Source organism: Aotus nancymaae, unplaced genomic scaffold (assembly GCF_030222135.1).
Source record: "Aotus nancymaae isolate 86718 unplaced genomic scaffold, 86718_ANA_hifiasm-v0.15.2.pri h1tg000079l, whole genome shotgun sequence".
In the NCBI taxonomy this organism is placed as follows: Eukaryota; Metazoa; Chordata; class Mammalia; order Primates; family Aotidae; genus Aotus; species Aotus nancymaae.
Window position 1 is genome coordinate 27,701,219 of NW_026988494.1, and position 576,716 is coordinate 28,277,934.

General features: G+C 43.0%; 2 protein-coding genes, 2 long non-coding RNA genes, 2 other non-coding genes and 1 pseudogene across 17 annotated transcripts; 4 read left to right on the forward strand and 3 right to left on the reverse strand.

The window, feature by feature from the left end:
- The first annotated feature begins 3,854 nt into the window (after positions 1-3,854).
- Positions 3,855-372,795, forward strand: MSRA (methionine sulfoxide reductase A). Of its 8 annotated transcripts, none has more exons than XM_064368782.1 (7): positions 3,856-4,042; positions 156,556-156,624; positions 194,427-194,546; positions 249,769-249,873; positions 267,679-267,785; positions 328,443-328,516; positions 372,066-372,153. In XM_064368782.1, exons 1-6 carry the CDS (start codon positions 3,907-3,909, stop codon positions 328,473-328,475), a joined length of 570 nt encoding a protein of 189 aa, XP_064224852.1. In that variant the 5' UTR covers positions 3,856-3,906; the 3' UTR covers positions 328,476-328,516; positions 372,066-372,153. The 8 variants fall into 8 exon arrangements, with proteins under 8 accessions (XP_064224850.1, XP_064224852.1, XP_064224853.1 ...); XM_064368783.1 differs by lacking the exon at positions 372,066-372,153 and adding an exon at positions 333,117-334,107; XM_064368785.1 differs by lacking the exons at positions 3,856-4,042; positions 328,443-328,516 and adding exons at positions 43,414-43,862; positions 44,063-44,137 and having other exon boundaries at positions 372,066-372,795.
- A 6,893-nt stretch (positions 372,796-379,688) lies between these two features.
- LOC105705426 (multidrug resistance-associated protein 1-like) lies at positions 379,689-436,834 on the forward strand. 5 transcript variants are annotated; one of them, XR_010339631.1, is made up of 4 exons: positions 379,689-379,826; positions 387,003-387,108; positions 425,489-425,550; positions 425,654-436,834. XR_010339631.1 is itself a non-coding variant. In XM_064368787.1 (4 exons), the coding sequence occupies exons 2-4, from the start codon at positions 387,103-387,105 to the stop codon at positions 432,628-432,630; spliced, it is 264 nt and encodes an 87-aa protein (XP_064224857.1). In that variant the 5' UTR covers positions 379,696-379,826; positions 387,003-387,102; the 3' UTR covers positions 432,631-436,834. The 5 variants fall into 5 exon arrangements, 1 of the variants encoding a protein (XP_064224857.1); XM_064368787.1 differs by having other exon boundaries at positions 379,696-379,826; positions 432,435-436,834; XR_001104673.3 differs by lacking the exons at positions 379,689-379,826; positions 387,003-387,108 and adding an exon at positions 388,894-388,977.
- A 6,625-nt stretch (positions 436,835-443,459) lies between these two features.
- LOC135271472 (uncharacterized) lies at positions 443,460-476,575 on the reverse strand. Its single transcript, XR_010339633.1, has 3 exons — positions 476,495-476,575; positions 473,433-473,626; positions 443,460-443,814 (listed from the first exon to the last, which is right to left on the reverse strand). It is a non-coding gene; the product is annotated as an uncharacterized LOC135271472 (long non-coding RNA).
- On the reverse strand, positions 455,408-455,509 carry LOC135271510 (U6 spliceosomal RNA). Its single transcript, XR_010339670.1, has one exon. It is a non-coding gene; the product is annotated as a U6 spliceosomal RNA (small nuclear RNA).
- An 8,608-nt stretch (positions 476,576-485,183) lies between the features above and the next one.
- On the reverse strand, positions 485,184-486,969 carry LOC105720697 (uncharacterized). Its single transcript, XR_010339628.1, has 4 exons — positions 486,821-486,969; positions 486,588-486,719; positions 486,161-486,240; positions 485,184-485,352 (listed from the first exon to the last, which is right to left on the reverse strand). It is a non-coding gene; the product is annotated as an uncharacterized LOC105720697 (long non-coding RNA).
- Positions 486,970-532,982: 46,013 nt separating this feature from the next.
- LOC135271482 (U1 spliceosomal RNA) lies at positions 532,983-533,146 on the forward strand. The gene has a single exon (XR_010339648.1). It is a non-coding gene; the product is annotated as a U1 spliceosomal RNA (small nuclear RNA).
- Positions 533,147-543,730: 10,584 nt separating this feature from the next.
- On the forward strand, positions 543,731-548,341 carry LOC135271451 (tubulin beta chain-like; annotated as a pseudogene).
- The last annotated feature ends 28,375 nt before the right edge of the window (positions 548,342-576,716 follow it).

A 576,716-nucleotide genomic window follows, 5' to 3' on the forward strand; every position in this document is an offset into this window, starting at 1 on the left:
AATACAATTGATTTTTGCATATAGATTTTGTATCTGCAGTGTTGCTAAACGAACATATTAGCTCTAGATTTTCTGTAGATACCATGAAATTAACCTAAATTATGTAGTTTTAATCTACCTGACAGGCCGCACAGGGATTATAGGGGGAAAGCTGATGACCACTCCCCTCCTTTTTGTTTTTTTCTGCCATAAAACATTTGATAAAATTGTCAACTCAATACCTTAGCAGGTAGACTACTTGCTCTTTGAAACTGTAGTAGCAGGGAAAATGGTTGGGAGTAAATCTCTGGGTCAGTGAGAGAGTATTGACTTCTTCCTGTCCTTTTAGCAAAGTACTTCAATAAAGATGAACTCAGGTAAAACTAGTCGTTTTGTTAACAGAGCTGGAAGGAAATAAAGCTATGCTAAGATTGGAGTTCTCTGCCTGTAGTCTGCAATACAAATGGACTGAGTGGTGATTCAAGTCTTCTAGTTTTGATGAAGCCAAGAGCTATTACACTTCCGATAGCAGAAGATAAAACTGTGACCCAAGGCACTTCTCAAAGGCCATCAGCAAAGTGTTCTCTGCTGGACAATAGAAGCCAGACAAGCAACAGAGATCACATTAAGGCACTGCCTTCCTAGCCATGCCTGCCGTTTTTGTTGGCTGTAAGCGTATAGCCATTAAGTTAGTAGATACAGGAGACATGAGACAGAGTCTAGTAAATAAACGTGAAGAGTAGTTAAGCATGAGAAACATGACTAATTGATATCTGTATCTGTGGTTATTTGTGAAATGCATTTGTGAAATCCTCTGTATGTGGTTATATATGAAATCCATTCAGTATCTTTAAAAATTGAACTGACAAAGAAGCTATAAGCCTAGCTTGCCAATGCCTGTGTCTATCTGACCCTACTAAAGTAATCCACAGTCCCTCAAAAGTGCACCAGTAAGAAACCGGATATAAAAGGATGTGTAGCCTCTCATGGAGCATACTCATCATGGATCACGGGTAAGAACCTCCTAGTGGGTAAAGACAGTATCTTCAGATGCAACAAAGAAGAGAGTTCCTCCTGGAAAACAGAACTGAGGTCTAACCAAGAATTTACTTCACTACCTTTGCAGTCTAACCTCCTCTTCAAATTTGCTTAGACAAAGAACTGCTATTTTGTCCTCTCTTTTTCCAAATTGGTGTTTGTGTCCTGCTTCACCACTGCATACTGGCTGTGTGTGGAAGGGAAAGGGGATGAGGAGTTACATCCAGACTTGTAAGGGACTGTACATCTTTAGATCATGGACATTGAGCTGGATGCAGTAACTGCTTGGAACTTTGGGTTTTTGTCTCTTCAAATAGGGTGTGTCCTATGTGTCAGAAGGGTATCCATGGATATTTGAGGGGCCACAGGAGTAGACTGTGACACTGTTGTCCAAAGTACATTCTTGTCTTATTATTAGAACTGCCAAGTATCCAAGTATTAGTTGGATCCAGTCCCTCTGCAAGAGAACCTCATCTTCCACCTTCCCAAGTTAGATGTGGCTGTCAGATCAGCAGTGGCATTAGATTCTCATTGGAGGATAAACCCTATTATGAACTGTGCATGTGAGGGATCTAGGCTGCACACACCTTGTGAGAAGCTAACTAGGCCAGGCACAGTGGCTCACGCCTGTAATCCCAGCACTTTGGGAGTCCGAGGCGGGTGGATCACAAGGTTAAGAGAAGCTAACTAGTCCCCGATGATCTGAGGTGGAACAGTTTCATCCTGAAACCATCCCCCACTTCCCCTTCCCCATCTGTGGAAAAACTATCTTCCACGAAACTCGTCCCTGGTGCCAAAAAGGTTGGGGACCGCGGGATTAGATGGAATGTCTGAAGAAAAAGAAGTCCTAGTGGTGAAAATGGCATCACTGAAGATAGAAATGTTCAATTCTTTTCTCAAAAATCCAAAGAAACTCAATGTAACTTTTCTTGCAACTATTCTGGCAAATGAGATGAAAAACCTTGTTTTTGAAATAAGATATATCTGTTCTTTTAAAAATGCTTATTCATTTATAATTATAAAAGTAACAGCCATTGTAACACTTGAGAACATTGTAACAATACAGAACACTTAAAGAAGTTTAAAGAATGAAAATCAGTAGAATCACACTACCCTGAACAACAAAAAAATTCCATTTTTTTTTCCAGTTCTGTGGGTGTGCAACTGGGAGTATATCCATTTTCACATATAGTACATATATATTCACACACAGTTACTTCTGTTGTACTTTTTCATCTAACATTGAAATTAAATAAGTACTTTTTTTTTTTTGAGACAGGATCTTGCTCTGTTGCCCAGGCTGGAGCACGGTGGTGTGATCATAGCTCTCTGCAGCCTCTACCTCTCAGGCTCCAGCATTCCTCCTGCCTCAGTCTCCCAAGTAGTTGGGACCACAGGTGTGGGCCACCACACCACCATGCCCAGTTACTTAAAAACGTTTTTTTTTTGTTTGTTTGTTTTTTGTTTTTGGTAAAGATGCTGTCTCAAACTCTTGGCCTCAGGCAATCCTCCTGCCTCAGCCTTCCAAAGTGTTGGGATTACAGGCATGAGCCATCATGCCAAGTAAGTATTTCTTCACACGAAACATTCTTCAGTTCTTAGTTGCAGTGTTTCTAGCATGTGAAACTTCAATCAACCACAAAACACAGAAAAAACAAATCAGTATGTATCAAAACGCAGTAAGTGAAAAACACAAAATATTTTTGACAGAATGACTATTTTTTCAGACCCTTAACAGTGATCAGGCCTTCACGAGCCTAGAAGGGACTCCTGGGGGGTGTTTTCATGAAAGGACAGGGGAACCTACTTGGTATAGCCTCATATCAGTAACAAACAGTTTAGGCATAATTTTGCCCAGGAAAAAGACAAATTACAAAATCAAAGCTAGACTCTTTTAAATGTTGTATGCCTGGCAACACACTGTATTTACACTACAGCACTGCTAATCCTCCTGCCCTCCTTACATTACAGTCCAGACCACATGAAAACAAAGTGGTAACTAAACCCATGCAGGAAGCTCGGTCAAAGCCTTCTTCCTGTGGGTGCTAATCTGAAGTTCCTTTCCTTATCTGAGATGACCAGAACACCTGTGTTAACCCAAAATCTCACACAGATAACTCCCTAGTCAATCACCTGGCTCTAACCACTTTACCTTCAGTTTGATAATTTGTCACAGGAACAAATGTCATCGCCTTTGATTTCAGAAACAAGAATGATCCAACAGCACCATTAAGTTCACCTACACTTCCTTAATCATGCTGTTGGTGCCTTGCTCCCGTATTGTGCATACTGCCAAATGGGCCTGAAGTAAATATATCTGTAAAAATACATAATATTGAATTCATCTCGCCTATTTCGTGCTTTTGAGAACTGTGCTTAGTTTTCACTTTGGACGAATAGGAACCCTTCTGATGACCGTCATGACAATGTCGCCAATAAAAACGGATAGTCTAGCCAGCTGCAAGGCAGGTCCACTTCTGTCGCACTGGGGACTGCTGAACTGCGGAGTCGGGGCGACACGGCAAGAACTTTAAAATCAAACCCCATCCCCAAAGGCTCGGCGCTGTTTTTTGGCCTCTGCCGCTTCACGTACTTGGTGCGGCAGGAGGGCACTTGTTCTCTGCCCCAGAACTTCGTCCCGAGCGGAGAACCAGAGGACCTCGCTGGGCCACACCCCCCCTTGCACGGAAGGAACACGCCCTCGGTGACAGCCGGTACGACTCCGGCCTTGGGCAACCTCGATTCCCGGAGGCTGCTGGCCCCGTCAGCAGCGTCCCGCGCCCGTCCGCGACCCAGCCGCCCCCCGTTTCCAGCCGCGGACCCCCCTTTCGGCCGTTCAGGCGGCGGCACCGCTCTCGGCCGCGGCCGCCCCCCGACCGGTGCTCTGTAATGCTCTCGGCCACCCAGAGGGCTCGCCAACTCCTCCACAGCCTCTTTCCAGTCCCGAGGATGGGCGACTCAGCATCGAAGATCGTCAGCCCCCAGGAGGCCTTGCCGGGCCGGAAGGAGCCGACCCCAGTAGCGGGTAAGCACCGGCCAGGCGGAGGGCGCGGGCGGCGACACTGCGCATGCGTGCCTGTCCCCCCTTCACTCTCCCCACCACTCGCTGCCCGGAAGGAAGCCTCGGGCGGGCCTCGGGCGGGTAGCGGGTCTGCGCAGGCGCGAAGGGGCGCGAAGGGGCGCGGCCAGGGCAGGGGTGAGACTGGGCTCCACTGATGGTCCTTTGTCTTTGGTGTCTCATCTTCTGGAACTAAACCGGGCACTTTGAAGGAGTCCCGTGCGTCGGTCTCACTCACCTAGAGTGCAGATATCCTGGCGGTCCCACGTTTGGGGCAGGAAAGGCGCCCCTGGGGTCCGACCTTGCTCGCTGGCGCCCGCGGCGCTGTTCTGCGCCCTCCTTTTCTGTCTTTTCTGCGCTGGCCGCCGGGACAGGACACCTGCAGCGGGGCTGGTGCGAGTGTTGTCCCGGGAAGCGTCGACATGAGACGAGACGATGAAAACCTTAAATGTGGAACTGCGTCTCAGGCCGGTGTTCTGGCTGCAAGAGTCACCCCCAGACCTCCCTCGTGCCCTAGGTCGGCCCGGCTGTCCCCAGGGGGCAAGGGCTGCTGTGCGCTGGGTCAGCTTAAAGTGGTGCGCCTCAAACTTGGAAAACTTTCTAGTCATTCTCACTCCGATACTTTCGGAAAATACAATAAGGGTGAAATTTTAGGAAAATGTTCACATGATTCGATGCCATGTAATGGTAAACTGTAAAAGTTTTAAAAATCTGTCTGCTGCATATAGCACGGGGTTCGCAGTACGAGGGCCGTAAGTTAGTATTACCTTAGTGCAGCGCTTCTTAAAGTGCCCCCCACCCACAGCAGCAGCATCACTCGGGGTGGCCTCGCCCCATTACTCAATCAGAGACTCTGAGGGTGGAGCCCAACAAGTGCCAAAACAAGTTCTTCAGGTGATTGTAATGTAGGCTGTAGCTTGTAAATCACTGCCTTAGAGCTGTTGGAGGATTAAGTGATGTTTAATCTGCTACACGTGGCTCAATGCCAAAGAAATTCAGCATTTAAAAATTTTCCTAGGAAGTTTCTTTTTCTTTTCCTTCAAGAATTGTTGAGGATAGGAGGAGGTCCTATTGAGAGTTCGTCATCTCGTAGAATAATCAGTATGAGATTAGAGAAGGTAGAGGTTTTTTGGATTAGAGGTAGTTTAGAAATTGTGTGACTTGTTTATTATTAATGGAATTGGCAGTTTCTATTCCCTGGTTTCCCCATCATTTCACCTCCAACTCAGCCGTAAGGGTTTACTTTTTATTCAAATTCAGAGATTGAGTTTTGAAACATATCTAGATTATTAAATATATATACTTATATAGAGATATATAAAATATAACCAGATTATCTAAACCTTATAAATGTATCTTAAAATTTTTTTTCTTTTACAGGCGGGTATATCTAAGTGTGTGTTTAAAGACAATTTTCAAATGCTAAACTTCCTCAGCTTGTGCTATACTTCCCATTCACACACTACTGTGCCTTTGCTATGCCCTCCTAGACACCAAAAAACCAAATAATCCAAAAACTCTTGTTTAGATTTCCAAACTGGTTCAAGGTCAAGATTGACCAAAGTTTACTTTGGCTTTATCTTAACGAAAGGCTTCCCAATCTGTTTCCTAATATGTAAATGAGATTTGGGGTAAAAGATTAGCAAACATTTCAGAAATGAGCCAACAGTTTTTTTCATATCCCCAGTATAACTTTAACTGCAAAACCTCAGGATCTGGTTCCTTTCCAGGCTCTGCTGTCTTCATATAGCTGTGCGTGTTTTCGGTACACCGACACATCTCTGTATCTGGGCCAGTAAACTGCTTTTTTTTTTTTTTTGGTGTAGGGCCAAGCTTACGATGCGTATGTTCTTATTGTTCATCTGTTGTAACTTTTTCCACAAAAAGTTTAAAATTTAGATTGTGGACATTCCAGTCTCCACTCCCGAGCCTTGACAGGTTGCTGAAAACCCTGACTGGCTCCAGAAATCGGCAGTGTTATTTCTTCATTGGCTTTCAGTGGCTATAAACTTGAAACTTAAGGAGTTAGTAGTGTTTTGAATGTTAAATTCACCTCTACTGCAACTTGCATCCTGTTTCTCAACTCCTCCTTTCTCTATATTACCTCCATTATTTGTATCCTGACTCTCAAAAGTTGTGTGACAAAAGCATTACCTTTTGATTTGGGAAGGCCTGTCTCCTTAGTGCCTAGTATCAGGTGTGTACTATTATCAAATCCTTGTGGTTTTAAGTGTTATCATCTTAGCATTCATCCTACCATTTTTATATTCTTAAGGAGAATTCCACCCTTTTACAAACTGTGGCCTACTAATAGATTTCCACGTTGCAAGAAGGAAAGAGTCAAACCTTCAAAGTTTTTCAATGTTTAATTTTTCCCAGGCTACCTAAAATGGATCAAAACATGAACAGGCCTACTTGAGTGAGTGGTGAAAACAGAACCTGCCCTGGACTGCCTCATTTCTAGCCTGCTCTGTTCAGGTTAGGGGGCATCTGGGCAGCACTGGCTGGCTGGTAGGGTACATGGCAATGTGTTTTCCCTATATGTGGAGGTGGTCTCATTCTGCTTCAGTGCCTGACCACCAAGCAATACTCTGAGAACTTGGGACGGAAGAACAAGGGGAATTCATACTTGTTGAACTGTATTGGTATTGTATTGTTGAAAATAGGCTGGAGGTGGAAGGCTTATAATTAAAACCTCAGAGTGCCTTCCATTTTGTTAAGTTGTGGGTTCCTTATGGTCAGAACTAATCTCGTTTCCAATGAATTAGTATAATTATTGTAAAGGCCCAATATAGTTTGGCTCTGTGTCCTCACCTGTCTCATTTCTAATTAGAATTCCCACGTGTTGGAGGAGGGGCCTGGTGGGAGGTGATTAAAACATGGGGGGTGGACTTTGCCCTTGCTGTTCTCATGAGAGTGAATGAGTTCTCACGAGATCTGATTGTTTAAAAGTGTGTAGCTTCCCTCTTTGCTCTCTCTCTCTTGCTCCAACGTATGAAGATGTGCCAGTTTTCCCTTCTGCCGTGATTGTAAGTTTCCTGAGGCTTCCCAGCCTTGCTTCCTGTACAGCTTGTGAAACGATGAGCCAATTAAATCTCTTTTCTTTATGAATTACCCTGTCTCAGGTAGTTCTTTATAGCAGTGTGAGAACAGACTAACACAAAGCCCAACTTTTATTTTATGTGGAACTTGTTTTCGAATATTGGAAACATTGCTAAACTGTGTTTGGGATTGAATCTTACTTTCTTACATAGTATAAGTGGGATCAGGTGTTTGGGATTTGGAGCTGTCATTTAAAATAACTTTGGCAAATTCGATTCAATCTTGGCTTTCTTGTGTTTACGTTCTTAGTGTTCATTATATTTGTTGTTATAGTGCTTTTTTTGGGGCACTAACAGATGTTAAAAATGGATGTAGAACACCATCAGAAGGTATCCTCTTCTAAAAATTTTAAATATAAATAGAAAAAACAATAGGACAATGTATTAATCCAAAAGGTGGCTCTTTGAAAAAAACATTGAACTACACCAATAATATTTATAAGCAATGAGCTAGTCTCAAGAATAAAAGGAAGAAAGTACAAATATAGAAAATAAGACCTGAGAAAAAGAAATCATAAAAACAGAATTTAAAGAATAAAAGACTATTGAACTCTGAAAATAAATTTTAAAACTTTGATGAAAATAATTTTTAGGAAATATAATTGATCCAGACTGACCCTAGAAGAGGTGGAAAATCTAAGCAGCTTGATTTTTATAGAAGAAGTAAAGTTGCCCAAGAGTTAACTCCTCCCAAAGCATTATATCCAGTTTTACCAAGAGTATCTACTGAATATTTAAAGATCAGATAATTCCAGCATAGGAATAAATTGCTATTTCCTTAACTCATCTATTTCAGCCCAAAGGCCCACTTCAGGCTGAATTTAATGAAGAAATATTGAGATTTCTACTGATGTTCAGACAAAGACAGAGCTCAGCCTAGTACCTTGTATCAGGTGTGCACTGTTAATTTTTTTTGGTGTTCTTAGTTTTAATCCGCCTTTAAAAAGAAATCCTACCTTTTTTGTATTCTTAAGGAAACTTCCACCTTTTTATTAAGTGCTATCTAGTTGTTGATGTATACTTTGTAAGAAGGTAAGATTCAAACCTTTAAACTTTTTATGTTTAATTTCTCCCAGGCTACCAAAATTGGATTATAACATGAATTGGCCTACTTTGATGGATGGGTTATTATTTTACATTATTTTACATTGTATTGTAGATACAGCCAATGTGGTAAGACAAGGTAAGGCAATTCGAAATGTACAAAAGAGGAAAAAGGATCAGAAGTTCTTAAATACATATGGGAATGTAGCATTTGATAAAGGTGATATCTCAAATCAGTGGGGAACAGGTGAAATATTTAATAAATGATGTTGGGACAACTGGGTAGCCATATGGAAAAAAGGTTGGATCTCTACATCGTAAACCAGAATAAATTTTAATGTTTGATAGAATAAATTCCAGATATATGATGATAACCGCTTACACTTGTTAAGTGTCTTATGTGCCAGGGACTATAGTAATTTACTTTTAATCCTCAAGTAACCCAAAGAAGTAGTAACTATTATTATCACCGCTTATGGATGTGGAAATTGAGGCCTATAGATGTTACGCAGTTCATCCAACATACATTACTAATAAGCAGTGGAGCTGGGATATGAACCTAGTCAGTTTGGCTAGAGTTTCTGGCCTTAACTCCTATACTCTTTTTCAATTTACATAATTGTAAGATGAAACAAAGTATGAGAATAGAATGTTTTTATAATCTGGGTGTGAGGAAAGCGTTTCTTAACCATGACTTGAAAATCAGAAAACATAAAAGACTAATAAATTAGATCATATCACAATAAAAATCTTCTGCATTACAAAAATCACCATAAGCAAAGCCATAAGACAAATTATGGTAAATAGTTGCAATTCATAGGTGAAGGAGCAATCTTTTTAGTTATGTAAGAAGCTTCTAGATATTAATAAGAAAAACTATCCATTAGAAAGATAGACAAAGGTTATGAACAGACCATTTACAGAAAAGGAAGTACAATTGGCTCTTAAGCATGAATTTCTGGGAATTTATCCTCACGATGTAACTTCCATGCATGCCAGTGATGACTGTACCAGCTTATTCGCTGCAGCTTTGTTTGCAATAGCACAAGACTGGAAACAACCCAGATGCCTATCAATAGGGGCTAGTTAAATAAATTATGGTTCATTGTCACAATGGATATGCAGCTGTAAAAGAATGTAGAACATCTGTATGAATGGGTATGGAGGGATTGCCAAGATGTTGTGTTAAGTGGAAAAAGCAAGGTCTGAACAGTGCAAATGGATAGTATGCTAACGTTTCTGTGAACAGGAGGGAAAATAATATGTATGTATAGAGAAACTTTGAGAGGTTAGCTAAGAAACTAATAGCTGGAGTGAGGGCTATGTAATGAGATGAGGATGGATGGAAGACATAGACGTTTTACTTCATGCTTTTTTGTAACTTTTGCTTCTTGTAATGTGACTGCATTTGTGAATTAAATAACTCCACTTTGAAGATGATCTGTCTTGCTGTTTTTAGTATAATTGACCACCTTTCTGTCATCTTTTGTCATACTTATTTCAAGTTTTTTTTTTTTTTATTTAGCTCTCTTTTTCTTGTCAAGTACATCTTTTTTTCTCCAACTTGCTTTTGTAATCAAAATCTACATTTTGGCATGATTTAAAAATCTAAATTTAGAGAGTGAAATTGGAATAAGTTAATCCAAGTCATTTTACATTTCATAAATATTCATTTTTATTGAAGCATCAATTGTAGTGGCATCATTTATACAAAGAACAGATCTTTGGGGACAAATTCCTTCCACTATTATGTAGAAGGCATTATGTGTATTTTATTGTGAGTGATGTACATCGATTTTTAAAAGAAAATGATCAAAAACAGTTCTCCTTTTACAAAAGTTGTCCCCAATGTGTGATTAATTTATAAATTGTAGGATACAGAACTGTTATTTCTCCTCTTTGCATCCTGCCCATAGCACTTTGATTTTACAGCCTGTTCCAGAATGTTTAGTGTTTCCCTGAAGTCCCAGGGATGAGGGTATTCCGTACCTCCCTCAGTGTGATCCTTACCTACTTTTCCAGTCTCTTCTCCACTGTTTCCCTCTAGAACCCCATGTCCTGCCTAACGTGTTTCACTATTCTGCCTCTGCATTGCTCACACGACCATACCCATAGTGTGGATTACACACTCTGATTGTTTTACTTATTCGTTCATTAAATGTCTATTAAATACCTACTTAGGAAAGACCTGTGTTGTCCGTATATCCTTATCTTCAAAGAAGTATCCTTGAAATTTGCCCTACTCTAATTTCATTTCTCTTGGAAACCTGTCCCTTTTCTCTCCAACCAAAGTGATCCCTTTCTTCTCTACTGGACAAACAGCCATGTACTACTTTATGAATCCTTTCTATGGCATCTTGCATTGCTATTTACGTGTTTCATTTCCCGAAACTTGCACAATCTAGGTCTTACCTCCCCACATGGTGAGCTCACAGCACTTCACCAAGAGTGCTGCCCACACTAGGCAGTCAATAATGGTTTATGGATATTGGGAAGAATATGGTTAATGCCTGAGAACAAAGACCAGAAATGTGGTCTTTTCATGTGACTGTCACGATACTGAGAAGTTAACAGAACTGCCCCATTGCCAAATGGAAATGTATGTGATAGGAGTGGATGATGTTAGCTGTGTCAGATTTCCAGTGAACCACTGGGTTGTCATCAGGTAGCAATTTCCACCATTTCCACTGGTGCCTGTCTCCTTACCGTATTTTAAGCTAAAAGAGGTAAGAGATCAGAAGGGTGAGAGTCTGGCCATGGCTTGACTTTGCTTCTCTCACACTTCCAACCACTCTCATCTGAAATGTACATTTTACCTTGCGAAATTTCCGCCTTTCTGTTTCCAAATACTTAGGAGATGTGTAGGTCTTGCTGTAACCCTGAACTCAGCTCTAAAACCAGACTTACTGTTTTGCTTTCAAAAGATTGACTGCATATTTTAATTTCCCAACTTCTGTCAGCAGCACTGCTCTCCTCTCACATCCCAGAAGCCTCTTTCAGGGTCATCTTTGAGCCTTACCTCTGCGTTCCAGATGTCCTTCCTTCCATGAGTCCTGAGGACTTCTTGCCTTATTGGTCTCTGATCTGTCTTTACTCTCTCCTGCCTGAGCTGTCCAGAGCATCATTATCAACATCTACCTAAAATTAGAATTTCATTCTCTCACTGCTTAGGGAACAGCAGCGACTCTGACCTGTCCAATGACACTTTTCAGTGCTGAACACTTTCTGTAGTTTGCTGCTGGCCTCAGCGTTCCAGATCTCCACTTCTACCCTGAGGCTGGCTCCTGCTCTGAGCTCCTTCCTCCCAGGTTTTTATGGTCTGAATGCATATGTGCCCCTACCAAATTCATGTTGAAATCCTCACCCCCAAGGTGATGGGATTAGGAGGTGGTGGCTTTGTGAGGTAGTCATGAAGGTGGAACCCACATAAATGGGATTAGTGCCCTTATGAAAGAGACCCCAGAGAACTAACTAGTCTCTTTGGCCATGTGAGGATGCTTTGAGAAGGCACCATTCGTGAACCAGAATTTGGGTGCTCTCCAGACACCAAACCTACCAGCACTTTGATCTTGGACTCCAGAGCTGTGAGTCTCCAGAGCTGAGAAAGAAGTTCCTATGGTTGATCAACTGCTGGGTTATGGTAGATTGTTATGTATAGAGCCTGACGGACTGAGACACAAGATGTTTTCTTTTTTTCTCGAAGCCTTGTTGAAAACATCTTGGGTCTTTCAAGGCTAAACTCAGCTTTTTCTATGCTGCCCATTGGGGCTGTTTCAGCTTGGATTGCTCTTAGCATTGGAGCTGGAACTACTTTGGGGCTCTGTTTTGTGCTTTCATTCCAGTGTCTCTCCTTGGGGAGATGAAGGTAGAATCCCTTTCCTATATTTGGTGCTCAGTGGTAGTCATTTTCCTTACTATGTTTTCTGAACTCCTACCCTGGCTATAGAGCCTGCTGGCATGATCACAGCTCTCTGATTCCAGCTGCTTTCTCCTGGATATCCTATCAAAATGCTCTACCTGTTCGGTGAGATACTTGATGACTTTGACTCGTGATGCCAAATGCTTGATTTCTCCTTCACTAAAGACCCACATGTCCTTTGGGTCAGCTGGTACCTTTCCTGTAAGCTTGGCCTCTTATGAAAGGGAACATAGGCTATTGCCCAATGTTTAAAAAAAAAAAAAGCATGGTTTCTTGTATTTCTGTAGGAATTTTGTATCCTTTCATGCAAGTGCATCTATAGTGTTTCTCAGCAGGGTATATTCTGATCCACTAACTTGTTGAACAAGTGTATTAAATTTGCATTATAATACAACAAAGACTGGTAATAATGAAACTGGAAGAAATGTGGGGACAATATATTTAGACGATTATATCATAATTACATTGAAAAAAATGAAGCATAAAATGTAGGAACATCAGATGTCTTCCCAGAGCATATGTATATAAAATGAATTCTTTCGAAGATGTTACTGTAGGAAACTAATAATATTAGTGTTGAATTTCCCTTTGAAAAGTTTTCATATTTTACATTTGATTCAAAAAAATCACAGTTTGCTGTTAGGTATTTTATACTTTGTATAGGTCAAAAGCCATGTGCAAAATTAAAAAGCATTGTTCAGATGAGGCCACAAATTATCTTTTGGCCTGCTAAAAAGATGTGATGTTTTAACAGATTGTACCCAAAAGGGAAGAGTCATGAAAATGAAATACTTTGAAGGAATTCATTGCTTTCCAGCTGGAGAAAATGAGACCCAAAGTAAAAAATCTTGAATGCACTGTCTTTAGCAGATGAAAAAAAAAACTATGTAAGAGTTTGCAGAATCAAATAGCCAGCTGTCACACAGGGCCCCCGAGCAAGCATTGCATTGCTGAAAACTCCATTGCCTTGCCTCTTCCTGGGAGGCAGTTTATAAACAGCCACCTCATCGAGCAGTGAGCCCTCTGTAGGCACTTCTGCTGGTCCCTGGTACCATTCAGCATTCCTCGCACCCTGAGATGTGTGCATCGGTGTGAAGGAGTGCTTCTCAGAGCCCCAGGGTGCGCAGGTGGGCCTGATAACAGAGGGTGCTCAGGCAGTCTGTCTCTAACCAGCCCCAGGCAGGTTGCTACGAAACAGCCTGACACCAAGAAAAACCTCACCCGGTGACCAGTCCTCTGAATGGAAGAGGGGTTTTGAGGAGCCCATTCCAGATAACTTAAAAAAAATTTTTTTTCTTCTTTAGGCTTATGCTTATACTAAAAAGCTCTGGATTTATTTCAGTGTGCAGAATAGAAGGCAAGAATTATTTTCTGCTGCAAGTTAGACCTTGGATGACTAGGATTATGTAGCTGTTTGCTGCAGTAGTTTTGGGGAAACACACACCTGACTTAAGCTCTATGAATTTGGATATGAATTTCCAGGTGTAAGATATGAACCGTAGGATTTCTATTAGTGTAATGATGGAACTCAAGCCTGAACTATTTATGTTTATTAAAAACCTGGCAGTTATTTTTTCAGAAAATGGAGATTTATGAAAGAGCTGAAGTCTGAGCTTTTTTTTTTTTTTTTTTTTTTTTTTGAGATGGAGTCTTGCTCTGTCACCAGGCTGGAGCGCAGTGGCACAATCTTGGCTCACTGCAACTTCCGCCTCTGGCAGAAGGATTCAAGCGCTTCTTCCGCCTCAGCCTCCTGAGTAGTTGGACCACAGGTGCGTGCCACCACGCCCAGCTAATTTTTTTGTATTTTTAATAGAGACGAGGTTTCACCGTGTTGGCCAGGATGGTCTTGATCTCTTGACCTCGTGATCCGCCCGCCTCGGCCTCCGAAAGTGCTGGGATTACAGGCGTGAGCATCCGTGCCCAGCCCTGGGCTTCATTTTATGTATACATTTGCCTCGGGTGTTGGAGACAGTTGATAAACAAAATTGATACAGTTTTAAAAATGAGGACTCTCTATTGTTTTCTTTAGATGTTTTAAAGTAATTAGGAAGGAACCGAGTAGCCCTGCTACCAGTCTCTGGTTTCTCCTCCTCGTGGCTCTAGGAGCTACTGCTTCTCCTGCCTGACAGTGCCTACTCCTACTCAGCCTGTGCTGAGATACCTCCTGCTGGCTTCAGGGCCTTTATGGCCAAAATTTCAATTAAATATGTAATATTAATACATAACTATTAATATAATAATTATAATTATAATAATTCTTTTGAAACAGAGTCTTGCTCTGTTGGTCAGAGTGGAGTGCAATGGCACGATCTCGGCTCACTGCAACCTCTGTCTCCTGGGTTCAAGCAGTTCTTCCACCTCAGCCCCCTGATTAGCTGGAATTACAGGCACCCACCACCACGCCCAGCTAATTTTTTGTATTTTTAGTAGAAACAGGGTTTCACCATGTTGGCCAGGTTGGTCTTGAACGTCTGACCTAAGGTGATCCACCTGCCTCTGCCTCCCAAAGTGCTTGGGATTAGAGGCATGAGCCACCGTGCCCGGCCAGCTGGTATATCTTTAATATGTTGTTTAAATCTCTAAATTACATGACTTTTTTTTGGAGCAGTTTGAGGTTTACAGAAAAATTGAGTGGAAAGTACAGGGTTCTGATACACGCTCCTCCCTCCCCTGTTATTAACATCTTGCTTTAGTTATAATTGATGAGCCAATATGGATACATTACTAACGAAATCTGTAGTTTACATTAGAGTTCACTTTGGCTACTGTGCAGTCTGTGGGTTTTGACAGATGTATGATGACATGTATCTAATATTGCAGTATCAGAACAGAATACCTTCCCTGCCCTAAAAATCCTCTGTGCTTTACCTATTTGTCCATCTCCCCCTTTCCAAGAACCCCTTGCAATCTCTGAACTTCTTTATTGTCGTCATAGTTTTTGCTTTTTCCAGAATGTCATTTACTTGGAATTATACAATATGTAGCCTTTTCAGATTGGCGTCTTTCACTTAGCAATATGCTATAAGGAACTTCCATCTTTTCCTGAGTCAATAGCCAATTTCTTTTTCTTGTGGAACAATATTCCATTGCATGGATGTGCCACAGTTTATCCATTCACCTATTGAATAAATATGTGCATCACTTCCATGGGGATCTATAATTGTTTTGGCAATTATGAATAAAGCCTCTATCAACATTTTTATTCAAGTTTTTGTGTGGTTATAAGTTTTCGACTCATTTGGATAAATACCTCAAAATGTAATTTCTGGATTGTATCATATGTGTAGTTCTATAAGAAACTGCCAAATTGTCTTCCACAGTGGCTGTACCATTTTGCATTGCCACCAGCAATAAATGAGGGTTCCGGTTGCTCCACATCCTACCAGCAATTGTCATCAGTGCTTTGGATTTTAGCTGTTCCACAGACATTTAGTGGGATCTCATTGTCTTAATTTACAATTCCCAAATGACATATGCTGATGAAGATCTTTTCTGTGCTTATTTGCCATATTATATTTTCTTTGATGATATGTCTCTGTTCAAATCTTTTGCCCATTTTCAGTTGTGTTGTTTTCTTGTTTTTTGTTTTTGTTTTTTTTGTTGTTGTTTTGTTTTGTTTTTTTTGAGACACAGTCTTACTCTGTTGCCCAGGCTGGAGTACAGTGGTGCAATATTGGCTCACCAAAACCTCTGCATCCCAGGCTCAAGTGATTCTCGTGCCTCAGCTTCCTGGGTAGCTGGGACTACAGGCATGTGGCACCATGCCCGACTGATTTTTGTATTTTTAGTACAGATGGGTTTTCATCATGTTGGCCAGGCTGATCTCTTAACTCCTGACCTCAGGTAATCCGCTCGTTTCAGCCTCCCAGAGTACTGAGATTACAAGTGTGAGCTACCATGTGTGGCCTATTGTTGAGTTTTAAGAGCTCTTTGTATATTTTTGGATATCAGTCCTTTATCAGATATGTCTTTTGCAATTATTTTTTCCCAGCCTGTATGGCCTGTCTTCTCATCTTCTTGACAGTGTCTTTGGCAGAGGAGAAGTTTTTAATTTAAATGAAGTCCAGCTTATGAATTATTTCTTTCATGGATTGTGCCTTTTGTGTATCTAAAAAGTTATTGCCCCAGCTACTCGGGAGGCTGAGGCAGGAGAATTGCTTGAACCCGGGAGGCGGAGGTTGCAGTGAGCCGAGGTTGCGCCACTGCACTCCAGCCTCACACCTGGTGAGGGAGTGAGACTCTGTCTCAAAAAAAAAAAAAAAAAAGTTATTGCCAAACTCAAGGTCACCTAGATTTTCTTCTGTGTTATCTTCTAGGATTTGTATAGCTTTGCATTTTGCATTTAGCTGTGTAATCCATTACTAGTTGATTTTTGTGAAGGTTGTAAGGTCAGTGTCTAGATTTATTTATTTGTGCCTGTGAGTGTCCAGTTGGTCAACACCATTTGTTGAAATGACTATTGTTTCTTCATTGTATTGCCTTCGTTTGTTTGTCAAAGATCACTTGACCATAGTTATGTGGGTCTATTTCTGGGCTCTTTATTCCGATTCATTGGTCAGAAAAGACAAATATGTCTTGTCTTTTGCTTGTTGTTGAAGTTGGGTTCTCTGATTTTGTTCTTCTCCTTTAATATTGAGTTAACTATTCTGTTTTTTCTGCCTTTTCATATAAATATTAGAATCAGTTTATTAATATTCATAACTTTCTGGGATTTTGATTGGGATGATAGGATTGCATTGAATCTACAGATCAAGTTGGGAAGAACTGACATCTTGAAAATATTGAGTCTACCTATTTTTTCACATGGAATCTCTCTCCATTTATTTAGATTTATTTCTTCAGATTTTTATAGTTTTGTTCATATGGATCTTGCACGTATTTTATTAAATTAATACCAAAGTATTTTATTTTTTTGATGCTGATATAAGTGATCTTGTGTTTGTGATTTCAAATTCCAGTTGTTTGTTGCTGGTATACAGGAAGGCAATAATTGACTCTTGTATATTAATCTTGTAGCCTGCAATCTTGCCATAATTGGTTATTAGTTCCAGGATGTTTTCTGGATTTTCTACATAGAGAGTCATGTCATCTGTGAATGAACACAGTTTTATTTCTTCCTTCCCAATCTGTACACTTTTTATTTCCTTTTCTCGTCTTACCGTGTTAGCTAGGGCTTCTAGTATGATGTTGAATTGGAGTAGTAACAGTGAACATCTTTGCCTTGTTCCAGAACTTAATGGAAAAGCATCTAGTTTCTACTTGTAAGTATGATGTTAGCTCTGGATTTTAAAAAATAGATGTTTGTCCTAGTCCATTCGTGTTGTGATAACAGAATACCACAGACTGGGTAATTTATAAAGAACAGAAATGTATTTTCTCACAGCTCTGGAGGCTGGCAAGTCCATGATCACTGTCAAGATGTAGGCAAGTTCATTTGTCTGATGAAGGCTACTCTCTGCTTTAAAGATGGTTCCTCTGGGTTGGAGAAAAACTATCCTCACATGACAGAAGGGCAGAAAAGCAAGCTAGCTGAATGCTCTGTGAAGCCACCTTTATAAGGGCTTTAATCTCATCCATGAGGGATGAGCCCTCATGACCTAACTACCTCTTGAGAGACCCACCTCTTAGTACCATCACACTGGAATTAAATTTCAACATCTGAATTTTGGAGGGAACACATCTAAACCAAAGCAGTGTTCTTTATCAGGTTGAGGAAGTTCTGTTCTTAGTTTGCTGAGAGCTAAATGTGTTCTTTTTAATGGCTGCATAATATTCTATGGTATATATGCACCATAGTTTGTTAAAATGAAACATGATAAAATCATACCCTCTTTAACAGTTGTAATATTGATGTGTTTGTTAATCATAGCACATAGTATGTGTATGGTGAGTGCTTATGGGTACCTCCTCATTAACTCTTGCTGAGGGATATAAAGTTGGTGTCAGGTTATGTAATGCTTTCAAAGCCATCCTAAGGAGTCTTGAATTAGAATGGAAAATGGGAAGAATGTAGATTCTGTGGTGATGAATACTTTGGGGAAAGTAAGAGATTAGGTAGCTGATGCCTACATTTCTATCCAGGGGGCATAAATGTCCTGTGGGCCTTTGATCTTTGCCAGTGCATTTGGATTAGTGTTTAAATACAGTGTGGCAGCTGGGTTATTGTTTGTTCTGGAAACTTACTCAGTTTGCACCCAGAGTCACCCAGTCACAGTTGATGAAATGGATTACAAAATTTCAGCACCTTTCTGTAAACCAGGGGTTGGTAAATGATAGCCCACAGGCCAAATGTGACCTGCTGCCTATTTTTTCAATTAGTTTTTAATTTTGAGGTAATTTTAGATTTACATACAGTTCTTAGAAGTAATACAAACTGTTGTACTCTGTGGATCTGTTGTACTCTTTACCTGGTTTCCTCAGTGGTAACATCTTGGAAAACTATAGAACATCATTACAACCAGGATATTGACAATGACAGAGTCAATATACAGAGCAGTTCTGCCACTGGAGATTCCTTGTGCTGCCTTTTTATAGCCACATTCACCTTCTTCCTCACCCCCTGCCCGTCTGCAACTCCTGGTGGTCACTTCGGTTCTCCATTGCTGTTATTTCATCATTTCAAGGATGTTACATAAATGATATTATACAGGGTGTAATGTCTTGGGATTGGCTTGTTTCGGTAAGCACAATTCCCTGAGATTCACTCCAATTGGTTCATGTACCAGAACTTTGTTCTTTTTCATTACCGAGTATTATTCCGTGGTGTGGATGTACTACAGTTTGTTTAACCATTCACACACTAAAGGATATCCAGATTGTTTCCAGTTTTTGGCTGTTATGAATGAAGCTGCTATGAACATTCATGTCCAGGTTTTTGCATGAACATAAGTTTTCATTTATCTGGAGTAAGTGCCCTGCAATGTAATTGCTGGGGCACTTACATGTGATAATTGCATGTTTAGTTTTATAAGAAACTGCCAAACTGTTTTCTAGAGTTCTTCACAGTTTTATATTCCCACCAGCAACCTGTGAAGGATCTGATTTCTGTGCATCCTCTCTAACATTTGGTGGTAGTGTCACTTTGTTTTATTTTAGCAATTCCAATAGCTATGTGGTGATATCTCATCATGATTTTTATTTCCTTAGTGGATAATGATGTCGAAGATCTTTTAGTGTGTTTGTCATTCATATATCCCCTTTAGTTAAATGTCTTTGGTAGATGTTAAACATTTCTAATGGGATTTTTTTTTCTATTAGTTGAGTCTTTTATATATTCTAATTACTATTTCTCTGTTAGATATGTGGTTTGTAAATATTTTCTTCTAGGCTGTAGCTTGCCTTTTAATTTTCTTAAAAAGATTTGTACAGAATAAAAGTTTTTAATTTTGATGGGTTCCAGCTTCCTAACTTTTCCTTTCATGGATCATGTTTCCATGTCTAGTCTAAGAACTCTTTGCCTTGCCTTGATCTCAGAGATTTTCTCCTATGCTTTTTATTTTCTTAAAAGTTTTATAGTTTCACATTTTATGTTTAAGTCCGTGATCCATTTTGTGATAATTTTTGTTTCAGGTTGAGGTTGACATTTAGTTTGAGGTTCATTTGTGTCAAACAGAACACCGTGTACCGGTGATCAATCCCAAGGGAAGGCTGGCACCCCGTGGAGGATAGCAAAAACCATCATTACGCCGACCATCAGGAACATGATCCAGACACTTGTGCCTGCTGTATTTTGGTACCAGAGGCTCCGAGGAAAACATAACACAGTCAGGCACTCGAGGGAAGAACAGTTACTCACACAGAGAAGAGACAGAGCAAGATCAGTTTTAGTAGTATGTGTGGGTCCCCTGTGGCCAGGGGTGCTCCCTCCTGGCTACCCATACAGGGTGGTCTGCCTATGAGCACACCTCTTATACTGCAACTAAAGGACCCTGTTTCTGAGTGGGGGACAGATAGAGCAGTGAGGTTGGTCAGGTGCCATATGACACACACCCTTCAGGAGAGCAAAAGCACACACATGAGTTTGCAGCAGGGAGAGAGATTCCCACACAAGGCATAAGCCTGACAAGGTGATGAGGGCTCTTCGTCTGTTGGCGAGATTGTTCCAGGCTCAGGGTCCATTCTGAGGCCACTGAGTAGGGGCTGAAAGGCTGTGCACACGAGAAGGCGTTTCCCATAATTTTTTTTTTTTTTTGCCCATGGATATTTAGTTACTATAGCATAATTTGTTGAAATCTTTCCTCCATTGATTTGCTTCTGTACTTTTGTCAAAAATTAGTTGGCCATATTTGTGCAGATCTGTTTCTGGGTCTTTACTCCCTCCCATTGATCTATGGGTCTCTTTCTATGCCATTGCCATACTGTCTTGGTTATGATAGTTATATAGAAGGCTTAATATTAGGTGGAGTCATTCCTCCCACCTTATTCTTCCTTTTCAAGATTATTTTAGCGTTTCTAAGTCCTGTCCCTTTCCTTATAAACATCAGAGTAAACTTGTCTATGTCAACAGAAAAACCTTGCTAGGATTTTGATAGGAATTGGATTTAGGGAGAATTGATGTCTTTATTATGTTGAGTCTTTCAATCCACAAGCACAGCATGTCTTTCCATTTAAGTTTCCTTCAATTTCTTTCATCAGGATTTTGTAATTTTCAGTGTATAGATCTTGTGCATGTTTGCTATATTCATACCTATGCTTTTCATTTTCTTTGGAGTGATTGTAAATGGTATTGTAACTTTTTGTTTTGTTTTGTTTTTTGAGACAGAGTCTCGCTCTGTTGCCCAGGCTGGAGCGCAGTGGTGCAATCTTGGCTCATTGCAACGTCCACCTCCTGGGTTCAAGTGATTCTCCTGCCTCAGCCTCCCAAGCAGCTGGGACCACAGGCATCTGCCACCATGCCAGGCTAATTTTTATATTTTTAGTAGAGACAGGGTTTCACCATATTAACCAGGCTGGTCTCCAGCTCCTGACCTTGTGATCTGTCCACCTTGGCCTCCCTAAGTGCTGGGATTACAGGTGTGAGCCACCGCGTTGGGCTGGTATTGTATCTTTAATTTTGGTTTCCACCTGTTCATTGATAGTATATTGAAGTGTAATTGATTTTGGGATGTTGATCTTATGTCTTCAAAGCTACTACTTAGCTTTGAAGTAGTCTTTCAACCTTGCTGAACTCACTTATTAGAAAGATCTCTTTAGGATATTTTCTTCTGTCATACTGGGAGCCATTTCCTTCACTCACCAATATTTTTACATAGTTGTAGAAAGACTTCTCTTCCATAAATATTAAACACGAATTGTAATGCAGAAGCTAAAAACTCAGATCTCCTCTAATAACTGCTTGGAAAGTCAGCCATTAGACATAGACACACAGTCATAATCAAAGTTCTAAAAATGAATGGTTTGTGCTAGAAGGTAAGGTTAGAAGTTTTCTCATAGACTTTTAAAGATTTTTCTACATAAATAACCGTGTCATCTGGAAGTAGAGTTTCGATCTGTGTTCCTTTTATTTCTTTTTCTTACCTTATTTCATTAGCTAGAACTTACAGTATTATGTTAAATAAGAGGGGTGCTCTGTAGACATTTTCCTGGTCTTTAAAAAAAGTGTTAAGAGTAGTCATGCTTACTTTTTATCACATATAATGTTAGCTGTAAGCTTTTTTGCAGATGGTGTTTATTGAGTTGTTGTAGTTCCCCTCTATTCCTAACTCTCAGTGTTTTATCAAGAAAGGGTTTTCTACCACCTGTTTTTGTAAATAAAGTTTTATTGGAACACAGGCATGCTTATTGGTTTATGTATTGTCTGTGCTTTCTCAGTGTAACACCAGAATCTAGCAGTTGTGATAGTGACCAGACCCTCAAAACCTAAAATATTTATTAATTATCTGAAATTTTACAGGTTTCCTGAATCTTCCTATAGTTACACCAACTTTTTCTTTTGAATTGTCCTTTTTTTTTTCTTTTTTTGTCCAAGTTCTTCCTCTCTCTTGATATCCTACTGTGGTTGCAAACTCTTAATGTACTCCACACATGCATTTCTAATTGGCTAAGACCTAGAGCTTGAGCCATTGGCTGAAGCCAGCCTCAGAAGAAAGCAGGAAGGATGGATGGATGTAGATCTAGCTGTCTTCCAAAGGTTCTTCCTAGTCTACTGTGTCTGTATTTCTATCAACAGTAGTATTTTGGGTAGTTCCGACATGTCGCTCTGATAACTCCTTTCAATCCTGTAGCTTGACAGTCAGTTACCTTGAACAAATTACTTTGATGGCATTTACTTCTTGGCCTCAACCTTCTTTCCTGCCTTGATTCCCTGACTCTTCCTATAGTTTGTATTGCTATGTTTCCTTATGATGGAAAGATACATGACTTCAGTGATCTCTAAGGGATCCAGGGGAGTGTTGCTGTCTATATATGACAGTTCTTCACTTTTTAGTTATGTATTTCCATTTTGTTTTTTCTAAGACAGTTTAAAAGTGTTTAGCTTTGAAAAGTTTGTTCCTTTGGCTGAAAAGAGTGGGATAGATAAAGTATGACCTGAGTCCTTAAGTTAGTAAATAAATGAATGTTTTTTGATCACTGAAAAGTAAACCATTGTGGTTTTTGATTATTAATTGATAGAGATACTATGTCCTGCACCTCTATATCCACACTTGATTATTCTGGCTTGCTTGATCTCTTCTCTCCAGAGCATGCCTTTATTGATAATATACCTTTTCTTTTTTCTTTTTTTTTTTTTGAGACAGAGTCTTGCTCTGCTGGTGAGGCTGGAGTGCAGTAGTGCAATGTCTCCTCACTACAACCTCCTCCTCCTGGGTTCAAGCAATTCTCCTGCTTCAGCCTCCTGAGTAGCTGGGGTTACAGGCGCCCACCAGCATGCCTGGCTAATTTTTGTATTTTTTTGTAGAATGGGGTTTCACCATGTAGGCCAGGCTGGTCTTGAACTCCAGACCTCGAGTGATCTGCCTGCCTTGGCCTCCCGAAGTGCTGGGATTACAGGCATGAGCCACCACGCCCCCCACCCCCACTTCATTTTTCTCTTTGCCAAGCTTCCTTTTACCCATTACTGCCAACCTATTCAACCCTCCTTGCTTAGGAATTGCTAGCATTTATTTTCTTTACTACCCATTTGGTATGCAGTCATATTATTTGAAGACTTCATATATTGTCTTTTTATTGTTTAAGTTTATAATCATGATTAACTTTAATGTATTTCTCTGTTTTCTCTACAAGGGCCTTGCAAGTTTAATGAGGGCTTATTTACTTATGTGGATCCTTCCCACACCTAGGCATGTCTGTTACATGATAACCATTAGTTAAATGAACTAAAGAATGATTGAGCTTGTACTCTGTAGTATTGTATTTGGAAGTTGCCTGTTCAATAAAACTCTTTTAGTATAGTTCAGGCCAATAGGTATTAATATTAATGAATCTCAATAAATGGAAGCTATGTTTTAACCTTACCTTCTAGCACAAACCATTTATATTTAGAAATTTGATTATGACTGTGTGTCTATGTCCAATGGCTGACTTTCCAAGCAGTTATTAGAGGAGATCTGAGTTTTTAGCTTCTGCATTACAATTCATGTTTAATATTTATGGAAGAGAAGTCTTTCTACAAATATGTAAAAATATTGGTGAAGGAAATGGCTCCCAGTATGACAGAAGAAAATAAAGAGATCACAGTTATCTGCAGTTTCCCCAAGGTTGTGTTTACATTAAAAAGATATTGTTTTATGTTCTAGCATCAAGAGATGATTTTATGATATAACAAGTTCCACGAACTCTTGTAAGGTGGTTTTCAGTCCCTGCATAAGTGCTACAGAGATCACAGAGTAATATTAGTCTCTGGATTTATTGGGTTTGCCGCATTCTGTTAGCATCATTCATATTTTTCTCCCAAGGGTACCACTTTCCTCTCTTTTCCTAATACCAAGATATGGAAACTCATTTATGCCATGGAGTGTGATGCTAGGAAATGAATGCTTGCTTATTACCTCTCTCCACAGGACCTTCCATGACCATACGTCGCTGTCTACCGCCTCAGTATAAATAGGCATATTCAGAAATGTGTTCTCTAGTGAAGGACACGTTGGTTTGGGGGAGAGTACAGGGACTTCACATTTGAACTGTGAATTGGAGCCACGTGTCATGTGCTTGCTGGCTGCGTGACCTTGGGTAAATTTGCCTCAGTTTTCTAATTTGTAAAACAAAGACGGTGGCTATTTCTGGGAATAGATGAGATAATAGGGAAAGAGCCTAGAAAGGTACCTGGCTCCTGCAAGATGCACAGAATGTTTGTTTTGCAGTGTGATGTGTCCAGTAGGGACACTGAGGAGACAGCGTATTGGCACGCTGTGGCCCCGTTTTGTAAGAGTGGCTACATGACATCACCATACTCCCTGCAAGAGCTGCAGTGTGTGGCAGGCAGGCCCGTAAGCTGCAGGCACACACAGCCTTGAACTCCACCTGAGCTTCAGCCTTCCTTTCGGGAGGATTGGCCGCTGGGTCCACCTATGAAGCAGGGATGAGGTTGATTATTACTTAAATCATAGTCCTGTAACCTCTTGGGAAAAGATTATAGCCTTTTGGGAAAAGGCTCTCTCAAAATGACTCTTGCTGGCCAACATGGGTGTTCATTTACACAATTTCCATTCTCACCACTTCCTGCAGGCAGTGTTGTTCCTGATTGCCCATCTAGTTTATTACAAGGGAATTGCTTTGTCGGGCAATGAGCTCCCTGTCAGCAGTAGAAAGAGTTCAAGCAGAGGCTGGAAGGTTCCCTCATAAACACAGAGTGGTGGCTGCAGTGGCTGGCTCTGGAGTGCCTCCCAGCTCTGGGTTCCACTTTCCTAGTCTCCTGCCTTTCCATAAGTGTCTCTACCTAGCTCCGACAGAGTGGGTAGCATCAGGAGAAGGGAGGGTAGGGATGGGTGTTATGGGATCTCAACATTGAAGAGCAGAGGGCAGGGATGGGGAACAGCACACACTGGGGCCAGTTTGGGGGAGGGAGAGCATTAGGAAAAACAGCTATGCCTGCTGGACTTAGGTGATGGGTTGATAGGTGCAGCACACCACCATGGCACATGTTTACCTTTGTGACAAACCTGCGCATCCTGCACATGTACCCTGGAGCAGAAGATAAGTAGCCTCCAAGTTCATATGGAAAAAGTAGTTAGAAAAGCAAAAAGAGTGCTCAAGAAACCAAGAGAAGTGAGAACATCTACGAGAAATTGATGATTGGCCACAGCCATTGCATTTGGCAACAAAAGCTTTTGCCAACAGTGATGGGCGAAGCGGCGGCGGGGAGGTCGGTGGGGGGCGGGAACCAGGCACCATGGCCAGGCGGGAAAGTGTGGGGACTTGCAGATCCCGGCTTCTCTTTCAACAGCTTGACTGGAAATAGGGCAACAGTCAGGTTCAAAAGGGGTAGGGCTTTTTAAAGATGGGAGAGACTAAAAAATGTGTGTTAGATTCTAAAGGGGGAAGATATGGGAAGATGTTGAAGAAAATAAATATAAATTTTGCACTGTTGTTTGTAATTTTATACGTGGATTCTTTTTTTGACTTCCTGTGTCCATTTTGTTTTTTATAGAGACAGGGTCTCACTGTGTTGTCCAGGCTGATCTCCAGCTCCTAAGCTCAAGTGATCCTCCCTCCTCAGTCTCCCTGAGTGTTGGGACTACAGCTGTGAGCCACCAGGACTGGACCCCTTTTGTGTTTTGATTCACGGTGATTTTTCTGGTCTTTTTCCTCCCTCCCTCCCTCACTCCTCTCTCCCTCCCTCCCTCCCTCTCTTGCTCACTTGCTTTCTGAGGCTTCTGACAACTCATCTGTTAACAAGTTTCTTACAGTCCTGTTCTTCTGGAAGCCCTCAGTGCCACATGGAATCTGGACCTGGCAATTTCTTATTGTCCTTTAAGGAAGAGATTCTTGGTGTCCATTGGTCCCGTTTACTCATCCCCAGTCATGTGTTAGCCCTTTCTAATTCTCTGTGTTGTTGCCACAGATTTATATGTATCCAGATGTATCTCATAGCATCTTATTCACCCTAATATTAGTGAAAATATTCACTAATATTTTCACTTTTGTGCTTAATTCCTTGAAGGTTTTGGGATTTAAGCCAACTAATTTCTTTGAAGAGCAGTAGCGTAGGAAATTAAACACACAAAATAAATGTTTGATTTAGAACTGCTATAAAGCCAAATTGGGAAAATTTAGTCACTGTTTTCCAGTAAGTACACAGTCACAGGTGTTTTGGATGGGGAGAGGTGAGTACTGTGAAGATGTCTCTACAGTTTTGAAACTTCATTTTCTCTTCTTTCTCTCCCTCTTCTTCCTCCATCCTTACCCTCCTCCTCCTTCCCTCCTCAGCCAGTTTGCTATTGAGTGTAATACCCATGTTGGAGACCAGGCTAGAAGCTGAAATGTGAGAGGTGTGTGTGGATGGTTGGTGTGGGTGTATGTTCGCATTCATACCTGGTGCCTGGTGTGATGAAGGTGGGGCCTGTAGGCTCACTAGGGATCCTCAGCCCAGCCCCCTTCACATGGCTCCTGTGGCATTGGACTGGCCACTGGGACTCTGCCCCCAGGCACCGGTGACCCCTGGGGTGGGTCATCTGACCCTGTCTGGACAGCACCTCCTTCCTGGAGCGTGTGTGCTTGTTCTCCAGAGATGAGAGCTGTAAACTGTGAAGCTCTAGGGCTGGCAGCCACCGTGGTGCTGCACCCTGGAGAAGGCCTGCTTTTAGCAGGAGAGGCTGAGGACCATGGGAGGAGGTAGAAATGGCAGGTGGTCCCACTGCCTCCAAGTTCCTGAGCTCTAACCGCGCTTCTGCCCTTCCCATGGCTTCACTCTCCAGCGTTTCCTTGGATTCTTTGACCGAAAACAACCACTCCATCTCCCTGTTTCTCTCTTTGCCTGTTTTTCCTTAAGCCAGTCCTAGTTGGAATTTTTTCACTTGCAACTGAACTAATATAGATGCCTTCCTTATCCTTAACTAGGTTTGTCTTGAATGGAAAATAAATAAGGGTCACATTTGTAGCCAGTGGTTCCTTGATAGCTTTTCATGTGAGCCACATTTAGAAGCCATGCTAGGACTGCAGGCGTGCTGGATGTTCCCGTTGTTCCAGTGTTCACTGCCATGTCCTGAGACCCTGCCACTGGCGGGATACCACCTGTGCAGTTCTGGAGACCACTTCCCCATCCTGCAGAGTGCAGCCTTCCCCCCAGGCTCATAGGTTTCAAGAACTGGGTGAGAGCACCTGGCTCAGAGTATGATGTGGTACTTTTTTTTTCTTTTTAGACAGGGTCTCTGGCCCAGGCTGGAGTGCAGTGGCACAGTCTTGGCTCACTGCTCCTCGACCTCCTGGGCTTACTTGATCCTCCCACCTCAGCCTCCCAAGTAGCTGGGACTATCAGGCACATGCCACCATGCCTGGCTAGGTTTTTATTTTTTGTAGAGATAGGGTCTCGCTGTGTTGCCCAGGCTCGTCTCGAACTCTTGGGCTCAAGCAATCCACCTGCTTAAGCCTCCCAAAGTGCTGGGCTTACAGGTGTGAGCCACCATACCCAACCATGTTTGTTCTAGAGAAATAAAGCTCTGTAATTACAGGGACATCACAGATGACTGCCTTCCTCACTAGAAGCCATGATGTGAGCTCCTGGTAGAAATGAACAGCTTCTTTGTTAAACCTGACTGTTCTTAAGTGTCTCATCATGAAGGTGTGGATGTCTTTCCTTCCCTGCAGTGTCCCTCCCTGCACAAGTTGAGGAAAACCTTTTCTAGTCCTTCATGTTTGGTGCCTGAGTGCTAAGCATTACAGGGCTCTTGGCTACCCAGCCATACCCATAACCCACAAAGTGTTTCCCCCTCAGCTGGGTTTGTTCTCTCATCAAAGCCAAGGTGAGAAGCCACTGTGGCCCCACGGAAGGATCACTGAGGGTGGGCTCAGGAATTCTGGGTTTTGGCTTGGTATTAATTTGCTGCGCAGCTTTGAGCAATTTACTTAACTTCTCTGGTCACAAATTCACTTACTTAGGGAAAGTGCTTGAAAGCGAGGTTCGGGGCGGTTCCTTTTTCCTCCTGACCTGCCATGATTTTAAGTGCTTTCTTGTGTTAGGCTTAGCACTTGCTCTCTTGCTGTCAGAATTAATCTCCTTTCCTCAGAAGCTGATGAGTTGAAACTCTAAGCCATGCATATTTCTTGCATGGTCTCACTTGCTTTTTTGCCCCTTTATCTCTGTTCTTTTCCCCCTTGAGGCAAAGACAGAGAAAGAAGATGGAGGCCTAGCAGCCTGGTTGCTAATACAGTTACGACTTTCTCTTTCTCAATCTAGGGGAAGTTACTTTGGCAACTATGAATCCATATCCCTGCCTTGGAACTGACTTTATCCCCCCTTATGATTATTTCATTTCGATGAGATGGCTTCTTGCAGACTTTTTTTTTTTTTTTAATCTTTCTTTTCTTCTGAAGTTTCTTAGAGTCTAACCCTGTTTTCTCTGTCTGAATATTGGAAAGTGTAGTTGAAACTCGGGCAGTTTGGAAGCAGAACCACGCTGTGGTTTTCTCGAGGAGCTGAGGTTCTTTCCACAGGGACTGCACTTGGGCCTTATTCTTTGTGACTGTCAGTTCTGTACCAGCCTGCAGCTGTTGCTTTTTATTTTGTTTTGTTTTTTTTTTAGAGAAGGTCTCACTCTGTGGCCCAGGCTGGAGTGCAGTAGTGCAATTCCAGCTTCATGCAGCCTTGAACTCCGGGGATTAAGCAGTCCTCTCACCTCAGCCTCCCAAGTAGCTGGGACTGCAGGCTTGCATCACCATGCCTGGATAATTTTTTTTTTTTTTTTTTTTTTAAATTTCTAGTAGAGATGAGGTCTTGCTATATTGCCTGGGCTAGTCTTAAGCTCCTGGGCTCAAGCAATCCTTTTTGCCTCAGCCTCCCAAAGTGCTGAGATTATAGGTGTGAGCCACCACACCTGGCCTTGCGGCTGCATCTTAAGTGTGAAATTTGTTTACAGCTTTTCCTTCTAAAGACTAATCTCCCCTAATTACCACCTGCGGGGTCTTCCATACTGCAAAAGGCTGTTGAGCAAGGCGTAGTCCAGATAAACTGTTGGTCTTGACAGGGAATTCGCAAAAGGGAACCAGTGAGGCTGAGGTTGGATGCTGGGGAGATGCCCAGCCAGGCTGTCATAACATGGATTGAAATAGAGGTGGGGCAGGGCGGGGCTGGAGGCTAAGACAGCACAGACAGGTGCAGGCCTGTCTGGGCCGCACACAAGGTCCAGTTGGAGGGCTGTGCATAGCAACAGCAGGAAGGGGTTGATAAGGAGGTGTCATAAAAGAACTAGGCAGACAGGGAGTGGACGATTCCATGTGGAGGGGCCGTGCCCCTTTGGTGGTCTCAACCTGACATCCTATAGCTGACTTCTACAACCCACTTGCCATTTGGGGCCTCCTGCTCCTTGACTTAGCCCCTAGTTCCTTCTCATGGGAGCATGAAGCTATTCTTTACGTTTCTCTAAATTCTGGAGTGTGTGTGTGGCTAGGGGCGTTTGTGTTCTCCCAATTACTTCTGCCTCAACGTTTGGGGATCCCCAGATATACTATCTCTTTTTCACAATGAATTGACTCCTTTTCTTTCTTTTCCTTTTTTTTTTTTTTGGTTTGAGACGGAGTTTTACTCTGTTTCCCAGGCTGGAGTGCAGTGATGTGATCTTGGCTCACTGCAACCTCTACCTCCTGGGTTCAAGCAATTCTCCTGCCTCAGCCTCCCAAGTAGCTGGGATTATAGGCGCCTGCCAACATGCCAGGCTAATTTTTGTATTTTTAGTAGAGATGGGGTTTTGCCTTATTGGCCAGGCTGGTCTTGAACTTCTGCCAATGTATAGGAAACTGAGGGGGTACCTGAATTTGAACCAAGGACCTCTTGATCTGCAATCAAATATTCTACCACTGAGCTATACCCTCTCTGCTGACTCCTTTCTCCTTTTCTATCAAAACCTCACCTGTAGCTTTGGTGGCTCATGCCTGTATCCCAGCACTTTGTGAAGGTCAAGGCAAGACAATTGCTTGAAGCCCAGAGTTCGAGACCACCCTGGATAACAAAGTGAGACCCCCAATTGTCCAAAAAATATAAAAAAATTTCTCGGGTGTGGTGGTGTGCACCTGTAGTCCCAGTTACTTAGGAGGCTAAGGCAGGAAGATTGCTTGAGCTCAGGAGGTCAAGACTGAGTGAGTAGTGATGGTGCCACTGCACCAGCCTGGGTGATAATGTGAAACCTGCTGCTAAAATACAACCCCAAAAACCCAACACAAAACAAAACCCTACAAAACCTGACCCATAACACAGGCGAGAATGTCCTAGACTTTCCTAGAGACTAGGGAAGGAGTGATGGAGGATGCACGCATCATGGAAAAGGGCCCTCTAACCCTTGTTACTCCTGCTGCCAAGACAGCTCATTCACAGCTTCTTCCTTCTTGAGGGCAAAGCTGCCCACCTTCCTTCCCAGCCCTCCTTCCTTTCGCCCTCCTAAGAAAATGGACGTCATCTTTTCTCCTACAAAACAGATGGAACACTTCTATTTGGCTTGGGTTCTCGCTAACAACCGTGCACTAAAGGTCTTGTCTTTTACTGCCAAATCCTATCAAGTTATTTTCTCAAGCAAAGATGGGACTCTATAAACACTGACCTGGGATTAAATTGGTAATCTTGGAGGGAAACTGCATGTTGAACCAAATAGGTGAGAGGAGGTGGTGACAGGGCTGGAGGGTTCCCTCTTCCTGGTCTCCAGTCCAGTGTGCTATGACCTCCTTTGCCCAGCATATGGCTGTGTTTTATTCCACCCGCTCCTCCTGTGAAGGTGAGACTGTGTTCACTCCATCACCTTATTTCTGGAGCACCGACCAAAGTGCCATGAACGGAGTATGAATTCAATCAATATTTACTGAGTGACTAGATGTGCTCAGCACGGTGCTAATGGATGATTAGAATAGTTAATAATCTCAGCTCTTAGGGAATTTATAGTCTAGTCAGGAAGCCAAAAATAACACAGATGAGAATAATTAAGCCTCCAATCTGATGTCACTGGCTGGGGTGCATTTATCAAGAATTTGGAAGCAGGTAACCATACTTATATTTTTCGTTGCATACATAGCATTTAAATAAAATTGTGACTCCCTTCCAACTTATCACTTATTCAGATACCTTTTTTCTAGTTTAAAAATGAAAGTGTAAAGCCATATTTCCAGAGATTTTTAAAGGACCCAAAAGATGATAAATTTGATCTAACATCAGAAAATGACGATGTAGTTTTAACAAATTACTTTGAATTTAGTCAAATCTAAAACTCACTTTATATTTGTTTTCTGGCTAATATTCTAATTGAGAGACGTGGAGGTATTAGGATAAAATACTGTTTTTAGATATGTGACACATTTCCCTGTATTTTAGAAATCTCTTGGGTATCTTAAGAGAAATTTAATCCATCTGATTTTGATCCAGATATAATTTACTCACAATGATGGAGAAATATTTGATATCCAGAGAAATCTATTGATGCACTTAAAGGTTTCCTCTGGGGAAATAAGAAATCACATTTTTTTCAAGGGTGAATCAGAAACCTACTATGTCTATTTTTTTTTTTTTTTTTTTTTTTTTTTTTGCTTATTTAACAAATCCTGAGTTAAGTATCAAATTGGGCAGTTCCAGATCAGTTATTTTTGTTTTTAAGTTTTTGAGTCTTTCTTTTAAACTATGCAAAGGAAATTTTCTTCAGAGAGGTTTTCTTTTTTCTTATTCTGACAGTTTTATCTGCTATCCTGTTTTTTTCCCCAAACAATGATTTTTGAAGATTTAAGGTAATAACACAGTTTTGATGTCTGTGGATTAATGGTGTCTGTATTCACGATGTTTCAGACCTGTCAGAAACTTTGAAATAGCATTTAAATGTATTGCTTAATTTTAATTTTAAAATACTTTCTCTGAAAATTAGATCCCACTCCTATGTGAGTACTTTGAATTTCAAAGAGGGGATTTAGGCCAAGGTACAGCTAAATTTTGTGCTCTTGAAAGACCTGAAATCCATTTACAAATAAAATTGAGGTCTTTGTATCAATATTACATTTTGGAAGTGAAATGTGCGAGGACCTGGGCAGTGTCAGATCGTAAGAGGCTGTTGGGTGCCACTGGGAGTCCAGTCAGGGCTGGTATTTCAGCGACCCTGCTACTCTGGATGCTGGTCACGGATTACCCTCTGACTTCTTCCTGCGGCTTGTCTGGACTTCCATGTTCTGACTTCTGGCCTCCTAAGGATGGTGGTGGTCCTAGCTCTTCTTGGGTTTAGTCTCAACCCTGAAATTTTATTACTCTATGACCTTGGACAAATTGCATGACCTTGGTGAAGCTAGTTTAAGTCTCTGTGCCTTAATTTCCTAGGCTGAAAAATGAGACTGATGATTACCCTGATGAGGTAGGTATTGTTATTATGAAGATTAAATGACATAAAAGGAGAACTGTTCAGAACAGTGTCTGGCTATAGTAAGTGCTAAATAAAATTAGTAATATTTGTTGTCCCTATCCTTCTAGAATTTGCTGTTTTAGAATTTTAGAATGTTTTTAAACTTTCTCCAATACTCATTATCCTCTCTTTTTTAGTAGAAATAGGTCTCAAGCTTAGAGACAGCTATACGCTTTGCAAATTCAGTAACATACTTAAAAAAAATTTTTTTTTTTATTTTTGCAAATGATGCCAGTTTTCCCTTTATGTTTGATATAGACTTTCCTTTAAAAATTAATCTAGGTAAAAAGTGAGTTTAAAACATATCAAGTAAATTATAAATAGATTGTACTATTGTCTTAAATATGGCAAAAATCATGAGCACAGTGCTCAAATGCCTAAAGTTTGAGGAAAGTCTGTGAGGGGTGGGTGCTTCAGGCCTCTGGCAGCTCTGAGCTGGCCTGGGACTCTTTCTGCCCTCCCATGGGCCTGTGTTTTAGCCAGACAGCCCACTGATCACTGCCACACCCTGAGCATGCCTGCCTTTGGGTTTTTTCTTAAGAATGCCCACCTGGTTCCACTTTTCTGATTTCCTTTCATTTTCATGGCCCCATTTGAGATGAGCATCATCTGTAAGGCCTCCCCAGTGCCTGGCTTTATGCCTCTCTTCTTCCTCCAAACTTTCTTGTGTTCAAGAAAGTACCTGTTCTATGTTTTTGGCAATCATTTCTTGTCACATGATATCTAATAATTTCCATAGATCTGTCCTACTTCTGTAACTGTAAGAAGACGAGCCGAAGTTCCTTTAGGTGGGGACAGTGTCTTAATCATCTGAATAGTCCCTTGAAGGCCTGCTACAGTACCTTAGATGCCTTATATATTAATAAATATTTTCTAACTGTTGTGGGTTCATACTGAGGTATCATTCATGTGCCACAAAATTCACCTCTTCTAAAGTAGTGAAGTTTGCTTTTCAACAAGTTTGTACAGTTGTGAAACCATTAATGCTGTCCAGTTGTCATCACCCCCAGAAGTTCTCTCCTGCCTCTTTGCCCTCAGTCTGCTCTCCTGACTCCAGCTAACAGTTGATATGCTTTCTGTCTCTATAGTTCTGTTTTCAAAAAGAAATGTCATAGAAAAGGAATCATCCAACATGTAGTCTCTTCTGTCTGGACTTTTCCACCTAGCCTAATGTTTCTGTGGTTCTTCCATGTTGTTGCACTTATTAGTAATTGTTTCTTCTTATTGCTTGTTGGCAACACATAGACCATGCTGGTGGGTGTTTGGATTGTTTCCAGTGTTTAGGTATTATGAATTATTTTTTTGTGAATGTACAGGTCTTTTTATGGACACATGTTGTCATTTCTCATGGATAGACGTTAGAGTGGAAATGACTGGTTCCTATGATCAATGTAACTTTTTAAGAAACTGCCAAACTGTTTACCATTTTGTATTCCCACCAGAATGTATGAGGATTCGTTTCTGCACATCCTTGTCAACACTTGGTATTGTCTGTCTTTATCCTAATAGCCATTCTAATGGGTGATGAGACATGAATTGAGGATGACTCTTGGCTTTTCAAGTTGATCAGTTACATGTTTGGTGCTACTATTTAATGGAAGCTTGAGAAAGGAAGGAAGTTTTTTGAGAAAAATCAAGAGTTCTGGTTTGGCCAAGATGGGTTTGAGGTGCCAGTTAGCCATTCAAGAAGCACTGTTAAGTAGGAAGTTGGATGTATGAGAGCACCTGTGTTAATTCCAGCTTTGCAAATTCATTAAATAATGGAACCTGGGATGGTTGCTTTAATTTTTTTGTACCCTAGATATGAATCTGAGAATCTGCAGAAGTCACATAATTTCGGATGTCAGTTTCCTCATCCATAAAGTAATACCTGTTTTCCTTCAAAACTTAGGTGAGGAGTGAACGAGTTAAAGAGTATAAAAGTACTTATTATTGTGATGGTGGTTATTATTAATACATGATTTCACCTTTCATTTATTTCATTTTTATGTCCATTGTGACTTCTAACCTCATATTTTGCACATAGCAGGTACTCAGTAAATACTGACTTAATAAATCAGTGAATGCAAGTCATGAGTATGTACTGGTAGAGAAAGAAGGAGGGGAGGGACAGGAGAGGAGAGGTGGGCCAGGGAGAGGAGAGAGAGAGAGAATGGATATAATTTGGATTGGTCTTAAGAAGGAGGGTCCTCAGAATTCCGCACTGGAGCTTTGTGGAAAGGACGTTTATCTTTTATGGCACCAGGGAGGCAACATGGAAGACATGATTTTGGGAGATGTTTCAATAATCAGACTTGTCACGTGTGAAGCATTGTTGTGTTTGCAAAGTGTCTTACCTTCCTACTAGACTTTAAGCGTCTTTAGGGTTGGAGCCTTCCTGATGTGCCTCTGTATTTCACAGAGCCTTGCCTTACTAATTTCAGTATACTATTAACACAACGAATACCTATAAAATGAGTATACTTTTAAAACTTCTTTAAGTGAAATGACATGTATTTGGTTGGTTTGTTGGTGGATGACTCATGAACAGGTTGTTTCCTTCCTGTGTTCCTGGGAAAGCATGTCCGTGCTTCTACCACAGCTCATACGTGGCCTGTATGTGTGTATGTATTTATTTTTGAGATGTTTGAGATGGAGTCTTGCCCTGTTCCCCAGACTGGAGTGCAGAGGCATGATCTCGGCTCACTGCACCCTCCACCTCCAGGTTCAAGGAATTCACCTGCCTCCACCTCCCAAGTATCCGGGCATGCCACCATGCCTGGCTAATTCTTTGTATCTTTAGTAGAGATGAGGTTTCGCCATATTGGCCAGGCTGGTCTCGAACTCCTGACCTCGTGATCCGCCTGCCTCAGCTTCCCAAAGTGCTGAGATTACAGCTGTGAACCACCGCGCCCGGCCACATGGTCTGTATTTATAATTATTTGTTTGCATGTCTCTCCATCTGTCCTGATGGCAGGGGCTCCATATCCCTTGGCTCATGCCTGGCAAGTAGTGATTGCTCAGAGAATGCTTGAGAGAATTGTTCAAGTGAATGGATGTGTCTAACACTTAATGAATAGCTGGGAAAAGAGACCAGATCTGTGCTCTTTGGAGTTTCACATTGTAGCTCTAAGGATCTAAAATTCCAGAGGGAAAGAAAGTAGGGAAGTGGTCCATAACTCAGTTGTGTTCCATTTTCCGTCCTGTGGGCTAGGTAGATCTGTTCCTGATACGGCTGGGGGAGTGGTTGCCTGTCCTGGTCTTCAATCTCAGATGACATTAGCTCACATTGTGAATATTCTGAGATGGCCACACCCTTGAGGTTTCTTGTTAGGTTATTTCATTTGGGAGTATTTTCTGAGATTGACTTAAAGCAAAAGATTTGAAATTTTTTTTTTAAGAGAGAGATTTTTAATTTATTGGTTCTGCAAATGCAGTAGACTTTTTGACAGAAAAAAATTCAGGTAAACCTCATACATATAAATCACAGAAATGGAAGTATTAGGTGGGTACAAAAGTAATTGCGGTTTTTGCCATTACTTTTTTTTTTTTTTGAGATGGAGTCTCACTGTGTCACCCAGGCTGAAGTGCAGTGGCGCAGTCTTGGCTCACTGCAACCTCCGCCTCCTGGGTTCAAGTGATTTTCCTGCTTTAGCCTGCTGAGTAGCTGGGATTACAGGCACACACTACCACCACTACGCCCGGCTAATTTTGGTATTTTTTGTAGAGACAGGGTTTCACCATGGGTTTGTTCAGGCTGGTCTCAAACTCCTGACCTCATGATCCACATGCCTTGGCCTCCCAAAATGCTGGGATTACAGGCATGAGCCCCTGAGCCCAGCCTGCCATTACTTTTAATGGCAAATACTTCAGTTAATACAGGGGTGATCTAGAACCTCATCTGTTTATCATTTCTTTGTCCTTTGTGAAAGCCCTGAAGCATCTGGGGGACTTTGGGGCTCCCTGGAAGGAAGTTTGAGAAACCCCAGGTGTAGAGGAAGTCTGTTCATTTTGACTTCCTGTTTCTTCTGCTACTCTTAAGAGACTTCTGTTAAGTCTGTAGAAAGACTTCCCTGTGTACCGTTTGTAACCACCAACTATGGGAACCCTAGTTCACTGTTGGTGGGAATGTAGTTTGGTATAGCCATTATGGAAAATAGGATGAAAGTTCCTAAAGAAGTTAAAACTAGGACTACCATATGACCCAGCAATTCCTTTTCTGGGAATATACTGAAAGGAGATGAAATCATTCCCTTGTGAAGATGTCTAATAGCCAAGATGTGGAAAGAACTTAAATGTCTATCAAGGGAGCAATTGACCAGGCATGGTGGCTCACACCTGTAATCCCAGCACTCTGGGAGGCTGAAGCGGGCAGATCACTTTAGGTCAGGAGTTCTCAAGACCAGCCTGGTCAACATGGTGAAAACCCATCTCTACTAAACATACAAAAATTAGCTGGGTGTGGTGGCTGCATTCCTGTTTTCCCAGCTACTCTGGAGGCTGTGGCAGGAGAATCGTTTGAACCTGGAAGGCTGAGCCGATTGTACCACTGTGCTCCAGCCTGGACAACAGAGTGAGACTTCAAATTAAAAAAAAAATTCATCAAGGGAGGAATAAGGACCATGTGGTATATGTATACAGTGTAATATTAGCCTTAAGAAAGAGGATGGCCATTTTCCATTTGCCACAGCATGGACAGACCTGAGGAATGTTATGCTAAGTGAAATAAGCCAGACACAGAAAAAGAAATAGAATCTCACTTATATGAAATATTTTTGAGAATATTTCAAATATTAATACACAGAGAATAAAGCAGTGGTTTCCATGAGCTGCGGGTGGGTAGAGAAATTGGGGAGATGTATATCAAAGGATTTAAAACATAGCAGATATGTAGGACAAATGAGAGATCTAATGTACAACATGAGGACTAAAGTTAATAAAAGTGTATTAGGGATTTTTGTTAAATAAGTAAATTTTAGCTGCCTTTGTTGCACACATATACGCACAATAACCCTGTGAGATGATGGATATGTTAATCTGCTTCACTGTAGTAACCATTTTACCATCTATATGTATCCCATAACGTCATGTTGTAAAACTGAAATATAAACAGTAATTTAAAAAAAAAAACTTCCAAGAATCAACTCCTTTTATATTTCCCTTTCTGTGTTCATTTGGACCTCCTCTTTGAGCCTGAATCTAAAGAAGGTCTTGAGGCCACCAATAAATCAGGTAAACAGTACAAACTGTAGGGAAAATGCCCCATATTTGTGAATTTGCCATTGCACATTCCCATGATCAGTGTCTAATATGGGTATAGATAGAGAGCAACCTCCTGTCCAAACACATGGCTAGGAGGGGAAACCACAGTGGGTAGAAGAGAGGTAGGTATTTGTCTTAGTCCATTTTGTGCTGCTATAAAGGAATACTTGAGGCTGGATAATATATACAGGAAAGAAGTCTTTTTTCATTCACAGTTCTGCAGGCTGTATAAGAAATATGGCAGTAGCATCTGCTGGCCTTTGGTGAGGGCCTTTGTGCTGCATGAAAGAGAAGTGAGCACCTGTGAAGAAGGACCAAACCCAAGAGGCATCCTGACTTTATAACAACCCACTCTCCAGGAACTAGTCTATTCCCCTAGTTTAGTTTCGTGAGAGGGAGAACTCACTTGATCCCTTGAGAATGGCACCAAGCCACTCGTGGCATATGCCCCCATGACCCAAACACCTCCCACTAGGCCCCATCTCCCAACACCATCACACTGGGTGTCAAATTTCAACATAAGACTTGGTGGGGACAAGCAAACCATATCCAAACCACAGCAGTATGAAAGGGATGAATCAGATCTTGGGTTAGTACTGAAAAGGGCTCTGTGTGCCTGCTGCGATTTGTAGTGCACCAGGAGAGCAAAGTGAGTCCTAGGAAGCAGACTTAACATGCAGGGGGATCTAGCTGTTAAAATTTTGAATTCCCTAGGGCCTGGCAGAGAGAGTTGGAAGACAAAAATGACTGGGTGCCTCCAGGAGGGCCTAGCAGTCCAGGAGAGCAGAAGCTCTGTGAGCGCCAAACCAAGAGAGCTGGCAGAATGGAGCGGTGTTTGGATGGAACCAGGAATGCTGGAGTTGACTAGGACGGAACCCGGAAGTCAAAACAGAGTCAGGCACTAGAATTAGCTCGGCAGATTCCTGAAGCAGATTCAGGTGGATAACCAGTTTAGCTATTGTATAGTATGGCTTCTATGTAAGAGGCTATAAAGTGTTTTTGTGAGTTTACCTTGGGTTGTAACAACCATAAATACTGGGGAGATGCACTGCAACTTAAAAAAAAACTGATATAATTCACATCCCATGAAACTTGTCATTATGTACAATCTAGTGGTTTTTCGCACATTCACTTTGTCATGCAGACATCACCATTAAACCATGAAAATGTTTGGTTTATTCCAAAAAGAAACCCCATACTCATTGGCAGTCACTTCCTGTTCTTCCCTCTGCCCAGGTCCTGGCAACCAATAAGCTATGTTCTGTGTCTATGGATTAGCTTCTTCTGAATCTTTCATATATATAGAATCATACAATATGCAGACTTTTGTGTCTGGCTTTTTCATTTAGCATAATGTTTTTCAAAGACCCATCCATGCTGTAGTGCGTGTCAGTGATTCATTCCTTTGCATTGCTGAGTAATATTCCAGTGTATGGCCAGACAACATTGTATCTATTCATCAGCTGGTGAACATGGGGGTTGTTTTCATTTTGGGTTATTATGAACGATGCTTCTATTGTCATTTGTGTGGGCATTTTTTATCAATGCCTCTCTGTGTTTGTAGAGATGATGTGGGTTCTGTACATTGTTCTTTTAATATGGTATTTTATGTCAATTGCATTTTATGTGTTGAACTGGTCTTATATTACTGGGATAAATCCCATGTGTTCATGGCTTATCCTTTTTGTATGTTACTGCGTTCAGTTTGCTAGTATTTTGTTCAGAATTTTTGTATCTATATTCATAAGGGATATTGGTCTGTAGTGTTTTAAATTTTTACTTAAGTTCATTATTTTTAAAAACTGAAAAAATATGGTGTGCAATATGATATTTTGAAATATGTATACATTGTAGAATAGCTAAATCAAGCTAATTATATGCATTGTCTCACATATTATTTTTTGTAATGTCAAATATTGCAGAATTTTATTTTTAAAGGCCAAAATAGTATTCCATTTACCGTATGTATTTTTTTTTATTCATTTATCTGTTGATGGACACTTAGGCTGATTTCATGTCTTGGTGATTATGAATAATGCTGCAGTGAACATGGGAGTACAGATATGTCTTCAGTATACTGATTTCATTTTCTTTGGGTATATACTCAGAAGTGAGATTGCTGGATCATATGGTAGTTGCATTTTTTTTTTTCTGAGATGCAGTTTTACTCTTATTACCCAGACTGGAGTGCAATGGCATGATCTTGGCTCACTGCATCCTCGCCTTCTGGGTTCAAGCGATTCTGCTGCCTCAGCCTCCCAGGTAGCTGGGATTAAAGGCACACACCACCATGCCTGGCTAATTTTTTGTATTTTTAGTAGAGACAGGGTTTTGCCATGTTGGTTAGGCTGGTCTCGAACTCCTGACCTCAGACAGTCGCCCACCTTGGCCTCCCAAAGTGCTGGGATTAAAGGCCTGAGTCACTGTGCCTGGCTGGTAGTTGTATTTTCAATTTTTGAGGAACCTCCATACTGTTTTCTGTAATGGCTGTATTAATTCATATTCCTGTCAGTGGTATCGAATGGTTACCTTTTCTCCACATTCTTGCCAACACTTGTTTTTGTTGATCTTTTTCATAATAGCCATTCTAACAGGTGTGAGGTAAAGCGTCTGTAGTATTCTTGCAGTGTCTTTGCTGATTTTCTTTGTTTTCCTTTTCTCTAATTCATTTATTTTACTCTAGTCTATTATTTCTTCATTAGTTATTTAGGTGTGTTATTTAATTTCCATATATTTGTGATGTTTTCCTTTTTTTTTTTCTGTATTGAATTCTACTTGTATTCCATTATGGTTGGAAAACACACTTTGACTTAATCATTTTAAACTTATTGAGGTTTGTTTTATAGCCTAACATACTGTCTGCTGGGGGATGTTGCATGTGTCCTTGAGAAGAATATACATTCTGCTGTTGTTGGATAGACTGTTCAGTAGATGTCTGTTGGAACTAGTTGACCTATAGTGTTGGTGGTCAAGTCTTCTATTTCCTTGCTGAACTTTTGTCTAGTTGTTCTAGCAGTTGTGGAATGAAATATATTAAAGTCTCCAACTATTATTGTTGAATTACCTGTTTCTCCCTTCAATTATTTTAGTTTTTGCTTTGTGTATTTTGGGGCTCCATTCTTATATATGTTTATATTGGTTGTCTCTTCTTGATGAATTAACCCTGTTAGCATTATAAAATGCCCTTCTTTATCTCTAGTAACAAGTGTTGTCTTAAAGTCTGTTTTGCCAGTTAGTATAACCATTCCAGCTCTCCTTTGGTTTCCATTTGCATGGTATATATGTTTTCCATCATTTTACTTTCAACTGGTGTTTTTGGGTTTAAAGTGTGTCTTTTGTAGACAGCACATGGTTGAATTATGTTTTTAAATGTTAATCCATTCTGCCAATTGATGCTTTTTAATTGGAGTGTTTAATTCATTTAAGTTTAATGTAATTACTGATGAGGTAGGATTTATTTATGCTATTTGGCTATATTCTATATATATTTGTTTTATGCTTTTGTCATTTAAATCAGATAGAAAAAAGAGTACATTTGTCCCATTTTAAATATTTTATAAATGTTTAATAATAAAAAATTTAAGCTATATTACATATTTTAAAATACACTTATACTATTTGTAAAATATTCACTTCTGCAGTTACCTTTATACCTATTCCTGTATATTTCTTCACATTGCTTTGATTTAGTGCCTTTTCATTTCAGCTTGGTGGGAAAGTTCCTTTATCATTTCTTGTAGAGCAGGTGTGCTACTGATGAACTCTGTGTTTATCTGGTATGTCTTAGTGTCTCTTTCATTTTCAAAGAATTGTTTTGCTGACATAGAATTCTTGGTTGACAGTTATTTTCTTTTCAGCTCTTTGACTATGTTATCCCACTGCTTTGTGGTCTCCATGGTTTTCAGTGAGAAATCAGCTGTTAATCTTATTGAGGATTCCTTGCACATGATGAGTCACTTCTCCCATGCTGCTTTCAAGATTCTCTTTAGCCTTTGGCTATAAACAGGTTATTGATTTCTATTTACAAATTCACTATTATTCTGCCCAAATTTTAACATTCCTATTTGAAAGGACAGCATGGGACACTTTTGTCAGTGCTTTAATTCAACCCTTATGATATCTCTGTAGCATTTCTTTGATCTATCAACTTTATGTTTAGTAATATGTAGTTATGTTTTTCATTGTCATATTAATAGAACTTCAGAGTGATATTCATATGATCCTTTCCCATAACTTATTCACTTAATAGATTTGTTGAACACCTGTATATGGAAGGCTCTATGCAAGATTTTCAGTTTTCTTAGATAAGTAGTGACATATGATTCTACTGTGAGGATGACACATATGGTTGGCAGAGCACACATACTTAACTAATTACCGTGCAATTAGGTTGAAGGTATATTATGTGCATAAACATAGTAGTTTGGGAGCACAGAGTAGGAAGTCACTGATTTTTGTATTTGCTAGATGAGCAAACTGAGGATTAGATAGATTAGCAATTTGAGACCTCAAGTTATCTAAATTAGAAAGTGACACAACCAAGGACTGGAAGTCACTATTCTGGGTTCTTTCTATGAAACAACGGTGATTCTACAGTCTGGCTATTTTCTATGTTCAAGCATCATAGGTAAAAATGATTTCTTAAACCAGGTAAGTGTGTGAAGCACAGATTGGCTATTTTGCTTTGAAAGGTGTTGATGCTAAAAATAAAAACAAACAGTACTTGTTTAGGCTTATTGTATTAATATGAATTTAGTAAACAATGTTGGAACTTGAGGTGTCAAAATGTGAAGATACTTAATCTTAGTAAATGTACCCTAGATGTTTTATTTTCCTTTTTATTGATATTTCTTTTTTCGAAAGAACTCTTCTCCTCCCTACATCCCTAGTAAAATTTTGAATAGGTACAGTTTGTATTAGAGCCTCCTTAAAAATAAAGTTACAGATCAATCAAAACTATATTCATTCTCTATAGGGATAAAGAATGACATTTTTGGGCATACAGTTTTAATTTTAATCTGCATGCCTCCGTTTCTATTCTCCCATGAGTCTTTGCAGCAGGACAAGGAAAAGCAAGTCTTATAAAAAGAAATACAGTGTGTGGTGCTTATTAAAGTTACATACATCTCTTCTCACAGGAGAAATTTGATTTATTGCAGGTTGTGCATATGTCGCATATGGACATTTCTAGGGAACAGATTCCTTATGCTGAGCAGTGAATGGCTTCTAGTACTCCATTATTGCTCTGGGAACATGTTAGTAATGATTTTGAAAGGTAGGATACCATGAAATCTGTAAGGTGATTTGGCAGAAGTCGATGCTGTTGGTGCCAGGATTTGGGTACCGTACCACGGTTTCCTGTTTTCAAATGTATTAATTGATCCGCAAAGGACATCTTTTGGAGACAAGAATTCAGACAGACTGGCACAGCCTGGACCTCCGCCAAGACTGCTCGGAAGGTTGCCATACTGGGAGCAAAAGAGTGAGAGAGAGAAAGAGGGAGAGAGAGAGGCAGAGGGAGAGCTGAGGAAAGAAAAAAAGGCAAGACTTGGCACAGCTCAGTCAAATCAGCTTCTTTTGTCTGCTTTCTCGGCTTGAGCTTCAGGAAAGAAAACCGTCCTGGGGTACAGAAAAACTCAGAACTTTTTGGTTTTCAAACTTAGAAGGCTTTTTAAGTCTCTTGGGCTATTTGAAAGTGTTGGTACATACAATGACGTTTAGTCACCAGTATTAAGGGAAATAAAAGCCTTTTTCAAAACGAAGCTTCCACAGTGTCCATGCATTTGGGAAATACTATATTTGATTTTTTGCATGTATGATTATACCATGAGAGACAGGATTAATATAGAAGATGGCAAGGCAAATTTCTAATTAGAGAGAATATTAATTTTCTACAAAATAAAGTTTGTTCATCAATACAAACCTGCTTTCAAATCAAATCAGAAAGACATCCTTCGGAATGTGTTCAGAACGTAAGTTTTTAGATTTTATTTTATTTTATTTTTGGACATTTGTAGACATTAACTTTTCAAGGAGACTTTCTAAGATTTTATGCAACCCAGCCAGGAAGTCAGAGTAAAAGTTGTTTTATCCATGTGTTTAAGAAAACGTTTTCTTAAAGCAACAGCTTTTATTTCTGCTGCTTCATGCTGTCCTAAACTACATCCCCCAGCAATTAGTGACAACACTGAAGACCAGAAAGGCAAGCTGAAGACACCAGACTTCGCTTGAAGGGCAAACAAGAAATGTGAGCTTGGTCATTATTTTTTTGTGTGTCTTTGCTCTGAACCATTTTTGGGAGGTGGGTGGGGAGGTGTCTATGTCTAAGAGATGTATGCGATTAGTGCATTCTCATTGTGAGAAGGAAATGATGAAAGGTGATTTTTATGATGTTGTCAGAAATGGCTGGGAATGGTAGAGAATAGAAATTTAAATCTTTTGGGGAAGAAGTGGTGAGCTGTGTTTGCAATACTTGGAGAAAAATTCCTTATTTTCAGTTGATGAGATTTTATAATCAAACGATTACTATAGCCTGGTTCTCTCAAAATGTTTTAAGTGGAAGGAAAATCTAGAAACTTCATCGATTTTCTTTTTAATACTACCTGGTGTTTTAGTTAGATATATACTTTATATCTAATTTCTGAGCAATTAATCCTTCCCATTAGGCCTGGTTATGGTCGGATTGTGATAGTTCTGTTCTTAAAAATCAGCGTTATTGTAGGAGAGGTTAACTGTAAGGCATGTGTTTCTGTGGACCACCCTCGTTGTAAGTATTCTGTTTTTAGAGAGAGTTTGAGTTATAGGGATTAGGTTATGACTTCCTAGAATCATATATTTTCTTTTTATTTTATATGCTGAAAGAATACAGGAAAACTGTATATATTCACATAAGTACTCATCATTTTGGGCAGTATAAAAGACTGCCCCTGGATCTGTGCTTTTGTTTTGAGTATATAATCATTGATTTGTTAATCCTTCGACAATAAAAACCTGTCTAGAGCTTTCTATTACTGCGCGCCTTAAATGATCAATTGTTTCAGATGGTTTTTTATAAAATTATAGTGACAAATTAGCAACCCTGAAAATGGCATTTAATATACAAATATGATTGAAAAATATATGAAATCTAACAGAAGTGTTTGAACAGTTAAGCTTAAGTATGTTCTTCAACTTTTTAATTAATCAACATTTTGATTTTCAGTAAAATGAAATCACTGAACGTTTATGTGTTGCCAAAATGACAACCTTTGTTTAATAAGCTCCTTTATACACTACCTCGCTGATACTCCTAAAATGGACGCCAAGACATGAAAGACATGCTGATAGGCACGGGAAGGGAATGTTTGCCTGACTACAGTCTTCCTTTTTGAATTGATTACAGGATCATTCATGCCTCTACTAAAAACAACAATATATGAAACAAAAAGAAAGTTCAGCAAATAAGTTTAATTTGAGCTTCATTTTAATGCTGACCGTCTTATTGCCGATTTATATTTACTTCCATTTGCTTCTTAAACATTTAACATACCTTCTTGCCATTTAAGTTTGCTAAATATATAACTTATTTAATTTATTTAAGGCCATTTATTTCCTGAAGTTAAAATAGTTTCTGCTAGCTGATTTCTTCTTTGCAGCGAACTCAGAACAAACTTAACATCCAAACTATTTCATGTCCAATTATTTTCTAACAGTGTGATCAAAAGTAGGTGAATTAAAAAACAAATACGTCAGAATATACATTAGAAATATTAAATTTTTCGATACTGGTAATCTTACATTTTATAGTGTGTGTTAAACTTAAAATTTGATAATTATTAGCTGTTATAGTCACTAAAGTTTCTTACCAATAGATTCTCTCTGGCCTACTCATTACATAGCTTAAAATAAAAAAAAATCTCCTATGAAGATGTTCCTTTTAAACCGGGTATAATAGATGTGTCTTTGTGCAAGCTTTTTTTTTTAAAAAAAATGTGATTAAGAAGTTGCATTGATTGCATTTTTTTTAAAAAAAAGAAATTTAGTTGTAACATAATGCATGCCTCTGTCCTTTTAGACCTTTTGTACTACAAACACGTTGACATTTAGGTTATTAACTATTTCCATATTAATATTTCGAATCTTATTTTAAAGTGTATAAATACTAGTAGTTTGATTGTAAATGAACTCTATCTCAGCACATATTTATTGTCATTTGAATTGTATAATATTTTGAAGTAGAATTATTAAGGCAGAAATGCATTAATATTTAACTGCTACTTGATGCCTATTATTAAATTCCATTTTGATGTATGTACCTGAACATACAAGCACATTATTCTACAAATTAATGTGAACTTCTCAGGGAGCGTTAGTCCAGTATTTTATAATTACTCACTCATTTATTCATTTATTCAACAAATGTTTATTGAGCACTCAAATATGCTAATATTTTATTGATAAAGTTATTTTGGGTAATGGGGATAGAAGAAGGAATAGATTTAAAATAAAGTCCAAAAGCCTGCGTAGAAAAAGGCAGTACTACAATGAGATTTATTTCAGCAGATAAAGTATGTTCACTTTTCTTGCACAATACACATATTAAAGAACGTGATTATAAAATATCAGGAGATTAGTTGTAGTACATGTAGCTGTAAGAATCTTGTTTTATGACCGTTTTGGTTGTTCCATTTTATTGGCCCCAAAACTGGAGTTGTTCAGGTCTTCTGACAGACATGTAAAGTAAGCAATTCAAATTCAGGGAGGAAGAAACGAAGATTGAGCCACTGCTCACATGCTAGATCTTAAATATGTCAAAGCAGGTGTAATTGAACCTTCGAAGATGTGGCTGCAACGTAAACAACAGTGGCCCATTTATGCGGGATTTTTTTCCTTTCCTTTGTTTTCCGTTGTGAGACAGAGGAGGAAGAGGAGGCCCATCCCACATCCTGAAGCCAGCATGGCCCTTTGAAAGAAGATTTGCTAGGGGGCGATATATTTTAAATGGACCTATCAGTTCACTTTCTGTATTCTAGTGGGGTGTGTGTGTGTGTGTGTGTGTGTGTGTATGTGTGTGTGTGTGAGAGAGAGAGACAGAGAGAGAGAATGAACCCACATTTAACTCAGTGGCCTAACCTTATTCCATGCGGTTGTTCTCTGATATAAAAATAAGGCATAGGTTCATCTTTCAAAAGGAGATAGAAGACATGTGATTTGAGGAGTTGTGCTTGTAGGCTGCTTTGGTGGCCCATGGAATGGAGATGAGAAGTGTCTCAGCTGCGGGTAAACACTGCTGAGGTCATTCAGCAGATACTCCTAGAGGACTTGCTCTGTGCCAGGCAAAAGATAGAATTGCTGCCCATAGGAATTCCTCGTGTAGTTGGGTAGTTGGGTGGAGGAGAGGAGAGTAATAATTGATGAATGTAGCTATCTTTTCAGGTTACCAAATACCTTCGCCTGTTATTCCGTGTAATCCAGGTAGCTGTGCTGGGCACAGGGAATGGTACACAATGGCATTTAATAAGCATTTATGGAAGAAGTAAACTGAGTGGTGAACCCCAGAGTATTATCTTCTTGAGTCTTATGTGACTAAGAGTTTTTTCCCTCGTGGATGAAAAGCAAAAAGCACTGTGCTTTATCTTGTTTCTCTGTTGCTGGTTATGGGTTTAAAGGGTGAAGCAGAGGGCCACATTATTTGTGACCATGTTAGGCTCTCTTGAGGTGGCCATTGGAGACTTGCCTGGCATGGGGTGGCCCTGGGCATCTGCTCTCTTTGGCCAGCCCTCCGTTGTCTTGCATTGCCTCTGCCCTCATTTTCCCAAAGGATCCCATACTGTACCTTAGGACTTGGTGGTGTGGCCTGAGCATGAAGCAGGCCAGTGGAGTGTCCAGTGGGTTTAGAGTGTTTCTTTTGAGGGCAGGACAAAGGCAGAGGGGATTGAGACAGAGAAGGTGATAAGGGCAGTTGTGCAGAGCTGAGGGTGACACCCAGGAAGCATCTTCAGTCCTGTTGTAGCTGCAGTGCCAGGGGCCCCTGAGGGAGCGAGGGTGGACGTGGGGTCCTGGGTTAGACTGTAGTATCAGCAACCACAGGTGTTGAGAAGGCATAAAGTGTTATTGGGGGGGCTGCATGAGGGGATGTAAATGGGTTGCTGAGGCCAGTTCATGTTGAACAATGTTTTTCTGGGTCTTTCTCCAGGGATGTTTTGAGGCCCAGGAGAGGGAGAGGCAGAGTCAGGATCATTGTGTACAGTTTGTGTCCAAGGCAGTGAGGGGCTGGAATTTAGCCCCCACTTCGCTGCCCAAGCCCTGTGCTTTGATCTGCTGCAGGAAGGTACCAAGTCCCCATTGGGCTTGTGGAGGCCCTGGAGTGCATTCAGACTCGGAATTGGAATAGCAGGTCTTGGAAGAAGTTCAAAGGTCTGTGGCCAGGGAGGGCAGTGTTCCAGTATCTGACCTTGGAGTCTAGGGGGATAGGGGATGTGATCAGAAGTGTTCTCAGAGAACACGGTGAAATAGGGAAGGATGAGTAAGTAGAAATTTAGATCAAGTGGAAGAAAAGGTTCTGAGAGTACTGGAGTTAGGAGTTTATTCTGAAACTCAACAGGTTTTGAATAATGGCAACAACTCTGCAAGGCTGGACTTAAAAGTTTGGCTATGAGCTGTGATCAGGTTATTTTATTTCTCTAAATAAAAGTAAGAAAGTGAAGAAAGTTACCTGTGTGTGTTCTGCATTCCATGTTATTAGACAGAGGAGATGAACATTTTCTCCTTTTACAGTTCAGAATCTCTCAGTCCTATATGATTAGAATACCCCTTATGTGTGGATCTGGAGGTTTTGTGTAAAATATTGAAGAATGGGTACCTCTGGAGCGATGCCATTCTTTTATCCTTGTCTATCAATGTCATTTATATCTCTTTTCCCATTAGCCCTTCTAAGTTATTGTACCTTATCTGAAAATATTAAATTGTTCTCAAAGACCCAGGAGTGTTTCACCTTAGCTGTATTCATGGGAAAGTTGCCTTTGAAACAAACAGTCCTTTACCATCATGGGTTAGAGAAAATGTGCCTCAGCATATCCCCAACTTGAGTTTGAATTTCGACTCAATTTTTTAGTTGTGGGACTTTGGCCAAGTTATGTAAATCTAGTTTTTTCATCTGTAGAACAGGGATCATGGTGTTTCCCTCAAAAGATTTTGGGAGGAGAAATAAGGAAATACATGCAAAGCTCTTAGCATAGTGTCTGATATATAGTAAATAATCAATGGTAGATATTGTTATTTGAAAAGTTTTTTTTTAATTTTTAAAAATTGTGATAAAATATGCATAACATATATTTTACCATCTTAACCATTTTTAAGTGGTATCAGGTACATTCACATTGTTATGCTACTATTACTGTCATCTAGCCACAAAAATCTTTTCATCTTGCAAAACCAAAACTCTGTACCTATTAACAATAACTCCCTATTTCTCCCTTCTCCCAGCCCCCTAAGAGGATCACGGCAGCCACGATTATGTTTTCTGTCTCTGAATTTGACTAGTTCAGGTGCCTCATATAAGTGGAATCATACAGTGTTTGTCCTTTTGTGACTGGCTTCTTTCACTTAGCGTAATGTCCTCAGGATTCATACGTGTTTTAGCATGTGTCAGAATTTCCTTCCTTTGTAAGGCTGAATAATACTCCATTGTGTGGACAGACCACATTTTCTTTCTCTATTCATCTGCCAGTGGACACTTGTGTTGCTTCCACCTTTGGCCTATTGTGAATAATGGTGCTATGAACATGAGTGTACAGATATGTCTTTAAGCTCCTGTTTTCCTGTTTCCAGCTCTTTTTGGGTATATCCCCAGAAGTGGAATTCTGGGTTGACAGTTGCTTTTTTTCAGGGTAACTTCAGTTGTACCTTCTTCTTTTGCCTTTGTGGTTTCTGGTGACAAATCTGCTGTCATTTGAATTGTTTTGTCCTTTAGCTAAGATGTCCTTTTTCTTTCACTACTTTCAGAATCTTTCTCTGTCCTTAGTTTTCAAGGAGCATGATTATGTTGTGCCTTTTTGTGGATGTCTTTGGGTTTATCCTGCTTGGGGATCATTCACCTTCTTGAATATGTAGGTTTATGTCTTTTGCTAAATTGGGAAGTTTTCAGGAATTATTTCTTTGAGCACTTTCCTAGGTATGCCCTCTTTCTCGTTTCCTTCCAAGACTTGGAGGATGTGAATGTTAAACCTTTGTTACAGTTCTTCCAGTGTTTGATACTGATTATTTTTTAAGTCTGTTTCCTCTTTACTGTTCGGATTGGGTAATTTTTATTGTTCTTACCTTCAGATTCAGAGATTCTTTCCTCTGTCATCGTCATTCTGTTGTTTAGCTCACCTGGTGAGTTTTAATTTCAGTTATTCTATTTTATCTGCTATGTCTTGACTGAGACTTTCTGTTTTTAAAATTTGTTTCCTGCCTGTTTATAATTGCTTGTTGAAACATTTTTATAATGGCTACTTTCAGATCCTTGTCAAGACAATTCCAACATCTGTGCCATCTCAGTGTTGGCATCGCTTGACTGTCTTTTCTCATTTAAATTGAGATTTTCTTGGTTCTCGCTATGATAAATGATTTTTTATTATATCCATGCATATTAGGTATTATGAGACTAGATTTTATTTAAGCCTTCTGTGTTAACAAACCTTCTCTGACACTGTGCTAGCAGGGGAAAGGGGGCACTCTCTCATTTCTGTGAGGTGGGGGAGTAGAAGGGTGCCTTATTATTGCTGAGTGGGGGTGAAATTCCAGCTACCCATAGTCAATATTGCGATTTTTATTGTTAGTTTTGTACTTGGTGCAGTAACCTGGGCAGTGTCTGAGCTGTGTATTCCTTAAATTTAGCTTATGTTGTTGGTGCTACTTATGTTTGATAACTTGTTTAATGATAGTCACATTCTGAAATTAGGGACTGAACCTTCTTTAATCACTAGTTACCCAGAGATTAGTATGTGTTTAACCACTAGCACATTGAATAAAAAAGTATGAGAGATGAAATTATAGTTTCTACTTTATTAATTTAGAAAATTTATTTCTAAGAGGAGAGAACACCCTACCTGGGTAAGATTTCCATTTTTTTTTGTTATCAACATGCCAGGTTTTATCAGACTTTTGCAACTTATTTTTAGAATAGGTTGGTATATTAAAAATGATCAGAAGAAACAGATTTGACTGGAGGCTTTAAAAATTTCAGTGATAAAAGTATTCTATTTCATTTGCAAATTCAAACCTGTAGCTTCAGGTGGGTAACACATCTTAAAGATGATGCATACAACTTTGGGAAAATATATTGTCAGAGTTCTTACTGGTCATCTGTGCTGTAGCAATGACAGTGTGAGATCCCAGTTTTGTATCACTTACTAACTGAATGATCTTGGGAAAATCTCCAAAACTCTAAAGGTTGACTTTTCCTATAAGTGAAGTGGCTGTCATAATACCTATATCAAAGGGTTGTTAAGAATATTAAATGAGAATGTGCCTGAAAGCAATTTAGCTGATAGGAATCACAAACATGGGAGATAATTATCTAGTTTAGTTACTCCAGACACATGAGGGTGATGTATAGCGATAATGTACCTAATTCTGTATGCTTTTCAGCTGTGCATGTCACTGATGGTGTTATATATGTATATAGTTAACTGATGGTGTTATATATGTATATATTTAAAATGCCTTAAAATTTTTAAAATATGGTTGACCTTCAAACATACAGCAAAATATTTAATAAAATAATACACATATACCCATTACCCAGAAATGACAAATGCCGTATTTATTTGCCTCAGATATTTTTAAAAAATTAAGGATATAACTAAAACCTTATTTTCCCACTTCTAAAATTGGTGTAGAACATTTTGATGCACATTTTTTTTGGAATTACTGCATATACATGTAGCCATAAACAATATATTTTACATGTTTAAAAACTTAGATAAAATATTTTATACTGTGGCTATCCTTTTGCAAATGAAATTAGATATTTCTGAGAGTGATCTCTATTGCTAATGCAGGTATAAGGCTGTAGAGTGTCTGATTTTAGCTTAGCCATTCTTCTGTGGATGGGCATTTAGAGATCTGCCTTGTGCTACCCATGCTGTTATGACCCTCCTACACATATTGGTGTCTCTAGGGGAGGACTTAGAAATGGAGCCCACTTTCTGAATATTTCACCTTTACTCAGTAATGCCACACCATTCTCCCAAACATATGTACTGTGAACCTAGAAGTATCTGAGACAGGTCTCAATCAATTTAGAAAGTTTATTTTGCCAAGGTTAAGGATGCACCTGTGACACAGCCTCAGGAGGTCCTGACATATACCCAAGGTGGTTGGGATACAGCTTGGCTTTATACCTTTTAAGGAGATACAATATAGAACATAGGTAGATGCCTGTAAGATGTACACTGGTTTGTTCTGGAAGGGCAGGACAACTTGAAGCAGGGGCTTCTAGGTCACAGGTAGATTTAAAAGTTTTGGTTGGCAGTTGGTTGAAAGAATTATCCTCAATAAGAAGGAATGTCTGGATTAGGATAAGGGGCTGTGAAGATCAAGATATTATCATGCAGATGAAGCCTCCTTATAGCAGGCTTCAGAGAGAATAGATTGTAAGTTTCTTATCAGACTTAAGATCTATGTTGATACTATACTGGTCTGCTTTTCCTGAATTGCAAAAGGGAGAAGGAATGATGAGGCATGTCCAACTGTCCTTCACATCATAGCCACATGAACTGGTTTTTCAGGTTAACTTTGGAATGCCCTTGACCAAGAGAAGAGGTCCATTCAGATGGTTGGGGTAAGGGTTAGAATTTTATTTTTGGTTTACAGTACCCATTGATATTCCTGCACTAGGGTATCAAAGTTCTTGTCTCACTATGTCTTCACTAACAGTTGGTAGTACCAGACTTTAAAATTTTTGTCAATCTCATGGGCAAGAAATATTTTGCTGTTATTTTTATTGGTATAGCTGATTACTTAAATTGAACATCTTTTTATACTGGCGATTTAGATTTCCTTTTCTGTGCATTCTCTATTCATACTCCTTTGAGTTGTTTTATTCTTACTAATTTGTAGCATTTTTATTAACTAATCCTTTGTTAGGCTGATTGAAAATACCTTCTCAATCTTTTTTTTTTTTCATTTTCCTTATGGCAAGTTTGGAAATGAATATATTTGAAAAATTGGAATGCTTTCATTTTTCATTTTCAAAAGTGATTTTAGTGATAATCCATGCTTATAATCCATGCTTTCCATCGTGGCAGAGAGGGCTATTGGGACTGATTTCTTAGAATGCATCAGAAATTTATCTCCTTAATTAACATCTTGAGGATAAAGTTTATTTTTCATGTGGACTTTTGATCAACTTGAAATCTCAGGCAGATTCTTAGTTCCCAGGCAGCAATCATTGAATTAAAGACAGTTGTGGAGTTTTACTCTGTTGTTTGCAGGGACTGCTCTACAGCACACCGATAATATGGGCACATTCCCATCACATGTGCAACTTTACCAAATAAGAGTTCTAGAGCCCTTAGAAAGAATGTTCTGTTGATCTGATTATAGTGATTTCTATACAGTGAATAATCTCGGTGCAATAAGCACTTTCTCCTTTCCCTAACCAGTAGTCTTGCTAACAAAATAACTTAATTGAGAAATGCACACTGTTGGGGCAAGTGGATTGAGTTGTGGCTGAGGCTCCTTGTGTATCTTTTGTTGTGCAATCAAGTAGCACTTATTCACCGACTTTGCTCATGCTGTCCCGCCTAAACAAAACCTACCTAATCTCCCAAATCACTTTGCAAAACAAAAGGACACACAGAAGATACAGAAACCAGGAGGACAGGGTGGCTGTGGAGTTTTTCAGGCAGCCCTCCCTCTTTCCCTGCTAGTCGCCATGTATATGAAACTGCTTTAGTAGTTATACATCTGTTTAAAAATTGGAATGGGAGAGGATACTCTCTTCACAATCCTGTAGGAACCCTCCTTTGTTGTTCAAACATTTGGCACCACTGTGTGTCTGCTGATGGTTTGTCGCAGTCATAGGTGAGATTCTAGGCAGAAATTAACAGCTGATGGAAGAGTGGACTTGCAAACCCAACCGTGGAAGTCAAGCCCCGAGGCCTGCATCTCACAGACTTGCCTTTCTTAAGGGCAGTGGCCATGTGCTTTGCTCAGTCAATTCCATTTGGCCTTATTGTACTCACTTGCCATTTACTGTAGGGAGTGAACTTCCCTTCAGGATATAGGAGCCAGTGAAGTGTCCTTTCATTGACTAGCTTTGATATTTCTTTGTTTCTCCTTACTGAAGGAGATTGTTACTGAATTCTTCCCTGGAATCAGCATTTGGCTCCAGTCACCATCTCTGCACCATTCCTCCACTGTGTAACAGTTTTAAGGAAAACTTTAATAAAGAGTGTGTGAAAATAATGACTTGTTTGTTTAATTGCAAACTGTTTTCTCTGTTGTTTAAGTCAGTGCAACTCTGTAAGAGAGACTGGCAGACACACCACATATGTTTCAGGTGAGGAAATAGAGGCCCAGAGAAGTGAAGTGCCTGGCCTTGTTAGTAGCATTACTGGGGCTCAGATCAAGTCCTCCGCTTCCAGATTTGTTGTGCTTCCCATGATTTCACATGGTTCACTCTGTGATGGGGCCACCAGGAGAATAGCAAGTTGCTACTTGCTATTCCATATACCTTGGGATTGTGTCCTTAGGTCAGTCCTTCTGTCCACCAGCCAGCCACCCCCACCCCCACCCCCTGCATTCACCCACCCACTGCTTCCATCCATTCACCTACCTCATCCATCCACCACTCGCCCCATCCATCCACCCATCCACCTACCTACCCCATTCATTAATCCACCCACCCACCCCATCCATCCACCCGCCCATCTGTCCATCCACCCACCATCCATCCATCCATCCATCTACCCACGCCATCCATCCACCTACCCACGCCATCCATCCACCTACCCACACCATCCATCTGCCCATCCATCTACCCACACCATCCATCCGCCCATCTACCCACCCACCCATCCATCCACCCATCTACCCATCCACATCCATACAGCAATCAGTCCCTTATTCATTCCGTCTCTGAGTCCCTCAGGGTTGAGTGCTGAGGTCATATGGTGGATAGAACACAGACAACCCCTGCCATCACCCAGTTGATGGTACAGTGGTAAAAGACACAGACCCGTAAATATGGCAAGTGCAGTGACTAATCTTAGGACAGGAGAAAGGATCCTGCTTTTCCTCAGCCTCCTGTCCCTCTGCAACTCAGAGGGAGAATCAAATTCACACATTCTAGAGAACCTGGACCTTTCAGGTTATGAGACTTTCATGAGTTTTTTTGTTTTCTTTTTTTTTTTTTTTTTAATTTAACACTGAGTATAGAGCTCTGAAAAATAAACACTCTACAGTTTTAGTGTCTTAGAGGTCATTTAGTTTGCCTCCTTGTAACCAAACTGATGAGAATCTCCTTTTTTGACCTCCCGAGAAGCAGATACTACAGTCTCTGGGCAGCAGACCCCATGGTACCCAGTGCCTAGCAAAGAGGTACATGATGAGGCATTCTGTGCATCTCTGACTCGGAACATTCCCACTTCATCTTCCACCTGGATTCCTCCTAATGCTTTGCAATAACAGATCAGTGTAGATGAGTTTTGTTTAGCTATTTCTGGATGTAAGCATTTTAAAAAAAGGAAAAAGAAGCAAAAGAAAACCACAAAAACCCAACATGCTGTTTAAATAAAGAAAAATGAGTTTTACTTCCAAGAGAGCTTTTGCCATTTTCTTAATGCTTATTCTCCTTCTGAGAGCTCATTATGGAACAGAGTATGACAGCAGTTTACCGCGGTGAGTGTGTCTTGTCTGGGCCAGGGGATGAATTAGAGCACTGAAAAAGGCCAGAAGAGCGGGCAGAAGTGCACCTAAATTACCCCCGGATAGTTGCTAAGCGAGTCTACTTTTTTAAAGACCTCCAGAGAGAGTATCCCTAATCTCCTTTAGTTTGCCTTTTCAGTGTTTAATAACCTTTGCTGTCAGGAAATTCTTCCTCATATTTAACCCAGCTGTCCCTTGCCACCAATCACTTCCATTTCTCTTGTTGTCCTTGGTGGTGACAGAATATAGGGGTCATTGTCTTCTCAATAATATCCTTAATGTTCCTAAAGGGTATCAGGAAGGCCTCCCTAAGCCCAGACTTCTGCAAGTGAGAGAAATATAAATTTTTTTGTCCTCTACACTTCCATTCTCAGTGGTCCTATTTGGACATACAATCTTTGACATTTGTTCTTAAGTCTCTGTTGCAAACATTCACATCAGGCCTGTCTTGAGATACCCATTGGTTCCATTTCACTCACAGGGCAAAATCCTTTCATGATTTCCCTGGCTATTGATTCATTCACATTAACTCCTGTTTATTGAGCCCCTGCTAGGCGGTGGGGTGTGCCACCCTAGCAGCTGATGGGATGTGAAGAGGAGTGATTCCCACTGACTTGTACCTAGAAGGAAGAACCTGAATGTCACCTGCCAATTAAAGTCCTTGTGATAGTCTGTAGATTAGAATTGCTGGTTTCTCTTCTTCACAAAGACTTTTTTTCTGATTTACATTTTGGTACATTTAGAGTTTCCATCGACCCCATTCTCAGAAAGTTAAGGCACTATCATGTTATTCATGCCCTCTTTACTCTTGATACATGTCATAAACGTCACAAGGAAGTTTGTACATAGAAATTCTGTCCTGTAAGTGACTGGTGAGGCTGTTTCCCATCAGATTCTGGACGATCCTCATGAGAGGGTGTGATGGATCTTTGCAGGTCTCTAGCACTTATCAGAAATGCCTGGCACGTTTTAAACAAACTAATGACTGGTGGTTGGTTGTCAAATGAGTTGTTGGGAGTTTTTTTTTTTTTTTTAAGTTCTCTGTCTCTCCACTCCTTTCACCTCAACATAAAAGCAGCCCAGAGCTTCTGCTGGCTGCCAGTGTTAGGCAGCCCTCCCACCTCGGCTGCCAAGCTCTTAGCAGATGAAATAAAAATCTATTTATAACTGGTCTCTGATGGATTTCCTCCCTACCTGGGCTAGTGCTCCATCAGCAGGTGTACTGAACAGATGGAGAAGGGTTTTAAGTTTTTCAGTTCAATTAGATCAACTCTCTAGGTTCAGGCCAGCACACTCCCTTTCTCACTTAGTTTCTTCCTCTTGGCGTTAAAATTGTTGAGCATAGCAAAACATAAATTAAGTCCAGGAGATAAAATGCATATAATGCCTGCCTTTAAAATAAGCACTTTGGCACAGGAACCATATTTGACATAGTACGCTAAATCTGTTTTAATCCTTTTCTCCCTAGTGCTTAGTTTTAATGTGATTTAAATCAATATTTGGAGTACTAAGATGCTAAAGAGCACAAATGCTTTCTCTTCTTTTTTCTTTTTTTTTTGAGATGGGGGTCTCACTCTGTCACCCAGGCTGGAGTGCAGAGGTGCGATCTTGGCTCATTGCAACCTCCATCTCCTGGGCTGAAATGATCCTCCTACCTCAGCCTCCCAATTAGCTGGGATAACAGGCAAACACCTATCACACTTAGCTAATTAATTATATTTTTGGTAGAGACAGGATTTTACCATGTTTCCCAGGCTGGTCTTGAACTTCTAAACTCAAGTGATCCACCTGCCTCAGCCTCCCAAAGTGCTGGGATTATAGGTATGCACCATTATGTCCAGTGTTTTTTCTTATGATGTATTTTTAACATTTGAATTTAAGTGCTTTGAAACTATATCATATTGTTTTTGAAGAAACTTCATCTCTAATAGTAGTTGCATTTATATGATGAAACGTTTTAATGAGGAGGTAAGGTCATTTGTTTCATGATGTTTATTTGACAATTTTTATTATGGTCTGTTGAACTGTCCAGGATAGCGATCAAGAGATGCCACTCACAGGTCCAAAACCAGTCTGAATATGGCCTTGCCTAGCTCTGGGTTTTAACGCCGCTAGTCTGTGAAAGATCAGTTGCCACTTTTCTGCATAGGTAAAGATTCGTTATAATTACCAGATTCACCCTTAGTAGGCTGTGTAACCTCTTGTTCCCCAGATCCCAGATTTCAGTCTGTCCCTGGCTCTCAGATGGGAGACCACTCTGATTGCAGCCACACAGTTCATGCCCCTCACAGATATACACTGAGTCCCTGCTTTGCATTACGGCACAGCCTTCCATGAGGCTCACATCGGGATTCTTTGTCCACGCTCACACCTTCGTATTTATTTAGTTAATATCTTTATGAAGCTGGGTTTGAAACAAGAAAGGTTTGGCCTCTTTCAGTGGATGTTTTGTACATGTCATAACCAGAGTGGGTTTTCTGTGATGGTTTTATTTTGCTCCATTCTTTATTCCTGGATGATATTTTCAAGAGTGGATTATCCAGATTTGTGGCTCTTCCTCCAGCCTCCCTCCCATTTTGTTACTAAGATGTGTAAGGAGGATGTCTGGGGCTGAGGAGATTGCACTGAGTCAGCCTCACTGCTGGCTGGAAGTAGGGTGCATGACTTAAATTAGGAGAAACAGTGCAGACAAGACCACCGCTTCCTATTTGTGTCATTGCCTGGTGAGTGCCTTTGAAGATTTTCTCTAGTTGTTTCCTGTACTTTTTCACAGGCTCTCATGTTTGGAGGATAAGTTAAATGTTACCTGGAAAATCACTTCTCTGATCCTCCATCTCCTTGGCAGGATCTGTGTCAAGTGTCTGGATTTTCACAGTAGAGATCTTGCTTTCTCCCAGGCTGGCTGACCCTGTGCTGTCTTTGGTAAGTTATTTTATTGAGTTGTGGTACTGTGATCTTTCTTTCCATTATTTTCATCTGTGGATCCCCCTTTTACCTTTTGGGGTCACACAGCACAAAATCTAATTCTGACACGTGGTAGCCTTTCCCATTTTGAAAAATGACCCTCTATATTCCACCAATCATACAGGACATGGTTCAGTTACAGGGACTTTCTCTGACCCATCTCCAGTCTAGCTACTTCTTTATTGTGGAGTGGCATTCAAAAAGAAGAGTGACATTTTTATCTAGGTTCTGTCTGACAAGTGTGGAACCATCACTGACCTAGTTAGAGGTCAAATCTGAGAACTTCCTGTGTTCTTGATTTGACCAAGTATAGCATCTTAGTCTCCCATTAGGACAACAGGGTTTTTGTGTATCCAGGGACGGGATGGATCTACTTTGATCATTTGGACCTGGCTTCGGTCATTTCTTGGTACCCACTACATGGCCATGTGATTGTGGTACATGAATGTGTGGAGAATGATGTCAAACAGGGCGCTGGATGACAAGTTCAGGCCTCCAGAGAGCTTACGTGGCCTGTGAACATGAATCATTCCATTCAATCAAATCTCCACCCTTGCCCCTTCCCTCATTGCGATGCTACGCCACTGTGTTTCCTCCCTCTTGGGTCCACTTATTCTTGTCTTGTTTGTAAAAGCCAAAACAATAGGATGCTAGGTTTTCGAGGCAGATAAAATAGATTCCGAGGTTAACTCCATTTATGATTTCTCTCTCTTTTCCCCTCACCACTCCTGCAGTAAAGGAATTATCATAGGGAGGGACCATCAGACAGGTATTTTTGAGGATTTTTTTTCTTACATAGTGTTAACACATTTATTTCCAAGAGGGTGTTTTTTTTTTTTCCTCTGAGATAAGAGTGTTGCTCTGTCACCAGGCTAGAGTACAGTGGCGTGATCTCTGCTCACTGCAACCTCCGCCTCCTGGGTTCAAGCAATTCTCCTGCCTCTGGGACTACAGGCACATGCTACCATGCCAAGATAATTTTTGTATATTTATTAGAGACAGGGTTTCAACATGTTGGCCAGGATGGTCTCAATCTTTTGACCTCATGATCCACCCGCCTTGGCCTCCCAAAGGGCTGGGATTACAGGCATGAGCCACACCCGGCCTATTTCCAAGAGGTTTTAAAGGCAAAATATATGAACAGAGAATGCATAGGTATTTTAAGATTTTTCAGAACACAAAAGGAATGGAAATGTCCTTGTTCATGTTATTAGGCTAGTATCACATGACAAGGGCAGCCAAAATAAAAGCCTAAAGGAAATATTAGCAGATTGAACATCACAGTTTTTAGAGAACTTCTTTTGGTTTGCTTGGGTAGTTGGTATTGTGCTGTGTGCTATGAGATGGTCACACAACCGCCCTGTGAAGCTCATGTTCTGTCATTAACGGAAGAGGATGCTGACAGTCAAGAGGGGACCCAGCTGGTGGTCCTTGTGGCATCCGAGGTCATAGCTGCTTATTCCCAATGTTGGGTTTTTTGTGGCTGCTCTTGGTCAGATTTACCAGAAGTTTGTCTTCATTTTTCTTTTTAAGACTCATTTCTTAATTCCATTTGTTAATCCTAATAGATAATGTCTTTGTTCTCTAATTTTGTAGTTGGCTCTAACACCCAAGTCCCAGCTTTTATCCACAGTCCTGAGCTGCCTCCTTATTTTAAAAGAACAACTCACTACAATCAAGTAGGGTTTATTCCAGAAACAAAAGAATCGTTCTTAGGAAAGCTAGTATTGTAATAAAAGCCTCTGAATTCATTAGAGAGTAAACTGTGTGACCATCTTGATGGATACGCAAAAGGCATCTGATTTGATTCAACATCTACTTTTTCTTAAAAATAAAGAAATAAAAGCTGTAAATGAGATAGAAGGCCACTTCTCTTGCATGATAGATAATTTGTAGGAAAAGCTATTAACATTCTTACTAAAGTCGTGGCCAGCCTGCCACATCACTGTTCTTCAACCTTGTTTTGGAAATTGTAGCTAGTGCCATTAAACAATATAACGAAATAAGAAATACAAATACTGGGAAATGGCAAGAACCACTATTTTCAGATGCTGTGACTACCTAGAATACTCATGAGAAGATATTTCTTGAGAACCAACTCCCTGTCTTGTAAAACTTAAAGTATATTAGGGAAAACATTCAATTAAATATGCAACTCCAATGTAGTAATATAAATTCCATGACAGAAAAAACACAGAGAGCTATGGGAACATGATAGCCATGGTTTCTGACCCTTAGTGGGTGGAGTGGGGTTGGAGAAGTTTTTATCTTCTTCAAACTTGCCAAGTTCATGGTGGCCTCAAAGCCCACTGCTCCAGCCATTCCCTGTCTGAAGAGTTCTCATGCGTGAACTTTTTTTTAATATTATGCTTTAAGTTCTGGGATACATGTGCAGAAAATGCAGATTTGTTATATAGTTATACATGTGCCATGGTGGTTTGCTGCATCCATCACCCTGCCATTTACACTAGGTATTTCTCCTAATGCTATCCCTCCCCACCCCCCAACAGGTGTTCCCTTCCCTGTGCCCATGTGTTCTCATTCATCTCCCACTTAGGAGTGAAAACATGCCGTGTTTGGTTTTCTGTTCCTGTGTTAGTTTGCTGAGAATGATGGTTTCCAGCTTCATCCGTGTCCCTGCAAAGGACATGAAGTCATCCTTTTCTATGGCTGCATAGTACTCCATGACCACCCTTGAACTTTTATGGCTGCCGCCTTTGACTCAGAGGGTCTCAGCTTAGTTGTCTCCTCCTTAGGGGAGGTCATTCCTGACCACCCCATCTAACATGGCTCCTTACCCCTGCCAGTTCATAACAGTGTCACCCCTGCAGTGGTCCCCTTTGTTGGCTGCTTGTGTATTCTCTATCTGCACCCCCATCACCTCACAGGTATCCTTTAAGAGCATAGGGCTTGTCAGTCTTGTTCACTGTTCTGTCCTCAGAGTAGAGAACTGTGTCTTCACTCCGTAGGTGCTCACTAAATAGTTGTTGGGTGCTGGAAGAGAGGAGGTGGAGACAGGAGATGGCACTTGTAGGCTGCCCCTTTGAGAGGAAGCAGAGGGTGGAGCCTGGGCTGGGCTGGGGAGGCATGGCTTTCATGAAGACACGTCTTTTTTTTTTTTTTTGAGGTGGGAGAAACTTGTGTGTATTTAAATGCTGAGCAAAAGGTTGATTTTGGAGATGTAGAAGAGGGGAGAAGGGAGGATCTATGACAGACCAGGATAAAGGGCCCAGGGATTAGCCTGAAAGAGGAGGGGAAACATCTCTTCCCTGTAATGGGAGGGTAGGAGGAGGGGATTGTGCAGAAGTGACATCCATAGGCCTGGTGATGGGACGTTGGAGAAGTTTTCTTCTTTGAATGATGCTGTTGTTGACAGTGAGAAGTGGTGATCTTGGAGATTTGAGTAAAGTAGGTAATAAAATGTGTACTGGCCAATAAGAAGAAAGAGAATGAAACAGAGCAAACTGGGAAATATGGGAGGCTTGTTGACTGGATATGTGAGTACCTAGTTAAAGGTGGAAGGCTATGAATTTATAGTGACACCAATCTGAGTTCAGGAGATTCTTCCTTGAAGCCCTAAGCAGCCCAGGTGCATGCATTTTCTTTTTTTAAAAAAAGGATTTATTTATTGTTTATTGAGATATAATTGACATACTGTAGAATTCTCCATTTTATAGTATGCAATTCAGTGGTTTTTAATATATTCACAAAATTGTGTGGCCATCACAACTGTCTAATTACAGAACATTTTTATTATCCCCAAAAGAAACTCCATAGCCTTTAGCACTCACTCCTCATTCTCCTTTTCCCCCAGCCCTTGGCAGTTACCAGTTCACTTTTCTGTCTATGGATTTGTCTATTCTGGACCTTTCATACAAACAGAATCATGTAATAGGTGGTCCTGGTCACTGGCATCTGGCTTCTTTTGTTTAGCATGATGTTTTCAAGGTTCATCTATGTTGTAGCATGTATCAGTATTTCATTCCTTTTTATGGCTGAATAATAATCCATTTTATTGACATACCATATTTTGATATTTCATTTATCCATCATCAGTTGGTGGACATTTGGGTCATTTTTACTATTTGGCTATCTTGACTAATGCTGCTGTGAACATTGGTGGACAAGTTTTTGTGTGAATATATGTTTTCAATTATCTGGGGGCTAGACCTAAGAGTGGAATTTTGGGGCCATAGGGCAACCTACGTTTAACTTTTGCAAGAATGTCCAAACTGTTTTTCATAATAGCTGCATCATTTGACATCAACACCAGTAATGTATGAACATTCTGATTTCTCTACATCCTTGCCAACACTTTTTACTGTTCTTCTTTTTAAATTACATCCATGCTAGTGAGTGTGAAGTGATATCTCATTCCAAGTGTATGGATATTGAAGATGCACTTAGATTGAGCCATGGTTGGGATTTTGCTAGAAGGCTCTATGGAAGAAGAGGGGTCTTACGTAGTTGAGGATGGTGGCAAGTGGATAATTGAAGTGACAGGTCAGGAATTGAATTAAAGAAATGTGCAGGACCAAGGGAAAGAAATCACACAAGTTTACTAAAGGGAGGAAAGGAAGCCTTAAATTAATGAAAGACTCAATATTGTAAGGATGGCAATTCTCTCAAAATCTCATATGTAAATGCAACGTCATTCCGGCAGGAATCCCAATGAAAACTTTTTGAATGGTTTGCTAAAATGTTGATGAAGTTCAATTGGAATGTTTAAATGCATGAAAACACTCAAGATATATTTGGGGGGAAAACAATAACAATAATAGGGACTTATTTACCAGAGATTAAAACATACTATAAAATTAGTTATTAAACAGTGTAGTTTTAGCAATGGAATAAGCCGATGGATTTCTGGAGCAAAACAAGAGCCCCAAGTTAACATGAACATTTATTGTAAGATGAAGATGACTTTGCCTCGTCAGAGGTGAAGGGATAATTTCATAAATGGCGGTGGGTAGGTGAAAGGATAATTTCATAAATGGGGTTGGGTGTGCCGAAAATGTAAAGTTATATCCCTGTCTCGCATCTGACAGCACAATCAATTTGAAGTTAAATATTTGTGAAGAAAAGTATATTCATAGAACACTAGAAGGGAGACTGCCAGTCATAGAGGAGCTAGATATTTTGTGGAATGGAAGAGAGACCAGCCACACAGCAAAGAGACCATTGAAGACTTAGGCAGAGCTGGGAGTGATGTGGTCATAGCCAGGAGTGGCAAGGATTGCAGGGGCCACTAGAAGCTAGAGGAGGCAAGCACAGATCCTCCCCTAGCGCCTTCAGAGGCAGCAGGGCCCTGCCAGCACCTTGATTTTTGGACTTCTGGCCTCCAGAACTATGAGAGAATCAATTTCTGTGTCTAAGCCCCAGATTTGTGGTAATTTGTTGCCGCAGCCCTAGGGAACAATGCAGTGACTGACTCTCAGACAGGATTTGATGGAGAGAGTGGTCAGAACCAGCAGAGCTTTCTACAAGATTGATGCCACGAGCTATGTTTGTCTAGTCTGGGCAGACAAGAGATTTCCATTCATGATTAAGGAGGGCCCACGTATCTGCGTGATGAATTTGAGGAAGGTGTACTGGTCCCGCAGGGCAAGGACATCATCTGAGTCACTGCTGTATCCCCAGCATTTAGAACAGTTAGAACAGAGCACAGTCCAAATGCAATAACTCTTCAGTGAATTAATTATTAAATAGAAAATACACAAAAATGTAAGCAGTATCCATTTTTAAAACAATGAAGACATTAATTTTTGAATAAAATCAACCTGTAGTGGGGACTGTAGGGCCAGGATAGTTGCTGTCCCCTTTACCTCCCACCTCATTCACCCATGGTGGCTCCAGGGAGCAGAGGTGCGAGTTTGTGGCTGGTACCACTGCCTGACATTGAGCTGCTGAAATGGTAGCCTGGCGCTGTGCTCTCGTGCTGCACAGCTTCAAGCTTCATGTTGGAGGGAAGAGCCATCCCTGCAACAAAATGACACTAAAACTCAAGTTAGATTATAGCAAGCTTGACCAACCCATGGGCCACACACAGCCCAGGATGGCTTTGATTGCAGCCCAACACATATTCATAAACTTTCTTAAAACCTGATGAGATTTTTTTTTTAATTTTAAGCTCATCAGCTATTGTTTGTGTATTTTATGTGTGGTCCAAGACAATTCTTCAAACCTGTCCCAGGGAAGCCACAAGATTGGACACCCCGGACTATAGCATTAACACATCACATAGTTCATTCTTTTCACATACTGGGTAAAAAGTAATTCATTTGATAAGCAATCCGTGAACACCTCCTGTGTGTTGAATGGCATGCTACGCTCTGGGGTACAGAGAACAAAGAAGTGATCCCTACCCTTGAGCCTTCTACAGATTGTTGTAGGCTGGCTGGTGGACGGATAAGCAGACAAATCACTTGGATGTCGTGTGATGACATGCCATTGATAGATGCTGAGTATGGCGCAGGAGCATGGACAGGGTCTGCTAACACGACACTGGGCGTCGTAGACTTTGCAAAAGATGGAGTTTTATTTGAGCTGTATTGGGGCAGAGACTCAGACACAGGTGAAATGGTTGGTTTACTGTGTGGAATAGCATGAGGGGAGCTGGAATGCACCCACCCAGAGCGACTCTGCAGGAGGATGCCCCCTGAAATCCCACCTCATGTTTCTTGGCCTTATGCTTTCTAGGAGTCCTGTCCTAAAACACAGATGCCTCTCTCAGACTCCTAGAATCATTCTAAGTAGGCATGCCTACTTTGTTGAATTCCTAGGTTGGTTTTTGAGGGAAGAGACAGTCACAGAGGATGGAACATGGGATGGGGGAAGAGAGGTTGGAGCAGAGCACTGGGCACTTTGGGAGAAGGATCGCAAAGAGAGAGTTCCTAGAAGGGTCAACAAAGACAGCCTCAAAAATCCACAGCTCTTCCCTGGACTGGGTCCAGGGAACCCATCTCTCTGGCCAGCTGCAGTGTGCATAGAAAGAGGAGCATGGCTGGTCTTGTCCCCATGTAAGTGTGAGCTCAGGGCTTTTCTTTTGGGAGCGCAGAAAAATACTGGCTTGGTATACATGTAAGTTTCTATGTGGGGTATTAGAATGAATCTTAGCTGTTGGGATCATGTCTTTCAATAATCAAAGTACCTTTTATATACATATACATATGTGTGTGTGTATATATATGGATAGTCTGTAATTTGATGGTACTGATGGCAGTGAACAGAATACGTGGACTTGCCTATTTGTTGTAAGATCAAGAAAATACATTTCAGGCTCTTTTTGGTGATAGCTGTGAATGTTACTTGCTAGTATTAAAATATTTTAATTTTTAATAACTTGGACTCTGTTTCCTTTAATGAACCAGTTAGGAAATATTCTCAGAGAAACCCTAAATTTACCCTCATTTTCAGTCATGAATGAATCTCTGATTACTGTGATGAAGAAAATTCCTGGGTCCCTACGTCCTTGCCCAAATGAACACAAATGTCACATTCCATCGTGATCAGGATATGCCGAAGGTAGAACATAAATAAAAACACAAGAAGCTGTTGATCATTCCTAGAGAGGTTTAATTTTCATCAGGCAGGAAAGATGCAGACACCACATGAAAGGTGTTTGTTGATACTGGGTGTTCACTCTCCCCTTGGGCTCATGCTGGCTGGCAGAGCTGGAGTGTTCGCCGGGGTTTTTCTGATTCCTCTTTCCTGTGCTGGAGTAATGTTTTTACTTCATTGCCCATATAGCCTTGGCGGCTATAATCAGTCACTGGGGTACATCCTTGATTGTAGGAGAGACTTGATAATAATGACTCTTTTATTCATTTATTCCACAAACATCAGCTGAGAGTTAGCTGCGTGCAGTGAACCATAGAAAGTGCTACGGGGAAGCACAGCTATGTAAATCATGGCTCCAACTATGTGCAAAGGCCTTATGACATAAATAAGCACAGAAGATGTGTCTGTACCTCTGTGTCTGCTCCCGGAGGAAATGCTAGAGGCCTGATCTGTCTCTCCTGTTTAGAGACGGTCAGGGGCTCTCCATTTCCCCCACCACAGAGCCCAAATTTGACCCCCGTACCCAACGTTCTTCAGAACCTGATCCCGAGCCATCTCCCACCACCGCCCCCCCCGCCCCGCCCACACCCTGGCCTCCAGCGTTTTGCTCTTCCCATGTGTGCTGTGTGCTCTCTGCCCCTGGCCTTGGCACCTCCTGTTCTCTTCTCTCAGGTTGTCCGGCTTCATCTTCAACCGCTGATGGACTTCTATGCATCCCTCAAAACAAGCTCCTCTGTTACCTCCAAAGTGGCACTCTTTTCTCAGCTACCCCAGCCCCCACCCAAGGCAGAATTGGTCTCTGGGCCTGTGCTAGAACTTCCAGAATACAGGGCCTCTTTGGAACAGGACATTGGGAAAGCATATGGGTATATAGAATATGGGAAGGCGACAATTCTTGGCTTTCCTGGTCCAGCCTGGGCTTGTCTGACCCCCTCCAGATGATCTCAGCCTTCATGAAGGTAGGTTCTGGAGACTCTGGAGGGGGGACCCCCTCCTTTTAGGACCTGGAATCCCCTGTGAGCAGGGCAGATCTGGGGTATGCCTTTTAGCCTTCTGTATATCTGCATAGACTTTTGTTCTGCCTTCTCGTAGTTCACTTGTGTAGACAGCTTGTGTCTACACAAGAAGTCCCTAAAGCTACGATAGCAAATTAAAGCCATTAACTGTGGAGATCCATTATCCTGGATGGTATTTCAGGTATGATTTAATATTGCTATATAATATGTCCATAAAATGCATATCTTTATGATAAAATATGAATGGGTCTTTGTCAAAGACAGAAGACTTTTGATGAATGAGAGCGTGACAGAATATTGTCGGATCCTGCCGTTTAAGTCTTCTTGGAGTCACATTCCTTAGCATCTAGAGGAGGTAACACAGGCCATGGGGATGCACTTTCTGCTGGTGATTAAGTCCCAGACTTGGGAGTGGCTTGCAGCGGGCTGATGATGAAGTGTGGAGTGACGCTAGCACAGAAAAGCAACCAGGCCAAGGTATTTCTGTGTGCATTTGGTTCGCTCATCAGCACTTGGGTTACCAAGAAGATTAAAGTACAGCCTTGCCCTTGGGAGGGAAAACCATTCAAAGAAATGCTGTGACAAAAGGAAGAAGCATTGAGTGATTGAGTACAGCATGTGCATGATTATTGGAGAGTAGGAGGTTGTCAGTGAAGGCAGCCTCAGGGAAGGGGAGGAGATGAGGTGGAGGGGAAGATGTCTTATAAATGGGGTCTTGAGTGGAGTATTGAGAACAATGCTGGGATTATCTCTCTGAGTGGGGGGCGAAGGGACTACCTTGGTCAGGGTCCTGGCAGGAATATACCTAAGAGGGATAGTTGGAGAAAGCCAAAGGAAGACGCTATTTACAAAGGTGTGGTCAGGGTTAAGAGAAACCAGCAAGAGCTGGCAGAGAGCCCTGGAGCTGACAACAGCTTTACAGGCCTGGGCCCAAAAGGAGCAAGAAGAAAGAGCAATGACAAGTATTGAACCATGATGTAGGAGAGGGTCGCCCTATAGGAATTGTGCCCTTCAGTAGAGGAACTCAGCGACTGCCAAACTGTGGAAAGGGCCAGGGGAAGAAATGTCCGGTCTCCCATCAGTGTCTCCCATTGGTCAAGTTCAACAGAAACCAGAGTTCAAGGGAGCCCATTGATAGGTGGTCCATAGAGGTCGAGGTCATGCAACAGGATGGAGAGCGGGTCCAACAGAGCCCACAGAGAACATCCTGCAGAAAGACTGATTAGGCACAGGCTAGAGTAACTCAGCCACTTTGAGGCCCTGCTGAGCTTGGAAACAATGACTTTGTGACTGTACCAAACTGGATATGGGATTCTCATTGCACAAAAGGGTAAGAGAGATGATTGTGTAAATAAATCATACAGTTAAAGCAAAGCATGGTGGATCTAAAATGTGGTGGAGGAAGCTCTTACCTATCTGCCCCGGCAGACTCACTGTGTTAATAGGGAAGCCTTGTTCTCTGTCCGAACGCTGTGGCTGCTGGACTAGCTAGCCTGCATGCTTTCGGCCAGTGGGCTATGTCTCTGTGCATGTGTACACGTCCATGATTTGCATGTTTACCAAGAGTCTCCTGTGTTTGTTCCCAAATCATTTTATGTCAGCTGTGCTTGTAATTAAGTTTATACAATATATTTTAAGTGAACCAGTGAAATACAGATGCAAAAATCTTTCATTTGCATTAAATTTAAGTCAAACATTTTGGAAAAAATAAAGGCTAGCCACTTAAGAAATGCCATTGAAATAGGTACAGATAAGACAGGCCCTCATCCCTTGAACCTGGCGGTAAGGATGATCTTGACATCAATAAGTTTGTCGATGGAAGGCAAAAAATTAAGACTGTATCTTCTTGATGGTTTCTCAATTTTTCTGTGAGGAAGGAATGAGCAGTGAAATGATGGGGTGGGAGCTTGAGGACTGTGAAGACAGCTAGAAATAGATGACGTGGGGAGGAGGAGGGAGCTGGCTGGGGCCTGGAGAAGGACTTCTGGGTGGCACTGACCGTGCATCTGCCTGAGGCTGGAGATTGTGATTTTGTGGTGGCTCCCACTCACCTAAACAACTGTGCGGCTTCCTGTTGTGGTGCTTGGCAGGCTGACACAGAAGTGCAAAACTGGATGCTTAGTGCAATCCAGGGTGAGGATTTTGTGGGGTAGGTGTGGTGGTAGTTAAAAGGGAAATGACAGTCGAGTTTGGGCAAGAATGATTTAAAAGTGAGTTAAGCCTTTTGGCCAGAATTGCCATTTTTCATTAATTTGCCTACATAATGAACATGAAGGGAGAGAGGAGAGGCACGTGTTATATGTTTTTTCTCTCTCTCTCCAAGACAGGATCTTGCTCTGTTTGCTCAGGCTGGTGTACAGTGGTGTGATCATAGCTTACTGCAGCTTCAAACTCCTAGGCTCAGGCGATCCTCCCATCTCAGCCTCCCAAGTAGCTGTGACTACAGGTGCACACCACCACATTTAGCTAATTTTTAATTTTTTTTGTAGAAACAGGGTCTTGTTGTGTTGCCCAGGCTGGTCTCAAACTCCTGACCTCAAGTGATCTTTCTTCCTTGGGATCCCAAAGTACTGGGATTATAGGCATGAACCACTGTTTAAATGTTCTCTAGGACTTGTAGAAAACATGGGGTTGTGCCTTTGGCCATGCGCATGCTTGTGGAACTACAAGGACAGTGGTTCTGTAGCTCTTCAGGGAAGGGGCACCAGGTATCTGTCACCATGGCAAAGCTGGAAGGGTCTGCAGAACTACCCAGCATGCTGGTGGTGCGGTTGTAAACAAGCAGAGGGCAAGGGTCTCGCCATGAGAATTAACGTACATGTCAAGTATATGAAGCATCCTAAGGGCTGAGGTGGCCTCCTGAAACTCATGAAGGAAAATGCTCAGTGCAAGAAGCCAAAGAGAAAAGCACCAGGCTTAGCGGGAACACCCACTTGCCCTGCCTGGAGAAGCACCCTTTGTGAGGATCAGCGGAAAGGAGCCTGAGTGTGGAACCTGTCTCCAAGCCATGGCATAAAAGTATTAAAAAGAAGTGATTCCTGGATTGTTTAAAACAAACAAACAAGCAAACTAACTGTGATTTAAATGAAGAATTGTGCCCTGTGGTCTGATTAGGAATGTAAGTGAATCCAGAGTACAGTGGGGCTGAGGCAATGGAAGTATTTATTTACTTACTTATTTTTAAACTCTTATTTTAGGTTCAGGGATGCAGGTGCATGTTTGTTTAAAAGGTAAACTCATGTCATGGGGGTTTGTTGTACAGATTATTTCCTCACCCAGGTACTAAGTCTAGTATCCCAATAGTTACTTTTTCTGCTCTTCTCTCTCCTCCCTCCTCTACCCTCCAGGAGGCCCCAGTGTCTTTTGTTGCCCTCTTTGTGTCCATGTGTTCTCATCATTTAGCTCCCACTTATAAGTGAGAACATGTGGTGTTTGGTTTTCTGTTACTGCATTAGTTTGCTAAGGATAATGGCCTTCTGATCCATCCATGTTTCTGCAAAAGACATGATCTTGTTCTTTTTTATGACTACATAGTATTCCATGGTGTGTATGTTCCACATATTCTTTAACCATTCTGTCATTGATGGGCATTAGGTTGATTCTATGTCTCTGCTATTGTGAATAGTGCTGCAGTGAACAGATGTGTGCATGTGTCTTTATAGTAGAATGATTTATATTCCTTTGAGTATATACCCAGTAATGGGATTGCTCTGTCAAAGAGTAGTTCTGCTTTTAGCTCTTCGAGGAATTGCCACATTGCTGTCCGCAATGGTTGAACTAATTCCCACCAACAGTATGTAAGTGTTTCCTTCTCTTCACAATTTGACCAGCATCTGTTAGGTTTTGACTTTTTAATAATAGCCATTCTGACTGGTGTGAGACGGTATCTCATTGTGGTTTTGATTTGCATTTCCCTAGTGATCAGTGACGTTGAGCTTTTTTAAATGATTGTTGGCTGCTTGTATGTTGTCTTTTGAAAAGTATCTGTTCATGTCGTTTGTCCACTTTTTAATGGGGTTGTTTTTTCTTATAAATTTGTTTGAGTTTCTTGTTAGATATTAGACCTTTGTCAGATGCAGTGTTTGCAAAATTTTTCTCCCATTCTGTAGGTTGTCTGTTTACTCTGTTGATAGTTTCCTTTTCTGTGCAGAAGTTCTTTAGTTTAATTAGATCCCATTTGTCAAGTTTTGCTTTTGTTGCAATTGCTTTTGGCATCTTCTTCATGAAATCTTTGCCCATTCCTATGTTCAGAATGGTATAGGTTCTCTTCCAGAGTTTTTAAAGTTTTGAGTTTTACATTGAAGTTTTTAATCCATCTTGAGTTGGCTTTTTTTATGTGGTGTAAGGAATGAGTCCAGTTTCAATCTTCTGCGTATGGCTAGCTAGTTATCTCGGCACCATGTATTGAATAGGGAGTCCTTTCCTCCTTACTTGTTTTTGTCAGTTTTGTTGAAGATCAGATGGTTGTAGGTGTGCAACCTTATCTCTGGGCTCTCTTATTCTGATCCATCTATGTGGTTTTTTCTCTTCTTTATTTGAGACAGTGTCTTGCTCTGTCACCCAGGCTAGAATGCAGTGGTGCAGTCGTAGCTCCCTACAGCCTCAAATGGAAGTTTCAATGAGGTGAGGGAGCAGGTGTGAAGAGAGTAGAAGTTCTGGGAGGCTGAGGTTGGGAAGTGGCCCTTTGGCTGTCGGACTGCAGAGGTAGAGAGGATGTTGGTTTGGGTGGAGCTGCAGCCTTGGGTTGTATAAGTGAAGTGATGATAAAGACCATTGGATCAGAAGACATCTAGAAACGTAGAGGCAAGGGGGTTTCAAGACCTTCTTTGGGGACATTGAGACCACCCCAAACTGCCAGGATTTGGAATGGATAAGTGGACAGGGAGATCATTGGCAAAGCCATTAATAAATATGGTGAGAGCTCCAAGAAGATTGGCAGGTGAGAGAGAGGCTGAGGAGTGAGTGTGGTATAATGTCATAGGCCTCAAAGGGCTTTTTACTAAGGAGAGGGGAATGATGGTTTTCCCCTGTATGATTTCTTTTGGGCAAGCCAGATCCCTTTTTCTGTAAGCACAAAATTTGTGCTTTTGATTGGCAGAGTATCTGCTCCCATTTGAGGAGGCATCTGCCTGCTATACGTGTCACTCCTTTGGAAAATCTAAAAGTGACTTTGGTGCCATAATTGGAGCTAGGACTCACTTCTTGCTCCTATGATTCTACTTTGATATTAAATAAGTTTCATTTATGAGACACCAGTCAGTAAATAGAACAGGATGTGTGGTTAAATAGCTAAAATTATTTTCATCATTGCAATTATAATACGCCTTACCATTTCAAACCAAATATCCACTTATCTTTCCTGAAATTTTGCAAGAAATCTATTAGTCAAGGATTTTTTTTTTGGTTGAGTTAAACATTTTTATGGATTAGATATGAATTCAGTAAAAATAATTGAATTAAATTGGGTTATATGAATAATTCATGACATGTAATTTCACATCAGTTCTAGCATAAAAATAAAGCTATTGGTTTATGTACTGGGAAGATGTATTTTATTATTTAGAAAGGTAGTGAACATTATTTTGGAAGATAACTCACTTTACGATCAAATAGATATATTAAATTGTAAGACTGAAAGAAAGTACAAAATTCGAACTAAAATGCTTTGATGCAATTCACCTGTTCCAACTTTTTGATGAAGCACTAGTTGCTCTGTGTCTGTCATTGGTGATTCCAGAAGGCGTGTGGTAATAGACTTGCAGATCTTGAGGATAAGTCAGGTAATTGTGCTGGAATACTCTAGGGGGTGTGAAGGCTGCCAGCTGCCTCTTTTGGGGAGTAGAGGACAACTTTCTGGCTAAAACATGTACTGTGTGTTTCCTCTGTGTGTAGCCCAGCCTACAGGGACATCTGAATGACAAAGGCTTGGGGAGTTTCTTATGGAGTGGTGTGGTGGCACAGATCAAAATTTTAGTAGCCAAGTGAGCCCAGGTAGTCAAAGGCTTGACCCGAGCCTTGAAGGAGGAATAGTAGTTAGCTACACAGAAGGAGAGGGGAGAGAAGGGGGATACTCAGTAGTGGGAATCACCTGGTACCAGGGCCAGAGGGAGTCAGTTTGGACCTGCTGGCTGCAGATGGAGGGAAGAAGCACATGAACTATGGTGAGAGATGAGGCTGAGAACATTCAGGGCCAGGCTCACGGACCAGGCTAAGGAGCTTGAACCTGATCCTGCAGATCTAGTGGGAACCACCGAGCAGCGTTGATGACGGAGATGTTCTGTGTTGGTACCACAGTCAGCCAAAAGTCTATTATGAGTTTTTCCTCTAAGATGTTTGCGGTGGTGGTTCAAAATATAATTGGTCCACAAAGGCATTGCATAATAGATGATGCAGTATCCTAACCTCTGCTGTCATTTGTTGGTGAACGGAAGTTCCATCACAGAAATTGATACCAATATCTGTTGTTCCTTACAACAACGCATCATCCTTTATTAGGCTCCTATTGCTTTTTGACCATTTTACAGTAAGACAAAACCACCACCTCCTTCAGAAGACCTTGGCCACAGCTTTTATGATTTGAGATTAATTAAAGGCACAGCAAAGGTCAGAGTTTCCTTTTTTTTTTTTTTCTAGCCTCTGGGCTAGAAGTAATAAATATTTTACAGAAAAATGTAGGAGGCAAACAAAACTGGGCAGGACACTGCATCTATAAATATAATTCAAGAGATCTATAACTCACACATAGTACTTCACTCTCAATGGAAATAGCATATTGCATATCTAGGTTACTTGAGAGATCAGCTAATCTTCTCTGTTGCATATGTTTAATTGGCAAAAAGCAATTCATGAAAAATAAAATTACTGCTTTCCATCTACTGGGTAAAATGACTATTGAAATAGTATGAATGTGATCAGAGTTTCCTACAGAACTCAGCCAACTTGTCGAGCAAGGCTCTGTACTTCTCCATCTTTAGAAGGAAAGCAAGGAAAACCATAGAAATCGTGCTACTTTCATTCTCTTCTTGGAGGACTGTCCCCTGGGTAAGAATTCAAGTTTCTTCTAATTAATACATTGTAACTGACACATTAATAAATACTGCCCAGTGGGAGGAGCTATGTCTTAGGTCACAGTTGTTGAAGCCAGACAACAGGAAAGAAGATGATGGCCATAATGGATGGTTTTAGTTGTTTCTGTTTTAAATACCATATTGTTTCTGTTAAATGATACAAGCTTTCTATGAATGAAGTAAAATAGTACCCCAAATACAAAGGAAGTAAAAATCACCCCAAAATTCCATCATCTAGAGCAGCAGTCCCCAACCTTTTTGGCACCAGGGACTGGTTTCATGGAAGACAGTTTTTCCACAGACTGTGAGCAGGGCTGATGGTTTCAGGATGCAGCTGTTCCACTTCAGATCATCAGGTGTTAGATTTTCTTTTTCATTTTTCTTTCCTTTGAGACAGTGTCATTCTATCTCCCAGGCTGGAATGCAGTGGCGTGATATCTGCTTACCGCAACCTCTGCCTCCTGGGTTCAAGTGATTCTCATGCCACAGGTTCCGTAGTAGTTGAGATTACAGGCATCTGCCACCACGCCTGGCTAATTTTTGTATTTTTTAGTACAGATGGAATTTTGCCATGTTGGCCAGGCTGGTCTTGAACTCCTGAGCTCCAGTGATCTGCTTGCCTCAGCCTCCCAAAGTGCTGGGATTACAGGCATGAGCCACAGCGCCCGGCCTAGATTTTTATAAGGAGTGCACATGTGCTTAGATCTCTTGCATGTGCAGTTCACAATAGGTTTGTACTCCTATTGTGAATCTAATGCCGCCACTGCTCTGTCAGGAGGCAGAGCTCAGGCAGTAATGCTTGCTTGCCTGCCGCTCACCTCCTGCTGTGTGGCCCACTTCTCAACAGGCCACAGATTGGTCGACGGGCCAGGGGTTGGGGACCCCTGCTCTAAAGTTAACTACAGATGATGTTCTGGTGAACACACTGCCAGACATTTCTCTAGAATTCATAGCTTTGAATTCTTAGGCCTTCTTCTTGCAAATTCTGAAGTACTTGGTTCTCTCTGTAGGCTATCTGTTGAGATTGCCTAGATTTTTTTCCTCCTTACTCCTCAAGTTTCTTAATTTATGCTGAATATTCCATTATTGGAATGCTAAGCATGTGGGAGTTACTTATATCCTACTGCTCAAGGTCATCACCAAGGTCTGATTGCAAAAATTCAAAAAATTGCAATCTCAGGCATAAATGGGAAGGGACTATTTTAATTTCGTTTCTTCTTCTTATAGTGTGTGGATTGTTTTGTAAACAAATGAATAAAGGAATAAAATCTATATGGAGTACAACGGGATGTAGGAGAAATGGATTCTGAACTGTTTGTAACCATCCTTGTTTGGATAACCTACTTTTTGAATTTGGTTCAGAGTTATCATGCTGGTGGTCATCTTACTGGTTAGCTTTGTCTCACTGGACTAAAGTCACCCAGATGAAACGAATGGAGGGTGATACATTAATGTTTTCCAGAGATCCTTCCTGTAGCTTACTATTTTATTTAACATCCAATCAGTCAATGAATATTTGATATTGGAATTAAGGCAGTAGTTACATTTATGGATAAAAGAGAATTGGGTTACCTTAGCTAACTTGATCAAAATCCAAATGGTTGTGGTTAAGTAGAACAAATAGGTAATTTAAAAATGCCAGAGTTTGAGTAAGTACAAGTAAAGGCATCCAGATATGAAAACCTCATCTTTTTATCTTTACGGTGTTGTGGAACTTAAAGTATTTTTTTTTTCCAGATCTCCAGGAAGAATGGCTTTTTTATTGCCTTCACGTGGGGTGTTTCTCTGTGTACATGGATGTGCCTCCAGGGCGGTCTTTTCTCCTGGGGCAGTTTTGCCCCAAACTGGGGCGAGTTGTGGGCCCGCCTGTGACCATGGTGCGTTTCCGGAGAGGAGAACTGTGGATCCTGTGCATCTCTGTGTCTCATTATGTTTTACAAGAGACCTTTAAAAAGTTTCTGTCTAGGCTGGGTGCAATGGCTCATGCCTGTAATCCCAACAATTTGGGAGGCCCAGGCAGGTGGATCTTTCGAGGTCAGGAGTTCAAGACAAGCCTGGCCAACATGGTGAAACCCTGTCTCTACTAAAAATATGAAAAATTAGCTGGGCATGGTGGCAGGCACCTGTAATCTTAGCTACTCAGGAGGCTGAGGCAGGAGAATTGCTTGAACCCTGGAGGTGGAGGTTGCAGTGAGCCAAGATTGCACCATTGCACTCCAGTTTAAGCGACAAGAACAAAACTCTGTCTCAAAAAAAAAAAAGTTTCTGTCTAAATTCCAATGATGATCAGATTTTTCTAGATTTGCTGTATCTGATTTTGACTTTCTCTAGGATATTTGAACTTCTGTGACTCCTAATAATGTATCATTCTCCTGGGACATCACAACTGAGGCTGGCATGGCTCACTAGTAGCTGAGACTGGAAAACAAGCTACTCAGCACACTCCCCTCAGCTTGGCTTTGTTGTGTGTCCATTACTTGAAGGCGATGCTGCCCATGTGATATTCCAGATGTAGGTGAGTCTCCAGAATGGATAGCAGTTATGGTAGCATATCTTTTTCCTTTAGAGAGTGCAAAAGATTTGCTGAAAATTGCTATTCAACTCTTCATCAGAGGTACTCTTCATGATCCCATCTATTTGTTTGTACAATGAATATTTACTAAATGTCTACGATGCAATGGACATAGTATAATGAATAATCAAAAGCTTGTTATTATATTTTCGATTGATGTTTTTGCAGGACAGTTTAGGAAGACATTTAGTATCCTTGGTAAACTTGCACATGCTTTTACTGTCAACCCTACTTAAGCCTTAACACTGTAATATGCTCTCTCTCTTAATTTTCTCACTAGTTTGCAAGTCCCTTGAGGGGTGAAGAATGTATCTCAACACTTCCCAGTTCTATTTTGCACAGATAGAGGCAGCGGTAGCTAATTGATGATCCCATCATCCAGGATACCCGATCCCTCTAGCTTCTGACTGACAGAGAGTCTATTTTTTAATAGACGATCTGAAATGAATTTGCTGCAGGTTCTTTCCTGTCTTGGACACCCCCAGGCATGATCGGTGTTCTGCATGACTATCAGTGGTAGTGGTGGTAGCGTGGTGTCATAAAGGCAAGGATGTAAAGAGAAACAGGCTCGAGCTTTGGGGTGAAAAGCCTTGGCTCTCCTACTTGGAAATGTACTTGACCTGCAAAATGAGAATTAAAGTCTAGATCTTTCAGTGTTATACAGAAAGTTAAATGAAATAAAATAAATATGATGTGATGAGGTGAAAGAATTTCTTCTGAAATAATGAGTTTCCTTGATTCGCCCTTGAGCAGATAGATACCTGTTCTCTTGCCTGGCAGCCTTGCATGTGGGGAAACTGAGAGCACCAGGCAGGACCTTGAGGAAGAGAAGGGGAAGACCAGTTCGAGAGGTGGCCTGATTCTCATGCCTGGTGAGAACACAATATGCATGGGCTGGACTGGACTGTGCAGATCAGAAGGGGTGGGGATGCTGTTCATTACAGGTTTAGGTTTTCTCTCCTTATTCTTCCATCCTTGAGCAACTGGAGGCTCAAAAAAGCAAAGATATCAGTTATTAGGAAAAACAAAAAGACATTCTGTGTTTGTAAATGGCCAAGTTGAATCTTTGTCCAAACAGCTTATTCTTATGCAAGCTCTATGTGTCTGGCTTGCACAGAGTTGACATTCAGCAAATAGTAGTTCCATTCCCCACATTTCTCTTCTCTCTCTCTTTCTGTAATGATAAATATTAATGCGTACATACATATCTATAAAACCTGTGACATATAATATATAGAAGCAACTTGGATATTAAAGTGTGTGTTTATATGTGCATGTATCCCATCCATCCATATGCCAGCAATACCTACATCCCTTGGGAGTAACTGGATAACTGGAGACATGGGTGGGATGTTGGAGGGGCATTTCTGGTAATCTCAATGACTGGGAGTGTTCCTGGTTTTATCAAGGATGCTAAACATCAGCAGAGTGTTGGGCAGTCCCTTATCCCCACCAATAGAGAATGGTTCTGCCCCAAACGCCAGTAGCACCTCCATTGAGAAACACTGTACATTAACAGTGTGGAACATGTCTCAGCAACTTTGTGAATCAGAGACCATTCATTATTCTATTATAAAGGATAACAACTTTTTAGAGGAAGTTATCTTTAGCTTCCCTATGCCCCGACTAATGGCATTACTTGGTGAGAATGTTGACTGCGTCTTGATCCCCACTGAGGGATTCTAGGTATGTTAAGTTCTAACATATATGTGAATATTATTTCAGATTTTAGGCCACTGTGATCATTGTTCTCTTTCTGTTGGTGTGGATGAAATAAGAGTTGTTGCTGCTTGGATATTTTCCCCTCAGACATTCTTTCATTGGGAAGCTATTAGACAAAAATTGTGTGGGCTCTGTGGACAAGACATTGCGCTGGAAAAAATAATCTTGGCGTCACCATGCACACACACAGAGACCACACATACAAAGTGATTTTGGAGGGCTCTTTTGAAATTACATAGGGAAACCAACAGTGCCAGTAATAGCACGGGGCTCTGTCTCTCACAGTGCTTTTGAAGGCATAGAAAGCAAATGACAATTCTGGCGGTCGCTAAGATGTATTTTGCAGTTACTGGAAAGAAACTGGCACTCTTAGAGGAGTCCAGCAAATTGTCTTTGAGCCTTTGAAGGCACACAGAAAGCTAATGACACCTCTGAGGAATAGCCTTCTCAGGTTTTAGATGCCACAGATGCTAAAGCCAGGATATAAAACCTTTCTTATAGGGCCTTTAAGAATCCTCAGTGTGTTTTTATTAGCAGGCTGAGTGTGTATATAGAGATGTTAATGGTCTGTGGAGCAAGCTCAGCTTGTTTTTGCAAACTACAGAACTATAAAAGTTATCAGAAAGGACACATTCTTGCTGGTTCCTTTGTTCCTTTGTTCCTTATTTATTTCCTTCTCTGTGCAATGTTAGGGCACTGATCATGTGCTGGGTCCGTGGCTGCAAAGGTGAATCTGCTGTGGATTTTTCTCTCTGGAAGCCTGCCCTCCAACCTGGGAGAAGTGTGCACATTCATATCCACAGTGCAAAATATGGAAGGCAACGACGATGCAAATAAAGCCTAAATTAAATGGAAATTTAGCCACGGAAGAAATTACTTCTGGCTGATAGGATCAAAGAAAGCTACATAGACAAAAGAGTGGAAATGGCATTTAACTGTTTTCAAGGATATGTGGGATTTGGGCAGGTAGCAATTAGCTTGCAGGAATACAGAAGACGTAGGGGAGGACAGTCCATGCCGGGGAATGGCGTTCACAAAGATGATGAGCATGAAGTGGGGATGGCTAAGGTTAGCAGGTTCCTAGGTGTGCACACCTGACCGTTTAAAGAATGATCCTGGATTTACGGCTCATTAATGAATGGTCAGGAATCTTAGTCTTCACACATTGGTGGGCTACAGAAACACCTATGGTGCTTGTTAGAAATTTCAATGCCTGGGAGCCTGTCTATGCCCTGTGGTTAGAAGATCTCAGAGATCCTGCTGTCTCTCACTCCCTATCGCCAGTGTCCACCCTGCTGCTAGCCACTGGGGACTCTGTTGCTGCATGTTCCCAAGCTGGGAGGCAATGCTGGGTTGTCAGGAACACACAGGAGGGAAATGGAGATTGCTTTTCTCAGAAGTAAAATCCCCAAATCTCCTCTTAAGCCACTACAATAACATCTCATATTTTATTTAATTTTCTTTTAATGGAAAAACCAGTTATACCAGATGAAAACAAATGACTGAAGAAGAACCGAATGATGTTTATAAGCCTTTTATATGATTTTTTAATTGAGTTTTTTTCTAATTGATTAATAAAGGGAAAGACAGGGAAGACTGACACATATTATCTTCTATCACAGTTCAGATAGAGTGAAATTACTCCCACCTTGCCAATACAATTTTCAAGGTTGATCGCTATTTTTAATTTATCTGAACCGTGCTTTTCAATGAAGTGACATTGGTCCTGATCATTCTGTAAACTGGAAATTTTGCCTGAGGAAGTGAGTTCTCCCCTTTCATAAAACAAATTTGGACTTTCAGATGACTTATCTGACATTAACAATGTTAGATTCATGCTCCGTTGCAGCTCCGCCTGGCCACTCTCTGATCTTTTTGTCACTGAATTCTCTGAAGCATGTTTGGCTCTACTTAGGGGCCTCTTATCCCTAAGCCTGGGGTCTGGCTACCGTGCATTTTAAGCAGTTTGGCTGCTATAGCAGCATACCATAGACTCAGTGAATTCAACAACAAATTTATTTTCTCACTGTTCTAGAGGCTGGGAAGTCCAGGATCAAGGCACTGGCAGATTTGGTGTCTAGTGAGGGTTCTACTTCCTGGTTTACAGATAGTCACCTTCTTGCTGGACAGAGAGAGAGGAAGCAAGCTCTCTTATAAGAGGACTAATCCCGTTCATCAGGGCTCCATCTGGTATATTTAAAAGCCCCGTGGCACCTCTGTGAGACATGTAATAATCGTAATAAGATACTAAATGCTGGTTACCAAATGCCTCTTGTGTGCCAAGTACTATGATAGGATCTGAAAGGTTAAACATTTTACTCAGTCATAAAATAGTTATTTAAAATAGTTGCAGAGTATATGCACAAAGATATGTCTTTTGATTTTCATCTGGATGGACCCCATCACGCAGAAGAACAAGACTTGGGCATTTGCATACTGCCGCTTGGGCTAGCAGGCCAGAAGTTTCTACAGTAGGCCTGGGCCTCGTAGAAATTGTATTTCACCTGTAATAGGGACCATAGGGGGTCCTGCCTTGGAGCTGAGTCCTACAAGAGTGCCTAGAGTGCTTTTTAAAGGCCTGGAACCATCCAACTCTTAGGGAAGTGAAGCTGCATTGGACTTGGTGCTCTGGGAAGTTCTCTCATTCCTGGATCCATTGTTGATGAGGTATATATTTCAATCATGTTTTCCCATGGACTGTGGGGAAGGCGATGAGGGTGGTTGGAGTCAGGGGTGACTGGGGAGAGGGGCTGCTGTCAGTTGAACATTAGTTACACAGAGCTGTGTCCTATAAATTTTGGCTTATTGAATCCTCACGACCACTCTGTGAGACTCATATTATCAATATGTATTAGAAAGAGGACGGTCCATGGGGTGCCCTGGCTCCTGGACAACCCCATCAGAAAGGTTCTTGGTTCAGGGCCAGCCCCTGCTTGGCTCCTGCCTCAGTGTTTCAGTGACGAGGAGCAGGCCATGGGCACAAATGGATCTTAGTTCGCTCCTCTCTGGACATCCAGGAGAGAGATTTTAGAGATAGTCCCTACTGGCTTCCTCCCGCCTGGGTTTAAATCTGGGCTTTGCTGCCTACCAGCTGTGTGGCCCTTCCAGTATGAACCTATCCAAACCTGAGTTTTAATATGCCTACAGGGAGAAAAAAGACCTGTGTCACAGGTTATCGTTAGGCTTAAAGGAGGAGACAGATGCCAAGTACAAAGCATGTGGCCTGGCATAGGGGAAGTGCTCGGGAAATGGTAGTGACAGGACTGTGATACTTCTAGGCCAAACCTTAACAGGATATGCATCCTGATCCATCAGTTTACCTCTTTGGATCCTGTTTTTTGTTTTCGTTTTTGTTTTTGAGGTGGAGTCTTGCTTTGTTGCCCAGGCTGGAGTGCAGTGGCACAATCGTGGCTCACTGTACCTCTGTCTCCGGGGTTCAAGTGATTCTCGTGCCTTAGCCTCTTGAGTAGCTGGGATTACAGGCAACTGACAGTACACCCAGTTAATTTTTGTATTTTTAGTAGAGAAAGGGTTGTAATTATCATGTTGGCCAGTCTGGTCTCCCAACTCCTGACCTCAGGTGATCTGCCCACCTCGGCCTCCCAAAGTGCTGGGGTTACAGATGTGAGCTACCACACCCGGCATGGATCCTATCTTAAAGGAACTTCTGTGGTGATAAATTATAAAATGCCTTTCCTATGCCATCTAGGCCCCTGTGTTCACTCTCTCGCTCTCTCCACCTTTCTGTTGTTCCACTGGAGGTATCACAATATTCCAGGAGCACCTTGGTCGCTATTACCCATAAGACAATGGGAAAAAGGAAGCTTGCCGCTTCTGGGTGTTTACCATTTGGAAACACAGCACAACACTTGACATTCTCAGTGCTGAGCTCATGTGGAGGCAGCAGACAGACTGCAGATACATGCCTCTCCTGCCTTAGTAGCTGTTGTGGAATGGGGGTTTCAATTTATCCCTGTTGGTGTCACCCCTAAACGTGGTGACCATGTGACACATCCATGTCGGTCTCACATGCCAAGGCACTGCCAGGATGCGCTCCTGCTCCAGGAGCCTTTGGCCAAGGGAATCATCCTGCAGCACAGGCTCTTGTCTGAGTTTGCCCATGGCCTGTGGTCATTTTGTGGACAGCAGACCAGGTATGACTGCACACCCCATGTCAGAACTCAGAAGCCTGGAGGTGACAAGAAACAGCCCCACTGCTTTAGAGAGGTGTTAGTAAAATGTCTAGGGGGGCAGTCTTGTCCTATGGCAGAACAGGGTGACCAGACCAAATACTTGGTTGAAATATATCTTTAATCCTTTGTTTAAACATGCCATTGTGTTTTCTGTTTAAACGTTGTTTTACAAGCTGTGTTCTGACTGCAATGTAGGCTTTCTAAGAAATCAATCCCAAAGAACTCTCGCCCCGGAGTATTCTGTAGCCTAGGTGGGCTGTAAAAGTTAGAGCTGTTGCTAAGGGTACCATCAGAGGAATGTGGATGTATAAATCTCACAATTACATTAACATTTTGTGTGTTATCTGACATCAGCTTTACTTTAAGGCTAAGGGGAAGCTGGAGTAGGAATGATACCAACCAAAGATCAAAGAGAGAGGCACTGTCATTTCAGAACTTGGCACTTTGTCATCAGCATTTCTATTTCACTCTTGTAATGCACAGTTCCCTTATTCTTTTTAAAAAGTCCTAGATCAGCAATACCTGCCATGGTCCCCCACTTTTCAGGCCATGCCCTCGGTGACACTGTAGGTTGCCTATTTTAGAACAAGACAGAGTGGTGAGGAGAAAGTCATTCTGTGTTTTTACCATTGAAACCTAAATATCTAAAGGGACTAAAGAAATCCCACGGTTTATTTGGCATGAGGGAGTTTTGCCAGTTTCATTCTACCTAACATGGTCTTTAGCTCTATTATATATAAGAGCGGAAGAAGTAATTTTATTGTGCTGGAAAACAGTGGAAGTGATGTTACCAACAGGTAATATTAATGACTTTAATTCATAACATTGGATAATGACTAATGTGCCAGGTATTACATTAGGTGTTTAATATACATGATGACACTTAAATTTATACTATGGTAAGGCAAAGATATGGTTCATGATCCCAAGCATATAATATATACAACATTTTCTTTATCCAGTCTATCACTGATGGGCATTTGGGTTGGTTCCAAGTCTTTGCTATTGTGAACAGTGCCACAGTAAACAAATGTGTGCATGTGTCTTTATAACAGAATGATTTATAATCCTTTGGGTATATATCCAGTAATGGGATTGCTAGGTCAAATGGTATTTCTATTTCTAGGTCCTTGAGGAATTGCCACACTGTCTTCCACTAATTTACACTCCCACCAACAGTATAAAAGTGTTCCTATTTCTCCACATCCTCTCCAGCATCTGTTGTCTCCTGACTTTTTAACGACCGCCATTTTAACTGGCGTGAGACGGTATCTCAATGTGGTTTTGATTTGCATTTCTCTAATAACCAGTGATGGTGAGCTTTTTTTCATGTTTGTTGGCTGTACAAATGTCTCCTTCTAGGAAGTGTCTGCCCATCATGATAGACTGGATAAAGAAAATGTGGCACATATACACCATGGAATACTATGCAGCCATAAAAATGGATGAGTTCATTTCCTTTGCAGGGACATGGATAAAGCTGGAAACCATCATTGTCAGCAAACTGACACAAGAACAGAAAGCCAAACACCGTGTGTTCTCACTCATAAGTGGGTGTTGAGCAATGAGAACACATGGACACAGGGAGGGGAACATCATACATCAGGGTCTGTCAGGGGTGGGGGGCTAGGGGAGGGATAGCATTAGGAGAAATACCTAATACAGATGATGGGATGATGGATGCAGCAAACCACCCTGGCACGTGTATGCCTGTGTAACAAACCTGCACGTTCTACACATGTACCCCAGAACTTAAAAGTATAATAAAAACATGCACAGCAGCTGAATATAAGATGACAGTAACATTCTATGCATTTGCATGCTCCTATGCTAAATATATTTAGGTTGACCCTTATGAAATTGACATTTTTGTGAGCAAAGAGAGCCAAATATCAGCAGTTTCATGTGTTTCAGCCCAGCACACGTTTGCATATACCCAAACTGGTGGATGCAGTTCCGGAATTTTGTTGAGACATTCCTGAAGCGTTTCAGAGGCTTACAGAACATGCAGTCTTTTCACAAAGGCGCAGTGAACCATGTGGGAAGGTAGAATTTCCAAATGCTTTATCTAATAATCACAGAACCGAAGGGCCAGATTACTAGATAAATAATCTAATAATTGGGGGCTGCGTGGTTGCACTGTGGTTGTTTCATAGAAGTAGGCCCCGTGAGGTGAGGGGGGCCTGCCTGTGTGGTGAGGTAGGGCTGTGTGACATCTAGAATATTGTGTTCTTTCAATTTTAAATTTTAGGCCATCAAAGCAAATATGACATGGGATGTAACTTAGAAGTCAAGTAAGTGATGAGAGCCTGCAGTCACGCTGAGCACAGGGGCTCCAGGCAGTAGAATTCTGTGGCGCAGAGAGGCATGTTGCTGAAGGGAGCCAGATACTCAGCCATAAAGGAGGGCGTCCTTATCCATCTCAATTAGCTTCAGGACTGGACTTTTGGGGAGAAAGGGTTTGGTGTTCAAGGCCTAATGTTGCCTTTCCTCTCAGAAGGACTCTGTTTGCGTTTCGCCTCTTTGTTCACCCTGAGCCCAGCAACCTCCGAGCTCCTCGTAGCCACCATTCCCCTCTCTCACATACAAGAATAAAGTCTCACCTCATAAGCCCACAAGATTAAAATGTGCAGATAATCAGTAGCCATATGGAATTCATACATCTCGACAGGAGCTGTGGGCTGGTGATTTTTAAAGTGCTATCAATTTAAAAATGAGGACAAGTGCAGGCCTGTACATTGTAGCATATCTCTTTTGACAGTGGAAACCAGAGCCTTTACGTCAATGATACTGGATAGATGCAGGCCTACACCCTTCCAGAAGCTTCTGCAGTGGCATCATAAGATGCCAGGAAGCTTCTGCAGCTGCCCCTGAGGTGAGGCAGGAGGCCACTTGGGGGTCAGGGGTTCGATGTTGGGTACCCCGTGGGACACACTGTACTGCCGTTGGGGGTTTCATTTGTGACTGTGTGCCTGCCCCTCTTCTTCCTCATTCTTGGTGTGTCTTTCTAAAATTAGGACTTGTCTCTTCCTCCACATCCCTGTACTCAGTGTCCACCCTGCTGTCTATCCAGCGTGGACGGCAAATTGTCAAACCCCTCTACTCATTGTCCTCATGGGCCCGAAAAGACTGTTTGCCTCTTTACCATATAGATAGATGAAATATAGATTTCTGTCGAATTCTGCAGTAATCTGGGATGTGTGTTGGCCTGAGACAGAATTGCGCTTCCATCCTGAGATCCTTGTGTTCTGAAGAGGGCACACATTTAACAGAACAAAGCTCATCCGCCTCGCTGGGACGATGGGTGACTCGCTCAGCAAATCAGTATTGGAGCCTTCTTTATTGTGACACCACCTTTACAAAACAGCATTTCTGCTTTTATTTCTCAACTTAAAAGTATATTTTAAAACGTGGGTTTTCCCCATTTGTGTAATCACATACAGGAACAGTTTTATGGTTTTGTTTGATTTAGGATCATGTTGGTACCTGCCATTTTTCACGGCAGTCATCCGAAAGGTGCTTTCCACATTCAGAAGTTGTTAACTGCCTTCTTTGAGAGCAAGCAGAATAGGCTGCCTCAAATATACACCTGGAATCAGCATTTATTTCCTTATTCTGTGCCCTGTTTCATTCCAAGATTGTGGCACACTGGGAAGTAAGAGAATCCAATTGAAAGGCCTTCTATAACAAACAAACTAACCCATTAGAAAGAACTGACCATAAGCTTAGTAGGAATCAGTCATGTGATGTTGCAGCTAAAATAGCAAATGCTGTGGTTTTCAACCTTGTCTAAAGTGGGAGAACCCATTTCCTATTGGCGTTCTTACTTGGAACCCTGTACCCAAAATGGGCAGGGGAAGTGGTGACTGAGGAGGTGTAAGGAGCTTAGAGCCTGGATGGGTGCCTGCCCTGCCACTTCCAGGTAACCTCCTGTGCAGAAACTAGCAAACCATTGTGTTAATACATTAATTATATAGTTATAGGAATCCCTTAAGTAAATGGAAAGTTTTATAACTTTAGAGGCAGGTTTTTATACATTGTTTCATTTGACTGTGAAGAAGGGACAGCAAAGGCATTATCTCCAATGTCTATATTTTTTATAAAAGGAACCTGAATCTCAGGGATTAGTAACATGCTCGAGAGCATGCAGGTAATACACAAGGCAGCAGGGATTGCAGTGTGACTTAGTTTAGTGCTCATCTCACTGGGTCACAGGCGTATATAGATAAAATAAGAGCCTTGGCTTCTTGGAACTGGTCAAACCATTCCTGGATTGCTTTGTTCAGTGTTCAGTGATGGGAGAATGTTGAGAGAGGCATGACTGGGTTATATCCCTGTGCAGTATAGGTAGAGGTGAAAGATTTTAAAATGGGTATCTCTTTCAAAGGTAATTCATTGATGTGAGCTGGTTTCAGTAAAGGTGCTATCTAAATTGTAAAAGGTGCTATCTACAGAAGAGCTTGAAGATGGGAGAATGTGGGAGCCTCAGGACAGGGTGTGGATGTCACAGTGAAGGGAGAAAGAAGAAAGGGAGGCCCAAGGCAGGGCAGAAACTTGCTGCAACTTCAGTGTTGTACACAGAGCCTGCCCATTTTCAAAATACAGCCTTTGTTCCTTTGCCAGGATAAGAAATTAGACGGCTGCTTTCATGTTTCTACTTCTCAAATATGTCACTCTTTTCAGTGACATTCTTTCATTCAATGTAGTGGGTAATCTGAATTGCAAGAATATTTCCTATTTTCCCATAGGACTAAATTAAGTTATTTGCATTTTGAATGGAATAAAAGACTAAACACTTTTTTTTTTCCCGAATCCTTGGAAAAAGAGGTTGCTCACTATTGATTTTCGTAATTTTATCTGGGTAAAAGCCACTTGCAAAAACCCCACACCTATCTTAGTACAACTGTGCTAGCACAGAACTAAGGCCAAAGGTTGGAAAATTCAGCGAGAGTGATTTGGATTCACTATAACAATAATAACAGCAGCAGCAGCAGCAGCAAGAGTCACAACTGCAGAGCTAGCTGCCAGGAACAGGTGGCCCAGAGATCCTTGTCCCCAGAAATGTGCAAGTAGAGGCTTGGTGCCGTCAGTCCCAGGCCCTGAGGAGTAGAACTCGGTGTTCGGTGTTACATTGGGACAGTCTGTTCTTTTGAGATCCAAGATTCTATTATTTTAAAGGCTTTCATTACTATCCCATTAAATGGATCAATTTGAATTTCTTGTATTTGAGTAGAAAACGCTGAAGAATACTGAGGTTTGAGTTGCTTATGTTTTGTGAATTTCTCACTGTTGATATTTCATCAGAAAGAATCTGAGAATGTTATGATGTAAATTGGGCCAGATTTGCTAATATATTTTAAGAACATGTAATCTGTGAATAATAAAAGAACTGATTTGAATATTGGATGATAAAACAATATTCTTAATTTAAAATAATTCTTGTTTTAAAAATAGCATTTTAAAACCACTTCTCACCATCTTTATTTTTACTTTTTTTTTTAATACTAAATTGGGGTGGGACACATGCAGTTTTTTTACATGGATCTCTTGTGTAGTGGTGAAGCCTGGGCTTCAGTGTAGCCATCACCCAAACAGTGTATAATGTACCCATTAAGTAATTTCTTTTTTTTTTTTTCCCTGAGATGGAATTTCGCTCTTGTTACCCAGGCTGAAGTGCAATGGTACGATCTCGGCTCACCACAATCTCCGCCTCCTAGGTTCAAGCAATTCTCCTGCCCCAGCCTCCTGAGTAGCTGGGATTACAGGCGCGTGCCACCATGCCCAGCTAATTTTTGTATTTTTAGTAGAGACAGGATTTCACTATGTTGACCAGGATGGTCTCGATCTCTTGACCTCGAGATCCACCTACCTCGGCATCACAAAGTGCTGCGATTATAGGCGTGAGCCACCACACCCGGCCCCCATTAAGTAATTTCTCATCCCTCATACCGCTCCCACCCTGCCAAGTCTCTGACGTCTGTCTACTCTCGATGTCCATGTGTACACATTATTTGGCTGCCACTAATTTGTGAGACCATACAGTATTTTACTTTGTTTCTGAGTTATTTCACTTAAGATAATGGCCTCCAGTTCCATTCAAATTGCTTGATATCATTCTTTTTTATGGCTGGGTAGTATTCCACTGTGTGTGTGTGTGTGTGTGTGTGTGTGTGTGTGTGTGTGTGTGTCCATACATACCACATTTTCCTTATCCAGTCATCTGTTGATGGACATTGAGGTTATTTCTATATCCTTGTTACTGTGAATAGTGATTATTTTTAAAACAGCATTTTGGAGTCTTGGCGTGGCACAGGTATTGTCCTGAGTGTAAAAAGTAGAGAAGGATTGTATTCCTGAACGTGGTGTGTAAAGTACCCATATTTTATTTGTGTAAGGAAGAGAAGATTTCTATCCTTATCAATCACTAGGTTCATGGCAGAGGCATCTGTAACAAAAAACAGATGAACAGGAGAAAAGTATACACATTTATTTAATGTAAGTTTTCTGCGATACGGGAGCCTTCTGAAATGAAGACCTAGAGAAACAGGGAAACCTGTGTATTTTATGCCTAGATTTGATGAAGAGCAGACAGAGGTGGAGAAGTGTGGTATGATTAGACAAAGAGGAAGTGAGCTGATGGTGATAAATCGGGGGGCACTCAGCAAGGCCTTTTGGTTCAGATTCTTCTGTATCCCTGTGTGTTCAGAGACAAGGATGTTCCTTTCCTCCAAGTATAGGGAGGACACTTCTTCAGTGAGAGTCTGATGACCTGCCACAGGGACGAAGGGCAGGAAAAGGGCAGGAAAACAGAAGGAAAGCCTTCCTGCTTCTGCTGTCTTCTTGAATGCCAAGGTGCCATATTTTGTGGTAGCATGTTCTGAGCCCCATCATTTGCATAGCTCTACAAACATTTCCTGTTTTTATTTTTTATTCATTTTCACATTTCAAGCATTTGCCCTTAATGTTTAGCTTTACTTTGATCTATCAGATTTGGAATTTGATGGTCTGTAATAAATGCACATTTTAGCATATCAAGGGCCTCATATTACAAGCAAATGAACAAACATACAACCCCTACATGAACTGTTTTGTAATACACATAATTTCTCAGTTTTTCTATTTTATAATTTGGATTTTTCTGCAGCAGGGATGGAGAGAGCACTTTTTCTATCAGAAGTCATCAGTGCACAGGAAAAATGAGTCCAGATCAACTGAGTAAAAAGAAACTTAATTTCTTTAAGAGAGAAGTATATTCTACTTTGCTCTAAATAAGAACAGGATCATAAATCTGTCTAATAACCAAAAATGGAAACTAAGAGTGGCTGAGGATGAAAAAGAGATGGAAAGAGAACGATCACAGAAATGGACACACACAGAGACTTCACAGTAATAAAGAAAAAAAAATCAGATCGAGAGACAGGCAAAATGAACCACACACCCGAAGGTGAATATAGGCAAGGCTGGCACACGGAAGTCCTTTTTGGGGGCTGTGCAGGTAATGCTGCAACATAAGAAGAGGTGGTGGGCAGATGCAGTGAGTTGCGGAGGGCCTGTCCTGTCCAAAGGCACTTAAATCCAGCAAACCCTACGTTGACCAAAGACAATCCATCTATCATCCACTGGCCACCAGCATGGTTCTGAACACCCACAGAAGTGGGAGTGGATGTTTATTGAGTGCTTACCCTGTGCCAGGCCTGATTCTGTGTGTCTTGCCCTTCATGCCTTACAATCCTCACATCATCTTTGGGAGGCCTGTGCAACTGCCATTTTTCCATTTCATAGGTGAGGAAGCAGACCTGGAGAAGCTTCCATGAATTGTGTGATAGCACACAACTGATCAAGGATGAGCTGAGGTTGAACCCAAGGGGCCTGGCACCGGTAAGGAAAACCCGCTGCAATGCCCAAGACATGCATTGTCCCCCACACAGGCCCAGCCATCTCCCCTCCCACTTTCATCCAGACACATGGAAGCGCAGGGATAGTTATGGCAGAGACAAAGAAACACACTCAGAGAACATATGGAAGCCTTAGAGCTAGGTGTGCATGGATTCACATCCCAACCTCCTGACTTCTGCTGTGCACATTAATTTGTGTCCTCATTTTAAAGTTGTCAATGCTGTTGTAGACCTCTGAGAGATACACCAGTAAATGGGGGCCAGAGTGAAGGAACACCCCATGACAAATGCCTGCTTTTTTTTTCTTTAAATTTAGTTTACTTTCTTGTTTTGACCTGGCATAAAGTGCCCATAAGAATTTTCTAGAGACAAAACTAGGCAGCAGGTTTTTTTGCCAGGTGAAAATGGTGTTCTAGGATTACCGTGGTTGCATTGTGCCTAGCTGGTAGTGGGCAGTCAGTGTTGATAACTGGATCGTGAGATCTCGCAGTTACTTAACAATCAATACCCTCCTAATTTTCAGGATTTGTATTTTTATGTATTGTATTTTTATGTACAATGTTTTCCTAGTTATCTCAGAAACTTCTGTAGGCCAATGAGGTAGGTATTGTGATTCCCATTTCCCAGGTGAGGAAACCAAGACCCAGAAGGTTAGCTGTCTTGGCTGAGGTCTTACAGCTGGCCAATGACGGAGATGGCCCCTGAGGGCTTTTGTTCTAAATCCATGTTCTGTCCTCTAGGCTGCACTGCCCTTCAGTGATTTAAAAGGAACGCCATGGCTCAGTCTCTAGGAAGATGTGCTTTCCAGAGCTGTAGCATTTCTGACAAAGGTGAAGTTCTGATTTTTTCCCCCTCTCCTGGAAGGAAGAATATTAAATATCTGCAGTGTCTAAATTTCTTTAACCTTCCTTCCAATCTTTACTGCCTCTAGGAGGTTACTTAGAACTCTGATTTCTGTTTGTTTTTAATATCCCTTTATATTCCTCTGCAATTGAAAAAAGACATTGAGTATGATGCTTAAAAGCAGTAGATATTTCCTAGACTGTTTGATAAGATCTATTTTATAAAGGTTCACTGCCAAAGTCAGTTGTGATAATAGCCATAACAGTTTGAAAGTGGTGTTTTCCATTGCAGATTTACGTATCGCCTAGGTTTCGAAATTATTTTGAGTAAATATTGGAAAATAACATTATTTTAAACCATGTTTTTATTTCCAAAAATTCTAATTAAAAATTAAACATCCTTTGGAACAAAGGAAACACCTGCCCTTTCCCAATTCCCACCCTGACCCTTTATTTTGCTCCATTTCCACATAAATGTAGAGAACTTTGTTATACGGATTGAGAAGTGGAACATTTCACTGGGGTATGCTTTGACTTCCCAGTTCCCTCAATCAAAGAATTAAGCATGATTTTTATCAAAAGAATGAGATGAAAGGAGGATTCCCCGCACCATCATTTTGGTTTGTCCTCTTCTTTCAGGGAGATAGAGGAGCTGAAATGTGCTTAATTGTTTGCTGCGTTTCTTGTGCACGAGTACTTACCCCTCACTTTACCCGAGACCCAGTGAAGAGGGAGTGTTTAGAAAAAAAGAGAGGGAAGCTAATACCAGTTGAAAGTAAAATGCTGGCATCTTAATTTTAAGAGAACACAGAAAGCCAAATGCTTTCAGAAAAGGGTCCCTTCATGGAGTAATTTGCCTGGTATGGCATCCCAGTTTGTTGTATAATTTCAGCCCCGTTACTATGGTAACCTGCTTTAGTGTCGCAGCGATTGTTAATCAGGATTTGTCGTTATTCCCCTTTCATCACGAGGCTCTATATCCTTATGGATTAAATCACAGTTCTCATCGACAATGGCATAGATCAAACATTATTGCCAGACATAAAACCCTGGGTCGCTCCCTGTCATTCCCCCCGTTACCAGAAGCAGCAAATGCAAGCTGAAGTCCAACTTTTGCAAGGAAATCAGGACGCCTTCTGGCTCCTCTGATATCTACCCTCATGACAGAATTCCAAGCAAGAGGGCCGCTTTCATTTCCAATTACCCTGTGCCCATGGGAAGGGCGAGCACCATTTCATGCCATTGCAAACCTGACTCTGCAGATACAAATCCAGGCAAAAAGTTATTTTAGTGTGACCTCTAAATCTTCCTCAAACCTTATTCTTACTCTTATTCTTGGAGCAGTCTGCTGTTTCTTTCTTTCTCATTGATTTTCTAGATTCTTGTCTGCTGCTTTTCAATAGGGAGACCGTGTCAAGAAGGGGGGCAGACCAAGACACCACCCCCATGGAGGATATTCTATGGTGAATCGCAGAGCCCCGTGAGGCTCCTGGGATGGTGGCTTGTTTTTCCCATTTGTGAAGTCTGGCAATAGCAATACCCAGACAGGGAAGTGAACAACCCTATGGCGTAATGACTGGATTTAGCAGGGCCAGGTCACCACCATCTTTAGGAAAGTCAGGATGAAGGAACATAGGAGTGGTGACATATCCCGGTGCCATGTTCTAGGTTTGGTGCGCATCGTTAGTCACAATGCATTTTCATATTGCTAATTGCTTTGTTTAGGAGCGAGAACTCTTAAACTACACTTGTTAATAGCCTCTGGAGCCAGTCTGCCTGGATTCAGTGTTTGGCTCTGCCACCTTCTAGCTGTGTGACCTTGGCATGTTTTTGAACCTCTCTGAGTTTCAGTACCTAAAACCAGGGTGAGAGTAGAACCTACCTCAGAGTCCATGAGGATGACGTAAGTGAATATTTGTGAAGCGCTTAGACTGGGTGACTGGCACACCGTGAGTGTTGTATAGGTGTTTGTAAATAGATGAAAAGGAAACAACATCGCACGTACATGTATTCAAAATATATTCAAGATCAGATTATCCAAATACCAGTAAGGTGTTGAAAACAGTGCTCCCCCTCCTCCCCCTTCCCTCTCCCCTGCTTTTTCTCCTTGATCTCTGCAATGTGCCCAGCCCCCAAGTATAATTCTGATTGGCTAAATTAATTCTGCAGCATCCTGCTGTGAATAATTATGTTGATCCAGTGTGTATTCTGATGCCTTTTTTTTTTCCTTTGCCTAAATTATAATGTGACAATTGCGGCTCACAGCTGGCTCATCAGAGGTGGGCAGTTGGGGGATTGGCACATCTGACTGTGCTTCTCTGTTAACTCTGTGCCTTGATTGCTTAAGACAAGACATATGTAAACCCCATGATTATTGCCATTTTTATTTTTTTGGACTTTGCAAAGACTCTGCCTTCACACATAAAGCTGCTGGGCTTGTTTTCTGGGAGGGGGACATGGAGGAGTCTGCTTTCCCCTCCCCCTGCCTCTGCCTGCTTTTTCCTTCAGACAATAAATAGCTGTCAGGCTTATGTCAAGGATGAAATTATAGGTGCACATGAGGCCTTGATTACATTGTTTTGGAGAGATTGCTATTAGCATACTGAAATGAAGTCTAATTTTTCACTGGTGGAGCTGAGTCAAACTCCAGGGACAGGCAGGGCGTGCTGTGTGAGGCAAGAACCGTCTGATTGGAGTACCTGTTCTGTGCGGGGATCAGCTTTTCCTTCCTTACGACGAACAATAGGAATAAAACAATTCGTACGAAGAATAGCTTCGCATTGGAAAAGAAAGACCAACTGATAAAGGATGAAATAAGACATTTCGGTTAGAGAAGCTCTTTGTGAAATGCCTATATATGATTTTCAAGTGTGTTTAATCCATTTGAAGGCAGCATCTCGCTTATTGATTAGGCCTGTGTTGTAGCCTGAAGAATGTACCGTCTGGATATTTTAGGCTGCTTGCTGCCTGCATAATTCATTTTACACTGCCCGGTTCTGCAAGCAGGCATCCTCTGAAGAGGCGTGTTTGTGAGCCCTCCATCCGCAGGGTGGGTGGCCTTCTTGTACTTCCGATGTTTATGCATTCTGATGATGTCACCATGTGGCCTGTTCACTTTGAAAATCCTTCAGTATAACAGTTATTCTTGGCAAGTGGTTTCCTTGAAATCTTTAAGAAATGGTGCCTCCCGAATGATGGTAGATTAATAATTGTATGTGGCTTGTTATAACTGTCCTGGCTCACTGTGGTGAAAATTTAAAAATTATACACATACACACACAGATATATGTACACCCATGTCTGTGTGCGTGTGTGAGTGTGTGTGTGTCTGTGTGTAATGATAATGGTATTGTAACTTGAAAGCTTATTCAATATCATTGTTTCATCATTACTATTATTAAGGGGAAAAAATAAGGATTTGGTATGGGTGGAGAGGAAGGGAGGGTGTCCTCCAGGTTGAAATCTGTAACGGTGGAGAAAATTTGTAAATGGACCATATTTTGATGTATTTGGAGTATATATTTTCAGTACCTACTACATTCAAGATGCTGCATTGTAGACACTCCAGATTCAGAGGCGAGTTAGAGATGGTTCCTGCTGTCCAGGAGAGTGTGGTTTGGACCAGAACAAAACAAGCGTGACCACATAACCCTAGAGCAGCAAAGAATGGTGTTGTCATAAAGGAAGAACCCATATTTGCCTTGGGTTTTCTCACCCTAGCTATTTGGGTGATGTTAGGGTAAACTGAGGAAGAGAAGGGAGAGTGGAGGTTTAATGGAAGAGGTTGTATTTGAAGTGTACTTTGTAGTGTGGGGAGAATTTTAAACACAGAAATAAAGACATCCCCAGCAGAGTGAAACTGTAAGCAAAAGCAGGGTGAGGTCTGGTCTGGCCAGGGGTTCTCCCCTGGGATGCTCTCATATCAGTAGAGAACTGTGAGTCAAACAGCTGCCGCCTGAAATCCACAGACACAGGAAGCAGGTGAGTGGCTGCTGAGGGCTGGGGATTTTGAGGAAACGGGGGTAGCCAAATGTAGGTACAGGGGTACTTTGGGGGTGATGAAAATGTTGTAAAATGGAATACGGCGGTGGTTGTACAACTTTGTGAATAGACTAAAAACCAGTGGATTGTATACTTTAAATGGGTCAGTTGTATGGTATGTGAATTATATCTCAATGAAGGTGTTATTAAAAAAATAGTGCTGCAGAATAATGAAATCAAACTTTCTGGGCGTGGTCCTTGCTGGTCTGAGCCTCCTTAGGAGCCCTGGGCTGGAGCAGGGTCTGAATATAGCATTCAGGCTGGAAGGAGAGCAGGGGCTTTATCTTAGCCTGGAAGGGCTTGCTGGAAGGTTTGCAAAACCTACTTGCAAAAGGGAGCCATTGAAAGTTTTAAAGTAGAGTCTTGGCATGTTTACACTCTTCTTTAAAAAGCTACTCACAGACGTGTGCTGGATGGTTTCTGGAAGCTGGGACGCCAGCTGGGACCTTGTTAGGTCACTGGCAGAGGCAAGGTGGCCCTTCCCAGGTGCAGATGAGGGCCAGTTGCAGTGAGAGTGGAAATCAGGTGACAAATGTAAGAGACACAGAGAACAGAATGCCAGCAAGGCCTGGTGCTGCCTGGTTGTGGGGCGAGTGGGAGAGAGGGTCTGAGGGGCCCTCAGGATTGAGGCAGAGTAAATGAGAAGGAACAGGCCAAGAGGAGGTGACGTGCTCAGTATTGCTTGTGTTGGATTGGAGGAACCAGCGATCCATCCCGGAGCAAGATGGGAATATATCTCTGACCCCAGCAACGGGGCTGGCCACCGAGCCTAGGGAGCATGTAGATGGGTGCGGAGGGTCAGCTTCCGCAGCGGCTTAGTCATCAGTCATCAGCTATTGGCAGGAGGACCCAGGCCTTCACCCCGTAGGCCTGGTCACTGCTGCTCTGATGTCCTCACAACGTGGCGTGCGGCTGACTTTCCCCAGGGTGAGTGGCCCAGGAGCGAGTGAAAGTTGCAGTGTCTTTATAACCCTGCCTGGAAAGTGACACACTGTTACTTCTACAGGTCACACAGACCAACCATGTACAGGGTAGGAGGGACCACATGGGACATGAGAACAGGAGGCAGGGGCCACGGGGGCGGTCCTGGGGACAGTCTACTGCCCCTTGACCCCCGCCCCGCTCTCGGCATGGCCATCCGCATAGAAAGGCTTTGAATTTGAAGAGCCCTCAGCCATCAGCTGACAGGCAGGCAAGCTCATGCTGCCTGGGAAATTCCTGCATTCTCCCAACATCTGGGGAACTCTCCCCCCAAACATTCCAGGGCCTGGGGAGACAAGATGAGCAGGACACTGTTATTCTGGACTGTCACTCCAGGGAGTTCGCTGTCCTTCGACTCTGAGTGGGGCAGAGACCCTGGACCACAGCAACCATTTTCCTCAGACTGTGATGCAAAACTCCAGAGAGAGGCAAGCTGACTTGAGAGGGACAGGAAAGGGAAGTCAGTCTCCCCTGGTTTGAGGCACTGCTGCCAGTACCTGTGCACTTGGCCACAGTCCAAAGCGACTCCACTGCGGGCACAGCCGTGGGGCTGACATCAGACCCCAGCCTGGCGAAACGAGCACTTGGAGGCAGCGGGCAGAAAGGGCTCCACTCAGCTCTGCAGCCGGAAAAGAGACCTCTTTTTAGATAAGAGTTACAGATAATATTCTATTTCTGGGAACACAAGGTTGGAAGGGATGAACCTTCTCGCCAATGTAATCCATTCAGAAGTATGTTAAAATGTATCCCTTCATGTAATGAACCTTGTTTTCGTTTTTAGGTCAGGGCAGAAGGCTTTTTTTTAATTTTTTTTATGAGAAATGGAAAACTTTTTTTAAAAAACGAGGAATAGGAATTTAGGTGGGGCACCTTGGCTCACGCCTATAATCCCAGCACTTTGGAGGCTGAGGTGGGTGGATCACTTGAGGTCAGGAGTTTGAGACCAGCCTGGCCAACATGGTGAAAACCCATCTCTACTAAAAATACAAAAATTAGCCAGGTATGGTGGCGCATGTCTGTAATCCCAGCCACTCTGGAGGCTGAGGCAGGAGAATCTCTTGAACCTGGGAGGCAGAGGTTGCAGTGAACCAAGATTGCACCACTGTGTTTCAGCCTGGGCAATAGAGTGACACTTCATCTCAAAAAAAAAAAAAAGAAATTTAGTTATAGTTAAAAAGTAATCAATTGGGAGGCCAAAGCAGGAGGATCGCTTGAACCCAGGAGGTCAAGGCTGCAGTGAGCCAAGATCGCATCACTGCACTCCAGCCTGGGTGACAGAGTAAGATCCTGTCTCAAAAAAAAAAAAAAATCCTAATTTGTTGAGAAGTAATTAAAGACGTGCAGAAGTGAAGAGGGTAGGAAAACTCTGATGAGTCCAGGAGAGGTGTGGAGGATGTGGCAAGTGTATTTGTTGGTGTTAATTTTTTTTTTTTTTTTTTTTTGAGACAGAGTCTTGCTCTGTCACCTAGGCTGAAGTGCAATGGCACGTTCTCGGCTCAAGCGATTCTCCTGCCTCAGCCTCCCAAGTAGTTGGAATTACAGGCACCTGCCACCACACCTGGCCAACTTGTATTTTTAGTAGAGATGGGGTTTCACCATGTTGGCCAGGCTAGTCTCAAACTCCTGACCTCAGGTGGTCCACCCACCTAGGCCTCCCAAAGTACTGGGATTACAGGCGTGAGCCACCAAGCCTGGCCCATATATTAGGCAGGCTAACTTTTTAATAACATTGTTTGGTTTTCACTGTATTTCTTGAGTGTCTGCCTTCTCTGTCTGTGGACAGTCACAGGCTGTCTGTCCATTTATGGTGGTGGTATGGCGTTCTCTTTGGAAAATAGATGCATATACATATAGAGGTTTCCATGAGATACATAAAAGCATAGTTGGCAGAAGCCACAGAGGTGGTATGCAAATGACTAATATCTGAGAAGCACCACTTTGTGGCAGTAGGGACACTAGTTTTGTGCTGTAGGCCACAGCGCTTTGAGCTCCCCGTCAGTAGTGCCATGGCGGGCGCTGTCACATCCTAGGAGTGTGGCTCCTGGCAGATCATTCAGCCTCAGTTTCCACATCTCTACAATGGGATGACAACACCCATTTTCCTTCCTTTGCCAGGACTGTTGTGAGGTCCAAATGAGATTATGTTTGTGCAGCTTGTGTCACTTAAGGCTGGTGACATGCCCTTCTATCAATTGGGTTTCCAAAAAAAAAGGATTTCCATATATGCAAGACAATAAGCTATTTTACATTTCTATAGAAGTTTAGCAAATACTAAAAAAAACACTAAAAAAATACATTTTAGACTAAGATGAAACAAACCATATGTTAGTTTTGTCTTCTTGCTTTTCAGATGATACTATTGATCTCCAGGCCTGACTACCATTTCATATAAATTAAGAAAGAGTTATAGATCATGCCCCCCACCACTTGCTTTTCTACAGCTCCCTCTGCGTCTGCCCAGTTGTGTTGTATCCCCTTGCCCCAGTCTTTAGGTTTATTAAGCTAGGAGTTGACTCAGGTTGGCTCATCTATTTTACTTTGATCTTGTGAGGTGAGTCCCAGTTTGGGGCATCCTGGCAAGCCTGTGTTGTGTACTTTATTCTGGGAGCTGGGTGCTGGGGAGGGGGCAGCCCACCCCTTCCTCTGCTCTGGGGAGCCTGAGAGAGGAAGATGGGATAGCATCAGTGAACAGAGTCATTTCTTTCTTCTGGTGGTACAGCTGGCTTTGAATTCCTACCCTGTGCCCAGATGGGGGAAACGGAGGCAGAGAGAAGGTCAGGAACGGCAGGGCAGGGGCATTTGAGGCACAGGAAGAACCTCGTCAGCACCCGTGAGTCGGGGGCCCCAGGCGGCTGTCTGCTCTTGCCCTGTCCCTCTCTGGGATGTTCTGTGTATTTCTGGGACCAGGTGGGAGATGGTGACAGGGTCCCAGGCTACAAGGGAAGCCTCAGTCTGTAACACAGCAACTTTTCAAATGGAGCTTATAATGTTCATGTCTATTTTTCATGAGGAGGGATTTTTTTTTTTTTTTTTTGGTTGGGGAGCAGATTTTATAAACACTGATTTTTTTTTAATCTGTCAATTTATAAATAGTTGATGATAAGTGCTGTTTTTTTCCTACTGCATTCAGTTAAACCACCAAGGGAGGCTTTCTCACACTGGGATTGCAATTGCTCTGTAGGGTTGGGGGAGGAAGCTCCCTAATGACCCAGGAACTTGAATAAAAAGCTTCCGTTAAAACTGCAGGAATGCCAAGAGCTGACTGAAAATGCAGAGAAATTCTAAGCGGGTAATGTGCAAAGAGGAAAAGGACAGTGCCTTGTGACTTCTAGGATGTCCTTTGTCCTATCTTCTCAGCTCTTTTCACATTAAAGGGAGTGGATGAGAGAGACGTTGCTAATTACATCTATGAATAAAGTGACTCAGTGCACCGGCTCAGAGCAGAGACCAACACAACTCGAGAGAGAAAATCAGTCTGTCATATTTGTACAAATATGTGCACTTTGATGATAATTACCATAGTCATTGTTTACTATTGCTACACTATATTAATTATCTGTTCATTGATATTAAATACATAACTCTAAACATCATCCCCAAACAAATTACCTTTTATCAATTGAAACAAACCAATTAAAAATTTCAAAATGCAACCATGTAATCAACAGCTTAGTACATGATAATTATGACCAAAATGCCAATTAATGTGTTAATATATGACCTCAAATCTACAGAAACAAACAACAAAAAAGCAGCCTCACATAGCAATTATGGCCCAGTTTGATTGACAGATATCTGTGAGTTTGTTTTTCTGTCTGACTCAATAATTTGACTTATATGAAAACAGCCAGCCCGTTCTCTCCTGTGTTCTGAAGCCATTGTGTGAAAAGTGCACAGGATTTAAAAGCACAACCTTTTCTGTTCAGCTCCTGCATGCCTCTTCCCTGCACTGCCCAGTCGCATCCCTTTCCAGCATCGTTGCTGCTGCCCTTGAACCCGTGGAGTGGGAATCACAACAGGGATCTCTCATTTTATACATCAGTAACGTGTGGCGTGGACAGCCCCGTGTTGCTGCCTGGACACCACCGGTGTTGATTTTATGGAGCCCAGGCTGCTGCATGCATGTGTATGTCCGGTGGGTGGTGATGAGAGGGGATGAGGCATGGTGATAATTCACGATATACCCTCTGTCTAGTTAGAATCCATAAATGAGGAGCTTAGGGGAGGGAGGAACCAAGCCTGCTTGTGGAGGCTGTCAAGAAAGGCTTCCTAGGGAGGTGGAGGTAAGCCAAGCTCACCAGGAGCTGCACCTTCCTGGGGAGGTGCAGTGAGCCAAGATGGCGCCACTGCACTCCAGCCTGGGTGACAGAGTGAGAGAGATTCTGTCTCAAAAGAAAAAGAAAAGAAAAAAAAAAAAGAAGGACTTCTGGAGGAGGCTTAGTCAGTGGACAGGATTTAGACTGGAAGGGATTGGGAATAGAGAACATTCTAGCAGAAGGAAAGGCCTTGAGTGCTTGGGTTGGATCAGGGCACAAGTTTGGCTACAATTTAGAATCATTGGAGGAAAGCAGTGGTGAGATTATTTAGACTGAGAAGACGAACCTGTCAACATTATTTCTTATTCTGCATGTGCCACTTGATGAGAAGGCCATGTCTCCACCCTTTAGTAAAAGCCAAGGCCATTTAAAAGATTACCTGGCCTTTTTAAGTGACTTGGAATGTTTAGCATAGTTTTAGAATGTCAATGTCTCACCACCTGACCCTTATTTCCTCTGTTTATGATGGCCAATTTATTGTGAGTCTGTTTTATTCCAGAGAAAAGTGGAGGTGCTTTTAAAATGGTTTCTTATTTCAGTGTGTACACACCTTCACTCTGAAACGCGCTCCCTTAACTGCACAGGCAACTTTATCACACGTAGTTAAGTTGTGAACATATTTTTGTGTGTTTTGCAGTGGAAAATCCCCTTGAAAAATCAGCAAATCGGACTTCAGCTTGAAAAGTATAGGCAGAGGACAAAACTCTCTGTGTGCAAAAATATCTATACGTGTGTGTCTGAAAACATAGACACATATATGTATACATATGTATATATAAATAAAATTGGATGAGTCATAAAAGTATAAATATCTCCAATGTAAAATCTACTAGAGAAGGAGTTTGTTTTTATGACTCAGAGGGGATGTGTAATAAAGAGGTATTTTTAAGACCAAGAGCTAGTGTGTGTCAGTTTCTTTTTGCCCAATTCCTTGTGTCCTTGGCAGGAAGGTGAGTCACTGGATCTGAGTCACAAGGCGATTAAGAGCCCCAGGGAAAGGCTGAATTCAGGATGGATATTTAGAAGCCTCAGTTAAATCAGGTCTTGGTATCTAGGTGGATTGGGGAATCAGTGAAACAAATATTTCTCTTCATTTTTTTTTAAGATTCTATGGATCTCTTGCTCAGTACAGAAGTTTTTTTTTTCCAAAAATCATGTGAAGAAAGAGGAAATGCTGCCCATTCTGAAGGAGGTTGTTAAAAATGAGTAAAGCATACTTCGTGTTCACAGCAGCAGTATTCATAATAGCTCCGTGTGCCCATCAACCGGTGAATGGGCAGACAGAATGTGGTCTCTCTGTGCAACGGAATAGTATTCAGCCTTAAAAAGGAAGGAAATTCTGTCACTTGGTACAACATGGATGAACCTTGAGGACATCATACTATTAGAAACAAGCCAGATACAAAGAAACTAATACTATGTAATTCCACTTAGTTGAGGTTCCTAGAGTAGTCAAATTCATAGACAGAAATTAGAGTGGTGATTTCCAGGGGCCGAGGAAGAGGGGATGAAGAGCTGTTGTTTAAAGGATGCAGAGTTTCAGTTCTGCAAGATGAAAAAGTGCTGGAGGTTGATCATACATCAATGTGAAAGTACTTACCACTACTGAGCTGTAACTTAGAAATGGTTACGATGGCAAATTTAATATTAGGTGTCTTTCATCACAATTACAAAAGTGAAATGAGTGAGGCTTATTATTAAGGATAGACAGCAGATGACTGAGACGTTGGCAGGGCTGGAACATTGTCTGGTGCGAGCATGTGGATGAGGCGTGAGGTGGGGAAAGAAGGCACCTGTCTTTCTTCCAGTAACTTGTTCTCTTCCCTCATGCCTTCCACCTTCATTTCCCTCCTGATGACTCATCCTGTCTCCTTCTCATGTGCTTGCTGCATACTCTCTTCCTTGTCCCTGCTGGTTCACCCGACCTATTTTTACTCCCTCACATGTGGTCGTCTTTATCCTAGGAGGAGAGTGCGTCTTTATTCAGCACAGCTTTCTAGCTTCTTTTTTCCATTTTAAGACTGACAGTGGCATAAGATCAATGGGTGAGGTAGACATCTAGTCATCTTTTTTGGTGAAAGTTAGGGATATTGATGTTGGTCACTTCCCAAAGTGACAGCAGCGATAGGTAGCACAGGTGAAGATGTCTTCCAGTGTCTGAGACGCCCATGAAGTATGTTGGCTGCTCTTCCACGTTCCATGGTCTTCATAATGAAGTGTGTCTTATTATGTTACTAAATATGCTCCAGGAGAAAGCAGTGCAACAGATTTAGAAGAATATTCTAGAAGTAGAACATGCAGTTGGTTTTCAGAGTTCATATTCTCAATTTCAATCCTTTTATTTAGGATCCAGGGTTTAGGATGTCTGTCTCTCTGATATCACTAATTAAAAATTATCCAAACGTTTAACATCATATAGAAATAAACAGAATGGTGTATTTGTCAAAGTTTGACAATTTTCATGTTGGTATTCAATGCCTCGTGGTCAGAGATTAAATGGAAACCAATGCAGTCTTGGCTTTAGGAATCTGTACCATCATAGGTAGCAGTGGAGAAGAGGAAATAATAATCTGGGTTCCTTAACACATAATATAGATTTTATTTGTTGAAAGTAGAATGCAAGGGTGGTTAAGGCCTGATCTTGTTGAGGAATGGGAAATGGTCATACGCAGAACTAAATCTGTATGGTGGACACGCTTGCTTGAGAGCCTTGCAGAAGAGTAGCTGTGAAAAATACTTCCAGTTTTTACCAAGGTTACAGCAGGGGTGACCACCCAACAAGGTAGCACCCAAATCTGCTTCAGTAAGATGGAAGCCTCAAGGACATGTTCGTGTTTTATAGGAACAATAAATTTCCATTTTAAATGAAACAGTTCTACTTTTTTCTCATGAAATAATGTTGAAATATAGATCAAATATATTAATTGAAGATCAGTTAAATGAAATTGTATATATATTGAAAAAGATTTTAATTTTTTTTCTTGGAAATAGTGATTTATTGTTTTTATGCAAAAAGGAACTGTAGTTTTTAAATGTTCTTTAATATTGATTCACAGAAGCTTAACAGTACCTCTGAGTACCACAGGTACAGTAAAATTGAATGTGTGTGTATATACACAAACACACACACAGACACATATCAAACTATAAAGCTGTATTATTATAGTTTGCATATTACACATTAAGCTATATATATAGATATAGTTTATACACACACACACACATATACATATATATATAGGTTTTACCTTGTATTCACATTTTAAGAGAACAAGCTTATTTTATGATGAACAGAATCATTAAAAAAATTTTCTTGGAAGTTTTCAAGAGTCCTAGGTTTAAAAAGTTTTACCCACACCACATATAGTTTAATGACCACATTAAGGATAAAGAAATGCTGAACTTTTTTTAGTAGGCTTGTGTTGGTAGGGATATTGATGATGTTCTGAAACTATTTTGTGTTTATTTAGGAGAGAGTAAATGAGCCACTAAGTGAATTAATATGTTGGAAACCAAAATTTTCACTATGGAAGGAGACATAAAGATGAGGAATGTGAGGTATTGGATTTGAGTTTAAAGTATCAGTATGAACTCATGTTAAAACACACACACACTCTCTCTCCCACTGTTGTAGTTGTATCAACTAAAGAGCCTAGAAGTGGTGCCATCCCAGCCATTATGGGCATCTCTCATGCCCAGATCTTGGTTTCTAAATTTCTCTTTCCACTAGAAGAAACTATGAGAGAAATGGCAAGCCTCAGATCCTTTGTTGCACCGAAAGCAAGGAAGTATGGAAGGACCATTGAGGGCTTGCCAGGACACACTGGCTTGCAGGGTCTCTCACTAGTCAAACTCGGGATGGTTGGAACATCAAAAAAGAATATTAATGATCATGGATTATAAGTACATTTTAAAAAAACCTGTATAAATCCTCAGTGATGAGAGTTGGGCAGGAGGAGGGGAGGGGAGAGCTCTGCTTTATAGGAAAATGCCAGATAACAAATACAGAAGCAGTTAGAGAATTAGAAACTTGTGTTGTAACCTTAATGTAATCAACTGATTCAGGATGGATGTGAAAACTATTGAGTGAGAGGTTGTTGATGTTAGCGCAGTATACTCTGTGCTTTTGCAATGGAGATATTGGTCATGACCTTAATGAAGTGGTCAGGTTTGGCATCACTAATGGTGGAAGTTCTGATGTGATGGGTTGGGGGGATACCTGACGTCCCAGGGAAAACTGGCTTGGATGCCACCAACAAGAATGTCATGAAGTACAGAGGCAAGTGCAGGAACTGTTTCAGATTAGGGAGACCAAGAAGAAATAACAGCCAATTGCAATGAATGAAACTTGGTTGGGCTCCATATCAACACAAGCAAAATGGCTATAAAGGACATTTTTGAGACAACTGGGGAAATGTGAGTATGGACTGTATGTTGGATGGTGGTACTGAATTCGTGTTCCCTTTTTTTAAAGGTGTGGCTGGATAGGAGAAGGTGTTCATTCTTGAGAGATAAGTGTTGGAGTATGTAGGGTGAAATTTCACCAGGTCTTAAGCCCACTTTTGAATAGTTTGGTAAAAGGAAAGCATGTGTGTATATGTGTGTGTGTGTGTGTGAGAGAGAGAGAGAGAGAGAGAGAGAGAGAAGATTTGAGAAGATGTCAATTCTTGGTGAGTCTAGGTGAGGAGTATATCAGTATTCAGTGCTATATTGTTTGAATGTTTCTGTAGGTTTGACATTTTTCAAAATAAAAAAGTAAATAAAACGAAATGGCATAGAAACGAATCTCTTCTTTTCATATGGACACATAGAGACATAGTACTAGGATGGCCTGTGGGAAATAGTTTCTGCAAGATAAGCATATTCTTCCTCCCCTGCCCCACCAGAGAAACGTGAATGCTGATTCACTTCGGTTGACCAGTGGTGATGGAATAGAATTTTCCAGTCATGTAGTTGTACTTCCTTCCTTCTGGTTCTGTACTGATAAGCTGCATTCTTTAGAAATTAGATTCTTTAAATAATTAAGTCTATAATCAAAACAGACTTTACGTGGTAAGTAAAGTAACATGGGAACCCATAACTATATCTATCATTTATTGAAGATCTATTATGTGCTTGGCACTGTGCTGTGCTTTTGTTTAAATGGCCTCTATTCTTCATCATCTCGATGGTACCAGGAGGAGACAGACTCGGAATGTCGAGTGGCTTTCACAAGGCCGCGTGGTGAATACGGTCATAGATTTGAAACTTAAACCCAATTCTGTGTGGCTCTAGCATCATGCTGCCTGTATGCCTGGAAATAGACAATGTTATGTAGTTTCTTTTTTTTTTTTGAGACGGAGTTTCGCTCTTGTTACCCAGGCTGGAGTGCAATGGCGCGATCTCGGCTCACCGCAACCTCCGCCTCCTGGGTTCAGGCAATTCTCCTGCCTCAGCCTCCTGAGTAGCTGGGATTACAGGCACGCGCCACCATGCCCAGCTAATTTTTTGTATTTTCAGTAGAGACGGGGTTTCACCATGTTGACCAGGATGGTCTCGATCTCTTGACCTCGTGATCCACCCGCCTCGGCCTCCCAAAGTGCTGGGATTACAGGCGTGAGACACCGCGCCTGGCCAGTTTCTAATTTTTTAAGGAAATTCATGGTAGTGAAGATCTAGTTATCACTCCCTTGATGTATGGTATTTGAGTTTAAGTGTGAAAAGAAGATGCTAGCAATGGACTTGGACTGAGATTCAGGAACCCTGGGCTCTGCCTCCAGTTCTCTCACTCTCTAATGGTGTGATTTGAGGGCCTTAGTCTTCTCAAATATAATCATTGGTTGGTCTGGTTGATATCTCAGTTAATTTGGGAAACTAAAATAGCATGACATTTTCAAAGAATTTTCAAAAAGATCACTGTGTCAGAAGCAAGTTCTGGAGATGGGGATGCATGAGGAGGGTTTGGGATGGTGGAGATGGCCAGAAGGGCTTGGGATAGTGGGAGATGGCCAGAAGGGCTTCTGGGGATAGTGGAAGATGACTGGAAGGGCTTGGGGGGATAGTGGAAGATGGCTGGAGGGGCTCGGCATAGTGGGAGGTGGCTCGAGTCGGGGCTGGGTTATTAGAGGTCTGTAGGCAATGTTAGGGGTTCCAACTTTGTAAGGGCCAATGAAAGTTCTCATAGGTTTTTTTTTTCACTCTAAAATATGTAATAATAATTCTTTAATATCAAATATGAGAGTCAGAGCCAAATTTCCCCATTTATACTTTGTTCAAATCAGGATCTAAAGAAGGTTCACACCCTGCAACCTTCTGATAGGTCTCTCTCTCTCTCTCTCCCCCTCCTCTCTCTGCCCACCTTCTTCTTTTTCTCTCTCTTCCCATCTCCCTTTCTCTCTCCTCCCTTCTCTCTCTCCATCCCCTTTCTTTTAATAACAGCTGTATTGACATATAACTCACATACTGTACAATTCATCTATTTAATGTGTACAATTCAATGGTGTCTTATTCCATTGGGCTACTATAACAAAATACCATATACCAGGTGGCTTATAAGCAACAGAGATATATTTCTTACAGTTCTGGAGGTGGGAAGTCCAAGATCAAGGAGCCAGCAGATTTTGTGTCTGATGAGGACCCACTTTGTGGTTCATACATGGCACCTTCTCACTGTGTCCTCACATGCTGGAGGGGCCTCTTTTATAAGGGCACTAATCCCGTTCATCAGGGCCCCATCCTCATGACTGAATAATACTTCCCGAAGTCTCCACCTCCTATCACATTGTGGGGAAAGATGTCAACATCTGGATTTTGAGAGAATATAAACATTCAGACTGTAGCAAGTGAATGTTACTGCAGTCACACAGTTGTGCAACCATCACCACAGTCAATTTTAAAATGTTTCCATTACCTCAAGAAAAGGCCCCATACCTGTCACCAGATACTCCTCACTTCTTCCCAACACTCTCCCAGCCATAGGCACCCTAACCTACTTTCTGTGTTTATAGATTTGTCTATTTTGGATACTTTAGGTGGAATCAGATAATGTGTGGTTTTTTGGCTTCTTTCACTAGCATAAGTTTTCAGGGTTCATCTGTGTTATAGCCTGCATCAGTGCCCCACTCCCTTTGATTACTGGTCATCTTCCATTGCATGGGATATAACCATAATTGTATGGAGACACCACATTTTATGTATTCATCAGTTGACGGACATTTGGGTTGTTTCTACTTTTTGTCTATTGTGAATAATGATGCTATGAACATTTGTGTACAGGTTTTTGTGTAGACATGCTTTCCTTTCTCTTAGGTATATATCTAGGAATTGAATTGCTGGGTCATATGGTGACTCTGCGTTTACCATTCTGAGGAACTTCCACATTGTCTTCTAAACTAGGTGCACTATTTTACAGTCCCACCTCCAGTTTCTCCACATCCCCCCCAGCACTTGCTGTATTTTTTATTACAGCCACCCTACTGGGTGTGAAATGGAATCTCACTGTAATTTTGATTTGCATTTCACCAACAGCCATTGGAGGGTTTTTAGGGGTGAAATGGCATGATCTGATTTAGATTTTAGAAAGATCATTCTCACGGTGTCATAGAAGATGGATGAGAGAGTTACAGGCAGATTACCAGATGCCAGATGATGGATGACAGCAGACAGGCCAAGCTAGTGGTAGTGAGAATGGTGAGAAGTGAGTGGGTTTCCGGGGGAATCTAGAAATGCTGTCCATAGGAATTTGTGATTGGTCAGATGTGGGGACTGGGGAATGCTGCAAGTGGATTTCCTGCCTTGGCACCTGCATAAGGCCATCCGTTGACAGAGGGGACAGAACTGGGTCGGGGTGGAGAGTGGTGTGTGCAGATCTGGGGGAGGGGGTTGAGTCTGCCGTAACTATCATGAGAGGACATGAGGAGTGCTCTCAGGGCTGGAGGCAGACATTCGGGAATTGTTAATATATCAGCAGTAGCTCCAGAATTGGGAGTGGCTGAGGTTGGAGAGTGAGAGGAAACCAGGATATTTGATCTTACTTCTTATTTCTGGCACTTGTGATGCTTTTTCCCTTTTAGAAAAATACACAGCAGTACAGTATTTTACTCAATATAGAATACAGTTAAAGAAATACATTTTCTTCAATTTATTGAAATTTGTTGCAGGATAACATCTCTGTCAAAGCACTTCACAAAGATTTCCAGTGAAGTAAATTTTTTGTGTATTGCAGTGGGGAGAGGGGAGGAGGTTGCCCCTTGTAAGGCGGAATTTGATTGGCATTATCTCTTAAAAATCTTCATTTCCAGCAGATATCTTAACATGCTGTTTAGATTTAAATGGTGGGTGGACCATATGTCATGAAGAGGTACAGTGATAGAAAACAACCTCTAAATATCTAACCCATTTAAGTGGTTCCTACAGGATTTATGTTTTCGAGATACATTCCTAATTTTGGAATATTAGTTCTTACTGGAATTTTGACTGTTAAGTTTGGAAGAAAATGCTTATAATGTTTCCTTTGGTTTTCCCCAGGAAGATACTTTTATGATGTGAAATCTTTAAAACCCTTTAGAAAAGTGGTCTATATAATTCTTAGCAGGGTGTTGAGATCAAGTGATTTTCTTCTTTTCATTTTTGCACTTTGTCAATTGAAGATGTGCAAAGAAGTTCCATTTGAAAATGTCCTTGGGCCACTTAATTCAGCTTCATTGCAGCGGAAGTGGGTTAAAAATGATATCATATAGCCCCAACAGGTGATTAGAAATATAGATAGGATGAATCCATAGCACATCCTTAAAATGATTTCATTTTTCCATTTTGTGAATTTAGCAGGAAAGTCCTGTTTAGCTAAAACTGTATATAACCTTTTTCTTCTGCAGTGCTACAGAGGAGATTTCTTTTTTTCTTTCTTTTTTTTTTTTTTTTGACGTGGAGTGTTACTCTGTCACCCAGACTGAAGTGCAGTGGCGTGATCTTGGCTTACTGCAACCCCTGCCACCCGGATTCAAGTGATACTCCTGCCTCAGCCTTCTGAGTAGCTGGGATTACGGGCACCTACCACTGCGACTGGCTAATTTTTGTATTTTTAGTAGAGATGGGGTTTCACCATTGTGGCCATGCTGGTCCTGAGCTCCTGACCTCATGATCCACCCACCTGGGCTTCCCAAAGTGCTGGGCTGACAGGCGTGAACCACTGTGCCCAGTCGAGATTTTATTTTTAAAAAACTTGAATCCAAGAAGTCAATTGAGTTCCAAATAAATAAATTTATAGATTCACTTATGTTCTAGAATAAATGGAAGTAATTATGACTGCATTAGTGCAGCATTAATTAACATTGCTAATTCTTTCTAATTATGCCAAATAATAACACTAATAAAATGTAAATATCAAATGAATAAGGGAAGAGCCTCCCCTTCTCTTTTTAAAGCCACCATATTACAGCATCAGATTATGAACACAAAATATCATCAAGCTTCCAGACATCCACTTTCTAAATATGGTCGTGTGTGAATTCTAATGAAAACATGAACTCTGTGGTATAAATCTCCTTTGCCGCTTGGTTCAGTGAGGGACTGCCCAGCAAGCCAATAATTCCATTCCTCAGAGCATTGCTGAGAATATTTATATAATTAAATATCATCTGTTTCCCCATTTAATTCCTGGTGGCTTTTTCCCCCCCCCTGGCTGTTTTTGCTATTTCCTTGGGCAGGAATGGCCCAATAAAGTTGCTGCGGTCCTGATGGATTATCTTCATTAGGTACTTGGGTGATGAGTCCCCAAGCACTGCTGAATTTGATTTACCACGTGCAAAGGCCCAACCTTTCACAGAGACTCTAAGTAGGGCAGGTTTTATGCCGCTTTAACCAGTTGGTTTGAAGAAGATGAAAAAAAAATAAAGCTGTTATTCTAAACAATTCTGGGAAACACTTTGGTCTCTTAGGAGAGCCTCCTTTTATACAATCTCAACAAATGGTGATACCACAAGTCCTTTTTGTTAAGAAAAGGTGGATGAAGTGAGAACGTGGTTCGCCGGAGAGAATGCGGGAGACCCGGATTCTGCATCTGTAGGCAGAGCTGAAGCCATGCTGACCTTCCTCGAGTCTCAGTGTCTGAATCTGGGCAGCAATGGAACAGGACCGTGGCTCACTGGAACAGGACCAAGGCCTGTCCGGCTCTGGAGTGGATAGACCTTTGTGAATCCCGTCCTGCTCCCGACAGCCATGGGCCCTGGGCAAGTGACCCCATCTCTCCCAGCCTCTGACACTTTGCCTTTAAAATGGAGATGCACCACTGGTTTTGCTCACTTGTTATGGGGCGGTCAGGAGGTCTGAACACAAGAGCGCACTGCATGGTCCTGTTCAGAGCTTGGCTGGCAGCAGGTGCCCACAGGACGCTGGCCCTGCTTCTCCCCTGTCCTAGATTCTGTGAGACACAGCCTGTGGGACTTTGAAGCAGGGCCATAGGACTTCTGATGGGAGGTGATTTGAAAGAATAAACAAAGTGATGGAGTTTGGCCTGAGACCGGGAAGCGGTCTGCAGCAGAACATGCTGGAGTTATTCCTGTCGCTCTGAGCCAAGGCTCTTATTTATTTATTTTTTTGGTTAGGGTACTTGCAGAATCAAGGCTTTGGAGGTCTGGTGAGTGGTCAGACCCTTCATGAATGGGATTGGTGCCCTTATAAAAGGGACTCCAGAGATGTCTTTCTGTCTCTCCTTGCACTATGGGAAGACAAAATGGAATTTTGGCCGTTGGTAGCCCAGAACAGGGTTCTCACCAGAACCTGAGCGCTACCACCAAGGGCATTTAGCCTCCATTGAATGCTGACTGTGCTTCTCCTTTAATTCAAAGCCTCTGATTTCTGGGGGTGCCTGGCTGATGGGCACCCCCTGCTGAGTGGGGAAGGTGATGGAGGACTGGCAGCTGTCAGTGGGGGCTACCACGGGGACCCAGAGGGCCTGTCAAACCATGGCAAAGGGGAAATTTGTAGCTGCATGTCTTACATACACCATCTCATTTAGTGCTCATGATTCCCTAAGAAGGCACTGAAACCATTCTCATTTGTAGATGGGGAAACCCAGGCTTACAGAGGTGAAGTGGCTTACCCAAGGCTACACAGGTCTTAGGTGGGAGAACTCACTGGAGCCCTCACTCCCTCAGCCATGACAGTCGGGTATAAGGGGGTGTTCATGGAATATCATGGGGCCTGTCTGAAAGTTTGCATCCCTCCAAATTCCTAGGTTGAAATCCTAACCCGCAAATTCTTAGGTTAGTATTTGGAAGTGGGGCTCTGGGAGGTGATTTGTCACGAGAATGCAACCCTCATGAATGGGACCAAGAGCCTTGGTGCCCATCTGAAAGGGACCCCAGAGGTCTCTACTTCCAGCCTCAGAACCATAAGAAATACTCTTATGTTGTTCCTAAGCCACTCAGTCTGTGGCATTTCGTTATAGCAGCCCCTAGCAACACAGACCACGCTCTGGGATTGGGAGAAAGTGTGCTAAGAACCTACAGTAGACACCTCGTGGTTGCTGGTCACTTTCCATTGTCTTCTTTTCATAAATGGCACCCACCTCATGGGCTGCTATGAGAAGGAAATGAGGCCATCGTGTGGACTGGCGCATCCACTATTAAGCAGCTGCCAGTGCTTGGCCCATTTCATCTGCCCGGAGGCCGCTCCTCACTGACATCAGCTGGTCATTCTGCTCTTCACCTTGGGAGGGCACCACAGCTTGCGCCTTTGTAGAGAAGAATTCCTGTTTCTGCCCCACACTGGAAAATCAGATAAAGCCAGCACATATCTGGAAGTTGGAAGATGAAGTGTGAAATCAGTATGGCATTGAGTGGAAACAGAATTCGACTGCATGGTAATGATGGCCGAGATCAAAGGACCATCAATTTATCGATAAGAGTGAAGGAAGGATAACGTGGCAGCCAGAGGCATGATCAAAGGGGAGGGTGGCTGGGGTGAGACCCTCTAAGGGGGCCACGGGCCCTACCCAGATGGACATTGGATGCTAGTGTGGCAACAAACAGCCCTTGGGACCAGGACACAGACCAGTGTGGCCCATCCGCCCTTGGCCGCAGTTGGCGTTGTTGGCTGCCGCTAGCCCACAGCTGAACCTGCTGGGTGTCCTCTAGAACCAGCCTTTCTGTCTCCAGATTCTGAGCCCACAAGGGACACTAATAATGCTGGGCCCACCCCTGGAAGTGTAAGAAGAAATTCTCTTAGCCTGTCTTATCTTGTACTTGATTCTTTAGGTCCTTCTCTTCAGTTTTTCTTTTCTGTTCTCCTCTTAAGAAATCCTGCCTTTCTTTTTAAACCACATACTGACACAGCTAACCTTTTATCACAGAACAGTACTTTCAACTGGACGTAAAGAGAAAAGCAAGTCTAAGGTGTAAGGTATCATTCTCACCAGTCCTGAACGATTGCCATTCACAGTTTAATGTAATCCTAGTCTTATCCGTCCTGACCTCATTTCTTGATTAAAATGTTCCTGTTAAATTTCCTGTAAATCCTTCCTAGCTGAGAAATCCCTCCATGGCTGCATGCAGCCCGGGGCTGTCGTGTATTCTGGCACCAGATCCCTGCCCTTAGCTGCTGGCTGGGTTTCTCCCGGCTAGTGCTGTTTGGTGCAAAGGAATGGCGCTCGTTGGCTTCCTGAGCTTTATAGAAGTTTTAGGTTGTTCTGGTTTTGATCCCTTCCTTCCTCTCTAGGACTCCCCAATAGGCCAAAGAAAAAATTAAATATTTAATCAGCAACCCAATGATAGAGAATGGGAAAACTCTTGGAATTACATACTTGCACCCAAATCCAAATAGAGTTTTTATCTTTACAGTTAGTAATATACTATATTTGAAAGTAGAATACAATGCCTAGGACATAGAAGGATTTAAAAAAAAAACCTGTTGGTTTCCTTTCCCTGTAGAATAGTCATCCTCAACCCCAGGCTGCACATAAAAATCAGCCAAGGAACTTATAAAAAACATACTGATGTCTGGGCTCCATCCTAGACCAATTAAATCAGGATCTTGGAGGGTGAAGTCTAGATGTTAATATTTTAAAAAGGCTCCCCAGGTAATTCTAATGTGCAGCCTAGGTTGAGAAGATCAGCTCTTGGAAGAATGCAGCCGGCCTTCTTTTTGCTTTATATGTTTTGAGCTGCTGGCTTCTAATTAGACTTAATATCATTACAATATAATGCCTTTGTTTTGCATTAAACTTAATAAGAACAACCACTCTGCTCTCCAACAGTATAGCTACTTTCTCTAAGTGCTTTTATTCTTTTCTTTTAAAAAAACAAAACAAAACAAAAAACCGGGTTTTCAATTAAAAACCCGGTTTTCAATTAAAAACCCAAGCTCAGACCAGAACAGAACTTTTGAACTGCATTCAAACAGAATTTTAGATTATTGATTTCTAATGGTTTCCTGACAAATGGAGACTAAAGACAAGCAAGGGGGTAAGACCAGGGCAGGTGGGGAGAGGGGACAGCAGCATGTTCTGACCTGGGTCACCTGACAGAAAATGAGTGGCAGCCTATGCACACGTGGCTTCAGTTTCTGAATGAAACTAAAAAGCCATGATGTCTTTGTAGGCTGAGTCTGTGTCCTCACCCCTAAATCAGGACACATAGCCTTGTAAGAGGGAGAGTATACACGTGGACATTGTAGCTGGAATCTGAGCCTTAGTTTCCCCATCTGCAAATTGGAGGCATTGCAGAGTCCCCCTTGGGATTGTAGGGGGAGGGGCAGTGTGAAATACTTGCTGACAAATAAATACTTACGATGTGTCAAACACCATTTTCAGTTTTAAGACATGCTAAATAACTGTGTGAGCAGTTACCTTATCACCTCTCTCTGACTGAGGAGGAAACCGAGGCACAGAGAAGCCAAGCAAACTAGCCTGGGATTCCAAGTAGGTCCATGGAATCACTGGGATTTGAACCTGGCGGTGATTCCAGAGTCTGGGCATAAACCTCTATGTCCAGTGCACAAGGTGCCGAAGACTGTGTGGGCACAGGATGGACCCTCAGGCAATGAATGAACCTGGGGCTGGTAAGGTCAAAGGTGTGTGAGCAGGGGTGATCCCAGCTTCACTCCGGAGAGCCAGGACAGTCTCACAGTTGGTATGAGGTGGGTGGGTGGGTGGTAGTGATGTTGTCGGTGACGGGCTTCTTTAGAAGTTTTGGAGCTTTTGGTTATTCAAGTAGCAGGGGAGAATGAACTCAGAATGTTATTAATGAAATTATCTGTAAAAGGTTGAAATGTACAGGAGTGCATTTTGGCATAATGGTGTGTACATGCATGTGTGTTTTTGTTTGTATGTGTTTGCATAACTGCATGCACTTGTATGCATTTGTATAATAGTGTGAACATGTATGTGTGTTTTCATGTGTGTGTATGTGTATGCATTTGTACGACTACATGTGTGTGTTTACATGACTGCATGGGTGTGTGTGCACATGCATACGTATGTACGCGCATTTATATGTGCACGTGTGCTTGCATGACTATGCACGTGTGCTCCTATGTGTGTGTGCATGAGTATTTGTATAGGGATGTGTGTGTATGCATGTGTGTGTTTGTGTGTTGGAGAATTATATGACAAGTGACTTTGTCTCATTCTTCAGCTATGCATTCTGTGGGCTGGGGATCTGCATTTTTCCCTCCAGCCCCTTATATTACCCAAGCTCACTCATTCACTTGATCATACTTTAATAACCTGATGACATTTTCACCATCTCAGCTGGACCCTTGCTTGATGATGGTTTTGCCCATTTCTAGGCATGTGGCCTCCCTGGCCCACATCTGTCAGCAGAGCCCATGGACTTACCCCAGAATTTCAATCCTGTAAACATGTTAGCATCATCTGGGACTGATGCCCCCACACCCCTAATTAAATCAGGCCCTCTGCTCGGGAGCCACGATGGGTCTAGTGTGTTCCTAGGGTTGAGAAAACGACTGGCTGTATTCACCCAACCTATGAGAAGATGCAGTGACATGGAGAAGTCAGTTTGCAAGAGCTGGAGCAAAGGGTAGAGCCAAATACCTTGGCTCTGGGTTAATTATGCCTATTCCATTCTCCCCTCTCCTTCCCTCCTCTCCATTCTCTTCCAACACTGCCTCCCCATGTCCCCTCTCCCATGCCAGGAATTAAAATGTTTTGTCTGGAAACAAGTGGACTTGACTGACATGGCCAGGCTCCCACTGCAGCTGAGTTCTGCATGTTCTGATGTCAGCGGTGTGAGCTTTAACATGGAGATTGGTGTCCAAAGGCAGCCGATCTCGCTCTGTCCATTTCTGTTGTACCAAAAATCACATGGAAACCAATCACATAATGATCTTGGGAATGAAATATTCAATGCACAATGTTATTAACATGTAAAAGACTTATGGGCAAATCACTTTTAAGTATGACAAGGCTTCAAATGTGTTTGGTTGGAGTATAGGGAAAGAGATTTTGGGGGGTTGTTTATCAGCAGCGCCATGAGGGAGGCTTATTTCTTCCCTTTAAATCTGGATGAATATGCATGTGTGCGCCGCATGATAATAACAATCACGCCAGCCAGGAGATTAGCTGAGCTTTTGCTCTAGTAATTCTAGCATGCAAATTCAAAGGACTGCAGAGGAGGCAGGGGAGGAGCGCGCTTGGCATCTTTTGCTCCCCTACGTCCTAACCTTTGTGCTGTGTCTTAGGTGCATATCAGGGACGGCTGGACGTGGAACCTCCACAATGTCAAAAGCCTGGAGAGTTGGGTCCCTGTGTGGATGCTGATCCATTTTCTCTCATTGTGAGATGCATGAACAGAAGAGTACATAAAACTTAGTAATTATAGAAACCCATGTAGCTACCCCTCCCCCTAAGTGAAAAAATATTGCCAGTGCCCTAGAAGACCCTGTACCCTGATGTTATTTAAGAAAATGGGGCATGTAAGATGGGCCCACGGGTGGCCAGGAATGGAGAAGCTCTATTAGGACTTGGGCATGGCACTTCTTGACTGTGTCTGATCTTTATGAGGCGGTAGGGATTCTGGAACCCAACAGTTTGGGTTGCAGTCTCATCTGTGTTACTTACTAGCTTTGTGTCCTTGGGCAAGTCCCTATGCTCCTTGTGTCTTAGTTTTCCTGTCTGTAAAATGGGGATAATAAAAGTATCTACCTCGTAGGATAATTGTGAGCACTCATATGTGTTAATACATGTAAAATCATTAAAACAGCATCAGGCACATACATGATAACTGCTACTATTACTTCATTATTTAATAATCTTGGTTCTAAAATTTCGTGTTATTTTATGTGTGGAATTCCCAGTCTGATAAACAATCTTTCTCTCTGTAGATTCCTATAGTATTCTGGTCTTCCACATTGCTGGTGTGGTACCATCCCTGGCCAGCTCAGATGTCACTGGACATCTCCAGCACAGCCACTGTTTCTCCTTCCACTCCTTGCAGAATATGGCAGCCTGGCATACAAATAATTTTTTAAAAAATTCTAGTGCATAAATACGATTTTTGGAAAGCAGGGAGGAGGGAAGTAGCATTGATTTGTTATTTAAACAGTAGCATTTAAATCTAGTAGGAAAAACCCTATATGGTAATGACTTGTGGTCTATTTTACAGACCAAGAAAATGAAGCTTAGAGAAGGAAGCAACTGGCCCAATGTCACATAGCTAGTAAGTGACTCAGCTGGGATTCAACCACGCTTCTGTTTTCAGATACCGATCTTATGCCCACAACTTGCGGGGATCTGAGCTCACGCAGCCCAACCTCCCATCCATGCAGGAATCCTTTCTTCTACACTCCCGAGAAGTGACCGTGCAGGGTTCATTAGGGTAAATCATAAATCTGGAATTCTAGGACATCTTGAACATGCAAAATATGTAGCAATACACCTGATTTGCTGTTTCCAGTCACAGCTAATGCCAGTTGATTTTAAAGCATGTATAGATGTTCATGATAAAAAGATCGAGGATAAAAAGATCGAGTTGTTATTGATGACTGTGAAATATGGGCAGGACTTGAGGTGGAACCTAATAAGGGGAATGTTATAAGTCCTTTTGTGTTTATGTGATTTTCCCCATAATCTTCTCTCATGCTGGCAGGAGAAAGCTGTCTTTTCCAAATACTTCTAGGTCTTTGGAAACCTTCTAGGACTTCAGTGTGGTGATGTGCAGAGACAGGGGCAGACTCCAGATCTGTGGGTATGCTTGGTACTCTCTCACCCCATCATCAGTCTAACGGGCCAACTGAAGAACTTACACAATAGGAACACTGACCAAAGCCTTAGCATTGTTATCAACCTGCATTCCTTCATAAAGAAAGCCCAATATTTGCTTTATCTGTGGGAAGCTCACAGGAAGGGATACTCAGCTGTGTGAGTATGTGCTCTGATTCTTGCCCGTTTCTCAGTTTCCTGTGTGTTATTGCCACTTTTACTCATTACTGTTTGCTTATTTTAGAACTACATACCTTGTACCCTATAGGAAATTAACTCAAAGTGGATCATAGACCTAGATTTAAAACATAAAACCATCAAACTTCATGAAGAAAACACTGGAGAAAATCATTGTGACCTTGCATTAGGCACTTACTTCTTAGATAAGATACAAAATCAGAAGCCATAAAAGAAAATGATAGATGTCATTTCATAAAATGAAAATGTTATTCAAAAACATTGTTCAGAAAATGAAAAGACAAATCTTAAGCATATTCGTTCCCAAACATTTCATTTTGCCTGATGCTATTGTAAATGATTCTTTAAAAACTGAAAAATTTCTAACTATTCATTAGTACATATTTGTTTTTAATAATTTTTGTTATTTTTTAGTAATTTGTTTTAGTAAGTTTTGTATGTTGACCTTGTATTCTGAGACCTGTTAAACTCACTTATTTGTTCTAATAATTTTTTGCCCATTCCTTGGTATTTTCTTTTTTCTTTTTCTTTCTTTCTTTTTTTTTTGAGATGGAGTTTCACTCTTGTCACCGAGGCTAGAGTGCAATGGCACAATCTTGGCTCACTGCAACCTCTACCTCCTGGGTTCAAGCAATTCTCCTGCCTCAGCCTCCCGAGTAGCTGGGACTACAGGCCTGTGCCACCATCCCGGCTAATTTTTGTACTTTGAGTAGAGAAGGTTTCACCATGTTGGCCAAGCTAGTCTCGAACCCCTGACCTCAGGTGATATGCCTGTCTTGGTCTCCCAAAGTACTGGGATTTTAGGCATGAGCCACCACACGCAGCCTTTCTTGGTATTTTCTATATAGACAATGCTTGTCTCCCTCTAAATTCATATGTAGAAACCTAACCTCCAATGTGATGATATCAGGAAGTGGTGGGGCCTTGGGAGATGATTAAGTCATGAGGGTGGAGCCCTTATGTATGTAATTAGTGCCCTTAGAAAAAGGAGCCCAGAGAGCTGCCTTGTCCCTTCTGTGATGTGAGAACACAGTGAGAAGACAGCTGTCTATGAATCAGAAAGCAGGTCCTCAACAGACACTGAATCTTCTGGTGCCTTGGTTTTGGACTTCCCAGCCTCCAGAATTGTGAAAAGTAAATGAGTCTTGGCCCTCCATGTCTTTAAGTTCTGCATCAGTACTCAAAGAGAAATAGCATTGATTTGATATTTAAACACTACCATTTAAATCTAGTAGGAAAAATCCTATATGGTAATGACTTGTAGTCTATTTTACAGATCAAGAAAATGAAGCTCAGAGAAGGAAGCAACTGGTCCAATGTCACGTAACTAGTAAGTGACTCAGCTGGGATTTGACCACACTTCTGTTTTCAGACACCGATCTTGTGCCCACCCCTTGTGGGGAATCTGAGCTCCTTTTTCTAAAGGCACTAATTACATACATAAGGGCTCCACCCTCATGACTTAATCATCTCCCAAGGCCCCACCATTTCCTGATATCATCACATTGGAGGTTAGGTTTCTACATATGAATTTGGAGGGAGACAAGCATTGTCTATATAGAAAATACCAAGAAAGGCTGCGTGTGGTGGCTCATGCCTATAATCCCAGTACTTTGGGAGGACAAGACAGGCAGATCACCTGAGGTCAGTGGATTTAACCAAACTTGGATCAAAAATATTAAAAAACCAAAAACACAAAAATGTAGTGTATCAACCATTTGCAAAGCACTTATGTTATATTAGGTATTATAAGTCATCTAGAGATGATTTAAAGTATATGGAAGAATGTGCATAGGTTACGTGCATATACTGTGCCATTTTGTGTCAGAGACTTGGGCATCCTCAGATTTTGCTACCTATGGGGTTCTGGAACCAACCCCTTATGGGAACTGAGGGACAACTATACTGTTGTTTATGAGCCATACATTGTGTACAAGTGAGATACTGTCCAAGCACCTGAGTGGACTGACATAGATGATCGTGTCTTCTGTGAGGAGTCATAGCTTTATTTCTTCCTTTGCAATCAATGAATGAATTTTATTTCCTTTTCTTACCTTATTGTGCTAGCTAGGATCCCTGGCATGATGTTGCATGGGAGTAGTGAAAGTGGATATCCTCCCCTTGTTCTTTATCCTAGGGTGAAAGCATTCAGTTTCTCACCATGAAGATTCATGCCAGCTGTAGGTCCTTTGAGAATGTTTTCATTTTTACTTTTATTTTTGGCATATGGATGGGAAGGCTAAAAACTTGCAACTGACTTTCCCCCTATACCTTTAATATTCGCCAAACAGTGGAGAAAGAGAAGCTGGGCCAGATGTAGTCTGGTTAGAAAACTCACTGGTCGGGAGTGAGTTTGAATATGTTTTAGAAATTCTTGGTCTTTCTTTTCCATGTGCCATTCCTCTTAGTCTGTTCTCGTTCCTCTGCACTCCCTAGCCCTGAAAAAAAATATTACACCTTTGTTAGTAAGACATCAAGTAACTGTTATTACTGAATAAAATGTAAGAAGAAATATACTTTTTAATTTGTCAGCATTGCTCTTCCCTCAGTGACCAAGTTGCTGCACATTTGATATCACAGGAGTCCACAGCAAATGACTGAGATGGACTCACCGAGTTAATTACCTAAAGATTATATTATTGGAAAAAGCTAAATCATCAGCTCAACCATGTGAAAACACTCTGAACGTCATCTTTAAAATGTCTTTGCAATTTGTTTGGCTGGTAGTGGAATCTGTACAAAGAATCAGTCATTGGAATAGCATTCTAATTCTGTTAACAACTACTTGAAATCAGAAAGTATTACATCTATTGTTTAGATTTGCCCATGCATTTCTTGTGTATTGTTATAAGCTGTTTATGTGTCTCTTAATAGATGAGAGAATGCAGTATCTGAAGTCAGAAGTATCTGAAGCAAGCAATGGAACAGAGGAACTTAGGTTGTGAGATGGGTGTGTACAGGTAATATCCCATATATCATAGTAGTGACAATAAAACATAGAAACTAATATACTCCCTCCCAGATTTCCACACAGACTAGGAGGAGCCTCCACTGTGGCTGGGGTCAGAAATGGCAGGTGGCAGAGCTACAGATGCATGATTCTGCCATGCCAGTGTCTGGAAAGAGAGTCACAGGGACAAAAGCAGTGGGATTTGGGCATGGGGGTATGGGGTGGCTTGTGTCACCCCACATAGGAGTTGATGCTGGGCTGCTACAGGAGCTCATGGATTCCAGAACAGCAAAGGAATGCCATTTAGGAGGCCTTGGAGGTGCTGATGGGGTGGGAGGGGCAGCAAAGGCCAGAAGAGTCAGGGCTAGTAGGAACGACATGACTGCTGGGCTTCATTCTGGGGTTGCCCCTGAAGACGGAGTGGAAGAGTCCAGCTGTGGTCAGTGGAGGCAGCGGGGCCGGGGAGGAGAGGCAAAGATGACACAGGTTTGTAGCTTGGAACTCTGGCTGGTTGCAAAATATTAGCAGAGGGGCAGAGGTCAGGGAATGTGCCACTTAGTCCAGTAATGGAGGGAATATTATCTTTGACCTAAAATATAAAAGATGGACTTAGAACTCAGGTTTAAGGGGGCAAAAGAAATGGCTCTACTTGGTATTGGGGTTGGAAGTTGCAGTGAACTTCTAAGAAGCTAGGGCCCAAAGCCTCACATGATGGAGAGGGCGGACTCACCAGAGGCGGGAAAGGAGGCCGGGTCACAGGGCAGCAGGGAGTCAGGTTGCCTGTAGCTCACCCCCTCGCTTACTTGGATCTTGGCTTACTTGTTGGGCCGTACATACCAAGAACCAATTATGTGCCACGCATAGGTTCTGTGTTACAAAGATGAAAGCGAGTCTCGAAGAGGTTATATGTGAGAAGGGGATAGATGGGACCAGTCATTCTCAATATAACACCGAGCAGAAATAGCCATGACACAGATCAGAGCAAAGTGAGGAGGTGAAGCAGGGAGAGGACAGGGAAGGAAGAACATTCTAGGCGGAGAGAAAGAGAAAGCATGTATAAAGACCATTTAAAATAGCACGCTTCTGGAGGGCTACCTTTTTCTCACAGCAATCTGTCTCTCATGAGCCCTTTTTCTGTTCAAAGTCTTCCTTAATACAAACTGTTTTATTTAAAATCTTAGTGCTTTTGGTTCGAATATGTGATCTCTAGCTTTTCAGTGAGAAGGCAGTTAAATGCCAGGGCCCCTCTGAGCCAGAGGCTCTCTGTGTCTGCCTGCAGTCTTTGTTCTCTGCCATGTAAAAGATGAAAAATGGTATCAGCAATATCACACCCAGTTACTGTGAAATCAAGGAATCACTCCGGTGAAGAATCTGGGGGTGTAGACCAGACAAGTCGAAACGACTTGGCGTCATGGCTTAACTTTGTCACGCCAAAGAGAGGGCTCATGCGTCAGTAGTCAGCCTCACCTTGGGTCTACACTGGGCCAAGTCTTCTTTCCCTGAATCCTGAACCCTGAAAGAATCGGCCTCCTCTGGCTGGTTTCAGGCATTGCCCATAAATCGAGGCTACAACTGTTCTCCAGGCATCTCCCTGACACCTCAAACGCATGCTGAACGCTCCTTGGGCCCCATGCCCGGGAATCTTTCCGCTTGTCTCTCTTCTGGGCTTGCAGCCAGGCTCAACTTTTCAAGATGTTGTCTTCCAAATCCTGCCTTGATTAACTCAATCTGCAGCCCCTTCTTTGTCACTGTTTTCTTGTCACTCTTTTGGTTTCTCCTGCAGTCATCTGTGTGCCTAGTCTGTCCTTTCCTAGGCATTTGCAATTGCAAATGACTATATTAACATTTAATTCACACCAGGCAGCTTTTGTCTGCTGCATAAAGACACACCTGGGCTGCATGGAAGACTGAGGACCTGGGCTAGTGGTCCCAGGGTGCTGTGGGTTTGGTTGGCTGAGGTCAGAATCCACACTGAGGTGGATGTGCCTGGGCAGATTTCTAAGACAAGGCAAGACAGGGGGACTTGTGTCTACACGGGGATCTCAGAAAGGTTTCGGGGAAGGAGGTTAGAAGCAGCCTTAGCTGTGTGCACATTCCAAACAGGGATTTGGGTACTTGTTCCTGGATATTTTGGTGAGGGTGTGGAGAGGTAGGAGCGGGGAGCCTGCACCCAACTTTGTAAAGAGAGAGAAGATATGAAGGACACAGATTAGAGGAGTATGATGACAGCTAGAAAAGAGAAGGTGAGCCGAGCACATGGCATGCAGGTGAGCGAAGGCATGGCTAGGAGTGGACCTGGGATGGAGGAGCCTAGGAGGCTTCCCTGGAGCAAGTCAGTGCGTTTGGTGTCACACAACCCCGCCTTCCCGCAACCCTTCTGCCTTGGGTCTGGTGGCACTGTCCTGGTTCTCCTGCTGCACCCACTGGCAGCCTCTTCTCCCATGCCTTCCCAGCTCACTTCCCCTCTGAGCTCAGGCCTCAGCCTGCAGTCCTTTGTTTCTCCCTGCCTCCCGATCTTCCTCCCCTGATCTCACTGTATACCCAGCCTCAGTTTTCACCCCTGCGGAGCAGACTCCCCAGCCTCTGTCTGCAGTCTTCTCCCCACCTGCACTCCTGCTCCGTCTTTCACTGCTGGTTAGACATGTCTATTGCTGTTCTCTGTCACCTCCGGCTCACTGTGCTGCACTCAGGCATCCAGCTGGAGGAGTCCATGAGCTGTCCTCATAGATGCCTTCTAGGCTGAGTTTCTATCAAAAACAAACTCCTCACCTCACCTCTTCAAATGGTATTTTCTTCTGTCTTCTAGTGTTTGTCAACAGAGCTCATTTCCCAGACTGGCTGCCTTGCTCATCTTGCCTCTTTCCCACTTAACCCACACAGCCCTCACTTCCGAACTCAATTCCTACCACCTCTGACCGTCTCTGACTCATCCGTCCTTTGTGATCTACCCAAACTCTGTGTGTCTGGTTCTACTCGACCTGCCTAGCCCTTTTCCCACAACTTTTCTGCACTCACCTTCCTCTACTCTGGCCATGCTGATCACTTCACCATCTTGGAGCACCCAGCACTCATGAGATGCCACGATGGTCACACTGTATCCCTTCCCTGAAACCTTCCCAGCCTGTCACCCAGGCTGGGGTGCAGTGGCGCAATCTCGGCTCACTGTAACCTCCACCTCCCGGGTTCAAATGATTATCCTGCCTCAGCCTCCCAAGTAGCTGGAATTGTTGGCCAGGCTGGTATTAAACTCCTGGCCTTGTGATCCACCCGTCTCAGCCTCCAAAGTGCTGGGACTATAGACGTGAGCCACCTCACCCAGCCTCCATCGTTTTCTTTGACTTCTTCTAGAACCAGTAACCTCTGCTACACAATTTAGCATGTAACCATATATGCTCAGTGTTCCCTTTTTCAAGTATATTAGTCTTATCTCCCCAACTTGAACATACACTGTTATCAAGTCACAATGATCATTATTTTTGCATTCCCCAGAGTGTCAAGGATGTAACAACACAAGATCAACAAACGTTGACTAATTGATAACTCAGAGTCTAAATTAAAGACAAATTTTAGTCTGATGAACTTAAAACTAATTATGTTGGGTGGAAAATACCCTCAGTTTGGGTATGGTTATCTTCAATCTCTCATTAAGAGGATAATGTCTCATTAACATTTATACTGACAGCCCCTAGCATGGAGCCTTACTTACTGGCTAGTGTGTTGAATGAATACCTGACTTACTGAAGCTTTTCACTTTGAAGAGGTTTGGTAGCATTTCCATCCAGTCCTTGTACATAGGTAAGCATTGTCACTGAGGACCAAAGGGTCTTCCAAACCTGTGATGCCAGGGAGACATTTTACTTCTCCTTTTGTCTGGCCACAACTCTATTTGTTACTTTTAATATTTACTTTTGGCTCTATCACTCCATCAAGTTGTTTATTTTTGATTGATTCCTTATAATAGATGTAGCAGAATGGGATAAGGCAGCATCATTTTCTTCCATTCCATTTTATCTTTTATCAGCATTTAGTTCTCCTGTATAGCGTTTCCTGAGTCATCAGTATTGGGCTAATGGACTGGAACGGCCCAAGTTGAATGGTAATTACTTACTCTGTTGCTGATAGCCCAGATGAGAATAGGACTTATTAGATCTGTAATAATGGAAATCTGTGTTTAATGCAGATCTTTTAAGCAGTTTGAAACGATCTCAAATTCATCTCTCTTTGCCATATGTTAAAATGTCACATTATGGTTTTAAAATTCAGGATGAGAACTGAAGTTTCAGGAGAGCCTGCCTGTGGAAAAGTTCTCAAATCTGTCCTTTTTAAAATCAGAAGCATTTGTTCATCTCAAATCAAGCCTCCTCAGAGACGCCAGCTCTGTCTGGGCAGTCCCCGCAGGCAGGGTGGGACCAAGAAGAAGAGGGCTTAGTTTACAAGGATTTAGGACAGAGGAGACTGAGGGGAAGTGAGGATGGTGGCCTTTGGATGGTGCCAGGAGGCTGGGGCCATGGATTGAGTGAATGCACTCAAGTCAGGAGCTCCTTTGCTTCAGTCTTCATGGTGGGCTCCCAGGGCGGAATGCTCGCTCACACTTGTGTATCATTAGCTCATTTCCTGTTTCAGTGGCGGAGGACTTTAGCTTTTCCACAAACACTGCTTTCTTTTTCCCCCATTCACGTGAAGAATAAAGGTACAGGAAATTTGACCCAAGAGATTTCTGTGCAAAGGCCATCCTTTTCAGATTCCAGACCAGACTCGTGAAGTGAAATGGCTTACACAGGTCATATGTCAATCAATGCTGGAATGGGGGCTGGGGGGAGAACCTAGTCCCCACTCAGGGCTCCTGCCACCACTCTCAGAAGTATGTTACAAGTGGAACTTCTGGTGAGCAGGATCGCTGTGTTTTCAAGGTATTTTCAGTATCCTGTATCATTCTTCTTGTCTGGGAAATGGCCCTAAATAATTTAGCTTCCTCTGAGTACAGAGTCTTAGCTGGAGACTTATCAATGGGGGCTGTAACCTCAACCAGTTTCATAAATGAAGCAGGTTCATGATGGAGCTCCTGTTTCTCCATAACCTTAGGGTGAGAAATGGTTCTCAAGATGTGTTTAGTTTATTATGTGTTTCTGCTCTTTGATGAGTCTCTTGTATCTTTTCAAATGGTAGATGTATGGAGTAGTATCATTATGGTGTTGGAAGACTTGGTACTGGTGAAATGTTCCAAGCATATACCTCCTGTGGCTTGGAAGAGTCTTCACAGAATTCAGGACAGACAGGTGATGCTGATTCATTGGTAGAGGATTGGTTTATTTCCCACAGTTCTAAATTATGCACCTCGACAACTCAATAAACCTTATGTAACTGCCAACCCACTGATGGATATGGTGGAGGATAAAAAATATGATTGAGTCAAGATGCTTATGGTATAGCATTCTATAGTCTATTTCTTTTTAAAAGATTCTTGAGCTTTGATAAGTTTCTATTGATACATTTTCTTTGAGTTCAGTGAGCTGGCTTCATGAATGTGTTATTACCCACCTCTTCTTTGAGAGGAAAGGGTCATGTTTTAGTACTTACCCTAATGTCTATAGAAGTCACTGTTTTATGTGCTGTATCAGAATTGACTTAAAAATTGCACGTATTTGCTACATGTTTTGGTGACATGATATATACCAGTAGGGAAATTTGAGATCTTTTTTGATCACAAACTTTTCAGCTTATGTCCGGTATTTGTTGATGTTTTATTTATTGGCGAACCTTTTCTAGCAGCAGGTCTATGGGCAGCCCTGACCTGTCTTAAAATCAGTCTTAGAAAGAAGAAAAGCTATGGATTCCTAGTTGAAAGTTCAAGTTACCTGCAAAACATTTTGTTTCAATTGAATATGTCTATCTATAGTTGAGGTAGAAGGGGATTTTAGGAGCCAGGGAGTGTCTTCTGGGTCCTAAGTTGAGAAAACAAAAATAAAGTGACTTCACTGGAATCAATTAGAACTAGGTCAAGAACCTGGTCACCTCACTGCTGGGCTTACATCCTGCCTACCACTTCACCTGCCTCTTTTTTTCCAGAACAAATATTTTACATTTGATCACTTCCTAATGAATATGTCTATTCCTGAGACTGGCAAACTTTGTGATTCTATCAGAGCAAGAAATCTTATTTGTAAAGAGGCTGCCTAACTATCCACGACATTTTAAATGTCTGCATTGTCCTTGAGTTAAGAGTGTGAAAATCAGGAGACCCAGGGGTGTATTCACTTCCTGATAGATTTTGCTTAGTTTACCATACTCTGACAGTAAAAATCAAATGAATCTGAGCTGTTTAACATTAGCATTCCAGGCTGGGCACAGTGGCTCACCTGTGTAATCTCAGCACTTTGGGAGACCAAGGCGGGTGGATCACTTGAGCCCAGGAGTTTGAGACCAGGCTGGGCAACATAGCGAGACCCTGTCTCTACTTGAAAAAATAACTTAAAAGAAAAACAAAAACAGAATAACATTCCAAGCAGGAAAATAATTGGGAAAAACTGGTGTCATCTATATTGCTAATTTTATGTCACAGAAACTACCACAGAGTTATAAGTGCAATGATGAAGATACAATAGACATTTTTATGTAAGAAAAATGAAAATTCATCTTAGTGACTGAGAGCAAAGATTGACTTTACATAGACCTCAGCGCCAATAATGATCATTTTAGTAACTCAGGTTTTGTTTCTTCAGTTGAAATTCAAAGTAACCCAGGTTGATAAGTAGGCAGTGATGTTGAAAGATTGGAACTAAGTTCAGATACTTTGGAATGTTTTACTAGATAAAGAGGCAGGGGCATAAAATAACTTGTTGCCTGTGATTTGAGAACTACAGGATTGCACCAGGACCTAAACCTATTACTCAGACCTGCAGCCTAATGACGAGATTCCTTCATTAAGGCTTTTGTTCGTTTCTTTCTTGGTAATCTTGTTGGTTTTCTATTTTTACTAGAGGAACATGACTCTTAGGACTCATAGCCAGTTGCAAGTTTCTGATGCTCTGTTGATTCATGAGCACTAGAAAGAGTTAAAACTCCCTGTCTCTCACCGTTTCCCCCTTGGCAGAGTCCAGCTCACTGATGACTATGGTGAGTCGGTCAGTGCCCCATCGTATGTCCTGGCATCCCACAAGACAACATTGTCTTTTAATATTTGAATTATTTTTGCCTCTATAGTAGTGTGATAAGACAGAATCACTATCTGTTTTTTAAAATATAGCAAAATTATCCAGTTTTTTGAAGGAGCTGAAAATACTTGGCTCTGCACACTGAATAGGTACCAAGGACAGAAGGAAGACAGGGTTCATCTTCTCTTTCTAATCATGGGACTCTGGGCTTTAAGGGTTGGTCTCTTCATCTTTCCAGTAAAAGGGTGGGACTGAGCAATCTCCATGGTTACTTTCAGCTCTCGGAGTCGATCATTTATAATTATAATGCGTGTTGCATCTGTGTATTTCAGTCGTTCTGAACAGAAGGGTTTTTGTCTTGGCAAGGTTTTGTCTTGGAATAGTGTATATATTTTTGTGGAATGAATGCTTTCTCCCTGATGTCTGGCAAGGTCTTGTCTTGCTTGCTTCTTTGTTGACATTCCTGGTTTCTGGTCCAGGCCCGATTCTTACCCAGCTGATGGGGTGTATTAATTAGGAGCACGGGCTGTGGAGTTCAACAGACCTCGGTTTATGTTCCAAACCTCAGTTGATCTAGCTTTCTCATGTGTAAAAATGAAAAGATGCTGACTTTGTGGGTTGAGGTGAGATACTCAATGAGAGATTGAAGGTAAAGCCCTTAGTACGGGGCCTGACACCTTCCTGTGCCTTCCTGCTTTCCTACACCCCTCCCTCCCCAGGTAAAGGTTTTTATTTGCAGCAATGTCAACCCTAAAGTTGTTCTAAGTGGAAAAACTGTTTCTTCTACACTCACAAAACATTTCTGACACCAACTGTGTAGATTTTCCACACCAAGCAATTCTCCGCTTCTCTGCAGACACCAACTGGGTGTCTAATAATTCACTTCAATTCTGGCATTAACGACCTGAAGTTAGACCCCGCAGGTTAAGGGGCTCAGTCCTTCAAGACTGCCCCCCACTTCACATGCCAATTGCAAGTCCCCAGGTTGTCCCCTGTACTTCTCTCTGAGTTGGTTAAGCAACTCAGTAGTTTATAAAACACCCTCCTTAGGTTTGGTAATTTGCTGGAATGGCTCACAGAACTCAGGAAAACAATTCATTATGTTTACTAATTTATTGTAAAGGATACAACTCAGGACCAACCCAATGGAAGAGGTGCATAGGTCAGGTATGGGAAAGGGTGTGGAGCTTCCAGGCCCTTTGGGGTGCCGTCCTCCCTCACAGCACCCTGATGTGTTTACCATCCCGGAAGCTCTCTGAATCCATTGTTTAGGGTTTTTATGGAGGCTTCATCATATAGGCATGATTGATTAAATCATTACCCTCTTCCCTCCTCAGAGATGGGGAGTGGGGCTGAAACTTTTAATCCTCTGTTGACCTGGCTGGTTCCTCTGGCAGCCATTCCCCAGCCAGCAGGAATCACCTCATTAGCATAAACTCAGGTAAGGTTGAAAGGGGTTTGTTATGAATAACAGAAGATACTCCCGTACCTCCATCACTCAGAAAGACCAAGGGTTTTAGCAGCACTGTACCAGGAACCAGAGGCAGAGACCAAATACATATTCCTTTTTTTGTCACAATTGTATGTATTTCACATATTTTTGCCTAGTGTCTACAACTGACACTGTTGGAAATTGTGTTTACATCAGTTGAATGCATTGAAGAAATGGACAGGAAATCCAATGTTTTTGGAAGACACTGGATTAAAAGCTGTACTAAAATGCTCCACCTGCTTATCCACTACTTCCAAATATTGTGACATTTTTGAAGTTGGGAAATTCTTTTTTAGCTGACTTTCTGGACTTGACCTCTTGAGTATGACTTCAACATTGATAACTTTCCATGCTGGTCTTCCTCTCTGGGCTTCTGTATCAAATCCAGTTAATCCAGCAAATATTTACTGAACTCTAGGCACTGTCCTGGAAACTGGAGATGGGTGAGAATGAGAGAGATGTGTCTACAGCCCCCAATAAATACTTGCCTGCAGCTGAGAGGAGGGGTTAGAACTTAACCAGTAAACAGATATATATAATTTCAGATGGTGCTAAAGGTTTCAAAGTAAACTTAAATTAGAATGCCTGGCAGGGAGCAGAAGGTCATGCTATTATCTAGAGAGCAAGGGTTTGGGTAGAAACCTGCGTGAAATCAGAAAGTGAAATATCTGCAGGAGAAATGTTCCAGGCAGTAGACCAGCAAGTGCAAACACCCTGTTGGGGTAGGAATCTAGACATGATCAAAAGACAGTGTGCAGTATGGCTCAGGAGGAGAAAACAGTGGGAGAGGAAATGAGGCTGGAGACCCATCAGGGACAGATTCTGGGAGCCCTGCTGGCCAAAGTGAAGACTGAAATGTGTCCTAAATGTCATGGACAGCCACAGGAAACATGGAAGCTGGATATGATATGATTGTATTTACATTTAAGACAATTACTGAGGAGAATAGATGGGTGGAGAGGAGCCCAGAGACAGGGCAAGAGTGGAGTCAGAAGGAAATAGATAAACTAGCTGGGTCGTGTTGGAGGCGGTGAGAAGTGGTCGTGGTCCAGACATCTTATGAAGGTTGACCTGGTGGGACTTCCTGGGGTCACACAGAGGTGGTCTCACCAACAGTGTTAGTGCTCTAGAGACCTCACTTCTACCCTTGGGTCATGTACCTGCATGGGAAAAGCCTTTCTCCACACCCTAAGTGTCTTGGCCCAACTATGTGATTGGTGTGCATTTTGGATGAGTGGAGGAATGGGAGATTATGTAAGAAAGCTTTTTTTCTCCTCAAAATATAGACATGTGAGTGAAATACAAAGTTGGGGTGGGGAGAGGATGTAGTTCTCTTGGCACATGACCCCATCTATAGCTCCCATCTGGAGCTCTTTGCTTAGCTCCGACCTCCTAACTTTTTGAGGCTGGGGAGTAGACAGGTGATTGAAAGACTTTGGGAACTTGCCTGGTTTATCCTCTAAGCTGCAGTGGCTACATCAGGTTTCCTGGTTCCTGACCCCAATTCCAGATATTCATTTATTTGACTTGCAGAAAGGCTAAGCGTATCCAAAGTGAGTGATGAGGATGCAGCCTGTTAAGGCCAAGGATATAAACTAAGCTGTGTGTATTGGTTACGTCCTGCTGACTGACGCATCAGCATAAACCTAGTACCTTAAAACAACACACATCTATTCTCTCACAATTTCTGTGGGTCAGGAATCTGGACACAGCTCAGCTGGGTCCTCTGCTTCAGGATGTCTCACAAGGTTATGCTGAAGGTGTTGGCTAAGGTGGAGAGCTCATCTGAAGGCTCACTGGGGAAGGATCTGCTTATAGGCTCACTTGTATGGTTGTTGGCAGGATTCAGTTTATTTATGGACTGGTTTTTTAATTTTTGTGGGTACATAGTAGGTATTTATGGGTTACATGAGATATTTTGATACAGGCATGCAGTGTGTGATCATCACATCATGGATAATGGGGGAGATTCAGGTTTTGAAGAGCCATTGGGCTCTGGGCCTTGCTTCCTTGCTGACTGTCACCTGGAGGCCATGCTCCTTTTTTCTTGCCACACAGGCCTTTCCAACATGGCAGCCTGCTTTATCAAAGCATGCCAAAGTGAGAGTCTCCTAGCAAGATGGAAGTCACAGTGTCTTGTGACTTAATCATGTAAGTGGCTCTCCTTAGTGTTGCCATATTCTATTAGAAGGAGCCTTCAAGGAGAATGCTCTGCCTAAGCTTATCCAACTGAAATCCTGTGCTTTCTGTTTTCCGCTTTATATCAACATGCCTTTGAGGCAGGTAATATTGTTTAGACTGAGTCTTTAAAATAACATGCTTCATGAGTCAACCAGCCATCTCACCTGACTCTAACATTTCCCTTTATAGCCTCCACTGAGGTTGGCTATAGCCAACCATGTTGGGAACCCTCATGTTATAGCTCAGTTTATCTTAAATCTTGACTTTGTGTTTGCTCTTAGCTCTAGAAGACTGTTTAGCTTTCTAGACTTGGTACTCCCTTGACTTCTTCAGTCTCAGCCAAGAGAGTGTCATTTTAGGCCATTGTCACACTAGGATGTAGGAGGTAATAAAGACAGGTTAGTTATACTCAGAACCAAGGCTGTGTGAGAACCAACAGAAGACAGACCTGCAATGTGTCACCTGGTACTTATGGCCTCTGTCTGCCAGGGGCCAAGTGTGATAATGGGTCAGGAAGTAGAAGGTTTACAAAGTAGCTGAGATGCTATCTGGGACCTACTATTAAAAGCCAGGGAAGAATCCTACAACTAGGAGAAGTCATAGGAGTGCTCAGAAGGCCATCAAAGCTCCCAAGGATCTGGGAGCTTGGAGAAGTGATGGTCAAGGAAAAAATGGTTCAAAATACAGAATTTCAGATTGTGTAGAATGGCAGCATTAGTAAGCAGAGAGTAGTAGACAGGCCGATCTGTGGCTAGGTTATTTGTTCCTGGACTTTCTTTTTTCATTCTTTCTTTTTTTCCCCACTCTACCCTGGAAGCCCAGGCCTAGATATAGAGGCATAGTGTCTTTTCTGCTAGCTGAAGAGGACAATGTGGCATCAGGGAGGCAAGCTGAGCTTGTGCTGTTGGTGTTGGTGGTGATGGTGGTGGTCTTGGTGGTCTTGGGTGGTGGTGCTGGTGACGGTATTTGTAGTGATGGTGTTGACAGTGGTGGTGTTGGTTTTGTTTGGTACAGGTGGTGTTGGTGTTGGTGGCATTGGTCTTGGTGGTGATATTGTTGGTGATGTTGGTGTTGGTAGTGGTATTTTTGTTGGTGTTATTGTTGGTGGTAGTGTTGATGGTCTTGGTGTGGTGCTATTAGTGTTGATAGTGCTGGCATGTCAGTAGAATTGATAGTGGTGGTGTTATTGTTGATGGTGTTAGTAGAGGTGTTGTTGTTGGCATTGGTGGTGTTCATGGTGATAGTGGTTGTGTTGATGGTGTTGGTGTTGATGGTGGTGAGCAGTTCCCTCACTGCTCTTTTACACAGCCAGCGTCTTAAATAATTCCCTCTCTGTAAGTGGGAATTACAGACTCTAAACCTCTTTCAAAAAAGCAGAAAGAATCAGTTTCCTGCCTGGGAACAGTAAACCTTGATAACTACTTTCCCTCTAGATGTAAAAGGTTTGGCTGCTGTATTCTCAGTGAAAATAGCAGAAAATCCCTGACTGGGATGAAATGGCTTGATTTTCATTGGATTCTAGGGTTATCATTATTATTTTTAATACTTACCTGATCAGTTTTTTTTTTTTTAGAAACTAGCAAGACATTTTTAAGGATGAAGACACATTAAAAACAACTCTAAGGATCCCAACTCTAAGGTAGCTTTCAGCGTACCTCCTCCATTTCCCTATTTGTTTTCACCTGATCTACATAACAACTTTGGCAGACAGGTAGAGCAGGCACAACCCAAATTTGGTGGATGAAGAGATCTAGATTCAAAAAAGCTAATTGATGTGTCAAAGGACACACAGTCATGTAAGTGACAACTGTATGCAACCAGGATTCATACCTAGGTCTTCCCACTCCAAATCCAGCACTCACATTGTACAGAAAAATACCCTGATTTTATCACCTAACCTGTGAAAGGAGAGAAATCAAGGGCGAACAAAGGGAGAGAAGGTAAATGATGTTGAATAAAACATGAGAATAAACAGTCTGCATACATAGCCTTTTGATCTTTATTGCAGGGCTGGACCCGGTTCTTAACTGTTCTTTGCTCATGCCTTCTGCTTTTGGTAAACATTCCCAACATTTACCATGAAATCCTCTCTCTCAAGGCTGAAGGGCTGCTGCTCCTTCTGCAAAGCCCTTGCTGATCTCTCATCTCTGGAGATGGCTCTGCCCTTAGTGAATGTGAATGCCCCTGTGGACAATTGGTGACTGAGGGACAGCTGGCTGCAAGGGGCACTTCATCAGTATGCATCACAACTGGGGCTTGGCAGTCATTAGAATTCATTATAAATTACTTGGAGTCCCAGGAATCTCATTTAGTTCTCACTTAGCAGCTGGAAGATGCTACCAGCTGTGGGTCTAGGGTCCCCCCCTCAAAGATTTTACCTAAACATTGTGAGGAGGGGTAAATAGGTAGAATGACCTGATGATGAGAGGGTGGGGTAAGGCGGACAATCCAGTTTCTGCCTTTCTACCTCAGAGTCAATGCCCTGAAGATACCATTGGGGGAATGAGCTCTGGGCACAGCTTAATCCTTAGTACTTCTGGTGGGCCAAGGAATACTCAAGGGTGTCTTTGTGGGTCATTGCAAGAAGGTCGGGAACAGAAGAGGGAAATAAATAACCAAAGAGAGAGCAATGGAGAAGAAAGCTGCACATGGTTCTCTGTGACCTCCAAGAGCCAGGCCCTGGTGGCCTTTTCTGCTTCAGCTACTGTGACACCTTTCATGGAATCCTGGATGAGGGCCTGAACTGACCATTCATTCAGTCCTCTGGTCCTTTGAGCCCTGTGTTCCTGTGGAAACCCACTCATCTTGCAAGGCTCAACTCTAATGTGAGGACCAAGTGCTTTCATATGGCTCACCCCTCACCATTCTCACAATAGCTCCATAAGATAGGTGTGATTTCCATTCATTTTTTTTTTCAGAGAAGGAAAGCACAGCTCAGAGGGGTTATTGACCTGTGCAGAGCAGGAGTTCTGGTGGGGAGTGGAACCCATGGGAGCTGCACACTGAGTTCCTTTGTCCCCTAACCATGGCACTTTCCACACGACACTGCATTTGTGTCGTACCAACATGCGTCTTACTGATTATTACCATGTTGGACAGGACACAGTGGCAAGATGAGCCAGGTTGGCCTTCTGTGCTCCTGGCCTTTCCTCATGTGGCCCTTTTCCTATTGTGTATTTACCTCTTCATGAAAGAGATGCTTCCCTGTAACCTCACGTTGCCATCCTCTTTCAACCCTGTTCTAGGACGGAGGCTGGCAAACATTTTCTATAAAGGGCCAGATGGTAAATATTTTAGGCTTTGCAGGCCATACGGTTCCTGTCATGAAGACTCCACTCTGCCACTGTAGAGTGAAGGCAGCCATGGTCAATATATAAATGAATGAATGTGGCTGTGTTCCCATTAAACTTTATTTAATGACACTCAAATTTGAATCTCATAGAATTTGCATGTGTCATGGAGTACTTTTTTTTAAATTGTTGTTCAACCATTAAAATATGTGAAAACCACTCTTAGCTCATGGGCTGTACAAAAACAGGAGGCAGGCTGGATATGGGTAGCTGGCCATGGTTTTGCCAACCCCTGTTCTATAACTAATTGAATGGTAATCCTTTACCTTTGAGTAAAATCATCACTGTGTTAGTTCTTCTGAAAGCGCATACAATTTAAACCTTTAACTGCAGGTGAAAGGCTTTGTTGCCTCCTAAAGGGATTTTGGGTAGTGGTGGCTGTGATGGGTGGGGTGAGAGAGGTCACACCAGGCTGCTTCTGACTAACATAAGGTTGGTCCTGCTGTGCTGCTATTGTTTCTTCAGTGGAAATGTTAGATGTAAAACCTGTATGTCATTTGTCTTTGAGCTCTGTATGGAGAAAAAGATCTTGCTTTGGTTTTTGTAAAAATACCAGGCTTAGATCTTTTTGTGTGAGCTGTCATCAGCCATTCTGATTGTTGATCTTGTAAATTCATGCTTTTCAGTGTTGGCAGAGGGTTGCCTTTGTTTCTGAACAATTTCATGAAGTGTTTCTTTCAACTGGGACTTACTTTGAGCTTAACTGTAGCTATACTTTTTATCTCAACTAGATTTTAAAGACATGGGAACCTGCCATCATACTACAGAGGATTGTTTTAGAATCTTTCCTCTGTGTAAGAACTTCAGGAAAAGGTATGACCAGCCTCTGGTCAAGACCCTTTTGACAGTTGTTCTCCAGATGATCTACAGTGACTGAGCATGGCTTGAAACTTGGCCGGTGATCCCTGGGGTGTCTTGAAGGGTTTCCTTTTTACTCAGTCTTGGGTATATCCTGGAATAAAAATTTTCATATTCTACTGTGTGTGGAATTTGGAAAGAAGCACAGGAAAGGAAATGGAGACTTAATGAGGAGCTTGATTTTCGCTTGTACCTGAGCTGCCTTCCATCACCAGCTTCTGCCCCATGTTGTATGTTAGGAACCTTACTAGGACTGCAGCAGCTAGAATACTATGCGGTGCCTGAGTTACATGGCCACCCTTCCAAAAATCATTCCATAGCCCAAGGAAACATTGATTTAATACATTCCTCAACAAACTGAGGCCTGGGAATCTGAGAAATAAATAAATAGGTGGACTATCCGTTGCAATGACAGGGCACGACTTCTTGGTTTGTACTTCTTCCCAAAATGTTTTGATCACACTGTTACCAGCAGGTAATAGTTACTTGCTATTATTGTTTTTAAATTAATCCTAGAAGATCCTTTAAGTATATTTGATGAACATCATGTTACCTGCCAGCAAGGACTTACACTCTGGCTATTTCTCTATTCAGAGGTAGTTCTGTAGTACTTCTGCTGTACAACACAATGAACTATCAATTATTTAACCTTGCAGTGATTATACATTAGACTATAAACTCATGGAATTTAATTTAAATAAGCAGGTTACTACTCCAGAACTTTGAATATTATGCTCTGGGAAGGAAAATCTTGCAATTTGCTTTACAAATTTTGAGTATTTGTAAGTTCACATTTTACACATCTAGGGAATATTTGTATGTTTAGGATTTCTCATAAGATTAAAAAAATACTTCTTTTGGAATAACTGAAGACGAAGAGAAGTTACAAAAAATCATACAGAGTTCTAGTGTGCCTGTGAACCAGCTTCCCCCAACATTAATATCTTACATAATCAGCGTGTTGTCAAAGCCAGGAAATGCATATTGGTATAATACTCTTAACTCAAATACAGATATTATTTGGATTTCACCAGTTATTGCATGTACTTTTTTGGTGTAAGTTCTACGAAATTTTATCACATTTGTGGATTGATGTAACCAGCAATCTATAGAACTCTTCATCACTCCAAAGAAAGTTCCTCACGTTATCATTTAACAGTCACATTCCTGTCATAAGGTTGTGTTCAGACTATTTCATTAGGACGTCAAAACAGCAACAAAAACAGAAGTAGATTTAGAGACAGTGTTAATTTTTAATTTTCCACAATTACACGTTTTGCATGAATGAGAGCAAAAGAATGGGGAACTATATTCAGGTTGTGAGCACTTTGACATTTATAGCTACAATCCATTTAAAGTTAATTGTTGTATAAGGTTTGACGTAAGAGTTGGGGTTTATTTTGTCCCATTTAGATATCAAGTTGTTGCAGCACCATTTGCTGAAAAGACTGTCCTTTCCTGGTTGAATTATCTCAGCACCCTTGTCAAAATTAAATCCTGTTCTTTCTATTCTGTTTCACTAATTTGTAGGACTTATGCCAATATCATGCTGTCTTGATTACTGTAAACTTACAGTAATTTTTGATTTTTCATTTAAACTTTAAAGTCAATTCATCAATATCTACAAAAACTTTCTGAGGTTTCTGTCAGCTTTGTGCTGAAGTACAGATTAATTTGGAAGATACATCTTACAGAGTCTTTCAGTCCATGAACATGGTGTATCTTTCCATTTGTTTAGATATCCTTTAACTTCTCTCAACAGTATTTTATAGTTTTCAGGGTATAGACCTTACACACATTTTGTTAAAAATATCCCTAAGTATTTCATGTGTTATGATGCTATTATGTAAAGTACTGCTTTTAAAAAGAAATTACATTTCATTTGTTGCTAATATGTAGAAATACAGTTTATTTTTGCGTATTGACGTACATTTGGTGATCATGATAAACTTACTTAGTACAAATAGCTTTTAAAAAATATTTTTTTATTATACTTTAAGTCCTGGGGTACATGTGCAGAATGTGCAGGTTTGTTACATAGGTAAACATGTGCCTTGGTGGTTTGCTGCATCCATTACCCCATCATCTACATTAGGTATTTCTCCTAATGTTATCCCTCCTTAATTCCCCCAGCTCACTGCTATCTCTCCTCTAGCCCCCCAACCCCAACAGGCCCCAGTGTGTGATGTTCCCCTCCCTGTGTCCATATGTTCTCACTGTTCAACACCCACTTATGAATAGGAACATGCAGTGTTTGGTTTTCTGTTCTTGTGTCAGTTTGCTAAGAATGATGGTTTCCAGCTTCATCCATGTCCCTGCAAAGGACATGAACTCATCCGTTTTTATGGCTGCATAATATTCCATGGTGTATATGTGCCACATTTTCCTTATCTAGTCTATCTTTGGTGGGCATTTGGATTGGTTCCAAGTCTTTGCAAATAGCATTTTTCCTTAGGATTTTTTACTTACACAATCATGTTGTCTGCATATAAAGAAACTTCTACTTCTTTCATTTTTGTCTGATTTTTGTTTCTTTTTCTTGCCTTTTTTGAGCTGACTAGGACTTCACTACAATGTCAAATAGAAGTAAAGTGAGTGTAAACCCTAGCTTCATTCCTAATTTAAGGCTGAGAACATTCAATCTATTACCTTTAAGTATGATGCTAGCTGTAGCTTTTTTGTAGATAATCTTTATTAGCTTATCTCCCTAGTTTACTAAAAATTTTTCTAAACACAAGTAGGTATTGAATTGTATCAAATGCTTTTTTGTAGCATTTGTTGAAGTGATCAGATTTTTCTTTTTTAGCCAGTTAATATGGTAAATGACATTAATTAAGTTCTTTTCAGTGTTAAAACAACTTTGAATTCCTTGGATGAACCCCACTTGGCCATGGTTGTTATACTTTTTATATATTCCTGAATTCAATATTATTAAAGAATTTTAAACTCTGTTGATAAAGGAGATTTGTCTCTAATTTTCTTGTGTCTTTGTCTGGTTTTGGCACCAGAGTGATGTGGGTCTTATAAAATGAGCTGGGAAAGTTTCCCCCTTCCTCTGTTTTTTAAAGGAGTTTACATAGGATTGATACTATCTCTTGCTTTAATGTAACTAGAATTTCTCAGTGAAAATCTATGAGCTTGGAGTTTTCTATTTCAGATTTTTATATTTCTTGTGTTAGTTTTGGTAATTTGTATCTTTTGAGGTGTGTCAGTTAATTTGTTGTCTCTCAGTTCCAAATACATCTTCCTGTGTAAGCTCTGTGATAAGCAAAGGAATGTCCTTGGTATTTGTTGTGTAATGTGAGCAGAACATTAAGCATTCTCAGTAGAGGGCACTTGGGGAGGGACATTGCTGGAAGAAGTCTCTCCTGCCATTTCTGTTGTGGGCATGAGGAACTTTCAGTTCAGCCTGCTCCAGTCTTGGCTCCGGAACTCAGTCTCTGTGACCTAACACCCTAAGCCTGGTGATAATGTCTCTGTAGCACTCCCCACAGGGGACCAGAGCCCTGGGGCTGCCCCTGCCTATGCTGCTGCTGTCCTTGGCAGTGCCCAGCACCCCTGCAGATGCTTCCAAGGCCTCCTGTCCCCATCAGCGCCTGGACACCCCCAGCACATTATGCTGCTAGTTCCTGATGATCTGCCGTCTAGAGGGTGATGTTGCCTGCCCAGTGTCTCCAGATTAGCTGTGGCTTGGCTAAGCCAGCACACTTCTCAGCCATCCAGTGACGTCTGAGTCCTTTTACCTCTGTCTTCCTTGAGCACTGTTTGTCAGTCCATGGTTACCAGAGAGAGTTTAGATCATATAGTTACCATTTTATAATGGTTAATATTCTTTATATTAGACTTGCCATTAACCTACTGTGTGGTTTGTATCTCCTGAACAGTTATACAAAAATTTCTTGTAAGCAGTATCTGAGTTGAGACTTAGTTGTGACCTATGGTTTTTGTCATCATTTTCAAGAAGAGTAGGAGACATTGCTATATGTTCAACTGGCATTTTCTTCTCCTTTCTTGACTTACCCTGTCCTTATGTGTTTTTGCCTGGGACTTAACTAAAATAGGAGAGAGGGAGACCAGAGTGTGGTGAGTGATATTTCTGCAAGAACTTAATTTGAGCAGACAATAAACCGGGACCATGACTGAAGCAATCAGCTTCAACATTAGTCTTCCAGTGTCTCATGGCCTTTAACAGAGATGTTTAGGATTTTATGAGGCCCTATGAGCATAATGTCCCATTCTTCTACTGCTTAGAATATAGGTCCTATAACCTTAAGCTGCTTATGGATGAAGTATCCACACTAATAGATAACCTAGCTTAATATCAGCAACAATTTTAATTTTTAGATTTGATTTTTATTTTCCTAGAGAAAGGGATAAAACTGTATTTTATTATAGATAGCATTATGAATAGAAATAACCCCACCATCTTTTTACCTCCATCTAGTCTGAGAAAAAGAGCCCCCAAACTCAACTGACCAACCGATCAACAAAACAGAACCCCACTGAAATACAGAGTATTCTCCCCATTGCAGTTAGGCCTTTGGCATGAATTTAGATTTAGCCTCCCTGGGAATTTTGGGAAAACATTTTTCTTCATTGTTTTTGTAAGCCCTATGAGGCAGAGATAAAACTTCCCCAAATAAAACAGCAGGAAAAGCAAGTAACAATCCCCTGGATAATGCAAATGAATAAAAATTGCCAGAATTATTGCAAAAGTGCTAAAAGCCCCACTTTGATATCTTATACTCTATTCCTAGACTTTAGTGGTTCAGAAATGCCTGTTTTAGCAATGCCAACACACTAGGGAACAAAGTTTGTGGAGAAATAAATCACGTAGAGGATAGTCTCCAACTTAGAAATGGGTCATGATGTAGGGGTTGATTTGTAAATCAGTTAGACTGGAAATACATTTTTCCTGTGGAAATAGGCTTTATAAAAGGTGGTTTGATTTTTTTTTTTTTTTTTTTTGGCTTAGGTCATCAGTTTTCCTTTGAAAAAATTGCACTATTTTTCTTTTATTAGAATATACTACTGTATTAATTTTCTATCACTGTATAATCAATTATTCTAAAACTTAGTGGGTTAAAAAATAATCATTTACTCTCCCATAGTTTTCTTGGGTCAAGAATGTGGGCTTGGCTTAGCTGGGGCCCTTGGATTAGTGTTCCTCATGAGGCTGCAGTCAAGGTGTCAGCTGCATTGCATTTTCTGAGGCTCCTTCATGGGGCTGTTTGGAAGCCTCTGTTCCCTGCCACATGGGCCTCTTCATAGGGCTACCTTACAATATAGCAGCTGGTTTCCTCCACAGCAAGCCATCTAAGGAGAACAAGACAGCCCCAAAGATGGAAGTCACAGTCTCTCATCCACTCATGGAATCAACCTCTCATCACTCCTCTTGTGTTCTGTTTAGTCACAGTGAATCACTAAGTTCAGCCTACACTCAGGGGGAAGGCATTAAGCTCCACTTCTTGAGAGAAGAGTATCAAAATTTATGGCTATATATTTAGAAGCAGGGGAGGATCTGCTCTCAAGTTTGCTGAGCCCTTCCAAACCAGTGAGCTGCAGAGTGGATCCTCCCCCAACTGAGCCTTCAGATGAGACCACAGCCCAGCTAACACCTTGATTGCAGTTTTATGGGAGACCCTGAGCCAGAATCACCCAGCTTCCTATTCTAATATGAAATTAGACCACTTAACTTAGACTGTACCTTGCAGTTGAGCAGTGGTTGTTGTGCAACAAAGGGTTTCCTCCTCTCCATGGAAGGAAAACTGTTTCCACAGTGATGAGTAGCACAATGTGGAGATTTCTGTCTATAGTTAAGTTAGTAGCTGAACAACTTAACCAAGGAGGGGAAATGTATTCTTTTCTCCTATCCTAGCTCACTACCAGCTTTACCAGTATGAAATGATATGTTCTTGATGTTATAGGGTAGAAATTAGAATGCTTTTCTCATTGAAACAGGATTCCGTAAATGGTGCTCAGGGTCCTTGGAAAGAGTTCTATTTGAGACTCATTACAGGTTGAGGAGGCCCTTGTGGGCAAGCTTACCATAGTTTATAACAGCATGTTCATGGGAAAATGGATTCTAAATCTCAGACACCCATCTCATAAGCATGCTTTCGAAATGTGACTCATTTTTAAGTTGCGATTTGCCTGTATTATATTACGTTCTCCCCAGAAACCTTCTCAACAGTAGTTTACATTTTGAGCTATCAGCCTTTTGGGAAGAGAAAGTGACAGAAAATAGAGATTACTATAGTTTAGTCTTGGCACTAATAGCCTGGCAGACCTATCAAGACATAATTCTCCTCAAAATCAGATTTACTGCAAGACCTGTGCTGAAGTCCTTTTATAGTTGAGGTATGCCAAGTCACACTTGTCTTCTACATTTCTAGAATTCTAGAGTCTTATTCAGGTGCTTCCAAAAGCATCTGATCAGAATTAGCACCTGAGAAATATTTTTGGCCTGCCTTAGACCCCTTCAGCACATGGCTTTATGGAGGCCAGCAGCCTTCCCACTAAGAGACGCTGTGCAGGCTCTGGAGTGAGTCAGTGTGAAGCTGCCTCCTTTGTCTCTCCTGTGTTTGATATTTTCAGATGCAACTCTCATTTTATTTAGCAATGCTCCATTCAGTCATTACAGAATCCATCCAGAAATTGTCCATTGCTATAATGTGCAAGTATTTATTGAGCATGTATTCAGGGAAGATAGCCAGGCAGACTGTGCTGCTGTCCCTAATCTCCATCCCTTAGTGGAGTCAGGCACCCAGCAGCGTGTTTGAAGAGCCATCCCCATCTGTACTGACTTCCCAGAGTTAAGATGTTCTGTTTTGCCTCCATCTTTCAGAGAAAGGCAAGTGTAAAAAAGCACCACCAAGTGCCTGTCTATGTCATGTGTAGAACCAAAGTTGAAGATTTTGTTCATTATGTTTCTTATTATGAATATGCGCTGGGTTATCCAACTTCCCTTAATTAGCCACGGGACCAAATCTGATATCTCAGAATGACAGGTCCTTAGAAGACATTTTTAGAGTAGCTGATTTACATGTGCTGGATCTCTAGTAAGAGCAGGATTTCTCAAAATTCTACCCACTTATTGAAAATCAATTGAGAGCTTCGTAGTAAAAACTTGATAATTTAAGGGGAATATAAAACATTCCAACTGCTTTTAGAATTCCGTATAGTGAACATCTAAAGTAGATTTTAAAATACTCTTTGGTTATGGAAGAAAAATTGCAAGGGAGAGAGGAACAGAAAGGATGAGAAGGAAGAGGGACGGAGCAATAATTCAGACAGCACCAAGTTCCAGAAAGGCAGAATACTTGCTGCTGTGCTAGTCTCAATCTACCCCCTCTCCTCTAAAGTCAAAAAGGGGTGAACCCAGAAATACTTCATTTTTAAATAATCTTTTATTTATATCCAAAATTTTCACAGACGATCCTCTTAAAATCCTTTCCCCTTAAAAAGAAGACAGTTAAGGCCAGGTGTGGTGGCTCACGCCTGTAATACCAGCACTTTGGGAGGCTAAGGTGGGTGGATCACTTGAGGTCAGGAGTTTGAGACCAGGCTGGCCAACATGGCAAAACCCGTCTCAACTAAAAGTATAAAAATTGGCCATGTGTGGTGGTGGCTCCCTGTAATCCCAGCTACTGGGGAGACTGAGGCAGGATAATAGCTTGAACTCGGGAGGCAGAGGTTGCAGTGAGCCGAGGTTGTGCTACTGCACTCCAACCTGGGTGACAGAGTGAAAGAAAAAAAAAAAAAGAAGACAATTAACATATTGTTCTGGGGACTGCAGCCCAATTTTAGAGAGGAAATGGGGTGATATCTCTATTTTGAGGCCTTCTAGGGAGCTTACATTACTTGGAATTTTAAAGCTGGATTGCAGTTTTGCTACCATATGATACAAATGGGATCATCTTTGACATTTGTCCTGGGACTGGATGCAGTTTAAGCATGAGGCTGATTAGAGCTTGGGGGCTGCTTACCTGCAGCTGCCAGCCACTCCTGCATCCCAGCCTGGCCCTCAGCCCTGGGAAGAGGCTCCTGGGCTTGCCGGTGTTCATCAGGGGAGCAAATCAGGGGATGTTTAAAATATTTTTTATTTCTATTTCTGGAAAAGTAATACATCACACAGAAGTTCAGAAAGTAGCAAGAGCTCTCAAAAACAAATTACAGAATGCTGTACTATTCTCCTACACTTTGATTTTTCCCTCAGTTAACTGTGTGTCTGGTAGATAGTTCCATCTCTATAACTATAGTTACCCTGTTCTTTATAAGGATGCAGATTGTTACGCAGCATAGATTATTTTATGCAAAAGGTTAGGGCTAGTATTTTTACAGGTAATCTTGTGATGACTGTCTTTGTATGCGAGCAAAACCTGTGCTATGGAAGCTCAACTGTGATGAACCTTGTTAATGTTCCATGTTAATTTTCTATCTTTTTTTTTTTTTTTTTTTTGGAGTCTTGCTCTGTCACCCAGGCTGGAGTGTAGTGGCGTAATCTCGGCTCATTGCAATCTCTGCCTCCTGAGTTCAAGCAATTCTTCTGCCTCAGCCTCCTGAGTCGCTGGGATTACAGGTGCAGACCACCACACCCAGCTAAGTTTTTTTGTATTTTAGTAGAGACGGGGTTTCCCCATGTTGCCCAGGGTGGTCTTGAACTCTTCAGCTCTGGCAATTTGCCTACCTCAGCTTCCCAAACTGCTAGGATTGCTGGTGTGAGCCACCATGCCCGGCCTAATTTTCTATCTCTTTATCACTATTTTATTTCCTGTAGAATCTTCTGTCTTTGTCTTCTGACCCTCAGCAATAGACAATAATTTAATAAATAGGAAGCCTCATGTTTTTAATGGAGGCCAGCCGGCCTGAGCAAAACCGACAACTATGTTTATATCTACAATGATTTTTCTTTTCTTTTTAAAGTCACACATTCAGCTTTCTCCTTCATCTCTAATGTAAAAAGAGAATCAAGACAAATTTGCTGTAAAGTTTATAACAACACAGTTCATGCTCCATTTTTGATTTTTGATGGGGAGCTTTCATCAAGCAATAAAGTCAGAATTTGTTTTCATGAACAAATAGCAAGAAAGCCAATAGGCCTGACCTTACCCTGCAGCAGGCCTGCTTTGTAAAGCTGATGGCAGTGTTCAAGGGTGAAAGGTTGGTGTTGGTCTGGAACAGATTGCAAGGGGAGGTGTGGACCCATCAGGCTCAGCTGAGCATTAGGCCCGATCATTTATCACTGTCAGAGGGGAGGGGAGGGTATGCCGGGTGGGAGAGCCACTGGACCACTCCAGCTCAGCTGCTCTCCGACAGCTTACAGTGTCTCCTGCAACCGCCAGGCATATGACGTGCCATCAAGGGACAGTGTGGTACATGCTTAAGGCTGCTGACATGTTCACAAGAAAGAAAGAAAGATGTGCTATGAACTGTGGAGCCTCTCTAGAACGGCACACCACCTCGTCTTCGTGCTGTTGTGCAGAACTGCTTGTTGAAACAGATTGAATGGGGTTTCAGAGGCTCACATTGGGCTCCAGAGTGACAGTATGATTTGGGTGATAGGATGAGCAGCTCCTCAGTGGGCCTCATGCTTAATTACATCCACAGTGCCTGGGGACTCTATAACACTGATGACTTTCGTGTGGCAGAACCAGCATGGGCAGATGCTGGGGAGGAAGGAAGGAACTTTGCTGCTTCTATGGGCCAGGAAGTGAGGCCCCAACAAGTCTTTGAAGGACAGTACCTTTTTTAAAAAAAATGTATTTATATTTATTTTTATTTTTTGAGACAGAGTCTCGTTCTGTCACCCAGGCTGGAGTGCAGTGGTGCAATCTCAACTCACCGCAACCTCTGCCTCCTGGGTTTAAGTCATTCTGCCTCATCCTCTAGAGTAGCTGGGATTACAGGGACACACCACCACACCCGGCTAATTTTTTTTTTTTTTTTTTTTTTAGTAGAGATGGATTTTTACCATGTTGGCCAGGATGGTCTTGATTGCCTGACCTCAAATAATCCACCCACCTTGGCCTCCCAAAGTGCTGGGATTACAGGCATGAGCCACTGTGCCTGGCCAGGTCAGTACCTTTTTGAAAGAATAAAAAGTGTGATTTGCATATGATTCTTTATAGGTATGTTTAACATTCATCTTAATTATGTTTTAGAATCAATAGTAAACACGTCTTAGTATAAAAGAAACTCCCCTTGGTCTACAGCCATGCATTTCAGTACACCTACTTCAACATTGTTATTCACAAGGATGTCACAGGCATCAGGCTGAAATACAGATTTTAATCCTTAAAATAACCTTATTTTCATTGTCATTTATATTCTCAAGATTATCTAATTTTGGTAGTCATTAAGAATTACTTGTGTTAATAGTGGTGGTGAGATTTCATAAAAGTCAGGTGGAAAATTTCCATCAATTAATGTAATATTATATGCTTATCACAGATACCTAAGTTAGACATGGTAGTTAAATGTGGCAATTAATAAAAGTATTACAAAGGTGAAAATGGATTTCTTCTAAAAATGGAATTAATGATGATGGAGTGCTTGTGTTGGGAACTCAGGCTAGTCTGGTGCTCACTGAAGTCACAGGAAGCTTTGAGAGCCACGGGCAGTGCCATCCACACAGAGGCATGTGTTGACGTGTCTGATCAGCAGCCCTAAGAAGTGGCTTGGGGCGTTGCAGGCTGACGAAGGCTGGAGAGAGGGCCGGGTTGTCTTATCTCTGTATCACCAGAGGTAAGCACAGTGCACTTACCCGTGTTCAGGAACCTCGTTCTAATTGTAATGGGATTTGGCTGGAATGCAGCTCCCCAGGCCTTGACTTGCTGGGGCAGATATAGGCTCCCAGGTCTCTCTGCCAACCTCCATCAGCCCTTCCCACACATACCTACCTGGAAGTTGATAAGCTCTTTCAGGAGCCCTCCCCAAGACAGGGACAGTGATTTGGCCCTCACCAGAGATGATGTAAAAGACCAGCAATACAGCTGGTTTGGCTTATTCTGGAAGTCCCTGAACAGCTTTAGTGCCCGTCACTTGGGGCAGTTTCTGAGGAAGCAAGCCAGGAAGGTTCAAGGTGCCCAAAACCCGAGGAAGAAAGGGCTCTGCTGCACCCTCCCGTGATGAAGCAGGAAGTCAGCTGGTCATGGATTATTGCCATGGAAGACAGGTTGACTGCTTTCTCTTTTTCTTTCCTACTCAAAGGAAACAGAGGAGGGATACTTAAAAGAAAATATTTAGTGTTTTACAACTCCCAAAATACACCTGGTAGGGGCTAACTTTCCTCTTTTTCAAGTGTTGCTTTCAGGTTTTTTTTTTTCCTTCCTTTGATAATGTACTCATTAGCAAAGAAATATTTGCTTAAGAAAAATTTGGGAATACATTAAAGAAAGAAGAAAAATCACCCCTTCATCAGCATATAGAATCCGCCATGACTACAGTATTACCATGCTTCCTTCTTGTCATTTTTCTAGACTTTGTTCTTTACTTAATTGAGGAGGATAATTTTTTTTTATCTTACTTTTTCTCCACTCAACTCTATATTATTACTATTTCCTCATACCAGGAAAAAATTGTTTATGGTCATACTTTAAAAGTTACCATATAGTCTGGGCAAAGTGGCTCATGCCTGTAATCCCAGCACTTTGGGAGGCTGAGGCAGGCAGATCAGGAGCTCAGGAGATCAAGACCATCATGGCCAAACCCTGTCTCTACTAAAAATACAAAAATTAGCCAGCCATGGTGGTGGGCACCTGTAGTCCCAGCTACTCAGGAGGCTGAGGCAGGAGAATCACTTGAATCCAGGAGGTGGAGGCTGTAGTGAGCCGAGATTGTGCCACTGCACTCCAGCCTGGGTGACAGAGCAAGACTGTCTTAAAAAAAAGAATTTTATATAATACTCTATCTTAGAACTGTGTCACAATTTTATTCTTCATTTGTGGGGCCATTTAGCTTATTTACAATTGTTTAGTATTATAAACAGTTCCGTTGTAAACATCTTTGGAAATCTCTGTCTCAATTCTGATTATCTCCTACGGTAGCTATTTATAATTGAAATGACTAGGTCAAACGGTGGAAATGCTTTTGACACTCTGTTGGTTGTGATAGTTGTGTCAGGGTCCCCTCTGTCACCCAGGCTGGAATGTAGTGGGACAGTCATAGCTCACTGCAGCTTCTAACTGTTGGGCTCAAATGTTTCTCTTGGCTCAGCCTCCATAGTAGCTGAGACCACAGGTGCATACCACATGCCTGGCTAATTTATTTATTTATTCTTTGTAGACTGGGGGGTCTTGCTATGTTGCCCAGGCTGGCTTTTGGCATTCTTTGTACATTTTTTCAGACTACTTTTTAAGTAGACGGTAGCTTTTCATGCTCCACAAGCAGTGTAGGAGAAAGCTTGTCTCACTGAAGCGTCATCAGTGCTCAGCATTGTTTTTGCGACTTTTGCCATTTGAACAAATCAAAACTGGTGTCTCCTGTGTGACTGAATATCTATTGTGTATTTATCTATATAATTAACAATTTATTTGCATATCAGTTCCCATGATTCCTCCCTTTTTCTTTGGTGATACAACCTCTGTCTTTTGTAGATTCATGGATGCCTGCTTGGGGGAGCCTGGAGATGATCCCCATGCTGGCTTCTAGGGCTGGTGGTGTCCCCTCACACTGTAAGGGGGGATCCCTGTGATCGCCTTTCTTCACTCCCAGACAGTCCACAGCCTCAGGGAATAGGGGGCATAGTAGGCTTACCCCAGGCTATTGTTTTAGTGACTAAAAAGGGGCCTGTGGTTGCAGTATCTGCATTCAGCTTTGCCATCCCAGGCTTATGGTTACACTCGTGGGCTTGTGCACTGAGCAGACTTCAGGAAATGCAGCAGTCCTATCATCAGAAGGAAAAATGCCCTCTATTTGCATAATGCTTTATTCTTTTAAAAATATATTCTCATCCTTATTTCCTCACTCTTTGGACTAAAAATCCTCTCAGGATTTCTCTTAATAAGTTGTTGATGAAATGGAGGTCCTCGAGTGCAGGATCTGTGAAATTTATATTTGCCCCACAACACTAACTCCCAGCACATATCAATGCAGAGAACATCCTTGCCAATACTGAAAACATGAGCCAAATGACCCACCTCTGGGTACCACTTTATGCCTTACCAAGATGGGTTACTGTGCAGGCTGGGCTCTTGTCTTGGCCTGGTCTGTTCTGCCCATCCTATTCTGACCTCTTGTAGCTCAGGCTTGCTCTTCTGCAGATAGAGCTGGGAGGTGTGGGGGATGCCTGAGCTGGGCATCGGCTCCGTTACCAGCAGGAAGGAGCATCTCTGATTTGCTTCATCTGGAGCAAAGGGAGTGGAGAGATGATAGTGGAGGACAGGGTTGACTGCAGGGAGGCCAGCGGTCAGAGTAAGAGGGTAAAATCCTGAATGACACGTGATTTGTTTTCAATGCCGCAACCTTCCACTGTTGTCCGATTGTCCTGTTATTCCGTCACATGCCTTTTATTTTGGGGGGCAGCCCCCACTTGCATACGGTCCCTGGTCACCATAGGGGAGAACAGTGAGCTGTCTTCCCCTTCTCCTCCAGCTTTGAGAGTAAAGTTCGCCTTCTGGGTATCCACAGCAGCTGGGGACATTTGCCTGATTCCCACCATGGCCTTCCTGGGGACTCCCTGCCTTGCTGCTCCTCGTCACAGGTCCCAGCTGCCAGTTGTTGCTTGCCTTCCAGGTCAGGGAGGAGCACTGGGACTTCCTAAGACATGGGATGAGTGGGGGCAGTGGTTGGCAGGGAGGGGAGTAGCCCCTCCTGGTGACCCGCCCAACACCACGTTCGTCCCTACTCGGGCCCTCCTGATGTATAGAGCATGCTGCGTTTGGGGGCAAAACCCACTCTTGGGTTAACTTGCACCTTAAAATGCCATATCCCACATTGTAGGAGCAGTGAGGGACAAACACACACAGTGCCCTTGGGCATGTATGACTAGAGGCGTGGCTTCCTTCTCTGTCAGATCCCCTGTGTGGCTCCCTCTTCCATCAGAGCCTCTGTCAAATCCCCTTCAGGTTTATGCCTGAATTTGCACTACTGTAGTTGCTTTATCAAGCAGTAAGAAAGTCATACAGTTTGAAGTGCATGAGACATTCACAAAATGAAATAAAAAGCAATGTCAATATCATCTTCTTAAGATTTTGAACATATTCCCCAGGTTCCCTTTCACATCCAGAAGTTGACTTTGACACAGTCTTGGTCTAATTAACCGCTGCTCCACAAGCACTGGGCTCTTGAGATAAATAAAAATCTTTCTCATGCTCATATCTTGTTGGTGGAGGACACATCACTACCATCAGCACAGGTTGCCCTCCTAGAACATGTGGCTTTGGCACGTGCCCCATCGAGCAGAGAAGGGGCTGGGGCATATGCCCAACCCACCAGACGGGAGGCACCCACTGTGCTATGACTGGGCAACAGATGTCCCTGTTGGAGACTCTTCTGTCTCCATTTCACACTCTGCTGGTAATCAATAGTTAGGGCTCAATCAATGAATGGCTTTTCTGTTTAATAAATTTGTTTCTTTGATAAAACATGCCATCGATTTTGAAACAGAAATTTGTAAATGGTGATTAGGTTCCCAGGTTAGCCCACCCTGCCCCGAAATCTTACTGAACCTATACGAAGGGTTTAAAGGATCTTTGGTTCTTTGGCCCCCAAATACTTGCCTTAGAAGTGTTGCAATGAGAAAATGTCTTTAGAAACTCCATCTTGGTTTCTAGGAATAGAGCTGTCATTGCTTGGTTGTAAAGAACTCGCCATTCTCTCATTATAGAATGGAAAGTAGCTCTCAGATTTCCCCTTATTCTTTTATCCCTTGAGCAATATGCAGTTTGGAGGATTTTCAGAGGGGTTTTATTGCAGCGTATCATGTAGAAATGAGAAGGAAAATGACTTCTTTGCCTGTGCCATCTTTGTTTTATCCATTTAAACCAGAAATGGCAAAATGATTTCATCACACATGCTGCCTCTAAGTGATATAAGACTCTATGGGTGCTGCGTTGAGAAAGGATTCTGTGGTCACATTCAGGGATCAAAAAAGTATGCTGTGTTTGATTAGTGATGTCTGCAATGTGCATGGTCATGGAGAGGAGGCAACTAATGTGTATTTGCCATTCCTGACTCAGACCTGTTGGAAAGTAAAGTTCACACATAGGTGATAATACCAGCCTAACTATTATATAGAGTTTGTTACGTACTTGACACTCTTCTGAGTGTTTTTTGTATTTAATTCTCAAAATACCCCATGAGGTAAGTACAAATGAGGTGACTTACAGTGAAGAAATTCTTACAGATGAGGATACAGAGGCATGAAGAGGTTGAGTGACTAAGCCAAGATTATATGGGTAAGAAGTGGGATAGTTGAGAGTTAGAGTCAGGCCGTCTTGTTCTCGAGCCCCTGTTCTTAGCCACCAGTTCTGTCCTCTCAGTGCGTGCGAGTGTTGTGCCTGCAGTCCACAGGACTGATGTAAGACTCAGCTGTATTTCAGAAGAAGATGCAAAATTATGTTTACAGAACTTGTTATCTTTAGGCCTCAGGCTCTGGAATAAAAGGCAAGACAAGGCCCCAGGGGACCTCATCAGTGAGGAGGGAGTAGCAAGTGGACTTCCTCCACTTTCTCCAGTTCATGGAGTATTTCTGGTCTTTCCACCTTGGCCAGTACTGCCAACCTCTCAGATGAGAGTATGTAAATGTGAAACAGAAGAAGGGTGGAGGTTTAAGGAGTAGAATAGAGGAGTTTCCTTGTTTCCAGGTCACCTGGCTGGGAGAACTATTTCTGAGGGGCCATTTTCAATAATCATTTTATGTAAGGAACCCACACATGTACACATAAAGGTATATGACAGTCATGCACCACATAACAATGTTTTGGCCAACAAGGGATTACGTATGTGATGGTGGTCTCATAAGATTATAATGGAACTGAAAAATTTTTATTGCCTAATGACGTTGTAACCATCATGACATCATAGCGCAACACATTATTCACATATTTCTGGTGCTACTTTTGTAAACAAACCTACTGTGCTGCCAGTTGTATAAAAGTTCAGCCCATTTGATAACATACAGTATCTAATATTTGATAATGACCATAAACGACTATGTTACTGGCTTATGCATTTGCTATCCTGCACTTTTTGTCATTATTTTGGAGTGTGCTCCTGCAGTTGTAAAAGACTGTAATATAGCCTGAGGCAGGTACTTCAGGAGGTGTCGAAGAAGACACTGTTACCATAGGAGATGACAACTCCAAGCGTGTTATTGCCCCTGAAGACCTTCCAGTGGGACACGACATGGAGGGTGGAAGACAATGATATTAACGATTCTGATTTTTGTGCATTTGTCTCGTAGTTTTTAACAGAAAATTTAAAAAGGAAAAAAGAAACAAAAATTTTAAAAATAGGAAAAGTTTACAGAGTAAAGATATAAAAATATTTTCATATAGTTGTACAATGTGCTTGTATTTTAAACAAAGTGTGCTTACAAGAGTCAAAAAGTGAAAAATATATTAAAAGTTTATAAAGTAAAAAGTTACAGGAGCTAAGGTTAATTTAGTACTGAAGAAAGAAAATAAATTTAGTGTAGCCTGAGCATGTGATATTTATAAAGTCTGCAGTAGTGTTTGGTAATGGCCTAGGTCTTCACATCCATTCACCACTCATTGACTTACCCAGAGCAGCTTCTAGGCCTGCAAGCTCCATTTGTCCTAAGTACCCAAGACAGGTGTACCATTTTTTAAAAACTCTTTTATACCATATCTTTACTGAACCTTTTCTGGGCTTATAGATATTTAAATCACAAATGCTTACCATTGTACTACAGTTGCCTGCAGTATTCAGTGTAGTCACATGCTGTACAGATTACAGCCTAGGGGCAGTAGGCCATATCGCAGAGCCATAGCCCAGGTGTGTAGCAGGCTCTACCATCTAGGTTTGTGTAAGTGCACTCTGTGATTGCACAATGACAAAATGACCTAACAACACATATATTTCTCAGACTATATCCCTTTTGTTAAATGATGCGTAACTGTGTATATATATTTTTAATGTATAGAATAAGTTATTTTTCACAATGGCTGAAGAGAGACTTTTTAGTGCCATTTACCTCATCGTGATTTCAACAAATACTCATCAAATGCTTATTCTGTGTCAATATGCTGAGATAGGATTATGAAAATGGGGAGTCAAAGAGCTATAACTCCTGCCCTCCCTGAACTTGCAGTCTACTGATAGATGCAGTCCCTGTCCAAATAATGGCATAAGCCCAAAGTGCTACTCGGGTAAGTGCTGCAGAGGAAAGGACCTTGGTCCCAAGAGATCAGGGTGGCTGTAGTAGATGAATGAGGGATGCTGGTATCCTGACCATGCAGGTTCTTGCAGGCTATGCCATAGAGCTTTGACTCTGGCCTGAGAGTCATGGGATACCATGAAAGTGGGGAGGGTTCATGGAATTTCTGTCACATGATTAGATTTTTTTCCCTTTGGAAATATAATTGTGGTTACATTGGGAAGAATGAATTGGAGAAGGGATATAGATGAGTTAGAAGGCAGATGTAGGAATCCAGAAAAAGGGGTCAGGACAGCTGGGGCTACGGAGGCTTGGGTAATGAAGAGAAGTGGGCGGGGGGATGCTACAGGTGTCTAGGAAGGGACAGTCACTACCTGTGGTGGTAGATTGGATGCGGGGAGTGAAGGGAAGAGATGGGATGAGGACAGCTAGAAAGCAGGAGCATGGCAGGCCTGTTCCCTAAGTTGGGGGATGCTGGCAGATAAACCGGTTTGGGGTGGAAGGACATCCCATGTAGTTTTGCAGTGTTCAGAGGAAATGTCAGATAGGGTGCACTTTGGATTGTGAACATGTGGGTGTCAGTTGGGCCATCAACAGGCCTCGATGGATTGTCCTGGGAAACCAACTACTGTGGAAAAAATATAAAAATCTGTAATTTTTATTTTTTGAATTCAGATGTTTTCACCCTAGACAATAAGAAAAAAATCTAATAATGGCAAAGGAAATTAATAAAAATATATGTCTTGTATAATCTTTCTATTTTCATTTTTGTGTTCTTCTGCCAGTCTTTTCCCATAAATATTCATATTTTAATTAGTTGTCATTATAATCTACGTAGAAGATGTAATAGGATTGTGTTTCCTTACCATTATACCAAATATTTTTCCCACATTTCTATATATCTCTCAAGGCTGCATTTAAAACATGTTGTATAGTATTCTATTCATTTGGAAAATCATAAGTGGTAATTTTCTAAGCAATTTCTCTACTTTTGGATATTTAGTTGATTTTAAGATTTTGTTAATACAAGTAGTACTTTCATAAATATTTTGTATATCACCTTTTTTTTCTCTTGCATTTTTTTTTCTTAAGGTAAATTCTTGCAAGTGGGCTCCATGGGTTAAAGAGTTTGAATAGATTTCTGACTTGTCATATGGGTCAGGACAAACGTTTTCCAAACCACTAACAGGGCTGTGAGGCGAGACCATAGGACAGATCTTTGCCCTCCACACAGAAGCCCAGCATGTTTCTTTGAACTCAGTAAGCAGTGGTTCTAACCAGGTCAGTGAATACTTGAAAGGTCACCTGGGACCTTCCATCACACATCTACTAATTGTGCCAGTTAGTGACTACAGATCTGTCTAAGGCCACTGAGCTCACCACCTTGCCCTCAGAACCCTGGGCTACCTCCTCCCTTTTCCCAGGCCTTCTGCTTATAGGATGCCACAGTGACTTTAGAACCAGTGGAAACCCCAGAAGGGAACTGATGGAATCCCTAAGGGTTACCTGAACAAGTGAGCCCTGTAAGCCTCAGGCTCCAAGAGACTTGCAGAGGCTGCCTGCAGTTCCCATGGGTTTGGATGGGTGCTCAAGACCTTCTGTGACCTGGTCTCCGTTTAAGACATTTACTTGCCATTGCTTCTCAAAATAGCACCTCCACTCCACCCATGTTCTCTGGCCCAGGAAGAGGCCTCTTGGCCCTCACTCAACTTGCTTCCTCACCCTCACCTTTGCAAACCTGGCTTCTCTTTTGGACTCGAGGAGTGGCAGTACCTTCAGGCAGCACATCTGACTTCCCCCTTGGCGCTCCTGCTTCAATCTCCTGCACTGCTGCAGGACCCTCGGTCCACATACCAGGACTTAGCACATAATTATATGCTTTCTTTAATGTTTGTTTTTGCAATTTTTATTTCTCGAAGATAACTGTACTCTCCTTGACAGCAGGAGCCATGCCATCCTTCCCCAGACCCCTCCAAGCCTGGCTTAAGTGCTGAGCCCTTTGCCTGAGCCCAGCCAGTCCTGTGTGACCCGTTACATCAAAGCGTCTGTGTCCACGAAGCAGTGTCAAACATCTTAGCCGTCCTTTCCTTTTGTATTTTCCACATAAGTGCTCAAATTTAAAACTTGCTGAGGATATTACTAAAATACTCATGGATGGAGAATACTCCTATTCTCTTTTGATCACACTTTGGGGGTTGTAAGATGAAGTTAATGATGGAAAACTGTAACCTGGTCACTTGTTACTTCTGAGTCCTCAACGTCCACTAGGAAGGGCAGGGTGACTGGTTAGGAGGACCTGTGGGGGGATAAGCAGCAGTAGGAGGCACCGGAATATCTGTCTGGCCCTTAAGGACGCTGGTGTCTTTGGCCTGGGAGAACAGTGCTTGTATTGTAGTGAAATGACATGTTCTGCTATTGTATTTCTTGAAAAATTGGTCCCAATGGTACCCCGCTCTTTTTACCTCTCACTTTAAATTCTGAGTGCATCAGTGTTCTGATTGTTAGGAGTCTTCAGGGGGACCCACCCCCAGTTCAGCCTGGAAGTTGGAGCTTTCCTTGTTCTCTAGAGATGGCCTGGCACAAGAGGGACTGTGGCTGGATGCCTTCAGGTTGGGCTGGGTCTCTGCCACCCATTGTCCAGCTCTGCGCAAGCTCAGACCTCAGCCTACTCTTTTGTAAAATGACATACCTGAAGTAGATGATCTCTAGGCCCTTCTGCAACTGAGATTAAAACCAAAATAATTGAAGCTGTCTTCAGAGGGTAAGCTTGAGTGCATTTTTAACTCAAAGGAGAAATAGGCTCATTGACACATTTAATGACATGTGTTAGTATGTGTTAGAACTTTACACTTAAACTTGCATTTCTTTCTTTCTTTTTTTTTCTAGCCAAACATCATGTCAATGGCAACAGAACAGTCGAACCTTTCCCAGAGGGAACACAGATGGCTATATTTGGTAAGATATCAACTCTGAAAGAAAACCCAAATTGTGTGCAAAGATGAGTGCCAAATTTCTTAGTTTTAGCAAGTGTCCTCAGGGCTTCAAAATCTGGGCTCTTCTAGATATTTACAAGTTGTTACAGCCAAGAAAACTATTGAGTTCCTAGTAATTTCTGAGATTGGAAAAGCTTATTCTATAGAATTTAGTGTGCTTTATTTTCTCACGTCGACAACCAAATATCAAACTGAGTATTTGCTATTTCTTATGTCCACATTGTGAATTAACCTGCTAATTTAGGGTTTGTGTTTTTCTTTGCTAGCAGGGATTTTTTTTTTCCACATGGATATATCAGTTTGTTAAAGGCTGGAATTTAAGTAGTTTTGACTTGTTATTCCACAAAAATCAATCTAATTGAATGATCTGTTTCTTCTCCATCATGAATTAAGCACGCTCCTTAAGAGAAAACGTTGATTAAAAATGTTTTCAGCAAAGTCCAGTCCCTGAGTGGTATACTTACAACGTACAATTATGTGGTAGGGCAGAGCTTCTCTGTTAAAATTCTAAACCGTTGGGTGAAGAGGTCCTTTTTAATCCGTGTTTCCTTCCCTCCATTTCTTGTGTCACCTAAACTTCCTTTAGAATGTCTCTGCACATGGCCCTTTCTTTGCCTGCCTTCTTTTTTCTGTTCCTTTCCTTCCTTACCTCCCTTTCCTTTGGGCCTCCCTCCTACCTCCCGTCCCCTTCTCTCTAGCAATTCTCTGGGGTTCATCCCTGTGTTACCCACTGAAAATGATGACCTCTGTCCTCTGGAATTTTAACTGGACATTCAGTGCCTCGACTGGTTCCTTCCCCTCCACCTTTAGACGGTTCTGTGATGACTCTCATCCTAAAAACATGAGGGCCCCTGATTTCATGCCTCCTGTATCTTCTCTCCTACTCTGGTCTTGATGGTCATCTCCTTTAAGGGTACAAAACCGCTCTGAAGCCTTGAAGTGCGCTTGAACTGGAAATTAGCCTCAGAACAACCTGGTCTGTGAATGAGCACATTCAAGATAGATTGTACCCTTATTCCCAGAGATGGAACTGGAATTAGGCATCAGTGAGGATTAGCAGTTGGAGAGTTATAAACAGGGTCCCAGTTCCACCTCAGTGTTGGTAAATCATGCTCTGTGCAGACTATCGCCTTTTAAAATAGATTGATCAGTGATTAGAAATCATGCTCAGAAATTTAAATGGAGAAGTGGATTTTGTAGAAGAAGGCCTCACAGACTCTCTAAAACATGTGCTAAAATGTTTGATTTGCTAACCTTCCTGTCCCAGCATGGTGTCTGTTATTATGGGACAAGAAATATCACGTAAATCAATGTTCGTAGGGTTCTTTTGATGATTGATTTATTTATTTTCCAGTCTCTCCGATTTGCCAACCCCAGGCATATGAGAAACTAGGTCTTATTTCACATTGGGAAATTGTAAATGACACTAACTCCTTTTAGTGGGTTTCCCTCTATTGTGATATTGGAGTACAACTTCTATCTTGAAGGGCAGACCCAGTATCAGATGGGCTGATGACATTGATTGACTACAGAATGGGAAATGTCAGGGAATAAGGCTCTATGACAAGCCTTTTTATTTTTTTTTTAAAGCCAGGGGTGGGGGTGGACAGGTTTGATTTATAGTGAGTTACTAAACATCCTTACCCAAGGCCTTCATTGTTTGACTTTAGACAGGTAACTTCCCCTCTCTAAGCCTCCAGTTTTTGATGCCTCCATTTTCTTAGAGCTGATGGGTGAGCTCTAAGACTTCTGCAGTCTAGGCCCTAGGCTTTTACCTCTTACATATTCAGGATCGAAGACTCTTGGAGCAGGAGGCAGCCCCTGGAAGGCCCGCTGTGCATGGCCAGCATGTGTGGTTTTAAAAGAGATGAATCATGTGCATAATTTCTATAAGTTAACAACATGTAAGAGGCAGAATTATACAGATTGTAAAATAGAATACATTTGACATCTAAGAATTCCTACTTTAGAAGTGCAGTTTAGCTCTTCCAGATGCTTAAATTAAGGCCCTATTTTGGTTAAGTATATGCAAGCATTTCATATTAATGTCTTCAAAATGATTCTCACTTTCTCACTTTCTATGACTTGTCCACCTGGCCTAGAGTGGAGTGTGAGTTTTGCGGCCTTTGAGGACGGGCTTCTGCCATTCTGGGTTGTTTATCCCTGCACTGGAAAGGTCAACTAAGCACAGTGCCTGACTCTGGAATACACTGGGCATTTCACCCTGCCAGCGCCTTGCAAAGCTGATGGACTCACATACTTCTCTTCCTAGCGAGGCCATGTGACTTATCCAGAGACACTCGGCCAAGGAGGTGGTTGGTGGAGCTAGAGTTTGAGCCCAAGCCTAATTGACTCCGAATCCATATTCTTGTCATGATGTTCCCCAACTCTCTCTGCACTGGTTCAAGGGGCCCTGGGAAGGCCTGATAGATTCAGAGGCACCTTTCAGCTGGATCCATGCACAAAAGCATGATTTCTAGCCAAGCCCATTTAGCAAATCGATTTGTATGCTTGCATGCCTTCCTAGAAGGAGTCTTGAGAAGCAGCCTTTGCTGGGAGCATACTGGTTGAAGCAACATCTCCTGCTACTATCATGCTTTTCCATTTGACCATAGTAGCATGTATTAATGCACAGGAGAATGTCTTACATTCACTTGACTGTGAGTTTGCCAAAACAGTGATGGCACTTGTACTTGTTCAAACCCATTCTTCAGCCTTGGAAGTCTTCGTATTTTGTGATAAAATAGTATCGCCAATTACAATGTCATTTTTTCTTTTCTTTTTTTTTTTTGTTTGAGATGGTGTCTCACTCTGTTGCCCAGGCTAGAGTACAGTGGCGCAATCTCAGCTCACTGCAGCCTCCACCTCCTGAGTTCAAGCTATTCTCCTGCCTCAGCCTCCCAAGGAGCTGAGATTACAGGTGTGCATCACCACGCCCATCTAATTTTTTTTCTTTTTTTTTTTGTATTTTTAGTTTCTCCGTGTTGGCCAGACTGGTCTCAAACTCCTGACCTCAAGTGATCCACCTGCTTTGGCCTCCCAGGGTGCTGGGATTACAGGCATGAGCCATCGCCTCTGGCCACAGTGTCATTATCTATTGATTAATCAGTTGAATATACCTTACCTGTAGAATGCTACCTAAATAGGAACTTTGAAATTTAATCCGCTCTACAAATGACCGTTGAACTACCATGAAGCTTTTAGATTAGATTGTGAAATGTGAGAAAGGACAGCTAGAGTGTGAGATAAAGGCATTCCAGCGTGAAAAATGCATGAATGGGTCATATCAAGGGATCAGAGAATAGATAGATGATTCCTTAAAAACTGTTGCTGGCCTACAGTCTTCGCAGATTTTCTTTTGTAGTCCAACAGTTTTTCTCCTGGTCTTGCTTTTCTGCTCCCGCCATTCTTAGGCTCCTCTGTGGCTCTCCCTCTCCCCTCCCCTTTTGGACAATGAGAACGAAGGTAATAGGCTCGGTTCTCCTGGGGGGCTTCTCCTGCCTGTGTGTGATGCTCTCTTTCAAGTCAGTGGGAGCCCTTTGCTTGCAAGCTGGAAAAGTGGAGCCATACATTTCACAATTACTTCCTGTCTTTGTTCATGGTGGGGGTGAGTGCCCTCTGGCTCTCACCCCTTTGATCCTTAGAGCACCCGCCCTGTGTAGTGGGCATTACTGTGTTCCTTTATAGGCAGACAAACTGAGGCACCCAGAGATTAAAGAAACATGGCCAAGGCTTCCTCAGGTATGAGAACATCTTTTGCTGTGCCTGTCTTAGAAAGGTTTTCTCTGGCTGTCAATATCTTAATGAAAGTGACAGTCCGTTGGCTGTGGGCCACTCGGTCCATGCAGAGGGCTAGGCTCCAGTGTCTGCAGAGGTGGTTCTGGCACAGGAGCAGCTACTCATTGCCTTCAAAATACTCTAGAGTCAATAAGATGGGTCATTTCACAAGAGAATCAAAGCTTACTAATTGAAAATGCTGGAAAATGGACGGCAGGGGATTCCAAGCTTAATTTGTGAAGATTTTTGGTACAATTAAAAAGTATTTCATATAAAAAATTAGGCAAGCATGATGGCACCCACCTGCAATCCTAGCTACTTGGGAGGTTGAGGCTGGAGAATCACTTGAACCTGGGAGGCAGAGGTTGCAGTGAGCCAAGATCGCACCACTGCACTCCAGCCTAGGTGACAGAGTGAGACTGTCTCAAAAAAAAATTTTAACTTTACTATCTTTGAACATAAATTTGTCACCCAAACTAGGATATGTTTGAGAGTAAAGAGGGTGCTATGAACAATTCTATTGAAATAATGAGGGATAAACCTGGAAGGTTTTAGGCAACCAGGATATAATGTCCCCCTGTAGCAAGGTTGTATATTATTAAATATTGCACCAAGAATAATAAATACACACCGAGTTATGTAAAAATGGAAAAATAACGGACTTGGATAGACAAAATAAAGTGAGCAAATGAAAAAAATTGCAATAGCATAGATTGGATTGTATATAATATCATATCCATACTAGTAGTTATGATAGTTCAATAAGAGTAAAGGAATTGATCTGATTATACACTTACAGTTTTAATATTGTACTAATACTTTCCAGGTATGTAGGGTAATGAATGCTCCGTCACTTGAGGTAATAAGATGGTAGAGTGGTCATCCCTAATGAGTTTGGAAGTGGGGCTGTGTAGCCTTTTAAGACCCTTTCTTCTCAATTACTGAGAGTTGACTTTGTTTCAGAACACTGAAACATTAAAAAATTCTGCTAACTCAAAATTCTTTGACCCCATCATTATTTATTTTTTAATTTAAAATTTTTGTGGGTACATAGTAGGTGTATATATGTATGGGGCATGTGAGATGTTTCGATACAGGCATGCAATGTGTAATAATCACATCATGGAAATGGAGTATCCATCGCCTCAAGCATTTATTCTTTGTGTTACAAACAATCCAATTATTTTTAGTTATTTTTAAAATATGCAATGAAATTATTACTACCTATAGTCACCCTGTTGTATTATCAAATACTAGGTCTCATTCATTCTTTCTATTATGTTTTGTATCCATTAACTGTCCCCACCTTCTTGTGTACCCCTCCTACCCTTCCCAGCCTCTGGTACCCATCATTCTACTCTCATCTTCATGAGTTTAATTGTTTTGATTTTTAGATCCCACAAATAAGAGAGCACATGTGATGTTTGTTTTTTTGTGCCTGGCTTACTTCGCTTAACATAATAGCCTCCTTTTTGTGCCTGGCTTGTTTCATTTAACATAATGTGTTGCAGGTGACAGGATCTCAGTCTATTTCATGGCCAAGGTGTACTCCATGGTGTACATGTACCACATTTTCTTTATCCATTCTTCTGTTGATGGACACATAGGTTGCTTCCAAATCTTGGCTATTGTGAATGACTGCTGCAACAAACATGGGAGTGCAGAGATCTCTTTGATACACTGATTTCCTCTCTTTTGGGTCTATACACAGCAGTGGGATTGCAGAATCTGAAGTTATGAACCTATGCCATTTAGGAACTCACATCCAGGCTATTTGATGAGAGGTAAGATTCTGCAGTGAGAAACCTTAATATTCAGAAATTGATACCAAGCAGCAACAGCACAAGTACTTCTGCAAATTCTTTGGGTTGTTGTGATTTGATAGACTCCCGGTAGCCTGACAGCAATGTCTCTCTGACCTCAAGCCACTGGAAAACATGTTTTCTGCATCAGATTCTCTGAAGATTCTTCAAGCAAGTTGGGGGAGCAAAAACCAAGCCAAGGCTTCAGGAAAATATGCTGTTGGTCACGTGGCACATCTCTGTTGAGAGCCAAGGTGCCAAGCGGAGCATTCATGGGACCTTTTCTTGAACAGCTTTGTGGAAGAACTGATGCCGGAGCTGGGGCTAGCGGCTGGCAGCAGCCCAGAGATGTGCCGCTCTATGGGTTACTCACCTTCAGACCCTCCGAAGAGAGTGAGAGCAATGTAAGATGAACCAATCACAAGAAATTTTTTCCCCCTGACTTGAATGGGAGGTGAGTTTTGAATCAGCCCTAGTAATTTGTCTGCCAGCCAAGAAAACATCATAGGAAGCAGTCGGCAATATGTCAGACTTCAAATGGAAGTGTCCTGGTGTCTCACTGGCGCACATCCAGCGTGATGTTGGTAAATAACCGAGTCCCGGTGTGGCGTATTTCTCCATGAATCTTGACTGAAAACTACTGAAGCCCATTGTGCGAGCTGTGGAGGGGCAGCCACTCATTCCAGGAAAAAGGCCAGAAAGAATGACATTGAAATGTGTTTATAATTAACCGAACAATCTAAATTCACAAGATGGTCAGGACTGCAAGCTGCTAACTGGTGCAAACTACTTAAATGGTAGAGCACTCGGGGAGATAAAAATAGGCTTTCCTCCCTGAGTAATTTGAAGCACCTTGAGGGGGCAATGACTGGTCCTTGGTGGTAGTTTAAGATGCATTTTGTTTTACGTATCTTGTACATGATTTCAATTTTTATTTTCTTCTTGAGTGCAGAGAAGTCAGATAATATAGAGAAGGAGAAAGAGAACTTTGAAACTCTGTGTTGAAAATCTCTTCTGCTTTGGGAAGCATTGGCTGGGATGGTGCAGCCACGTTGACCTGGGCTGGTCCAGAAAAGAACAAGTATGGAGTCACAGAGAAGGGTGGGTTCATATGTTAAGAGCATGGAAGGTGGACTGTACGTTGAAGGATGGGTCAGAATCCATTGTAGAGTGGAGTAAATTAGATAATGTTTCATATAATAACACTTTACTTGTATAGAGATCACTTATCCATCAACTTTACCCGTTTGGGTTGTAAGTAAGAACCGGAAAGTGAAGCCCTCCTTCCACAAAAAGGTTATGGAGAAATCTGTAAAGAATTCAGAATTCCCAGAGGTTACTGAAGTCCTATCATCCTTCTTGGCTCTAGACAAGTTTCTTCTGCCTTCTTAAGCCCCATCTCTCATCTGTAACATGATGGGAAGACTGTTTGCCTCCTAGGACTGTGGTCAGATTGTCAGGAAATGATGCATCAGGCCCTTGGCATGGGGTTGATAGGCCTGGCTAGACAGGTGCTCCCTGGCGGACCACCTGTTCTCCTCACTTGGGGTGAGCAGTGATCAAGGCCCCGGGAGAGTGGCACCAGCATCACGAGGCTCTATGGGATCCATCAGCTCTCCTTCATAACACCAAGCAAGTCCTGTAACTTGGAGATTTTGAAGGATAACATACAGCATTAGTGGAGAACTCACCTAATATTGGCTGGGTACGGAGAAGCCCCTGTTATTAAACTCTCTGTCAGGCTCACTCTCACCATGGGTCCAAGTGAGATGGGTTGCTTGCTTCTGTGTCAATACAGAGCCCTCAGAAAATACTGTATTTCTCTTTTGACCTCCACTATAAAGCTGATGAGATGTGGCTAATTTTTTCACTGTTTGCAGTAGTATACACAACCACCTGCTTGACTGACCTTTTTTCCTTTAAGTTTTGACAATGAGAGAGAGAGAGATTTAGTTTATAATTGTGGTGGACATTTCTTAAATTTCTACAGAGAAATTACATTCAACAGGATGTGCAGAAGAAACAACCAGTTACCTTCTATTGCTTCTCTGTTAATTAACTTTTTTAAGAAGAAAAACATAGGTATGGAGAACAACTAAAACTAAAAAAGTTACTCATTATTCAGTTTAACCCAGCTAGCATTTTTAAGAAAAATACGGAGCAATCAAGGATCAAATGCAGGTAACATAAAACATAATGTTCTGTTTCTTGTTCTCATTCTCCCCAGCCATTTATCTTGGGCCTTGTTATAAAATGGATTAAAGGAATATTAAAATATATGCAAGACACAGCCAACTAACATGCATTAGAATTGGGTAAATATTAGGCTAAAGGAAAAGAAAGTGAAATGAAATAAACAAAGAATGTGTGTCACAGTCTTACATAATTTATAAAACTTGATCATAAATTTGGCTCTATGTTTCCTAGCAACAACATGAAGAAAAATCGGTTGCACGACGGACTTCATTTTAAAAAAATTATGGTAACATATACATCATATAAAATGTATCATTTTTATATGATACTTTTTTTTTAAGCATATGGTTCAGGGGTGTTAAGTACTTTCACATTATTGAGCAGCCATCACCACCATCTATCTCCAGAGTTATTTTATCTTCCCAAAGGGAAACTCCATATCCACTAAACACTGTCTGTTCCTCCTTCCCCCAGGCCCTGGGAACCCCTATTCTACTTTCTGTCTCTCTAAATTTGACTATTCTAGGGACCTCCTACAGATAGAATCGTATAGTATTTACCCTTTTGTAATTGGCTTATTCTACTTAGCATAATGTCTTCAAAGTTCATGTTGTACTGTGTATGAAAATTTCCTTCCTATTCCATTGTATCTATAGGCCACGTTTGGTTTATCCGTTCACCTGTCAGTCAGTACTGGAGTTGCTTCCACCTTTTGGCCATTGTGGGTAAGGCTGCGATGAACCTGAGTGTACAAATCTCTCTTCAAGTCCCTGCTTTCTGTTCTTTTGGGTGTACACCCAGAGATGGAATTGCTGGAGCATATGGTAATTCCATGTTTAATTTTTTGAGGAGCTGCCATATCATTTTCCACAACGGCTATACTTTTACGTTCCCACCAGTGAAGCACAAGGGTTCCAATTTCTCCACGTCCTTGCCAACCCTTGTTATTTATTTATTTTTAAAAATTATAGCTGTCCTAATGGGTGTGAAATGGTGATGGATTTAAGTTTGACTTACTGATTCTAAAAATGTACACACTTGAGGGAATCACAAGAATTTTGGATTCTGGAACCAGAAAGAAATTTCTTTCAAGGGTACTTAGAAGGAGGACACTATGTACTACAAGGCGTTCAGCAGCACTGCTGATGGCACCCTTGGAGTGAGCGGCATGCGAGTGTCATGGCTGTTTGTTACTCTGCTCTTCCCTTTGGGTTCCTGACCCTCTCCCAACAAGGGGCGATTTGGCCCTCACATCCCTGCAGGTGCTAGCGTGCTTGTCTGGTAGCTCTGGTTTAACCCAGAAGTTAGTTGCGTTGTATCTAAAACAAGCAATGGACCAGGTATCTTGTAGGAGATTTTCTGTCAATATCATTTATCTCAGTTGAGTTTTAAAAGGTATTTGTTTTTTACTTTGCAATTGTGAAAGATTTCAAACATATAAAAACAGAGAGCTTAGTATCCTGAAGCCTTGCTCGCTCAGCTTCCACAGGTCTGTTACGGCTAAATGTGCCTTGTCTACATCCCCACTCACTCCTCCTCCTCTATCCTAGTATATTTAAAGTAAATCTCAGCTACCCTATCAACTCATCCATGAATATTTTGGTATATATCTCTAAAAGATAAGATGGATTTTTTAATCATACCTAAAATAATACTTTTTAAATATCATCAAATCTCCAGTGAGTCCATTTCCCTATTGCCTCATAAATGTTTTTTAAAACCATTTCTGTGAATCATGAGCCAGATCACCTATACATTGCAATTGGTTGATATAAGTATTTAGTTTCTTTTCATCTATGAGTTTGCTCCTCTTTCTCTCTCTCTCTCTCTTTCCCTTGCTATTTATTTGTTGAAGAAATTAAATAATTCAGCCTGTACTGTTTCCTTCAGTCTGGACCGAACGACCATGTTCATCTGTGTTCTTGTATTTTCTACAAACTGAGAGTCAGAGGCCTGATCAGCATCCATAAGTGGTGGTGTGTGATTCAGGAGGCATTTAATACCCAGTTCCTTTATTATTATTTTCGTGACAGAGTCTCACTCTGTTGCCCAGGCTGGAGTGTAGTGGCATGATCTTGGCTCACTGCAACCTCTGCTTCCCAGGTTCAAGTGATTCTTCTGCCTCAGCCTCCTGAGTAGCTGGGGTTACAGGCGTGTACCACCACACCCAGCTAATTTTTGTATTTTTAATAGAGAAGGGGTTTCACCATGTTGGCCAGGCTGGTGTCGAACTTTGACCTCAAGTGATCTACCTGCCTTCCAAAGTGCTGGGATTACAAGTGTGAGCCACCGCGCCCGGCCCTGGTTCCTTTTCTTTTGGTGAAGTTAGCAGCCCCTTACTGATCATTGCCTCGATCCGTTATTTTCTCAGAAGCTGCAACCTATTTTAATTCTAGCATTTTTAAAATTCGTGAGCTGCAATATTTCTATAAATAAAGACTTCTCCTTATCAACTATTTGGTTACTGTGAGATCCAGTTTGCTGAGGAAAGCAGGATAAATGGTGATTTTCCATATTTACCATTTTGTCCCATGTCTCTGAGCATGGCTTTAAAATGTATATTCCCAAGTGAAAGCATATGTATGGATAGTTGTTTAAGTCAAAAGCCATTTAACAAGTGATAGAAATCTCCTTAATGTGACTGAGGGACCATTTTCACTTGGGCATTTAACCAGACTATTGAAATTTATAACCAGCTGGATGAATACTTGAAAATAGAGCCACAGTAGACAGATTGCCGCAACAGATTTGAGTAAAGCAAGAAGCAGGCACACTGTCAGGTGGCAGAAGGTAGATTCTCAGGCAGAGCTCTCTCCACAAAACAGCGATCTTCTCTCTCGTTCTTTCCCCAGGTCTTGTGAGTAGGGGACATGCTGCCGTACAGGTTTGAGTCTCGACCCTCAGTAGCTCAGGATTAAAAAAGCAACTCCAGAGAGGGCCTGGGTTGGAGGAGGTCTTGCTTCTAGATGTAGAATGCCTTCAAAGTGTCGAAATGGTAGAAATGGAGACGCAGTCAAGAAATTGCAAAGCCTGCTCAGGGATGCTGCCCACAGGGAAGATTAACAGCTGGTCCATTTCACCTGGAGTGCTTTTTTGCGCCTCTGCTTAATATCGTGAATGAGTTTGAGGGCAGCAGAAGACACTTACCGGAGTGCAGTTTCCGCATTTCCAGTTTTCACAGGCAGTGTAGGTAAAACTACCCCTGGTTATCACTGCCACATTTTTGGGGATTCAAGAAGAGGAGATATTTACTGACCTGCTTCTTTTTCAATCTCATACATATCTCATGTATTTTTTTTAAGTGATCTTAAACTCTTTTTTGGAATAATGTTATATATGAATAAGGTAAATAAAAATAAAATAATTCCCATGAATGAAATTTGTTAGGTCCAGTACAATCTAGAGGGTTTTTTTTTTTTCTGGTGGGCAATCAGAATCAAACAGTGCTAGTTCTATTTTTCCAGAAATAATTGGGAATGTTACCACTGGAAGCCTAGGAAGTGGGATTCAGTTGAAGGACCATGGTTGAACCACGCTGGAGAAACAGACGTTTAGCTTGGCACACCTTAGGCCCAAATAGTGTGAACAATGATGCAAGAATCTGTGAGCTTTCCATAAGTTCTTATATACAGAGTCTTAGAAGCCCATGATCATTGTGTTATTAGGTGTTCATAACCACTAGGTGTTATTAGGAAAAACACTCTTCATCTTCCTGTGTCATCCGTGTCCCAGACTTCGACAAAGAATTAGGGTTGACCAAGACCAAGTTTCCTGGCTGAGCCCACTGATCTCGGGAGTAACAGTGGTGCCTGCAGATGGATGTCTTTCTGATGTAGGTCCCACCCTATATCCTTCCAGATTTCAGCTGGGATTCCAAGATTCATCATAATATGGAAATAATCAGTGATACATCATGGTAGACATTACCATGAACAAACTCAAAACGATCTTTCAAAAATATGCTTAGCATAAGCTGAGTGAACACATCCTCAGATGTGGCCTTCCAGAACTGAGCCTACTCAGGGTGAATCAGCACTGTTCTTTTGTAGGAAAAGAATTTTTTTTTTTTTTTTTTTTTGCCATATGTCTGTTCTCTCCTAAAAACCCCTATACAGTGCTGTGTATCTCAGTCATCTTTTTATGTGATGGCCCTTTTCCAGTTTCCTAATCTCCATAATTCTGCCACTTGTCAGGTCAGGATGGAGCTGTTTCTAGTGAGAGCCTGCATCCATCTAGCTTCCAGCATGCTCATATGGATTCAGTGCTTGGTGACATTCTTATTACCCTTTCTTCCACCAGGGTTCTGTTTCCTCAGCATATGATCTTTGTCAGGGTGGCAGTGATACTCATGTTGGGAAGCATGGAAGAGTTTTGATTTGTCTCACAAGGACATTAAGTGAGGAGGACTGGGGAGGGTCATCTGGAGAATTTCAGGAATGTGATGACACTACGAGCAGGAAGTGACAGCTACCTGAGGACAGATGAGCCCAGGAACCCTTTCCCAGTTCCTAGCTCTTGGTTGAATAACTTGTGTCTGGCAGATGTGTCTTTGACCAGGCCTCAAGTTGACACTTCTGCAGTACACATATGCAGTGGGGTGGCCACACTATGGGGAAAGCGCAGTGGCATGGAGTCTGTGTGTGGCTCTACTTTCCCACACGCAGAAAGTAAGAGCTGCCTTCCCAAGCAAATAACCAGTGTATGCTTTAATCCTGGTGCCAATACATAGGTCTGCAGTGACACGTAACAAATGACCAGACATCTGCACCAACTGAATGACAAATAGCTTTTGAATTGCCGTGAAGGTGTTGGTAACTCTATTGAAGTTTTTGTCCCCACTTTTTTCTCTTATGTAAAATGTTTTTAACCTACCTCGCAATGAAGAGGCTGTTAAACACTGACCAACACCACCACCTAGCTTTTCCATTTCCGTAGTAAGCTCCATATTATAATATGAATATATATGTGTATATATATGAATATATATGTGTATATATATGAATATATATGTGTGTGTGTGTGTGTGTATATATATATATATATTAATTTGTTCTTTACAGTTAACTCTGTGATGAGAAAACTGAGGCTCGGAGACATTGACTTCCCCAGGGTCAGACTACTAGTTAATGGCAGAACTAGTTAATGGTCTGGCACTGAGATTATTTATTCACATATTCATCAGTTGGTTTATTGCAACAGGAGACAAAAAAGTCTCTTCCCTCAAGGAGCTTACACTCCAGTAGTGTGGGACAGAAAATTATATAAATATCTTAAGCAGATTGTGATAAGTGCTGTTGATTAAAGTAAAGCAGGGGAAGAGAATAGGAAGTGCTAGGCTACGGTTGACGGGTTGTAATTTAAATTAATGTAGTCAGGGAAGGCATGCATGAAACAGACCTGAGAGAGGTGAGAAGTTGTCTTGCAGAGATTTATGGAAAAAGTGTCCCAGGCAGAAGGAATGCAAGTGCAAAGGCCCTGAGGCAGGAGTGGCTTGGTTGAGGCCTCTGTGATTGGCGTGTAATCAGCAAGGGAGGCAGAGGGAGAGCAGCTGAGGTCAGAGACTAAGATTATGAAGGGCAATTCATGGGTAATGGTGGGGACTTTGACATTTATTTTGCATGCTATAGGAAATCTAGAGGATTTAAGGCAGAGGTGTGATGTTACTTTTTTTTTTTAAAGTCATTTTGACTGCTCTGTTGAAGATAGCATGTTTAGGTTGGCTAGAGATGCAACAGGAATACCACTTAGGAAGCTGCCACCTCCTAGTTCAGTACTTTTGGCTTGAACATAACTGCTTTTAATAAAAAAATAAATAAGGCCCTTATAGACCCTTCTCAAATGCCATATTTTCATAGTTTTGTAAAGGTTTCTATCCCTCTGTTTTAAGAACTTAAATAGCCCTTTTAAATGACACATTAGCTTGGCTATTATCAAAAAGTCAAAAGATGACAAGTGTTGGTGAGGATTTCCGCTGTTGGTGGGGTTGTAAATTAGTACAGCCATTATGGAAAACAGTATGGAAGTTTGTCAAAAAATTTCAAACAGGACTATTATATAATTCGACAATTCTACTTCTTCATATCTAAAGGCAATGAAATCACTGTCTCAAAGAGATATTCATACTCCCACATTCATTGAGGCACTATTTACAAAGGCCAAGATAGAGTGTCCATCAGTGCATGCACGGATTAAAACCTGCGGTACATATACACAACGTAATACCATTCAGTCTTAAAAAAGGAGATCCTGGCCGGGCGCGGTGGCTCACGCCTATAATCCCAGCACTTTGGGAGGCCGAGGCGGGTGGATCACGAGGTCAAGAAATCGAGACCATCCTGGTCAACAAGGTGAAACCCCGTCTCTACTAAAAAATACAAAAATTAGCTGGGCATGGTGGCGCACGCCTGTAGTCCCAGCTACTCGGGAGGCTGAGGCAGGAGAATTGCTTGAACCCAGGAGGCGGAGGTTGCGGTGAGCCGAGATCGCGCCATTGCACTCCAGCCTGGGTAACAAGAGCGAAACTCTGTCTCAAAAAAAAAAAAAAAAAAAAAAAAGAGATCCTGTCATTTGCAACAATATGGATCAACCTGGAAAACATTCTGCTAAATGAAATAAGCTTGGCATAGAAAAACTAATAGGGTATGATCTCACTCATGTGTGGAATTTAAAAAGTCAAACTTATCAAAGCAGAGAGTAGCTTGATGGTTACCAGGGTCTGGGAGATGTTGGTCAAAGGGTACAAAGTTTCAATTAGACTCGGAGAGTAAGTTCTGGAGATCTTGGTGACTATAGTTAATAATAATATATTGTATACTTGAAAATTGCAGAGAGAGTAGATTTTAAATGTTCTCACCACAAAACAGTGATAAGTGTATGAGGTGATAGGTGTGTTACTTAGCGTAATTTACTCATTCCACAGTGTGTACGTTTATCGAGGCATCACATTGTACAGTATAAATATATAAAATCTTGTCAGTTAAAAAGTAAATTTATAAAAAGTGACACTAGCTAAAAAGAGATACAAATCCTTCCTAGAGAGCGTTTAGGTATTATTACTGCTTTACTTGTAGGTCAGTATTACTTGCATTTTTAAATAGAATGGTTTGAATTAAAGCACTCAGAATCATGTTGAAAGTGTGCATTGGATCTCATGCAAAATGGGTCATTTTATGAGAGTTGAAGCTGAGAAGCACTTCAGATTGCACTTCTGGTATACTTGGAATTGAGCACAGGTCAGAGAAACGTTGTAATGTGATTTAGATTATGAAATCAGTGCTTGAAATAAGACTAAAATGTATCGATGAAGTAAATAAACATTTGTGTCTTTCTTTTAACTCTTTTACCTCCACAGACCACTGGGATAGAATGTCAGATATTGGTTATCAGCCAAATTTGGATTTCAGTTAGTGAATTTGAAGATAGGTTAATAGAAATTATCCAAACTGTAATACATAGAGAATAACTATTTTTACAGAATGAAGACATCCTCAGTGATTCTGAGAGAATGCTAAGTGGTGTAATGTATGTGCACTTGGAGTGTCACCAGAAGCCCAGATAGATAATGGAAAAGAAAATGTATTTGAGGAAATAATGACCATAAATTTGATGAAAAATTATCAGGGTGTTTTTAAGATGAATGCCAAATCTGGAAGGTTAAAGGCAGGGGTCAAATCAAGACCATGGCACAAAATGTTTCGGGTGGGGAGAAAGATGAGTGTAAAACATGAAGGCCCATCTTGCCCAAAGACCACCCCTGTTTCATTTCCCTACTCCCAATTCCTTTTAGAACAAATGGGCTTTCCTTCTCTGGGTCCACGGTAACAGTGTGGCTTGGATTCACACCTGGGTTCAAATCTCAGCTCTGCCCCTCATTAGTTCTAGGTCCAGGGCAAATAGCTATGGTCCTCATCCTAGGATCATCATTTGTTCAGTGGAGATAATATCTCTTTTGCAGGGCGGTTCTAAATAGTATAGGATGTGTACGTTTTATAGGGTGGTGATGGGCACATCATAGCTAGGCCCTCAACAGATAATAGCTTCCTTCTCCCACCAAACCAGTTCTTCCTTAGGTTATCTGGTGTCACCATTCACCTACTTAGCTATAAACCAGATTAAGAAAATTACACTTTTTCCAAAGAGCATTAAGAACTATGGAAATGATAGGATCATCTTTGTGTTTTAGAATGATTGCTTCAGCCTCAGAGTGAAGAGTGGCATGAGGGCATGAGACAAGATTTGAAGAAACCAGGTTGGAGTCTCTTGCTACAGCCCACACACCTATTCATACCCTTCCCAAATAAACAGCTCTATTTTCCTTTTCCACAAAAGATCTTGATTTTCCTATTTAAACCATAGCATCAACTATTACCAGAAAAAAAAAAGACCAAACAAAAATTATCTGTGTCCCCTTTTCTCAAGGGCAGAGAGGGCACACTCTTTAATGAGTTAGAGATGGGGGCAGGACCAGGTGCTAGTCTTGTGCATGGGGTCCAGTGGACAGACCTGAGAGTCCCTCTACTAATCCATCACCACTTTATTTCTAAGAGATTTTATTACCTCCCCATCAGAGAGAGACGCTCCATATAATACAGCTATGATCATATCATTCCTTTGCTGCGGAAATCTTGGTCACTAGAAAGATTCCTGCACTCCTTAGTCTGACATTTAAGGTCCTGTAGAACCTAATTTCAATCTACTCTACTAGCCTGTTTTAAATGAATACTACTACTAGGGTCGGGCATGGTGGCTCATGCCTATAATCCCAGTATTTTGGGAGGCTGAGACGGATGGATCACCTGAGGTCAGGAGTTCGAGACTCCAGTCTGGCCAACATGGCAAAACCCTCTCTCTATTAAAAATATAAAAATTAGCTGGGCATGGTGGCATATGCCTGTAATCCCAGCTACTCAGGAGGCTGAGGCAGGAGAATCACTTGAACCCTGGAGGTGGAGGTTGCAGTGAGCCAAGATTGTACCATTGCTCTCCAGCCTGGGCCACAGAGTAGGACTCCATCTCAAAAATACATACATACATACATACATACATACTACTTCTCACCCAACCTGTGTTGAGGCCTTGTTGTCTCAGCCTTTACTTTAACCACTCCACACCCTCCCATATATTGAATTGAGATCCTCCTCTTCCTTCAAGGAAGTCCTTCCCCCTCATCCCTTCTTTGTGCCTTTGTTCATGGGATAAGGTTTATCACATTGCATTATAATTAGAGATTGAATGGATTACCTGTCTCTGCCTGTGCTCTAAGCTTTTTGATGATAGGGACTAGTCTTGGATTACCAGGGCCTAGTCTCAAATATAAGCCCTGAATATAAATACTTGTTAGATGAATCATATTCTTCACATTGTCGATAGAAGTGGGAAAAATTCTTTGTATTCATGTATTTAATTTGCCCAGAGTTGAGTAAGAACTAATTTTTAAAGTTTAGGTTTGAATAGAGGAGCAAAAAGCCATAGAGAGGGACTTAAAGAGGAAGTCTCAAGGGAACTTCTGGAAACTTCTGTGGACTTTAGCTGTTGATGGGCCAATGCTCTTTATGGTGACAGCTCTTCTTTTGGTGTATGTATCTCACGAACCTAGTTTTCTGGGTACTTGTTGGATGAGCGATACTCAGGGGCCTCAGAGAGCAGGGACGCAGGGTGCAGGTGCTACGTGAAGGGAACTTGTGTTTACCGACCATCTACCGGGTGCCAAGCCATGCTGAAAGGAAGAGATTTCCAAGGGAGGAAAATGGTTGGGAGATAGGAAAGTGACAGAGGAAGTATTCTATCTATGCTAGAAAGAAGTAAGCTGTCCATGACTGTGTGGCATGCCATAGGAAAAACAGAAAGTGTGAAATTCCTCAGGTTCACTCCACAGTAACTCAGGAAGAGCTCATGATGCCACTCAAGTTATTTCATAGCCCGGGATCTCATAGTTCCTGACATGAGATTAGGCTAAGCTAGTGGCAGAGAACCGCTGCTTTTAGTGTTTCCTTCACCACATTTCTATAGCAGGTGTCTGACCAGGTGACGGGGTCACATATGATGAAAATACTGAGGATCTCAAGCCAGTTATCTTGCCTTGGCCTTAGTTTTGAATGTGGGAGACGAAAGGCTTGCCTTTTCACTAATAGCCCTCCCAGCTCTGCCATTCCTTCTGGGATGAAATTGAGCAATCCAGGCTGATCTGCTGATGCTTTACTGCTTCTCAGGAATGCTAAGAAGAGAGTCCCATTGTGGCTGCAGATTGCTTTGGGGACCTTTCATGAAGATGTCTTCATCTGGGACCTCTTTCCCACATCCATTTGTCCTACATTTTCTTTTAGGATTGAACTGGAACTGAGATCATTCTACTGTGTTAATCAACACCTGCAATGTTGTGGTCACTGTTTCATTGAAATTCCATAGATATCCTACCCACTCTAGTAGGGAAAAACAAATTGCAAAAACCTTAGAAAAGACAGTGACCATGAACAGACACATCTAGGAAATAGAAAATTACTAAAGGATGCCTCTTTGGCAAACTGGATGCTATATATATATTTATTTTTTTTTCTTAAGGCTTTCTTTGCCCCAGGCCAGCTGGTGAGCGTATTTGTCAAGTCCCGTTAAAGCCCTACAGCTCATTCTCAGCCTGCCTGATCTCAGCCTTGAACTCGCGTCCTCAGGAGGAGTTTGATTCTCTTGGACTGTGGTGCTACTGGCTATTTAATCCTTTGTCATCACCATGTCCAGCTGGGAGAACTGTGCTGGTCCAGGGAGCTGGTTTTGAGAAGCCTGGGCTTCCACATGCAGAGATCATTCTTTCTAGAGATCCATGACTCACGAGTCTGGAATAGCTGTGGCTCCACTATACTTCAGAGATACAGACACAGTGGGGCACATTTTAAGGAGAGCAGATAGTGAGTGTATCCCAAAATGTGTCCAGTGAGGAGCAGATGAAGGAGCTTGGTTTCTGCTTGGTGAAGATAAGGTCTATGGAGTTATCAGAGTTGTCTTCAAGAGGTCAGAGTATTGGCCGATTATAACAAGGAAGAGGGGCAAAATTTGTCCCCTGTGACCTCAAGGGAGAGGATTAGAGTGATGGAAGGAACATCCAGGTTTGATTCAATGTAGGAGTAGCTTTCAAACATCCCAGATTTGATTCAATGTAGGAGTAGCTTTCTAGCTGTCATTAGATCTGTAGAAGGGAGCAGGCTACTTCAAGAGGCAGAGGATAATTTGAGCTTTGACTGAACGCCTGTTTGCTGTGATATGAAAGGGGTTGTGAATATTTGCAGGGCATTAAGGCTAGATGAGAAGGAAGGTCCCTTCCAACCTTGGAATTCTGATTCTTGACGCCTCTTGGTAAATACAGACCTGGTACTCTTCAGAGAACATTCCTGGGGTCAAGGCTGAAATACAGCAATGTGTATAAAGAACCTGGCGCTGCATTAATCACAGTGCAGAGGTACAGTGGAGTGTATACGTGCATATGAGCATGTTTTAAATTAGGGAAGAGGCTGAAAAGAAAAATTAATCAAATTAAAGCAGCATTAGGAATGATGTGGACAGAAGGTAATTAGTTACCATCAAATACCGAAAATATCAATCAGAGTCCAATTGCTATATGGCTTCTTTTATTAGCAGAAGCTATTTTCACATTTTGTAGTTTTCAATCAAGAGTAGGGATAAGGAAGGTGTTTTGGTGAATTATTTAACGTGATGTAGGTTTTCAGAAAAATAAAGAGCACAGAAGATACATTGAAATGTTTACATTTTTGCCACGTGTTCATCTTCCTTGTTCCTAGCATCACAGAGCTGAAATCTGTCTTTGAATTCCCCTCTCTTCTGCTCTCCTCTTTGCTGGATAGCTGACCAGAAGAGACTTACTCCAGGCCACCAACTTGTTGTCTGGGAATGTGTGTCTGTGGCCAGGGCCTGGCTGTCTCTTGTCCACTGAGGTCTACTGAGCTGCCTTTCTAGGGTTGAGCTCAGGATATTTCTGGTCTCTGCATAGGTTCTACCTTCTGATCAAGGACTCACAACTGCCCAACTGTAGCCGGGATTGAGGGTCCGTTTGTTGCCCTGGTCAGAGCTCTCATCCTGGTGTCACCCTTCTGCCTTTGCAGAGGCCAGGGAGCCATGGAGAGGAGCACCTTGGAAATGTGCTGCACGTGGTGTGCTGTGTCTGTGCCCCTGACTTTACACGTACTTTATGGATATCCAGTAAATGCCCACTACAGAAAATGCAGTTCCAATAGAGTGCTCCATAAAACTATGTTTCCTCCCCAAGATCCCCATGAATTGCATGTCATCTATCAGGTGCCACTTTATCTCTGTAACGAATAATCTGATACCACCGCACCATCCTTCAAACCCTGTCTCTGCACAGGGAGGCTCTTGATTCAGCTTGCTTGCAGGCATCCATAGTGCTCCACAGAGACCAGCTTCTGAAGTTGTGTCCAGGGAAGTGTAGCAGAAAGGACGTCGGCTTTGAATTCCAGGCCTTCCTGCGTTGGAATCCAGAGTCTGTCTTGGTTCTTTGTCTTTGGGCAAGTGACGTAACCTCTCTGAATCTCTGTTTTCTCATCCTTTAGTGGGGGCTAGTAGTGTCTTCCTTGTAGGGTTATCACGGGATTCCACATGTACAGAGACAGCCGTGTGTAGCTCACAGCAGGCATTTGTTTGATACAAACTCCTTTATTCCTTTCCCTTAACTTCCTTTTTATTCATACTCTTTCCTAGAAAAGGATACCCTATTACTGGCTGTTTGTAGGGAAAATTTTATTTACCCACTGATCACAATTGTAATGTCACAGTTAAAGTTGAGGAGAAGGAAAAAGAGGAAAAAAGGTTTTGATTCTCTTATTTCATCCCACAGAGCCATCAGATCATTCTATGACCAACTGGGATGTTAGAAATAATTAAGTTCTACTCATTTTTTAGATGACAAATTAAGGCCAGAGACATGCACTCACCTGCCCTTGGTTGAGACTAGTATTCTTTGCAGGTTTCGGGTGACAAAGACCTGGGTGATGATACTGAGCAGGAGATGGTGAGAAGGCCAGTATGTGAAGAAGCATTAAGCTTTTGCAAAGCTGTGGGTTCAGAAGTAGCTGTTAGAGAAGGGGTCATCTGAGTTGGGTGATAACCAGAGAGCAATGGAGACACTGGCTCCGGAATTCTGTAGGCAGAGTCCAGAGAGGCTGCTTTGAGGCTGCAGTACGGTGTGTTTCATCTGAGGTCTGGGGGCCGGCTCTGAGGCTTTACCACAGCATGCTGTGATTCTCAGAGATCGGGGTGACCGGAGGAGCAGCTCCAACCTCAGGTGGACTGAGAGGGGGTTTAGAGGGTGTACATGCCTATGTGGGGAGGGCAGAGGTGGCGCAGGCAGGGAGCCTGAGAGAAGAGAATGGACACGAACGCTGAGAACCTCATAGATGAAATCCCCTCAATGACTGTGAATAATGTTCTCTTGACTCCTAGTTTATAGATGAGGGAAAAAGGGTTAGAGAGGACAGAGAGCTAGCCCGAGGCCACACAGGTACTAAGTGTTTGAGCACATAAGTCTGATTGAAATGTGCCCCATTCAACACTTCTGAATCTATGTCTATAATCTAGGAATTTGGAAGAGGAAAGGGAGAGGTGAAATGGGAGCTATTTTCCTTTCTGTGTTTAACTCTACATACCCCCACCCCATATCATCATTGAATTTACACTTTTGAAGCCTCAAGGGATGGGTTGAGTTCTCCATAAACTGGCATTCTTATTTTTAGGAATCCCTCCATTGTGAACTACATTACATCAATAAATATGCTCTGTTGAAATTTCAAAGAGTTACAGTTTAATTCAGCAGATGTTTCCCACCTGAGGAGCCTCACATGTGCAAGGTGCATGCTCTGTGAGGTGACAGAATACAGTCTCCAGGGAGGTGGGCCCCATGTTCAGGGTTCACTGCAGAGAAGGGGGTTAAGGGAAGCCAACAGTCATTCCATAGGGTAGCCTATGTACATGCCTCACTTAAGGAGGCTTGGACATACTTTGTGGTTTCAAGTAGAGAGCTTTGTATCTGATTGGTATTCTGGAAAGACTTAAGGAGAAGGTTCCGAAATGGTGCTGGGTGGATGGCCAGGGTTTCCTCAGGTGGAAACGGGTGTAGGAAGTGAGGTATGCACATGATCAGGAGGGAGGCCGTAGGACAAATGTTCAGCTTGGCTGAGGGTGGGGTATGGGCGTTAGTACTTCAACAATTGCCCCCATTTTGTTGATTATAAAAGTAATGCGTGTTCTTTAAGGAAAATTTGGAAAATATATGAAAACATGTTTTTGATATTTTATTGTTTTCTTTCAGATTATCAGTCTACGTAAACATTTTTTTAAAACTCTTGACAGTTGGAATACGTACTTATAGAATTTGGATTATACTCAAGAGCAAAAAGAAGAAAATAAAAATCTCCTGTAATTTTAGTCAATAAGAATAACCACTATTAACATTTTGCTTATTTTCCACGAGTTCATTTTTCAGTGTATATACATTAAATCAAATATAAATAATTATGTACTTTTACGTTCTTCTTTCTTCCTCCTCCTTTTTCTTCCTCCTTTTTCTATTCCTCTTCCTTCTCCTCCACCTTCCCTTTTTCCATCTCATCATGTCTCTGTTCATTTCTCATCTCTCGTCTCTCATCTCTCCTCTCTCACTTCTCATCTCTCTTCTCTCTTCTGACAAGGTCTCACTCTGTTACTCAGGCTGGAGTGTAGTGGCACAATCATGGCCCACTGCAGCCTTCACTGCCTGGGCTCAAGAAAACCTCCCACTTTAGCCTCTTGAGTAGCTGGGACTACAGGCGTGTGCCACCACACCTGGCTAATTTTAATTTTTTGAGAAATGGGGTCTCGTTATGTTGCCCAGGCTGATCTAGAACTCCTGGACTCAAGTGGTCCTCCCACTCAGCCTCCCAAAGTACTGGGATTACAGATGTGATTCATTGCACCTGGACCTGCTTTTTTTCTTCTTAATGTTGTATTTAGAACACTTTTCCTTGCCACTAAATAATGTTAGAACAATGGATGTATAAAACACTGTGGGTAGAGCATAATTTATTAAATGTCTTCTCTAATATGGAATATTTAGGTTTGACATTTTTTATCTTTATAAATAATGCTGTTAGAAACTTCTGAAAATTAGTATTTACCCGTTAAAAATATTTCATAAGAACTGTTTCTTCAAAGTGGAAAACATAGGGTCAAAAGATATTATTACCTTTAAAATTCTTGCATTTTACCTATTTGTGTGTGTGTGGTTTTTTTTTGTTTGTTTGTTTTTTGTTTTTGTTTTTGTTTTTTGCTGTTGTTGTTGTTTAAATTGAGATAGAGTTTTGCTCCTGTTGCCCAGGCTGGAGTACAATGACACGATTTCGGCTCACTGCAACCTCCACCTCCTGGGTTCAAGCAATTCTCCTGCCTCAGCCTCCCAAGTAGCTGGGATTACAGGCATGTGCCACCACACCTGGCTAATTTTTGTATTTTTGTAGAGATGGGGTTTCACCACACTGGTCAGGCTGGTCCCAAACTCCTGACCTCAGGTTATCCACCCACCTCAGCCTCTGAAGGTGCTGGGAATACAGGTGTGAGCCACCATGCCCAACCTTATTTGTGGTTGTAAAGGAGGAAAATGACAGGTTTGAAAGTGCATGAGATGGAGACCGACTGGAAGGGATGAGAAAGACTGCAGTGAGGGAGCTGAGGCGGGCGGACATGGAGGAGGCTCCTATCACTCTCCAGCTGGGAAAGGAAAGGACAGAGAATTTGAGAGGCTGGAAAGTATTTCATTTGAGACGAAGAAGAGGGAAGCACAGAAGGGACTCCCAGCTTTTCTATGAAGGATCTAGGAAAACGGTGATGTAGTGAAAACAGAGACAGGAGATACTGGCTTGGTAGTCACCTCGGTGTAAGCTATATTGAATTACAGGTATCAGGGAGCCTTCCAGATGGAGATCCCCAGCAAGAGTTGGAAATGCCTGCCTTTCTTAAGCTTTCTTGGGTGGTTGGTTAGGCGTTTGACATCTTGATTTAAGAGTCATTTTCAGAAGGATGATATGTGGTTTGAACTACATAGAAAGAGACTGCTTTAAAAATGTAAAAAGGGCTGGGCGCGGTGGCTCACACCTGTAATCCCAGCACATTGGGAGGCCGAGGCATGTGGATTGCTTGATTTCAGGAGTTTGAGACCATCCTGGCTAATATGGTGAAACCTCCTCTCTACTAAAAATACAAAATTAGCCAGGCCTGATGGCAGGCACCTGTAATCCCAGCTACTTGGGAGGCCGAGGCAGGAGAATTGCTTGAATCTGGGAGGCAGAGGTTGCAGTGAGCCGAGATTGTGCCAGTGCACTCCAGGCTGGGTGACAGAGCAAGACTCTGTCTCAAAAAAATAATAATAAAAGTGTAAAAAGGAAAGTGTAAAGTGTGTAATTTACAGCAAGCTAAAACGGGCAAAACTAGTTTGTTACCTTGAACTATCAGCAACTGTGAAGGGTGTGGGGAAGGTGCACAGCCTCAGGGCAGAATGGCTGTGCCACTCCTACTATCCAACCTAACTTTCTAGGATCTGTCCTGGAGATTTTTGTGTACGTGGCTGTGTTCTGAGTGAAGTCTAAAAGCGAGGGAAAGAGCTGGAAGAGAGGGAGCATTTGGATAAGATGCTGAAGGAACATGCGGTGACTGCACATGTTCTAATGGGAGCCCAGCCTCCCTGTTGGTTTCTACTCTGACAAGACAGACTGCTCTTTCTACCCCATCTGTTGTTGGAGGGTTTGTTATTCAGTGGTACCCTTAGTAGGCAGAGGTGGAGAGTGGGGTATTCTAGTTAACAGGGAGTAGGGTGTGAGAATGGGGTGTACTAGTTAGTAGAACTTGCGCTAGCCAATTTGTGTAGTGAACCCATAGGACACGTCAGATCTGGAAGATTGCCTTTCAAGAGTGCCCAAGCTGTAGTGGTCGGCCTGTCAGTTATTTGTAGAAAATCACATTTTAACAGTCACAATCACAGATCTTTACCAGTCAGGTCAAAATTTGCAGTGTCAATGTGTTTTGGGAAAGGGCTTTATGAAAATTTGAACTTTCTTTAAAGTTCTTTCTGAAGATTTCATATGAGATGACAAATCTTAAGGGAAACTAAAATAATTCCCACAGTAAAAAGTCTTGTAGGGCCGGGCGCGGTGGCTCAAGCCTGTAATCCCAGCACTTTGGGAGGCCGAGGCGGGTGGATCACGAGGTCAAGAGATCGAGACCATCCTGGTCAACATGGTGAAACCCCGTCTCTACTAATACAAAAAATTAGCTGGGCATGGTGGCGCGTGCCTGTAATCCCAGCTACTCAGGAGGCTGAGGCAGGAGAATTGCCTGAACCCAGGAGGCGGAGGTTGCGGTGAGCCGAGATCGCGCCATTGCACTCCAGCCTGGGTATCAAGAGCGAAACTCCGTCTCAAAAAAAAAAAAAAAAAAAAAAAAAAAAGAAAAAAAAGTCTTGTAGACACAGATATTCATGAGTAAATGACAGATTAAAATTGTGAGTAAAAATGCAGGAATGTTAAGGTAATTCTAAATAAAAACAATCCAGTAGGACTTTTGGAAAATTCTTATCAAGTAATGATTTTGTAATGATTGTGTCAAAAATATAAATCTGATACAGTGATAACAGCTGTAATTTTGATATGTTCTTTAAGTCTCTTAGGTGCTTGAATCATGATGTAAGTTTGAATATTTTTTTTCCTCAATTTAAAACTTTATTTCTACAGAATATAGATGTCCTTCAGAAGTTCCTAGGGGAGGTGATAGTGGTAGTGACAGATAAATTCATTGCATTTTTGACTTCCAAAGGCTAGTTTTCAGACCACTCTCATCAGTATCACCTTAGGATAAAATATTTCGTAAGGAACAATTCAGATATATTCTATAAAAGATACCTTTTATGCTCCAGGCCAGGTCCTCCAGGGTTTACCTGTTTCTTGCTGTAGCCACTGCTGCAGCAGTGAGCCCTGTGAACTCTAATCACCTAATCACCTTCATGTCGGTACAACTTGAAAGTGCTTCTCGCCTCTTGCCTTCTGCCCAAGGTGACACATTCATATGTGTACAACTGTGAAAATGACCCCATAAACTCAAATTCTAAGAATATGAATCTGCAAAGAAGGGAGACAACAATGTGAAGAAATGAAATATAAATTCACTCATGAAGTTAATTTTTTAAAACTGAAAAACATTTTAAAATGTGTGTTTGGGATATTCAAAGAGGTTGATAAAGAAATAACAAGAAAGTATGACAAAAAATAGGCAAAATAAAACAAAAGAACTAAATATAAAACTTGGAATAAAAAAAAAAGCTATTGAAATAATTCCATACGTGGAACTCTTGGATTGAACCCAGTTGATGAGGGACTTAGTTCACAGTTGTAGTGTATAGTTCTGATGCAACCAGGGCAGGGAAAAGAAGAATGTATCTATCAATTAATCAGCAGTTAAATGACACAAAGGATAAGTTGAGATGTCCCAACTGTAAAAGAAGTTCCAGAGAAATAGAATGGCAAGAATAGTGGAGAAGCAATATTTAAGAATATAATAGCTGAACACTTTTTAGAAATGAATATGTGAATTATATCAAAAATATCTTTTAAGTCCTAAGCAAGATAAATAAAAATTAATGATATCCAGATTTATAATAATTAAACCCCAGAATATTAAGAAGAGTGAAAAAATATTAATAACTACAGAAAGAAAAGACATTGCCTACAGAGAAATTACTATCAGACTGACAGCAGACTATGAGTGCCAATCGTCATGAGAAGACAATGGAGTAACATCTTCAAAGTATTGATGAAATTTATACCCAGCTAAACTTTCATTCAATAGTATAGACCAGAAGGAATATTTCAGATATAAAAAGACTTAAAAGAGTTATAACTCATAGACAGTTACTATAAAATCTTTTAAAAGATATACTTGAGTAAGATGAAGAATTAATATAAAGGAAAGACATGAAGTATAAGAAACAGTAATGAGTTAAAAAATGATTAAAATGTTGATTACTGAAGCAATTGTAAAAAAAATAACCATTTGTGTGTTAGAAGAAAATAAAAAAGATAAATCTTTACACTGTGGTAATGAGATAGAGATTGTTCAGTGTTGAGGGGTCTTGAGTTTGGGAGAAGGTTAGAAAAACTAACTTTAGACTTGATTAGGAAAACATGATAGCAACATGAGTGTGTAACAGTTGTAAGAGTAAACACTAGAAGAACAAATTTTTTTTTTTCTTTTTGCCTCCAAATTGGCCAAGGGTCAAAAGCAATCAGAAAGGACTAACGGAAGATAGAAAACAAGGGGAAAGAAATAAAAGGAGGAGGATGGTAAGTAGAAAACACAAAATGAGGTTATGGAAAGAAGTTTAAATAGATAGCCAGAGTAAATATATTAAAATGACTAATTAAAGTAAGAGATTATCAAATTGGCTATGAACTAAAATCCTGTTGTATGCTGCTTATATATAAAAAAAAAAAGGGCCTAAAATAAAGACACATGGAAAGGTTAAAAATGAAGACTGGAAAAAGATATGCAAGGTAAATATATACAAAAAAGGTAATGTGGGGATCTTAATATTAGAAAAAATTTAAGAACAAAAGGCTTTAATAGCATTAAAAAATACTAAATAAAAGGAATAATATCAAGAAGATAAACAATAATAGACTCATATATGCTAATAGCATAGTCTAAACTGTTTAAAAGAACAGTTCTAAAAGAGACAGAACTAAAAGAGAAATTGGAAAATTCACAATCATAGGAGGAAATTTTAATTAAATCTCTAAGAATCAGATGGCTCAATTTGCCAAAAAATTAAACAGAAATAGATGATTTAAATAACAAATTGATAAGCTTGTATATAAATGTCTGTAAAATCCTGTACCTAAGAAAGAGAGAAAAATTTTATACTTTTCAAGTACACATGAAATACATACAAAAATTCACCAGGTTGTAGGTGACAAAATAAGTCTGAACAAATTTCAAAATAATTAAAACCACATTCTCTAAAACAGTGCAATAAAATTGGAAATAAAATTGAAAAGGTAGTAAAACAGGCCATATGTTTGAAAACAGAAGTGCATACTTTTAAGTAATTTATGGGTTAAGAAAGAAATGAAATGGAAATTACGTTAGAAGAGAATGGCAATGAAAGTACTACATATCTATACCTGAGATGGATCTAGAGCAAACCTTAGAGGTTAATGTGTAGCCTTAAATACATGTATTAGAAAAAAACACTTGAAAATAAATAAGCTAATAATTCATATCAAGAAGGTAGGAAATGAACAGACTAAAAAGTAAACTGCAAAACAGGGTAACAGTAAGAACAGAAATAGAAAATGAAAAGATGATAAAGAGGATCAGTGAAACCCCAGGTTTGTTCTGCAATGAAAACCTCTCAAAACAGAAAGAGAAATGAAAATATGAATAAATGACAATGATTCAAAGCATCCCCTAATTCCTGTCTTCCTTCTCTCCAAAGTCTAGGGACTTCAGGAAATTTTATTGCAACTTCAAGGAACAAATAATTTTTTTTCTAATGCAGTGTTACATACGGGAGAAAATAAAGAAGAAAGGCTAGTATGTCCATTTTCTGAGGCCAGTATAACCTTGCTACCATTTCTGGACAAGGACAGTACAAGAAAATAGAGCTATAAATCTTCTTTATGAACATAAATGACAAAACCTGAAATACAATAGCACAGGTAGTTCAGTGTTAAAATGCATTATGAGTAGGTAAGACTTACTGAAAGATGGTTTAGAAAAATCTAGTGATATAATATACTACCTTAAGAGATTAAAGGAGGGAGACCATATGATCATCTCAGAAGAAAGCATGCATTGTTAATATTCAAAACTCATGCATGATAAAAAGCTTTTCAAACTAAGAATGGAAGAAAACTTTCTCAACCTGATAAAGGATATCTTCCAAAACCTACAGTCAATCTCATACTTATTGGATCCTTCTCAGTAATATTAAGATGAGACAGGGATCCCCAGCATTGTCATTATTCAGCATTGTATGGAAGGTCCTAGGCCAATGCAATACAATGTGATAAAGGCAGGAGAATAAGAATTGGAGAGGGAGATATAAAACTCATTTGTACAAAATACAACTTTCTTATAGGAAATCAATGAGAAGCTGGAGTCAAACCATTGGAACTAATAAGAGAATTCTCTACACTTGCTGGCTGTATGGCAGGCATAATAAAATCAGGGTGTTTTTATATACCAGCACTAAGCAATAAAAAAAGTATAGTAGAAAAAACAGTATTTATAACAGCACCACAAATCATGAGTACATAGAACTATGTGTAATACAAACATTTAAGATTTTTTCTTTTTTCCTGTGGAGTCTCATTCTGTCACTCAGGCTGGAGTGCAGTGGTACAATCTTGGCTCACTGCAACCTCTGCCTCCTGAGTTCAAGGGATTCTTCTGCCTCAGCCTCCTGAATAGCGGAGACTACAGGTGCACACCACCACACCTAGCTAATTTTTGTATTTTTAGTAGAGATGAGGTTTCAATATGTTGGCTAGACTGATCTTGAACCCCTGACCTCAGGTGAGAGATCAGGATGCTAAGATTACAGGCATGAGGCACCACTCCTAGCCAAATGTTTAAGATCTTTGTGGAGAAAATTATAACATGGCATTGAAGGACATCCAAGAAGACTTGAATAAATGGAGAGCTACACTATTGTTTTCATAGTAGTAAAATGCTATGCGCATTTATGCCTTGCATAAGTCCTTATTTTACCACATATTAGCTGAAAATGCAAACACTAACTGGGGGATTTTATTTATAAGGGCTCTAGAATAAAATATGAGTTATTCATATTAGCATCACCTGTTACTTAATATTCTGAACTAGTTAGTGCAGCTTTTCATTGTGTTGTGGTTGGTCCCACAACTAGGTTGAGTTTTTCTCCTCTGCTAAGAGAAAACAATACCGAATTTCTCTTTCTTGTGGCATTTGTATTTTAAAAACCTGGTGTGGGGGTGGAGTGCAAGATTCTCGTCCACTGAACCTCTGCCAGTTAAGATGGTGTTGGATTAGGTTACATCTGCTTACTGTCCTGGGAAAATCACTTTTCTAGAGATGGCCTTCCAAGTGGTTTTAAGATTTATTTTTCTATTGAAGTGTTTAGGTCAATTATGTATGTTGACTAAATTTACAAATAAACTTGTTTGTCCAAAAAAAATTACTAATATAACAAAATATTTTCAAATTCATCTGTAAGTTCAGTGTAATTCTAATTAAAATTTTAAAGGATATTTTATGGAATTTGCCAAGCTGATATTAAAGCTGAATAGTAATAGGCCAAGAATAGCAAAGAAAATTTGGAAGAAGTACAGGGTAAGAAGACTTATTCTACTAGTTATTTTGACTCATCACTATCCTGATTATAACCCCGTGATCTTTTCCTAGAAATCTGCTCCATCTACACTGTTCTCCACTTAAGCCGGTAATCTTTGAGGCAACCATAACTCTTTCTCAAACCCTGCATCAAATCTGTCAGGAAATCCTTTTGGCTCTGTCTTCAAAATACATCTAGAATCTAATTATGACCCAGGACTTCCTCTGCTATCACTTGGTCTAAACCATCATTATCTCTTACCTGGAATTCAGCCATAGTTTCTTAACCATTCATTGCATCTGTGCTTGGCTCACTCTACTCTATTCTCAACCGAGGACAGCCAGAGTGATCTTGTAAAGCATAAGTTTTGTCATGTCCTCTCCTGCTCAAAACTCCACTGTGGCTATGCATTTTATTCAGAGTAAAATCCAAAGTCCCTAATGATCCCACAAGGCCCTACACGACCTGATCTGTGTCCTGCTCCTTCCTCCTTGTTTACTCCACTCAAGCCACATTGGCTTCCTTCCTGCCCCTTACAAATAGCAGGAACATTCTTGTTGCCTCTGTAGGACTGCTCTCTCTGCCCCTTGCCTGGGATATCCAAATGGGTGACTGCCTCACTGCCTTCATGGCTTCGTTTGCAGTTGCTTTCCCTTTGAGGCTCACCCTATTTAAAATTGGGCCCTCCTAGCCCTCCTGATTTCTCTGACCTGCTCTGCTTTTCTATTTTTTATAGCTCTTTTTACCTTCAAACTATGTCATCTACCTATTATTTTTAATCTTTTTCCCACTAGAGTATGCACACGAAACAGGGTAGGATCATGTTTGCTTTGTTCACTCATTTATCCCACGTGCTTAGAGCACTTCCTGGCATATCGTAGATACTGAATAAATATTTGTTGAATAAATGATGAAAAACAGTATAGTATTGGTGCAGGAATAGACGAATGGAACATAACAGAAAAACCAGAAACGGGACTACTTACAATGATGTCATATAAAGATAACATTAGAGATAAGTGGAAGAAATAATGGATTACTTAATAACAATTTATTTTGGATACTTGGTTATCAATATAGAAAAAAATAAATTGATTCCCCACCTCATACCCTACACAAAAATTATTTCCATATGGATTTATAACCTAAAATTAAGAAGAGTAAAACTTTAAAGCTTCTGAAAATACAGGATGTTATCTTTATAATCTTTATATATGGATAGACTTCTTATACAAGATACAAAAAGCACAAATGATAAAGGAAAAGATAGGGATATTTAACCACATTAAAATTTAAAGCATCTGTATGACAGTAGACATCCTAAATGAAGGTAAAAGCAAATCAGATAGGAGATAATATCTATAAACACTAACTGGCCAAAAATATTATTCAAAACCTAAAAATTGCAACAAATCAAGAAAAATATAAGAAACCAACAGAATAACGGACAAAGGCACTTTACAAATGAGAGAACATGAGTGTCCCATATACCATATGAAGAGATGCTCGACCTCACTGGTGATTAGCTATGTATATAACAAATCACAAGGAAATAGCATTTTAATCCCATCCAATTGGCAAATATTTTTTTTTTTTTTTTTTTTTTTTTTTTTTTTTTGAGACGGAGTTTCGCTCTCGTTACCCAGGCTGGAGTGCAATGGCGCGATCTCGGCTCACCGCAACCTCCGCCTCCTGGGTTCAGGCAATTCTCCTGCCTCAGCTTCCTGAGTAGCTGGGATTACAGGCACGCGCCACCATGCCCAGCTAATTTTTTGTATTAGTAGAGACGGGGTTTCACCATGTTGACCAGGATGGTCTCGATCTCTTGACCTCGTGATCCACCCGCCTCGGCCTCCCAAAGTGCTGGGATTACAGGCGTGAGCCACCGCGCCCGGCCGGCAAATATTTATATACCTTCTAACACCAAATGCTTGCAAGGCTGTGGCGCGACAGAAATCCTCCTCCACTGCTTATAGGACGATCACACCTGGCAAACTCTTTTTGCTTCCTTGCCCCTGTAGCAAGGAGCCCAGAGTGCCCAGGCAATAACTGTATCATATAACTCAATGGACTCTTGCTATATTCCCTGATGGAAGTGTACTGTTTTGGAAACCAAGACCTCTAACTCTACAGAGCTAAGAGTTGTGGGGATAGGAACTACAAAGTGTCCTGATAGATCCCTGAGATGCTAAATGAAGGCAATCCTGTTTCTCTCCTTTGCTTTCCAAACACACGTATTCTTCATTTGGGGAACATAGTGTGTCCCTACCTTTGGAGTCTTTGATTTGGTGTCCTGGAGTCCAGCACCCACCTGCACAGAGTTTGTTCTCTGAACAGGTGCTGTGGCTGTGCCTTGGGGCCATTCCAATGCTTTGTCAGGATGGCAGTTCCTGGCGATGTGCAGTATAATAAAACAGGTGGAAGCTGGCTGTGGGCTCGCTGCTGCATCTTCCTTGCTGCAACGTTAGTCGCTTGGTCTGATGGATGTTATTTATGGGACAGAAGCTGGCCAAGACCCTGAAGGCAGGAAAGTCAAACCCATGCTGGGAATGCATGTGCATGAGTGTGAGAACACATCACTGGCCCCTTCATCATGGAAGGAGCCCAGTGTAATCCTTTGCCGCCTTGTGGTAGGTTGGTCCTCTCAAGGAATGGTACTACATAAGGCATTTGGTGACAGTCTCTGTTGCTGGCCATTTGGATAATTGGTGGTGGAAGTAGCTAGGTGGGCCTTGGGGAGCGGGCATTCATGCTGTTGGGCCATGTGTAACCTGTCTGTCATTGTGGCCACTTCGTTTCTGCATCCATGACGCAGGTACTAGGGTGGCCAGTGAAGAGGCTGGCTGGCATCCCCTGGCCGGGCCCCTTTCCATGCTTTGTGGATGAGTGCTTCTTTCATGGTAGGTGCCCTCTAGCTGGTATTAACATGCGGTGCAAAGGTCTCCATGCTGCATACTCACTCCTACATGTCCACGTGTGTCCCTCTACCCCAGATTTCCTAATTCCTGATCTTCTAGTCTTTGTGTTTCTGGCCTCTGGCTAGGTAGCCAAGCCACCTGCTGCTGCCCCTGAGTCCACAGCTGTCCTGAGCTTGGGCTCTTCTTTCCTTTCTGAAGGAAACAGTTGGGAGGATTTTCTCTTACCCGTGTCTTTCGTGGCACTCTTGAGTGAGGCTGCAATGTGGCTGCTATGCATTTCCAGCGTGCACCAATATAATGAGCCAACGATTCAACCCCCACTTCTCTGCCAAATCAGCCTTTCTGTTGGCCCCCAGCTGGTTGTACTGGACCACCACACAGCCGTAGGTGTGAAGTGAGGGAGGGAGTTGGTGCAGCCAGTGGGCGCTAGGGGAGTCTGGCTCCCTATTCATGCAGCTTGAGTGTGCCCTCTGGTCCTGCTTGTGCATGATTTTGGACGTACAACTTCCTTTATTATGATAGACTGTGGCTGCAGCCTCTTGATCTTATAATCTGGTGGGTCTGACGGAACTTATCTTTTGATGTGAAATTCCGGCCTCATAACCCCTGGTGTTCCGTGGCTGTGCACTCTGTAGTGAGCTTCACTAGCACCCATGTCATAGTCTTGAAGTGCCTTTTCCCATTAAACTAGGCTTCTTGGTGAAATGGCTGATTCTGGGACTGGGTTAGGAAATGTACAAGGTGGGCCTGGGACGTCGTGTCAAACCAGAGAGAAAGCAAACTACGAAACAACTGAGGACACGGAGCCAATTTGAAGAGGGTCTCACTGGCCAAAGATATGACCACTGAAGCTTACATGAGAGCAGTAATTGAAACAATCAAATATGTTTAAATGAGTAAGTTTGTAATGATGTTTACAAAACTCTTCGGTTATCCTCTAGGAATGCAGTGGAAAATAAATAAAAATCAAACAAACAAAAAAACCCCTTTGGTTAGCCTGGAACGTGGCAAGTATATCCTCTTGAAGACACTATATAAATCGATTAATCAAGTATTTATCTTCTCTGTCCTTTATAAATTGTACCACTGAGTAACCAAGTAGTAGCTGAGGGGAAGTTTTTCATTATAAGGTATGAAAACGAAGCAATAGAATTAGAAGATCACTATTTTGCAACTCTCCAGGAATTAACACATCTAGGCATTGAGCATCCATGGTTGCTAACTCGACATAAAAGAGACAACTAGGCATTCTGTGCTTTCTAATGAAAGACCATCCATAGCCCCACCTCTAATCTTGCCATAGGATCAAGTCTGAGTCTGGTGAAGCCTCTAGATCCAACTGTTGTCTTGCAGAAAGTTGTCCTCTGAGGATGGAGGCATGAATTGAATTGTGCCTTGAGAACTCAGTCCTCAGAATCCACATTGTGGGATGCTGAACAGGTCAACTAGACCGTGATCTTCAAGGGATAAGGTCAAAGTAAAAGAATAGAGACAATGTGTTGATTAAACAAATTTAAAGATGACTGGGTGCGGTGGTTCACGCCTGTAATCCCAGCATTTGGGAGGCTGAGGTGAGCAGATCACCTGAGGTCAGGAGTCTGAGACGAGCCTTACCAACATGGCAAAACCCCGTTTCTACTAAAAACATAAAAATTAGCTGGGCGTGGTGGCACACACTTGTAATCCTATCTACTAGGGAGGCTGAGGCAGGAGAATTGCTTGAACCCGGGAGGTGGAGGTTACAGTGAGCCGACATTGTGCCACTGCACTCCAGCCTGGGTGACAGAGGGAGACTCTGTCTCAAACAAAACAAAGCAAAACAAAGCAAACAACAACAACAAAAACCCACCAAAACTTAAAGACATATTGAATTTAAAAAAAAATGAACAGACTGTAATGTCAGGGGTGAACCCTTAGATGATAAAAGTGTAAGAAACAGAAAGTGATTGCTGTGAAAGTCAGATAATGGTTCCTTTTTGGGCTATGGGGTGTCTGTTGTGGTTGAAGCGTGGCACACGGAGGTGTATCTAGGGTGGATGGCAAACTTCTAATTCTTGACCCGGGTGGTGGTTATAAGGGTGTTTGTCTAATAAGAGTGCCTTGAAATATATGTTTGTTTTGTGTGTGTTTTTGTATAGGTTTTATTTTATAACAAAAGGCTAAAAAAGTATTTTTAAGAAAATCATGCATACTATATTTTCTTTGCTGATATGCTGATTACCAGATTATTAAAATAGAGTAATTTTGCTATAAATAAGCCTGTTTTCTTTGTTTAAATGCACACACACACATTTTCACACTTGCACCTTCAAAGCCACTTAATAGAATGTTTAGGTTGAACCTGCAGCCACTAGACAAAACGTTGCTTTGTGGAGTTTTATCCTCCTAGCAACCTGTGTCCTAAGTCACGTTCCTCTCCAGAAATGTGAACATTGATTGTGTTTCACTCCCTGAGACATTGTTTCAGCCACACATGGCACCTCAGGCCCCTGCCCAGCTGCATCCTGGTCATTCATCCTCCTTCTCATGGGATCCTTCCTTGATCCCTGTGAAGCATTAAAAGGGGATTAAGTATCTCTCTACTTGCAGCTAATATTTTGCTTTGTTTGGCCAAGAACATTTTAAGTTTCAAAAACCTGGGGCCATTGGAGTGGGATCGTGGGCAAAGGTCAGGGCAGGCTGGCTACCAAAATGCCCTGTCACGGACCTTGTGTGTAGATGGTTGAAGGATTCTGGTGCTCTCTGGTGTCATCGCTGTTAGTCATTGTGCAACACAGAAATATACTCAACAAACTCTGCAGACTCCTGAACTTCAGGAGTGGGCTGCCTTCAGCCTGGCGCTCTGCACAGATCCTGGGTGCCCTTGTGGTCATTTATGTGCAGTAAAGCTGCTCCACTCACCTACAGCTTTTCCTTCTCCAGAGAATACCTCATCTCCAGAGAATACCTCAACGAAGGAAAATTACTGAATCATTTTGCCGGAGACCTGTGGATACTTAATTTTTATAGACACTCAGTAAATAATTATTTATATTCACTTATTGCAGCAAACAATTCACTTATAAATGGGAAAAATGGTATAGCAGTGTGTAACTCAATGCATATGCTTGTGTTATTTCTTTGAATTTTTTGCTCTCCTTTACAAATGTATTTTTCATTTTTAAAGTAATAGGAATCTATTACAGAAAAATTTGAAGAATGCAAAAACTTCCTAAATTGTCACCACTTTAATACAGTCATGGTTATCACTTTAGTATATTTAGTATATTTCCTTCCAGTCTAATTTTGGTGTGAAAATTTTTAATAGTTATAATAAAAATGCATATAATTGTGTTTTTTTCTTTTTAATTTAGCCTTAGATCATTATGATCTAATCACAAACATATTTCCATGTTGCAAATTGTCACAACAGTAATTTTTTACTGCATTAAATTTTATTATTTGGCCTTATGTTTTTATGTTAACCTATTTTCGATTAACACATTTTAGCAAATAGAATATTGTCATGTAATGTATAACTTTATTCAAATTGCTTTTTGTGTTTTGTTGCTTTGAATTTTTAGAGTAGAATATTAAAGAGTGTCGAGAATTTTAGTAAACTTCTAATTTATCTTTCAGCTCTGTCATCAAATCTAGTAAATCGAGTAAGTGTAGGAGTGAGAGGTGTATAGAGTATATTAATTTACCAGCTGTTGTTCCACCCAGGATCTCAGTTATATGTAACTTCATAAAGCCATATAAAATTTGAGTGAGGCAGTAATCTTTTTTACACCTAGAAATGGGCACAGAACACCAGTTGTACTGGACAGTTTAGAAACTTATGGTACAAAATGAAGCTTCTATACTTGGAGCCCAAGGAAGTGCAAGTCAACATTGTCAATGTGTTTGAGTGTGTGTGTTCCTGGGAGATGGTTTGTAATTTTCATCAGATGTTCAAAGAGATCCTGTACTACTGGTATAGACACAATGTTTGCTGGTCAAATGGAATGCTGCTTTTACGAGTTTATTTGTTTGTTGTTGTCATTCTTTTCCTCCTCTCTACACCTTTCTCTTACATTCATTATGTTCAGAAAGAAAACTCAGAAAAACATACTTTTGGGTAAGCAGTGATTCATCACATGCAAGTTTATAGTGATTAAAAAAATTTAAAAAACTAAACATATATGTGACATTGTTAATTGGAAATATGCATAAATGTATGTTGATTTTGGAAGTTTTCCCATTAAAATGAATAACCTCTTGCTATACTTCTTTGTTAAAATATTTTTTTAAAAATACATGACCAGGGAGTGGATCACTCAGTAGATTTTTTATTATTTCAAGTTATGAATTGAATGTGGAAATAGGAAAATAGTTACCCCTCTACCATGTTATTTGGAAATGTGTAGATTTACTAACTCCATTAAATTTGAGGCCTTCTAAGTTTTTGCACAGCTAAAGCAAAGATATTCTATGCAAATAACTGTAAATAAAGTTATTTACTAATGTTAAGAACTCTCCTTTTTTAAAAGATAAAATCTTAGTCATTTTTGGTTATCAAATGACAGGAGCAACTCTTTTTTCCTCGTCTAACAGGTATCGTATGTGCAATGACCACTTTGTTTTGAATAATCAGTATCTTTCCTTTTTTTTTTTTTTTTTTTTTTTTTTTTTTAAGGAATGGGCTGTTTCTGGGGAGCTGAAAGGAAATTCTGGGTCTTGAAAGGAGTATACTCAACTCAAGTTGGTTTTGCAGGAGGCTATACTTCAAATCCTACTTACAAAGAAGTCTACTCAGGTAGGAAGAATTTACTTTGTTATATTACTAGGAGAAACAAGGGAGGGCTTGTTCTACTGTTGGTTGACAGGTGCCTTAAAATGGCAATATGTTTTTTCAAAAGTGTTTCTTCAATCTTTATTATTTTTGTAAATATACTTGTGGGCCTCTCACTTTATATGTTTAGAAGATGCTACTCTTCCTGTGAAACATTTAATTTAGCTTTTGCTGTGGAATAACCACTCTAAAACATGGTGGCTTAAAACAGTCATTTTATTAGCTTGTGATTCTGATGATCAGCAGTTGAGGCTGAGCTCAGCTTCATGGTTCTTCTGCTTGCCACACTTGGATTTGCTCATGTGACTCAGGTCAACCTGTGGGTTGCCTGGGAGCTAGTTGGCCTCAGCTGCTTTACTCATAGATCTGGCAATTGGCGCTGGCGGCTGGTTAGTGCTGTCAGCTGGGGTAATGGGCAAGAAGGACTATGCATATGTCTTCAGCACGCTGGCCTGAGCTAATTCACATGGTGCTGGATGCAAAGAACCTAAGAGCAGCAAGAAAGGACAAGCCCCATTCTCTGTGTTACATTCACTTTTATGCCATTGGCCAAAGCAAGTCATATGATCTAGTCAAGATTCAGTATGAGATGGCTCCCCAAAGGCAATGATATAGGGAGGTATGAAGAATCGGGACCATTATTGTAACAATCTACCACATGAGACAAACATGTCATATACTAGTTGTATTTTCTGAAAGGAAAACACTGAAAGCCCTGCTATAATGCAAGGATCAGCAAACTATGACCCATAGGCCAAATCCCACTTGCCATCTATCTATATAAATAAATTTCTGTTGAAATGCAGCTGTGCTCATTATTATTATTATTATTATTATTATTATTATTGCATATTATCTATGAGTGTTTCCATGCCACAGTGACAGAGTTGAGTGCTTGCAACCAATTATGTGGTCTGCAAAGCCTAAAATATTTACTATTGGGTGCTTTACAGGAAAAAAATTTGCTGACCTCTACTCTAGGCTAACAGTATAGGTAGATGCCCTCATGGAAAATTCTATCTTGAATACCAAATTACCTGTCTGGATTTGTTTCTGACCTTTCAGGATTTCCTTTACTTTCCTGCCAGCTCAGATAGCATGTGAAATGTTTTTCTAAAAAATTATATTCACCATCTGAAGAGGTCTTAATAGGGAGGGAGTATCTGGATATCGTAAGGTCTGTTCTCGCCGAGGACGGAACAAAGAAACTGAGGCCAGCACGAAAATAATCCAATGCAAGGGAATTTATTCAGGCTCCTGGACGACCTTCTGCGGCCCGACAGGAGGGGCCGGAGAAGTCGCGCGGACTCCTCTCAGGCACGGGGTTTTATAGGGAGGGGAGGCGTCCGATTGGCTATGCCCAAGGTGAGTGGGACAAAATGGAGAGGAGTGGGACCTGGATGAAACAAAATGGAGGGGAGTGGGACCCGGATGGAAGGGAGTGGGGCCCAGATAGGACAAAATAGTAGGCAGGGAGTGGAGCCTGGATGGGACAAAATGGTAACAGGTAGGTCCTGATGGGGCTTTTTTCCCGGGCTCCCGGGGGGGCCGGGGGGGGGGAGGAGGCGTGTCCGAGCTCCCGGCAAGGGAGGGGGGCGTTTCCGAGCTCCCGGCAAGGGAGGGGGGCGTTTCCGAGCTCCCCGCAAGGGAGGGGGGCATTTCCGAGCTCCCGGCGAGGGGAGGGGGGGCGTTTCCGAGCTCCCGGCGAGGGGAGGGGGCGTGTCCGAACGCCCCGGGAGGCAGCCAGCCTTACAGATATAGTCCACCATGTTGATGGAAATGGGGTGTAAAAAACATGTAAACAGTTTTATCTTTTAAAAATAAAGGCTTTAATAGGTGTGGTTTGCAGAGGATGCTCTCAGCCCTCTGAGGGCATGGTGAATGATGGAGGGGAAAATTTGGAGTGTGGGAGCTTGGTGAATAATGAGCATGTTGATGTGTTTGCTACAATATGAATTCTATTTTGAAATAAAATTTGAGCTGTACAACAATGAAAATATCATAAAAATGTGCATATTCTTGTTTTTCTTGCCTCTAGAGAAGGATTGAAATATTCTGATTGGTATGGAGAATGGTGTAATGAACAAATATTTTAATGGTAATCTATTTTTTTTACTCCTATTTTGAAATTAAATGCTGTGCAGAGCTATAAATAGACTCAAATGAATCCTGGAGATCACCCAGGTGTATCCTCTCAAGTCTTAGGAATGGAAATGAATAGATTCCTTCCTGTAATTCCAGGCATGACTTAATGGCCTAAGAGAAAAAGGTTGCTAAGAAAATCCCCAAATATCTACTGCTTATACCTATTTTCCTCAACCAGTAAAATGTTAACAATCAATTAGAATATTGTGATTGCTTGTTTGCTTGAACCCTTTTCAGTTCAGCTCTTTGCCTTAATAACAACGTGATAATTGCCATGTGTTAAACTCATGCTGTATGCAAGACACTCTAATAAGTACTTTTTCTGTCTTTGCTTTTCTTGAAGCAGTTCCATAAAGTATGTCAGTTTCTGTCTTTTACAGAGGGAGTGTTGAGGCTCAGAGAGGATAAATAACTTACCCAAGGTCATACCTAGCAGGAATCCCTACCTCCTTAACTCTCAGCTGGAAGTCTATGTCATTGACTATGGTGTAAGGCTCTCAGCCATCATTATATCCCAGCCATTCTCCATTTATCCCTTTGCACTTCCTTCCACCAAGTCACAAATTCTCTTTCATATCTATCCTTCTGCTATATTTTTTATTATATTGATGCGCTTTTAAATTATTAAGGAGAATGCCAAGGAAACCCTTTTGTCTTTCTTGTGTTTAGAATGAAAACAGGCCAAACCAGTTAATGCAAACAGCTGGTATGTTAGAGGCCTGTAGCTGTGGCAAAGTACAGAAACCATGGAGGTTGGTAAAGAACTCGATTTGACATGAACACTACCTGCTAAGTTAACAGTAGCATTGGGAAGCATGGTTGTCATGGAAACTTGTTCCTGATTGGAAAGAGATAGTTATAGGGTCTTACCCAGACACAGAAGGAGAGATGATTTCTTTCCCTAGGCTTTTTTTTTTTTGTTCTGATCATAAAAGGGAAAAACAAAAAGGCAGAGAGGAGCTATGATGGAAAGGTCCCTCTGGCACAGAAGTGGTAGAGACTTCAGATCCCTGGGAATAACGGGGAAGGAGAACAAATAAGGTCCCTAGCTAGAGTAATTATGGTAACCAGCTAATTAAAGATTTTTGACCGAGGAGAGGGGTGGGGGAGACAGAAAGCAGGTTACACTGGCAGGCCTCCCCTCTGAAGCCTCTGGTGCTCAAAGCATTGCTGAACAAGTCAGCCCTGGAGGGGTCTGACTTGAAAGAAGAAGAAGAAAAAAAAAACCCAAGGCCCTGGTAAGATGCATAGTAATTGCTGAGGTTCAGTGTGGGAGAAATACTAGTCTGTACACTAGTATTTGCATTAATTTCAAAATTGCTTTCTCTTGGGCTTGCAATTAAATTTGTAAAACTTTGATCACAATCTGTGAATATTTTGTAAAGGTTTTTACTTTTATTTTGTCAAGAAAGGAAGCATAGGGACTTGGATTGTGTGCAAATTCCTTCTCTCACAAAGCATTACACTTGAGCCTAAGGTACCATGTGGTTTCTTGGGGCAGGTGCCAGAAATATGGGAGGAGGGGTTATCAGCATCCACAGTGCCAGCTTTACCTCGGTGCTCCGTTCAACCTCTCATGTGAGGACACACATCAGAGCTTCCACAAGCATTGTCTCGGCACACAGGTGGGTGAACACAGGCCAAGGAACCATCGGCTCACATTTGCTACCCCTGCTGTGCCATCGGGTCTGCACAGCCTCAACGGGGGAGGAGTGAGCCAGAGAGTGTGGACGTGCTTGTAGAAGCAGTGTGCATCCAGAGAGAGGGTGTAGATTCATGTCTGAATGGTATTTCCCTGTGGAAACTGATAGGGCAGGGACTCTGAACCCCAAACTGGAGTTGTGACTAGGCGTGTAGAAAAGAGCATGGCTTCTCATAGTAGCTGAGAGAGGAGGTGTCCCTGGTGTGGGCTCACTAATGGAGCTGTTCGTGGTGGGCAATCTCCATTGCCTGGTGCCACTTGCACCTCACATGTGTAGAGAATACAAGGAGACGGTCTCTTAAGAATTTGGAATAAAGTTACCCATTGGGAATGGCAGTATAAAATCAGCCTGTACTGAATCAGTCAAGATAGACAGTTACTTGGAAGAGAGATTGATATCTGTGTCTGTAGGATTTCAGAGTAACATAGTGGAAGGCCCTGACGATGTAAAAGGAACATAAGGCCTCAGTGGGAGTTTGGTGAGCCAGGACAGTCCAGGAGAGGGGAGGTCCTGGCCACCTTCTCGGATGTTCTGGGCTGACCCACAGAGCCTGACACCATGGCACTTTTAAGTTTTATCACTAACCTTGTATTCTGATCCATACTCTGTAAAACTTTCTAATCTTCTGTCCTCCTGTGGCGATTATTTACAGAAAGAAAATGCAGTGAAATCAGATTGGTCAGGCAGACAGTTCTAACTCTCACTTCTAATTCAATAAAATGCCACTCCGAGATATATATCTCAGGTTCATTAAGCATTGAACCAGTAGTGCACAGGCTGAGAAACTTTGCTCTCCCAGATGTTTTAGGCCTGAATTCTTACCCCTCTGAAAGCCACCCACCACCAGCTTCTGCACCAGGCACCCAGTCTTGGCTGGGACGCAAGGTAGCGTCTCTCATGGCCAGCAGACCTCTGATGGGCCACTGTTCTGATTCATTTCTGATCTGTCTCTAAGAGTCGTGCTGAGAAGTAATTCATGTCTTAGTGGCCACTGTTCTGTACCTAAAATGATGTCCAAAGATTCACCCATCCATTTGTGTTTCAGACTCAGCGTCTGGCTGGCACTAGAGAACCCAGAACCTGGTCTGGAATAGCTATGAAGAGCCGCACTTAGAGGTGGGCTTTCTTGAACAATTAAATATGCCACTTATTGGAAGGATACCACATGCAAGGCATTGTACCGGGTCCTAGGGGAAGATTGGTTGTGATGTGAAGAATACGAGTTCTGTCTTCCAGAATTTTCTCTGCAGTCAGATGAAAGCTTGATCTTTCACATTTGTTTTAAGGGGTTGGGCTGACATTGGTTTTCTCTTTACACATGCACACACACACACACTCCCTCAAACAGTTGTTATGCAAACCAGCTGATTAACTGGCCTGCTGTTGCTTTACTACATTGATTTTAGAAGTAATTGAGCTATTCAGATTCTTGAATACTCTGATAGAGAATTATTCTTACATTTTATAATAAGGACTGTACAGATGAAAATCTGAAAAGACATTCTGCAATGGATAAGCATTCTGGGTTAATTTCAGTGCATTAGCCTAATATACAAATACCCCATTTCTGGCAAGAAAACCCAGGATGTTCATTCACTCGGTAATATCTTTTCATATTTTGCTTACAGATGTTCAGAACAATTCCATGTTTATTAGTCTATTCAAAAGCTTTTAGAAATCTGCACAGCCAAGTGGCACTGATAGCAGAAGCATGAAAGGAGCTGCACAACTTTTCCTCATCAGTAAGATCTACACAAGCACCATGGAAAATCTGAGGCCCAGAGACTTCTTTATCAACAGAATACTCCGGTGAATTTTCAGAGCGGCTGTTCAGCAGAGGTTCCGAGGAGGAGCCCAGGTGTGGGAAGGGTGGAATGTGGGAGTCCCGATGTGACTCTCCAGGGCTGGGGGTACAACCGACTATATGGTCTGCGAAACCTAAAATATTTACTGTTGGGAGCTTACGTCTCATGCCCTGAGCCCATTTCCTCTCTTGTGAAATGGAGCAGTGCTGCTCTGTGAAGCCAGTCAAGTTGTGGTCGGATTCTTATTTGAAAATAAAATTGTTTCAAATCTGAGTATTCTATAAAATCTAGGATATACACTTTCTGCTTCCCTAACTTTTGGGCACATTAAATATGAACACGATGGATCGTGAAGCATAGCTTGGCAGGGCCTGGGCCAGCCTGCAGCAAGTGTGCCTGGCACAGCACACGGAACCCATTCTCTTCTTCGTCTGTGTTCTTAGGAAGTGAGGTCATGTCACCTGCTTTTCCAAATGCATGTGATTATTTCCTTCATGCTTGAGAGCTCTAACTAAGCATGGAATAGTAATTTCCTCACTAATGTAAAACAAGTCAGTATACTTTTTTTTTTAAGTTCGATTTAATTTCTGAAGTGTTTGGGTGGAAGCTCATGTCTCTGTATCTTACATGAGATGAATGATCCCATTCTTCTTCAAAGTAGGGATGAGTTCTGTTATTAGCAGATTTTATCAAGGAATGTAAAACTCATTCTAAATTCCTTGCAGACTGCATTAAATCTCTTTTTAGTGCATAGTCAGTCTTATTGTACTCATTTCAATGTCAGTCAAGGTAAATTACTAAGTTATTGACATACTCCTGAAAATGCGAGAATTCTGGTGTTCAGTTCTTCCTACAAGCAATTTGATCGCTTTTTATTCCTTTTATTTTAGGCATAAAATTGGACCTTAAACTTGTAGCAGACAGGATAAAAATGCTTAGCTCTCTCAAACTAAGTGGTAGAAAGCAGGCTTTGAGAGCAGAGACCCCTGACTCATAGTTACACCCTTAGGACCAAAGATAACCCCTTACCCAACCCATCTCCCCCACTGCCCCATCCACTTAACTATGCAAGACAGATTAGTTCAGTGAATGCACCCACTGCCTGAATGGAAAAAGTATAGGTAATGAGAAAACAGCTGGTTTTGTTTATTCTAAACCTCACTCACCAGAAACAGCAAGCTTGGCTTCTCGACTAGCAGCACCCCTCTGAAGGGTTAACATCAGAAGTCAGGGGCATAGGTCATGGGGAGGTCAAGGCATTTGAGACCCAGAAGGGCTTTAACCATCTTCCTGTATGGCATCTTTCAAACTAGGTGACCATGGAAGGCTCAGACTTTCAGAAAGTTACTGCAGGAACGCCAGAGGTAGTGACGTTTGAACTGGATAAGATTCAAGCTGCTTGGAGAGCCTATTCACAGCTTTCATCTGTATTATGTATTGATGTCCTGACTAATAACCTTATTTTGAAAAGTTCTTTAAAAATGTTGGGAAACCTCTGAGACTGCTTTCTTTGTTGGTAAGGGAACTGAGGCCAAGAGAGATGACTTGATTTGAGAAATTTTAGTAGAAGGGTTGAAAATGTACTTGTCTTCCCAGGTCACAGTGTGGCTTGAACCCCCAAAGGAAGTATGAATTGTATACCCATTCTGCCCCTCTCGGTGAGGTTGACAGTCAAGCATTCAGAGTGGTGTGGCTTTGCAATTGGAAATGTTAAGATTTGAAGAGATCAGAGTTTTGTCATTTGGTTTCTGTTTATCATTTCTGTTAGGCTGGATTTGTTTCCCCTAATATTGAGTCCTGGGGTTGCCTGATAGATAAGTCTTGTGTCTGCTAGACGTGTTAAGTCCTGTCCGTGACAGCCAGCAGCAGAGCTGAGGGCGTGACAATAAAGAGTGCCTGCAGGAGCCCTGGACTTAGGACTGGGAAAAGAAGTCATTGAATGGGGGGGTGGTCTCCTTGCTTCTCAACTCCCTCCCTTCAAACTTCTGCAAATTGACTTCCCAGCCTGGGCTGGGGACTTCCCGGGCCTGCAGAGTCGGGGCAAGCAGTCTGCAAATTGATTTGTCCACCAAGCGTGGCCTGCAGACCTTACACATAATAACCTGGTGCACGTCTGCTCCGGTTTTCAATATACAGAGGTGATGGCATTGCGATAAGTAAAACATGCACTTAGCCAGGGCTATTGAATTCAGACCAGCTTTTTGCCGTTGCATGGTCCTTTATCCACTGGTTCTAAAATTCAAGTGACTCTATGAGGGCTCTCTGGCAGTATCTGGACAAAATCATGTGGTAGGTCATACGTAGGTATGAAACCTGCATGCTGATGGGTAGTTCAAAGTTGAAACCAAGTAGACATGGGCACATTTTGCTAGAGGTATGCTGAGTTTGCCCAGATATTTAAATCTAGCATTAGACATCAGAGAGGATGAGGATTTTCTTTAGCTTCAAATAACTGAAGGCTGGCAAGCAGCAAAACATAGGGCCCCACAAGACTGCTGTCCTCAGAGGGTAAAGGGAGGCATTTAGGGCCTTTCCTTCCTCCTTGGGCCATTGGCTAAAGACTCGATAATGTCAAAATCTGTTTTTGGTTATTGAAGGGCAAGGGGTGAATGAATTTGGATGATTTATGGATTCTCTGAAGACTGTTGCATGTGCTACATGTGTTCTTCATATGACCTTGATATTTTAATATTCTATAGCTTGTTTAGCTGCTCAACCCACTTCTTTCCTTGAACACCTTTAATCACTGCTGGGGAACAGGTGCAGCGGTCAAAGGTCAACAGACTGACAGACTTTAAGTAGTTAGATGTGTCAATATTTCAGCATATCTGGTGGTAAAATTCAAATGGGCATTTAAGTGGAAAATAAATGGAAAGGAACAATAATAAAAACATCCTTTATACCCATTCAACACTAGAAATAGGTTATTCTTTCACTGTTTTAGGATTATATTCTCAAAGACTTAGAAGGGAGATTAAGAGGAATTTGCTATAGCAAGCAGTTCTTAAAACGTAATTGCAAAAGCAATTGATGAATGTGCCCACACTGATGTTTTCAAATCACATCTAATGGAGCCATAATGTAATATGAGAAAATAACCTTATGAGGGGTCAGGGGGTTGAGCTTCTCTAGGAATTTTATGTAATATGCTGGGTCTTAATTACTTCATAATGACTGACAATTTTTAGAGGCTTAGAATAAAGCTTTCTTTTTTTTTTTTTCTAAGTTACATTAAAAATAAGTATCTGGGTCAATTACTGGCCCATCCATCTGCCAAGTGAAAAATGCAACGAGGGAAAAACATGGTTGCTCGTCATGGGAGTGAAGCACCCAGACGTGAGCAGAGAGGCTTGGGAAGAGGTCTCTGTCGTTTGCTGGGGCTGTGCCTCCGATCTGGCGGGGTCTCTTCAGCCTGGGAGTCATTTACAAACCACCGAGGCCCCTCAGCTGCAGGAGAAGCTTTGCTTAATAAATCCTGGCCTCTGATGCGTGGAATTGTGAAGTCTCTCAGGGAGTGCCAAGGGACAGAACTGATTTCAGTGTCTTCATTCTTTGAAAATGGGAGCTAGCGTCGCGTCTCTGGCTGGAGCATTCTGATGAGGGTGATCACCTACCCACAACATGTTTTGAACCCTTTTATTTACAGTTGTTGCCTTCCTCTTTGTTTCTCGACGTTCCCTCTTCCTCCTGCTCCTCCTCTCCCCTCTATTTCTTCTTCTTTCCTCTAGTTATGGGTAAGTTGGTTTTTCCACTCTGGTTTATTGTTACAAGGCTTAAAAGAAGTCACAGAAACTGGTGACTTAGCACATGGTACACATCATAGGTTTAGAAGAACAGTTGAAAACATAATGCTCTCACTGGGTATTACAATAGCAGTTTCTATTCTTGGCCAGTTTGTAATCCACAGCTCATTCCACCTGCTGATCTCTGTCACAGGCCCATAGATAGAGCAGTATCAATGCTCCCCCCTTACAAAAGTGCTGGGGGTCAGGGACACTTAGAAAGTTGCCCAGTGTGCCACCTGGCTCATTAGAGGTTTTGACAATCTCTGCTGGTGGGACCGAAAATAAAACAGGGTTTACATTTAAGACTGTCTCCTTCTGGCCGGGCGTGGTGGCTCAAGCCTGTAATCCCAGCACTTTGGGAGGCCGAGGCGGGTGGATCACGAGGTCAAGAGATCGAGACCAACCTGGTCAACATGGTGAAACCCCGTCTCTACTAAAAATACAAAAAAATTAGCTGGGCACGGTGGCGCGTGCCTGTAATCCCAGCTACTCAGGAGGCTGAGGCAGGAGAATTGCCTGAACCCAGGAGGCGGAGGTTGCAGTGAGCCGAGATCGCGACATTGCACTCCAGCCTGGGTAACAACAGCGAAACTCCGTCTCAAAAAAAAAAAAAAAAGACTGTCTCCTTCTAAGCCTTTCCTTCATTTATTTCCAATAAATGCATTTTCACATGTCTTTCTTGAGCATTTTAGGATAATTTAAAAACATTAAACTGTGCTAGAGTTGTGAAAATCGCTTATAAAAAATAAGCCAGAAGTCAGGAACTGTTTAGGTGGATGTGATCTACACATGGAATTTTATTTTCTTTAGCTGGATGGACTTTAGAGGTCATCTATTCCAGTGGTTTTTTTGAAACTTATTAGGCATTAGGATCTTTTCTTCAGACAAAAATTTTGCACAGACGTCTATTAAAACAGTGTCCAAGATGCTCTGATTGGGAGGGGGGTTCCCCCACCACTGTCCTCAATATTCTAGCCCTAGGGTGCCTCCTCAAAACCCCCCAGGAGCTTAGTCTGTAAAGCAGTTGAGGATAAGGGCCAAGTTAACTCTGGGCTGAAACACGCAGTAAAATGAGAAGGCCTTCCACACCTCGCTCATCACTAGCCAGTTTCAAGGGTGCACTTTGGATGCTGACAGAAACCCACAGGATTGTTGAGGAGGCTGTGCAGAGAGAAGGGGTCTTTTAATTCTCTGCCTCATTACAGGTACACCCTGGCAGGCTCAGAGCCCTGGACAGAGACTTTTCTGTACAGGTTCCTGGTCTCGCAGCAAGGTCCCATAGCATCCCATTCTCCCAGCGACTGGTGCTCCTTCCATTTTCAATTTCAGCCTGACTCCCTGAGTGTATTTAATATAATGCTGTCCCTTCCCCCTTGGTCCTGGCAGGTAAGGAGCTGCTGGCCACTGTCATGACAGTGCCCCTCTCAGCAGACCTGCTTGACTCTGGAAGGATGGGTTGACAAAAAGCCATAGGTGCCTGAACTTGTATGTCTTTGTGCACAAGAGAAAATAATCTGTCACCTTGTTTAAGGCGTGTTCGGTTGCGTTTGCTAGTTTGAAAATGCTCTGGGGAAAAGTCATCTGTCTGCATTTGAGAGTCAGGTAGTAAAATGGTGAAATCACATACTGGGGGCTGGAGTCGGGGTGGGCATTAGGAGGATGCTGTTTTCTTTTTAAAAAAGAATTTTAATTTTTTAATCTAATAAACTTTTTTTTTAAAGAGCAGTTTTAGGTTCACAGTAAAACTGAGCAGAAAGTAAAGAGAATAACCACCCCCCACCATCCCACCATCAACATCCCCACCAGAGTGATGCATTTGTTACACTCACGCAATTCTCCTGCGTCAGCCTCTGGAGTAGCTGGGATTACAGGCACCTGCCACCACGCCTGGCTGATTTTTTGTATTTTTAGTAGAGATGGGGTTTCACCATGTTGGCCAGGCTGGTCTCGAACTCCTGATCTCAGGTGATTCATTTACTTTCAGTTACGGCACCTCAGTGGCCTCCCATTTGAGTACAGAGATTAAGTAAGTGCACTTGTCTCAGTCTTTGGACTAATTGCCCAAGGCTTTGATGAGGAGCAGAGTCTCATTTAGAAGGGGACTTGCCTTGGTCCAAGAATTCACTCTTACCTAGGATGTAATTTTATTTTTCTGGCAGGACATCCTTGATGCCACTGATCTCTTCAGCCAGATCAGTTCAGCAGAGAGGTGAACACCAGCGTGTCTTGTTAAGAAGCAGGAGATTAGATCATGAGATTGCCACATACACATGCTGCTGGCCTTTACATATGAGCTTGGAGATAGAAAATAATGGCTAATATGTTTTAGTGCTTTCTAAGTGCCCGGCATAATTCTAAGTTCTTTACATGTGACAACTTCTTCAATATTCTTAACAGCTAGATAGGGAGGGGGTAGGCTAGTGTGCCTGCTTTTAAAATGAACAAATCCAGGCATAGGGAGATTATCTGACTTGTCTAAACCCCCATAATTAGTAAGTGGCAGAGCCAGAATGGACGCAGGGACAGTCTATGTCAAGAGTCCTTGCTTTGAACTTCTATGCTGTATCTCTCTCAAAGAGAATGAGAAAGTACATGTCACTACCATGAAAAGAACTCCATTGTCAGTGAGACATACAACACCCTCCCAAAGTGAGAAAGACAAAACACTCTGCTAAGACTCACCGGCTAATTGGGAAGCAGGACCTGTAATTACGTAAAGGCTCCCGTCCTGCTAGGTGAGATTTTCCTTGAGGGTAGGGACTGTGTCTTTTCATCTCCCTACTCTGGTGACACCTGGAGCAGGCCTTGCTCTCACTAGGCTCCTGATCAATGCCAACTGTATAGAGTAGTCAGGTCCCCTCATGCGTTAAATAAGGCTGTGCCTGAGGATCCCACTGGAAAGTCTTGGAAGGCCCGGGGACTCTTGTAAGCCCTGCACGATGCTTCCTGATCATATGAAGAGTCAGAAAATACCACGAGAAAAGTCCAAAGTCTCTTCTAAGTTCTGAACAATAGCTTCCTCCTCTCATGTGGCAACTCTTCCCTGATGGTTTAAAGATCAGAGGTCTGGGTGAAACCAGGTTTTCCCCCATATTGTTCAGCAGAGGGCTTCGTCAGTTATTTAAGACCTTTTTAAGAAGCACGTATATGGCTGGGCACGGTGGCTCTGGGTGCCTGTAATCCCAGCACTTTGGGAGGCCAAGGTGGGCAGATCACTTGAGGTCAGGAGTTCGAGACCAGCCTGGCCACCACATGGCGAAACCCCATCTCTACTAAAATTCAAAAAGTAGCCGGGCGTGGTGGTACACGTCTCTAATCCCAGCTGCTTGGGAGACTGAGGCAGGAGAATCACTTGAACCTGAAGGTGGAGGTTGCAGTGAGCCAAGATCTCGCCACTGCACTCAGCCTGGGTGACAGAGTGAGACCCCATCTCAAAAAAAAAAAAAAAAAAAAAAAAAAATGGAAGAAGAAGCAGATATACATGTTCATTGGTTGCCTTCGACCTTGTCAAATCTTGTGAAGTTCTCAATGACCTGAAAACAAATCGATTTAGATCTATGGCCACTCCCTACAAAGATGAGTGAATTTTTAACTCCAGTATCTTTTGGGCTGTAGCAAGGTGACACAATGTATCAGAGAGAGTTTCTGGAATGCCCCCAGAGGCTAAATAAATGCAATTTTATCATACCTGGGGTTTTCTGTAAACATCAAGCCTATAAAACAGAATCCAATTACAACAAGAAGAGTTAATTCACAGGCTGGTCAAAGGAATGCTACTGATAATCAGAGTCAGGTGCTAAAGGACATTCTTTGTGGTGAAGCCAGATGTGTAGGGACCCACGGCCTTCTCCGATCTGGAGTCATCTTCTTCCCTCTCCCTGCTCCTGTGGGTGGGGGGTGGGATTCCTAAGTCTCTTTTCCTCCCTTTCCTTATTCCCATTTCTTTTGAGTACTTACTAGGTGAAAAGTATTTGTCTGGACATTTGGGAAAGTTCAGAAGGTAATATGTTGATATTCCACTCCAGGAAGGTAGACCATCCTAGGGAACCCAGGACGAAGGGAAAGCGGTCTGGGCATGCGGGGGAGAGATTCAGCTGTGCTTTCCACCCTGCCCTGGACATCAGCTTCCCTGCACCTGGTTTTGCTTTTGTAGGCTGGGACCACTGCTCTTCTCGGCTTCATCCATGGCAGTTGATGCCACCCAGCTTGCCGGTGTTCCTGTCTTGGGTTCTGCCCCCCTCACCCCATCTATAGGCCCTCCCTGATGGGCGTTCTGCCGTTCACAGTTCTGATTTGTCACACGCCCTCTGAGGACCTCAGCGCAGATGCTCCAGAGAGGAGGCCTGGACCTGTGTCCTTGAGAACACATCAGATGGAGCAGTTCTGGGAAAGAAAACACAACCAAGTCATTTCAGTTGGATGGGAAATAAACACTGTAAGACAAAATGGATTCACAATAACAATATGATCTGTCAGAAGAAATGGCAAAGAAAGGGAGGAAATGAGTGGCTGTGTGTGGGTGAGCCATTTATACAGGAGGCTTTCCCTGCCGTTTGGACCAGTTGCAGCAGAATAAAAGCTCCATTCTGGATGAGGGATCTCACATGACAAGTATGGAAGAGCTGTTTAATGCCGCCATGTGTGACCAGTGACAGGGGCATGGCATCCTGTATAGCAACGAAAGTGGAGTGAGAAAGCTGCAGGAACCCGAGATGGACAGAACAGGGAAGGAACAAAGTTTCCATAGAGGACACAGAGAGAGGAGGAGGAAGCGGGGGACAGGACACCCCATGACTCTAGTGGCACACGTACACAAGTGAGGCAGCATGCAGTCAACAGGCACAGATGGACTGGTCACGTAGCCTGGAGTTAGGGCAACAGATGGACAAGTCATTGCATAAATTGGCTACCCAGGGACCACAAATGCCTGCTAGGAAATCCAAGGACGTATCAGGTTGACCCAGTGACAGTGTACCTGGGCAGAGGTAGACACAGGTGCCCCTGATCTGAAGGGGGAGTGAACAGCAGTTTGCACTGGTGGGGAAAGAAAAATCAAATTAGATTCAGTAAAGAAAGGAAGGAAATTGTACGTGTGTGTGTGTGAAATGTCTTTTGTTAGAGGACTTATCTTCAATTAATCTTTGTAAGACTTGACTTTAATTATGTCACTTCTGAATGTTGTAATTGTATGACATTCAGAGCAGTGGAGAGGAAAATAGCATTTGGATATTTTATATATATTGAAAATACATCTGAAATAAATTTTCTAAACACTGAATTTTTAGTCTAAGCACAAAGTGAAAAATAATAACTTTCTTGGAAATAGTTACTTATAAAATATTGTTCAGCTTTCAGAATGAGTGTAAAATACAAGATGGAGTTGTCATTTAATAACCAAATAGTATTAACTAAAACTAAAATAATTCTTGCTTGATATGTTTAGGTTGCTGTAATAGTGTACCACAAGAAAAATTATAGTCTGCTGTGATGGTATTGATTACCTTTTTATTTGATGGTAAAAATGGATGAATTGTTGTGTCTTTAAGTTGCTATTTACTCAACAGTTTAATATACTTTTAGTATAGGTACACGTTTGTGTTTTTTTTTTAAAGTTTTTAAAAATTAATCACCAGTTATTTCAAAGTCACCATGCTAGGGACCAGATACAGTGGTGAACAGGATAATATAGTTTCTGTCTTCATGAAGTGTATATAATCTATTACTTAAAAAAAATAGACTTTAAGGCCAGATGTGGTGGCTCATGCCTATAATTCCAGCATTTTGGGAGGGTAATGTTGGAGGGTCGCTCGAGGCCAGGAGTTTGAGACCAGGTTGGGCAAGAAAGCAAGACATTCATTTGTACAAAAACTTTTTTTAAAAGACTTTAATTTTTAGAGCAATTTTTGGTTTAAGCAGAAAAAGCAAACAGGAAGTACACAGAGTTCCCATATTACCACCTGCCACACACACACACGTTTTCCCAGCTATTAACATCTTATATTAGTGTAGTACATTTGCTATTGATGGCCCAATATTGATACGTTATTATTAACTGAGGTTCATAGATTACATTAGCATTCACTCTTGGTGTTGTACATTCTGTAGGTCTGACAATTGTATAATACGTGTATCCACCATTATAGAATCATGCAGAATAGTTGACTGCCCTAAATGCTCCCTGTTCTGCACCTGTTCATCTCTCCACCCCTGCAAACCCCCTGGCCACCACTAGCTTTTTCCTGTTGATAGTTCTGCCTTTTCCAGAATGTCATGCAGTTGTGTGATTCCAGAATGGGTGGAAGCATATAGTCAGTAGCATCTTTAGATAGGCCTTTTTCACTTAGCAATATGTAATTAAGGGTACTCCATGTCTTTCTGGGGCTTGATGGCTCATGTCTTTTTATCACTGAGTAATAATCTACTGTTTGGAGGAATCATTGGTTATTTCTTCACCTATTGAAATAATTGCAGTTGCTTCCAGTTTTTGGCAATTATGAACAAAGCTGCTCTTAATATTTGTGTACAGGTTTTTATGTGCACATAAGTTTTTAACTCATTTGGACAAATATCTAAGAATGTGATTGTTGGATCATATGGTAAGAGTATGTTTAGCTTTGCAATAAACTGCCAAACTGTCTTCCAAAATGGCTGTACCATTTTGCTACCAGCAGTGAGTGAGAGTTCCTGTTACTTTACATCCTTGCCAGCATTTGGTGGTAGTGGTGTTTTGGATTTTGGCCATTCTAATAGGCGTGTAGTGGTATCTCTTTATTGTTTTAATTCGCGATTCCTTAGTGACGTATGATGTGGAACATCTTTTCATATGCTTATTTGCTATTTTTATATCTTGCTTGGTGAGGTGTCTATTCAGATCTTTTGCCCATTTTTTATTTAGGTTGTTGTTTTCTTATTGTTGAGATTTAAGACTATTTTGTCCTTTATCAGATACGTGACTTGAGAATGTGCCCTCCCAGTCTGTGGCTTGTCTTTCCATTCTCTGAACAGCTTCTTTCACCAGGCGTTGATACTTGTTAATGGTCTTCATCACCTGTAGACAGGCAGTAGCCTTGTTCTCAGACCCTGGTGCCTCACTAACCACCATTCATTCTATTAAAAGACTTGGGTTCTGCCATGATAGGAAAAGAAGCTGCATCATCCCAGGAAGGTGTTTATGCACGTTCAGATATTTATGCACTGGTGGACCAGAGTGGTTCTGGGAAGGTGAATTGCAGACCTTCACAGCAGGCTCTGTTAGTCCTGATATTCTCCTAGAAAGTCAGTGTGGACTGTTGCATGCCCGAATCCTGGCACTCACACCTTTTTTATTCACTTGCTTCTATTGACCTTGATGCTGGGTTGTACTTATGGTTTTGGCATCTCATTTTTTGTTGTGTTGGTCATTTTGTGCTTCCGATGACTTTAGTAGATGGTCCCTTGACTTCATGCGAGTTCTGTTACCTGGCTGTGGTCATCCACTGTCCCACACAGGTGCTCTTGTCTTTGTGTACCGGCTTGGGCTTTGCCAGTGACAGTTTTTTCTGACCCCAGCCTGAGGCTTACTATCTAGGAAAATTATCATGTTTTCAGATTATAAAACCAGCATTAGGTTGGGTGTTTCTCACTTTAATGGCTAAACTCAAAATCTTTATGACTGTCACCCCCAAACTAACTTCGCTTGCTGACTTTCCCATTTCTCCCTAATGGCCTTACCACTCTGACAGTAACTCAGACTCTCTGTCACAGGGCCATCTTTGACTTATCCTTCATCACCTGTAGACAGGCAGTAGTCTTGTTCTCAGATCCGAGTGCTTCTGTGCCCGCCATTCATTCTATTAAAGGACGTGGCTTCTACCATGATAGGAAAAAAAGCTGCATCATCCCAGGAAGTTATTTATGCATGTTCAGGCATTAGGTTAATGCCATATACTTTTTTTTAATGAAATCCCTGCGTCTTCCTATATGGCAGCCTCTAAGAGCCTTTGTAGTGCTGAAATCTGGAATGATTCTTTGGCTTTGTTTTTAAACACTGAAATACTTCTTGAGCCTTCTCTCTTTTTTATTCCCACTGCCACCAGTGTGAAACTAGCCCTGGCTTCATGGCTGACCCCTTGAGGCTTAGTGCTGGACTCAACACGTTCAACACGTTGGGTCTTTCTGAAGGGAAGCCTGCTGGGGACAGGAATAGGGAAAGAGCTCAGTAGGACAATAAGGTGGGGAGAACCAGAAACCTTTTCAACCCATCCTAGAGTGAGATCTTCACTGTGTGATTTCATTATTCTATTTGAAGTGAATTCTAGAATAGCTGATGCTTTTAGAAATCAAATATAGATAGAGAACATGTTACAAAACTAAGATTTGGTCATTTTAAAAGCTTTGTTATTTGCCTTTTCATACTCTCCTTTCCTCCTGTTCACTCAAGTAAATAACGATTTGGCCATAATTTTCTTTACTTTAAAAATATTTTTTTTTCACAGACTTCAGATCTTGGTGTCTACTTGTCATGAAAAGTATATTTTACTTTAACAAGCTAACGGTTTATTTCAACAGAGGAAGGAAAGCCCTCCAAGTTTATGTGGCACTGATTACTCCAAAGCTTTGACTAGAGACCTGTTCTAAAAGCCAGCCTTTTCATGAAACTCAGGTGAATTTTAGATCACCATCTCAAACTCTACCTGTGTGTCCTTAAGTCACTGCTAGCATTGTTTCCCCTAATTTCCAGTAGCTTATGAGAAGTCCAGCTATTAGCGTAGAGCGTTTCACCTTCCATACTATTCGGTTGTTTCCTTGATTGCCCAGAACAACCTTATCATTGGATGAAACGATTGTAAATTATATGCACAGAGTCTAAAATGATTGCAAGATATATTTTTGATTCTAGGTCTTTTCAGAAGTTTAGCATGGAATCTTTTTCAAAATTTTATCTTTTGCAATATTTCCAGCTAGGTTTCAACTTGTTTGTCAGAACGATGGCTGCCTGGGCTAAAGCCAGTGCTTCCAGGCAAAGCTGCTCCCAGTTGGGCCCAGGTGGGTGCAGCAGGGAGCGGCTGCCTGAAGGGGCCGAGCTACTGGGAGAGCAGGAGTGAGCAGGTGGGCATGACAAGGGACATGCTGGGGGGCCCAAGGTGAGGAAGGGAAAGAGCAAATGGCCTTCTGGTGCATGCGGTCATTAAGGTGAGATAACTAATTAGTGAGAAGGCTTGAGTCTTGATGAATGGGCTAGGGAGACAATCCTTTATATCAAGTCCAAACGAACCTGGGAGCCCAATGTGGAGGACACTGGAAAGTGAGTTAAACAGATAGATAGTTCCACCTGTGAGGAGATGGAAGCAAGGACCAAATTAGGGGGATGGGGTTCAGGTTGGCTGAGAGTACTCTCTGGGATGGGAAGCTTGAAACTCATCTCTCAGTGTGTGCAGCTGCTGGAGCTGGGGTGTAGCTAGCATCCTGGTGTGTCCTAAGTTACCATTCAGATTAGATCAGGACAAACTGAGGTTTTTGTCTTTAATTCAGGAAGCAAGAACAAGTTCACTTTTTGCCTGCAGCTGATTTGATGCCCTATCTGACTCTTTAGGTAGTGTTTTACCAAATTTTGTCCTGGGGGAGGCCAGTCCATATTCCAGAAGTTAGACCAGATGCTAAGATGCCCTGGGACTGGCTGGAGGAGGACTGGGTCATATACCACATGGTGGGGAGAGAAGAGGGAGGCAGAGGGCACAGTCTGGGCTGGAGTAGACATAGAGTCAAAGGCTGATCTTGTCTCTTGGATGATCCTAGGTCGTGATTCAGGTAGGACAGGTATGTCACAGGGGCTTCTGGGCAGCAGTAGGCTCTGTGGTGCTCACAAAGTGTGGTGGCTGCTGGGAATAGTGACCCATGCCTCTTATCAGAGGATTTCAGCTGGAAAGTCCTTTGCAATCATTTCGTCTCCCAGGGTGAGAAATGGAAACTCCACAAAGCATTGTCAGGCGGCTAGCCTGTAGCAGGGACTAGAACAGAACCCCAACCTTTTCCTTCTTCAGAATTCTTTTATAAACAGTTCCATCGAGGTGTAATTGATCTATGTTAAAGTACTTATTTTAAAGTGAACAATATAAGTTTTGACACAGGTAGATACTGTAAAGGCCTCACCAGTCAAGATAGTGAGCATATCCGTCACCCCAAAGTTACTTTTCATACCTTCATCATTCCTGCCACCTGCCTTACTCACCCCACATCCCTGGTGCCCAGACAACCTCTGATCTGCTTCCAGTCATGACAGATGTGTTTGCATTTTATATAATTTTTTTTTCGGGAGTCACACAGTAAGTACTCTTGTGCCTGGCTTTTTTTATTCAGCCTGTTTTGAGATTCATCCCTGTTCTCGGATCAGCAGTTTACTCCTTTTTACTGCTGAATGATACTCTAATGTATGGATGAACCACCCTTTCACCTGTTGATGAACATTCATGTTATTTTCAGTTTGGGGCTCTTACAAATAATGCTGCCATAAATATTCATGTACTAGTCTTTGTGTGGATGTATCATTTCATTGCTCTTACATTAATGCCTAGAAATGGGATGACCAGGACATGTGATAGGGTTATGTTTAACTTTTTAAGAAATTTCCAAACTGTTTTCCAGAGTAGTTGTAGCATTTTACATTCCCATCAGCAGGGTACGAGAGTTCCAGTTTCTTCACTTGCTCACCAACACTTGATATGGCCAGTCTTTTTACTTCTAGGGATTCTAACAGGTGTGTAGCAGTATCCCATTGTGTTTTTCACTTGCATTTTCCTCATGACCAAATGAGATTATTTTTCATGCATTTACTAGCCATGTGTACATCTTTCATAAATTGGCTGTTCAGATCTCTTATACGTGCTTTTTATTGGGCTGATTATTTTCTCATTGTAATGTTGGGAGCCCTTTAAATATTCTGGAAACAAGTCCTTTATCAGACATACAGACATACTATTTGCAAATGTTTTATCTGAGTCTGTGGCTTGTCTTAACATTCTCTTAGCAGTGTTTTTTGAAGAGTAGAAGTTCTAAATTTTGATGAGATCCAATCTTATCAGTTTATTTTTTTATGGATCAAACTTTTGTGCCATATCTAAGAAATTTTTGTCTAACACGAAGATTTTCTCTTATTTTATTCAGAAATTTTACAGTTTAAGATGTACATATAAGTCTGTGATACATTTTGGTTAATTTTTATATATAGTGCATGTCATTTGACATATGTAATATAGCAAAAGGCACATTTTGGATCTGTGGATTAAGGTTACTTTATCCACAGATGGTGATAGGAGTCTTCTACCAGTACTGTCATATTTAAATGCAAAGGTCAACCATACATTATATATGTACATCACTCAATAAACCCCTAAAATACATTGCCCAGTTTTCATAATACATTTAATGAAAGAATAATAAGGTCATTAAGGGCAATCAGTGTTTTGTTATATTCCTGATTATATTCTTGATTATAGTTTGTTGTATTTCTCAAACGAACATGGATGGAGTAAGAAGTATGCCTCTTCCCCCTTTAATGGGAACCAACATAGTCTCAGACTCTGGTTTAAAACCTTGTCAACAGCAATGATTGCACATTGTTTACCCCACCCGCTCCCGGTTGTAGTAATTATGGTACTTTAGATTTCCTGGAGAGGACACAGTGCTTAATCATGTAATTATGTCTCTGGACGGCTATCCCAAACAATGTGGAGCGCGGGCTCTGCCATTCATGAGAGCAGCCAAGAGAGAAGTTTGTTTGGGTTCTTATTGTGTAGACACAGTGGGAGGGGAGGCTGCAGTGGCTGGGGAGAGCAACTCACGGAGGGAAGGAGTTGATTTTGGAAAGACAAAATGGGGTTGTGTAGGGATATGTGGCTTTTTCTTTTTTCCTGTTCTTGTCCTTAAAATTATTCCAGGAGGAGGAGTCCTCATCACCACTGTGTTGACAGTGGTATATAGCTCAGGCTCTGTGCCACAGTTATCAAGGACTGGGGCCAGTGCATTTGCCCCAGGGAATTCCTATAAGTTCTGGTATTTAGCCTTCCATTGTGCTTCTAGCCCAGAGGTGTGCTTGCTTTACAAAAGGCAGGAGAGATATACAGGAAGAAGCACCAGAATTGGAGCCTGACAGTCCTCTACACCTGCTAGGGAACCAGAAATGAGTCATTTAGCCTCTTTCAACACCACTTCCCTATCTGCCAGGAGGGGAAGAGTATCTTTCTGGTGTACTCAAGTGGGTACACTGAGAGGACCTGCTCTCCATGTACATAATGGGCCAAAGGTCATGCATTCTTTCATTTTATGTGGAAAAAAATGACTTGCATGTGTTCTTTTGGGAGGCACCATGAGAACTGGCTTTACCTTCTCTAGGGACCTTCCCTAACCCCGTCCCAGGCCCTGTGATGGTGTCGCCACATTCCCCTTACATATGTCCCTCACTGACCTTCCTGTGTCACAGTGATGGTTTTGCTCCCTGCTGTGAGAGCAGGAATTTCTTCAGGGCCAAGACCTCTACTTGATGTTTATAACTCTAGTGCCATTTCATAAGCACTTGATGAATAAACAACTAAATGAATACATATGAAGATGAGCAGGGCATCTTGTTGGTGTTGAAGGAATTTATGACCCAGTAGAGGAGATGGGCATGTGTGTGAATAATTGCAGCACACCATTCTAGCTATAACAAGCAATGTATTCACTTTTAAAGAAAATGGGAACACTTCATTTTCATCTAATAAAATCGCTTCTATTGGCACTCCAGACATTTGGATAAAAAGTATGTTGCTGAAAAATAATTTCTAAAAAGACTAGAGGAGGTAAGGGGAGAGTACATTCTTTTATTCCAGCCATTACTCATCAGCAGGCTTTCACTTTCCACAGCACCTGACCTTCTACTCCCAAGGTTAGGGTGAGGCCCTCATTATACATTTTCACGGCACCATCCTTCTTTTTTCTGACACTAATGATTTGTTTCCCATCTGCTCCTTCTCTCCCCATCATCTAGACTAGTGCCTGGCACATAGTAAGACCTCAGTAAATTGCTGCTAATAGACTATACGATCAAATAAGTTCACCTCATAAAGAGTTTTGAAAAATAACCTTGGCTTCAGAAATTTTCCAAAGAGGGGAAAGAGTTTTTCCCCATCATGGGATTTTAATATGGCCCTGTGGCCCCACGTTTCTTTTGAGCGGGGCTACAGTCTGATTTTCTTAATAGAACACATTAAGCCATTAAATGGATCTCCACACACCTGGAGGAGCTAACCTATTGAAGAGAATGATTTCCTGTTTCCTTCTGGAATTCAGGTACAATTTAACTTCTTGCTATTAAAACACAACTTGATAGTGGTAACCTTTTCCCATCTCTTGGGCCCCTTATTTTTAGTTTTCTGGAGAAGATGCAGAAAGGCATAGCCTTCAAACCCACTTGCAGGTGTGCTGTTTCCTCCTGCAGTCGTTTGTCTCCAGGTTTGAATGCTTTCCCAATGCCTTTATTGGCAGTTGAAAATAGAGTTCTAGCCAATGTCGATGGATTGTTACCACAAAATGCAATTTGCTGCTGCACGTTGTGCTCAGATAATGGGCGAGAGTAGAATTCATCCAAACAATTGTGCTCCAACAATTGCGTTCAAAGAAATGATACCACAGAGTGAGCCATTCTCAGTTTTCTGAATCATTTAAATGGTTTCATTGTAACATATCCCTTTGTCAACTATTCTTCAGTGGGAAAATAAAGGCTTAAAGGAATTTCTTTCCTTAAAGAAACAGAACTTATAGCAGAATCAAGAATATGTCATGATATAGGTCTTATTTATGAAAGAAACAACCCATGTTACTGCTGATTACTCGATCATTTCTGTAGGGCTGGGGCAACACTATTAATTCTCTGAATTTTCTGGCTGCACCAGGCATAGGTTTGTGTGAACAACAGGGAGGTGTCACCTACAGAGAGTCGACAGGGCATAGCGTCAAAAGCATGGGATTCAGAGGCAGAAAACTTGGGCCCCAGCTTTGCTGCTACCGCTTACTCTCTATGCAACTATGGAAAAATGATCTCAGCTACCTTGAGGGTTTGTTATGAGTGTCAAAGAAGATAATGTGCAATGGATAGCATTGTTTGAATAGTGAAGGAAAAAAGTTTTTTAGTGGCTAGAGAATAAATGCATTCCTGTATGAACTGAAAAACTTAGTCAAGTTTCATGTGGGAGCTTTGGTCTTTCCTTAATGGAATATTATCAGAAAAATTTGCTTTATGTATCTGTCTTTGAAAGTTTTACTTATATACCAGATTCGGTTGCAAACAATAAAGTTCTCCCTATCAGTAGCTATTTCGGTTTCAAATGCACAGAGCCACAGTGCCGTACAAAAGAAAGGCAACATGATGTCCTTTGGTTGAAGGCTACATTTCTACTCATTTTCCATAGATATTATAAGTGTGTCTGCTTTTGAAGAAGCATATTGAAAAAAAAAAAAAACCTGTAGTCTGCTAGTTGCCTTATGTGTGTAATAGAAATTCGAAACCATGTTTAGTTATAAAAAGAAAGAGCATTTTACAGATGAAAGACTGAGAGCTTGACACCAGTCACGTCCAGGATGCTCATAAGGACTGCTAGAGGAGGAAGGTCACCAGGAGCCAGCACAGGGCCCCTGAAAGCATGTCAGAGCAGCTGGAGTTCCACACGTTGGTGAAGGATGCAGGAGAGGGGAATTAAATGTCATCCAGGTGGATGTACCTGAGGTTCTGTGCTTTCATGAGCATTGATGTGGAGTATTGACACAATGTTCATCATTAGCTCATTCACATAGGACCCTTGAAGAATTTAGGAAAGGCGTGATTCCAAGATCTTCGAGCTTTTCTTGAAAAGAAGAGAGTTGTGAAGCCAGGCCGAAGGCACTGCAGTGTAAAATTTGCACCACAGGAGAGAGGCACCCAGACACAATGGGAGCCAGGCGCCTACCCCACAGCTTGGCTTTGCCACGGCAGAAACGCTGAGCTGGCAGGAAGCCCTGGAAGAGGGCTTTATTTTATTTCAAACCCTCAGCTGCCTGGTGTACATTTTTGTTCTGGCAATAAATAACTTTAAGCTCATGTTTGAGTTCTTTTTATTTTAAAATTACATAGAAGAAGAATAAAAGTTTTTATATGATGAATTCTCAAGACTCAATAATAAGGAAACAAACAGCTTTTAAAAAGTGGGCAAAAGATATGAAAAGACACGTCACCGTATCTATCAATGATATACGAATGACATATAACATCCAGTTTACAGGAAGCAAGGGGAATAGAGAAATACCTTCTGTGATACCTACCATGCGGAAGCAAGTAGGCAAACCCAGAATTTGGATACACTAAGGACAGCTGATCTGGCTTCTGAAATATATGAGTGTTTTTTTTTTTTAAAGAGGGGAGAGGACATTCTCAATAATGTAACATTTAAAGTATATGACCAAATATGATGTGTAGACCAAGGGATGGAAATTTAATAGGGAAAAAAAAAAGACTTTTTTAGGGTAACAGTAATCAGGGGAACTTGAATATGGACTGGGAATTAGATGGTGCTAATGAGTAACTGTTAATTTTGTTGGATGAGATAACGGTATTGCAGTTGTGTATAAAAATATCATTATTTAGCAATTATGTATGAAAATATTGAGTGGGGAGGCCGGGCGCAGTGGCTCATGCCTGTAATCCCAGCACTTTGGGAGGCTGAGGAGGGCGGATCACGAGGTCAGGAGATTGAGACCAGCCTGGCCAACATGGTAAAACCTGGTCTCTATTAAAATACAAAAATTAGCTGGGCATGGTGGCACGTGCCTGTAGTCCCAGCTATTCGGGAGGCTGAGGCAGGAGAATCACTTGAACCCGGGAGGCAGAGGTTGCCGTGAGCTGAGATTGCGCCACTGCACTCCAGCCTGATGACAGAGAGAGACTCCATCTCAAAAAAAAAATATTGAGGGGTGACATGATGTGAGATTTGCTTTAAAATACTACAAAATAAAGGAAGAAAGAAGAAAGATTGATGAAGTATGTGTGTTGAAATGTTAGTTGTTGCATCTGGATAAGTGGGGTTTATTTTACTATTATTTTTACTTTTGTATATGTTTGAAAACCTTCATAGTAAAAATTCTTTATAACCATCTTTCTAGAAATTACTCAGATTGTAAAGTATAAGTAAATAGTGACATAATTTGAGGCATAGATTACTATGCATTTTATATGCAAGAAACACCTGCCCATAAATTCAATTAAAAATGGTTTTATTTCTATGAAAAATTCTGATTTATCAGACAATTTATTTGCATTACAAAGGGGACTGTTTCTTTTCTAAAATAGTTTACTGTAGAATTCCATTAAATGATTTATGTAATTTACATGGTTATTATTTCTTTCTTTTTTTTTTTTTTTTTGAGACGGTATTTTGCTCTTGTTGCCCAGGCTGGAGTGCAGTAGTGCAATCTCGGCTCACCGCAACCTCCACCTCTTGGGTTCAAGTGATTCTCCTGCCTCAGCCTCCTGAGTAGCTGGGATTACAGGCATGCGCTACCACGCCTGGCTAATTTTGTGTTTTTAGTAGAGATAGGGTTTCTCCATATTGGTCAGGCTGGTCTCGAACTCCTGACCTCAGGTGATCCACCTGCCTTGGCCTCCCAAAGTGCTGGGATTACAAGCGTGAGCCACAGTGCCTGGCCGAGCACTCTTTTCCAAAATCCTCCAATTTAACCCCTTTCTTTCTTCAGTCTCTTCTACTCTCCAACCAGGGATACTGGCTCCCTTCATGCCTCCAAAATTTTATGAAAGCTTATTTCCTCTATCTGGAGTTATTCCTGTCACTTTGTTCTTTGTAAAAGCTTTTATTAGTCAGTGCTCTCCAGGAAAACAGAAGCAATAAGATGATCTATTTGGTCAATTGATAAATTGATCAATCTACAGGTTAATGTAAATAATTGGCCCAGGATTGGTTCATATGATTATTGAGGTTGGCAAGTTTCAAGATCTTAGCTGGAGAACAAGAGCTGATGGCATAGTCCAATCCAAATGGCAGCATCCTTTAGATCCAGGAAGAGCCAGTGTTTCAGTTAGAGTTCAAAGGCTGGAAAAAAAAAATCAGTGTCTCAGCTCAGTCCTTCAGGCAGGAGGAGTCCTTTCTACTCAAGTGTTTTGTTCTATTCAGGCCTTCAACTTACTGGGTAAGGCCCATCCACATCAAGGAGGGCTATCTGCTTTACTGGGTCTGCAGATTCAAATGCCAGTGTAATCCAGGAACACCCTCACAGATAGATCCAGAATAATATACAGCCAAATGTCTTGGCACCTCTTGACACAATCAAGTTGACACATAAAATTAACCATCACTCTTACACATTAAGATTACCCTCAAACAAATTCTACAGCAAAGCCTCCAAATGTCTATACTATATAGATTTATGTGTTTATGTTTTATTCTAGGCTGTACATTTGAGGCAGAGAAATTTTTGTTGCATTCATTTTTCAATCACTAGACACTAGCTTAGGGCCTGGCATAAAACAGGTATCAAGTAAATATCTATTAAGTGAATGAGTGAATAGATGAGTGAGTGCATGTGTAGCAAATCTGGGAGAAACTGCACAAGTTAGAAAGTGTCATGTTTTAATGTTCCAAATGTAAATATGACTAGTAAGAGGGTGGGTTTTAAGAATGTTATAAGCAGTCATGAAGAATGGTGGTCTATGAAAAGTAGACCCTGTAAAAGTAGCAGAATAAAGTTATTAAGTTAATTCTTAAAAGCAATTCACATGCAGATTTGAGATTGCAGATATGATAAAGTTAGCATTCGGTAGGAACTATTTGAATTTTGTGTTAGTCTAAGTTACAGTGAGTTGTTTGATCAATTAGCATTTAAATCGATTACCATTTAAAATAAAAATGGTATTCTTCCTCCTTATTCTACTCTACCTTAAAACCTGCTCCCCAGATTTCTACATTATTTTATCTGCTCCTTCTACTAGTAGCATCCATATCTTGAAATAATACATTTATTCCTCTGTTCCTTACTTTAGTCACTTAGACGTTAGTTACTTCCACCCCCTAATAGTTGTGCAACTCTGGATAAGTTATCTGATTTTGCTGTGCCTTAATTTCATCTTTTGTAAAATGGGGAAAATAATATTTTATCCCACAACATTCTTGTAAGGATTAAATGAGTTACTGTATGTAAAGTGCTTGGTATGTAGTAAGTCATGTTTTATAATCATGATGATAACAATGATAATCATTAATATTATAATCATCAATGATGGAAACTTAGCTTTCTTATGCAACCTCCCACCATCTCACCTTTTCTCATTCTTTCTATGTAATTGTATCAAAAATTTTCAATAAATCAACAATGTGTATGTTATTTATGTTATTATGGCTATGTACATGTGTTCTCAAATGAAGTCAGTAAATATACTGTTAGGGCTACTTTTCAGGTAACACAAACTATTCCAGTTACTTCAAGCAGAACCCGAGAAAGAGAATTGGAGGCTCATATTATGATCCTCAAGCCAACAGTGGGATTTGGCAACTTCCTATCTGTAGATGAGGTAGCAGCTACCCTAAGAGGTCTACCTGAGCCTAGAGAGAGGCAGCTACTTTACAGGAGGTGAGGGTAGGAGAGAGTTATACCTTGAAGAGGCCTGGTGAAGGGCCTTGGGAAGGAAGGAAGGAAGGAGGGAAGGAGGGAGAGAGGGAGGGAGGGAAGACGGGAAGGACGGAGGGAGGAAGGAAGGAAGCCCTTCTTCCTCATGTGTCCCTCCAGTGCCCTCTACTGACAGGGGTTAGCATCAAGCCATCTGGCAAAGGACACAATTTACAAGACCCAGTACAATTATGACAGAGCAGGTAAAGAGATATAGGTTTGAATTGGAATTAATTAATAACTGGCATTCCTGTTAAATTCAACCTTCTAACTCCAGACTCTATGTAAAAAGCCTGGGTATGTGTGGTGGGCCAGGGGCGCATGTTCATTGTTTTCAAATATTTGAAAAACAGCTGCCTGAGGGAGGGAAGACATCATTAGTATGTGTTTCTCAGAGGGAACAAGACCGGGGACTGTTATGGGGAGGCAGATGTTGGTATCCCATGAGGAATGTGGATGTTTATCTCCAGATGCCACCAGTATCCTGACACTTAGAGTGATGAAGCAGAGGCTAGGGTGATCCTCAGTCATGCTGTGGGAATTCAGCTGGGATAGGAGACTGAAGTGGGTAATTCCCAAGGTCCATCCCAATCTGGAGAAGTTATGGACTTTTCAGACATACCTGTGTTACCTTTAGGTTGTACTGTATATATAGGTGAGTTGTGCTGTATACCTAGAGGTCAGTCTACCCATTTATTTATGTATCCATGCATTATCCATATGCCTGTTTATCCATCTGTCTATCCACTCCTCCATATATCTACCCATCCATCCGTGTATCTACTCATCCATCCATTTATCCATTCACCCACTCATCCATCCATCCATCCACCCACCCACCCACCTACTTATCAATCCATCCTATGTCATCCATTCAGCCATCTACCCATCCATTCATCCAACCATCCATCCACCCATCCACCCATCATCCATCATCCATCCATCCACCCACCCACCCACTCACCTACTTATCCATCCATCCTATATCATCTAATCAGCTATCTATCCATCCACTCATCTAACCATCCATCCACCCATCCATTCATCATCCATCATCCATCCATTCATCCATCCATCCATCCATCCATCCATTCAACGATTCTACCAACCAACTATCCATCCACCCACCCACTCAACCAACCAACCAACCAACCAACCATCCATCCAGCCAGCCAGCCAGCCATTTGTCTGTCTTCTTTTGAGTTGCTTTAAAACTCAATGAAGTTATTTAACTCAATTAAACTCATATTATTTGGACCACTGTTTATTGGTTGGCTTCCAAGGACTATATTTGATATTAATATTGGAATTAATCAAGGACATTACATGCAAATTCATTATTTTTATTCAGTTTAGATATGAGAATAATTCTTATTTGCTGCCTTTTATATTGCAGGTGTCCTCTTTCTCTGAAAATTTCTCATAATTTGCCAAAAAAGATAAGAGTAATGTGAGCAAAGTTACTGACTAAAACCACATATGACCACAGCACTTAAATGAGAAAACAGAACATGTTTTCATCCCAGTGACTCCCAGACAATTGCAGACCATCAAGTTTGAAGTTTCAGAAATCTTAGGGGACAGCTCTCTAAGCAGAAGAGCTTACAATTATCTGGGTCTTTTATGACTCCCCACGTTTTATTTCCTTAGTTCAAGCCTTGTGTAAGGGTTAACAGTATGATTTTACTGTTTTGCTAGCTATATTTTCTTATCTGACACATGGGAATTTTAAAGAATTGGAGTTGTCAAACAGAAATGAAAGCACAAAAAGCATTTCCTCCATACAGCCTCTTCATTGTTCATTGGTGAAGTAAGTAGGGGAGAGTCCATTTCTCGTTCTCAGATTCTTCTTGAAGTAATTGGAATAGTCATAGTAAATAGCAAGAGGTGGAACTAGGATTCAAACCTGAGTCTGCACCCTTTACCACTACGCAATGGCATCTCCCAATGGATTAGGAAATGTGTAAGTACAAGGAGATGCCGTGGGAAACTTGCAGTTGGTCAACTCTGTCACTTACAAGCTGTGTGACGCAAAACAGGAAACCTCAGTACAATTCATGAAGAAAGCAGGGCCCAGAGATTGTCATGGATTCCTCAACATCACACAGACCAAGAGCTGCACATCTGGGATTGGAAATGAGGTCTCTTGACCCACAGTCTGGAACTCGTTTGTTTTTAACCTACTTTTCTCATTTTGTTGCATAGAAAATTGTTAAGATAATTGCTCATGAAAAGCGAAATCCCACTGCTGAAAACCTTTCCTCTGGTACTGGGGGTTTAAGTCCCTTCTGTCGCTCTAGCACTGGCTGGTGTTGATACACTGGTGCCTGGGCAGGCCTCTCCCTCTGTGTCTGGGCTTCCTGGTGGCCACTGCAGCTGTCGTTCCTGTGGGGGAAACAGATGACACATGTAGGGTGACCTCCACCATGCTGGCCACTCTGTTTCTTTATAGACAGGTTACGTTTTTCTAATCGGCAGTTCACAGTAGTGGCTCTGTGACTATGCCTCTTGCAGCAGCTGTTTGGGACTCAGTGGCCGAGCACATGGTCGCAGTAAGTGCATGCCACCCAGCAAGGGTTGGTTAATCATATATAATCCACCCAACAGTGGGCTGCCTTGTAATTGTTACAGGGCCCTTTGAATTTCTTGCAATTTCCTTTGTCTCAGCAGTTTTGGTTGCATCCTGCAAACTGTCAGGCTTCCTTGTTTCTGTAAGGACCTGACAATTCCGGCCTCACAATGCAGCTTAAATTGGACCAGCTGCTGCCTCAATGGAGCAGTCTGCCCATCTCCAAGGCATTAAGCCCAAAATTATTTCGAAAATTGAAGCCTTTGACTTGCTCTGGATTAATGTGATTAAGCAGGGCTTGCTTTAATTTGTCGCCATCTCGTTCTTTATTAATAACATCTCATCAATTGGAGCAGCATGCGTGTCTGCAAGACAACAGAAAGTTAAGTTGATTGCAGTTTGTAAGAGAAGTCTTTAATGTTTCAGGAGCAACTGATATGAGGCTTCAGTTGTGGGGGCAGATTTAGATCTGCTTGTTATTCTTAATTTTTTATGGAAAACTAATAAGCAAATGAATCCTTCCTCCCTCCCCCACTTTGTCCCCTCCTCCCTGAGGTCTACATATGATTTACAGCTCCCTTTAAGTAATAAAGGAAGGATCTTTTTTTCATCTGAATTGTATCAGCTGGTGAAATCTGGAAGAAATATCCTTCAGGGTTAAGAAAGCTAGAATTAAATGGATTTGATTTTTTCTCTGTGTAATTGAATGTATATTACTATTAAGATAATTATAAATAATCTGTTAGCTTTTCTAAATAAGAAAGTGTATACCTCATTACTTGAGACCTAGATTTTTATAATAACAGCAGTGGATTATAGTGGAAGGAATTAGGATGGGTTTTAAAAATGTCCTTAATAATTTTTAAGCTCAATGACATTATTCATATAAAATTTATCCTGGCAAACTTAAGACAGTACTAATTCTAAGTCTCATATATTTTTCTCCTTATAATAATTTAGCTAATGAAAGTACATGTCCACATATTTTTCTGAGGTTAAATCTGATCTTCCTTCTATATGATCAGAGCCAAAGAACACAGGTCGAGGAGCCGGTAACCCTGGAGCTATGCTACTTTTTCTCAGCACTGTGTTCTCTTGGGAAGGTCACTCAGCCTCTTTGTGCCTCTTTCCATATTTCTAAAATTAGGAAATTGAGGAAGAAACTTTCTAAAATCTCTTCTAGTTCTATTCTGTATTTCCAACTTCTAATATTTCCTACTCCCATTTGCAAAGTGTGTTTCACTGGGTCTGGTTCCAATACAGCCATCTTGCTTTTTCTCTGTATAAAGTAGATAGTGTCAGTGGCAGATTTTACTGATATTTGGGTCAAATAAGATAATTTCTGGAAGTCAAAGAGCCTCAAATAACCCAATATCATTGTATATACTTAATTGCTTATTATCTTTCTTAAAAATAAATGGCTATCTAATTTATGGTTCTTTGGCTACTTATTGGCATGTAACTTTTTGCATTCAGATCTCTTTATAATAAAAGTATGTGATGTTATGCATATACTTTAGCTTGATTTAGCCATTCCACACTGTATACATATTTTAAAAGTTGATGTTCTACTTTACAAATATATACCATTTTTATTTGTCAATAAAAACAAATTAAGAAAAAGAACTGTTTACATAGGCAATAAATATACTTATCAAGGAGTTGTAGGAGTATTACCTATTATTATAGCATGAGCAAGCTGTAAACCTCTCTCCATTTTTTCTCTTCATTTTGCCCAGTATTTTGATATCTCTTGTAGCATTGATGCTCACTGTCTTGTTAAACACTTTATTATCACTTGAGTCATTTATTGATTTATTCTATCGATATCATTTACAGAAATGATTTGTGCTGGTTCTTCTGGGCTGAGAAGAGCCTGGGTTTGAGAGCTGGGAACAACAGGGGTGGGGTTGTCACTTGGTCTGCATGGAAGGAGTTCTGGAGTTCCTTTGGGGCTCAGTCTGGACCATCTGCTCCATAAATCCCTTTACAGCACAACAGGCAGCATACTTGCTCTTGACCTGGTTCTATCACTGTCTGTGGGATTGGACTACCTGCCATCACAAGTAGACCCAGCAAATGTGCTGTGGCTCACATATATACAGACTGACTTTTTGTTCATTTAACAACCAAAAACATACTTCCCTGGTCTGTGGGTGGCTTTCCTCAAGTGGCAATTAAGGGGGTCAGACAACTTTCATTTTGTTGCTCTGCTATCTCCTATGACCCCATTGAAATCTACGCCCAGCCCATCAGATGGGCAGAGAGCACATGGATTGGGCACACCTATGGCCTGCAGGCCTTGGCTCAGCTGTGGCACACCTCATGTCTGCTCACACTCTTGGGAGACCTCAACCACGTGGCTGCCAGAGAATCTAGGACATGAGGTTTTTAGGGATTAGAGACAGAGCTCTGCCTCCCTGTGATGACATGGTAACTCCTTGGAGAAAGTGCAGAAATGGTTATTATTTTTGAGTTCAGCCCTTTACTGAACTTCAGAAGTTTTAGACAGTCTTTTAAAATTGATATCCAAGGACCTAGGCACCTCTAAATTCCCATCAGACTAATTTGACTTCTGGCATGGTCTTAAGCTTTTTGGAGCTCTAAGTCTTCCTAGCACAATGTAGGTGGTAGTCAGGGCAGTTTTGCTAGTCTTGTTGAGCATGCTTAGTAACTGGAATAGATTTTTGCTTTACAGTAGAATTTAAAAACCTTCCCTGTGACGGTTATTTTTACAAAGGTCATTTAGGTCATTGATTACCTGGGCATCATGCAGTTGTTTTCTTGTTGTTTCCTGCCATAATTTTTACCAGGGTCTCCTACTAAATGGCTGCATGATATTGTGTATCTGCTGGAGCCTCTGTCTCTTCATTGGTTAAAGTAGGGAATGTAATTCTTACCTTGCTGGGTGGGGTGATGATTAAAGCATGCATTGCATGTCTTCCATGTAGCCACTCAACATAACTCTGTGAAGGAAGTTAATGAATATAAAGCAGCTGACTCTCCAGACACGTCTAAGAGGTGAAAATAGGGAGGAGTATGAACATTCATTTTAGAAACATACATTCTCAGAGTTTTAAGAAATCGGCAGTATCAAAGCTAATTCCCTTTGACAACTCAACTTTGTCAAAGAGATGACAGCTCCCTTTGGTATCTCCTCTTTGGGGCAGCCTTTTGTGACCCCACGAGTTTGAGTTCGATATGTCATCCTCCCACCCTTCCCCCTACACCCCTTCTCTGTATGACCGGTTTACATCTCTGACTCTGCCATTATATGGAAAGCTTTTGTTCCCCCGATGCATCCCCACAGCTAGCGATGCTGAAATGCACAAAACTGCAATTTAAGTAGTTAAAAAATGGTTGACTCTTAACAGTTTCATATGGTTGAAACTGATAACTATAAGGCACAAGATATTTTGTGAGCTACTGAGCAATGTTTGACACCTGAATGTAGTGTCCATGCTCCTCTTCTTTTGAGTCCCATGCTATGTTTAGCATCTATTATGCCATCACTGACCTCATACAGGCCATGAATATGTCTGTGTGTGTGTGTGTGTGTGTGTGTGTGTGTGTGTGTGCGTGTATGATGTAATCCTGAGTGTGCTTCTGGAGCTATTTCAAGTGTCTATGACTCAGTTTGCGTAAGATGCGACAAATCTGTTTCTTGAATATTCTGTTGAATTCACCTGTAAAGACAACTAGGCCTGATATTTTCCTTTTGGAAAACATTTTTTCTTACTTATAATTCATTTCTTAAAACAGTTATTAAAGATAATTTAGCGTTGCTTTTTCTTCTTTGTGGACCACCTTTGGGAAACTATATTTTTCTAAGAAATTTTTGGCATGAGGTTGTTGGAAGTGTTTTTCTTCTCATTTTAAGCTTTACTGCCTCTGGAGTTATGGCCTCTCTTACTTGTGATATAATTTGTTTGGACTTTCTCTTTTTTTTCTCCTGATCAACTTTCGGCTTCATTAAGCTTTCTATAGAATGTTTTGTGCTTCATTAATTTTTGCTTCCCTCTTTTAGTTCCATCTGCCAAATATCTTTGCATTATTTTGTTGTTTTCTTTTTAACTTGTTGTTTTGTTGTTGTTGTTTTTTACTTTTTGCTCCTTTATAATAATGTGTTTGAATTAGTTATAAATTTCCATTGCTATATCCCAATAGTTTTATAGCGTTTCCATTATAATTCATTTTAAAGACTGTAACATTGTAATTGTGATTTTTTTCCTGCTTGAGTTATTTAATAGTCAAAGTTACCTTTTTGACAGTGATGTCTAATTGTCTTAAGCTAGACAACTTAAAAAGTATTTGTAACCCTCATACACTGCTGGTATGAAGGGAAAATAGTGTCGTCACTTTGGAAACCAGTGTGGCAGTTCCTTAAAAGGCTAAACATAAGGTTAGTATATGACCCAGCAATTCTACTCAGGTATATACCCAAGAGTCATGACCACCTGTGTCTATACAAAAACTTGTGCACCAATGTTTATAGCAGCGTTATTTGACTATGCATAGCCATAAAGTGGAAATAATCCTAACATCCATCAACGTATGAATGGGTAAATAAAATAAGGTATACACATACAACAGCATGAACTACTAATACACACAACAACATGGTTGATATTGAAGATGTGCTACATGAAAGAATCCATTCACAAAAAACCATATAGTGTATGATTCTATTTATTTGAAATGTCCAGAATAGGGAAATCTATAGAGACAGAAGTTAGACACATTAGTCACTACCTTGAACAGGGGAGATGGTGGGGTTAGGATGATAGCTAAAGTGTATGGAGTTTCTTTTGGAAGTGATAAAAATGTTTTAAAATTTATTGCAGTGATGATTACCCAACTGTGAATATACTAAAAACCTTTGGGTTATATTTAAATAGGTGGATTGTGTAGTATGTGAATTTTATCTCAGTAAAGCTGCTTGTTACCAAAGAAAAAAGCATTTTCTGTCAAAATCACCAATAAATTATGATAGCTCTAAACTACTTACTTTAATTTTGTTTATGCTGATTCTCATTCTTTCTCACCCCTCCCTCTCTGCTACTCTCCTGGACTTCTCCCCACCATTGGAAATGTTGAATAACAAAGTTTGGCTTAATTATCAAAAAGGATTGATTTAATGAAAATGAATGGAGAAGGCTGATATGAACATAATTTTCCAGTTCCCACCCTCATAGGTAATCATCTATAAACCCACTGGGATGGCACAACCTTGACAATGCGGCAGTACTTACTAACAAGCATGCCTGACCTATGCAGTATGATTTTGCAAAAGCAGAATCCCAAAACAATGCAAGTGCAGTGAACATAGGAGCCAGTACACCATATATAACACACCTTAGAAAAATGCTATCGATAAGAAATGGTCTTTCAGAGATGATTTCTGGCATGTGCTACAGGGAAAATGGTATCAAATCTACACAATGACCGGGTTCTATGGAGTGGTGCCTCTGTGGGGAATTTTACTTTATTCTCGGTGCCAGAAACCTTGACCCCACCCTGTCTGTGAAGTAGCAGCCTGCATTGTAAAGGGGCGCTGATCAAGACGAAGGCTATTATCGAGCTGGGATCCAAACATCTGAAGCTTATCACCAAGCACAATAGTGACAGCTTCTTAGCCACGTTTCTAATTATATTTTCTCCCCTGCTTTTTAGATAAAGGGACAAAGAAATACGGGGCTTACTTTGCAGGTTTTTCAGGCTGCTCTGAAGTGTTCTTTCGAAGGTAGAGGGATGTAGTTTTGTCTAATAGCAGTGCTGGGAACAGGGTGGGTTCTCCCAGACTCTTCTTCCATGTACAATAGTGTGTGTATGGCAGAGATGTATTGGGAGCTGAAATAATTCATTTATCCTTTCTAATGAATAGTAACTTATAATTTGTACTAATCAAAAATCTTTCATCCACGAAGTCAACAAGCTTTGTAAACATTCTCCTCTCACCAACCTCTACAGTAAGTGCCTGACAAGTAAAGGATTGTCCATAATTTTCAGAAGGTCCAAGACAGATAACACAGTGCAAAAATCATTACTAATTTATCTGCAGCTTGAAATTTATATTTTGAAAGTCACTTTGAACTTATTTTCATAAGCTATTTTGATCGCCCAGAAATATAATTTATACTGACCTTCATAATGGATATCTGCCAAGATAAAAACTACAAAAGTCATTGATCCAGATGTTTTCTGTTATTTGCAAACCCGGTGAAGCCATATTTCCCAGCATAGTTGACATTGTGGGGGACAGATGTCTGTTCTCTGTCCCCTTGGTGTCCAGCCCTATTGTCTCTGTAGTCCCCCGTGACAAAAGCAGCCATAGTGGCACTGTGCTTGGTGTGAAGATACCATCACCTTCTTGTCTGTTCTCTGATCAGTGAGTGATGGGGATATGAGCTGAGGATAAAGCAGGAAGAATGAGGATGCCCTTGTAATCGTATACCTCCAGACCTTATCACCACCAAATGTTCCACACGGGGCTGCTAAGTAATCTTGGAAATATACCTTCTACTTTTATCAACTTACCTTCTCGATACCAAATCTGTATTGTTTATCCTGGAATTCAGAATTCTCCATCAAAAACATCGAAAAGCAGGTTGCTTTTATACCTCTCATTAGCTCTCCTCTATATACTGTGTTGAAGAAAATTCTGTGTGTAATTAGCCTCCTGCTACCTCACTCCTCAAACCCCCAAATTTAGAGACCAGTCCTAACCCTTAGAAAATGCATAGTGTTGCAGACTGCTTTTGAAGATGAAAGATAAGAAGATTCCATTCTTAGCTTCAAGAGCTTCCTTAAACCTGGCCCAAAAGACTTTCCTGAAAGCCCAGCCTGAACTGGCTTACAGATGATAGGTACAGATATGTCATATATGCATATATTCACATTAGACACACTCTCACCCTTCTTTTTGCTTGGGAAAGGTTTTCTGCAGAAGTTACCATTCCGATAAACCATGCAAGATACATTCAGACATTCGCTTAGATTTCAGTGTCACACAGTGGATCCTGCATTTTGTCATAAAAATTGCTCATCATTTTTAGCTACCTTCAGAACCCTCTTTATATTTATTAGGAGGAGTATTATGCTTCTGTCCAGCAACTAAAGCTGCTCCTTCGTGATGGTGCAGGCATGCCAGAGGGAGCTGTGAGGCTCTGACGCTGTGGGTGTCGGGCACCATGTCTGCAAGCAGGAACAGTGTGGATCAGTTAATCTAAGCCATCCTATCCATTCTAGGGTCTTCCTCCTGTGACATGGTGCTTGTCAGTTTCAACACCTGAAACACCCTTACCCCTAGCTGTGTGTGTCTAAATGGTTCCCATTTTTCAGCAGTGATATGGTTCAGATGTGTCCCCACCCAAGTCTCATCTTGAATTCCTGAGGTAATTGAATCACGGGGGAAGGCCTTTCCTGTGCTGTTCTCATAATAGTGAATAAGTCTCACGAGACCTGATGGTTATAAAAAGGGGAGTTTCCCTGCGCAAGCGCACCTCCCTTTGCCTGCTGCCATCCATGTAAGATGTGACTGCTCCTCCTTGCTATCCACCATGATTGTGAGGCCTCCCTAGCCATGTGGAAATGTAAGTCTGATTAAGCCTTTTTCTTTTGTAAATTGCTCAGTCTCAGGTATGTCTTTATCAGCAGCGTGAAAACAGACCAATACAAATGTCCAGTTAGATATACCTTCTCTGTGAAACCAAAGCACATGTCTGTGCCCCTCCCAAGGCACCTAACACTTTCGATTCTGTGTTTTCAGTGTTTGCATGAGTTCCCCAAGAGAAGGCTCAGTGTAGCACATGTTGTTGGATTTCTCCTATCCTCAGTTTAGAGCCAGGATTGAAGGTTCACGTGTGTTGAATTCCTGCCTTGTCAGACTGGGACAGAGAGAATGGGTAGAGAAACTAAGTATTAGCACACTTTATAGTTAAAGCCTGTGTGTGTGCACATGTGTGTGTGTGTGCACACATGTATAATGTAGTCCTTATAGCATACCTTTTTGGCATTTTTATTGTAACTGCTATGCCGACAAGGAAGCTAAGACTCAGAATCAAATATCCTGGCTGCAGTGCTAATGCCCTTGGCACAGTTTCATTGTTGAAATGTTTGGTGTGTTCTTAAGGGCATGTCTTGGGGCTCCTACATTAATTACTGGCTGTTATCAGAGATCTACTAATCAAGGCCAAAAGATTCCGAATATCAATCAAATTAGAGTTCAATCTGCATCTATAGAAAGCCATTTAGTAGTTACCATTAGCTCCAATGTTTATGGGGAGAAAGCATGAGATTATGGAATTGAACCTACTGGGCCCTTAATGACCTGAATTAAGCAAATAATTTGGCCTCATTAAGGCTTAGTTTTCTCATCTATGAAATATAAAACAGACATCATAATACATGGAGTTCCCATGAAGACTTAATAGGCAATTAATGCATACAAAAGCATTTTATGATCTATAAAAGTATTACACCAATCTAAGATGTTGTCATTATCATCCCACACTTAAAGAATAACCATGAATCTCAAGTCAGGACAAGTCCAGTGCACAGTTTGTAATAATACAGAACAAGCTACCTGAAGTCCAGAATTGGGGCTCTGGTGTTCATTACCGTGAGAGCCCATTGAGACACATGTTGTCCTCATGCGATGGGCTTGCTATTAGTGTCTTGGTCTGGTGAATTTTTGCTTAGGGCCTTGTTTCCCACGGAAGTTAAAATGACGACAGGCAAAGGCATGTAGTCTAGATGAAGGCTCCCCATTTTTGTTTCAGACCTGGATATCCTACAGGTGTGACGTTGCCAAGATTAAGGGAGACCCAGGGGTCAAAGGGGTTATGGCAGAGCTTAGTATGAAAAGCACTGGAGTCACCCTTTCCTCTGCAGAGTCTTCCTTGCGTTCTCACGCTGGGTCAGGTGCTCCTCACTGAACCCTGAGCCTACCCTTCTCCTAGCAGTAATTCCTTCATCCTGAAATTGCCATTTGCTTGTTTCTCTGCCCTCCTGGACTGTGAGCTCTTTGAAGTCAGGACCTGTCTTAACCATGTTTTGGCTGCATCCCTAAGAGTGCTCAGTGCTCATGCTAGGGTTTATAAAATACTTAGTGAATGAATCCCTCCTGTGGTGGCAATGTTATATTATGAGCCCCATACAAAAGTGAAAATGAGGCTGGAGTTACAGTTGGTTTGGTCACCATTTTTATCGTACTGATATTTGATTTAATCAATTAGACAAGTGTTTTTCAGATTTTAAAAAACTATAGTCACCCTAAGCAGCCTCTTTAGGCATTTCTCTCTTAATTGTCTCCCTTGGCCTCCTTCCATTAAATTTTAATACTACAGATATACTATATGCCTGTCTGGTACTGTAGCCCTTCAGAGGCCATAGCCATTCTCATATGTAAGATGTTTTTGTCCCCCAAGAACCAATTTTTCTTCCCTTGAAGTGACACTACCCTTATTGAGAATACCTGAAGTAGACTGTTTGACTCAACTTATACAATCAGCTGGTTTGGTGCTGTGCAGATATTCTATTTGATATTTACATAGTCAGTTACAAAGTCATTAAGCCTCATTTGCTTGTCTTGTTGACATGCTTTTAAGATAAAGCTGTTGGATTGATTGATTGATTGATTTTTAGTATAAAATAACTGATACTTTTGGTACTGTCCAGGTGGGCAAGGCCAAGATCAGCAACAGTGTTTCAGCATGGGTCTAAGTTATGAACAAATCTGAAGGCCTGATTCGTTCCTCTGTTTTTTTCAAAAATATTTATGCTAAAAATGTACCTATATTATTAATAATTTAGTTAGCCCAGGCATGGTGGCTCACACCTGTAATCCCAGCACTTTGGGAGGCCAAGGCGGGTGGATCACAAGAGAGTTTGAGACCAGCCTAGTCAATATGGTAAAACCCCATCTCTACTAAAAATACAAAAATTAGCCGAGCGTGGTGGTCGGTGCCTGTAATCCCAGCTATTCAGGAGGCTGAGGCAGAAGAATTACTTGAACCTAGGAGGCGGAGGTTGCAGTGAGCTCCAGCCTGGGTGACAGAGTGAGATTCTGTCTCAAAATAATAATAATAATAATAATAATACTTTAGTTCGAGGCATGCTTCCTGGGCAATCCTGCCACATCATTCATATGTGAGATATGTGTAAATAATGTACCATCCAAGTTGGGAGAATATGTTACTACTATATACCCTTAAAAAACAACTATAATGTGGCTAATGTGCAAAATGAATAGGCAATTTTTGTTTTCTTTGGATGACGTAAAGTACCTCTCTGACAATAACTGTGTAAGCAGCCACAGTGTTTGAAGTGGTGGGCTTCAATAGGAGTGCCATTTCTTTTTTAATTTTTAATTTTTGTGTGCACATAGTAGGTACATTTATGGAGTATATAAGATGATAGGTGTATTATTTTATGTATCAAGGCAGTAGGTATATATATTTGTGGGGTACATGAGAAGTTTTGGTATAGGCATGTAATGTATAATGATCACATCATGGAGAATAGTGTATCCATCCCCTCAAGCATTTATCCTTTGTATTACAGACAATCCATTTATTTTCTTTTCATTATTTTTTAATGTTCAATTAAATTATTGATTATAGTCACCCTGTTGTGCTATCAAATGATATAGAGTGCCTTTTCTCATCCATCCCATGGAGAGTTTAGAATGATTTTTAAAGAGTATGAAAAACATTGGACTTGATTCCAAAGACCCTTTCTATTATCATGATTGTAGAGCTCCTCTAGTTGTCTTATGACTCTGATGTGGAACACAGACACTTTTAGGAAAACCTACCCTTGACAGCTTACCCAGAGAAACCTATCTTTGCTTGGAGAGCAGTCCGTGTCGTTCTGTTTGTACTAACCTAGATCCTAAATATTTGAAAGCTTCTGGCATCTCATAGTGAAGTACTGGGATGCCATGACCGATAATTATCATTATTAGCATATAGAGATGTAAGAAGAAATAGTAATAATATCATAGATTTAATTACCACTGGTAAGTTCCCAAAGTGCTTTGTGCTTTCCCCTTTATGTCTGTTATTGCTCTTAACCATCTTCTAAGATTGATGGGACAGTTATTAGTATGCCCATTGTGTAGATGAACAGCCTGTGGCTAAGAGAAGTTAAGTGGCTTATCTCGCAGATTATGCTCTCAAATACAGGTCTTCTGACTCCAAAATCAGTGCCATTTACTTTCCTGTAGTGCCCCATGCCTTTGGCCTTCTTAAGAGCCATCGTGGAGGAGTAAGCAGGTCCCAAGAGGTACTGCCTGGACCGGGAGGAGGAGGAAGCAGAAGTTGACTTAATAAAGGGATGGATTTCTAGCAATGAGGACATTCCAATAGTGGCATGAACTACTTTGAGTAGTAGAGTGTGACCTGTCTTGAAATGGTCATCTGGAGGTCTGAGTGGGCTAAACTATAGCATTTGGCTAGTTGACGTTTCAAGTCCCTTACAATTCTGAGACTTTGTTTAAAAAAGATCTTCTGTCCATTTCCTCCTTCATGATTTAGCCACATGCATCAAATGCCCAAGTTCATGGTTCCCTTTCCCACCTTTGTGTCAGGAGCACCCATGGGGCTTTGTGAGAATGCATATGCCCAGGCCTGCCCCAGCTCTCCTGTATCAGAATTCCATTGGTGGGGTGGCGGGGAGCTGTGAGAGTATGTTTCAAAGTTCCACAAGGGATTCTAAGGTGCTGAGTTGGAACCACTCTTCTTGTGTAGCCCACTGACCGCAGGGTACACACAGACCTCTTTTTAAACTTGGTGGTATAATTCAGTAGCATCAAGGAGTCATAGTTTCTCAGTGTGCAATACCCTTGTTAATATTAATAGGCCACTTAATAAACTGTGTTGGTTCTTTGGCTGTGAGGATACCATGGTTCGTGCTTGACAGATTGGTTTTGCCCATGTCTCATAATCCCTGCCTGTTTCACAGCAGAGTGGGAGTTTGGTGCCAGTCTAGAAAATGGGCATGAATCAGCCCAAACACATGGATCCTTTCATACCCTTCCTATTCTGGAGAATCCACCTCAAAGGGTTAGCACTGGGTGTGAAGAACAGCCTCTGTCATCAGCAGGTTGGATACAGAAAGTAAGGAGTGGCTCACTGCTATCCTAGTTACCTACTTCTACCTACTGGTTATCTTTGTACTAGTTAGAAACATGCAGTGCACAAAGAATTAATGGTTGCAGTTGACTGCTTTCTTGAGGACTTTTCTTGATCAAGTACTAAGCTGTGTTTATGGCATTCCTCTGAGAGCATAATCTTTGAAGGATATATCTGTATAAAATATACACCAAAGGATTATAAATTCTCCATGATGTCTCCCCATGGCGGGCCAACAAAAAAAATTCACAATTGCTCCAACAGTATTTTTTTCTACTTTTCAATCAATAGGATGCTTTTTAAAGCTTATGTTTCTCGTCGGACACTTTAAGTGACGGATGAGACAAAAGAAAAAAAAGCCAAGATAAAATGACAGTATAGACACTCCTCAAATCCTATAATGAACTCCACAGGGCATCCAATTTTGATGTATTAGGATTTTTTTTTATAATGAATACATTGTTGGAAATCACATTTTCTATCCGCAGGAGCTGGAGATGAAACTGAGCTGACATCTTACCTCTTTGTAGTTAATTAGCAAGAGAAAAGTAATGTTTTGAATCTCATATGGGGAAAGGGGAGGTATTATTCACCCACCCTCGCCCCTTTCTCCCTTCAAACACCTGGATCTTTTTGTGTGCTCTTTGATTTGGCTTAACGGTTTGGATAAGTCTGGTTGGCAGGGAAAAGATGAGGAGAGTTTAAGAATGGTTATTATTTAATGAAAAAAAATTTCTGTGTCTCCCTCTCCCCCCATCTTTCTTATAGGATAAATAAACTAAGTCAAGTCTTTTTATTTTAAAGAGCAGTTTCTTACCTGGACTCAGACTCTAGGCAATTCCCATGGCACAAGCGTGGTTTGTTGTCACCATCGTGACATGAGTCACCGTGACATGAGCAATCCTCAATGCTCAGCACTATGCATGGGGCTTAGCAGGCGTTTGATTAGTATTTATTAATACAACAGTGTTGGCTCATGCAGTTAAGTATTACAGTTGCATTAGCTGTGTCTAATACCTTTCTCTGCATAGTAGCCATGTCCATATTAGGATATAGTGAGGTTCCTGTAGAATTTGGTGATTAGGGACAGAGGGTTGGAGCAGAGCGTGCGTGTGGGATTCCATCTAGGGACTGGTCATCGGCAGGTGGGTGGTACTGGGGTCCATACAGATGCCCCATCCGGAGGACAGCTAAGTAGGTGGTGGGCAGATCCCCACAAGAACTTCTCCGGCCTGTACGTCATTATTAATGTCACATCACATGCCCCATCCTGGGGACTACAGAGGAGAGCCACAGTCACTAAACACACACTTGTAAGCCCTGAGCACTCACATGTGGTACTGCGTGGGACTGATCCCAAGTGGAGTAAGATGGGGGTGGCGGGTCCAGGTGTGGAGGGAAACACCACTTTTTACGTCTCCTCTCTGTGCCATTGCTGAACTCTGCCTGCTCCTTCCATTGTCGTTCCTTTTCACAGCCACCCTGTGGGGAACCCCAGTGGAGGTGACTCAGTGGAGGAATCCTTCTCTGACAAAGTCAGTCCCACAGAATTGCACTGCCGGGCTCTCTCCCTGCACAGCACCTCTTCCTGGGGACTGCAGCTCAGAGAAGCCTCCTGGAGGAAGCAGGACTCAAAGGGACCCTGAGAGCAGGCAGGGCTTGCACTGTGGGTAGCTGGGGGCCCTCCAGGCTAGGGACAGCAGGAGCTGGGGTGACCCTGAGGGCAGAGAGGGCTTGGACTGTGGGAGGTGGGGTAGCCCTATAGGCTGGGGAGAGCAGGAGCTAGTAGTGGGCGTGAGGGGTTAGCCTGGCATGGGGAGGGTGGGGGAAACCAGATTGCGGCCACACCAGTGATGGAGGGCCCTACTGGTCAGGCCCCAGGGAAGGGGACAGAGATGACAGGTGTGGAGAAGCAGCAGGGAGGAGGGCCTCTGGGCCTCTGGCTTGGGATTTTCTCAGTCCCTCATGAGCTCTGAGCCTTGGCTTTCCTGTCGGTAAAATGGGAATAGGAACATTCACCTGATGGCCAAGGATGGCTGCAGTCCTGATGTGAGTCTGCAGATCCAGAGGCTTTGCAGGGCACAGGGCACTGTCTAAAGGCAGGATCTGAGGTTCCTTTCCCTATGGGATTGTAGCAGGGTTGCGCCATCCCTATGGCACACCAGCTAAGCAGCTCCCACGGTAGCCGGGTGCGCAGGTGAGCTCCTGAGCCATTTTGTGGCTCTGCAGCAGCGAGGATGAGCTCCCTGTTCCTACTGCTTCCATTTGGATTCCTGCTCTTGCTCAGTATGTCCTCCCCGCCCCACGAGTCATCCACCGTGGCTGCCTTCCCCGTGTGGATCCGATGTCCTGGTGTGTGTGTGACTGTTCAGCATGACTGCTCAGCGCCCACCCATGCTCTACTCCAGTCATCTGCATCTCTAGCATCTTAGCCTGGGCCCTAGTCCAGCCTCCCCCACTTGATATTTGGATGATTTTGGACAAGGTTTTCTACTTTTCTGTGTCTTAGTTTCCTCCTCCAAAAATGGGAATAATACCATTACCTCTTCAGGGTTTTTACAAGGGTAAACTTTATCCATACACATCAAGAGCTTGGAACAATGCGTGATGTTTAATGAGTGCTGTAAGATAGTGGATAGCACTATGCTGACTCTTACTAGGGAATCATCCCCTGGATGGCAAAGAAAGGTCTGACGTGTCCCTGTTCCCCCGCCACCTTCTCAGCTGTACTACAGGTCTCTGTAAAGTGTTCCTTTCCTGTTTCCTCTCTCCCCTCCTGTTTCCTCCCTCCCCTCCTGTTTCCTCCCTTTGACTCTCATCCCTCATCCCTTTCCTTACCCTAACTTCCTACCTCTTTTCTTCCTTGCTTTCTGGGCCTCCCATGTGTCTCCTGATGACTGGCACAGCAGGTGCTGGGACACAGGCGGGCACAGGCTGAGAGCTGGCTACTCAACAATCTGCAGGGCTCTAGACCAGTGGTTCACAACCCATCCTTACTGTTAAGAATCACCTTGGGCTGGGCGCGGTGGCTCACACCTGTAATCCCAGCACTTCGAGAGGCCGAGGTGGGAGGATCGTCTGAGGTCAGGAGTTTGAGACCAGCCTGGCCAACATGGTAAAACCCCATCTCTACTAAAAATACAAAAATTAGCCGGGTGTAGTGGTGCGCGCCTGTAATCCCAGCTAATTGGAAGGCTGAGGCAGGGGAATCTCTTGAACCCAGGAGGCGGAGGTTGCAGTGAACCGAGATTGCACCATTGTACTCCAGCCTGAGCAACAGAGTGAAACTCTGTCTCAAATAAATGAATAAAAAACAACCTTAAAAAACAATAATTTTGGGAAACTCGTATACATAGATTCCCTGACCTAGGACATTGGGAAATAAATCATAGTAGCAGTCAAATGATACTAGCAACGCTGTCATGAAGAAAGGTGATACTAACCAAGTTGTTGTGCCTGTGCTGGCCCAGACTGTTCGACTGCCTCCTGTGGAGTTTTGAGCTAATCGTCATGACAGTCCCCTGAGGTGGGTGCTGTCAGTGTCCCCATTTTGCTGGCAAGGAAGTTAAAGCCCATAGAGGAAGGAGCTTTGCCAAGGTCACACAGCTGCTAAGGGACCAGGATGCCAACTCGGGCACTCTGGCTCCCAAGCCGAGTTCTTGAGCACTCCACTCCATGCCTCTTTGGTCTGGGTGGGGCCGGCCATCTGTCTGGACAGGCACCCTGCTGACTGCATTGTGGTGGTCCATGGCTGGTGGGGACGTGTGGAACAGTGTGACTGACCTCCTTGCACAGGGCTCTCATTGCACTGCAGGCTACAGCAGAGCCCTGTTCACATCGGAGGGGCACCCACTGGGCTATGCTGTTTTCTGGGGCACCAGGTGTGTGTCCTACCCTAACCCTCCCCATGGCAGCACAGAGAGTCCTGGAGCCCTGAGCATTGGGACTGGGATGCTGTGGGCCTCATTTCTATGTCTCTGGCATGAGAAAAACCTGCATTGAATAGAAAAACCTTCCCCCAACTTTGGAGGGTGCCAAGAGACCAAAGAATGACTTGGGAAGTCCAACTTGGCAATAGATGAGTTTATTAGGATTTACATGCTGGGCACTCCTAGGGGGCAGGACAACTCTAGAGATCTGTGCTGTTCCCATCTCTAAACTGCCTTTAAGCTAATTTCCTCGCTCTTCGCCTACTGTGTTTGGGCGATGAGACTGCTTGTCTTGCTAGGTTCTCAGATATATGTTCTGGGGCATTGGGTTCTCAGGAACACCTGCTCCTCAGCTGGGCACCATGGCCTCGGCTCCACTTGGCCTTCAGGGCTCAAGCAGTGGACACACACCTTTAAGGAAGCTGCTAGGGGACCCATCACACTGCACTGCCTCTCTCATTTCTTCTTCCTTGTCCCCACCAAGCATCTCCAGAAGGCACAGGCTCTGCTCTCACTCTTACTCCTTTCTTCTCACACAGGGACCTGGGTAACCACACAGACCACATGGGCCTGGGATGCTGGCCTGGTCACCCTTGGAGGCCTCCCTGGTTCATCTAGATGAGCCCTCCCTGGGACCCCACGCAGGCTTGAGCTGCTCTTGGTGCAGATGGCTCTTCTCGGCCTCCCTCCCAAATCTCCTCTACATGAGGCCTGCCTCCCTGCTGGGGAAGCGCCACCATTTCTATGGAGAACTTGGGGTGTCATTCTCAACTCCAGTCTGACTTGCACATATGCTAGTTTCATGATGGCTGGCAGCCTGTCCCGGCCTGGGGTCACTTGGCATACCCCAGAGACGTGGCCTTGTACTCTGGATCTGCAGCCCAGGCAGCAGTGGGAGCCTCTCCTCCAGCTCAGCCCTGGTGCCTCTGCCCTCTCCCAGGTCTCATGGACTCTGGTGGACAAAGATTTTTGTCTGAGGAAATCATTGACAGGGCGCCATGGGAAACAGCCTGTCCAGGGAGGCAAGATTCCAGCCCCAGCTCCTGCTCCTGGAGCCCCACTTCCAGAGGTTTCTTTCTGCCTGGATTAAACACTTGCTCATTAAACCTGGCTTAATAAGAAACTAGAAAAGAAATAAGAATTAGAAAACTTCTGATTCTAAACTGGGTAATTGCATTTAAGAAATGCGATTTTTCCCTTTGCCACTTCATCAAAAGAGTGAGAAGCTGGGCCTTTCTGGAGTATGGATGAAGGCTGAGCTGCAGTCTCCCACAGAGGAAGCGCATTCCCCAGACCAGCAGTGTACACAACTGAGACTTCTACAGTGAATGAAAGAATGAATTGGAGTTAGACACTTACAGAGATAAAATTTAGTTCGATTAGAAGGAGGTCTTCTTATATCAAGTGTTTTCTCCTAGAGTTGAGTCCTGACGGGGAAGGCATTCTTTGCAAGGAAACACAAAGGTTAATAACAATAATAATAGAAACTTATGTTTGTGTATGGAGACCTTCCCCCTTCCCAGATACTTTCCCATAGATGACCTCATTTCATCTTTATTTTGTCACAGAGATAGTTTATTCCCATCTAAAAAAGTAGGACACCCAGGATCACAGTCAAAAAGGTATTAAATTACATGTTGGAACGATGGTTTAAGCTACTTCTTGTGACTTCTATTCCAGTCTTTCCCCCATGTCATCATGGCTGATTAGAGAATAATTATGATAATACAACTGAGAATAATGTAAGATGTAGAGACTTATGTCCCACATGTCAGGCACTAATCCCCCAGTTTTCAGGTGAAGAAACTGTACGTAGAGTGGTTGGGTAGATAAAGGCCCCCCAGCATGGGTATGGGTCCTGAGGAAAGGCATGGCTCATTTGCCAGGGGTCTGTGGTATGGACCAGCTTTGCTTCCTCTCCCAGACCCTGCCAAGGTCATGCAGCTGCCCAGTGGCAGAGCCAGGAGGCAAGCCCCGACTATCTGGCTCGTCGTCACTACCTGCTGGCGTCTCACCACAGCTCACCGTCTCTCTCTCCCGTTCTCATCTACTGGGTGGGCCAGCTTCCTGCTCTCTCTTGTTCTTGTCCCAACAGCCCGGCAGAAGCAAAATCTAATTACCCTACCCTGGAAGAATCAAAGGTGATATTTTCTCCGTGGGTAGGAAGCTTTGCGGGAGGACTGTAAGCATTGGTTGACTTATCTTGGGGTTCTCTTTAAAGGTACCTGGTTCCATGGATGACTTAGCTTCCATGTAGCTAAATGACCAGAATGCCTGCTTTTCCTGGCCCCAGGTCATGCTCTATGTCTCTTCTTAGATTGGATGCTTCATCTTGGAAGGAATGGCTGCCTTTAATCGACCCCTCTGCATTCCTTCATCTTCCTCTGGGGCTGGAGGGTAAGGCAGTAGAGGGAGATGCTTAGAGAGGACATCATCCTTTTTATTTTTTCTTTCAAGATATTTTTGAACAACAATGTTAAAGCTCCTCTAATGCTGCTGTGAATTGTTAACAAGCATGTTTGCACATCACATCTATCATGCTATTTGCACGATGTTATGTGAAGACACAGCTTGAAGTATTTTTAAGATACGGCCTTTTATCTCTGGAAGCACAAGAAAGTATTTGCAGATTGGTCTCCGGAATGAAATTAGCCTAGCACGTTGGCTGGTTCCTGTAAAGTGTGGGCATTTCTGTAAGTGTTTCTGAGTCCCTTAATCCTTTTGATCATTTGCACTGTGTATTTTTACACAGGTTCTTTTACTTTAGAGAAATAAAGTAAAGAAACTTAAAGGTGAGTTTGGCAGGGGCATCACTGTGCTGTTTGTCAAGGCAAATGAATCTTGAATTTGAATGGTAGTAGTTTCTTTTAAACAACCAAGCTTCTTTAAACCTTTCCACAAATAATGTCAGTGGCAGATTATATCTGAAAGTGTTTGCTGGCGAGTGGAAATCTTTCCTGACCCTATATTGCTGTCATGAAAGAAGAGCCTAATCCCATAAAATATTCTTGAGAGCCTCAGTGTCAGTTACAGCGCAGCTGTGATTTCTCATCTGGGCCACAGCCTGTGTGACACTTGTCATCACTTTTTGTCTTCAGGGTTCTCCATTCAGAAGCTCAGGTCATAGTAGGAGGTTGAGCTTCATCTCCAGTTGAAACCTGGTTGGCTTATGACTGAATCCTCCTACTTCCTTACTGTTCAGTGTTGTGTGAGAAAACTTGTAGGGAAACCTCGATCTCCTCATCTGTTTAATGGGGACCATAACTCTCTTGCAAAATCATTGTGAGCAATGTTTCCATGCCTGTGTTCACAGCAGCATTATTTGCAGTGGCAAAAAGGTAGAGGCAACCCAAGTGTTCGTTGATGGATAAATGGATAAACAAACAAAATACACACAATGGAATATTATTCAGCCATAAAGAGGAGGAAAATTCAGACACATGCTACCACATAGGTAAAACTTGAGGACATTATGCCAAGTTAAATAAGACAGTCACAAAAAGACAAATACTGTATATTGCCACCTATAGGAGGTCCCTAGAGAAGTCAACTCCATAGAGACAAGAAAGTAGAAAGGGGTTTCCAGGGTCCAGGGGGATGAGGAATGGTTAGTTTAATGGGTACAGAATATCAGTTTTGCAAGATGAAAAGAGTTCTGGAGATGGATGATAGTGATGATTGCTCAATATTGTGAATGTACTTAATACTATTGAACTGTACACCTAAAATTATTATGATGGTAAATTTTATGTTATGTGTATTTTATCAAAATAGGGAAAAAATTATGGGCACTAAATGGTATCAGGTAGATAAGTGGCTACCATATTGTTGTTGTTCACCAAATAGTAAAGTAACAGCTTTCACTATGTGTAAGATAGTAAAGCCTGTGGTATTTTAATGGTTCTATGAAACTTCATCTTATGAGTATAGCATGTTTATTTCCCTTTGTTTGGCTTATGTATTCCTTACAGTATTCTACTGTTGTAATAATGATAGAGTGAATTTTTTGTGCATGTATGTATCTGTTCTATTATTTGAGGTTATACCTTTGAGACGGATTTCCTGGATCACTTAATCAAAGTGAATGAGCATCTTTGTGGCTCTTGCTACATATGCCCATGGGCTTTCAAAACAGATTTAGTGATTTTACCCTGTCTCTAGCCAAGTAAGGGCACCATTTCATTGTATCCTCAACAGCACTAAGATGCTTCTAAGCAGTTTCATTAAATGTAATAAATAAGAGATAATATGTTAATGTTTTATACACATTTATTTACTTTCATTTTGATCACTAAAAATGTTGGCATTTTGCATGTCTCATTTTACATGTATTTCTTCCTATGTGAATAGCCTGTTTACATCTTTTGCTTATATTTTAGTGTGGGTTCAACATTTTTCATGCCAAATATATCTGTCATGTTGCTAACATATTACTGTTTTTAATATTCAGAGAGTTTTAATGCTTATATAGTTCAATCACTTATTTAAACATTTCAAATTACAAAATAATACTATGTTAAACTAGAGCAAAAGTGGTTTTACCATCATATGATCATTATACTTATTGCATCTTCTTCCCAAATTCTCCACTGTCCTTTTTTAAATATCTTTTAGCATAAAGTTTGTTTAGATGCTAACTTGAATGACTATAGTATTTGAATTAAAATTATATGGACTAGCCAATTAATAAAATATTAATATAATAATTAATAACCAGTATAAAAAGGACATGATGCCAATTAGAGCAAAGAAGAAATTAAAATTGCTAATAACCATGAAATGTATTTTTCCCTCACTAATAATTAAATTCATCCTAAATAAAACAATAGAATACTGTCTTCCAGCTATGAATTGCTAAGGATTAAAAACATTGTAATGGTGACTGAGACTGGCCCTCAAAAATGCTGCCAATGGGAAGATAAAACTGGGTCAACCTCACTGAAAAGCAGTTTGGAACTAGACACCAAGAAATTTAAAAATGTTTAGAAACATTGATTTAGAAATTCCACTTATATAACTAAGGCTTGAGGCAGCCTCAGAAGCATGGAAAAATATTGACATTTATGAATAAAAATGTATTTCAGTCTAACTGCCCGATAACAAGGAATGATTGAATAAGTAGCTGGACAATCATCTGATGGAGAGTTATATATTCATTTTAAATGGTGTTTTCTAAAAGTTTTAGTGACATGGGAAAATGTTCCCAATATATTGGTAAGAGAGGAAAGAAAGCATGCTATAACGAATGCAGTGTATTTTTAGCGGACATGAGGTTTCACTATTTTGGCCAGGCTGGTCTTGAACTCCTGACCACAGGCAATCCACCTGCCTCGGCCTCCCAAAGTGCTGGGAGTACAAGTGTGAGCCACTGTGCCTGGCCTGTATTTTCTTTTTTATACTTCCTCACATTTTCTAAGCTTCAGTATCATCTGTAAATATTGTTTCTACAATCAGAAGGAAATTTAAATACTAACAAAAAGATCAAATTAAAGACAATGAATAGATTTCTTTTCTGGATTCATGTTCCAAATGTTCACCTTGTGCTCTTTCCTCTGATGTGTTGGATAGAGCCCTGGACCAGAAGTCAGAAGGTATGTTTTCTTTTTTCAGGTTAGGGCCCAGAAATTTACTAGCTGTGCAACCTTGGGCATATCCAACTTATTTGTGTCATAGTTTCTCAGTTTGTAAAATGGGGATTTCTACTTGTCCTACCTGCACCATTGGACAGTTGTGAGAATTAGTGAGATAACCAATATATTGGAAGACAATTTTGTAGATTCAAAACCACCCTCATGTTTGATAATTTGCTAGGAGGACTCGCAGCACCCACTGAATGCTGTTATATGCATGGTTACAGTGTCTTGTAGGGAAAGGATGCAGTTCACAATTAGCTAAAGATAGGCATCAGGTGGAGGCTGGAAGGGCTCCAAATGCTTCTGTTCTCTTCTCTCGTGTAGTCAGGATGTGCTGACTTCTTGGTATTTATGTGTAACAATACACAAAATACTGCCAACCAGAGATGCTTACCTGAGCTTCAGTGTCCAGAGTTTTCACTGTGACTCCATTGTGTAGGCATGATTGATTGATTGATTGATTGCCTACATGGTTGAACTCGGTGTTCACGTGTTCTGACACCACATGATCCAAAGCCTCTGTCCTAATTCATATGGTTGGTCTTTGTAGCATGGCCAACTCTCACCCTAAGACAATTGGATATAGCTGGTTCCATCCTGAGACCCAGTGTGCCCAGCACTACGTATGACAAAGATTATATTCCAGAAGCTGAGGACTAAAGGCCAGACCTCTCTTTGGGCAAGGCCAAATTCTTTTATTTTTATTTTTATTTTTATTTTATTTTATTTATTTTATTTTTATTTTTTATTTTTTTTATTGCATTTTAGGTTTTGGGGTACATGTGAAGAACATGCAAGACTGTTGCATAGGTGCATACGTGGCAGTGTGATTTGCTGCCTTCCTCCCCTTCACCTATATGTGGCATTTCTCCCCATGCTATCTCTCCCCAACTCCCCACCCCCCGCTGTCCCTCCCCTATATCCTCCCAACAGACCCCAGTGTATAGTGCTCCCCTCCCTGTGTCCATGTGTTCTCACTGTTGAACACCCGTCTATGAGTGAGAACATGCGGTGTTTGATTTTGTGTTCTTGTGTCAGTTTGCTGAGAATGATGGTTTCCAGGTCCATCCATGTCCCTACAAGGGATGCGAACTCATCGTTTTTGATGGCTGCATAATATTCCATGGTGTATATGTGCCACATTTTCCCTGTCCAGTCTTTCATCGATGGGCATTTGGGTTGGTTCCAGGTCTTTGCTATTGTAAACTGTGCTGCAATGAACATTCGTGTGCATGTGTCCTTATAGTAGAACGATTTGTAATCCTTTGGATATATACCCAGTAATGGGATTGCTGGGTCAAATGGAATTTCTATTTCTAGGTCCTTGAGGAATCGCCACACTGTCTTCCACAATGGTTGAACTAATTTACACTCCCACCAACAGTGTAAAAGTGTTCCTATTTCTCCACATCCTCTCCAGCATCTGTTGTCTCTGGATTTTTTAATGATCGCTGTTCTAACTGGCATGAGATGATATCTCAATGTAGTTTTGATTTGCATTTCTCTAATGACCAGTGATGATGAGCATTTTTTCATATGTTTGTTGGCCTCATGTATGTCTTCTTTTGTAAAGTATCTGTTCATATCCTTCGCCCATTTTTGAATGGGCTTGTTTGTTTTTTTCTTGTAAATCTGTTTTAGTTCTTTGTAAATTCTGGATATCAGCCCTTTGTCAGATTCTTTTTTGTTGTTGTTGAGACGGAGTTTCACTCTTGTTGCCCAGGCTGGAGTGCAATGGTACAATCTCAGCTCACTGCAACTTCCGACTCTTGGGTTCAAGTGATTCTCCTGCCTCAGCCTCCTGAGTAGCTGGGATTATAGGTGTCTGCCACCATGCCTGGCTAATTTTTTGTTTAGTAGAGACAGAGTTTCACCAGGTTGGCCAGGCTGGTCTCGAACTCCTAACCTCAGGTGATACACCCACCTTGGCCTCTCAAAGTGCTGGAATTACAGGCACGAGCCACTGCACCTGGCTGGCCAAGTTCTTTACTACACATACGGTGACTGAAAACAGAAACCAAATTTATATAGCCAAGTGATCTTAGTATGGAGGGATCTCTTATTTGCCATGTTCTAAGACTGTAAAATAAGGAAGGACATGGATTCCGTAGGAGCAAGCAGTACTGCAAATACCCACCCGTGATCCACCAAACCCTCAGGACCACCATTGAGAAAAGGCCTACTTACAGAGGATCCTGCACGGAGACATATGCCACAATCATTGTTTACTACAGAGACGAATTAGGCTGAGAAAACACTTACCACCCTACTGGGTATTTAAATCTGACCCTTGTCCCACTGTTAACAGCACAGCAAGTATGTCCCTTCATTAACTCACTCATCTCATGTGAATGAGTGATCAGCCTATTTTTTCCAGGTTTCTCTCCCTAGCACCATCTCACTGCGGTGCAGCTGAGCTCACTACATATAGCATGGAGTGATGATAAAAATAAACTGGCTCTTTCCCTTTGCAGAGTTTCAAATCTTGGGCGCTATATCAGGGTGGATCCATAAGATTTCCTAAGAGTGAGCATAGAAGCCTGAAAACCTACATTTGCTTTTTCATGAACTTAAAACAATTTATTAGAGCACAGTGTCAAAATCGTCATTGCAGCAAGCTCACTAGAGGAGAACTGTATGCTTTTTGGAAAAAGAACCAATGACAGAGCCTTGAGAGAGACTGGTAGCTAAAGTCTAATCATGCTTCCATTCTTCATTCAGAGGGAAGAGTTTCAGCTTTTGTCTGTTGGTTTTTTTGTGAACAAATAACTTGCAATAAACTGATGTTGTCGGTAAATTTCGGTTGTACATTCTGTTTCTTCCAAGAAAAAACTGGCCATGCAGAAGTCGTCCGAGTTGTGTACCAGCCAGAACACATCAGTTTTGAGGAACTGCTCAAGGTCTTCTGGGAGAATCACGACCCGACCCAAGGTAGAGTGATGAGTGAGCCAGTATTTAATTATCTTACTAATTACAGCTGGGATAATTAGTGTTTGAGCTGCATGGAAGAGATGAACCTTGAAATCACACAGGAGCTTAAGAATATGATTGCAGACATTTATTGATGGAGGAGAGGAGGGGCTGGGGAGAAAAAGGGTGAGAGAATAAAGGCACAGCCACATTCAGCACCCCTGCCCCCCTTACAGCTGTCAGGGATGGGAAAATTCCCACAGAGGAAGACGCTAGACAATAGCGATCCGTTCACCTTTGATTATTGCATTATTCCTCCTTAATGCAGTCTTTTGTCTACAAAATTAAAGTGTCTTTCTAGCAGCTCCAAAGTTTTCCTGATTTATGGTTTCTTTATTTCTCTGAGTTTAGCCTTTCTCGTCTTTTGACGTTATCAGGTTTGATTTTTTTTTTAAATGCCTGTGGGTGATAAAGAAGAACATAAAGGTAAAATGCAGTATTCAGTAGGTCCACAAAGCTTGCTCATTTAAATATTTCATTTGTCCTCTTTGGAATTTGTTATGTGGAGATATTAATATATTTCCACAATGGTGGCTGGAAATTTTATTTGAATGCACACACAAGCAAAATATTCCATGTTGGCAAATATCATTGTAATATTCAATAATAAAGCAATTTCCAGATCATCCTAACAGCCTTACAGGCCCTGCTTTGCCAGTGTGATGATCTGATATTATGCAGCTTATGAACTAAAAAGTCCATGTAATAGTTGTGATTTTTCACAAACCCTGTTCATTTGGCAATCAGTTTATTTCGCAAAAGCATTTTCCCTTTGGTGTTAGATTTTTGTGTGGTGGATATGGGTGTTGGTTATTTCTTGATGAGTAAAGTTTTTCTCCAAATGTATATTGTGCTTCATGGTGGAATCTTAGTATGCCCGCAGCAGCACAGAGGTTGGTGGGTCCTGAGTGCTGGTTTTAAGAACCATCCCATTCGAGGGTGATCTACCAGAGGGCAAAGGTCAGAGGTGAGGCAAGAGCAGCAAAGTGACAAACTCGAGCAGGGTAAGGCAGGTCCGGGATCCAGGCAGATCTATCCGGGAAGTTGGGGACCTAGAGGTCTGGGCCTAGGAAAGAGGCCAGGGACAGGATTTCCGTGACAGCAAAGTCTGGTTTGATATGGGGGAATGGGTACCTGGTGGAAGAGGGATGAGGGATGAGGCAGGGTAGGGAAAGAGCAGTCTAATCAGAAGGTTCACGTGTCACCCTACCTGGGGATATGGGACATCACATCATGTAGGAAGGCAGGTCTGCGGGCCTAGACAGCTTTGGTTCTGCAGGAAGCTCTGCTGGTGAGGATCATAAATCAGGGTGGTGACAGCCACTTGCTCATTCTGGTAAGTCATCAATCCAGATGGGACAGACATTCAGCCATTTGACTGTCAAAACCAAGGGTCAGAGGAAGTTGCTAACAGCTCCAAAATCATCAGTGAAGATACGTATCAGAGGCCCAGGCAAGGCCTGAAGTCATGTAGGTGACAGGCCAGGTCTGTGGCCTTTAACGTGGCCAACTGTAATGCCATGTCCTGCTGGAATCTCCTTAGGCTTAGGCTTGGCAGAATTATAAAGAAGGCCACGCCTGTCTTGAGCTTCTCTCTCCATACCTCTCTTAAATGCTCTCATCTTATCACATCTTCATTGAATAATTCGCTTGCTAATACCGGCCCCTGAACCTCAGGGGGAATACTACTGTGATGAGGGTTTGGGCTGAGAGAAGTCACCTCTTCGTTCATCAGTTGGCCTTCCATGGGCTCTGTCTTTGTAATGGTGGTGTCTCTGGAGTTAAAAAAGAAGATTTTCCAGATCTTCCCATCATAGGTGGCAATATAAAGACCAAAGCAAGGCAAGGGTGTGCCTAAGGTTGTAGTGTGATCCAGTCTCCCCGACTAAATTTGGAGAACCACTCATCAACCATTGCAGGGCAAACTTGACTGCCCCAGGACCCCTCCAATCTCTGGCCCCCACCCTTCTGCCTCTCTTATGGACCATCTCCTTCTGCAGGTCAGTGGCCTCCCCAGAGATGAGGAAGAGGTAAGGAAGGGCAGGTGATGTTGGTTAGTTAAGGGAAGGGGGAGAGATCCTCCATCAGGAACCTCTACTCCCTCGGCTTTGTTTTTCTTAAGCTAGTTTGTTAGTTTCTATTACATGCAGCAGTAATAACAGTCCTTACTAATCCACCCATTCAGTCCAAACAGTCTTATGCTCATTTTATTTGCCAGGTGCCCTTTTATTTTTGATTTTTGTTTTTTATTTTTTTTTCCTTTTTTTTTTTTTTTTTTTTTTTACTCAAGCTGGAGTGCAGTGGTGCAGTCTTGGCTCACTGCAACCTCCACTTCCCAGGTTCAAGCAATGCCTCAGCCTCCCAAATTGCTGGGATGACAGGTGCACATCGCCATGCCTGGATAATTTTTCATATTTTTATTAGAGTCGGGGTTTTACCATGTTGGCCAGGCTGGTCTTGAACTCCTGACCCCAAGTGATCCGCCCGCCTTGGCTTCCCAAAGTGCTGGGATTACAGGCGTGAGCCACTGCACCCGGTCACCAGGTGTGCTGAATCGCTAAGGCATCTGGGATATGCAGGAGTATCCAGCCTCTTGGTTAATGCATGTGAAAAACACATTCCTACTGGAAGACAATAGTTAATTCCAATATGCCGAGATCAAATGAGCATACAGATAAATGCACACAAAACCACAGACTAAAATGTTAACATGAAATCATTAAAATAAGTACATGTTAGCATTGAAACATTAAAAGCAAAAAATAAACAATAACCAATGCATACGTTCAGGATAACTCTGGTGTCAATGGAGTTGATATCCCCAGGAAACCCTGAAGGTCTAAAACAATGACACATGTCAAGTGTCATTTTTCCAAGGTCAGAATTTGAAGCCTGATCCTTGAAGGATGGGCCTGAGGCAGGGGACAGCCAGGCTACAAATGAACTTGGCTGTCACTCACTCACCACATCCGACCACAGCTGCTTAAGTCTCTACTTGAGGTCACATGGCAACTTGTCATGTTTCACATTAAAAGTTGGTCTTCAAGAGAAAGCCACCACTAGAGAAGACGAGGGTGGTGAAGATGTGTAAGACTGACTGTTCTTACTATGAAAATGGACATTTTTAAAGAGAGTGGCAGTTTGGATTTGGTGGTGACTCTAATCTGTGAGGCAGTGACCTGTTCCAGGTTCTTTTCAGAAACAAAAGGAAGTGATTACTAAAACTACTTGAGCAATGCTCTTGTCTGTGCCAGAACTGCTGGTCAACAAAAAGCCAAAACTTGAGTAGAAGTTGAAAAGGCATTGACCTTTGCTGTGAAGATGTGCCCGGGAAACATGATTCTCCACAGCAATATGACTCAAGAGGAATGAATTTTAATTAGCATGTTGAAAGATTTTAGTACCTTTTTTTAAAGTCATTAAGTACTTGAAGGAGCCACTTAAATTTTTTAGGTATAACTTACAGGATTTTGTGGGAGAACCAGTAATATTTGCAAACGTGGAGATTCTTGCTGATATCAATGATCTTACTATAGTAGAAACAGCAAGAATTTAAGCTTCGAGTCCCCTTTCAGTGAAATCAGATCTTCATGGCATAGGCTAAACAGAGAACACTCAGCATGTTCTTTCCTGCTTCAAAGTACTGAAGCTGCTCTCACAGTATCTGCCCTAATGGACTGGATGAAGTCCCCATACATAGTCTGTCATTTTGAAGGGAGCAAAGCTGGTTAGTGAGAGATTGGAAGGTGCAGGCTTTTTAAGGTATAGGTGAGGCCTGAGATCTGTTATTCCACAGCCATTATTCAGTGAGTTTGATGACGATGCCACTCCATGGATGAGCCTAAGGAGGAGTGACAGACATGCTAGCAGCATTACTCATGTGGACAGTAACTTAATTTACCAGTTACCCCAGAACCTCTACTTTTGCTGAAACATTTGAATCCCACTGTTTCAGCCGATAGGTTCTATTCTGGCCTTCTTTCTTGCTCATGGGATGAAGACAGTTCCTTTAGGGTTCTGAGGATGGACTAGCACATGCACATTCCTAGCCATGGGGTGCCCAGACTCCCACCGTTTCCAGGCCATATGGTGGGAGCCTGAGATTTAGGAGATTTGGGTTCTGGTCCCTGATCTGGCCCCTTCCCAACCACATGAACTTGGCCAAGGAGATGTGTTTCCTGGGCACATCTTCACATCAAAGGTCAATACCTTTTCAGTTTCTACCCTGAGAAGTGTCTTACCCAACCTGAGCCTTCATTTTTCTCATCTATGAAGAAAGGGATAGAAATGAATGAATGCCTATACTGCTGACTTGATGGGCTGATATAAGAATTAAATAAAATAGCATGAAAATGGTAAGGTGCCATGCCAGTGCCAGGTATTGTCACGTCTTTCTCAACACAACAATACAATTCCATCAGATTTTAATTTTACATTTATTCTTACATCCGTGTTGCCCTTGATTCTTTCTCTGGGAAAGTATTTACCCTCCACCTACTAAAGTGTGGGTTTTCTACCCACAGAGATTCTTGTGTCTCTTGTGTTGGTTGGAAAGAGTTCAGCATTGTTTATGTTGTCTTCTGGGACCTGCTGGTGCTGACAGTGGTGGTGAGGCTGGTGGATCCTTGCTTAAAAGCCTCCTTACGGTTGCTACTGACACAGTAATCAAAAGAACTGGCTCAGGTCCCAGCACTTCATGCCTGGTCTGTATTCTCCTAACTAGTATGGCCTGTGAGTGAAAAATAAAATTCAGACCTCCTAGTCCTGCAGAGGATACAGGGCACAAACTGAAACTGGGTGCCTCGGGCCGAGCTACAGGTATACAAGGCAGGGAGTCTGCAGTTTTTTGTGACTTCACCCACTAAGTCTGACTTCTCAATTGCAACCTATCTTGCTCTCCTCAGTCCTGGAGCAAGGGAGAGCATTTACTAAGCACCTCTTAGGACCAGTCTTAAAATCCTAATTTCATTTAATCCTGACCACAGACCTATGAAGTAGGGATCACTGTCTTTGCTTAGCAGAAGAGAAGCAATGAGGTTCAAAAGACTCGCAGTCTCGCTTGATGTTGGTGGCAGTATTTGGATGCAGCTCTGTCTAAAGCTCAGGTCTATTTTCTTTTCCCTACTCTAGAGGAATCCAAGCTTCCCAACTATGAGGACCTCTTTTAAGGATGCATATTTTTGTTTGTTTGTTTGTTTGAGACATGGTCTTGCTCTGTCGCCTAGGCTGGAGTGCAGTGGCACATCTCAGCTTACTGTAACCTCTGCCTCCCAAGCTCAAGCCATCCTCCCACCTCAGCCTCCCGAGTAGCGGGGACGACAGGTGCATGCCACCATGCCCAACTTACTTTTGTATTTTTGGTAGAGAAAGAATTTGACATGTTGCCCAGGCTGGTCTTGAATCCTGGGTTCAAGCAATCCGCCTGCCTCAGCCTCCCAAAGTGCTTCGAAGACAGATATGGCCACCGTGCCCAGCTGGGATGCACATTTTTATGGATCCTCCAAAGATAACAACTGTGCCTTTAGTGTATTTTAAAAAGCAAATATATTAAAATGCTACAATGGATTTAATTATACTTTAAATTGCATGCCTATTACATTCACCACTAACACGTCATGTACTTCTGAAAAACAGAAATATTGTACACATGATGCATTCTCCAGGCTCTAGGTCATGCCTGATACACAGTCGGATGTGTGGACCTCTTGTGGCCACTCCAAGCCTTCCCAGACGACTTCACATCAAAGGTCAGTGAGTGCTTTGGAGTGGTCTGGAAACTGCTCTGGTGTACTCCTTGGGGAGCAGTGGCCTTTCTGCAGAGGCGTCTGGCTGAGACTGCTGCTTGACCCCAATATTGGGGATTCCCCATCTGTGTAATTTTAGAATTTTAGCTGGTGTGCAGCCACCCATAAAGGCAAAATCCCTCAGACTCCTTAGAGCTAAGTTGGCCACATGTCAAAATTCTGACTACGGGGTCCTGAGTAGAAGTGACAGCGTGCGGCTTCTGGGTTTGTGGCCTTAGTGGAAGGGGTGTTCTCTTCCACTTCCTCCCTTCCCACAAGTTAGTGTGCGGCTGAAGTGGTGGACCGTCATGAAGACCAGGGATGGAGCCTGACCCTTGTCCTACTAGAGCCGTAAGACTGAGGAGCCAGAGTCACCCTCCCAGGCTGGATCTTTAGGCAAGAATTCTTGTTTAAATACTGCTATTTTGGTTCATTTTAGGCTTCTTTTTCTCCTTCTCTACAGTCGCTGAACATGTATCCTAACTAACACAGCCTCATATATAAGCTGGTGATGAACTCCCAGTCATCCCTCTTAAAGCCTTAATTACAGTGTTTCCTTAAGTAAAACATCTTCAATCAAACCTGTTGTTAAGAGTATGGACCCTGGGGTCAGAGATGTCATGGCTGTGAACCAGGTGGGCCCTGCACTTGCTATGTGGACAGGTCTCATTTCTCTCTCTATCCACTGGACCACCCGGGTCCTCCAGCCGTCTCCTAACTGGTCTGTCTCACCCTTTCTCATTCCCTGCTCCATAATGCCCTGTTAAAAACACAAAACCAGATGTGGCTCCTTCTGGCTTAAAGCACTTTGCTGGTTGCCCATTTTCTTTGGGATGAGATCCAGACTCTTTACAGTGTGGCCTGGGATTACCTGATTATCACTTGCCTTTCCAACCTTGGTTCATGCTGCTGTTCTCCCCCGACGCCGCCGCATCCATGCTCACTGCCTTTCAGTTACCGTGGCCCTCATCTGTTCCATTCCTAGATGACTCGAGCTCTTTCTTGCCTTGCAGCCTGCAGGTAGTGCTCAGTCTGTTCATAGCTCTTGGTCTGCCACCAACATCAAGCAAGATTGCACGTCTTTGGAACCTCATTGCTTCTCTTCTGCTAAGCAAAGACAGTGATCACAGTGATCCCTACTTCATAGGGCTATAGTCAGGATTAAATGAAATTAGGATTATAAAACATCTACCGCTCAGACTGGCCCCTAAGGGCTGCTTAGTAAATATTGCTGTCCCTTGCTCCAGGATGGAGGAGAGCAAGAGCTATGTGACTGGCTCCTCCTTTAGGTCTCAGCTGAAGATGTCATCCTCAGAGAGGTCTTCCCTGCCCACCCTAATTAAACTAGCACTCCCAGCCCTCACACCCACGAACTTCTGTACCATCGTCCTCTCCTTCCTAACTCTCATCATGGGGTAGAATCGTGTGTTGACTTGTTTATTGCTTATTCGCTGACTCCTCTAGAAGGTGGGCTTTGTGTTAAATGTTTTCTCTTTGAACTAGTGAGTATACCTCTGTTTCTGCATCTGTACACCCGGGAGTGGAGCCTGCAGTGCAGAGCGTGGCGCCTGGTGCGGAATAAGCGCCGACTCTGTAATAGCTGCCACGCTCGTACTGCCTGTGGAAGGGCCGCTTCCACCAGCTGCTGTTTGTTTGTCTTGTTCCTTCGTGAATCCCAGTATTTCTCTGCTTGTTCTCTATCATTTTTCCTCAACTCATGTTCTGATTACCCCTGATGGCTTCCTATTCTTGGTGCACACCCTTTATCCTCAATCAGCTCCTCTTCACCCCTTTCCACCTGCAGCACGGCTCCCAGTTGTCCTCAGAAGGCTTGGTCTGGTTTGCTCCCGTGGGCAGCACCATCTCTGCTGTTGGGTTTGCTGGGGCCCCAGGGCCACACATCCTGACCTTACCATGAGCTGGGGATTCTGTGAGGCTCCTCAGCCTGTGCTTGGAACTAGAGAACCTCCAAGGACTCTTCTCTACTTGGTGTCCTTGGGCCACATGGGCTCCCCTGCCAGACGTGTGCACTCACCACGAAGCCGTGCTCCAGGAGGGTTTTTTCCAGGTGGTCCCAGAGAATTGGGTGGGATGGGTCCACTCCATGTTCAGGAGGTTGGCTCCCAAGCCTCTTCCCAGGTGCGCTGTGGAGAAGCAGGCCCCCTGTGCTGTCTACTGGGAAACATTCATTGAAGGCAGACAAATCCTATTTTCCTTCTGTTCCCCATCAACTCAGCAGTAAAATACTGTCGTTCGTATATTTGAACTTGCCAGTAATATCTGAACTTCCTTGTGCTGACCCTTTGAAGTTAGTTTTTTAAAATAAGTCACCAGTTTTGAAGGACTATCCTTTTTTTAGACCGTATATAAGGACTCTATCATCTGCAAATAATTAGACAGTGGGGATGATATTGTATTGCTAATGAGCAGATGTGCATACTCAGAGTGGAGGCACAGCTGCACACATATAAAATGCAAAAACGACCCAAACCCAGCATTATGAATTCTGAAAGGGATTTCATTCTTTTAAGAATTTCAGAAACAGAGAAAAATGAAACAAAGAATTTAACAGATATTTTTATTAATTGTTCCTTCAGTCACACTTTCCTTTGTATAACATTATCATACATGTTCATAGTATCTTCGCCGTTTGCAAAAGTGTTATTTGTACTTTTAAATCCCTCTGTTATATAATACTGTAAAGCTTATATTTAGCATTTTTCCTTTCTAGTGCTACAAGGGTTTGGTGGCTGCATGCTGAGTGACAGACTCTGACTGGGGTCTTTCCTGGGCTACGCACGATGCTGAGTGCTCATGTGTACATGATCCCCTCTGATCCTTAAAACCACCTATGAACCTGAGACCCATTTTATAGATGAACAAATAGGCCCAGAGAGGGGAGTGATTTGGCACAAGCCACTTACTGTATTGTTTGACAGAGATGGAATTTGGACTTAAGGGCTAACCTCCGAGCCTTGTGTCCTTTCTGATGGGTGGCACATGGCCCCACAGTGCTGCACTATGGCATCAGAGAGCAGAAAACATGCCCCACTACAACCAGAAACAGCAGCCCAGTATCTGCTGATCTTGAACTCCTTGTGATGTCCATTACAATCTTATAATCCTGTTAAGGATTTGCAAGACAGAGAAGTTCAAATAATTCAGGCTTTTGAAAACTTTTAGCCAGGAAGGGTGTCACATATCTTAGATAGTAATGGTTAGGTCATTTGGAATTTGAATACATTGCTAAAGTGGTATGAAATCAATAAAAAGAAATAAAGGCAGAAGAATTACTAGACTTTACATAAAAGAGTACTGAATTAGGTCAGAGAACAATCAGAGCTGATAATGCTGGCAGGAACTAGGATTTCTAGGTTCCAGGAATGGGAAGCTTGGTTATTCAGACCAAATCGCCCACTGAAAGCAGCTCCAAATGTTGAATAAAATACAAAAAAAGGAAAAAAAAAAAACCATATTAAATGCATCACATCAAAGAGCTGACAGAACTCTGAGAATTACCATGTTAAAATAGAAGACAACACAGGAACCCAGAACAGGTAAGCAGAGCGTTAGATATATCTTTATTCTGAGCAAACTTGTTAATGCCAGAAAATGTGAGCTTTGAGAGCCTTATTAAGGACGTAGAGGGAGTGATGACACAATTCCAGCACTTGACCCAGCGGACTTGATAAGACACTGTACCCCACACCTGGGGGTGCACCTTCTCAATCACACATGGAACGTATTCCAGGCCATAAAATGCCCAGTATGTGTCAAAGGGATTAAAATTGTATAGCTTTTGTTTCTCTTACCAAAATGAAAGTATGCTAGATATGAGTAGCAAAAAGGAATCGAAAAAATCCTCTTGTGTTAGGGAATTTAAAAACTTCTGGTCAGGTGTTTATGGCTGATGCCGGTAATTGCAGCATTTTGGGAGGCCGAGGTGGGAAGATCACTTAATCCAGTAGTGGCAACTACTGGATCACTTAATCCAGCCTGGGCAACATAGTGAGGTCTCTGTCTCTAAAAAAGATTTTAAAAATTAGCTGGGCATAGTGGCACATGCTTGTGGTCCCAGCTACTCAGGAGGCTGGCATGGGAGGGTTGTTTGCGCCCACGAGGTTGAGGTGGTAATGAGCCATGATTGTGCCACTGCAAACCAGCCTGGGCAACAGAGTAAGACCTTGTCTCAAAAAAAAAAAATTCTAAATATCTTATTTATCAAAGATAAATCATGATGAAAATTGGAAAATACTTTGAATCAAGTGGTAACTAAAATACTATATGTTAAAATTGATAGGGTGTAAGTAAAGCTGTTCTCAGAGGGAAATAGAGAGCCTTCAATTCATATATTAGAAGAGAAGAAAAGCTGAGCTAAGCATCCATTTCAAGAATTTAGAAAATCAGCAACAAATTGAACCCAAACAGTATAAAATAAAGAAATAATGAAGAGCAGAAAGAAATGAAATGGGACACAAACAAACAGAAGATCAAAAAAGCCAAAAGTCAGTATTTCATGATGGCTACAAAATTGATAAAGCTTTGGGAAGTTGTTCAAGGCAAGAGTGAAAAGGCACAAATATACAATATTAGGAATAAAAAATGGGATTTCACTACAGATGTGGGAGATTTTGCAGATACCAGGAGGATATGATAAGGAACTTTATGTCAATAAATTTGAAAAGTTAGATAAATTCTTTAAAAATATAGTTTAATAAAACTGAATAAAGAAACCACTGGCTTCATAATGTTTTCAAGAGATTAGAGAGAGATGCAGTCCATCTTATGATCCTTGCATAATCTTGATACCAAAACTTAACTATGTAAGAAAAGAAAATTAAAGGACAATCTTACTTATGATGCAAATAGGTATCTAGTGGATACCTTACCTTATTTGCAGAAATCCTATGCAAAGTATTAGCAAACTGAATTTAATAATATAAAAGAAAATATACATCATGACCAATTTTAGATTCCTCCAAGGAACACAAGCTTAGTTTAACATTTCACTATTAACCCATGTAATTAACCACCTTACCAGATATTTTAAAAACATACATATGATTATTGAAATAGATGCATAAAAATATTGAATACAATTAAGTGTTCATAAATGATTAAAAACACATTTAAGAGATGACTTTCTTAATCTGATAAAGAGTATATGCAAAAGCCTACAGCAAGCACTGTATTTAATGATGAACCATTGAGAAACTAGAGAGAATGCCATCGCAACTTCTAATCAGCATTGGCCTGGGAGTCCTGCCTCATGTAGTAAGTCAAGGAAAGAAAGAAATGTATACTGATTGAAAAATCCACTAGATACCTATTTACCTTTCCCCAGCTGGGCAACATTCCTGTTCTCCCTTGAAGTGGCCACGTGACTGAGTTCTGGCCAGTGGAATGTGGCAGAAGTGACATATGCTGCTTTCAGACCTGGCTCAAAAAAACCTCCTGCATGATCTGTGAACTTTTCTCTCTATATCAGTCTGCCTGCTGAATGTGAATGCCAAGAGGAAGCCTTTGAAGCAACATATTGAAGGTGGTGAAGCTTCTGTCATCCTATGCCCCTGAAGAGTTCCTGAAGCAGAACTGTTACCATCTCCTTTTTACTGACTATGCTTTGCATGATTATGAAAGAGGCTTCTGCTGTGTCCAGCCACAGGAATTTCAGGGTTTACTTATTTACCAGGAATCGGTACCTTGAAGTGGAATGCTACCAAAAAATCTTGAAAACTATGGCATTGGCTTAGTAGTTAGGCAGCTGGAAGATCTAATACTGGGTCTTGTTTATGGTTGGTAAACACTCCAATTCTCTCCAAATTGTTTTATAAATTCAGTGCAAATCCAAATGAGATAGATACCAACAGTTTTGTTATTGTTGTTTTTGTGAATCTTAAAAGCTAATCTCGACATTTATAGGGAAGTGCAAAAGTCCAAGCAAAGCAAAGACACTTGCATAAAAACAAGAAGATGGGAGGACTTCTTCTTCCAGATATCGGGTCATTATAAAGCTACAGCTATTAAGACATTGTGAATCTGATGTAGGGACAGATGAATAGAGAGTTCAGAAACAGACCCACTCATGTCAAAGTATGACAAATGGCACAGTTGGCATTTCATAGTCCTGGGGAAAGAATGGCTTTTTAATCAATAGTGATAAGATGATTTTCTTACAGGAAAAAAGCTAATTGGATTTCTACCTCACACCCTACACAAAAATCAATTCCAAGTAGATTAAAGACATAAATGTCAAAGGCAAACATACGGAACTTCAAGTAGATAATATCATCACGACCTTGGGTTTTGGAAGCATTTCCTAAACAAGACACAAAAGCACTAATCATAAAGGAAAAATATTTCATAAATTCAACTATATCAAACTCACAACCTTGGTTCATCAAAAAACATCATGAAGAAAATGCCAAGAACAGAGAGATTATATTTGATCAAGGATTAGTATTCAGAATATATAAAAAATAGATTTAAGTATTTATGCAGTATTTTTTTTTTTTTTAGGAAAGACACTGCTGAGAGAAAAATGGGCAAAGGACTTGAATTATGGCAAAGAAACATATAAAATGATAATTAATGTTATTATTAATCAGGAGAATGCACATTAAGATCAAGTGAGATTCCATTACACACCAAGCAGACTGACAAAAAGTGAAAAGTCTGACATTAGCAGACTTGAATGAATTGGCAAGCATTTAGAGCTCCAGGAATTCTTGTGCACTTATGTGGTTTTGTAAATTGGTACAACTACTCTGGGAAAATGGTTCAGCATGTAGTTAAGTTGAAGACATGCAAACCCTATACACCAACAGTTCTATTTCTAGGTATATACTCAAGAGAAACTCATGCATATGTATAAAAGAGTACATGTCAAGAATGTTCTTTATAGCCCCAAGCTGGTAATGTTCATTAAGGATAGAATGTATAAATTCATTGTGGTGCATTCATACAATGGGATATTATGAAGCCATGAAAATGAAGAAAATGGAAGGATCTCATGAACATAATTGTAGGTGAAAGATTCAAACAATAGTATAATTCCATTTCCATTAATTTTAAAAACAGGCTGTATTGTATTAGTCTGTTCTCATGCTGCTAATAAAGGCATACCTGAGACTAGGTCACTTATAAAGAAAAAGAGGTTTAATGGACTTATAGTTCCACATGGCTGGGGAGGCCTCATAATTATGGCAAAAGGTGAGGAAGAAGCAAAGGCACGTCTTACATGGCAGCAGGCAAGAGAGTGCGTGCAGGGGAACTGCTGTTTATAAAACCATCAGATTTCGTGAGACTTACTATCATGAGAACAGCATGGGAAAGACCCACTCCCCCATGATTCAATGACCTCCCACCAGGTCTTTCCCATGACACGTGGGGATTGTGGGAGCTACAATTTAAGATGAGATTTGGGAGGGGACACAGTCAAACAATATTACAGGCCAAACTAAGCTAGGTTTTTTCTGAATATGTCTATGTGCTAAAGAAATTATTACAAAAACCATGTGTGGTTACAACTAGAGAGAGGGAAGGCATTGTCATCAATAGAGACACATGGAGGACTCTCATGGGTGCTGGCCACACTCTCTTTCTTGACATTAGTGGTGGTGATATAAGTGTTCACTTTATAATCAATAATTGTAAATAGAGTAATATTAAAGTAGACACAACTGTGCATGTCTGTTTTATGTACTTTTGTACATTTATGTCTTACGTACTTTTCTGTAATTGAATCTGGAAACTGCAGGGGTATCATATGTCAATTGCTACTTCTGCTAATAATGTGAACACTATCCATGGTGAACTAGCTTTGTCAGTGTGTGTGCACATGTGTGATGGGTACTGATTTCAGTGTAAGTACGTTGTAAATCTCATGTAGCGGGGCACTTTGTTTGACCCATTGCTATAAAACTTTAAGATTTGGACTTGCAATGATGACCTGAAAATTTTAATATTTTGAAAATTTTCTAATATTTTCATTATTTGGCCAAACTTGGAATTTTAGAGCATAAACAGACATGGAGTCCCAGAAGACATTCTAGGATACATAATAGTTTAAAAGATTTTCTTTGGCCAGGCACAAATAGAATTTCCATTTTACACAAACAAAATTCACGTTATGATAACTTTTTACCTTTTATGAAGAAATCACCATATCTTTTCAAAATTATTTATTTATGGCTATAGAAGTAATGTGCACACTTTACTGAAAATCAAGATCTTTTTTCTTTTGGCTATGGAATAAATATTTGGCACCTCTGTTATATAGCAACATTATTTGATCTCCTTTGAGACACACTGCATGAAAAAATGCAAAGAACATTGTACACATGATAGACAGTGACCATATTATGTGCCTGTCTTCCTTTTAGAAAAGAGCCACATAATATCTTTCATAGATCCCTACATTCCACTTTATTTTTTTTAATTTAAATTATATATTATTTATAAATGGGAATAATAGTGGTTAAGATTATGGACTTGGGAGTTAGATGGTTCCAGATGCAGCACTGACCTTCAGCAGGCAACTGACCTCTCTCTGAGTGTCAGTTTCATCTTGGGGCAGGGAAATGGGTTTGCTAATGTGCTCCAAGTATTTGCAGAATTGGATGAATAATGTAATAAAGCACAGTGCCTAGCACATAGTGAGGACTCTAGGATTGTCAGCTACTTTGATGATCTCTCTCCTTCTCTCTCTCTCTCTCCCTCCTCCTCCTCTTGTTCTCTTCCCTTCCTCCATTCCTTTTGATGAAACGAGGGCTGCCCATTCATTTATTCAGTGTTTTAAATTAAAAATGAACTGTCAGTTAAAATGGACAGAATTAACCTCTCCGTCAGATAAAGTGAGATGGTTTCATATTCATAGGGCTTGTCTGAAAGCACCTAAGATAAAGGCTAGGTGTACCAGAAAGGGTCACCTGGATAATAAGTGCCATCTATCACTGTAAGGGATACAGACTCATCCACCTGCGGGGAGGGCTTGAGGACACTATGGTATGTTTTTTCGCAGATCCTGTTTTCCAGCAGAAGGCAGGAGGCCACCCTGAAGCGGCACCCGGGTGAGCTCTCCCACCAATGCCAGCATCCCTGGGGTCTTCCTGTGCCACTGCAGCATGCAGGTGGCCTTTGGTGCAGCAGACGATAAGGCAGGATCCATTTTCTCTTAGCGGCAGTCTATAGAAGAGAAGAATGTGGAGATTATGCTAGTGGAAGTCACTCTATTTTCAGCCAACATGGATAGTCCTGCTAATGAGATTGCTCCTGCGAAGCTCCCTAAGATAGAGGTAGTGATATCAGACCCTGAGGAGTTGGTCCTGACTTGTCCTGATGTTCACTATCAGCTGGTAACTCCTGGGACCTCGTAAAGTGATCACCTAGCAATAACTCACAGCATGAACTTCCCTTTAAAGTTCTCATGTTTAGACACATTTCTCACGTCTCCAGTCAGGATGGATAGAACAGGGCTGGTATCCAAAGATGAGCTGAGGCTTCAGAGGCCATCCAAGCAGAGAAGTCATCATCTTACGCTTCCCTATAGATGAAGCGTTTCTGTTTTCCTCTGGCTCTGCCAAGAGGGAGAAAAACCTCAGAGCAGTCTCAGGGTTGTTTGTCCCTTTAAAAATCTTCTTTGGAGAAGGTGGATGGAGAAATCTCAAGCAGTTGGTAGATGCCAGGAGGTCAGTCCTCATCACGAATGCTCCAAAGCCCAGTCCTCATTAATCAGTTTATAAAGTACTATGGAAGAATTTTAAGCACAAGATGTTGTTTCTGAGCCGGTAATTCTCTTTCCACTAACCACTGAAAGCCCATAGCTTGCTTTCCTGGTACATAAAGACAGCCAAATAGTGTCAATAATTTTTCCTCTTAGTTTTTCAAAAGCACGGTGAACTTTGCAACACTTGCTGTATCTGTGTGAAAGGAGCTCTGGGTCGTTGGTTGATGGTTATGCTCATTCAGGGTTCCAGAGAATTCTGTAGCTCCTGGGAGTCTATCTTTCCATGCATCACTGGTCCCCGGCGTGACCTGTCAAGATACCTATGTGGTCACACGCCCAACCTACCAGCTTCATGACCCCCCAGGCCCCTCGTCAGACCTTGTCCTACCTCTTCCCAGTCGTCACAACGTTCCAAGCTTGTCCTTATTTCTGGGCCCTGGGCTGGGATGCCCGTCCCCAGCAGGTAGCGCACATCCAGAAGCACTTTGTTCCATTGTCCTCGATTATTTTGCTGTAACATCTCATGCATTCATTTTGGAAGGAGAAAGGGCTTTGGTGCTGGGGAGATCAAGATTTCAATTACAGGACAGCCATTTACCTGCTATGTGACCTCAGGTGGGTCACTTAATGTCTCTGATCCACAATTTCCTTTTTGTCAAAGAGGGTTAAGAATATCTTCTCCACAGGGCTCATGTGAGGATGAAACAAGAAGTGATGGCAGAGACCTCGCACGGTGAAGTGCAGTGTCAGGCTCGTGACTACTCTTCCCCTCCCTCCCTCCCTCCCTCCGTCCCTCGTCCTGGTTATTCCTTGAGACCAGGGATTATGACCTAATTCTTCTGTAGCCTCCAGAGTGTAGAGCATACAGTCGGCACACAAGAATTCTTTCTGCTGCAGAGAACATATTTACAGAGAAAGGAAAGACATATAGGGGTTATTCTACCATTCAATAACATTTTTCTGTCCTATCTCAAAATATAATTTTGGTTAATTTTACCCTCTGGAGAACAGCATTATAAAGCCTGTTTAGATTGATTTATGACAGTCAAATATTTCATTTGTTTTGTGATTCAGTGGGTAGACAAGGAGGGCCACTTGTATTCCTAGCCACTCCTTGATGTTGGATGTTCTTCGGGGTTTTCAATCTGCTGAGCTTCCAACCATCTTTCCTGGTGAAGCATCTTTCTTATCTGGGCTTCAGGCTTGAGGGTAACATGCTCATCCTCTTGAGAAGCTGGCATCAGGGCTTTGACACAGATGCTGCCTGGGCTGCAGCTGCTTTCGCAAGCAGTACCCGTTCCTTCTGAGTCCCTGGAGGCACCACACTGCTCCGCAATCCTTACCTCTGTTCTACCTTCACCTTGGTGCCCACCTGCTGCCTTCTCCAGACAAGAGTTGCTTCCTCGATGCAGCCTTTGAGACATAGGCCCCTTCCCCACTGATCACATGAACTTACCCACTCCCTTTGCTGAACCCCTGTATTTTTTTTAACCTGCACAGATTTTCCCGTAACACCTCTAATGCTTGCTTATGCGTGCTGGTCTCTTTCCCCTGACTGTATTAAAAATGTGACTAGCTGGAACATGATACTGAGTCTGATTCCTAAATCTCAGTGCCTGGTTCATTTTCATGATGACATATTGGGGATCTATGGCAACTCTGTGGCTGTCACACTCAGATAGAAACTGACCATCAGCCACCCTTCAGCTGCTAAGACAGGTGGAAAATGGTCTTTGCTGACTTTAAGTTGCAGGCTTTCCTTTCGTTGGGTGGATGACTTTAGTTGTAGGTGTAGGACTCCTGCCTCGTGCCAAACACTGTGCCAGGAACTTGCAGAGACCTTGTATCGTTTCCTCATCTGCCAAGGGAGGGATCATGAGACCCTCCACACAGGTGTCTCCTTAGGACCCAAGGAAATAATGTGTATCGCAGTGCGTTACATGTGACAATTGGAGATCATTATTTAAACATTTCATGTAAAAGTATATATTTATAGAACATGTAGACTGATCTAAGACCTGTGATAAATTTACCTGAGTTCAAAGACATTTGTTATAATTAAAACAGGCAAATCAAAACAGGTGCGTTTCGTGCTTGTTTAAAGAAAATGCTGCAAAGAGAAAATTAAGCACTTAGCAACACATCAGGCACAGAGACCATATGAAAAGTGTCAAAGTGTCTCAGCATTGTGGTCAGTTGGATGCTGGCACTTTTGCCTGGTGATCAGGTAACCCTCTCTGTTTTCTACTTTCCCAGGTATGCGCCAGGGCAACGACCATGGCACTCGGTACCGCTCGGCCATCTACCCGACCTCCGCCAAGCAAATGGAGGCAGCCCTGAGCTCCAAAGAGGACTACCAGAAGGTAGGGGCTCCTGGGCACCTGGCCGCTGGCTCGGGCCACCGTGACTAGGGCCAGGTTCTGATTTTAGAGGGGAGTCTGCTGCTTTGCACGTGGAATTGCATTTCATTTGCGCATCTCCTAGAAATTTCTATCAGCCTCTAGGAGTGGAGTCACTGTGTCCAATACATGTGCTAAATGAGGCTTTAAGAGTAGGCCTGGGCCAGGGCCAGTGGCTCATGCCTATAATCCCAGCAGTTTGGGAAGACTAGGCAGAAGGACGCTTGAGCCCAGGAGTTCAAAACCATCCTGGGCAACGTGAAGAAACCCCATCTCTACAAAAAATACAAAAATTAGCCAGGCATGGTGGCCTGCACCTGTAGTCCCAGCTACTTGAGAGGCTGAGGTGGGAGGATCGTTTGAGCGTGGGAGGCCAAGGCTGCAGTGACCTGTATTGCACCACTGCACTCCAGCCTGGGTGACAGAGCAAGACCCTGTCTCAACGTAAAACAATAAAGAGTAGGCCCTTATGTGTTTGTCTTTAGGATCACTCATCTTGATGAAGATGCAGCCTGTTAAAATAAGTCTTTTTCCTTCTCTCTTTGTGTCTGTCTCTGTCTGAATCTCCCTCTTTTCTTCTTCCCTCTGTATTAATTTTCCAGGGCTGTCGTAACAAAGGATCACAGCTTGGTTGGTTTAAACAGCAGATATTTATTTTCTCACAGTTCTGGAGGCTGGAAGTCCGAGATCAAGGTGTTGGCAGGGCTAGTTCCTTCTGAGTGCTGGAAGGGAAGGATCTGTCCCAGTCCTCTCTCCTTGGCTTCTAGATGGCGGTCTTCTCCCTGTTTATATTCACATCACCCTAGTTTTATTTGTATGTGCTTCTGTGTCCAAACTTCTTGTTTTCACACTGTCTCTAGTCATATCAACTTAGGGCTAACACTAATGACCTCATTTAACTTAATTACCCCTGTAAAGATGCAGTCTTCAAGAAAGGTCACATTCCGAGGTTTTAGGACTCTAACATACCTTTTGCAGGGAGACACAATTCAACCTGTAATGCTTTCTCTCTATCATAACAGTAAACTGAATTATAATAAAAGTAATTCTCAGAAATACATACATGATATCACAAGACAATTATTTTCACTATTGTATACTATTTTTTTAAATCCTCCAATAGAGATTTAGTTGTTTTAAAAACAACTTCAGTTGCTTTGGTTTTTAGAACTTTGTGATAATGCTTAGATTTTATTTATCATTATATTTTCTGATGTGGATTTGCATTTGACAGTAGAGCTAGATGCTACTACAAAGCTAATTCTATTTCAGAATTGTGTAAAAAGTCAGGTATGCAACAGCCCCCAGGAATGAGTGGGTTATCCCCTTATCCTGCATGGTGACAGAGATTGTGGAGAGGAGGCTAGAACAAGAGTGTCCACTGATGAGCAAGTAGCAGGACGTGTGACTCAGTCAGTTCAACTGCAATGAGTGGAGAGGCCTGAGGGAGGTGCTGACAGAGCCCATTCCTTCCTTGGCCCCTCCCACTTCACTCTCAGACTGTGATGTCTGCTTGGCCAGTCATGCTAGGCAGCCTGTGGGATGGGTCCCAGTGCTCTTGAATATGTGTTGGATTTAGCAACTCACTTCTAATGCCCATTCCTTCCTTGGCCCCTCCCACTTCACTCTCAGGCTGTGATGTCTGCTTGGCCAGTCATGCTAGGCAGCCTGTGGGATGGGTCCCAGTGCTCTTGAATATGTGCTGGATTTAGCAACTCACTTCTAATGAATGACGGCAGTGAGGGAATAGCATACTGAGACTAGGTCATTAAAAGATCTTGGCTCCTATTGTGAGAGCTCTCTCTCACTGTCTGAGAGATGGTAGTTCTGAGAAGCCAGCTGCCATGTCCTGAAGCAGCCTGGTGCAAAGGCTTATATGACAAGGACAGGAACCTGCCAAGAACCACATGAGTGAGCTTCTAAGCCCCTCAACCTCAGTCAAGTCTTCAGATGAGATTGCAGCCCTGCCTGACAGTTTGATTACAGCCTTATCAGGTACACAGCCAAGCTGTGCCCCAGAAGCTGTGAGGTAATTAATGAATATTCTTTTAATCTGCTAAGTTTTACAGAAATTGAAAATACTTATATTTCCATTCTAAAAAGCTTTTACCTATATCTTATTCTTTCTCTTATCCCTTTTTTATAATGGCATTTCTAACAGTGGTAGGCTAACCTGGGCATTTATACTGGTGGTTACACATGTAGGCTCTAGCGTCAAATTTTCTCAATCCACATGTTGTCTGTGCAATTTATCATCAAGTGCCTGCCACTTAGAAAGCCATATGTCCTATTTGACTCAAGCAGACCTATGAGGATGAGGGAGACCCCCCATTATCCCCATTTTGCAGATCCTCAAAGACACAGAGCAATTACCTTAAAATAACTAAAATTAAAGAGAAGTAAGACTGGATGTAGGGAGATGAGTTGGGCAGCTGTTATAGGACTCTAGGCCAGAAATGACAGAAGCTTTGTCTCGGATGGTGGAAGTATGGATGAGATGGAGAGATATTTAGGAAGTAGGAAGACTAGAACTTGGAACTTCACTGGAAGTGGAGAGTCAATAAGAGGGACTGGTCCAGGTCGTGCCTGGTGATTCTAACCAGATTTCTGGCTGGTGATTTTCTGTACAAAGGTACAGAGAAGCAGAGGCAGATTTGTGGGGAAGGTAAGTAGAGTTTGGAAAGTACAGACAAGATACTCATGACATGGGCATCCAAGGGGCTATTGGGAGGAGCCATGGGCTGTTTTTGCCTTGCAGGGAGAATTGCTAGGACTGCTAACTGGGCTAATGCTTGTGAAACACAGGGCCTACCACACAGTAAATGCCCCATAAACAGAAACCCTTATTATTATTGGGAGTTATCAACTTATATTTGGTAAATGAAACCCCAGTTGCTGATAAGATCACTTGGAAGAAGTGATGAGATAAAAGCAGAAGAGGCGGAGTGCAGTGGCTCATGCCTGTAATCCCAGAACTTTGGGTGGCCAAGGCGGGCAGATTATGAGGTCAGGAGGTCAGGAGTTCAGGACCAGCCTGAGCAACATGGTGAAATTCTGTCTCTACTAAAAATACCAAAATTAGCCGGGCATGATGGTGCATGCCTGTAATCACAGCTACTCAGGAGGCTGAGGCAGGAGAATTGCTTGAACCCGGGAGGCAGAGGTTGCAGTGAGCCAAGATCGTGCCACTGCACCCCAGCCTGGGCGATAGAGCGAGACTCTGACTCAAAAAGCAGAAGAGGGCTTAGTACCTGAGGAACTAATTCCTCCACTTGAGCAGTGGAAGGGGAAATGTCCAACCAGGCAGGACACTGCACTGGGCACTATAGAGAACCATTCCCAACCAAGAATTTTAAAAAAGTGGTTCAGTTGTGTTGCATCCCACTGTATTTAATTACAAAGGCAGTGCTTACAATTAGTACTAAAAGTCATGTATGATCAATGCCATCTATAAATTACCTAATGTAATGATTCATCGGCCTCTAGGGTACCAACAGGAATACCAAGAGATTCTGGAAACATATTAACTGCCCTCTAGAATACTGGAAATCTGATGATATCCTGGTGTTCGCAATAAAGATTTTCAGTTCAAAGGCCAATGCCTTCCCTGTGATGGTGAAGAGGCTTACTTACCACCAGATTTTCCGGTTTCTATCCCAATATAGTTTCTACCCTCTGTTTTTAAGGAAACTCACACTGATTTTAGATACGTGATCTCCACAGGAGGTAAAATTTAGGTATTACATAACTAATGAGCTGCTGTAATTATTCTTTCATTAATTTTGTAGTTTTTGGAAAGGTTAATCTTGTAGGCAGTTGTGCTGACCAGAAGCTTTCTGGGTGTTCTGTACCTAAGCATAGGAGAATTAAGAGTGTGTGTGTATGTGTGTGTGTGTCTGCATGTCTGTGTGTCTGCTTGGCTTTTAAAAGTAGGGTCTATTTTTTAAAAATAAAGATTGGGGATTCCTGTGCCTTTAGCATCCAGATAGCCATTGCTGGTCACATTACTGCATATAAACTGCTTAATCACCAACTCAGGGGACAAATGTTGTCACATCTCTTTTATGGTTTTGCATAAATAAAACTAGCCCTAGATTCCACTGGGAGATGAGTTGAAAGTTCGGCGTTTTTCATCCTGGCTAATTGACTAAAACCCAGAGTGGTGACCCTAGACCAGTGCTTCCAACACCACTCTCCTTTCTGCCATGACACAGGGGTCTCCTCTGCACTGTCCAGTGGAGGGCCTCTGGCCACATGTGGCTGTTGAGCACTTGAAATAGTGGCTCACTGGCTCAGTTCCTCAATGGCTAGTGTGACTGAGGAACTGAATCTTTAATTTAAATTTGTATTTAAATGGCCGCATGTGTCTGTTGTCTACCATATTAGAGAGCATTAAGGGGTAAGCCTGTGTGAGTGTGCTCATGCCCATGTGCGTGTGCATGGTAGAGGGGTGGGGGCACGTCAGCCTGGATCCCTGGCCCTCTACACTCGCTATGGCTTACCCCAAGAGCACAGGACCACCATGGAACATGGGATGCCATGGAACATGAGACAGCCATGTAACATGGGCCCTCCTGCCCATCAGAGATGCGGCACTGGGAACTGCTCTCAGCTTTTCCTTCCTGGAGACCACAGTATGAGGGTCAGGTTGTTTTCCTTTTCAGGAACCAAAGCATCTCTTTGTGTATCCCATCTTGGTGAGCACTAAGGGCTAACTGGACACTCATGCCCAGGTGACCGCTGTGATTTTTATCTTAGCTTAGCCTGAGTCCCACAGAAAGCAGAGCCCAAGCCAGAGGCTTGTGTGAGGACTCACGGGGGTGTCTGGTTTGAGGGAGCAGGAGTAAGGAGCAGGGGACTGCAGAGGAAAAAAAGGTAGAACCCATACAAGTTAGCCCCTGCCACTGGTAACCAGTTGTTTGAACCTTATGAAATGACCAGGTCTTCAGTGGAAGATAAGGAAGCATGTTTTCATTGAATGCCATCACCCATAGGTTCATTCTGCACTCCTGGGGTGCACATGTGTGAGCTCAGGGTACCGTGTGCCAGAACAGGAGGCAAGAGACAAGAGGCATATGGTGTTGAGTGTAAGATTGGGCAGTGCAGGTGCATAAAATCTGCACAAAGTGAATGGGCTGTCCTTGCAGAACTGGGCACTATAGCTGGCCTAGCAAGAGGCAGATGAGGCCACAGGGATCTAAGGTAGTGCATTAGCGTCCTCTGGTACCACTGTCTCCAAAGGGTCCTTCCCTCCCCAATCCAGGGAAGGCAGCTGACTGCAATGGCTCAGGAATGATTTGCCACGGTGGAGTGACTTTCTGGCACCTCTGATAGAAGCGAGAAAGAAAAACAATTCAATTTTAGCAGGGTGCATCCTGCTACAATCTTATGGTGATATAATATGTACTTTTATATAGATTATGTAACATAATTATGTATAGTGTGTTTATTTAATATATAGCTATATAATGATAGTAATATTAGAACAGCAACAACAGTACCAGCGGAGTACTTAGTACATGCTAATCAACCACTGTGTTAAGCATTTTACACAAGTGAAGTCAGAAGTCATGACAGATGTTAGATGTGTATCTGTATATGTACGTACGTTTAGCTGTAGATGTGTATCTCTCTATGTCTTTATATGAAGTTGAATGCATTCATGTATTTATGTGGCCTTTTTTAGTTTTGAAACTTGAGTGAATTTCTGACTGTTCATTCAGTTGATATAACTGGTAGTACACACACACATTACAAAATCAACAATTGGCAATGCCTGTGAGAGGTGATGTTATTTATCGGCTTTGATACCATAAAGAGATTGATCTATGCTTTAACCTTTACCTTAAAAAGTGATACGGTTTCTAATACATTCACAAATGAGGAAAACTGCCAATCTAACCAATTGCTTTATCCACTGATGGAAGGACAGCAGGGAGCTGAAGAGGTGACCCCTGGGCTGGGCTTTCCTGTGTTTTATATCTAGGGTAGCCTTAAACAAAATCCTCAAACCACAGAGGTGTTTAAGGTAAGGAGAGTCATTTCTTAACACTACTTAATTAGGGTCTGGAACTCTGTACTCTTGTCAAAAACATTTCATTTGATTTCTAAAAGTGGGGAAATTCTGTAGATGACTCATTCTGTTCATTTTATATACACTGCTTTCCTATTTAAAAGGCTTGTATTTCTGGCCCCATCACTACATTCGGGAGATTTGTTTTCTTTGAGCCCTGGTGGGACCTCTACCCACTAACTATAACGTTGACTTAGGTTCCTAATTTAATAGTCTTCACTAGCCTGCCCCGAGTGACCCCCTAGTAACCAGCTTCTTCAGCAACTTCTTTATATGTGAAGTTTGGAGTGACAGTACTGCTTCCCACAGAGCAGCCATTTGAACATAAAATTAGCTGATTTTATCACAGGGACCAATTGTTGAGCTAATTAGATGTGCAGTACTGCTGAGGAGCCAGAAACCAAAAGTGATTTTCCAGTGAAACTGTGGTTTTCTGCAAAGTTGGCTGGGTTGTGGATACCAGCCTCACCAGCAACTGTCGGAAAGGAAGGAAAACTGGCTGAAGAAGTTTGCTAATTTCTAATCAGATTAAAAGAGGCAGGAAAGCCTTAAGGAGGAGGATGGAGTCTTAAGGAGTGAAACTTGAACTTCGCTGACCTTGAAAATGCTGGATTCTGCTCACAGAATTTGACAGCTGCTTCATGTCTTTGGTGAGCTGAAGACTTTGCATAAAATATAGGAGAGTGTTTTTGCCTTTCAAGGAGAAGACCTCATAATCTTTTCTTAGCCTCATTTGAAAAAAAAAAAAAAAAAAAAAAACATTTTTCCTCAAACCTTTGGTGGAATTATTTGCTTATAGCATTAATTGGAAGACATCATCTAATGTATTATTCATTGTTTTCGTATTATCAAATATGGACAGTTTACCTCCCAAGTGAACCCATCATGAGAAACATTTCCCAATATCCTAAAGTGAATGTGGCCTCTGGTAGGATGAAGGTGGTTCACATGTGATTCTTCCATCCTGAGAATGTGACTCCAGCTCATTTAGGAATTCAATCTTTTACCACTGAGAAATTACGTTTCTTGAGATGTGAAAGACTGAATCTAAAGAGCATTCTCCTAGACACATGACCTAGCTCCTTCTCCCAGCTCTTCAAGTTTCGTGATCAGTAAGCACAACGCTTTCTCTAGGTATTTCTTTCACAAAAAAGAGAGAAGAAAAGCAGTGTTTTCCTTTGCATATAATTTACAGTATATTAAATTCTAATAAGAATAAAATGTTTTTGGAGTCAGTGTTAAATTCCCCACTGTGTTTCAAATATAAAACAGGGTTTTAAAGCCTGTCTTTATCAGTCTCTTAGTGTGTTGTCTGTCCGTCTGTCCATCCGTCCGTCCCTGTCGCCAATATATAGCTACACTCTTAAATGTCAGCTATCTAGCAATTTATTATCTATCATCTCTGTGCTTGTTTATACTTAGTACAGGGTCATGTTAAAGAAAAGTATGCACGGTAAAAGGTCAAAAGCAATATGCATATAATGAATGGGTTCCAGCTAGCATTTTTTAGAATAAAGGTTCAGTTTTGATTATTTAATTTTCTTCCCACTTAGATTCCAACCAGATATTTAGTGACTCCCTATGCTCTCCAGTTCAGCCCTGACGAATTTTGGGTTGACTGGTGTGTGTGTTTTGTCGGGGGGAGGCAGGGAGGAAGAAGACAGTGTAATTACCAAATAACCTACCTACTTGTGCTACCGCTACAGTCATTGCTCCTTTTTCTTAGCATAGTTTGAATGCTATCTCTACAGTATTTTTTTTTTTAGTCTCATTGACACTCTGTCAATGACATTCAAATTTAAGGTACAGAACTACCCTCTGGGCTCCAGATCCCAATAGCCACCTGTCTACTTGTTATCTCCACTTACTTGTCAACATGAAAAATGAAGGTTTGATTCTTGCCACCCACCGTAAACAAGCCCCATGGCTTCCTCCTCCCTCCCCACTCATTGGCAACCTTCTCCATCGGGTCATCGTTTAACTTGCCTAACTAAGCAAGATCCTCAGAAGTCATCCCTGACTCATTCCTTCCCCTTGCTTTTTCCCTCCAGTGAATCAGATTAACAGATTCTACCCCCAAAAGACATTTCCACTGTGCCTGCTTCTCTCATTTCTCTCATGTCCACTCTCATAATTTAAGCCACCATTATCTGTTCCTGAACCACTGAACTTGTTACCTCTCCATGATGATGACCACTCACACAGGGCAGCAGGGTGATCTTCATCAGTGTAACTCAGGTCGTTTACTTTCCCTGTGTCAAAGTCTTCCATGGGATCCCTGCTATGTTTGGAATGAAATCTAAACTCCTTAGCATGGTCTATCAGGTCCTTCAAAGTCATTTCGCCATCTTCCCATGAGACATCTGTACCTTATCATTAGAGAGCCTAATTATCACAGTGTATCTAAGATATAACCTATGATTCTTGCCTAAAGTTCAGAACCTTTGAATAAGGCTCAACCTTGAATAGAGAACTGGGGACTCAGGATGGGAACCACAGGGACTCAGGAAATCTTACTGTTGTGCAGGAACATCATAAAGAATGGTTTTATATTTCTTTGTATTTCAAAGTTGATCCCTGCATGGACCCACTATTGCCACAAAGAGACCAAATTCGGAGGCTATGGACTTGCTGCCAGGTTGAGGCTATGCTGTATATTAGGAGGAAGAATTAACCATCGTGTTCTTGACCCTAAGCCTATCTTGCAAACTCTCTTGACCCCAAAATTGCTAACTATTATGATCATACAACAGTATTTGGTAAGATTAAGTCAGTCGGTGGTACATAAAACTGTCTTCCTTTCACTAACTTGCCAAATCTCTGACTTTTTGTCCCTGTATTCATATCCTATAGCTACTATGACAAATTACCACAAACTGGATGGCTTAAAACAACAGGGATTTATTCTCTCATGGTTTCAGAAGGCAGAAGCCCAAAGTCAATTTCCCTAGACCAAAATCAGGGTGCCAGCTGGGCTGTGCTCCCCCAGGGGCTCCAGGGAAGAATCCCTCCCTGCATCTTCCAGCTTCTGGTGGGTACCACCGTCCATGGCCTGTGGCTGCATCACTTGAGTCTCTGCCTCTGTAGACACTGACCTCATCCTCTTCTGTGCATCTGATCTCATCTTGCCTCTCTCTTAAAAGGACACTTATGGTAGCATTTAAGGCCCACCCAAATAATCCAGAATAATCCCCCATCTTGAGATCCTTATTTAACCACATCTGTGACATCCCTGCCATATAAAGTAACATTCACAGGTTTTAGGGATTGGAACATGGACATTTTGGGGGAGACGATTATTCAGATGACGGCACAGGACCCATGACCTGGTGTCCAACCTGCCACTGTCATGTGTCCACCCCAAAATGGGAGACTGAAATTGGGGTTTCTTCCCCGGGCTGCTTAGGAGAGGTGGGCCTTGTTCACTAGGTGGGAGCCCATCTGGCTTGTCCTGAACCCCAGAGCACACTCAAGTTTTCCAGTGAGGATGGGGTTTGATTTTCTCTCTCTGAGGGTCTTAATCTAGTTTCGAAGAGAGGTGAAAATTTGCAAAAGTTTATCCCTTTGCATACATCTCTACCTTCAAAAAAGACCCAACTTTACTGCTATACTACTTCTAAAGTAAAGTGGCATGCCAAAAATAACAATAGAAAAAAATAAATCCTAAGAGCTAGAAGGATATTTGGGAGAGAAAAAAATGTGTGTGTGTGTGTGTGTGTGTGTGTGTGTGTGTGTGTGTGATCAAAAAGCATTTGGATGCAAGAGTGGTCTAGCACTCTCTTAGTTACTTACTGTCTTTGAGACCTGACTTAATTTCTCTGATACCAATTTTTAAATTATCTAAGTGTGGATAACAAAATTTCCCAATAGGTTTGTTATAAGAATTAAATGTGATATATATACACACACACCAGCATGCAGTAGTGACCCAGTATACATTGTTAAAGCTGAGCCCCTTCAGTTTTATGATCCAGAAAATAGTTTTAATTATGCCAACCCAAATGAGAGAAATTAAATATACTGAATGAATATTTAGCTATGCTGTAACCATCATAATATAACTGGACCCGATAATTCCCCAGCAAGAGGTACATACAGATCCTTTGTGTTTTCTTTTCAACATCTCTAGGCTGAAAATGCCCTTTTCTCCTTATTCTCCCTCCACTTTCCTCAGTAAATTAATAAATTACCTTATCAAATATTAATTCTATACAGATTCAATTGCCAGACTTGCATTACAGTTGCTTTAAACAAAGCTATCTGAGGCAAGGCCTTGTGAAGTTGTGGTAATAAACTGTCCCACATACAGTCACAGAAGCTCACATGTGACAAATGCTCTTTTCTGTGAGAATTTCCTGGGAACTCTCCTCCCATTTTCTGCATTAAGTGAGCTTACAGGGGGCTCCTGTTCACCCGTGTGTCCCCAGTGCCTGGTGCTGTGCTTGGCACTTAGCGATTGTCAACAAATATCTGTTGACTTGAACTGAAGTAACGTAGCATATGAAGAAGGCTGTTTCGTTGCCTCTTGTTATGGACTGAATATCTGTGTCCCTCCAATTCATATGTTGAAGCCTTTACCCCCAGCATGATGGTATTTGCACATGGGGCCTTTGGGAGGTGATGAGGGTTAGATGAAGTCCTGAGCTGGAACTCCCATAGTGGGATGACTGTCCTTATACAAAGAGACGCCAGTGATCTGGCTCTCAAGTACTCTCTTGCTGTGCCTCTTGCTGCACACAGAAGTCATGTGAGCAAAAACTGAACTGCCTGCAAGTCCTGAGAATAGGCCTTGGAATAAACCTACCTTGCCATCACCTTGATCTTGAACTTCCCAGCCCCCAGAACTGTAAGAAACAGAAGCCTGTTATTGAAACCACCTAGTCTGTGCTATTTTGTTATGCCAGCCTAAGCTGACAAGAGAACCCTGTTTTGTGTGCTGCACTCCATGGAGGGGTGGGGAGAGGCACTGCCTTGGAGAACACCTGGCTGGAGCCCCGGCTCTGCCTCCACTGACCATGACTTTGGACAGGTCTCTATGGCCCTACTTCTTCTTTTGTAAAATGGGGAAAATAATAACAGTGTAATGTTACATGTCTTTTCAGTGCTTTCTTCTGTGTTTTGCTGGGTAAATTTCACAGTCACACATAGGCTAGGGCAGAATCTGTTTTCTGACTTGCCTATGAGGAAACTGAAGCTCACATGTGTTCATTCACATTCCCAACATGACCCCCATAGTAAATGTAGAGAGCCAGAGTCATTTGACTCTGAATTCCATAAGCTTTTCAACCATGCTGTGTGGAGATACCTGGTAATCTGTCAAGCTTTTTGCGAATACAGTCATCCTTTGGTATGCAACGGGGATTGCTTCCAGGACCCCCTGCAGATACCAAAATCCAATGACGCTTAATCACTTATATAAAATGACATTTACATAGAACCTACGCACAACATTTCATGTACTTTAATCTCTAGATTACTTATACCTAACACAATGCAAATGCCATTAATATATAAAAATAATTATGTGGTGGTGTTCTTAAAATTTGTATTGCTATATTGTTTTTATTGATTTATTTATAATAATTTTGATCTGTAATTGGATGAATCAATGGATGCAGAATGCAAGGGTACACAGGGCCGTCTATCAGGGTTTAATGGGTGACTGCAGAGGTAAGGCTGTCTACAGTGAATTCATCCTGCTTTTCCAGAGGTCCTCAAATTTCCAACCATAGTTACAATATATGATCAGCGAATCTTCCTTTCTGTCATGAATTGAGAAAATGTTATGGTTATCTCTGTTTCTTTGTTCCCAGGGAAATGGGTAAGTTGGATGCTAAAAGCATCCCTTCTAGGTCTGTTGTATTCTCTACACTGCAGTGTTTAAAACCCGTCTGAGTACCGAAAGACTCTTGTTTTCACCAATACTGAAAAATCATTTATTTGCATTGGAAGACCCTGAATAGACATGGGTAAATGTCAGTTGATATTTTATGGTTTGGGGATTAGATAGGTCTTCGTCTTTAAAAAAATTTTTTTATTTGTGCTATTGTTTAAATCATGAAGTTATGATTTTAAATGTCCATGCAAAGACCCTGAATAATTCATTTACTTACCTTAGTCAAAAAGAAAAATCCCTCCCTGTATGCCTAGCAATAGGGATAAAATTCCTCTTGGTCCGTTTCTGTAGCTTTGAGGTTAAAATTACGGGTGTTATTATGAACTCTAAATAAGAACTTGTGAAATAAATATTTTAAAGGTGCCCATTTCTGGGAGGCAGGCACCCATATTTCTGTGTATGCAGCCATGTAGACAGCTAGCTCTTTAGGCGTAATGGTTTAGTTGCATGTGGGTGATTATTTTCATTTCCACTTATTACTGTGTGCTAGACTCCCTGTGTATGAGTACAGATTGCCCTTTCTTGCACTGTATTTAGAAATCTCTGTATTACCCTTGGGCATTTGTTCATTAATAGGGGGTGGGGAAAGGAAAAGCTTGCAATAATGGGCTTTACATATTAAACTATGTGCATCCACATTCGGGCCAAATGGAAAAATCTGGTTTGTATGACTGCCCTCTGCTGGCTGCAGGCCTTTGCTGCAGTGGCAGGATGTGCGTCCCTGGGTGGAGCCGTGCAGATGGTGGCATCATTCTGCGTTCCATCCAAGTGCATCAGAAACAGCCTAAGATTCCACCTACTGCCCAGGTTGACGATGGAAGAACACATTCTTGTGAGGACCAAGGAAACATTTTCATTTTAGTATAAGTATAATAGAAGTATAGACACAAAATAATCCTAGCCAACATAGGGTGATGTTTGAATGAATAAATTCAAATTTCTCCAAGGGCCACACTCTTACTCATCTTTCAACGGCAGCAGGGGGGCGTTTAGTGGCTCCCATATGTGACGTTCAGACCCCTTGTGGAATGCAAGATGATTTTATAGTGTATCCAGGTGAATCTTTTAAATCTCAATTGTTTATAATATGTATTAGGAAAACTGCAGTGAGTGTTTGAAGCCCACGATTTCATGAAGGTGATGGCTGAGGTGAAGAGCAGGAAACGGTACCTACAGGCACAGCTGCATTCCTTGCAGGGATGCCTCTTCCGAAAGTCTGTGGATGGAGAAAAACCCCAGGAAGGTCCCCGATGACTAAGGCAGCAGGGGCTCTGTACTTGCTTAGTTATGACCTTGGGTTGTTGACCTCTAAGCCTGGGTTTTCTTTTTGTTAAACAGGATAATAGTGGCTACTTCTTAGGCAGTTTTAAGGATGTTATAGTGTATATGTAAAGTGTCTGTCACAGAACAGGGGCCTGGTCAAGGCCAGATTCTTCCTTTTCAGCTCCCCACCCTCCAGGACACTTCTCAGAGCCCGCCCCCCTCCATGTTCGCATCATGCTTGTCTTGCACCTCATTTCATCTGACCCTTTATGAGAGTTTCCACATTTCTTCTCACCCTGGATGCTGAGTGGGACACTCCCTTGCTTTGCATCTTTGGCAATATTCCATGAGTACTTCACACCAGGCAGGCACTCTGTGAATGTCAGGTGAATTAAACTCAAGTGCAAAATACTTGTAAGCAGCATTTTCCCATCCTCCAACACATTCAAAGAATTTCACCTATCAGATTAGGACAGGGCCTATACGTTTTTCCTCTCCCCCACCTCCCACCCCATTCCTGTGGTCTGATAACAGCGACAGCATTGAGTTCCCGCCCATTGGCTGCAGGCAGGGAGGAAAAAAGGCCCCAGTGCCTACTGCCTGCCTTCCTGCCTGCGTTAATATCACTTCTTATCTTACCAAGTAATATATAGGGGTGTGCGCGCGCGCGCGCGCGCGCGTGTGTGTGTGTGTGTGTGTGTGTGTGTGTATAAAATTTTCGCGGAAAAGAATGGGATGGCAGCAGAAACATTTTAAACACAGCATTTCAGCTAGGGTAGGGTCTATTTTAAAGACAACAAAAGGGTCTTTGTTGTTCTGGCAGGTAGATGGATAAGCCTGGCCCTGGTTCAGCCTCTATGAAGTGGCTCCGGAATGATAGGATCAGAGAAACTACCAGGAGGGGGAGGGGGCGCAAGGGCCCTTTCATTTCTGGGCACCAAGAGTGAAGCAGGGTTTGCTGTCTCCTGCAGGGGCAGTGCGTTTGCCTTTCAAATTCCCGTTGATTGTGTTGCAGCCCCGCGTGGTACCGAGCTCCCCGGCCTGCTCCTGCACGGCCGTGGGACGCCCGCTTGCATTTCCGCCACCGAGGCGATGTTCATTTAAGGCTTCCAGAGATCAGAGCTTTCATGTTTGCCACGAAAGCCAGAGAGCCGGGAGCACCTTGGGAGCGGAGATGAAAGGCCATTTGTGTTTGTGCATGTGTATTTAGCGCTTAAAGGGCAGGAGAAAGAAAGAAAATAGATGGTCCCGCTTTGCACTTACTTCAAAATGTGCCTTACTCCCTCTGGTGGGACCATTTAACTCCAGCGCGCCGCCCCTCCCCCGCGCTCGCCGCCCCCATCCGCCACCGCTCCCCCCAACACCCGGCCCACGTGACGGCTGTTCAGGCCCCTCGGAGCCTTCTTCCCGTTTCCAAGGCAGCCGGCACGGCGAGCCTGCCCATTGGCTGCTAGAGGGGAGGAAGAAAAGGCTCTCGTGTCCCGGGTCTCGTGCCCCACGCCCCGGCCCTGGACGGGCAGAGACCCGGTCACGGTCACAGTGCGTGCAGGGCGGGCCAGGCACAGGGACCGTCCCCCGCACCGCGCGCCCCACCCAGCCGCCCAGATCGGGCCAGGGTCAATGTCATCAGCTTCTCCCCGGAGTGTGATGAGGGTGAAGGACAAAAGCAGGGCGCATGAGGGAAAGTGGGCCACCTTTTCCTTCACCCTGAACACCTCCTAGCTCTGTTTTCTTTGTAGTGTTTGGATTTGAAATCCGGCCCTGTGACCCTTTCTTCTCACAAACACTGCACTTGAGGCCTGAGCCTGAGTTTAGCTGTCAGATTCTATTTTCCTTGGCCATGCCCCGTGGCTCCAAAGCTGTGAGGACAGTACTCCATTGCGACGTCTACACCCGAGCCTGATTGCTTTGAAAATCACCTTCCTCTTGCTGGGTTCGCCGCTGAACTCAGGAGACAATTGGAATCACCATGTGGCCTCAGAGCTGCAGGTGATTTTTGTCCTGACCTCATGGCCTAGTGAACCCATGACCCCAGCACCTGATCTTGCACTTGGCCAGACAGGTGTGGAGAAGCCTCAGAGTGGAACTGCAGCTACCTGCCTCGGGCTCCCTTTGGCTGGGGACTTGGGGTCCCTGCTGATGAGTGAGAATCAGCCACACCCAGAGCCTCCAATCCCCAGAGCTAGGACACCCACTGGAATTTGGCTGTGGATGGTCACTTGCCCCCACCACTCAACATAGGACCAGTCAGCAGACTTGGGGGTACAGAAACTTTCACACACATTCTCTCCTCTGCTTCTCATAGGGAGCCTGTGAGGCTGTCACTCTAATCCCTGCCTTCCAGGAGAAGAAGCTGGTAGCTAGAGACAGCACGATATGTACATGGGGGAGCCTGGGATGCACTCTCTGGCTCCCTGCTTCCAAGCTCTGTACCTGCTCATATCCAAGCTCTGTGCCTGCTTATTCCATTCTGTCACTGGGCCAAGTAGATTCCCTCTGGACATGTCACACCCTCACTGATTTATAAATAGGGAATGGGGTCTGGGAGGAAGATCGCTCCTCCCTTTCTCCTCATTTCTTATCTTGCCAATATTACATTAAAAGAATGTGTCACTAGTGTTTAATTTGTCAAGATCAGGGGCGAATGGTTGAGGATTTTTTGTGGTTCCTTCTGGTGGCAGAAACACATTTGCAAACACAAAATCTTTTAATAAAATAGCAAGATTTAGTAGGAAAGAAAAATGGTGTGAGAAAAAAAAAAGACCTGGGTTGAGGGTTATTATTCTGCCAGAGACACTTGGTTGACTTAAACACTAATATATTATTTTCACACATATTCACACAAGGGGTGCTGTGTGGTTTCAGGAATCCATAGAGCTTAACACCCGAGCACTTGTGATAGAAAAAAAATTTTTAATCCTTTTTTTTTTTACATTTTCATTTCTGTTTGGCTTCTTTACAGAGTCATCAGTGAAAATTGCTGTATGGTTATTTTTCCCTCTTGTGTAACAGACCAAACTCAACATCTAATGTAGAGTGGAATAAGTGAGGGGAAGAGACAATATTGGGCAAACTGGTGAAATTACGCTCTTGTTTAAACGAGTAGCCATTACTGGGATTCAGCTTTTTGTTGCTCCGTGTAGCCTTTTGATTTAGGTCCCAGAGTTGTAACTTACGTGACTACAAGTCTGTATTTTCATACATTAGAGATAGGTTATTTTTACCATTGTATGTGTGTGTGTATACACATTTGCTTGAAATCAGTGAATTTCTAGGCCAGGTTTAGGCAGTTGAAGGACCTTTATAAGCAGTTGTCTAGACCCAACGTTTGCTGCAGACACAGTCTGAAGCAAAATGGGAATTAACATCTTTATAAAGACAGTCGTAGAAATTCTAATCCAGTGAATCGTTTCCTTTCTCTGGTAGCAGGGCTGAGTCCTACCTGGCTGCAAGGCTGCCATTCACCCATTTAGCCCAGAAAACAATGGTAGAGACCACCAGAGATAGGACCAGCTAATCCATGCCTTGTAGTGGGACAGGTTTCACAATGCACATCACCTGTCTGCAAAGGCAAACTCACAAACCCCTCGTAAGGCATGTGCACAGTCAATTGGGGTCACTACTGTTACTGAGCCTGTGTCACTTTTAAGATGTGTCCAAAAAGACTGTGTGCTACTAGGCCACGGAAAGCAGCATTAAGTCCAATACACATCGATCCATGTTCAAGCAGATTCCTCTCTGCCTCTGGAAGTTGGTGAATTTTTCTGATCATGATGTTGAATATTGTTACATTTTCCTTGATAGTATCCTCCGGTGAATGATTTTTCATCTTGAACCTTATAATCCCCCTCTCTCGGCAGCTGCTGCATCCCTGGTCCTCCTCAGCCATGCCAGGGCTCACTGCAGCCTCCTCTGCTCAACTCGCACGGGTGCAGTCATCTTCAAGAAAACGTTATTAAAGCATTATTAGTATGCAGCAAGGTGCCTTCTTGCTGCTAAATCAGTTTGTAAAGTGGTCCTCACAAATGCGCACGTTCTTTGTTATGACAGCAGGGCTTCCTGTTTCTGATGCAAGACTAATACGATGTGGAAACAGGAAGGTGAACTAGGTGGCCCAGGAAAGCAGGGGTTAGGGGAGTTGACAGAAGATATGAGAAATGAACCTAAGGGATGATCAAAGAGCAGCGGAAGAAAAAAATATCCTTCGGTGGGAGAAAAAGTCAAATAAGGATGAGTGAGGAATTAGGCAGGAGTAGGAAAGAAAACTGTGAACCATTGTGCACACGGTGTGTGGAAGAGGAACCTAGAAAAGTAGCCCCCCAGGAAAGAAATTATAGCAGAAGGTGAAAGGTGGTCAAGAATCATTGTGTTCTTTATGTTGAGTGAAATAAGGCAGGCACAGAAAGACAAATAGCGCATGATCTCACTTATATGTGGAATCTAAAGAAGTTGAAATCCTAAAGCAGGGAATAGAAAGGCCAGAGGCCAGGGTGGAGTGGGGAAGGGAGGGGGAGTTGTTGATCAAAGGGTACAGAGTTTCAGATCCACAGGAGGAGTAGGGTTTGAGATCTATTGCACAGCAGGGTGACTGTAGTCAATAAGGTAGTGTATATTTCAGAATAACTAAGCACATTTAAAATGTCTCACCATAAAAAATGATAAGGTAAGTGAGGGGATGGATGTGTTAACCTGCTTGATGTGATTATTCTACATTGTATACATATATTAAAACATCACATTGGACCCCATAAAGGTATACAGTTATGATTTCTCAATCAAAAATGATAATATAAAATTTAAAGAAGAATTATATAGAAGGAAAAGCTATTTTAGGATTGAGAAAATCCTGTGAAGAAGTCACACAGACAGAAACTCTCCAAGAAGTGCCTCCTGTGTCCTGAAAGTCCCTTTAATGGGCTTTTGTGGTGCTTTGGTGATTCATACAACTTCAAACAAATAATTTTCTAACCTGCAAAATCAAGCTAGCAGCCCTCACCCTGTTCACTCTCACTGGCGGTTTTTATGAGGCTCCAGGGAGCTGATATGCGGTCAAAGTCCAGGAAATGCTCCACAAGTGTAAGTAAGGTTTTGGCAGAATTGGGTTGTGGGGAGCAAGTGCCGGGCGTTTCCAGTCCTTGCCAAACTGCATTTTCTACCTGATGAAAGATCTGGCATTTTATTCTTTTCCACTTTTTAATTCACTGGGGTTATTCCCTTATTCTTATGAACTGTGATAGCTTGATTGCAGAGATAAGTTGAGAGTGCCTGACAGATGCAAATTTTCATTGATCTTTTCTCTGGCCCCTGCCCTTCCCAGCCCCTTGGCTTCCGAATGAAAACTGTAAGTCAGGGACACCAACCCAGCGATGGTGTTGGCCTTGCAGTTTGTAAAACTCATTACCATCCCTTTCTGTGAGTGTGGAGACAGCCCCTTCTATAACTTTTCTGGCTAAATAACTTTTCTTGAGAAGGCAACTCATTTTTGAAATTTGACTTGACTTTGTTTCATGGATTTCTATAACGTCTGATTCAGGTCCATATTGGCTACTTTTGCAATGCATCTCTTTAGATGTCAACATATACAACACGAGTAAAATGAATTCAGTGTCTGTCCTGATCTTTGTGGTCAGGATTTTTGTGTTTGTTTTATTCCTTGTAAAGCAAGGGGTTTCAATACAGGTTGTCTGATGACTCATGAGATGGGACATAGGGACCCTGTGTAGACTTCTACGCTGGTCTCAGGCCCTGACCCACACAGTCCTCTGCTCACCCTCTCCATAAGATCTTCATGGATCCCCAAGGCAGCCACACTGGCTAGCTTAGGTGTGTCTACGATGACAGAGCTATCAGCACTGCCATTTCCTGGTCCATGTGTTGTGAGAATATGAGCGGTCAATAATGCTGTCACAGCTGGGACAGAGACAGCAAAGGGGAACAGGCAGCCACTCGAGACCACGGGGCCATAGCGGCCCATTCCCAGCAGAGCTTGGTGCCGTTCTCAGCTCTCCCAAGCTGACCCCAGGTGTCCGTACTTTTATGGGTTAATACCACCAGGGTGTTGAGCTAGATTTTGACAATCAAAAAAAAATGTATCCTAATTCCACACACTGTGGCAAGCCTATGTGCCATCAGATTAGGAATTATCTATCTATGTATCTAAGACAATGTCTCACTCTGTCACCCAGGCTGGAGTACAGTGGCACCATCTCAGCTCACTGCAACCTCCGCCTCCTGGGTTCGAGGGATTCTCATGCCTCAGCCTCCTGAGTAGCTGGGATTACAAGCATGTTCCACCACACCCAGCTAATTTTTGTATTTTTGGTAGAGACAGAGTTTCATCATGTTGGCCAGGCTTATCTCAAATTCCTGGCCTCAAGTGATACAGCTGCCTCTGCCTCCCAAAGTGCTGGGATTACAGGCATGAGCCACCACACCCCTCCAGATTGGAAGTTATTATACCCTCTTTCTACAGTTGTAAGGATGGCATGTTTCGATTCAGTTCAAAAGGTATTTACCGAGTACCTCCATATTAGAGGGAGGGATGTGGAAACAACCTATATGCAGAATGAAAACCTACAAAGGCATCAGCAAAGAGCGTCTCACATCAGCTTCTCTGCTCACTTGATCCCCACTTGTCTTCACAGAAAGAGCAGTTCTTGTGCGGTAATCAAAATGCTGTTTCTTTGAGAAAAAAGATGGCCCTGATAAGAAAGCCAACAAATACATTGATGTGGAAACAGGCTCCAACGTGAAGCAAGATTTCCAACTGATCAGATCCTTAATTTAGATGCCAAGAGAGAGAGTGACTGTAGGCTCTGTGGATTCCAGAGCCCCACCCAGACCTACTGAATTAGGGTCCTTCGGGGTGGGGCCAGGAAATGTGAAATGTTTAAAACTCCTGTATTAGGCCGTTCTTGCATTACCATAAATACCTGAGACTGAGTAATTAATAAAGAAAAGAGGTTTAATTGGCTCATGGTTCTGCAGGCTTTACAGAAAGCATGGTGCTGGCATCTGCTTGACTTCTAGGAAGGCCTCAGGAAGCTTCTAATTGTGGAGGAAGGCGAAGGGAGAACAAGCAAATCACATGGTGAAAGCAGGAGCAAGGGAGACAGAGTTGGTGGGAGGTGTCACACATTTTTGAATGACCAGATATCGTGTGCACTTAGAGTGAAAGCTGACTTACCACCAAAGAACGGCCCAAACCTTTCATGAAGGACCTGCCTTCATGATCTAAATACCTTCCACTAGGCCCCACCTCCAGCACTGGAGATTACATTTCAAAATGAGAGCTGGGCAGGGACATATATTTAAACCATATCAACTCTCTAAGTGATTTTCATACAGAGCTAGGCTTGGACGTCTCAAGGTAGTAGACTAGTACTTAGTCTTGGGCATCAGATAGACTTAGGTACCTGTTTGAGCCTGGATGAGTAACTTAACCTCTCAGCCTGTTTCCTAATCTGTAAAATGGATCTAATCATATGAACCTCAGAGGCTGATGGTGTGACGTAAGTGAGATGACACGTGCCAAGCTCCTCACTTGCAGTGTTCTATCTATAGCTCTGTCTGCAATGGGCATGAATGGGCAGATAACTTGACCAAGAGATGTGAACGTGAGACAGTCAGCTGCTGATGAGGAAGGCATGGCTCTGGAGAGTGCCAGCTAGGATACATCTAAAACTCTGTTTTCCATCAATGCATTTCCTCCTCTGACATAAGCTATGCCTCTTGTGTGGTAGGCTCTCAGCCCAGGGTTAAATGCTTGAGGGAAGCTTAACCATGAGGTCCTCATCTAGGAGCGTTTTCCCACAGCCATCTAAGCTGTGTGTGTCAGCTGGGTTCGAGGAGTTAAAAATGTCTGCTTAGTAATCAGCTGTGCAAAAGCAACACTTTTCATTCTTAAGTTCTGTTCTCCAGTGTGTTGAGATTTTTCAGCTCTTTTGTTTCCATGGGTCTTGCAGGCATGGCCTTGGGCAGCAGTTCTCAGACTTTTTGGCCTCAGGGCCTCTTTACACAAAAACATTACTGAGGACCCCAACAAACTTTTGTTTGATATTTACCAGATTAAAAATTCAAACTGAGAAATTTTGAAAACCCAAGCATACATTCATTCCGTCAGCCATCAGAGTGACGATGTCATCACACTCCATGTAGCTTCCCAAAAAACTTCACCTGCACTCATGAGAGCATAAGAGTGAACAGGGAAATAGATCTTAGCGTGATGATAAGAAAAATTTTGACCTTGTGGATCCTGGAAAAGATTCTGTAGGTGCCCAGGGCCTCTGATCCACACTGAAATGCTGATCTTGATTGCACAGGTTACCCCACCCTGTTCGTCTGCCCCACAGAGAAGCGCAGAAGTCAAAGCTGAGGCAGTTGTATCACGAGAAGCACAGCTGGGGCAGGGTCTTAGGGAAGGCCCCCAAGCCCTGCCCAGTTCCCTGGTCTATAGACCAGAGAGGTGAAGCAATGCTCCCAAGCTCACACAGCGTGGATGCCAAGCCCAATTGATAACCCAGAGCTTCTGCCCACTGGGTTTTCCCTGCATCTCAGTTGAGTGGCTTAAGGAACAGGCTCAAGTGAAAGACAGCTTGTTTCCAATCTCAGCTCTGCCACTGTGCAACTTTGGGCAAGAGTCTTACCTTCTCTGGCCTGAACTTTCTCATACATAAAATGTGGATAATAAAAAATAGCTGCTTCATAGGCTTGCTGGGAAAATTAAATGAGATAACGTGCGGAAAGGAACTGGCATCTTCCATAAGCATTACACACACACACACACACACACACACACACACACACACATACACACACATGCACACACACACATTTTAGCTTCACAACTAATTCTTGGATACATTTGTAATATTATAGCAATCGCTACTTTTAGAAATCATGACCAGCTTTTCCATCTCTTGGTCTCAATTGTTTCTTTTCCCAACTTGCTCAGCAGCATGGCAGGGTGAAGGGATTCCAGTCTCCATGGTGAGAACGCCATCTCTATCTGCCTTCCCAACAGACCGAAGGCAGAGCTAAGATCGGATGTAATTAGTTTACATGTCAGACCCAACAATCCATGCTGTATGTCATGCGGGAGTGATCAGTGTGTTCGAGGTGGAATTAAACCTCATAATGAAACAGCGAATAGTATTATTACAGTTGAATAACCTGCAGCATGATGTATGATGATTAGAATTTGTTTCTGGCATACGGTTTTCTTTTTCTTCCCCCATCCCTCTCCCACAAAGTGGAGTGTCAGCTTTTGTAGCACTATCCATTTGCAAACTGCGTTCCCAAACAACTCTTTAATTGTCTCCTAATAAGTTCATGGGAGAGCTTAGTGAGGGTAGGTAACCCAGTTCTCCTTATTCAACAAATGTAAACGTAGCACTTTTCATCTGTAAAGGCGGTGGGAGGTGGGGGTCCCTAGTGACCTGCACACACAAATCAATAAGTTCCTGCTGGAAAAATTTTAATATTGCTAAAACATCACACATAAATTTGAAGACTTCACATGCAAACGGCAACAAAACAAAAAAAATAACAAAAGACAGAGATTTTAAAATAATTTCTTGTAAATAACTAGTTTTACCTACCCGGCCAAATAGAATAATATAGCCCACTCTGTGGGCTCTGCTACCTCAGATCCTGTTCAGACATATGTGGGTATCAATAATGAATGAATCAATTGATTCATCCTCAGTCTTGCTGAGTGTCTCTCTGGGAGATACCACTTGTGGCTCTTGTTTATCCAAAGATCACTTTGAAGATAGAACATTCTATAGTCCCAGATAGCAGCATCTTGCCTAGAACTGACATAAGATCCATATCTCTAAGCCACAGGACTGGAGCTTCTCCCTCTTGCTAAGGAAGTTGCATGATCACCCAAAAGATGCTGGCTTTGGGCTGAGAAGACCTGGATTCTCATGTTGTCCCTTGTACTAATAGAAGTGTGATCGAGGCAAGTGCCTTAATCTCTGGTCTTCCCTCACCCCATCTGTACAGTGATCTCTCAGCAGCTGTCTCCCTCTAATGGTGGCCTATAGAGTGATGGCTGATACCCTCCACCCTCAGGCATTCAAAGCCAGCCATTTCCAATTGTCTTGAGGGAAGGAGTATGTTGCATTGAATGAGGATCATTAAGGATCTGAATGAGCTAACTGCCATGAGTCTGAGTGACTCCAGAGCTTGATCTCAGGTTTGCATGTCAGGGATAGCTCAATTCACCGACACATTCTCCATTACCGTATGAGGTGGTGTACAGGACCTCAGATTCACTCTGGGCCTGGGAACCACTGCAGTAGACATATTTATTCTTCCTTAGTGTGTTAGTTATCTATTGCAGCATAACACACTACCCCAATCATGGTGGTTTAAGACAAGCATAATTATTCTCATGATTCTATGGGTTGGCTGCATTGTTCTGATGATTTTGCCTGGACTCATTCATGGGACAGCATTCGGTTGGTGAGTCACCTGGAGGGTGGGCTTAGTTGGGATGATCAGGCTGTCTGGACCTCTGTCTCTCTTTCTGGACTTCTCTCTCTCTGTCTTTCCATGGCTTTTCCCCCTCAGGGTTAGCCTGGCGTGGGTTGGCTCTAGAGATGGTGACACGATGCTGAACCCCAATTCCAAGTTCTTATCAAGCTTCTGCTTCCTCCGCTGATGTTTCTTGGCTAACACAAGTCACATGTTCAAGCCAAAGGTTAATGTGGGGATGGGGACTGCCCCTCTTAGTGTAGATACCAGGAGGTGTGATTTGTTGAGGCTGTCACTGTAATGGTCTTCCCACCTTAGCCTCAGTTTCCATGGCAGGTAGATGGGAATAGGTTACTAAGTGTGCATGAAGGGCCAGCCTGTTGAGATGTTTTCCATGCCACATCCATTTCGATATGAGTATGTGATCATAGGATTCACATTCCTCATGAATAAAGAAGTCTTGGGCCAAGTGATCCAAGGGTCCACCATTATCACCCCCTAACATCAACACACACACACACACACACACACACACACACACACACGCATTTCATCTCCTACACAATGTAAAAATCAAATATGTTTGGAAGAATCTTCAAAATGATAGAGGACTATATGAATGTGATGTATTATTACAAATAATTATGAAGAATTCTAATAAATATATTTTCAAGAAACTTATGAGATGCTAACCATCTCTATTACATATTGCACATTTAAAAATAGTTATGAGAAGCGCCTTATTCAGGATCCATTTCTTTTCTGGTGTTTTAAGCTCACTCTAAAAAGTTTTGGCAAATCAGGATGTGTTAAAGGCACTAGGAAAAGACTAAAAGGTCAAGTCTACCTTTTGGTTGCAGCCTTTGTTCAAAATGGAGGCATTTCAGCTCACTCAAGTTATTTAGTCTAACCACTTGGCAGCCTACTCTAACCACTTGGAAACCTACAACCTACATACAGAATCATAATTCAGCCATCCACTCCTCCCTTCTTAATGTTTTTGTTCATTTGCTTGGTTCATTGTGTTGTGTTTGTATGTATGTGTATGTGAGGGCAGCTTGTGCAGTGACCTCTTATGCATTGTTCGAAATTACAAAGCTCCTTAAGGATACTGGGCCATCCCTGGCCCTCTTTCCTCTTATATGCGGGCAAAGGCTAAGTGACTTGGGGTCTTGGCCTCAATAAATGTAGTCTTATCCTCACCCATTCCTTTGTTTAGTCCCTGAACCTAGTCCTGAAAAGATGGGGCTAAAGACTCAGAATCAGCTCTCACCTCTGTGTGGATGACTTTGCACTCAGAATTCACTTCATAGTCCTGCTCATGGTTTACAAAGTCCTCCCTAATATGGCTGCTGGCTCCCCACTCTCCTGAGTGAAAGCACCCTCCCCCACTCTGGGGACTGTTCATCCCATCATGCATCCACTGCACCCCAGCTTTCATGAATCACATGCTGATATGGAAATAAACGAAGACCACCAAATGGAAACAAGGAAAGGCTCTTGAATCAGAGCTTGCTGCAGCCAGAGAGCTAGCCACTAGCACTTGCATTCAGCAGAGACTCAAGGGCAGGCAGAAGAGAGAGAAAGCTCCGGAGTGGAAAAGAGGGAAAGCTTCAAGTTGTCCTGATTGGAGGCTGTTGGCCTGGGAAGTTGCAGGTGGGCTAACAAGATATGGGGAATCTTGCGTAATAGGTTAGGGGTACATATTTGGCTTTCTTGAGTTATTCCTAGAATTGGAAGCCAGGACAAAAATTAGGGAAACTGTAGGGAAATTAATCAAGTCCTGGCCATTTGGGGGTGATTGCTAAAGAGGTTGTTGTTTGGCTTCCTGGGCTGGTTGCTGCAGGTTGTGGGTCAACGTTCTTTTTTTATATAGTCAGACTAGTGCCCGTTTGTATGTTCAGCCTCTCCCCATTCCCTCAACCAAAGGTGCTGCTGTTTCTCATTCCCTGTCTTCATAGATGCTCTTTCCACACTCCATCATTCTGGCTGATGTGCCCTCTGATGCGTTTTCACAGCACCTGTGCTTTGATCACAACACATATCTCCTTTATTTTAGTCATTACTGGTTCGTTTTCCCTTTTGGTCCAAACACTCCTTGAGGGCAGGGGTTCTGTCTTGTTCATCACTGTATCTTCCCTAGTCCCTTGGACTATGCCTGCTTCCAGTCAGCTTATAGTAGATGTTATGTAAACAAATGGTTGATGAATACCAAATGCAGCCTGAAAAATCTCCCTCTTTCCACCCTCTGGTCTGCATTTCTCCCTGCCTTATGGATATCTGCAACTGTATATCCCACTTGCATCTCAAAATTAGCATGTCTAAAATCAAACTTCCCATCTTTCTCCCAAGCCATTCCTCCTTGTGATGCCCCCATTTTTAAAGTCTCACCATGCCCACAAATACCTACCTTGTCACCTGCAACTATCGGTGGGTCTCTGTCATCTTTATCTCTTCCATTTCTGTCCTTTCCTTTTTATTCCCACCTCAGCCCTTGTTCTGGCTTGGACTCTGACCTCAGCCTGCCACCTGACACTGAGTTCCAGTCTCAGTCACCCTCTCTAATCCATCCTCTACGCCATCCCAAAGTTCCACTTTGCTTATGCTTCTCTCTTGTTGAAAAATCTTTCTGTGGCCTCACATGTCTCAGCCTAGCATTCAGAGTTCTCAACCGTGTGCTGTGAAATAATTTTGTCCACAGTGCTCATTACTCCTTGCCACGCACTTGACTTTTCCATCCAGCTGCCCTAGTTATCATTTCTAGGATGTGCCTTTTCCTCCCTCCTTTCTGCTGCCTTTTACCACCTCCGCAGCCTAAACAATGACTGAAAATTCCCTTGTCTCCAGGGGCTGTTATATATACTATGCTGTACTGTAGTGATTGATGCAGGTATTTTCTTTCTCTTCCTGAACTAAGCTCATTGAAACATGCACCCTAGCTGGTCTTTGCCATTTATAGAGTAGGCACACAGGGCACACAGTAAATATCTGTTGGATGAATGAATGATGCAGCTGGTCAGTGCATCTAGAATAACCCTTATGTTAAGATAGGTTCGTCCTTAGATGGACTTGGGATTGATGAATTCGTACCTGCAGTGAAGAGTTTGCTTGTAAACCATGAGACCGTATAGATGGAGTAGCAGCATACTTCTGTGTCTCAACCACCAGTGTTTACTCAGTCCTTCCTTTCATAGTTCTAGTAAATTGCTTTGTATTTGAATACGTGCTAGGGCCCTTTTCCCAGGAGATTTTTTTCTTGAGGCCTGCACCAGCAGCATGGCCAAATGCCTGTTTCCCAACTTATATTCAGAGATTATTGACTTTTCTTTCTTTCTTTCCTTTTTTTAAATGGAGTCTCGCTCTGTCACCAGGCTGGAGTACAGTGGTGCAATCTCAGCTCACTGCAGCCTCCGCCTCCCAGGTTCAGGTAATTCTCTTGCCTCAGCCTCCCGAGTAGCTAGAACTACAGGCATGTGCCACCATGCCCACCTAATTTTTGTATTTTTAGTAGAGATGGGTTTCACCATGTTAGCCAGAATAGTCTTGATCTCTTGACCTCTTGATCCACCCACCTCGGCTTCCCAAAGTGCTGGGATTATAGGCATGAGCCACCGTGCCTGGCCCTGGCTTTTCTTTAATAGAATTTCAGTTCATACTACCAAGGCATCTAAAATATTTATCTCCTTACTCATTAAAACTTGGCAGTTACACATCACACTGGAAAGAGGGATAGGTTGACAGAATTGGGGACCAACAGGTAGCTGGGATCTGCAAGGTCTTGGCAGGAGAAAGCTTACTAGGGACAAGGCACATGGGAGTGCATAACGATCTCAGAGACCAGCATGGTAGAAAAGAGGGAAGCGGCTGCCCCGCCGCTCACAGCATCTAAAAAAGCCTGCCAGCCTGGTATTTTTGGTCCTTGGATTTACGTATATGAGGAAGATAAAACATGCAGAGAATGCCAGCCCCGTGTAGAACACCAGCCTGAGAGAATGGAATGAAAAGAATGCCGACACAATCTGAATAATCATATCTGATACATCTATTCGTTCTAAAACATGATTAGATAATGCAAATTATACATGATAATCATAAATTAAAACAATTAGAAATAAAACAGAATACATTTGTTGTTTAAATTGCTGAAGTTTATATTTAGAAATTGCTTTGGGTAGCATCAACATTGACTCTGCCGGCAGATTCACCTTGGCTGTCATAGTTGCAAAGCAGCCATTTCAAATGGTTTTAATAACAATCTGTGCGCCGGATGCAGTGAACTGAGTTTCTGCTCCGCCATGCTGTTCCCCATTCTCTGTGGTTTCATCACCCTCGGCCTGCACATATACCGTTCCCTTTGCCTAGAATATATTTTCCTTTTTTATTCGTTCTTTGGGATTTAATTAAAACCCTGACTCTTCTATGAGGCCACCCCACCTCCATTTGGTGTCGTTTTTCTCCTCTGCTGCTGCGTAGCCTCTTGCACGTTTGCTAACGTGCCCTCATGACCTTGTAACATCCCTTGAGCACAGCTCTCTGTTCCCCTCTGTGAGCCTCTCCTGGCTCATGCCAGGAAGACCCTCCCTGAGCAGCTTTTGTGTCCACCTTCTCCTCTATGCCTAGCACAGGGCCTGGCACGCCTTGATCAGAAAGCAAGAAATATTTATTTAATGAAATGTTACTAACACAAGCTGGGGTCTTTCAGTTCTCAGAAAACTGCCATCTCCCCATTGCTGTTTTGGCCCCACTAGCCCTGTGTCCTTGATGCCAGTGACCAGTCACTCCTGAGTTCTCTCTGTGAGGCTCACTGCTGCTAGCATGTTGGAGCCCAGAGGCATCAAGGGGCCTTCTCTTGTCACCTCCTTGTGTTACAGACACACATTCCAGAGAGGTGAACACTTACTCAAGGTCGCAGGTTCCCTTCCAGCTGCCATTGAAGCTTGTAGCTTGGTTAAACAGGCCTCCGTAAGGAAAATTGATGGACTCTCCTGAGTCCAGATACCTCAGATTGTATTTGAAACTTTCCATTCTCCGGCTAGGCCATTTGGGGCACCACTTTTTGTGTGAAATCATTAGCCACACAATCCAGAGACTTACACATGGAATTTGATCTGCAGTCTTCTTTCCTTTCTTTAAAGTTTGAATTCTGATGCTTCTCACAAAGACGCCTGCTTTGCAGTTAGCTCTGGTCCCCACCATCCATCCCCACAGTTACCGCATCTTTGAGAAACTTTGTGTTTTATACTCACAGTGCTTCTCAGCTTGTAGTAGCCGTGTTCCAAATCTCTGGCCACTGAGTGCTGCCAGTGGTTAGAGTGCTGGACTGGACAGCGCCGTCCGGATGCTTCTCCTTTCACTCACTGATGGTTCTTGCTGGCTTCGGAAGGCATTTAGATCTGACACTGTGGATGAAAAGGTCCTGTGAAGCCCTTTCTACTCTGACATCCAGCGAATCTACTACTAAGGTGGATTTTAGAGTCCAGTGAGTCAGGACCACCATCGTTGTCTCACCACATTGGAACTCACTGGTCATTAGCCACGTTTCAACTGGAACCACAAAATAGCTCTCAAATTTGCAGAGTCAGCTTTGCTGGGCTGCAGGCTGAGTGGGCTCATAGCTGGTTGGCCCTCTATCTATAACCTGGGCACAGTGGCTCCTTACCAAGGCTGATAGCCCTTGATGGTGTCAGCATGGAGCAGACGAAGCCCCCAGCTGACTCCCACCTAGGCCTCGTGCCTCCCCCTTCACAGCAATGCGCCTTCCCTCCTCCAGTTCCCAGGGTTGCTTCAGACTGTCTCAGCCCTCTGTGCAGTCAGCTGTCAGGGAGAAGAAGTGGCAAGTTCAGGACAGCCAGAGGGCTTCCCACTGCTCCGCCCTGCCTGTGGCAATTCTTAAGGTGACAAAGACTGTGTTTTTAAACCACCCTCCAAAACTCCTATTCCCCATGAATTCTCTGCAGCTGCTCCAGAATTGACTGGAAAGAGAACGTCGGTTAAGCTGCCTACACAGCAGAAGCCTGTGAGTCAGGTGACATCCTGCCAAGGGCAACCTGAGATGCTTCATGGAAGCTTGTTCCTCAGTAGTGACGTCTTGTCTCCATGCTCATCCGTTCGAGTGAAAACTCGTCTGTTTCCCTCCCTCATGCTCTTCTTTACCAAAAAGCATCATGTAATGAATGATGGTTGTTTTGGTCTGAAAGTGACTTTTATTTGCATAGATTATCTCTGTAAAAAGTGAAAGGTTTGGCCGGGCGTGGTGGCTCATGCCTGTAATCCCACCTCTTTGGGAGGCTGAGGTGGGTGGATCAAGAGGTCAGGAGTTCCAGACCAGCTTGACCAACATAGTGAAACCCCGTCTCTACTAAAAATACAAAAATTAGCCAGGCGTGATGGCGCATGCCTGTGATCCCAGCTACTCAGGAGGCTGAGGCAGGAGAATCGCTTGAACCCAGGAGGCAGAGGTTGCAGTGAGATGAGATTGCGCCACTGCACTCCAGCCTGGTAACACAGCGAGACTCTGTCTCAAAAACAAAAAAAAGAAAGAAAACAGTGAAAGATTTCTGTGAATGTCTGATATTTATCAAATATCTTTGTAGGAAGGATGTGAGATGATTAAACTATTTCCCCATTTAGACAGTGCCACCTGTAAGAAGACTCTTGGTGCGGATTCAAATATTGTTATCCACAGTGAGATGATCAGAAGGCAGTACTTCTCAAACTTTGATGTTCACCGAAGTCACCTGGGGATCTTGGTAAAATGCAGATTTGGATACAGCAGGTCCGGATGAACAAGGGCTGGTTTTCCTAATAAATTCCCAGGAGAGGTGCAGGTTTTAAGGCCATAAGGTGCTTCCCTGGATCCTGGCTGTCCAAAAGTCACATTTAATGAGAAGAGAACCCAGTTGTGTGGTTGTTGACTGTTCTAAGGCTCGCACTGACTTAGAAAGTTCTGACTTTAATGTTCCTTAGTCGAATCACTAAGATTTCTGTATAAAACAACAGGAAACATGGGAGTTTGGAAAAGGGAGAAATGAGCCGGATGAAATAGCTTCCTAGTTCCTGATTCATCATTGGGCACACCTGTTTTGTGTGTGCTGGTGCCGATGAGCTAGAGAACACTCGTGAACCGAGTTCTGCCCTTACTGGATGAGATAGAGATGTTGTAGGGTTCAGTTCATGTAGTGAATTTTTCCTGAATCGGCATGTAGCTAAGAAGACATTACAGTAATATAGAAAAGACTGTGTGTGTGTGTATAGGGGTGTGTGTGTGTGTGTGTGTGTACCCTATATTTTTGCTGGTATGTGAAAAAGAAAACCTAGTGTTTGGAAAGAGTTCTCCATTGTGCTCTGGGACTACAAGTTTGGCTTGGGGCAGGGCAGCAGAGTTGAAGAGGAGGCAGGGAGGACGGATTGAGGCCATCATCCCTGTGCAGCGTATTGGGTGTTGCTTTTACGTTGGTGAAAGAATGATCTGAGGAGCCGGCTTATCAATATGGAGAAGATTGCAGCTGCAATTTGCTGGTTAGTCTCTGTTCTTTTAACGCTTTCCTGAAGTGCCATTTTGTCTCGGTAAAATGCTCCCTAAAAATACTCAAATATTTTTAGTTGTAGAGTACAAATCAGATTGAGCTGCACATTTCCCTGGTGAGCAAAAGTGATGAGTTTGTGTTCATTAACTCGAGGCCATCTGGTGCAGACACGCTGCCGTCTGTGAATCAAACGTGCATCAAACTCCAGGGATCAGAAAGCGTGCCAGAGCCAGTGTTTTGGAGAGTCAACAACAACCGGGGGAGAAGGAGGCCCCGGCTATATTTTTCTTTTAAAAAATCGGCTCTGTCTTACAGCATATCAGAGCATCCTGCGCTGCCCAGCTGACGAGCCGGCTTGCCATCTCTGCATTGCCCATCTGAACTGTCTTTGGAGTGTGCTCTGAACTGTTTTTGAGGTGTGTCTCTGTTGTTGAAGTCATCTTGCCCGATCCCGTCTTCATTTGGGTGGGAGAAGAGGTGGAGAGAGCGTTCCAGTCCCTTTCTCTGCAGTTTTCAGTAACCACAGGCCAGAGCCACAGACAAGCATGTGCGCGCGCTCACGGGCGCTCTCTCTCTCTCTCTCTCTCTCTCTCTCTCTCTCTCTCTCTCTCTCTCTCTCTCTCTCACCGTGAGACAAAGAATTGTGAGGCAAAGCAATGGTCAAGGTAGTAGACATGCTGCAGAACATTCTTGGGAGATCTGCCTTCTGCAAATAGCCAATTTCTTGAGGAGAGAGTGCTTTCTTGCAGTCTTGCCAATAAAAAGCCACTCAGCAGCAGCTAGCTTTCTATTTAGTGCACTCACCAAAATATATATATACATGAAAGAAATTGCTACGCTGATCTGGTACTGATGACCACCAGGGCCCTCTGTGGAGTGTAGGGAGGAGGTACCTGGGAGGGTCTGGGAGCCTCCTTGGAGGTTGCTCCCACTTCAGCATCCATGAGTCCCATATTTGGTACTGGGGGCCCGTGTTATCTATGTTAGCAGTCGGTCCCCTGCAGAGCAGGAGAGCTGATATTTCTGTGATGAGATGCAATTTGCTGGATAGCTCCCTTTACCATCTTTCTAGCTATGCCTTCTCCTTTAGGCACTCGAGCGTGTTTGGTAGAAGAAGAGAACACAGACTGGGCTGCAGATAGAGGGAAGATGAGAATAGGGACTCTCCCTCTCTGTCCCCGTACCTGCCTACCGCCACCTGTCTACATCCTGAGATGCCCAGCAGAGGACAGGGTTCCACTTGGAAAATTCTTTTGAATCTCACACAAAACAATAATAAACATAGAGGGAAAAACAACAAGACATTTTTCCATGTCTTGTGTCATGTAGGAAACTTACATTTCAGAAAATATAAAGAAAAAAAGATGAAGCAAAGGACTTTAAGGATACAAAGGATCTTATTATGGAAGGAAAGCAGTGCTGTCAAGCGAGCTAAAATGGACTCTTTCTTTTTCCAGTGGGTTCACCTTTAAGAGTGCATGTTGTTTGTGCCCTGCATTGCAGCGTATCTTATTACAACCTTGCCAGCCCCAGTTCCTATCCTGTTTCTAATGTTTGCTAATATGGTCATCATGAAATAGCACTTTGTTTTGTGAATCTTTGGTTAGCATTGGAGTTTAAATTTATTGTTTGCTTTTTGTTTTTAAGCCCTGAATGAAGATTTTCTTGCACTTAGGGAAGCGCGTTTTCCAGTATGCAGAGAAGTTAGCTCACTGAAGGCCTTTTTAAGCTTTTAGTTGAATTATAATGCATTTTCTATAGTTTTGATCTCTAAATTGGTGGAATCCACATTGTTGGCAAGATTTAAGGGTAGCACACACCCTGAACTCACAAATGTGAGAACACACAGCAAGAATGAGTAAGTGAGCGAATCAGGTAAGTTTCTAAGGAGCTTTCTGGAGGAACAGAATTTTGTTTTAATTTTCGATTATGCAATTTATGTATGTTTATTGTGGAAAACACAGATAAGCAAAAAGACAATAATAGTACCTTTTCGAATCATATTTTACAACATTTTGGTATATATGCTTCTGTTCCTTCCTCTATGGAAATAAATACCTTAAACAATAGGATCAGTATATTTGTGAAATATTGATCAGTGAAATCAGATCAGAATGATTACAAATACATTGGTGAAAATATTATCAGTGAAAATAATTGTAACATGTATTTTCAGTGATTTATATTTCATGAATATCTTTTCATACCAGTAAATGTTATTTTATTATATTCTTGTCACTACGTAGTCTCATTGAATGGATATACCATAGCTTATTTAACCACTTCAGTATTGTTTGACATTTGGGTTGCTTCCAACATTTCCTGCTCATAAGTGCTGCCATGATGAGCATACTTGCAGCTGAATCTTTTCATGCATCCATGGTTAGTTCCCTAGAATAAGTTCCCAGAAGAGGAAAGGCTGCATAGATGAGTGTACGGACTCTATGATTTTTGGTTTGTGTGTGTCAGCAGCATCGTGTACTTTCTTCATCGATATTTAACATACCGTTAACCTGTGGTAGCCCATAACTCTTTATTGTGTCAGGGCATGGTTCCATGCACCTCTTTTACCAACCTGTAACACCAGGATGCACCCAGCCTTTCTAGTGCCACCTCTCCCTGCCCAAACCAGTTTCTGGCCCAGAGGCCATGGCAGCTTGCATGAAAGTGCTGACTATTGATGCGAGTTTGCAAAGAGATGACAGCTGTGGATGAATGGAGAAAAAGTAGGAGAAAGTCATTGTCAGAGACTCCTGATTTCTGGTGCAAACTTTATCACTGAGAGATATGCCATCTACCCAATAGGCCATCACTTCTTTGATTCTCAATTTCCAAACCAAAGCAAATGAAGTCATTAAAAAGAATGATGTGTCTGAGGGTGTTCCCAAATTCTGGAGATTTCTGAGTCACGTGTAAGGAACAGAAAACCTGGCTTGGGTGGCATGCTGTGTCAAAGGAAAAGAACTGCTGTGAAGTTGGAGGAGTGAGCTCACCCAATGGATGTATTTCTTCAGTACATACGTTACAGGGGAAGGCATGGGCTGCGGAAGGACTGTCCCTCTTTGGGGTCAGGCAGTCAGGGTGGCTCTTGCAAAGTGGTAGCTTCTGAATGACCTGGCTGCTTGGATCTTAGTAGCTTCAGATGCCACATGGGTGCCCTCGGAAGGCAGAGGATTGTTGGTAGTCCTGGATGAGGGTCTGCAGAAGCAGGTGGTGGCCAAGGGTCTAGCCAGGCAGATGCTGTATCAGGGAGGGCCAGCCATCAGGGGACTGAGGTTGAGAGTAGAGCCCTGGAGATTCCTTGGAGGTCTGGAGATAAGGAATGACCTTGTTCCACAGGCACCGGGCTCCTGGAGTCTCAGCCATAGGAAACTGGTATTCAATACTGAGCTGGAATTGAAGAAGGGGCCTGTTCACAAGGAATCTAGTAGCAGCCCCGGTCCTTTATGGTACCATGGTCAGAGTTGAACCAGCCACTCAGACTGCTACACCATTGACTTGAAGCCCCTTCATTTTTCCAGGGAGCTGGGACTAAGTGGTCTATGCTGTGAGGGTTGGACAGCCACAGCACCAGGGGGTCTGGATGTTCACTGCTGGTAAGAGTAGTTGGCAGCCTTCTCTCTTGGCTTTTGTCTAGATCAAGCTCAGAGCGTCTATATCATTTTCCATTTGGTTACTCAGTGGAGCAGATCTTACAGGAAAGGAAGACCTTTAAAAAAGTTTGTTTTCATCTTTTTGTTGTAAAAAAAAAAGAGAGAGAGAGATACAGAAAGCATTATTAAGCAACTGTGAGACTTCGTAATTTTATGTGAGGCAAACACCCTTGTTACCACATAACTTTGCCAGTCCCCCTAAAAGCCCCTCCTCCATCTGCCCCACCGTAGTCACAGCTCCTCACCCGTCCCAACTCTTACAGCAGCCACCTCTATGCATTTCTTTATAGATTTGTTACCCAGGTGTGTGCTGTGGACTGAATGCTATGTCTCCCTCAAATTCCTTTGTTGAAATTTTCACCCCAAAGGTGATGGGATTAGTAGATGATGCCTTTGAAAGGTGATTCCATCATGAGGGTGGAGCCCTCATAAATAGGAGTAGTACCCTTGTAAATAGACCCTTTGCCCCTTCTGCTGTGTGAAGACACAGTAAGAAAGGAAGCGGTCCCTCACCAGACACAGAATCTGTTTGATTCTGGACTTCCCAGCCTCCAGAACTGTGAGAAATAAATTCTTTGTAAGCCAACCAGTCTGTGGTATTTTGTTACAGCAGCCTGAACAGATGAAGACAGTATGCACGTTCCTTGCTGCTGTTTTTGAGCCTTGCCCCCCCAAAAAAAAAGATGATGTGTCTTTGAAGTCTCCTTAAAAACATGCAGCTTCCCCTCTATCCCTTCCTTTCTTCCTGTGGGTTTTTAATCTGCAGATCCCCATAAGCTGGCATGCTTGTGCAGCTCCTCTGTCTTTTGTATTTCCTGCACGTTGGCAGCTGCATCCAGAGGTGTGGACCAGACCCAAGTCTATCTCTTTAACAAAGCAGTGTGCTTTTCATCTGGAAACCTACACTATGTGGTTTTTGCTCCTTTTCACATTAGCAGCCAGTGATGCTCAAGGCACAGATCCATCGCTTTACTGAGAGTTGCAAAATAGTATAATTCCAACTCTATAAAATTCTTTTCATTTATTAGTTGGAACAATTTTCTAAGGAGTTTCCATGTCATGTTCCATTTGAATACTCAGTGGGACAGATCTCATAGGAAAGTCAGAATACATGCTTAATGCTTTCTTTCTATCTACCCACTTTTCAGGACATTGACTTGGTTTCTTGTCATCCTTAAGACTTAGCCAATTAGGTCTTTTTCAATAATATTGTGAACTGATGGGTTTACACATATTTGACGGGTAAATCCATTGCAATTATTATCTTTATTGAAACTCATATTTTCCCATCTCTGGCCAGTTGGCGCTCCTTCACACTGGCTCTAGAGTTCTTCTGCCATGGCCTCAGGAGCTTTCCTGTCTTCTTTACCATCTGGATAGAAAGATACTCCAGGCTCAATGTCATCTATTTCCTGCCCCAGACCTGGATTCCACCATTTTGGTTTCGTTTTATCAGCAAAAAGTATTTCAAGACCACAGTTGGGGCAGGATGGATGCTTATTGCTATTGACTCGGTCGTTATTTCTGTTTTTTCCAATGGACCCAGCATACAATGTGTAGTATGTATGATGGGGAGGAGAGGTGTATCAAATACTGTGTGAGTTCAAACTGGTATTTCAGACTCAAATTCAGAACTGAATAGTTTTCACCCAAGTTGTATATTGCATTTGTATCTCCTTTCTTCCGAACCAAGAATCTTGGTTCTTTTTTTTTTTTATAAACAGAGTTTCGCTCTTGTGGAGTGCAGTGGTGCTATCTGAGCTCACTGCAACCTCCACCTCCTGGATTCAAGCGAATCTTCTGTCCCAGTCTCCTGAGTAGCTGTGATTACAGGCATGTGCCACCATGCCTGGCTAATTTTTGTATTATTATTAGTGGAGATGGGGTTTCACCATGTTGGCCAGGCTGGCCTCAAATTCCTGACCTTAGGTGATCCGCCCACCTCAGCCTCTCAAAGTGCTGGGATTACAGGTGTGAGCCACCACGGCTGGCAAGTCTTGTTTTTAAAGATAAAGAAATAGAATTAGAATATCCCATAATTATTACAATAGTCTCAATAACAATAGTAACAACGCTATACCATTAGTGATGATTACTGAAAACAGTTAAACATTTTAACCCCCCTATTCTCTTCTTTCCCCCTAATTTTTGGGGTTGTTTCATATTTGCATTATCAGATCATATGGCCTAAGGGTCCCCAACCCCCTGTACCAGCCCATGGCCTGTTAGGAACCTGGTGGCACAGAAGGCGGTGAGCTAGCATTACTGCCTGAGCTCCGCCTGCTGTCATATCAGCAGCAGCATTAGATTCTCATAGGAGCAGGAACCCTATTGTGAACTGCATGTGTGAGGGATCTCGGTTGTACACTCTTTATGAGAATATAACTAATGCCTGATGATCTGAAGGGAAACAATTTGATTCCCAAATCATTCCCCATCCCCCAACCCCCATCCCCACCCTGGTCCATGGAAAAATTTATGTCTATAGATTGATAGTCTCAAGTATGTGATACGCTTTTTAATTAATTTAATTTCTGGAAAATTGTCTCGAGTTACATATTTTAACATTTTTCTGTCCCCTTCACTTGGTTGTCTTTATCAGGAGCTGACTCCTCTTCTCCATTGACTGGATCTTCTTTGCTATTCTCAGTATTTGTCCCTTTCTCTGAGTTCCTTTTTATCTTTTTTCTTTTTTTCTTGATTTTCACCCCTCATTTCTTTTCAGCATCTTCTGTTTTATGTATTGGCCTTTGTGTTCCTTCTAGTTTAGTTTTCATTATTAAAAGGCCTTTAGTTCATTTTAAAGTAATATGCTGCAATTTTGATAGGTTTTCGTGTCCATCTTTTGGCATGCATTCAATCCGTAGGGATGCTCTTCTCCTTCTCCCCCTCTTCCTCTTCCTTCTCCTTCTCTTCCTTCTCCTTCTAATCCCTCTTCAGCTTTGTATGAGATTTGACCTGCATATTTACTGCCACAGAGAGGCTTCTCCTTTCACTTCCTCAGCTGCCGCCACCAAGCTCCTGCCCTCCCAAAAGGAGGGTGGCCTCAGATGGAGGATGGTCTTGGACAGAGGCCTTTTTGCAAACGTTGCCTTGTCTTGTGAGTAGTGGTCCTGAGTTTGGGGAAGGAGGATTAGCTCATATGGATTTTCTAACCTTACAGTGCCGGTTCATCTTCTGTTGCGTCCCACAGGTTAGAACCATGCAGCTGCCTCTCCGAGATTTCCTGTTTCTGTTTTCCTCCTCCACTTTTATCTGCTCATCTCCCTCCTTTATCTCTGTTATTTCTGTCTGCTCAATTTTGATTGCACTCCCAGCAGTGAGGTCCTGGACAGGTTCATTTTGAGTTCCTAGGGACAGTGCAGCTCCAGCCTCTTCACACATTGTTCTGTGCACAACGTGGATTTGATAAATGTTTGTGGACTGACACAAACCTGTCTACCTCTGGGTTAGAACTCGAACTCAAAGCAGGCACAACTCTGGGCTTTTGGTATCACAGCCTATTTACAGTTTATTTGGAAGATATGTGTTTGGGCGACAGGGACGTGCTGTTGGGTCAGATCTGGGAGGAGTCCACCCTCTAGTTGGGGAGAGTGGCTCTCAGTTGCCTGGGCATAGAGATAATGAGTTGTAAATGTGGAACTGGCTTTAGAGTTCACGCCTGCCACTCCAAACCAAGACCGGGGTGGAACGGACTTGGGCAAGCCTCCAACTCCCAGTACCTTTATCTCTTCAAGTCATTTATACAGCAGTCACTTCTCTGCTTCTTTGCCTAGGCCCCTAATTAAAGCAGTTTTCAACCCAATAAACAGCCTCACCTTGGCTGATAGAGTTGGACAGCTCCTTGGTGACCCCTTTCCCTGCCCTCCTGGGCTCTGTAGCTCCAGGGTTAAGTTCGGCCTTCAGCAGGGCCACCCACTGAAACATTTAATGAGGAGAGAAGTATTGTTTCTTGGAGACATAATTACCAGAGACACTTAATGGAACCTTTCCTGAGATAACAGGCCTTTTGAAATGCAATGTTTTGGGGAAGATTTAGCCAAGCTCAGTGACTGCCTTAGCAGTTATGAGTCATATTATCATGCCTACATCTGCCTCCAACAAAAGGTTCTAGGGTCTGTCTGCAAAGTTTATTAAACTTTTGTTTGGGAGACTTGTGCTTGGGACTTAGGGTTCTAAGTCTTTTCTTTCATTGTTTTCAGCTGTAACTCACTTTTATGTGGTTGTAGCCCAGGGCAAAATTTTGAAATAGGTAACTTCCCTTTGCATTCTCCCATTACTGTAAGACCCATATGTCCTGGGTGTTAGGGGTGCAAGCCTGTCCTTGTACTTTATAAGGACTCCTGAAGGCTGCAAACTCTGGATGCAAACACAAGCCCTACTGGGAGAGCGTACTTGAGACAGTGGAGGCCTCTTAGGATGTTTGCCTTCTCAGGAACTCCTGTCTCTGAGAAACACAGCACAACAAAACACAAAAAGCACTTCTAATGAAAGACTTTTATTTAAATGGAAGGAGCCACCTACTCAAAGTAACTCTTAAGAAAATCACTTTGTTAAATAAATATGACTTTTATAATGTGAAAAATGTCTCCCTAACTTGTTTTAAAATTTCAAGTTTTGAACATCACACTGTCATCCTTCAAAGCTGTGTGGGTTGATTTGCTTTTGTTGTTTCTTCCTTCACATTGTCTTCCTCCTCATTTCCTGGAAAGGGAAATTGTTTCCTTCTCATGATCCACGTGGCTTCCTTCTCTCCTCTCTCCTGTCATTGTTTCCTTTTGTTTTCATCTTTCATCCGCAAGGAAGCAGAGGAAAAATCCTGGACTTGCCAGTTTCCCATTCCAGCTTTGCCCTCACTTGCTGTGAGACCTTGGCTAGTTAGTTGGCCTCTCTGAGCCTTAGTTTTCCTCTCTGTAAAATGGATATGAAAAGCTCTGCACCACTGAGTTGCAGCAGGATTAATGTCATACTATATACAGCGTGCCTAGTGCCTGCCACCGTGCAGCTGCTCAGAAAATACTGCCCTTACCATGAGCAAGCATCCTCCCTTTCTCCTCCAGCATTGTTGAGGACATGTTTCTTGATACTAATTTAGCTGCAGGCACTAAATCAGAAATTCCCACCCATAGTCATACCATAAGCAAAAAAAAAAAAAAAAGAACTGGGCCTGGATCTTTAACGATGTGGGTGGTAGGACTGGGTGTGGGAGGGGAGGCCACTGAGACATCTCTTGCTCCATCCCCTTTCTGAGTTTCACAGGTGGCCTCCACTGTTTTCTCTCCAAGAAGTCCCCCTAGAGTCCAGGGTCCACAGGGAGGCCCCCTCTTCCTCCTCTCCCACCAATTTCCCCTAAGAGAAGGGTGGTCTCAGATGAGGACCCTTTTGCAAATTGTTGCTCTAGAGGCTGAAAAATCAAGCTCGAGCCACCTGCTGGTCCTGATTTCCTCCCTGGTCTTCAGTCCCTGCCTTTTTCCTCCTTGTCAATTTTCAAATGAGACTCCTTGCACCACCGGGAGCTGCCCCTGACTTCCTCCCTCCCTCCCTCCTGGCCCAAGCTCTCCTGCTCTTGTTCCTGCCCCTGCCTCCCTCCCCAATATACTCAGCTGCTTAAATGTCATTTGTGAAACAACAGAAGGACATGCTGTTTTTGCAGCATCTTGGGGAACAATTTTTTTTGATCCATTTGGTGTGAAGAACACTCATAAAAAATTAATTCAGTGACCCTCGCCAGCCTCAGCCACTGGTGTGGTTCCCATTTGGTGGTTGGTGAGCAAAACATTTTTACCCCAGAAATGTCCACTCTCTTAGTACTTTCATCCTTTCTCCTTAGATTCCTTTGTCTTCCAGGTCCTCGGGTACGCGAAGCCCTGCAGTTCCTAGTTCATTTTCCCACTGGGAGAGCCATCCTGATCCAGCTCCTTCACAGGCCTTTGAACCAGGTTCTTTGGCAACTGGCCAGGGAGGGAATATGGCCATGTCAGGCATGCTTTTCCAGTCCATAAGATAAAAGCACAGCCTGGAAACACTGCTCCCTCCGGAACCCAAAAGGCCAACCTAGCATGTGGGAAGAACCCATCAGACTGGGTGGGGACCTACCCTCCAAATTTACCTTCCGGGACATAGCACCACCTGGAGGAACTAGGAAGTGGGAGTTCCCTTAGCATGTGATCATATCTTCCCTTCAGGCCCTACCGTGCCTGTCTTGTGGTGTGACCATGTATGTTCCCACCTTAGTAGTACCTTTAGCCTGTAAAGCTCTTTAGGGCAGGATCCACATCTGCGTAGCCTTCAGGGGCCCCCAGTGCTGAGAACTATGCCTCACAGGTGCTAAATGTTTGCTGAAAGGAAGAACACACAGAGGTGGGAGGATCACATGAGCCCAGGAGTTTGAGACCAACCTGGGCAACATAGCAAGATGCAATCTCCACACACACATACACATACACACACACACACACGCGCGCGTGCGCCAGTTGTGGTGGTATGTGCCCACCTATAGTCCCAGCTACTCGGGAGGCTGAGGTGGGAGGACGGCTTGAGTCTGGGAGGTTGAGGCTGTGGTGAGCCATGACTGCATCACTGCACTCCAGCCTGGGCGACAAAGTAAGACCCTGTAACAACAATAAAAAAAAAAAACAAAAAAACCAAAAAACAAAGGAAGAGCACTTGTATTTACCTAACTGAGAGTAGGAGTAGGGGACAGAGAGAAGCGTTCCCTTTCTCTAGACCTTACCATGTTCTGCCAGAGAAAATGGCACACACACACTTCTGCGATTTTTAAAAAACCCAGAGACCCTTTGGTCATTACTCAGGGTCCAGATGAGCAATTATGCTATAAATTAGAATTGGAATTAGCTGGTTGTTCTGGCCAGAACACCTGATTGTAATACAGTAACTGAATCTTCCCTGCCCACATGAGTTATTCAGTCAATCGGACTGTGGTGCTTTGGATTTGGTTAAATCACCATTGCTGAACACCCCGGATGGAGTTGTCACTGTTCGGCAGATTCACCAACACAAGCTCCTGGGGCGTCAAAGGTGTCAACAGAGCACCGTGATTACAGGAGATTGGGAGATGCTGTTGTGTCTCAAAATCATCCCTGGCAAATTGCCATCACAGTTGGCCATTTAACTTCCTATTCACTTTCAGTGACCGAGGAAGAGAACTGTGGGACCAATAGCAAAACCTTTCCCACTTACCTTCCAGCCATGGTAAGAATTTGGAGGAAACGAAAAATAGCCCAATTCTCATACACCAAACAGTATCAAGAGTTCCTGTTCTAATGAGTTGTTTTGACATTCCACTTGACAGGAGGCCTGACAATTTGTGGTTTGCAGTGCGAGTGACCCTTTTTAAAAGTGTTCTGTATCTTCATTGACTTTGAACAGACCTTAATTGATGGGTGAATTTGGGCAGAGTTCATTCCCTCCACAGATGGACGTGCCAAATATCACGTGTACTATCTTGGCCTGTAATTGAAATGCACAGTAGATATTACCGCCCTCCAACTTTGTTTTGGGAAATCCCCGGATGCAGAAACATTGGAGTTGTCGATTTCATGTGCATGGGTCTTTTCCTAAACTGTGAGTCCTTCCTCCCCAAAATATCATTCATTAATTGATCTTAAAAATCAGCTGGGAGTTAGGCTCCTTATTTGCACCTCTCGCTTATATAACACATTTGATATTCTCTTTATCTGCTTTGTCCCCGCTTTTGAATATCTCATGGAGGCTGAGCTTTGCCAAACAGACAGATAGGAAGCAAAATTAGAAGCTTTTCCCTGTGCTGACTTCTAAGGGCCCTCTTGGTTTTCTATAAAGCAACCAAAAAAAAAAAAAAAAAAAAAAACACGTCGAGACTGGAAGAAGCAAACTTTCAGCTAATTATCATCTTTTTTCCCCTCTGAGCTCAGAGTACTGTTCTTAATTTCCTGACCAGCTTGTGCCCCTCCCCCGCTCCCTGCGAGCATCTGTGGTGGTTTCCAATGGAGCCGCATTCCTGCTGCTCTGAACTTCCAACATACCATACCATTTGGTTTGCCAAACAGTGAACTGCCAGCCATCTGCCATCCAAAGTCAGAATTTACATTGTTTCATCTTAAAATAACGCCTCCGGAATAGCAAGCCACTCTATGCATCAGGTTTTAAAATTGACAATCAGCCAGAATTAAAAACAAATACCAAATGGGCATAAAAAAAGAATGTTGTTTCGGGGAGGGGACTAGCATTTGATGGGGAGTTTATTTTTCAGCATTTTTACCTGATTCTCCACCAAAATAGCCATGCCATTTAATTTTATCTGCAACAGCAGGAACTACTTCTAGACAGAACGTTAACTTTTTACTTGCCTGGCTGTAGATGGAAGAGCAGTTGTGCTGGTCTCAGGGAGAAGGGACCACCTCCTAATTCCAGCCTGTAGGGAAGGGAGACTTGTCTTCGCCTTCTCTGGTCAGGCCTCCTGGTGCTCAGATGAGAAAGCGTAGAGAAAGGTAGAACACCCTGCCCAAGGACACATGCTGGGTAAGGGAGGAACCATGCTGTGAACCCAGGACTCCTGGCTCCAGGAGTCTCCTTCTGCTCTCCATCCCTCCCTGCCTCAGCGCACCTGCCTTGACTGGTCACTGGGGCTGCGGGATGCCCTTCATCCCCCTTCAGTCCTTAATGCCAAAGCTGTAGCAGCCTTGCCTGCCTCATTCCCCTGCTCCTGCAGGACAGATAGGCAGAAAGTGATGTCCATCTGCAGGACTAGGGATACCTGAGGGGCTCTGATGTTTGCTGGCCTTGTGGCCTGTCGAAGGGGAAGAGCAGCCATTGTATCTGGATGGCTTTCTAGAGCAGATGGGCTCGGAGGAGATTAATTTTTTTGAAAGAGAAAAAGAGAAGAGGCTTCATATTTCTTTTAGGGAAGCTGTTCCAGGCAAAGGCAGCTTGGGGAAAAGTGTGAAGTTATGAGTGGGCAGAGGAAGCAGAGGGCTCTGAATTTATACCAAAGGCACCTGCCTACGGTTTAGAACTCTGTGCCACAGGCAAGCCCATCTCAGCTTGGAAGATGCAAGGGTCCCAGCTTGGGCAGGGCGCTGGGTGGCCCCAAGCCAGGCCTTGTGCAGCCTCTCTGGAATTTTCTTTGAGCCAGCAATGGGGACAATGGCAAGCACTACCCTGATGGACTTAGACATTCCAGAATCCAGGCCTGCTGCCTGCTCAGCTGGGTCTGGATGTCAGGGTCAGCGATGGGAACTGTGGTTGTCTTTTTGTTTGGATTTTGGCCAGACATGGCATCTCCCATTGGAAGCCTTCTCTCACCCCCAGCATTGTCCATGCTCCTGCAGCTCCTGCTTGTACCTGTAACAGTGCCTGCCACACTTGCCGGGCTTCATTGCTGGGGATGTCTGTCCACCCTGCTAGACTCCTCGTGGTCGGTGGCTATCTTAACTGATCTTTTTGGTCCTGATGGTTCTGAGCACCATTAGTATATGCTCCACTAATTTCATAAGAGAATCAGTAAATTGCTGAGATGACATAGGACTTAACTGGTTGTGCTGACCACCAGACCCAGGGCCGCCAGACCACAGTGTTGAGTCTGTGAAAAGCCACTTTGGGTTGACCTGAGGTCTTGTGATTTTGTTGCATTCCGGTTGGGCCTTAGGATTAAGTAGTCTCCCGTTATTCACTGTTTTGCTTTCTGTGGTTTCAGTTACCTGTGGTCAGGTAACTGGAGCCCAAAAATATTGAATGGAAAATTCCAGAAATGAACAATGCATACATTTTAAATTGCATGCCATTCTGAGAAGCTTGATGAAATCACACACTGTCCCACTCCATCTGTCATGGGATCCGAATCATCCTTTTGTCCAGTGGATCCACGCTGTCTACACTGTCTGCCTGCTAGTCACTTAGAGCCATCTTGGTGATGAGTTTGACAGATCACAAGAAGAAGGGTAAGAACAATAAGGTATTTTGAGAAACAAGGAGAGACATGGTCACATAACTTGTATTATAGTGTATTGTGATCATTATTCTGCTTTATTATTGTTGTGGATAATCTCTTACTGCGAGTAATTTATAAATTAAACTTTATAACAGGTTCGTACATATACAAAAAAAATAGTTCATATGGGGTCCCTTACTCTCTCAGGTTCTGAGCATCCACTGGGGGTCCTAGAACATTTCCCCCATGGATATGGTGGGGTTCTGTATTAGCCAGTTATGGAGAACATGCTCGTGTGCCAGTCATTGTACAGGGCATGTACTATTTGTTCTTATCTCATATGATTTAATTTAGTTTATTAGCAATGACGCTGTGAAGTGATGAGCTAACCAAGGCACAGAGGTGTTGACTTTCCCCAGGTCACACTGTGAGTGAGTTAGCAGAGGCAGATAGGAACTTCAAAGAGCTCTGATTGCAGGCATCCCATCGCTCTGTCTCTGGCGCTAGCTAGGCCTCACTGGCATGCTGCACTTAGTGCTGGAGACAGTCTGAAGTACCTTCACCCACAGCACAGCCGGAAGAGGGTGGCTGAGACGAGGCAGGCCACGTGAGGAAGGCTTTCTGCTTTGCCTGAGAAACCCAAGTGAGGGCAGAAAGCTGCTTTTAAGACTCTGCTTGTCTGTGGCAGAGAGAGGGTGTGCTCACTTACTCCAGGTGACAGGAGGTGACTTGTGGGTGAAGATGGCAATGGGGCCAGTGCTGGCCCATCAGGAAGGGTTTCCAAGCAAGTGGAGCTGCCTGGCGGTAGAATTCCCTGCCCCGCAAAGGAGTGAGTGCCCCACTGCAGCTGAGCCAGGCACAGCAGAATGACCATGAGTCACACAGCCATGGAAAGAAAAAGCACCTCGCTGATCCGGATCGTGGGACAAATGTACCTTCACACATCCACTCTGGCTACAAATTTGGTTCATTCCATACTGTGATGATATGTTTTTGAAGCTTAAAATATTTTTAACTCATTTTTACAGAGTGAGTCATTTTAAGGCCTCCCCTGCCCAGCCTTGCAAATCTGATCAGGATAATCCAAATTTATTCTAAAATGAAACAAAACACGAATAAAATGTGCAAATAAGATGGAGTACGACACTATCATTTGATTTCCTAAAAGATGTCTTTCTTTGCAAAATCAGAAGATGAAAGTGTGACTCCTTCCAGGGGCTGTGGGGGTTGATCTGCTGAAGCGCTGGGGCTGAGGTTGCAGGCCACAGGCAGCAGGGGGCTGAGAAGGGACCCTGCTCATGGCCAACACCAGAGTGGTGTGGTCCCAGCCCTGGTTGCCTCTAGTGAGGGAATCTCTAGGTGCGAGTTTAAAACCCTGCCTCGCTCTCTGGCTAAATGCTGTTTTCAAGATGCACTGTTCTGCAATGAAAGATAAAAGCTCTTTTATTAATGTAAAACAGTTGTAAAACAGTTTGCATCTGATCCTGAGTTAAAGGCATTACTAAGGGAACCACATAGGGACAGAGTGAATGTCACTTCTTCCATGTAAGATTCGTAGTGTTTGCTGCCCACACGTTTGGACCTGTCTGTCACTTTTCCCTTCTGCCTGGGAGATGGGTCAGTAAATGCAAAAGGGCCTTTTTGCTAATCTAACAGCCAGAAAATCAAGCAAAGTCTTCTCCCCTAGTGATCTCCAAGAACTTAGCAAGAAAATGAAATTCTTGTGGTTCTAGGACACAGCTGTGATAACCAGGGACCAGCACCCACAATGTATGTTCAAACATTAGGCCTAAAGTCCAAAAGCTAAAAGAACGAGTATTAGAATCCAGGCTCAGGATTCACAATGAGTTTGAGATAAACACTGCATTCAGTTTTTGGAGAAAAACAGTTATGTTAAGTAGTGACTGAGTATTTAAAGGTGAAGTATTAAGTTCCAAAACTGTTCAATATTATATTAACTATTAAAAACTAAAGTGAATGTTAGGTACTATTGAATTATGGCCCCTTTCATAGAGTTCTTAAAAAAAAAAAAAGGAAGAAAAAGTTATGTCTCCCTCTCAGCTAAGAAATTATCTATCTATTCTACACAGCTTATTTGAACATAGCGTGATCATGGCACTACTGCCTCCTAATGGTTGAGTGCTTTAATTACAGACAAAGTACCCAAAGAAATGATCAAACACTGAAATTTCAAAAGGAAATATAATTACAACAAATGAAATGCCCCCTACAGAGACTGATTTTAGTAAGTTACCGTCACACCCAGTGAAGACTTTGTCATCTTTTGACCTTTACTTGCCTTTTGACTTGTGGTGCTTCATGCATTAAGTCCATGAGAGATTACAAAAAGGCAATATAGAAAGACAGAAATTTACAATATGTTAAAATTTGATTTTAGGATGAAAACTATCCTTAAAAATGGGGCATAGGTTAAAATAATTATTAATATGGGATAGGTAAGTTTCATTAATAGTTATTCTGTTTGTGCATTATTGATAATGTAATAATTTATTTAACTTAATTAAAGCCAGTTAATCCACAAAATGTTTTTTTAAAAACAGTCACAGAAACAAAAAAAAATATGAAAATTATTCATCAGTTTTCTAGGTTTAGAAGCACCATTATATAACTTACAGCAGATAAAAGAGGAACAACCATTCGTTCATTCTTCTATGTGGTTATGAGACCATGAGTTCATAACTAACCACAAGGCAAGGTTCTAACATCAGATCCTTGATGGACAATTGGCATGCACGATCTGTTCAATGAAGAAGAAACTTGATGCTGAATCTTCAGTAGTAGTGTTACCTTTATAAACTTTTGTTTTGCCATCATTTTTGCTTTCTGGTTTAATAATAACCAACATTTGTCTCATGTTTTGCAGCTGCAAAATGCTTCCTCATGTGATTTTCATTCTCTCAACCCTGGTTCATTAGTTCCTTTAGGTTATGAATATGGAAGCCATTATGTTCAAAGAAATGAAATGACTTGCTCAAGATCACATAACCAGTAAATGGCAAAGAAAGGATGTGCACTTAGATTTTCTGGCTCTAGATTCCATGCTTCTCCCACTACGGAAGCACTGCTTTCCGTGAGAAGAATGGTCCCTCCAAAGGGCAATCCTCATTACAGGTGGTGGCATAACATACAGGTGGCCAGTGAAGAAATAGCAAGTTAGGCAGAGAATGACCCAGTGTCTGAGGCTTCCAATGAAAGAGATTTCACACAAACTGAAATCTGCTTGTCCTTTAATGTAATGTTGGTTGTCATTTAATCATCTATTCATCCAACAGTAATTACTGGCAGAGCAACAGTCACGTCCCCTGAACTGTGAGAACAGGGAGCAAAGGCCTGGCCGTGGCCCCGAGGAGCCACCTTTGGATGAGTTGTAAAATGCCTCTCCCCCAGCCGACCGCTTTGCTCTCCTGTGCTTGCCACCTCCAGGCCATGTTATGTACCTGGAATATGAGGATGTCACAGTGAAAGACAAGGAGGAAAGCCTGCTTTGTCAGAGATGTCCCATGGTGTTCACCGAGAGGTCCTGTGGGTCAGTTCCTGGCTGGCCATGTGGATTCGTCTTCCTGCCAGATGAGTCAGTCAGCATGGGGACATTCATCTGAGCAGATAAGTGCCAGTGTTGCCGTGGAGCAAAAAGGCGCCAGCGTTTTGTTCTGGGACGTGCTGTCACACGCGCTCGTGGGCTGGTCATGAGAAGATGTGTCTGAAGTGTGATCCAAGTCTGCCTGCCACAATTCTAATCCACCCCGTGCAAATGGCTCTTGCCCTGGGCACATCAGAATCCCCTGGGGACGTTTTCAGACCATGCTAACCCCCTGCACACCCACTGCAACCCCAACGAAGGTGCAGAGCCCTCTGTGTCATGATAGATGATTGAGAAAAATTTAATTCATTGGTTATTTTTAGGATATATTATTTTAGGACAAGATCAGGAAGGACGTAAATACCAAAAGGCATTTGAAAGCCCTCTAAAGATGGTGCAGCTTTAAGACTAGGAACTGTTCCTAGCTGCTTCCTAAGCACTCTCTCATGCGGGACATGGGGACAGTGTCCTCAGTCCCCAAACCTCTGCCGGCTGGCCCCTCATTCCCTGACTTCCCTGACCCCACATAGAACTCATGCAAGGTTGACACAAGCCTTCTCTCCAGGGTTCCCACACTTTGGGGTTGACATAATTGTTTACCTCTCGTTCTCAGATTTTTGCCTGGATAAAAGTAAATAGCAGCAAAGTGAAACATCCTTACAAGTTAGGAAGGAAGAAGAGAGATTGGTCATTGTGTGGAGATGGTGTTTGGATCCCTTAGCAAGGCATGCAAGGCTGTACATAATTTTCTAGACTGCCTTCTCTCCACCTACCCTTTTTAGCTACCAGAAGCTTCTTTGTTTGCCTTAGTACCTCTGTGTCTGCCTCCTCTGGGGTCTGTGGTGTCGCAGTTCCTACCATGCATGCATAACCATGTCTGCCTTCTCCTCTGTGCTTAAGAGGAAGGACATGGCACGTCCATCTTTGTGTCCTTAGACTCCATGTCCTGCAGGACTTCAGACACGGTTGGCTTGGCAAGGCTTGCTGAAGGTTTGCCCAAGTTTGGTTCTCCGACTCTGTGATTCTTTGATTCTGTGAGATTTCTAGAAGTCTTTCCCTGTCATTCTACACATGAGATTAAATGATAGATCAAAGAAGCCCGGGCAGAACAAGCTTGTTGACGCCATATAATCTCAAGCATTTGCAGCAATTGTCATTGCCACCTCGTGACAATTGAGTCTGGGATGACAGAGCAGTGTTGGTAGCACTGTCGCCTCTGGAAGGGCATCGTCCGCTCTTCTCACCAGGCAGGGCCTCCCCACCTTTTGCCCCTACACTGCTCGGGACTTTCATGCTGGGTGTCATTGGCCCTGCTGGGCAGCCATTGCCATAGGAGCCAGAGGGGTCCAATTGGGAATTAAGAAATAAACGATTACAATCACAGGCCTCATTGAGCGGAAAGTGCCCAGAGTCATTTTCCAAGGGAACTCCATGGAGATTACTTTCAGAATGCTCACAAATAAGAGAAACAGATTCCTTATGCATGTGAAGCATATTGCAGTTCCACAAATGAGAAACAGATTCCTTATGCATGTGAACTCTATTGAGCTATAAAATGCTTGTGCATATATGACTTTATTTTATTTCTCTTCAGTAATGTTATGAGTAAATAGGGCAGGTGCTGTCTTCCCTATTTCTAGATAAATAAATTCAATCTCACATAATCTGACTTATACAACCACTGTGTTCCTAGCAAAAGAAACTATCCAGTTGAAATGAATATCCTCTCACCTCTCTCTCTTTCTGAACAAAGTGGATTAGCCCACAATTAAAACTAAGACATGAAAAAAACAAAATAACACCGAGCGACATGAAACAAACTAGAGATGCAAAAGAAGGTTGGAATGGGTCGGGAATAATAATTAAAATAATAGCTACTATTTTTGAAGGTTTAAGAGTTGAGCTAGACAACTAAAACCAGTCTAGGAACTCCAGTAAAGCTAAAAATAGGATTTCCCATATAGGTTTAAGGGTGTGCCAAGCACTTTGCTAAGTGATAATAATAATAATAATTATTATTTGAGATGGCGTCTCACTCTGTTGCCCAGGCTGGAGCGCAATGGCACGATCTCAGCTCACTGCAACCTCTGCCCCTGCGTTCAAGAGATTCTCTTGCATCAGCCTCCTAAGTATCTGGGATTATAGGCACGTGCTACCATGCCAGCTAATTTTTGTATTTTTAGTAGAGACAGGATTTCACCATGTTGGCCAGGCTGGTCTTGAACTCCTGACCTCAGGTGATCCACCCACCTTGGCCTCCCAGAGTGTTGGAATTATAGGCGTGAGCCACCACGCCCGGCTGCTAAGTGATTTCTTACCAGCACAATCTTATCTAGTCCCCATTCAGTTTGTAAAGTAGGTACTGTTATTACTGACCTTTTTCCAAATAGTCAACCAAGGACTGAAAGACTAGGTAAATTGTCCACAGTAGCTTAGAGATGTGGCTTGAACTCAGGCTTGTCTGACCAGTGTTTTTTTCTCTTTATTTAGAGACAGGGTCTTGCTGTGTTGCTGCATTGCACAGGCGTATGTGGTGGCATGATCCCAGCTTATTGCAGCCTAGAACTTGTGGGCTAAAGTGATCCTCCTGCCTCAGCTTCCCAAGTAGCTGGGACCACAGGCACGCACCAGCATACTCAGCTAATTTAAAAAATATTTTTATAGAGATGAGATCTCACTGTGTTGCTCAGACTTGTCTCTGACTCCTAGGCTCAAGTAATCCTTCTGCCTTGGCCCCCCAAAGTGCTGGGATGACAGGCATGACCCCCCTTGCCCAGCTACTGACTGGTACTTTTCACACAGCACTAAGTTGCTGCCTCTGTGGGCCCCCTGGGGGAAGCAGGGCAGGAACTGGCCCTGGAAGGGGGTTAGAGGCAGGGGATTCTGGGAAGGAAACCAGTGTGGCCGAAGGCACAGGAGTAGGACAAAGTGGACACCAGGAGTGAGGGCATATACGGGGGACTGGGGAGATCAAGTGGGACAGGTGAGAACGGGCCAGATTATGACTGCACTCTGGATCCCAGTGGAGGAGCTTGGACCTGGTAGGATAGGCCATGGAGTCCCTGGAGGGCTCTGAGCAGGTGCAGGAGATGAGAACTGAGGTGTCTGTAAAGCCCTTTGAAGTGAAGCATTGGCTGTGGGGTCAGTGTCATGGCCATGGGCTTTCGGAACCCACGAAAAGACTGTGGCTGGACCCAAGGGCAGATGCGTGTCTCACTGCCACGCTCGCCCTCCCCAGCTCACCGCACACCCAGTTCCTGGCTTCCATGCAAACTCAGGAAACACCAGTGGAGACATTGTCCCCTGCCATTCGGCTGATTGATCGAGGAGTCAAGCCGCCTTATGTTCAGTGCCGTGAGCTGATGGGCTTTCGTTCTCCAGGCCAAATTCCTAGGCTCCTTTTGGTCCCAGAACACTTGGCCTGTGGAGTTTATGAGAAGCAAATACAGAAGTAAACTCACAGAATGTAATTTGGAGATTACGAACAGACATATTATCAGAGAAAATTGTGATTCTCCTAAATCCAAGGGCTGGTGGTATTGGATGGGTTGGCTGCTCCAGTGGGAGTGGGAGGACCCCTGCGTGGACCTTGGTGCTGTATGGGAGAGGTGGTAAGAATAGCCACTAACCTAGCATGTCCTGCAGGCCAGACCCTGGGCTGGGAACCGTGTGTATGAGTCCTGCAGGAACTCTGCGAGGAAGGTCTTATGAGTCCAGTATTGCAGAACAATAAATTAAGTCTCAGAAATATTTTTAAAATTTCCCAAGGTCTTACAGCTAGTACATGACAAGTAAAATGATAATGTAGGCCTTTCCTGTGTCCCACTCTATTAGCAGGAGGTAGGTGGTCCAGGTCATTGCTTTGAACCATTCAGAGTCTAACCATTTAGTGTGCATTTCCCCCTCAATTTTGCCTTTGAAATCTCTTGTGCATTTGAACAGACAGAAGACCTTTGGGATTGACCTGTTGGATATGGTTTGGATGTTTTGTCCCCTCCAAATCTCGTGTTGAAATGTGACCTCCAGTGTCAGAGATGAGGCCTGGTAGGAGATATTGGCTCATGGAGGCAGATTCTTCATAAATGGTGCTATCCTCACAGTAGTCAGGGAGTTATTACCCAGTTCATGCAAGAGCCAATTGCTTAAAAGAGGCTGAAACATCTTCTTCTCTCTCTTGCCCCCTCTCTCACTGTGTGATATGCCTGCTTCCCCTTTATCTTCTGCTATGACTGTAAGCTTCCTGAGGCCTCACCAGAAGCCAAACAGATGCTGGTGCTATGCTTGTACAGCCTGCAGAACCATGAGCAAAACAAACGTCTTTTCTTTATAAATTACCCAGCCTCAGGTATTCCTTTATAGTGGCACAGATGGACCAACATGCTTGTACAAACACAAATCTGCTCCCCCTCTTCCTGCTTATTCCTCTCTTTCTTGCATCTTCCATCCTTCCCATCTCCAAAACATTTAGAGAAGCAAGGCTGGCATATGCTGGGTAGCAGATCAGGAGCTGATCAGGAGCCTGATCAGGAGCTGTTGGCATCACACACCATGTAAGGACGACTGGTATGGATCTTTGGCCCTGAAGGTAGATGAAGAACCTTCACATCGGAGACACAACCACAATTTTATTTGCAGAACTGAATTCATATGCTTATGCTTCTATCTTCACGCCCCTAGCGGAATGATGTTTGTGTGGCCAGGGGTTCTGTGGTGCCTTGAGGAGAACAGGGGCAGGGCTGGTTGCAGCTTATCAACAGCTGAGCACCAGCCAGGGAGTCAAGGATTCGTGGGAGATGCTCACTAACCAGCAGCAAGTCCATGGGCATTGGCTTGTCCAGAACGGCAGTTCCTGGGTAGATAATGAGGCTCTATCACCAGTGAAAATGGGAAAACACACAGGTGTGCCTCGCTGGTGCCTGCAACACCTCGAAGACCAACATCTTGCTTCGGGGGTTGAAACCAAGTGGTCAGGACTTTACACAAATGCCTGATCATGGTCATTGCTGTTCTCTGTAACTTTGGTTGTCCTGACTCAGCTGCTCTAAAGGAGAGAATTCCCCACTCCACCCCACCCCACCCCAACTTCTTTGTACTGGAATGGAATTGAGTATTAGGTCAATCAAATCAGCGCTACTTTGGAGGTTTCTGTGTGGACTTTTCGGATGGGGGAGGAAGGACTGATGACTAACTTGAGTTCCTATTCATTGCTGTGTTCCCCTTCCGGTCAGGTTCAGGACTTTCCTCTGAACGACCTGGGGACGATTGCATCCTCCTGCAACTTGATTTGGTTCCGGCTTCTCTTAGTGATTTCTCTTTCTGGGTGGCCAACTCACATTTCTGATAGTCTGGGCAGCTCATTGTTGCTTAGGAGATGGATAATGTATTCTTTTAGCAAAGTCACTTGGGAAATATTAGCACCACTTGTACATGGGCATGATGTGTCCCTTAGGGCACTGATGTTTCCGACAAGTTTCTTGAGGCTTCTCCTACCCCGGCTTCTGCAGTGCGCCAGGAACAGCAAATGCCACTTGGCTCACTTAATCGCAAAGCATCTTTAGGACTGCGCCTGTATTTTTAATCAAGTGCAGATTCAGAAAATGCCTAATCAGAAGCAGGATAGCACCATCTTAAGGTCATGGGCTCTGCTGTAATGTTATCTGGGCTTGAATCTTGGGCGTGACACGTTGCTTCTCTGCCTTGCCTCGGTTTCCCAATCTGTAGAATAAGGATAATGTTAGGAACTGCCTCCTGGGGCTTGGTAAATAAAAAATAAATTATTCCAGGTAAAGCTCTCAGAATAATGCCTGACACACAGTAAGTGCTTAATAAATAGTCGCCTCCATTAAACACTTTAAACTCCAAGGGAATCCAATTTTTAACGTTATTGGAGTTTTTAAACCAGTTTTAATGGTCCAGTTCAACTCATATAACTACAAATGTTCAGTGACCATGTGCAGTGAACTGGGATATGCTAAGCACTGAATATGTAAAGACAACTATATAAAGTTCGGTTTCATAAAGAGATTTTAGTCTATTGAGAACAAGTATTCCTGGGGGTAGCCACAATAAATACACAGCTGCCTTCTTTATTGTATCATCGCACTGAAGTCAGGCAACAAGAGAGCTTGTGTGAATCCGGTTTTACAAACGGTGTAAGGGGGACTGGATGAAGAGGACTGAATGCTAGCCCAGATCCTTTTATTGTGTGACCTTGGGTAAGCCTCTCAAGCTTTCTAGATCTAACTCAGGCTCCTCATCTGAGAAATGGGACTACGAAGTTATGCACTAAGTCCTAGCAGTAACTCATGTTATACAGCTGGGTAGCACATGGTACTCCGCCTCACTGAAGGTAATGATCACGAGTTTTTCTTGGAATGATTTGCCTGCTGTACAGGTGGACCTGACCAGAGGGTGAAAACCAGGCCAGTTTGCCTGCATGGCTTAACATTAATCACATTTGACATTCTTAGCTGGCAAAATCCCAAACCCGAAGGTGGCCTGAATCCTCTTTAAGGAGATTTCTGCCAGCATCTACGTGGGACCTCTGATTTGAGGCACAGTTTGCTTTATAAAGAACCAGATTCTCTCACATTACTAGTAGCAGTCTTTTTCCATGAGCAGATCAGCAAAAGCGTATTACACGGCAGTGACTGACTCTGCTAGGAGGAGGAGCTTCTCTTGTGGCCGTATCCTTTGGGTGGGTAGGAGGGTGGAATGGGAGGGCCGGGGCACCTAGGAGTGGATAGATATTTTTACCCAGAAGTGTACTCTGCAATTTCCACTTTTGGTTTTGTCTCTGCCTAGTGACATGTAATACCAAAATGGCTCGTGGAGACCACTGGAAGCCCGTGGTCCAGAGCTTGGGAGCGAGCGGGCTGTGTCTTTTACAGCCCTGCAGCTGCCCGATTTCAGGCTCGAAAATCAGATTGGAACCGCTGCTGGGTTTGCAGGGCAAATGCCCTCTGGCAAGTGACTCTTTCAAAGGAGGGCTGTGAATAGCCGAGTGCTGGGTGTGGAGGCCAGTGGGTCTCCAGGGCAGCCAGCTGGGATTCACTTTGCATGGATCTCGCCTCACCTGGAGGAAGCTCCCTGGCAGCGCAGGCGCCGGTGCTCCAGGAGGGGCTCTGCTTGAGCTTAGGTGATGACAGCAGGCGTGTGACACCCACACTGGGAGCCCTGGCCGCAGAACAGAAGCTTCTAATCAGTGACACCTGCTCAAGGCAAAAGGCCCCCAGGTGGCCAGGCCAGCAGATGTCTTTATCAGTGGCTGAACATTGGCAGAGGAGCTCTGCGGACTCCTGAGAACACAGGGCGGAAGCAGAGAGAAAGGGCTGTGGATGGAGGATCAGGGACCCTGGATTCTAGTCTTAGCTCTGCCACAGGCCGGCTGTGTGGCTTCTCCCCTCTGGGCCTTGACACAGAAAGCTGACATTTGGTTAGATCATCTCTGGGTCCCTGTGCTGCTAACAGCCTGTGTTCTTTCTAGATTCTAAGGGACCACAGGGAAGAGCAATTGCCCAGTGAGAGACTCATTGTGTGAGCAGCTACCCCAAGGAACATCTTCCAGGAGCTCTGCAGTTCGGCCCACGGCACCCCGGGAACTAGGAAGGCTGGTGGCTAGCCCGCTGGTGATTAATTCTCGGTCTCTGTGAGCCATTGAGGTGTTTCCTATCAGGGCAGCATCTCCAGTGACCTTGCTGAGTTGGTGACTTTGACAGTGAACAGGCTAGGTGAGACTGGGCTAACTGTGGCCATCAGAACCCAAGCTGGCTTCATCTCCTGGCCAGCAGGCAGCCTCACCAAGTGGGCTCCTGATAGCCCCCTCAGCAGCTCCTTGTCCATTCTTCACAGAGACCATTCAGGAGCCAGCAATTCTCAGCATGTGATCCCCATTGGCACCACCTGGGAACTTGTTAAAAATGCAGACTCTTGGGCTCTGCCCCAGCACTTCTGGCTCAGATACCCTGGGGGTGAGGCCCAGCAATCCTTGTTTAAAAATCCCTGCAAGTGATCCAAGGCACACTAAAATGTGCGAACCGCTGCATCGGACTAACCGCGTGTGTCCCTCTCTTATTTAAAACTGTATCTTACTGAAACACCACCTTAGCAATAAAAGAGCCCTAAAAAACTTTCCACAGCCCTTGTGCCCCATCACAGCACCTGTTGTCACCTCTCCTCCAGCCTTTGTCTGTTTGCGTACATATTATTTTTACCCACACGTTTGTGTTGTAGTTTTTTTCACTTAACATTATTAGTGTTTTTTTCCCATTGCCTCATAACCTTCATATTTGTCATTTCCATTGACTGCAGAACACCTCCCTAATGTACCTGCTTTATGGCCTGGCTGCCCTGTCCCTAGGCATTTGGTGGCTTGCCACTTTTCATTATTGGAAAAGTCACCTGTCTGCCCAGGGGAAGTCACCTTTTTGGGGAATTCCACAGTCCAGTACCTGACTTTCCCTGTAAGCCCTCAACATGAAGTGATCCAAAGAAGATTGCTTAACAAAGAAAAAAAATCCAGCCAACCCAGAACAGATACTGAACCTGCAGGGATGGATCACCACAGAACAAAACATTCCCTGCCCTCCCGAGTGTTCTGAACCCGAGTCTCTCCTCATTTCACTCGCAGGTGGCGTCAGCAGAGGGGGAGCCCAGGCTGGGGTTGGGCTGAAGCCTGTGGCCTCGCCCTGTGCCAGGCCTGCCGTCTGGTCATTTCCTGAGCATCCTGGTCTCCCAGCAGGAAGGCTGGTCCTTCCTCTCGTACCCCCTCCGCCTATCCCCTCTCCCACGCTGGCACCCTGGTCTCCTCCCAGACACTCAGCTTGGCCAGCACGCCCTCTAGTGGTAGCCCCTTTGTTTTGACAAAATTAATGATGGTTCTCGGGCCACATAAGTAACAGTGGATCTTCTAAGATTATTTTGTTAGGATAAATTTCTAGATGTGGGATGGCCAGGCCTAGGGTAACCCTCAGGATTTCGTTTAGGCCGTGATCTCTTCTGCCAGTGGCAGCCTGCAGGTGTGCTCTATCAGTGGGTCCATGTTGCTTTGGGGATAAAATTCGAACGTCATGGCACAGCAAACTAGGTTCACCATTATTGGCTCATGGACCACAGACTCGGCTCACATGGCTAGAAGGTACATAAGTACTGATTGGGCCAGATGATAGGAGAGGGTGGGCCTACAGTGAGCCAGAGAGAATACCCAACCTAAAAGCAGCCACATTCAACAACAGAAAGTTCTAGTGAAAGATGAATGGTGGAGAGTGCTGGTGTCCATCTTGTCCTTGGTGTACATCTTTAGCCTCAGCTTCACCTACCATACGTCTCCCCTGAACATCTCAGTCATACCTGAATGGGTCGTGCTCTCTCTTGTCTGTTTTTCAGTTTCGTTTGCCTTTTCATCTGCTGTTTCCTCTGCATAAATATTTATTTCCTCTTTATCCATGTGGATGATTCCTACTCAAAGTTTAAGATTCAGCCAGAAGGGTCACCTCCTCTGGAAGCTTTTCCAGAACAAGCTCTGCTGTGTTAGGAGGAGGCCTGGCGTTCGGGTAGACAACTGGAGAGAGCCCTCTCTGCATTGTGCTTGATGGGATGGGGCCACAGGGCTGGCCCTTACTTTTTGAGAGCATCGTTACAATTCACTTTTCATATTTCTTTCTTTAGGGCTATCCCAAGGGACTGATGAGAAATGCTGATGGTGTGGCTTGTTTTCCTGGGCACTTACTCAAATGGACCCTTCTAGGGACAGTCCAAGACAGGAAAAAGCAGTTACATTTAGTAATTTCATTCCTTTTCTAGACTGAGGGCTATTTTTTCATCTTTATGTCTCTGGAAACCAGTAATATGCTTGACACAAAACAAGTATTTAACACATTAATTTTGGATGGTTGGATAGAAGACTGGAGAGATGGATGGAAGGAGGGAGAGCGTGGACACATGGGTGGGTGGGTGGGTGGATGGATGGATGGATGGATAGAGAGATGGATGGACAGAATGGAAGGCTGGCTGGCTGGGTGGCTAGGTGGGTGGATGGATGGATGGGAGGATGAATGGATGGAAGGCTAGCTGGCTGGTTGGCTGGCTGGCTGGATGGGTGGATGGATGGATGGATGGAGGGATGGATGGATAGAATGGAAGGCTGGCTTGCTGGCTGGGTGGTTGGGTGGATGGATGGGAGGATGGATGGATGGAAGGCTGGCTAGGTGGATGGATGGGTGGATGGATGGATGGGTGGAAGGCTAGATGAAGAGATGCATAGATGGATGGATTGATGTACAGAAAGATGGATGGATAAATAAATGAAAGAATAGATGGATGAATGGAGAGATGGATTGATGAATATCCTATATCTATTCCTATGCCTCTATGGCTCCTGAAGGGATGCCTGGCAGTGCCTTCCCCAGTGGCCTCTCCCAGACCTTTCCTCTCTGTGAGCCTCTACCTAACACAGCCTTTTCTCCTTTTTCTTCTTCCCACCTCCCACCTCCCTTTTCCTCTTTTTAGCTTTACCCTCATCCCATTATTTTTCTCTTTCTTTTCTCTTTGATCCACCCTATTCCTAATATAACCCAGTCCATTCCCTATCCCCTCTTACTTGTTTCACCCTGAGTAAGTAGCCAGGAAGTTTTCTGTTTAGGGCTAATTCCCAGGACCTCAGGAAGGAAGTGGTCTGAAGAGCAGAATGTCCAGAACATTTCAGAGGAATAGCTAGGAGGAAGGGACTCATGAGGCCTAGATTCTGGAGCTGGGTGTGCCCTGCTGGTCCTTCCCAGTGAGTTTCCATCACCCTTCACAATGGAGTCAAGTCTATCTGCTGTCCTGGAGGCCAGGCTGGTGAAGGTTGGAACAAACATACATGCCTGCAAAACTTGAGGGTGGGATTCTAGGTTCTGGCATTCTTTCAGGAGTAGCTAGATTGACTCACAGGATTCTTTCCCCTAGTGCCCCATAATGTCAGGGGTAATAGGTGCTGCCCCATTGACAGTTTAAAGCAGTGTCGGGGCAGACCCTTGGGAAGCTGATGAGACCCTTCCTTCCTTGGAGATCTAGGAGCTGTAGCAATGACACCCGAAGTCACTGCCATCTTTAGGGACTGGGAAGATCACCCTGGGTAATCTGCTCCCTGTCCCACCTCAGGCACCTGCCACTCTTGGGACTCTAGGGGATTAGAGGCATGTCAAGAGCAGACTTCCAGAGGACAAATCACAAGTAGTACGTATTGGAAGAAGTAATGTGTGACTGGAGAAGAGTAAGGCTAAGCCATTTCTTCCTGGGTGGCACAAGGTTCTCCTGCCCAGTACAGGTGAGGAAACCGAGGCCCAGTGGAGTTAAGTGGCTTTCTAGAAGCTCTACTGCCCCAGTGAGTGCTGGACTGGGCAAGGCTGTTGCAGCTGCAGGCCTTTGGCTGTGGTTGAGCTGCAGTTCTTTGTGTTAGCTTCAGCAGATGGGGCTTCTGGCTTCCCTCTTCTGCCTGCTTTTCCAAGGCCTCCAGCAGGCCCAGCAGCCCAGGAGCCTTCAGGCTTGAAGACGGCCCTACCCTCAGATACCTTCCTGCACTGTGGCTCTCTTGGGTCTTTAGGGGGAGAGGCCCTGGCCATGATCATGGTCTTTATTTCCCAACCCACATTGGTGTTAAAGAGACGCCTGTACCCAGAGTCTCCCTTGAACTGCATTTGGTGGAAAGGTCCCTCCGTAGCAGCTGGTGTTGGGTGCTCATCTTGACCTGCAAGGAGGCAGGCTTTGAGTGCCCTGTTTGCAAAATGGCCAGAGGCTGCCATTCTACACCTGCCTCTCATTTGGAGACCTGAACTAGAGTCATAAAGGTGGTGCCAGGAGAGGGCTTTGCCAAGGTATCTCATGAAAATCTGGCCAGTGGGCCTTTAGGATCCACTAGCTACGGTTACTGGGGCAAACACCTCATCTCTGCTTTCAGAGTTTGCAGGTGACAAAGGACTTGAAGGGGCTAAAGGTCATTCAGGGGCAAGAATGGCATTTCTGGACTCTTCTCCTTAGTAACGGAAGGGCAAGGCTGTGCTTAGAGGAGGCCCCACTCTGCCACTAACTAGCTGGTGGTACCGCTTGGAATCACCCAGTCTCTGCCCCTGGTGGTTCCTGGCTCATCTTAGATCGTACTCTCCACCCTCCACTGCCAGCTCCCTTCAGGTCTTCACCTTCCTGAATGTGGTTTCCTTTTCAGAGCTTTCATCTTCTCCTGCGGTGCTGGATGTGAGAGGAGAATCCCTGGACCGTCACTTTTGAAAAGGGCAAGAGGTAGGGGCTTCCCTAAAGCTCAGAAACAGGCATGAGAGAATGCTGTGCTCACCCACCTGACCCTTAAGCAAACATCTGGGGCTCAGGATCATTAATCCATTGGATGGCAGAGTCAGGACTGTCTGGTGAAGGGTGCCAGCCAACTCTGCTGCCATCTGGGAGGGCAAGAAGGCTGCAGGGGCAGAGAGTGATGTGCACCCTCCACAGGAGCCCCTGTGTGAGATGGGGGTTGCGGGTGGTGCCAGGAGAGGACTTTGCCAAAGCATCTGAATGTCAGCATGCAAAGTGGGGTGCATGAGGTCCCGCGATGAGAAGTTGGGTTCACCTCACACAGGGTCAATTTCAAAGTGTGTGTGTGTGTGTGTGTGTGTGTGTGTGTGTGTGTGGTGTGTTTCTGTGTGTGAAGGAGAGAGGGTTTTGTGGCCTATTCTAACTCAAGCAGCTTCTGGGCTCTAGTGAAGTAGTTTGAATTTCGTTCTTGTGGCTTAAAAGGTTGCTGGAACACTTCAGCAAAATTGTAGCTCCTTAATTTAACTGCCTGTCAGTTATTTTTTTTTTCAGGTGGTTTCGGGTTGACAGTGAGTTTGACATTTGTAAAAATGTTTTGGAAACCATATTAGACACTTTGAAATAAAAAGGAATTTAAAGTACTTTATTCCGGGAAGCAGGATTGGAATTATTCTTCTGGCTACCCCAATTCAGATCGCTTTTCTTTCCGCAGTCTACATGGACAAAGCCCAGTGCTGCACTGTGAAATTGTAGGGTGCTTTGAGCACATGGCCTTTGTGAATTTCCTTCCTGCTCACTGTCACCTTCATTATGGGGACTTCTGCTTCACTTGAGCACAGCTAAAGATGGAGTATTTTTATTTTGTTTGTGAGAGCATCAAAGGATGTTAGAGTTGGGAAGAACATCCAGGACCTTCTTCATATGCTCACCCCCTACTGCTTTCCCAGGGGCTCAGAGGGCTAGGGCTGCAACCACATTCACGTTCTGATGCCTGCAGCACTGAGAGTCATCCCTAAACCCATGACTCTAGAGCACCCTTGCTCCATGAAGCCACACGCTAAAATGCTGTGACATTTACCTGCCAGTTTCAGGCCAGCTATGTGCCCAGAGCTTATACCCTAAATTAGAAGGGCCTGATATATAGGGCTTTGCCAGCTGGACAACTATACAGTGATTCCTCCTGCGCCCTTAGAGATGGGGCAAAATAGCAGCCACCTGCCTTGAAATAGGAGCATCTCCTTGTGCCCCAGCCTGCTTGCTCTGTTGCCTTCAGATCCTTTCAGAGACACTGCCAGACACCCTGCCTCTGCTAGGAATGCAGAGAATGAAAAGCCAGCACTCCTGCCCTTGGAGCCGATATTGACAGAACAGTGTGAGAAAAGCCCTGACGGTGGTCTGGGCCACACGAAGCCTCTTGAGGTGGCTCCACAGGATAGTGGGATGGCAGGATGGGTTTCTCTCTCCTGGTGAAGAATAGGGAGGATGTCCAGGTCACAGGCTCTCAACTCTGGCTGCTCATTTGAATAACCAGTGGAAGTTTGAAAACTCTTTCACCCCTACTCTGACATGGAGCTGATCTTGACAAGCATGAGTAGGTTTTTCCAGAAGCTTCCAGGTGATTTCAGGATGCAGCCAGGGCTGAGAACCGTTGCGCTAGGTGGAAGGACTTAGATTCGAGCCCTATTTGGGGAACTGTTAAAGAAAAAATAAAAGGGCCAGGCATGGTGGTTCATGCCTGTAATCCTAGCAATTCGAGAGGCTGAGGTGGGCAGATCCCTTGAGGCCAGCAGTTTGAGAGCAGCTTGGACAACATAGCAAAACTCTGCCGCCACGAAAAAAGAAAAAAAAAAAGTAGCTGGGTGTTGTGGCACATACCTGCAGCCCCAGCTGCTCAGGAGGCTGAGACAGGAGGATCACTTGAGTCGAGGAGGTTGAGGCTGCAGTAAGCCATGAATGGGCCACTGCACTCCAGCCTGGGTGACAGAGTGAGACCTTGTCTCCAAGAAACAGGAAAAATAAAAGGATTCGGGGGAACTACTACATAGGGTCTTGCAGAGTGGAAGATAATTCAGCCTCAACTTCGAATGCGAAGGACAGGTGAGAGTTCATAGGTAGGGAGCAGGAGATGGAGGTCAGTGAGTGACAATGACCCGGGAAACACCAGGAGTAAGGGGGACTGTGGCTAACATGACCCAACAGCCCAGGGTGACCAGGCCACCTGGGGGATGGCAGGAGATGGGGAACTCCATTCGATATTGAAGTTGGGGGGTTCAGGTTAGACCAACTCAACAGGATTCTTGCTAAAATTGGGCAACGCAGGGACCAAGGCAGAAGCCTGGAAGTTAGGGCCTGGTTGAGGAGAGAGTTCAAAGGATCTGAGTAGAGTTTGGTCAAAGTGAGACTCTGTCAGAATGGTGGGTGAATGTTCAAATCAGTGAATCAGTTCAAGGCCGTGAATGTTCAAAATCAGTGTTTGTAAAGGCTATATATGGTCTACTCCAATGATTCTCAAACTTCAGCATGAGTTACGGGCACCCTCCGAGCTTGCCAGGACATAGTCGTTGGGCCCCACCTGGAGTTTCTGATTCAGAAGGACTGAGGCCCCAAAATGTGAATGTCTAACAAGCTCCAAGGTGATGCTGCTGATGCCAGGATCACACTTTGAAAACCTCTGGTCTAATTTAGCCTGTACAGGTGAATGGGTTCTACTTCCAAAAATGAGGGATGAATGCATTTGGCTTTAGATTGCTGAACTGGGTTGGATTCCTCCTCTGGGAAAAATGGGATTTGAACACTTTGAGGAGACTCTTCTTCAGAGTGGATTATTAAAAAAAAAAAAAAAAAAAAAGTCTCCAAGAGTCTTCAGAAAAATATTAGTCCCAAAGACATAGGGACAGCTGAGCTGCAGCTGGTGGAACAGTGCCTGTCAAATATTGATGTGTGTGCAAAATACCTGGGGTCATGTTAAAATACAGATTCCAACTCAGCAGGTCCAGGGCATTTCTAACAAGCTCCAGAGGCGGCTGCTGCTGCCTGCATGGCTCAACCACTACTTCCAGTAGTGAGGCTAGAGGATCCATGATTGCACTAGCACATGTTACAGATCACTGAGATTCAACCTCTCTCCACCTCCTGAATAACATGATCAATGTCTCATAATCTCTATTTGAACAGTTCTATAATGTTCAAGGAAGCAGGTAAAACAGAGCAAATGTGTGAGTAGTCATTTTAGGGGTGAGGGGAATTTTTTCTTCCCCTTTGAAGGTTTGAGTCTGCTGAAATAAACTGAACAGAAATCAACAGGAGAAAAGGCTGTGAGGGTGCAGGACCTCTGTGGAGCAGGCAGCCCTGAGAGGAGGGGTCACTGTGTGGTTGCTTGTGTGTGGCCTTGTTTCCTGTGCAAAATGGGCAGCCTGGCAGTTACCTGGTACTGAGTGCACCCAGAGCAGATACCAAACTGGACTCTTGTGGTCGCCAGTGGAGAACCACTGAAGTAGGCTCAGTGTCTGCCCAGGCTCCCCTGTGAGGGCTGCTGGCACCTGCCTCTGGGTCTCCCTCCCCTTTCCCACCCCTGTCCCCGCCTACCATGGGAAGCCGGGGGCATCCTGTGCACCTGTATGACAGGCTAGGAAGCAAAATGAAGATTTCCAGTGACATTGTCAAACATCTGCCCATTGCCACATGATGATTAGGCGCATTTTTTAGAGGTTTATCAAGGCAGAGGAGAAATCACAGCAGTAAAACGAGACTTTGCATTGGCCTGGTGGATTACAGGGGTCACATTGTTCCTGTGTGTATTACCTCATTTGTGCCTTCTGAGGGGGACAGGCACTGACTCCGTTCCAAAGGTGAAGAAATTAAGGATGTAAAACTACATTTTAAAACAGCACAAGGTGCTGTGCTCTGAGTTTTTAGGGTGAATCCTCTTAGGCCTCCATATACAAGCCTGGAGCCCGAAAGTCTGAAGTCCTGCTTGCCTTTGCTGATGGTCCTCCTCTCCCTGCCTGCATTCACCATTGTCCCTAATCGCCCTGCGGAGCTTCCCGGACAAGCCCCTCACCCCGCTCTGCCATCTTAACTGTTATGGTGATAATACTCTTACCCCACCCACCATTGTAACTAACTTATGGTAATGTATACTCCTTGCCCCACCCCCACCACTGTAACTCATCTTACTCTGTAACTTTCCACTGCCCACCCCAAACCTATAAAACCAGCTCCTATCCCACTGCCCTTTGCTAATGCCCTTTTCGGCCTTAGCCCACCTGCACCCAGGTGAATAAACAGCCACGTTGCTCACACAAAGCTTATTTGACAGGGGTCTCTTCATTCAAAGTGCACATTTTCAACAAATCCTACCTGTTCTCAAAGGCACTTCATGTTCTGGCAATTTCAAAAAGTAAAAAGAGAGGGAAATATTTCCCAGACTTGTCAATATTCTGACTCTATAGGAAGAACACTTTTATAAAAATATTAGCCTCATTTTGCATTGATGTTTGTATTTTTCCCCTTAAATCTTTAAGTCATTTGTCACACACCCCAGTGGAATCCAGTTTAAAAAGAGGTTTATTTCTCATTGTTGCACCTGCAGAAGATATAGCCTCAAGGTCTGCTCTGGCCCCGACACACTCAGTGCTCTTGGCAGCTTCAGTCGGAGTTTCTTCATCTGAAAATGGGCACACGTCTTCAGATTGGCCCTGAATAGAGGAGGCACTATAAAATGTATGAAATGTCTTGTGTATTGTCTGGGACTTAACAGGCTATGGTGGGTGTCATTCTCTGATTGAACCAAAATCATAATTTTAATTAAAACTTTGTGTGAAAATGGCCATACTGCCCAAAGTAATTTATAGATTCAACACTATCCCCATCAAGCTACCTATGACCCTCTTCACAGAACTGGAAAAAAACCACCTTAAACTTCATATGGAACCAAAAGAGAGCCTGCATAGCCAAGACAATTCTAAGCAAAAAGAACAAAGCTGGAGGCATCACTCTACCTGACTTCAAACTATACTACAAGGCTACAGTAATCAAAACAGCATGGTACTGGTACCAAAACAAAGATATAGACCAGTGGAACAGAACAGAGGCCTTGGAGGCAATGCCACACATCTACAACCATCTGATCCTTGACAAAGCTGACCAATCAAGCAATGGGGAAACGAGTCTTTATTTAATAAATGATGTTGGGAAAAATGGCTAGCCATGTGCAAAAAGCAGAAACTGGACCACTTCCTGACACCTTACACTAAAATTAACTCCAGATGGATTAAAGACTTAAACATAAGCCCCAACACCATAAAAACCCTAGAAGAAAACCTAGGCAAAAGCATCCAGGACATAGGCATAGGCAAGGACTTCATGACTAAAACACCGAAAGCATTGGCAACAAAAGCCAAAATAGACAAATGGGATCTAATTAAACTCCAGAGCTTCTGTGCAGAAAAAAAAAACAATCATTAGAGTGAACTGGCAACCAACAGAATGGGAAAAAATTTTTGCAATCTACCCATCGACAAAGGGCTAATATCCAGAATCTACTTACAAGAACTGAAACAGATTTACAAGAAAAAAAGAAACCCATTCAAAAGTGGGCAAAGGATATGAACAGACACTTTTCAAAAGAAGACTTTATGAGGCCAAGAAACATATGAAAAAATGCTCATCATCACTGGTCATTAAGGAAATGCAAATCAAAACCACATTGAGATACCATCTCACACCAGTTAGAATGGTGATCATTAAAAAATCTGGAGACAACAGATGCTGGAGAGGATGTGGAGAAATAGGAACACTTTTACACTGTTGGTGGGAGTGTAAATTAGTTCAACCATTGTGGAAGACAGTGTGGCAATTCCTCAAGGATCTAGAAATAGAAATTCCATTTAACCCAGCAATCCCATTACTGGGTATATATCTAAAGGATAAATCATTCTATCATAAAGACACATGCACAGCTATGTTCATTGTGGCACTGTTTACAATAGCAAAGACCTGGAAGCAACCCAAATGCCCATCAATGATAGACTGCGCAAGGAAAATGTGGCACATATACACCATGGAATACTATGCAGCCATAAAAAATGACGAGTTTGTGTCCTTTGTAGGGACATGGATGAATCTGGAAACCATCATTCTCAGCAAACTGACACAAGAACAAAAAATCAAACACCACATGTTCTCACTCACAGGCAGGTGTTGAACAATAAGAACACATGGACACAGGGAGGGGAGCATCACACACTGGGGTCTGTTGTGGGAGAATAGGGGAGGGCCAGCGTGGGAGTAGGGAGTTGGGGAGGGATAATATGGGGAGAAATACCAGATATAGGTGACGGCGGGATGGAGGCAGCAAACCACATTGCCATGTATGTACCTATGCAACAATCCTGCATGTTCTGCACATGTACCCCAGAACCTAAAGTGCAATAAAAAATACATATATAATTTAAAAAAAAGTAAATAATGTCCAACGATTTTCCAAAAAAAAAAAAAAAAACTATGGCCAGGCGCAGTGGCTCATGCTTGTAATCCTAGCACTTTGGGAGGCTGAGGTGGGTGGATTGCCTGGGCTCAGGAGTTCAAGGCCAGCCTGGACAACACAGTGAAACCCCATCTCACCTAAAATACAAAAAATTAGCCAAGCATGGCAGTGTGTGCCTGTAGTTCCAGCTACTCAGGAGGCTGAGGCAGGAGAATTGCTTTGAATCTGGAGGTGGAGGTTGCAGTGAGCCGAGATGGTGCCACTGCACTCCAGCCTAGGCAACAGAGTGAGACTCCATCTCCAAAAAAAAAAACTGAAAAACAAAAAATTAAAACTATGAAAATATTATTCATCACTTGTGGATACCTGTGGGCATTTTACTACTAATAAATCAAAACTAGTAAACCCAAGAGGACTTGCCAGAGGTCACATAAAGCCAACAGTTAGGTGACAAGATGAGGACATGGGGTGAGTTCCCTGGGCCACACACCAGCCATCTGAGCCAAGACTGAGCCTGTGCTAGGAGTCAGTTCTTCTACTGGAGCATGCCTAGCAGCTCTGCCACCTGCTGTCCCAGCCAGCCCCACCGTTGGGTCCAAGAAGAGCAGTCCATGTCCTTATTTGTCTGTGGCTTCATTTGTCTCATGTGAAGGGCAGAGACAATTGTGAGTGAGCAGATGGTGGTGTCTTTTAAATACTGCATTTCACTTCCTAGGGACGTTTCTTCACGGTGCTGATCATGCAGTGAACGTGTCCTGACCCATCGAAGTGTCAGAAACATTTCTGGATGGAACATTTCTCTGAATTTTCAAAAGGTGGTATTTTAGGCTTAGACTTCAGACTCTCAGCTTTGAAGGAACTCATTGACCACAGAGTACTCAGAAAACGAGGTCAGAAGGTTTGGTGAGTCTCGGCCTCCTCCATTGGCTTCTTAGTGGAAGGCTCACCTCTCACAAGGGAAGGGTCCCTTGAGGCTGAATCTTTCTGTGTGACAGTGAACGTGGACTTCAGACCCGCTAGACTAGGTCAGGGGCATATGAAGGCGTCTGGGCTGGCCAGACTCGAGTGGACAGACAGCTGTCTCCTCTCTTAGATTTTAGGAACTTAAATGCTACGGCTTCCTTAAACATTGAGCAGTGCTTACATGCTATGAGTCAGCCTGGATCATGAAGGCCAGAAGGAATCACAGAGGCTGACTCCCTCTGTGTTCAGCCCAGTAGAGGGAAGGTGGCTTCCCTGAGCCAACATGGCTGGTCAGTGTCAATGCTGGGTGCTGAGCCCAATGCAGCCCTCTCCCTGCCAGTTCCTCCCTCCAACCTGTTCCTGCCCAGACCTGCTCCTTCCGCCCTTCCTCCCTCTCCCGGGATCTGGCGGACGATGCTCTTTGTGTTGTCAGGAAATGTGCTGGTAGCCAAGCCTACCCTGTCATTAAACCAAATCTGGTGGCCAAGGATGTCTTTGTGAATACACCTCATCCTGTCATCAGCAGCGTGGCCTGTGACCATCACTTGGCTCCTTGACCCTCATTTTTTTAATCTATGATATTGGGAGGGTCAAATTATCTGATCGCTAAGGCACATTCCCATACTAAAAAAAAAAATGTTCTGGAGTTCCTGAGCCCTAGGTTATGTGGTGAAAACAGAACCACTGTGACTGCCCACTGCTGCTTCTTGAGCTTGGGGAGATTGCGGGGAGAACAGAAAGGAGCCCCCCATCCCTCCTGTTTCTATTCAGTGTGAGAAGAAAAGACGAGCCCCTTCTGCTTTCAGAGTGGATACAGCACCAAGGGGTTTGTCTCCCTGCCATTAGCTGGGCACATTTTACTGCATTATTCTTCCACAGAATTTTCCATAACGGAGTATTCAGGTTTGAATCTAAAGTTATTACAGCAAATCGTGCTGGAAAACTGAGAGGGATTTTTTTTAAAAAAACTTTTAGTGAAAACAGGCTTGTATTCTAGGCAATAAGGATACCATCTTGAAGGAAATTGGCACAAACATTCTATGCCTGACACAGCGTCAGCATGGGATGGTGATTGCTGGGCACTTAGTGGGCATGCTGTTGTGACAGGTGCCCAGGTATTGCAGCTGGGCAGCTGCCTGGTAGCCATATCAACATGGGATACCTAGTTGTATGGCTAGCCTGGAAGTGTGTGCATGTGATATTAGCATGGGAAATGTGGGCAGTCAGGACCGCCGAGCATGCAGATGTCTTGTATAGTTTGTGACCTGCACATGGGCAGCTTGTGCTCCAAGTGATGGAGTCAGTACGTAGGTGTTACACAGGTACAGTTACGTGGCTCATAGGTGAGCTTGCATTGAACTGAGTTCAGTTTTGTGACTATCCCCTCTGCACCACGTGTGTGTACCTACGTGGTCACTATGCAGGCTTCGTGCATGTACATACATAGGGTTGGTATGAAGATACTGTGTGTGTGACTGTATGGTCTACAGGCACGGATATATGGTGGTCACACAGCCATCCCCCAGCCTTGTGTGGTGTAGGTTTTTGCAGTCTGTGGCCAAGCAGAGGGCAGATGGAAGAGAGTGTAAGACAACATGACCAGTGTTGGCATTGGGTCTCTAGGGAGCTACTGGAACTATTAGCTAGTCGGCATCTGCGTCTTGTATATTTGTAATGACATTTAAATATTTCACCAGTCTCTTCATCTTCCTCGTTATGAAGAGTTTTTCTCATTGATATTTCCAAAACCAAAAGGGGCCCTTCAATGTTTTTATTGTAGTGAAACCAAAGTTAACACTATGCATCTGTACTGTTGGCAGCCAGAACCCTGTGGTCCCCTATGATGATAGTTTGTATTTTCAAATACACTATCGCAGGGTACCAGACCCTACCACACAGGGTGTCAAGCCATAAACAGAGCTCCCCAGACACCCTACCGCATCTTTTCTTTACACAGTCCCATGAAGGGGATGAATGCTATATTAACGATGAAAATCTGCTCATCACAGTGGGATTTACAAAATGGTCGCATAGGTTTTCTCACTCAGCTAGCTCATTTTTAGTTCTGACAGCCCTTTCCTCCATATCATCTCACTTGATTCCCTGAGCAGCTCTGTCAGATGGACAGAATTCTCACATCCGTTTCACAGATGGGGAAACCAAGGCTCAGAACGGCTATGGAACTTACCTGCAGTCACAGCCACTGAGAGAAAGCCTCAAACCCACAGCCAGGCCTCCGCCCGTGCTCCACAAACAGACCCTGCTTCCCCTCTCCACTCTGGCCCGGCAGATCATATCAGCTGCTTTCTAAACACTTTGGTCAGCAAGACACTGGGAGGCACAGATGGGAGCGAGTTGGCTTGTCCCACCTCCACCCAGTATCATCATGGCTCCTTGTCTGCCTCGGATTTAGATTTCTTTCGAGATTGCCCATACTTATGGATTGTAAATCAGTGACCTACAGTTACATTTCAGTTCAGTTCAACCCACACATGAACTGATTGTTTACAACATTGCCTTAGACCCTAGGGTATGTGACAGTGGGGGGACCTATAAAACTGATTTCACCTCAGTCTCTGTCCTCTAGTTGGCTTACAACCAAGTGGCAGAAGCCAACACATACACAGTTACCTGTGTGTATACACAGCCAGAAAGGTGAGCTCAGGATGGTTTAGGAGCTGCAGGAGGGAGTGCTAAAGACTGGCTTTTGGTGGTGGCGGTGGGAAGACTTTTCAGAGCATGGTCCTATTTAAGAGTGTGTCTTGAAAGATGAGTAGGGTTTTTAACAAGCAGTGGAAGTTTGTGTGTGTGTGTGTGCACGCGCGCATATGTGCACACACATTGCAAAGGGCTGCGGTGGGTAAGAGGGAGGGAATGCCTTATAGGGAGAAGGAATGACCTAAACACATTTGATTCTGGGAACCACCACGTTCACTGAGGGGATCACAGGACGTATGTAGAGAGTGGGGAGTGGAGGTGCTGAGGCTGGAAAGTGTGGTTGAAGCCAAAGTATGGAAGAAACATTTAGCTGTATTTTTGAGCAGTGGAGTGACATGACCACAGATGTATTTTAGAAAAATCAGTCTAGCAGAGGCCAGATGGATGGAGTGGAGGAAGCAGACACTGGTGTTCGAGGAGTTTGAAGGCTCTTGCAGAAGTCCAGGCAGCATCATGACTAAGTCATCTCAGCTTGGCATGAGAAGGGTTTTCATCAACACTCCTCTGTTTATAAGGAAACGCTGAGAATGTCTGCATGTCCACTGACCCTGGGCTCATCCTAGCTACAGAAAGTACCTTTCAGCACCAGACAATTGGAGACCCTCCCTGAAGTCCAGTGAAACATGCTCACATCCTTGGAGCTACAGATGTCCCATATTCTGAGGGTTTCAGAGGCACTATCTTTAGTAAAAATATAGTGGTGCTCCTAGGCACAAAGCCCCCTTCTGTACAAAAGCTGAACTCAGAAATGGCAATTCACAAAGATTCCAGTTCCTACCCATCTTTGCACGGCCCTCCAAGTGCAGTCAAGCTCCAGTGGGCAGTTTCTGGTCTGGCACTTGGTATGGCACCATTTCTGTTGGAGTTGCCCATCTCTAAGGCAGCTCACTCCCCTCTCCCGTTCCCACAAGGGCCCTTATAGGCAGCTTTTCACCTCTCAGGCCTGAACCCCCTCCTCCTTTGCCTTTGTGGCATTGTTTCTTCCTGCTTACTGGGGCTACTTTCCCTGCTGCTGCTGTTACCGATGTTCTCTGTCCTTGGTACAAGTCCAGGCCACCAGGAAGAAATGTTTCCTGCCCTCGGCCAGTGCTGCTGTTCTCAGTGCACCCATCTCTCCCTCTCCAACATCCTTTCCCCTCTTACTTCTTTTTTATTTACACATTGAATGGAAAGAGATATAAAGGAATATGTAGCATTTTAATAACACCTCATTTTCCTTCATTTGGGGCTTCAGTATGCAAAAGTCCATATCATCAGAGGAAAATACCACTGGGAAGAAAACTAGACAAATGTTATAGCAAAAAATGAGATAGAAAATAGATTTTTGAAGATTCTGCACTGAGAACTTGGATTGCGATCCCATGAAAGTATGTCCTGACTATTAAACCCCTTGGGAATGATTGCAGATCATTTTAGATTTCCTTAAAATGTAAGAACTCCCAGTGTGAGCCGAAGGCAATTTCTAGATCAGAACTTTCTAGAAGGATGGCATATGCTGCTGAATAATCTTGTCTCTTTACCCAAGGGAGCCGCCCTTAGAAATGTTTCTACTACATTCTCTTCTGTTTCTGCTTTTCCTCCCCTAAGACCATATCTTGATTTGGAACCTCAAGATTATTGAATGAATGAAATTGCCCAAGCCAAATGAAGCCAACCTGGGGTATGGCCCTTACGTGAGACCTCTTGAGTAAAGCCTTCCCTGAGCCTCCCAGCCAGAATTACTCAGTTTGACATCTGTGCTCCGAGACATGACCTCTTGGGTGCCAATGGCATCAGTTGGCTTCCAAACAGTGAACATTCAGTACGTCGCAGAGTACCAGGCTCTGTACTTTTGTACTCCGGAAACCTGGATAAGGATTGTTCTCCATCTCCAGGCACCTCGGAGCAGAGACTGTGTCCTGCTCGTCCTTGTAGTGACATCTGTGCCTTTGTTTTAGCAAATGTAGGATAGGACTCCATGATCCGCAGGTGTGGGGTTCCCCTTTGTCTCCCTGCTTGACCTTCTTCTAGAAGGTATATTTACCTGATCCTTTTTTATTTGTGTGAGCCATCTCTCATGCTTATAGAACAAAATGGAGGTACGAACAAACCAATGAGCAAATATTTAAGTGTCTCCCTTTGAATCCTACTTCTCAAAGGCCTTAGCATTGGCCCTGGTACTTTGTAGGAGCTCAGGAAATGTTGCTTGGATTGAGCTCATTTGAAGTGAAAGCAGCCAGAGAATGAACTTGTTATCCTGCAGGGAGTTCACTGAGCAGAAGTGGGGGCCCTGGTGGAGGAAGAGGTCTGCAGAGCCCAGAGCGAGTAGAGCTCTGGGGTATGAACCTTGCAGAACCAGTGCTCTTTTTTGGGAGTGCCTGCTGTTCTGGGCTTCAGGGTGCTTCTCAGAGGTCGTTGGAGGCAGGGGCCACATCTTTCATGGGTCTTTATCCATGATGGTAGCTAAGGGAGGGCCTGGCACCTGACGGGTGATCTCCACATTGGAATTGGAAGGCTCTCTGCAAGTGAAAATCATTTTGTCTTCTTCCTTATTCATGCTCTCATGCTCTCAATTTCCATCTAAAAATATTCCGGATGGAACATGAGGATGTTCTCGGAGTATTCAATATCTGGATTGGAGCTTTATTTGAAGAACATTCTGTTTTCTCATAGTCTTTAGAACTTTTTATTCCTGTCATTCTAAATTACAAAAAAAAAAAAAAAAAAAGGAGAAGTAAGGAAAGTAAGGAAGTAAGCCCATCATAACAGCTTGTTGCAGGGAAAAGTGGGTGGTGGAGGCCCCTCTTCACTCTCATGTTAATGTGAAAGGCCTTGAATTTGGGCTGTAATGTCCAGTATAAAAGGTGGCATTGACTTAGCACAAGCAAAGAAGATTGGCAGTTACTTTGTGGCTTCAATCAGAGTAAATTGACAGTTTTCTAATTTTGTGTAAAAATGCACTTTGGAGTCAATTGCAATTTGGGACCCCACTATCCAGTTGACTAATTACAATGGTAACATTCATCACCTCCCAAGGACTCCCCAGTAGCCCTTCCAACTCCAAAAAGCTAAGTCCTTTTCACACAGTCCAGGGATTCCTCTTAGAAAGTTCCTGTTTGAACAGTTCTGGGGTAAGCCATCCCATTATCAGAGACCTCTAGTTTGGGGACAGCTTCTCTTCTTAGTGAAAGGGCTGGATTTTGCCTTTGTGCAATTCCACCCACTGGTCCTAGCTCAGCTTTAGAGCAGGGCAAGGCGGCTCCTCTGTCCCTTGTCAAGAAAGACCTTCTCTGAGGCCAGCAGCGAAGTTGTTCTGCAGCCTTCGTTGTGGAAGTCTGAGCACTGTTTTCTCCTTCAGGGGTCCCTCAGAAGGTTTGACTACTGGGTTCATCTTTGCCCTGAGACAGACTTGTCAATGCCAGCAGAAAAGCAGGGTGCCCAGGCCTGGACTGTGGCAGGTGCCCCATGCTCTGTGCTGGGGAGATGCTGCCTGCTGCCAGCAATTCCTGCACCAGCTGCTTAGCCAAAAATAAGTTCTCAGCTGCTAAGGCCTGATCTTTCCGCTCTCCTTCTTCTGGAAGCTGAGAGTCCAGTGGTCTGCCAGCTGGAACTGGGAGGTTGGGGATTTGTTTCCATTCAGATGAAAGGAAAAACAGTACGAGGTTTTTTCATTTCTTTTTTAACCTTATTATGTCAAAAGAGTTGTCTTGTTCTTAAGAGCAAAAAATATCACTGCTTCTGAATTTGCTTTTAAAATAGCATTAGAAGTGGTGGGGCTGCATTGAGCCTCTCCCAGCTTCCTGGCAGAAGCCCCTATCAAGAGAGGCAGATGCGGCTTCCACTTGAGTGGAGGGACGGCTCTGGTAAAAAGCCGAGGACTGGGATCGGCTCAGCAAATCTGCCAGACTTTGGATTGATAAACTGCCTATTTGCACAGAGGACGGGAGCAGCTGCCTCAATCATGGAATTTTCCAAAGGCTGCAAAACTTTAAAGATGGAGCTTGAAGTTATTCATTCCTTTATCTGGCAAATATTTACCAGCATCTGCTGTGTGCCAGGTAGTTTGCTGGGTGCAAAGGTGAACAGAGGACAATCTGTGTCCTCAGATCTGGCACTGTCTAGGGAGAGAAGTGGACAGGAGAACAAATGAGCATGCTCTACTGTAATGAGAGTCCATAGGTGCAAATGAGTATGCTCTAGCGTAATGAGGGTCCATAGGTGCAAATGAGCATGCTCTTCCGTAATGAGGGTCCATAGGTGCGAATGAGCATGCTCTACCGTAATGAGGGTCCATAGGTGCGAATGAGCATGCTCTACCGTAATGAGGGTCCATAGGTGCGAATGAGCATGCTCTTCCGTAATGAGGGTCCATAGGTGCGAATGAGCATGCTCTACCGTAATGAGGGTCCATAGGTGCGAATGAGCATGCTCTTCCGTAATGAGGATCCATAGGTGCGAATGAGCATGCTCTTCCGTAATGAGGGTCCATAGGTGCAAATGAGCATGCTCTACCGTAATGAGGGTCCATAGGTGCAAATGAGCATGCTCTTCCGTAATGAGGGTCCATAGGTGCAAATGAGCATGCTCTTCCGCAATGAGGGTCCATAGGTGCAAATGACCATGCTCTTCCGTAATGAGGGTCCATAGGTGCAAATGAGCATGCTCTTCCGTAATGAGGGTCCATAGGTGCAAATGAGCATGCTCTACCGTAATGAGGGTCCATAGGTGCAAATGAGCATGCTCTACCGTAATGAGGGTCAATAGGTGCAAATGAGCATGCTCTTCCGTAATGAGGGTCCATAGGTGCAAATGAGCATGCTCTTCCGTAATGAGGGTCCATAGGTGCAAATGACCATGCTCTTCCGTAATGAGGGTCCATAGGTGCAAATGAGCATGCTCTTCCGTAATGAGGGTCCATAGGTGCAAATGACCATGCTCTACCGTAATGAGGGTCCATAGGTGCAAATGAGCATGCTCTACCGTAATGAGGGTCCATAGGTGCAAATGAGCATGCTCTACCGTAATGAGAGTCCATAGGTGATATGGTTTGGATGTTTGTCTCCTCCACAACTCATGTTGAAATGTGACCTCCAGCATTGGCGGTGAGCCTGGTGGCAAGTATAGGATCAGGGGCAGACACCTCCTGAATGGCCTAGCGCCATCTGCTTGGTGATGAGTGAGTTGCCAGTGAGTTCACATGAGGGTGTGGTGCCTCTCCATTCTCTCTTGCTCCCATTCTGGCCATGTGATGTGCCTGTTACCACTTTGCCTTCAGACATAAGTAAAAACTCCCTGAGGCCTCACCTGAAGCTGAGCAGATGCCAGTGCCATGCTTATACAACCAGCAGAACCACGAGCCAATTCAACCTCTTTTCTTTACAAATTATCCAGCCTCAGGTATTAATCTATGGCAAGGCAAGAACGACCAACAAAATAGGCTTCCCGTAGCGCTACATAGGAGGGTGCAATGGACAGTGGTGGAGGTGGTTATGGCTGTGGCTGTAGCATTGATTGTTACTGTTGTTGCTGTCACTAATAAACCACAAGCACATGCAGCACAGGTGAAGGACAGCCGGCTCTGCTTCAGATGGGTGGTCTTGGGGGCAGCAGAGAACTTATCACAAAATGGGGGGCTATTGGAGCTGCTTTGGAAGAATAAGGTGGAGCATGGGAGTGAGGCCTTTCCCGACAAGGGACAGATGATGTGGAAAAGCATGAGGGTTAAAATGAACATGGATTCTTCAGGGACCAGCAGCCATTTCAGTGTCTCTAAAGCTCTGTGTGTGTGAGAGTCGGGGGTGGGTGATAAACTGTTGTCCTAGAAATGGGGAGTCTTTGAAGAGCTCTAAGCAGCAGAGACAAAGTCAGACTTGCATGTTACATGATCGCTCTGGAGGAATTGTGGAGGCTGGGCTGGAATGGGATGGGGTAGGGCAAGGAGAGGGGCTAAGAGTGGGAAATGATGAGGGCTTGCAACACAGTGGAGAGGATGGAAGGGAGGAGACAAGAAAAAAATAGAAGGTTAGGAGGACTCTAGGGCCTATGACCTATTGTGTGTGTGTGTGTGTGTGTGTGTGTGTGTAGTGTATAAGGAAAGATACATGATGAATGAATGAGAGCTAGAGCTGGAAATATCAAGCCTCTTCACTCCCCATGTGACTGGCAAGAAGAGAAGCAGGAGTGGGAACAGGTATGAGAAAGGACAAAGACAGATGTTGGTCCATGCTGACTTGGGATGGTGCACCTGCTTTCTGGGACTGCTGCCTGGAGGCTGTGACAATCTGATTAAGAGATGTAGGGCATGGAGGCCGTTAACCTCTCAGGGGAGTCTGGTTGCTGAGGTGATGGCAGGAGGAGAAGAGTAATGGACAGTGTTAGAGAGGAAGGCTGAATCCTCACATCTGTGGTCTATTGATTGTTGACAAGAGTGCCAAGGCCATTCAGCAGGGAAAGGACAGGCTTTTCAACAGATGGTGCTGGGACAAGTGGCTCTCCAGGTTTGTGAGTGAATGTAACTGCAAAAGAATGAAACTGGATCCTTACCTCACACCATACACAATGATTAACTCAAAATGGATCAAAGACCTAAACGTAAGAGTTAAAACGATGAATCTCTCACTAGGAAAACATAGAAGCAAATCTTCACTGGATTTGCAGTGGATTTAATGCAGATCTATGATGGAGTTGGTAATGGTTTCTTGGATATGATACCAAAAGGACAGGCAACACAAGAAAAAAAGAAATTAGACTTCATCAAATTTAAACACTTTTACACATTAGAGGACACTATCAAGAGTATAAAAAGACAACCCACAGAGTCAGAGAAAATGTTAGAGAATTATATATCTGATAAGAGATTAATATCCAGAAAATATTTTTGAAACTCCTACAACTCAACAACCACAAAAAAGTAACCTACTTCAAAAATGGGCAAGGACTTGAATAGACATTTCCCCAAAGAAGTGCAAATTCCCAATAAGCATGTGAAAAGATCCTAAAAATCATTAGGCACTGAGGCAATGCAAATCAAAACTACAGTGAAAAACCACTTCATACCCATTAGGTTGGCTATCATCCAAACAAAACAAAACTGAGAATAGTAAGTGTTGGGGAGGATGTGGAGAAATTGGAACCCTTGTGCATTGCTGGTGGATATGGTAAATGGTATAACTGCCGTGGAAACAAGACGTTCCACAACAAGTTAAACATAGAATTGCTCTATCCTGTAGTAATCCCACTCCTATGTATGTATCTTGCAGAATTGAAAGCAGAGACTAAAACAGATACCTGAACACCCATGTTCTTAGCAGCTTTATTTACAATAGCCAAAAAGTGGAAGCAATTTAAGTGCCTATCACCAGATGAACAGATAAGCAAAATGTGATTTATAGATACACAAAGGACTATTACGCAGCCTGAAAAAGGAAGGAAATTCTGACACATGCTACAAATGGACGAACCTTGAGGATCAAGCTAAACAAAATAAGCCAGGCACAAAAAGACAAATGCTGTATGATTCCTCTTATATGAGGACCTAGAGTAGTCAAATTCGTAGAGACAGAAAGTGGAATAGAGGTTCCCAGGGGCTGGGGAAAGGGGGAGTTATTGTTTAATGGGTATAGAACTTCTGTTTGGGATGATGACAAATTTTGAAAATGGATGGTAGTGATGGTTGCATGACACTGTGAATGTACTTAATGCATTTAATTGTACACTTACACAATGCCTAAAACAGTAAACATCATGTTACATATATTTTATCATAATAGAAAAAATGTAAAAGAAGGGAGAGCAGACCTGGAGCGTTGGGTTCCCATAGCTCTCCTAGTGGGTTTCGATTATGAACGTGGCTGAGGGTTCCTGTCCACTCCCTGTGCGATTTCTGTCACCCCGGCTGTGCCATGGGCTCATCCCCTCCCACCTCAAAACATTTGGCTATGAAGGAATTGCCCCCAAACTGGGCAGAAGCCCTGTAGGGGGCTGAGCCTACTCCTAGAAGGACCCCGGCCTCCTATTGCAGCTCCTGCCTGGGCAGGAGAAAGAGAACCCTGACAGGCCTCTGATGCTGAACACCAACTGTGGTTCTTCCTCGACAGCCAGCAGCTGCTTTCTGGCCTGGAAGTCTTTCCTCCACTTGCAGCTCCCACTCACCCACAGTTTTCCCCAGAGAGGGGAGCCCTGAGGCTGCATTTTGTGCATTGTCGTTCTGATGACACAAGCATCCAGTGGCCGCATAGCTCAAGACGCTCACTGGAGGCGGCTGGGAGCCCAGGCACTCCATAGCACACGTTTCCAAGGGTGGCTACTAGCTCGGGGAGAGGGATGGGGAGAAGTGAAGGAGGATCCGCAATGGAAAGAAACTCTGTCCCGACACAGACAGTCACAGTAGCGCTGGGAAATGCCCTTTGCACAGAAGGTCTAGTTGCAGATAGCCAAGCTATTCTCAGAAGGATAGTTCAGTGATACGTTTGCATGGTATTTGCAGTTATTACCTTTGCAATGTGGAATCAGTAGAAAATTTTCCAGACTTGAGGTTTAAACACAAAATTGTATTTTCCGTGCTCTGAGCAGCCCCAACACGGGTGATGACCCTGGTTCTCCTGCTATTCAGAGGCGTTTACTTCTGAGAATCAAACACCATGCCTACCATTGAACCCATGGCCAAAGGACAATCTGAAAACTGGAAGTGAAAACAGCTTCTCAGCAACCAGAAATTATGTAGCCAAGATCATGCCCGAAAGGCAGGACGCTTGACAGCTGTCCTGGCTCTGGTTTTAGGCACTCTCACATACGAAGCTTGAGATTCTTGTTTACCAGCCCCCACAGATTAGAAGCCACAGGTTAAAATGTCCTGGCTCTGGCTTGGGGAAGGCCCTCCAAAGGTACCAGAGAAACTTCTGGAAACTTGGCAGCTGAGACTAAAGAAACAGCATTCAGCAGAGGGCAAGGCAGATGGGAAGGCTTTAGAAGCAAGGTACCTCATGGCGTGATGTCCCAGGAGAAAAATGACATTAACCCAGCCAATGAGAGAGAGCTCCATCGTGCTGTGTGGAAAGGCAGGTGCTGTACTTGCTGGAAGCTGGGACGACGGGGTCCCTGTTCCAGGGCCAATGGAAGCAGTTCATGGGTCCTGGATGGCTAGGCCCCGGCTGGGACTGGAGAGCCTGGGCGAGAGGATTGCCACTGGGGCTCTGGAGGTGCTCGCTGGGGAAGGTGGGCCATGGCACTCAAGAGGAAGGCCATCAGCTGGCTCGTGGGGAAGAGCATTCCCCAAGTCTCTAACTTGTGCCTTGTGTGTGTGTGTGGCCCACAGAGGCCTGGCTCGTGGGTGCTTTGCACAACTGTGGGCTCTACTGAGGACTTACAAAGTTGAAACTGGTGTCAGACACACATGGGAAGTTGTGGCAGGGGTGCCAGCAGCTTCCAGGCTCAGGCTGAGGCGGACGGATGGGACCTGAGTCCTGACTCTGCACGTCCCGGCTGTGTGTCCCTGCTGAGTCGCCTCACCTCTTCAGGACCCAGACTTCGGATCTGGTGCACAGGGATGAGGCTGCACTGCTCACAGAGGATTGTTTGAGGATTAAAGACAATACAATAGTGAAATAGCTGCAACCCTTGAGCATGTAAGAGATGACGACAACGTAATTAAAACATGGTGGGCAGTGGATTGTCACTCACTTTAGGAAAGAGTTCTCATTACGTGTCATTATATATCATATTAACATAAAAGGCTTTTATTTTACATTGATGTAGTAAACTTCAGAAAATGCTTCAAAGGACCCAGCTGGTGCCCTCCGCACGTCCCAATCCATCACCTGGCCCCTGGTCCACATGGAGAGGACACTTCGTTCCCCCACAGTGCTGGGAAAGTGAGATGGTGCTGTTCTTCCTCCACAAGCAGTGAGGCAGGGACCTTCCCCAGGGGTGCCTGGGCTCCCACCTCCAGAGAAGGGTCACCCTGGAATCTTTCTCTTCCTGACAGGGATACCAGATGTCTTTCACCCTAGCCCCATGACAAATGACAATCAAGCCCTCTGCCAGGGAGGCAGGGAACTGACGATCCCATCACACCCCTCCGTGGGTGTGTGTGGGATCCATCACGCCCGCCCACGTGGATGACTTCAAAGTGAACAGTTGGCATTCCTGCGGGGCGGCCCTCGCTCCTGCAATAGGCCATCCTGGGCGGCCGCTCCCTCCCTCACCTACGATCTGCCATCAGCAGCTGCTTCTGACAGGTGCGCGGGCTCTCCACAGCAGATGGCGACCAAAATGGGCTTGCTGGCAGGCTGTGCCGCTGCGCCGCCCTCCCTCGCACACACTGATGTGTACACAAACACAGCTCGGCCCTCTGTGCCTTCTTGCGGCACCTGCCTGGGGTCTCAGGGGCAGCCAGAGGGCTTGTTCCAGAGCAGCAGGCCCATTTGCCCCAGGCCACCCACCTTGCCGGGACCCTTCCATTTTTGGCCACCAGACTATCGATCTGCCATGTCCGGGTTCCCAGGCACGGCATCCTCCCAGTTCCCTCGCTAGTGTATGTGGTAAGCAGCACGCTGTGCGCCCACTGCTCCCCACCATGGCTTTGGGGTTGGCCTGGACAGAGCCTACGAGGGCTGAGCTGCCTTAGGCCACGGTCACAGGCTCCAGATGTGGAGGCTGGGCCACCCTGTGCTCCCTCCCGTCTGTTTCCCCGAGTGTGGTCTTGTGGATGTTGGGCAGGAGAGACTTGTGGGCACCGCTCCACTGTCCATGGGATCCCAAGTGCACTGGAAGCCTGTTCTCTTCTCAAAATAGCAAGACATGTCCATGCCACAGTGCCAGAGGGCTGGGTCACAGAGCTCAGCCTCCCTCCGGGAGAGTGCCTCTTCCCTCTGCCAACCCTGTGCCTAAGTGGAGAGCTGCAGCCGCAGGATCAGGGCATTGCCAGGCCACCCAGCTCTGCCACCCACCACCCTGCCAGAGCACTGGCCCCTCCCTCTGTATTTGGGCAGCTCATTCCAAACAACCACCCAGCCAAGGCAGCCAGATGAGGGGACAGCTGGCGTGAAATTGTCGCCAAGTCACTGCTGTTCCATCATGGCAGAAGGAAGATGAGCTCTGTGCCAGATTCTTAAAGAGAGAGAGAGAATAAAATGTGAGCCCCATGCCCGGCATTTTTTTTTTCTTCTTTTTACCCTGACACTGCAGCTGTCACTTTCTTTTCTCTGGACTTGGACTACTAAGGCCCCCTTATCCAAAACGATTTAGGGCAGACCTTTACCACTGGGTGCTGATCAGAGTGCCAGAGTGAGTGATGGGAGTGGGAGCAGAGAGGTGAGGCTTGGAGATGACCTTGGAGGGAGAATGCACACACACACGTGTGCTCACACATAGTCACAGACGTGCATGTTCACACATGCCCATGTGTTCACACAGTCAGACACATATGTTCACACACAACCATGTGTTCACACATAATCATAGACATGCATGTACACACACACTGATGTGTTCACAGGTAGTCATAGACACGTGTTCACACACCCATGTGTTCACATATGTAATAACAGACACATGTTCACAGACAAGCTCACACACACGCTGACACATACCCATGTGCTCACAGTCACAGACACGCATGCTCGCACACACCCATGTGTTCACACATGTAATAACAGACACACATGTTCACACACACCCATGTGCTCAATCACAGACACATGTGCTCATACCCCTGTGCTCACACATGTAATTATACATGCTCACACACCCATGTACTCACACATACATGCTCACATACAGTATTCATTCACACATATTCATGTACACACAGTACCCAGAGTGCACACACACAGACATGCTCACATGCACTCACACACAAGGGACAGAGGAGCCAATGTCGGTTGGCTCCTCAGCAGACATTGGCTCTTCAGCAGACGTCCTCCAGGGTGGGGCTGTCTGCGGCAAGTGCACTTTCCATGAGCTGATGGGGCCAGAACCCATTAGTGGGAACTAAGGAGCTTATTTCCTGCTCTTTCCCAGTAAGGGGAGAAGGGTGAGTGACTCTCCCTGTATCCAACTCCCAGGCTCACACACTTGTGTCGGGCAGTGGCGGGAGAGAGTGTGTGTTCACAGCAATAGTCTCACAGAAAGTCCAGTGTGGTGAGCTGAGGGAGGTCCCCTGCAGTCATGGCAGCTTGTGAGCTGTGTGACCTTGGGCAAGTTCCTTAACCTCTCTGAACCTGTGTTCTTCATCTGGAAATTGAGACTATTAGCCTCTTGAAGAATGTGATCTTTCGGCTAACACTTCTACAAGATGATATTGTCACTTTCATTTTAAAGATGAGCAAATTCAAGTACAGAAAGGCTAAGTGACTTGAGCAAGGTCGTGTGAGAAAGTGGGGCATCCTTCAGGCAGTTAAAGCAAAAAAGGGGAGACAGGTGAGGGGGGTGTTCAAGAATAGGCAGGCTGGGGGTTACATCCAGGGTGTCGGTGCAGACAGGAACAGGGCCACAGAGTCCTGGGCATGTTGGAGCCATCTCGTTGGTGCTGGCCAGTCTGTTGCTCTCTTTTCCCTCCGGGCATAAGTTAAATGGACAACCTGCTCTCAAACACAAAAGGTGGGTTTTCACAGATAAGCCACCTCTCCCCTGCTCTGTGCTTGTTCCGTTGATGTCTTTGAAGGCTGCAGCAGTGTTCCTTATCTCTGAAAAATCGTGTTCTTTGGGCCACTTTCCAGGCCCCAGGAACCAAGATGAGGCTGATGCTAGGATGACTCTGAGCTTGCTTTGTCAGACATGATTTTTCTTTTTGTTTTTTGAGACAGGTCTCACTCTGTCAACCAGGCTGGAGTGCAGGGGCACAATCTCGGCTCCCTGCGGCCTCCACCTTCCGGGCTCATGCGATCTTCCCATCTCAGTCTCCCACATAGCTGGAGCCACAGGTGTGTGCCACCACACCTGGTTGATTTTTTTATTTATTTGTGGAGATGAGGTTCACCGCGTTACCCAGGTTGATCTCGAACTCCTGGACTCAAGTGATCTTCCTGCCTTGACCTTCTAAAGTGCTGGGAGTATAGGCACAAGCCACCATGCCCAGCCTAGATGTGGCATTTTCTTTGTGTTCTTGCAAACATGATGAACAAGAACTGGCATCTCACCACCAGAGGTTGATGTGAAATGCCCATGTTCTCACCATCAGAGTTTCCTCGGCTCCCCTGGGTCCTGGGCAGGGTGAGTTAGCTTTTAGAGTCATGACATGAGTCAGCAAGGGCAGGTGGAGGGTTGTGGCCGCAGTCCAGGCAAAGGTGGGTGATGACCGAGCTTTGAAAGTGTCGATGAGGGTGGAGGTGGGTTCGTGAACCGTTCTGGATGAACTATCAAGGTTTGCTTTATGGTTAGGACTCCCTACAGAGCTTGGATGGGGAGAGCTGATGATGGCAATGAGACATGTAGCCTGGGGGACAGGCAACGAATGACGCCGTGTACCAAGAGAGGGAATGGCGAAGACCAGCAGCTTTGGGAAAGGAAAAATAACGGCTCCAGGCTTGGACGGTCTGTGTGTGTGGAGTGGGATGGTGAGTGGCAGCATTCCGTAGGCAAGAGAAGAGAAGACTCTGGATCCCAGGAAATGGTGGTGAACAGAAAAACGGAGCAGGAGTTGTCGTTGATCTGAACATCCCAGCACCTGGAATATAGCATAGCTTACATTTTAATCAAAATTCTTACTTTGCTTATTACATTTTTATTGTAATGCTTATTCTACCTGGTGATCACATTCTGAAACCTGATCAGGTATCAATTCTGAGATTTCATCAGGGATCACATCAATCTTTAAGCTACACTGGCGATGCACAGGTTCTTTGAGTGGATTAATAGGATTACAAAGAAGAGCCAATAGGTATAAACTTCTTAGACTTTTGACTAAAAACTTGACAAGCTGATACACTTCGATACCAGTTCTAATTTTGTTTCAAGGGTAATCATGAGACCAGGAGCACAGCAGGAAAACTGTGTCACCACAAACACAACTGGCTCATTGGCCAGAAGCCCAGGCCAGGGAGAAAGGGCCACATCCCTTGGAGGAGATATGCAAACATGAAGCTTCTCAGCATCATTCATTAACACCACTCTGATTTTGTATCTGCATAGTGACATTTAAAGAGGAACATGGGCCAGGCGTGGTGACTCATGCATGTAAACCCAGTACTTTGGGAGGCTGAGGCAGGTGGGTCACTTGAGCTTGGAAGTTTAATACCAGCCTGGGCAACATGATGAAACCCTGTCTCTACCAAAATAAAAATAAAAAAAAAAAATAACCAGACATGGTGGCACGTTCCCGTAGCCCCAGCTACCCAAGAGGCTGAGACAGGAGGATCGCTTTAACCCAGGATCAAGTCTGCAGGGAGACTTGAGCATGCCACTGCAATCCAACCTGAGTGACAGAGCAAGATCCTATTTCTAAATAAATAATAGAGGAATATGTCATTAAAAATCCAGGCTTTAATTTTTTAAATTTGTTTAAATGTGAGGGGCACAAGTGCAGTTCTGTCGCATGGATACATTGTATAGTGGCGAAGTCTGAGCTTTTTATAGCGTTACCATCACCCAAATATGGTACATTGTACCCATTAAGTAATTTCTCCTCCCACCATTCTGAGTCTCCAGTAACTATTATGTTCTTGCATATGCAGTAGTTAGCTTCCATCTACAAGTGAGAATATGCAGCATTTGATCTTCTGTATCTGGTTATTTCACTTAGGATAATGGCCTCCATTTCTCTCCACGTTGCTGCAAAACACACGATTTTATTCTTTTTTATAGCTGAGTAGTATTCCGTGATACACATACACCACATTTTCTTTATCCAGTCACCTGTTGAGGGACACTTGGGTTGACTCCACGTCTTCGCTACAGTGGACAGTGCTGTGGTGCACATCCGAGTGCAGGTGTCTTCCTCATATAGTGATTTCTTTTCCTTTGGGCAGATGCCAAGCAGTGGGATTGCTGGATTGAATGGTAGTTCTATTTTTAGTTCTTTGAGAAAGCTCTGTTTTCCATGGAGGTTGTGCTCATTTACATTCCCACCAACAGCGTATAAGCATTCCCTTTTCTCTGCATCCTTGCCAACATCTGTTATTTTTTTTTTTTTTTTTACTTTTTAATAATAGCCATTCTGACTGGTGTAAGATGATATCTCATTGTGCCTTTGATTTGCATTTCTCTGATGACTAGTGATGATGGGCATTTTTTCATAGGCTTGTAGGCCGTTTGTTTTTAAATGAAGTTCGACTCTCCCCTCATGAGAAGAGAGATCATGTAAGGTCTCTTGTCACACGGGGACATGGAATTCTTTGTAGTTAAGATGGCAGCTTTGGTGAGCGGTCGAGAACCATGGCTCCTGGGTCAGATTGCCTGGGTTTAAATCCTGCCTCTCTTCTCCTTTGCCAGGCACTCTTCTTACCAAATGCAGTGGATGATACTGTGTTCTCTAGAGGGGCCATGATGAGGATAACATGAGGCAGCATGTGCAGAGCACCCAGGGCCACCTGGCACAGGGCGAATGCATAAGTGGCGTCAGCTTCTAGGCCCTCGCCGGCCCCCTCAGTAAGCACATGCCAGTCCTTGTCTCTCAGAAATGCAGAACTTTCAGTTGGGTCTGTTTAATAGACTCAATCAAGAGACTTCTTCACAGAAGCTGGGCACAGCGGCTCATGCCTGTAATGTCAGTGCTTTGGAAGGCTGAGGTGGGAGGATCACCTAAGGCCAGGAGTTTGAAACCAGCCTGGGCCACACAGTGAGACCCTGCCTCTACAGAAAATAAAAAGAATTAGCCTGGCATGAGTGGCACATGCCTCTAGTCCCAGCTAGTCAGGAGGCTGAGGCAGGAGGATCGCTGGGGCCCAGGAGTTTGAGGCTGCAGTGAGCTATGATAGTGCCACTGCACTCCAGCCTGGGTGACAGAGCAAGACCTTGTCTTCCTATTTTTAAGAAAGATATTTCTTCATAGAGCAAGTCAAAGGAAAAAGATGATCCTGTGAGGCCTGTGTCCAAGGTCTTCCCATGATGGCTTACAGTGGTCCCATCCTTTGCTGTGGATTTGTAACATTGTGACCTGGAGTATGCATGTGTGGTGGGGACGGTTGTCCAGGAGCCACCAACACTCTCATATGGAAAGTCTGGCAACAGGCTAGGTCTTCAAAGGACCAGAAATCTGGATGGCCTGTGAAAAACCCAAGTCACTTGCGTGGCTGTGCTGATGGAGAACAGGAAAGGGTGGAACAGGATGCAGATGACCAGGCCCTTGATGCTCCCACTAATCTGGGCATAACACCCGCCACCTCATAATTCCCACAGTGTGGCATTGCATCACATCGCAAAAATAACTAACACACTTTTGAGCAGTGCTCCTGAAATAGAATCCATGTAATGTATTATTTCAAATATATGATTTCATCTGTTCCTCAAAACAGCCCTAAGAGGTAGAGATCTTATTCCCCTTTTACGGAAGGGAAGGCCAAGCCTCAAGGTCAGCTGCTGAAGGTCATGCTGTTTGGCAGAACCAGGAGAAGAGCTCAGGCCCATCTTGTCCCCAGCCTCTACACAAACGTGATCTCCTGGAGGTATTCTAAGCAGTGTTTGATACTTAGAGGTACACAGTGCTGCTTTCAGTGTAGAGTGCCATTTTCGTAACTCCAGTTAACATGGATTTTTATTGTCTTAACTGGAAAGCATGCCAATTATATGCAAATTTAAATTGTATAATTAGCTTATGTTCTTGAGGGAGTTCCAGTTCTTCCACTGGTTCTGAGCCTGACGAAAAGGAAAATTATGCTTTGGCAAAGAACACCTATGGCCTATTTTGGATTCTCCTCCCCCACACCCATTTTTTCTTTCTCCCTCCCTCCTTCTCATCCTTCCTTCCTCCTTTCAAAAAAAAAATCCTGACTGTACTTCATTGCTAAGCAGCTTAAACGGCCCGAATGAGACCCCTCCATCTGATCTCCATGCAGGTTTCATTTTTCCTCTTTGTTATTCTATTGGCCATTAGAAGAACTGATGATGCCTGCTTGGAAGTGGAGATGCTGTTGCTGAAACTGCTAGAATGCCAGGCATGCAATCACCTGCAGCTCTGAGACGTCACGCTGACAGTATCACAGGAAAACAGCCTTTTGTGGGCCGTCCTCTCTGTGTTCACACTGTGTCGTTTTCAAGCTTTAGAGGAAACTCACAAAAGCTTCTTTTCTCTCTGTCTTGAGTACCACCGCACATTCTTAACCATGTGGAGCTGGGAGCTAACTCATCACAGCCAACTGCATCTGGAGTGCATTTGCTCATATAGCCCCTATTTCATTTTTTAGTCTTATTTTTAGTTTCCTTTGAATATAATAGTAATAATAAAACCCAGTCATTGAATTCTTAGCCCCAGCCAATGGAGTGTGAGGTTAGATATATTGCTGCCCAAGGGAGAATTTCTGATTGCAAGCTGGTCAGCCTGTTTGCAGTTGACAGATGTAACCTGCCCTAGGGCAAGAGAAAGTCTCAAGGGAGCTTTTAATTTCTTAATATTGAAATAAGCGTTAAGTTTTATCATCTTAATCAGTGAATAAAAAAATTAAGTTGCTAACATTATTTTTTAAACATGGCATATGAGGATTTTAAGAAATTGCAATTGCTTTTTAAGTTGCTATTGAAAGTTCACTTTCTCTGTGTTCAGGAAGATTCTGCCAGCAGCTCCTAACTAGGTAGTCATATTGCAGTTAAGTAAAACATTCCCAAGGATGGTGAACAGCCCTGTTCTGTGGACACCACCCCGGGGAAGGGAATAGGGCATGCGTTGTCCACAGAGTGGTTTTGCTTTGTCCTGGAACTTGGTTTTCATCACATCTCATAAACTCAGCATACAGGAGTATTCATTTAAAATTACAGCAGAAACCTTCTAATGCAAACTGCGTTCTTTCAGAATATATGATACTTTAGTCAAGAGCTGTGTTAAGCAACCTGTTTTCACTATTCATAAAGAAGGGATTGATGAGTGATAGCGAATGGCCTTTGTATGGTCATAATGAAAACATTTCCATTGTCAGTCTGAACAAATAATTTTATGCGAAAAGATCTGATGTATTGCAGCTAGTCGTTCTTGATTTAACCCAAATTGAAACCACGTTTCTTAAAACCAAAAGTTCCTCAATTACAGGGGCCACAGGCTAGTCAATTCTGGTTCCCTGGTACTTTGTATAATACCCAAATAAGGAAACAGTAAATGTGTCCTGAACCAAACTGAAAAAGTTGCTTTCAGAGCCACATGTATATGAATGTGGATCTATAGAGATATTATATGTAATATAAGCTATTGAACATTGTTACACGGGTAGAATGAAGATGCTCACTGGGAGCATACCAGAATCTTGGGACAGGGATTATGCATTTGAAACAAAACATAACTTTGAAGTATTTAGAGAACCCTCAAAATTCAACAAAACAAATAAGCCAACCAATTAAAAAATGGACACAGGACTAGAACGGGCACTTGACCAAAGAAGTCCCTTCACATACAGAATGCCTGCACATACGTAAGGCAAACAGGAACATTAAAAGGTGCCCAACATCATTTATTAGTTATTAGAGAGATGCAGGGGAAAGCCACATTGAAATGCTACTTTACACCAGTTAGGATGACCAAATCAAAAAATCCTGACAATACCAAGTGCTGACACTGACACAGAGCAACGGGAGCTCTCACGCACTGCTGGCGACTGAGGGTGGGGAGTGCAAAGTGGTATGACCAGTTTGGAAAACCACTGGAAATTGCCCGTCAAGTTTAATCTACCTACTGTGACCCAGCAATCCCACTCCTAGATTTTAACCAAAGAGAAATAAGATCACATAAATACCCACTCCCAAGTGTTTACAGCAGCTTTGTTCATAATAGCCAGAAACTGGAAACAACTTAAGTGCCCTTCAGTTGGGAAATGGAAAGCAGATTGAGAAAGGCGCATGCCCAGGCAGGCCCTAATCTCACTTGTGGCTGCCATGAGGCCCCACGCAAGTGAAGAGAAGAAGAGAAGACTGAGTGGAGAGCTGTGGAGGCCTTGAAGGCTCCTATGCTCCAGCATACACATGGCCCTCAGCAAAGGTAGGAGTCTGGTGCTTCAGGGCATGTAGGGAACTAGGTGCCTAATCATTTGGTGATGATTCGCTAACCACGCTGAGACTTCCATGGCCACACCTGAAAGAGCATACAGACTTTACAGAATTAGTCCAAGAAGGTCACTGAACAAAGGAACAGCCCGGCAGCAGCAGCACCACCACACCATTGTGGGGCAGGGACATCTGTTTCCAGAGTTGCCACATTATTATTTACAATGTTCGATTTTCAAGAAAAAATTAGGCAACAGAGAAACACTACGGTATCAGTTACTAGACAAAGACTTCAAATCCGCTGTTATAAATGTGCACCAAGAACTAAAGGAAACCGACGAAATAAAGGAAAATGTTAAAGTAATGTCTCAACAAATAAAGAATATCAATAAGGAGACGGATATTTTTTTAAAAAGAACTAAATAGAAATTCAAAAATACAATAACTTAAATGAAAAAAAAAAATCACCGAAAGGGTTGTTGGCAGAAGAAAGAATGAAACTTGAAGATAAGGCAATTGAGATTATTCAGTCTGAGGAACAGAACTTAAAATGGGGAAAAAATGGTGATGGTTGCATAAGTTTGAAAGTATTTTTAAAACCACTGAATTGTAAAAGGATAGGCCAGGCACAGCGGCTTACACCTGTAATCATAGTGCTTTGGGAGGCTGAGGCAGGAGGATTGTTTGAGCCCAGGAGTTTGAGATCAGCCCAGACAACATAGTGAGACCCCATCTCTACAAAAAAACAAAACAAAAAAAAGAACTAGCCAGGTATGGTGGTGTTCTTCTGTAGTCCCAGCTACTTGTGAGGCTGAGACAAAAGGATTGCTTGAGCCTAGGAATGTGAGGCTGCAGTGAGCTGTGATCGTGCCACTGCACTCCAACCTGGGTGACAGAACAAGACCCTGTCTCTGAAAAAAAGAAGACTTTTATATGAACTACCTCTCAATATAAAATGATTATCTGGGGGGGAAAAAAAAGGAGCACGGTTTGGAAAAGGCTCTGGAAGACACATCCCCAAGAGAGATGTGTAAGTAAACAGGAGGCATCCTGCTGACTTAACTTTCTCATTTTACAGTTGAGGAAACTGAGGCCCAGAGGAGTGAAACAAACTACCCAGTGCTTCTTGTGTAACAGACACAAATGTCTCTGCCCATTCTGTAGTCAGTGTGACCGACCATCTCAGTTTGCCATGACTTTCCTAGCGTTAGCACTGGAAATTCTGCAACCTGAGAAATCCCCGGGCCCGGCAGCGAGGACACTTGGGCACTCTGTCTACAGTCTGCAGTGAGACCCCTCTTTCCAGCAGCTCGGAATTGCTGCAGTTCTTCTATGAATGAGAAATGGTGGTATTCAGAGAAGTCCCATTTTCCCACTGAATTCAGTCCTCTAAACTTAAGCATATGCTTCTATGCTTCAAGTTCTTTTCTATTCAGCCTTTTGGAATGAGGCCTCTTTCCTTTTAACGAAATCTGCATTTCATCCCCAAGGTGAAAACCGCTGTCCTTGGCTTTCCCTGAAAAGTGAAAAGTGGTTTTCTTTGTGTACTAAATGCTAAGCATATAACAAAAACTGAAGTTGTAGTTAATTGATTGCAGATATGAAAAAGCAGATTATAACCCCTCAGAGATCTATACAAAGACAGGGACAGAGAAAAAGAGAGAGAGATCCATATCTCCTGAAACTGAAAGCCATGAAAAGAAAACTCAGAGGAATTTTCAAAACCAGCAGACCTCAAAGGAAAGCCCAAATCAAGAGGAGCCAGCAGTCCTTAAATCCATGATTGATGGAAACCATCCTGTGGGTGGAGGGTGCACTTCTGAGCCAGAGCAAATGGGTGTGGCACATTTCAACCACAGGACCCCAAGCTTGGTGCTCTGGCGCCAGGAGGGCGCAGCTCAGCCCCGCTTCTTCTCAGGCCAGGGCTGCAGCCAGCCCTGCCCAGCCTGGTGGGTCCTCACTATTCAAGACATGCAGTGGAGAAGGAAAAACACACTCCCCCTGCACCCAGTAAATGATGCTTGGAATTTGTGAGGTGCAAGGAGGTGAAGGATGACAAGGAAGTGGTGGGAAAACAGATGACGGCCACCCACTTCCTATGGGTCCCCATTTGAGCTCAGTCAGCCTTACAGACCTCGCTGCAGGCGAGCAGGTGAGCCTCAAAAGCACCTGCTGTCTTTGCCTTCGTTCAGGCGGTTCCTTCAGTCTCTTTAAGTGGCCCCTTGTACCACTGTGATTGTCGTGGGTGGAAGATCAGAGGCTATTTCCGGGTCCCCAGAGATGGGCACACAGAAATATGCCACAAGCTTGACGCCTCCAGCAACCTCTCCATCCACCTCTGCTTCCATCTTTTACTGTGGTTGAGCCCCAGGGTCCCATCTGCCAGGTCCCCCTCACCCTGGCCCCAGCCTACCTTTCCCGTATGTCCTTGATTTCAGCTGCCTTGCTCTCCTGCACTCTCCTGCAGACCTTTCAGCACCCTCAAGCACACCTCCTTACCCACCCGCTACCTCCCTGTGTTTGACCATGGAGTTTCCTCTGCTTGGAGCAGGCCCTCCACACCCCACGCCTGCCCACTGCCAAATGTCCAGTTCAGTGTCCACCTCCTCCTGCATTTTGCCGGAAAGATTAACCTTTCCTTTCTCCGTGCCCTCAAAGGACTGGTTGCACCTCCAATATTTCCAATCACCCCCTCCGCCTCTCGTGGTAGATATTCTCGGTCCTTTGTGTCCTCTCTCCTCCAGGGTAATTCTGACCTCTGGGGGAACAGGAGTCCTTGTCACTCCCTGGAGCATGGCTGTAGGAGTGAGGGAACTTCTCCTGCCTGCGCCTGCTTCCCCAGCACCTGGCACGGCACCTGCTCATGCTGGGCACTGCAGACACATCGTGTGGGCATTTCCTGTACACTCTTCTGAGAGCGCCTCGAGGGCAGGGCTTGTCCTGTTCATCTCTGTGTTCCTTGCACCTAGCCAGTCCCTGGCACACAGCCAGTGCACCATAACAATTGTTAAGATTCGTTCACGAAGTGAAGTTGGAGAGTTTAAAAACTTCTTCACAGAGAGATCTGCTGCTCGCTTCTGCCGAACTGTGCTGACCTCCTAACCCTTCAGCATCACACCCATGCCTGGGAAAGCCAGTGCAGGAAATAAAAGATTCCATCGGGCAGTGCTGCTCCCAGCTTGTCACTGTCCTCATGTGAGGGCCCAGGGTGATGGAGCCATCACTGGCTGGAACATGGCTGATCACTGTGGCAAAGGGGACAAGTGGAGACGCTCCCATTAGTGCTTTGTAGCTTCTACCTGGAGACTACCCATGTGACTTTCACCTACAGCTCACTGACCAAAGCAAGTCCCACGGGCAACCCGACTTCAAGAGGAGGGTAGGGAGCTGGAGACCACTCACTCATGCAGTTGGACACACTTGCCTACAACAGCAGAGCCGCTTAAACCCTAACCTTACATGGGATTCAGTAGGTCTGGGGAAAGGCCCAGACTTGACATTTCTTGCAAACTGCAGCCTGTCTGAGGAGCAAGGGCAGAGAGGTGGAGCCAACAAACTGAAACTCTCAACAAACTGAAGCAAACTCCTTCCCCTCCTCCTCCTTCCTCCTCCTTCTCTGCAGAGACACAACTCAGCTTGTAGCTCTGTGGGTCTGCCTTGCAAACCAAGAGAACTATCCTTGGCAGTGGGAAGACACTGTGATTTACCTCCAGGGTGCAGAGGACACAGAGGAATAGATAATGAAAGCCATTAGCTGTGTGACAAACCTGCAGAGTCTGGGGACGGATGGAGCCCAGGAGCACTGCAGCTGTGCTAAGAAGCCCCATCCACCTGGGTAGAGACCATGTATTTGCATAAGCAGGTCTCTTAGTGGACCAAGTTAGAGCTAATTGTGTCACCTCTTTCTCTCCTTTCCCTCCCAATGAGTTCACAAAGTTGGGAGGGTCAGTGAGCTCTGACAGGGCCTCATAAAGGCTTCAGCCCCTTTGAACGCTCTCCTTGTCATTGTCACACTGTCGTGGCCAGGTTTGTCTCCTTGCATTGGCACTAGTGATTGATGACTCATGGGGGCAGTTCCATTGTTCCAGAGCCTGGAGCTCCTGTTGCTCTGGGGTTCTCTTCGGTCTTGAAGACAAGCACTCATCCCCTCATCAGAAGACACAACACACACACACACACACACACACACACACACACACACACACACGGTAAGCCCAGCCAGTGCCCCAGTCAGCCGCCCCCCTTCCTTGTGGCTGAACTGCAGGGGGCAGGGGCGCTTCCCCCCTTCCTTGTGGCTGAACTGCAGGGGGCAGGGGCGCTTCCGCTGTGCACCACTGGGCCAGAGATGCAGGAGCCTGTGCCCAGCTCAGATGTTCTTTTCAGTGGTTTTATTTAAAAGCCATGCCACTTCACATCCTTTTCCAGAAGTTTTGATTGACAGCTATCTGGTCAACCAGAAGATGCCTATGGACTAAAATAGCTGACTGGGGCATTGGCTGGGCTTAAAACCTGTGTAAGGTGTGTGTGTGCGTGCGTAGGGTGTGGGTGTGTGTGTGCGTGCGTAGGGTGTGTGTGTGTGTGTGTGCACATGCAGGACAGAGCATAGCATGGACTTTGAGGGAGTGGATGTGGAAGGAGTCGAAGTGGCTTGGTGCAGAAGAGGAAGAGGGGAACCAAGTGAAGTGCCTGGTACAGGTGTCCTTCTGCCACTAGAGGGCGCAGTGACTCTAGAATCCACCTGCCCGCGTCCTGCCTGCGAGGTTTCCCCTAAAGCAGCTCTCTCTGCTGGCTCCCAGACAGCAGCTTCAGGTTGACCTCTTAGAAGTCCGATTCTAATTTCCGATGGGCTCAGAGTCATAAATTAGATTTGTGTTCTAGGAAACTAATTTCATACCACCACAATATTTTAAAAAGTGATCACAAAATGAAATACAGATATACATTTTACAAATAATTACATAAAAACCTAACACTTAAGGCTAAATTCCTCTGGTGGGTGTAGGGGATGGGGATTGCTTGGATCAGACACAATGAGGCTTGCAGTCTGAGGAGGTTTGAACTGCAGACACCGCCTTTCTTTCCTGTGACTTTCCCTTCAGCAAGCACAGCCATTCCGCCTTGCCACAGGGCCGTCAAACTGTGATGGAAATGAAGGTCATCTGTCTTAGAAATTGGCACCGCCGAGCAGCTTTGCTGCACGTTTCTGGAGCCCTGTGCGTGGCAACTCCCAGGGGGTGGGCAGTTGCAGTGGCAACTTTGGACTGGAGGCTCAGTCCACGGGATCTGATCATGGTTGGATGGACTCCAGAGGGTCATAGAATCCTTTGAAATTATAAGCAAATATTTGATGGTGAGTTTATTTGGGTAGAGTGTCCAAAGTGTTCACTGGAATCTCAAGGGACTCCATGGCCCCCAAGATGTTAAGAGACACTCTTGCACATTCAAGTTCCTTTCTAGTGAACTTTTTTTTTTTTTGAGACGGAGTCTTGCTCTGTCACCCAGGCTGGAGTGCAGTGGCAGGATCTCAGCTCACTGCAACCTCTGCCTCCCGGATTCAAGCAATTCTCCTGCCTCAGCCTCCTGAGTGGCTGGGACTACAGGCGCCTGCCACCACGCCTGGCTAATTTTTGTATTTTTAGTAGAGACAGGATTTCATCATATTGGCCAGGCTGGTCTCAAACTCCTGACCTTGTGATCCACCCACCTCAGCCTCCCAGAGTGCTGGGATTACAGGCATGAGCCACTTTGCACAGCTCTAGTGATAATATTTTTTAAAAAGTGAAAGCCGTCTATAGGTCGATTCTTCTAAGGCGAGGGATGAGTGCATCCATATGCATCCTTGTGTGTGTACAGATAGGCTGCGCAGACAGGCCCCTCCCTCCCACACACGTGCCTACAGGTGCACAGGTGTCAGCGTCTCTAGAGCCAGTCCCCTTCACTCCCTCCCGGCCCCGCTCTTTAGAATTCCTCTACACAGTTCTCGTAGATTTGTTTCATCCTTTCACACCTCTCACGTGTCACAGGACAGAATACTCAGCATCCCAGGGCTTCCTTTATCCCACAGCCCCAGATTCCGGGGACAGCATGGGTGTGGGAGGGAGCATGGAACCCAGACCCAGATTCTTGTTCCGGACCTACCCCTCACCCTTGTGAATTTGAGTAAGGCAGGTGAATTTGAGTAAGGTCCCTAACTGCTTTCGGTTTCCTGGTGGGTAAAGCAGAATAATGGCCCCACCTCGCAGGATGAGTAGTCTGAGGACATGAGCTGATGAAGGAGAAGCACCCTGCAATCCGCCTCTGCCCTCTTAGAGGGGCCCCACAAACTCCTCCTGACATCCATTAGAAAACGGACACTGAACCTGGTGTTTCAATTGCAAATGCTGCTTTCCTGGCACTCTGAGTATGTCTCCTGTTATCTCCTGGAATCAGGAGGTACTTGGGAAGTTGGTGGTGCTTGGAATTTAGAGGGTATATCTCCCTTTGGGTGGAGGGCAGGTGGGCAAGCCCAGCTCTCTTGCCATCAGGTGACCTGGGGCGCTCTCTCTGTTAGCTGTCTTTCTAATGGCATCATGGCTACTGGGATCAGCTGAGTGGGGCAAGAGAAAGAACGGCCAAGCCACACACTTGGGGCAAGTCCTTCCGCTGTCTTGTTCCTGTTGCAGTTATCTAGAGGTGTGCAGGGTCAGCGCCGGAGGCTGCGGATGCAACAGGCCAGGGCATAGCGAGGTATCTGTTGTGGGGTGTGCTTGTCATGTTCCCAGATGTGTATTACTTGACAGCTAAAGAAACAAAAGCAATAAAATATGGCATGTGCATGTAGTGGAATCATATGCATCCTTTAAAGGAAAGGGTATTCCGACGCGTGCCGCCTCACGGAGGAAGCTGGAAGGCATTAAGTAAAATACGCCAGTCACAAAAAGACATACTGTGGGATTCCACGTATATGAGGGAGCTAAAGGAGCCCAATTCAGAGAGACAGAAAGCAGAATGGGGGCTGCCTGGGGGTGGGGAGCAGGGGAACCGGGAGTTTTTATTGAATGGGCGTAGAGTTTCAGTTCAGAAAGGTGAAAATGTTGTAGACATAGCAATGATAGTTGTACAACAATGTGAATGTACTTAGCTGTACACTTAAAAATGGCTAAGGTAGTACATTTTATGTTATGTGTATTTTACCACAACTTACACACACACACACACACACACACCAAAAAAGGAGAATCACTTGAGCCTGAGAGGTCGAAGTTGCAATGAGCCATGATCACCCTACTGCACTCCAGCTTGGCAGACAGAGTGAGACCCTGTCTCCAAAAACCAAAGAGATGGCCTGTGAAATAAACACATGTTGAGCCCTGGGAATGTGAGCTGCAGGGAGAGTCTGGCTCACATACCGTCTGATCCACATCTGGAGCTCCTTTGGATATTTTATAAATGATCAGGCTCCCAGGCAGGGTGCCATCCTTGTCAAGCCACCTGTGGGAATAGTCAGGAGCCAGGGTTCAGGGCTGGCCTCTGCTGCTGACTGGTGGCTGTGGATATGCCTCCCCTTTCCCCAGCTTCCCTGTCCTCAGCTGAGAAATAGGAATAAGAACCCCACATTTTAGTCAGTGGAAGGCTCACCTGAGTAGAGAGCAGAAGCCCTTTGGAAATGCTGTCATTATGGACAAACGTTCTGGATCCTTCTCTGGGGAGAAGGGTCCTGGGCTCAACTCTAGGCTCTGGGTCTCTATGCCTTTCTAGCCTTGCCGACTGGTGCCCACTGCCACCTGTGCTGCCAGGAGCCACCGTGCATTTCCCAGGGGGTGTAGAGTATTTCACCTTCATGTAACAGGCCGAGACACTCAGGCCCTTGGAGAATCTCGGTGATCCTGATCATAAGCTTGCTAGGCTGCTGTCAGTGGAACGATCACATGTTCATTACATTTATTACAAGAAAGGCTCTTTACTGGCTACCCTAGAAGGGCGGATGGGGCCCCGCTGTGCCTGGCTGGCAGGCCTTCTGTAAAGAGTGACCTGGCAGCTTCTGATGCATCTGTGGTGTTCCTGTGAGTGGCTGGAGCTGGAGATGCCTGTTGAGGGGCTGAGGTGGATGGGGCCTAGGGGGTGGGGGGCTCCATCACAACTTATGGACGCCCACCTGCCTTCCTGCCCCAGAGATCTGCTGCTCGGCCGTAGAAGTGGGGACTCCATGGAGGAGTGTGGAAATGGGGGCTACTTAAGGAAGGCAGGATGGGTAGGCTAGCTTTCACCGCTAGGGGGGATTTTTGGGAAATGGAGCCAGCACTCTGCAGCAGTTGAAACATGCCAGGCAGGCTGGGTGTCGTGGCTCACGCCTGTAATCCCAGCACCCTGGGAGGCCTAGATGAGAGGATCGCTTGAGGACAGGAATTTGAGACCAGCCTAGATAACATAGTAAGACACTGTCTCTACAAGAAAAAAAAATTAGCCAGGCATAGTGGTGTGCACACCTGTAGTCCCAGCTTTTCTGGAGGGGCTGTGCCCGGGAGGTAGGGGCTGCAGGGAACCCTGATTGCGCCAGTGCACTCCAGCCTGGGCGACAGAGCAAGACTCTGTCTCAGCGACAGGAAAGCCAGGCAGAGCATGGTGCACTTTCTGTGCCTTCTCTGGGTTCCTTGTCCTAGCACAGTGAGCTAGGTAAGGGGCCCATTTCACAGACAGAAAAGCTGCGTCCAAGCAGAAAACAACGAGAGAAGGAAGGCACAGTCGGCTTCCTGGGGCCGCTGAAGAAGGGTCGGTGAGAAAAGCACTAATGACCAATTCTGTTAGGTGACCTTCCGGAAATTCCCTGAGGCAGGTGTCGCCTCGAATGTGTTACTGTATGCAGCCCCACTAACTTCCATCTAAAAGGTCAGCAAGACAGAAAAAAAAATGCCAGAAGCAAAAGTCAAGGAACTTGATGTGGGGTCAGTAAGAAAGAGAAACTCAGGGAGTTAGGCTCAGGTCATTCCTCCCCTGGAGTGGAACAGAGAGAAGGAGTATGTGGGCCTGGCTCTCGGTGTAGTCCTGGGGGTACCTGGCCCCACAGACTGGAGTGGGGAGCTGGGCTGGCGCCACCCTGGGCAGAGTCAGGCCCCGGGGTTGAGCAGCAAGGGCACCTGTTTCTGGGCAGCCTCGTGGCAGGGCTTTTGAGCCAATTTGGCAGTTATTTTTAACCAGGCAAGTCTGTCATGGCCTGAACTCATTCTCCATCCCCAAAAGTGCCTCTCTAGGGCCTGGAGGATGGGCACAGTCTGCGGGGTGCAAGAGGCAGGGCCCGCGAGCCCCCAGGGATTGATCCTGTGAGGATGCCTGGGACTTGAGGCCAGAGCCCCACTGCCCTGCCTCCCTACATCCAGCACAGTTCTTCCGGTGACCGCCCCCCACACCCCCGTCACGGATGCAGCCTCCTTATTGGAAGGAGCCAGAAGATTCGGTAGGTGATGTGAGCAGTTGTCTCTGCAGTCACGAATGGTCTGCTGTTTCTATGGATCCTCCCTATGAACGGCAGGAGAGGGGAGAGGCCACCAGGCTGCATACTACGTGCGGTCCCCACCCTCTTCCTCCTCTGCAGCTCTCCTGACAGTCCTCTGCTTCCTGCTCCCGAGGGCCAGTGAGAGAAGTAAAACTGAAGTCAGGATCTAAAGCTTTCCATCTGCTCCACTTCGTTAAGGAAAAGTGGATGACCACAAGCATTGGTGCATCAGCCATGATCAGTAACATGCTGCCTAGGAACCCCCGCCCCACCACTGACTAGGACACCTGTTGTGTGCTGATACTGCAGGAAGAGGGCTCAGGAGACCGGCTGCAGCCACGCCAGCACCTGCATAGCCTGGCCCCAGTGCCAGGCTGACCAATGGACTTGGAGGGGCCCAGAGAGACCATCTGTATCCCAGAGATGACATCTTCATCCCCTACCTCCCCCTGCCCCTGCACCACTCCACTGTCCCCGCAGAAGAGCAAATGGGCTTTTTCAGGAGCTGAGGATGATGGGGAGGTGTCCTTCTGTCCTCCCTGCAAGGACACAGCGCCACAGTGCCACCATCTAAAGACTGAACCCACCCATGGAACTGGCCAGGGCTCTGGGACATGGAAAGTGGCTGCCTGAGCTCCATGGTCACCTCCTCCTTCCCACCATTCCTTCCCAGGCCCCAGAGGAGGTGCTTGAGGTAGCGACAGGGACCCTGGTAGAATCCAAAAGTTGAGAGAATGTCCAAGAGATCCCAAGAATCCATAGTTCATTTTCTCATCCATTCATTCATTGCACATAGTACACGAAGCCCTGAGATAAGGGAGAGGCACAGACAGCCCGGGGGGGTGGAAGTGGCTTAGAGAACAGAAGGGTTGTTGTAATGCAGCGTCATCAGCGCTGTCCAGCCGTGTAATGCCACGGGAACATAGAATGTGAGCAGCTTCTGCCTTCCAGAATCGAGCAAGGTTTCATAGAGGTGGGGACATTTGGTCTGGGTCCTGAGAGATGGGTAGGAGTTCCTGTGATGGGAAAGAGGAAAGGACATTCCGTGTGCAAGGGAATGGAACATTCGAGAAATAGGTCAAGACATCCACACCAAAGAAAATAGTGCCCAGAGGGGAAGGGGAAGGCTGAAAAGGTAGAAGATGGTGAGGGAGACAATGCTGAGGGGCGGAGTGGGACGGGGAGAAGGGCCGGGGTGGAGTGGGATTGGGGAGAAGGAGCTGGGGCGGAGTGGGACAGGAAGAAGGGCCGGGGAGGAGCGGGATTGGGGAGAAGGGCCGGGGAGGAGCGGGATTGGGGAGAAGGGCAGGGGTGGAGCGGAATTGGGAAGAAGGGCCGGGGTGGAGTGGGACGGGAAGAAGGGCGGGGGTGGAGTGGGACTGGGGAGAAGGGCCCGGGGTGTTCTGCCTCGGAGCTGGAGAGGTCCCTCCTGGGTTTGGAGAGGTGCTGGGCAGGTACAGCCCTCTCAGCCTCCCTGATGAACAGTCAGGCCAGGGCACTCTTTGAGGGTTACCGAGGTCGCAATTCACATAACGCTGTCACTTGTGCCGCACACAGAGGGACCCACCCAGGGGGAGGGTGAAAGAGCAGGGCAGCCGGGAAGCTCACGGAAGACAAGCCGTAAATCAGAGCAGCGGGAGGGAGGGAGACCCCGCGGGATGCATGGAGGAGTAGGAGGAGCGTGACTTGCAATAGGCCGCGGACGAAGCAGGACAAGGAAGAGACTCGATGGAACCTTTCGCGCTCCCGCTTCCCCTTCCTTCGCACCCAGTCTCTTTTTTTTGTCCTTCTTTTCCCCAGTTGAGTTGGGGGAGGGAAGGATAGCCGAAGCCCGCAGGTTGAGGCCAAGCTCAATGCAGGCCATTGGCCGCCGCCTCTCTCCGCCACCCGACAGGACCGTGCTCAAGGTCCCAGCCCGAGGGCTGCGCGGGGGCGTGGGCAGCTCGGTGGTCTGCGGTTTCCCCGCGGGTCTTGGAGGTTTTTCTTAGGGAAGTGTCTGCCATCTTGTGGCTGAAGCTGGTACTGCCGGGGACCACAGGCAAACCTCCCTCCCGGGCTCCCCTAGGGGTCCCTGGGCCGGCAGGTGGCTGCCAGCCGAGGAGGAGGGAAGGAGGGCAGTGGCACCGGCCTCCCTGCGTGGACCCCCCTCCTCCCACGCTGCTCTCAGAGAATTTTCTGGAGACAACGGCTGCGCCTGGGAGGACAGGGAAGAGAGTGGATCTGACACAGGCAGACACTGGGAGGTCTGCACAGGGGTGCCCCCGAACACGGATGCCTCTCGTAGACAGGCACAGTCAGCCCAGGGCCGGGGGCGAGGCCCCCCAGCAGGCGGTGCCAGGCGCGGAGTGGGTGGGCCCTCTGAGGGTGATCACACCTGTGGGCTAGAGGGCACCCGGGCTCGGGGCCACGTGAGCCTGTGAATCCCACTCGCGTTGTGAATTCGGAGCCCCTGGGTGTTCGATCTTTTATTTGCTATTTGGATACAGCTGCAACAGGTGAGAGATTATTTGACATCTCTCAGTTCTCCAGTTCTCCCAACTTGGCTGGGGCCAGGAATGTGAGGCCCTCCTGGTGCCTTTTTCTCTTCTCCAAGCTCCTTGGTGCTGCCTAGAGCAGATGGCACCCCCCACCCCCACCCCACGGACATCGTCCTTACTGTCGTCACCAGAATCTTCCATTCCCACAGCCACCTGGCATCCCAAAGCCTTCCTTCAGTGGACAACTTCTTCACGGGCAAATGCTAGCGATCGTTTAAGTCACACTGCGGCACATACTCCATCTCCAAGGTGGTCATTGCTAATTCTAAATCTACCCCCGTTAGTTAGCCAACCCACATTCTCTTTCTTACAGAGGCTCTGTTCCCTGAAAACAATCTGGAACCAAATGCTGTGTGAGCTGGGGCTAGTCATGGAAACAGAAAGCTTCCATTTCCATCAAGCTGGATGGATTCTACAAAAGGAATTCAGTGTTTACGGAATAGTTAGCAGGGCTGTTAGCGTGAAGGTCAGGAAAAAGCACCCAGGATTTCAGGATACCAAGAAGTTACTGAAATTGTCAGAAGTCATCGTAGATGGCATTCCACGGGCTCTCTGGAGAGGGCCGGGAGGAGCTGGCAGAGTCTCTGGTCTCCTTCCTGCAGAGTCCTATGCTCATCCTCACAGCTGCGCCCTGCAAAGAATAGCTTCTCCTTTTACGTAGCCTGCCAAAATCTCTCATTGGTGGAATCTGAAGCGGGGCCTTGCTGGCGGCAGAATCTGGGGAGCACAGTCTGCAGGCTTTCCGCCTGTGCAGTACCGGGGTGAGCTGCGAATGTCAGGGACCAAGCCTCAGTATCTGACACACACTTTTAAACACGGGTGATAATAATAGGACTTCCTTCCCATGGCTGTTGTGAGGCTAAAATTAACACTTGTGAAGTCTTTGCACAGAGCATGGCATATGGTAGACCCTCAATAATTGCTAGTTTACAAAAAATTGTCAAAACTGAAATTAGAATGGCTCCTCATTCTCATTTTTAACCCTTGCAAAAAAACTGGCTGCCTCTGAGCTGACTGGTCCAAGCCACCAGCCTTGGCAGAGAACCTGCCCCTTAGTGTATCCCTGGCCTGCTGGGCCTCGGGATCCTCGATCGGCTTTGTGCTGGCTCAGACGGCTAAACAGAGATGCAGGAAATAGGTGACATTTCTCAAGAAAAAACCCGAAGCAGTGAATCATGCTGAATATTAATACTGGATTTGCTGTGCTTGGCAGACTTGAGGACTTCATCTCACATGGACCAGTGGACAGTCAGGGTGTGGTTGGTCCCCTCGTGAAAACCCAGGTCCTGGCTCTGCTTTGCGGCTCTGTACTGAATGGAGGCAGTGAGACCGGGGTTGAACCTCTATGGCCCTCTTCTCACGTGCTCCAAGCAGCCTGCAACAGGAAAGAATTAGGGCACAGCTGAAATCCACAGGGAAAAAGAAGCAGGCTGGAATCCACGGGGAGCAGTATCTATTTCTTAGTCTGTCTCCGGCCCCAAATAGCCCCTTTCCTCTCCCAGCTTGTGTTGATGCATCTTTCCCTGGCAGCAGATGCCACCGGGATGTAAACTAGGATGCACAGGGCGGTGATGAGCCACAGGCCACATCCTTCCCTGCCCTGACTCCCCAGGCTCTCTGGCCTGGAGTTCAGAGCAAAGACCCCTAGTGACCCCTGCTCACCAGGGCGTCCCAGCAGGGCCCTGCTCCCCAGAGCCACAGCAAGTGGAGGAGACCCTCTGTCTAGCCTGGGAGTGGGCTGGGGTCCTGTTCCTGTAGGTGGGCAGACAGGATAGTGCCAGGTAGTGCTGCAGCCATTCCTCCTGCCCCTGCCCATCCTTACCCTGTTCACCCCTTTCCTTCCCGCGCACTGTGGTCCTGCTGAGCCCTCTCAGGGATGTCCATTTGTCCTCAGGGACAGCCGGGGGCCATGCTCACCTGCTCTTTCCCCTGGGAGAGCTTTGGGGCCAGTTTCAAAGAGGACCACAGGGTCCAAACCAGGGCCCCCCTACATGCTCCTGGAACAGCAGGGCTATAGAAATAGAGTGTAAATTACAGATTTAAAAATCAGTTGGAAACCCGATTTCAGTTCCCAGTCAACTGAGGCACAGCAAGGTAAGTCCTTGGTCAGCATTGCTCTGCTTGGAATGCACAGAACCCAGCCTGAACGGACCCACTGCGCGTCCCGAGCCATGCGTCCACTCCCCGCAGCCCCGGCCCCTGAGTGCCTCCCTGCCGCAGGTGCCGTCTCTCTAGCATGGGAGCTGATGGCGCCTTTCTGTGTCCCCACAGGTTCTTTCTGAGCATGGTTTCGGCCCCATCACTACCGACATCCGGGAGAGACAGACTTTCTACTACGCGGAAGACTACCACCAGCAGTACCTGAGCAAGAACCCCAACAGCTACTGCGGCCTTGGGGGCACCGGCGTGTCCTGCCCAATGGGTATTAAAAAATAATTTCTCCCATGTAAGGTTCCAGCAAAAGTGCTTTCAACAAATTGAGCAGTGCTTGTGTGATTCACAATCTTGGCATTTTCGAATGTACAAAGTACAAAGGAATTTACAAAGATCTGGTTTACTGAAGTATAACCTGCAGGAGGTGCGAGGGCAAGTTGATCGATGTGATTTATTTCCTAATGAGTTATGGTGGGAGCAGAGCTGTGCAGGTTCCCGTGTCTCATCTGGGGTCCGAGTGAAGGTAACAGGGATGCTATGTTCACCCTTCTTGGTGGAAGCTAAGGTGTGAGCTGGGAGGTTGTTCGACAGGACAGGGGACCCCAGAAGTCCTTTATCTGTTTTCTCCTGCCTGCCAGTGCCTTACAGTTTGCAAACATTCATAGCCTCAATGACTCATTCACTGAAATCCGTCGCTTTACCAAACCTAGGCACGCGAAAGAGGCTTTCTGTCCCTTTTCAGTCCTGTTTGTGCAGAGATGTGAGTCCGCTTGATGAGTTCTAATGCTTTCCTCACAGCTATGAGAAATATTTGTTCTAATAAAAACCTACAGTCCAATAATGCAAACTGCCTGGCGTCTCCTCTGTTTTTGACTTGCTCAGGTCGGATATTTTTAAGTGCAGTAAGATGAACTTAAGGATTCTAAAGCGCTTGAGAGGGAAAAAGCCTCAGAGCCATTTACCCGCAGATGGGAACAATGCGGATTGAAATCGTTGGCGAACATGCACACTTGTAGCTCCTGGCAACCTCAGTAATAACAACAGTTGTTCTCCAGGTGCCTGTCACATCCCTCACATCACAGACCATTCTAGTTAGAGCAGACACCTCCAATCCCTGCCCTTAAGAACCTTTATATTACCATAAGCAATACACATGTAAACAAATGATGAAATAAGATGATGTCAGGTCCTGATGAGGGATGTGAAGGTGTTGAACAGGATAAGATAGTGAGCTGTGTCTAGGGGCTGTGAGATTGTGTTCAGGGCTGTTTGAGCAAGATTGTTCAGGGAGGCCTCCGTGAGGTGGTGAGACTTAATGGATAAGTCCATTCTCGCATTGCCGTAAATACCTGAGACTGGGCGATTGATGAAGAAGAGAGGTGCAGTTGGCTCAGAGTTCCACAGGCTGTACGGGAAGCGTGATTCTGGCATCTGCTCGGCTTCTGGGTAGGCCTCAGGAAGCTTACAGTCATTGATGGAAGGGGGAGGGGGAACAAGTGGGGGTGCCACATACTTTTAAATGACCAGATCGTGGGAGAACTGCATCACGAGAACAGCACTGAGGGATGGTCCTAAAACCTAAGAAACCGCCCCCATGGTCCAGTCCCCTCCCATCAGGCCCCACCTCCAATACTGGGGATTACAATTCAACAGGAGATTTGGTGGGAACCCGGATCCAAACAGTATCATTTGAGAACCAGACGAACCAGATCAGCAGCCCCCAGCCTTTTCAGCCCCAGGGACCAGTCTCGTGAAAGACAATTTTTCCACAAGCAGGTGATGGGAGGGATGGTTTCAGGGTGATTCCAGCACATGACACTCATTGTGCAATTTATTACTGTTACCTTGTACTATATAAAGAAATAATTATATAACTCACCATCATGTGGAATCAGTGGGAGCCCTGAGCTCATTTTCCTGCAACTAGGTGGTCCCAGCTGGGGGTGATGGGAGACAGTGACAGATCATCAGGCATCAGATTCTCATAAGGAGCATGCCACCCAGATTCCTCACATGTGCAGTTCACAAGAGGGTTCACGCTTCTATGAGAATCTAATGCAGGCAGAGCTCAGGAGGTAATGTGAACAATGGGGAGTGGGTGGAAATACAGATGAAGCTTCACTCACTCACCTGCCACTCACCTCCTGCTATGAGGTCTGTTTCCTAACAGGCCACAGACCAGTACCAGTCCATAGCTCGGTGAACTAAATGATTTTCAAGACCTAAAGGTGGCAGCAGGCTGGGAGTACACTAGTGGAAATGGATGCTTTCCCATCAGAAGGGCCAGGAAGTCTAAATGGCCCAAATCAGGGAGTAGCTTGAGAGACAGAAAGTCCAGGAATGGTGAGCCTGAGGAGGGTAGTGGAGAGGACTCTCAGTGAGGCAGGTGGAACCAGGTCACAGAGCCTTCTAAGGATGAGATAATGGGCTTTTTAGTTTGTTCTATTTAATTGGGCAGCATTGGAGCATTTTACGCACTTGCTCCATCATTTATTTTTAACCGGAGCAACTGGATGGCTGGGGGTGTGATATGTTTGTAAGAAGGCGGATGTGAGGTGGAGGTCATGGGACGAATCGCAGAGTTTTGGCCACGCGAATTTGAGATGCTTCTCGGATGTCCCAGGGAGGATATGGAGCAGGAGAGTTGGTTGCATAGGTCTGGATCTTGGAAGGAATCAGTGGAGGAGAGATTTCAGAATCCCCAGAATATAGATGGTGTTTGAGGCCACGGGACCAGCTGAGATCATTTAGGGAGAGACTGGAGAGAGAGAGAAAGGGTCTGAACATTGATCACTGGGGCGTTCCAACATGCAGAGGTCTGGGAAAGAAGGCGCAAAGGAGAAGTGGAGAAGTGACACCTTTTCAAATACAAATACAAACTGACTGATTCAGAGTTCACAGCCCAACCACCTCCTCTGGCTCTCACACTCCAGGCCACTCTCCGGCTTTCCTAATTGCCCCAGGCCAAGTGCTTCACAACTAGGGACAGCCCTTGTGCCCCAGAGCTGCTGAGATTATTCAGCACGCCAGTCCTGAGCCTGTTCATTGTGCCTTCTCAGGGAGGGAGCCTGTTCACTCCTTCTCAGGGAAGCCACAGTAGAGGCTCTGTCCACAGTTTCCACCCGCTCTGCTCTAGTTCTTCCCCTTCTCTGGGGACCTGTCAGTAACAAACTCTTAATAGCAACCTTCTCTGGGTCTGTTGGCCTTATTAGACCTAACTAACAATAAAACCTATCAAAACATCGTGAGCTAGAGATACCGAATAACTGAAAAAATCCCCATTTTAGCTCCCTGATCCATGGAGACAAGTGTCCTGTACTCCCCCACTCCCAATATGGTAAACAAAACAGTATTTTTCTGGGGGAATTTCAAATTTTGGTAGCACCAGTGGCAAACCCAAATGATGCAGTGACAACCCTATGTTGTCACCCTGTTTGGCAGATGAAATATTGTTTCTGTCCCCCAGTATTGTGTCATATGTAGGTTTCATTCGCATGTCCTCAATCTCTTCTTGAAAGTCATTATGCAAAGTATTGAGCTGGGGCTGGGCGCGGTGGCTCACACCTGTAATTCCAGCACTTTGGGAGGCCGAGGCAGGCAGATCACCTGAAGTCAGGAGTTCAAGTCCAGCCTGGCCAACATGGTGAAACCCTGTCTCTTCTAAAAATACAAAAAAATTAGCTGGACATGGTGGCAGTCGCCTGTAATCCCAACTACTTGAGAGGCTGAGGCAGGAGAATTGCTTGAACCTGGGAGGCAGAGGTTGCAGTGAGCCGAGATCGCGCCACTGCACTCCAGTCTGGGTGACAAGAGTGAAACTCTGTCTCAAGAAAAATAAATAAATAAAAATTGAACTGAGCAGTTCACTTAGGGACATGTGCTTGTTTAAGGTCTTAGAGCATCTTTTATGATAGGCATGACGTGTCATTCTACTGCCCTTGGTGACCCTCCCGCCCCCAACTTCTAGCAGAAAGTGCTGATAGATTGCCATGCTCTTTCCTGCCAAGCCCAGGCACACCTTCAGAATTCCTTTACACCAAGGACCTTGGGCAAGCACTTTCAACCTTTCAGATGTGGTTTCCAGGTGAAACCCAGAGCTTTCCTTCCAGGTAAAACCAGAATTGCTGACTAAAGCTTTGGATGTAATGTCTCAGCTAGGGGTAAGTTCACTAACGAGATTGAGCATCTAAAGAACAGCTTATGATGTCAGCCACAGCATGGTGATCAGAGAGAGCCTGGGACAGATGCTTCGCTGAAATCTGGAAATTCCACAGAGGCTGGTGGAGTGATCAGCTGGAGGTAAGCCAGACAGACCTGAGGGAAAATGCTAGCTCTGCCGCTTATAGATGGAGTGAGCCTGCGGAAGTCACATGATTATTCTGAGACTCAGTTTCTTTGTGTGTAAAATGGCGATAATCATACCCATGTTGCAGGGTTTGGGGAAGATTAAATACTATACATACGTGTGTGTGTGTGTGTGTGTGTGTGTGTATACACTTGGTACAGAGCTTGAGACACAGTAAGTATTCTCTACATGGTAGATATTGTTATTGCCTTCTCATAAAGGAGAAAAGGGGATTATTTGGTGAGATCTTTAAAAAAAATCTCATTCGCTTTTGTGAATCCACCCTGTCCCCAGAATGATCAGTGACAATTTCCAAACATGATTACTTCGTCTGAATAGATTATAAAATTTGCAGGGAACATTTTTTTTTAACCATATGTTGACTCTGGGGTATCCTTTTTGCCCCCCAAAGTTTAGATATTTCCATCAGAGAGCAGGCTATGCATTCATTGGAAAGTGCTCTGAGTTCCATTTGGGACACTGGGATGCCAAGAACGTGTCTGCCCTGACATCGGCAGTGGGCTGGAGGCAGATGTCCCTGGGTGCTCACTGGTCACTTAGTCTGTGCATCTTCACAGAAGACGCCATCTCTGCGGGTCCCTCACCTCCCTCGCTGTACAGTGGCACTTCTGCCACCGAGTGGTCCCCTTGGAGGTGGAAGCAAAAGGAAAAGCTCTGGATGGAGTCTCCCCAGCTCCTCGATAATCTGTAAAAATCTCTGATGCATCAGAGGAGTTCGTCGCTAACATGGAAAGCTGCTTCTCATCGCTCTTTTATTCATTCAGCCATTAGTTAATTAATTCTCTCAACATGTATTTATTCAGTTCCAGCTGTGTGCCAGGGTCTGTGCTAGATGCCGGGGGCATCATGTCAACCAAACATAGTTGCCGGCCTCATAAAAATCATTCTAGTGGGGAAATTGGATATTAAACGAGCAGTGTCACAACTCCCTAATTACAAACAGTGGATGTGCCCTCAGGGAAGATCATCGTGTACTGTGAAAGAGTAAAAATGAGGGGATCCGATCAGAGCTGAGTGAGTTGCATTTGGACTGAATTCTGAAAGATCCATGAGAATTAACACGCAAAGCAGGTGCAAAGATTCAGTTGGGAGAGCGACACATTCCAGGCAGAGGCATGTGTAAAGGCCCTGGGGTGGAGCCTTTGAAAGAAGGAACCTAAGAGCTGTGGTGATGGTGCCATGTATGTTAATGCTGCTTTTATTTTTAAAAGGACTTAACTTTTTAGAGCAGTTTTAGGTTCACAGCAAAATTGAGAGGAAGATACGGAAATTTCCATATGCCCCCCAACACCCTCACATGCACAACCTCCCCAACCATCACCGTCCTCCACCAGAGTGGAGCATTTGTTACAATTGATGAACCAAATTGACACGTCGTTATCACCCAGCATCCACAGTTTACGTTTGGGTTCATTCTTGGTGTTATACAGTCTGGGTTTGGACTCTATCCATTGTTAGAGTATCATACAGAACAGTTTCCTTGACCAAAATACCCTCTGTGCTCCATCCACCTGTTTATCCCTGTCTCCCTCCTGACCCCTGGCAGCCCCATCTTTTTACTGTCTTCACACTTTTGCTTTTTCTAGAATGTCAAATAGTTGGAATCACACAGTAGCCTTTTCAGATGGACCTTTTTTACTTACTAAATATGGCTTTAAGTTTCTGTCATATCTTTTCATGACTCAATGGCACATTTCTTTTTAGTGCTGAATAATATCCCATTTTCTGGATGTGCCACCATTTATTTTTCCATTCACTTACTGATGGGTATCTTGGCTGTTTCTATTTTTTAGTAATTATGAATAACGCTGCTATACACATCTGTGTGCAGGTTTTTGTGTGGATGTAGGTTTTCAACTTCTTTGGTAAATGCCAAGACGTGCGATTGCTGGACTGCACAGTGAGAGGTATGTTTGGTTTTGTAAGAAGTTGCCAAACTGTCTTCGAAAGTGGCTGTGCCATTTTGCATTCTCACCAACAATGAATCAGAGTTCCTGTGGCCCCACAGCTTCACCAGCATTTGCTGTTGTCGGTGTTCTGGATTTCGGTCATGTTAATAGGAGTGTAGTGATGATGGCTCATTGTTGTTTTAGTTCACGTATCCCCGATGAACCAGGATATGGAGCATGTTTTCATGTGCTTATTTTTCTCTATCTTCTTTGGTGAAGTGTCTGTCACAGCCTTTGTCCCAATGGTTAATTTTTCATAGCTGACCAGTATGATGAGCGGTGCTAGGGATGAAGGTTGGTGATGCTCACAAAGTGAGTTTCTGTCTTTTTGAGTATCCACATTTGAATTAGGCAACCTGGCTGCATCAAACTCTTAGCCTTTTTTCCCCTACTTTTTCAGCCATCTTCCAGGGTCACGTCCTGAGGTAATGTTTGGGCCCCTGGTTTTTACTGTTCATGATTATTTTTAAACTGCAGTGACCTCACTGCTGGATTTGATTTTTTTCTAAATACAAGAGTGGGGGGCAGAGGCTCACACCTGTAATCCCAGCACTTTGTGAGGCTGAGGCAAGGCAGATCACTTGAGGCTAGGAGTTTGAGACCATCCTGGCCAACATGGTGAAACCCTGTCTCTACTAAAAATACAAAAATTGCATGCCTGTAATCCCAGCTACTTGGGATGCTGAGGCACAAAAGTCTCTTGAACCCAGGAGCCAGAGGTTGCAGTGAGCTGAGATTGCACCACTGTACTCCAGCCTGGGTGGCAGATCAAGACCCTGTCTCAGAAAAAAAAAAAGTAATTGATACCAAAAACCACACAAGAGGTATAGAATTTGATAATATTTTGATATATGTATATAGCCATGAAATCATAGCCACAATCAAGAAAGCAAATACATCCGCCACCCAGAAAATATTCTCATACTTCTTCTTCCTGGGTCTGCTTCCATGTTCTACCCCCAAACCCAGTCCTGAGGCAGTCTGCTTTCTGCCATTAAAGATTAGTTTGCATTTTTGAAATTGGACTGAGCATTTACTCTTTCTTCATCTGGCTTCCTACTTAACGTAAGTATTTTGAGATTTGTCCATGTTGCTGCATGTCTCATTGGTTCATTCCTCTTCATTGTTAAGTAGTATTCCATCACATTGACGTACCGCAGAGGGTTTATCCGTTCATCTGCTGATGCACATTTGGGTTGTTTTCAGTTTGTGACTATAACACATAAACGTGCTATGGAATTCATGTATCAGTCTTTGTATGGACACGTGATCTCATTCCTGCTGCGTCATCCTCAATGCTTGCCATGATCAGTCTTTCTGAGTTTAGATATTCCAGCAAGAGAGCAGTGGGATCTCACTATGGTTTCAATTTGCATTTCTGTAACAAATGATCCTGAGCCTTTTTTTTATTTTTATTTTTTTTTGAGGTGGAATCTCTTACTGTCACCCAGGCTGTAGTGCAGTGGCGGGATCTCGGCTCACTGTAATCTCTGCCTCCCGGGTTCAAGTGATTCTCCTGCCTCCTGAGTAGCTGGAACTACAGGCATGTGCCACCACTCCCAGGTAATTTTTTCCTATTTTTAGTAGAGATGGGGTTTCACCATGTTGGCCAGGATGGCCTGAGCCTCTTTTATGCGCTGCTTTGCCATCTGGACATCTTACTTGGGTGACACATGTAGCAAAACATTTTGCCCATTTGGGGGAGTTGTTACCTTAGTACTGAGTTTTCAGAGTCCTTTTTATATTCTAGTTACAAGTCGTTTGTTAGATATCCATTTGACAAAGTCTGTAACTTGTCTTTTTATTTTTTAACAGTATCTTTCAAAGAACAGAAGTTCTCAATGTCAATGAAGTTCAGTTTATTAAATTTTTCCTTTATGTATTGTGTTATTGGTATTATATCTAGGACATCTTTGCCTAAGATGAGAAGTTGTATGGTTTAAGGTTTTACACTTAGGCCTGTGGTTCATTTCACATTTGTTTTTGTATACGGTGTAAAGTATGAATTCGTTTGGTTTAATTTTTGCATACAGATACTCGATTATTCTAGCTGCGTTTGTTGACAGGCTATTGGTATGGCCTAAAAGTTTGTATCCTCCACAAATTCCTATGTTGAGATCCTAATCCCCAAGGTGATGGTATTAGGAGGTGGGGCCTTTGGGGAGCTGATTAAGTCATGAGGGCAGAGCCTTCATGAATGTGCTTAGTGTCCTTATAAAAGAGCCTCAGAACTGCCTTGTCCATTCCACATTGGGAGGACACAGCGAGAAGACTGTCTGTGAGTCTATGAGGAAGCAAAGCCCTGACCAGACACTGAATCTGAGGCCACCTTGATCCTGGACTTCTCAGCCTCCAGAACTGTGAGAAATAAATCTGTGTTGTTTAGAAGTGTCCATATTACGGTATTTCATCATAGTAGCCTGAGTGGACTGAGGCAACCATCCTTTCTCAACTGAATCGATGTTACACATTTGTTGAAAATCAATCATCTGTATATGTATAGATCTATTTCTGGACTGTCTATTCTGTTTCATTGATCTATTAGTCTGCCTTCATGCCAATGCCATACAGTTTTGATTACTAAAGATAATAAGTTTTAGAATCAGCTCGTGTAAGCAGTGTAAATCACTGAGTGTTCAGAAGTTAAAGGTGTACTGTGGTTTCAAATAAGGTACTTAATCGTCGTTTTTCATCATTCAGCATGAATATCCCCTACATATCTCTGAAGTTTGATTTTGTTCTTTATTTTAAGAAAAAAATAACATTGTGAACAGCTTGAACCTGACAAGTTCACTTGAAATGACTGCACAGGAAGTGGACTGCTCAGCAGCCTTTGGTGGGACTGTGTGACCTCCTGACAGTGAGCAGCTCTGGGAACAAAACTGACATGGGTCTCTGGGAGGGGACATGGGAAGGGTCTGCATACAAATTGAAGATCCAGTTTCTATTAATTTTTTTGTACAATTGTGTATTTTAATATTTTAATTATATTTTAATATACAATTAAAATATTGATTTTAAGTTTATCTCTGGAAATATAAGCTTTAATAGTTTACATCTTCACTTAATCGCTTATTAAATCATTTTATAACCCTTAATAAAGTTAGATAGTGTAACTTCTCAAACTTTGTTATCTTGTAAAGTTGCTTTTGTTATCCAAGGCTCTTTGCATTTCCACGTGAATTTTAGAATCAGTTTGTCAATCTTCTACAAAATGAATTCTGCTGCGATTTCAAATGGGATTGCATTGAATCAGAATCAATTTTGAGAAAATTTACAGTTTAATAGTCTTAGGTCTTCTCATCCATGAGCACAATATCACTCACCATTTAGTTAATTAAATTTAATTTATTTAATTTCTCTTAATAACGTTTTAGAGTCTTCAGCATCCAGGTCTTGCACCTCTTTTGTTAGATGTATCCCTAAGTATTTTATATTCGTATGAGATTCTTATATTATTGTTTTTAAAATTTCAGTTTCCAATTGTCCATTGCTAGTTGATGCAAATCTGATGGACTTTTATACATTGATTCTGTATACTGCCGTCATGCTGAACTCACTTAGCAGTTCTGGTTTCTTTTTTTGTAGATTCCATGGGATTTTCTACATAGATATGATTTCATCTGCAAATAGAGACAGTTTTACTTCTTGTTTGCAATCTGTGTACCTTTTTCCCCTCCCTACTTACCTTGTTGCACTTTATCTCCAGTACAATTTTAATAGAAGTGATGAGAGTGGAAATCCTTATCTGTTCTGATCTTAGCCTTGTATTCTTCTGTTTTCACACTGCTGATAAAGACGTACCTGATACTGGTAATTTATAAAGGAAAAGAGCTTTAACGAACTCAGGTTCCACGTGGCTGGAGAGGCCTCACAATCATGGCAGAAGGTGAAAGGCACATCTTACATGGTGGCAGGCAAGAGAGAATGAGAGCCAAGTGAAAGGGGAAATTCCTTATAAAACCATCAGATCTCATGAGACTTATTCACTTCCATGAGAACAGTATAGGGGAACCACCCTATGATTCAGTTATCCCCCAGTGGGTCCCTCCCATGACACGAGGGAATTACGGTAGCTACAATTGAAGATGAGGTTTGTGTGGGGACACAGCCAAACTATGTCAGTCTTACCATTAAGTATGATGTTAGCTGTAAATTTTTCATAGAAGTTCTTGGTCAGTTTTCCTTCTCTTTCTAGTCTGCAGAAAGTTTTTATCAGGAACGGGTTCAGATTTTGTCAACTGTCTTTTGAATTCAGAAAAAATGATCATACAGACCTTCCTTATTAGTCTGTGAATATTGTGAATTACATTGACTGATTTTTGAGTCTTCATTCAACCTTCTATTCCTGAGATAAACTTACTTGGTCATGATTTGTATCCCTTTTATACAATGTTGGATTTGATTTGTTAAAGTTTTCTTAGCAATTTTTGCATCTTTTTTCATGAAGAATATTTGTCTATATTTGTCTATAGTTTTCTTGTAATGTGTTTACCTGGTTTTAGTAATACTGGCTTAATAGAATCTGTTGGGAAGTATCCTTTAGTTTTATGGAAAACTTAGAATTGTTACTATTCTATTATTATTTATGTTATTATGTTATTATTTCTTCCTTAAATGTTTGGTAGGACTTGCCAGTGAAGCCCTCTGGGTCTTTAGTTTTTTATACAGGAAGATTTTTAATTGCAAATTTAATTTCTTTGATAGATACAGGGCTATTTGGGTTCTCTAGTTCCTGAATGAGCCTTGGTAGATTTTGTTTTTTTAAGTAATTTCTCCTTTTCATCTAAGTCATGTAATATATTGGCATAATATTTCCTTATCTTAATATCCATAAAATGCATAGTGATCTTACCTCTCTCATTCCTGACATTGGCAATTTGTTTTTTATCTTTTTTTCCTAATCAGCTCTACAGCTGTTTATCAATTTTATTGCCTTTTGAATAAACCAACTTTTGGTTTTATTTATTTTTTTCTATAATTTTCTATTACATTTTATATTTAATTGATTTGTGCCTTGGTCTTTATTATTTTCTTTCTTCTGTTTACTTTAGCTTTACTTTTCTTTCCATTTTGCTAGTTTCTACATGGAAGCTCAGGATATTGGCTTGAGACCTTTATTCTTTTGTAGTACAGGTATTTAGTGCTATAAATTTCCCTCTACTGCCTTAAATGAGGTCCCACAAATTTTGATATATTGTGTTTTCCTTTCTGCTTAGTTAAAAACTTTAAAAATTTTCTCTTGAGTTCTTCTTTGACTTATAGATTGTTTAGAATGTGTTATATAGTTTTCTAATATTGGGATGTTTTCCAGAGAAAACATCTAGTGTGGCTAGAATAGCAGCTTCTTTCTGGACAAGAGCATGAGAGAACTTTCTAGGGTGATGGAAATATTTTATATCTTCATCTGGGTAGTGGTTACATAGACACATTTATATATAAAATATTATTTCAGGCTGTACATTTTTGTATTTTATTGTGTATGACATATACCTCAGTTAAACAAAAAAACTCATTGAGTACCTACCAGAATGGTTAATAAAATTTAACAGATTGACAATTCTAAGCCTTGGCAAAGAGGTGGATAAGCAAGAATTCTCACACATTGTTGTTAGGAATCTAAACTAGTGCAACCACTTTGGAAAACAGTCTGGCAGTACTAAGTAAAACTGAAGATATACAAAAATGTTTACAGCAGCAGTATTCATAATTGCTGTAAACTGGAGACGAATATCCATCAGAAAGAGAGTGAAGGCTGGGCATGGTGGCTCACGTCTAATCCCTGCACTTTGGGAGGCTGAACTGGGCAGATCACCTGAGGTCAGGAGTTTGAGATCAGCCTAGCCAACATGGTGATCTCTGTCACCCAGGCTGGAGTGCAGTGGTGTGATCATGGCTCACTGTAGCCTTGACTTCCTGGGCTCAAGCAATCTTCACCTCAGCCTGCTGAGTAGCTGGGACTACAGGTACACACTACCATGCCTGGCTAATTTTTTTTTTTTTTTTTTGAGATGAAGTTTCACTCTTGTTGTCCAGACTGGAGTACAATGGCTCGATCTTGGCTCACTGAAACCTCTGCCTCACGGGTTCAAGCGATTCTGCTGCCTCAGCTTTCTGAATAGCTTGGATTACAGTCACGCGCTACCATGCATGGCTAATTTTTGTATTTTTTGTAGAGATAAGGTGTTTCCACATTGCCCAGGCTGGTCTTGAACTCTTGAGCTCAAGTGATTTACCCACCTCGGCCTCCCAAAGTGCTGGGATCACAGGTGTGAGCCATTGTACCGGCTCTCAACTTTTGTGTTAGATACAGGGGTATATGTGCAGTTTTGTTAAAAGGGTATTTTGTACCCAGGTAGTGAGCACAGCACATAATAAGTAGATTTTCAACCCATACACCTTTCCCCTCTCCCCCACCTAGTAGTCCACAATGTCTACTGTTCCCTATTTTAAAAATGTAAAAATTAGACTGGGTGTGGTAGCTCACATTTGTAATCGCAGCACTTTGGGAGGGTGAGGCAGGTGGGTCACCTGAGGTTGAGAGTTCGAGACCAGCCTGGGCAACATGGAGAAACCCCATCTCTACTAAAAATACAAAAATTAGCCAGGCATGGTGGCGGGCACCTGTAATCCAGCTAGTCAGGTGGCTGAGGCAGGAGAATCACTTACACCCGGGAGACAGAGGTTGCAGTGAGCCAAGATCACGCCATTGCACTCTAGCATGGGTGACAAGAGTGAGACTCCAGTCTCAAAAAATAATTAATTAATTAACTAAAAATTTAAAAATTAAAAAAAAGAGCACACAAGATGGCAGAACTTGTTGCAACCACCTTGGAAAATATAATCTGCCGCAGAGGGCAAGTAGAAAGTATGTTGCAGTTTAAGATTTCAGAAATCTAGTTTTCCAAACGATCACAAGAGCTGTTCATGTGCAGCTTAAGGGGAGTGGAAGCAAAGGCCTTCAGAGCTGAGGAAGACGTGAGATAGTGAGTCAGGTGAACTGCACGCTCGTCCATGTGGATGCTGACATCCTCAGAAAGGCAGAAGGACTTCAGAGAACAGAAGGCAAAACACGATGTCATTCATTATTTTTTTTTAGAGATAGGGTGTTTTTCTGTGGCCCAGGCTGGAGTGCAGTGGCTCGATCATAGCTCACTGTAGCCTTGAACTCCTGGACTCAAGCAATCCTTCTGCCCCAGCTTCCTGAATAGGTAGGGCTACAGTGTGTGCCACCATGCCTGGCTAATTTTGTATTTTTATTTTTTGTAGAGATAGAGTCTTGCTATGTTGCCCAGGCTGGTTTGTAACTCCTGGCCTCAAGTGATCCTCCCACATTGGCCTCCCAAAGCATTGGGATTATGGGCATGAGCCACTGTGCTCCACAACAAAACACTCTTTTTTTTTTTTTTTTGAGACGGAGTTTCGCCTCTTGTTGCCCAGGCTGGAGTGCAGTGGCACAATCTCGGCTCACTGAAAACTCTGCCTCCTGGTTTCAAGCAATTTTCCTGCCTCAGCCCCTTGAGTAGCTGGGATTACAGGAATGCGCCCCCATACCTGGCTAATTTTGCATTTTTAATAGAGATGGGGTTTCTCCATGTTAGTCAGGCTGGTCTTGAACTCCTGTCCCCAGGTGATCTGCTTGCCTTGGCCTCCCAAAGTGCTGGGATAATGCCCAGTCTACAAAACACTCTTTTAAAAGTTTTCATCTTTTTTTTTTCTGGAGTGATGAAATAATCTCTGTGGTGAGGGCTTCCTTTTTATTTGGGAAAAGATATTTGCTATAGGCCTATTATTTGTGCAGAGATACTAACAGCTAACATTTTTTGAGTGTCCATTCATTCATTCAAAATCATTAGGGATGCAGAGTGAGGAGGTTTTTTTTTTTTTTTTTTGTATCAAGGTCTTACTCTGTCATCTAGGTGGGAGTGTAATGGGGCAATGTCAGCTCATTGCAGCCTCAACCCACACCCTGTCCAAAAACCCCTGGGCTCAATCAGTCCCCCCGCTCAGCCTCCCAAGTAGCTGGAACAACAGGCATGAACCACCACACCCAGCTAATTTTGTCTATTTTTTGCAGAGACCAGAGCTCCCTATGTTGCTCAGGCTGGTCTCGAACTGCTGGCCTCAAGCAATCCTCCTGCCTCAGCCTCTCAAAATGTTGTGAGAGGGCTGAGTGAGGATGTTTTTGAGGACTGTGGTAAACAGCCTCATCATATTCATGTCCTGTATAATCCTCTCCCTTTGAGCATGGGCTGGACCTAGGGACTATTGGGACTCTTTTCTTTTCTTTCTTTCTTTCTTTCTTTCTTTTTTTTTTTTGAGATGGAGTTTCGCCTTCTAGGCCAAGCTGAAGTGCAATGGTGCGATTTCAACCCACTTCAACCTCCACCTCCCAAGTTTAAGCGATTCTCCTGCCTCAGCTTCCCAAGTGGCTGGGATTACAGGTGTGTTCCACTACGTCCAGCTAATTTTTGTATTTTTAGTTGAGATGGTGTTTCACCATACTGGTCAGACTGGTCTTGAATTCCTGACTTCAGGTGATCCATCCACCTCAACCTCCTAAAATTCTGGGATTACAGGTGTGAGCCGTCGTGCCTTTCTGGACCTGGGTGCTACTTTCTAAGTAGCAATAGAATACGTGAATGTGATGTGATGTCACTTCTGGGATTAGGTTACAAAAAAGGACTGTGATCTCTCTCTCATTTTGTTTTTCTCTCTCTTCCTCTTTCTCTTCCCTAGCCCTGGGGCAAGCCAGCTGCTTCTTGTGAAGAGGTGCAAGTGAACAGGAACTGAGGTCTCCAGTCAACAGACAGAGGGGACCTGAGGCCTACCAGCAGCCATGGAAGTGAGTTTGAAAGAGGGTCATGAAGCTTGCGAGAGCTGCAGCCCTGGCTGACAGCTTGATTGTATCCTCGTGAGAGCCTGGGCCAGAGAACACAGCTAACCTCACCCAGATCCCTAGCCCAGTGAAACTATGAGGAAAGAAATAGTGTATTGTTTATTAAGCTGCTAAATTTCAGGGGATTTTTACCCAGCAACAGGTAATGAATACAAGGATATTGCTTATTACTCAAAATCACTATATAAAGCCCCTAAAATATTGAAAGCTGCAACCAGGGAAACACTAAGAGTCTCCAAGAACACTGTGTTTCTTCTTAGAGACAGTGAGAAAAGCACAAACGTGTTTTCCTTTTAGTTTTGACCACCAGGCAGCTCAGAGCCAAATGTATGACCCAATTTTAATAACTGCGTTAGCCCCTATGACCTGCTTATCTGTGCTCTTATTCCTGGCCTTTCATTTTATTCTGACTTTTTTTCCTCACTTTTTTTTTTTTTTTTTTTTGAAACAAGACGGAGTTTTGCTCTTGTTGCCCAAGCTGGAGTGCAGTGGCGTGATCTCTGCTCACCGCAAACTCCACCTCCCAGGTTCAAGGGATTCTCCTGCCTCAGCCTTCCAAGTAGCAGCTGGGATCACAGTCATGCACCACCACGCCGGATTAATTTTGTATTTTTAGTAAAGACAGGGTTTCTCCATGTTGGTCAGACTGGTCTTGAACTCCTGACCTCAGGTGATCCGCCTGCCTCGGCCTCCCAAAGTGCTGGGATTATAGGTGTGAGCCACCGAACCTGGGTCTGACTTTTCCTTTTCTTCATACTGATTTTATTAGCTCATCTATATTTTTCTGTATGATATGAATTATTGTAAGCCATCTCAAATTCAGCTTACAGAGAAGCAAGGCATTCGTAAATTTTTTTTTTTTTTTTTTTTTTTTTTTTTTTTTTTTTGAGACTCTTACTCTGTGGCCCAGGATGGAGTGCAGTGGCGGGATCTCGGCTCACTGCAACCTCCGTCTCCCAGGTTCAAGTGATTCTCGTGCCTCAGCCTCCCAAGTAGCTGGGATTACAGGTGCGCACCACCATGCCTGGCTACTTTTTTATTTTTATTTTTAGTAGAAACGGGGTTTTTACCATGTAGGCCACGCTAGTCTCAAACTCCTGACCTCAAGTGATCCACCTGCCTTGGCCTCCCAAAGTGTTGGGATTGCGGGCGTGAGCCACCTTGCCCAGCCCATAAATCATTTTTTAAAAATAGTTTTTAAATTTAAAACATAGTTTTGCACATTAAAAAAAAAAGTTTTGCACAGGTTGAACAGAAATTTCCAGGAGGAGGTGGTGGGAAGATGAAGTCATAAGAGGGTAGCTCAGGAGCCCCAAGCATTGGCCAGGGCGATTTGGATTTGTTAAGAAATATATAATTGATAACGACGAAAAAGAGAAAAAGGATGGCAACTGATTGCCATCCCCAGAGGGAGGGGCCGGCCGAGAGCTCACTCAGTGACCCACAGTGGGATCCTTGCAACGTGTTCCTGGCAATGGCTCCCCTGAGTCCCTCCCGCCCGGTCCCGCCCCTCACCCCGACCCCCACCCGACCCCCACTTCACGCACGCCGCGACGCATCGCCTAAGTCTCCGCTGGCCAATCCGGCCTCCCCGGCGGTTGCGTGCTCCGCCCCCTCGTTCCACGCCCGCGAGTGCCTTCCCAGCTCGGACGCCTGCGCGCCTGTGGGGGCGGGGCTAAGCAAGCGACCGAGACCGGCGGCGGCGGCGGCGGCGGCGGAGCGGGAGGCGGAGTGGGAGGCGGAGTGGGACCCCGAGCACCGGGCTTTCTGCAACCTGGGTTCCTGGGTGAAGTGCTCCGCCACCCTTGCCTCCAGGTAGCCAGCGTTGGGGAGTGGGCTGGGAGCCGAAGGCTGGGGCCTGGTGTGGGGAGCTCGATGCGGGAGCTCGGGCCTGGGGGCGGCAGGGACCGGGCCGTGGGGGAACGGACGGAATCAGAGCCGGGGCCAGGTCGAGGGCAGCGGCTGGGCGCTCCTGCCCCATGGGCGGCCCGAGCCCAGGCTGCGCGGTGAAGGTGGCGGGGCCTCGAGGCCGCCGGGGAGGGATGAGGTGACAGAATGCAACCGGGAGGCCGGGACGGTGGGGTGCGGTCAGGCGAGGGCCGCTCTGGGCTGGAGCGCGAGGGTCTGAGGAGGGTGGGTCCTGGCCCGCCTGACAGGTTTCCTGGTTCTCGGGAGGCGGGCTGGGGTGTGGGGCCCTGTCCGCTGCACCCGCGAGGCCAGCGGCCACCTCTTGCCCCCGCATCGCAGCAGCCAAGGCTTTGGGGCCGGCTCGGACTCAGAGGGCTTGCGTTTCCCAGTGTCTTCCAGGTGCTAGGACAGGTGTTTCTGTGGTCAGGCCTCTTTGCACTCCAGCGCTAGTGAGAATTTGCAGACTTCCTGGGACGGTGATATTTGCGGGCAAACACGAGTTTGACCCTACTCTGGAAGAAGATACCGGCCCTTAACATATCTGATTTCTTGGATTTCCCCTCGTGTATTTCAGTGTGGCAGGAGGGGAAAATGGTCTCAGTTTGGGTCTGAGTTTAAGCTTCATTGGAGTAAAGGACAAGTACGTGTTTCAGGTGTTGGGATGACTTAAATGTTGTTGCTTATTAGTGTAATAGGATACCCAGAACAGATTAAAAACACATGCTTTGCTAAACTTGCGCGATTGATTTGTGTTACTGATCATTTTAGTTTTTTTTTAATGTTGTAATTGGTCTGTTATGTTTTATTTTAACGCATTAAATTTTCCTAGGCAAGTTACTTTGAAAAAGGGAGGAATTTACATTTTAAAGGTGGCTGCTGTTTTTTGTTTGTTTGTTTTTTGGGGAGGATTAAAAACAGAAGTCGAAGGAATATTTCAGAATTGGTAGGTTACGATTTTAATAGAGACTGTCTAATATTTAGACGTTTGTTAACAGTAGTCACGTATGAGCAATTTCTTCCCCTCCTGTTGATTGGTAAACTGGTATGTAGACAGAAATGTATAGCTCACTAGTTTATTTTGACTCACATATTGTTGATTACATGAGCAAGGTGGCATTGGAGTTTGTCTTGTTATTGGTTACAAACTTCAGGGTGCAGATCTTTCCACTTAGCCTTCTCATGGACCAGATACTCTATCTCATTTGCTCTTAAACCAAAATCCTGTAGCTTTTTACAGGGGAAATAATTACCACATGGCCAAATGAAACATTTTGAAAATGCATTTAAAATGTAGATATTAGTTTACAGGCGAAAATACATAGATGTGACAAAAAGCTCACAATTGTTGGTGGTGGTTATTCCCAACCAAGTTAATAGGCTGATTAGACTCTCAGATATGTGGGTAACCCCACATATAGGTACTGAAGGAGAGCTAAGCAGAATCCTGGCACAATTAAGGCCTGAAGAATAGCTCAGTTATTTCCTTTTATATAATCCTTTATATAATCATATATTAGTTTATAGAATTAGGGCTTGGAGAACATCTCAGTTTATAGTGTTACTACTCAGTTATTTCCCTTTATACAATCCTCTGTATATAATCATATATTAGTTCTTAGAATGAGTGCCTAAAGAATATCTTAACACTCAGTTATTTCCATATATATATATATAACTATATCTTAGTTCATAATCAGAGGAATGCTTAGAGTAGACACAGTACAGAGCATGAATTAAGGAATAAGCAGCTTATAATTGGAGGACTGTCTGGAGCAGACACAGTGCAGAGCATGATTTAAGGGAAAACAGTTATACCAGGACGAGAATCCATGGGCCAGGCGGCAGCGTTCAGTATCGTAAAGATACCAGCTGTATGGCAGATCTGGGGCAAGAGCCAATCCTCCTGATAAAGGAGTTGTAGGACCTTGCTCCATTTCTTATGGAAGGCTTCCCTCAGACCGGCAGTCACACCTTGTGAACTTTATCAGCTCTTGTTACTGTGCTGCTCGAAAAGCATTTTCTTATAGAACTCATTGGAAGCTGCCAGCAGGTGGCGTAGATCCTGACAGCTCTGTCACTGCTATGTGACAAAGCATCCCCCCTAAATCTTCTTAGAATTAGCTTGCCCATAGATAGAGGTATTGCACACTGCACCCCCTTGACTGTGCACGGCCCACCTCCATGCCTCGGTGACCTAATGGGGGTGGACCCCTTACTGCACACGGCCCTTGCCTAGATGACCTAATGGGAATGGACCCCTTGCTGCGCACTGTCCCCCTCCTAGCCTAGGTGACCTAATGGGGGTGTACCCCTTGTTTTATTACAACCCTGTCACTATCCTTAAAGATGATTTCACTCACTGCCCTGCCGCCTAACCTATAAACAATAAATACACATGCTTCTGGACATTCGGGGCTTCACTTGACTCTGCTCACAGGTGGTGTGGCCCCTCGAGCCCAGCTGCGTTTTCCTTGTATTTCTGTGTCCTGTCTCTTTATTTCTCGGATCCTGTGCCTCAGCACAGCATAAGGCACACCCCACGACCCCGTGGGGCCCTCAGCCCTACATAATACCCTTTGAGAAACATTGAGTATCTTTTATGCAAAATTTTTATGTTATTTCCACTTTGGGAAAGGACTTTTAAACTCATAAGTACCTTCCACCTGAAGTTAATTGAATGAATAAATATGTAAGGAAAACATTATTCAGCAGCACATTTCAAGTATTTAAGAAACAAGAAGAAATAAAATAACTTTTGATCCTAGGTTAACATGGAATTTAAGCAGAATTATGATCAATTTTAGATTTTTTTTTAAACAAGTAGTCTAAAATAAATGGATCTTAACATTGGGGGATGGAAGAAGTACTTTATGCTTAAGTTCTTAAAATTGACTTTCTTTAAAAAAGAGAGTTTTGAACCATTTAATAAGCATACACTCTAAATATTCTCATAGTTATATATCCTGCAAAAGTTCGTGTTTGTGCATCATAAAACATCAAGAAGTATATTAAAAGTATATATAAGTACATGTAAGACTAAAGGTAACTGGATCTCTTTATAGTTTTAAATGTGAATTTAATAAATTGTGACTGAAAGTGTTGTTTCAATGTGTAGCTGTGGACATAAAACAGTTTAACTTAGATGCTTGTTAAAGGATAGGTAAAAATAAGATATGCTAATAAGAAGAGTAAATAACTTCCTTGCTATCTATACAGTGAAATTATTTTAAGAAATTTGTTCAGTTTGATCCCTGGTCCTCCAGTTGGATGCATGCACCTCCTGGGTGGGGCAGTGCCCTGCCTTGCCTCAACTTGTCCTGTTTGGTTTATACCCACTGTCCAACCAGACCCACAAAATGAACCTGGTACCTCATTTGCAATTGTGGAAACCACTTCATTTCTGCATCTGTCTCTCTCGCTGGGAGCTGCTTTCTGGAGCTGGTTCTCATTCGGCCATCTTGGGATCCTCCCCCCTGTGGCTTCTTATAGAAGTTTGATATCTGATTGGGCAAACATGCTCATTTTCAAATTTTTCTTAGCTATTCTCATGAATTTACTGTTGCTGATGAATTTTAGAGTTATTTTCATGAGTTTTAAGAAAAATTCCATTGAGATTTTGATTAGAATTGTGCTAAATTTATAGATGAATATGGGAAGGAGTCAGTTCTCACTAGCAGGTCTTTCCATCAAGGAGCATACTGTATGTGTCTATTCTGGAGTTGCCTCTCTGATAACAGTTTTCACCTAAATGCTCATGATAGCATTGTTTTGTTCTAAATACATATACTGCAAAGATAGCATTAGAGTAAATTAGTTGAGAGAAAAGCCTCATATGTCTCCCAGTTTTCATTTCTCTTTTCACCTTTAATTTTGGGTCTCTAGAGACTTTATCCTGATACATGGTAAATGTATACTCAGGCTCTTGTAACAATTGGCAGTATGGTATGATCTCTTTTTCTTATTGTCATTAATGTAATGATTAAGGACTAATCAAATTGATAACCCTATTTAACTCTTATGTTAGATATGAAGGATGTTTCCAGTTTCTGAGAGTACACATTAAGATAATGCTTTTACTCTTGTTTTATTTGAAAAATGTTTCAGGAGGGGTTGTTTTATTGTTTTGAAAAAACTCTTTGAGATAATATGTAATTGTTGTGAAAATTTCATACAGTATTGCAGCTTACAAAGAAGAAAGTGCCTTTTGCGAAGGTGAGAGTTTTGTTCTCCAAACTTTCAGTCACTGAAGTGCCTCCTTGTGACTTTTGCCATATATTTGTATCTTCTGTACTGTTGATTTGTAACAATTTTCTTAAAATTCACTAAAAAAAACCCCAAAAATCCTTAGTGATAAGAGCTGTGAACTCATACATTGATATATATTAGATGAATACATGATGTTGATGTTTTATGTACATTGCTGTATGTTAACAAATATATAACGTTGATGCATTTTAGATAATTTATTCAAAAATATGTATACTTTATGACACAGTGGCACAGTGAGTGAAAGTATAGGTTCTGAAATCAAGGTTTCATGGTTTTAAATCCTGATTCTGCTATGTCCTCCTTCAGTGATACTAGATAAGAAACTTAAGCCTCTGATTCCATTTTATTTGTTAAATGAGGTTAGTATGCCACCTGTCTTGGAAGGTTATTATGAAACTAAACAGCAGGTGTACAATCAATCAGCACAGCCCTAGTACATAAGTGTTCCACAAATATAGCTATCATTCAATAGAATAACTTGTAAATACTTTGTGTCTCCTTCAAAGCTAGTTCTCACACAAGCATCTCATTTTTAAAGTGTTTACATAGTATTCATTGTAAGAATGTACTGTGATTTATGAAACTTAGTGTTTTGTCATTATTTTTTGTCATTTTTTTTTTAAAAAGCAACAAGTAACAGGATTGGTTTCTAATATGTATCACCAGATTTCCCTCCCAAAGGACCATATTAATTTGCTGTTCTGTCAGTTTAGACTGTGATTTAAATATTTGGTGGGGGGCAATAGTGGGTTTAAAAATAAAACTTGTTTTTGTTTTAGTTAACATTATTATTCACCAGCCATTAAGGAACACATAAATTAATATTTATTCTTGTTGAATCTGTGCAATTTTCTGAGAGGTAGGTAATCCTGCCTCTGTGTGTGTGTGTGTGTGTGTGTGTGTGTGTGTGTGTGTGATGCAGTTTATGTGTGTGGTGCTACAAATTGAGAAATCATGTGAATTTCATAATATTCTGGTCAGGGATCCCTGGAATATCAGAGTCGTCTCCAATCTATAGCCACTATTTCCAAGGCTATAGGGTCCCTGGGAGAAAGATTGGTATTAAATATTTGCACTCACAAATGGAAAACAAAAGGACTGTGAATTTTATTCTTAACTAGGACTTGGGCAGCAAACTCCAGGGTAGAAGACTGGAATGAGCCCAGCTGGTTCATGTGGAAATGCTGGTTTTTTTGGAATCTAGTTAAGCTTAAATTGTTTCAAACTAAAGCAGACCATGAGTTGAACCCTTTTCATCTCCCCAGTTCTCAAACACACCTAGATCTTCCCTACGTTTCACTCCTTTCTGTCAGTTGCCCTGGTCATGTAACCAGAGCGAGCCCATTTGCCCTGGCCGACTGCTGATCTGGCCTTGGACACCTGCCCTGGCCTCTTCTGCCCAAGCAGTAGGTTTGGCCCTGGCTGTCCCTGACAATGGGGGTTACGGGGGGGAGTGACAACCTTCTCAGCCACTTCAGTCACATGGAAGAACGAGAAAAGTGAGCTCACATTTGTGTGCTGACCTTTTAACAGTGATGCTGCCCAGTGACACACAGACCCAGTCAGTGTTCTCACATTTGCCTTCCTCCTTCCTGAGAATCAGGAGAAAGAAGAGCTCAGGCTTGATTTCTCACCTCAAAACACAGCACATAGAAACTTGCAGCCATTCTCAGAAGCATTGGTTTTCTGTTGGGTTGTTGCCTGTGTCAAATCAGCCAGAAAGAGGTGGAGTAACAACTGACTTGCTGAGAATTATGCACAATCCATGTCCCCCACCACCCCGCCACTCCTTAGCTACACATCAACCTGCAGAGAGTGAATTCTTACTCTTGAGACACTCTTTCCTCTTGCTTAATGGTTCATGATATGTTCTTCATTTTCCTCCTACCACTGTCTCTCTCTTTCTCTTTTTTTTCCTGGCTTCTTCTCCTGTATTTGGCCATTAAATGTTGATGTTCCACCAATCAGCCCTAGGCCCTTGTGTCATTCTTCTCTACCTAAGTGGTCACAGCCATGTCTGTGTCCTCACCATGGGCAAATCCAACATTTTCATCTCTACCCCAACTTCTGCTGTTGAGAACTCGATCTGCTAATACCTAATTGCCTACTGGACATCTCCACTTGGATGTCTAAAAAATATTCTAAATTCAGCCTGTCCAAGATTTATTTCTTAGTCTTCCTCCAAAAATGCTGTTTACTATTTTAATGAAAGGCATCACCAGCTGGGCACGGTGGCTTACGCCTGTAATCCCAGCACTTTGGGAGGCTGAGGCGAGTGGATTGTCTGAGGTCAGGAGTTCGAGACTAGCCTGGCCAACATGGTGAAGCCATCTCTACCTAAAAAGCACAAAAAATTACCTGGGTGTGGTGGTGGGTGCCTTTAATCTCAGCTACTTGGGAGGCTGAGGCAGGAGAATTACTTGAATCCAGGAGGCAGAGGTTGCAGTGAACTGAGATTGTGCCACTGCACTCCAGCCTGGCCGACACAGTGAGACTCCGTCTCAAGAAAAAAACCATACACACAGAAAAATCATCGAGCAGTGCATCTTCTGTTGTAATCAACAACGTGTAACCCTGTAACCTATATTCAGGTCATTAAATAGGCTAATGCCAGTACTCCTGAAAGCCATACCTTAACTTCCCCCTAATCAACTATATGCCACCTCCTTCTCAAAAATGTTACCTCTCTCCTGACTTTCATGAGAATCATTTTCTTACTTTTCTAAGATTGCACCCAAACTTGGTAGTTTAGTTTTCCCTGCTCTTTGAACTTTATATAAATGGAACCATTTAGTTTGTTTTCTTTACTTGGCTGCTTTCACTCAGTGTCATTTTGTGAGATTCACCTGTGTTTTATGGACCTGTAGTTTGTTCATTAGTCATTGTGGAATAATACTCTGTTAGGAATCTAACACAATTGATGTATTCACTCTTTTTTTTTTTTTTTTTTTTGGAGACTGAGTTTCACTCTTTTCACCCAGGCTGGAGTGCAATGGTGCTATCTTGGCTCACTGCAACCTCCATCTCCCAGGTTCAAGTGATTCTCCTGCCTCAGCCTCCCGAGTAGCTGGAACAGGTGCGCACTACCACGCCTTGCTAATTATTGTATTTTTGATAGAGACGGGGTTTCACCATGTTGGCCAGGCTGATCTCAAACTCCTGACCTCAGGTGATCCGCCCAGTTCAGCTCCCAAAGTGCTGGGATTAGATGTGAGCCACCATGCCCAGCCTTCACTCTCTTTCTGATTGATATTCGTCTCCAGTTTACAGCAATTATGAATACTGCTGCTGTAAACATTTTTGTATATCTTCAGTTTTACTTAGTACTGCCAAACTGTTTTCCAAAGTGGTTGCACTAGTTTAGATTCCTAACAACAATGTGTGAGAATTCTTGCTTATCCACCTCTTTGCCAAGGCTTAGAATTGTCAATCTGTTAAATTTTATTAACCATTCTGGTAGGTAAACAATGAGTTTTTTTATTTAAATGAGGTATATGTCATACACAATAAAATATGAAAATGTACAGCCTGAATATTTTACATATAAATGTGTCTATGTAACCACTACCCAGATGAAGATATAAAATATTTCCATCACCCTAGAAAGTTCTCTCATGCTCTTATCCAGAAAGAAACTGCTATTCTATCCACACTGTTTTGACTTTGGCCACTATACATGCATTTTCCTTGTTTTCAACTTCACGTAAATGAGCTCAGACAGTGTGGACTCTACTGTGTCTGGCTTCTTTTGCCTAGCATAATGGTTTTTTGCAATTTATCCAAGTTGTTGGTTACTCTCTTTTTCTTGCTGAGTTCTGTCGTATGATTACATTATACTTTGTTTATTCATTTTCTTATTGATTGTTTCTAGGTTTTGGATATTGTGAATTAGGCTGCTATGAACATTCTTATATATACTTATTTCTCTTGGTATATATCTAGGAGTGGATTTCTGGGTCATGGGGTAGGCGAGTGTTTAACATTATTAGAAATGACAGAACAGTTTCCCAAAGTGGTTGTACTAATTAACACTCTACTTTGGTCTTAGTTTGCATTTCCCTGATTACTAATGAGGTTGAACAGCCTTTTAATATGTTTTTTTTTTTTTTTTTTTTTTTTTTTTGGGCCATTTGGATATCTTCTGTTTGAAGAGCTCATTGAAGTCTTTTGCCTAATTTTCTGGTGATGTTTTTTCTTTTATTGATTTGTATAAGGGATAAATATATTGATCCCCTCCCCTCCCTGCCCCATATCTGTGTTACAGCTTATCTTTTACTAGCTAGTGGCTAGCTTTTTATTCTCTTAAAGGTATCTGTTCGCTAACAGAAAATTTTTTAATTTTAATTATTATGGATGGATAATAACCATACATATTCATGGGGTAGATGTGGTAATTTGATGCAAGCATACAATGCATAATTATCAAATTAGGGTAGAGTACCCCATCACTTGAAGCATTTATCATTTCTTCATGTTAGGAATATTCCAATTCTAGTCTGTTACTTATTTTGAAATATAAAATAAATTACTCTTAACTGTATTGCCCTATTGTGCTACTGAACACTAGACTTATTCGTTCTTTTTAACTCCATTTTTGTACCCATTCACTCATCTCTCCTTATTTCCCACTTCCCTTCCTGTCCTCTACTGTGTCTACATGGGTTCAATTTTTTTCTTTAGCTCCCACATATGGGTGAGAACATGCAATGTTCGTCTTTCTGTGCCTGGCTTATTTCACTTAACATGATGTCCTCCAGTTTTATCCATGTTGTTGCAAATGGCAGGATTGCATTCATTTTGATGGCTGAATAGTACTGCACTGTGTATAAGTACCACATTTTCTTTATCCATTGATCTATTGATGAACACTTAGGTTAATTCCACATTTTGGCTATTGTGAATAGTGCTGCAGTAAGCATGGGAGTGCAGAAATTTCTTCAGTGTACTGATTTCCTTTCTTTTGGATACATACCCAGCAGTGGGAATGCTGGATGACACAGCAGTTCTATTTTTATTTTTTTTATTTTTTTTGAGGAATCCTCCACATAACGATTGTATTAATTTACATTCCCAACAACAGTGTACAAGGGTTCCTTTTCCCCCACATCCTTGCCATCATCTATCATTGCCTGTCTTTTTGATAAAAGCCATTTAAGCTGGAGTGAGATGATATCTCATTGTAGTTTTGATTTGCCTTTCTCTGATAAAAGAAAATCTTAATTTTAATGTGGTTGACTTTTCCTTTGTAATTAGGAGTTTTTGTATCCCTGTGTGAAGACAATATACATTATTTTCTGTTAGTGTTTGCCTTTCACATGTAAATCAACAATCTCTGGGATTTTTGTGTGTGTGGTGTGAGATAGGGTTAGTTTGTTTTCCTAGATGACACATGATGATGAGGAGGATGTTGTTTAGTTTCATTTATTGAAAAGACCATCGCCTCCTGCTCTGTAGAGCTTCCTTGGACACAGATCAGGTGATTGTGTATGCACGGATTTGCCTGCCTCTTCTCTTCCTGGTTTCATGAGACCCTTTCAGAGTGGGGTGTTGGCCAGGTCAAAACTATTTTCATAGTGACACTTGGTGATTTTTTGCCTCAGACTCATTCTCTCACAAGTGTATAATAGGGTTTTCAAGAGGCCACATGAAATGCAGTGTTTCAACACATTGAATGCAGAAGCAAATAAGAAAACCAAGCTGTCTCCCAAATAAAGGAGATTTCAAAAAATGTCAAACAGTGCCACTCTTCTCACTCATTTTTTGTTTGTTTTGGAAAACAGTTATTTTAAGTGTTATTTATGTTAGCATATAATTTCTTATTATTTTTAAATGAATGAATTGATATTTAAAACTTTACTGTTTTGGCCGGGCATGGTGGCTCATGCCTGTAACCCCAGCACTTCGGGAGGTTGAGGCAGGCAGATCACCTGAGGTGAGGAGTTTGAGACCAGACTGGGCAACATGGTGAAACCCTGTCTCTACTAAAAATACAAAATTAGCGGGATATGGTGGCACATGCTTCTAATCCCAGCTACTCGGGAGGCTTAGCAGGAGAATTGCTTGAACCTGGGAAGCGGAGGTTGCAGTAAGCCAAGATTGTGCCACTGCACTTTAGCCTGGGTGACAGAGGGAAACTCCATCTCAATCAATAAATTTCCTGTTTTAATTTCTAATGTGATAAATATAATAGATATAATCCATGTTAACTAAAGCATTTTAGAATCTCAATTATTTGCAGGAATGTCAAACCAAAAAGTTTGAGAATCACTCATTTAGTTTTATGTCTTAATAGCTAGTGGATAATAAATCTTAGTTATATGTGGCCCTGGACCCTGTGCATTTCCACATTCATTTTAGAATCAGCTGTGATGTTCCACAAGAATACCTGTTAGGATTTTGATTAGAATTGTGTTGAATCTGTTTGGAATAATTGAAATTTTGTTTTGTTTTGTTTTTATTTACACCTGCTATAATGGGAATTTGAATTGTTTGTACCATTGAATCTTCTGATTCATAAACATTTTTTTCTCTATGTGTTTTGGTCTTTAATTTTTTTTCTCAATATTGTTACATAATTTTCTGTATAAAGGTTTTGTACATTTTCCAAACAATTTTTGAAGGAAAAAAATTCTATTTAGAAATAAACTGGCTAGGCATAGTGGATCATACCTGTAATCCCAGCACTTGAGGAGGGAGGCCAAACTGGGAGGATCACTTGAACCCAGGAATTTGAGGCCATTTTGGGCAACACAGTGAGACTTTATCTCTACAAAGAAAAAAGTAAGATAAACTTAATAAGAAAATGAAAGATACTTCTGAAATATATAAAACTGTACTGATGCTCAAAGAAATTAATAAATGCTAAAACATATTTTGTTCTTGAATAGGATAGCTTTCACATTGATAAGATATCAGTATATCCTCTAAGTTGCCATATTTTATATTGTTAGAAAGACACTTTTTTTTTTTTTTTTAACCTTTGATGATTTCTAAAGTTAAGGTATGCCTTAAAACTGATGACATCTTCCAGGAACTTCTGGCCATGTGGTAATTACGAAGTTAGGTTAGGAGCATCTTAACCACTTTATTTTACATAACTTTCCTTTCATTATAAGCACGTCAGATGTGATATGAAAACAGATGCGTTTAAGTCTAAAGAAGCTCTTTCAAGTGGCATAAAATAACTGTGCATCTTACATTGAAAATGTCTTTTATTTAGTGAAATAGGCCAGGCACAGTGGCTCATGCCTATAACCCAGCACTTTGGGAGGCTGAGGTGGGAGGATTACTTGAGGACAGAAACTGGAAACCAGCCTGGGCAATATAGTGAGATGCCATCTCTGGGGGAAAATATATATGTATGCACACACACACACACAAATTTGTGAATTTAAAGTAATCCCAATTAGTATCTCAATAGGCTTTTCAAAATGATTCTAAAGTTTATATGAAAGAACAAAAATGAAATTTTTCACAAAAATTATGAAACTCTGTTCATGAAGAGGGTATTAGTGCTGTCAAATATTAAAGTGTATGTTGAAGCCAAGCCAATTTGAGCATCAGATCACTGGCACAGAGTTGAGAGCACTGAAGTAGCTCCACATTTATAGTGTGGAGTGTTTTCTGTGGTCAACAGTGGTGTATGATGAAAATCGTGAATTCCTTGGCTCACGCCTATAATCCCAGCACTTTGGGAGGCCGAGGCGGGTGGATCACGAGGTCAAGAGATCGAGACCATCCTGGTCAACATGGTAAAACCCCATCTCTACTAAAAATACAAAAATTAGCTGGGCATGGTGCTGCACACCTGTAGTCCCAGCTACTTGGGAGGCTGAGGCAGGAGAATTGCTTCAACCCAGGAGGCAGAGGTTGCAGTGAGCCGAGATGGTGCCATTGCACTCCAGCCTGGGTAACAAGAGCAAAAACTCCGTCTCAAAAAAAAAAAAAAAAAAGAAAAAGAAAATAATGAATTCTTTAGTAAATAGTACTGGATGAACTGAGTAGCCATTCGGGAAAAAACCTAGCTTGCTATCTCCCTTTTTTGTTTTCTATATGGAGTCTCCTTCTCAGCCAGGCTAGGGTACAGTGGTGTGAACTTAGCTCACTGCAATCTCCACCTCTTGGGTTCAAGCAATTCTCCTGCCTTAGCCTCCAGAGTAGCTGGGGTTACAGGCACCTGCCATCACGCCTGGCTAATTTTTTTTTTTTTTTCCTAGTAGAGACAGGGGTTTCACTGTGTCAGCCAGCTGGTTTTGAACTCCTGACCTCAAGTGATCCACCCATCTTGGCCTCTCAAAGTGCTAGGATTACAGGTGTGAGCCACCGCGATCCCAACACTGTACTACACTCCAGCCTGGGCGACAGAATGAGACTTCTCATCTTAAAAAAAAACCCGCAAAAACCAGACAACTTAGACATGGCAAAAACTGGTATAAACAAAACTGGGACTCCAGTGATAGGCTGGGAAAAAGTAGTTGCTATGCAGCATGTTCAAAGGGCTAATTTCCATTACAAAGCAGGATCCCTTGCTGATAGAAAAGGCCAAGTGGGCACATTCAGAGGCAGTTCAAAGGAAAGAAAAGTGGCTTTCATAAATAAATGTATGAAATGTTCCCCAGTTTCAGTCATTATAAGAGAAAAGCAAATTGAAACTATACTGAAAGCATTTTTTAAATATCCGATTAGCCAAGATTAAGAAGTTTGATTAGCTGTTGGCTAAGGTGTAGGAAAATAGCTACTTCCATATATTAATGGTAAGATTCTAAAGTCTATGGAGAGCAATTGAATAATATTTATTTGCACATACCTTGTGTAGTATAGATAAGTTGTAATATATTTACATAATGGGATATTATAGAGCAATAAGAATGAATTACAATTCACACAACATGAATGACTCACATATATAATGTTAGGTGAAAGAGCCAAACACAAAAATACACGTTCAAAAACAGACAAAATTGTAAGAGTCAAGGTAGTATTACTCTTGGGGAACTCACTGGATGGAGACATGAGGGGCTTTCGAAGGCTTATAATCTTTTTTTTTTAAATCTCTGTGTTAGGTGGGATTATATTGGGAAAATTCATCAAGCTATGAACTTAAGAATTATGTACTGTTTTGAATGTGTGCATTTTTACGTAAATAAAAAGTGTGCATACATGCAGTCATACATGAAGAATGCACATAACTCTTGTTTTAGCAGTTTTATCCTAGGCATATAACATATATTTATACACACTCTTGCATATGTGGGGGTTAAAAATAACATGAAGGTATTCATTGCTGTGTTAGCACGAAAGTTCTTACAAAACCTAATTACCCATAAGTAGGAAACTAGTAAAATAATTGATATAGTCATATAGTGAATTATAGCAGCTCTTAAAAGGAGTAAGGCAGTGCTATATGAAGTAATTTAGTAGTCTCTAAGGTATAGTAAATGAAAAGACCAAAGTGCATGAACAGTATGTGTAGTATGCTACTATTTGTGTATGAGTGTGTTGTATCTCAAAAGGCATATATTTGCAAGCATGTATAGATAGAATATATTTGGAAAGATGAGAATGTATCCTAAAACTGGCTGTCTCTGAGGAGTGGAACTGAGTGGCCAGAAGGCACAATTGGGTGATATTTTCTATACTAATTTGTGGCTTAAATTTTTTTTTTTATTTTGAATTGTGATAAAATGGATATACCAAAACTTACTACCTTAAACATTTTTAAGGGTACAGTTCAGTAGTGTTAAGCATATTCATAATGTACAACCAGTCTCCAAAACTTTTTCATAACCATTAAACAAGTACTTCATACTTCCTCCTGCCCTCAACAGTCACCATTCTACTTTCTGAGTCTATAAATTGGACTGGTCTAGATAGCTTATGCAAGTGGAATCATGTAGTATTTGTCTTTCTGGAACTGGTTTGTTTCACTTAGCACAATGTTCTCAAGGTCCATACTATTTTGTAACTTTTGAATTCTGTACCTTGTTCATTTATTACCCATTTTCAAAAGAGCATTAAAGTAAAAAGACATGACATTACTCAGAACTGGTTAATTACATGGTAAAAAGTTGATGGCTGATATGTCTTTCTCATTTCAACCAATGTTAAATGCCAGTTTGGGCAGCAAAATAATTTTATGCCAAAGTGCCATTTGAAGCTGGGTTTATGATGTTTCTCCTTTCATCATCTATGGGTACCCCCCAAATGCAGGCACAAGTCCTCAGCCTCTTGACTCTGCTCAACAGTTTCCCCCCTTGGCTTACTGTCCAGCTTTTGCCTGCTCTTCCAAATCTACCTTTTTTTTCCAGGAATAAGCTGCTTCTTCTTCTTTTTTCTGGGAAAAGAAAAGCTTTATATTGAAAATCAACTCTCAAGAAAATGGGAGTCAAGTTCAAATCTGTTTCCTGGTGCTGGCCTTAAGGTCATAATTATATTAGAAAAGGTTTAAGGGGTGGATACTGGGATTGACAGGTGGAAGGAAGGGGGCAGTCTGGATTGTCCTTAGGCATGCACAGTTCATACTACTTCATGGGTCCCATGTGCAAATTCAGGGGGTGTTAATATGAAACCTGCAGTGGGAATTCAGGCTGCAACTTCAGCACACTCATTCTGCACAAACTCCAGTCAGCCATCTTAGTTGGAACAAGCTTCTTCTATGCCAAGGGCATGGCTTCCTGCTTGCAGATTTTCCTCACATCACTGATGTGGAAAAAAGGGGGGTTTTCATTCTGCTAGCTTTTTGGTGCTCCTTTCAAATCATTATTCTGCAGCCCTCTGCAATAATATTGTTTCTCATGGATTGAAATTCATTGTTTCCAACAAGTTGAAATGACTCTGAAGTTTATGGGAGCACTGGGTATCATTAACTGGCATAGAGGGAGACAGGCTCTAGGTGGAAGATATATGACTTGATTTTGAAAATAGTGGTGTGAGATTCTGGCCTGCAAAAACAGCTGGAGTTATGAGCTAGAAACTGGGACTTAAAATGTGTGTATTGAAAATACAGAAAAATAAGATGTTACCCATAAAGCAGATCATCATTCTTAAGAACACTTTAAGTGAATTAGCTTCTGTTTTTTCCTCTGGCTATATGTGTATAAAAGTATTTTTCTAGCCAGCATGGTGGCTCATGCCTGCATTCACAGTACTTTGGGAGGCTGAGGCGAGTGGTTCACTTATGGCCAGGAGTTCAAGACAAGCCTGGCCAATGGTGAAACCCCATCTCTACTACGAATACAAAAATAAGAGCCGAGCACAGTGGAATGTGCCTGTAGTCCTAGCTACTCGGGAGGCCGAGGCATGAGAATTGCTTGAACCCTGGAGGCAGAAGTTGCAGTGAGCCAAGATTCCACCACTGAACTGCCTGGGTGACAGAGCAACAAGACTCTGCTAAAGAAAAAAATAAAAGGGGGTCATGCACGGTGGCTAACATCTGTAATCCCAGCACTTTGGGATCACGAGGTCAAGAGATCAAGACTATCCTGGTTAACATGGTGAAACCCCGTCTCTACTAAAAATACAAAAAATTAGCTGGGCATGGTGGCATGTGCCTGTAATCCCAGCTGCTCAGGAGGCTGAGGCAGGAGAATTGCCTGAATCCAGGAGGCGGAGGTGGCGGTGAGCTGAGATCGTGCCATTGCACTCCAGCCTGGGTAACGAGCGAAACTGCGTCTCAAAAAAAAAAAAAAAAAAAAGTTATACACAGACGCACTTTAAAATGTAGAAATTATATTTTGTATTCATCTTTTTCCCCTCTGTGAATGATGAAGTCCAAGACCAGTCACATAGTTATTTCTGTTAAGAGCCCCAAAAGAGATCACGAATGAATTTGTGGGACTTGTTGAAATTTCACAGGGTGAAGACCTACACAGATGTAGAAGAAAATGTGGCAAGAATAGGATTTTGGAAATTTGCCTAAACTTTCCTAAAACTTTTAAGATTCAAGAATCAGAAATCATAATCAAAGAGATAGGAGAATTAAGAGTTAAGTGTCAAACTAAGAAGAGCAGAGCAAATTCCAAGAAAAAAGGAAGAAAAATATTGATGTTTTGAAGAGGTAGAGCTCGATAAAGACTAAGCCTTGAGATACTAAATTGAGGGTGTAATGGCACACACATGCTTGTAATCCCAGTGCTTTGGGAGGCCTAGGTTGAAGGATGCCCAGAGCCCAAGAGTTTGAGGCTGCAGTGAGTTATGAGCCATTGCACTCCAGCTTGGGCAAGAGTGAGACCTTGTCTCAAAACAGCAACAACAAGATACGTAATTGAGAAACTGTTACTTGAATATATACTCTGTCCAGCAGTGATGGAATAACAAGGAATGGATTTACCTTGCTGTTTTAAGCACCTAGAAAACTGGACAATATATGAAATAGTAATTTCTAGGCACTAGGTAACAGGCACCACAAGACTGTGGTCACTGAAAGGTGGGAAACAAACCTGCTGAGTTCTCTGGTTGCTCCAATTTGTTATCTGGAGGTAGTTTTCAGGGTGCAGAGCAGGGATGGGGAACCCAAATTAAAGCCTGGTTATCTTACTAAATTGAGAGGACAAGATGGGGATTGGTGGGGAGGGAAGATTGTCGTAATTTGTGAGGCAGAGTACCAGAGGGGTGGGAGATGTACACAGAACTCCAGAGGCAGGTGGAAGATTCTCCTGAAGTCAGATTAAGTGCTGACCTACACATGCATGAGAGGAGAGCACCTGAGGCCAGAGAAAGAACCACTGGAAAGGAGCAGGCCAAACGATTCCTGGAACTCACACAGAGCTGGGAATAGTCTGTGTTGCCATTATCCAGAGTATATACAAAGGTATCAGAAGGGCATGGTCTTTTTGTAATGAGGCTAAATTAGCCCTAAGTTAAAGGGTACTCTGGACCTACTCTAACAATGAAAAAGCAAGTCTTGGAAGATCCAGTGGATTTAAAGAATCTTACCTGTTTGTGAGAACAAAGTCCATTGCTATTTAAAGAAATACACAAAATCTAAAACACAAAACTCACAATGTTAGGCTTTCATTAATCCTAGGTTCCCTCAGCCTCCCAAGTAGGTGAGATTACAGGTGAATGCCACCACACCTGACTAATATTTTTGTATTTTTAGTAGAGATGTAGTTTCACTGTTTGCCAGGCTGGTCTCAAACTCCTGACCTCGCGATCTGCCTGCCTCGGGCTCCCAAAGTGCTGGGATTACAGGTATGGGACACTGTGCCTGGCCTGGAGAAACAACTTTAAGGTACTTTTTTTTAAAAAAAAAAAGCCTACTGGGGCCGGGTGCAGTGGCCAATACTTGCAATCTCAGCAGTTTGGGAGGCTGAGGTAGGAGGATTTTAGTCCAGGAGTTCAAGACCAGCCTGGGTGACATGGCAAAACCCCACCTCTACAAAAAATACAAAAATCAGCAAGGCATGGTGGCACACCTGTGGTCCCAGCTGCTTGGGAGACTGATATGAGAAGATCGCTTTAGCCTGGGAAGCAGAGGCTGCAGTGAGCTGTAATTGAGTCACACTGCCCTTTAGCCTGGGTGACAGAGCGAAACCCTGTCAAAAAAAAAAAAAAAAAAAAAAAAGGCCTATTGTAACTTGTTCCTGGCAGACCTCCACAAGAAATGTGGAAGTTATTCAGGCAGAAGAAAATGAGAAAGGATTGAGAAGTGCCAGAAAGGCTAACTATGGGAGTAAAAAATAAGACAGCTTTTTTTCTTTTTTAATCTCTAAAAGATTGTTGTATTGAAGGTGATTGCTAACAGGTACAGGATTTTCATTTTTGTGTGATGGAAATGTTCTGCAATTAGTAGTGATGGCTGCACAACATTGTGAATTAAAGGAATAGTAGCTTTAAAAAGATAGTTGTTTAAAGCAAAAATAATAATGCATTATAAGTTTTATGACGTGGGAGTAAAAGGTATGACAGTAGCACAAAGAATGGAAGGGGATGGGAAGGGTATAAGAAACCTTACTAAGGCTTTATTTATTTATTTAATTTATTTACTGATTTGACAGAGTATCAGTTTTTTGCCCAAGTTCTATTTATTTATTTCATAGAGTATCACTTTGTTGCTTAGGTTCTATTTATTTATTTATTGGACAGAGTATCGCTTTGTTGCCCAGGCTGGAGTGTGGTGGCACAATCCCTGCTCACTGCAATCTCTGCCTCCTGGGTTCAACAATTCTGCCTTAGCCTCCCAAGTAGCTAGAATTTCTGGTATGTGCCACACCAGCTAATTTTTATATTTTTAGTAGAGGTGAAGTTTCACCATGTTAGCCAGGCTGGTCTTGACCTCCTGACCAGGTGATCCACCTTCCTCAGCCTCCCAAAGTGCTGGGATTGCAGGCATCAACTACCATGCCTGGTAGAAACCTTAGTAAGGTTCTTAAGCTGTACATGAAGTGGAATCATCTGATTTACATCTAGAAAATTAAAACAATTTATGTACCCACTTCTAACGTATGGGAGTGCCAATGTAACCATACCCTTGTCCACGTGTGTTATTCGTTTAAAAACATTGCCACCCAGATGTTTTTAAAAACTTGATTACCCTAGACACCCAGTCCTCATTGTGCTTGAAGGATACTTTATCTCTGAAATCTTTGAAATTCTATCAGAATCTCTTTGCCTTAAATTTGTCTAAAACATAAAATGTATACATTTGTTTTTTTCCTTTCCTTCTCTTCATAAGCATAGTTTTCTTCTATAATTTCTTTGCTTACTACTTTAGCTTCATTTGTTCTAGAATGTGGATGTTTTGAAGATACATTCTATGTCTGTCTTATTCTCTAGTGTGTCATGGCTGTAGTATACTAGATGCTCCATGCTAAGTTAATTTGTCAAAAAATATATATACTGTTTTCTTTCTATACACAGTATTGGTAAGGTTGAGCTGCATATTTTTTTTTTTAATATATTTTTTTATTGCATTTTAGGTTTTGGGGTACATGTGAAAAACATGCAAGGTTGTTGCATAGGTGCATACGTGGCAGTGTGATTTGCTGCCTCCCTCCCCTTCACCTATATCTGGCATTTCTCCCCATGCTATCCCTCCCCAACTCCCCACCCCCCCGCTGTACCCCCCCAACAGACCCCCATGTATAGTGCTCCCCTCCCTGTGTCCATGTGTTCTCCTTGTTCAACACCCACCTATGAGTGAGAACATGTGGTGTTTGATTTTGTGTTCTTGTGTCAGTTTGCTGAGAATGATGGTTTTCAGGTTCATCCATGTCCCTACAAAGGACGTGAACTCCTCGTTTTTAATGGCTGCATAATATTCCATGGTGTATATGTGCCACATGTTTCCTGTCCAGTCTATCATTGATGGGCATTTGGGTTGGTTCCAGGTCTTTGCTATTGTAAATTGTGCTGCAATGAACATTCGTGTGCATGTGTCCTTATAGTAGAATGATTTATAATCCTTTGGATATATACCCAGTAATGGGATTGCTGGGTCAAATGGAATTTCTATTTCTAGGTCCTTGAGGCATCGCCACACTGTTTTCCACAGTGGTTGAACTAATTTACACTCCCACCAACAGTGTAAAAGTGTTCCTATTTCTCCACATCCTCTCCAGCATCTGTTTTCTCCAGATTTTTAAATCATCACCATTCTAACTGGCGTGAGATGGTATCTCAATGTAGTTTTGATTTGCATTTCTCTAATGACCAGTGATGATGAGCATTTTTTCATATGTTTGTTGGCCTCATGTATGTCTTCTTTTGTAAAGTATCTGTTCATATCCTTCGCCCATTTTTGAATGGGCTTGTTTGTTTTTTTCCTGTAATTCTTTTTTAGCTCATTGTAAATTCTGGATATCAGCCCTTTGTCAGATGGGTAGGCTGCAAAAATTTTTTCCCATTCTGTTGGTTGCCGATTCACTCTGTTGACTGTTTCTTTTGCCGTGCAGTAGCTGTGGAGTTTGATTAGGTCCCATTTGTCTATTTTGGCTTTTGTTGCCAATGCTTTTGGTGTTTTGGTCATAAAGTCCTTGCCTACACCTATGTCCTGAATGGTTTTGCCTAGGTTTCCTTCTAGTGTTTTTATGGTGTTAGGTCTTATGTTTAAGTCTTTAATCCATCTGGAGTCAATTTTAGTGTAAGGTGTCAGGAAGGGGTCCAGTTTCTGCTTTCTGCATATGGCTAGCCAGTTTTCCCAACACCACTTATTGAACAGGGAATCCTTTCCCCATTGATTGTTTTTTTCAGGTTTGTCAAAGATCGGGTGGTTGTAGATACGTTGTGTTGCCTCCGATGCCTCTGTTCTGTTCCATTGGTCTATATCTCTGTTTTGGTACCAGTACCATGCTGTTTTGATTACTGTAGCCTTGTAGTAGAGTTTGATGTCCGGTAGTGTGATGCCTCCCGCTTTGTTCTTTTTGCTTAGACTTGACTTGGCTATGCGGGCTCTCTTTTGGTTCCATATGAAGTTTAAGGTGGTTTTTTCCAGTTCTGTGAGGAAGGTCATTGGTAGCTTGATGGGGATAGCATTGAATCTGTAAATTACTTTGGGCAGTATGGTCATTTTCACAATATTGATTCTTCCTAACCATGAACATGGAATGTTTCTCCATCTGTTTGTGTTCTCTCTTATTTCGTTGAGCAGTGGTTTGTAGTTCTCCTTGAAGAGGTCCTTTACGTTCCTTGTTAGTTGTATTCCTAGGTATTTTATTCTCTTTGTAGCAATTGTGAATGGCAGTTCGTTCTTGATTTGGCTCTCTTTAAGTCTGTTATTGGTGTATAGGAATGCTTGTGATTTTTGCACATTGATTTTGTATCCTGAGACTTTGCTGAAGTTGCTTATCAGTTTCAGGAGATTTTGGGCTGAGGTGATAGGGTCTTCTAGATATACAATCATGTCGTCTGCAAATAGAGACAATTTGACTTCCTCCTTTCCTATTTGAATACCCTTTATTTCTTTTTCTTGCCTCATTGCTCTAGCTAGAACTTCCAGTACTATATTGAATAGGAGTGGTGAGAGAGGGCATCCTTGTCTAGTGCCAGATTTCAAAGGAAATGCTTCCAGTTTTTGCCCATTCAGTATGATATTGGCTGTCGGTTTGTCATAAATAGCTTTTATTATTTTGAGATACGTTCCGTCGATATCTAGTTTATTGAGCGTTTTTAGCATAAAGGGCTGTTGAATTTTGTCGAAGGCCTTCTCTGCATCAATTGAGATAATCATGTGGTTTTTGTTTTTGGTTCTGTTTATGTGGTGAATTACATTTATAGACTTGCGTATATTGAACCAGCCTTGCATCCCCGGGATGAATCCTACTTGATCATGGTGGATAAGCTTTTTGATGTGCTGTTGTAATCGGCTTGCCAGTATTTTATTGAAGATTTTTGCATCTATGTTCATCATGGATATTGACCTGTAGTTTTCTTTTCTCGTTGAGTCCCTGCCAGGTTTTGGTATTAGGACAATGTTGGTCTCATAAAATGATTTGGGAAGGATTCCCTCTTTTTGGATTATTTGGAATAGTTTCAGAAGGAATGGTACCAGTTCCTCTTTGTATGTCTGGTAGAATTCGGCTGTGAACCCATCTGGGCCTGGGCTTTTTTTGGGTGGTAGGCTCTTAATTGCTGCCTCGACTTCAGACCTTGTTATTGGTCTATTCAGGGTTTCGACTTCTTCCTGGTTTAGGCATGGGAGAAGGCTACTGTCCAGGAATTTATCCATTTCTTCCAGGTTTTCTAATTTATGTGCATAGAGTTGTTTGTAATAATCTCTGATGATGGTTTGAATTTCTGTGGCATCTGTGGTGATATCTCCTTTATCATTTTTTATTGCATCTATTTGGTTATTCTCTCTTTTCTTTTTTATTAATCTGTCTAGTGGTCTGTCTATTTTGTTGATCTTTTCAAAAAACCAGCTCCTGGATTTATTGATTTTTTTGTAGAGTTTTTCGTGTCTCTATTCCTTCAATTCTGCTTTGATCTTAGTTATTTGTCTTCTGCTAGGTTTTGAGTTTTTTTGATCTTGCTCCTCTAGCTCTTTCAATTTTGACGATAGGGTGTCAATTTTAGATCTCTCCTTTCTTCTCATGTGGGCCCTTATTGCTATATATTTTCCTCTAGAGACTGCTTTAAATGTGTCCCAGAGATTCTGGTATGTGGTGTCTTCATTCTCGTTGGTTTCGAAGAACATCTTTATTTCTTCCTTCATTTCAGTGTTTATCCAGTCAACATTCAGGAGAAAGTTGTTGAATTTCCATGAGGCTGTGCGGTTCTGGGTTGGTTTCTGAATTCTGAGTTCTAACTTGATTGCACTGTGGTCTGAGAGACTGTTTGTTATGGTTTCCGTTCTTTTGCATTTGCTGAGGAGTGATTTACTTCCAATTATGTGGTCAATTTTAGAGTAGGTGTGATGTGGTGCTGAGAAGAATGTATATGCTGTGGATTTGGGGTGGAGAGTTCTGTAAATGTCTATTAGGTTTGCTTGTTCCAGGTCTGAGTTCAAATCCTGGATATCCTTATTAATTTTCTGTCTCGTTGATCTGTCTAATATTGACAATGGTGTGTTGAAGTCTCTCACTATTATTGTGTGGGAGTCTAAGACTATTTGCAAGTCTTTAAGAACTTGCCTTATGTATCTGGGTGCTCCTGTATTAGGTGCATATGTATTTAGGATCGTTAGCTCTTCTTGTTGCATTGATCCTTTTACCATTATGTAATGTCCTTCTTTGTCTCTTTTGATCTTTGTTGCTTTAAAGTCTATTTTATCAGAGATGAGAATTGCAACTCCTGCTTTTTTTTGCTCTCCATTTGCTTGGTAAATCTTCCTCCATCCCTTTATTTTGAGCCTTTGTGTATCCTTGCATATGAAATGTGTTTCCTGGATACAGCACACTGATAGGTTTTGGCTTTTTATCCAATTTGCCAGTCTGTGTCTTTTGATTGGGGCATTTGGTCCATTTACATTTAGGGTTAATATTGTTATGTGTGAATTTGATCCTGCCATTTTGATGCTAGCCAGCTGTTTTGCCCGTTGGTTGATGCAGATTCTTCATTGTGTTGCTGCTCTTTACCATTTCATGTGTTTTTGGAGTGGCTGGTACTGGTTGTTCTTTTCTATGTGTAGTGCCTCTTTTAGGAGCTCTTGTAAAGCCGGTCTGGTGGTGATGAAATCTCTGAGTACTTGCTTGTTCACAAAGGATTTTATTTTTCCTTCACTTATGAAGCTTAGTTTGGCTGGATGTGAAATTCTGGGTTGAAAGTTCTTTTCTTTGAGGATGTTGAATATCGGCCCCCACTCTCTTCTGGCCTGTAGGGTTTCTGCTGAGAGATCTGCTGTGAGTCTGATGGGTTTCCCTTTATGGGTAACCCGACCTTTCTCTCTGGCTGCCCTTAGTATTTTCTCCTTCATTTCAACCCTGGTGAATCTGATGATTATGTGCCTTAGGGTTGCTCTTCTAGAGGAATATCTTTGTGGTGTTCTCTGTATTTCCTGGACTTGAATATTGTCCTGCCTTGCTAGGTTGGGGAAGTTTTCCTGGATAATATCCTGAAGAGTATTTTCCAGCTTGGATGCATTCTCTTCATCACATTCAGGTACACCTATCACACGTAGATTAGGTCTTTTCACATAGTCCCATATTTCTTGTTGATTTTGTTCATTCCTTTTTACCTTGTTTTCTCTAATCTTCCTTTCTCGTTTTATTTCATTGAGTTGATCTTCGACCTCTGATATCCTTTCTTCTGCTTGGTCAATTCGGCTGTTGAAACTTGTGCATGCTTCGCAAAGTTCTCGTGTTGTGTTTTTCAGCTCCATCAATTCACTCGTATTCCTCTCTAAGTTGTCCATTCTCGTTAGCATTTCATCAAGTCTTTTTTTCAAGGTTCTTAGGTTCTTTGCATTGGGTTAGAACATGTTCTTTTAGCTCATGGAAGTTTCTTATTATCCACTTTCTGAAAGCTGATTCTGTCATTTCATCACACTCATTCTCCATCCAGTCTTGTTCCCTTGCTGGTGGGGAGTTGTGCTCCCTTGTAGGAGGAGAGGTGTTCTGGTTTTGGGTGTTTTCATCCTTTTTGCGCTGGTTTCTTCCCATCTTTGTGGATTTATCCACCTATCGACTTTGTAGTTGCTGTCTTTCTGAGTTTGGTAATTTTAAGTCTGCAGCAGCTGAACTCATAAACCTCCTTTTCTTCCCCCCAGGTGTTCTGGCCCAGGGAGTAGTTAGGGCTTTATGATTTTCAGCTGTGTTGCTGTCGTTTTCCCTGCCCACAAGGTGGCAGTCTAGTCACACAGCCTGCAGAGGCTTTGCTGAGCTGCTGTGGGCTCCGCCCAGCTTCTGTGTGAGCTTCCCTGAAGTCCTGTTTATATGGGTGTAGTTAGAACTTCTTCCGCTATTCTGGCCCGCCCCTGTAGTGACGGAGTCTCTGTAGTGGCGGGTTGTCTTGGTTACAGCAAATTGCCCCGGGAACTGCAGGGTGTTTCCCGATGGAGGACGACCCTCCCCCACAGAGCTGGACTGTCCCTGGTTCAGCCGTGTTTCCAGTGGGGCCATCTTTGCCTGGGAATGTCTTGGCTTAACTCCCTGCCTCAGCTCCCCTTGCTGGCCCAGAGGGAACACAGTCTCGTTCACTTTGCTCAAGGAGCTGCCACTCCCTGCCCCTGGTGCAGGCCGAGCGGCTGCTCCGGTCCAACCAGCGGCGCTGGGAACCCGTGGAATTTCTCCGCCAGTGAATCTCCTGGTCTGTGGGCAGTTAAAATCCTCTGCCCTGTGTGCCACTGCATCAGCCGAAGCAGCGGCACTGAGATTCGTGGCACGCCCTTGCCAGGGGGTCTCCTGGCTTGACTCCCTGCTTCAGCTCCCCTTGTTAGCTCAGAAGGAACTCTGTCTCTCTCACTCCGCATAAGAAGCCGCTGCCCCCTGCCCCAGGGCGTAGGCTGAGCGGCCACACCGCTCAAACCAGCGGCGCTGGCGACCGGTGGGGCTTCTCCTCCTGTGTATCTCCTGGTCTGTGGGCAGTAAAAATCCGTCTGGAAATGCGGTGTCCACTCACCCTCTGCGCCTTCTCTCGGAGCTGCAATCCCGACTTCCTCCTAAGCGGCCATCTTGTTCAACATTTGCCGATCTGCATATTTCTATCATTTTTTCTTTCATCTTGTTAATCTATTTTGTCCTTTTCATTCGAGTTATAGGATAATTCATTTACTGATTTTTTTGTTACTAATTTTTGTTTGGTTATATTTCTTCTGCTGTTTATTCCTTCTATTGCTGTTTTAAATTTGGTAAATCATGCTTTTCATGTTTGAAAATCTTTTCATCTCAAATCTTTCCTCAGATTATTCTGATTTCATTTTTACAGATGCAAAATTCACTCAAAGTCTTTTAAAATAATAAGCACCTTGCATTTTATTATTTTTCTTCAACTTATACCAGATACTGTGAGATTGTCAAGTTTTAAAATCTCCTTTTCAGCTCTAGGGCATTTCAACTTTAATATTAGTGTGTTTAATACCCCTTAGGACTTGGAAATAAAAGAAAATGGAGTACCCATTTGTTCCTTCAATCCAGCCACCTCAGCACATAATTAAAATGTGGTATTGGTGCTGGACACAGGGCTCATGCCTGTCATCCCAGCACTTTGGGAAGCTGAGACAGGCAGATCCTGTGAGCCCAGAGGTTTGAGATCAGCCTGGGAAACATGGTGAAACCCCATCTCTACAAAAACTTAGCCACACACGATGGCTTGTGCCTGTGGCCCCAACACTTGGGAGGCTGAGATGGGAGTATTGCTTGAGCTCAGGATGATGAGGTTGCAGTGAGCTGTTAACTGTACTCCAGCCTGGGTGACAACAAGACCCTGTCTCAAAAAAAAAAAAAAAAAAGTATGAAATTTTTATTAGCATAAAGTTAGGTCTACGAGTTTTATTTGCAAAGATTACCATGAGGGAGTAATCTCTAGACATTTTTGCCTTCCTGGCCTATTTTGCAAAGTGGAGAACTGGATCAGGAAAACAAGCAGAGCTTGAATACACACTGCCATTTTTGAGAGGACCAGGAATTCAGAACTTGAAAGAATTGGAGTTCTTTCTTTCTTTAATTACACTTTGGAGTTTTGCCCTCGGGATCAAGAAATGAATGTGAGTTCCTCTTACCTAGGAGTCCAGTCTAATGCTAGACATACATGGTAATAAGCACAGGCAGTGTGACAGATATCGGTGGTGTGAAGGTGAAGTGAAGAGACCCATAATTCATGGTTGATGTTTTCTACTGAGGGGCCAGCATGGGTTTTATGCAGAATGGAGGACATTCGAGATTTCATTTTGGGGTAATATACTGTAACCTGGGATGGAAAAAAAAAATTACAAAGCAATGCTTACATTCAGGTTGGAAACCTTGAATTTGTACTGGTGCTAATTACGGTTTTTTTTCCTAGTAGTATTTACCGCCCCTATTCAGGACTGGAAAATGAAACTAGTGTATTTACTCAAAATAGGTGATTTGAAGGCAAATGGGACTGAGCAAAGTAGTGCTTTCGTCTTTCCTAAAAATACCAAAATTAGCCCCATGTCTTGGCTCATTGTAATCCCAGCTACTTGGGAGACCAAGGCAGGAGGATCACTTTAACCCAGGAGACAGAGGTTATAGTGAGCCAAGCTAATGCCACTGCACTCCAGCCTGGGAGACAGAGCAAGACCCAGTCTCAAAAACAAAACAAAAAACCCACAAACATACGTGGTATGTTTGAACCTGTTGCACTTACTCTCCTTGTCCAAGCTCAAACTGTCTCTATTTTAGCCTGTGGTGCCACTTCTGCTTGGCTCTTGGACCTTGTAACAATCCTGTTTATGCTTAGTTTTCTTGTTGTCCAGTGTGACACAATGTTCTTGGCTTATCTTGCATATTTCCTGCCCAGCCACTTCTCCAAGAAGAATGTGAATGTTTAAAACAAAATGTTTCAGTGCCCCGGTTGCACCCCAAACCAACTTAATGAGAATCCCTGGTGGGTATAGGGCCGGGATACATGCAGGGTCCCCAGAGTGGAGTGCAGTGGTGGAATATCAGCTTGCTGCAACCTCTGCCTCCTGGGTTTAAGTGATTCTCCTGCCTCAGCCTCCTGAGTTAGCTGGGACTACCATTGCGAGCCACCATGTTGGCCAGGCTGATCTCCAACTCCTGAACTCAAGTCATCTGCCTGCCTTGGCCTACCAAAGTGCTGGGATTACAGGTGTGAACCACCACACCCCGCCAGGATACAGTATTTTTTGAAAAGCATGTCCAGCCTTGGATGAAAACCAGTTGAGGAGAGTATGCTGCCTTATCGGGCTCTGTAAACACCTTATCTCTGCACAAGGCTGTGACTTTGAGTGGAGTCCTTGGTGTAAGGTCTGTTCTCACCAAGGATAAAACAAAGAAACTGAGGCCAGCATGAAAATAATCCAATGCAAGGGCATTTATTCAGGCTCCCGGGTGACGTTCTGCGGTCTGACAGGAGGGGCCAGAGAAGTTGCTCAGACTCCTCAGACGTGGGATTTTATAGGGAGTGGAGGCGTTTGATTGGCTGTGCCCAAGGTGAGTGAGACAAAATGGTGGGGAATGGCGCCCAGATGGAACAAAATGGCAGGGAGTGGGGCCCAGATAGGACAAAATGGTAGGCAGGGAGTGGGGCCCAGATAGGACAAAATGGTAGGCAGGGAGTGGGGCCCAGATAGGACAAAATGGTAAGCAGGAAGACAAAATGGCAGGCACGGAGTGGGGCCTGGATAGGACAAAATGGTAAGCAGGAAGACAAAATGGCAGGCATGGAGTGGGGCCTGGATAGGACAAAATGGTAGGTAGGGAGTGGGGCCTGGATGGAACAAAATGCTATCACGTAGGTCCTGTTGGGGCTTTTGGTGGGGGGAAGGTGTGTCCAAGCTCCTGGCAAGGGAAGGAGGTGTGTCCGAGCTCCCGGCAAGGGTAGGGGGTGTGTCTGAGCTCCCCACAAGGGAGGGGGGTGTGTCCGAGGTCCCCGCAAGGGAGGAGTGTGTCTGAGGTCCCCGCGAAGGAGGGGGGTGTCCGAGCTCCCCGCGAGGGGAGGAGGTGTGTCTGAGCTCTAAGCATCGCAACCAGCCTTACATTCCAACCTTTTGATGATAGAGGGCACCGCTCTTCCTGACTACTTCCTGCTGAATACGGGTGAAGTAAGAGGGACAGGTCGAGTTGGACACGTCCAACTTCTCGCATACGAGCTTGTAGCGATGTATTGGGTTCTAGTGGTGGGGCCTTGTTTCCAGGATTCCTGCAAGTAGAATCACCAGGCATAGTAGGGGCTGGCTTTAAGGGGAGATATTAGAAGAAATGTTACGAGGAGAATTTGAAGGATCAGGAGTTGATGGGCAGGGGCTGCGGGTGAGGCAAAGGTGAGTGGGGCCCAGGGATTTGGATTTCCACTGGTCATTTTGTGGTGCCAGTTTAAGGCGGGACACATGATACCACAGGGTGTGACCCAGGAGCTTGGCAGCCGTGGAGGTGGTCAGGATAAGATGTTGGGTCCTAACCACCTGGGCTGCAGAGATCCTGGCTGGAGCTCCCAGAGGAGAACACTATCACCTGGCTGAAGGAGTGCTGCCGGGTGCGAGTCTCCAGGCCCTGGAACAACGGGGAGAGCACAATCTGCATGCTCCCTGAGTAAGTGGTGGAGGAGAGATACATAGGGAAGGTAGGTGGCTAGGGGAGGTGGTTGCACTGGGAAATTATGAGAGACCAGGAAGGGTTGACCATACAGCAACTCAAAGGGACTAAGGCCCGTTGGTTCCCATGGGGTGGCTCGGATCTGGGCTAGAGCAAGAGGTAGGAGAGTAGGCCAAGAAAGTGTTACCTCAATGGTCAGTTTGGCCAAATGGTCTTTGAGAATGCCGTGGGCCCATTTGACCTTACCCAATGACTGAGGGTGGTAGGGGATATGTAGTTTCCAGGAGATGTTGAAAGATTTGATGACCAGCTGGACTACCTGGGCTATGAATGCTGGACCATTGTCTGACTGGATGGTGGCAGGTAGGCTGAAGTGGGGGATGATCTCTTGAATAAGAATGGAGGCTACCGTGTCTGCTGTTTCCCCAGAAGTGGGGAAGGCTTCGATCCAACCTGAAAAGGTATCTGCAAAGGTTAGGAGGTAGCAAAGTTTTTTGTGAGTGGGCATATGGGTGAAATCAATTTGCCAATCCTGAGCCAGCAGGTTGCCATGCATTTGGTGGGTGGGAAACTGTAGCCTCAAGCTTCCGTGAGATGAGACCTTATATATGTAAGGATTGGTGGATTTCGGCAATAATTTTAGGAGCCTGTTCCAGTGGAAGGGCAATCTTATTTAGGAAGATCCAGCCCTGGTCAGACTCAGTTCCACCTCTTAACATAAGGTCCTATCTTTCTGATGGTGTGCACTTTGGTGACCTGGCTGTGGTAAGGAACAGGACCGGAGCGGGAGCTGGCCTAGTACTGGTTAGAGCCTTTGCTACCGCATCTGCCCTTGCATTGCCCCGAGAAACGGCATCCTGCTGGGCCCGGTGCCCCCGACAGTGGATGACAGTGACCTCTTTGGGGAGTAACAGAGCCTGCAAGAGGTTTGAGATATGGGTGGCATTGACTATGGGGGTCCCCTTTATGGTAAGGAATCCTCATTCTTTCCAAAGGGCAGAGTGACAGTGGGTAATAAGGAAAGCATACTTGGAGTCTGTAAAGATATTTGCCCATTTTCCCTTTGCTAGTGCAAGAGCTCAGGTTAAGGCAATGAGCTCTGCCTTTTGGGATGTTGTCCCTTCAGGGAGTTGGTGTGCCTTGAGGGTGGCTGAATCTATGACTACAGCATAGGCCGCTTTTCGCTGTCCCTCAGCCGTTATTACTGAACTCCCATCTACATCCAAGGTAAGGTCTCGGCTGGAGAGTGGAAGGCTAGACAGACCCTCTTGTGGTTTAGGAAATGCCTCTATTAGTTCAGGACAGGAATGAATTGGGGAAGGGGAGTGGGATGGAAGGGGAAGTAAAGTAGCCGGGTTGAGTGGAGAGGAGGGATGAAGACTGAAGGATTTTCAATGAAGAGTAGATGAAACTCTTGTAACCGGGAAGGTCCTAGGTGTGCGCGAGACTTATGAGAGAAGGTCAGTGAGCCGATGGGGAGAAAATACCAAGACGGGCTGGCCTAAGGTAAGTTTTAGGGATTCCTTAGTGAGTTCTGTTGCCGCCCCCAAGGCCCGCAGGCAAGGCTGCCATTCCCTGACTGTGGGGTCAAGTTGCTTTGATAAACAGGCTACTGGATGATACACAGGGCCTAGGGGCTGGGTTAAGACTCCAACCGCAATTCCCTGTTTTTTATCAGTGAACAAATGGAAGGGGTGGTTGAGATCAGGTAACTGGAGTGGAGGTGCCATGGACAGGGCAGTTTATAGGGCTTTGAAAACCTGTTTTACTACTCCAGGGTGAGAGAGGGGTCCCGTGGGTGTGTCTTTAGCTGCCACATACAGAGGTTTAGCCAGGGAGGTAAAATTAGGTATCCAATGGCGGAAAAATCCTACAAATTCTAAAAGGGAGAGACTTTGGGCTGCTGTCTCTGGAGGCTGTAGTGAGAGGAGTGCCTTTTTACGGTCTGTCGTCAGGCTCTTAGTTGTAGGAGTGAGGCAAATGCCTAAGTAAACTATTGAGGTGACTGACAACTGTGCCTTGGATGGGGATACTCGGTATCCTTTGGATCCCAAAAAGTTAAGAAGAGTGGCAGTATGCTGTTGAGACAGGGAGAGGGAGGGACTACAGAGTAAAAGGTCATCCACATATTGTAGGAGGAAACTGGGTAGAAGAGGGCAGGAGCTGAGATCAGCTGCTAAGGCCTGCCCAAAAATATGGGGACTGTCTCTGAATCCTTGGGGCAAAACTGTCCAGGTAAGCTGTTGTGACAGATTAGTGTCTGGATCAGTCCAGGTGAAAGCAAAGAGAAAATAAGATTCAGGGTGTAGAGGAATGGTAAAGAAGGCATCCTTGAGGTCAAGAACTGTAAAATGGGAAGTGTTGGAGGGAACGTTGGATAACAAGGTGTATGGGTTGGGGACTACCGGGTGGAGGGGTACTACTGCCTCATTAATAAGGCGTAGGTCCTGAACCAAGCGATAGTCACCGGACAGCTTTTGGACTGGTAATATAGGAGTGTTACAAGGAGAACTGGTGGGAATAAGGAGTCCCTGGGCTAGGAGTTGAGCGATGATAGGCTTCAGGCCCTGACGGTGGGTCTTTGAAATGGGAAACTGCGGACATGAGGGAAAGTTAGTAGGATTCTTGAGAAATATTTTAACTGGTGTGTGATGTCTTGCCACTACAGGCTTGGAAGTATCCCACACCAAGGGATTGACTATATTGGGAGGTATAGGGGGTTGAGGCAAAGGGTTAAGACAGGGTGTAGTCTCAGGAGAGACAGTAGGAGGTGTGTATGTGAGGGGGTTGAATTTGAGTATGTGAGATTAGTGAGTTGGAGAGTGGCCCCTATAGTCTGGAGAATATCTCATCCTAGCAAGGGAACTGGGCATGAAGGTATGATTAAAAAGGAGTGAGAGAAGGGGTGTCCCTCAAGGAGATAGGTTAGGGGAGGGGTTTGGTTGGGATAGGAAAGCCTTCCATCAACTCCCATGACCAAGACCTGGGAAGGTATGCTAGGCCCTGAGTAGGAAGGTAATACAGAGTAGGTAGACCCCATATCCACTAAGAAGGAAATGGACTTACCCGCTACCTGCAGCATTACCCTGGGCTTGGCAAGGGTGATGGGGGTCCTCGAGTCCGGGCTGCATCAGTCATCCAGAAGGCCAAGAAATTCAGGTGAAGGGACTGCCTCCTGCAGACCGGCCTGCTCCCCACATAGAGGTGCGGGGAGTGGGCCTTTGGTCCGGGATGGGCAATCAACCTTCCAGTGTCCAGTTCATTTGCAATTTGGGCAAGGTCCAGGGGTGGTCTAGGACAGGGGCACTCCCGGGCCCAGGGTCCTTCTTGACCACATCTATAACAGGACCCGGATGGGGCCCTTAAAACATTTCAGAAGGGTTTTGATGGACCTCCCTCACCAGATGTTCAGTGGGCTGCCAGCCTCAGGGCTGCTACAAGAGCTCGGGTTTGGAGGCCTACCTTCTGCCTTAAGTTGGCCTGTCGGGTGGCCTCAGCCTTATCCTCTCAGCCGTTAAAAACTTTAAATGCCATGTTTACCAGGTCTCGCATGGGAGTCTGGGGGCCCTCCTCAGCTTTTTTAAGTTTCCTCCTTATATCAGCCACCAACTGGGAGATAAAGTGGGTGGCTAGGACCGTAGCTTCTACTGAGAAGCCGGATCCAGCCGTGTATGGAGGATCATAGCATTAGTTAAGCGGTCAAGGAAGACGGCTGGGTTTTCATCAGGTCCCTGAGTTATTTCCCTTAACTTATCATAATTGACTACCTTTTGGGCTGCGTTTTGCATGCCCGCCAGGAGGCACTGTAGCATTTGATCTCGGCGGCAGTGGCCATCTTGACCGTCCTGATAGTCCCAATTAGGGTCGGCCTCTGGGACCGCTGCTGCACCTACTGGCATCTGGTTATCAGTCAGATGTACCTGATTAGCATGTTCCTGGGCTGCTGTAAAAATCCGGTCGTGCTCGTCTGGGGTGAGGGTGGAGGATAGGATTACAAACGTGTCATGCCAGGTTAAACCATATGCCTGAGTAAGGCAATGGAATTCCTTGGTGTAAGCAGTAGGGTTGATGTAAAAAGAACCTAGGCATTTCTCAATGGCCGATAGGTCGGAGAGGGAGAAGGGAACGTGCACTTGGACAATGCCCTCTGCTCCGGCCACCTCACGGAGGGGGCAAAGGAGGGAGGCCTCGTTGTTGGGAGCACTGTGTGAGCAGGTGTGAGCACAAACAGGAGAGGCCAGGTTGTAATTAGGATGTGGAGGAGCTGAAGGGGGTTGAGGTTTGTCATAAGAGGATTATTGGGTCGGGCCAGCGGAAAGGAGAGTTCCTCAGATGCATCAGGGTCAGAAAAGGAAGAGAAGGAAGGTGGAGGGGCTAAGGGTGAAGAGGAGGTTTCTTTGTCTAGAAGCACCTGGGCGGTGGTGCAAGAGGAACAGAGGGTGGGTCGGGAACAAAGATACCAGAAAGCCTGCATGTTTATAATGATCATCATTAGGAAGAAAACAAGAAAAGACATGGCCAGGGCTATCTGCCACATGGCTACAATAAAGACAGTACCACATACAAGACTGATGAACAAAGGGTGTGTGCCCCCCAGATGGGAGACCAGTCTGATGCCTTCACAGCCACGTCCCCATGGAACTGCAGGTTGAGGCCCACACAAGCCCCGTAGCTGTTAGGCTGTGGGACTACACATAAACTCACTCACTAACTCACTCGCATTGGAGTTAGGAAAGGAGAGAAGGATAGAGCTAAAGGTAAAAAGTGCCACCATCTTAAGGCTATGGTATGGCCGCCATTTTAGAAGAGAGGGAGAGAGACGAGAGAGAGAGAGAAAAAAAAAACAGAGAAATAAAAAGAAACCGAAAAAGAAAAAAACAGATGAGAAGGAAACTGTATTTTCGGGTTCTTTCTAACGGGAGCCTTTATGCCAAATAGGCCAGTTTGAATTAAAGAATTTGGTATAAGCCAGGGGTTTGGCTCTGCCGTGAGGCAGGGCTGCTTAAACAGGGCTTCTGAGTACCCACACCTTGGTTGCTGGTGAGGGTTCAGGAAAGTGGGGACATTTTCCTCAAATTTCTGACCCTAAAAAACCCCTCACGGGGAGAGAACAAGAGTGTAGGGACGTCTCCTCTTACACTCGGGTCCCAAACTGGAGTCACGGACTTGTGGGGAAGGAAGCCGGAGTCACGGACCCACAGTGGGAGGCCTGCCAGGGTTGTGGACCCGTGGGGAAGGAAGCCGGGGTCACAGACCCCACAGCAGGGAAGCCAGGGGTCACTGACCCCATGGTGGTGTGAATCCCTGATGCTGCAGTGGTTTTCAGACAGGGACTCCCTGAAAGCAGCAGGTGGGGCAGTGGGTAACAGAAGTCTTACCTTGTGGTGAAACGGCAGCTTCCCCGTCTTGCTCTCCGTGGAGGAGTCAGTTTCCCCCAGGAGGGGTCTTACAACTCCTCCTGGGTTTTGGCACCATCTGTAAGGTCTGTTCTCACCGAGGATAAAACGAAGAAACTGAGGCCAGGACGAAAATAATCCAATGCAAGGGAATTTATTCAGGCTCCCAGGTGAGGTTCTGCGGTCCAACAGGAGGGGCCGGAGAAGTCACGTGGACTCCTTTGAGACATGGGGTTTTATAGGGAGTGGAGGCGTTTGATTGGCTGTGTCCAAGGTGAGACAAAATGGTGGGGAGTGGGACCTGGATGGAATAAAATGGCAGGAGTGGGGCCCAGATAGGACAAAATGGCAGGCACGGAGTGAGGCCTGGATAGGATAAAATGGTAGGTAGGGAGTGGGGCCTGGATGGGACAAAATGCTATCAGGTAGGTCCTGATGGGGCTTTTGGTGGGGGGAAGGTGTGTCCGAGCTCCTGGCAAGGGAAGGAGGCGTGTCTGAGCTCCGAGCGAGGGTAGAGGGTGTGTCTGAGCTCCCTGCGAGGGAGGGGGTGTGTCCAAGGTCCCCATGAGGGAGGGGGTGTGTCTGAGCTCCCCATGAGGGGAGGGGGTGTGTCTGACCTCTCGGCGATGCAACCAGCCTTACACTTGGCTAAAGCTCTCATTGCTACCTGGTGACCTTTCTTCCTCTCCTAGTTAAAGCTTGTGTTTCAGAATTTTGACCTGAATGTATCTGTGTTGAAAGCCAGGCTTGGTCTGTCATCCCAGGACTCTGTGTCGGTCCATTTCCTTGCCTGTATGTTGAGTCGGGGCTCATCTTCGTGCCTCTGGGAAATAAGTTAATTGATAGCTTGCTTAGACTCTCTCAGTACTTTCCCTTGCCCTTAGAATGAATACCAAAATATGTGGTCTGCAGTATAGACTGTGCACAGCCTTCAGTGTAGACTGCTCAGGCCCCCTCTTGGTTCCTGGAGTCTGCCATGCTTCCTTCTACCACCAGGCCTTTGCACATGCTGCTGTCTGCTCGGAATGCCTTGCCTTTCCTCATTACTTAGTTCTCTACTCATCTTTCAGGTGTTAGCTTGACTGTCTTCCTCGGGGGAGCTTCTCTGACCCTGGTACACCAGATCAGCCCCCATGTGCTGACTTTGTGTCATTGGTAATATTTCTCTACCTTCAGGACATGTATCAAGGCCCAGAAGTTGCAGTTTTGCATTTGTTTGTGTGATCATTTGATACATGTCTCTCTGGAGCTTGACTCTTTGGGGCTCACATCCTGTCTCCACCACTTCTAGCTGTGGGACCTTGAATAAATCATTTCATCTCTGGTTCCCAGTTTCTTTTAACTGCAAAACAGGGATGATATAATACTTTCACCTACCTTGTGAGGTAGCGATGAAGATTAAATAGGGTAATTTGTGTAAAGCACCCAGAACAGAGCTAGCTATTAATGGTAGAGAATCTTGGAAGGTATGACTGATGATTACTGCAGTAGACCACAAGCTCCATATAGGCTGGGGTCATTTCTGTTTGTTTAGATTTGTATGCAGGATGCTTAGCACACGGATGGTGCTCAGGAAATATTTGTTGGATAAATGAATGAAGTGGAGGTAATAGTAATATCATGTTTATAGAACTCCTTGAGGATATAAAATAATGCAAGTATATAAGTTCTTGGTAGCATGTCTAGCTCACAGTAGGAGGTTAATAAATGTTCAATGCCTGAATGAGGAAAATGGGGACAATAGTAATACCAGCTTATGAGGTAACCCTGTAGTACCTTATACTGTGCCTATCACATAGTAGGTGCTCAGAAAATATTTTTTAAATGAATGAAAGTGAGGATGATGATAACACCAGCTCTTAGGGTTGCTGCGGGGATAGAAGATAAGGCAGGACGATAGCTTGTTGTATTGTGGTTGTGCCTGGTGGACACTCTGTTGAGTGAAATGAGAGGAGCTGCTATGAGCTTCTTTCTCTTGGGGCTGAGAGAATCCTTTTGGGGTTCAGAATGGTATGCAGTGGACACTGGTCCTCTTGAAGGAAGAATGAGCAGCTAACGACTCCTTGCCAAGCTCTGGCCTGGAGGAAAAGTTGAATCGTTCCTTTCCCTCTTCCTCCCTAACCTGTTGTTTCTTTCCACTAGAATCCTTGCCCAGAGTCCAGCGCCTCCTTCCTGTCCAGGATCACCTTCTGGTGGGTCACAGGGTAAGGTTGGGCCCCTGAGACCTCAGGGAGGTGGCTGGGAATGAATGAATGAATGAACATACTGAGCTCCCCGTCTGAGTTATCTCCTTTTCTTTTTCTGCAGAGTTGTCTTGAATCTGCCTGTGCTAGCCATGTGGTCTCAGAGACACTAACTCTGTCCTGCAAGTTTATCACCTTGAATGTGATAAACACAAGAGCCATGAGCAGCTTCAATCTCTGCAGAAGGCTTGGCCTGGGAAAGCCATACACTGGACTGCTCTTGCTTTAGCTTCAGATTTGGGTATTTGTTTATTTTTTCTTGCCTAGACATCATGTTCAACCTGACAAATTGGGGTTTTTTAAATATTAACTATAGTTGTTATTGACATTGTTCCCCTCCCATCACCCACTCCTTAAAAAATAATACTGTCTCACCATAGGAAACATGGGTTAAAAAAACTCATGTGCAGATCAGTAGTAAGGAAATCCCCAGAGGCAACCACTGTCACCATTTTAGTAAGCCTCCTTCTGGTCTTCTCTTCTTTTTGAGATGGAGTCTTACTCTGTCTTCCAGGCTGGAGTGCAGTGGCATGATCTCAGCTCACTACAACCTCTGCCTCCTGGGTTCAAGCGGTTCTCCTGCTTCAGTCTCCCAGGTAGCTAGGATTACAGGCATGCACCATTATGCCTGGCCAATTTTTGTATTTGTAGTAGAGATGGGGTTTTGCCATGTTAGCCAGGCTGGTCTTGAACTCCTGACCTCAGGTGATCCACCCACATCGGCCTCCCAAAGTGCTGGGATTACAGGTGTGAGCCACCATGCCCAGCCACCTTGTGGTTTTCTTTTTGTACATGTTTTTCTGCCCATTGTCAACATCTTATTGGGAATTATTGGAAGAATATTTCTTTCACCCTAATATGCATCATCTTTTTGGGTTTTTGGAGACAGGCTTTCACTCTGTCTCTGAGGCTGGAGTGCAGTGGCACAATCATAACTCACTACTGTCTTTATCTACCAGGTTCAGGTGGTGCTCCTGCCTCAGCCTCCCAAGTAGCTGGGACTGTAGGCAGGCTCCACCATGCCCCAAAGATTTTTGTATTTTTTGCAGAGATGGAGTTTCACCATGTTGCCCAGGCTGGTCTCCAACTCCTGAGCTCAAGTGAATCTTCCGCCTCAGCCTCCCAGAGTTCTGGGATTATAGGAATGAGCCACCATGCCCGGTCTCATTCTTCTCTTTATGAACTTTTTACAAACATCTTTTTAAAAGATTAGATGTTTTAAATAATTTCTTCAAAGAGAGTCACTGGGACAGTTGATGTAATTTGTATATGACTGTAGGACACCAGATGCATGCTAATAACATTCATTCTTGTTTTGAAAAATTGTGCTCCAGTAACATAAGAGCATGTTCTGGATTGTAAGGCAATACCCCCAGTTTTTTGGGGCTGAAGGTATGTAGAGCCTACATCTTACCTTTTTTTTTTGAGACAGAGTCTTGTTCTGTTGTCCAGGCTGGAGTGCAGTGGCATGATCTGCATCCTCTGCCTCCTGTCTGTTTAAGCAGTTCTCCTGTCTCTAAGTGACTCTCCTGTCTCAGCCTCCTGAGTAGCTGGGATTATAGGCATGCACCACCATGCCTGGCTAATTTTTGCATTTTTAGTACAGATGGATTTTCACCATGTTGACCAGGCTGGTCTCAAAGTTCTGACCTCAGGTGATCCACCCACCTCAGCCTCCCAAGGTTCTGGGATTACAGGTGTGAGCCACTGTTCTAGGCCTTTAACTGTCTGAATGGTTTAGAAAAAGATGATATGTTTGCATGTGTGTGTTTGTATGTGTGAATGGATAGAGACAGAATGTTACTGTAAACTTGGCAACATATTAATAGTGGTGAGTTGAGTGAATACTTAGTATGATTTGAGTAATTTTTTATAAGTTTGAAATTATTTTAAAACAAAAAATGAAAGTGTTTAACAATTTTTTATTATAAAAGTGTTCAGTTGGCCGAGTGTGGTGGCTCACACCTGTAATGTTAGCACTTTGAGAGGCTGAGGTGGGTGGATTACCAGAGGTCAGGAGTTTGAGACCAGCCTGGCCCATGTGGTGAAACCCTGTCTCCCCTAAAAATACAAAAATTAGCCAAGTGTGGTGGTAGGTGCCTGTAATCCCAGCTACTTGGGAGGTTGAGGCAGGAGAATTGCTTAAAACCAGGAGGCGGCAATTACAGTGAGCCGGGATTGCACCACTGTACTCCAGCCTGGCTAGAGTCACATAGAAAGACTAATATAATAAAACTAAATAAGCTTATCACCCAGATTTGATAATTGCTAATGCTTTGTCATGTCAGCCTTTTTTTTCCCCCCTCAATCTGCAACCTGGTTTTTTTTTTTGGGGTCTGGCTCTGTTGCCCAGGCTGGAGTGCAATGACACAATCAATCAATCATGGCTCCCTACAGCCTCCACCTCCTGGCCTCGAGCATTCCTCCCACCTCAGCCTCCTGAGTAGCTGGGACTACAGGTGTGAGTCATGATGACTGGGTAATATTTTTTATTTTTACTTTTTGTGGAGATAGTCACCCAATGTTGCCCAGGCTGGTCTCGAACTCCTGAGCTCACGAAGTCCTCCCACATTGGCCTCCTGAAGTGCTAGGATTATAGGCATGAGCTACTGGTCCGGGCCCATATTAGCCTTTTTTAATGTAAAATTTTAAAAAGTTGGCGGGGCATGGTGGCTCATGCCTATAATCCTAACACTTTGTGAGGCCAAGGTAGGAGGATTGCTTGAGCCCAGGAGCTCAGATCAGCTTGGGCAACATAGGGTGACTCTGTCTCTACAAAAATAAAAAAGAATTAGCCAGTCATAATGGCTCACACCTGAAGTCCCAGCTACTCAGGAGGCTGAGGTCGGAGGATCACTCTAGGCCAGGAGCTGGAGGCTGCAGGGAGCCGTGATCATGCCACTGTACTCCATCCTGGGTGACACAGCGAGACCCTGTCACCAAATAAATACAGGAATGTAGCTGATCATGGTGGCTAATGCCTGTAATCTCAGCATTTTGGGAGGTCAAGGGGGACAGACTGCCTGAGCTCAGGAGTTTGAGACCAGCCTGTACAACATGGTGAAACCCCATCTCTACTAAAATACAAAACCTTAGCCAGGTGTGGTGGCATGTACCTGTAGTCCGAGACTTGGGAGGCTGAGGCAGGAAAATTTCTCAAACTCAGGAGGCAGAGGTTGCAGTGTGCTAAGAACACAGTACTGCACTCCAACATGAGGGACAGAGTGAGACTCCATCTCAAAAAAGCAAACAGAATGAATGATAAAAAATAGAGTGAATTAGAGCCATCTTGATATTTTCCTCCTAAATCATCTTTTTTTCCCTAAATCTTTTGTATGCACGCAAAAAGCCATTTTTCCTTTATGATCCAACAGAATGAACTGTAATAACCTTGTAATATGTGCAAATGTCTACTGACATTCAGACATCCTCAGCTGTGTGGCTGCCTTCATTCATAACAACAAAACTAGAGGCATCACGCTACGTGACTTCAAACTATACTACAAAGCTACAGTAATCAAAACAGTATGGTACTGATAGCAAAACAGAGATATAGACCAATGGAATAAAAGAGAGACCTCAGAAGTAACACCACACATCTACAACCATCTCATCTTTGACAAACATGACAAAAACAAGCAATGGGGAAAAGATTCCCTATTTAGTAAATGGTGTTGGGAAAACTGGCTAGCCATCTGCAGAAAGCTGAAACTACATCCCTCCTTACACCTTGTACACAAATTAACTCCAGATGGATTAAAGATTTAAACATAAGACCTAACACCATAAAAACCCTAGAGGAAAACCTAGGCAATACCATTCAGGACATAGGCATAGGCAAGAACTTCATGACTAAAACAAACACCAAAAGCAATGGTAACAAAAGCCAAAATAGACAAATGGGATCTAATTAAACTTCAGAGCTTCTGCACAGCAAAAGAAACAATCATTAGAGTAAACCAGCAACAAACAGAATGGGAAAAAAAATTTGCAATCTACCCATCTGACAAATAGCTAATACCCAGAATCTAGAAAGAAATTAAACAAATTTACAAGAAAAAACCCTATCAAAAAGTGGGCAAAGGATATGAACAGACACTTCTCAAAAGAAGACATTTATGCATGCAACAAACATGAAAAAAAGCTTATCATCACTGGTCATTAGAGAAATGCAAATCAAAATCACATTGAGATACCATCTTACACTAGTTAGAATGGCAATCATTAAAAAATCAGGAGACAGATGCTGGAGAGGATGTGGAGAAATAGGAACATATTTACACTGTTGGCAGGAGTGTAAATGAGTTCAACTACTATGGAAGACAGTGTGGCAATTCCTCAAGATATAGAACTAGAAATACCATTTGACCCAGCTATCCCATTACTGAGTATATACCCAAAGGATTATAAATCATTCTGTTATAAAGACACATGCATACATATGATTATTGTGACACTGTTTACAATAGCAAAGACTTGGAACCAATCTAAATGCCCATCAATGATAGACTGAATAAAGAAAATAGGCCACATATACACCATCGAATACTATGCAGCCATAAGAGAGGATGAGTTCATGTCCTTTGTAGGGACATGGATGAAACTGGAAACCATCATTCTCAGAAAACTGACACAAGAACAGAAAACTAAATACTCCATGTTCTCACTCATAAGTGGGTGTTGAACAATAACACAGGGACACAGGGAGGGGAATGTCACACACCAAGGCCTGTCAGGAGGAGTGGAGGATAAGGGAGGGAAAGCAGGGGGTGGAGGGATTGGGGAGGGATAACAGGAGAAATACCTAATGCAGATGACAGGTGGATGGATGCAGCAAACCACCACAGCAAATATATACTTGTGTAACAAACCTGCACGTTCTGCATATGTACCCCAGAATTTAGTATAATTTTTAATAATGGCCGGGCATGGTGGCTCACACCTGTAATCCCAGCACTTTGGGAGGCTGAGGTGGGTGGATCAGGAGGTCATGAGATCAAGACCATCCTGGTCAACATGGTGAAACCTCATCTCTACTAAAAATACAAAAATTAACTGGGTGTGGTGGCGTGAGCCTGTAATCCTAGCTACTCAGGAGGCTGAGGCAGAAGAATTGCCTGAACCCAGGAGGTAGAGGTTGCGGTGAGCCGAGATCGCGCCATTGCATTCCAGCCTGGGTAACGAGAGAAACTGCATCTCAAAAAAAAAAAAAAAAATTTAATAATGAATAAATGAGATGCAGCTTTGTTATGCTGCCCAGGTTGTTCTCAAAATCCTGGTCTCATGCCAGCTCAACCTCCCAAGTAGCTGGAACTATAGGTGTATATCACCACACCCAGCTATTTTTTCTACAATTTTTAATATTTTAGTCTCACTACAGAACCAATAATATAAGTAGAGGAACATTCTTTCCTACCAAGTATATAATAACCAAATAATAAATGTCCAAGAAAAACAGCTATGTGCTATTTGTTGTAGTTTTTCAACTAAAAGCTGCGAGGGAGATTCCATGATTACCACAAGTAATTTGATCCACTGAAGATTTATACTGGCAAAAATACAGATGCTACACTAGTATGATTTGAAAGTCAAAGTATTAATATTTATCTAATTAAACCTTAACCAAATTTCATATTTTCTCTATTGCAGAAAGCATTTCCTAATGTGATTTTTCTGTTGCTATGTATGTTTCAGTTCATTTTTGTTCAGCCCCGACCCTGTCACAGTACTTCTCAATCTTTTGTTAGTTACCAACGTTAAATAAATTTTTTTAATCAACTAGCCATAAGTCTATGGTGTTCTCTGACCAACTTTCCATAACCATCATAAAACAATAATAGTTAAGCTATTGCTAAATTTTACAAGTAAATACTATGCAAAAGTTGACTGAGTGAGAAAATTATACAAGAGACCACTTTACCTTGGTAGTAAGTCAAGTCTTCATCATCTGGTTTAGGGCATGAATCCACACACAGTTCGTGGAAAATGCTTTAGAGCAAAAATATACAATAAAAATTAGGAAGTTGATTTTTTTTCTTACAAATTTTTTAACTGCCAGTTCATATTCAGCTTCCCCCTCCAAAAAACAAAAACACAATCTGGGACAAGGTCAGCCATCTGTATATTAAATAACATTTCCTGATACAATTAAAATATGGCCTCTGTTCTAAAAATAGATTTTGGTTACCTATTTCTGCCTCCAGCTGTCTAAATCTATAAAATATTCAATCAAAACTTACCTTGAGCTCCATAACAAATAGTGACAGCCAACATACTGGCAGAGGTTGACAATAATTTATCCTCAGAAATTATCCTGAAGCAGAACATGAAATTCAGTTAATGGATGACATAACTTTTGTCACCTAAACTGGAAGGAACCTTATGACCTAAAACAAGATAGGAAGATGCACTGTCTCTTGTCCATTGTCTATTTCTGGTTAAAAGACTAATCTGTGTCACTTCAAGATGGCAGTCTTGATTCCTCAGCATGAAAACTACTTAAGGTCCCAATGCTTTCCTTTGTCCCAAAAGAGTGTAGAGAATCCCCTGCTATATTTGAAATGTGTGAGAGCTAAATGTACAAAAGTCTTATAAGGTGTATTTTCTTACTGAGGATACTCTTCCCAGGAAGATTAAAACATTAACAATTATAAAAATTAATTATTTTCACTCTATAGGTCCTACCTTATTCAGGTCTACATAAACTAGTAAGCCCTTAAAAACCTTCATAGACATTCAGATATCCATGGAGAGAGATGGCTGGAAAAACAGAGTCCTGGCAGTTGTACCTCTGTTTTCCTGAGTACTATCTAAATATCTTTCTTCCTGTGGGTTCCCACTTCCAGATTCCACTTATGCAGGGCTCCATGGCAGTTTCCAATCTTCAAATCTTCAGTCTTTGACAGCACTGAAAGGATGGCCTCAAATGACCAGGAGTGGGAGCGCTCTATATCCCTGCTCCTGAATAACAACCTAACTGGAGTCTCTACTATCTACCAGCACAGACACACCTCCAACTCCCCAGCTGAACTTCATGACTGATTTGACAGCCAATGATGCCCCTGACCCAGCCTACATGGATATGGGAAGGACATCAGTGAACTGGAAAAAGAGGCAGAGATGAGGAGACACCTGCCCTGGGCCACAGATCTATGTGGTTCATATCAAGAGAGAAAACATGGAATTGCTACAGTCTTGATAGAAAAGAATAAGCTTTTATATTTCATAATCAGTGCAGTATTCTTAGAAAATGACAATTTTGGTAGTCACAATAAATTTTATAATCCGACTGCTTCTAAAATTAGCTAACTTTGGCATGTCATCTTACTCTGTGAATGACTTTTATAAAACAGCTATCATATCAAAGAACTGGCTGACCCCCAAAAAAAGTAGCCAAAATGCACCTTAATCATATCTTATTCACTCATGTCAAACTTCTTGCTCTGAGGCCTGACAGTTATGAAGAGAAATTAGCTGCTGTGGTTTACCCCAATTCTAGCACTCCCTCCTGCCTCCATTACTGTCCACAGCAATAACCTCTTTTGCTAGACGGGGGCATATGCCCAAGGAACTGGAAGTCAGGTGTCTCAAGCTTCCTTGGTTTTAACTCCAAAGTCCCCCAACAAACTTTTTTTCTTCCCCCTCCCTGCCCTTTCACAAGCCCTCTTCCTTTGCAAAAGTAATCTTTAGATCTGTCATCCTGATGCTTCTCTTCCTAACTGCTTTTTATGGATAATTGCCACCACTTTTTTCATCTGTATTCGGCAGTACTATACACCAATAATTTCTGTTTTCATCTCATTCTGCTTCCTCTGTGGCTAGAATCCTACATCAGAAATGAAAGAAGATTAATGATGTCACTTGATTCTGTTATTTTTTTTTAATTACTATCCAATGGTTCTTTTTCAGATTTCTCTAAAAGAAGGCTATTTCTTTGTTATTCAGAGCTGTGTCCAAGGAACAGCACCAACACCACCTGAATACTCCTGAGGCAGAATTCCACATGTGCTGAATGACAATGTCCATTTTCCAGAAGTTCTTCAACTAATTCATGAAATTTTGGATGCCCTGTTCCACACTAATGTGTTTGCACATTTACCTTAATTGCCCATCTGGAACTTAGCCTCAATTTCTTCCCTATTAAGTCCCTGAATTTAATTCTGCATTATAAGCCATAATGTTTCTAATAAACTTTTAATTAGGCTATACCTTCTCTAACTTCCTCTCCATAAATCACATGACACTATACAGTTATGTTAATTTGGCCTATATGATACTATCCAGTGAAGTTATAACATTTTCTGTAAAACAAATTATGGCCATACATGGCTGACCATTTATGGTGATATTCATCTATGGTAGATAAAACATAGGTCTGTGTGGTGAGGTACCTTAATCCTTAATGCCTCTCCAATAGTGAGAATGACACCAAGAGCAGGAAGATGTTACTCTAATTCTCTGACATATTTTGGTGCTGGAAGCTGATGTTAACCTTCTTTCTTATTTCTATCACCCTGCTCTTCCCTCTTCTACAAATCAATTTGACTTTACTACCCTCCTTTACATATACCCACATACTATTTCTTCATTTATTCCATGTACACTCTGCCCTCCTCATTCTTTCTCATTTCCTGTTCCCTCTTTCCTGACTTGCCTCAGATCTTAGAGTATCTTAAAATGGGAATTAATAATTCAGCTCCTTTAGTGGTACTCTAATGGACTCAACTGCTGACCCCTGATTAGATACACAACTTATCACCATTTTACTTCTCTTTTACTTATTATACATTTAATATAAAACTTTCTTTAGATATTTGAATATATTAGGTCATATTTAAAAAAAAAAATTCAATCAAATGCCTTTTTAAATAAAATAGCATTCTTACCTTCTCCTTTTACATTGACTATACTGTGTTTTGTTTTGTTTTTTTCCATTGGAAGGTCTAGGTAAAAGTTCTGACACTTTCTTGGGGACACACTGTTGAGGCAATATCAAGCATGAGTTTCTGTTTAAAAAATTATAATGAGTTGCATAAATACTTTCTTATCAATTTTCTTTCTTTTTTTGAAACAGGGTCTCACTCTGTCACCAAGGGCTGGAATGTAGTGGCATGATTATGGCTCACCGCAATCTCAACCTACTCACCTCAAGCAGTCTTCCTGAGCAGCTGGAACTTCAGCTGCATACCATCATGCTAGGCTACTTTATTATTTTTGTAGAGATGAGGTCTCACTATATTGCCCAGGCTGGTCTCAAACTCCTGGTTTTGTTTTTGTATTTATTTTTATTTTGGGGGGGGCAGAGTCTCACTCTGTCACCAGGCTGGAATGCAGTGGCATGATCTCAGCTAACTGCAACCTCTCCCTCCCGGGTTCAACAATTCTCCAGTGTCAGCCTCCTGCGTAACTGGGACTACAAATGTACGCCACCACACCCATCTGATTTTTTTTTTGTATTTTGGTAGAGACAGGGTTTCACCATGTTGGCCAGGATGGTCTCGATCTCTTGACCTAATGATCCACCCACCTCAGCCTCCCAAAATGCTGTGATTACAGGCGTGAGTCACCTCGCCCGGCCCAAACTCCTGGTCATAAGTAATCCTTTTGCTTCTGCCTCCCAAAGTGTTGAGATAACCAATGTGCACCACCACACCCAGCACTAATCAATTTATTTAAATAAATCTCAGTTTACCCAAGCTTGGTGGCTCACTCTTAGAATCCCAGCCCTTTGCAAAACCAAGGTAGGTGGATTGCTTGAGACTGGAGTTCAAGATGAGCTTGGGCAACATAATGAGAACCTATTTCTACAAAAAAAAAAAAAAAAAAATGAGTTAGGCATTGTGGTATGTGCCTGTAGTCCCAGCTACTTAGGAGGCTGATGTGGGAGGATTACTTGAGCTTGGGAGGTGGAAAATGTAGCGAGCCAAGATCATGCCACTGCACTCCAGCCTAGGCAACAGAGCAAGACTGTGTCTCCTCAAAATTTCAATTTAGTATTTTAAAACTAATTTGGCTTAAAAAATAAGAGAAGCATGTACTGAAAACCAAAGCATTCCAGTAAAGAATGTCATCTAAACTTTCTAGATCAGGCTCATCTGTTATCTTCATATGTCCATTGGCTTGCTTATCCAAGCATGGCAGCCCAAAGGAAACATATTCACAGACAAAATTATTAGCATGTGCATATTTCCAGTCAGGAACTAGCTTCAAAGTACCTAACTCTACTTTGCAATCTCCACCAAAAATAAGAATACATTTTAAAAATACATATTGGTAGCCAAGGGCAGTGGCTCATGCCTGTAATCCCAGGACTTTGGGAGGCTAAGGCGGGCATATCACGAGGTCAAGAGATTGAGACCATTCTGGCCAACATGGTCAAACTCCATCTCTACTAAAAAAGCAAACATTAGCCAAGCGTGGTGGCAAACACCTGTAATTTCAGCTACTAGGGAGTCTAAGGCAGGAAAATCGCTTGAACCCTGGGGGCAGAGGTTGTGGTGAGCTGAGATCATGCCACTGCACTCCAGCCTGGGTGATGGAGACTCACCCTCAAAAAAAAGCCTTCATAGGCATTCAGATATCCAAGGAGAGAGCGTGCTGGAAAAACAGAGTCCTGGAAAAACAGAGTCCTGGTAGTTGTACCGCTATTTCCCTAAGTACTATCTAAATATATTTCTTCCTATGGGCTTCCAGATTCCACTTGTGCAGGGCTCCATGGCAGACTCCAATCTTCAAATCTTCGTGGCCTCAGATGACCAGGAGTAGCTCTCTACATCCCTGCTCCTGAATAACAACTAACCGGAGTCTCCATCAACTGCCCCAGCATAGATACACCTCCAATTACCCAACTGAACTTCATGACTGGCCAATCATGCCCCTGACCCAGCCTAAATGAACATTGGCAGGCCATCAGTGAATTATGAAAAGCAGCAGAAGTGAGGAGGCACCTGCCCTGGGCTACAGATATATGTAGTTCAGCAATCTCCAGCCCTTAGTACTCAAGAAGCTGTAAGCCACCCCTCTGTAAGTCAGAATGGAAGCACATGATACCACATTTCTATCTGCTGTAGAAACTCTTCCCCACATCTCAAAATGCTTTAGCAATTTTCAGTAAAGTTTGTCAGTTATTGATAAAAAAAAAAAGCAACCTGTTTAAAGTTCCCTTGAACCCTCTACTTTAATGTGCCTTTGTAAATTCCCAACATCTTGTATTATTCTAATTTATTAAACTTGTCATAAACTCCAATATTCTGATCTCTTACTGAAGAATCCATATTCCTATCCAATCCAGTGTTGTTTCTCTTCAAACCTGGCCTTCCCCTGCTTGTTCCATTCTTAGCCACTTCTATTGAGTTTACCAGTTAATTTCATTCTCATTCTATCCACTGGGTACACCAGACTCACTCCCCTTTGTATCGTCCTCGTCGTCATCATCATCATCATCATCATGAGACAGAGTCTCACTAGGCTAGAGGGCAATGGCACGATGTCAGCTCACTGTAACCTCCGCCTCGTGTATTCAAGAAATTCTCCTGCCTCAGCCTCCCCAGAGGCTGGGACTACAGGCGCCCACCACCACGCCCAGCTAATTTGTTTTTTATTTTTAGTAGACTGATTTTCAACATTTTGGCCAGGATGATCTGGATCTCTTGACCCCATAATCTGCCTGCCTCAGCCTCTCAAAGTGCTGGGATTACAGGTGTGAGCCACCATGGCACAACTGTAATCCCAGCTATTTTGGAGGCTGAGGCAGGAGAGGTGCTAAAACCCAGGCAGCAGAGGTTACAGTGAGCTGAGACTGTGCCACTGCACTCACACCTGGGTGAGAGAGCAAGACTCTGTCAACAACAAAACACACATAAAATAAAAAAAGAAGGGTGAGTACTGGGCTTTAAAACGAGTTTAAATCTCATTTCTGCCACTTCCTATGTCCAAAAAGAAAACTATCCTAATCTATTCGAGTCTCAGGTTCTCTAGAGAAACACTTGACCAGAATGTTTAACACACGTTGAAGTACTAGAGGTTATTTTAATTAGTCCTATGATTCCTTAAAATTCTGAAATTCTGCATGCTTTTGATTGTCTATAGGAAAACTGGGGATACATAGCCAGCATAATTTGAAAAACTAATAGAACAAAAGAAACACCAAAAGCAGAGAAGATCACTTTAAAACCTCAAGAGAAGGTTATGGAAATGTCATGGAAAAAGAAAAAAAGACTGGAAAAAAAGTACTGTGGAAGTAGGCAGAAATACCAGCCTAAAGGGAAAAACAAACTAGGAAAACCAAACTTTGGAAAACGAAACTTCCAAACTAGGAAGTCAAATAATTTCTCTCTAAGACTTCTCTAATCTTGCTTTTGTAAGATCTACAATCCTATGGCCAAACCTTTACAATGCCCTAAAGCCTTTGATGGTAAAGATAAGATATTGGTTACAACTGAAACTGTCAAATTTATTAGGACAATCTCTTAGACCAACCTCATTTCTAACAATAACCTTAAATGAGAGTTAACATGTAACTAGATTTGACTGTATTCGTTAATCTGATTCTAACATATATTTTGATCCAATTGCTGCACAGATCTTTATCCATCTATACTGAGGAACAAAAGAAAGATTTGGAAGCTAGGCAGGCTGATGGTTTAACTGTGAGTCAGCTACTTTGTTAACTATGGGATCATTAGCCAATTAATCAAGCTCTCTAAACCACAGTTGCCTATTAAATAAACAGTAGGTTATAAGAATAGAGATGTTGTGATGGATTTATGAGATAAATGCATAGCACATAATGTGGTTAACCCAGAATACAACACTCAACGGATACTAGTTTCTTCCAACCGTATTTCCTTAATTTAATTTTTTAAATCTGTAAAATCCTACCGGACTGCAGATTCATCAGAACTCCCAGAATCTATTAAAGGAAAAGATGAAATGAATTGTAAATCAATAATAAACATATAGAATATTAAAAACATAAGGCACAGTGATGCATGCCTGCAATCTCAACTACTTGGGAGACTGAGGCAGGAGGATCACTTGAGAAACCCATATGTTTGAGACCAGTTTGGGAAACATAGCAAGACTCTACCTTCATAAAAACAATTATGCACCCTTGTGTGCATGTTTTAGACCATTGTTCTTTAAAGTATAGGAATGATGCTTTGTTCCAAAGCATTCCTTTCGGAGCATACCTGAGATCTTCTTAGAATTAATATAAATTATACCTACTGGTATGTGATTAGTGCAGTAAGAACTCTTACTTTCCTTACTTTGCATTTATTAAATGCAAAGAAAACATTTATCAAAATTTGATATCTACAAGTGAACTGCAGTGTACAAGTCATCTAAGAGAAACCATATGAGACTAAAAATGGTATTGTTATCAGATGTGATGACTTACCAGTGTCAAACAGCATGATTTCTGAACCAAAATATGAAGGGCAGTTAAAACAGAGTATACACTAGTTCCCTTGTCCATGACATGTGTGGAAAAGACAAACTTGCCATGTTTTTCTCTTCTCTCACACTACAGAAACAATCATCAACAAAGAAGGCTTCCATGACCAAACGTGTGGAGAGGTTTTCTCCATCAAGAAACAAGCAGTCATTTCTGCAGACAACACAAGCTGGGTGTCCTCTAATTCACTTCTCATACTCTATCTGCAGATAGCATCAGATTCCACAGGTAAAGGGTTCAGTCCGATGAGACTGCCTCCCTATATCAGTCCTAAGTCTGAAACCCCAGAACTTCTGACCAACTGGCTTCAATCTGGGGTTCAATTGAGGTTCCCAGGACTCCTCTTTGGGGTTAAATTGAATAGCTGGAATGGCTCAAAGTACTCAGGGAAACACATTTACCAGTTTGCTATGAATAACATTACAAAAGGTACAGATGAAGAGATGCATAGTGCAAAGTGTGGGGGAAGTGGGACGAAGATTACATGCCCTCCCAGGACACACCATCCTCCAGGAACCTCAATGTATTCAACAAACTGGAAGCTTTCTAAGCCCATTCCCTTTGGGTCTTTATGACAGCTTCACTACATATGCACCACTGATTAAGTAAATCACTGGTCACTGGTGACTGAAAACCTTCAGGCTTTCTCTTTGCCCCAGAGTCTGCAGATTGAGACAGGAGGTCTCAACCTCTAATCAATGTCTTCATGGTAATGACCAGTTGCCATCCTGAATCTATGTAGGGGCTTCCAGCCATCAATCATTAGCATACAAAAAGATATCAGTTTGGAATTTCTAGTGATTTTAAGAATTGTACACCAAGAAATGAGTCACCGTCCAAACAGATTTTACATCTGCAGTTTTGATTTCTGTAGTTACAGCTAATAGTCAACTGTATTCCAAAAATATCACATGGAAAACATCAGAAACAAACATGCCATAAGTTTTAGTGTGCCATTCTGAGAAGTGCAATGAAACATTGAGCCTCTCCATCCAAACCAGGATGTGAATTATCCCTTTGTTCGGTGCATCCACACTGCATATGCTGTTAACCCATTAGTCATCAACATGGTCTCCTTCTGTTGCTGGCCATCAACATCATTAAGGCCTGGAGATCCAGGGTCCCTCACAGCTCATGATCTTTTTTATGACTTAGATTCAGGGGGTGCATAGTGTCCTAACACTGCATTACAATGCCTACCTCATTCACCTCACTGCATCTCATTACACAGGCATTGTATCACTTCACATCATCACAGAAAAAAGGGTGAGAACCATAACAATGTATTTTATTATGAGTTATTGTTAATTTCTTACTGTGCCTAATTTATGAAGTAAATGCTATCATAGATATATATGGGCAGAAAAAACAGTATGTGATTCAGTACTATTTGTAGTTTTAGGCATTTACTGGGAGTCGTGAAATGTATCTCCTACATTTAAGGGGGAACTACTTCACTTATTTTGTTGAACACAACAACACAGGCTCCCTAGCTCTGCAGTTAAAACTGTTCAGGTTAGGATAAAATGACTTATCACCAGAAGCCAGCAAAACATAGGAATCAGACAAGAAACAAGGATCCTTGCAAAAACTTTCCAGCTGCCAGTGGAGAAAAGCTCAAGACAGATCAACGTGTTACTCTGGCTAATACTCTTCTGGGGAAGGTGCTGGGTAGTTTACTTAGATGTAGCTATATGCTCAGCTCTGTGTGTAACAAGGCCCAAATTCACCTACCATTTTACCTCACACAGAAAGAACCACTGGAAAGATCACTCCTTTAAGAGCTTATCTACTCTGAATCACACCTCACATTCAGAGAGAAGTTTAAGAAACACCGGGGAGGTGTGGCAGGCTGCCAGGCAGTACTATCTGATGTGAAAAATATATAGAAAGAAAACTATCAATGCCCTTTTGCTATCAGAATGTGCCAATGCTTTCCCCTCTCCCTAGGAGAAAGAAAATTCTTTTTTAACCTCATATGAAGCAAAATTGTGTGATTTCTTTGCCATCCCTCATGACAAAGAATCTAGTCATAGGTGAGTGATGTCATCATAATACAGATTGTTTTCAAACTCATCCCTGTAGGGCTGATGGCCCACAGGGTCGTGGAGTGTCCCTTATGCTGTGCTGAGGTGCAGGATCTGAGAAATAAAGAGACAGGACACAGAAGTACAAGGAAAATGCAGCTGAGCTCGGGGGGCCACACTACCTATGAGTGGAGTCAGGTGAGGCCCCAAATGTCCAGAAGCATGAGCATTTATTGTGTATAGGTTAGGGGGCAGGGCAGTGAGTGAAGTCATCTTTAAGGATAATGATAGGATCATGAGCAATAAACAAGGGGTCCACCTCCATTAGGTCACCTAGGCTGGGAGGTAGACAGTGCACAGCAAGGGGTCCATTCCCATTAGGTCATCGAGGCAAGGGCCATGTGCAATAATGGGTCCACCCCCATTATGTCACTGAGGCATGGAGGTGGACCATGTGCAGTGAAGAGGGTGCAGTGTGCAATACCTCTATCTATGGGCAAGCTACTAAGAAGATTTATAGGAGGATGCTTTAAGTCACATAGCAGTGACAGAGCTGTCAGGGTCTACACTACCTGCTGGCAGCTTCCAATGAGTTCTATAGGGGAATGGTTTTTGAGCAGCACAGCAACAAGAGCTGATAAAGTGCAGTCACCCAGGTGTGACTGTCATTCTGAGGGCAGCCTTCCACAAGAACTGAAGCAGGGTCCTACAACTCTTTATCAGGAGGAGTGGCTCTTGCCCCAGGCCTGCCATACAGTGGGTGTCTTTACGATACTGAATGCTGCCACCTGGGCCACGGATTCCTGTCCTGATGTAATTGTTTTTCCCTTAAATCATGCTCTGCACTGTGTCTGCTCTAGACATTCTTCTGATTATAAGCTGCTTATTCCTTAATTCATGCTCTGTACTGTGCCTACTCTAGGCATTTCTCCGATTATAAACTAAGATATAGGCATTTTATATATATATATATGGAAATAACTGAGTGGTAAGATATATATATGGAAATAACTGAGTGGTAAGATATTTTTAGGCACTCATTCTATGAACTAATATATATAGTGGATTGTACAAAGGAAAATTACTGAGCAGTAACACTATAAACTGAGATATTCTCCAAGCCCTAATTCTATTAATTAATATTTGATTATATAAAGGAAATAACTGAATAGTAACACTATAAACTGAGATATTCCCTAGGTCTTAATTGTGCCAGGATTCTGCTTAGCTCTCCTTCCATGGTACCTATATGGGGGGTTATCCACAATCCCTCAAAGGAAAAGGATCAGTGAGGCACATGGGTATTTACCTATAGCATTCATTGCCTGGTCTTATTTCCAACTCAAAGTACATATGGAAGACTTTATGATTCCAGTTTTATAAAATACAACCTCTTGAACTTGTTCCCTTCCAAGGAACAGAGAGTCTATCTGAACCCACCCCATAAACCAAGATGCTCCAGTTTGTGCTGTGTGGTAATGTGTGGTGTCATTTTCCTCAACTGTTTCCATTATGTGGCAAATATCTACACAAATCATGTTTTCTAAATATGTAAAGCACATATCATCAGATCTTATGATTAAAAAAATCAGAAGAAAAACAAAAGGACAAAGTATATCTTAACTGACTACATTCAATTACCATAGAACTTTAATTTTTTAACTAGTCAAAAATAAATCCACTGTATTATTTCAACTATATGACTCTTCTGAAAAAAGTAAACTATGAAGATAGAAAAGATCAGTGGTTGGAGTTGCTAGGAAGAGAGAGATGAACAGGCGTAGTATTGAGAATTTTTAGGTCAGTGAAACTGTTCTATCATATTAAAATAATAGATACATGTCATTTACCATTTGTCCAAATTCATAAAATGTACAGTATTAAGAATGAAGCCTGATGTCAACTGTGAACTTTGAATGATTATAATGTGTCAATGTAGGTTCATCAGTTTTAACAAATGTACCACTTTGGTGGAAAATACTAATAATGGGAAAGGCCATGCATGTGTGGGAGACATGGAAAATAATGAGAAATCTCTGTACCTTCCTCTAAATTTTGCCATGAACCTAAAACTGCTCTAAGAAATAAAGGTATTGATCTAAAAAAATACTCATTGTCTATGCATCCCAGGATTTCCAGAACAACTAAATTGAAAAATAAAAGATATTAACTAAACCTGTTATTATGACATATTTAAGCAAGACATGGTAACCCCCAAAATTGGAGATCATCAAAGACCAAAGTAATAGCATGTAGGCATTATTTCTCAAATTGAAGTATATAAAATATGTAAAAAAAAAAATAAATTTAATTGCATGCTAAGGTAAGAAAATATTGATAAAATGATTATTTTATCTTATTTTACAATTCTAAACAGATTATTCATGTAGTGAAAATAAAAGACAATTTTTATTCTAATTTTAACTCAGAAATTATTAGGCCTAGAGAGATCCAAGATGGCCAATTACTAGAAGCTCAGGATTGTAGCTCCCAGTGAAAGTGCAGAGAATGAGAGGACGACACACTTTCAGACAAATTTTTGTTGCTCATGGACCAGGAGATTCCCAGCAGAGGAGCTCCACGGGTCACCAGCGTGACTCTTGAGGCTGGTGCAGCAGTTCTCGGTGCAGAGTAAATGGGACTGTGTCCCCTTCTGGTCAACGTTCAGAGCTCCAGGAAGGCAGGGTCGCCCATTCAGCTGATTGAAGAGGGGACTCAAGAGGGAAGCCAGACCGGAGATTCCTGGGCAGAAAAGCACCACAAATCTTAGTGCTGCTGTTTTAGCCAGTGCAGTGGGTTGCTCAGATTCTGGCGCTGGGAATCAACAAGTTTGACATCCACTCAGAGACCTAATTTGAAAGTCAGTAATTACTAAGATGACAGGTGGATAAATTTACAATGATGGGAAGAAACCAGCATAAAAAGGCTGAGGATACCCAAAATCAGAATGCCTCTCCCTCTACAGGGGATCACAGTTCCTCATCAACAGGGGAACAAGGCCTGATGGAGAATGAGTGTGTTCCATTAACAGATTTAGGCTTCAGAAGGTGAATAATAAGAAACTTCTGTGAGTTAAAAGAACATGTTCTAGCCCAAGGTAAAGAAACTAAGAACCTTGAGAAAAGGTTTGACAAATCCTAACGAGAATAGACAATTTAGAGAGGAATGTAAGTGAATTAATAGAACTGAAGAATACAATATGAGAACTCTGTGAGGTATGCACAGGTTTTAACAGTCGAATTGATCAAGCAGAAGAAAGGATATCAGAGGTCAAAGACCAACTTAATGAAATGAAATGAGAAGACAAGATTAGACATGAAAGAGTAAAAAGGAATGAGCAAAGTCTCCAAGAAATATGGGACTATGTGAAAAGACATAATTTACGTTTGGTAGGTGTACCTGAATGTCATGAAGAGAATGAATCCAAGCTGGAAAATATTCTTCAGGATAATATTCAGGAAAACTTTCCTAACCTAGTAAGGCAGGACAATACTCAACTCCAGGTAATACAGAGAACACCACAAAGATATTCCTCAAGTAGAGCAACCCCAAGACACATAATCATTAGATTCACCAGGGTTGAAATAAAGGAAAAAATTCTAAGGGCAGCTAGAGAGAAAGGTCAGGTTACCCATAAAGGAAAGCCTATCAGACTCACAGCAGATCTTTCAGCAGAAACCCTACAAACTAGAAGAGAGTGGGGGTCAAAATCAATATCCTCAAAGAAAAGAATTTTCAACCCAGAATCTCATATCCAGCCAAACTAAGCTTCCTAAATGAAGGAAAAATAAAATTTTTCATGAACAAGCAAGCACTCATTTCATCACCACCAGGCCTGCTTTACAAGAGCTTCTGAAAGAAGCATTACATACAGAAAGGAACAACCAGTATCAGTCATCTCAAAAACTTACTATGGTAAAGAATAAATCCATAATGAAGAATCTATATCAACTAATGGGCAAAATAGCCAGATAGCATTAAATGACAATACTAAACTCACAAATATCAATATTAATCCTAAATTTAAATGGATTAAATGCCCCAATCAAAGACACAAACAGGCAAATTGAATAAAAAGTCAAAACCCATCGGTACACTGTATCTAGATCCATTTCATAAGCAAGGACACACAAAGACTTAAAATAAAGGATTGAAGGAAGACTCACCAATCAAATGAAGAGCAAAAAAACAAACAACAACAACAAAAAACAGAAGTTGTAACTTTTGTCTCTGACAAAATAGACTTTAATAGTAACAAAGACTAAAAGAAACAAAAAAGGACATTACATAATGGTAAAAGGATCAATGCAACAAGAGGAGTCAATGATCATAAATATATATGCACCCAATATAGGAGCACCCAGATACATAAGAGAAGTTCTTAATGACTTATAAAGAGACTTGGACTCCCACACAATAATAGCAGGAGACTTTGACACCACATCACCACATTGTTAATATTCAATGGATCAATGAGATAGAACATTAACAGGGACATCTATGATTAGAACTCAGACCTGGAACAAGTAAACTCAGTGAATATTTATAGAATTCTTCACCCCAGGTCCACAGAACATACATTTTTATCAGTATTGCATTACACCTATTTTGAAAGTGACCACATAATTGGAAGTAAATCACTCTTCAGCATTTGCATAGCATTTCACAGACTTAAATGAAATATTGGTTGGCTGGGGTTTTTTTTTATTATTTTCTTCCCTTATTCCTTTCTGTCTCTGCTGTTAAGCACAATTATCAGCATAAAAGAAGTTTTCAATACCTATTTTTAGATTGCATTCCAGCCTCGGCAATAGAGCAAGACTCCTGTTCTCTCTCCCCCTTTCTCTTTCTTTCATAAAAAAAAAAAAACATATTAGGCTTATTTAACAATTTTACTGAAAGGCTAATGTCACTGCATCTAAAGTGTTTATAGAAACAATGTGGTTACTCTGAACAGATGCTTTCCTTGTGGGAGTCTGGAATTTGGGTACACGTGAGGGAGAGTAACGTCCATTTAAAAAACTTGGGTACTGGTCATTCTCGGAGGAGTTCCAAGATGGCCGGTTAGATCCAGCTCAGGATTGCAGCTCTGAGTGAAAGTGCAGAGGGTGAGTGGATGCCGCATTTCCAGACAGATTTTTATTGCCCACAGACCAGGAGATTCGCAGGCAGAGGAGCCCCACGGGTCGCCAGCGCTGCTGTTTTGGCCGGCGTGGCTGTTTTGCCTGCACCCCGGCACAGCCACTCCAGGTGCAGAGTAAACAGGACTGTGGTCCCACTTAGCCAGCAAGGGGAGCTGAAACAGGGAGCCAGGCCAGGAGATTCCCAGGCAAAAAAAAGTGCTACGAATCTCAGAGCCGCAGTTTCAGCAGCGCAGTGGGTCGCCGCACGGGAAATCACACACACCCCAGAGCCTATTCAACAGATGACCAGGTCACCTGGTAGAGAGCTGACCGTTCAACAAAAAAATAAAAGGCTCTGAGGCAGGGAGCCAGGAGATCAGGCCTGGCTGATCCCACACCCACAAAAACAACAAAAACAAAAAAACAGCAATTGGAAACGCTCTGGGTTGAGAGTTTCGGGACGGTCCAGCTCTGTGGAGGAGGCTCGTCCGCCATTACTGAGGCAGCCTCCCATTGCTGCGGCAACCTGCCATTACAGAGAAAGTTCATAATTACAGAGGCAGGCCAACATTGCAGAAGCAGCTCTAAATACACCCATATGAACAGGACTGCAGGGAAGGTCACATAGCACCTGGGTGGAGCCCACAGCAGCTCAGCGAAGCCTTTGCAGGCTGAGAGTGACTAGGCTGCCTCCTTGTGGGCAGGGAAAATGGCAGGAGCACAGTGGAAACTCATAAAGCCCTAACTCCCTGGGACAGAACACCTGGGGGAAAAAAAAGGGGGTTTATGAGTTCTGCTGCTGCAGACTTAAACTTATCAAAATCAGGAAGTCAACACCTACAAAGTCAACAGGTGGATAAATCCACAAAGATGGGAAGAAACCAGCGCAAAAAGGATGAAAACACCCAAAACCAGAACACCTCTCCTCCTACAAGGGATCACAACTCCTCACCAGCAAGGGAACAAGACTGGATGGAGAATGAGTGTGATGAAATGACAGAATCAGCAATCAGAAAGTGGATACTAAGAAACTTCCATGAGCTAGAAGAACATGTTCTAACCCAATGCAAAGAAACTAAGAACCTTGAAAAAAGACTTGACAAGATGCTAACAAGAATGGACAACTTAGAGAGGAATATGAGTGAATTGATGGAGCTGAAAAACACAACACGAGAACTTTGCGAACCATGCACAAGTTTCAACAGCCGAATTGACCAAGCAGAAGAAAGGATATCAGAGGCTAAAGATCAACTCAATGAAATAAAATGAGAAGGCAAGATTAGAGAAAACAGGGTAAAAAGGAATGAACAAAGTCAACAAGAAATATGGGACTATGTGAAAAGACCTAATCTACGTGTGATAGGTGTACCTGAATGTGATGAAGAGAATGCATCCAAGCTGGAAAATACTCTTCAGGATATTATCCAGGAAAACTTCCCCATCCTAGCAAGGCAGGCCAATATTCAAGTCCAGGAAATACAGAGAACACCACAAAGATATTCCTCTAGAAGAGCAAACCCAAGGCACATAATCGTCAGATTCACCAGGGTTGAAATGAAGGAGAAAATACTAACGGCAGCCAGAGAGAAAGGTCGGGTTACCCATAAAGGAAGCCCATCAGACTCACAGCAGATCTCTCAGCAGAAACCCTACAAGCCAGAAGAGAGTGGGGGCCGATATTCAACATCCTCAAAGAAAAGAACTTTCAACCCAGAATTTCACATCCAGCCAAACTAAGCTTCATAAGTGAAGGAAAAATAAAATCCTTTGTGAACAAGCAAGTACTCAGAGATTTCATCACCACCAGATCGGCTTTACAAGAGCTCCTAAAAGAGGCACTACACATAGAAAAGAACAACCAGTACCAGCCACTCCAAAAACACATGAAATGGTAAAGAGCAGCAACACAATGAAGAATCTGCATCAACCAACGGGCAAAACAGCTGGCTAGCATCAAAATGGCAGGATCAAATTCACACATAACAATATTAACCCTAAATGTAAATGGACCAAATGCCCCAATCAAAAGACACAGACTGGCAAATTGGATAAAAAGCCAAAACCTATCAGTGTGCTGTATCCAGGAAACACATTTCACATGCAAGGATACACAAAGGCTCAAAATAAAGGGATGGAGGAAGATTTACCAAGCAAATGGAGAGCAAAAAAAAGCAGGAGTTGCAATTCTCATCTCTGATAAAATAGACTTTAAAGCAACAAAGATCAAAAGAGACAAAGAAGGACATTACATAATGATAAAAGGATCAATGCAACAAGAAGAGCTAACGATCCTAAATATATATGCACCTAATACAGGAGCCCCCAGATACATAAGGCAAGTTCTTAATGACATACAAAGAGACTTAGACTCCCACACAATAATAGTGGGAGACTTCAACACACCATTGTCAGTATTAGACAGATCAATGAGACAGAAAATTAACAAGGATATCCAGAACTTGAACTCAGGAACAAGCAAACCTAATAGACATTTACAGAACTCTCCACCCCAAATCCACAGCATATACATTCTTCTCAGCACCACATCACACCTACTCTAAAATTGACCACATAATTGGAAGTAAATCACTCCTCAGCAAATGCAAAAGAACGGAAACCATAACAAACAGTCTCTCAGACCACAGTGCAATCAAGTTAGAACTCAGAATTCAGAAACCAACCCAGAACCACAGAGCTTCATGGAAACTGAACAACTTTCTCCTGAATGTTGACTCGATAAACAATGAAATGAAGGCAGAAATAAAGATGTTCTTTGAAACCAATGAGAACAAAGACACCACATACCAGAATCTCTGGGACACATTTAAAGCAGTCTCTACAGGAAAATATATAGCAATAAGGGCCCACATGAGAAGAAAGGAGAGATCTAAAATTGACACCCTGTCATCAAAATTGAAAGAGCTAGAGGAACAAGATCAAAAAAAACTCAAAACCTAGCAGAAGACAAGAAATAACTAAGATCAAAGCAGAATTGAAGGAGATAGAGACACGAAAAACCCTTCAAAAAATCAATAAATCCAGGAGCTGGTTTTTTGAAAAGATCAACAAAATAGACAGACCACTAGCCAGATTAATAAAAAAGAAAAGAGAGAATAACGAAATAGAAGCAATAAAAAATGATAAAGGGGATATTACCACAGATGCCACAGAAATTCAAACCATCATCAGAGATTATTACAAACAACTCTATGCACATAAACTAGAAAACCTAGAAGAAATGGATAAATTCCAGGACAGTTGCCTCCTCCCAAGCCTAAACCAGGAAGAAGTCGAAACCCTGAATAGACCAATAACAAGGCCTGAAGTCGAGGCAGCAATTAAGAGCCTACCACCCAAAAAAAGCCCAGGTCCAGATGGGTTCACAGCTGAATTCTACCAGACATACAAAGAGGAACTGGTACCATTCCTTCTGAAACTATTCCAAATAATCCAAAAAGAGGGAATCCTTCCCAAATCATTTTATGAGACCAACATCATCCTGATACCAAAACCTGGCAGAGACTCAACGAGAAAAGAAAACTACAGGCCAATATCCATGATGAACATAGATGCAAAAATCTTCAATAAAATACTAGCAAGCCTATTACAACAGCACATCAAAAAGCTTATCCACCATGATCAAGTAGGATTCATCCCGGGGATGCAAGGCTGGTTCATTATACACAAGTCTATAAAGGTAATTCACCACATAAACAGAACCAAAGACAAAAACCACATGATTATCTCAATTGATGCAGAGAAGGCCTTTGACAAAATTCAACAGCGCTTTATGCTAAAAACCCTCAATAAACTAGATATCGACGGAACATATCTCAAAATAATAAAAGCTATTTACGACAAACCAACAGCCAATATCATACTGAATGGGCAAAAACTGGAAGCATTCCCTTTGAAATCTGGCACTAGACAAGGATGCCCTCTCTCACCACTCCTATTCAATATAGTACTGGAAGTTCTAGCTAGAGCAATGAGGCAAGAAAAAGAAATAAAGGGTATTCAAATAGGAAAGGAGGAAGTCAAATTGTCTCTATTTGCAGATGACATGATTGTATATCTAGAAGACCCCATCATCTCAGCCCAAAATCTCCTGAAACTGATAAGCAACTTCAGCAAAGTCTCAGGATACAAAATCAATGTGCAAAAATCACAAGCATTCCTATACACCAATAACAGACTTAAAGAGAGCCAAATCAAGAACGAACTGCTATTCCCAATTGCTACAAAGAGAATAAAATACCTAGGAATACAACTAACAAGGAACGTAAAGGACCTCTTCAAGGAGAACTACAAACCACTGCTCAACGAAATAAGAGAGAACACAAACAGATGGAGAAACATTCCATGTTCATGGTTAGGAAGAATCAGTATTGTGAAAATGGCCATACTGCCCAAAGTAATTTACAGATTCAATGCTATCACCATCAAGCTAACAAAGACCTTCACAGAACTGGAAAAAACCACCTTAAACTTCATATGGAACCAAAAGAGAGCCCGCATAGCCAAGTCAAGTCTAAGCAAAAAGAACAAACCGGGAGGCATCACACTACCGGACATCAAACTCTACTACAAGGCTACAGTAATCAAAACAGCATGGTACTGGTACCAAAACAGAGATACAGACCAATGGAACAGAACAGAGGCATCGGAGGCAACACAACATATCTACAACTATCCAATCTTTGACATATCTGACAAAAACAAGCAATGGGGAAAGGATTCCCTGTTTAATAAGTGGTGTTGGGAAAACTGGCTAGCCATATGCAGAAAGCAGAAACTGGACCCCTTCCTGACACCTTATACTAAAATTAACTCCAGATGGATTAAAGAGTTAAACATAAGACGTAACACCATAAAAACACTAGAAGGAAACCTAGGCAAAACCATTCAGGACATAGGCGTAGGCAAGGACTTCATGACCAAAACACCAAAAGCATTGGCAACAAAAGCCAAAATAGACAAATGGGACCTAATCAAACTCCACAGCTTCTGCACGGCAAAAGAAACAGTCAATAGAGTGAATCGGCAACCAACAGAATGGGAAAAAATTTTTGCAGCCTACCCATCTGACAAAGGGCCGATATCCAGAATTTACAACGAACTAAAACAGATTTACATGAAAAAAACAAGCCCATTCAAAAATGGGCGAAGGATATGAACAGATACTTTACAAAAGACATACGTGAGGCCAAGAAGCATATGAAAAAATGCTCATCATCACTGGTCATTAGAGAAATGTGGAAGGGGAGGAAGGCAGCAAATCACACTGCCACGTATGCACCTATGCAACAATCTTGCATGTTTTTCACATGTACCCCAAAACGTAAAATGCAATAAAAAAAAAAAAAAAAAACTTGGGTACTGAGTCTCTAATGAGATTCTGGTACAGGTAGACATCACTGCCCAAGTGTTGCCAAAATGTGAGGCTGGGAGAATTAAGCAGATCCTGGGAACTGCACAGGAGAGAACTCCTGGAAACCTGTGCCCTGGTTTCCTCCAGACTTGACCACATGCACCTTTTGCCTCTAATTTTGCCTGTACCCTTTCATGGTAATAAATTAAAGCTCTGAGTATGATTATTTTCTAAGTCCTGTGAGACCTTCTAGTGAATCACCAAACCTGAGGGTGGTCTTGGAAACCCTTGACACATATGCATCATATAAGATTTTTATTAAGTTGATATGATATATGTGACTGTCATCAGATGGTTATTTCACAGAATAACTTTCCCTAATTTGTTTTTCTTTTATTTTCTTTTTTCTCCTTGATATTTGACTTGGAAATTCTTGTATATCTGTATCTCATTGAATAAAGCCATAAAAGGAATAAATAAAACAATTATTTCAGAAAAGAATGTGAAATAAGCAGCAATCCTAGTTTAACCAGAATAAAAAATAGAGAATCTTGATGATTGACAGTATGTTCTAAAATATGAATGTTCCTAAAAAAAAAAAAAAAAAAAAAAAAAGACAAGGTAGTCAATTTTCTGCAACTCAACTGGGCTTAATTTCTTTTTATAACAATTGTGCAGGCCAGGTGCAGTAGCTTCAAACCTGTAAAATCCTAGCATTTTGGGAGGCCGATGCAGAAGGATTACTTGAGCTCAGACATTCCAGACCAGCCTGGGCAATATAGTGAGACCTCATCTAAAAAAAGACATACATACATACATACATATCTTGAAAAATATGGTGGTGTATGCCTGTAGTCCCAGCTACTTGGGAGGCTGAGGTGAAAGGATCATTTAAGGTCAGGAAGCAGAAGTTGCAGGGAGCCAAGACTGCACCACTACACTCAAGTACTGGCAACAGAGGGAGACACTGTCTCAAAAATAAACAGATAAACAAATCAATCGATCAATAATTGTGTATCCAGCTAAATGTAACCACACATGACTATGGCCACAGCTACTCAGAAGGATGAGGTAGGAAGACTGATTAAGCCCAGAAGTTCAAGGCTACAGTGAGCTGTAATTGTACCACTGAATAGACACTGTATTCTAGCCTGGGCAACAAAGACCCCTTTCTTATAATAATAATAATATTAATTAATTAATTAATTATTTAAGTAACTTGTATAACTGGAGAACTTGTCATTCAAGTAACTTGTATACCTGGAGAAAAACATATGACCACTGAGTAAAGTACAACAGTCTCCTACTGATCATAGAGTTCCTTTTACTTGCTTCTAATCTTTTTATTTCTTATAAAACTAGAAACATGGTTCACCCATTAAAGGCAGTTCATCACAGAACAAGTCAAAAAGTTAAAAGAACTGCATCCAAGGTGTAGTATGTGTTATCCGCTGCTCCTTGCAAATAGTGGATTTGGTCATAAAGAATCAGCAGGACTTTGAACTTATTAGTGTGTACATATGTACATGCAAGAGCATGTGTGTATATGTGCATGTGCATGTGTGTGTAAACTATGACAGATAAAACCATTTTGCTTATGTAAGAATATGTAACATGTACTTTTCACAAAGAAATTGTTTTTCTGTCTTCTGCACTCAGTAGGTATCTCCAAAACATAATCTCCAATTTGCATGGGTGCATGCTGGTTCAATTTTACAGTTCTTATTGCCATTTACTTATGATAGGAGAAAGGGATTGTTGATTTCCCAGTTCTAAATATAGTTACTTTCTTAGTGACACAAATTAATACATAATACAGTTCACCCTTCAACAGCAAGGGTTCAAACTGCAGGGGTTTACTTATATGCAGATTTTCTTCTGCCTCTGAAATCCACAGACAGATGAAGACCTTTGTGAGAATCCACTTATGTTTTATGAAAAGTCAATATTTTTTTTCTGATGATTTTCCAACAGCTTCATTTCTCTAGCTTACTTTGTTGTAAGAACACAGTATATAACAATGCAGCACAAATAAAATGGGTTTTACTGGACTGTTTATGTTATCAGGAAGGCTTCCAGTCAATGGTGGGTTATTAGTAGCTAAGATGGGGAAATTAAAAGTTATACTCAGATTTTCAACTGCACAGAGATTAGAGTCCCTAACCCCCACATTATTCTTGGGTCAACTATAATTATTTGTTTACTAAATAATATAACAAGTTCAATTTGTTATAATGTGACTATTGAGAACACATACAACATACTAACAATTTTTTTTCTTATTTATGCAAAAAATATTACATAGACTTTTAAGGATTGTAATTAAGTAAATGATTTTTTTTCAGACAATACTGTTTCAGATCATAAATTAGATACAACTACCTTCTTAAATAACTGTGAATTCCAAACTAAAGAAGTTAAATTTTGAAAATTAGTTTATACATACATATATATATATATATACACATACATACATATATATATATATATATATATATATATATATATATATACACACACTTGCAATTTACACATATTTGTAAACTGGTCTTTTTCAATTAAAACTACCTTAATCTTACATCTTACTTTCTTTTTTATCAAGAGTAGGACCAACATGATAAATGAGACATTTACTATCAGAAGTCTTACTTGCATTGAAATATCTTCTTTTTGTGTTCCAAAATTTGGTGTCAAATTCTATGTACAAAAAAGTAATAAATAAAACTGCTATTTTAATATTAATATAAAAAATATTTACCAAACATATTAAATTCTTAAACCCTTTCAGGCAATATCAGTGCTAATACCAGAACTTTAATTTCTGTCCCATACACTTCAAAATTTAAAGCTTTACAAATTTATTAACCTTTTAATTAAATTTTTGAAAAGTGAAGTACTCATAAATGGAGGGAGCACAGCTCAGTAAATTAACTATAGTTAGCTGGACATCGTGCAAAGTGTCCTGCTCTCAGAACAAGTACTTGCTCTGTAACCAATAGGTATTTGTGTTCAGTTGAGTTGCTTCTCTTATTCTCCATGGTTTCTTCTAAAAAATAAGAATTTTGCTATCTTACTTCACTAGGTTGTTAGGAAGATGTAATGAGATTATATGCTTAAATGTTCAGAGAAATAGTAAAGCAATGGACTAACTTATCCTTGAACTTTACAGCTGAAACTATTTTGAAGTCCCAAATAAAGCTTGATGTGTGATTTTTCCAAAGCTTCTAAAAATCAAATGTTGCAGTTTTCATAAAATGTTATTAAGTGTGCAATAAAAAAAAATGTTATTAAGTGCTAATTTTATTTGTTGTATTTATTGTGGTTTGTAATTTTGGGGCATTTTAGCTAATTCATAACATAACTAAATCTATATATAAATATGTTATCTTATTAAAATAGATAACATAATTGTTCCCTATTACTGAGCTCATCAATCACACCAAGAGCAGAAAATTAACAGATGTCAAAACCTGGCTTGGACAACCACCACTCCTTCTCTATCTCCTCAAACTCTGAGCCAGCACATCTGTAGCAGAATGCTCAATCTCCATGGTCCGCTCCAACTAATATACAAGGAAAAAAACCGTGCTTTTATTGTTTTTCAAGTTTATGAAGGAAATGCAAGTTGACATTTTCCCACTTCCAAGACATGTACTAACAACATATTTGCATGTAACATCCCATATGTTACTTGGCTTTGTTCTCATTTCATTGATCACTGTACATCAATAGTTTTATAGTGATAATCATAATTTTAATATCCGGTATCTCCTGTTTTGACTTGACTCACTGCTTCCTTGGAGCCGGTCAACAAATAGTCAAATGACCTTCCAGGGGTAATGCAAAATATCAATGCTTTATGAATTTGTGTGCCATCCTTAGGCAGCAGCCATGCTTATGCTTATCTATTGATCCAATTTTAAAGTATATGCTGCTGAAGCATGTACAAAGCCCTGTTTTATACATGGATACTCAGGAGTCATAGATGAAGTTTACCTCTGTTAAATCCAACTATCCTGCTTGAGATTCAGAGAATTTTGTTGAATAGCTTCCTGTGAGGTAGAACTTTAAAATACATTTAAAACTTGACATAGATAGGCAAGTAGCCTGGGAGATTTTTATTATTGTAGAAATGGATTACTTGAAGGGCTAACTGCAAGTTGGTTCCCAGTGCTCTGTGGAAAGACAACAAGGAACCTTCTAATATCTAACCAAAGCTTCTGCACAGGACATAAAAAAGCCTCAAGATACAAATATGATAGCAAAAGGGAAAGGGAACTCTAATCTCTTCCTGCAACATTATTTGAACATCTCTGACTGGTGGGAACAATCTCAACTAATATGTTAGAGAAACGACCAACAGGGGTCTCAAAGGTTAACTTACCATGAAGGCCTAGGCTAAGTCTAGCTAAGATGTGGGCTCCAAATAATGTTTTTAGTGTAGGGGGAGAATCAATCTGCTCACTATTTGTGTAGGTAAAGCTAGAAGGCCTGGCTCCCAGAGCAGGGTGCTGGGAACAATGGCTGAGCATAAGTACATAAACTAATAAACATCATAGCTTTGAACTCTATATATGAATCACCATGAAAACTGAGGGGTCTGAATCAGTGAATGCATCCTGGTGGCAAAGGTCAGTCATTATCAGATTGCAGGAGCAGTTACAATGGCAACAATACAGCAAGTGAATCCATGGAAACAAAAGAATAATTACAGTGGCCTCTTTTCCCTCTTCTGACTTGTAAAGAAAGATTACCTTCCTTGGACTTAGAAAACACCTTAGCTTCTTGGGAAATTCTAAGAAAGACACAGGAGATAGCCCCAGGGGACAACACAAGATTTTCTGCTAAATTGAAGATTTCGAGACCCAATTAACTCATTAGAAAAGTCAGGCCAGGCATGGTGGCTAGCACTTTGAGAGGCCAAGGCAGGAGGATTACTTATGCTCAGGAGTTCAAGACCAGCCTAGGCAACATAGTGAGAACTTGCCTCTATCAAAAAAAAAAAAAAGAAAAAAGAAAAAAAAAGAAACGAAGAAAAAAGAAGTCAAAGATGTGGCTTTATTTTTATCTGATGCATGGGGATTATACTTAGAATAAAATAAACCACATTGAGATCCCTATGGATAAAGGTCTTAAAAGTTCTGAAATAATCTTGCATTCTACTTCTAAATAATGTAGGCTTCTGTTTGATTTCTAGCTAAAAAGTGGACAAACTCTTGCTATTTCAAATGACCTGAACCAAACTATGAACTCTCACCTAATGTATAAGATTAAATGGTTGCAATTATTTTAAACATCAATTTAGTATTAACTGGCCATTTAATACAAATGCTTACCTTGTCAAACCACGATAAATAGCATAATCTTCTACATCTCCTACACACATATCTTGAATAAAGACATTAATATTTTGTTGAAGAAAAATACTGACCATACCTGATGAATCATAATGTATAGGAAGCATAAGGACTGTTCTAAAATAAACAAATAACTCCATTCAAGAACTTTAATAAAGTCATTACTAAACAGCTAGTTTGATATACTTTATCAATTTAATATCCTGCCTATCAATATAGACATAATAACCATTTATATGTACTAGCTTGTGTCTATAAGCATCTTGGGTGCTCAAGTGTTCATCTTTGTAAATTATCACCAAGGCTAAAAGAAAGGGACAACAAGGAAGTCTCTTGTTCCACTGGGGTATGACATAATACAAGTTGCTAACTTACAGTCCCTTGATGGCCAAGAAACTGTGCTGATGTCATTTATCTAAAGTAGGCAAAGATTTAAATGAAGATTTCCCTTTTGCTTTCCTAGTCTGATATGTTGTAATTCATATCATCTAGGAGTCAGATAAGAGCTATATACAGCCTGAAAACAAAAAATAATAATAACAATAATGGCAATACTAGTAGTCATAAACTAAAAGTCGACACTTCAAAAATTAATAAAACTAATACAAAAACCTTTAGCTAATATAAGATTACAAGACCAAAAACATCAGATTACAAATAACAAACACTCTATAAGAGAAAATGAATCCTACTGTATGTTCTTTATGTTGCTTAGTCCAAATATTTGCTTTTCTACCTGATTATTTGTTATTTTTCACTATATGCCAATAATTATGTTAATCTTATTAATATTTCTGACTTGAATGACTCCACTCTAGAATACTCAGGTTTTTATTTTAAACAAGAACTACTATACTGTCTCATCCTATCAGCAGCATGTATATTAGCTTGGTTTTTCACTAAAAATTCCACCATTTGCTGTCTCCTGCAAATTGTAGCAAATAAAAGTGCTGTGTTTCCATCCTATAAAACAGGAAAAAAAAAAATTCAAAAAATTACAAATTTCTCAAATGAACTAAAAATCTTCTCAAAGATGTTTGAACTTCAACATACAATATAGAAAGGAAGAAAATGAAAACCAGTCCCTTCCTTCTCACTCCTCTGTGCTGACGTGCTGCTCTTTGCCTTGCAAACACCCATCCTGTGCCTCACCACATTAACTGTGGTCATCACCAAAACTACCTTCAAACATACCAGTCCCCAGAATCCTTGCTTTGATCACAGCACTTAGCATGGTATATTGTAATCACTTCATTGTTTCACACTGAAACCAAGAGCTTCTCGAGGGTAAGGGCTGTATCTTTTATCTCTACAGCCCCAAAACTTTAAGTTTTACATAAATTAATGATCTAAATTATTACCTCTAGAGCAATGTTTCTTAACCTATATTCCAAAGAATATTCGCTTATTGTACCCCAAGAGAAAGACTCCATGACAATCTGCATATGAGAAGTATTACAAAACTGTATTTTATATCCAATAATCAAGAAATCTCTTGAATTTTACCTAACACCTATCTTACGTTTTGTGGCAAATATTAACATTTAAGGAGTTAAGAGTTTCAGAGATACAGTTTCCAGAGCTTCCCGATACAGTTGGAGGTTTCCTCTGGGTGGTACAAACTTGCTTGATTCACTTCTATCAATGATGTTAGGATCCCAGATGCCAACGTGAGGCACTCCTGCTCCAAATGAGTCACTAAGGAAATGAGCTCTGAATTAAGAGTGATTGGCTTCAAATATACATATTTTCCATATTATTAAATAGTCTGTGGACTTCTTTTAATACAAGAGAACAGATTTTTGTCTTAACTGTTATAAAGCTCAGTATGTTCTGTATAAGAGAGAGATGTTTAAAAAACTTAAAAATAAATATTAAAAAAACCTATTCTCAATTGTAATGGCAATGCTGGGACCCTAATGCAACTCTACTTTTTAAATCCATTTCTACTGGTTTCCATTTAAATGGCTATTTAAAATTATTTTTTATTTTAGGCTAAATATAAAGCAAATACAATTATAATGGCTTATCAATAAAAGTTCTCATACTGATCCATATGGGTTATTTCTAGCGTAATGAAAGTCAGTAAGTCACTTGCATTTTTAAGGAAGATTGCTGAGGAGAAAGATATAATGTCTGCAATATTCATAAACTATCTAAGTATAACCTGGAATAACCTAAAAAAAACTTCTGGGCATTTGTATGGGAAGATGATTATTTGTGGTATAGATAAAGAAAAAGAGTTTTAAACTAAATTCTAAAATTCAACCCTATAACTGAGGGATTTATATAATCTATAGACTATATTATAAACAAATACACATTGACTTAAAAGCCTTGAAATCTTTATCAAAATATATTACAACATAACAGTTGCAAACTCAAATACTTACAAGGACAAAGGAAGGTTATCTGAGTAAGGAAAGTACTGATGTGGCACAGTAGCAAACTGGAGAATATGTGCCTTTTATAAAGAAGCATCCTCTGCACAGCAGGCCAACAGTGATAGAAACTCATGGAACACCATATTTGTTTTTTTAAGACAAGTCTGAAGCACAGATTTCTGCATAAGTCTTCTAAATTTTACATGTTGACTCAATTTACAGAGGCAAACAAATTTGTGCACATTTAGAATATAGCCCTTTTGTTTTTGTATTTGCTATGAATGTAACTAAATGGCTGTGTATAATCCAAGTATTTGCATGTAAAATATTTTCTTTCTCTAGTATATGTTTTGCCAAAAAAATCAGGCCTTCATATATGATAAAAATTGCTATTAAGACTCATGATACCCACTTCAAGAATTTTTCCAACATGTATTCATATACAATCTATTTCTATATAATTTTCCCAGATTGTTAGCCAAATAGATAGTTTATATGACTGCCAAAACTAAATTATTAAAATAATTTCTATGGAAATTCTTTTAATCAAAAGAATTTTGATTTATATCAAATTTATATCAACTTCATGGATTTCAGTGTGTAAAGCTGACATATGGTTATGCTAAAGACCTATAAACTTAACAGACATGCTGAGATAGTACATAATACAACTTCAACTAAAAAAAAAAAAATTAGGATTGGTTATTATTCTAATTGAGAAAACCCAACTTGTAATGAACATTTGTTGACACATAGTCACAAGTATGGTGACAAAGGGACATGAAATCATTAAAGAGTCAGCTTCTACTTACTGAAAGATTACCCATAAGCAAATTCTTAAAGACTCTGAATGGCAGTGAATGATTAATGGTGGGGAAAAAAGGTGTCATTCTGTAAGCTGAGAGATACTGCCAATAATATTTCCTTTCACTTCCCAGTCACAGACAGAGAAAGACAGGTAAGTCAGGCTAATCTTACTGAAAAGGAGAACTTTGAAGAAAGTAGCACCTAGCAAATGCCAACTCTAATAAAAATTTTTTACATATTTTAAGATACAGAAATGTATATATTGCACTTATCAATTCTGGCGTTCTTAAACAGGAGTGTATCCAAACCTCAAGGTTTTTGTTTGTTTTTTCTTTTCTTTTTTTTTTTTTTTTTTTCGCTATTATTGTGGTTAAAGATAAGAGTCTCACTATGTTGCTCAAGCTGGAATCAAACTCTTAGGCTCAAGCTGGGACTAAAGGAATTTGCCACTGTGCCCAGCTTCAAGAAAACATTTTAAACATACATATTCAGGCCTTATTAGATCTATTACATCAAAAGCATCAGGGAAAGCCTAAAGTTTTAGATTTTTAACAAAATTTGCTCAGGTCACTATAATGCACAATTCTGGGAAAGTGCAGCAGGCAATCACTTCAGTCTCATCCCTCACCCACATGGCTAATTACCCTTATCAGTTGTAGATGTGGCCAAAAGAAAAGAGTATGAGATAGAGTCATTTATTAAATCTACATTTAATTTTCATGGGTATGAATAGAACAGGAACAAATAAACTCAAAATCCAACTTTATTTTGCTACTAATAAGCTCCTTATCTCCCACCTTTCCATCAACACATTATAGTTTTTTTTTTTTTTTTTTTTTTTTTTGAGGCGGAGTTTCACTGTTGTTACCCAGGCTGGAGTGCAATGGTGCTATCTCAGCTCACTGCAACCTCTGCCTCCTGGGTTCAAGCAATTCTCCTGCCTCAGCCTCCAGAGTAGCTGGTATTACAGGCGTGTGCCACCATGCCCAGCTAATTTTTGTATTTTTAGTAGAGACAGGGTTTCACCATGTTGACCAGGATGGTCTCGATCTCTTGACCTCGTGATCCACCTGCCTCGGCCTCCCAAAGTACTCATTCTAGATTTGAGATGACAGTTAAGACTCTTAGATCTAAGTGGCTGTTTCTGCCTGGATGGGTAATAAGTCAGTTAATAATTTGTTTCACTTTCTGTTGAAGTGTTTCTCATTTTGTCTTCACATATTCACTGCCAATATGGTTTCCTCAGAGTCCTTCTAAAATTAGTCTCTAGGCAAGTTTCAACTCACTTTCTTTTTCAAACCAAAATTGATTAGCCCCAAAGTTAAAGAGCACCTTGTATCAACACACAAACTGGAAGAACAACAAACTAAAAGAAAACTCTTCTTGGCATTTTCTCTTATTACCTAATTTCCAAGTGCCCTGCATATTCCTGATGGCTCTCCTTTTCCCTTCCCATTTTTCCCTCTTAAGCCTCACCACTGAGAGATGATACATCAAGTTTTTAGAAAATTGTCAGCAGCAGCGAAATGTCCATTTATTCTAAGTTGCTTTAGTTTTGTCTGAGTTTTAAGATAAAGCCTATTTCCAGGACATATTTTCTTTCCTGTGTTTTACATTAATTAGGGGAAAAAGAAACAACCCTGAATTAAAAAAAAATTGAAAAGGTTTTACCTTTAAGAAATTCACAAATATTTTCCAAAGTGTATTTTTAAAAGTTGTGTCCTTTAATTCCTCTTTTGAATTATCATTATTTAAAATATGATTTGAGATAATTGTTATTTCAGAATAACTTAATTTGCTTGCATTCAGTGAATGCTTGAGCTTACAAATATAAAAAAACTGACCCTTACCTATGTTAAGGTTAAAACAAATATTTTGAAAATAATGTTGATTGATCTACACCTTGTCCATTGCTTCAATATTTGCATCATGAGAAAGCAGTTTTTCTGCCAGTAACATACACTCATTATACCCAGCATAATGGAGAGCAGTGATGCAATAGATATCCTTAAGACGTGGGTTGGTGCCATGTTTCAGCAGAATGATGGCACAAGTCTCTTCCTGGCAATGTACGCCCTGTCCATATTAGATCAAGAAATAGATTTTAAATTCTAAGAATTCAAAATACACATTCCACAGGTTTCACCAAATAGTTATATTTAAATAAAATACATTTATTTTAATTTTCTATATATAAATCAAACCCATGTCATGCTGAAAGAGTTGGCTACTATATACCTGTATTAAAGGTGTGGTTTGTTTGTCACAAAGGTCAATCTGGCATTTTCTGTTCACCAGGACAGTGACCACTTCCACACAGCCACTGGCACAGGCCAAATGTAAAGCAGTAGTACAAGAGTAAGAGGACCTTTTAGGAAACTGTAGTGCAATATCTCAAAACATACAGTCATTCATGGAATTGTCAACATTAAATAGCATGTTTTTCCTCTTCCTTCTTTTTCTTGAAGAAAGTACAATACTTATTAGCTCTTATTGCTCACTACCTTAATGAAAGCAGCAGCCTATTTGAATAAAAAGAGCTCAGTCTTTGGATTCAGTTCAACTAGTGTTTCAGTCCTACTTTAAACTGTGTCATTTACCAGCTATTACTTAGCATTCCTGTGCCTCAACTTCCTCATTAATAAAAGCAACAATAATAGCTATCTCATAGGACATCATGATGCTTAAATGAGAAACTATGTAAAGTATTTAAAATAGTTCCTACAGCAACAACTCAAAATTGTTAGATTTTTGTTTCTTGAGACAGTCTCACTCTTTTGCCCAGGCTGGTGTAATCCTACCTCACTGAAGCATGGAACCCCTGGGCTCAAGTGATCCTCCATACCCAGCCTCCTGAGTAGCTGGGACTACAGATGTGCACCAGCATGCCCAGCTACTAATTTAAAATTTTATGTAGAGCAAGAATCTCATTTTGTTGTTCAGGCTGTTTTCAAACTCCTGGCATCAAGTGATCCTTCCACCTCAGCCTCCCAGAGTTCTGGGATTATTGCTATTACTGCTACTTAACAAAAAAATTTTAATTAAGTAAAATAATACAATTATACCTACTTTGTAGGATGACTTAAAGAGGAGGTCACATTTTAACACCTCTGATATTTGAATGCCACTTATAATTCATGACTTATTACAACTATAATTGGTAGCATTTAAAAAAAATTATTTTATTTAAATATATAATAATGAGGCATCACATAATCCATGAGTCCTTGCATTAAGTAGCATATGGTATACTCAGCAGGTCTAGGGCAGTTCTAGGGATATAACTAGCACTTAAATACATTTCAGTTCTTAAAGGTACTATGGGGAAAGAACACTGAAATAACAGTAACACATTTTTTAAACAAATTAATTATTGGATTTTTCAAACAACTTGAAGCCAAAGGAAACTCATGATTCAAATGAATAGGTATGGATCAATTAATTCCATATTTACATTTAGAGCATATATGCAAATCAGACTTTCCAATGATTAATATTAGGGTTTAAAACTGATAAACTTTTGAAATGGCAGTTAAAGGTTATCTTCTACTATTTTCTAACTTAAGAAATTCTTTTGTTTGAAAGATGAGAGATAAAGTTTAAATGAGATTAAGTCCTAATATCCCCATTTCAAACCTCTCAGCTTGTGCAGACAGGGCAGTAAACACAAAGTTCTCAAGGATGGAAGGGTCCTGAGAGATAGTAGAGTACGTCTGACACAGAAGAGGTACTCAGGTTACGTTTGATGAGTAAATGGAATCAAAGAATGGATAAATACAGATGGGGAGTTCAATATTTTTAAATAAACTCCTATAAAGCAGTATTTTTGCAATAATAATCATTTATATTTGTTATTTTTATTTTCAAAGAATACAAGTAAAATGAAATGATTAATCATTGTTTGCATATATGAGAAATCTACATGTATGAAAAACATATGTATATAATAAAATAAATACATAAAATCTGGACACAGATAAAAACATTTCCTTTTTATTTCTGAAGAGGCTAAAAGTTCAAAGATAATAACACACAATAATCATGATGATGATGATAAAAAAGAGAAAGTGAGAGATTATTTTTATCTGCGCAACATTCATATTCCTCTTCCCAAGAATTATTCCATTAATAAAAAACTTGTACTAGAAGTGTTGTATGTGCTCGCTGCAGCAATCACAGATAAGAAAAACTTTACTTAAAATGCAAATGCCCAGAAATTAGAAATGTTATATTTTGTACACATTTTTTGTTAACACAAGACCGTAGGATGTTTGTGTGTATGTATAATCAAACTGATTCTTTTTTCCTTGCTGGCTAAAACAAAATACATATTCGTACATCAACATATTTCTATATCTATTGTCACATTCAATGGTCACATGTTATTCCACCCTTGGCTGCAACAGAAATTTATTTATAGAATTCGTTCTATCTATTCTTTTTAAAATAAGTGCTGCAAAAAACAAAATGCATTTATCTCTACTTCCTAAGGGTATTTTAGTATGATGGAATTGATGGGTAAAGAGCATACACATTTTTTAAATGTAGTACTTACCACCAAATTGTCTATTTAAAAAGTTACCAGCAACTTTAAGCAGCAGTACAAAGCATCCTCACACATATTGTGGACAGAAAACAGTTTCATTCCTCTTTTAATTTAAATTCGTAGACCAGAAATGCAAAGGATTCTTTCCTATGTACATAAGTAACTTGTAAATCTGCAAAAAAGTTCTTTGCCCACTTTTATTAGAGTTTTTATTTGATTTGAAAGAATTTCCTATAAAATGAAGATGGACTTTTCATCTAATGTGTAGATATGTAACTTTTCATCTAATTTGTATATACACATAACATATATGTAATACATATGCTATACATACCAGCACGATACACGTCACATGATATATAATGAATTCCCTGTAAAATGAAAACACTTTTCTCATCTGAATATATATATAAAACATAGTAAATCCTTTTCAAGTAAGTTTTCTTTCATTTCTCATTTTTTTTCTGATACACAGGCAGTTTTAATTTTTAGTTTGCTAAATCAACCTTCAGAATGCCTGCCTCTGAGATCATTCTTAGGAAGGCCTTTGTCACCATAAAATATACCTGTAAAATAAACATTTGTGTTTTCTGCTGATACTTTTCTCACTTGCCTATGTAAAAGTTTCAATCTGTGTTCCATCAGGCACTCATGTTTGTGATATAAAATTTCATTAGTTTTCTTCAAAGAGCAGGCATTTTCTCATTAATAATTCATCCTTTCCTATTCATATCTGTTAACATTATCAATCCTTACATATATCTTACATCATTTTAGTGTTTTTGGATTTCCTATCCTGTTCCATGCATTTATCTGTATTTTCAGTTGTTAGTAAACAATTATAGAAATTAATAGCACATTTTAATATCTAGAGAAGCCAGCATTTTTTCAGTCCATTATAAAATTATTTAAAATGTTATCACAATAGTAAAAGACAGCAGGTGTCGTGCAAAAATGTTAAAACCTTGATATTTTCATTCTGTTTATGTAAAACTGATAAACACAGAAAGAATTCACATTTGGAGAAAAATGAGTCTTCTCATTCAAGAACACAAAACCCACCTCCCACTTCCAAGTTTCCCTCTAAGGACCCTTCAGTAAAGAACCGATCTATGTAAAACGGGCAGTTTTATCTGAGGAATTATCACCTACTGAAAATGACTCCCGGTATTTTTGATAGGGGAATGAGTTATCTCAGTAGGACCTCCTGTAATGTATAAAACACCATGTTTTAAACGTGAACGTTAAAAATAACAACACTGTATATGCCTAACTTTGTGAGTTAAATCACTCACATTTTCCACCAAGTGCTCCAGCTGGGTTGTTAGGAGGGATAAAGCAGCTGAGGCTCATTTGGCTCCGCTGCTCTGAGGGTGCCCGGCACCCTCCAAGGCCCCTTCCCAGGGGGAAGCCGGGCTTAGGGAACCCTCCCACCCCGGTCTGAGCCCCACTACCTGTGCGGCTTGTCCCAGGAGTCCAGGCAGCTCCACCTCCATGGAGTTGCCCCTGATAGCCGCCCTGTGGATTTTCCGCAATTCCACGTCCGGGACTCGGTGCCCGGAAGCAGTGTAGATGGGCTCTATGGAGCCCAGGACCTGAGGTTCTGCTCTGCCTCGGCCCCTGGCTCCCGAAGCAGAGGAACTTGTTCAAGGTGGTGACTTAATTCTCAGATTCCGAACAACCAGCTCCTGAGCTGCGGCTCCTCCCACCCCCACCCGGCACCAAACCCCAATCTGCCATCCCAAATCTGCTATCCCAGAATCCGCTATCCAGCCGGGTCCACCACAGCCTTTAGCAGCAACACTCTCAGTCTGCAACCTATTAGACTGAGCAAACCCCGCAAAGCTGTTAGGCGTGCACCTGTGCCACAGTGGCCACCTGGCTCCAGGAAGCCACTCCCAGTTGTGCACAGGCAGGTGGGGCTGCGGCTCAGGGCAGGCATAGCTGGGCTCTGGGTTCTCCTTGGCTGGACAGGCCTGTCCAAGGACCACAGGCACAGGATAGCAGGTGCTCATTTTATATTGCAAACATGAGTTCCCGATGGAACATTATCAATCCTTACATATATCTCATAAGACAGAGGTGGAGGTGGCCTGTCTGACCCTGAGGCCGCCCTACTCCTCCTCAAAGGGAGATCGGGTCTGGCATGGGCACTCCTGCGGCACTGGAGCAGCTTTGCGGATGGCCTGGCTTCAGCGCTGAGTCTCTGGCCCCGGGGTCTGCCTGGCAGGTGTCAGGAAGCGGGAGATGCATGGAAAGTCAGAGGTTGCTCCTTCTCCCACCGGCCCCCACTGCTGCCCATGCTGGATGCAGTTTGCAGGTGGAGCTCTGGTACTGGCACAGGATGGTGGGGCTTCCCTTGGGTGGCATCAGGGTCACCAAGTGCACAGCCCATCTGGCCTGAGGGTCCACTCCTCTTGGACACCTCTCCAGATCCTGGGCCCCTGCTCTGGGCAGTCTGCATCCACACCAATGAGACTGAGTGGCTGCTGGTGGGGCTGACTGCCTGACTTTGCCGCCTGGCTGCCCAGCCTCAGGATTCCTGCTGCTGGGGGTGTGGCCCTGGTCTGGACTGTCCTGCCACTTGCTGTTCCCATGCCACATGTAGGCTGCAGGGGTGACTCAGGCACCGGTGATGGACAGGGGGCTGGGTACCTGATGTCCTCAGGGTCAAGTGCATTGCCCGCCCACCTGAGGGTCTGTTCTTCCTTGTCCTCCTCCAAAAGCCCAGGGGCCACCAGGCAGCAACTTAGGAATGCTTAAATTGAAGGAAATATTTTCTCTCTCTTTGAGAAATAAGTGGTGATTTTGTTTTGTTTTTGATACTCAGCTACAGCACAAAACAAAGGTGATGCAGAGGTGAAGGTACACAGCCAGTTACTCTATTGATTACCTCCAGACATAAATGTCCAAGATAACTGCTTTGTTTGTCACTTTCACCTCAGAGCTTACATATGCCTACAGATCTATTCAATCACAACTATTGGATTTAGAATTATTTAATAGACAATTATTTCATAATAATTTAATACCCAAACTACTTTTAATAGTTTGCCATCTCTGCAATCCTGAATTATTCATTTTTTCTTTGTTTATAACACCATTGCTATAGCAAGATCAAAATCACAAAACTCACATTTCATTGGGTTAAAAAACGTTAAAACATATTATACATAAAAGATGATAAAATGTATTTCTTTCATCAAAATTATGGATTTGCAAAATTTTTATATGTTTAGCTACATTCCTATGATTAAGTTTAACTTTGCCCCTCAAATCTTATGTCCTCACATTTCAAAACCAATCATGCCTTCCCAACAGTCCCACAAGTCTTATTTCAACATTAACTCAAAAGTCCACAGTCCATAGTCTCATCTGTGAAAAGGCAAGTCCCTTCCATCTATGAAGCTGTAAAATCAAAAGCAAGCTAGTTACTTCCTAGATACAATGGGGATACAGGCATTGGGAAAATACAGGTGTTCCAAATGCGAGAAATATATGGGTTACCAGTCCCATTAAAGACAGAAAGCCAACAGGGCAGTCAAATTATAAAGTTCCAAAATAATCTTCTTTGACTCCAGGTCTCATATCCCTAACCCTAACCCTAACCCATAACCCCTAACTTTAAGACTAACCACGAACCCTAAGCCTAACCCTGCCCTAATACATCACACTGACCCTAACCCTGATCCTCTGACCCTAACCCCTAAACCCTAACCTTAAACATAGCTGTAGCCCAAACCCTAATCCTATTGCTAAGCCTTGCCATATGCCTAACTCTAACCCTAACTCTAGCCCTAATCCTAGCCCTAAACCCTAATCCTAACCCTCACACTAACCCTAGCTCTAAACCCTAAGCCCAACCCTAACATCTAACCCTAAACCTACCAACCCTGCCCCCAACCCTAATCCTAACTTTAACCCCTCACTTTAACCTCAACCCTATTTCTAAACCTGACCCTAACAACCCTAACCCTAACCCTAAAACCCTAAGCCTTACTCTAACCACTGCCCTAAACCCTAACCCAAATTCCTAATCTAAACTGTAAACCTTAATGCAAACCTTTAATCCTAATCCCTAATCCTAACCTTACTCCAGTTATCCTTAACTCTAAATCTAACCTAAGCTTAACCCTCAATCATGATCCCTAATGCTAGTTTACCCACTATAGTCCTTACCTTAAGCTAAACCTACTCTAACCTGTATATAACCCCAATCCAAAATCTCATTAAAACTTTCACCCTAACCCTTCACTGTAATTCTGACCTGTCAACCTAACCCTATTAGTCAGCCTAATCTCTCCCTCTAATCTCTACTATGGAGCTCCAAACCACCAACCTGAACCTCCTAACTTGGAGCCCTGATACCATAATCTTTAACTGGTAAAGCCCTATGTCCTGATTATGTAATACCCTTACTCACTTAACTCTGTAAATACCAACCACAATCTATACCCAATCCCATCCTGATCCATCCTACACAGTGTCACACCATTTCAGGGACTGAAATCTACAGATCTATAACCTCGAAAATGCAGACTTAGTAATCCTCAAAAAAATGATAATAAATGTAAACCAACAACATTTTGAAAGGATCAAACACCATGAACATGATTTCTTTATCCCAGAAAATCACCGCTGGTTCCACACGCTATTGCCATCCATGTAGCACACCATATTATTAGAATGAATGGAAAACACCCCATAATTCTCTCAACTGATACAGAAAGGGCTTCCAACAAAGTTCAACACCATGTCACAATAAAAAACACTCACAAACCTAGAAATAGAAGGAAATTTCTTAAACATGATAAAAAGCAATTTTGTAAAACCAACAATAAACATAATTGTCATCACTGAAAGCTTTATTCCTAATAGAATAACAAGGCACAGTTACCTACTTTCATTCTTGTATTCAATAGTATATTGGAAGATACGGGTAGGGCAATTATGCAAGAAAATAAAATAACAACTATTCAAGGATCAATTATCACCTCATCTCATACATAGAAATTCCTAAGGAATGTTTAAAAAAGTATTAGAGATAGTAAACAAATTGGGAAAAATTACAAGCACAGTACCAACACAAAAATCCATTTTATTTTATTTATTATTATTATTTGAGATGGAGTTTTACTCTTGTCACCCAGGCTGGAGTACAATGGCACAATCTTGGCTGACTGCAACCTCCATCTCCCAGTTTCAAGTAATTCTCCCACTTCAGGCTCCTGAGTAGCTGGGATTACAGGCATGAGGCACCACACCCAGATAATTTTTGTATTTTCAGTAGAGACGGGTTTTGTCACATTGCCCAGGCTGGTCTCATACACCTGACCTCAGGTGATCTGCCCACCTTGGCTTCCCAAAACGCTGGGATTACAGGTGTAAGCCACCTCACCTAGCAGAAAAATCCATTTTATACATATATACTAGCAATGAATAATCTGAAAAGGAAATTATAAAAATTTCACTTTAAATAAGGCCAATAACAATGATAAGGAATAAACATAATCAAAGGGCAAGACTTAGATGGGAAAAATTACAAAACATTGCTTAAGGAAATTAAACAAAGCCCAAACAAATGTGAAAACATGTTACATTCATGGATTTGAAGATGGTATTTGTCAGGTTTGCCAAACTACATAAAGCAAACTACAGATTCAATGTTATTCCTACAGAAATCCCAAAGGCCTTAGGACAGAAATGGGAAAGCTAATCCCAACGTTCATATAGAATTTTAATTCACCCTGAATAGCCAAACCAATCCAGAAAAGTAACTCCAAATTTGGAGGTGCACACATCCCAATTTCAAATCTTATTATAAAGCAACAGTAATCAAAACAGCATCACACTGGCACAGGAATAAACAGAAAGATCAATTGAATTGTATTGGAAGTCCAGACACAAAACAGTGCCTCTATACTCAAATGATTTTACACAAGATCCACAACCATTAAACTGGGGAAAGAATGCTGTCCTCAACAAGTGATGTAAGGCAACTTGCTATCCACATAAAGGGAAATGAAATTGTATCCTTACCTCATATCACATTAACAAATTAACTTAAAATGGATCAAAGACCTAAAGATGGGAAAACTAAAAACTCTAGAAGAAAACACACAAACCTTCATGACCTAGGATGTAGCAATGTTTTCTCAGATCTGACAACCAAAAGCACAAACCACAAAAGGAAAAATAGGTAAGATGATTTCCTCAAAATTCAAAACTTTTATGCCTCAGAAGACATGAAGAAAAAAGTTGAAAGACAAAATTGTTAGAAAAGGAAAAACAACTATCTTCTTCTAATACACTCTCAACACGCAACACAGAACACTTCTGTTACCAGATGCATGGGCTTTTTCCCCACACAGACCAAATCCTGGGTACCAGCTGGGTGTCCTTCAGTGCAATCCAATTCTCACACTACTGGGAAAAAGCATCAGACCCCACATGCTAAGGGCTCAGTCCTAAGAAAACAGGTTATGCAGCTTGTTGCTTGCAATACATGAGAGGATGGTAAACACGATGATGATAATTTAAAAAGTGACTTTATGCCAGAGCTTAGCTGAAGGGAATGTATCAGCTCCTGACTTAAGAGAACAGCATCCACTTTCAGGGCAAAAAACAGGAGCTTTGAAAGGGGGACTTGGCAGAATGGCATGAAGGGGATGGGGTGAGGAGGTGCAGGGTCTATGGAACTTGCTCTGATGTTGTATCCATTAGGTGGTCTTGCTAGTACACCATGGGTGGAGCTAGGTTGTAAAGGGACTGTTGTATCCTGGCAATCTCCTGGTAGGGGAGAGTTCCAGAGGTGCCTAGTTTGTTTCAAGTTTTGGTCCCTGGAACTTATAAGTAAACACACAGTTTAAAAAGCTTGCAATGTAGGAAGTGTCTGGTGGAGAGAAGGTAAAGCCTATAATTGCATTCCTAAAAAGTGAAGTAGGAAGTGGAGGAAAAGGAAAAATGTAAAGGTAATACATTTCTTCTTTAAGAAAGTAAAGGTACTCAGTTACAAGACTGTAACCACTTAAGAGGCCAATCGCAAACAGTAGGTTCTCAGGTCAACTTCTGTTGACTTGGCTACAGATTGGAGGCTCCCACAACACCCTTATTTGTTTCAGCAATTTGCTACAGCACATTACAGAACCCATGAAAATAGTGTACTTACTATTGCTGACTTATTATCAAGGATATTTTAAAGGCTACAAATGAACAGCCAGATGAAAAGATGCACAGCGTGAGGTGTGTGGAAGCCAGCCATCAGTCATCTCATTAGCATACAAAAGACACATCACTTCATACATTCCAAATGCTCCGCCTCAGGACACTGGGGCAGATACCACACATAAACTCTTACTATGTTCCAGTAACCCACAGAATGGAAGAAAAAATCTGCACATTAGATACTTCATAAGTGTCTGTTATCCAGAATGTATAAATAACTTTTACAACTCAACAACAAAGACAATCCACTCTAAAAACTAATGAACAACTTTAATACACACTTCAACAACAAGCACTTGAAACATGCTTAACATCATTATTCATAATTAAAACCATAAAGAGATACCCCTTAATTCACACTAGAATAGTTATACTAAAAATGAACAAGTGTTGACAAAGATGTGCAGAAACTTGAACTATTAAACCTGCTTGTGACAGTACGAAATGGTGCAGCATACATGCAAAATAATCTGGTGTTTCTTCAAACAGTTACAAATAGATTTACCATATGACTCAGTGATTCCATTCCTAGGTATATACCCCAAAGACCTGAAAACAGGTGTTTAAACAAAAACTTGTATGCTCTTTAAATGTGTCAATATCATAAATATGCAGGAAAGTCTCAGGAACAGTGCCAGGAAAACTGGATCAGAATGAAAAAACACATTATACTCCCAGGTGGGGCAAGAGGTAAAAGTGAAATGAGTTTGTGAACTAAATTATCACATAGGAACTGTGCTGATTTCCTGATCTAGGGGTTAGGTGGTGGTAACCTGGGAAAGTGTCCATGCTTTGGGTAAAATATACTGGAGTATTTTGTGGGTCATTGCAAATCTGGTAGAGCAATAACTGCTGGGGACTCTAAGAAAAGAAACAGGTTATATTTTGCACTGCTACTGGAAGTTTCCTAGAAGTATGACATTAAAAAGTAAATTACTTTTCAAAACAACCATATCAATACTATGCCAGAAAAGCAGAGACATCATCAAAATCACTATAGAGGCTATGCTTCATCCAAAGCTGTGAACACTTATAAAAGCCTCAATGTCAACAGACTCCACTTAGTAGATATTATATATTTATTAGTATTAGAGGCTACTGTGTGGATACATTAGTGTTACAGCACGGTGTGGATATTAGTGTTAGGGCATGGTGTACATATTATATTGTGTTGGAGAACAGTGCAGATACTACATTAGCTTTAGGGCACAGTGTGGACAGTATTACATTAGTATTAGAAGCAACGGTGTGGATATTACATTAGTATTAGAGTATGATGTGGATATTATATTGGTGTTAGGGCACGGTATGGATATCGTAGTAATGTTAGGGCATGGTGTGATTATTATATTAGAGGCCACTGTGAGAATACATCTTAGCAACCACTGTGTCTGGGAATTGACAATGTTATCAGGGTGTAGTCGTAACAGTGGGATTTCGGGATTTCATTTTACTAGATGAATTTCTTCCTTTGCTGAGTACTCTAAAGACTCTTCTCTGCACTCAGGTTTTTACTGAGTGCAGAGAAGAAAGAAGCTTTTTACTCACCAATGAACAATGCTTAGTTGACATGACCCTCGTGCTGCCCTGAGGAAGTCAAGCTCCTTACTGCTTCTGGCACCTGAGAGGGAAGCTGGTCAGGAGAGGGTTCAGGCGCCCTCTGGTGGCGCCAGAGCTCAGCACAGACGCTCTTGCTCAGTTTCTCGGTGGATGCGCACCCCCGCCTGGCTGTCCTGAAATACCTATAAAATTCAATATTCAATTTATTCAATGTAATAATACTGGAAATTCAAACCAAAATAAAGCCCACTGTAGCCATATGCTTCCCAAAAATGGTGATGGAAGACTTTGGAAGCCATGTAGAATGAAATGAATATATACACAAAATAAGAAAAACAAAAACCTATTCAAAATAGTCCAGAGACTGTAATTTGAAATACAAAACTACAAAAAATCTAAGAAAATCTACGTGATATTGGGTTTGGTGTTGAGTTTTAACACACAACATCAAATGCCAATTCATGAAAATATTCATAACACAGACTTTATAAAACTAAGTATTCTGTGAAAAACTGTATTCAGAGAACAAAAAGACAAGACAGACATAAGAAGAAGATATTTACAAAATACATATGTGTTTTTAAAAGTGGCTAAATATCTGAAAAGATATCCAACCAAAGCAAATATACCAACAGTAGGATGGGCATTGTGGATGCCCATCTCTACTAAAAACACAAAAGTTACCCAGGCGTGGTGGTGCATGTCTGCAATCCCAGCTACTCGGGAGACTGAGGCAAAACAGTTGTTTGAACCCGGGAGGCAGAGGTTGTGATGGGCCAAGATCAGGTCATTCCTCTGCCCTACTGTATATGTAAAAATGCAGATTCACTGAACCAGACTAAATTGTATTCAGTGGAAGGCTGATCAAGGATTCAAAAGAATGCAAGCTTTTGTTTTATCTACTTCTGACCTAGAAGCACACCCAGTTCCTACTTCTAGTTGTTCCACCTTACTGAACCGAACGACTGTACATCTTACACATGTTGATTGGTGTGTCCTGTCTCTCTAAAATATATAAAAGCAAGCTCTACCCTGACTACTTTGGGCCCATGTTGATAGGACCTCCTGAGGCTGTGTTATGGGCATGTCCTTAACCTTGGCAAAATAAGCGTTCTAAATTGCCTGAGACCTGACTCAGATATTTTGGGATCACAATCCACAGTCACCATGGTGTGACAGTTGACTATAGTATTCAGTACAGAGATGTGCTATACAGGTTTGCGGCCTGGGAACAATAGGCTATACCATATAACTTATGTGTGGAGTGGGAGACACCATCTACTTTTTTTTTTTTTTTTTTTTTTTTGAGACGGAGTTTCACTCTCGTCACCCAGGCTGGAGTGCAATGGCGCGATCTCGGCTCACCGCAACCTCCTCCTCCTGGGTTCAGGCAATTCTCCTGCCTCAGCTTCCTGAGTAGCTGGGATCACAGGCACGCACCACCATGCCCAGCTAATTTTTTGTATTTTTAGTAGAGACGGGGTTTCACCATGTTGACCAGGATGGTCTCGATCTCTTGACCTCGTGATCCACCCGCCTCAGCCTCCCAAAGTGCTGGGATTACAGGCGTGAGCCACCGCGCCCGGCCCACCATTTAGGTTTTAAAAGGACACTCTATGGTGTTCGGACAAGGATGAAATCACTAAGGACAAATTTCCCAGAAAGGATCCACATCATTAGGAGATGCTTGAGTGTATTTTAAATGGTTACAGCCTAGGAGAAAAAAAAAAAAAGAAACTCAACTCCTGTTATGGTTTAATAACCAAGCTTAATAGAGTTAACATATTTCATCTAATCTAAGATATTAATGATTAACAGACAGGCCGGGCGCGGTGGCTCACGCCTGTAATTCCAGCACTTTGGGAAGCCGAGGCAGGTGGATCACGAGGTCAAGAGATCGAGACCATCCTGGTCAACATGGTGAAACCCCGTCTCTACTAAAAATACAAAAAATTAGCTAGGCATGGTTGCACGTGCCTGTAATCCCAGCTACTCAGGAGGCTGAGGCAGGAGAACTGCTTGAACCCAGGAGGCAGAGGTTGCAGTGAGCCAAGATCACGCCATTGCACTCCAGCCTGGGTAACAAGAGCGAAACTCCGTCTCAAAAAAAAAAAAAAATGATTAACAGACATTATTTTATGCACCGTAACAAATAGGTTGCCAATTAAACTGACTTTCTGAATAACAACAAAAATGTGAATTTACTTCTATTAATGCCAGTAAAGTAAAATGAAAATGAATTACGGTTTTGACATGTTAAAGCAAAACAGGAGGAAGCCTGAGGTCTTGCCTAAGCAAATGGAAACCGAATTGGAGACATTTAAAGTGACTTAAAAACATTAGTAAACCAACCAGTCAATGACACAAAGCCCAGCTGCCAGTTGGCTGCATGACTAGGGACGCTGAGAGAACCATCCCCACAAGAGGCGGTCACCCAGCTGGAGCCAATGAGAAACCTCACTTAGCCGCCACCTCTAAGAAGAGCTCGAGGCCCCAAGCCCTGTTTGCCGTTCTGGTGCTTCAGGCGTGATTCATGAATCATTCCTTTGCTCAAATAAACTGTTTAAATTTATTTTGCCTAAAATTCTTCTAACCCCTAAATCCTAATGCCTAACCGGTAACCCCCAACTCTAACCCTAACCCCTAGCCCTAATCCTCACCCCAAGCCATAACCACTCGTTAGTTTCAGCGTTTGCTGATACGTCAGTGTGGATGATTCAAACTGCTGTGTCGGCCTGGCCGCATGAGCGGTGCCGATTTGATAGTCACATTGTGGACTGGGGCCATGCATTAGCATCACAGGTGTTTTCTACACAAGCACTGTGGGTGTGGTATTCGTATTTCGGATGTCGTATCTGCCTTCGGAACGCTCTATTTGTGCTCTGAGGCTGCAGTATGCGCCTCGCACTGCAGCCGCGTGGCCTTGCGCGGGAGAACCTCGGCGCACAGGATTCACGGGGGCTTTTGGTGTCCAGGTTTCCACACCGAGACCTTCTTACTAGTCTCTGACCCTAAGCAGTCGGGCTGCAAACAGGAAGGATTTTACTTACCGTGGACGTGGCGCAGAGTTGTCCCAAAGGGAGGCTGTGCCTTATGGAGAACACAGCTCCGCCGTCACAGTGCCCCTCAAGTCTCTACTGACGAGAACGTAACTCGGCAGACCGCCGTGACGCAACGCACGCCGACGCCGAGACGCAACGCACGCCGACGCCGAGACGCAACGCACGCCGACGCCGTGACGCCATCTGAAAAGGCTGGCTCGGGCGCCCCCCGCTGGCGGCCGGGCAGTGCAGGGCCCTCTTGCTCCCAGGGATGTGCCCCCGCCCTCTTCTGGTGGCTAGGGCCACTGCAAGGCCCTCTTAACAGTAAGACCCGTGCCCCAGGGTCTGTGCTGAGGAGGACGCAGCTCCACCCTCAAAATGCCTCCCAGGTCTATACTGAGGAGAACGCAACTGTGCAAACCGCTGTGACGCGACACAGGGCGGCGCTGTGATGCAACAGGCTCTGTGATGCAATGCACATTGGTGGCGGAGCCTCAGGAATCTGAAAAGGCGGGCTTGGGTGCCCCCTCCTGGTGGTGGGACACTGCAGGGCCCTCTTGCTCATAGTGTAATGGTAACGTGCTCACTGCTGGCAACTAGGGCAATTCAGCCTCACTTGCTCACGGTGTGGTGCCGGTGCTGCTGGGATAGGGGGCTGTGCATATGTGCATAATCTGCACATATATATACACGTATACATATTGTACATCTGTACATAATGTGCACATTATGTACACGTGTACATAATGTGCACATTATGTACACGTGTACATATTGTACATAATGTACACGATGTGCACCTATATGTACATGCATACATATTGTACATATGTACATATATGTGCACATATACATATAGTACATGTGTACATGTGTACATATTGTACTATCACAATAAATGTATATGTGCATAATGTGTAAATACATATGTACATATGTACAATATGTACATTTATTGTGATATATAATTGTGATTCTATATTATTGTGATATTACAATAAATGTACATATTGTACATATGTACATATGTATTATGTACATATACATGTACCTATTGTACACATTATGTACATTTATTGTACATATGTATTGTGCACAGATGTACATCACGATAAATGTACATATTGTACATATTATATACAATTGTAATATCCCAATAAATGTACACATTATGAGTACACTCTGGGATATTTTTAGTATATTAGATAAAAATTACTCCTAATATCAAAATGAAAATACACCCATGTGTGTACATTTTGTGATATTATCCATAATATCCTAAGTAGATATTACTCTCGTTGTGAAAGCAAGTGTACACTCTGTGATTGTTCCAATATCACAGGCGGTGTACAATGCTTCTGTTATATAGTTCCTAATATCCGAGGGAGAGAGGACGATTATACCCTCAATATCGGAGGAAGTGTACACCACCACTGTAATATTGTGTCCAATATCCAAAATCCGAGAGGATATTACTCCAAATATCTCAGGAAGTGCACAAAACCCCAGTGATATTGTTCATAATATCTAGGGGATGAGAGATTATATTACTTACAATGTGGCTGGGGCTGTACACCCATCCTGTGGTATTGTTCCTAATATCCATGGAAGGAGAGGATGATATTATTGCCCATATGGTAATACTCTCAATATGGCAAGAGGTGTACACCACACTCTGATATGGCAACTGATGTCCACAGAAAAAATAATTAAATTGAATTAAATATTGCAAGGGGTGAAATGTCCCTGTGATTTCAATTATAATGTAAAGGGGGGTGAGGATGATATTTTTGTCAATATCACAGAGGTGTAACTAGAACTAGTGTTATTGTGCCTAATATATATATAAAAAAAAGAATAACATTATCTGCTCCCTATGATATGGTTCCCAGAATCACATTACTCCAAATTTTCTAAATGGCCGCTGTGGGCACAGCCGCCTACCAGAGAGTTTGTAGCAGCCACCGTGGGGGCCAGGGACTGCTACTCGCCCTCTGGCGGGGGACTGTGGGCACAGCCCACATTATGTACATATGTCCATAATGTGCACCTATATGTACACGTGTACATATTGTACATATTACATAATGTGCACCTATATGTACACGTGTACATAATGTGCACATATGTGTAAATATGTACATATTGTACATCTGTACATAATGTACACATATATGTACACATGTACATATGTACATAGTGTAAATACTGTGCACATATATATGTACACGTGTACATATAGTACATATTGTAACATCACAATAGATGTATATGTACATAATGTGTACACAGTACATATGTACATGTGTACAATATGTACATTTACTGTGATATGTATTAGATATATTATTGTGATTGTATATATATCATTGTGATATTACATTAAGTGTGCATATTGTTCTCATTATCTACATATGTATTGTGTACACATTATGTACATATAAATGTACGTATTGTACACATTATGTATATTTATTGTACACAGGTATTGTGTGCACATATGTACATCACAATAAATTTACATATTGTACATATTGTATACATTTATTGTAATATCCCAATAAATGTACACATTCTGGGGTATTATTTTTAGTATACTAGATAAAAATTACTTCTACTATCAAAGCGGGTATACACCCATGTGTGTACATTTTGTGATATTATCCATAATATCGTAAGTAAATATTACTCTCATTGTGAAAGCAAGTGTAACAACACTCTGTGATTGTTCCAGTATCACAGGCAGTGTACAATGCTTCTGTGATATAGTTCCTAATATCCAGGGGAGAGAGGATGATTATACTCTCAATATCACAGGACGTGTACACTACCACTGTAATATTGTTTCTCACATCCAAAAACCAAGAGGATAGTACTCCAAATATCTCAGGAAGCACACAAACCCCCAGTGATATTGTTCATAATATCAAGGGAATGAGAGATGATATTACACCTAATGTGGCTGGGGCTGTACACCAGCCCTGTGATATTGTTCCTAATATCCAGGGAAGGAGAGGATGATATTACTGCCTATATGTGGTAATACTCTCAATATGGCAAGAGGTGTACAGCACGCTCTGATATTGTTAACTAAGGTCCACACACACAAAAAATTATATTGAATTAAATATTGCAAGGGGTGAAACCCCCCTGTGATTTCAATTCTAATGTCAAGGAGTTTGAGGGGGATATTTTTGTCAATATTGCAGAAGTGGAACTAGAACTAGTGTTATTGTGTCTAATATCAAAAAAGAAACACAATAATATTATCTTCTCCCTATGATATGGTTCCCAGAATCATGTTACTCCAAATTTTCTAAATGGCCACTATGGGCACAGCCCCCTAGCCAGAGGGTTCATAGCAGCCAGGGAGGGCCAGGGGGATTTTACTCACCCTCTGGCAGGGGTTGATCTGGGTGTATATTTTAAAGAGATATGACTCCTAATATCAATGTTGGGTTGATATGGGTGTATATTTTAAAAGATATTACTCCTGATATCATAGGTGTTGTTGAGTATGTTTGAACACTCTGTAATATTGTTTGTAATATTCAGCATATGTCATTACTCATAATATCAAAGTATTATTATTGATAATATCCTAGAAAGATATTTCTCCTAATATCACAGGGAGTGCACACAATGTGTATATACCATGTGTGCACACTCTATATTTGTAGTATGCCGAGATAATATCACAATAAATGTACACATTATGTATATTTTTGGTACATTTATTGTACACATTATGTATATTTTTGGTACATTTATTGTGATATTACCATAAATGTACATAATGTGTACACGTGTACATAATGTGCACATATATGTACACGTGTACACATTGTACATAATGTGCACATGTATGTACACATGTACATATTGTATATATGTACATAATGTGCATGTATATATACATGTGTACATATTGTAATATCACAGTAACTGTATGTGTACATAATGTGTACACAATACATATGTACATGTGTAGATTATGTACATTTATTGTGATATGTATTTTATATATTATTGTGATTATATATTGACATAATTGTGATATTACCATAAATGTACATATTGTACACATTGTGTACATTTATTGTACATATGTATAATGTACATATTGTACATGTTATATACATTTATTGTAATATTCCAATAAATTTACACATTATGAGTACATTCTGGGATTTTTTTTAGTATATTAGATATTACTAATATTACTAGATATTACTATTAGTACTAGTACTAGATACTAATATTAATAGATATTATGGATAACAATATTAATATCATATCCCCCTTGCCATTTATCCTCAGGGCATGCTCCAGCCTCAGGGCCTTTGCACTTACTGTCTTCCCCCAAATGCTCACTCATATCCTCTGGTCTCTGCTCAGATGCTGCCCTATCAGACTCTCCTGACACTACTGCTCTCCCCCTCCCTTTTCTTTCAGGGCATGGACCCCTCCTGGCATCCTGCATATTTTAGCATTTGTTCCTGCCTCTCCCCACTAGAATGCAAGCTGCAGGGGAACTGTATCCCTAAGGCCTGGTATTGCTCAATTACCACTTTTTCAAGGACCACATTTGTGTAATATGAACATGTATTAAGAAAGGGAACAGCAGTGAGTTGTCCTGTTATATGCACTAGCCACATGTTGCATCAGCATGTCCCTCTCCCTGTGTGATCTAATTTCCATGACTTTGTGGGGGTAATATTATTGTAAATCCTAATTAACAGATGAGGCACAGAGAGAATCATAGGTGGGGATTGTGCCTGGCAGGCAGCAAGCACTCAGAGACTGTTAGCTAACCGAGATTAACTATTATTTTGCTATGGAGGTGGGTGAGGACCATGTAAAAATACAAGGCTTCCAAAGTAGACAACAACCCTCTCACTTGGGGGTCACACCTAATGTGTCACAAGAAAGCTTTTTGATTGGAGCAACCTTTGGGAGAGTCACCTGAGGGGAAGCTAGGCACTCCTGCTCAGCATGATCGACAAGGTCCTTATGCCATTTCTAGTGCCCAGAAGGTGCAGGTGGTTTAAGGCACTGCCACACATGGTGTCTAGACTACTGACCTATCAGGGCAGTGTCTGGGGATGCAAGAGAACCAGCTTTTAAAAACAGCATTGAAGGCCAGGTGCCGTGGCTCACACCTGTAATCGCAGCACTTTCAGAGGCTGAAATGGGTAGATTATCTGAGGTCAGGAGTTTGAGACCAACCTGACCAATATGGTGAAACCCCATCTCTACTAAAAATACAAAAATTAGCCAGCCGAGGTGGCACAAGCCTGTGACACTAGCTACTCAGGAAGCTGAGGAAGGAGAATTGCTTGGGCCCATGAGGCAGAGGTTGCAGTGAGCCGAGATTGTGCCACTGCACTCCAGACTGGGCAACAAGACTAAAACTCTGTCTCCAAAAACAACGACCCCCCCAAAAAACAAAACAAAACAAAACAAAACCTTGAAGATAATAGCAAGTAAAGACTAAAGTCTTCAGAACCCTTGTTTCAGAAGATTCTAGGCTAGAGCTGAAGGTTTTGAAATACTGACTCAAGATTTGTCTTGCTTTAACTCATCCTGTTTCTACTTTCTTTACCAACTATAAATGATTTACTATGTAAGTCCTCTTTCACTGCTGTCCAAACTGATACTAGTAACTAATATATCCTGAAACAGTAAGTCACATGTGCATTACTTTAAAATGAAAACAAAGATTCCTTTCTTATTTTTGTAATTAATAAAATTTGTATGTGTTTGACCAGATTCCCCTTGAGAATTGCTATCAGAATTAGTCATATTCTAAATGAAAACACAGGACAGGAGATGCACACATTGATTTAAAAAAAAAAGATAAAATGATCATTTACAAATCATACATTTTTGGTAAAACAGAGCCAAACTCTCCAAATTTCCTTACATCATCAATTTTCCTTAAGTCCACAACCAGCCAATTTCACATCAAGAGTCTTTGCTTCTTTGGAAATGTGTGAGAAAGTTAAATTGTTTGAATTTGAGTGTAAATCACAAGTCTGGCTTTGATACCTACCAATTTTTGTTGTTGTTGAAATGGAGTCTCCCTCTGTTGCCCAGGCTGGTGTGCAGTGGCCTGATTTTGACTCACTGCAACCTCCACCTCCTGGGTTCAAGAGATTCTCCTGCCTCAGACTCCCTGAGGAGCTGGGACTACAGGCACACACCAACACACCCAGTTGATTTTTTTTTTTTTTGTATTTTTAATAGAGACAAGGTTTCACCATGTTGGACAGGCTGATCTCAAACTCTTGACCTCAGGTGATCCAACAGTCTCAGCCTCCTGAGGTGCTGGGATTGCAGGTGTCATACCTGACCTTTAATACTAGTTTCATTTGGTGCCACCCAAGTCCTATCCAGCCTTGACTTGGCCCTGCTCCACCAGTTTACCCTGTGCCTGCAAATCTAGAAGGTTCACATGCACAAGTCAATGATAGAACAGTGCAGAAAGCTACAGCAAGAATGCCATTTCTCCATCGCCCTACTTGCTTCTTTCTGTTACCCCCTCCCCAACCACCCTAGGCCCCACTGCCAACTCCCAGCCTCCTTTCCATCTTGAGAGCCCACGGGCATCTAACCTACTCCCCAAGCAGTGAGTAGGACCTCCACTTTTAGAAGCATCCATGATTTCTCCTAGCCAACATCACAGATGTGCTCCAGGTATACTGCCACTCAGCATAAGCCAATGGCCTCCCTCCCACTCCTCCCTTTTTCACTGACATGACCTCACAAATCAGGCTCAGGATTAAGTGAGGAAATGCAAGAAAGATATTAGCACTATTCTCAAATCTTTCCCTCCCTCCACATAACTATAGACAACCAGAACTAAGGAACAGGAGGAGACACATAGAAGAACAAGATTTGTGAATAATGATGAGAACAGTAATACTCACAGCAAATAGTGGCTTCTTTTTTATTTATTTATTTATTTTTTTGTAGGAACGGCCTTTATTGGCTGCAGCAGGATGTGGAAGAGGGGATACAGCATCCGCAGACCAGATCTCCACCCTCCAAAAGCACAAATAGTGGCTTTTAGAAAACAGAAGGAAGGGTGGGGCACAGTGGTTCATAACTGTAATCTCAGCACTTTGGGAGGCTGAGGCAGGCAGATCACTTGAGGTCAGGAGTGTGAGACCAGCCTGGCTAACATGACAAAATCCCATCTCTACTAAAATACAAAAATTAGCTGGGAGTGGTGGTACATGCCTGTAATCCCAGCTACTTGGGAGACAGAAGCAGAGAATTGCTTGAATCTAGAAGGCGGAGGCTGCAGTGGGTCAAGATGACACTATTGCACTCCACTGGGAGACAGAGTGAAACTCCATCTCAAAAAAAAAAAAAAAAAAAAAAAAAAGAGGTGGGGGGTGCAGAAGGAACACCCTATCCCCTGGGGATAGGGTCTCATTATGTTGCCCAGGCTGGACTCAAACACCTGGGCTCAAGCAATCCTCCCTCCTCAGCATCCCAAGTAACTGGGAATATCAGCAGAAACCACTTCATGAGGATATAGCAGATTTCTTGATTACCCAGTATGTGCTAGGCACTGGTAATATATTCATCCTTTTACACATATTTACTGGTTTATGTATAAGTAATTTCACATGTATTTGTATGTGTGTATATAGATGTATAGATACACATACCTCATATTATCTCAATAATGTCGGTGTGGCTCACATAACCAGTTGAAGATTTTTAGAACAAAAACTGAAGTTTCCAGAACAAGGAATTCTGTTTTAAGACATCAGCATCAAGATTTGAACTGAGCCAGCCCCACTCAATCACGCAGACTAATTCTTTGAAATGGATCTTTTATACATATCACATGTCTCTCAATGGCTCTATTTCTTTGAAGAACCTTGACAGACACAGGAGAAATCTGGAAATAGAGCATTCACAGAAGCCGCAAAAGGAGGAAGAGAGACACAACAGTCCCTAAGCTGAACGTGCTTCTGGGAGGCTGTGGTGTGCAAAAACATTGGGAGAACCAGGTCTAGGACCCAGAAGGAGAAACTATGTAGATCTGACAACAGATTAATAACCAGAATATATAAGAAGCTCAAACAACTTTAGAGGAAAAACTTTAATAATCTGATTTTGAAAATGGACAAAATATCTGAATCTCCAAAGAGGACATAAAAATGGCAAACAGGTATATAAAAAGGTGCTCTACATCCAGCGAAAGTTACCAGCAGGAGCAGAAGAGGACCCAGTTTCCTAGAGAAGGGAAGAAAGAGGCAGTTCTGGCATCTTCTCAGCACAGTCACTGCTCTCAGATAAAGGCAGCATGGTGATGTTTTGCTGGTTTTTTGGGGACTGAACTCTTCCTGGAATGCTCTGGAGGAATTCTGAATCTATCAGTCCTGACGGCCAGAAAGCAACACTCAAGGGATCTTGGGGAGGAGACAGAAGGTCAGAAAGCAACACACTGTGGGTCCCCGCTCCATGCTAGCCCCGTCCCTGGGCTCCAGTCTTACTCAGGCCTATGCTTTTGACCTGGACAGCTTCTGTTTCACATTTAAGATCTGACTGAATGGCCAGGTGCTGTGGCTCACTCCTGTAATCCCAGCACTTTGGGAGGCCAGGGCTGGCAGATCATGAGATCTGGAGTTTGAGAGCAGCCTAAACAACATGGTGAAACCCAATCTTTACTAAAAAAAAAAAAAAAAAAATTTAAAAAACTTTCCTGGGCATGATGGTGTGCATGCCTGTAGTGCCAGCTACTCAGGAGGCTGAGACAGGAGAACCACTTGAACCTGGAGGTGCAGGTTGTAGTGAGCCGAGACTGCAGCACTGCACACCCACCTGGGCAATGAGCAAGACTCCAACTAAAAAAAAAAAAAAAAAAAGAAAGAAAGAAAGAAAGAAAGAAAGAAAGAAAGAAAGAAAGAAAGAAAAGTCTGACTCAAGAAGTGCCTCTCAAGCTTTTCAAACTTTACTTACCAATCCAGGGCACCCAGGGCAGATGAGCATGAGACAGACCCATCAAAGGACATTCCAGTGTGGACAACAAGCAGGAGCCCACTGGACCCTTCATCTAAGGAAATACTAATAAATAATCAAAGCGAGCAGCTCACAGGAGCTAGAACACACCCTAAAGTCATGCTCAAAACTCCTGGACTAGAAATAAAAGGAATCTGCTGGTGAAGTCAGCACAGGAGGCTGAAACCAGCCCAGGCACACCCCAAGGTCATGAGCCCGAGGACAAGGGGACAGATGAGCACACAGGGTGGAGGGCACTCAGGGCCAGAACACAAGGAGAAGCTATAACTTCTGATTAGGAAGTGTGATGGCTCTTGAGGCTCATGGTAGGCAGTGGCTGTGCTGACAATAGCACCTCAGCTCCCACCTCGAGGCATCCTCAGGTGCACACACAGAGTGCACTTGGGGGTGAGATGCTCCCTCTAGCACCCATGTCCCCACTGCCCAGAAAAGAATCTGCTGGGAAGTGAGAACCGCACACTCAACCAATACACACACCCTCAATTTTGTTAAAAATAATCCTCTGGAATGAACATACCAAATAATAGTGCTCACCTGCTCAGGAAGGAGAGAATGGGGAATGAAGCAGAGGGGGGATATCACCACACCTTTACAAACTTTAAAACGTTCAAGTAACATGAGCATGACACTTACTGTTTCAAAGTAAGTTTAATGTAGCAGCTCCTGAGCTGGAAGTCAGATGAGATGGAGTGCTCAGGCAGGAGTCCTGGTGCCTAGAAGGAAGCAAGAGGGCCCTGCAAGGTGAGCCACAGGGGCTGAAGCGGTTACTGCCTAGTGACCTCAGGAGCACAGCTGACCTGTCCCCCAAAGCACACGCAGAAGCAGAACAACCATAACCCACAACTGAGGCTACAGAAACACTCTGAATAAGCAAAAAGGGAGGTGAGATGTGGGGAACAGAAAGTTTTCCACGATGCAAGGAATTCACACCAGAGGATTTTATTTCCTAACCCCTCCATTTCAACTCTGGTTCACAATTGAATTCACTATAGGTTTAAGCACAGATTTGTTATAAGAATTTCAAAGGAGATAACCAGTATGTGATCAGAAGAAAGCTCACTTGGGTAGATCTAGGTAATGGAGGAATTCAAAAGCACCAGATGAGACTGTCATTTCCAAGGAAATGCAGTGGTGATATTTTTCATTATTATTTCACCTTCATGACTTCAATACAAGATGTTGTTTGAAATTTCTGAAAATGTTAAATGTTCAGTTAGTTACATTGAAACAGAAAGTTCTCTCAAGCAATCTGTGAATGCTACAGATCACAATAAGAAGCTTAAAATACTATACCTTCATCCCAGGAGGACTCTTTAAATGTAATCTCTATCCTTGGAAAACAAGCAGTGAAGGATCAAGGATCAGCCTCAGTAGAAAAGCAGAATCCACCACACCACCTCCACCTCTCCCATGAAGGGAGCACACAGGGAGGGATGCCCATGGCCTGGAGATTGAAGTCCAGGGGGACAAATTGGCCAGAAAGATCTGTGCTGCACACATCTCTCTGGCTACTTTGCAAGCCCAGTGGAGTGCAGTATGGACTGCACTGCACTGGTCCTGCAGCTCTTGACCTCTGCAAGGCACTGGAAGCTCCTCGAAGCCCAAGACCCTGCTCAGGTCATGAAGTCAAGTCCTGGAAGCCTCTCTTCTCTGCCTGAGGGAAGACATCTGACCAAAACATGGGAAAGGGCCCAAGGAAGCATGTGCACCTGATTTCATGTGGACAGTGGTGGCTGGAGGTACATACCAAGCTTTGGTTTCCACATGAGTGCCAGGCAGAAAAGAATGGATGAGCAGGCACACAGACATGGCAGAAGACCAGATGGGGGACCTGGTCATAACTTTTGAACCTCCTCAAAGTCAAGAAACCACTTAGGAGGGGCTACTGCTCATAGTAAAAAAATACTATGTACACAAGTAACTAGAAAAGTCAGACATCATAAGGCTTAAACAGAACGTAAAACTGTAACACTTTAAGGCCATTGGACTTCTAGTGTGCCTGACACAAGTGAGGTGGATGAGATGACTCGAAACACTCACACTGACTTCACCTTGGCTTCTCCAAGCCAATTCTTCTTAGGAAAGGTAGACTTGTCCACAGGCTGATCTTTTACCAATATTATAACAGAGCGCACTACAGTTTTCTTGTGCAAAAAAATCACAACTTGATACCAATTCAGTCTTACAATGGATGAGGGGCTGCATGTCAGTGCTTCCAGCGTGTGTCCTTTCCATCCAGCAGTTCTCTCTAAGAGTTTACCTGAGGAAGCAAGCAAAGGCACAGACACACACAAACACACTCGTGGCAGTGGCACTATCAGGTCTAAAATGAAAATTCTGCAAATTACGTGATCATTGATGAGCTGTGACTTTAACCTCTCCAGCTCACTTCCTCCTCAGATTCCTCAATGAAAAGAAAAATGTCAACTCCTTAATATCTGCTACAGAGAAGATTCATTGACAAAGAAGATACCCACTTTGAATGAGCTGTGCACCAAGGTTACATGGTGAATCCTTCTTTTATTTAACATGGCATTGCTGTCACTGACCACACAGGATCCTCCTGGAAGAGTCCACAGCATCAGTGAGCTATTTATTATCATTCAGGGGAAGGAAAACAAGTGATCTTTTCTTCTGTATCTTTCTCCTCATTTTCTAAACTTTTGCAAATAGTATACATAACTTAGAAAGCAGAATAAACACAGCTACTGCTGTGCATCTGCAGGTGTCTCCTAAATGTTATGAGGCCCCAAAATCACCCATGAGGGTTCCCAGAGCAAGAAAACTCCTACAGTGGGAGTTTCCATAGTGAACAAGAGGCTACAACATAATCAAATTCATAAATACAACAAACTTAATGCATATATCCATAGACATAGTTCCAAAACAGGCTCACTTACCCTTTCTGGGACTAAGATTTTGGTCTCTAAAGACTTATTTCTCAGTGGGGCATAGTGGATCACGCCTGTAATCCTATCACTTTGGGAGGCAGGTGGATGGTTTGAACTCAGGAGTTTGAGACCAGCCTGGGCAACATGATGAAACTCCATCTCTACCAAAAATACAAAAAATTAGCCAAGCAGAGTGGCACATATCTATGATCCCAGCTACTTGGGAGGCTGAGATGGGAGGGTTGCTTGAGCCCAGGTGAGTGAGGCTGCAGGGAGCCATGATTGTGCCACTATACTTCAGCCTCGGTGACAGAGCAGGACCTCATCTGAAAAAAAAAAGAAGAGACTTCTCTATTGCCTTCCGTTAGATGAACCTGCAGAAAATAACAATAATAAATACATCTACAAGATTTATAAAGCAAATGTTTTTTACCAAAATTATTCTTGTTAAAGGATTCTACAACATAACATCATAAAAGGACAAAAAGGCCACTGTCAGGCAGTGGACTCCAGCAACAACCAGGAGGACACCTATGTCTTTGGAGCAATGCTGAAGCTGTGGTTACTTCCAGTGATCAAAATGCTATACCCTTCTAAGAAGCAGTTACCACTAACAGAATTCATGGAATTATTAAAAATCAGGAGGGCTTTCATGACAGAGGAAAGTATTCACAATAGAATGTTAACCTGAAAGGTACATTTAGTTATCACACTTAATATACACACCGAGGTCAACATCTCAAGAAGAAATCTTACCAAAACTGTCAACATCATCCTGTTTCTCCAGGAAAGCCAGTCCAGACCTTCCATTCTCTCCCCATGCAAAGGGAATTGTCAGTTCCCAGGGGCAAGGCTCTTCCACAGATCCAAACCCAAGAGGAAGGCTCAGAGGTGCAGGCTCTGGGAGTACCAGGTAGCAACTTCAAGCCAGGAGTCAAGTGGGGATGTCACCGTGCACCTTTATAAACTTTGAAATGTTCAACCAACATGGACATGTCACTTGCTTCTGAGCTGGAAGTCAGAGATGGAATGCACAGGCAGGGGTGGTGGTGCCTGGCAGGAAGCAAGAGGGCAGTACAAGGTGAGCCACAGGGGCTGAGGTGGTTGGCTGCCCACTGACCTCAGGAGCATAGCTGACCTGTCCTGATGCTCAAGTGAAAGCAGAACTTCAGCCATGACTGACAACTGAGGCTGCAGAAACACTGGATAAGCAAAAACAGAGGTGAGATGTGGGGAACAGAAGGTTTTCCATGATGCAAATTCACAGCAGAGGATTTTATTTCCCAATCCCTCCATTTCAACTCTGGTTCACAATTGAATTCACTATAGGTTTAAGCACAGGTTTGTTAGTAAGAATTTCAAGGGAGAAAACGAGTATGTGATCAGAAGAAAGTTTACTTGGATAGATCTAAGTGGAATTGGAGGAATTCAAAGTCAAAACCAGATGAGACTGTCATTTCCATGGAAACACTGTGGTGATGTTTTTCATTATTACTTCGCCTTCATGATTTGGAATAGAAGATGTTGTTTGAAGTTTCTGAAAATGTTAAATGTTCAATTAGTTACAATGAAACAGAATTTCTCTCAAGCAGTCTGTGAGGGCTGCCCACAGCCTGGAGATTAAAGTCCAAGGGGGGACAAAGTGGCCAGAGAGAGCTGTGCTCTGCAGCGGACTCCACTCCGCTGGGCCTGGAGCTCCTGACCTCTGCGAGGGACTGCAAGCTCTTGGAAAGCCATGACCTTGCTCAGATCACAAAGTCAAGTCCTCAAAGCTTGTCTTCTCTGCCTGAGGGAAGATATCTGACCAGGACATGGGAAAGGGCCCAAGGAAGCATGTGCACCTGATTTCATATGGACAGTGGTGACTGGAGGTACATACCAAGCTTTGGTTTCCACACAAGTGCCTAGCAGAAAAGAATGAATGAGCAGGGGCACAGACATGGCAGAAGACCAGATGGGGGACCAGGTCATAACTTTTGAACCTTCCCAAAGTCATAGTAAGCATTGAGAAACCATGTAGGTGGGGCAGTTGTTTATAGTAAAATATGTTATGTGCACAAATAATTACAAAAATCAGAAATCATAATGCTTAAACAGACGTAAAACACTTTAAGGCCACTGGACTCCTAGTCTGCCTGACACATGTGAGTCAGATGAGATGCCTCAGAGCACTCACAATGACTTCACCTGGCCTTCTGCAAGCCAATTTTTCTTAGGAAAAGTAGGCTTGTACACAAGCTGACCTTTTACACCCCAGTATTATGACAGAATGCACTACAGTGTTCCTACAAAAATCATCATAACTTGATACCAATGCAGTCTTACAATGGGCAAGGCACTGAGTGTCTGTGCTTCCAACATGTGTGTCCTTTCCATCCAGCAGTTCTCTCTAAGAGGTTACCTGAGGAAGCAAGCAAAAGCACAGACACAAACACACTCATGGCAGTGACACATTCAGGTCTAAAATGAAAATTCTGCAAATTATAGTATCATTGATAAGCTGTGACTTTAACCAGAAAAAGGAAAATATCAACTCCCCAAGATCTGTTACAAAAAACTCATTAACACAGAATATACCCACTTAGAATGAGCCATTAACCAAGACACTACTGTGGATCCTTCTTTCATTTTAAATGGCATTGCTGTCACTGGCCACACAGGATCATCTGGAAGAGTCCACAGCATTGGTGAGCTATTTATTACCATTCAGGGGAAGTAAGAAGAATAAAAGACAGCTACTGGAGTGCATCTGCAGGTTTCTCCCAAACGTATGGGGCCCCAGCATCACCCGTAAGGGTTCCCAGAGCAAGAAATCTCCTACAGTGAACAAGAACTCCTACAGTGAACAAAACTCCATAGTGAACAAGAAGCTACAGCATCATCAAATTCATAAATATATCAAACATAATGCATATATCCATAGACACAGTTCCAAAACAGGCTCACTTACCCTTTCCAGGACTAAGATTTTGGTCAAAAACAGTTCCTTCTTGGTGTGGCATAGTGGCTCATGCCTGTAATCCTATCACTTTGGGAGGCAGGTCGATGGCTTCAGCTCAGGAGTTCGAGACCAGCCTAGGCAACATGGTGAAACTCCATCTCTACCAAAAATACAAAAAATTAGCCAGGCAGGGGGGCACATACCTATAATCCCAGCTATTGAGGAGGCTGAGATGGGAGGATCTTGAGCACAGGTGAGCAAGGATGCAGGTAACCAAGATTGTGCCACTGTTCTCCAGCCTGGGTGACAGAGCAAGACCTTATCTGAAAAAACAAAGAGACTTCTTTATTGCCTTCCGTTAGATGAACCTGCAGAAAATAACAATAATAAATACAACATCTACAAGAATGATAAAGCAAATGATTTTATGAAAATCATATTTGTTAGAGGCTTCTACAACATAACATCATAAAAGGACAAAAAGGTCACTGTCAGGCAGAGGACCCCAGCAACAACCAGGAGGACACCTATGTCTTTGGAGCAATGCTGAAGCTGTGGATACTTCCAGTAAACAAAATGCCACAGCTTCTAAGAAGCAGTTACGACTTACAGAATTCATGCAATTATTAAAAAATCAGTAGGGCTCTCATGACAGAGGAAAACACTCATGATAGAATGTTACCTGAAAGGTACATTTAGTATTCACACTGAGTATACACGCCGAGGTCAACACCTCAAGAAGAAATCTTACCAGAACTGTCAAATCATCCTGATTCTCCAGGAAGCCAGTTGAGAACTTCCATTCTCTCCCCATTTAAGGGAAAGGTCAAGTCCCAGGGGTAAGGCTCTTCCGTGGATCCACAACCCAAGAGGAAGCCTCAGAGGTAGGCTCTGGGAGTACCTGGAGGCAGCTTCAAGCCAAAAGCGCATGAGTGCAGTGCACTTGAACACTCCAAGTCCAGTCAACTGTAGAAGGCCCCTTAGCTCAGGCAATGGGATGGGAGACAGAAATGGGTTTAATAGAGTAAAGAAGAGTATAAAAGTAAAATAATAGAGTATAACAGTAAAAACAACTTTTAGTTTTAGAGTATAAAAGTAAATACAACTCAAATACACTCTTCCAGAGAACAATTTGAGGTTGTTCAACAAAATGCTGGCCTATGATGAGACCCCAGATAAACGTTAGGGGTCACCAAGGGTGAGGGGAACTAACAACAAGTCAGGCGACCAAGACCCAAAGACTGACAAGGCCACTGGGCAGTTTTCTGGACTTCTTAAAAACTCCACATTCCTATAGAATATGAGGGAAGCAGTCTGGGCTCAAAAGACCTCCATGAGGAATCCTCAAGGGTGAAACTAGTTAAACTGCCCTTTTTGGAGCCTCTCAGTGCTGCAGGTACTGCCCCCTGCCCCATGAGACCTGATAGTAGGTGGGCTAAGGTGGCTTTATGTTGGGCATGTGGTCACTGGCTACACAGATCAAGGGCAAGCCAGCACACCAGACCAGGCCAATACACAGGGCACTTGAATGAACACTCAGAAGTTTCAATATCTGACCTTGGAGAGACTAGGTCCAAGAGGCTTCTGGGAAGTCTCCATCATGCTGGTCTCAGCCAAGTCACAGAAACACAGGCTCTGCTGTCCCCGGGAACCCATGGGGATAAGGGTAGAAAATTAATGCCAACTGGGTAAGGCCAGAAGATTATGACCAGGTGAGTAATGCCAGGAGGTTAGTTAAGACCGGGTGGCTTAGCCCAAGGGAGTAAGATGAGGGTGTAGGGAAAGGGGACAAGGACAAATAGATATAGCCAGATTGGTAGACAAGGTGGGTAAGGCCATGAGGTTAGACCAGCTGAGTAACACTAGGCAATTCACACCTGGTGAGTAAAGACAAGAGGTTAGGGTCAGGTGTATAAAGCCAGGCAGCTCAGGCAAAGGTCATAGGCCATGAGATTAATGCTGGGCATCCAACCCCAGGCTGTAAAGGTCTGGAGGTGGGCCAGGTGGGATAATGGTAAGAAGAGAAGGCAAAGGAGCTAAGGCTGAGGTCTGGGCAGGTGAGTAAAGCCAGTTTGTTACAGTTAGTTAAATCCAGGAAGGTAAGGTTGCTCGGTAGGTAAAGACAGGGATTGCCAGAGGCCTACATGAACAGCAGTAGGCACATGGGTTAAGAGCTATGGGGGATGAACAGAGAGGCAGCACAAGACATTACAGCAATGTCGTTATGGGCATGGAGATAAACCCAGGTGGGTAAGACTAGGGTGTTATGGCCAGGCATGAAGGCTGGTGGCTAAGACATGATGGGTAAGTCCATGTGAGTTAGCATGAAACCTTAAGGATGGGTGAGAATGCCAGGTTGGTAAGCTATATTAGTCATCTAGGTAAGTAAGGCCATAAGTTAAGGCCAGGTGGGTAAGTCCATGTGGCTAACAGGAGGTGTCTAAGTCTGTGGGTGGGGTGGGGAAGCAGTGGTAAATCTGGGAAATAAGGGCAGGGGGCTAAATCCAGGGAAGTAAACCTAGGGAGGAAAATCCAGTGGTTTAGACCTGGTAGATAAAACCAGAAGTTTACAGACACTTGTATAAACCAAGTGTGGAGGCCATGTGGGTCATCTATGGTTGGTAGCACTAGGTGGGCACTCTAGGTGGCTAATCCAGGTTTTTAGGGCCATGGGGTTAAGGTCCATAGGGTTAGGCCAGGTGGGTGAGGTGAATGGGGCATGGCCAGGGCCATAAAATAAGATGGGCAAGGCCCTGGAATAATAGCAATGGAGTAAGGCCTCATGGGCAAGATAACGTGGGTCTTCAGAGATCGAGGCAAGCAAATTGAAGCCAGGTGAGTAAGAAGAGGTGGACAATGGTCAGGGGGAAGTAATGGTCAGGTGGGTAGGGAAGGACTTTTAGGCCAGGAAATTAAGACTTGGTGAGTATGGCCAGGACAATAAAGAGAAATAGATAATGCCAGGTTCATAATACCATGAGGATAAGATAAGATAAGATAAGATAAAATATTAAAACCAATGAGCTCAGTAAGTTCTGCAAAGTGCAGCCAGGTTGTTAAAACCAGGTGTTTAAATCCAGCAGATTAGAAGACTATTCCCAGGCCAAGAAATCAGTGAGGAAAATATCCAGTCAGATTAACGGAAATTCTGCAAGCCAGCCAAATGATGACCCAAAACATCATCGGGTAAGGGGGATGGGGCTGGACCTAGATATGGAGTTAGGGGTAAAGCTAGGGCTGGGGCTGGGCCCAGGGCATGGAGTTGGGGGTAAAGCTGGGGCTGGGCCTGGGCCATAGAGTTGGGGGTAAAGCTAGGGCTGGGACTGGGGCTGGGCCATTGATTTGGGGATAAAGCTGGGGCTGGTACTGGGATTGGGGCTGGGCCTGTGCCATGGAGTTGGGGGTAAAGCTATGGGAAATGCCAGGGTGATGATTATACCAGTTGACAAAACCAAGGGAGGTAAACCCAGGGGCTTAATGCCTGTTAGATAAAAATGGAAGTCTAAGGACAGTTGTGAAAACTAAGTGTGGAGGCCATGTGGGTCATATATGATCAGTAAGAGGTGGGAAAACTGTAAGGCCAGTTGCCTCACCAGGAGCTCAGATGCACACCACCCCCGCTTTTGTCTGAAAGCTCAGACATGCTCGGGCATGTTCCCTTCCCTTCTTGCACAGCCTGGCTTTCCCTTAGAGAACCCAGTATGCAGGCAGGGTCTTGTGATTCTAGCCAATAAGCAGCCAGGTCTTTCTAGCCAATAAGCAGCCGGGTCTTTCTAGCCAATAGCAGCTGAGTCTTTCTAGCCAATGGCAGCCAAGTCTTTCTAGCCAATAGCAGCTGAGTGATTCTGGCCAGTGGCAGCCGAGTCCTGTGTGCAGGCAGGGGCTTATGACCTTACCCAATGGTAGTCCTGCTCTCCCACAACCAATCAAGCTCCTTCACTCCCTGTAGGACCCCACATCTGAGAGGAGTCTGTGTGACTTCTCCGGTCCCTCCTGTCAGACCGGAGAACCTCACCTGGGAGGCTGAATAAATTCCTTTATATTGGATCTTCTTGTGCTGGCCTCAGTTTCTTCCATTTAAACTTGGCAAGGACAAACCTTACAAAAACTAGGTGGCAAATACAGGTTTTTAAGGCCATGAGGTTAAGACCATAGGGTTATATCAGCTGGGGAAGGTGAATGTGGTCGAGCAAGGGCTATAAAATGAGGTGGGTAAGACAACAAGGCAAGGGCAGGGGAGCGGTGGCATGAGCTCCATAAGGCAGGTGGGTAAATCTTAGTGGGTAACATCATCTGAGTCTGAAGGGAGACTGAGGCCAGCGAATTACATCCAGGTGAGTAAAAACACATGGACAATGGCAGGAAGTTATGGCCAGTCCGGTAAGGCCAGGACATTTAGGCAAAGTCCTGAAGACTGGGTGAGTAGGGCAAGGAGGTTAATAAGGCCAGATACATAATGCCAAGTTTGTGATACCATGAGGACAAAATAAGGTGATGAATGCAAACACATTAATGTGGATGGCTGACTTTGGCCAGGTTGTTAAAACCAGGTATGTATATCCAGCTCAATAAAGGACTATTTCAGTATCCCCAGGTTGTGAAATCAACAGAGAAACCACCCAGTAGGATTAAGTGCCTGGGCCTGGGACATGGAGTTGGGGGTAAATACAGGTCTGGGGCTGGGACATGGACTTGGGCCTTGGTCTGGGCCATGGAGATGGGGGTAAAGCTGGGAATGGGGCTAGGCCTGGTCCTGGGCCTGAGCCTGGGACATGGAGTTTGGTTAAGGCTGGGGCTGGGGCTGGGTCTGGGCCTGCCACATGAACTTGGGGGTAAAGCTGGGGCTGTGGCTGGGGTGGAGCCCAGGACTGGGCATGGGCACAGGCCTAGGCCTGGCACATGGAGTTGTGGCTAAAGCTAGGGCTGTGGCTGGGCCTGAGCCATAGAGTTGGGGGTAAACTAAGGGCTCAGGCTGGGGCTGGCACATGGAGTTGGGGATAAAGCTGGGGATGGGGCTGGGGCAGGGTCTACAGATTGATGCCAGTGAATTACAACCAGGTGAGTAAGAACACGTGGATAATGGCAAGAAGTTATGGCCAGTCCAATAAGGCCAGGATTTTTAGGCAAAGTCATGATGACTGGGAGAGTAGGGCAAGGATTAATAAGACCAGATGGGTAATGGCAAGTTCGTCATACCATGAGAATAAAATAAGGTGATGAATGTAAACAGGTTAATGAGGTTGGCTGAGTTTGGCCAGGTTGTTAAAACCAGGTATCTAAATCCAGCTCAGTAAAGTACTATTTCAGTAACCCCAGGCTGTGAAATCAACAGGGAAAACATTCAGTAGGATTAAGGGCCTGGGCATGGGACATGGAGTTTGGGGTAAAGCTAGGGTGAGTCCTGGGCCTGGGCCATGTAGTTGGGGTTAAACCTAAGCTAGGGCTGGGGCTGGGCCATGGAGTTGTGGTTAAAGCTAAGGCTGAGGCTGGGACATGGAGCTTGGGATAAAGATGGGGATGGGGCTGGGGCTCTGCCTGGGCCTGGAGATTGAGGCCAGTGAATGACATCCAGGTGAGTAAGAACACATGGACAATGGCAGGAAGTTATGGCCAGTCCAGTAAGGCCAGGATTTTTAGGCAAAGTCATGAAGACTGGGTGAGTAGGGCAAGGAGGTTAATAAGGCCAGATGGGTAAAGGCAAGTTTGTCACAGCATGAGGATAAAATAAGATGATGAATGCAAACAGGTTAATATGGTTGGCTGACTTTGGCCAGGTTGTTAAAACCAGGTATCTAAATCCAGCTCAATAAAGGACTATTTCAGTAACCCCAGGCTGTGAAATCAACAGAGAACTCACCTAGTAGGATTAAGGGCCTGGGCCTGGGACATGGAGATGGGGGTAAAGCTGGGCCTGGGCCTGGGCCTGGGCCTGGGGCTGGGGCTAGGGCTGGGACTGGGACATGGAGTTGGGGGTAAAGCTGGGGCTGGGGCTGAGACATGGAGTTGGATAAAGTTGGGGCTGGGCCTTGGGGTTGGGGCTGGGTCTGGGCCTGGGACATGGATTTTGGGTAAAGCTAGGGCTGGGTTGGGGGTGGGGGTGGGCCTACGGTTGGGGCTTGGAGTTGGGGCTAAAGTTGGGGCTGGGGCTGGGGATCAGGCTGGGGCTGGGAATTGGGCTGGGGACTAGGGCTGGGACCTAGAGTTAGGGGTAAAGCTGGGGCTATAGCTTGGCCTGGGCCTGGGCCATAGAGTTTGAGGTAAATCCTGTGGTGGGGTGGGGCTGGGCCTGGGCCTGGACCTGGGCCTGGGCCTCAGACATGGAGTTGGGGGTAAAGCTAGGCCTGGATCTGGGTCTAGGCCTGGGCCATGGACTTGGTAAAGCTAGGGCTGTGGCTGGGTCTGAGACATGGAGTTGTAGTTAAAGCCCGGGCTGGGGCTGGGACACAGAGTTTGGGGTAAAGATGGGGATGGGGCTGGGGCTGGGGCTGGGGCTGGGGCTTGGCCTGGGCCTGAGATTCAGGCCAGTGAATTACATCCAGGTGAGTAAGAACACATGGACAATGGCAGGAATTTATGGCCAGTTCAGTAAGGCCAGGATTTTTAGGCAAAGTCATGAAGACTGGGTGAGTAGGGCAAGGAGGTTAATAAGGCCAGATCGGTATGGCAAGTTCATCATAGCATAAGACTAAAATAAGGTGATGAATGCAAACAGGTTAATATGGTTGGCTGTCTTTGGCCAGGTTGTTAAAACCAGGTGTCTAAATCCAGCTCAATAAAGGACTATTTCAGTAACCCCAGGCTGTGAAATCAACAGAGAAACCACCCTGTAGGCCTGGGCCAGGGCCATGGAGATGTGGGTAAAGCTAGGGCTGGGGCTGGGACAGGGACATGTTGGAGGTAAAGCTGTGGCTGGGGCTTGGGACATGGAGTTGGAGGTAAATCTGGGGCTGGGGCTTGGCCTGGGCCTGGACCTGAACCTGAGGCTGTGCCTGGTCCTGGGGCTAGACCTGGGGCTGGGACATGGAGTTGGGGGTATAGCTCTGGCTGAGGCTGGGGATGGTGCTGGGACTGGGACATCGAGTTGGGGGTAAACCTGGGGCTGGGCCAGGAGATTAATAAGGCCAGATGGGTAATGGCAAGTTCATCATAGCATGAGGATAAAATAAGGTGATGAATGCAGACAGGTTAATTAGGTTGGCTGGCTTTGTCCAGGTTGTTAAAACCAGGTATGTATATCCAGCTCAATAAAGGACTATTTCAGTAACCCCAGGCTGTGAAATCAACAGAAAAACCACCAAGTAAGATTAAGGGCCTGGGTATGGGACAGGGAGTTGGGTGTAAAGCTAGGGCTGGGCCTGGGTTTGGGGCTAAGTCGTGGAGTTGCGGGTAAAGCCGGGGCCGGTGCTGGGCCTGGTCCTGGGCCTGGGACAGGGACAGGGACATGGAGTTCGAGCTAAAGCTAGGACCGGGGCCAGGGCTGGGGCTGAGACATGGAGTTGGGGGTAAAGCTGGGGCTGGAGCTGGGCCTGGGCCTGGGACATGGAATTGGGGGTAAAGTTAGGGCTGGAGCGGGCATGGCCCTGGGGCTGGGACATGAAGTTGAAGGTAAAGCTGGGGCTGTGGCTAGGGATGGGCCTGGGCCCAGACCTGAGCCATAGAGTTGTGGGTAAAGCTAGGGCTGGAGCTGAGCCTGGGTGATGGATTTGGGGGTAAACCTAAGGCTGGGGCTGGGGCTAGGACATGGAGTTTGGGGTAAAAATGGGCCTGGGCCTGGGCCTGGGCCTGGGCTTGGAGAATGAGGCCAGTGCATTACATCCAGGTGAGTAAGAACACGTGGACAATGTCAGGAAGTTGTGGTCAGTCCAGTGAGGCCAGGATTTTCAGGCAAAGTCATGAAGACTGGGTGAGCAGGGAAAGGAGGTTATTAAGGCCAGATGGGTAATGTTCATCATAACATGAGGATAAAATAAGGTGATGAATGCAAACAGGTTAGTATGATTGCCGACTTTGTCCAGGTTGTTAAAACCAGGTATCTAAATCCAGCTCAATAAAGGACTATTTCAGTAACCCCAGGCTGTGAAATCAACAGGGAAAACACCCAGTAGGATTAAGGGCCTGGGAATGGGACATGGAGTTGGGGGTAAAGCTAGGGCTGGGCATGAGCCTGGGCCTGGGCAAGGGCTTGGGTTGGGGGTGGGGCTGGGGCTAGGACATGGAGTTGTGGTCAAAGCAGGAGATGGGGCTGGGGCTGGGCCTGGGGCTGGGGCTGGGACATGGAGTTGGGGGTAAAGCTAGGGCTGGGCATGGGCATGGGTCTGGGCCTGGGCAAGGGCTTGGGTGGGAGTGGGGCTGGGGCTCAGACATGGAGTTGGGATTAAAGCTGCAGATGGGGCTGGGGCTGGGTTTGGGACATGGAATTGGGGGTAAAGCTGGGGCTTTGGCTGGGCCTGGGTCATGAAATCGGGGTTAAACCTAGGGCTGGGGCTGGGTCATGGATTTGGGGATAAGGCTGGTGATGGGGCTGGAGCTGGGATATGGAGTTCAGGGTAAAGCTAGGGTTGGGGCGTTGGCTGGGCCTGGGCCTTGGCCTGGGCCATGGAGTTGTGAGTAAAGCTGGGGATGGGGATAAAGCTGGGGATGGGACTACACCTGGGATATGGAATTTGGGGTAAATCTAGGGCTGGGGCTTGGCCTGGGCCTTGGCCTAGGCCATGGATTTAGGGTAAAGCTGAGGATGGGGATGGGGATGGGGCTGGGGCTGGGCCTGGGGCTGAGCCTGGGACATGGAGTTTGGGTAAAGCCTGGGCTGGGGCTGGGCCTGGGGCTGGGACTTGGAGTTTGGGCTACAGATAGGGCTGGGACTGGGACCTGGAGTTGGGGGTAAAGCTGGGGCTATTGCTTGGCCTTGGCCTGAGCCTGGGTCTGGGCCATGGAGTTGGGGGTAAAGCTTATGATGGGGTGGGGCTGGGCCCGGACCTGGGTCTCAAACATGGGGTTGGGGTAAAGCTAGGCCTGGATCTGGGCCTGGGCCTGGGCCATGGACTTGTGGGTAAAGCTAGGGCTGGGGCTGGGGCTGGGGCTGGGGCTGGGGCTGGGGCTGGGTGTGAGCCTAGGGCTGGATTGGGACATGGAGTTGGGAGTAAAGCTGTGTCTGTTGCTGGGGATGGGTCTGGGACTGGGACATGGAGTTGGGGGTAAAGCTGGGGATGGGGGTAAAGCTGGGGATTGACCTAGGCCTGGGATATGGAGTTGTGGGTAAATCTGGGGCTGTGGCTGTGGCTATGGCTGGGGCTGAGCCTTGGCCTCGGCCTGGGTCATTGAGTTGGAGGTAAAGCTGAGGATGGGGATGGGGCTGGGGCTGAGCATTGGACATGGAGTTTGAGTAAAGCTGGGGCTGGGGCTGGGGCTGAGACTTGGAGTTTGAGCTAAAGCTAGGGCTGGGGCTGGGGCCTGGAGTTGATGGTAAAGTTGGGGCTATTGTTTGGCCTGGGCCTGGGTCATGGAGTTGGGGGGTAAAGCTTATGATAAGGTGGTGCCAGGCCTGGACCTGGGTCTCAGACATGGAGTTGGGGTAAAGCTAGGCCTGGATCTGGGCTTGGGCCTGGGCAGTTGACTTGTGGGTAAAGCTAGGGCTGGGTCTGGGGCTGGGACATGGAGTTTAGGGTAAAGATGGGGATGGGCTGGGGCTCGGTGTGGGCCTGGAGATTGAGGCCAGTGCATTACATCCAGGTGAGTAAGAACACGTGGACCATGGGAGGAAGTTACGGCCAGTCCAGTGAGGCCAGGATTTTTAGGCAAAGTCATGAAGGCTGGGCAAGTAGGGCAAGGTTAATAAGGCCAGATGGGTAATGAATGGCAAGTTCATCATACCATGAGGATAAAATAAGGTGATGAATGCCAACAGGTTAATAAGGTTGGCTGACTTTGTCCAGGTTGTTAAAACCAGGTATCTTAATCCAGCACAATAAAGGACTATTTCAGTAACCCCAGGCTGTGAAATCAACAGAGAAACCACCCAGTAAGATTAAGAGTCTGGGCCATAGAGATGGGGATAAAGCTAGGGTTGGGGCTGGGGCTGGGGCTGGGTGTGAGCCTGGGGCTGGGATTGGGACATGGAGTTGGGTGTAAAACTGTGTCTGTTGCTGGGGATGGGTCTTGGGACTGGGACATGGAGTTGGGGGTAAATCTGGGGCAGGGCCTTGGCCTGGGCCTGGGCCATGGAGTTGAGGGTAAAACTGGGGATGGCGGTAAAGCTGGGGATTGGCCTAGGCCTGGGATATGGAGTTGTGGGTAAATCTGGGGCTGGGGCTGGGGCTGGGGCTGGGCCTGGGCCTGGGCCTGGGCCTGGGCCTGGGCCTGTGTCATTGAGTTGGAGGTAAAGCTGAGGATGGGGATGGGGCTGGGGCTAAGCATTGGACATGGAGTTTGAGTAAAGCTGGGGCTGGGGCTGGGACTTGGAGTTTGAGCTAAAGCTAGGACTGGGACTGGGGCCTGGAGTTGATGGTAAAGCTGGGGCTATTGTTTGGCCTGGGCCTGGGTTATAGAGTTGGGGGTAAAGCTTATGATGAGGTGGGGCTGGGCCTGGACCTGGGTCTCAGACATGGAGTTGGGGTAAAGCTAGGCCTGGATCTGGGCCTGGGCCTGGGCAGTTGACTTGTGGGTAAAGCTAGGGCTGGGGCTGGGGCTGGGGCTGGGACATGGAGTTTGGGGTAAAGATGGGGATGGGGCTGGGGCTCTGCCTGGGCCTGGAGATGGAGGCCAGTGAATTACAGCCAGGTAAGAACACATGGACAATGGCAGGAAGTTATGGCCAGTCCGATAAGGCCAGGATTTTTAGACAAAGTCATGAAGACTGGGCGAGTAGGGCAAGGAGGTTACTAAGGCCAGATGGGTAATGTCAAGTTGATCATACCATGAGGATAAAATAAGGTGATGAATGCAAACACGTTAATGAGGTTGGTTGAGTTTGGCCAGGTTGTTAAAACCAGGGATCTAAATCCAGCTCAATAAAGGACCATTTCAGTAACCCCAGGCTGCGAAATCAACAGGGAAAACACCCAGTAGAATTAAGGGCCTGGGCCTGGGCATGGGACATGGAGTTGGGGGTAAAGTTAGGGCTGTGCCTGGGCCAGGGCTGGGGCCAGGGCCTGGGCCATAGACTTGGGGGTAAAACTGGGGATGGGGATAAACCTGGGGATTGGGCTAGGCCTGGGATATGGAGTTGTGGGTAAATCTGGGGTTGGGGCTGTGGCTGGAGCTGGGGCTGGGGCTGGGCCTGAGCCTGTGCCTGGGACATGAAGTTTGGGAAAAGCTGGGGCTGAGGCTTGGGCTGGGACTTGTAGTTGGGGCTAAACTAGGGCTGGGGCTGGGACTGGGACCTGGAGTTGAGGGTAAAGCTGGGGCTATTGCTGAGCCTTGGTCTGGGCCTGGGCCTTGGACATGGAGTTGAGGGTAAAGCTAGGCCTGGAGCTGGGCCTGGGGCTGAGCCATGGAGTTGTGGTCAAAGCTTGGGCTGGGGTGGGGGTGGGACCTGGGGTTTGGGGTAAAGATGGGGATGGGATTGGGGCTCAGCCTGGGCCTGGAGATTGAGGCCAGCAAATTACATCCAGGTGAGTAAGAACATGTGGGCAATGGCAGGAAGTTATGGCCAGTCCAGTAAGGCCAGGATTTTTGGCAAAGTCATGAAGACTGGGCAAGTAGGGCAAGGAGATTACTAAGGCCAGATGGGTAACGGCAAGTTCATCATACCACGAAGATAAAATAAGGTGATGAATGCAAACAAGTTAATATGGTTGGCTGAGTTTGTCCAGGTTGTTAAAACCAGGTATGTATATCCAGCTCAATGAAGGACTATTTCAGTAACCCCAGGCTGTGAAATCAACAGAGAAACCACCCAGTAGGATTAAGGGCCTGGGATGTGGAGATGGGGGTAAAGCTAGGGCTCGGCCTGGGCCTGGGCCTGAGACATGGAGTTGGGGGTAAACCTGTGGCTGTGGATGGGGCTTGGACTGGGTCAGGCAGTTGGGGGTAAAGCTGGGGCTAGACCTTGGCCTGGGTCATGGAATTGGGGGTAAAGCTGGGGCTAGGGCTACACCTGGGATATGGAATTGAGGGTAAATCTGGGGCTGGGGCTTGGCCTTGGCCTGGGCCATGGAGTTGGAGGTAAAGCTGAGGACGGGGATGGGGCTAGGGCTGAGCATGGGACTTGGAGTTTGAGTTAAAGCTAGGGCTGGGGCTGGGGCCTGGAGTTGATGGTAAAGCTGGGGCTATTGTTTGGCCTTGGCCTGGGTCATGGAGTTGGGGATAAAGCTTATGATGGGGTGGGGCCGGGCCCGGACCTGGATCTCAGACATGGAGTTGGGGTAAAGCGAGGCCTGGATCTGGGCCTGGGCCTGGGCAGTTGATTTGCGGGTAAAGCTAGGGCTGGGGCTGGGGCTGGGACATTGAGTTTGGGGTAAAGATGGGGATGGGGCTGAGGCTCAGGTTCAGCCTAGGCCTGGAGACTGAGGCCAGTGCATTACATCCAGGTGAATAAGAACACATGGACAATGGCAGGAAGTTATGGCCAGTCCAGTAAGGCCAGGATTTTTAGGCAAAGTCATGAAGACTGGGCGAGTAGGGCAAGGAGGTTACTAAAGTCAGATGGGTAATGTCAAGTTCATCACACCAGGAGGATAAAATAAGGTGATGAATGCAAACAGGTTAATAAGGTTGGATGACCTTGGCCAGGTTGTTAAAACCAGGTATCTAAATCCAGCTCAATAAAGGACTATTTCAGTAACCCCAGGCTGTGAAATCAACAGAGAAAACACCCAGTAGGATTAAGGGCCTGGAACGTGGAGCTGGAGGTAAAGCTAGGGCTTGTCCTGGGCTTGTGCCTGGGCCTGGTCCTGAGACATGGAATTAGGGGTAAAGCTGTGGCTGAGGATGGGGCTTGGACTGGGTCAGGGAGTTGGGGGTAAAGCTGGGGCTGGGCCTTGGCCTGGGCCTTGGCCATGGAGTTGGGGGTAAAGCTGGGGATGGGGCTACACCTGGGATATGGAGTAGGGGGAAATCTGGGGCTGGGATTTGGCCTTGGCCTGGGCCTGGGCCTGGGCCTTGGCCTGGGCCACGGAGTTAGGGGTAAAGCTGGGTATGGAGATGGGGCTGGGGCTGAGTCTGGGACATGGAGTTTGAGTAAAACTGGGGATGAGCCTGGGGCTGGGGCTGGGACTTGGAGTTTGGGCTAAAGCTAGGGTTGGGGCCCGGGCTAGGACCTGGTGTTAGGTATAAAACTTATGATGGGGTGGGGCCAGGCCCAGACCTCGGTCTCAGACATGGAATTGGGGTAAAGATAGGCTTGGATCTGGGCCTCGGCCTGGGCCCAGGCCATTGACTTTTTGGGTAAAGCTAGGACTGGGACTGGGGCTGGGACATGGAGTTTGGGGTAAAGATGGGGATGGGGCTGGGGCTCTGCCTGGGCCTGGAGATGGAGGCCAGTGTATTACATCCAGGTGAGTAGGAACACATGGACCATGGGAGGAAGTTATGGCCAGTCCAGTAAGGCCAGGGTTTTTAGGCAAAGTCATGAAGACTGGAGGAGTAGGGCAAGGAGGTTAATAAGGCCAGATGGGTAAAGCCAAGTTTGTCATACCATGAGGATAAAATAAGGTGATGAATGCAAACAGGTTAATATGGTTGGCTGACTTTGGCCAGGTTGTTAAAACCAGGTATCTAAATCCAGCTCAGTAAAGGACTATTTCAGTAACCCCAGGCTGGGAAATCAACAGGGAAACCATCCAGTAGGATTAAGGGCCTGGGCATGGTCCACTGAGTTCGGAGTAAAGCTGATGATGGAGCTGGGGCTGGTCCTGGGCCTGAGCCTGGGACATGGAGTTGAGGGTAAAGCCAGGGCTGGGGCTAGGACATGGAGTTTGGGGTAAAGATGGGGATGGGGCTGATGCTCAGCCTGGGCCTGGAGATTGAGGCCAGTACATTACATCCAGGTGAGTAAGAACATGTGGACAATGGCAGGAAGTTATGGCTAGTCCGGTAAGGCCAGGATTTTTAGGCAAAGTCATGGAGACTAGGCAAGTAGGGCAAGGAGGTTAATAAGGCCAGATGGGTAATGTCAAGTGGGTCATACCATGAGGATAAAATAGGGTGATTAATGCAAACAGGTTAATAAGGTTTCTGAGTTTGGCCAGGTTGTTAAAACCAGGTATCTAAATCCAGCTCAATAAAGGACTATTTCAGTAACCCCGGGCTGTGAAATCAACGGGGAAACCACCCAGTAGGATTAAAAGCCTGGGCATGGGACATGGATTTGGGGGTAAATCTGGGTCTGTGCCTGGGTCTGGGTCATGGAGTTGGGGTTAAACCTAGGCTGGGGCTTGGACATGGAGTTTGGTTAAAGCTAGGGCTGTATCTGGGGCTGGGACATGGAGTTTGGGGTAAAGATGGGGATGGGGCTGGGGCTCAGCCTGGGCCTGGAGATTGAGGCCAGTGCCTTACATCCAGGTGAGTGCGAACATGTCAACAATGGCAAGAATGGCCAGTCCAGTGAGGCCAGGATTTTTAGGCAAAGTCATGAAGGCTGGGCAAGTAGGGCAAGGTTAATAAGGCCATATGGGTAATGAATGGCAAGTTCATCATACCATGAGGATAAAATAAGGTGATGAATGCAAACAGGTTAATAAGGTTGGCTGCCCTTGGCCAGGTTGTTAAAACCAGGTGTCTAAATCCAGCTCAGTAAAAAACTCTCAGTAACCCCAGGCTGTGAAATCAACAGAGAAACCACCCAATAGGATAAAGGGCCTGGGCTGGGCCATGGAGATGGGGGTAAAGCTGGGGCTGAGGCTGGGGCTGGGGCTGGGGCTGGGACTGGGACATGGAGTTTGGGGTAAAGCTGTGTCTGTGGCTGGGGATGGGGCTAAAGATGGGGCTGGGCCTTGGCCTGGGCCATGGAGTTGGGGGAAAATCTTGGGATGAGATAAAGCTGGGGATTGATCTAGGCTTGGGATATGGAATGGGGGGTAAATTTGGGGCTGAGGCTAGGCCTGGGCCTTGACCTGGGTCATGGATTTGGAGGTTAAGCTAAGGATGGGGATGGGGCTGGGCCTGGGACATGGAGTTTGGGTTAAGCTGGGACTGGGACTTGAAGTTGGGGCTAAAGCTGGGGCTATTGCTGGGCCTTGGCCTCGGCCATGGAGTTCTTTTTTTTTTATTTTTTTTATCAAGACAGGGTTTCACCATGTTGGTCAGGCTGACCTTGAACTCCTGACCTCAGGTGATCTGCCCACCTTGGCCTCTAAAGTGCTTGGATTACAGGTGTGAGCCACCATGCCTCGCTGAGATGGAGTTGTGGGTAAAGCTTATAATAGGGTGGGGTGGGGCCAGGTCCTGGGGCAGGGCCAGGGCTTGGGCCGTGGTTACGGCTTTGGGGGTAAAGCTAGGCCTGGAGCTGGGCATGGGCCTGGGCCTGAGTAATGGAGTTGTGGTTAAAGCTCGGGCTGGGGTTTGGACTGGGACATGGAATTTAGGGTAAAGATGGGGCTGGGGCTGGGCCTGGGCCTGGAGATTGAGGCCGGTGAATTACATCTAGGTGAGTAACAACATGTGGACAATGACAGGAAGTTATGGCCAGTCCAGTGAGGCCAGGATTTTTAGGCAAAGTCATAAAGACTAGGTGAGTAGGGCAAAGAGGTTAATAGGGCCAGATGGGTAATGGCAAGTTCATCATAGCATGAGGATAAAATAAGGTGATGAATGCCAACAGGTTAATATGGTTGGCTGACTTTGGCCAGGTTGTTAAAACCAGGTATCTAAATCCAGCTCAATAAAGGACTATTTCAGTAACCCCAGGCTGTGAAATGAACAGAGAAACCACCCTGCAGGATTAAGGGCCTGGGCCTAGGCCATGGAGATGTGGGTAAATCTAAGGCTGGGGCTGGAGCTGGGCCATGGAGTTGGGGGTAAAGCTGGAGCTGGGCCTTGGCCTTGACCTGGGCTTGGGCCTGGTCCATGGAGCTGGAGTAAAGCTAGGGCTGGGGATAGGGCTGGGCCTGAGCCTGAGCATGGGATGGTGGTTAAAGCTGGGGCTGTGGCTGGGCCTGGGCCTGGGACATGGAGTTGGGGTAAAGCTAGGGCAGATTAGGTCAGGAGATTAAGGCCATGTGAGTTAGAATGAAAGGTTAAGAACAGATGGGAATGCTAGGTAGGTAGTGTGAGTTGGTAATCTAGGTTGGAAAGGCCATAAGGTTAAAGTCAAATGGGTGAATCTAGATGAGTAATACAAGGTGTATGAGTCTGGGGGAAAGTTGTCAGAGGTAGGGGGGTAAATCCAAGGAATCAGGGTAGGGGCATAAGTCCCGAGAAGTAAACCTGTGGGGGTAATTTCAGGGGGGTGAGGCCTGGAGTGTATGGCCTGGTAGATAAAACCAGAAAGTTAAGGACCAAGTGTGAAGCCCATGTAGGTAACATGATGGGTAAGACTAATGTTAACCTACAGTCTTTAAGACTAGGTAGGAAAACTAGATTGCTAATACAAGTTGTTAGGCCATGAGGGTAAGGCCTTTAGGTTTAGAACAGGTGGGGAAGTCTAATAGGGTCTGGCCATGGCCCTAAGATGAGCTGAGTAAGGCCATGTGTAAGAGGCAGGGGAGTAAGACCCCATGGGCAAGGCTAGAGATGGAAGCCAGCAAAATAAAGCCAGGTGGGTAACTACAGGTGGATAATGGCAGGAAGTTCTGGCCATGTGGGTAAGGCCAGGACTTTTAGGCCAGGAAATTAAGACTCAGTAAGTAAGGTTGGAATTTAATAAGGCCATATGGATAATGCCATGTTCATAATACTATGAGGACAAGATAAGGTGACGAAGGCAATGAGCTTGATAAGTTAAAACCAGGTGTTTAAATCCAGCTGAAGAAAAGATGATTTGGGTAACCCTAGGCCAGGATATCAATGGGGGAACCACCGAGTAGGATTAAGGGCAAGTTGTGAAACCAGCCAAATGATGACCTGAGGCTATAGTAAAGGGAAGGCAAGGAGGTGAAGACCAGCTGAATAAAACCAGGTGGTAAACACCAGAAGGGTATACTGCCAGTAGATTAAGTCACGATGGCTGGCTGATACCAGGCAGTTCAATACATCAGTTGAGTTTGGTTATAAGGCTAATGAGGTCAGGTGAAGAAGACATAGTGGCTAAAGCCAGGAGGTGAACAAGGCCAAGTGGGTAAGACCAGGTCAATAAGGCCATGTGGTAACATCAAAGGTGAATGCTGTGAAAGAGGAAAGGATAATGACAGGCTGGGAGGTGTTTAAAAGTAATTGTGAGCAGGGATCACAATTACTCATGCCTGTAATACAAGCACTTTGGGAGGTAAGCAGATTACTTGAGGTCAGGATATCGAGACCAGGGTGCCCAACACAGTGAAACCCTGTCTCTACTAGATGTACAAAAATTAGCCATAAATAGGGCTACACATCTGTAATCCCAGCGACTTTGGAGGCTGAGACATAAGAACCACTTCAGTACAGGAAGGGGAGGTTGCAGTGAGCTGAGATAGTGCCACAGCACTCCAGTCTAGGGAAAGGAGCAAGACACCATCTCAAAAAAACAGACTAACTGTGAAGGTAACAGGGTAAGGCTTGGTTGGTAAGGACATGAGGGGTGAAGGCCAGGTGTTTAAGCCAGGTGCATAAGTTCAGGGGATTGCTACTGAATGAGTAAGGCCAGGAGGTTCATAAGGCATTTGGGTGAATCTAAGCTGGTTAAAAACTGAGGTTAAGACCAGGTCAGGAAGCCAAGCAATTGAACAGGCTGGGTGGGTAACACTAGTAAGTTAAGGCCTCCTTGACAGAGCTGCTAGGTGGCTGCCTTCACTGGACGTATCCCCCTGATAAGAGGTTAAAGCCAGGCAGATTAGGTCAGGCTGTTAAGGCCATGAGAGTTAGAACGAAAGGTTAAGGCCAGGTGGGAATGCCAGGTTAGTAAGCTATCTTGGTCATACATGTTGGTGAGGCCATGAGGTTAAGGCCAGGTGAGTAAGTTAAGGTGACTCATGCAAGGTGTCTTAAGTCCAAGGCTTGGGGAGCAATGGGAAATCCAGAGAATAGAAGCAGGGGGATATGTCCAGAGAAGTACACCTAGGGAGGTAAATCCAGTGGTTTAAGGCCTGGTAGATGAAACCAGAAGGCCAAGGACAATTGTGTTAACCAAGTGTAAGGGCATATGGGTCATGTGTGGTTGGTAAGACTAGGTGGAAAAGCTAGGTGGTGAATCCAGGTTGTTAAGGCCATGAGGTTAAGGCCCATAAGGATTAGGCCAGGTGGGAAAGCTTACGGAGTATGTCGAGGGCCCTAAAATGAGGTGGATAACACCATGGATTCACAGCAGTGCAGTAAGGCCTTGCAGGTGAGATCACGTGGGTCTTGACCAGCGATCCAGTCCAGAAAATTGAAGCCAGGTGGGCAAGAACAGGTGGATGATGGTGAGTGGGAAGTAATAGCCAAGTGAGTAAGGGAAAGAGTTTTAGACCAGGAAATTAAGACTTCCTAGAATGTCCAGGAGGCTAATAAAGTGAGATAGATAAACACCAGATTCCTAGTATCATGAAGAGGAGATACGGTGATGGAGCCAACGAGCTTGAGAAATTCTACTGAGTGCAGTCAGGTTGTTAAAACCAGGTGTTGAGATCCAGTGGAATAGAAGACTATTCCTAGGCAAGGAAATCAATGAGAAAAACATCCAGTTGGATTAAGCACAATTCTCCAAGCCAGACAAATGATGACCCAAGGCTAACATCAGGTGGACCAGCAGTGTGAGGAAGGTGACAAGGAAGGTGAAGGCCAGCAGAATAAAACTAGGTGGTAAACACCAGGTAAGTATGAGGCCAGTAGATTGTGTCTTGCTGGCTAAGGCCAAGCATGTGAAGAGGGCAGGTGAGTATGGCCCTAAGGTTAATGAGGTCAAGTGGGGAAGGCCTACTGGGTAAGGTTAGGCAAATGCAGACACCAGGAGTGCTGTCAGGTAAAGATCCCATGAAAGGAAAGCCAAAGGCCGGGACTGAGCATAATGACACCAGGTTAAGGCCAGTAGGGCTGGGACAGTTGAGGAAGGCTAGAAGCTTGAGAGTAATTTTGAAGGTCAACTGGGTAAGCTGGAGAGGTAAGATCAGCTGGGTGATTCAGGTTGGTAAGGATGGGTCATTAATGGCACAAGGGTAAGGGCAGGTGGGTATGCTAGGGGCATCTGGCCAGGAGAGTCATAGTGGATGAGTAAGGCCAGGGGGTTCCTAAAACAGGTGGCTAAATCTAAGTTGCCAAAACTGTGAGGTTAAGACCGTGTCAAAAAGCCAAGTGATTGAAAAGTCTGGGTGGCTTAGGCCAGTAAGTTAAGGCCTTCCTGAATAGAGCTAGGTGGCTAACTTCACCTGGGTAATGCCAAGACATTAATACTAGGCAAGCTAGGTGAGGACGTAAAGGCCCTGTGAGTTGGAATGAAAGGCCGAGGAGAGGCGGCAAGGCCAGGTTGGTAAACTGTGTTTGTCATCCAGATTGGGAAGATTGTGAGGTTAAGGCCAGGTCGGTAATGCAAGACGTCTAATTATGGGGCTGGGGCTGGGGCTGGAGCTGGGGGTAGAACATCGAGTAAAAGGGCAGGAAGATGATGATGAAACCAGGGGAGAAAACCTAGGGAGGTAAATACAGGTCCTTAAGGCTTGTTAGATTAAAAACTAAATAAATGAGTAGGGCATAGGATAATTGGGTAAACCAAGGTTGGGGGCCATGTGGGTCACATATGATCAGTAAGACTAGTTGAGAAAACTAGTGGGCTAATCCAGGTTGTTAAGGTCATGAGGTTAAGGCCCAGAGTGTTAAGCCAAGTGGGAAAGGCTAATGGGGTCTGGCCAAGGTTGTAACATGAGGTGGACAAGGCCAGGGAGCAAGGGAAGAAGAGCACTAGCAAGAGCTTCATAAGGCGAGTGGGTCAATCTTAGTGGCTAAAACCAACTGGGTTTTGAAGGGAGATTGAGGCCAGCAAATTACAACCAGGTGAGTAAGAACAGGTAGACATGGTAGGAACTTATGGCCAGTTGGGTAGGGGCAGGATTTTTAGGCAGAGTCATGAAGACTGGGTGAGAAAGGCCAGGAGGTTAATAAGGGCAGATGGATAATGTCAACTCTTGGAACACATTTTGGAGGATGAGAGGGGACTACTGTACCTGTGAGGGGATCAGCTCCTTATCTTCAGCTTCCTCTACTTCTCATGGGGATGCTCCCTGTCTCTGAACATTGGTCTGGGTGAGTATCTGTGAAGTTCTTAGTTCAGCACATGGCCATTTTTTCAAGTTAGTGCCTCTCATCATGGTCCACTGGAGTAACTTACCTGCATGGGACTAACTTACCTGCATGCTGGACAAACAAAATAGTAGCTGTCAAAGGACAGCTGCCTTCTCACTTGCTCAGTGTCAAGGCCATGCCAGACCCCAGGTCCCCTGCAGATCATTGCTCCCCATGACAACCTCTTTTCATAACTCTGTAAGAGGGTCATTTTGCTACTGACTTCTTTCTTCATCATGACAACTTACAAATGAAGGAACACTTTGTAAACTGCACATGATCAGGGACTGCAGGTAGGAGGCATCCCCTGCCTTGGGTAGGGAATTGGCTTTACTCATTGGTGGAGACAGGTGGAGCCGAGGCTGCTCCTCATCCCTGTGGCAGCAGAACATGTAGAACATTCAGAAGACACCTGAGAAACAGATCTGTTTACTGCTAGTGCTGAGTCCTGCCTCAGCGAAACCCCGGCAAGTTGGGCCCCATCACAGAGGGACAATGCCTGAGGATGCAGCACACCCACACACAGCCCAGGCAGGAATACAGTGATACCTGCTGCTGTACTCACATTTGTAAATCCCATTATGTGTTGCTCACAGCAATCAGTCACAGCCCTGGAAGGACATCTTATTACTGCCATCTTTTTAAAAAAAAAATGCACAAGTGACCACAATTCTCATAACCCTGAAGTTGCATTCGTTGCCCACACAACAGGTGCAAACTCTTAAGAAAGAGACTGTGCAGAAAGGAGATGGTGCCCCACCCACCCTCCCTCCACTGCTCCCCCTCCAGCTTCCCCTCCCAGCCACTGAACACCCTGGCCACATGGCCCTGTGGTGACTGTGCCTGTGTGCTCAGTTCAGGAGACTCTTTCTCTAGGGATCCACAGGCCCCCAAGGAGGGCATTGATGAGAAAAGGTGTGAAGACAGTCCATTACTCTGGAAGGTCCCTGTGTGAAAGGAAAGGTGGGGTCAGCACACAGGTAGAAGGGCAGCCAGGTCGGGAACAAACCCAGAACACCTCAGTGCAGCCTGTATGAGCCTCCCAGTTCTGCTCACCACTCCCAGTTTGACTCTTCTTGCATTTTCTAATTTACTGTACACTTTACTTATTCTTTATTGCCTGTATTCCCCACTGAAGTATAAGCTCTGTAAGGGCAGGAATTTTGCAATAAAAGTGCTGAAGCAGCTGGGCGTGGTGGCTCAAGCCTGTAATCCCAGCACTTTGGGAGGCCAAGGTGGGCGGATCATGAGGTCAAGAAATCGAGACCATCCTGGCCAATATGGTGAAACCCCGCCTCTACTAAAAAAAATACAAAAATTAGCTGGGCATGGTGGCGTGTGCCTGTAGTCCCAGCTACTCGGGAGGCTGAGGCAGGAGAATTGCTTGAACCCGGGAGGCTGAGGTTGCAGTGAGCTGAGATTGTGACACTGCACTCCAGCCTAGTGCCTGGTGACAGAGCAAGACTGTCTCAAAAAAAAAAAAAAAAGTACTGAAGCAAGTGCCTTTCAGTCTAGACTAAACAGGCCCAGGAGTAGCAAGGGAGAGGCAAGCAGAGGGTGGAAACAACTTCTCCTTAAAAGGCTGCTCCATAAATAATTCAGGTTTGAGAGTCCTCCAGTCCTCATCACAAATTCTCAACTAAGCCACTTTGGCAAGAAAGCAGCCAAAGGCGATTGTAAACAAATCAATGTGGTTGAGTTTTAATGTGAAATTAACGTTCCAATAAAAACCTATAGATAAGAACAGCAGGTGGGGGGATGTGGCCCCCAGGCAGTAGCTTCTTAGCTGAAATGCTGGTGATGCTCCAGCACAGAAGAAAACATCAAGATGGGCCAGGCACGGTGGCTCACGCCTATAATCCCAGCACTTTGGGAGGCCAAGATGGGTGGATCATGAGGTCAAGAGATAGAGACCATCCTGGTCAACATGGTAAAACCCCATCTCTACTAAAAATACAAAAATTAGCTGGGCATGGTGGCACATGCCTGTAGTCCCAGCTACTCAGGAGGCTGAGGCAGGAGAATTGCTTGAACCCCAGAGATGGAGGTTGTGGTGAGCCGAGATTGTGCCATTGCACTCCAGCCTGGGTAACAAGAGTGAAACTCCATCTCAAAAAAAAAAAAAAAAAGAAAATATCAAGATGGAGGCCAAATAATGGTATGGAAGAGGAGAGATTTTGCTAAGTATAATAATGACACAAAAATCTGAAAATGAGGCCACAGAACAAGAACATTACAACCAACCTCATTTGTAGATATTTGTTACCAGGCACAATGAAAACACCTACTAATGGTGAACTGGAGACAAAGCCATACATGGACATGATAGAAATCTGCACATATTACTGGCCACACAGCCTCAGCAATGGACTTGATAAGGTTAACACCCACGCTAATGGCAAAGGCAAGTTTTCACCCACTCCTACATCTCAGCTCTGTAACCAGCACCATGATTAATCAGTCAAAGGACAGAAGCACTGAAACAGGCAGGAATGCTGAAGTTGCCTAGTGGCGGCTGCACCAGTTCCACAAGGGAACAGAAAGACACAAATTCACCACTCTGTCCCCATGAACATCAATATAAAAAATATATGGGCCAGGCACGGTGGCTTACGCCTGTAATCCCAGCACTTTGGGAGGCCAAGGCAGGTGGATCACGAGGTCAAGAGATAGAGATCATCCTGGTCAACATGGTGAAACCCCATCTCTACTAAAAATACAAAAAATTAGCTGGGCATGGTGGTGCGTGCCTGTAATCCCAGCTACTCAGGAGGCTGAGGCAGGAGAATTGCCTGAATCCAGGAGGCGGAGGTTGCGGTGAGCCAAGATCACGCCATTGCACTCTAGCCTGGGTAACAAGAGCAAAACTCCGTCTCAAAAAATATATATATATATGAATAGCTTTTCTGTACATTACCAATAATGTGGTAGATAAATAAATCATTTTCACAATAGCCATTCAAATGCAAAATACCCAGGAATAATTGTAATACTAAAAATCTATGCAAAGCCAAGAGGAAAACTACCTACCTTCACTGAGGGACACATTTAATGACTAGAAGAAACATATCCCACCCGGCGCCAAACCCCGTCTCTACTAAAAATACAAAAATTAGCTGGGCGATTGGCATGTGCCTATAGTCCCAGCTACTCGGGAGGCTGAGGTGGAAGAATTGCTTGAATCCAGGAGGAAGAGGTTGCAGTGAGCTGAGACTGTGCCACTGTGCTCCAGCCTGGCAACAGAGCAAGACTCCATGTCAAAAAAAATAAAAATAAAAAAAAAACATATCCCATGTTATAAAGCAGAAAAAAATACTGCAAATTAAAATGCATAATACACTTTTAATCAATACATAAGTTTTGGGTGAGATTTTAAGGAGCTGAGAAACAGATTTGGGGCTGGGTGAAGTGGCTTGCACCTGTAATCCCAGCACTTTGGGAGGCTAAGGTGAGCAGATCATTTGAGGTCAGGAGTTTGAGAGCAGTCTGACCAGTCTGCCCAACATAGCAAAACCCCATCTCTATAAAAATACAAAAATTAGCCAGGTGTGGTGCTGTATGTAGTTTCAGCTACTCAGGAGGCTGAGGCAGAAGAATTGCTGAAACCAGGGAGATGGAGGTGGTAGTAAGCTGAGATTGTGCCACTGCCCTCCAGCCTGGGCCACAGAGTGAGATTCCATGTCAAAAAAAGAAAAAACAGATTTTGGAGAGCCCTGGAAAGGAGACCGACCAACCCTACAAATACAACCACCTCATCAATGGGAACCTGATGCCAGTGCCTCAGCTGTTTGTGCCCCACTGGAGCCCCGGCCCTCCCTTGCCACAGCATTCAGATGGTCTCTGCTTAATCCATTCTTGCAACTCCTATGTAGGCACTTAAGACACTCCCTCAGACTTCAGAATGAATACAGCCCACAGACAAGAAACATCTTTCTTCTGTCTGGCCATGGACCCAGGCAGTTCCAACATGAGGTTCTTGGAGGGGAGGTTTGCTCTGGGGCTCAGCTGTGAGAGTCTCAGCCTAGAGTGGCCAGTAGCTCTCTTGGCACCTGAGGAAAGCAGGCCTCAAAGAAATCCCACTCCTGCAGGTAAGGTGTGGAGACCTCCAGGATGGCCCAACTATCCTGCCATCAGAATTCATGGCCTCATCTAAAGCCCTCCCTTTGTGAGAGCTGACCTACTGGTGGACTGATCTACTGACTTTCTTCTAACTATGGGGTCTGGCAGAAGTGAGATCAGGTCTCAAGAAATAGACCATGACTCCTGTCTTACTGGTGTATGCTCACATTATCTGAGGAAGCCAGCTATCATAATGTGAGTTGCCCTATGGGGGTCATCCACATGGCAAGGAACTGAGGGAGACTCCAGCCACACATCCACTACATACTGAATCCTGCCAGGAAACCTGGGGAGCTCAGAGGTGAAGCCCCACATAGACCAAAGGAACAGAATCAAAGGTCCAGAAATAAAGCCACACTTTTAAAGCCATCTAAGTTTGGAGAAAGGTGGCAAAAGCACACAATGGGGAAAGGACAGTCTCTTCATAAGTGGTGTTGGGAAAACTGGACATCCACATGCAGAATGAAATTAGACCCTTATCACACACCATACACAAAAATGGAATCAAAATAGATTCAATACTTAAAAGTAAGACCTGGCCAGGTGCAGTGGCTCAGGCCTGTAATCCCAGCACTTTGGGAGGCCGAGGTGGGTGGATCACGAGGTCAAGAGATCGAGACCATCCTGGTCAACATGGTGAAACCCCATCTCTACTAAAAATACAAAAAATTAGCTGGGCATGGTGGCACATGCCTGTAATCCCAGCTACTCAGGAGGCTGAGGCAGGAGAATTGCCTGAACCCAGGAGGCAGAGGTTGCGGTGAGCTGAGATCGCGCCATTGCACTCCAGCCTGGGTAACAAGAGTGAAACTCTGTCTCAAATAAATAAATAAAAACACAAAAATTAGCTTGGCATGGTGGCACACACATGCAATCCCAGCTACTTGGGAGGCTGAGGCAGGAGAATCACTTGAAGCCAGGAGGCAGAGGGTACTGTAAGCTGAGATCACACCACTGCACTCTGGCCTGAGTGACAGAGCAAGACTCTGTCTCAATAAAATAAAATATCCAACCAGCAATGAAAAAATACCCAAGCAGACAGGAAGGAAAAGTCATGACCAAAAAGCACAACCACAGAAACAGACACACAGGGTCACCAGGAGTAACCCTAAAAAATCTATCATTAGCTGGGCACGGTGGCTCACACCTGTAATCCCAGCACTTTGGGAGGCCAAGGCGGGTGGATCACGAGGTCAAGAGATTGAGACCATCCTGGTCAACATGGCAAAATCCTGTCTCTACTAAAAATACAAAAAATTAGCTGGGCATGGTGGCACGTGCCTGTAATCCCAGCTGCTCAGGAGGCTGAGGCAGGAGAATTGCCTGAACCCAGGAGGCGGAGGTTGCGGTGAGCCGAGATCGCACCATTGCACTCCAGCCTGGGTAACAAGAGCGAAACTCCATCTCAAAAAAAAAAAAAAAAAAAAAAAAAAAAAACTATCATTAACATGTCCAAGATATTAAAGCTCAAGGTTGAGAATTTCAACAAAGGAACTAAAAACCATAAAAGGCATCTAAAGGAAGTTCCATAGGAAAAAAAAAACAATACATTAACTGTACAGTAAATCCTCACTTAATAGAAACTGTGTCTTTAAGCAAGCCCATAAATAACAAAGGAATCTTAACATACGCTCATTAATATAAACCAGAGTTAAATTCCTCCAGCATATTTCTGATCACAAAATGTCAGCAAACTTCTAAAGAAAGATTAAAAACATTTTTTTAAGAAAAGTGAAGGCAGATTAAAAACATTTCTGACATTATACATTGAAATAAATGTGAGTTACATATCCACTGAATATTAATAAAAACAAGGCAATTAACAAAATTTTGATAAATGAGTGCTTGATGGTGATTGTAGTGGTGATAGGCTGGGCGTGGTGGTTCAGGCCTGTAATCCCGGCACTTTGGGAGGCCAAGGGGGGTGGATCACCTGAGGTCAGGTGTTCAAGACCAGCCTGACCAATATGGTGAAACTCCATCTCTATTAAAAATACAAAAATTAGCCAGGCATTGTGGTGCATCTATAGCCCCAGCTACTGGGGAGGCTGAGACAGGAGAATTGCTTGAATGCAGGAGGTGGAGGCTGCAGTGATCCAAGACTCTGCCACTGCACTCCAGCCTGGGTAACAGAGCAAGACTCCATCCCAAAGAATATATACATAAATATGAAATAAATATTTATAAAGCCACAATTGGAGGCGGCACCTCCTACCACACCATACTGTCACGATCACAAATATGATGACTGGATGCTTTAAAACTACATCGCTTATTGTCATACAATTGTATAATTTTCTTATGTTTTAGAAACTTTTATTTGATGGTAATTTGTTTTTATTTGTATTCCAACCTGCTTAGTTCACTTCAGGGTCTCAAGTAGCCCGAGCCTATTCCAGTGGCTCATGGCACAAGCACAAACCGATCCTGGCCAACACACCATCCCATAGCAGGGCTGTCTCACATATGTCCACCCTCACTGAGACTGTGACCATAGGTCCACCAGTTCACCTCAGGAGCGCAGCGTAGGATGTGGGAGGAAACTTCAGTACCAAAAGAAAACTTGCAGACAAGAGGAGAACATGCAAACAAAACCCAGACAGTGGCTCAACAACTGATTTTTCTCATCTGTGTTATAACAAAATTAAGTTATTTGAGCACCTGCTGTACATGAGACAGAGCTAGAGAAAATATCCAGGTTTCAGGAGTTCAAGATCAGCCTAGGCAACAGAATGAGATGCAGTCTCTGTAAAAATAGTTTTTTAGGCCAGCCACAGTGGCTCATGCCTGTCATTCCAGCACTTCAGGAGGCGAAGGTGGGCAGATTACCTAAGGTCTGGAGTTCAAGACCAGCCTGGCCAACATAGTGTAACCCTGTCTCTACTAAAAAGTACTGAAATTAGCCAGACGTGGTTGCAGGTGCCTGTTATCCCAGCTACTCAAGAGGCTGAGGTAGAAGAATTTCTTGAACCCAGGAGGTGGAGGTTGCAGTGTGCCACTGCATTCCAGCCTGGGTGACAAAGGAAGACTTAATCTCAAAAAATAAAAAATAAAAAAAAAATCTTAGGTGCACAGAATAATGTAAAAAGCCCTAACAAATGTGTAATTTGAATAGAAGAAAAAAAAAAGAGACTAAGGCAGAAGGAATATTCTAACAGAAATAGGCAGATCGATAACCTCTTCATCAAAAGAATCCCTTAAGAATTTTTAAAAAGCAAGCCAGAGACAGGGAGGACATACTTGCCATGCATAGACATGACCCAGGTCCAAAATAAGACAAGCCCTACAAATCACCACACAAAGACAAACAGCCGCCACCTTTTTTTTTTTTTTTTTTTGAGATGGAGTCTTGCTTTGTCACCAGGCTGGAGTGCAGTGGCACAATCTTGGCTCACTGCAACCTCCACCTTCTGGGTTCAAGTGAGTCTTCCACCTCAGCCTCCAAAGTAGCTGGGACCATAGGTGCGTGCAACCATGCCCAGCTAATTTTTTTGTATTTTTAGTAGAGACAGGGTTTCAATGTGTTGGCCAGACTGGCCTCGATCTCTTGACCTCATGATCCACCCGCCTCGGCCTCCCAAAGTGCTGGGATTACAGGTGTGAGCCACCGCACCTGGCCCAGCTCCCCCTTTTTAAAGAGATTCGATCTGTTGCCCAGGCAATGGAGGCAATGTGGGGTCTATGAAGTGTTGACCAGCTAGTCACGAACCTAACACCGCAAAGCATGAGCCAAACAACCCATTCTTTTAAGTGGACAAGAGCCTCTAACAGGCATCTGACAACAAAGGTTATTTGAAAACCAGCAAGAACAAGAAAAAGTGCTCAACATGCTTAATCACCATGAAAAACAAATCAAAACCCCAATGTAACCAATGCACACCAAATAAAATGGCTAAAAGATGTTTTACAGTGACATGACACCACACACAGGTAACAAAGGAGCAGGAGAAGGGTCCCACATGCTGTGTGCTCTGGAAAACCATTGGGCATGAGAGGGAGACCCCATGGACTCACCACTTGCCCTACCACCCCACTGTGCCACCCTGTTAAACACTCAATGGAAGCACAAACAGATGTACACCAAAGCCTGTGGCAAGGTGTTCAAAACTAGCTTGTCATCGTTGCTAAAAATGGAAAATAACCAAACTCAACTTTAACAATATAAGAACAGGCCAGGCACAGTGGCTCATTCCTGTAATCCCAGCACTCTGGGAGGCACCACTGCACTCCAGCCTGGTGGCAGAGTGAGTCTCCGTCTCAAACAAGCAAACAAAAAACATTAGAACAGATAAAGGACACCCGTTCAGTGAGCCAAGTATTGCTGTTGTAAGCATAGTTAACTTCTCATAGGCTTGATATTGAGCCTGAGAAGCAGAGGGAGGGCACTGTCCAGAATGATCTCGTATGGTTTGTAGCATCACCTGGGTGGTAGAGACACAAGTGTGCAAGGTTTTTAAAACTCATTGAGCTCTATACTTAATAGCTGTGCATTCTGTAGTATGTGGTCTTTCACATTCAGGTTTTATCAGTCATAAGAATCCTTGAGAAAAATAGACAAATATCCACAAAAGCAATAATAACCAATGCAAAAATACAGTGGGGAATAACTCATTAATAACAGCACTTTATATATATATATATAATAACCTACAAACTTACATGCAAGGTCAACGTTTACAAAATGTTAAAACCTTTCTGAATATCATTATTTTTAGAACTAAAGAAAAAATGTACACGAATGGACAGTCAGACCAGGCTTTGGATAAGAACCGTTAAGTCAATTAAACACAAATGCCTCCTAGAATAATACGTATTTTATAAAAGACCCTGGGCTGGGTGCAGTGGCTCAAGCCTGTAATCCCAGGACTTTGGGAGGCCGAGGCGGGTGGATCACGAGGTCAAGAGATCGAGACCATCCCGGTCAACATGGTGAAACCCTGTCTTTATTAAAAATACAAAAAATTAGCTGGGCATAGTGGCGCATGCCTGTAATCCCAGCTACTCAGGAGGCCAAGGCAGGAGAATTGCCTGATCCCAGGAGGCGGAGGTTGCAGTGAGCCGAGATCGCGCCATTGCACTCCAGCCTGGGTAACAAGAGTGAAACTCCGTCTCAAAAAAAAAAAAAAAAGACCCTAAGTTGTGAACACAGAAGCCACTGCATTCCATTCCTTTCATACTGAGAGAAATACAAAGGAAAGCCTCTACCGCTGGACCAGCAGATACGTGAGCAGAGACAAACCCAGCTCTGGTGGCCAGTTCCTGCCCAACCCTACCCAACTCTCCCAGTCCTTCCTCCTTTGTGACCCTGTAACTCCCATCTCCAAGAAGCCAGCAAGAGGAGCTTTGATGTCCCCCAGTTCTCCCACTTTCTCTCCTGTCCTGACCAAGAAACACCCAGAGCTTTGAATGCTCTGTGAGCTGGGCAGCTCATTTCTCTTCCAGGCTTGAACCCAAGCTGGGGCATGAATATTCCCAGACACTAAACAAAGACGTTAGAATTTTTACCCAAAATGCGGAAAGAAACTCAAACCAAGGCCGGGCGTGGTGGCTCACACCTACAATCCCAGCACTTTGGGAGGCCGAGGTGGGTGAATCACGAGGTCAAGAGATTGAGGCCATCCTGGTCAACATGGTGAAACCCCGTCTCTACTAAAAATACAAAAATTAGCTGTGCATAGTGGCGCGTGCCTGTAATCCCAGCTACTCAGGAGGCTGAGGCAGGAGAATTGCTTGAACCCAGGAGGCAGAGGTTGTGGTGAGCCAAGATCGCGCCATTGCACTCCAGCCTGGGTAACAAGAGTGAAACTCCGTCTCAAAAAAAAAAAAAAAGAAAAAGAAACTCAAACCAGCCCTGAGCCAAATTCCTGAATCATTCCTGTAAACTCCATACTGTGATATCCTTGACAGGGACATACCTGAGCAGAACATCCTTTTCTCTCGGTGCCTATCCAAGAATAGGCTACACCACCGGATAAGTTCCCCAATGAACACTTTGGACCAACCACCCTGGAGCTTGGTGCTTCCTTCTTTGGAGTCCCAACAAGTCCCATTTTCACAGAGACTAAGGCACTCCCATGTGGGAATTCCTCTGCCAACAATTTTAGGGCAACCCCAGCTGGAGGTTCAGCTTGAGGAAATGAGAGCCAAACCCAATTCTAGTATATTCATCACAGATACGATTAAATAAAGACGAACAACCTAGATGTCCCTTCGGGCTGCTCTACCAAAGCGCCAAAGCCATGGTGACTTAAGAAGCAACATTATTTCTCACCGTTCTGGAGAGAAGTCAGAGATCACTGCCGGCTTTCTGGTTGCTGAGGTTGGCTCCTCCCTGAGTCTGGCTCCACAAGGTAGAAAGAGAACAAACTCGCGCTGGGACCTCCTTTAATACAATGTATCTCCCTGTGGCAGCTCTGCCCTCATGACCTTATCCATCCCTAATAACCTCCCAAAGGCCCCACCTCCTAACACCACCCGTTAGAAGGATAGCATTTCATTCTGTAAATTACATTCAGTTCACAGCCCATCAACAGGATGGATTAAATGAGGGTACATCCAAATAGCATACACATGCAACTAATGAAAAAAATTTAGAACCTGTTACAAACAAAGTCTGCCAATTTTGTGACAACAGGGAGGCTCTGAACACTGCCTATGTGACAATAATAATAAATTATTATTGTTAACTGTTTGGAGTATTTTTTTTTTAAGTTCTCTTTGAGGCTAGGTGGGATGGCTTACACCTGTAATCCCAGCACTTTGGGAGGCCAAGGTGGGTGGATCACCTGAGGTCAGGAGAGTGAGACCAGCCTGGCCAACATGGCAAAACTCCATCTCTACTAAAAATACAAAAAATTAGCTGGGCGTGGTGGCAGGTGGCTGTAATCCCAGCTATTTGGGAGGCTAATGCAGGAGAATTACTTAAACCTGGGAGGTGGAGGTTGCAGTGAGATGAGATCTCACCATTGTACTCCAGCCTGGGCAACAGAGCAAGACTCTGTCTCAAAAAAAAAAAGTTCTCTTTGAAAGATACAAACTGGAATATTTAATGACTGTTAGTGAAATAACTACCCTGGCCATGCACAGACAGTTATCTAAGACAGCAATAGGGAGGAAGGGCACCAGCACAATCTCTCTTCTTTTGTGTTCCTCTGAACTGTTTCACAAAAGCTTCTCCACTCACCCCCTCCACTCCCCCAGATGGAGTCTCACTCTGTCACCCAGGCTGGAGTGCAGTGAAATGATCTCTGCTCACTGCAACCTCTGCCTCAAGTAATTCTCCTGCCTCAGCCCCACAGATAGTTGGGATTACAAGTGCCCACCACCATGCCCATCTAATTTTTGTGTTTTTAGTAGATACAGGGTTTCACTGTGTTGGCCAGGCTGGTCTCGAACTCCTAACCTTGTGATCTGCCCGCCTAGGCCTCCCAAGGTGCTGGGATTACAAGCATGAGCCACCACACCCAGCCTTTTTTTTTCTTTTTTTTTTTTTTTTTGAGGTGGAGTTTCACTCTTGTTGCAGAGGCTGGAGTGTAATAGCAAGATCACGATTCACTGCAACCTCCTCCTCCTGGGTTCAAGCAATACTCCTGCCTTAGCCTCCCAAGTAGCTAGTAGCTTGGATTGCAGGCATGCACCACCACACCCAGCTAATTTTGTATTTTTAGTAGAGTTGGGGTTTCTCCATGTTGGTCAGGCTGGTCTCAAACTCCCAACCTCAGGCAATCCACCTGTCTCAGCCTCCCAAAGTGCAGGCGTTACAGGCATGAGCCACCTGCCCAGCCTCTCCCAGAGTTCTGATCAGCCCTGTTTGGAGCTCCTAATTTCTTCAAAGCTTTGTATTTCCCTCTTTTGAATCTGTCCAAGTTCAGCCAGAGACAGGGACAAGTGTCTGCTCTATTACCTCCTTCACCCCTCACTTTCCTGTGAGGATGGTATGCCTGGCACTCTACTTTTCTTTTTCTTTTTTTTATTTGAGTCAGAGTCTGACTCTATCACCTAGGCTGGAGTGCAGTGGTGGGATCTCAACTCACTGTAACCTCTGCCTCCTAGGTTCAAGTGATCCCCCACCTCAGCCTCCAGAGTAACTGGGACTATAGGTGTGTGCCACCATGCCAGGTAATTTTGTAATTTTTGTAAAGATGGAATTTCCCCATGTTGCTCAGGCTGGTCTCAGTCTCCTCGGTTCAAGTGATCTGCCCACCTTGGCCCCCAAAGTTCTGAGATTACAGGCATGAGCCACTGCACCCAGCCTGTCACCCTCATTTTACAGAATAAACTGAGGCTCAGGAGAATAATTTGCCTGGACAAGTGGCAGAGCTGAGAATTAAACCAAGCCATGTAGATCCACTCAGAATCCTCTGCCCCATGCAGTCTCCTGCTCTGCTACAAGCCAAGCCATGTTTGTCCTGATAGGCAAATATTCCTCCAGTGCAAGGGCAAACAGCCTCCATGGGAGGATGGAGGACCTTAGGCCTGGAGGCCTCAAAGGCAAGTTCTCTGCACAGCCCTTGCCTGAGAACACCACCAACCCATCTCCTTCAGAGGGAGAGACAGTCTCTGTTTATCTAGTCTATTTATCTCATTAGATAAATTTAATGATAGCAATACACTGTAATAACTTATCTTCTGCACAGTTTTTTTCCCTTTACAAAATTTAAATTTCCATTTGAACAAAAACTAAATACTCAGCCAGGTGTTTGGCTGACACCTGTAATCTCGGCACTTTGGGAGGCCGAAGTGAGTGGATCACCTGAGGTCAGGAGTTCAAGATCAGCCTGGGCAACATGGTGAAATCCTGTCTCTACTAAAAATACAAAATTAGCTGGGTGTGGTGGAGCATGCCTGTAGCCCCAGCTATTTGGGAGGCTGAGGCAGGAGAATCACTTGAACCCAGGAGTGGAAGTTGCAGTGAGCCAAGATAGTGCCATTGCACTCCAGCCTGGGCAACAAAAGCAAAACTCCATCTCAAAATAAAAAAAAACAACAACTAAGTCACTCAAGGATATGTACTTTGACAGAGTGACCTACCATCCTTCCTCCAAATCTGTCCTCCAGGGGCTTCTTGAAGCCCATAGTCCAGAATTAATGCAGGGCAATAATCCTGGCTAAATGGATGGTGTCTGACCACAGGGCCCAGGGTGGCAGTTCTGCTATGGTGGACCATCACCATTTATTCTCCAGTAGGATCCTATGACAATCTACAAAATGTGCCATGTGGCAAGTTTATGCCTCAATAAAGGAATGCACAACCTCCTTACCATTTCAGACTAACCCCCAAGTTAACAAAAACAGAGGCCCAAGGGAAGGAGTGCTCAAAAAACAAGGACAAAGTAGAGTTTCAAGGATCAAATGTCACTCAAACAATGGCCTATGATTTCTCTTTTATGCTGCACATTATTTCAAACAAGATGTTTCCATTAATAAATGATGAATTTTCAAAGAAAGCTCTAAAATGATAATAACCTCCAAAAATAAATAACTGATTTTAAAAAAAAGTATCAATATTTTAAAAGTTACACCAGATTGAAGACAGGTATGATTTTATGACTGATCCCCAAATTCTGCCATGAAGACAAATTTAGAGATTAAACACTCACCATAAATATCTCCCTCTTCATCCTTCTTCCTTACAAAACATGATTTAGGTTCCAGCAACACAGGTGGCATAACATATTTTACTTCAAACCCTGATATTTCTGAAAGGCAAAAGAAACATCTGTCCAAAAAACAGAACCATATAAAATACTCCAAGTCATCATTACTTTTAATCAGAGAACATAACCTATTATGCAATAGTTGCAAAGATCTGATGTGCTACAACTATGCTATACTGTAATCCTTTACCTGAGACATTCCAAGAATATACAAATTATTGTGTTAAACAGGGGTCTCAAAGAATCTTGATGATCATACTGAATAAACATGAACAAATATGTACAAAAATTAACCAAATAAACATTTAAACTACCCCCAAATTGTCTGTATTAACTTTTAAAATCCAAGATATGTCCTCCATAGGCTTATATTAAAATAAATGACAGTTCCAATGTTGCTCAAAGAAAGAAGCAAACATAATGCAAACATTTTGCTGTCAGTGATGGGCTAAGCTTTATTATCCTTAATAAACAGTGGGTCCTGGCACGGTGGCTCCCACCTGTAATCCCAGCACTTTGGGAGGCTGAGGCAGGTGAATTATCTGAGGTCAGGAGTTTGAGACCAGCATGGCCAACATGCTGAAACCTCATCTATACTGAAAATACAAAAATTAGCTAAGTGTTGTGGCACACACCTGTAATACCAGCAACTTGGGAGCCTGAGGAACAAGAATCACTTGAACCTAGGAGACGGAGGTTGCAGTGAGCCAGGATTGTGCCACTGCACTCCAGTTTGGGTGATAGAGTGAGAATCTATAAAAACTAAACTAAAATAAAAATAAATAAAGAGTGGATGCAAACCAACAGGAAACAGGTGAACCCCTGAACAGAAAAGTGAGCACAGGTTATGTTCATCATGTCACAAGAAAGATAATGTTTTAAAAGAAAAATAAGCATTTGTATATCAAAAAAATGAAAGATGCAATTGAAAATTTCACCTATCAAACTGAGCACATTTTGTAGATTTTTTAATTGTCATCTAATTATTTTCTTTTTTGGATTTATTTTTTATTTTTATTTTTGAGAAGGAGTTTTGCTCTTGTTGCCCAGATTGGAGGCCAATGGCGTGATCTTGGCTCACTGCAACCTCCACCTCCCAGGTTCAAGTGATTCTCCTGCCTCAGCCTTCTGAGTAGCTGGGATTACAGGCATACACCATGATGCCCAGCTAAATTTTTTGCATTTTTAGTAGGGACAGGGTTTCACCATGTTGGCCAGGCTGGTCACGAACTCCTGACTTCAGGTGATCCACCTGCCTCTGTCTCCCAAAGTGCTGAGATTACAGGCATAAGTCACTGTACCTGGCCTTTAAATTTTTTATTTTATTTTATTTTTTTTTGAGATGGAGTTTTGCTCTTGTTACCCAGGCTGGAGTGCAATGGTGTGAGCTTGGCTCACCGCAAACTCCACCTCCTGGGTTCAGGCAATTCTCCTGCCTCAGCCTCCTGAGTAGCTGGGATTACAGGCATGCGCCACCATGCCCAATTTTTTGCATTTTTAGTAGAGACAGGGTTTCACCATGTTGACCAGGATGATCTCTATCTATTGACCTCAGGATCCACCCACCTTGGCCTCCCAAAGTGCTGGGATTACAGGCGTGAGCCACCGCACCCAGCTTAAATTTTTTTTTGAGATAAGGTCTTGCTCCGCCATCACCTAGGGTGTAATAGAGTGTATAATCATGGCTCACTGCAGCTTCAAACTCCTGAGGTAAAGTTATCCTCTCACCTCAGCCTCCAGAGTAGCTGGGACTATATACAGGTGTGTGCCAGCATGCCTGGCTAATGTATTCTTTTTAATTTTTAGAGAGATGGAGGTCTCCCTGTGCTGCCAGCTGGCCTCAAACTCCTGGGCTCAAGGGATCCTACCACTTCGGCCTCCCAAGGTGTTGGGATTATAGACACGAACCACCACACTCAACCTGTCATCAAATTCAATTTTGAAAAGAGAACATGAAAGTGGACACTCTCCTACAATCTGATGAAAACTGGCACAAACTTTTTGGTTATCTTGCAGTATGTCTCAAAGACATAGTACGTGTATGGGCATGTATGTCTAAGTATATACATAGCACAATTACACCTCCACAAATTCATCCTAAGGATCATGATGATCATACAAAGCTGAGAAAACTAAACTGTAAACCACTGGAATGTCCAGCACAAGAAAGTGGACAACAACTTTGGGCACACCCACACAGTGGACAGGGCAGACACTCTCCTAACTCCACTATCTGATTGGCCAAATTAACTGACATTCTCCACTATCCTATAAAACGCTGGTGGTTGACAGGACTCTTGGATAATCTGTACATCTGTGTGAAAAATTCAACACCATGCTGCCTAAGACTCAGCCACGTTCATTCTAAACACCCATTTATGCCAGTTGTATTTGTCATTAAAAGCCTGGAGGCCAGGTGTGGTGGCTTACACCTGTAATCCCAGCACTTTGGGAGGCTAAGGCAGGTGGATCATGAGGTTAGGAAATCACAATCATCCTAACATGGAAAAACCCCATCTCTATGAAAAGTACAAAAAATTATCCAGGTGTGGTGGCATGTGCCTGTAATCCCAGCTACTTGTGAGGCTTAGGCAGGAGAATCACTTGAATCTGGGAGGCAGAGGTTGCAGTGAGCACAGATCACACCAATGCACTCCAGCCTGGGTGACAGATTGAATCTCCATCTCAAATAATAATAATAATAATACCAGGAATAGGCTGGGTGCAGTGGCTCATGCCTGCAACCCCAGCACTTTGGGAGGCTGAGGTGGGTGGATTACTTGAGGTCAGGAGGTTGAGATCAGCCTGCCTAACATGGAGAAACTCAGTCTCTATTAAAAAGAAAAAAACAAAAATTAGCTGAGTGTGGTGGCATAAGCCTGTAATTCCAGTACTCATGAAGCTGAGGCCCAAGAATCACTTGAACCCAGAAATCAGGGTTTGCAATGAGCCGAGATTGTGCCACTGCACTCCAGCCTGGGAGACAGAGTGAGACCCTGTCTCCAATAAATAAATACATACATATATACATATGTACCTAGGGTGAAGAGCTTTTTAAAACAGATATACCTGAGGCTGGGTGCAGTGGCTCATGCCTGTAATCTCAGCACTTTGGGAGGCCGAGGCGAGTGGTTCACTTGAGGTCAGGAGTTTGAGACCAGCCTGGTCAACATGGTGAAAACCAGTCTCTACTGAAAATACATAAATCAGCCAGGCATGGTGGTACATGCCTATAGTCCCATCTACTTGGGAAACCAAGGCAGGAAATTTGCTTGAACCCTGGAGGCAGAAGTTGCAGTGAGCTGAGATCATGCCACTGCACTCCAGCCTTCACAACAGAGCAAGATCCATATATTTTTTAAAAATCTGGAAATTTTTCTTTCTTTAAAAATAAAGATGAGTCTTGCTTTGTCGACCAGGCTGGTGTCCAACTCCTCACCTCAAATGATCCTCCTGTCAGCCTCCCAAAGTTTTGGGATTACAGGTATGAGCTACCACACCTGGCCTAGCCTGGAAACATTTGCACCTGATCTAGGAGGCTCTGTTAAGTGTCTTTAAAGTTCTTTTACATTCTGAGCCAGGTGTTGTGGCTCACACCAGTAATCTCAGCACTTTAGGAAGCCGAGGGAGACAGCTCACCTAAGGCCAAGAGTTTGAGACCAGCCTAGCCAACATGCTGAAACCCTCATCTCTACTAAAAACACAAAAATTAGCCAGGTGTGGTGGTGTGCATCTGTAATCCAAGCTACTCAGGAGGCTGAGGCAGGAGAATCGCTTGAACCCAGGAGGCAGAGGCTGTGCAGTGAGCCGAGATCTCTCCATTGCACTCTAGCCTGGGCAACAAGAGCAAAACTCCATCTCAAAAAAAAAAATGTCTTTTATGTTCTGTCTTTATTCATCTATTCTTTAGAAATCAAAACTGGATATTACAGGGATGGCTTAGACAAGAAACTGGAATAAGTGGACCCTCTCTTCAAGAATAGGCTTTATGCCTGTAGCCAAAAGATTGCAAAGTGAGACAGGGTGAGGTGGCTCACACCTTTTATTCCAGCACTTTTGGAGGCTGAGGCGGGCAGATCACTTGAATTCAGCAATTCAAGACCAGCCTGGGCAACATGGTAAAACGTTGTCTCTATAAAATATACCAAAAAAAAAAAAAAAAAAAAAAGTACCTGTAGTCCCATCTAGGAGGGAGCCTGCGATGGGAGGATTATTCCAGCCCAGGAGACTGAGGATGCATTCACCCGAGACTGCAGCACTGCACTTCATGCATTCCAGCCTGAGTGACCGAGTGAGACTCTATCCCAAAAAAAAAAAAAAAAAAGATAAAAGATTGCAAAGTGAATATACTGTTGTTTAAATTTAAAATAAGTGTTTATACATATATTTTATTATTTTCCACATTAACTCACTTCTTCAATAACTAAACATCTACTGTTCCCTAACATATAAAATAAGTATATACAGCTTCTAAAAACATGGTGCAAGGCCAGGCACATTGGCTCACACCTGTAATTCCAGCATTTTGGGAGGCCACGGTGACAGGATTACATGAGCCCAAGAGTTTGAGACCAGGCTAGGTGACATAGGGAGATCCTGTCTCTACAAAACAATTTTGGGAAAATTAGCTGATCATGGCTGCATGCACCTGTGGTCCCAGCTAATTGGGAGGCTGAAGTGGGAGGATCACTTGAACCCAGGAGCTTGAGGCTGCAGTGAGCTATGAGGCTGGGTGCAGTGGCTCACACCTGTAATTCCAGCATTCTGGGAGGCCAAGGTGGGCAAATTACCTGAGGTCAGGAGTTCAAGACCAGCCTGGCTAACATGGCAAAACTGCATCTTTACTAAAAAAAAAAAAAATTAGCTGGGTGTAATGGTGAGTGCCTGTAGTCCAGCTACTCCAGAGGCTAAGGCGGAAGAATGGCTTGAACCTTGGAAAGAGAGGTTGCAGTGAGCCCGGATTGTGCCCAGTGCCCTGCAGCATGGGCAACAGAGCAAGACTCTATCTCAAATATACCCCAGAACTTAAAGTATAATAATAAAAAAATAAATAAAATTAAAGATATAAATATAAAAAAGGATGAATAAAAAAAGCACAGTAGAAAAAAATGACGGATACGCTAAAATACTGATAACACAATTAAGGTTAGAACAAAATGTTCAGTACATTCGCCTCTTAGTAAAGTATGCCTTGTTACATATGACTAAATAGAAATCCAACAGGAGTCTTCTACAAAATTCTAACAATTCCTCCTAGACAGGAACAAACAGATACTTTATTTTCTTCTTTCTGCTTTCCTTGGATTTTCCAAATCTTCTAAAACTACAATTACTTTTACTTCTTCCTTTTTTTTAAAAAGAAAACAGAGACTCACTGTCACCCAGGCTGGAGTTCAGTGGTGAGATCTCAGCTCACTGCAATCACTTACTTCCAGGTTCAAGTGATTCTCCTGTCTCAACCTTTCAAATAGCTGGGATTACAGGCATGTGCCACCACTCACGGCTAATTTTTATAATTTTAGTAGAGATGAAGTTTCACCATGTTGGCCAGGCTGGTCTTGAACTTCTGGCCTGAAGTAATCTGCCAGCCTCAGCTCCCCAAAGTGCTAGGATTACAGGCATGAGCCACTGCATCTGGCCTAAGATTATTTTTATAATCAGAAGAAATGTTACTTAAGTTTTTCTTAGTCTTTCTAACTTTTCATGTGGAAATGCTACTAAATTGATAAAAACATGATCGTGACAGAAAAGGCCTTTGGTGCTACATGAGCACTTGGAGGTCACTCACTGATATAAAAACTCAGTTCCTGTGGAGAATGGACTGCAGTGACACAGAATAAACCTGGGAATTACTGAATTTCCTCTGCAGGATAAACCATGGGGGAGTGCACAGCACCCATGTTACCTGAGGGTGGGGGGACACCAGAAGGCACCCCAGGGAGGAGAGGGGCAGATCAGAGCTGGGGGAAAGCTCTGGAAAGGTCAGAGCCTGGGTTGATCCTGTTCAGATTTCTGACTTCCTTCTGCTCATCCTCTATCAGAGCTGCTCACACTGTCTCCTTTTCTCAGACCCTAGGGCTTAAGTGACACATTGTTACTGAACCAGAGACCAGGGTGCACAGGACAAGCTCCTGTGTTAAAAGGTGCTGTATCCTAGAACCACAGGGGACTCACAGTGGTTTCATTCCATCAAGTAAATTCTTTTTGGAGGGTGTAAATGCAGGATTTGATGGAAAGAGTCCTAAGTTCAAATTTTCTAGGAAGACATAGATGCAACAGTTTATTTACTTTTTAACATATGGTCTCCCTCTGTTGCCCAGTCTGGAGTGCAGTGGCATAATCAGGACTCACTGCAATGTTGACCTCCCAGGTTCAAGTGATCCTCCCACCTTAGCTTCCTGAGTAGCTGGGACTATAGGTGCTGTCACCACACCTGGTTAATTTTATTTATTTATTTATTTTTGGGGAGGTGAAGTCTCCCTATGTTGCCGCCTGGTCTGGAGCTCCAGGACTCAAATGATCTTCCTGCCTGGGTCTCCCAAAATGCTGGAATTACAGGTGTGAGCCACCAAGCCTAGACTTGAATTCTTAAAATTATCTGTAGCACATGTGAGTAGAGTTTGTGAACTGTATATGAACTTTAAAGTCATAATTGGCATTCACCTGAGAACATTGTAGCAGAGTTAGACTTTTGCAGGAATCTCAGCCAGCCAGTAAACATTCACTAAACAATGACTCTTTTCAGGGCCCCGTGGTTATACAAAGATACAGATTCCTTAGTAGTTGTCAATATCCCATTAACTATGATTATTTGAATAGAAGGTGCCTGGGGGTGAGGGGTCATCAATTCCAGTATTTGATTCAGATAATACCAACCCCCAGGCCATCTGGCCCCAACCTCATTTGCACTGTAAGCTATTGTTGCCAATTCTGAGAAACACTTTAGAAAAATAATCCCTGGTAAAGAACAGCAGAAAGCTACACTACAAGTAAAACTAAATATCAATTCCAAATGTAAATTATTTAACAATAAAAAAATACAATTTAAATAATAGCAGGAATAGGCTGGGCAGGGTGGCTCATGCCTATAGCCCCAGGACTTTGGAAGGTTGAGATGGGCAGATTACTTGAGATCAGGAGGCTGAGGCCAGCCTGGCTAACATGGTGAAACCCGGTCTCTACTAAAAAAAAACTAGAAAAAATACCCAAGTGTGCCTGTAATCCCAGTTACTCAGGAGGCTGAGGCCCTAGGGTCACTTGAACCCAGAAAGCAGAGTTTGCAGTAAACTGTGATTGTGCCACTGCACTCCAGCCTGGCCCACAGAGTGGCACCCTGTCTCCAATAAATAAATAAATAACACCAAGACTGAAGAGCTTTGAAAAACAGATATATGTGAGGGTGGACCAGGTGGCTTGTGCCTGTAATCCCAGCATTTTGGGAGGCTGAGGTGGGTGGTTAAGCTGATGTCAGAAATTTGAGACCAGCCTGACCAACATGGTGAAACCCTGTCTCTACTAAAAACACAAAAATTACCTGGCAGGAGAGATACCATGATCATGAAGGTGGTTTTCCCAGGGTGAGGCTCACCCATTGCACTCTGGATGTGCTGACCCCTGTGATTTCCCCAAATGTGGAAAACTGAACTGCAAAATTTGTGGTAGTGGGGGACTGCATTTGTGCTTTCCCCTGATAAAAAACAAAAACAAATAAATAAATCAGCCAGGTGTGGTCGTACATGCTTGTAGTTGTAGTTCCAACTACTTGGGAGGCTAAGTGAGGAGATGTGTTTCAACGCAGAGGCAGAAGTTGCAGTGAGCTGAGATCATGCCACTGCACTCCAGCCTGGGCAACAGAGCAAGACTCCGTATCAAAAAAAAAAAAAAAAGGGGCTGGAAATTTTTCCTTCTTTAGAAATAAAGATGGGGATCTTGCTTTGTTGACCAGGCTGGTGTCCAACTCCTTGCCTCAAATGATCCACCTGTCAGTCTCTCAAAGTGTTGAGATTACAGATATGCACCACCTGGCCTAGCCTGGAATCATTTGCACCTGATCTAGGAGGTTGTGTTAAGTGTCTTTAAAGTTCTTTTAAATTCTGAGCTGGGTGCTGTGGCTCACACCAGTAATCCCCATTCTTTGGAAAGCCAAGGGAGGCAGATTACCTAAAGTTAAGAGTTTGAGACCAAGCTGGCCAACATGGTGAAACCCTGTTTCTACTAAAAATACATAAAACTAGCCAGGCATGGTGGTGTGCATCTGTAATCCCAGCTATTCAGGAGGCTGAGGCAGGAAAATCCCTTGAACCCAGGAGGCAGAGGTTGTGCAGTGAGCGGAGATCTCTCACCATTGCACTCCAGCCTGGGTGACAAAAGCAAAACTCCATATCAAAAAAAAAAAAAAAAGGTCTTTTATGTTGTGTCTGCATTCATCCAATCTATAGAAATCAAAACTGGATATTACAGGGATGGTTTAGACAAAAAACTGGAATAAGTGGACCCTCTCTCCAAGAATGGGCTTTACACCTATAGCCAAAGATTACAAAGTGAGACAGGGCAATGTGGCTCACATCTGTAGTCCCATCTAGTAGGGAGGCTGAGATGGGAAGATCATCCCAGCCCAGGAAGTTGATGATGCATTCACCTGAGACCGCAGCACTGCCCTTCGTGCACTCGAGCCTGAATGCCACGGTAAGACTCTATCTCAAAAAAAAAAAAAAAAAAAAAAAAAGATTGCAAAGTGACTATGCTGCTGTTTAGGGCCGGGTGTGGTCTCACTCCTGTAATCCCTCAACATTGGGAGTCTGAGGTGGGCAGATCATGAAGTCTAAAGTTTGAGACCACCCTGGCCAATATGGTGAAACCCCATCTCTACTAAATATACAAAAATTAGCCAGGTGTGGTGGCAGGAACCTGTAGTCCCAGCTACTTGGGAAGCTGGAGGAGGAGAATCACTTGAACCTGTGAGGTGGAGGTTGCAGTGAGCTGTGATTGCACTACTGCACTCCAGGCTGGGTGACAGAGTGAGACTCCATCTCAAAAAATATATGTATGTGTATATATATATATAGTTTTTATATAAAAATATGTGTATATACTGTTGTTTACATTTAAAATAAGGTGTTTAGACATATATCATATTATTTTCCACATTAACTCACTTCTTCAAAAACTAAACATCTATGATTCCCTAACATATAAAATAAATATATACAGCTTCTAAAAACATGGTACAAGGCCAGACACAGTGGCTCACACCTGCAACCCTAGCACTTTGGGAGGCCACAGGGGAAGAATTACATGAACCCAAGAATTTGAGACCAGCCTAGGTGACATAGAGAGATCCTGCCTCTACAGATCAATTTTAAGTAAATTAGCTGATGATGGCAGCATGCACCTGTGGTCCCAGCTACTTGGGAGGCTGAAGTGGGAGGATCATTTGAGCCCAGGAGCTTGAGGCTGCAGTGAGCTATGATTATGCCACTGCACTCCAGCCTAAGTGACAGAGTAATAACCGGTCTCAAAAATAAAAAATAAAAAAATAACATAACATGGTAGAAAAAAAATGACTGCTATGCTAAAATACTGATAATACATTTAGGTGAAAAGGAAAACTAGAACAAAATATTCAGTATATTCACATTGTAGTAAAGTATGCCTTGTTACATATGACTAAATAGAAATACAACAGGAGTCTACTACAAAGCCATAGGAATTCCTCCCAGACAGGAACTAACAGATAATTTTATTTTCTTCCTTCTGCTTTCCTTGGATTTTTCAAATCTTCTAAAACTCAGATTACTTTTATTTCTTCTTGTTTTTTGTTTTTTTTTTCCTGAAACAGAGTCTCACTCACTGTCATCAAGGCTGGAGTGCAGTGGGGGTCATCTCAGCTCACTGCAACCTCTGCCACCCAGGTTCCTGCCTCAACCTCCCAAGTAGCTGGAATTACAGGTGTGCATCACCATGCCTAGCTAATTTTTGTATTTTTAGTAGAGATGAGGTTTCACCATATTGGCCATGCTTGTCTTGAACTCCTGGCTTCAAATGATCCTTCTGCCTAGGCTTCTCAAAGTATTGGGATTACAGGCGTGAGCCACTGCATCTGGCCTAAGATATTTATTTATTTATTTATGAGACAGAGTCTTGCTCTGTCACCAGGCTGGAGTCCAGTGGTGTGATCTCCGCTCACTGCAACCTCCCAGGTTCAAGCAATTTCCCTGCCTTAGCCTCCTGAGTAGCTGGGACTATGGGAGAGTGCCACCATGCCCAGCTAATTTTTATTTTGTGTTTTAGTAGATACAGGGTTTCACCATATTGGCCAGGATGGTCTCAATCTCCTGACCTCATGATCTGCCTGCCTCTACCTCCCAAAGGGCTAGGATTACATGCATGAGCCACAGCACCCAGCCAGATTATTTTCATAATCAGAGGAATATTTCCAACTCTTCTTGAGGGAATGCTACTAAACACATAATAAAAAAATGATTGTTGACAGAAAAGGCCTTTGGTGCTTCATGAGCACATGGAGGTCACTCAGTGAGACAGAAACTCAGTTTCTGTGGAGAATGGACTGCAGTGACACAGAATAAACCTGGGAATGACTGAATTTCCTCTGCATAGCACCCCTGTCACCCAGGAATGGGGGGACACCAGGAGACACAGCAGGGAGGAGGGGGACAGAGGAGAGCTGGGGGAAAGCTCCGGAAAGGTCAGAGTCTGGACTGATACTGTTCAGATTTCTGACTTCCTTCTGCTCATCCTCTATCAGAGCTGCTCACACTGCCTCCTTTTCTCAGACCCTAGGGCTTAAGTGACACATTGTTATTGAACCAGAGACCAGGGTGCACAGGACAATCACCTGTGTTAAAAGGTGCTGTATCCTAGAACCACAGGGGACTCACAGTGGTTTCATTCCATCAAATAAATTATTTTTGGATGGTGTAAATACAGGATTTGATGGAAAGAGTCCTAAGTTCAAATTTTCATAGGAAGACATAGATACAACAGTTTATTTACTTTTTGACATAGGGTCTCCCTCTGTTGCTCAGATTGGAGTGCAGTGGTGCAATCATGGCTCACTTCAACCTCCATCTTCCAGGTTTAAGTGACCCTCCCACCTTAGCTTCCTGAGTAGCTGTGACTACAGATACTATCACCACACATGGCTAATTTTGTGTGTGTGTGTGTGTGTGTGTGTGTGTGTGTGTGTGTGTGTGTGTGTAGATGGTGTCTCCCTATGTTGCCCAGGCTGACCTCAAACTCCTGTACTCAAATGATCTTCCTGCTTGGGAATCCCCAGATGCTAGAATTGCAGGTGTGAGCCACCCTGTCCAGCTCTGAATTCTCAAAATTATCTGTAGCACATGTGAATAGAGTTTGTGAACTCTACATGAACTTTAAAGTCATCATCAGCATCCACTTGACAACATTGTAGCAGAGTTAGGCTTTTGCAGAAATCACAGCCAGACAGTAAATGTTCACTAAACAATGACTCTTTTCAGGGGCCTGTGCTGTATAAAATGATGCAGATTCCATAGCTGTTGTCACTATCCGACTAACTAGGGTCATTTGAATAGATGGTGACTGGGGTGAGAGGTCATCAGCTCCAATATCTAATCCAGACAATGCCTATCCCAGCCCATCCGGCACCAACCCCATAGGCACTGTACACCATAGTTGCCAATTGTCTCTGAGCCACACTTGAAAAATCTACTCCCTGATAAAGAATAGCAGAAAGCTAAACTGTAAACCAAGCTACATATCAATTGCAAATGTAAATTTTCCAATTGTCTGACAAGAAAAAATACAATGTAAATAATAGCAGGAATGGGCCAGGGGAGGTGGCTTATGCCTGTAACCCCAGCACTTTGGGAGGCTGAGGTGGGTGGATCACTTGAGGTCAGGAGGTTCAGACTCACCTGGCTACTAGCTAAAATGGTGAAACCCTGTCTCTACTAAAAAAAAAAAAAAAAAAGAAAAAAAATTAGCTGGGTGTGGTGGTATGGGCTTTATTCCCAGTTACTCAGGAGGCTGAGGCTGGATAATCACCAGGAAGCAGAGGTTGCAGTGAGCCAAAATTTTGTCTCTGCACTCCAGCCTGGGTGACAGAGTGAGATCCTGTCTCCAAGAAATAAGTCAATAAACAAATAATACTAAGAGTTAAGAGCTTTTAAAAACATATATGTGAGGTGGGGCATAGTGGATTATGTGTGTAATCCCAGGACTTTGGGATGCTGAGGCGGGTGGATCACCTGAGGTCAGGAGTTTGAGACCAGCCTGGCCTACATGATGAAACCCCATCTCTACTAAAAATACAAAAATTACCCAGGCATGGTGGCAGGCACCTGTAATCTCAGCTACTCAGGAGACTGAGGCAGAAAAATTGCTTGAGCCCAGGATTTGGATGTTGCAGTGAGTCGAGATTGTGCCATTGCCCTCCGGCCTGCTCAACAAGCCCGACTCCATCTCAAAAACAGCAACAAAAAAATAGGCCGGGCACAATGACTCATGCTTGCAATTCCAAAACTCTGGGAGGCCTAGGCAGGCAGATCACAAAGCCAGGAGTTTAAGACCAGCCTGACCAACATGATGATACTCAGTTTCTACTAAAAATATATAAAGATTAGCCTGGTGTGGTGGTGTGCAACTGGAATCCCAGATACTCAGGATGCTGAGGCAGAATAATTGCTTGAACCAGGGAGGCAGAAGTTGCAGTGAGTCGAGATCATGCCACTGCATTTCAGCCCAGGGAACAGAAGGTCAGGAGTTCAAGACCAGCCTGGCCATCTTGGTGGTGGGCAACTGTAGTTCCAGGTACTATGGAGGCTGAGGCAGGAGAATCGCTTGAACCCAGGAGGTGGAGGTTGCAGTGAACCAAGATCGCCTCACCGCACTCCAGCCTGGATGACAGACCTTTGTCTCAAAAAAAATTTTTTTTTTCTTAGAGACAAGGTCTCACTATGTTGCCCAGGCTGGTCTTGAACTCCTGATCTCAAGGGATCCTCCTTCCTTAGCCTCCCAAAGTGCTGGGAGTGCAGGCATGAGCCCCCATGTCCAGCCAAGAGAAACATTTTTAAAATGAAATGTTACCTATTAATCACCAAGGAGTTAGAATTATTTTCATATATAGCTGGAAAATATGGTGTTTCTTTTAAAAAAAATTAGTGTTTTGTTTTCTCTAGATATCTTTTTATTCAATTTTATTTTATTTTATTTGAGACAGAGTCTTGCTCTGTCACCTGGGCTGGAGTGCAGTGATGTGATCTCAAGTCATTGCAACCTCTGCCTCCCAGGTTCAAGTGATTCTTCTGCTTCAGCCTCCCAAGTAGCCGGGATTACAGGCACTCACCACCACATTGGGCTAGTTTTTGTGTTTTTTTTGTTTTTTTGAGGCATAGTTTCACTGTTGTTACCCAGACTGGAGTGCAATGTCACGATCTCGGCTCACCACAACCTCTGTCTCCTGGGTTCAAGCAATTCTCCTGCCTCTGCCTCCTGAGTAGCTGGGATTACAGGCATGCACCACTATGCCCAGCTAATTTTTTGTATTTTTAGTAGAGACGGGGTTTCACCATGTTGACCAGGATGGTCTTGATCTCTTGACCATGTGATCCACCCACCTCAGCCTCCCAAAGTGCTGGGATTACAGGCGTGAGCCACCGCGCCCGGTGGTCTCGATCTCTCGACCTCGTGATCCACCTGTCTTGGCCTCCCAAAGTGCTGGGATTATAGGTTTGAGCCACCACGCCCAGCCAGTTTTTGCATTTTTAATAGAGAGAGGGTTTCACCATATTAGCCAGGCTGGTCTTGAAATCCTGATCTCATTATCCACCCACCTCAGACTCCCAAAGTGCTGGGATTACAGGCCTGAGCCACCACACCAGGCCTCTAGATATGTTTTATAAAAGTATGTAAAGAGCCAGGTGTGGTGGCTAATGCCTGTAGTCCCAGCACTTTGGGAGCCTGAGGTGGGCAGATCATGAAGTCAGGAGTTGAAGAACAGCCTGAACAACATGGAGAAACCCAGTCTCTTAAAAAAAAAATTGCAAAGGTTTAAGTGTGTTTTAGAAACAGAATAGTGGACATAAATTCATAGTTGATGCCAGAGCCTACACATGCCAACTGACATCCACCTGACTTGCTCTGAAACTGATCCAATAGTCCCATAGGGAGTTTTTTTTAAATTAGAAACTTATGGCTGGGTGTGGTGGCTCATACCTGTAATCCCAGCACATTCAGCACATTGGGAGGCCAAGGTGGGTGGATCATCTGTAGTCAAGAGATCAAGACCATCTACTCAGGAGGCTGAGGCAGGAGAATCACTTGAACCCAGGAGGTGAAGCTTGCAGTGAGCTGAGATCACACCACTGCACTCTAACCTGGCCAACAGAGCAAGATTCCGTCTTAAAAAAAAAAAAATTAGAAACTTACCCTTCTGATCTAAAAGCTGCAAGAGCTATACTTGTTTTATCTGAGTTCCCTTCTCAGCAAAAGACCTCCAGGTCTCTCAAAAAGTATCAAAGACCTGGACTTACCAGCCCATTGGCTCCAGATAATGAGATGCCTGGAACTCGTTCATCATGACTGCTTCTTTAACCCTCCTGCGTTCCTGTTTTCCCACCCATGGTTGCATTTTCTTCCCTGCTATATAAACCCCTAGTTTTAGTTAGACAGGGGTTGTGAATTGGAGATTGATCTTCCACTTCCACAGCTGCAGCACCCAATGAAACTCTTCTCTAGCAATACTCGCCTCTCAGTGACTAGCTTTCTGTGCTGTGAGCAGGACTGTGGCCGAAACCCTGGTGTTCTGGTAACAGCTGCACATCTGCAGACATGTCTCTGCTGCTCTTCCTTGGCTTTCCTGCTGCACTTCACACCTCCCTATTCTGGCATCTCTCAATGCCCTGGCCTGGCCCCCAATGCTGCATAGTGACTTCCCTGAGTGGGTCAGACCATGCCAATAGTCACCACCTGGCCCTGCCTGGCACATTAGCATCCTGTAAAAGTTAAGTAAATGGATGTGGGAAAGAATGCAGTGAGGCTATCATTATTTTAGGTGTTTCTAGTTTGTTCACACAGTCAGGAATCTGCTCACAGGCCCATATAATGTTCTAAATCAAAATACATCTAACAGCTTGGCGTGGTGGCTCAAGCCTATAATCTCAGCACTTTGGGAGGCCAAGGCAGGTGGATCATCTGAGCTCAGGAGTTGAAGACCAACCTGGCCAATGTGGTGAAACTCCATCTCTACTAAAACTCCAAAAATGTGCTGGTCATGGTGGTGCATACCTGTAATCCCAGCTAGCAGGGAGGGTGAGGCAGGAGAATAGCTTGAACCTGGGAGATGGAGGTTGCAGTGAGCCAAAATTTTGCCATTGCACTATAGCCTGGGCAGCAAGAGGAAAACTCCATCTCAAAAAAAAAAAAAAATAAAAAAATAAAAGACATCTACCACAGGATGCATGAAAAGTTCCAAGTTCTTTTAGAAGGCATGTTAGCAAAAAGGATCCCTAAAGCACACTAGTGAGGTCCAGCATTTTAAGTAGAACCTCCATACTCCTCACTGCCCTTCCCACCCCTGCCAACCCCGCTCACATCCCTATTCACTCCCCACCATGCCAGCTCATTCTCCCTTTTGGTATCCCTTTTGTGTGGTATCTTTTTCTCTCTGTTGGACTCTATGGGCTGTAAAGTGTGTTCCTTGGTCTAAAGAAATGTAAGCCCGTGGTTCCAATTGGTACACTATATCTTTTTTTTTTTTTTTTTTAGAAACAGGGATAGTTTGATTTCCTGTCTTTCTATTTGCATGCCCATTATTTTTTTCTCTTGCCTGATTGCCCTGGCCAGGACTTCCAATACTATGTTGAACAGGAGTGGTAAGAGAAGGCATCCTTGTCTTGTGCCAGTTTTCAAAGGGAATCCTTCCAACTTTTGCCAATTCAGTATGATATTGGCTGTGCATTTGTCATATATGGCTATTAATTTGAGGTATGTTCCTTCAATATCTAGTTTATTGAGAGTTTTAATTATGAAGTGTTGTTGAATTTGATTGAAGGCCTTTTCTGCATCTATTTAGATAATAATGTTGTTTTTGTCTTTAGTTCTGTTTAGGTGATAAATTATATTTATTGATTTCCATATGTTGAACTAATCTTGCATCCCAGGGATAAAGGCTACTTGATCATGGTAGATAAGCTTTTTGATGTGCTGCTGGATTCAATTTGCCAGTATTTTGTTAAGGTTGAGGTTTTTGCATTAATATTCTTCAAAAATATCAGCCTGAAGTTTTCTTCTTTTGTTCTGTCTTTGCCAGGTTTTGGTAGGAGGATGCTGCTGGCTTCAAAAACTATCAGGGAGCAAGCAGTCCCTTCTCCTCAAGTTTCTGGAAGAGTTTCAGCAGGAATGGAACTAGCTGTTATTTGTACATCACAGAATTCAGCTGTGAATTTCTGTTGTCCTGTGCTGTTTTTGGGTTGGTAAGGTATCAATTATCTGGGCATGCTGGTGCACACCTGTAATCCCAGCTACTCAGGAGTCTGAGGCAAGAGAACCACTTGAAGCCAGGAGGTGGAGGTTGCAATGAGCCAAGGTCATGCCACTGCACACCAGCCTGAGTAACAGAGTGAGACTTCATCCAAAAAAAAAAAAAAAAGGAAAAGAGAAAAAAGAATAGAAGTTTATTTGGCTCACAGTTCTGGAGGCTGATGAGTCTAAGATCAAGGGACCACAACTTGTGAGGGCCTTCTTGCAGTGCCATATCATAGCAGAGGGGCAAGAGTGCACAGGACACAGAGAGTGGATAGGAACTGAACTTACCCTTTTATCAGAAGCCCACTCCTTGGATAACCCAATCTACTCTCCAGATAGCAACATTAATCCATTCATGAGGGCAGAGGACTCATGACCTAATCAGCTCTTAAAGGCTCTACCTCATTTTTTTTTCCTTTCTTTTCTTTTCTCTCTTCTCTTCCCTTCTCTTCTCCTCTTCTCTTCTCTTTCTTCTCCCTTTCCTCCCCTCCCCACTCCTCCCCTCCCCTCCCCTCCCCTCCTCTCTCTTCTCTTTCTTCTCTTCTTCTCTTCTCTTCTCTTCTCTTCTCTTCTTCTCTTCACTTCTCTTCTCTTCCCTTCCCTTCTCTTTTCTTTTAGATGGAGTTTTGCTCTTGTTGCCCAGGCTGGAGTGCAGTGGCACAATCTCAGCTAACTGCAAACTCCACCTCCAGGATTCAAGTGATTCTGCTGCCTCAGCCACCCAAGTAGCTGGGACTACAGGTGCCTGAGATCACACCTGGGTAATTTTTGTGTTTTTAGTGGAGATGGAGTTTCACCATGTTGGCCAGGCTGTTCTTGAATTCCTGACCTCATTTGATCCACCCACCTCAACCTTCTAAAGTGCTGGGATTACAGACATGAGCTACCATGCCCGGCCAGATCTCACCTATTAATGCCATCACAATGGCAAATTTCAACATGAGTTTTGGAGGCATTCAAACCACAGCACATACCTTGCCTTGCTCTTCTGAATCTCTTGGGATGTCTTCCCAAATTGTTTCATTTCTTTGTGGAAGGGGTAAAAGCAAATAATTGTGCTTATCATCAAACATCAGAATTCAGAATGATTTATTTCCTTTTTCTTTCTTTTTTTTTTTGTCAACAGGGTTACTGCTTACTGAAACCTGAACAGATTTCACCGAACTCAGAATAACTCTAAATTAACCTAGGATTTAATTTGTTCAACTTTTCCTTTATCCTCCCTTCCCTTTCATCAATGCTTGACATGCCCACTCTTGGAACAGTTTTTTCTAACCCATTTGTGAGACCCAACGGATCATAAGAGGAGCCAGAGAGTGTTTATATTTGACCCCAACACCTCTGAAGGCACAATCTTGGCTCACTGCAACCTCCACCTCCCCAGTTGAAATGATTTTCCTGTCTCAGCCTCCTGAGCAGCTGGGATTACAGGTGTGTGCCACCATATCCAGCCAATTTTTGTATTTTTAGTAGAGATGTAGTTTCACCATGTTGGTCAGGCTGGTCTCAAACTCCTGAACTCATGATCCACCCACCTCCACCTCCCAAAGTGTTGGGATTATAGGTGTGAGCCACCTCACCTGGCCCTCTATTAATCTAAACATTTTACATAAATAAAAGAAAACATTTGTTAAGTATATATAGTAGCTAACACAAAGGTATCTAAACATAAAATTAAGAAACAGCATATTGAATCCAGAAGTATATTAGAAAACACAAAATAAAGCAGCAAAGTGGCCAGACCCCCCTGGATGGGGGGACTGGGTCTGGGATGGGTACCCTCTTCATCAACAAGATCCAGGAGGAGTACCCAGACAGGATCATGAACACATTCAGTGAGGTGCCCTAACCCATGGCATCAGACACAGTGGTGGAGCCCTACAATACCACCCTCTCCATCCACCAGCTCATAGGAAACACAGATGAGACCTACCGCATCAATAATGAAGCTCTCTATGACATGTTATTCAGAACCCTACAGCTGCTACACCCACCTGCGGTGACTTGAACCACCTGGTGTCTGCCACCATGAGTGGGGTCACTACCTGCCTGTGCTTCCCAGGCCAGCTCAATCCTGACCTGCAGAAGCTGGCTGTGAATATGGTCCCATTCTCCCACTGGCACTTCTTCATACTCAGCTTTGCCCCACTGACCAGCCAGGGAAGCCAGCAGTCCCGGGCCCTGACAGCACCTGGGCTCACCCAGCAGATGTTGGATGCCAAGAACATGATGGTGGCCTGCGACCCCCACCATGGTCGCTACCTGACAGTGGCCTCCATGCTCAGGGGCCACATGTCCATGAAGGAGGTGGATGAGCAAATGCTTAATGTCCAAAACAAGAGCAGCAGCTACTTTGCTGAGTGGATCCCCAACAATGAGAAAATGGCTGTCTGTGACATTCTGCCCTGAGGGCTAAAAATATCCACCACCTTTTCTGGCAACAGCAGAGCCATCCAGGAGCTGTTCTAGTGCATCTCAGAGCATTTCACAGCCATGTTTCTGCACAAGACCTTTCTGCACTGCTGCATAGGTGAGGGCCTGGACAAGATGGTGTTCACCAAGGCCAAGAGCAACATGAATGACCTGGTGTTCAAATACCAACAGTACCAGGATGCCATGCTGAGGAGGAGGTGGCCTAGAGCCTCCAGTCACCGGGCAAAGCAGGGAGTGGTGTGAACTCTTTATTCACTCCCAGCCTGCCCTCTGGCCTGTGCCTCTGTGTGTGCACTTGCTGTTTTCCCTGTCCACGTCCCATGCTGTACGGACACCAATATTAAAGCATTTTCATAGTGAAAACAATTTTTTTTGGTTATTTCCATGTGCTCTTTTTGCCTAATATACATTTTGTCTTCTATAAAATACCTGTGCACCTACTGAATACTTCCTTGTGTGGCTGCATATCTATCTGTATGTCATTAAGAATAATTATCTACATATCACAGTATAGATCTCAGAGTTTAACTGTGTATGCATTCCTATAATCTCTTCATCTTGTAAGAATCTGAATTTTAATCTTGGAGACAGAGGCTATCACTTATCTTTTGAAACAAAGATTGGAAATCCTGGGGCCTGAGCTGTTCCACCCTAAGGTCAGTAAACTTCAATGAACATCTGATGCTGATCTTCTGAGTGGGAATGTTTTCATGTAACCAGGAGAGAGGAGGTTCTCCTTTTTAGCAGCTATTTTGCAAGATGTTTTCCTTATGGGTTTGGTCTCCTTGTCCTCACAATGACCTCATAACCACATCAGTCCCAGCTCATTTCTGAGAAAGCTGGGGCTCTGAGCCCCGCTGAGAATTGGCATCTGGGCTCAGGTAGCAGGGACACAGTGAAGGGTGAGGATTTTGCATGCTGAAGTTGGGAGAGACAAAGCTGGGACTCACAGGGGAGAGAGAGAGGTTGCTGGGGACAAGATGATGCCAGAACAGCTCAGGATTGGCCTTGAGCTCCCCACCAGAGTCAACCTGATTCTGAAGACCAAGGCCAGAGCTCCAATAAACCAGACCCATCCTCATTGTTAGTCTCCTGGGGCCATAAAATCTTGGGGAGACAGGGTCCCCAGACAGAACCAAGTTAAATTTCCCAGAGCTCTAGGCATTCATTCACCCTGATCCAGGGCCTTCACACAGCCAGGGAAAGAATCATAATTCCTACAGATAACGGACTAAGGTCAATAGGGCAATGAGGAAGTGCTGGGAGCATAATTTCCTGTGCACACCTGCCCATCAGAGCTCTTCCATGGTGGCTCTGTGGGACCCTCACACAGCCTCAATGCTCCTGCTCATACTGCTTGCCCAGCCAGGAGCCTTGCAGCTCCACCTGAGTTATGCAAACCCCCAAGTGAAGCCAACCTGCTTCAGCCTTCTCTTCCACAGCCTCCTGTTTATTCTCAAGAGATTCAGTCTCTTTCTTTTGCACCCTGGGTCCCTTCACTTGTGCTTCCACCATGGGTGGTCACAAGCTCTGTGCCCTTTGGTGTGCATCTCTCTGTTGGAGGACACAGGACACCCTGCAAGTCAGGGACAGGTGTCATAATGCAATAAGGAAGAAGCATGTTTCAGACTCAGGAGTGCCGATGTCTATCCTCATTCCTCCCTCACCACCATCACCAGAGCATGCTCCTTGCATGGGATAAACAGCGAGTAAGAGAGGCATGAAAAGCCCATTGTCCACACAAGTGTTGCAGCTTCTTTTTGGAGAATGTTCTCCAGTCCTTTTATGTTCTGTCTCTGATTCTCAGAACTCTGCAAGTCAGTGTGACCACCCTGCTCCAAATCTAAGAAAACAGAGGCTCCCCAAGGAAGGAGAGCATGTGCCCAGGGTCACGTGGCTTGCAGGAGGCAGAGTGGAAGTTGATTCCAGCTCCGCCCACAGGACCCTCTCAGTACCCTCTGCTTCCCTTCTTGACAAAGGGCCTTCTTCACTCTCGGGGTGCCCCCCATGAGCACAAATGGCTCTGGGGAAATGTGGATTCCTGAAGACATGCAGGGGAACTGGGAGAGGGCTTTCTGACAGAACAATCCAACATACAGAGGTCAGTTAGGCATGGCTAGAATATTTCTTTAAACTCCAAGGTAATATGAATTTTAAGTGCATTATGACATAAATAATACTTTTGTCCATGGAAAAATGAGGTAGGAATTCTGAAAAAAGCAAGTTTTAGACAAGTGTTTGATTTCAAGTGTACAATTCCCATCATGTATAATCACAGGACTCAACAGCTGTTGAAGGTACAGAGGCCACATGAGAGCAAGCATAGCTAAGTGTCATTTAAGGTCTTCGTTGGGAATCATCACTGTGGGTAACAGGTTACATTCACTTTCACTAACTCACAGTTGAGGAATATGTTCTATTACAAATATGGAAACTCTGACACTTAGAATATTAGATTGGGGCACCAACAAAGGGGGGTAAAGGCAGTTTTGCACAACACGGTTACCAACAAGAATGGGACTGTGATGAACTATGGAATTGACCTTGTTGAAGAGCATTCAAAATTGCACAAAGCACATATTAATGTTGGATTAATGAGTTTTCACTTTCATCACTTCTGGGAATACAGCAGATGTTTCAACTGTTAATCATCTATTTTATAGATGACAACAAACAAAATCACAGCAAAATAAAAGAAAACCCCACATATTTCAGAAATAAACCCCACAACATCTTGAGTAAAAGAGATCAGTCATAGTTCGCTGGGCTGTGAGACCTACAGCAGTGGAGGTCAGTCCACTCAAGATGAATAGCTGGGAATGGAGAAGCCAGAAAACTTGTGCGGAAGATTTTGCTTCTGATAAAGTCCAGACAGAAAAGGTATCACAGAGCCTACAGAGCAGAAGCCAGGCCAGGACAGGGCGATGGAGGAAAAGACTATAGTGTCCTGATCCAGGCAGAGTGAAAATGACCCCAGCATTTACCTTTGTCTTCTCTGTGTTTTCAGTTGGGATGCAGCTGCTGTTCCTCATGGGAACTGAATGAGGTCCTGAATCTGCTAAGAGCAGAGAAGGGAGTGGGGCTAAATCTGGCTTGCGTGTTCTGTGGAGAATAAGAAACCCTCCACACCCTCCAATGCCATCTCACTCTCTTTGCCACACTCAGGTCCCTTACTAGAGGCACAGGGTTTATTGACCAGATGACTCACAGGACCTTGGAGCCCTCAGGGCCTCAGCCTTGAGGAAGACACCATAGAGCCCTGATCCAGGGGGTTTCTTAACTCTCAACAGGCTGTGGACAGGTTGGGAACTAATCAGCTGGAAATGAGCTTTAAATCAGGGGTTCCCAGTACATATCAAAGGAAATCATCTGTCATGTGAGCACAGACTCAGAATCAGAATATAAACAGCCTTGGATAGGAAAAACATTTATAGGCCTAGGACAGGAGCAGCACTACTCCTTTTCTTCAAGCTATAGGGGCATTTAAAATTCTGTGGATTCACAGTGAATCTAACCTCCATATCTCACCAGGCATTGTCAATATTTATGAACAGAAATTAACATAAAGAGACTAACAGTCATGAGAAAAGGTAAGAGCTACAGAGATTAAATGGAGGCCAGGTATGGTGGCTCACACTTGTAATCCCAGCACTTTGGAAGGCTGAGGTGGGCAGATTACTTAAGGTCAAGAGTCAGAGACAAGCCTGGTCAACATGATGAAACTCTATCTTCACTAAAAATACAAAAAGAAAAATTTGCCAGGCATTGTGGCAGGCACATGTACTCCCAGCTACTTGGGAGGCTGAGGCAGGAGAATTGCTTGAACTTAGGAGGTGGAGGTTGCAGTGAGCAAAAATCTCACCACTGCACTTCAGCCTGGGTGACAGAGCAAGGTTTTCAAAAAGAAAAGAAAGAAACAAAGAAATAAAGAAATCAACAGGAAAGTTTTAGGGTCACACTTCAAATGTTACAGGAGTAACATTACATAGAAATTTAGCTTACTAAAGGAGTTATATAGTTCACAATAAACAATTTAAACAAGCAAAAAGAATAAAGCAAGTTCCAAAGCATGCAAATAAATGCTTCTTTTCTTAAAACAGATCTCATGGTACTGCTTTTTGATCCATGAAGACATTGCCCAAAAATCTCTGCTCTCATCAGCACTTTCAGCTCCCATTCTAAAATGCTATTGTTGTTACTTTTCTCAAATGAAAGAAAAATAAAGCCTTCACACTGACTCAAGGTGAAGGGGAGCTGGCCCATTTGCCTTGCAGGCTCATCTTCACAGTTAAAAGTAACCAAGATGTCAGGGTGGGGCGATGTCCACAGTCAGTGGAGGGGCCTAAGCTCCACTATTCACAGGGGATCAGTGAAGAGCCATTCAGCTAGGGCACCTGAGAAAAATGTAACAGTTGAGGGAGTTAAAATCAGAAGTGGTACATTAAAAAACATCCCCTCCCCAGGCATGGTGGCTCAAACTTGTAATCCCAGCACTTTGAGAGGCCAAGGTGGGTGAATCACTTGAGACTGGGAGTTTGAGACCAGCCTGGCAAACATGGTGAAATCCCATCTCTACTAAAAATACAAAAATTGGCTGGGTGTGGTGGTGACCACCTGTCATTTCAGCTGCTCAGGGGGAGGAGACTGAGGCAGGAGAATCACTTAAACCCAGGAGGTAGAGGTTGCAGGGAGCCAAGAGCACAGCGTTATACTCCAGTATGGATGACAGAGCCAGACTCTGTCAAAAAAAAAAAAGAAGAACACTTCTCCCAATTTATATTAACAATTCTCTGTTCAGGACTAAGTGGGGTAGAGACTGTTAAATGTGGCAGGGCATGGTGGCTCACACCTGTAATCCCAGCACTTTGGGAGGCCATGGTGGGTGGATCACCTGAGTTGAGAGTTCAAGACCAGCCTGGCAAAAATGGTGAAATCCTGTCTCTACCAAAAATACAAAAATTAGCCAGGCATGGTGGTGCATGCCTGTAATTCCAGCTACTTGGGAGGCTGGGGTAGGAGACTCACTGAAACATGGAAGGCAGAGGTTGCAGTGAGCTGAGATTGTGACACTGCACTCCAGCCTGGGCCAGATACTGAGTCTACATTTCAAAAAAAAAAAAAAAAAAAAGGAGAGACTGTTAAATGTGCCTAGATATCTTCATAACTTATCTATTTTCTGTTTTCTACATACCCTGAAAGGCAATCCTGAATGGCAGGTAATTGTGTAGGTTATAAAAATAAAACAAACTTCCTCTTCCCTTGAATATAAAACAGCATCGTGGGATTAGTGCTTTTTTCTTGGATCATGATTCAGAAGATGATCGCCCAGACAACCACAGTTTTACTGTCATAAACAGCAAGAGAAAATGTACAGCTCAATTTACCCAATGGACAAAAAGGCTCAAATGGTGACACAACTTAGCAGCCAAATTCCTATCAAGTACAGACTGGACATACTGATCCCTCTCCACCTGCAACCAGGAACATGCACTTTGAGTGATGTCATTTGAAATTAACCTTCCCAGACACATTCTTCATTGATTCTCTGAAGAGCAGTTTCAACAGATTCTCTGGGCTTTCTCTGCATCATGAGAGGCAGTGCAGCTCTGCCCTTCACCATCCTGCAGTTTGTCACCTCTTCCCCATGATCTCAGAGGAACTTTGTCTGAGGCCAACTGTTTGTTTTTTGGGCTCTTTCATTTCCCCTAAAAACCACTTACTCCCCCTCTAAGTTGCCTCCATCTCCATCTCTCCTGAAAAGAGAGTGCTCTTTAAGCATCAACCATCTGACCCTTCTTGCAGTCTCATTTTTCAGCTGGCTCCCATGTTTATGCCTGTTCTGTTTTTCTTCTGTTAAGCTGTCTATTGTTAGTTCATTTCTGCAGTGAACATTTAGAGAGGAGAGAGAAAGCTTTCCTTCCAGTCATACAATAGAATTATAAAGCAGAAAAGTTTAGACAGAATTTCCTATTTAAGTGACAAAACTTCATACTCCATTTCTGATAAAGAGCACAAAGGTTAAAAAAAAAAAAATGTGGCTGGGTGCCATGGCTCACACCTGTAATCCCAACACTTTGGGAGGCCAAGGCAGGTGGATCATGAGGTAAAGAGATCAAGACCATCCTGGTCAACATGGTGAAACCCTGTCTCCACTAAAAACTACAAACATTATCTGGGCATGGTGGCACATGCCTGTAGTCCCAGCTACTCTGGAGACTGAGGCAGGAGAATTGCTTGAACTGGGGAGGCGGAGATTGCAGTGAACCAAGATCATGCCACTGCACTCCAGCCTGGTGATAGAGCAAGACTCTGTCTCAAAAAAAAAAAAAAAACACAAAACTTATTTTTGTCCCAAAGCTCTGTTGATGTTCTATTAAACAAACACTAACCTATTTAATTTTCATAATGTAAATGGCAGATATTTTTATAATTCTTATGCTGATGTTTTTGCCCAATATCCCCCCTTCCTCTCCCTCTCCTTCCCTCCCATCCCCCTCTCCAACTCAGATTCCACCCCATCCTCATCCCCTTTCCTCCCCCAGCCCTAAGCCACCCCCACCTCTGTCCTGGCCACCTCAGGGCACCCTGACAGGACCAGGGCATGTGGGTGCAGTGGCTACTCTTTTGACTCCTCCTGCTGGGGTTTCCTAGCCATCAATTCACCCACATGAGTAGACACTGGACCCGTGGGGTTTCTTCCTTGTTATTGGGCTGTTTTATGTGGCAAATTACACAGTGCAGGCCTGTGATTTCAGTGGTTTGGGGGGTTAAAGTGGGCAGATCACCTGAGCCCAGGAGTTTAAGACTAGCCTGGACATCAGAGCCAAACCCCATCTCTACAAAAGATTCCAAAAATGATTAGTCAGATGCCAACTACACTCTTGTCTCAAACAAAATGAACCAAAACAAAGTGAAACATCATTTGAGTTTTGTTTCATCTGGTTTGATGACTTTATAGGAACTTCTGAGTCATCCATGTCTTCTGCTCTTGGGGCTGCCTCTAGGGAGTCTGTGTCCAGTCAGTGTGATGGGAGCTGAGAAGCCCATCAGATGGAGAGAAAAGGGCTGCACCTGCTGGGAGGTTTGCAATGCGGGAGTCACTAGGAGTGACAGGACCAGGATGTGAGTGAGGACAGTATTGTCCTTTGTTTTGTAAAATGTGTATCGTGCAGATCATTGATTGATCCAAAGGAGAAAGGGTCTTAAAGTCCTTATGTTATCCAAACATAAAGAAATGACAGGCCAGGTGTGGTGGCTCATGCCTGTAATTGGGAGGCTGAGGCCGGCAGATCAGTTGAGGTCAGGAGTTCCAGACCAGCCTGACCAACATGGTGAAACCCTGTCTCTACTAAAAATATACAAAATAGCCAGCCATGGTGGCAGGTGCCTGTAATACCAGCTACTCAGGAAGCTGAGGCAAGAGAATGGCTTGAACCCAGGTGGCAGAGGTTGCAGTGAGCCGAGATTGCACCATTGCACTCTAAACTGGGCCACTGAGTGGAACACTGTCTCAAAAAAATTTTGTGTGTGTGATTTTTTTTTTTGAGACAAAATTTCCCTCTTGTCTCCCAGGCTGGAGGGCAATGGCACCATCTCAGCTCACTGCAACCTCTACCTCCCGGGTTCAAGGGATTCTTCTGCCTCAGCCTCCTGAGTAGCTGGGATTCCAGGCACCTGTCACTACACCTGACTCATTTTTGTATTTTTGGTAGAGATGAGGTTTCACCATGTTGGCCAGGCTGGTCTGGAACTCCTGACCTCAGGTGATCCACTAGACTCAGCCTCCCAAAGTGCTGGGATGACAGGCATGAGCCACTGAGCCTGGCCTTTTTGTGATATTTTTTAGATCATCGGCTATTGTTAGTGTTAATGTATTTTACGTGTGGCCTAAGACAAGTTTTCTTCTTTTAATATTGCCCAGGGAAGCCAAAAAAATTGGATATCACTGCTTTACATCAAGAAAAAAAAGACACTCTACATTTGGAATGCCTAAAAACACTACCAGCCATGCAAAAAAACATGAATGGTAACTTCCAAACTTTTTTGAAGCAGTGGAATCCCCTGGTGATATCTGAGGGAAGTAGTTACCTCTTGGAGGAGGTTGATGATTTCTAAAGATTACCATTTTTTACTGAAATATTGTAAATGTCATTGACCTTTTCATTATTTCAACTATGATTATTCCAGGTGATCAGTTTTCCACCTGATTATTTGTATCCTGGGCATGACTTTCTTGGCATTCTGTGGATGCTTACCACTACTGTGTTTCTGAGAGTTTCTACAGTTGCCCCATTTCTCCGAAAAACTAGCTTTTATCAGAATATACTAACTTCTTGTAGAGGTATACTTGTAATCACACATAAGAAGAAATTATTTAAAACAATTCATGGTTTTGGACACTATTATGAATATTGGAATGGGAGGAAAGGAGAGGGAGGGGAAGGGGGGATGTTGGGCACCTGGAGGAGGAGGTCTGGGAAAGGATCCCGTTCAAACAGTCTTCAAGGGTGAGTGGGAGGTTCAGCTACAAGTCAGGGAGAAAGTCTATGAGGGAAGCAACAGGACACATGGGACAAGAAAGCTGGAGGCTCAGGAGCAATTAGACAGAGATGAGGGCTCTGGTTTCCACCACAGATTCTCCTGTCTGGGTGCTGCCTAAGCAACCATGGGGCTTTATACTCTCTCTCCACCAATCCCCGGCCCCGGAATGTGGTACCTCACAGTGGACATTCCACGGAGCACCCACATCCTCCAATGCCCCTCCCCCATCTCAGCCCCCCACACACCTCCCAAGGCTCTCTGGAACCTTCACAGATCTGATTTCTGGTATTCCCCACCAGCTCCCTGTCCCTGCTTCTCGGTGGCTCTTTCCTTCCTGAGTTCCCAGGGTGTCTTATGGTCAGTCTTGGCGTGAGCCACCGAGCCCAGACTTCATTTTCTTTTTCTTTCTCTTCCTCTTTCTCCTCCCTAGCCCTGGGGCAAGCCAGCTGCTTCTTATGAAGAGGTGCATGTGAACAGGAACTGAGGTCTCCAGTCAACAGACAGAGGGGACCTGAGGCCTGCCAGCAGCCATGGAAGTGAGTTTGAAAAAAGATCGTGAAGCCTGTGAGAGCTGCAGCCCTGGCAGACAGCTTGATTGTATGCTCATGAGAGCCTGAGCCAGAGGACACAGCTAACCTCACCCAGATCCCTAGCCCACTGAAACTGTGAGGAAAAAAAAGTGTATTGTTTATGAAGCTGCTAAATTTGGGGCGATTTTTACCCAACAATAGGTAATGAATACAAGGATATTGCTTATTACTCAAAATCACTATCTAAAGCCCTTGAAAAATTGAAAGCTGCAACCAGGGAAACACTGAGAGTCTCCAAGAACACGGTGTTTCTTCTTAGAGACAGTGTGAGAAAAGCACATACATGTGTTTTCCTTTCAGTTTTGGCTACCAGGAAGCTCAGAGCCAAATGTATGACCCAATTTTAAAAACTGTGTTAGCCCCTATGACCTGCTTATCTGTGTTCTTTTATTTTATTTTATTTTTTATTTTTGAGTGGCTCAAGAGTATCATCTGCTATTCTTTTTTTTTAATTTTTTAAAAATCTTTTATTATTTTTTTAAATCTGTGTTCTTATTCCTGGCCTTTCATTTTATTCTTTTCTCTCTCTCTCTCTCTCTTTTTTTTTTTTAAACAAGACGGAGTTTCGCTCTTGTTGCCCAGGCTGGAGTGCAGTGGCGTGATCTCTGCTCACCCTAAACTCCGCCTCCCAGGTTCAAGGGATTCTCCCGCCTCAGCCTCCCGAGTAGTAGCTGGGATCACAGTCACGCGCCACCACGCCAGGCTAATTTTGTATTTTTAGTAGAGACAGGATTTCTCCATGTTGGCCAGACTGTTCTTGAACCCCTGACCTCAGGTGATCAGCCTGCCCCAGACTCCCAACGTGCTGGGATTACAGGCATTAGCCACCGTGCCTGGGCCTGACTTTTCATTTTCTTTGTACTGATTTTATTAGCTTATCTATATTTTTCTATATGATATGAATTATGGTAAGCCACCTCAAATTCAGCTTACAGAGAAGCAAGGAATTTGTAAATTTTTTTTTTTTTAAGACTCTCACTCTATGGCTCAGGATGGAGTGCAGTGGCGCGATCTCAGCTCACTGCAACCTCCGTCTCCAGGGTTCAAGTGATTTCTCGTGCTTCAGCCTCCCAAGTAGCTGGGATTACAGGCGCACACCACCATGCCTGGCTAATTTTTTTATTTTATTTTATTTTTTTAGTAGAGGCGACGGTTTCACCATGTATGCCAGGCTAGTCTCAAACTCCTGACCTCAAGTGATCCACCTGCCTCAGCCTCCCAAAGTGTTGGGATTGTAGGCGTGAGCCACTGCGCCGGGCTCTTAAATCATTTTTTTAAAAATACTTTTTAAATTTAAAACATAGTTTTGCACATTGAAAAAAAAAGTTTCGCACAGGTTGAACACAAAGTGCCTGGAGGTGGTGGTGGGAAGATCAGGTCATAGGAGAGTGGCTCAGGAGCCCCAAGCATTGGCCAGAGGTGATTCGGATTGTGTCAGAAATATCAAGTGATAACGACGAAAAAGGGAAAAAGGATGGCAACCAGTTGCCATCCCAGAGGGAGGGGCCGAGGGTTCACCCAGCCACCCACAGTGGGATCCTTGCTAATTGTTCCTGGTAAGGGCTCCCTTAAGTCCCTCCTGCCCAGACCCGCCCATCACCCCGGGCCTCGCCCTTCACGTGCGCCTCGATGCACGGCCTTGTCTCCGCCAGCCATTCCGGCCTCCTCCACGGTTGCGCGCTCAGTACCCTCACGCCCTGCCCGTGCGAGCCTTCCCAGCTTTGCTGGCCTCACTTAGGGGCGGTTGGGCCGCGCGCCTCTGGGGGCGGGGCACGGAGCAAGCTACCCAGCCAATGGGGCCTGGCGGCTGGGGCGTGCTGACGGCGGCACAGGCTGAGGTGGAGGCGGAAGGAGGAGGCAGAGGGGTAAGATGGCGGCCCCCTTCCTTCTAAGAGTGTCGGTGATGCGGTGGGAGCGGGTGGCCCAGTTCGCAATGAGTGCCTCGGGCATCCTGCTCTCCATCTACGCCTACCACGTGAAGAGGGAACAGGAGCGGGACCCCGAGCACTGGGCCAGTCTGCGACCTGGGGCCCTGGGTGAGGTGCTTCACCACCCTTGCCTCCAGGTAGCCATTGCGGAGTGGGCTGGGAGCGGCCGTGCGGGGTGAGAGTGGAGGCTGGGGTGGGGAGCTCATGGCGGGAGCTCAGGCCTGGGCCGGTTGGGACCTGGCCGCGGGGGAACGGATGGGGTCGGGGCTGGGGCCTGGCGGGGGTGGCAGCTGGGCGCTCCTACCCCAGGGGCTGCCCGAGCCCAGGCAGCGCAGCGGAGGTGGTGTGGCAGCGAGGCTGCTGGGGAGGGATGAGGTGACAGAGTGCATCCGGGAGGCCTGGGCGCTCTGGTGGGTGGGGGCGCGCTGGGCTGGAGCGCAAGGGTCTGAGGAGGGTGGGTCCCGGCCAGCCTGACAGGTTTCCTGGTTCTCGGGAGGTGGGCCGGGGTGTGGGGCCCTGTCCGCCGCACCCTCGAGGCTAGCGGCCACCTCTTGTCCCTCCTTCGCTGCAGCCAAAGCTTTGGGGCCCGCGCGGACTCGGGGGTTGCGTTTCCCAGTGTTTTCCTGGTGCTAGGACAGGTGTTTCCTTTGTACGCCAGCGCTAGTGAGAATTTGCAGACTTCTTGGGACGGTGACATTTGCGGGCAAACACGAGTTTGACCCTACTCTGGAAGAAGATACCGGCCCTTAACATATCTGATTTCTTGAATTTCCCCTCGTGTATTTCAGTATGGCAGGAGGGGAAAATGGTCTCAGTTTGGGTCTGGGTTTAAGCTTCATTGGAGTAAAGGACAAGTATGTTATGTGTTTCAGGTGTTGGGATGACTTAAACGTTGTTGCTTATTAGTGTAATAGGATACCCACAACAGATTAAAAACACATGCTTTGCTAAACTTGAGCGATTGGTTTGTGTTACTGATCATTTTAGTTTTCTTTTTTTTAAATGTTGTAACTGGCTTGTCTGTTAACGTTTTATTTTAACGCATTAAGTTTTCCTAGGCAAGTTGCTTTGAAAAAGGGAGGAATTTACATTTTAAAGGTGGCTGCTCTTTTTTGGTGGGGGGGATTAAAAACAACAAGTTGAAGGAATGATTTAAGAATTGGTAGCTTACGATTTTAATAGAGACTATGTCTAATATTTAGACGTTTGTTAACAGTAGTCACGTATGAGCAATTTCTTCCCCTCCTGTTGATTGGTAAACTGGTATGTAGACAGAAATGTATAGCTCACTAGTTTATTTTGACTCACATATTGTTGATTACATGAGCAAGGTGGCATTGGAGTTTGTCTTGTTATTGGTTACAAACTTCAGGGTGCAGATCTTTCCACTTAGCCTTCTCATGGACCAGATACTCTATCTCATTTGCTCTTAAACCAAAATCCTGTAGCTTTTTACAGGGGAAATAATTATCACATGGCCAAATGAAACATTTTGAAAATGCATTTAAAATGTAGGTATTAGTTTACAGGGGAAAATACATAGATGTGACAAAAAGCTCACAATTGTTGTTGGTGGTTATTCCCAACCAAGTTAATAGGCTGATTAGATCCTCAGATACCCTTTGAGAAACAATGAATGTCTTTTATGCAAAAATTTGTTATTTCCACTTTGGTAAAGGACTTTTAAACTTATAAGTACCTTCCACCTGAAGTTAGTTGATTGAATAACTATGTAAGGAAAACATGCTGCAGCACATTTCAAGTATTTAAGAAACAAGAGCTAAAAATAACTTTTGATTGTAGGTTAATATGGAATTTAAGCAGAATTACTACCAATTTTAGATTTTTTTTTTTTTTTTTTTGAAACAAGCAGTCTAAAATAAATGGACCTTTTAACATTGGGGTATGGAAGGAGGACTTTACTGTTTGCTTAAGTTCTTAAAATTGACTTTGTTTTAAAAAAAGAGTTTTAACCATTTAATAAGCATACACTCTAAATATTCTCATAGTTATATGTCCTGCAAGAGCTGGATAGATATCAAGAAGCATATTAAAACTATATATGAGTACATGTAAGATTAAAGGTAACTGTATCTCTTTATAGTTTAAATTTGAATTTAATATGTTGTGACAACGTGTTGTTTCAGTGGGTAACTGTGGACATGAAACAGATGCTTGTTAAAGGATAGGTAAAAATAAGATTGCTAATAAGAGCGAATAACTTGCTAGCTATACAGTGAAATTATTTTAAGAAATTTGTTCAGTTTGATCAGCCTGTTTATAAACTACTTGAAAAAAATCAAGTAGTTTATAAACTACTCATTTAATAAATGAATTTACAGGTTAATTTATTTTGGAAGTAGTTTATAAACAGGCTGATCAAAATCACATCTGTATATATACACATATAATCACATATATATTCATATATAGATGAATTTTCTTTTGGAAGTAAGTAGGCAAAACATTGAAAGTTTTTATTTTGTCAAGCTGAAAGAGACTTTAAATGAAAGCTGATTATTGGACACCTCAAGTTAGTTTCTTTTGAGTAGTGATTGCCATGTAGCAGTACTACTTAAAGATGTGACTCTTAGGAAAAGAAAGTTTGAGCCCAGGCTGGGTGTGGTGGCTCACACCTGTAATGCCAGTACTTTAGGAGGCTGAGGCAGGTGGATCACCTGAGGTTGGGAGCTTGAGACAAGCTTGACCAACATGGAGAAACCCCATCTCTACTAAAAATACAAAATTAGGTGAGTGGGCATGGTGGTGCACACCTGTAATCCCAGCTACTCGGGAGGCTGAGGCAGGAGAATTGCTTGAACCTGGGAGATGGAGATTGCAGTGAGCCGAGATCACACTGTTGCATTCTAGTCTGGACAAGAAGAGCAAAATTGCATCTCAAATAAATAAACAAGAAAATTTGAAGCCACCTGGCTTATTCCTGTTATCCCAGCACTTTGGGAGGCCAAGGTGGGTAGATCATCTGAAGTCAGGAGTTCAAGACCAGCCTTGAACCTGGGAGGCAGAGGCTGTCGTGAGCCGAGATCGCACCACTGCAGTCCAGCCTGGGCAACAAGAGCAAAACTCTGTCTCAAAAAAAAGAAAAAATATTTGAGCTCAGAGAAAAGTTAACAGATGATAAAGATTCTGAAGAAAGTCATCTTCCAGGATCCAGTGTCAGCACATGGTTTTGAATTGCTTATACTCAATTTTTTTTTTTTTTTTTTTTTTTAGAGAGAGAGAGAATGGGGAGGAGGAAAAAGGAAGAGAAAGAAAGAGAGAGAATGGGGAGGAGGAAAAAGGAAGAGAAAGAAAGAGAGAGAATGGGGAGGAGGAAAAAGGAAAAGAAAGAGGGAGAGAGAATGGGAGTATTGCTTTCTTGCCCAGGCTGGAATGCAATTTAATAATGGGTATTGAAAACCTCTTTTATACTGATAATTATACTTAATGATGTAGTCAGGAAGGAATAAGGGAAGAAGATAACAAACAAACAGCCAACCAATATTTCATTTAAACCTATGAAATGCTATGCGATTACTGAGGAGTGATTTACTTCCAATTATATAGTCACCTTTGGAATAGGTGTGAGGTGGTAATGTATGTTTTGTGTATTTGAAGTGGAGAGTTCTATAAATGTTTATTAAGTTTACTTGTTCCGGGTCTGAGTTCAAATCTTGAATATCCTTGTTAATTTTCTATCTCGTTGATCTATAGAATCTTTAGCTATTCTTGTTACATTGATCCTTTTACCATTATGCAATGTCCTTCTTTGCCTCTTTTGATCTTTGTTGCTTTAAAGTCTACTTTATCAGAGGCGAGAATTGCATCTCCTGCTTTTTGTTTATTTGTTTATTTTTACTCTCTGGTTGGTAAATCTTCCTCCTTCTCTTTGAGTCTTTGTGTATCGCTGCATGTAAGATGGGTCTGGATGCAGCATACCGATGGGTTTTGGCTTTTTATTCAATTAAAATATATATAACTTTAATACTGGCGTTTGATGCTAGCTGGCTGTTTTGCCCATTAGTTGATGTAAATTTTTCACTGTATTAATGTTCTTTGCTTTTTGATATATTTTTGGAAAGGCTGATATTGGTTGTTCCTTTATATGTATAGTGCTTCTTTCAGAAGCTCTTGTAAAGCAGGCCTGGTGGTGGTGAACTCTCTAAGTGCTTGTTTGTTCGCAAAGGATTTAATTTTTCCTTCGCTCATAAAGCTTAGTTTGGCTGGATAGGAAATTCTGGGTTGAAAGTTCTTTTCTTTAAGGATGTTAAATATTGGTCCCCACTCTTTTCTGGCTTGTAGGGTTTCTGCTGAGAGATCCGCTGTAAGTCTGATAGATTTCCCTTTATGGGTAACCTGACCTTTCTCTCTGGCTGCCCTTAGTATTTTCTCCTTCATTTCAACCCTAATAAATCTGGCAATTATGTGCCTTGGGGTTGGTCTTCTTGAAGAATATCTTTGTGGTGTTCTCTGTATTACCTGGAGTTGAATATTACCTTGCCTTGCTAGGTTGGGAAAGTTTTCCTGAATGATATCCTGAAGAGTATTTTCCAACTTGGATTCATTCTCTTCCTCACATTCAGGTACACCTATCAAACGTAGATTAGGTCTTTTCACATAGTCCCATATTTCCTGGAGACTTTGCTCATTCCTTTTTATCCTTTTTTCTCCAATCTTGTCTTCTCGTTTCATTTCACTGAGCTGGTCCTCGACTTCTGATATCCTTTCTTCTGCTTGATCAATTCGACTGTTTAAGCTTGTGCATGCTTCGCGAAGTTCTCGTGTGGTGCTTTTCAGCTCCATCAATTCACTTATATTCCTCTCTAAATTGTCCATTCTCGTTAGCATTTCGTCAAACCTTTTTTTAAGGTTCTTAGTTTCTTTGCATTGCGTTAGAACAAGTTCTTTTAATTCACAGAAGTTTCTCATCACCCACGTTTTGAAACCTGCTTCTGTTACTGGAACACACTCGTTCTCCATTAAGCCTTGTTCCATTACTGATGAGGAATTGCGATCCCCTGTAGAGGGAGAGGCATTCTGATTTTGAGTGTTCTCTGCCTTTTTAGGCTGCTTTCTTCCCTTGATTATATATTTATCCATCTGTCGTCTTTGTAATTACCGACTTTCTAACTAGGTCTCTGAGCGGACGTCCAACTTTTTGATTCCCAGCGCCGAAAACTGAGCAATCCACTGCGCCGGCCAAAACAGCGGTGTTAAGATTGATGGTGCCTTTCTGCCCAGGAATCTCCGGACTCTGCCCCAAGAACTGCCGCTTTAAGGCGCCAGCAAAACCGCCGCGCCGGCCACAAGAGTCGCACTGGCGACCCGTGGGGCTCCTCCGCTGGGAATCTCCTGGTCCGTGAGCTACAAATATTCGTCTGAAAGTGTGGCGTCCTCTCGTTCTCTGCGCTTTCACTGGGAGCTACGTGCCCGAGCTGCTAGTGATCAGCCATCTTGGATCTCTCTCCCCTCAATTTTATTCTCATTTCACAATCACCAAATGTCCTAATCCAAACAGAATAAGGTAGAGGTTAAAGAGAGAATCTTGAAGGGCATGTGTTATCTGTGTGTAAAGTCCCCTATTATTTTGGGGCCATAATGATGTAAAGGGCCAGACATTTAGATTTCTAAAGAAATATTTCCCCAAAATTAGGAGGCTACAATAGAAATGCTGATTTTTTTATTTATTTATTTATTTTTATTTATTTTTTGATATGGAGTCTCACTTTGTTGCCAGGCTGGAGTGCAGTGGTGTGATCTCAGCTCACTGAAGGCTCTGCCTCCTGGATTCAAGTGATTCTCCTGCATCAGCTTCCTGAGTAGCTGGGATTACAGGTACATGCCACCACACCCAGCTAATTTTTGTATTTTTAGCAGAGACAGAGTTTCACCATATTGGCCAGGATGGTCTCGATCTCTTGACCTTGTGAACCACCATGCCTGGCCTGATTTTTTATTTCTACCAGGTACAGCAAATATTACACCACTATCTCCTGTCACCATCATTTCATTTAATGAAAGGATATTTTCACTCAAATAATTTGAAAGCACAGAATCTCTCACAATACATTTTATTTATTTATTTATTTATTTTAAAGATGGGGTTTTACCATGTTGGTCAGGCTGGTCTTGAATTCCCGACCTCAGGTGATCTGCCCACCTTGGCCTCCAAAGTGCTTGGATTACAGGTGTGAGCCACCATGCCTGGCCTTATTTTTTATTTTTTTGAGATGGAGGCTTGCTCTGTCACCAGGCTGGAGTGTGGTGGCATGATCTTGGCTCATTGCAACTTCCACCTCCTTGGTTCCAGTGATTGTCCTGCCTCAGCCTCCTGAGTAGCTGGGACTAGAGGCATGCGCCACCACACCCAGCTAAGTTTTGTATTTTTAGTAGTGATAAAGTTTCACCATGTTGGCCAGGATGGTCCTGATCTCTTGACCTCGTGATCTGCCTGCCTGGGTCTCCCAAAATGCTGGGATTACAAGCATGAACCACTGCACCTAGACAGAATAAAAGTTCTTTAAATGGAATCATTTAGTTATATTAAAATGTTTACTTTCAGACCAGCCTGGCTAACATGGTGAAACCCTCTCTCTACTAAAAATATAAAATTAGCTGGGCATGGTGGCATGCACGTGTAATCTCAGCTACTCCAAAGGTTGAGGTGGGAGAGTCACTTGAACCTGGGAGGCAAAGTTTGCAGTAAGTGGAGATGGTGCCATTGCCCTCCAGCTGGGCTGCAACAGTGAAATTCTGTCTCCAAAAAAAAAAAAAAAAAAAGTTTTATTTCCTTACTTTTCCCCATTTTCCCACAAATCTATGAAAATTCTGCTGCAAACGTACACCAGCCTGCCAGCTAACATTAACCCAGCCCTCCCTGCCCCCTTGGTTTGGTATACTGAGCTCAAATCTAAAGGATCTGGGTGGGGGGGTTCCAGCTCTCCTAGTTCTTAGACTTGTGGCCGATCTTCATGGTGCCTCAATTTCTTATGTTAAATAGGGATTTTTACACCTATTTAGGGAATGGCTTACACCTGTAATCCCAGCACTTTGGGAGGCTGACACCTGGCAGATCTCTTGAGCTCAGGAGTTTCAGACCAGCCTGGGCAAAGGGCAAAACCCTGTTTCTACAAAAAATAGAAAAATTAACCAGGTGTGGTGGCATATGCCTTTTGTTCCAGCTTCTTGGGAGGACAAGGTGTGAGGATCACTTGAGCCCGGAAGACTGAGGTCACTGTGGAGTGAGCCATGATGGTGCCACTGCACTCCAGCCTGGATGGTATAGAGACATCCTGTCTCAAAAAACAAACAAAAAAACCTACTTTGCCAGATGAATGTTAGGATGAAAGTGATTACATATATGCTCTTGAAATACAGTCTGTCCTCAGTTATGGCTGTTACTATTGACTGGAGATGTCATTTTGTTTTTGAGTGTTTGATAATAAGTGTCTTTAAGTATAATAAGTTTCTTGTATATAGTCATTTATATGTTTAAATGTTAACTTTTAATGTATTTTATTGCTGACTTCATTGCATAGCATAAAGATGTGTTCATTTAAAACACTTTTGAAGTTGTGCAAGATAAACTAATATGGAGAATATTCTTTTTTTGTTTTGTTTTGTTTTTTTGTTTTGAGCTGGAGTCTTGCTCTGTCACCCAGGCTGGAGTGCAGTGGTGCAATCTTGGCTCAATAAAACCTCTGCCTCCCAGGTTCAAGTGATTCTCCTGCCTCAGCCTCCCAAGTAGCTGGGATTATAGGCACCCACCACCATGCCTGGCCAATTTTTGTATTTTTAGTAGGGATGAGGTCTCGCCATGTTGGCCAGGCTGGTCTTGAACTCCTGACCTCAGGTGATCTGCCCACCTCAGCCTCCCAAAGTGCTGAGATTACTGGCATCAGCCACCTTGCCCAGCCCTAATATGCAGAATATTGTATGTATGTATTTCCTATATATCAGACCCCCTCTAAGAAGGGTTACTATGTAAGAATAGTACAAATGATCTGGAAAGGTTAATAGGCTTGACAAATTTATGCTTCTTAACACTGTAAAAGTAGTCCAGTTGTGCTATGGTATATGCATAGGATATATACCATAGGGGGTTGGTTCCAGGACCCCTATTTCTACCAAAATCCTGGCATACTCAAGTCCCCACTGTGGGCCCTGCACATCCTGGGTGTGTGAAAAGTTGGGCCTCCTTATATGCAGGTCTGCATTTGGTTGAAAAAGATCCACATATAAATGGGCCCATGCAGCTAAAACCTGTGTTGTTCAAGGATCCACTGTATTTGAAAATCAAGTCCACAAAAAAAGTTGCCTTGTTTTACAAAATGTTGGATTACTACCTCTCCCATATCCTAAAAAAAAAAAAAGTACCATTCATTTACTATCCCCTTGAGATACTAAAATTTTTAGAATAGAACCTAGGGCCAGGTGTGGTGGTTCACATCTGTAATCCCAGCACTTTGGGAGGCTGAGGTGGGCAGATCACCTGAGGCCAGGAGTTCGAAACCAGCCTGGCCAACATGGTGAAACACCATCTCTACTAAAAATATAAAAAATTATCCAGGTGTGGTGGTGTGCACCTGTAATCCCTGCTAAGCTATTCCTGAGGCTGAGGCAAGAATCACTTGAACCCTGGAAGCAGAGGTTGCAGTGAGCTGAGTTCATGCCACTGCACTCCAGCCTGGGCAACAAGCAAAACTCTATCTCAAAAAAAAAATAGACCCTAAAAGTATTTATTGCTCCTTGCTTTGTCTGAGAGGTTAAGCGACTTGCCCAAGATAACACAGGTCATAGCAAATTGAGACTTGACACCTGGATTCCAGAGTACTTATTCAGAGTCACCTCTGCACCCCCATTTTAAAAATTAAATCTTGTCCAGGTAGTGCATTTGCTGCTTCAGATCTGAAAGATAACAAGGCATGTACAGTGAAAAGTCATCTTATCCCTTCCTACAGACAGTTCTCCCTGTCAGTAGGCTGCTGTGAAACTTTTCAGAGCCATTTGATGCATAGACAAGCATCCATATAACCATATTATTTCTCCCCTTTTTTTTTTTTTAAACAGAGAAGTGTCATGCATATGTTCTGGGATAAATAGCCTGCTTTTGGCTTGGCATTTGTTCCGTTACTCCTGTACTTTAAATGCTGGTATTTATATTTAGTAAAATGTTTATAACTGCTAGGATGTAAAAGAGAATTTATTCTAGTAGTTTTGACTAACCAAGATGAATTTAAGAAATAAAATTCTTAACATTGTCATTGTGTTTTGGTATGGAAATTTTAGAAGCAGGTTGAACTGCAAAGAGTCCAAGATAAATAGAGAAATATCACAAAGAAGTGAATCTGGACTGTAGTAGAGATAAATATTAATACTTACAGATAATACTATGTGCTAAGCAGTGGTCTAAATGCTTTACATATGTTATGAAGTCTCACAACAGTTCCATGAGGCAGGTAGCTTTTATTGCCATTTTACAGATGAGTAAACTGAGCCACACAAACTAACACTTGATCCAGGTAGTACAGTGGCAGAGGCCTGATTCTAACCCAGGCAGTCTGGCTGAAGAGTCCATGCTCTTTACCACTACTCTTTCTTTCTGTTTGTCTTACTGTCTTTCCTTCTTTATTTCTTCCTTTCCCTCCTTCTCTCCATCCTTCCCTCCTTCTCCTTCCTTTCCTTCCCTCCCCTCCCCCCCTTCCCTATCCTTTTTCTGGCCTTCCCTTCCTTTCCTTCTTTCCTGTTCTGTTCTTCCTTTCCTTTTTTTTTGATGAGACATTGTCTCACTCTGTCTCTCCAAGCTGAGTGCAGGTGCAATCATGGCTCACTGTAGCCTCAACACCCCCACATCAAGTAATCCCCTCACCTCAGCTTCCCAAGTAGCTGACTCTACAGGTGCACACCCCACCACACCTGGCTCATTTTTTCTATTTGTCCTAGTGACAAGGTCTCACTTTGTTCCTTGGGCTTGTCTCAAACTCGTGTCGTCAAGCGATCCTCCCACCTTGGCCTCCCAAAGTTCTGGGATTACAGGTGTGAGCCACCACAACCAGCCTTTTACCACTACTTCAAATTCCATTTAGATCTAATATTGTTAGAGCAATAACCACATCAACCAGATTTTTTAAATTGCAAAAAAAAAACAAAAAAACCTTTTTTGGTATCTGTATGACAAAAATATATAGTGTTTGTATTATAGCTTTTACCTATTCAGAGCACTCTTTGGAAAGGCAGGAAAATTGCTGTGAAGGTATTGGTATTTGAGAAGTAAGTTCCTGGTGTGTTTGTCTTCTAAACCTGAAGGTGTGAGGACTTGGTTTGTCACCCCCAGTTAGCTAACAGATAGGCAGTGGGGGTGAGCTATCTGGAGGACTTAGCAGATTAGCCTAGGGAGGAAGGAGATAGGGGATCTAGGCACCTGGAGGGAGGGAGAGGGAGAATAGTTTGTTTGAATCTGTCCTATTTTGGGGTAGGTCTTTCTGAGGGAGGCCTTGTCATGCAGACCTGCTGCACATAGAGATGGGAGAATTGGACCTGAGGTGTGATGCTAGCTAAAGTACCACTCAGATCTGGAAATTTAAGAGGAGTTCATTTCCTCAGTCATTAGGAAGAACTTGAAAGGGTAGCAAACCTGTGGTTATTTGAGAAGAAGAGCAAGTGGTCATATTTGAATGTAACATACTCAACTGGGTTGGGAAAGAACCGGAATCTAGAGATTGGCCATAAAAAGTGCAAAACCAGGCATTCTTGTAAATTATGTTCTCTTGTAAACACTGATAAGATCTAGCACTGAGCCCTGGGCCTTTCTTCTATAAAGTGCTTGTACAGGCTGAGGATCCCTAATCCAAAAATCCAAACTCTGAAATGCCCTGGTTAGCATTTCCTTTGAGGGTCATATTGGCATTCACAGTTTTGGGATTTTGGAACATTTCAGTTTTTGCACTTTCAGATTTGGGATGCTCAATGGTATATAATGCACATATTCCCAAATCTGACAAAGTTCCAAATCCAAAGTATTTCTGCTCCAAAGCATTCAGATAAGGAATACTCAATCTGTAATGGATTGTACTAGACTTGTATTAGATTACCAGTTTTCAAAATTTGTATCTCAGATTCCTTGTTCTGTCAGTGAACTAGGGATTTCATATGCCTTTGATTCACATTTTAAAGTTTTAAACTTTAAAATATTATAAATGTTTATGTACATTCAAGTGCATATCCTGATAAATTTTAATATATTAGGACAACTGATTTGTACTGCCAGGTCATCTCAAGAGACTTATACTGAGTGAAGGCCGGGCATGGTGGCTCACAACTGTAGTCCCAGCACTTTGTGAGGCCAAGGTGGGTGGATCACCTGAGGTCAGGAGTTCAAGACCAGCCTGACCAACATGGTGAAACCATGTCTCTACAAAAAATACAAAGTTTAGTCAGGCATGGTGGCACATGCCTGTAATCCCAGCTACTCGAGAGGCTGAGGTAGGAGAATCACTTGAACCCAGGAGGTGGAGATTGCAGTGAGCTGAGATTGCATCACTGCACACCAGCCTGGGTGACAGAGCAAGACTCCATCTCAAAAATAAAAATAAAAATAAAAAGAGAGAGAGTTAAAGGTTACATACTATATGATTGCATTTATGTAACATTATTGAAATAACAAAACTGCAGGGATGGAGAACAGATTTAGTGGTTGCTAGGAGTTAGGAATGGGAGGTGAGGGGTGGTGTGGTTTAAAGTAGTAGCATGAGGTAGCTGTGTGGGGATGGAACAGTTCTATATCTCAGGTGTGATAATACAAAGCTGCAAATGTGATAAAATTTGATACAACCACACACACACATACTGCATACAAATCCTAGCATTCTCAAGTCCCATTTTGCTTACAAAACTGGTGAAACCTGAATAAACTTGGGATTATACCAAGGTCAGTTTCCTGATGGTGACAGTTTACTACAGTCACATAAATTACAATGTGGGGGAATTTTGGTGAGCATACTTTGGATCTCCCTGTTTACTTTTTTGCAAATTCCTGTGTACTTTTAAAATAAAAAGGTGGCCAGGCATGGTGGCTCACACAGTAATCCCATCACTTTGGGAGGCTGAGGCAGGTGGATCACCTGAGGTCAGGAGTTCGAGACCAGCCTGGCCAACATGGTGAAACTCCGTCTCTACTAAAAATGCAAAAGTTAGGTATGGTGGGGTGTGCATCTGTAGTCTCAGCTGGGAGGCTGAGGCATGAAAATTGTTTTGAACCTGGGATGATTAGTAAGACTGTAGTTTTATGTTGATAGTTTGAAATTTTAGGATGGTGCTTGTTTGCTCCTGTAACCTATAAGCACATTCAGTACTATCAGAACTAATTTCATTATGTAATAATGTGACTGCCTTATGCATATATCAGCATTAGTACATATTGTAAAGTTTTTATTTTTTACCAAAAAGTTTACAACTACCAAGTATTCACATTCTTTAACATTATGACAGAATTAATTTAGAAATGTTCTACTTTTCAAACTTGTGGACAAGTGTAATAAAATCCTTAGATAAATGTACTGTTTAAAAAAACACAGAAAATATTCTTTATCATTTGCAAAACATGCCTTATCATCTACTCATCTTTTTGAATCAGGTGTTTCTTGATACCATGCAATCAGAGCAAAACAAATTTGACATAAGACTGCCTAATCATCCATAATTTAAAGTTTGTGTTCATCAGAAGCATTTTATTGTTCTCATTATACATGTTCTAAATCAGAATTTTTAAATTTTTTTTATTTTTTTTAGATGGAGTCTCACTCTGTCATCTGGGCTGGAATGCAGTCGTGCAATCTGGGCTCATTGCAACCTCCTCCCAGCTTCAAGTGATACTCCTGCCTCAGCCTCCTGAGTGGTGGGACTACAGACATGTGCCGCCATGCCCGGCTAATGTGTGTGTGTGTGTGTGTGTGTGTGTGTGTGTGTGTGTGTGTGTTTTAGTAGAGACATGATTTCACTATGTTGTTCAGGCTGGTCTCAAACTCCTGACCTCAAATGATCTGCCCGCTTCAGCCTCCCAAGTGCTGTGATTACAGGCATAAGCCACTGTACTAAGCCACATTTGAGCTTTAAAATGCACTGATAGAATAAAATACTGCTTTAATCTGTTTCTTATGTTATAGATCCACATAACATTCATTTAGAAAAATTTCTTGTACTAAAATATTTAAAGCTATTGGATTATGATTTATAAGTTTTATTTTGTAGTTAGCATCTCTAGGGGAATTTCAGGGACACTGTTGCTGTCTTGTGATTATTGATCCTTTTAAAAATCATTGTGATTGAGAAGTAGTAGAAAATATATGACAAAATAGGGAATTAAAGTAGACAGTATACTCCACTGTGTTTAAAGAGTTTGATTAATTTCTGTACATTGTGCTAGTGGTTAAGATCTGGGACTCTAGAGTCAACCTGAGTTGAAGTCTTGGCTCCATCACTTGATCTCTTGTCTCAGTTTCTTCCTCCATAAAATGAGGGCAATAATAGTGTTAACTCATAGGATTATTGTGACTCTGAAGTGCACTAGTACATGTAAACAGTCCTGGTCCCTGGCATAAAGGTACACATAAAACATAGGTATTATTATTTTAGAACATAGTTGAGATCTTACTGTATGTTTAATATGTCTTTTCCTCACTTATTGTGGCAGGGTGTTGTGGCCATAATCCCAGCACTTTGGGTGGCTGAGGTGGGTGGATCATCTGAAGTCAGGAGTTTCGGACCACTTTGGCCAACACAGTGAAACCCCATCTCTACTAAAAATACAAAAATTAATCCCAGCTCCTTGGGAGACTGAAGCAGGAGAATTGCATGAACCGGGGAGGCAGAGGTTGCAGTGAGCCAAGATCATGCCATTGTACTCCAGCATGGGTGACAGAGTGAGAGTCTGTCTCAAAACAAACAAACAAACAAAAACATATCATGACTATTTTCCTATGTTGTTAAAAATTCCATCAGTAATGTAAGGAACTATTGGATGCCCTGTACTCTTGCCAATATTGGGCATTCTCACTTTTTATATATTTGCCAATATGATATATGAAAACTGTCATGTCATTGTTTTCATTTGCGTTTTCCCCAAACAACAGCAAGGTTTAATGGTTTTCACATTTAAAAAAAGTATTTATAAATTTATTATCAACTTGTTTGATAATGAGGTTTTCACGTTTTTATTAACTGTGTTTCTTCTCCTGCCTAGATAAATCTCAGAATTTTTCACATTGATTTAGACAGATGCTAGTACAGAGGTCTTTTTAAGTCTATGAAAATTTTAATGATTTTTCTTGGTAAGTTCTGTAGATTCAAGTTTAGAAGGGCATTTCCCATTCTGATATCATGTAAATATGTGTAATTTCTTAGTTTTAAAAAGCATGACTTCTTTAATCCCCTAGATTGTAGTTTACTAGGTGTTACATTAGTCTTCTGGATACTGCCTGTTTATACCTTTGCCCATTTTTACCCTTCTGGTTTGTTTATCTTTTCTTCTTATTGCTTTATAGTAATTCTTTAGATACCACAGTTGTTCATCTTTTGTTACATGTGTTACACATATTTTCTCCTCATTTGTTACTTGTCTTTTAATTTTGTTTATGGAGTCTTTATATTGAAATTTTAACTTATGTGGTCAGATCTTTCACTTAAATTCTTCATTATTCAACTTGAAAATCTTTTATTTCTTTATGGCTTTGCGGTTTTTTTTTTTTTCTTGTTTAGCAAAATCTCTACCATCCCAAGATTATCTTTAAAATTTTTTCATATATTTTATGTGAATTTTTTTCACACTGAGCTCATTTAGTTTGTATGGAATTTCCTTTTGTGTCTAGTGTGAGGGTAGGAATCTAACTTTTTCCCAACTGGATAGGCTTTTGCGTCTCTCAGTTCACTGACTTGTTCATATTTCAAATGCCACAAGGTCTTCCTGCATACATGAGGTCTCTTTCTGGAGTCTCAGTTCTGTTCCAGTGACAGGTCTATTTGTGTTTATTTCATTACCTCCCCTCCCCTGTGGCTTTTTATAGAAGTTTGATATCTGATAGGGCAAGTATACTCATTTTCAAATTTTTCTTAGCTATTCTCATGAATTTACTGTTTCTGGTGAATTTTAGAATTATTTTGATGAGTTTTAAGAAAAATCCCATTGAGATTTTGATTAGAATTGTACCAAATTTATAGATGAATATGAGAAGGAGTCAGTTCTCACTAGCAGGTCTTTCCATCAAGGAGCATACTGTATGTGTCTATTCTGGAGTTGCCTCTCTGATAACAGTTTTCACCTAAATGCTCATTGTAGCGTTGTTTTGTTCTAAACACATGTATTACAAAGATAGTATTAGAGTAAATTAGTTGAGGGAAAAGCCTCATCTCATCTCTCCCTGTTTTCATTTCTCTTTTCACTTTTAATTTTGGGTCTCTAGAGACTTTATCTCATTTTATTTGAAAAATGTTTCAGGAGGGGTTGTTTTTTTTTGTTTTTTTGTTTTGTTTTTGAAAAAACTCTGAGGTAATATGTAATTGTGAAAATTTCATGCAATATTACAGCTTACAAAAAAGAAAGTGGCTTTTGAGAAGGTGAGAGTTTTGTTCTCCAAACTTCAGTCACTGAAGTGCCTCCTTGTGACTTTTGCCATATATTTGTATCTTCTGTGCTGTTGATTTGTAACAGTTTTCTTAAAATTTACTAAAGAAATCCAAAAATCCTTAGTGATAAGAGCTGTGAACTCATACATTGATGTATATTAGATAAATACATAACATTGCTGTTTTATGTACCTTGCTGTATATTAAGAAATATGTAACATTGATGCATTTTAAATAATTTATTCTAAAGTATGTATACTTTATGACACACTGGCACAGTGAGTGGAATTATAGGTTCTGTAATCAAGGTTTCATGGTTTTAAATTCTGATTCTGCTACATCCTCCCTCAGTGATACTAGATAATAAACTTAAGCCTCTGATTCCATTTTATTTGTTAAATTAGGTTAGTATGCCACCTGCCTTGTAAGGTTATTATAAAATTAAACAGCAGGTGTACAAGTAGCACAGCCCTAGTACATAAGTGTTCCACAAATATAGCTATCATTCAATAGAATAACTTGTAAATACTTTGTGTCTCCTTCAAAGCTAGTTCTCACACAAGCATCTCATTTTTAAAGTGTTTACATAGTATTCATTGTAAGAATGTACTATGATTTTATAAAACTTAGTGTTTTGTCATTATTTTTTGTCATTTTTTTAAAACAACAAATAACAGGATTGGTTTCTAATACGTATCACCAGATTTCCCTCCCAAAGGACCGTATTAATTTGCTGTTTTGTCAGTTTAGACTCTGTGATTTAAATATTTGGTGGGGGGCAATAGTGGGTTTAAAAATAAAACTTTTTTTCATTTTAGTTAACATTATTATTCACCAGCCATTAAGGAACACATAAATTAATATTTATTCTTGTTGAATCTGTGCAATTTTCTAAGAGGTAGGTAAGCCTGCCTCTGTGTGTGTATGTGTGTGTGTGTGAGTGTGATGCAGTTTATGTGTGTGGTGCTAGAAATTGAGAATTTATGGTAATTTCATAATATTCTGGTCAGGGATCCCTGGAATATCAGAGTCATCTCCAATCTATAGCCACTGTTTTCAAGTCTATAGGGTCCCAGGGAGAAAGATTGGTATTAAATATTTGCACTGACAAATGGAAAACAAAAGGACTGTGCATTTTATTCTTAACTAGGACTTGGGCAGCAAACTCCAGGGTAGAAGACTGGAATGAGCCCAGCTGGTTCATGTGGAAATGCTGGTTTTTTTGGAATCTAGTTAAGCTTAAATTGTTTCAAACTAAAGCAGGCCATGAGTTGAACCCTTTTCATCTCCCCAGTTCTCAAATATGGAGATCTTCTCCATGTTACACTCCTTTCTGTCAGTTTCCCCAGGTCATGTAACCAGAGTGAGCCCATTTGCCCTGGCTGACTGCTGATCTGGCCTTGGACACCTGCCCTGGCCTCTTCTGCCCAAGCAGTAGGTTTGGCCCTGGCTGTCCCTGACAGTGGGGGTACAGGGGATAAGTGACAACCTTCTCAGCCACTTCAGTCACATGGAAGGAGAAAAGTGAGCTTGCATCTGTGCACTGACCTTTTAATAGTGATGCTGCCCAGTGACACACAAACCCAGTCAGTGTTCTCATATCTGCCTTCCTCCTTCCGGAGAATCAGGAAAAAGAAGAGCTCAGGCTTGATTTCTCACCTCAAAACACAGCACATAGAAACTTTCAGCCATTCTCAGAAGCATTGGTTTTCTGTTGGGTTGTTGCCTGTGTCAAATCAGCCAGAAAGAGGTGGAGTAACAACTGACTTGCTGAGAATTATGCACAATCCATGTCCCCCCGACCCCGCCACTCCTTAGCTATAATATCAACCTGCAGAAAGTGACTTCTTACTCTTGAGACACTCTTTCCTCTTGCTTAATGGTTCATGATATGCTCTTCATTTTCCTCCTACCACTTTCAATTTGTTTTTTTTTTTTTTCCTGGCTTATTCTCCTATATTTGGCCATTAAATGTTGATGTTTCACCAATCAGCCCTAGGCCTTTCTGTCATTCTTTCCCTAAAAAGTAACAGCCATGTCCATGGCCTTATTCATGGGTGAATCCAACATTTTCATCTCTATCCCAGCCTCTACTGTTGATAACTCCATCTGCTAATACCTAATTGCCTAGTGGACATCTCTACACGGATGTCTCTAAAGTATTCTAAATTCAGCCTGTCCAAGATTTATTTCATATTCTTCCTCCAAAAATGCTGTTTGCTATCTTAATGAAAGGTATCACTGGCTGGGCATGGTGACTCATGCCTGTAATCTCAGCACTTTGGGAGGCTGAGGTGGATGGATTGCCTGAGGTCAGGAGTTTGAGACTGGCCAACATGGTGAAACTGTCTCTACTTAAAAAAAACAAAACAAAAAACAAAAAAAAACCATGAAATATTAGCTGGGCATTGTGGTGGGTGCCTGTAATCCCAGTTACTTGGGAAGCTGAGGCAGGAAAATCACTTGAATCCAGGAGGCAGAGGTTGCAGTGAGCAGAGATTGTGCCATTGCACTCCAGCCTGGGTGACAGAGCAAAACTCCATCTCCAAACAAAAGAAAAAGAAAAGAAAGGCATCACTACCCAAGCAATTGTGCAAGTCAGAAACCTGGGACTTGTCCATGATTCTTTCTCTCTCCTCCCTTCCCCCACCAAATTCAATGACCAGGTCCCATTGGCTGTTTTTAACCTTGTATTGTGAACTATAACATACAACACAGGGCCGGGCACAGTGGCTCACACCTGTGATCCCATTACTTCAGGAGGCCAAGGTAGGTGGATCACAAGGTCAGGAATTCAAGACCAGCCTGACCAATATGATGAAACCCCATCTCTACTAAAAATACAAAAATTATCTCATCAAGGTGGCCCACACCTATAGTCTGAACTACTCAGGAGGCTGAGGCAGAAGAATCACTGGAATCCAGGAGGTGGAGGTTGCAGTGAGCCTTAATCATGCCACTGCACTCCAGCCTGGGCAACACTGTGAGACTCTGTCTGCCCCCCCCCCCCCCAAAAAAAAAACATACAGAAAAATCGAGTGGTGCATCTTTTGTTACAATCAACAAAGTGTAACCCTGTAACCAATATTCAGGTCATTAAATATACCAATGCCCGTGCTCCTAAAAGCCCTAATCAGCTATATGCCTCCTCCTCCTCAAAAATGTTACCCCTTTCCTGACTTTCATGCAAATAATTTTCTTTTCTAAGATCACACCCAAACTTGGTGGTTTAGTTTTCCCTGCTCTTTGAACTTTATATAAATGGAACCATTTAGTTTTTTTTCTTTACTTGGCTGCTTTCACTCAGTGTCATTTTGTGAGATTCACCTGTTTTATGGAGCTGTAGTTTGTTCATTAGATATTGCCGAATAATACTCTACTATGAATTTAACACAATTGTTGTATTAACCTTTTGTTTGTTTGTTTGTTTTGAGATTGAGTTTCACTCTTTTCACCCAGGCTGGAGTGTAATGGCTCAATCTCGGCTCACTACAACCTCCACCTACTAGTTTCAAGCGATTTTCCTGCCTCAGCCTCCCACATAGCTGGGACTACAGGTGTGCACTACCACACCTGGCTAATTGTATTTTTCATAGAGATGGGGTTTCAATTTGTTGGCCAGGCTGACCTCAAACTCCTGACCTCAGGTGATCTCCTGCATTGGCCTCCCAAAGTGCAGGGATTAGACGTGAGCCACCATGCCCAGACTTCACTCTCTTTCTGATGGATATTTGTCTCCAGTTTATGCAATTTTGAATACTGCTTCTGTGAACTTTTTTTATATCTTCAGTTTTACTTAGTAATGGCAGACTATTTTTCAAAGTAGTTACACCAGTTTAGATTCCTACTAACAAGTATGAGAATTCCTGCTTACCTACCTAACCATTCTGGTAGGTACATAATGGGTTTTTGTATGTAACTGAAGTGTATGTCATATACAATAAAATGTTAAAATGTACAACCTAAAAGCATATTTTATATATAAATGTATCTATGTAATCACTACCTACCCAGATGAAGATACAGAATATTTCCATCACCCCAGAAAGTTCTCTGATGCTCTCTTCCAGAAAGAAGCTGCTATTCTATCCACACTGTTTTGACATTGGCCACTATACATGCATTTTGCTTGTTTTTGAACTTCACGTAAATGAGCTCAGTGTGGACTCTACTGTGTCTGGCTTCTTTTGCCTAGCATAATGGTTCTTTACAATTTATCCAAGTTGTTGGTTACTCTTTTTTTCTTGCTGAGTTCTGTTGTATGATTACATTACACTTTGTTTATTCATTTTCTTATTGACAATGTTTCTAGGTTTTGGATATTGTGAATTAGGCTGCTATGAACATTCTTATATATACTTATTTCTCTTGGTATATATCTAGGAGTGTATTTCTGGGTCATGGGGTAGGTGAGTGTTTAACATTATTAGAAATGACAGAACAGTTTCCCAAAGTGGTAGTACTAATTAACACTCCACATTAGTTTTAATTTGCATTTCCTTGATTACTAATGAGGTTGAACAGCCATTTATGTGTTTGTTTGTTTGTTTGTTTTCTGGCCATTTGTAAATCTTCTGTTTGAAGAGCTCATTGAAGTCTTTTGCCTAATTTTCTGGTAGGTGTTCTTTGTTTTATTGGTTTGTATAAGGGATAAATATATGGATCCCCTCCCCTCCCTGCCTCATATCTGTGTTGCAGCTATCTTTTACTAGCTAGTGGCTAGCTTTTTATTCTCTTACAGGTATCTCTTCACTAACAGAAACATTTTAAATTTATGTTTTTAATTATTACAGATAACATAATCATACATATTTATGGGATAAATGTGGTATTTTGATGCAAATACACGATGCATAATTATCAAATTAGGGTAGAGTGCCCCATCACCTGAAGCATTTATCATTTCTTCATGTTAGGAATACTCCAATTCTAGTCTATTATTTATTTTGAAATATAAAATAGATTACTGTTAACTGTGTTGCCTTATTGTGCTGCTGAACACTAGAGTTATTCATTCTTTTTAATTGTATTTTTGTACCCATTCACCAATCCCTCCTTATTTCACACTTCCCTTCCTGTCCTCTACTCTGTCTACATGGGTTCAGTTTTTTTCTTTAGCGTCCACATATGGGTGAGAATATGCAATATTCATCTTTCTGTGCCTGGCTTATTTCACTTTTACCATGATGTCCTCCAGTTTTGTCCATATTGTTGCAAATGGCGGGATCACATTTATTTTGATGGCTGAATAGTACTGAATTGTGTACAAGTACCACATTTTCTTTATCCACTCATCTGTTGATGGACACTTAGGTTGATTCTGTATTTTGGCTATTGTGAATAGTGCTGCAGTAAGCATGGGAGTGCAGGAATCTCTTCAATGTACTGATTTCCTTTCTGTTGGGTGTATACCCAGCAGTGGGATTGTTGGATCACACGGTAGTTCCATTTTTGGTTTTTTTGAGGAACTTCCACATTGCGATTTCACTAATTTATATTCCCAACAACAGTGTACAAGGGTTCCCCTTTTTCCACATCCTTGCCATTATCTGTCATTGCCTGTCTTTTTGATAAAAGTCATTTAAACTGGAGTGAGATGATATCTCATTGTAGTTTTGATTTGCATTTC

Excerpts from the sequence above, each read along its gene's own strand:
- MSRA (XM_064368779.1), top strand. The coding sequence starts at position 3,907 with ATGCTCTCGGCCACCCAGAGGGCTCGCCAACTCCTCCACAGCCTCTTT. Across the intron at positions 4,043-156,555 it reads GGAGCCGACCCCAGTAGCGG|CCAAACATCATGTCAATGGC; the intron begins GTAAGCACCGGC and ends TTTTTTTTCTAG. Across the intron at positions 194,547-249,768 it reads TTACAAAGAAGTCTACTCAG|AAAAAACTGGCCATGCAGAA; the intron begins GTAGGAAGAATT and ends GTTTCTTCCAAG.
- LOC105705426 (XM_064368787.1), top strand. Across the intron at positions 425,551-432,434 it reads ACCTTCTGGTGGGTCACAGG|ATTCCACTTATGCAGGGCTC; the intron begins GTAAGGTTGGGC and ends TCCCACTTCCAG.